This window comes from Diceros bicornis, chromosome 27 (genome assembly GCF_020826845.1).
Source record: "Diceros bicornis minor isolate mBicDic1 chromosome 27, mDicBic1.mat.cur, whole genome shotgun sequence".
Lineage (NCBI taxonomy): Eukaryota > Metazoa > Chordata > Mammalia > Perissodactyla > Rhinocerotidae > Diceros > Diceros bicornis.
In genome coordinates, this window is record NC_080766.1 from 4,141,419 (window position 1) to 4,718,134 (window position 576,716).

Consider the following 576,716-nt stretch of genomic DNA (forward strand, 5'->3'; position numbering starts at 1 on the left):
CTCTCAAATTCCTGTCACTAAACTTATCAATAGACCTGCATTTCCGTTCATTTTTTAATGCCTTCTCTTATAATAAAAGAGTGTCCCACATATTATTTAAATCTTTCGACCTGTGCTCACAGACTGAGGGACTCCAGTCTGTGAATCAATTTCTCTGTCTCTCTGTCTATGCCTCTCTTCCCTATATCTTCAACGTTTCCTCCACTATCGACTCTTACTCATCAATAAACATATTCGAGACTCTCCTAACTTACAAAGTGAAAACAAAGCAAACCAAACACACTAAAAACCTCCTCTTACTACCATCCTCTCGAATTATCAAACTATCTTTCTTGCATCACAGTAAATTTCTTGAAAAAGTTGATTAATCTCCCTTCCTGAGTTTGCTGACTTCCACAAACTCACAATCCATGGAAATCTGACTTCTAGAAAGCAGTTTAATGTAGTGGGTAAGGTCAAATGTTCTGTAGCAGAAGGCCTGGTTCAAAATCTCTCTTTATTTTCAGTATCTGTGACATGTTTACTTCTCTCTTTGTGCTTCAATTGCTTCATCTGTTAAATGAAGATATGATTGTGCCTAATTCATGGAGTTGTTTGAGTATCAAATAAAATAATATATATAAAGTCCTATACACAATTTCTGGAAAATATTGTTTTTAATAAATGTTAATTATTATTGGTATTATGCCCCCCACCTTCCAAAAAATAGGCATTGTCTAAGTAACTAATCATTTTCGTTTTGCTAAATGTAATGGAAACTTCCCAAGCCTTAACATCTTAACATGGTTGTTCTCTGCAGTATTCCTGCCCCTTGACTTTGGTGACACCACTGCTTCCTGAATTTTTTTTCCAAATTCTCTTGTTTACTCCTTCCCAGTGCCTTTTGGAAAGATTTTTTTCTTCTGCCTATAACTTAATTTTTGGTGTTGCTTAGGTTTTGCCCTAGGTCACCTTCCTTTCTATTCTACAAGCGAAGAATTTATTGGTGAGAGCAGTAAAACTGAACCCTCCTGTTTGACTATTTAATACCTTCTTTTCTACCCTTAAATCTCCAAAACTTTCCCCATTCTCATGCATAGACAATGATTCTGCTTCCTATTTCACTAAGAAAATATAAGCAACCTAAGAAGAAATTTTACAGGTTCCCATGACCACATCCACCCTCATCAGAGTCCATGTTATCTTCTGTTAAAATAAGTGGCTGTGTACTCTTAGCCGAGTCCAACCTTTTCATCTGTGCTCTGAAGTCCATCTTCTATCACTTGTTTCTGGTGATTGCCCCACCCTTTCTTCCCTTTCTTTCCTGCACTATTTATTTTCCTTTCCTTGTATTTCTACCAACATAAAAGAATGCTATGAGTTCTTTCATCTTAAAAAAAAAACTTTACTTCACCACCAATTTCTTTTTCTACCATATATCTAGCCTTCTCTCCACAGCAAAACTATTAGAATGAGTGTTCTCCAACTTTTTTCCTCCCAGTTGGTCTTGAACACACTCCTATCAGGTTTTTATCCCCACAACTACACCTAAACTACTCCCGTCAAAACATATTACCTCCACATTCGAAAGCTGATAGGCCACTCTCCTTTTTCTTTTCAAACATTTTTTTCTATTGCCTTATAAGATAGCACTCTCCTGGTTTTCTACTAAACTTGACCTTTCCTTCTCAGAGTAATTTGATGATTTTCTTCATATTTCTTACCTCTAAACTTCAGCGATTCCAGAGTTCAGTCCTTAGATGGACATCTCCTTTATATCCAGTCTTTTTTGTTTTTGTTTTTTGATGAGGAAGATTAGCCCTGAGCTAACATCTGTTGCCAATCCTCCTCTTTTTGCTGAGGAAGATTGGCCCTGGGCTAACATCCATGCCCATCTTCCTCTACTTTGTATGGGATGCCGCCACAGCATGGCCTAACAAGCGGTGCGACGGTACGTGCCCAGGATCCGAACCTGCAAACCCTGGGCCGCCAAAGCGGAGCGCGGGGGCTTAACGGCTATGCCACTGGGCTGGCCCCTCTATAGTCATTTTTTTGATGATCTCATCTCATAGTGGAACTTTAAGCCCCACTCTATGCTGACCATGCCCATAGCTATAGCTTAATTTACATCTTCAGACTAGACTTCTCTCCAAACTGCTAGACATCTTCTCTGGGATGCTAACAGGTACTTCACACTTGGCATGTCCAAATCTGAGCTCTGCATTACCCTTCTAACTCAGATCCTTTTGCAATGTTCCCTATTTCAGCTAGTGGCAACTCCAATCTCCAGTTTTTCAGTCAAAAACACAGCAGGCATCCTTGAGTTTTCCCCTTTGCATATAAGATCTTACAGAAAATCTTGCTGTTTCAACCTTTAAAACATCAGAATTTGAGAATTTCCACTATCTCCAGCTTCTCCAGCTACTACCCCCAGTCCAAGTCACTGCTACCTCTTGTTCGCGTGGAAGAGAAAAGCAGAATTGTTTAATGGATGATGCTAAAGGTTTGGGTGAGCCACCAGTCAAGAAGCCTGGGAGTAGGGGTGCTTGTCCTCCCCCATCTGTAGAGGGTTTGCCTGAGCACAACCTTTTAGGGACCTGGGCTCTTCTTCCCATGAAGCCTGAGTCCTACTCCCCAACAGACCCCTGGTGGCTAGCACCTGGTGATCTCAGATAAGCCTTCGCACATCTGGCTTCTAAACTCAGATTGATGTCTCAGTCATGACTGTTCCCTCCACACAAAATTGTTCTAATGTTTGAAATCTAAAACAAGAGAAGAGTAGAGGGCAGACCATGGAGAACATGGAGGTAACTGATGACTTGACAAGAGTAGTGTAAGTGGAATCTGGTGTTAAAAATCTGTTTGGAGTGGGATTAGAGAGAATGAAGAAATTAGTTATCCCTTAGGTTGAAAATTTCCCCACTAGAACCTGTTTCTTAATCCCATACTGGGAGAAATGTTTTTGTCCTCAACTACCTACCTATCTATCTACCTACCTACCTGGCTACTCTACTTACTACCATAGCCTCCTGACTCCCTGCTTCCACAACCCTCCCCCTCCAAGCTTCAATCTATTGCAACTGGTTGAGATTAAATTCTGAAGTTCTTAAAATAATCTACAAGACTTTTTAGATCTGACCCCTTCTCACCTCTTCTCCTACTGCTCTCCTGATGGTTCACTCCGCTCCAACTATCTTAGTCTCTCATTGTTCACTGAGTCAGTCAGGCCTTTGCCCTTGAGCTTTCCGCTGCCTGGAAGCTCAGTACACTGAACTCCAAATGGATCGCACCTTCACGCCTTCATCCCCACACTTTCACGTCATCTGCTTAGTGACAGCCCCGCCTGGATGCCTATCCACAGCGCCACTCCTCTGTCACTGAAGTGTTCTATCCAGGGCCCTAGCCTGCATTATTTTTCTTCTTAGGACTAATCACTAACAGGCTTTTGTATTTCATTTGTCATGTTATTTGCTTCTCCTACTATGATGTAACTGTGAAGATAGGGATTTTTGTTTGTCTTATTCACTGATGTATTTATAGATATAAGGTATAAGTAAATATTTGCTGAATGTATGAATGACCTTGTGAGGACTGAAGCCAAATTATAGTAAATTGAGGAATGTTACATGAAGATTTCAAAAGAGCTGAGAAACTTGAGCCCTCAGTTTCACCTAAACCTCCCTTAGGAGCAAAATCAGACCTCCTCTCAATCTGAGGAAACTAGATTTTAACTAAAAAGAAAACTTCTAATTACTTAACCTAGGAGGTGTCTCCTTCCATCCTTTATGGGGAAGGATCTTAATTGTGTTAGAAAAAAGAGGATGGAACAAAAATTCTTTTAGTCTAAATGTATTGATATGTGTGCAATTACTTGGAATTCATGATTTAAGATGTTAGCTCCAGTCCCTAGGATGGATTCAGTTTGGTTTGTTGCTTAAGGAACTCCTGGATTCAATAATGGCCTAGAGTCAATGAGATTAAGATGCCAGCACTTTCCAGGCGTATTATACAGGGTGAGGGCTCCAAAGAGTTAGGAAATATTAATGTTGGATTAAATATATTATGTTCACCTTGATCAGCCATCCCTAACCGTGTGAACATTGTACTAACTGACCTGGTGAAGAGGAATTAGCAAGCTCCCTATATGCTTTAATGAGCTACATTTACACCAGAGTGTAGGCAGTAAGCCCTGAGAAGTTTCAGGTGCTGCCGCATTAGGGATTTTCCCTAGTGTTTGGGAAATGTTGGGGCCATTCCTTTGAAGTGAAAGGCAACTTAACATGCCTTGTATTGCCATTCAGGAGAAAACAAGCCACATTTTAATGCTTTGGGGTTTTGCCGATTTTTAGATTGTTTTGCTCTGTCTGATTTACCAGGAAATCCATAATGCTATCAATTTTGAGTGGAACCTGGAATAAGAAAGGACTCTTCCGCAGAACCAGCCTGAGATGCAAGCTGTTCTGCCACTTGTACCTAATGACACAGCACAGTTAATAATGAAGAAAATCTGTGTGTCAGCCAGTGATGCTAGACGGGGCCCCTGTCAAGCCCCAATGGAATAGTCAAGAGCAGAGCCCAAACTTCTTCCTCCCATCATATACCAGGCCTATCTTATCCATAAAATCATAATGTTGTGTATTAGCAAAAGCATTTTGTTGTACAATGGAAATGGTATATGTAAGACCAAGCTCTAAACGGTCTATAATTCACAAGTAATCAGCATAAGCAGTTGTCGCAAACTCACAAATACTTACTCTCATAGCTTTGCTATTTCTTACTCAATCTGCACATAGGGACTCATGAGAGTTCCTTAGGCCCACTAACTGAATGAGAAAAGTGTAAGACTTGTTCACAGATGGGTATGCACAGCAGCGTTCCATCTGAAAGTGCATAGCTGCTGCCTTACAGCCCAAATTGGCGAAGCCGTAGAAGACAATGGTGAAGAGAAATCTTTTCTTGATCAAATGTCAAGCAGTGTATCTATTTATAAATATATATATATATATTTTTTTCTTTTAAAGAAAGATGATGTATGGTAGAGATCTATATTGATTCCTGGGTAGTGGCGAAGTCTTGTCTTGCTGAAAAAATAAAGAATAAAATTGGTATCGGAATATTTATGACAGAGCATTGGGAAGACATGGATGGACATCACAGAATGAGCAAAAGGAGAATAAATTCATAGATCATATAGATACCTTCCAGCAGCATCCACTGCATAGGAGACTTTTGATAATCAGATGGACAAGATGAGCCATCCTGTTGATGTCAGTCAATCTCATTCTCCAAATACCCCACTGTTGTCTTAATGGGCCGTGTACAAAGAAGATAGAGATATGGCTAAGAATGGGCTCAAAAATCATGGACTTTCTCTCATTCAGGCTGGTCTGGCTACCACCTGCCCAACTTGTCAATAGCTGTTACAGGTAGACTACTTTGACCCCTTCCCTCAGGTGTGAGACAGTGATTTGTTTTCACGGGACTAAGTACCTATCCCAAATATGAACTAACTTTTCCTGTCTGGAATACTTCTGCCAGAACATCCATTCGTGAATTTACAGAATGCCTTCGTTATGGCCCTGTTATCTCATACATCATTGCCTCCAAACAAGAACTCATTTTATGTAACAATGAGTTCACATGCAAAGATTCGTTGTTCTTACCATGAGCTCCTCAGCAGGAAAAAAAGAGTTTGATAGAATAGTGTTATGGCCTATTGAAGATTCACTTACGTCCTTCAGTTACAATGTATGATTCCAATTTCTCTTTAGCTAGAATGTATAAGCTTGGGAACCAAGCTGAAGATAGGCTCCTTTCATTGATATAGTTAATAATCCATTTGGCGACCTTTTCTGCTCATCTCTGCAGCCTTGGCCTTGGTGGGTTTGGAGGTACTAGTAGCCAAAGGAGGTGTACATGTTCTAAGGACCATAGTCACGGTTCTGTTAATTAGGTAGCTGAGACTACCCTCTGGCCATTTGGGGTTCCTCATGCTGCTGAAACAAGAGTGGAGAATAAAGTCAGTCCACTGGTCATAGTGTTTATTCCCAATTATGAAGGCAGAATTGGTCTGCTAGTCCACCACAGGGGCAAAAAAGGACTAATCCAGAGGAGTCATGAGAGTACCTCCTATTCTTCCCAAGTCCACTCACACTCATCAATGGGAAACGGCATCAATCCAATAAAGACAGGTCCAATGAGGGCTTGTATCCTATAGTAATAAATATTTGAATCACTCTACCAAGGAGAGATGCTGTCAAAGGGTAAGAGATGGTGTCAGAGAGTAAGAAGAACATAGAATGGTTGATGTAAGAAACCTATAATTATCAGTTTTTAGGCCTAGTGACCAGCAACACAGTTGGGCACTGTGGCAGCTATAACTTAAGTTAATCATTCTCTGCTACTTTATCCAAAAAAGTAAAGTTGATGTTATACTTGTGGCTCCATGGGGGAGTATAAGTAAATTGAGACTATCCTTCACCGATTGGGTGTTTCCCCTGGGCTGATGATTTTTTCCTCTGAACGAGTGTCTGGAATGGATGAAGATTGGCAAAGAGTGGAATGTACTTTATAATTTCCATTTGCTGCCCTCCACCTCCAGGCCCACTCTCAACACCTTGCTACTTACTGTATATGGTTAGGGGCTAGTCCTTACGGGTCAGCCATGCCTCCCTAACTTCTGGATTTTAGTTGGATTTGGCCAGTGGAGACACCAGCAGATGACACTGGTGGGTTGGTGGAGTGAGAGGTTGGGTTGCATTTCCGGTAGTGGTTGCATCTCTCTACAAGTAGAGTTCCTGTTGAGGGGTTCTAAGTCTGACTGGGCTCTCATTTTTCCCTCTTGCTCTTTCAGGAATGTGAGTGGTAAAGATTACCACAGTTGCAAGTACCTGGGTGCCTCAGTATTCCTTTTTTTCTTAACACTGGGCACACTTTTTAGAAGTTTATTCATTAAATTAACTCCAAAATCCTACATGAGTATGCATTGTGGTTTAGGTGGACCGTGACTAATACAGCTATTTTCCTCAGAGAAGGAAGAATACACTGCTTCTGCTTGCAAAGCAGTTTAGGGCAATTTGGGGCACAGTGGTTCTCAGGCTCACTGGATACACGTAGCTACTCCCACTCCAAGGCTCGCAGTCCTACCCCTTCTCCACTAATAGCCTCACTTTTACATAATAGACGCTGAACAACTGTGTGTTCACCTTGACGTGTGATTCTGCCGCTGCACAATTAGATTTCAGCCCCGATTAATAATCATGTTTTCCCTGCACTTCCAAGAAGTAGAGGATTCTTTTAGATGACAGATTTGAAGCTCTCCCTGCGCCTTGAATGAAGACTTCAAAACTCTGTGCTTGCTTTTCCTGTAAGCTCTCTGGTGCCAGCAGAAGTGGTGATTTCACCTTGCAGTCTGAGTAAGCATCATTATTGCCAGGATGAACGGTCAAGTGAAGCAACTCCTTGGTTTTCTAAAGTCTTGCTTTTGACTGGCATTATTCCAAGCAATGACAGGCAATAATTTAGATAATCATAATACTCCTGCAAATCATTGATTAACAATATCCCACTCAAACAGATGAGTAGTTGATCTCAGAAGCCCAACTTTAGGATTTCTGTCTTGGGACTACCTCTGGTCCCAAGAAATATATTGGTTAATTCAAACCAGTTATAAAAAAGCTACTGTGAATATTTAAAACAAAGACAATTAATTTAGAGAATCAGTTACATAGATAATGGAAGAACCAAGAAACCAATATGGAACTGTGAAAGAGAACCCAAGGTGAGCAGCAGCAGGAATCTTTTAGCACTGCTAGCCTGGAGGGACAAGGGAAGAAAGTCTTGTTTCAGAGCCTAGGAGCCTGGATCACTGGTTGGAACGTGGACCCGCAGGAGGCCAGTCTCATAGAAGCCGCTGTTGTCAGAGGTGACACCTGACCCTGCTAGTACTTCTCTTTGGCCAAATTCAGCCAGAAGTCACTTAACACGAGAGTCTGGAAAATGCAGCCTGGATAGGGCAGTGTTCATTTGATACTAAGTAGAGCAGGGGAAAAGGGAGGATTGCATGTGAGGTCAAAGAAGCCAAGGGGTGGCAGAATGTTGATGAGCTATATGGAATTCTGGCTCACTGGGGAGCGACTTTAAGGGCTCATTTCCTAACATCTGTCAGACTACTAAGGGACCAGGTCTCAGCCCAGGTATTTGACTTGTTCTTTCTTTCTCAATGTAATTTCACTTTTATTCACTAAGGGTTTGTAGAAAGCAAAGATAATAACCCCAAACAACTCATGTAAATATAAGATTTATTACTTTCAACCAGGCAGAAAAACTGTTAAAACAGGAATATACATCACTCAACCAAAGACAAATTCCTACCAGCTCCTAAATGCACACTAAGGGCCTCTGCAAGTACTTCCACTTCTGTTGTTTTGCAAGTCCTTGAGAGTCCAGATTCCAACTAAATATTTCAGTCAGGAGAAAGAATTCAGATCTCATCCTCTATTGGTTAGATGACATATGGACATAAATTACCCTGGGTGATTTCTTAGGTATCCATAAAACTGGAAACCTGACACTTAAATGGCCGCAACTCCATGGCCACATCCAAATACGTGATGTTCTTTCAATCAATATCTGACAGAGACTAGATTACTTAAGTAACCCTTAGCTGAAAGTCTCAGATAGATGCTGTCACTGTGGCCTCAGTTTGTGGGTTAAGCACTGTCAGAAACTGAATGGGATTACACTGGTCATCAGAATAGAGTGTCTCTGTTTTATCTGTTGTTAAAACAACTTCCTACTATCTCTTTTAACTAATAATCAAGGCCTTTTCCCTGATGAACAAGACACCCTGATGTCAGAAACATGAAGGGGGCTTTGCTGTCTTGTGAATCAGAGTATCAAAAGTCAAACTCAGTGTTTTTCTTCAGGCTCACGGACTGCTATGTGTGGCCATTGGTAAGAGTGAAGTTTGAGTGTTAGTGCTCAGCCATGGAGGCACCCTACAGACAGTTGTCTGAAACTGCAAGATTTAACTTGGTTTATGCGAATGCCTACTACATTTGCCTTATCTATTCAAGAAACAATCTCTATATTGTAACTGGTGAATATTCACTAGTAGCACTTCCATAACCTTCCTGAAATACCCCAGTGCTGGGAGGGAATTCTTAATCTGCAGCCTGAGGCTAGATCCCTCTGGCACTGTCTTCAGTGAAAAGAAAATTACTACCCATTGTTTTCTCATAACAGTCTTTTCCAAGTCAGAGTGAGTTATTATTTCTTATCATTTTCTCCTTTATCTTTGTAATTCCAATTCTACTTTCAATCAAATATATCTTCATATATTAAGAAATATATTAGTCTTATATTACTTAATTAGTATTACTTATATGTCAGGACTATAATATTTTACACAGACTCTTTGTATTTAGAACTTTTGTTTTTTATACATGCATCTACATCTTTTAGTTTAAAATTTAACATGTTCTTTCTTTCTGCTTACTTCTCTTTTTTTCCACGACACTTTGCTCACACCTTTAACTATAAATAACTTCACATTCTCCTTACATATCTCCTTTCCCACAGCTGTCAGAGGGCAGGGCCGAGAACTTCCTATCAGCGTGCTGGTGCAGAGTGCCTCTCAGAGCCGGCCAGAGGGGGACTCAGCAACTATTTGATCCAATAGACAAATGACTATGAGAATAAATGTACTACTTACACGTGAGGCAGCTTTTAGTTGCTAGACAGAAGCTGCCAACTTCTATATCTGATTCATATTTTGCTTTATGTTAAATAATTAGTCTGCAAGTGGACTAAAAGGAGATATGTATATATCCTTTTTCAATTAAAAATGAGATGATAATTTTCTTATTGTAATAAAAAAGAAAATCCCTCTCTTATGTTTACCTAAATCCTTCCATAATGTACTATGGGATTCTCATAAACAAAAAACAAATCTGTTTTGTTATTTTATTGGTAACCAACAGTGCTTAAGTAACAGATGTTCCAGAATTGTTTTTTGAACTATTTAATATGCTGATTAATAAGTATTTTTAAAAGGTGATAGTCTATACCTTTCCTACAAATGCAGTAACACAGAGAGTGAATAGAACAATAGACAATAATAGGCAAAAAAATAACCAAAAATGTATTTTTAAATTTTTGTTCTTAAAGATAATAATAAGAATGAAGATAGTAGTTAATTCTTTTTGATCATTTATTATGGGCCAGCGACAGTAATAAGAACTTTATATGGATTGTATATTTAGCCCCCAAACAAGTTTCTAGGATAGAGAATCTCTATTTTATAGATAAGGAATATGAAACAGAGGATAAGTTGCCCCAAATCTTATACCTCATAGCTGGCCTTGTCTGTCAGTATTTAAATCCACATAACTTGACTCCGCCGACCATACTCTTTACCATTATGCTATGTTAACTCTCAAAGCATAAAATGAACTTACTATTTTGAGTAATGCTAGTGTGCTACAGGCCCATGTGCCTGTGTCAGCAAAGTGAGCCAAGTTGCAGATGTTCTCTCCTTTTCCTTGCCATTTGTCTGTTATGCTCTGAAGTCAGTCGGCCGCTCCACTCCTCAGGAGCTCCTGCACGTGGAAGCAGCACACTCCTCCGTCAGACCTGCCGCTGGAAAGCGCTGAGCACATCTGACAGACTCAGCCCAAACTGGGGCACAAGATGGATTCTCTCTTCAAAAATCGTCCATCATTTTAAAGATTTGGTTGTATATTTTCTTTCCTGAGGAAAACTCTACTAGGTTGTTTTACAAGTTTAATTTTCCACAAAGAATCGATCAGAGTTCCATTTCAGCCCACAGCTATGCTATATAATTTTAAATTATTAAAAATCATTAATACATATAATAGGTACATATTTTAGGGGGATTTGATCGTAATAGGCCATTAACTAAACAAGTGGCATTTAATATTTCCTCCCAAAATACTGTTACACTATTTGTGAAATAATACGTAGCTATATTGACAGCATAAGTCTATGATGGACTGCAGATCACAGTTTGACTTTGCCTCAATGAGAAAAATAAATCTATCAGTGGTACTAAGTGCTGTATTTAATGCTTACTTATTCTTTCATCTTTGGATGTTAAATTATGCATATGATTGCCTCTCTTTTCTTCTGTTTTGGTTTGTTTGTTTATTATAGAAGACCATAGGATTTTTTTTATGAAAAATCAGCAGATTTTAGCTTGAACCTGTTTGTCTTTTAAGGAAATAAATACACGCCTCCCCTTAAATTACGGGAAAAAAGCATGCTTCCTATTAACTCAGAAAAGTACTACAGAAACAAGTATTTTGGGGAAGGGGTAAAATTTAGGGACATGTCTTAAGATGAAATGAAATCACAGCAGAGGAAAGTAGGTCTCCACATTCTCAGCAGGTGGCTTGTAAATCCGAATGACGCACACAGTGTATTAAAATGTTCTGTGGGGCCTCGCTGCGGTCACCACAGCGTTAATAGAAAGAGCTCCTGGAAGGGCTCACCTTCCTGCTTAGTGATGAGTGGAACGTGTGTGTCTCAACTGGGAGTAAAACTGGCACTCGCCCTTCTCTCAGCTTTTCAGAATATTGGCATTTCTTTTCAGAAGATTTTTAAGCACAGGAGGAACTAAATGAGAGCGGGAGGATCTTGGGAAAAGGTGAGAGCCCCTGTAAAGTACCAACGCCTTCACATTCTCAAGGTCGATCTGAAAAGCCACTAGTACAGCTGGCGCAGCAGAATTACAGAAGGTATAACAAGGTCTTTGCATATTTGCTGCCTGTTTCATCTATAGTTGTGAGAGTCAACTTGCAGCATTTTTCTAAATCAATGCTTTTTGCCTAGAAAACCATCTGATTGTAAAAATGATAATAGTTTTCTTACCCCTACATAAACTACATTTATTGATCATTCTAATGATATAATAACAGAATTTTATCCTAACTGGAATTTCTTAGATATTTAAGTTTTCTTATAGATAAATAATTTTTATCCTCAAAACAACATATAATAATACCAAAATTGTTGACGGTCCCAGGCACTATGCTAAGCACCTTATATGTATTACCTCTTTTTTTTTTTTTTTTTGTGAGGAAGATCAGCCCTGAGCTAACATCCATGCCAAGCCTCCTCTTTTTGCTGAGGAGGACCGGCCGTGAGCTAACATCTATTGCCAATCCTCCTTCTGTTTTTTTTTCCCCTTTTATCCCCAAAACCCCAGTAGATAGTTGTATGTCGTAGTCGCACATCTTGCTAGTTGCTGTATGTGGGACGGGGCCTCAGCACGGCGGGAGAAGCAGTCCGTGGGTGCGCGCCCAGGATCCGAACCGGGCGCCAGTAGTGGAGCACGCGCACTTAACTGCTAAGCCATGGGGCGGCCCCTGTATTACCTCTTAATCCTAATTCATTTCATGTAGTGATATTGTTATCCTCAGTTTACTAATAAGAAATTGAGACCCAGGAAAGCTAATATTTTCAATAATCCGTTTCTAAAAAGGGATTGGGCAGGTCGCTTGGCTCAAATATGGCCTGCATCCTGTTTTATAAATGAGAGGCTGTTTTCCTCATGTTAGTGCTCATCAACAGAGAAGAAATATATTTTTAAAAATAATTTTTGAAGTTTTAACAATGTATTCTGGCAGAGAGGATTTTTAGGGCAATGAAAATACTCTGTATGATACTATAATGGTGGATGCATGTCATTACACATTTGTCCAAACCCACAAAATGTACAACACCAAGAGTGAACACTAATGTCAACTGTGGACTTTGACTGATAATGATGTGTCAATGTAGGTTCATTCTTGTTAAAAAAAAAAAAAATGTACCATTCTGGTGAGTGATGTTGAAAATAGGGAAGGATATGCATGCATGGGGGCAGGGAGTATTTGGGAAATCTCTGTACCTTCCTCTCAATTTTGTTGTAAACCTAAAACTACCCTAACAAATAAAGTCATATATAAATTTAAATATAGTCAAATATAAATATATATATTAAACTCTGCTGTGTTGACCTTTATATATCAAGTACCTTTCCATTAAAAACATTTTCATTTTGCTTCACATTCTACTGCATACTGAACTGAATACTCATAGAGTTGTTCTGGTATTCCACTTTAGTTCTTTAATTACTGCAAGATCAGTAATTTCATCCCCTCTTCCACTCCTGATTTTATTAAATTGTGTCTTTATTTTTTCTTCATCAGTCAAGTTTTGACAATTGTGTTGATCTGTTTCAAAGAAGCAAATTTTGATTCATTGATTTCTTTTCTTTTTTTTTTTTTCCTGTTTTCTATATCATTTATTTCCACTCTAATATTTATTATTTCCTTCCTTCTTGCTTGGGGTTTAGTTTGATCTTCATTTTCTAGTTTTCTAAAGTGGAAGTTTACATTATTGATATGAAATCTTTCTTTTGTAACGTGTTTACAGCTATAAATTTCCCTCTGATCACTGCATTAGCTCTATCTTATAAATTTTCATATTTTATATTTTCATTTACATTCAGTTCAACTTGATTCCTAATTTCCTTGTGATTTCTTCTTTGACCTATATATTTTTTTAAAGTGTACTATTTAATTTCTAAGTATTTATGGATTTTCCAAATGTCTTTCTGTTGTTGATTTCTAATTTAATTCTGTTGTGATCAGAAAATATGCTTGCATGATTTCAATTCTTTTAACTTTATTGGGGATTGTTCTATGACCTAGTGTATGGTCTGTCCTGGAGATACCCCATGCATACTTGAAAAGAATGTACACGTGGCTGTTGTTGGGTGGACTATTCTATAGATGGAAGTTAGGTGAGATTAGTTTCTAGTTTTGTTCAAGTATACTACATGCTTGCTAGTTTTGTGTCTAATTGCTTTATCCATTATTAAGACTGGTGTGTTAAAGTTTCTGACTCTTTTTTTTTTTTTGTCTGCAGGGAAAGATTTGAGCTGAGCTAACATCTATTGCCAATCTTCCTCTTTTTTTTTTCCCCTCCCCAAAGCCCCAGTACATAGTTGTATATCCTAGTTGTAAGTTGCTCTAGTTCTTCTTTGTGAGCTACAGCCACAGTTTGGCTACTGACAGACTAGTGGTATGGTTCTGCAACTGGGAAGCAAACGTGGGCAGCCGAAGCAGTGAGAGCCAAACTTGAACCATTACGCCATCAGGGCTGGCTCTAAAGGCTCTGGCTCTTACTGTAGAGTTTTTATTTCTACTTTCATTCTGTCAGTTCTTGGGCCATGAATCTGGGGGCTCCATTATTAGGTGAATAAACGTCTAAAATCACCATATCTTCCTGTAGAATTGAGCTTTTATCATGGCAAAATCTTCATCTTTGTCTTCTGTAACTTTGTTCTTATCTTAAAGTCTGTTTTGTCTGATATTAGTATAGACATTCCGGCTCTTTTATGGTTACTGCTTGCATGGCATATTTTTCTGTACTTTTATTTTTAACCTATTTACAACTTTGAATCTAAAATTTTCCTCTTGCAGACAATACAGAATATGACTTTGTTTTGTTTTCTTTTGTTTTTAATTGAGCCTGAAAACCTCTGTCTTTATATTAATTCCTTAAAATCAATTTACATTTAATATAATTATTGATGTGGTTGGACTTACATTTCCCATTTTGTTATTTATTTGTTTTCATTTCTTTTATTTGCTTCTGTACCTTCATTACTGTGTTCTTTTGTGTTAAATGTGTATTTTATAGTTCACTATTTTTGTGCATTTTTTGAGGTTTTTTTTAGTGGTTACACTAGGAATTACAATACATATCTTAATTTATCACAATTTCTTCAGATTAATACAATTTAATTTCAGGAAATATAGAAACTGCTCCAGTAGAGCTCCATTGCCCACCTCCTGTTATTATTGTCAAATATACATTTTTATGTTGTATAAGTTTAATAGTACAGTTTTATAATTATTGTCATATCCAATTTTCTTTTAAATTTGTTAAGAGAAAATACATGTTTACACTATCTTATATTTACCTCTGTAAGTGCTTTTACTGGCACTCTATATTTGTGTGTGGATGAGCATTACTGCCTGCTGCCGTTTCCTCTCAGCATGAGGCCTTGGGTATATCTTTTAAGGCATATCTGCTAGCAATGGGTTTTACTTTTTGTCTGGGATTGTCTTTATTTCACCTTCATTTTTGAAGGATATTTTTGCTGAATATAGAATTCTTGGTTGACCATTTTTTTTTCCCCTTTTAGTCCTTTAAATATGTCAGTCTACTATCTCCTGGCTTTAATACTTTCTGTTAAGAAGGCAGCTGTTAATCTTATGATGGGTCCACTATCATATCTCATTTACTACTTTCAAGATAATATCTTTGTTTTGACTTTCAAATGTTTGACTATAATATGTCTATGTGTAGATTCCTTTGTTTTTATCCCATGTATCAGAGTTCTACCACTGAAGTAAAACCAGATATATATATATATTTACATATGTGTATACATATAATAATGTAATTATATATGTAATAGATACATGTTATACATATATTTACGTATTTTCATAAAATAATTGTGGTATATTTATACAATGAAATATTACTGAGTAATGAAAATTGATGAACTACTGATAGACAGCTGTGGCTAGAAAAGAACTCCTGCAAAGATGGCTACAGTCAGAATTGGGGGCCTGGGCCCTGCACTGTGACTCTGGATATTCTAGATCTCAGATGTCACTGAACAATGTGATGTGCCCTGGTGCCCTGCCACACTGGAGTGGCCCTATACCCTTTGGAAGTGTCTGGGAGAGAAAATGTTCTTTTGCCAGGTGGAATCACTTTCTGAAATTCACTTCTCCAGGGCAAGAAGTTATACTAGTATTTGAGACAGATATTGAAGCTGAAGGCTTCAACTTACTTGAAGTTCTTTGAATGTGGCCTATTTCAAATCACTCTGAGCTACAGCACCCATGGAATACCAAATATTGCCAAATGCCTATCTTTTTCAAGAGATGACAGATACAAATTTCTGGATGTACAATGGGAAAGATTTGGGACTGGGAAGTGGGAGTTTCAAAGTGGGACTTTTTGCAATTGCAATATGTTAACGAGATTATGAATAGGAGAACCATAGTCTTGAAGAAAAATATAATGCAGAATGAAATGACTGCTGCATAGAGGTATAAGTAAAATTCTGTTCAAAGAGAAAAGCTACATCTGATATGAGCTAAGGGAAAAGGCTTCAAGGAGGACAGAGCATTTGAATTAGTTTAGAGGACTGAGCTGACTAGGATAGGATTGGAGCAAAGCAGCATTTCCTGACATGAGAAGAGCATACAGGCACAGAGCTTTGATGTGTACCTATTGCTGTAATTAGACATAAGAAAAGTAATGGTTATAAAGGGAGCTGGAGAAGCAAGTTTACTGAAAGCCTTGAAGGTTAAATCGACTAAGGAGGTTGCAGGTAGATAATAGAAAATCTTTGCTGTTTATTCAAGTTTTTGAAGGTGGGAATGGGAGAGTGATATTATTTGAATTATATTTTAAGATAATAATTTTGGGAGTAAAGTGATATAATGAAGGAGATTAGGGGCTCATATATGTAATAGTCTAAAGAAAAAATTATTGCCATGGATTATATGTTTTCAATCCAGCATAATTACCACCGCTTAAAGAATACATTGCACAGAGAAACTGGAAAATGCATTTACCAGAACACTTTTAATATATAGCTCCAGATTTTTGTGGCTTAGAAAACCTTACACATGATTTGAAAGGCAGAAGAGAAGAGAAAGCTAATTTCCTCAAGAGAGAGTTGCAGCCCGAATGGGAAGATGTGAAATTCATAGCAGGTTACTAAGACGATCTTTGTGACCACTCACTTCTCTGCTGCAAGATGAGACAGTTGGTGCAAGCTTTTCAGAGATTCTTGTGAGTGTGGCATCTTCCTCCCTAGCTGTTGAGAATCACTTTTGTGCTTCAGGCTAAGATCTTCAGTGTTTTCTTCCCTAACCTTCGGTGGCAGCAGCTCTACCTTTTGCATTGACTTCCTGCATCTTCATTCCACAAACCTTTCCCAATAGTCATGTAAGCCCCTAGTTATGTATTAAGCCTTTGTACTCAAAATTGAGTACATTGAGTAGCTTCTGTTTTCCTAACTTAATGCTGATTGAAATCTAAGGTAACAGAACCTAAAAGATGGGAATATGGAACTGGTTCTCTAACCTTATCAGATTTGCATTTAGTAATGACCTCATTGCCAGTGGAAAATGGAAAATGAAATACTAATAGTCCTTAGCATACAGTTATGAAACAATTAACTAAATCATTACAGGGAATCAAATGCCTAAATAAGGCAGACTTTGGGAGGCCAAGTAGCTGTGACAATACAGTGTAATTGAGGAAACAGAGAGTGCCAGCACTGTGGGGTGGGCTGCCATCTTCTAAATGTGCCGGAAAACCTGAAGAAAGAAAATAGACTCACTGCTTTAAACTTCTGATTTAAGGCCAAGGGTCTGAAATAATTTCTTAACTATTATAGTCTCAGGGCCAACATTTGTGAAAAACAAAGTCTGACCTTCCTATGGATAGCTGAATTATTAAAAAACAATTCAATTTACAGTCTCATCAGTTTTCTATTGTTAAAGTTATGGCATTGATTTGGAATAAGCAGAACCTTGAGAATAAGAATGGAATATTTGGGTAGATGTTGATAAATCTGAGTATCTTGAATACCATTATGGGTTGAACAGTGTCTACTCAAAATTCGTATATGGAAGTCCTAGCCGCCCGTACCTAAGAACAGGACCTTATTTGGAAACAGTTTCATTGAAGATGTAAATCATTAAAATGAAATAGCCCTAATCCAATATGACCGGTTTCCGTATATAAAAGAAGAAATGTGGACACAGAGACAGACTTAGACATACGGAGCATGCCTTGCTAAGCCTGAAGGCAGAAATCAGGGTGACGCATCTACAAGCCAAGGAATGCCAAAGAATTGCAGCAAACCATCAGAAGCTAGGAGACAGGCATAGCACAGATTCTCCTTCACAGCCTTCAGAAGGAGCCAACTCTGCTGATTCCTTGATCTCAGACTTCTAGCCTCCAAAAGTGTGAGACAATAAATTTCTATTGTTTAACTCACCCAGTGTATGGAAATTCATTATGGTAGCCCTCACAAACTACTACAAATGTCATCCGCAAACTCAGTAAGCCTACTTTGCCTGAAGTAGCAGCCTTCCTTATCTGATTGAGGATTTGAACCTTCTCTTCACAGAGGTGAAAAAAGTACCTGCATCATTTAAAAAAAAAATTCTTTTCAGACCAGGACCTACAGTGAAAGATACCCCCATTGAAATTAGCATCTTTAATCCAATGGGTAGAATAGAGTCCCAGAGAAGGAAAGGACACGTGGCAATAGTCCCCACTAAAAACAAGATGAGAATCATTGCTATAGTGGGTAGCATGGATGGAATGATAGTGAGAATGATTTTACTCATGAAAACATTTGTGGTGACATTAATTGTTATCACTAGTACTGATAATGTGTGCATCTACTAAAGTCTTGCCTTTCTCTTTCAGCAGTGATCCTAAAAGACAGTGGTAAAAGTAATCCTCTAAGTCAACAAAACTTCAAGCATTACATTTGCATGTTCACTTTGTCTAGAGGGAGAAGTGGCCAGAGATATGGATCTACTTTATTTCATGGGCAGTGGTTAATGGTTTGGCTGGATGGTTAGAGACATGAGAGAAACAACATTGGTGACAAGAAGTTCCAGGGAAGATGTGTTTGGATGGAACTTTCATAACAGCACAAATCGATTGGATATCACCAACAAGCTGCACAGGAGATTTGGCATAATCAGGTGGATAAGATAACCAATACTAGGCATGCGAGTCTGCTGCTTTCCTAGCCACTCCAGGCCTTGCTCCACATGGGAATGTTTTCACCAGTAGAAACAACAAGGTACAATTGAATAGGAAGTCTTTTAGTCACATGAGTCTTTTCATGCCATTTGCATAAATCAACAGGCAAAAGAAAGGCTTACTATTCTGACTGAAATGACTAAAAATATAGAGCTACAAATACATAGTGGGGGAGGGGGCCAATATGGAGGTTCTCATGTTCAGTAGTAAAAGTTACCGCAAATGACACCAACTCAATCCAAGAAGGACAACTAATAACACAGATCCTTCAGGAATAAAGGTTTGTCACATCCTGCCAAGTAAAAGCATCCTGACATGCTGAGATGCTGCCTGAAAGCAAAGTGAACAGGAAATGTTCAATGGAAGAACGAAGTTTTAAGTATCATCCATGACCATGTACCCCATTGTATAAATGTGCTTGCTTAGTTATTACTTTACTTATTTGAAAATATATATATTTACATTTATTAACTATTTTTTGGGTTGTCTTCCTCTCTCTCTCTCCTTATGTTTAGTATAAATGCATTAGTATTGTTTAACCCTATACTTCAACGTTCCGGTTATGGCTATCTGGATATCCACAAAGTCATATATGGATATATGGTTTGTTTGTGACTGATCAGAAGACAAATGAACTCCATACTGAGATATATGAAGTGATGTATCAAAATTTGTGTCTCTCCTTTCAAGGGGAGGGCAAGCATGTCTTCAGTTATGTGGGTAGTTGCATCATATTAGCCTGAAGCTTATTCAAAACTTAAATATGGAAGATGCAATGTACACCAAAGATGAGTTGTCAGATAATCAGTTTTCAACTTGACATCACTGCTATCCACTTCTAGGTCTCCTCTACATTGCTGGGAAGGATATTTCTCAGAAGCATTTCCTGTCTTTTGATTCAAGGCTAGTTTGCTAATGAGAGGGACCCAGTCCAAGATATGAAAGAGAGAAAGAAGGAGAAATCAAAGATAGCCAAATACATGGGAGATGGGAAATTCTCAGGGGATTCCCACTTCCCATTGAGGACCCTGTGTTTGTTGCTAATGACTGAGACAAGAGGTGCAAACATTATCGAGGTTCTTGAAAATTATAGCAGCTTTCTGTCAAGCCTCTGAAAACAACACCCTCTGATGCTTTAAACTGAGCTTTTCAAAGTGTACTTTCTTAACATTTGGCAGCAGCTTACCTGGTTTTTAATGGACTTTTCATGAACTTCTGCTCTACCAGTTCTTATAGCAATCATCTAAATCTGTATTAAGCCATTTATGTTTTGATTGCATAGCACGGCTTCTGTTTTCCTGACCATGTTCTGAATGATACAGTGACTAAGGCTTGAACCAGTGAAATGCGGTATAAAAAAATACAGATTTTCACTTATGTAACCTATATAGTTGGTTTCATTAATGGCTTAGAATATGGATAGTAGCTGATGAGTTACAAGTTAATCATACTTTATTATGTTGTCCACTTGTGTCTTGACATGAGTACAGCCATGTTTGGCCACTCCATTGACCTACAGCCACCAGCACAAAAAGAAATATAAAAGCTGCTTTCCACGTGGTGGGAACTGGCCCTTCTCCCATGGAGATAGTTGCAATGTGTAAAAATTTCAAGGCCCTTTGGGTGCCGCAGCCTGGGACAGACTGGCCACCTGTGCTGGGCTGGGACGATAAGCAGGGTAAACAATGCACGTACACAACTACTGGGCTGGGACGATAGCCAGGGGGCTCAGTGCACGTACGCCACTGATAACCATTTGTGCATGAAAACACAAAATGCTTGCTCTGTAAACTCTGTAACTGCTTATATAAACTGCTGGAGACTGAGACCTGGTGCGAATTCCACCTGTGGAAGGGACGCCTTGCCCAGGATGTGTGATCCTTGCCCAGCCGTGTCGATTGACAGGACTCTCCCAGCAGTGGGGCATGGATGTTGTGAGTAATTGATTTACTGTGAAGTAACTGATCTGATGTGTTCTCTTTTCCGTCAAGCTGGTGTTTCTCTTTCCAGTTGATTTGTGTCATTTCCCTTCAGTCAATCTAATGTTTCCCTTTCCAATCGATCTAATGGTTTTCCCTCTTATTATATGACCTATTCAAATCTGCGGCTATCTCAGCCTATCTGGTGTTCCCCTTTCCGATCAAGCTGGTGTTTTTCCCTCTTAATATTTGACCTATTCGATCTGTTTGTAGACTATCGCCTTTACTATCCTCTATATAATAAAATATACCTTCAGTTCATTTGTTTGGAGTAAAAAGTTTCTATTACATCTCCAATCAAATCCCCAAACCTCTCATAACAACTTGAGAACTGTACTTACAATGTTTGAATTACATGCAGTTATTTTTTGTATTATGACTTATGAAAAAAATCCCTGAAGTTTTCCAAGAAGAGAATGCTCTTATCCACATAATTGTTGTTAGAGAAGTTATTCCTGAACATAAGGTTGAAGCATTCCGTTTTATGCAGTGGATTAGCAAGATCAATGTGAGATTTTCTTTTTCTTTTTGAAACTGCACCATAATATTTTTCCAAAAACTGTTATTAAAATTTTCTTTTATTTTAATAACTTACTTTTTGCACAGTCACTCATCAACTATTATAGAATTAAATTTGGGAAATTTAGGCAGAAAAATTGATTCACTTTTTAGCACACTGTGGGAGTTAGCAACGTGAAGTAGGAAAATATTTGCGTTTTCTCAGTCACCGTCGCTGCTGCTTGATATTAAAAATATGTTTTTAATTAAATGTCTTATTATTGTTATATAATTATTAATATACACTGTAAACTAATAATTTTAAGTTTATTTGTTTAGAGTCAATACACATTTGAAATCAGATCACAGCTTTGAAAGTTATGATGCTTAGGTGCAATGGCCAACAAGTATTCAAAATAAATATAAAAGAAGAGAACAAAGACCTCAGGACCAAAAGGCATTCTACATGAATATACACCAACTGGATTGCTTGCAGGACTGCATGAAGAAACTCATATTTTTTTTTAGAAAATTATTGAGTTATAAAATTAAATAGAGAAACAAAAATCACAAAATATGGGACAATGTAGACAATAGGAAAATAGCTTAAATTTAGAATTGTCTCTTAGTATTAGTTTTAAAAGCCTATTTTGTTCTCAAAAATATTTTATTTTAATATCAATAAATTTTTTGTTGGTTAATTTTTGTCAATATGTCATGGATTACAGATAGAATCTTGTCCAGGCGATGGGGCCATTAGTTTAAAGATCATAACCAATAACAAAGAAATTTAGTGTACTAAATTTGCTTATATAAACAGTAAATCATTAATAATTATTTAGAGGAAAATGATAAAATTTAGAAACAATCATTTTAACAAGTTTATTAGAAACCTCCGGAAGAACAAGAAATACCAAGAGACATGGTCTTATTAATGACCGTGACACTACAATCTAATTTAAAATTATTGAATTATTAAGGTCAATTAAAGACTATGTGATTTTGTGTGATAAAATCATACATCAAAGTCAATTAGTAACTAAATCAGTCATAACTCCCTTGAAACAAATTACTATATTGATTCTCATGAAAAGAGTGCACTAAAGCTTAAAGATGATTCAGAAAAGCTTAAAGATGATTCAGAAACTAACTCTTCTAATACATAAGTGCTTCAACTAAATGTAAGCTTCTTAGAGAGGAGAATGAGTAATAAACAAATAATATATATTTGTTTCTTGAACCTGCAAGACACTGTGCTAATTGAAATAAGCCAGCCACCAAAAGAAAATATGTTTCCACTTATATGAGATCCTAAAGTAGTCAAATTCATAAATACGGAAAGTAGGGTGGCAGGTATCAGAGGCTGGGGAAGGGGAGGGATACACAGCTTCAATTTTGGAAGATGAAAATGTTCTGCTGATGGAAGGTAGTGATGATTGCACAAAATGTCTATGTACTTAATGCCACTGGACTGTAAACTTAAAAACGTTCAAAACAGAAAATTTCATGTTATATACATTTTACCACAATTTTAAATAAATAAATATCAATTAGAAGACATTATCCCTACTTTCAAAAATTGTGTGATCTGTTCAGGAAACAGGGCAAGAAGAGCCCAATGATGAAGAATGATGCAAGTCATGGTATAAAACAGCAGCTGACATATTGTCAACAAATTGGTGTAGAATACAGCTCTTTCCTGTAGGCATGCCTGATTACAGCTGTGCCACATTCTTAATCTTGGCTGGCTTTATCCGATCTGGGGCATTTGGAGCCTCTATCTAGTTTGCCTCCAATATTGTAAGAAGGCATGCTGGTTTACCACAGTGTGGTGTACAGTTGTATTGATTTTCTATGTTATCATTGGGTGAAAATTTGAGAAACAATGTTTGCTAAATTTTATGATTTTAGACGAAGAGAGATGGCTATGGATTGGAATGAATTTGTGAAACTACATAAATAAAAAGAGATTTAAAAGAGACCATAAAATATAAGTAGAGGTTTTTTGTTTTTTGTGTGTGTGTGAGGAAGATCAGCCATGAGCTAACATCCATGCCAATCCTCCTCTTTTTGCTGAGGAAGACTGGCCCTGAGCTAACATCTGTGCCCATCTGTCTCCGCTTTATATGGGACGCCGCCACAGCATGGCCTGATAAGCGGCGCACCTGTGCGCACCCGGGATCTGAACCCAGGCCGCCAGCAAAGGAGCGGGCGCACTTAACCACTACGCCACGGGGCCGGCCCCCCACAAGTAGAGTTTTCATAAACATTGTAGTTGTGTAAACTGTTGGAGAAAAGAGGTGAGAAAGTGTAAGATGTGGAGGAAATAATGAATAAATCGGTTTGGTTTTACCAAAAATGTTAATATAAGGGAACAGCAGGAGACAAATTTGCACAGTAGGTTGAGGAAAGCTTTGGGAGACGCATGAATGACAGATAAGAGTAGATAAAAGGGGGGCATTAGAGATTTAATCTTTAGTTGCGTTCCTTTTCCTTCACGAATTATCAGATAATGGCCATAAACATATTTAACTATTGATGCTACCTCTCTTAGTTTTAAATGAAACAAAGAGTTGCAGGAACATTTTGATTTTTAATGATATCTTTAACCGAAAATGTAATTGTGAGAAAGTAACCAAAATCTAAGAATAAGATTTTTGGAATGTATATGTGTGTATAGCTTCAACATGAATAAATCTTTGACAATTAAAGAAAGTATTTCATCTCTGAGACCTAAATAACTAAAACATATTGTGTGTGTATTTGAGCTATTATTTTTTAATGTACCACCAGCTCCTCTGTAATGATTTGTGTCTCCATAATAAAATTGCAAATAATGGAGAAAAAACTTAGATCAGAGGTCTCATGCAGTATGTGCTTTCCATTCATTAACCAGTTTGTGTGATTTATTCTATAATTCTGTTACCCTTTGCTGGAATCTAAACTTAATGAAATGGATAGTGACCAAGATGATAGTTTCTCTGCTAACCTGACCTAGTGTTTAATCACTATTTGTTAGCAATATATTGCAATTTTTAAAATCCCTATCCTTTTCTAAGACCACCCTGATTGGATGATCGGAGGTCCATGTAACAATACAAGGACCCATAGCTTACAATAGTAAGCTTACAATAGTAAGCTATTGTATGTCATTCAAGTGTCATGATTGGAGTAGCCTCTGAGTTATATGAAAAATGTTAAGGCTCAAGATATCGTGTGTGATTTATGATGATTATTTTCTTCTCAATTTAACTAGATTCTCTAGGGAACTGAAATGGAATCAGTCGTCAAATCACTTTCAGGCCTCTAAACAAAAGCGGGAGAATTGTGTGTCTCCTGCAACTGGCAAAGGCCACTTCCTCCCTAATGAAGCTATTTCAAGACTGGTCCTGGCATCAGCTTCCAGCATGCAGTCGTGCCGGGTCACCACTACATATACGCCTCGCGTGGTTAAAGGAAATTAGGCAATTCTAAGAAAGACATTTTATTGTAGCTTAAATAAAGGTTGAGACGGTAGCTAAGTCAGCCATTCCCTTAACATCAGTTGGAAAGGAGAGCTGATCCTTCACACAGATGGTGTGCCCACGGGTGCTCTTTCTCCTCATGTTAAATTTATCTCACTGAGAGACCTCTCTTACTCACATAGAGCCCCCTTTTCAACTTTGCATTTGCAAAAAAATTTTCCTCTTGTAAAAGGAAAAGTAACATTCCCTATCACCCGTTGTGCTTCTTCTAACTCAAGCAATGTCTCAAGTTCTAGCGTGACACTCAGACACATTTTCTTTTGTTCAGCTTTTACGGGTTTTCAATGGTGGGTATGGACAGAAAGAATATATATATGTATTTTTTTAATCTAGCCTGGCATCATTTGGAAACATTGTCCCAAACATTAGTCTGGTATGAAGTATTATTTCTTGAACCTGTCTGCGTTACAGAAAAATCCAGATAGGTTGTCAATGTTTTCCCTTAGCTGTTTTCTTTGCTACCCAAAGAGATTGGACCAGCTCCTAAGCTACTGTTCAATCAAATTATTATAATGTTGCATCTCACCAAAAATGGAGATAAATTTTTACTGATGGTATATTTTTTAGAATAGATGGGACGAATCTGTAATTCTAATGACTGATTTCTTCCTCCCTCTTTTTTTATTCTAGGAGGTCTCCAGTGAGAAGAGTGGAAGTGTGACCTATCTAGCACAAACATAGCCAGATCAGTGAACCAGATCAATTACAACGGGAGAAATGCGCGATATTCTAGGAGATATGAAGTGTCTAGGAGATAAGAATATTTTTAATGACTGATTTTTTAGTTTAGCATAGATAAATATGGGAAGTCAAAAACATAAATTATGACAAGGAAGACCAGAAGGGCTCTAATCAATTATGAAGAGTATTCTTGCTGCTGACTATTAGGAGTCAGAGATGTCATTGCCATAAATAGATCCAAAGAATGTCATAAAAGAAAAATTAAGTGACAGTAACATGACAATAGCTTTGAACCATCTATAGTGAACAAAAATAAATAGGGAGCAACCCTATATCTCAGGTATTTGGAAACCAAGTGTGAAAAGTGACAACTTGTTTTCCTGGATGAGATTAATGAAGAGGACATCTATTTTTCTTTTAAGGCTTATATGTGGACTGAATAATGAATAAAAACTTGAGGCTTTAAGACAAATTGTTCTTGAAAGAGTGGGAGTTCTGAAAAATACTATTAAGTGGCTGAAGTGACAAATAGAGATGTGAAAAGGGTTTGAGGAGGGAGGGAAAAATTAGATAAAGATTAGTAGGGAAACACTAATGGCTGAAACATTTATAAGCATTGTAATTTACAAACTTAATTGTATGGATATATATAGCTGTTTGCCAGGCAACTTCAGCCAAAAGACATAACCAGAGTTCAGCTTCCATCATGGATGCGCTGAGCAACAGTCCCATCTAAATTTATTCCTGGAATTTTGGTTTCACTTCCCCGTCTCTAGGGTAGTAATCCCTGGGTGCTAATTTTAACTCTCATTCTTTTCTCATTGGGGAGGGGTATTTCCCGTAATCTGTACTTTCCTTTCCCCAAAGGTCCAGAATGGTTTCTTTGACACTCTCCTCCACCCTTGCCACTGAGCTCATCCAACTCTTTTGAGAGTCTCAGCTTCTTCAAGTTAAAAGAAAATGTTTTTACTTGCGAGTAAGATATGGCCTCTAAATGACTTTATCGATTTTGACCTTCTCTCTGTGGTCTCTTCCCAGGGAATTATACTTCCCTGCCTAGGGAATTAGATCAAGTCCCCCGAGGGCAACGCTGTGTGCTAGTTGTGTGTGGCCAACTGTGCAGCTGTCTTAGCCTTCCTTACCAAAATGCAGCAAGATTTCCACATCTCTACTCCATCCCAGAGGAAGATTTCTGGCTTATCCAGACCCCTTTCCAAAAGCCTGGATCAGTCTTTAAATCCAAGTCTGTTTAAAAGATACCACTACCACTACCACTACCACCACCACGACTACTACTACCACTATCACTACTACTACCACCACTGCAACTACTACTACCACCACCACCACTACCACTACCAACACCGCACCTCCTACTACTACCACTACTACCACCACCAATACTACTACCACCAATACTACCACTACCACACCTACTACTACCACTACCACCATCACAACTACCACCACCCACAACTACTACCACCACTACTACCACCATCACAACTACCACCACCCACAACTACTACCACCACTACTACCACTATCACACCTATTACTACCACTACCACTACCACCATCACAACTACTACCACCACTGTTACCACCATCACAACTACCACCACCCACAACTACTACCACCACTACTACCACTACCACACCTATTACTACCACTACCACTACCACCATCACAACTACTACCACCACTACTACTACCACCACTACCACTACCACACCTATTACTACCACTACCACTACCACCATCACAACTACTACCACCACTACTACCACCACCCACAACTACTACCACCACCACTACCACCACCACACCTACTACTACCACTATTACCACCACTATAACTACTACTACCACCACTACTACCACTACCACACCTATTACTACCACTACCACTACCACCATCGCAACTACTACCACCACTACTACCACTACCACACCTACTACTACCACTACCACCATCACAACTACTACCACCACTACTACCACCACCACTAACACTACTACTACCACCACAACTACTACCACCACACCTACTACTACCACTACCACCACCACTACTACCACCACCCAACTACTACCACCACCACACCTACTACTACCACTACTACCACCACTATAACTACTACTACCACCACTACCACTACTACTACCACCACCACACCTACTACTATCACTACTACCACTACCATTACTACCACCACCATAACTATTACCACCACTACTACCACCACTGCACCTACTACTACCACTACCACCATCACAACTACTACCACCACCACAACTACTACTACCACCACTACCTCCATCACAACTACTACCACCACTACTCCCAGCACCACACCTACTACCACTACCACTACTACCACAACCACAACTGCTACTACCACTACCACTACCACTACTACTAACAATGTTATTCAAAGAATTAGTTCCAAAATTCCCTTCATCAGAGAGCCTGAAGACAACCATATAAATAGAATCAATACATAGATAGGCCTAGATTCCTGGCAAGGGACACAGATTAAGTTTCTATGTGAATTTTGCTGCTTTTAGTAGAGGAACCAGGATAAAATAGAATTATTTTCTTGGATATTAATTATCAATGATTAATGTTGACTTTGAACATAACATTAAAATTTATGAATGATCCCTCACAGAATTTTGCCCCTCTTGAGTAGACATGGCAATCATGAGTAAAAGCTTATTATAACATTTACAGAGTCTCTGATACCCGTTATTGCCAGGATTGACTCGGTTTTAGAGTCTAAAACACTCTATGACAATAGATGAAGCCAGGAATTTAGAAGTTTGAGACATGTCCAGTTACTGCTGTCTTGACGCCTTCCCCAGTGTAACTCATCATCAACAAGAGAAGATTTTCTGTAGTTAACTCGTCTTCTTGCTGTTGATCCTGTTTCAATCGGCATTAAGTCATATCAAATGTTCAAAATATTTGGATTAAGCACCACATATCAATTTCATAATATTACCTATACATGTTTAATACGGGAAAGACTATTCCTTCATTCTCATTCCAGTATTAGCTTTGTATTTCTTATTGGACATGAAAAATTACTGAAATGAATGCAGCTTTTGTAATTTCCATTTCCCCAAATAGGCCTCTATCCTTTCTCTAAGTAAATGCTATCTTGACGTTAGCCACTAAATCCTTGCTCCACTGAAACAAAAACAAAACTGCAGAGCTTGGTGTAACATACCTCCCCCGCTGAGTCCCCATCGGTCCAGGTGTTAAAAATTGGACACTTTTTTTTTACATGCCCTTGATATATGAAAACAAAACCAGAAGGAAGCTTGTTGAGGAAACTGTGTTTTAAACAGTAGTAGCTCAATGTGTTGATTTACAGGCTACTGATTTACAAGCTGTGAGTGAATTGAAGCCTTCAGCCACAGGAAGCTCTGCCATCGGGAAACCCTAGGGCTCCAGCTGGAGCCAGGGGACCTGCTTGACCGCTTACAGGAAACTCACTCCAGGAGCCCCTGCAATCAGAGTTGTTAACCAGAAGGAAATGTCTTCAGTGCTTTTACATGGCTCTTGATCAGATACTGACAGAGTGCCTTTGATCAACGCATTTGCACCATGAGGTTAACCAGAGGGTTCAGTAAGTCCACACAGATTTCACAGTCAGCTCCAAATGTGCACAAGCAACAGAGAGGCTATTCAAACCTACTCCTGTGGCTCGCTCCCTCTCTGTCATCTCAACCTGCAAGATCTGCTGTGAGGATTAATGAACTACATTTTTCAAGCATCTTGCCATCTCTAAACTAGAACCAAGATCAAAACTTGAGGCCTTGTTGTGGAGTCCTGCTTGTCACTTCTTTGATATCTCCACATGTCTTATTAAAACCTGAGACAGCAGCACCATCCTGCTGTCCTGTGTTAGGCCTTTAAGAACAGAGCAGTGGAGAGGAAGAAACCTCAGGGAGGAATTATCTCACAGACAGAGATCACTGGTGGGTGAAATGGCCCCAGCTGAGTTATTTTTCATTTGCCAGCTTGGTTGGCATCCAGAATCTGTGACTTGAAATGAAATGACCCTGTAGTTGCAGAGCAAAGAAACGAAGTTGGCAGAGGTGCCAGAGGAAGCAGCTCACAAGGTCCATCCACAGAGGTTGAGGCGAGAGTTATATGTTTATCTATCACTTTCATTGCCCAGAAAAGATTCTGTGTACTTTGTGTTAGTGGACAAGATGGATTGACTCTATCTTGTGGTGGGGGTCTGTCTGAGCTTGATATGGGGGAGATGTGGATAAGTGATAGTACTCAATTCTTTGCATATAAATTAAAGCAACACACTACAGGGTGAAAGTTTATGTCTTCACTCTGACATATTCGTTGAATGTACAGAAAAAATATGAACATAAATAATCATGAAATCGTGCAAAACTACAGATTGTAGTTGGGTTTAACATAGTCAGAAATAAAATAAGAATAATAAAAAAATCAAACCTAAGAATTTTCTTTCATTTAGATGTTGACATAGAATTGACAATATGTATCCAAAAGCTACCAAGAAAAGAGAAGGAAATCATTAGAAAAAAAGAAATCAGGTGTTTTTCATCTTAAGTATTTACATCTATAAATTTAAAGAGTAAACATAAATTTCAAAATACAACTACTTTTACAGTACTTAAATCACTTGTTTTTTATTTTTAAAAAAGCCCTCAGGAAATCGAAGAATCACCTTTCCTGCTGTAGTTACTGACCTGTAAACGAAAACAGAGAAAAACCATTGAGGCAAAATAAGAGATAAGTGGTTATGGTTACTTTTTGATATATTACCTTGAAACTTACAAAGTGATTAAAGTTTTAGTGAAGAAATTTTTTCCTTGCCTTCTTTCAAGTTAGCTAATATTATTCCGTTTGGTGGAGCAGTTAATATCTTTACCTCTCAGACATCAACATTGATTTCAAATGGAGTCACAGTCCATGTATTGTCTGAGAAACTAATTTTTACAAGTTAATTACAATAAAGTAAATGTTAAAGCTTTTCTCTCTAGAGTTGGCTTGTTTTATTTTTCACTGAGATTTAATTTCATGAAAAATTAAGTCAAAAATCATAGTAAAATATAAATTTTTTCTAGTTAATCAAAAGTGATGCTTTACTGAGTTTTAGCGAAATCTTAACAGCACTAGTATAATGGCAAATGTGTTAAGTTAGGAATTTGTGCAAGACTTTGAAATGTGCAAAGAGACGACTGGGTGTCCTTTGACTAGAATTCTGGTTGTTACATAACTGACTGTCTGGGATGATTTGATTCTATAAGGGTGTCCACCTGTGACAGACAGAAATTAACTTGCAGAAAACTGAAGTAGTGCAACTATTGCCTGGACTTGCATTCCATAGCAATGTAAATAAGTCCTCCATGTAGCAATGCAAGAGAATTTTGTACAGAATATAAATCTCTGCAATTCTCATTTGAATTTATTTTAACAGTTTACTGTTTTTCTAATTAGTGGGTTAAATAAAATCTTTGACAAGTGTCTATTTCATATTAGTATGAGTGTCACAATTTTACAAGGCTAAAAATTATACTTTAACAAACATGAGGCAGAAAAAGAGCTCTTTTAGTTAAAATAAAAGCTAGCTTACTTTAGTTTTTCCTTATAATAATGTCATCACAATAGTTAATATTACATCTGCTTGTTTAAAATATTCAAGAAAAAAGTGTGTTAAATTCTAGAATGTACGTTGGGGAGGAAAGTTTTTGTTTCATTTTTTGCTGTTTCTCAAGAACCCATAACAGTGTTATATTGCATGTTTTCAGTATTTGTTGCTCCATATGGAACAGAATATAAAGAATGGAAACAATATAACCAAATCTAACAGGAAGGACAATATGCAAATATCAAAGGAAACGCAGAAATCTTATTCCTCCATCCCCAAATAAAAATAGATTTTAGATGATGTCAAATTCCATATTAGAGTGTACTCCAGGAAGGATGGGAATAGAACTTCTATTATCTAATATCGCAAGGGAGTTTTTTCTATTTGTTTTTGTTTTATTTCTTCAAATTTTTAAATAAACATCATGATAAGCTGGCTAATTTGAAAATGTAATCCAAATGTAACCCAGGGGTCTGTCAGTAGAACTGGGAGCAATGATTGTGAAGTCTTTCTCAATATTAAGCTTGGGTTTTTGCTCTAACATAAGAATTTATTTAACAAAATAAAATGCTCTTTTATTATTAATCTACTGCAATAGAATTATATCATATTTCCTTTTCACACAACCTGTGGAAAATAAATGTGAGTGAGGAAGTTATCTTATACTGTTCCATTTTACAAACAGTTACACTTTAGGCCATCTTTTATACTGGTTTAAGGAATTTGATTAGCTATGCCTTTGCATAGTTTGTTCAATTGTTTGTTTTTTTATTGATGTTTTAATGGTTTCTAACATTGTGAAATTTTGGGTTGTACATTTTTGTTTGTCCATCACCATATATATGACTCCCTTCACCCCTTGTGCCCACCCCCCCACCCCCCTCCCCCCACCCCCACTGCCCCTGGTAACCACAGTCCAGTTTTCTCTGTCCATGTGTTGGTTTATATTCCACATATGAGTGAGACCATACAGTGTTTGTCTTTCTCTTTCTGGCTTATTTCACTTAACATAATACGCTCCAGGCCCATCCATGTTGTTGCAAATGGGACGATTTTGTCTTTTTTATGGCTGAGTAGTATTCCATTGTATATATATATACCACATTTTCTTAATCCAATCGTCAGTCGAGGGACACTTAGGTTGCTTCCACTTCTTGGCTATGGTGAATAATGCTACAATGAACATAGGGGTGCACAAGCCTCTTTGGATTGTTGATTTCAGGTGTGTTGGATAGATTCCCAGTAGTGGGATGGCTGGATCATAGGGCATCTCTATTTTTAATTCTTTGAGGAATCTCCATACCGTTTTCCATAGAGGCGGCACCAATTTGCATTCCCACCAGCTGTGTATGAGGGTTGCTGTTTCTCCACATCCTCTCCAACATTTGTTGTTTTATGTCTTGGTGATTATAGCCATTCTAACGGGCGTGAGGTGGTATCTTAGTGTTGTTTTGATTTGTATTTCCCTGATGATTAGTGATGTTGAGCATCTTTTCATGTGCCTATTGGCCATCTGTATATCTTCCTTGGAGAAGTGTCTGTTCATTTCCTCTGCCAATTTTTTGATTGGGTTTTTTTTTGTTGTTGTTCAGTTGTGTGAGTTCTTTATATATTATGGAGATCAACCCCTTGTCAGATGTATGTTTTGCAAATATTCTCTCCCAGCTGGTTGGTTGTCTGTTCATCTTGATTCTGGTTTCATTTGTCTTATAAAAGCTCTTTAATCTGATAAAGTCCCACTTGTTTATTTTTTCTTTAGTTTCCCTAGTCTGGGTAGGCATGTCATCCGAAAAGATTCCTTTAAAACCAATGTCAAATAGTGTGTTGCCTATATTTTCTTCTATGAGTTTTATAGTTTCAGGTCTCACTTTCAGGTCTTTGATCCATTTTGAGTTAATTTTTGTGAATGGCGATAGCACATGGTCCACTTTCATTCTTTTGCATGTGGCTGTCCAGTTTTCCCAACACCATTTATTGAAGAGACTTTCCTTTCTCCATTGCATGTTCTTAGCACCTTTGTCAAAAATTAGCTGTCCGTATATGTGTGGTTTTATTTCTGGGCTTTCAATTCTCAAAGACAATACAAAGAAAGAAAATTACAGGCCAATATCGCTGATGAACATTGATGCAAAAATCCTCAACAAAATATTGGCAAACCGAATACAACAATACATTAAAAAGATCATACACCATGATCAAGTGGGATTTATACCAGGGACGCAGGGATGGGTCAACATCCGCAAATCAATCAACGTGATACATCACATCAACAAAACAAAGAATAAAAACCACATGATCATCTCAATAGACGCAGAGAAGGCATTTGACAAGATACAACATCCATTTAAGATAAAAACTCTCAATAAAATGGGAATAGAAGGAAAGTACCTCAACATAATAAAGGCCATATATGACAAACCCACAGCCAACATCATACTCAACGGGGAAAGACTGAAAGCCATTCCTCTGAGAACAGGAACGAGGCAGGGCTGCCCACTCTCACCACTCCTGTTCAACATAGTACTGAAGGTTTTGGCCAGAGCAATTAGGCAAGAAAAAGGAATAAAAGGAATCCAAATAGGTAACGAAGAAGTGAAACTCTCACTATTTGAAGATGACATGATTGTATATATAGAAAACCCTAAAGAATCTGTTGGAAAACTATTAGAAACAATCAACAACTACAGCAAAGTTGCAGGGTACAAAATCAATCTACAAAAATCAGTTGCATTTCTATATGCTAATAATGAACTAACAGAAAGAGAGCTCAAAAAGATAATACCATTTACAATTGCATCAAAAAGAATAAAATACCTAGGAGTAAATCTTACCAAGGAGGTGAAGGACCTATACAATGAGAACTACAAGACGTTATTGAAAGAAATCCATGATGACATAAAGAAATGGAAAGATATCCCATGCACATGGATTGGAAGAATAAACATAGTTAAAATGTCTATATTACCTAAAGCAATCTACAGATTCAATGCAATCCCAATCAGAATCCCAATGACATTCTTCACAGAAATAGAAAAAAGAATACTAAAATTTATATGGGGCAACAAAAGACCCGAATAGCTAAAGAAATCCTAAAAAAAGAGAACAAAGCAGGAGGCATCACAACCCCTGACTTCAAACATACTACAAAGCAATAGTAATCAAAACAGCATGGTACTGGTACAAAAACAGACACACTGATCAATGGAACAGATTTGCATAGTTTTTTAATGTGTCTTCTGATGGAGTCTCATGAAAGTATTGGAATTGTAGATTTAAAGTTTTATCAAATTTGGAAAATTTTCAGCCATTTGTTTTCAGGTGTTTTTCCCCTCCCCTCTTTACAGGACTTTAAATCCAATAGATTAGGTGTCTTGAATTTGTCTCCATAGTTCACTGATATTCTTTACATTATTTTTCAGTCCTTTTCTGTATTCTGTTAGATAGCTTTTATTGCTATGTCTCCAAATTCACTAATATTTTGTTCTGTAGCATCTAATCTGTTTTTGATACCATTGATACATTGATATGTATTTGATACCATTTCACATTATTACTTTATATTTTTCATCTCAGACACTATATGTTTTATCTCTAGAAGTTTGATTTGGCTATTTTTTAATATCTTCCATATCTCTCATTAACACAATTATGCTTTTCTTTAACTCCTGAATATATACTGTCTATTTATAGTAGCTATTTTAACGTCCTTGACTAGTAGTTCTGTCATCTGTATCATTCTGAATTCATTTCTATTGATTGAATTTTTTTTGTCATATAGGTACCTTCTGATTCTTTGCATGACTGGTAATTTTTTTATGGGATGCCAAGAGTTGTGAAATTTTATTGGTACATGCTAGATTTTTTTTTGGTATCCCTTTAAGTATTTTTTATCTTCGTTTTAAGACACAATTAAGTTACTTGAAAACAGTTTGATTCTTCTGAGGCTGGTTGTTTAAACTGTTTAAACTGTTTTGGGCAGTATCAGAGTAACATCTAGTCCAGGTTGGTTTGGCCCCATTACAGAAACAAGGACTTTCTGAGGGGCCTGATGCCCTTTGTCTTTTCTTTAGCTCTTGAAAACACGTCTATTACCAACCTCGGGTGAGCCTTGGTGGTTGTCCTGTGTCCTCTTTCTCCACCTCACGTAGTTTTCTCACATGCTTTTGTTGCTCAGTCCTCAGCTAATGATTCACGGAGAATCTGTTCCACATCTCCAGAGTTCCCTGTCTGTACAACCATCTCCTCTCCTGGACTCCCTCTTCAATTCTCAATGTTTTGCCTCCTCAAGTGCTTAACTCCACTTCTGCTACTTGAGCAATTATAGGGCTCACTGGCTTATTTTCCTTCCTTCCAGGATGATTGCCCTGTGCTACCTGTTGTCTAATATCTGAAAACCATTGTTTCATGTATATTGTCCTTGTGTTTAATTGTGTAAGGCCAGAGAATCAGTGTAATTCTTCTTAGTCCATCATGGCTAGAAGCACAAGTCTGCTCTGCAGCTCCATTAAACTGAGTCTTCCCTGGCTTCGGAGATATTTTTGTGTCTTGAACTTTCCATGATTGTCAGTTGTAGAATATGAGGTTTGGGACACTAAAATCTATACTTTATGCCAGGCAAGAATGAAGAGCAAAGCAGGTAGCCACCAGAGGAATTGAAGCAGGTCTTAATAATATATGTGTGACCCCATGTCTTAAAATGTAAGTCACTTGGTCTCTGTGAGAACTAGAGCACTTCTCAGGACATGTATACTGCAGAGAGACTTTAAATAAAATTTCACTTTATATGGCACAGTTAGGGTTGAACTCTGGGATTGTTAGTTCCAGGAAATATGTCTGATTCCTATTGCCCATAGAAAGCAGAGTGGAAAACACTGGATAATCCTCAAAATAATAGATTATTCAGAGTAAAGACTAACAGTAATCTAACAGTATTTCAGTGATGGTGAGTTAACTATCTAGTTCTTTTGAGGGCTGACATTAGTTCAGTAAATGGTAGATTTGGACTCTAGTGCAAAGAGAAAATGGTTTAGCTATTGCATACGATTAAAAAAAAAAAACAAAAACAAAACTCCTTTGATTTCTCCATTGAGTAAGAGTGGTAAATTAGGCTAGCAAAGAACTGAGATTTGGAAGAGTGGTAAGAAGAATGTGGTAGGTGAAAGAGAAGAATTTTTTTTTCCTTTGGTGGTTAAAAGAAGTTTATGAAAAGTATAGTAGGTACCATGGTTTGCAGTATCTTGAGTGCTGAAGACTCGGCCCCAGTGAACAGCTGTGCAGGTTGTGTGGGACACAGTCCTGGGGTGCCTTTCCATCATAGTCTACAGACTTGAACTGGCAGTAGTGACATCACTTCTGGGAGTTTGTTAGAAATACAGAGTTTCAGATCCCACCCTAGACCTACTGACTCAGAATCTGCATTTTAACCACATCCCAGGTGATTTGTATGCCCATTACATTTGAGACATGTCTATGTGAATAACGCCCTGGGGTTGGGAAATGCCCAACTTGCCTAGCGGTATGCATCTTTCTGTGAAAACCCAGGTTATCGAAGGGTCTTCTATAGATGAGCAAGATGGCTTGCAGAACTGGGTTGAGGTGTCTGGGTAGCTAATATGTAGAAACCCCGAAGAATCCACTTTTCTCCCTTGTTTCTTTTCTCCTCTCTTTTTCCCAATATACTCTCCTCTGGGTTCCATTTGCTGGCCTGAGCTTCAAGGCGTCAGCCACAGCTTCGGAGGAACACTCGCTGCAGTCTCTCATGCTAGATGGAGGACATTATGTGCATTCTCTCACTCTTACTTGTACCCTGTGAGCCACAATCTGAAGCACCGGCTGGGTTTCATCAGAGGCGTTCAGTGAGAGTGGTCTGACAATTCTCAAGGAAGTAGAATATGTATCAAAGGAATATTTAGTTTGTGTTTGTACAGACACATGCTACTCATATCTTTTCCCTTTTAAGTATAAATCTCACAATCTGCAATAATTATATTGTGGGCAGTTGGCCAGCCTCAGAATAGATAGAAACGATTGGATATGTTAATCCCTAGCTGATATTCCCTCCTAACACATTATCCCCAGCTAGCTTGTTAATCTCCAGCAGTGCCTGGGGAAGAGGCCTGTGCGCCTCACACTGCTGTCAAGCTGCCAGGTTTCCAGGTGGTCACTCGGGGCAACAAGCCAAACTGAAGGTAATAACCAAGACTTGATTCACTTACTAAGATCGTGTAAGGAAGAGGCAAAAATAGGCACAGCTCTCTACTGCCCCATTTTTTCCCATAGAATGGTCCCAGGCACGGGTCCGGTGGATCAGCACAGATCGAGGCATCTTCTCATTGCCCACATCCCTGAACAAGTCTGTTGTTTTACGGACCCACAGGGCTGGAGAGGGGGAGGGGGAAGTGCTAGGAGTAGAGAGGAACTGAGTAGAGAAAAGTGTCTTAGTCAAGTTCTCCCAATAAAGAGGCCTCTGAATGGAGGCACCGGCCTAGGAATGCAGGCGCTGCGTGTGAGCATGAGTCCTTGACTGCCACTCCCTCCAGAAAACCGTGATGCCCTGGCCAGGCACCAAGTCTTGTGTGGGAAAGGCAGCTTCCCCTCACCCTGAGGCCTGGCAGGCAAAGCCTTGTAATTGCCTATGGTCAGGCATGAAAGATCACACAGAGAGTTTTAACTGGGAGCTGGACTCTTCAAATACAGCCTGGAGACATCTGATGCAAAGATAGTACTTGAGACAGGGAGTCTGGTATACCCGTGTGGGACTGCACGCGTGGACTCACGTAAGAGGGTGTGGCTGAGGCTGTGGCCGCAGACATCTCCGGGCAGCTCCTACAGGCAGTATCCGCAGAAGTGGGAGGTAGAAGCCAGCTAAGAGCTCACAGCTGCCTGAAACGGACTATAAACGTTCGTTTCTCCATGGAGATTGTGTCCTTGAGCGATGTCCCTTACTGTTCTCGAATGTTCGCTTACCTGAGGGTCAATCCTTATTTATTTTTATTTTTACTCTGTTGGGAGCATCCTAGATAAAGTCCTGACAATACAGATACTGAGGTCAACCTATTAGCTGGTTTCTAGGAGAGATGTTTCTAGGTCTCTAGGCGGCAGTTCTTGTGAGGGGTGATATCCTTCAAGGTAATATTTTTTTATGCTAGTAGTTTTAGCAGTTTTAGATTATGTTTTGCTGAATCTATTACGGAAATGCCTGTAGCAAGTTCCCGGGACTCAATTCCTTGTCTACACACGTAGGCATAGACGTTCTCTCTTTTCTTCTTGTACCCTGCTTCCCTAAACTGCAGTGTATATTCCCAACATTACGTACTCTTCCCCTTCCCTCTGACTCTGCCTTGGGCCATTGCTGCCTTTGCCAGCAGGCAGTACCACATTGAAATTCTGCGCACAGCTTCTCCCTCAGCCCAAGACAAGGAGGAGCAGGAGTGCAGGCTTTACAGTCCAGGGAGCACCTCTGAGTCCCCAGGATGTTCTTGGACATAGTAAGGGGAGAGGATTCCCCCAAATAACCAGCATTTTATGTTCCCTTAGTCAGAGTGGGGGATTAGGGAATATTTACTCTGATTTTAAAACTCTCTCCTTATCTTGAGTTATGTTTTTTATATCCTAGTGTTATGGAAAAATTTATACTGGTTATATTTGGAAACATTAAAAACTAATGAGAATTCTCATGAGGTGATGGCTAAGAACTCACATAGCACAAATGAATACCAAACAAGTTACAACTTTCAAAGTGGGAATCAAGTGATTCATTAGAATTCTATAAAACCCTGGAACATATAGCATGGTCAGCAAATAACTGAAGATAGTAATTTTTCTGCAGTATTTAGATGACTAAAGAGAAAGATATGAATGGCTTTTAAGAACTATATCTCAAATCTCATTATTTAAAAATATTGAAACTCTTCCAGGAGAGGGAAGACATAATGGTATGGCTCTCAAATTTCCCAGGTCACCAGAATATCCCTAAGGCACCAGCTCTGGGAAATGGGCTATAAAGTTGGGGAAAACCATAGAAGGTACTCTACCTATGAGAAAGAAGGTGATTTATAAGAAATTGAGAGTGTTTTCCAGGGAAGAAATGTCTATACTAGTGAAAAACAGTTTGCGTATTGACTAATAACAATTCTCAAGTTTTGTCCCAATGACAGATATCAGAGGTTGAGATGTGACAATGACTGGCCAAACCCATTAAAGGCTATTCATGTTCTTAAAATGAAAGCAGTTCGGCACAGTATCCAAATATCCAGAGAAGACTAGTAACACTTGCCTGCTGTTATGACTAGTCTAGTTGTCAATTGTATGACTAGAAACTTTGCTCTGGGGGTACTTGGCAGATGAGAATTTAGACTCCAGAAATGTGAATCAAGCACATTTTTGAGAGGCATAATGTAGTTGCCATTCCTTCGGTTGGAATTGATATGGGAAATAAGTGAAATTTGACTATAAGGGAAAATAAAGTAGTTTAAAGGAAAATGTTCATGCCAGTTGCTTGCGGTTCTTATTCCAAGGAGAGGAAAGCACATATGAGGTTAAATCTTCAGACAGGGATCTCCTCATGGACATACCCCTGATCTCTAACATGACTCTTTTCTGCTTACATTTACCATGAGAACATTTCCCAAAGTCTCAGTCCTTTGGTCTCAAATATCACCCAGAAAGTCTTCAGCAGGATAATTAGTACTGGTTGCTGATTCAATTCCTTCAGATTAGTCCAGGGCGACCAACTTGAGGGAGAGCCCAGCCTCTCCAAATCATGTCTCTTCTGCTATATACCCACTACGGTGTTTTAAAGCATGCTATTTACTTTCTTTCCAACGGGTTAGAAATATAGTTTTTCTGAAACAAAACAATCTAAACCCATAATAAAAATGAAATATTTGTTTCTGTGTGGTTATTTTGACACACTCTGCAGTGCCTCTGCACTCTTTTCATGGTGCTCCATTGACCCAGTCAGCAGTAAGAAGATAGCATAGATTTCTTCAAGGCCAGTATGCTGGCGACATGGGGAGGAGCTTTGAGATGACTGTAACCATTATAATGAGTAAGTAGAATCTTTATGAAGATTTTTCTTAGTTTTAAGCTGCAGGGAGAAGAAGAAGGAGGTGACATATTTTTTATTCCAAATATAAATTATAAGTATCCATTTTCTGTTAAAAAGACAATTTATTTAGTACACAAATAGTGGTAAATGTCTGTGTGTGTCAGGTTCTGGACTAGGAGAATTAGAAGAAACAAAAATTGACTTTCTTCATGAGTTTTCAACTTGATAAAGGAACTAAGACACATATGTAAATATAGGGAAGATAGTAATAAATGACAGTATCATAAATGTAGAAAATTGTTAAAGTTGAATTCCAACAGAGAAACCAATAGAATCGTAATACTGATAAAATATATTTTGAGGATGGAAAAAGAAGCAATCCAATTTCATAAATAATTGGGGAAACTCTAAGTGAAGCTTTTATTTTCTATAAGACTTTTCTACAGGCCCTTAATATGGTAATGTATATGGTGAATTTACAAGAAGGACGTATGGTTCAATTTTGGACATCTTGAATTTGCTCTCTTACATAGACTCTAAGAGAAGATGTCCAGCACACAGATGAAAATATGAGAATCTGGCTCACTTAGATTGGAACTGCATGTACAGATTTGTGGTTCAACCACAAAGTGGTGTGAGTTGTCACCATGAATTTGAAAAGGAGAAGATATAAGAGCCAGGTAAGATAGTAAGAGATCAACTATATTTGCAGAGTGAAGAAAGGAATATAAACCTGAGAAGTGAGAGTTAAAGAGATATACACAGAGACAACTGAGGGAGGACTGTACACCGTGAAGCCAAAGAAAATAAATCTTTCAGGGGGCCGGCCTGGTGGCGCAAGCGGTTAAGTGCGTGTGCTCTGCTGCAGCAGCCCGGTGTTCGCCAGTTTGGATCCCGTGCACACCCATGCACCGCTTGTCAGGCCGTGCTGTGGCGGCATCCCATATAAAGTAGAGGAAGATGGGCATGGAAGTTAGCCCAGGGCCAGTCTTCCTCAGCAAAAAGAGGAGGATTGGCAGATGTTAGCTCAGGGCCAATCTTCCTCACAGAAAAGAAAAGAAAAGAAATCTTTCAGGAGAATGGAGTGGCATCAATATTTGGATGACACAAAAATCGAGGACAGTAGGGACTCAGAGAAGGTTACTGAATTTAGAAATTGGGTGACACTGATTTTTTTTTGTTTTTCGGTGAGGAAGATTGTCCCTGAGCTAACATCTGTGTCAATCTTCCTCTGTTTTGTATGTGGGACACCACCACAGCATGGCTTGATGAGCGGTGTGTAGGTCCATGCCCAGGATCCAAACCTGCAAACCCTGGGCTGCTGAAGCAGAATGCACGAACTCAACCACTATGCCACTGGGCCAGTCCTGACACTGATTTTTTTAAAGAAGTTTTGGTGGACTGTTGAAGACAACATACAAGTGATAAATCGAATAATGAATATGAAAAAACAGAAACTAAGCATAAATTATTCTTTGAGAAATTTAATGCCTAAAGGACTAATTACTTGATGGCACCTTGAGGATAATGAACAAGATGTGCAGAAATATGCTTAGCTGTGCAAAGCCTAACTTTTGTCCCCGAATAAGATTGGTTTAATGAAGAGGGAAAGAAAAGAACCAAGGCAAAGAATAATTAGTTGTGAAGAATGGGCATGAAGGAGTGGGTAAGGGTAAAAAATAGACTGGTTTCCTTTGAAGAGAATAACATAGGCTTCTTCTTTTTTGCTTTTATTTTTTCCACAGGAGGGAAGGAGACATGATAGAACATATCTTGCCTGAAAGTTTCTCCTCTTTTGAATGATTTCCTCTCATGTCACAGACATCTAGTTGTATAGATTTTGTGGCATTTATGCTTACATTTGAAGCATGGAGCATGCTTTTATTATATCTACAGAAGTAATTTCCTTTAGAATACTACAAAATCATTCTGAGCACTTTCATTTGGCTGATTGTGGCACACTTTTCCTTAAGAGTTAATTCAATTCTGGAATTTGGTCTTCCGGAAAATTAGTTCCTTTTGTATTTACTTTATGCTGAAGATATTAATGCAGTAGCATGTCATTTCCCTTGAGCAAATAACATCCCTTGATAAATGGAATTTTTTCTCACATTTATTAAAAGTGGATAATTACCTTGTTTCCACTCCTTTTTCAAAAGCATATATTGAAAAATAATAAAAAGGGGGCAAATGCATGGATTGACAAATGATATGGATTAATATGAAATCAGTACAAACAAAACTTTAAATATATTTTAAATTAATCTTTATCTTGCTTTGAATAAAAAGATGATTGCCTAAAATAGATATATAGAATGTAATATTAAATATTATGCTAATGACCAGTCATCAATAAGCATCTCATACTGATTATACACACACACACATATACACACATAGGCATAGGGAAATTTCTATCTAATATGCCTGCTATTTTTGTCGAAGATATCTGGAAACCCTATTTGATAGTCCGGTCCCAAAAACATATTCCAGCAATTGAGTTAAGAAGTCTCCGAGTCTGTCCTCCGATGTCAACAGGGAACATTAGTTCTTTGTTCTCATTCCAAGCTGTTGGTCGAATACCACAGAATGGGCTCTGCTCTGCATATTTCATCTCCTACGAGCATTGGAGCATAACTGACTCTTGTACCTTGACACACACATCAGAAGACAATGGCGACTTGCTTTACCATTATTTGCCCACTCATTGAGAAAGCTCATCACTGTATATTGTGCCATTTTTCTGAATAGATTCTTAGAGTTGACAAGTGCCTTTCCCTACAATCCTCTGCCATTACCTATGCTAATAAAAATATGCTACCAGATAGATCCATCTCCTCACATTTATCCAGCTTTAATTGCATGCACAGAAGAAATCCCGAACATTCCCCAACCACCAGTAATTTTGTAATGCCTCACTCCCTAATCCCCAAAAAGGCCTGCTCTTCAAATTTTAATACTTAAAAAAAAAATCCATGTAATTTTAAAAAAGAAAAAGGGACACAGTTCATGACTGAAGAAATATTTTTAAGCTCATTTTTTAACAAAGTGCCTCAAAATCTACTAACTTCCAAATACATATTTGGTCTTTCATAGGGTTTGATTGTCCAGTTGGACAAGAACACGTATACATGCTCCACAGGAAGGGAAAGAGACGCAGTGGGGTAAACAGGAGATAATAGTACAAAACTGGGACCTGATGAAAAGAAGTCAGTTTCACTACATTCTGCCATTATCCCAACTAGACTGTACACTTCTAGATGGTAAACACAGCACAGCCTTGCTGAAAAAAATTTAGTATTGATAGTGGCCAGTATAAATTGGGTAGACTGGGATTATGGGAAGGCAGAGAGTGGAGAGGAGATGTTTCAGAGCAGTAGCCCAAGAAATCACAGATTCTAATTTAGAAAGAAGAAAAAAAAGGCACCCCCAAAACCATTACAACAGAAACACATACATCCCCAAACCATGCTTCACATGAAGAAAATGATGTGAACAGAAGTAGGCAAACATACCTAAAACATACTTGACCCAGTATTCTAAAAGCATGAACCACAGATGACTGCCTATTTAAAAATGCAGATTTATTAGCCAAATCCCATATCTACTGTATCAGAATCTCTAGAAACAAAGACTGGGAATTTATATTTTTACAAGCTCCATGTGTAATTATTCCTGTTAATTAGAGGACCACTGCTATTTCTGTAATATCTTCCCAAAATAAAGGTCAATGGTTTATTTATGAATGTAAAATGTTGGAGAATGGAAGAGAAATAAAAATAAATCCAATGATAAGGATTATAGAAGTGGTATTTTTCTTCTGATATACTAATATCAAAAAAGCATTAGTGAACTAACAATAAAACCAACACTCTAAGGTCTTAGCTTCCTAAAATTTGGCAAAGTCACAGTGGTAAAAATGGTGAGCTAAGAAATGGAAGATTTAAATGTTTCTATTTTCAAATAAAGGAATTATATAAAATTTGAGTATTGAAATAATGTCAAAAGTAAAGCAGATTCATTATTATTGATTAAGGTCTAAGTCTACACACATCAGTAGGTGGGTAGGTAGATAGGTTTAGAGAGGGGGAGAGAGAAAGGAAAGGATATAGTTCCATTTTTTCCAAATACAATAAGAATGGGGAAAAACACAGAATTTTATAGGAAAAGAAAATGGTCTCATTAATGAAAATCAATTCGATATAATAAGTTTCTGTTTTTTAGGTCTTCAACCCCAGAACTCTTCTGGTGAAGATCAAATATCCATTCCTCATTAAGAAGACCAAAATCTCTTCCTGTGTGCTAACCTCACCATCTGACAGATGTCAGATATTATAACATTGTTCTCATTGTGAATGTTTACATATAATTCAAGAATCAAAACATAAATAAACAAATGGGACCACTGTGTAAGCCCTAGTACAAGAGTAATTCTGTGCTCTGGTTTACAGATTGGAAACAGATGTAAACATTTGTAATTAAGCATGTTTCAGGCTGCCTTTCATGCACAAAAACAATTGCTTTAGAAATTGTGGGTGGGGCTGGCCTAACACAAACATTATTTGTCTTTCTGAAGTGTAGAAGGAGAGATTAGAGTAAATGCAAGCACATTAATCATGAAATAAAATTTTTAGGGAGGTCACTTACATGTGAACTTTTGGTGTCACTCAAAAATGAAAGGTTTGAAACTGCTTGAATCATTTTCTTATGTTTATGAACTAATAAAATCATAAGATGGGAAGGAACGTGATGGAGGGCATTTGCTCCTTCCCACTGCCACATTTCAGCCATGCCAGGTAGATGGTATTTGGGCTTCGTTTTCTGACGTACAAGTATAGCATTGGAACAAAATACCAAGTAACCCCCAATAACAGGCATTAATGCACATGTTAAATGACAACACCCATTTTCCCTTTTTACCTTGGTAATTGTACTCCAGTTTTTAGCTGATCGTAGTACTCCTTGCTAAACAATCACATTTCCCATTGTTTCTGGTAGCTAAATGTGACTACGTTCTAGACAATTTCATGTAAGCGAACATATATCAGAGTTCCAGGAGGTCCCTTTGAATGAATTTCCTCCTTTCTTCATTCATGCACAGACGAAGTCCCTTCAAGAACAGAAGCCGCCTGTTGAGGACGGTAGAGTGTATAGACGGGAGCCAGCAACTTAAAACACTGCGAGTGAAGCTGCCATAGCAGCTTTGAATTGCCTACCTCCAGAATTCTCTTATGTGATAGAGAAATAAGCTTCTGTCTTATTTAAACCACTGATTATTTGTTTGTTTGTTTATTTATTGGCAGCTGAACCAAATTCTGTACAGAATACAGATCAAATTCAACCAGTGTGTACGGCATGCAGCATGCTTGCTATTGGCCAGATGCGGTTTTGCTATTTGAGGCTACAATGGTGAATAAGAATGGACATGTTTAGCTAAGACTCTAGTGCAGGGGTCAGCAAACTACCACCCACTGTCCAAATCTCCGCACTGACTGTGTTGGTAAATAAAATTTTATTGGAAAACAGTCATTCTTATTGTCTGTTGCTGCTTTCATGCTACAATGACGGAGTTGAGTACTTGTGACAGGACCTCATGACTGCACAGCCTAAAATAATTATTATCTGGTGCTTTACAGAAAAAAGTTGACAACCCTGATCTAGTGGGAGACAAAGGCATATAAGTGGACATTTGGAGTAGCACGCGGTATGTATAATATAAAGGGTTCTGGATGCTACATATAGCGCAGTAAATAATCTGGACTTGAGAGATCAGAAAACATTTCCCAGAGATGGTGACGTTTAAGATAAACTTAGAAGAAATGAGCAGGTGTTAGCCCAATAAATGAGTCAGTGAGAGCTTTCTAAGTTGAGCAACCTGTACAAGCCTACAACTCAGAAGTGACAAATGCTGTCAAGTGAAAGGAATACTGAAAAGTGCCCCATGGAGTGTGGAAGATGAACACCGACCTTACAAGAGGCCACAGAGGATGCCAGAAGGGGCAGGAGTGAGCTCAGGAGAGCTGTGAAACATCAACGTTATGATTTCCTTGTCAGTGAACTTGACTAGGTATTTGCATTTTAAATTTTATTGTCTTTAATTTTAGCTTCAAACAGAGTTACAATTTATTTTAGGAATGCAATGGTATCGGATGCAAAGTGAGTGACATGGTGTCGGGGTTGAGACAGCAGGTACAGAACTTGCCTTTGAACTAACATTGCCCATTAGTCCCGGGGGGCCAAAATTAAGTACGAATAACAAGCACTGGGGTTACTCGTTGAAAGGCAGACCCCAGGTTCCATCGTTTAGAGGCACTGATTCAACGATCTGGGCTTGGGGTCACAAATAGGGATTGTAAACAAGTGAAAAAAGTTATTTTCCATTAAATTGATCCGGAAGCTATTCTGCAACATGCTGCTGCACTGCTGACCCATCCATCAGAACCCCTGCGACACAAAAATGCAGAATCTTTGGTGACATCTTGATCTTGTGAATACAAATCTGAGGATGGTGTACTTGAATGTGTGTTTTAATAAGATTTCCAGTTTATTCTGGTGTACAATACAGTTTCTAAAAAACATATTTCTATATTTCTGGTTTCTGTTGCACGAACTCATAAACATTCATGACACTCGATGCACAGGACAGAGAAGCAAGGAGCAGTGTCTCTAAAGCGGCATGATTAAGAGGGGCACAACGATGACGTGAACATGTAGCAACTGCCAACAGGTGTCTTCTCTCTGTTTTCTGCACTTCCCATTGTATGTCTCCTGGAATCTCTCACCCTGTTCCTGAGCCATTCCTCACCTCACAGCTCCACATAAAGAGGAAAACAGTCAATGCGTTTATATAAAGGCTGAGAACAGAGTCCTTGCTGTAATTTCTGGAGTCACAGTCATTCCATTCCCAGCTGTCAACTAATCTTTTCTAATAACACCTGACATGTATTTAGAACTCAGCGTCCTAAAAAACACCTTCATATACACTATCCCATTTGATCCTGAAAAATACTCTGCAAAGTAGGTATGGATTATGGCATTCATTTTCCAGAAAAAGAATGGGTAACTCTGGTATGACTATAGCTGGTCAGAAGAGAAGCCCAGGCTTAAACCAAAATATTCTGGCTCCAGGTCTACAGCTTAAGTGTTTATTCATGTTTAACACACTAAAAGGATAATCCATTAAGAAGTGACTGCTTAGAGTAAATGTAAGACATACACACACACCCCCCCACACACACACACACACATTAAAAGATAGCTATTTTGCAATAAAAGGCTCCTTCTTATCCATTCCCAATACAGCAGTCTCCCCAGCCATCTATGAAAATAGATGAGGTCTTGGCAAATGTCAGCTGACTCTCTCCACTACTGAGACTTGCCCTAAATTGTGTCCTCAACACTAACATTGGAAAGGCAAGTCTCTGCGTCAAGTCATACTGGACACAATATCAGTCTTATCTTCTAATTGTCCCAATGAATAAGGTAAGTTTTTCTAAATGTATAGGTCATTTTTGAGTCCAGAAAAGAAACCGTTCTGGATATTTTAAGCAGAGAAAGAGCTCATAAAGAGAGTTAGTTTTTTGTGTGTGTGTGAGGAAGATCAGCCCTGAGCTAACATCCGTGCTAATCCTCCTCTTTTTGCTGAGGAAGACTGGCTCTGAGCTAACATCTACTGTCAATCCTCCTCCTTTTTTTTTTCCCCAAAGCCCCAGTAGATAGTTATACGTCATAGTTGCACATCCTTCTAGTTGCTGTATGCGGGACTCAGCCTCAGCATGGCTGGAGAAGCAGTGCATCGGTGTGCACCCAGGATCCGAACCCAGGCCACCAGTAGCGGAGCGCACGCACTTAACCGCTAAGCCACAGGGCCAGCCCAAGAGAGCTAGTTTTAAAGATATTGGAAGGGCTGGAGGAACACATGTGAGAGATGAGGGATTTTTTAATTTAGTTAATTTTTAATTTAATTTGTATTTTATTAAGGTAACATTACTTCATAATATTATATAAATTTCAGGTGTACATCATTATATTTCGATTTCTGTGCAGGCTACATCATGTTCACCATCCAAAGTCTAATTGCTGTCTGTCACCATACACATGTGCCCTTTTACCCCCTTTCTCCTCCCCCTCTCCCCTCCCCTCTGGTTACCATCAATCTGTTCTCTGTATCTGTTTGTTTGTTGTTGTTTATCTTCCACATATGAGTGAAATCATACAGTATTTGGCTTGCTCCATCTGACTTATTTCGCTCAGCATAATTTGTATATGTATATACCACATCTTCTTTATCTATTCATCCATTGATGGACACTTAGGTTGTTTCCATGTCTTGGCTATTGTGAATAATGCTGGAATGAACAGGGGTACATATATCTTTTCTAATCAGTTTTCATCTTCTTTGGATAAGTACCCAGAAGTGGAATAGCTCCATCATAAGGTAGTTCTATTCTTAATTTTCTGAGAAATCTCAATACTGTCTTCCATAGTGGCTGCACCAATTTACATTCTCACCAGCAGTGTATAAGGGTTCCCTTTTCTCCACATCCTCCCCCAAACTTGTTATTTCTTGTCTTTTTAATAATAGCCATTCTGACAGGTGTGAGGTGATATTTCACTGTAGTTTTGATTTGCATTTCCCTAATAATTAGTGATATCGAACACCTCTTCATGTGTCTGTTGGCTATCTGTATATCTTCTTTGGAACAATGTCTGTTCAGAACCTCTGCCCATTTTTAATTGAGTTGTTTGGTTTTTTGTTGTTGAGTTGTATGCATTCTTTATATATTTTGGATATTAACCCCTTATCAGATATATGCTTTGCAAATATCTTCTTCCAGTTGTTAGGTTGCCTTTTCCTTTTGTTGATGGTTTTCTTTGTTGTGCAGAAGCTTTTTAGTCTGATGTAGTCCCATTTGTTTATTTTTTTCCTTTGTTTCCCTTGCCTGAGTAGACATGATATTCAAGAAGACACTGCTAAGACCCATGTCAAAGAACATACTGCCTATGTTTTCTTCTAGGAATTTTATGGTTTCATGTCTTACATTCAAGTCTTTAATTCATTTTAAGTTAATTTTTGTCTATGGTGTAAGATAATGGTCTACTTTCATTTTTTTGCATGTGGCTGTCCAGTTTTCCCAACACTATTTATTGAAGAGACTTTCCTTTCTCCATTGTATGTTCTTGGCTCTTTTGTTGAACATTAGCTGTCCATAGCTGTGTGGGTATATTTCTGGGCTCTCAGCTTTCCATTAATCTGTATGTCTGTTTTTCTGCCAATACCATGCTCTTTTGATTACTTATATCTTTGTAGTACGTTTTAAAATCAGGGACCTTGATATTTCCAGCTTTCTTCTTTTTTCTCAGGATTGCTTTGGCTATTCTTTTGTTGTTCCATATAAATTTTAGGATTCTTTGTTCTATTTCTGGGAAAAATGTCTTTGGAACTTTGATAGGGATTGTATTGATTTGTAGATTGCTTTAGAGAGTATGGACATTTTAACTATGTTAATTCTTCCAATTCCTGAGCACAAAATATCTTTCCATTTCTTTGTGTCTTCTTCAATCTCTTTCAACAATGTTTTATAGTTTTCAGTGTACAAGTCTATCACCTATTTGGTTAAATTTATTCCTACGTATTTTATCTTTTTGTAAAGATAAAGATATCTTTTGTAAAGATCCCAATTGTAAATGGGATTGTATTCTTGATTTCTCTTTCTACTATTTTGTTGTTAGTATATAGAAATGCAACTGCTTTAATGCATGTTGATTTTGTATGCTGCAACTTCACTGTATTCATTTCTTATTTCCAATAGTTTTTTGGTGTAATCTTTAGTGTTTTCTCTATATAAAATCATGTCATCCGCAAATAGTGACAGTTTTACTTCTTCCTTTCCAATTTGGACCCCTTTTATTTCTTTTTCTTGCCTAATTGCTCTGGCTAGGACTTCCAATATTATGTTAAATAAGAATGGTGAAAGTGGGCATCTTTGTCTTGTTCCTGTTCTTAGAGGGACAGCTTTCAGTTTTTCCCCATTGTGTATGATGTTGGCTGTGGCTTTGTCACATATGGCCTTAATTACATTGAGGTACTGTCCTTCTATACTCATTTTACTCCGTTTTTACCATAAATGGATGCTGTATTTTTTTGCATGCTTTCTCTACATCTATCGAGGTGACCATGTGATTTTTAATTTTCATTTTGTTACTGTGGTGTGTAATGTTGATTGATTTGCAGATGTTGAACCATCCCTGCATCTTTGGAATAAATCCCACTTGATCATGGTGTATGATCCTTTTATGTATTGTTGTATTTGATTTGCTAATATTTTGTTGAGGATTTTGCATTGATGTTCATCAGTGATATTGGCCTGTAACTGTCTTTTTTTGTTGTCCTTGTCTGGTTTTGGTATCAGGGTAACATTGGCCTCATAGGATGAGTTAGGAAATGTCCTTTCCTCTCCAATTTTTGCAAGAGTTTGAGAAGTATAGGTATTAAATTTTCTTTAAATGTTTGGTAGAATTCATGGGGGAAGCCGTCTGGTCCTGGATTTTTATTTTGAGGGAGGTTTTTGATTACTGTTTTGGTGTCCTTACTAGCGATTGGTCTATTCAGATTCTCTATTTCTTCTTGATTCAGTGTTAGAAGGTTGTATTATTCTAGGACCTTATCCATTTCTTCTAGATTATCCAATTTGTTGGTGCATAGCTTTTCATTTTATTCTTTACAATCCCCTGTATTTCTGAGGTATGCATTGTAATTTCTGTTCTCTCATTTTTTATTTTATTTATTTGAGACTTCTCTTTTTTCTTGGTGAGTCTAGGTAAAGGTTTGTCAATTTTGTTTATCTTTTCAAACAACCAGCTCTTAGTTTCATTGATCTTTTCTATTGTCTTTTTAGTCTCTGTTTCATTTTTTTCCACTTGGATTTTTATTATTTCCTCCCTTCCACTGATTTTGGGTTTCAATTGTCTTTCTTTCTCCAGTTGCTTTAGGTGTATTGTTAGATTGTTTATTTGAGATTTTTCTTTTTTCTTTACGTAGGCATGTATTGCTATAAATTTCTCTTTTAGTACCACTTTTGCTGTATCTCATAGATTTTGGTATGTCATACTTTCATTTTCATTTGTCTCCAGTATTTCTCCTTTGATTTCTTCATTGACCTAATAGTTGTTCAGTAGCATTTTGTTTAATAACCACATATTTGTGACTTTTCCAGTTTTCTTCTTGTAATTGATTTCTAGTTTCATACTGTTTTGCTCAGAAAATACGCTTGATACTATTTCAATCTCCTTAAATTTATTGCGACTTGTTTTGTGGCCTAATATGAGCTCTACCCTGGAGAATGTTTCATGTGCATTCAAAAAGAATGTGTATTCTGCGTGTTTTGGATGAAATGTTCTGTGTATATGTATTAAGTCCATCTGGTCTAATGTGTCATTTATTTATTTATTTTTTTGTGAGGACGATCAGCCCTGAGCTAACATCTGATGCCAATCTTCCTCTTTTTTTGCTGAGGAAGATTGGCCCTGAGCTAACATCCATGCCTATCTTCCTTTACTTTATATGGGACGCCACCACAGCATGGCTTGTCTAGCAGTGTGTTGGTGCGCGCTCGGGATCCAAACTCGCGAACCCCGGGCCGCTGCAGCAGAGCGCGTGCACTTAACCACTTGTGCCACCAGACTGGCCCCTCTAATGAGTCATTTAAAGCCAATGTTTCGTTATTGATCTTCTATGTGGATGATCTACCCATCGATGTAAGTGGAGTGTTAAAACCCGCTATTAGGGGCCGGCCCGGTGGCGCAAGCGGTTAAGTGCGCGCGCTCCGCTGCGGCGGCCCGGGGTTCGCTGGTTCGGATCCCGGGCGCGCACCGACGCACTGCTTGGTAAGCCATGCTGTGGCGGCGTCCCATATAAAGTGGAGGAAGATAGGCACAGATGTTAGCCCAGGGCCGTCTTCCTCAGCAAAAAAAAGAGGAGGATTGGCGGATGTTAGCTCAGGGCTGATCTCCTCACAAAAAAAAAAAAAAAAAAAAAAAAAAAAAAAAAAAAACCCGCTATTATTGTGTTACTGTCAATTTCTCCTTTTATGTCTGATAATATTTGCTTTATATATTTAGGTGCTTCTACATTGGATGCATAGATGTTTACAAGTGTTATATCCTCTTGTTGGATTGTTCTCTTTATCATTATGTAATGCCCTTCTTTGTCTCTTGTTACAGTTTTTGTTTTAAAGTCTGTTTCATCTGATTTAAGTATTGCTAGTCCAGCTTCCTTTTTGTTTCCATTTGCATGGAATATCTTTTTTCATCCCTTTATTTTCAGTTTGTGAGTGTCTTTACGTCTGAAGTGTGTCTCTTGTATGCAGCAGATATATGGGTCTTGGTTTTTAATTCATTCAGCCACCCTATGTCTTTTGATTGGAGCATTTAGTCCATTGACATTTAAATAACTATTGATAAGTATGTACTTATAGCCATTTTGTTTCTTTTTTTCTAGATGTTTTTGTTGTTCTCTGTTCCTTTTTTCTTCTCTTGATCTCTTCTCTTGTGATTTGATGGCTTTCTTTAGTGTTATGTTTGAGTTCCTTTCTCCTTATTTTTTGTGTCTTTATTATAGGTTTTTGGTTTGTGGTTACCATGAGGTTCATACATAATAACCTGTGTAAATATCAATCTATATTAAGTTGATAGTCTCTTAAAAGCCCTACACTTTTACTCACCCCTCATACATTTGATGTTTTTGATATCATATTTTACCTCTTTTATTTCTGTGTATCCCTTAACCTCTTATCATAGATATAGGTTATTTTAGTCCTTTTGTCTTTTGACCATCGTACTAGCTTTATAGGTGGTTGATCTACTACCTTTCCTGTATGTTTGCCTTTGCCGATGATACTTTTTCTTTGATAATTTTCTTATTCCTATTTGTGGCCTTTTCTTTTCCAGTTAAATAAGCCCCTTAAACATTTCTTGTAAGGCCAGTTTAGTGGTGATGAACTCCTTTAATTTTTTCTTGTCTGGAAAACTCTTTTGTCTCTCCTTCCATTCTGAATGATAAACTTGCTGGGTAGAGTATTCTTGGCTGTAGGTTTTTCCCTTTCAGCACTTTGAGTATATCATGCCACCCACTTCTAGCCTGTGAGGTTTCTGCTGAAAAATAAGGTGATAGCTTTATGGGGTTTCTTTGCATGTAACTTGCTGCTTTTCTCTTGCAGCCTTTAAGATTCTATGTTTATCCTTAATTCTTGACATTTTAATTATAGCGTGTCTTGGTGTTGGCCTCTTTGGGTTCATCTTTTTTGGTACTCTCTGTGTTTCCTGTACCTGGATGTCTATTTCCTTCCCCAGGTTAGAGAAGTTTTCAGCTATGATTTCTTCAAATAAGTTCTCCACACCTTTTTCTCTCTCTTCTCCTTCTGGGACACTTATGATACAGATATTAGTACACTTGATGTCATTCTGGAGGTCCCTTAGACTGTCCTTATTCTTTTGAACTCATTTTTCTCTTTTCTGTTCAGGTTTGGTGATTTCCTCTACTCTTTCATCCAGCTTGTTGATCTATCCTTCTATGTCGTCTACTCTGCTATTGATTCCCCCTAGTGAATTTTTCATTTCCATTATTGTATTCTTCAGCTCCAATTGGTTCTTTTTCATGTTTTCTAATTCTTTGTTGAAGTTCTGACTGTGTTCATCTATTCTTTTCCCCAGTTCAGTGAGCATCCTTATGACCATTAGTTTGTACTCTTTATCAGGTAGATTATTTATCTGTTTCATTTAGTTCTTTTCCTGAGGATTTGTCCTGTTTCTTTATTAGGAACATATTCCTTTGTCTTCTTTTCCTACTTCTCTGTGCTTATTACTATGTAATAGATAGATCAGCTATGTCTCCCGATCTGGGAAATATGGACTAGGTAATAGATGCCTTATGGGGCTCAGCAACATTCTCCCCTCTCATCACCTGTGCCAAATGCTCCAGGGGTGTCCCCTGTGTGGGCTGCATGTGCCCTTCTGTTGTGTAGGGGTCGCTATTGTTGTGGGCACATGGGTAGGCTAAGGTTGCCCCCAGCCATCTAGTTGTGAGGCTTGGCTGCCTGTGGCTGCTATGGGTACTTCATTGGGTGGGGCAAGTCCCCATCACCACTGACTGTGATGTCTGGTAGCCCACAACTACCACAGTTTTGCTGGTAAGTGAGGCCCCCAGTGTGGCTGGTTTTTAGGCCCAGAGGCTCACAATTGCTGTAGGCCCCCAGTGAGGCTCCCTGTACCACTCAGCTGCCTCTGAGTGGGTTAGGCTTCAGGTAAGGCTGGCTGCATGGTGCATGGCTGTTCTCAGCTCACTTGGTGAGTGGGGCAGGCTTCAGGTAAGGCTGGCTGCATGGTGCATGGCTGTCGTCAGGTTGCTTTGGGGCCAGGCAGGCCTCTGGCAAGAACCGGCTATGCTGTCCTGCAGTGCATAGCTGCCTCAGGAGTGCTGATGGGTGGGGCAGGCCCAATGCAGGGCAGAACACAACCATTTCAGGTGTCAGTAGGAGGGCAGATTCCCTGTGTGCCTGTTTATGATGCCCAGCAGCACAAGGCAGCTTTGGGCTCACAATTCTGCTGTGGGCTCATTGGCACGTGGGGCCAGTCCCTGGGCGAGCTGCCTGCTGCTTGGCTGTGCTTGATTGCCTCGTGGATGGGGCAAACCCTGCGCTAACAGGTTGGAGGAAGGAATCCAATGGTGGCTACCAGCATCTCTGTCGGCACAAGTGAACGCCGTCACAATAATGGCTGCTGCCAATGTCTCAGTCCCTGGGGAGTGGGCGTAGCCAACTCCTGCCTCGCCGGGATGCATTCTGAACTTAGTAAGTAAGTGAGTCTCTTTTACCAATGAACTACGCATTTTTCTATCTGGTGGTTTTGTGCCGGTTTTGGGTTGAATGAGTTTGTGCGGGCCCTTTAAAAGCAGATTTTTCTTTCCCTGAAGTTCTATGGTCTTCCTGGGAGTATTTTCCATTGGTTTTCAAAGCCAGCAAAGCCAGGTACTATGGGATCTTGTCTCTCTTGTGTTAGATCTAAGGGCTGGGGTGCTAATGTGGAGTTCAAATCCCCCACTTCTCTGGGAAAATCTTCATACCTTTGAGATCACTCCTGGTCATGGAGTGCCACAACTAGGGTGTGGTTTTTTTCCTTAGTGGGGCTGTATCTCTGCCTCTTCCATTGTATCTGTGTTGTTCCTTGTAGGGGTTCTTTGTAACCAGTTTCCAGATCTCTCTCAGAGGAAATTTTTCCACATGTAGTTGTAGGTTTGTTGTGTCTGTAGGAGACGAGTTCAGGATCCTCCTTTGCTGCCATCTTCCAAACTCCTCCCTTACCTTGTTTAGGTAGTAGTGTTTCCTGAACTGATAAACATGACTGCATGCTTCAATGATTGGAGCACTGGATCAGAAGTCAGACTCATCAATGGTTCCTTGAACAGTCAAGAATGAGGTAAAGTCTTTAAAGTTGTACACCAAGGGTCCTGGGTGAGAGTTGCCAAGGTGTCCAATGATGAATTCAATCCAATCTGAGTTGTTGCACCAGAAAGTTCTGGAGATCAGAAGCCCAAAATGGGTCAAAGGTTGTCATTAATTTCAATCCTTTCTGGAGGTTCTAGGGGAGAATCCATTTTGTTGCCTTTTCCAGCTTCCAGAAGCCATCTGCATTCCTTAGTTTGTGGCTCCCTTCCATCTTCAAGGACAGTAATATCTAGCCAAGAGTTTCTCACATTTCATTACTCTGATACTGAGAGAAATGAGTTTTAACTGAAGAAAATAAAACTTCAGAACTTCTAGAGGTCCATAGCTGCCAACACGCAGGAGCTTACACCTGCTACTGCTGCTACTAGTGCTGCTGGATCATTACTGACTTATGCTGCTGAAGGCACTTTGACAACCCCAGATCAGGAGGGACCCGCTGTCACTGCTGGGACCACCAATGTTCCTAGAGCCCCTTGTAGCCTAGAGTAGTTTCCTTGCAGCCACTGCAAAAACGAGAAACAAACTACCTTCCATGTTCATCTTGCCTTCTAATCTCTAGCCAGTTTATCCCTTTGGCAGAACCTAGATGGAAACCAGCTCACAAAGGAGTCTAGGAAATAAATTTTTTAGCTTCTACCTTCTTGTGATACAGAGAAGAGCATAGAATGGCAGATATGGACGTTAGTCCTAGCAGAAAATTGATGGCAGAACTTGGTCCATCAAAACCATCAAAAAGTTTAAATAACCTGACAGATTATATGCTGAAAAGAGTGGAGATATAAAATAATATACAGCCTTTATAGGAAATAGAAATATATATAGTTAAAAAACTAGAAATTTAAATTTTCAGTTCTTGTACAGAATAGTTAAATTCTCTACATTATTAAACACTCCATTAAAATATGGTCAAAGAATTCCATGAACACAACTAAAGCAATTTTGACCTAAAAATTAAAAAAAAAAAAAAAATCAGTGCTAATTTTGAAAATCCTTTAATCATTTTTATTTAAATGAAAGTTTTACAAAGACTATACATACACCATGTATACACACACACACACACACATATATATACCAAAAATGACTAAATTCAAACAGCTTTCTGGATATGTATCCAGAAAGAGATTTAAATTTAGTAATAATTTGAAATTTCGTGTTCAGCTGAATACATTGGCCCAGAGGAAGACATATTTTCAGGATTTAGAAGTACAGGATTCTGGGTATTCATTTCATAAGTAGACTTGCACACTGTATAAAATTTGAAAGTGCTTAAAATCAAACTTACTTGAACATGAAGGAAAAATTTTGCAGTCTCAATTTGAAATGAGAAATCTCCTTCCAATACAGTATACATTTCTTAATCTCCAGTTACATTTACCTGAGAGATTTCCATCTACATTTACGATGCAACTAAGTTATTGCATTTTAGCAATAACTTTGAATTACTTACTTGGAATCCATTTGATGCACAAGGATACACTTGATCAGAAGGCAATTTTTGAGATGTCATTTTACTCAGTTCCCATCAAATCTTAGATTAGCACATGATTAACTCTTATTAGACATTTTTAAAAATAGCCCCAATGAAGAAAATAGAAATACAGCCTAAGAAACATTATGTTATGTTTCAATTAAATTTGGTCAATAGTCCTCCCTTTTTTACATTAGTCAATGCAAGTATTAGGTGCTGGAGGTAAAAATATGTCCCAAGAAAACTTTCTTTTCAATGAACAATACAGTTATATGCTTAAATAAATAGAAACAGGGGGATTGTGGGCAAATGATTGACAAACATAGATTTGGCCAATTTTGCCCTTCCAGACGGGCAAATAGGAGAAACTGTCTATTGAACTCCACCCATAGCCTCTGATGAAATCAACAAGGCAAAATAACAAAGGAAAAGAATATTAGAAACCTCTAAGTCTCATGATAATGTTGACGACATTTATTTTGCATTTGCTCCAGACCAAAAAGCTACTTTACCAAATATTTTGGCAACTTCAGATTAGATTCCACTAATCATGGAAGGGTGAGGGGTATATGGGAACTTTCTGTGCTTTCTGCTCAATTTTGCGGTAAAACAAAAATATGTGGCAGAGCTTGGGTGAGGACAAAAGCAAGAGAAAACAGATGTGCCAGTGGTGGAAAAACATACCACAGACCAGTGATTTTCAAATATGAGCATTATCAGAATCACCTGGGGGGTATGTGGAACAAATTACTGGGTCCAGTCTCCAGAGTTGTGGGTACTATTTATGTAGGTATGTAGTTATGTAGTTATGTAGGTATAACAAGAAATTTTGAATCATCTGATAATTGTGAATGCTTTGTTTATTTTTTTATATTATTTGAAGTACTCTAGAGAAGATGATGTAAAGTCATTATTTTATTAATATACGTAAGAGGATTTCACTGTTTGTAGTCAATTTTAAATGTCTGAGAAATTTAGTTTATTTCCTTTGTGATTTTTTTATTTACTAATTATGTAAATAGTGTTAAAATGTTTAGAGAAAACATCCTCACAGTTCTTTAAACTTAAGAAGTTGATCATTCTACAACGCACAAGTAGAAGCGATAGCTCCATAGCCAAACACACACAAAAAAATTCAGGCATCTTAGAGCATTCTGAATTTCAGCCCTTGTTTTGGAAAACGCTTACACTTCTATTATTATTCTACCTGTCTTAATGGATTACCCAACAAAAGATAACAAATTCTAGCTCCATGCACTAAGGATACAGGCTAAAAAGTACCCTCAGTTGATGTGGCTCACTCTCATCTACATAGAATTACCCAATGGGGACAGCCAGTCACCTTGCCCCAATCTCTCGGATAAGGAAGAGTGGATGACTCCTGAAGTTGTGTTCTTTATGAAACTTCCTTCTGTCCCCTTGTTTCCCATGACAATTCATCTTTCTTCTATCTCCCCAATCATCTTAGGGCCAAGGTTTACATTCTTTTTAAAGTAAAAACTAGAAAATCTAGAAAATTAATACATATTAATATACAATTAAAAGAGAAAACAAATTTCCTCTTTCTCAAGTAACATAAATTTATTTTAGTTGTAATTACCAAGAGACAATGTCGTCAGTGTCCTTATCTTTCAAATATAACTCAGAAGTGATTATACTGGTGGAAAGTCATGGTACACAAATTATGCTACACTCTAAAGCAAGAGTAACAAATATACCGCACTTGTGCTGTTAATATCGTATGCCCACAACAGACATTTATAAGCAATTAAAGCACCCACACAATCTTTCTTGATACAGTATCGATACTGATAAATCAGAACTATGAAATTAAATAAAAGTTATTTTTCACCCCAAACCTAGGGTAATATATGTGTTAACAAGATCAAATATAATCTTACGGATGATTTCCGAATAATCCTAAGAATGGAAAATATGTTGACAAATGTTCACAGGAAATCATTGTTCCAATTTTCATAAAAGGTAAAATGGATAATATCTGTTAAAAAAATAATGCCCTCCAAAATTATTTAAAAGACGCAAAAACTTAGTGGCTTAATACAACAAGCATTTATAATATTTTTCCAACTTTATTGAGATATAATTAACAAATAGAAATTGTATACATTTACAACGTATAACGTGATGTTTTGATACAAGTATACATTGTGAAATGATTATCACAATCAAGCTAATTAACCTATCCATCGTCTCACATAGTTTCATGTGTGTGTGTGTGATGAGAGAATTTAAGATCTACTCTCAGCAAATTTCAAGTATACAATATAGTAATAATAACTGTAGTCATCATGCTATACATCAGATTTCCAGAATTTATTCATACCGTGTAGCTAAACCTTGTACATTTTGACCATCTCCCTACTTCCCATACCCACATCCCCTGGCAACCACCATTGTACTCTCTGCTTCTATGAGAGACTTTTTTAGATTCCACATATAAGTGAGATCATGTAGCGTTTGTCTTTCTGTGCCTGGCTTATCTCACTTAGCATACTGGCATAATGTTCTCCAGGTTCATGTATGTTGTTGCAAATGACAGGATTTCCTTCTTTTTTAAGGCTGAACAATATTTCATTGTATATATATATAATATCACATTTTCTTTCTCCATTCATCTGACACTTAAGTTGATTCCATATCTTGATTGTTGTGAATAACGCTGCAATGAACATGAGAGTGAAGCTATCTCTTGAAAAACCTGATTTTATTTCCTTTGGATATATACCCAGAAGTGCAATTGCTAGATCATATCGTACTTCTGTTTTTAATATTTTGAGGAACCTCCATACTGTTTTCCACAATGGCTGTACCAATTTACATTCCTACCAACAGTGTACAAGGGTTCCCTTTGTCTGCATCCTTGCCAAGACTTGTTATCTTTTGTCTTTTTGATGTGAGATGATATCACGTAGTTTTTATTTGCATTTCCTTGATGGTTAGTGATGTTCAACACCTTTTCAGGTACCTGTGGACATTTGTAGACCTTATTTTAAGAAATGTCTATTTGGGTCCTTTGCCAATATTTTAATCAGGCTATTTGTTTTCTTGCTGTCAAGTTGTTTGAGTTCCTTATATGTTTCGGGTATTATCAGATGTATGGTTTGCAAATATTTTCTCCCTTTTCATAGGTTGTGCCTTCATTTTGTTGACTGTTTCTTTTGCTGCACAAAAGCTTTTTAGTTTGATGCAATCTCATTTGTGCTTTTGTTGCCTGTGATTTTGGGATCATATCCAAAAAATCGTTGCCCAGACCAGTGTCAAGAAGCTTTTTCCTATGTTTGTTTCTCGTAGTTTTACAATTTCAGGTCTTGTGTTTAAGTCTTTAATCCATTTTGAGTTGATTTTCATATATATTGTGAGACACGGATCCAATTTCATTCTTTTGCACATGGTTATCCAGTTTTCACAACATCATTTATTAAAGACCCTATCCTTTCCTCATTGTGTGTCTTGGCAAATTTGTGAAAGATCAATTGACCATAACTGTGTAGACTTATGTTGGACTTTATTCTATTCCATTGGCCTATATGTCTGTTTTTATGCCAGTACCATATTGTTTTGATTACTATAGCTTTGTATATATTTTGAAATCAGATAGTATGATGCCTCCAACTTTGTTCTTTTTGCTCAAGATTTCTTTTGTCTGTTTGGGGATTTTTCGTGGTTCCATGTGAATTTCAGGGTTGTTTTTTTCTACTTTTGTGACAAATGCCATTGGAATCTTGACAGAGATTGTATTGAATCTGTAGATCACTCTGGGTAACATTCATTATTTTTCATGAGTCTATGGGTAGTTCTGATAATCTGGGACAGACTTGATTGATCTTCTTTGGGATCACTCTTCAGTCTGTGTTTAACTAGCTGGTCTAGATAGCCTCTGCTGAGCATCTCTGCTCTGCTGCATTTGGTCTCTCATCCTCCAGTTGGGTAGTCTGGGCTTGTTCTCATGATAGGGCAGAATCCAAGAAATGGTGGAAGTGCTTATGTCTTCTTAAGGCCTAGGAGTGGGCCTGTCATATTGAACTCTCAAATAGAACTCTCACCATGATCTATGGGCCAAAGCAAGTCACAGAGTCAGCCCAGATTCAGGTGTATAGAAAACAGACTCCACCTCTTGACTAAAGAAGCTATACAGTTACAATGCAAAAGACACGCACAGAGGGAGGATTTTTGCAATCAATTTCCCACTGTAATTTTCTCCAAATGCAGACACAAATCTCAAGCATAATTTCAGAATAAATTATTAAGTGGATTCTGAAATAGATGAGACATATCTGAATTTAAAATGACATTAAACTAGATCATTTCTCTAATATATGTGGAAAAGACGGCAGCATGTAGCTTTGGGCTGAGGCAATAGTTAGGCAGATTTGTAATAAATTAAGTGGCCATATTCAAACATGTTTATTTACAGAAGAGTGTCAACTTAAAGAGACATTTTCAGTGGCAGAACATAAAGCTTTCTTCTCAATCTTATTCTGTTTAACATTTATCACCATTTATCAATGACTTGTACGAAAACATGATTATCTGAATAGAAGATGACACGAATCTGGAAGGAATAGATAGTATTCTGGATGACAGTATTAGTATCCAAAAAGGACTTGATGAGATGAAATAAGGGACTAAATTAAGTGCAGCAAATTTCAATGTAAATTTTAAGGCACAGCAATAAAATAAAAATCTCAAAATGTCCAATTATAGACTGGCTTAGCTGGATAAACTGGATAAGCGTCTAAAGAGTTTTAGATAATAGTAGCTTCAATAATAGTCAACAGTTTCTGTAATTTATATAAAACATCTGTGAACATAGGTCACATTAATATAAAAACAATGCATATTCTAGAATAAAATAATAATCCTTTTTTCCTAAACCTCAGTGCTTACTGTACAACTTCACCCTACAACTAAGCTGTTGAATATAATAGTGATAATTAGTTTTAGAGCTGTTTTTGATATTAAATTTCAGTTGACTTCTCAGTGCCATTTGAAAATCAATTTCTTTGGGCATTCAAATTCTCATTAAATAGTAAAAGAGCATTAAAAAATTGGTAATATACTGAGTTAAATAGCAGATATTATGAGTACCACAGACTCTAATTACAATGTAATAAAATTAGAAATTAATTGTGAAGTTTATATATACTATCAGAAATGGAAATAAGAAAAAATTATATCTAATTTTTATACTATTAATAGAGATTAAATTTTAAAAGATACAATGACCCACTAACCTAAAAATAATTGAAATTATATTTTACATAAAAATTGATAATATATGGTGACACACACACTGAGGAAAATATACAGAAGTATTATTTTCAAGTTAAAAGAAAGTGATAGACTTCTAGCTTCAGCTTAAGACATAGAAAGCTGGAAATAATGTGACTCCCACTCTAACAAAAGGAAAAGTCATTATAATCTTACAATCTATAAAATCATTACTTTTCCTGAATTCATCAGATCAGTGAAATTTTGGGACAACTGCTTTAGAGAGTTCCAAAACTTTGGGGAGCAATAGGATCATTGAGAAATCATCTTCACCCCTTGAGACCCTGAGACCCAGGGAAACAGGGCCCGCCTAACACTGGGGCTGGACCAGGACAACAGAAACCCCTCTGACTCCCACCAGAGGGTAGCAAGCACCAAGGGTCAGGCAATAGCAGTCTACTGCTTGGGGAGAGACAAGAATGTAGGCAGACCCCCCATGAGGCACACGCACAAAGGGAACACACAGAACTGAAAGTGAAGGAGACTTTGAGGAAAATTTTCTGGCTGAGCACAAAATATAAGAAGTTCTAGAGGAATGTGAAGCCAATTATGAACTGAAGGCAACCTTAACAACAAAACTTAAACCCCGCTCAACTCTGAATAAGATTGACCCAATCCTAAAGCTGAAAGCTGAGAAGATGAGGCCCAGAATGTGATTCACCACAGTGAATGCTCTATACGCACTGAAAAATAATGTGTATTCTCGATACAGAACATTCACTATGGTCAGTCATATTCTGGCCTAAAAAACTAAACTTCAACAAATTAGAACTATTTGAATCAAACGAAGTAAGTTCACTAACTAAAGTAGAATCAAATTATAAATCAATAACTAAGATATCTGAAACATCTTCAAATATTTGTGAATTAAACAGCACACTTCTATATATCCCATGCATTAAAGAAGTAAAAATAAAGCGAAAATATTTTGTATTGAATGAAATAAATCAATATATATCAAAATTGTGATAGCTTACTAAACAAATACTTAGAGAAAAATTTATACTATTAACACTAATGTTAGAAAAGAAGAATGGTCTCAAGTCAACGATCTAAAATCTTATTTTAAGAAACAAATATGGGCCGGCCCCATGGCTTAGCAGTTAAGGGCTGGCGCTCCGCTACTGGCGGCCCGGGGTTCGGATCCTGGGCACGCACCTACGCACCTCTTGTCTGGCCATGCTGAGGCCGCGTCCCACATACAGCAACTAGAAGGATGTGCGGCTATGACATACGCTATCTACTGGGGCTTTGGAGGAAAAAAAAAAGGAGGAGGATTGGCAATAGATGTTAGCTCAGAGCCGGTCTTGCTCAGCAAAAAGAGGAGGATTAGCATGGATGTTAGCCCAGGGCTGATCTTCCTCACAAAAAAAAAATACATAAATAAATAAATAAATACAAATAGCTTTAAAAAAAAAAAGAAGCAGATATAAGAAGAGTAAATGAAGTCCAAAGTAAGCAGAAGAAATGAGATGATTATCATTAAGAGCAGAAATAAATTAATTTTAAAATAAGCAATAAAATATCAGTGAAACTAAAAGATGGTTCTTGGCAAAGATCAATAAAATTGATAAATCTCCAGTCTGACTATCCAAGAAAAAAGAGAGAAGAAGCAAATTACTAGGAACAGTAATGAAAGAGGAGACATCACTACAAAATATAGGAATATTAAAACTATGATAAGAGAATACTATAAATAACTTCATGCTTCTAAACCCAATAACTTAAGTGAAATGGACAAATTCCTTGAAAGATAAATGACCAAAGCTGATTCATGAAGAAATAACCTGAATGAGCCTGCAACTACTTATAAATTAATATTTAGTTTAAAAATCTTCCCACAGATTTCCAGTTTCCAGTTTGATGTAAGGAGCTTGGAAGTCACCAGTCTGTGCTAACAAAAAGTAAAAAGCTGAACAAACTGAAAAATCAACTCTTCCCACATCCTTAAGAGAGGGAAGGACACAGAGCAAAGCACTGCCCGCAAGATGGAAAAGAGACAGGCAAACACAGGGAGTCCTGGCTTATAGGAGCAAAGACTCAAAAGTGGAAACCAGTTCAAGAACCAGTGCTGAGTAGGAAAACCTGAACTGTAATTGACAAATTGCTGAAGGCTCAGTGTGGACAACTCTGAGAGTTAAAAATTCCAGGGGGACCTAGTCACAAGAGGACCCCCATAATATTGTAAGGTTTATTTCCAGGAGCTTGACCAGAGTCCCACAGTGAATATCAGAGAAAAATCCCCTCAGGCTTCCATAAGAGGAGGGGAAAAGGTACCATTTTGAATTACACCAGAGTACTCTGTTTTTCTTAACAAGGCCTGACCTCAGGGGAAACTAGTTAACCAGAGCCTAACCTCTGAGATATTGTCACAGGCTAAGTGACCTTGTGGAAGGTAAATTCTCACCTCCAGTCAGTTCTAGCCTTCCACATGGGAGAAGGGAAAGACCCAACTCCAGCCTACTCTAACCATCCTGCCCCACCTAGAGGGGAGGAAAAAACTAAGAAACACTTGTGAAGTTCACAGTCCAGAGGCACAGGCTCACTAAAAGACTGAGACCTAATCATAGGACTATAGAATGTTTTCCCTTCCCCACACCTCATCACTGCAGTTGGCATCAAATTGGCATCAAATGCCAATTCACAGCAGTTCCTTTACCTAGTATATCATATACAGCTATGAAGAAAAATTACAAGGCTTACAAAAGGCAGAAAACACAATTTGAAGAAATATAGCAAGCATCAGATCCAGACATGGCAGGAATGGTGGAATTATCAGACCAGAAATTTAAAACAACTGTGATGAATATGGTAAGGCTCTAACAGATAAAGTAGACAGCATGCAAGAACAGATGGGCAGTGTATGTAGAGAGATGAAAATTGTAAGAAAGAACCAAAAAGAAATACTAGTGATCAAAAATACTGTAACAGAAATGAAGAACACCATTGATGGGCTCATTAGTAGACTGGACACAGCTGAGGAAAGAATCTCTGAGCTAGAGGATTTATCAGTATAATCCACATGAAGACCTTAACATCAAGGTTTATAATAGTTGTTCATAATTGCATACTTACATCTTGGAAGTAACCAAGATGTCCTTCACTAGGTGAATGGATTAATAAACTGTGGTACGTCCAAACAATGGAATATTATTCAGGTCTAAAAAGAAATGAGCTATCAAGCCATGAAAAGACATCGAGGAAACTTAAATGCATATTACTAAATGAAAGAAGCAAATCTGAAAAGGTACAACTGTATGATTCCAACTATGTTACATTCTGGAAAAGGAAAAGTATGGAGAAAGTAAAATGATCACTGATTTCCAGGGGTTGGGGATGCAGAAGGGATGAGTAGGCAAAGCACAGAGGATTTTTAGGATGATGAAACTACTCTGTATGATACAATAATTGTGGATACACGTCATTATACACTTGTCCAAACCCATAGAATGTACAACACTAAAAGTGAATCCTAATGTAAACTATGGATTTTGGATGATTATGGTCTGTCAATGTAGGTTCATTAATTGTAATGATGGGGTTCAGGACAGGCCACCCCAAAATATACCATTTTGGCGTATTGATTATTTTAAATTAAAGTTACTTGAGAAACAGCCAGTGCAAGAAGGACACTCTGTCCCTCCTCTTTGTACCTCTGAAAGTAGAAAATAAATCTCCCATATGAAAGGCACCCTTCCTGCACCAGGAAGTAGAGAGACATCTTTATCACCAGCGACGGGGAATTCAGGGCCAAGAAGGTGGTGTAAACAAACTCTGCTTAGCTTCTTCACTAATTAGTGCCCAAGCCTAAGTTTCTTTGTCCTGCTAATTCTTCACAAATTTAATGTTTTTGTCTAAAAGGTATAAAAGCTGTCTGCTTTGGTCACTTCTTTGAGCCTCATATCTTTAGTGTTCCCAAATGTACAAAATTATATTTTTCTCCTGTTAATCTGTCTTATGCCAATTAAATCATTAGACCAGCCAAAAGAACCAAGAGGGTTAGGAGGAAATTTTCCCCTCCTCAACAGCAACAGATGTGCCACTCTGAGGGGGATCCTGGTAATGGGAAGGGCAATGTATGTGTGGAAGTGGGGGTATATTGGAGATCTCTGTAGCTTTTTACTAATTTTATTATAAATCTAAAATTTTTCTGTAAAAAAAGCCTTTAAAAAAAATCTTCCCCTGGAGAAAACTTCAGGATCAAATGTCTCTACAGGTAAATTTTATCAAATATTAAGATAGAAATAATACCAATTCTACAAAAATTCTTATAGAAAACAGATGAAGAGGAAACACTTTCCAATTCAGTTTGTGAGGCTAGTGTTACCCTGATAATAAAAGCAGGCAAAGAGACTACAACCAAAACAAAACAAACTACAGAACACAGTCCCTCTGAGCATTGAGGTAAAACTTCTCAATTAAATATAAGCAAATGGAATCCAGCAGTATGTCAAAAGAATGATAGATATAACCAAGTGGAGTTCGTTCCAGAAATGTAAATCTAGTTTAACATTCAATATAATTCACCACACCAACAGACTAAAGAAAATAAATTATCTTCTCAACAGATGCACAAAAAGCATTGGCAAAATTCAACAGCCTTGAATTATGAAATATCTCATCAAACCAGGATCAGAAGAGTGTTTTTATAAATTGATAAATGTCTACAGCAAATGGTGAAACACTTCCCTTTAATATTAGGAACAAGGTAAGGATGTCCACTCTCACTACTTCTATTCAATATCATACTCAATATCCTACTCAAAGCAATAAGACAAGAAAAATAAATAAAAGTCACGTCTCTTGGAAAAAATGAACTAAAACTTTTTGTATTAACAGAGTTCATTATTGTCTATATAGAAAATCTCAAAGCATATGTAAAGGCAGAAAGACACAGAAACATGGAGCCAGAGACAAAGAGAGAGAGAAAATACTGAAAGAATTATTTAATGTAATATTTTATGAAGAGAAAAACCTAAAGATAGCAATTGTAAGAAAATGAAAAATTTTAAATTTAAAATATACTTCATAAAATATATAGATAGAATAATTTATTTATAAATTTTAGAGCTAGATTAATATATATATATGTGTATGTGTATATACATATGTATATTCAAGGAAACCTAGACAAACCATAGGCAAAAGAAATCAAGAAACTGAAGCAAACAAATACATTTTGAAAAAAGTGAAATGATGTAAGAGAATTAAACAAATATATTTGAATAATATACACAATTATAATTAAACAGAAAAAAACAAGAAAATTAATAATTTCTTGGTCAAGTAAAAATTTTCAAAATTAGATGAACAAATGTTAGGAGAATAATAGAAAAATTGTCAAGATAAAAAACAAAGAAGATCTACTGGGTAATATTTTTGGCCCACGTGGCTTTACTAGTAATTTATCCCAAGCTTACAAATAATAAAAAATAGATATTCAATATTAATTGTTCTTCAACATAGAAAATAGAAATAGTAAACTAAAAGACCAAATCCAAAAACTACTTCCTTTTATACAAGTCTAAAATCTAAATATTTTAATATTTAAGACAGAATCAAAAGAGCAAGCAAACACAAATAATTGGAAACCACCTACTTTGGACTATAGCTGTCCTCTTTTCCTCCATTATTTTCTTATTTCATATTCATTCTAATTCTTCAAAAATAGGCCCCACAGGGGCTGGTCTGGTGGCCTGGTGGTTAAGGTCACATGCTCCGCTTTGGCAGCCCTGGGTTCACAGGTTCAGATCCCAGGCACGGACCTATGCACCGCTCATCAAGCCATGCTGTGGTGGCGTCCCACATATAAAGTGGAGGAAGATGGGCATGGATGTTAGCCCAGGACCAATATTCCTCAGTGAAAAGAGGAGAATTGGCATCAGATGTTAGCTCAGGGCTGATCTTCCTCACACACACAAAAAATAGGCCCCACAGACACACACAATTATGTCACATGACCCAAGACTGATCACTTTTATTAGTCCAGTTCGCTAGACACAGTGAAAGGTAGAATTTAACCAAGAACCATGGGAGTTCTTTCCTGATCTATTGGGTAGACTTTGGATAGAGAAGTCCTCTTTCCACTGAGGATGCTTCGATGGGAAGACGTAGTGCTCAGCAACTCCAACCTAGTTACACATTCCAACGGGCTCTCCTTTTTGCTTAAGTTAGTTAAGATTTATTTTTATAATTTTTCAATTGTAATGTGCCACCACAATCTATATATTAACATTAAGGAAATGCTTATTAAACTCTGAATGTAACTTTTGTATTAAATAAAAACACTAAAATATGAATAAAGTTTGTGTGATGTGATAATGGGATTTTTTTCGATATTTCTCTACTATAGTATTAAATTGGAATATATTTGTTTTTATATTGAAAAATAAGAAAATATAAAATCATGCATGGCATGTTACATCCTATAACTTTTGGAACTATGCATTTAATTTGATTTTCAGATGCATCAACATCTTCATGAATTCAGACTGTACTTTACCTTATTGTGTGTGTGTGTGTAATCTTCCCATTACAGCTATTTCCAAACAATCATAGTACCAACTCCTTTCCTCATGTACCACCAGTTTTACTCTCTAGTATGATTACTCAATAGGTTGTGGTCTCAACGACTCCACTATTAATTATTGCTATATTTTTTCATCTCATTTAATATACTATCAAGAATAGGATTGCTACTTTTCATAGTTTATTTGATCTATCATGATTTTCAAATCTTAGGTAGCTTAAAGCACAAATAATTCAATTACTTACCAATTCAGAATTCTTGCCGAGAGCCAAGTTGAATAACAAAGAATGTACATAATCCCTTCACTAAATTATTCTACATTCTCAGTTTTTATCTAAGATTAATACAAGGAACAACTATATGAAGAATAATTTGTATTTCCAGTAAAAGTTATCAGTTAAATTATTTCTAAAAGTTTTCATCCAATGTGTTACTAATCTTAGTAAATATCTTATAAAATAAATATCTGTGATATTGCAATAAATATCTTAGAAAATTGAGCTTTTTTGCTGAATTTGACATTAGCATCTTTGTTACTAAATATCTCTCCAAACTTTAGAAATTCCTTGCCACTCTGAATGCTCTCAGTATTCCTAACCTACTGTCAGGCAGGGAAGAAGTGCTCTTCTTTTTTTCTGTCATGATCTTAATTAAATTTAAGCATTTTAAAGTTAATAGTCAGTGTTTTAAATATCTTCCAAAATTTCAAAAGTAAAAGATTAAAAATTTTTATTGTAATTGTTGATAAATAAATCAATCCCTGTAGAGATTCATATAAAATAGAGATGAAATAAAACTTACCAATTTCATCAATAGATGACTGCTTTTAAGGTGTTTGCAAATAATCTTTCTGTTGTATCATGTATATATTCATATATACTTGTGACATATCTATAAAAAATCAATGTTTACATGCTTTTTTAATCATTTGTATATTCAATTCAACTTTCATATTATTCTATAACTATAAATAAAATATTTTAATACAACCTTTTTGCATAATGTATTAACTTCCTGTTAAACAATATTTAGCACAAGACAATTTATTCAAACAGGAAAAATCTTCTATTCATTGTGCTTTTGATATATAACCAACAATATTAAAAGATCCATTTTCTATGGAAACTTTCAATGTACTACAGGTTTACACTGTTTATTATTTCTGTCAAACTAGATTAATGTCTTTCTATAAATTTAGCACCTTTATTAGCCTATAATTATTTCAGAAAAACAGAGCTATTTAGTCAAATCCACATGAGGAATTTTATAGATTTGGAAATTTTTTCTAAACCTGTCCATTCTAAGTGGACGCATAGTTCAGCCCTTTCCTGTTTCAGGGAAGAATTCTTCTTTAACATTGCTGTCGTCCTGACAGCAAATTTCTCTCACTATCCTAGTCCAAAGGCATCAAGAGTTCTATTTTGTAACTCTTCCATTTTTGCCCTTTCTCCTTAAATACTTGTACATAAGCTAATATTTGGCACCCATGTTTCTCAGAATGGATTTTAAAATAGAAATGTCTGCCCTCTTAGTTAGTGCACGGCCAGCCTCCCGTCCTCCTGCTCAGTGTGCCGCCGACAAGACGCAGAGCAACTTGACAGCAATGTGTGTGGTGGCCAGCGGTTCATGGAAAACTGGATGAGAGGGGAGCTGAGGCTGTACTCTCTGCTATGTGATTTTTACATCAGCCAGTTTTTCTTCATAAAGGCAAACTTAGACTACAAATTGGAGGCAGCAAACATAGTGATCAAAAATGTGATTTTTATAATAAGTGCTATTGTTATCTCAATGTTTGGCTTCCCAAGAAGGACCACACATGTTTTACAGAAAGACTGTTGTGAGAACCAACAGCCCTCTGTGCACAGCACAGCACAGATATCATGCAAGGTTTTGAATTAGGCTACTTTTAATTTTTTTTCCAAGTTGAAAAATATGCTAAATTTGGATGATTAAGACTAAATCTCATTCAGCTTGATACTGCTTCTCTCACATCTTCTTAATGCCCTGAATAGCTCTAAATTTCTAGTAAAATGAGCAGGATAACTTTTTAACTCAAATGAAGATTTTTGCAAGAAATGAGAAGTATGAAAAAATGTTTAATAAATTTTAAATGTGTATATAGAATATTATCATGTCTATCTGTTATAGGTAATCATCAGACTATATTACTGGATATTTCACTACCTGCTTACTGATTCTGCATCATTTTATTCTTTTTTCCCTCGCCCAAATATACAGCCATAGAGTTGTGTCCTTGTTTCTGTGAGCTTTTTGTGTTATCCAAAAAAATTAATAATATTTAAGAATTTAAGACACTGTTGAAATTTATTTTATGCCTAAGAAAACATATCTTCATTGATACTAGTTATTATTTAGAATTGCATCTTAAAATTACACTGTAGAGACTTCCAATAAAATATTTTATTTCTCAAGGATACCTATACTTAATATTTGGTTGTTACTTTAATGAGTACGTACTTGTAGGATGAATTTTTGTCTCTATCCACTTTGCCTTAATATTATATTAGTGTTCAATCAGGAGCTGTATGATATAATATTTACATTTTGTTCAATAAAAACCTAAATTCATTCTGAATCTGTTGCTGGAGTGGCCTATGTAAAGTAAGTAACTGTCTACACGGAGTGGTTTTACAGATGTCGGGAAGGTCCTATAACCAAAAACTGACCTTCATCCCCTATAATTTATATTTGAAAATTTTTAATTTAGGTTAAATAACCCGGAAGTGGAAGAAGCACTATAAATCGTTACAAAATTTTCAGATTTGTTCTGAGAGCAGGTATTGATAGGGGTGAAAACAGAGAGTATAAAGATCCTGACCCGCCAAGCTGCTGGGAAGTGAAGGGTGCACCCAAGCGGAGTGCGGTCCACCAAGGATGAAGAAACAGAACTAAGTTAGAATCTGTCTGCAGTTATCAACAGATGTAATGCTTTCTTATGCAATATGAACAGGAGAGGAGGAAAGGGGGCTGGGCATGGATGATGTCAAAACCCACAGCAAAATAACTGTTTTTCAAATTTAACTATTTGGTTTTCAACATAGGTGGGTTTAAATAATAACCTTGCTATTTTCATGGAACTAAATTAAGAGACAGGTGACAGTGCCAGCCTGATAAAAATGTCCCCTTGCAAAATTTCTGCTCATAAGATCAGGTTTTCTTTTCATTGTTAACTCCAATCAAATATTGCCAAAGAATTTTCTGTTCTTATTGAATATTTTAGTTTTCAAAATAGCATTAAAATCTAATATTTTTTCTGAATTCTTAGTGAAGTTAAAATGCAGATTTGTTTGTCTTATTTAAAGCAAATGTTAATGTAATATGGCTGTATTTTCACCATGTCAAATCAACTCAGTCTATAACAGCAAACTACGACGACTGAAGGAAGGTTCTTTTGAATCCTGTTTATACTTACAATAGAATAATAAAACTCTCAGATTAAAAAAAATGCTTGCAAACACTTCCAAGGTAGAAACAAAAACAGACCTTTAACTTAATTATAGAACTGTATCTTCCCAATGGTAGAGTGCATGCCAAAAAATGCTCTTAAATCCAATTAAGATAATGAAATGTTCATACAATTTTATTAACTATTAACTTTTTAAAGCAAATGACTGCTTAAACGAACCTAGTCAACTAGGGAACTAGACCTCAAATCTTCTTCCTTAAAATGCCCTAAAGTCATTCACGTGTAGTGTGTGATCAAACTCCTTGTTTGATCCTGTGTCCCCTCTCTCCACTACACCTGGCATGTCTCCCCGCTATGGTTGATATTTAAAAATGTTTATTATTGAAAATACTGGAGAAGATATTAAGAAATTTGAAAGTTTAAGGAGGTTTAAATGTAGAGCAAATCATCCCTAACGGGTCTGTTTAAAAACTGGATTAAACCTTGATTAAAAAAATGCCTGGAACTAAATACAGATTTGTTTACTATCAGTTGTGGTTGATTTATTTCTTCCTGAGACTATCATTTTAATGATGATAAAAGATAATACTTAATTACACATGTTTTATTTGAATATTATTTTAATAAGTACATTCTGCAATAAACTGGAAGGGTACGTACTCTAAGCAGCTTTACAGAGTACAGTCGACATGAGCCAGACTGTAAAAGAAGAAACCAGGTGTAGAGGGGGGCCTATAAAAAGGGCCAGTTGTATGTACAAATAAGTTAATCAGTAAACAAAATCTGTCTCCGCAGATATATTTGCAAATCAAGGAAATGACTTCCCTCTAAACTGAAGAAAGGATACTTATTTCAGAAAAGTGGTCATATTGGCAAATTTATGATAAACAAGAGATGGACACTGAGCTCTTGTAGTTGTGGTAGAGAAAAAATGTAGGGGCATGCAGTACACCAAGAATTGATGAGAAATTTAATAAACATCTTCTGAAAACTGTAAAAATAATTCTCTTATTAGAAGAATTAAACCATCAAAAATAATTCTCCTATTAGAGAACTAAAAATAAAGTTTGTTTTGTTTTGATTTGTTTTTGATTTTTGATAAAAGTGCTGCTGAGTGACTAGAAGTTATGGACAGCCTTAAAGCTAAGAAAAAACCAGTGGTGAGTTAGAATAAAGTGTGCACCATACAACTCTAATCTTATGAGATACTCCCTAAAAGAGGGGTTTCTCTGCCCAGTTAATTGAGGAGAGCTTATTATATAGTCCCATCTTGGAAAGAACTACACTAGCATATCGAAATCAGAGAATTATAGAAGAAAAACACAAATTCAAATATAAACACGCAACACTGGTTAATTTTATTTAACTCCACGTGAAACCCTTTGGCAACTTAACAGCCAGGGAAGTGTCAGAACTGGTATTCCATTAGCAAACTTTGGAAGAGTTGGTACATGGTTCTTCTCTGAAACAGGTGGAACAATATCCTGATTAGTTGTAGCAGTGTTTGATGCCAACTCAAGATTACCGAGTGCAAATGTATTGTAATGAAACATTTATGATTTTAAAGTATCTTTCTCTGAGCCTTGCATTATCTTTCAAATTAAAATGTCATGGGAATGTAAACTAATATTTATATTTAATAGATTTAATAAAAAGCTTTATAGAAATAATAAATGATTTCAAAAACTTTCTCTTTTATATGGGGATCTATGCTATTGAATACCATAGATATTCAGATTTAAGGCTATAAATAACAAGCATCTCTTGCCAGGGGATAGGAATAATCACAGTAACAAGTACCTTTTCTGGAAGGATTCCTATATCCCAGGCAGAGAGAAGTTCCTCTTCATTAACAACTGACATTCCAAGAATTTTGTTTTATGTTAGTGGCAGAATTACCATAGATTTGAGTCTGTAGATGTCAGACTCCAAAAGGTATGTAAATTTTAAGCTTATTACCTGGAAGGAAAACAACAATCTCTAGGACAGAAGCTTTTTAAATGTCAACATAAAAAGTGTCATGAAACGTTACAGTCAGCAGAGGAAAGATAATTTCAGAGAGTAAGATCGGGTAATGCTCAGAATGTGACTGCCATAAATTAGCCAATAAGGGATCTAAACTTTAATCTGTAGATTGATTGATATAAAATGTGCTTTCTCTCTTTTAATTCATAAAATAAATATAGCTCTAATTAGTACATTGTAGACACCAGTACATCTTTCTGGCATTTTTCAGGTGTTCACGGTTCCCCCTTTTCCTTGCTATTGCTATAGCTCTGACCTACAGATGGGAAAATGGAACTAGAAGTAAACAAGCTCTTTAAGGGACCATAATTACCACAGCATCGCTGCTGTTCCAAAAATCTGTTTCTGTCCCATGTAAGACTAGGAATTAGCAGACTGGGAAGGTGGTCAGGTGGCCACCAGCCATGGAAGGAGTTACCTGTAATAGAGATGAGGCAGAGAAACAGATACTGGGGACTGGGATGCCGAGCACTTACATCATGGGGCTCCAAAGCTGAAAACAGAGTCTGTGTAAAACTTAGGAAAAGAAGAATCTTCAGAGAGTCAGAGAGCCATCAATGCAAGCAGCCGGTTGATAGGTGAACAAAGGAAGCCTTTGTGTGAACACTGGCTAATTAAGTCTTGCAATTACCAAAAGAGCTTTCTTTTTGTGGAGGAGAGAGACATGTAAGAGTGATGTACAAGTTCAGATTGAAAATACTTATTCATATTCTTTGGGGGAAGGGCCATTTGCCTACTAAACAAAGCCAATGTCACCCATTTCCCGCTTGGAGCAGACATGGGGAGAGCGGGAAGAGACGGGCTTCTAAAGTAGGTGAAATTCTTGGCCATGAAAGGTGCCTTTGACTCAGAGTTTCAATGGATTTAACCTTTATTAAATATAGAACCCCTATCAAAATAGCTATAAGCTGAGAGAATTGCTTCCAATACACAGTCCTTTTCTGAGCAGTCATAGAAAAAACAAAGCTCGATAAGCTCTTGGGGCTGGAGTATTCTTCTCCCATATGGGAGTTATTATTTCCAGTTCAGTGTGTCTCAAAGTAGGGGTCAGGTCTCCCAGAGGCCATAGAGGTCTGAGAGGGTTAACACAGAACAGCACTACAGAACTCAGAAGGGATCAGAGCTGATGATTGTGGTGAACCCTGAGCTATATAAACCAGATGAAAAGGTTGCTACTTACTAGCCCCAGCCTGCAGTTGTCTTCTAGCAAATGGTCAAATATGCTCCATCTCCAAGAGGGGGCTCCAAACTGCTATTTGATTACAGTGGCTACAAGGAAAATCTTATGAAAATCGGGGGACATTTGTGTTTCTGTGGGGATAGCGTGTAGCCAGCAGGAGAATCTGGAGCAGGTAGAGTAAGGAGGAAAGACACAGACTTAGAGCAGTTTCAAATTTGTGAAGGAAGTTGGCAAACCTCTGCAGAGGCATAAACCAAAGCCCCAGGTGCTCTGAATATTCTGGCCACAGGCAATGTGGACTGCAATTCCTTTCTTTTCTTGATAAAATCTTGTCCAACTATTTGCTAATGATTCCTCCTGTCCTTAATCCTTTCTGTTGGCTCTTGAAATCTACCCAGAAACACTGTATTCCAGAACAGTAACTTCATACTACAAATGTCTCAGGAATCCGTGGAATAAGTAACAGAGATTTTGTTCTTAACCACCTAATTACTGTCTGCTTTCTGAGCCCTTTCTCATGCTCTTACAAGCAGTGACGAACAAGGAGACTGAGAGGTGGGATGGAGATTTTGATGATCATCAGCATCAGCCCTTTCGTCCTTCACAACCGTTACTCACAGAACGGCAACTAGACCCTCTTCTTTTTCCAGCCTTGTTGACACCCGTGGTAATTACTGCCCGGAAGGTGACTCTCTGAAGCAATGTTTCACTTCTCCTTAACTGCACAAGTACCAGCTTACACACTATCAGCATTGATGAGCAGTGACACCCTCCTGTCAGCCAGGTTATTTGTTGGCAGAAAACGCCATAGACGTTTTATTTTCCGTCTTTCAAACTTTCTCTTGAAAACGAGGCAGCATAATTAGTGCTGACCTTCCACTATTTCAGCTGTCAATCAGCTGTGAATCCTGCTCAAGTACTGTCTGCCTTATTCCATGCAAACACATGGGCATATGGAGCATCATGGGAGGACTAGATAGTGTAAGAGGGCGTCCTTCTAAAAATTAGCCTCCTGATAGAACACAGTGATGGACTGAGGGAGGACAACATGTTATAACTGCTAAAAAGCAGTATTTTTCAAAATATTGTCCAGGAAATACCTGTGTCAGCATCATTATGATTCCTGATACACATTCAGATTGTGAAGCCACACTGAGGCCTCCTAAAAAAGGATACTTGCATATGAGGCTCCTGAAAATAAATTTTATACAAGCACCTTTCAAAATTCCCTCACACTAAAGTTTGGGAATGACTAGTTTAAAGTTAGCATGCATACATTCACAACGATAAGGCCAGAGAACACTTTTCCTTCACTGATTTCAGGAAACATTAATGCACCTTGTTTGCGCAAGATGCCATTACATTATAAACATATGAACAAGGTATGGCACCTACCCTCAAGAGTTTTAAAGTTTATCAACCCAAGAAACATATTCAATTAAAGACTGTAGAATGGAAGCTATAAAGAACTCTTTTTAAGAGTGGAGTACCTGGCACGCACTGAGAAAATGCCATAAATCTGAATGTATCCATTGTTTTGCCTTGTCCACAATATGGTGTACTCTTAAAGTTATGTATCTTTAATATTTAGCAGTTATTTATAGTTGAAACTGTAGCACAAGATTTTAAAGGATGCAGATTTAAGCCCAGGATCAACTAATAAAATGATTATCCTCTGACAATCTGGAAAAAGTCTGCACTTAGAAAACTTTGTTGTTTTCAGATACATGCAAATATATGTGAAATATCTGGAATTTAGCTTATCTAGAAATCTATAGCTTTTCCAAAAATGTCTGTGTTCCTTTAGCAAGATGTAATAGGTGATTTATCATGATCTTTTATTTCTGCATGAAGTCAAAGAGCATCCTAAAGACTGTTGAGATCTCCGCCTCCAGGAAAAAGACAGCATCAATAGAAAAGAGATTGTTAGTAAAAAATAGAATAAGTATCCCCAAATATTCAAAAAGGGAATGAATTAGACCTACCTGAAACTCAGATATGCTTACATAGTTTGGGAGAGTTTATTTTACAAGAGGATAATAGATGGACATCTTCACTTATTTGTATTTCTTTTTTGAAGAATTAAGATTTTAATTTTGCTAGAGATATTTATATCAATCTCACTATCAAGATCATCTAGGTGATAATAAATATCCAAAAAAGTCTATTTATTTTGACCAAAATTATTACTTAATGTTTTCTTGAACTATAAATGTATAAGGCCTGATCATTTCCCACTGTGCTGATATTCCTCTTGGGCAGGATCTGACAAATAAGAGCCATTTCTTATTGTTGAGACAAAGTGCTGAATCTCATTGCACTGACTCAGCTGAGCAGGAGGTGGGGAGATTAATGGACAGCCAACTGCAGGGAAAGGCAGTCTGTGATGTTAAGGGCCTTGGTGGGAGAAACATTCCCCCAGTGAAAGAGAGAACACACACTTCGCCTTCCATTCACCCCACAGCCAGACATCCTGTTGTATACCTCTGAGTCCCGTGCAGTAGGACTACTGGAAATTTATTTCTCTATTCCTTATTGGTTGAATCAAGACCAACTCATCACACGTTTTATCATAAACTTTAATCACCATGATACTTTTAAAGGAGGTCAATTTTATTTTCATCAATAACATATGCATTCTACTTAAAGTAACCAGCATAATGGTAACAAAGAGTCTCTCCAACCACATATGAAAACAAGATAGACTCAAGGGCACTTCTTAAAGTCCAGCATACATGCTAGACAATGCTGAAGAAAATTGTAAATAGCTATGTAATGGAAAGAGATAACAGATTAAAAGAAAACAAATGGCATACCACCTAGCTACTTTTTGATTCTTTAATATTTATTTAAAATTGGCATAGTGTGAGAGAATGGGCAGGCAAGTGTTTTCCTGTGTCAGACGAAATATGTTCCATTTTTAACATGTGTTCATTTGTATGGCAGCCAGAATAAAACCCACATTTTGCAGTTTCATATTTGCTATTTGTCTAGGATATTTGACACTCTAATGTATCCCGTTCATAGACTCCCAAAGAGTGACAGAACTAAAGCAGCACTAAAGTGGTCAAACCATGTTTAGCTAAGAGACAATTTGTCAATATGGGTAGTTCAATTTCAAGGCTTGACTTATTTCACTTGGTGTGTTAAGAACATGAGAATTTTGCAGATGCAAATATTTATTCTGTAAATACTTACCAGTAGCTGCGGTGCACCAGGTGCTGCTTCCAGCCGCTGCGGGTGTAGTGATAAAAAGAGGACTAACCGAGTTCAGAGCAGAGCCCAAGTCAAAGGGGGAATGGAGTTATTCAACTCAAGGTCAAGTTAGATGCAATCTAGAATGAATGTCATCACTCTCTGTTCTCCCAGAAGACAAACAAGTCAAGATTATACTTTTTGTTTCCTTTACCTGGCTGCACTTTTGCATTTGCTCTTTTCTTTTGTAAATTCAGTTTTCCATGGATAATAAATGGAGACTGAATGGAAAAGAACCGGAAGAGCTAGAAATTTGGTTTCATCTCTCACACTAATTAACCTTGTGGCCTGGAATAAATTAGTTAAATTTCTCTGAGCCTCAGTTTGCGGGGATAGTTTAGAGTTTTACGTAAGAGGTAAAATGAAGCTTCACTTATGGGAGGGTATATTGTCAGCTGTATTGTAAACTGGGCTTCCCCAGGGACCTCACCAACCGCACACCCGGGAGAAGGGGTCAGTTCCCGAGGGTCACAGACAGCAGTCATCACCGCGCGTATGTTAGGAGATCTCCCTCTACTGCACTTCTCATTTCTTATTTTCTCAGATTTACTTTTCTAAGCAGGGGGTAAATATTAGCTGTAAAGGAAAAAAACAATAAATACATTTTTTTCAGCTGAAAAAGTTATACTCAAAATACATACATTTGTATAGTAACTTAAGATACTTACAGGACCTCATGTTTTACAATCCGGTTGTAAAGTCTCCCTTTTATGTTGTCTCAAAGGAACTAGTCAAGAATGCAGGGTCGGGGATCCTGAGGCGAAATGTAGTAGAGTTATGGCTAATGGTGATATGAACGATTTGTCTTTAGAAGAACGATGAGGACTGAGATTTTCTCTGTTTCCATCAAGTACTTTTATTTTATTTGTAATCCCCTTTTTTTAACACAGGTGAGTACGTATATACATATTGCCTCCTCTTCTACCAGACTCAATCTGCAAAAAGAGTTGGGTAGAATATCCTCATTGTATCCTTTTTGATCCTTTCTTGTGGGAGTGCTTATCTCAGCAAAACATGGAAGAAAGATAAATTCATTCCACCTGGGAAAAGGTTCACAAGTTCCTGTTGTTTTGTAAATAACTAAATGAAGTTATAAATACTGTTATTGCTTTCTATAATATCTTTAGACTAATACAAACATGTCCTTCCTCCAAAAAATGGATCAGTGTTAGCTGTTTTGCATATGTCTCCCAGTAAACATTTATAAACTTTAATCTCTAAACCATTATCTCCTTCCTGGCTCAGCAGGAAATTCTGCCTGTCATTAAATCAGTAACCCCTTATGTTTATGACTAGCCAGAGCTGCAAGAGCCAGACTGAAGTGTGGAGTAAAACTTGTCTAATTAGCCTCAGTCTACACATTACCATGTGTTGACAATGCCTTTCATAGGTTATATTATCCAGGCAACTGTGATGGCTGACAAAACATAGAATAATTCTTCATTATTATGTTATCTTCTTGCTATAACTTCTCAAGCATTTCTTTTCTTGTCTTTCTTTTTTCTATTTTCTTTCTTTCTTTTTTTTGTTTTTACATTTCCTGAATTACTCTCAGCATCATGACCTTTAGGTGCCTCATTCCTGCTTCCTGAGAAGGGGTCATAGGCAGGGCTAAGTTCGAATATGTTAACATCTTTATACGGTCAAACCTCTTACCCCTCTACTTTACAACTCTGTCTGTTGCTTTAGATCTACTTCAGAATCCATAATTCATTGCTCAAGATAGCAAAAACTGAGTAAGAATTGTATAAAATTCAACTACTATAGATTCAAGGAAAATAGATAAAGGAGAAAAAAAAATGGTAGAAGAAATGAACCACTCTATTAAAATGATCTAATAGTTATTTAAACAATGTCAACTCAACTTAAAATCCACAAGGAGGTTTCCAGGATTTAAATTTCTGAAAAATTCTATTCTGCTATTTTGAGAAAATAAATAAAATATTTGGGCTTTTATTACTACAATAAGGTAACAAATGTGTGATAATGTACCTCTTTTTGTGCAATTGAAAGTAACTTTCACTTTTTTCCAAATACTAAACTGTATAAATATTTTTCAGCCATTGTCTTACATGATGTTAAGATAATGTAGAATGCAGGTGAGCTTATTTCATAATCTCTTAATTAAGAAAATAATTTTAAACTAACATATAAATAAAACATTTGTACTTGCTACTTGCAGGAGTAATTTTGAATGAATGGGATCAATTGATTTAAAAAACAATAATTGGCATGGGAAATCTGTCATATCTAGAATTCTCTCTCACATATTTTTTGGTCATGTATTCTATACTAATTTTCATCATAGTTTAAACTGTATGTTTTAGATTTTAACTCATCTTATTTGCCACATATATTTTATTTCCCTTTGTATTTACACATTTTTAAATTTTTACAACTCATTTTCAGTTTGCATCAAGTTTAGAGCCTAGACTCTACAATGGAGTTAATAAAATAGTTCAGTCTGTCTCTGACCTGCTTTTCGGTCTTGACTATCACTATTGTGCAATATTTCAGAACATACTTAATCTGGGCATCTATCTCCTTCTTTGTCGTCACTTCAGTGAAACTTCTGGCTGAAGAAGACAAAAACTAATAGCATTCAATGAGACAAAAAAAATATAAGTATATACATTTTCCTAAATGATGATAGATGACAGTGTTTAAAATGCACAATACATCATTCAGAAGTTTATTTTTAAATAATCACCCCGAAGTGAATTTTGATTAGAACTGTTGGTATGGTTTGAGAACAAAACTAAGATCCTAGATTATACACTCATCAAAGTACAGGGTAAAAGAGAAAGAAAACTTTTTATCTTACCACTTACAACTTTCTCAGTTGTCAAAAGGCCTGATTCCAGCAGTGCTTTGCCCCCGTCTTTGAAAGGTTTAGGGACTCCTTCCTGAAGGCTCCGACTCCCCCTAAAACGTCTATTTTCCCTAGAAGTTTCTCTTCTCTGGGTGCCCGTCCTTGGCTGTTAAGTGCAAAGTACCACACACTTTTAAGTCAGTTGTTTTGCTTGCCTGTTCTCTAAGTTTCAGGAAGTCACACTTTGTATATAGGTGGGTGATTACAGTACAAAGAATAGTCCCAGAGCCCAATATGTCAATAAGTCTAATTTAGATAATGAGTTACTTAGATAATGTCTGGTTCTGAATTGTTTTATTCAATGTCTATTTCTGTTTTACTTCTGAACCAAGTGGTTTTCTGAAAGATATGAGAAATTTATTCTAATTTGATTTCTACTCCTATACCCAAATAGTGAGCTGTATAAGTATCGCTTCCACCACAGGATTCTCAGGAACATCCCTCTGCTTACGCCTCTGTTTCTGACCTCACGATTCAGTTCCATGATGTGGCTCCTGGCCTCTCCCAAGGGCATTAGTTGAAGTTAACCAGCGATCTCCTCATGTAAAGTGAAAAGCCTCTCTGCGTGATCACAACTCCTAATTTTTTCCAAACTCTGTGACACCTGGAACATCTCCCTGAAATTGTTACTTTGAATTCACAGTCATTGCAGGGTTCTACTTCTGTTCCTTACCCTCTGTTTACTACCTGTGTTTCCTCAGTTCCTCCCATGTTGATAATTGTTTAAATTGTGCCACATGGCGCATATTTTTTATCCCTCTATTCTTCATTTATTTTCCCCCTAGGAGGCTTCATAGTTTCTAATGTCTTAAACTGCAATCTCCAGTAAAATGATTTCTAAATTTATCAGACTTCTCTGGTTCAGCTGCATATAAAAGTCGTTTTCAGTGGAATGTGTAATCATTGTCTGAAATTCCTAATGTTGACCAAATAGATCAAGATTTTCCCCAGATTTGGTTCTTCCTCAAACAGCTTTATTTTCTCCTATTAGAGCCATCATTTTCCAAGGTTTCAGGCTCACTTTCCTGCCATCCTTCCTGGCTCTTCCTTTTCGATCTACTTAGTTGTTACATACAGTAAATTCCTCCACTTCACGTTGCTTTCATTTTTCCCTTTCTTTCCATTCCCACTTCTATAACCCCTTCCAGGTCAAGCTATCTAGACTCATACATAAAAGTCTAGTTTTACGATCTCCTCAGCTGTCTTCTTGCTCCCTTAAATACACCCTACACACTACTGCCAGGAGAACCTTTTTAACCCATTAGTTTTGCACAAGTCTCTTTGTGCTAAAAGTTTGTCAAAAGTTCCACCATTTCTATTATGCAAAACAAGACTGAATTTACTCATCTTTCTAAATTTGTTTCTTTTCAACCTCATCTCTCTCTACGAAAAATATGGGAAACTATACTCGAAAAAATGATTTTAACACTATTTTCTTAAAATTTAAACTTGTATTATTTCAAAAATTGATATCTTTCTACTTATAGAAAAGATCTATGATTTAGTTATTAGTATTGACAATGCTATTTGCATAATTGTATCTGTATTCATTTTTGTGCTCTTCACTACAGGAGGAATGTGTAACTTCCCTTTGCATCTTTTTCTATATACTATCCTCAACGGTAGATTTGAATTCCTTCTTACTTTCTGTGAGATCCACAGAAATGTCTAGTCTTCACTCATCTCAACTTCCTAGCTTTATAATAAAGTCAATTTGGCACTGACCACTAACAAATTTATATTAATTTTCTTCATTTTTTTGTAAACGTTATGAGTTCCGCAGTGGAACTTAAGTACCTTGGAGGCAGAAATCCAGTTATAAACTTCTTTGTCACATCAACTTCTTAAAACATTCTTCATTGTTAAAGAAGAAAGGGAAAATAATAAAAAAGAGAAATGAGAAATACAAAGAGAAAATAGGATGCTCTCACCAGTTCAATCAATAAATATTTCAACAAATTTCTCTATGACTACCCAAAAGTAGGCCAAGGTACAACTCAGAAAGCTGGCAATATATATATTTTAAATTTTTAATGTTTTCCTGTCAACTTTATCATTAGTTGCTTCTCACATCTCATATTTTTTTACTTTCATATAGACCTTATATTGGGTCTATCAGATCTAAGCCTTGGAATCACCATTTTAAACAATCTTTTTTAATTCTAAACCTTAGATCAATGTTTTCAAGTGGTTATGGGCATGTTCCTTTTGTTTTTGTTAATTTCACTTAAGTATGAGATATAAACAATTTGTAGACAATATCCACAGAAATATAATGAAAGAAAAAAGTAATTAAAACATAAGTTAATGGGAAGCTTCCCCCCAACAATGCAGATTAACAAAATAAATAAATATAATCCACGTTGAAAATGTATCCAATTTTTGGTCAGTGAACCTTATATTTATATTGATTTCCATCATAATTTTAAAGAAAAATGCCTTTAGCTTATGTTTTTATACAGTCATAATTAAAGCAAACAAAAAATTTTAAATTTAGTTTTAAATCATTCAATAAGTCTTTAACAATGTGTTGCAATAAATATTAAGAAGCACATATTTGTGACAAATTAAAGCTTGAAGATTTAACTACATTACAACTACTATTTGAAGCTCTGTGTAAATGGCTCTTTGGAATAAAGCAAAGAAACAAACAGATGGTAGACCACATTTTGTAAGGACTTTACTTGAATCTCAGGCTAATTATGGATAGAATTGCAATATAAGCTCTTTTTAAAAAATTGGACCTAACAGTAATTCTCTCTTTAGATTGTCACTTTATGTTTAAATTGTATTTAAAGCACATCATGATGTTCTGAATCTATGCATTAGATCAAAGCTAAGCTCTTTCAAAATAAATCAGCTAATGTCAACATCAAATGTGTTTCCAGGATGAAAGTTAAACTTCCAATTTTAAGCTATCAAGGAACACTTAAATACTATGTCTCTAATCAACATAATATCAGAGACTTCTAGATATGGAGTGGACCCTAGAGATATCTCTTTCAACCCCCTCATTTTACATGGAAGCAGTATCCACAGAGATTAAAATGTAGCTTGCTTAATGTCTCACAACATTTATGATAAAGATAAGAGGCTAATCAGGTGTCCTGGCTCTAGGGTAATTTTCTCTCCATCATAACCTTTCTTGGGACGGACAGCAAGAATCACCTCTGTAGCCCACTAGAGTAAAGTGGAAGCCTCTCTGGGAGTTCCTTGCACAGTAGTTGAACTGAGGACGGAGATAGTAGTTAAAACTAGATACATAAGCCCCGTTATTGTCATACCTATAATAAAAGATCTTGAATAAACCTTGTCCTAAGTTTGTGAGTTTTTCCTGAGGTGACTATTCAGTGAATGTTCTTGCCTTTCCTTTTCCAGAAGAGAAGAAAGTGTTTGGCTGAACAGTTAGAAACTTTCTGCTACAAATCTCATTTCTGTTTATCTTTTCTTTTAAAGAATGTACTTTATATGAACTAGCTATTTAATTCACATATCTTAAGTACAAGTGAGCTTGTCAGTGCAATGGAAACTGAACACATACAGAATGAAATTTATCTCAAAATTTTTAAAAAACATAGAAAAGAAAGGATAAGGTAGTCGTCTCCTTTTTCATGTCCTGTGTGGTATCATACAATTTGATATAAAAATTATGTTTTTATGACACAAAGAGGAGGTCTCAATTAATGCCATGTGGTACATTTATGAAAGGTGAACATATTGTAAAAATAAAAGACATGTAATGGCTGAGCACATACTAGAACAGTAGAAATGGATCTCTAAGTTAAGGTAAATGATATTAAATGTGGACTCAAAATGAATTTGTGAATGCAGATAAGTAAATTTAAAAAGCACAATTTAGATCTCTTAGTTTAATATTATGGCATTTTCTAAGACCCATAATTTAGAAGAAGATGATTGAGAAATCTGGAGTGTTTATAATTCAAAGGTGAGTAACTGTTTGGGAAATTAGAACTATGACAAGATGTTAATGAACATTATGAGAAAAATAATGAACAATATGAGAAAAATACAGTGCAGCAAAACAAAAGTGTAGACCAATCTAACTTTTGGTACAAAAATTCTTTAAATATTAGCACATCATTTCCAGCAGTATATTTAAAAATATACAAAAAGTTATTTTTTTCCTGGAATTCAAAATTAGGAAATAATGGAACATTAGGGAAAAAAACTATCAATATAACTAAATAGTTATCTATTTAATTATATTATAAGATTAAAAGAACAGTGTCTTTATAGGATCTAAAAAAAGATGGAGGGCTGGCCCAGTGGTGTAGTGGTTAAGTTCTCGCGCTCTGCTTTGGAGGCCTGGGGTTCACAGGTTTGAATCCCATGCTCAGACCGATGCACTGCTCATCAAGCCATGCTGTGGCGGCATCCCACCAACAAAAATGGAAGAAGATGGGCACAGATGTTAGCTCAGGGCCAATCTTCCTCAGCAAAAAGAGCAGGATTGGCAAGAAATGTTAGCTCAGGGCCAGTCTTCCTCACCAAAAAAAAAAAAGGAGAGAAAAATTTTTTTTAAATGGAAAAAATATAGAGCTAATAAACAAGTTCAGCAAGGTTGCAGGATACAAGACCATTAAAGAAAATAAATTGTAAACATTGGCTATGAAAAACATGAAAATAAAATTAGGAAAACAAATTCATTTACAATAGCATTGAAATAAAGACAACACTTAGGAAAAGATTTAACAAAAAGGGAGCAAGTCTACATCCAAAAATACATCATTAAAAAAATTAAAAGATCTAAATAAATGAAAAGACATCCAGTATTCATGGATAGGTGGCATGGATAATGTTCATCTCAAGAAGGCAATACTACCCAAATTGATCCACTCAAATTATACACAATTCCTATCAAAATTTTGCTGGCTTCTCTGAAGAAATTGACAAGCTGATTCTAAAACTTATATGGAAATGAAAGGGAACCAGAATAGCCATATCATTCTCAAAAAAGAATAACAAAGTTGGAAGACTCAACTTTCTCAGTTTCAAAACATATAGCTACAATAATGAAAACCATATGGTACTGCTGTAAGTATAGACATATAGATCAATGAAATAGAATTGAGAGGACAAAAATAAGTGTTTATTTTATTTTTGATGAATATGCCAAAAAAAAATCCATTGTGGGGGACAAATAGCCTTTTCAACAAAGGGTGCTGGGACAATGAGATATCCACGTGCAAAAGAATGAATTTGCAGCTTTAACTCACACCATATACAAAAATTAGGTCAAAAAAATTATAAATTTAATAGCTAAAACTGTGAAACTCTTAGAAAAAAACTTGGACATAAATCTTCATGATATTGGATTACAGAGTTGTCTTACACATGGTATCAAAAGCACAAGCAACAAAAGAAAAAATAGATAAATTGGGCTTCATCAAAATGAGCTTTTATTCTTCAAAGGACACTACCAAGAAAGTGAAAAGACAATCCAGAGAATGGGAGAAAATATTTGTAAATCAAATATCTGAAAAGAGACTATTATACAGCATATATAAAGACCTCTCATAACTCAACAGTAAAAAGACAATAGCTCAAGTTAAAAATAGGCAAAGGTTTGAATAAATATTTCTTCAAAGAAGATATACAAAAGCTAACAAGCACGTGAAAAGATGCTCAAAATCATTAGTCATTAGCGAAATGCAAATCAAAACCACAATGAGACCACTGCACACACACTAGAACGGCTATAATAGAAAGATGAGATAAAGAGTGTTAGTGAGGATACGGAGAAATAGGAGATGCTGTATGTCCTCTTGACTGGCTCCTAGGACAAACCCTGGACACAACGCTCTACTGAGCTTCCATGGTTGGCAACACTTCTGCGTGTTGTCACACATTATTGCTGGGAGAATTAAGCATGTCCATGCGACTCCACTGGGAGAGGACACCTAGAAGCTTGTGCCTGGTTCTCCTGGACTTCGCCTCATACTACTTATCCCTTAGCTGATTTTAATCTGTATTCTTTCACTGTAATAAACCATAACCACGAGTGTGACAGCTTTTTTGAATCCCCTAAAGCGTTCTAGTGAATCAGCAAACCTAAGGGTGGTTTGGGGACCTCTAACACACAGTCACTCCAAGCAATTTTCTTGAGATCCCTTCGAAGGACTTAGGACGGTGAACTAAATGTACCCCTCCCTCTGCTCTCAAACAGGAAAGCATGCGCTTGTGGTCTTGGGTAGACTAGCTCTTTTCATGAACAGAGAACACCATGCTGCCAAGAACGACACTCCTCTATGTTTCCAGTTTCCCATATATATCTTTCAGTGCTCTCAATGGTCAGGAATTTTGGTTTTCTACAGTGCTGGTGGTGATGCAGTTTGGATGCAACCTTGGAAATATATATTTCTTATGTTTCAACATTTTACTTCTCAAGCTCTAACCAAGAGAAATACACATGTTCAAAAGGAAATGTGCATTATTGTGCATTTAAGAGCATTAAAACCTTGGCAAAAGTAAAAATGTCACTAAGGGAATGACTATTCAATTCTACACAACAGTTAAAGAATAATAAGATAAATCTTCGTATATTAGCCTAAGAAATTAGAAAGTTGCTATAGGTAAATAACTACAAATTCAGAACTCCTTTAATGAAGGGAGGCCAGGTCTCCTTGATGAACGACCTTGCTACACTGCCAAAATGTATAGTTAATCTTTCTCCCAGCCTTCCCCAAAGGGACCTATGTTCATTTACCAGGATGACTGTGCATTGGGGAAAAGGAAATAATCAAACTTTTCAAGGATTACTGTATACCAGCTCTGAACTAACACCAATTCGTGATACCCAAAATCACTGTGGCCTACCAGTCATAGTAGGGGCTTATGGAGGTCAGGTGATCAATGGAGTTTGGGCTCAGGCCCATCTCACAGTGGGCCCGGTGGGTCCCTGAACTCATCCTGGGGCGATTTCCCAGTTCTAGAATGAATACCTGAACAGACATACTCAACAACCGGTAAAATCCCCACATACATAATATATACGTCATATTATGTGTATATATCACATATACATATACCTTTTAGAGTTATATAGATCTACATGAATCCTGAGAAAGAGCAGACCAAACTGATATCAGTGGCTGCCTCTGAGGAGATTGAGGGTGATGATCAAAGTGGACATTAACCTTATACAAAATGCTTTTAATTTTGTAATACAAAAGAGTGTATGCATTGTTAGATTTTTAATTAAAATTAATTTTTTTAAAGAAGAAGATTCTAACGTGGCTAGAGTTATTAGCTTGGATACCTGAAAGCTAAAGAAGAGCTTAAAAATCATTTTTAAATCTATCAGTCTTTATAGAAGTATGGATTAGTAATTCCCTATTATCACTCAGATTATAGCTCAAGGATATGGAACTAATTTACATATCAAATAATGTATGTCAGAAGGTATCACGTACCTCATAAAAGTTGAATAGTGAAATAAATTGCCACGAAGACTGGCCTCCTCTTCCGTGTGGGTCGTTAAACACATTCCCATAAGTCTGGGGTAAGACAAGCATGTGGACTGAATGATTATAGAGCAGTGTCCACTATAAATTCATGGGCATCTAACCAGGTCTTTACAATATTTCATACAAAAAAAACCTAAAAATCAATTGGCAAACACACCCTGAACCAGCATGAGGGTCCTGTCACACAGCCACTCCAAGCAATTTTCATGAGGTCCCTTCTAAGGTTGGTGGGGGATGGACCAGATGTTCAGCTCCCTTCCCTCTCAGGCTGGAGGATGTGTGCTTGTGCTCTAAGGAGGACCGAAGCCAAATGCATCAAGCACCTCCTACGAGATGTTGTTTGTACGGCCACTGTGTGCCTTGCGATGATAACCAAATAATTATTTGGCCAATTCTTGTCACATTTTAAAAAACTCAACATAAACCCTCTAATATGTTAAAATATAATAAAATGCGTGTTTATTCACAAAGGATGCAAAGCTGAAGTGCAAAATGGTAACACAATAATTAAACCAACTTTCCAAAGAAGAAATAGGAAAAACAAACATGATATTAATACTGTTTTTAAATTGAAGATTAAAAGCCCATCCAAGTTGGTCATCCTTCCCCAAATGATGTTTTGATCAAGCCCAGTGCTATTTCCCTTTCTACTTGAGTACAGCTGTAAACAGGTCTCCACATCCAGGGAAAAGCCTGATTCCATGAACCCACCCACACAGTTTTGTAAACATTCAGGATTCTGCATGTGGTATCACTCAGTTATTAAATGGAAGCCTGTGCTTTCACTGTGGCTCTGTCACTGTGTGGGTTTCTCCAGCTCAACGTAATGCATTATTGTGTATTAGACAAGCAACAAACTCTGCTGATTTGAATTGCAAAAATATAACAGATGAAAGAATTCACTAAAATAAGAATTCTGGGGCTTGAGATCCCTCTTTCACAAGACCCTCTGGGATGTGACAACAAATGGTAGAATGCAGCTCTGTTTTTGGTATGCATCCTTATTTCCATTTCAGAGCAGCTTTGTCCTAGGAAGAGCTGCAGGGTAGAAGGAGGAAGCATGCACACATGTAAACAAATTCTGATGTAAATATACTTAGTCAATGTTCCTATAAGAAAAAATTAATTTTTTAGTGTGTAACTATAAACTCTAAAAGATGTCTGTGCCTCTTATAAGCAATAAACCCTTGTGAGGTTATGAAAGCTTATTTCTAAACTCGAAGCATTTTAAGCAATTGTTCCAACCTAGAACAAACATGGCTATATTATGTACTACTCTTGGTATTCATTCTTCATCTTATATTTTGGCAAAACAAAACTCTGCTACTGACAACTTCCTTGTCATGACTGAGGTAATTCCCTAGATAATCAGGCTGTCACCTGAGTTTCAGCGCTCAAGTCTGACATTCAAAGCTTCCGTAAGACAGAGTCTGAATAGTCTTAGCAAGTCCTTCTTGGACCTGAAGTTCTAGCACTGGAGATCCAAGAAATGTCTATTTCTGATAGAAATGAGTGATGGTGGTATCCTATAAGATGTTTAAATAACGCTATAGCTCATATCATTGTTTTCACAGTTTCATACCTGGAAAATCCTCTTCCTCTTACATGTGCATCAGGGAAAATTTATATTTGATAGAGTTTAAAGATTTTTGAAAGATTAATATTGTTTTGAAACAAAGTGATAAATATTTCATCCTGCACAATTTTGCTCAAGGATGACTGGAATCACTTACGTCTCCTGATGTAAGATAAAAATGATCTGTGGAAGCATCCTATTATCCGGGAAGAGCTTCATGTCTGCCTAGCAGCAAGTTCTGATTTGACTGATTTGTGTCTGGCTTGATGCTACTTGAAAATAAAGGCTCAGGTCCTGCTTGCACATACTTCTTCTCTGTTAGAACCATCAATCAGGTCTCTGCTAGCAGAAGTTCAGGAAGTGATTGAATTTATATTGTTGATTTCAACAACAAGATACCAGGAAGAGTGGGTGCAGATAAAACTGAGATAGCTGTTATAAGGGTAGAAGTACTAAATATTTTTGAAAGATTCTACATATGGTATCACTCAGTTGTTAGATGCTTTATCTTTTTCTGTCATGATGATAAATTTTCCTTAGTCCTGTGTAATACACTATCTCTTATATTAGACAAATGAAGAACTCTGTTCAGTATTCTTCCAAGAGGTCACTAGCCAGCTGCAGGCCATTGCCTAAAGATACACATTAAAAATCAGATAGATAGAATTAGCTTCACTGAAAAACAAACACTGGCCTTCGCTGTATGCTATGTGTTATTCTCAATAAAATACCTTGTATGAAAACATTTTCGTGACCGGCTCTAATACTGTAGTTATAAATTAACATTCTCACATCTTTTCTTCGTTCAAGCAGTTTTACTTCTGTCATTGACCATGCTCCTGGTTGAAGACTGTTTGTAATCACTAAAATCTCTTTGAAGATATTCAATAGTAACTTTGCCAAACATTGTGACAAAACTAGACGTATTTCAGTTCAACATTATAAGTATCATGTGTCATTTTTCTAGCCATAAAGAGCCTTAGTATGGTATCTACATTGCATACCTCAGGGTGAATGTCTGGTCTGGCTGAAACAACCAAGAAAACATGCCGAACTATTTAAGAATCTAAACTATTAGCAGGAAGCTGTCAAGGAAGAGTTGAGGTGACCTCATTGCTTTAGTTTGTGGCAAAAGGATTTTAAACAGAGGTCAGGCTAAGGTCAAAACTAATAGATAAAGATAGACTCTTTAGGGAAGAATTTGTGTACATGAAGATGCTTTTCCTTCAAATCCACTCTGATATATGTCACTGCTCTCAATTTGATGTGTCATATCTTGCATTTCCATTTTCTGTCAAAGATCATGATTCTACACACACTAGTGTATGTTGGCAACCAACGAACCAGGAGCGGCTGCACTTAAACGGTGGTCACAAACCTCCCGACTCCATTCCTTCTGTGTCTCACACCCTGAGATGTAGCCCAGCTCCCCAAGGAGACCCAGGTGGCAGCACCGGCATCAGCCACAGGTCTGATCCATGAGCAGGGAAGCCCTATTTCCTGCTGATGGCTCCAGAAGGAACACTGCTAATCCTCTCTCTCTGCCATTTCAGAAGTGAAACTGAGGTAAATCCTGGCCCAAACAGGGTTGATTCCCACTTCTCCTCTCTCCTTTTTTTTTTTTTTGTGAGGAAGATCAGCCCTGGACTAACATCCGTGCTAATCCTCCTCTTTTTGCTGAGGAAGACCGGCTCTGAGCTAACATCTATTGCCAATCCTCCTCCTTTTTTTTTTTTTTTCTCCCCCCAAAGCCCCAGTAGATAGTTGTACGTCATAGTTGCACATCCTTCTAGTTGCTGTATGTGGGAGGCGGTCAGCATGGCCAGAGAAGCCGTGCCTTGGCGCGCCTGGGATCAGAACCGGGGGCGCCAGTAGCGGAGCGCGCACACTTAACCGCTAAGCCACGGGGCCAGCCCCTCCTCTCTCCTTCTTCCTGGGATGTCAGAACATTTACCATTCACATATTTAGTGATATCAAACTAAATCATCAAAAAGATGTAATCTACACAGAAATCAAAATATAATGATGTACACCTGGAATTTATATAATGTTATAAACCAATGTTACCATAAGAAAAAATAAATAAATAAAGACATTGGCTCAATACTGGAGCAATGTAGGAAAAGGTAAGCAAATCAAAATTTCACAGACATATAGAGTATCATATCTCATATTTTATAACAGTGCATGAGAAACTAAAATATCAAGGGAACTTCATCGTACGTGTCACCAGGTCACCCTGCCCATGGTGATTCCTACCCCAACACCTTTGCCAGCACTTCTGTTTGGGGCCCGTCTGCTCTAAGGTCTTTGGGCACTATTTCACGATAAAGAGACTCATTACAAAGAAAACTGAGTTTCCCACTATTTGAAGAGAGTTATTCTCAAGTTTAACTTTAATAATTTTACGTTTTCATCAGATGAAAGCTTAATATTTTTGTTTTCAGTTGTTGTTTGCAAGGTAGCCTCACACTTTCTCGGTATGAAGCTATAAAGCATCTTATCCTAGCAACCAAGTTGGAGATATTCATATTCTCCTCAGAGAAGTTCATATATGAAGAACATAAAAGGGGCACATATGATACTAAATTGATTTAGGTATGATGAAATAAAAATTGTGTTTTATACTTGCTGAATCTTGGGAAATATGGGTATTTAATTCTATCCTCATTGATTAAGCTACTTCTAAGAAATCTTAATGTCCTTTACACTTGGATATGACTAAAGGAAAAGTAGTCATAGAATTTCCTGCTGAATGAATAGTTCTGAAGAGGCACAGGCATTGCCTTGGGAAGAGCGACACAACTTGAACACACCACAATAGGTAACACGTTTCTTAATGATCAGGGTGCCTTATATATTTTGCCATAAAATTTCTAAACTTAGAAAAACACAAAACAAATAAAAATCCATTTCAGCCTTTGACCATCATGTCAGTAGAAAATGTTGTGCTGTGATTCAGTGCAGGACAGGACAGCATTTCCCAGCATGTGTTCTGCAAAGCAGATACCTAGTGAAACGCATTCTGCGGTCAAATAAATCTGAATGATGCAGAATGAGCACAGTTAAACAGATGTTTCAGTGCTGCACTTTCTGAGACTTAAACAAAGAGCAAGCACACAGATTCACCAATAGGAGGTACAGAGCATATAACATTTCCCAAACGTAATTAGTTATAATACCACTATTGCTTTTTCCAAAGCAGTGCATTTTCTGCAAACTGTATCTTCCCCCCACCCCACCCCAGGAGCCCTTTTGCTTTCATTTAAATGTACATAATTTTTAAGAATAATTATTAGCAATGCACATTCATTATGATTCCTGGAATTGAATCAACTGTAACTCAAATTGGTGTGCTAACTACTATTTGTCTTTAGTAGTGAAAAAAATTGAAAGCACAAATTGGCATGTAAAACCATTTACCACAGCCGCACAGGTATGTGAGGATGAGTTCAATTTTCTTTCTTGCATAGAGACTTCCTAATGACTTTGGTTGGATTTCTAACACACTTAGATTACAAAAAGTTCTAGATATTACAGAAAGATATTAGACAAAACATGTAAGCTGCATAGCTCTCATCGCAAGCAACTGTTCAGATATGAGTTCTGTTTTTAATAGAATAGTAAGTTGTGTCGTATATTTGCTGTGGTCTAGGAGGGAAATTAAGGCGAAATAAAATATCACTGACCATCCATAAGGCTATCAGAGAGATTTACAAAGGTTTTTATTCCCAGGGAATAGAAAAAGTGGGCACAAAGAATTTCGAATAGTTATGTATAATTTGAAATTTATTTTTCCATCAATTACATTTCTAAACTCCCCTTTGTTTGTTCATACCAAATGAAAAGAGTCAACAATTTGTTTTGATGCTTCACAACAAAAAAATTTTAAAAATACACACATAATCCATTATGACATCAATTTTAGTAAATGTTAATTTTAGGCAATCATGTTTCCTTTTGGGGAGATGATGAAGCCACCAAAAAATATTTCTTTTTGAAATCAGTGAATATAATTTAAAATAGTCACTGTTTAGATTCCATAACTGTTACACAGTTAAAGAAGCACCAGCGGAAGATGATGAGTCTATGGGCAGCTGTGGAAATCTTTCTCAGTATTTCTAAAAAAATGTTTAAGGTACTAAAACACAGCCAAAAATTTTTCGTGAGGAATTCTGAAAATGGTCACAGGTCAGACAGGGATTCTGGAACTAAAAACCCTTATAAAACTCAAAAATTGTGAGCAGCTGGTTCTATACAACTCCTGTGAAGGGGAGCGCTCCGGTTCAAGAGTTTTCTTGTCATGCAATCAAAGGACAGAGACATTAAGGTTGCAGATGTAGAGTGGTGACACACCGTAATTTCATACAGATCATAAGATGGTTTGCTGACACAAGAATTACTAGACCATGAGGCCTGGGGTCCATGAAATGGATTAAAGCTTTATTGCTCTTTGGAGTTCTGACAATGACAAATGCTCTCTCTGATGTTGGGATTATCTTGTCTAAACTTTTGTTTCCTTAGTTTCATGTTTCACTTTTTCCTTAACCATCCTCTAAGATCACAAATAACTTCCGTTTTTTCATTGTTATTGGAAGGTATTTAGAAACACCACTTTGTTTTATGCCTTCACCTCTGGTATCACATCCATGCATAAGTCATTTTTAAATTTCCAATATCTTGATAAAGGTTTTGAATGTTAATGACATGGTCACATGACCTAACTCCAAACTCCTATTAAAAAAAACGAAAGAAAGGAAAAGAATGCAAGACAATGAGAGAGACTTTTCAAGAAAAATTTAGGTACAAATATTATGAGTATTAATTACTAATACATTTGTGCAATTGCTGGCATCAATTAATGAAGGCAGATTTTTGATAGCAAACTTTTAATAACAAGTCAAACTCACATCATATATTTCTTTTCTACAACAATCATACACACACACACACACAAAGAGATTCACAAAGAAGTTCTCTGATTTAAGCTGGAAATAAAGATTTAAGTAAATTTCAAAAAGCATTTTGCAAATGCATTAATTTTTCTTTATTGAAATGGAAAAGATATCTGATAGGAAAAAAAGTTTTTTCTTCTTTTGACTCTGAACCCGATGGCACTTTTCTCTCTTCCTGTCATTCTGTCTTTGTCATTATCATGCATTGTGAAAACACTACTTCTGGTAAAGCAAGTGGGTGAAATCTTTAATATGAAAGGAGTTATACAGTACACCAATTCAGCAAAATTTGATGGCATTGATATTCAGTGTTTCTCTAGTACCTGATAAAAAGTGTGTGAAAGTCTTGCAGATGGAAACACATTAAGATTTTACTTATTGCTAAAATTTCCCAGTAAACCAGATTGGAAATTTTGTTCTAAAAGCATTACTTCCCAACAGAGTTTCAGACTGCATTTGAAAGTATTATAATTGCATTTACTTTTTAAAAGTTTAAATGATTGAATAATGGTAGGTGTGGTATAGCTAAACTAACTCACCTGTTAGTTTTTCTGTCCTACAAAAAAGAAAAACAACAATAACATAATCTATGTACCAAATAGAAGTTATATCAATTGGCACAGCAAAGTGGCATAAACTTTGCTTTCGGGAAGGCAGAGAGATCAGCAAAAATGACTCTTTTTCAATTGTAATGTAGATTTTTAAAATTATAAAGTAGAAATTTCCTGTGATTTGAGATACGTAATGAGGGGAGATTTTTAAGAATAAGTGAAGACTACATGAGAGCTTATTCCATTTCTTTTTTTTTTTAATCTCAGGCAACTAGCATAGTGTTTTGGTACATGAGTGTTTAATATTTAATAACTGTTGAAATGATTGACCAGCTGATTACAAACAATTGAAACTCCATCGTGTACTGAACACTGTTTTAGATCTTAAAGTAACCATTAAACAACAACAGAAAGAATATCCACCACCATCAATGAGTTTATAATGTTAAAGTATTTCAATTTTCTGATACAAAAGCAGTGGATTTGGAATTAGACAGATCTGCTTTTAAATCTCAGTTGTCTCTTACTAGCTGTGTCATTAGGCAAATACGAGCTTTTATAAGGCCCAGTTTCAACATCTTTAAGTGAAGAAAATAATACCTACATCATAATTATGGTAAAGGATTAAAAGAGAGATTTTTCTGGAGTGTTGTCCCACACAAAGCAGTCAATAAAATATCAGTCCTTCTCCCTTGTCTCAGAAGACTAAAGATCAAAATTGATAAAGACTCATTCTTTAACATTTGAGAACTTCAATACTGGCAAACACATTGTGTGACATTGTTTTTGCATGGTGTAATATTGGGAAAACAGGACATCCAAGGTTTTAGAATGGAAAGTCAAAATGTCCCTCATACCTTCACCTACTTTTGTTTCTTCTCTAAAGATAGGCGATGGTTTCTTGGGCAGGCTGCCAGAGTTAGGGTTGGTACCCCGAAAGTTCTTAGTCAAAAAGCATCTTCCACTTTTCAAAATGCCACCTGAAATATAGTTTTCATAGTAAAAAGAAAGCTGAGAAACACGAAAAAATTTATAACAAAACTACGTATGTTATAGACTTCATTATATATCATTGCATTTTTATGGAATTTCTAGAAAAGGAGAATCTATGGCAATAGAAAGCAGATCAATGGCTTCCTGGGGCTGCGGTTGGGAGTGAGGAACTGCAAAGGGGCAGAAGGGAACTTAGGTGAGGGAAGTATTTTAAAACCGGATAGTGGTGGTGGTAGCATGACTGTAAAAATTTACTAAAAATCATGAAAATTGTACACTTAAAACGGGTGAATGTTATAGTGTGTAAATTGTATCTCAAGAATAAGATATAAAACCAAGTTATAGTCCAGAATTATGTTTGCATTTGGAGAATATCAATATCTTCACATCACTGATTTAAACCTGCCAATTTTTGCCTGCACTCTATTTAAGAAACCACACCTTTGAAAACAAAGTCTATCATTATTGTCTCTACAACTTCCTCTCACTCTCAGCACCAACAACAAGCAGGCTCCGCCACCAGAGCAGGGCAACATCTTGTTCATCTCTGTATCTTTAGAATATCTCACACAGGACCTGGACATCTATAGATAGTCACTAATATTTCTGTTGAACAAATACACATTATGCGTTATGAAGAGTAAATTTAAGCACTAGGAAGAGTAAATAATGTTCATATTTCCAATGCACTAGTCAATATGCTTTCACTGAGACTGTCTACATATATTCATCGCAATAATATGAAATTATTTGGAAACATAGTTGAACACCGCATTTAGCAATAAATGAGACTAGTAACAATTTATCCATGAAGAAAAAAAAATACTAACACTAAAGTCTGCAATTTAATTTACATTAACTTTGTTTCATTACTTAGGGATTTTTCAATAAAGTTTATCTTTGCATCCACAAAGAAAGGGGGTCTTTTACAAATTATAAAGTAAAAATAAACAATATATAATGTAATTGATTTAATAATTTTGCATATTTCATATCTGTTTCCTAGTGTTTGTGAAGTTTCAGTGACATAACATTGTACTTCCTATTTGGTGTTACTATATCCATTTAAAAGTGATTACAATTGATTTTAATTACATATTTATCATATACACTTATGAATAAATTATGATGAACATCTCTAAAGGAAAAATTAGTAGAGTTTCAATACAGAACTATCAACATTTCGGTTTTTTAACTTATAAGGCATATTGACATTTTGGATAGATTCATTAAGAATATTTCTCAGAAAAATCTAAGTGAGTTGAATCTGAATCATATTACTTAAAATATATGGAAAAGTAACACAAACACTTTAGGGAATCCAAATTATACCTAAAACAATAAATTGAATGTAAAAGTGAATTGCATTTAGAAATTGCAGACAATCTTTATATTATTGAAACGTGCAATTTGGTATATTATAGGCCCTGCCTAGCACATGGTTGATACCCAGTAAATATTAATAGAAATAAGGAAGAGAAGGAGAGAGGAAGAAAAGGAAGAAAAAATAAAAAAGAAAGAGAGAAAGATAAAATATAGACTCTTCCATGTGTTTTTTTAGGAAGGAAAACAGTAGAATCCCCAGTAAAGTATGGTCTACTTTATGATAAAAAGCATCCTGTTAGCTGTATCATTAAATGATGCAAAGATCCCCTGAAGGCAAATGTAGTGGCTGAGACAGATGTCCTCAGTCATGAGAGTTCATACAAAAACATGCTCCATATGGTCTAGTACCCAAGATGGATGCCCAAGAACAAGAGGAATACGCAGCTAACAGTGGAGAAGAGGAAACAATACAAGATCAGCACCATGTTGATAATAGTGTTGATAGTATAGCAGCTAACAAGAGCAGACCAACTAACAATGGCGCGTTTGAACATCCAGGACTGAGCTTTTCATTTTTAAGTGGCGTTTTATAGCCGTGTAAGTCTCAGTTGCTGCATACATGTAAAACAAAAGTGAAGAGGAGGCTGTATCAAACCTCATCTTTTGAAGTATATGTCCTTATCTTTACTAAGGGTAGAAAAAGTTCTTAAAATTGGTTTTAGAACTAAAAGAAGAAATGGCACCCAGCCCTTTAGGAAATTGCTGTCTCCTGCACATGTCTAGATATTGAGTCAATGTGCTGTAGTCCTGTTATGAGATCAACTCCAGAGATCTGCATCTAACATTTTAATCTAATACTTCCTGAAATAAGTAGCTACTGTTAGGAAAACCAAGAAAAGTGCCTCTTGCCCACAATTTAATAAGGAGATTTCCACCGTGGGTAAACAAATGCAATCACAAAGCTATACAAGGCTAAAACCCTGCATAAGAGCCAGACTTTCTTCTCTAACAACCACATTGAATCAAATAGCTAGCCAACTTTTTTCCATGCACTTACTGTGTAGGATCAAATAGTTCTTTTAATCAGAATACAAATTTGCTGAATGAATCAGATCTTCTCAGAGCCTCACATTTTTTCTTTTAATTGTTAAAAGATGTTGGAAACATTTTCAATCATTTCAGACTAAATCTAATAATTTATGTGTTCTACATAGCAGGAAACTATGCTCATGGAGTAGCCATTTACTACACTTAATATTTACACAGTTGAAAAAACATTTCCGGCCCTCTAAATGTATGTAGTCCACTGTAAACTAGGATTATATGGCCTATAATCTAAAACCAGGAAATGGAGATCAAGTTTTGTATTATTTAAATTGGGACTGAAAAATAGCTTCCACAGAAAATCAAAATATTCTAATTTCACTGAAAGAAGCTTTCTACCTCACATAAAATTATTATTAAATACTTCAAATGTCAAAAACAAAAGTTATTTTATTAACAATGAGAAATAGGAGAAGGCTTGTGCTGTATTATGAAAACAATTATTGATCAGTTTTAATGTCAAAAATTATTATCAGAGTTGGCCAAACGTCTAACGATGGCTCCCAAATGGCTTCCCAAAACTTACCTTTTGAGTTCACTTTCTTCAGAGTTCAATTTTGATGAACATAAATCCTAAAACCAAGCCTTTCACTTGAATCGATGTAAGTATATAGGAGATAGGAGAAGGAAAAGGATCACACGAGTAGGTAAATTGAGGAAACACTGACCTATGCCATTTCAGTTTATCTTTCCAGCTCCAATAGCTTGATATAATTATTTTTATTTACGTGATGAAGAAACTGAGTCTCTTGAATTCAGCCAGCATTTAGTTCAACTAATAAAAGCAGTTAAGAGTCTTGAACTCAGTTTTGTTTGACTCTAAATCCTGATTCTTTTCCATCACAGTATGTTTTAACAGGAAGTACTCACAGTGACTTAGAATAGCTGATGATATTTATGTTTATTCACTTATCCATTCAAAATAGTCACTTTTTAAAAGCCCTTTAGTGGTCAAAACACCTGGGGGCATACAAATAAAAACTATTTTAGCTAATCCTTCAGATGCATACAGTGTGATGACTAAGCTTGCCCTGTAGGCTGTTTCAGAATGTAAAGAACTAAGAAAAATGCAGCCCATTCAGTGAATGTGGGTTTATATAATGATGCCTGGATTGGGAAGAGCAAACCATCTTAGCATCTGAACTCCTGCAGGAGGCAAACAGGACGAAGATTCTTTTCAGGCTTCAACAGTAGCTTCAACAGCCATCCTTGCTACACTCTTTCCCTCTCTATTCCACCAACATATCCAAAGCCCAGAATCATACCTGACACAGAGTAGCTATCCCAAAACAAACAAACAAACAAAAAATACATTATTTGTTGCTATTGCACGAATGCATGGACTTGTGTACTTAGTTTGGTTCTTATGGCTAACTCAGCTAACTTCATGCTTTTATGTCTGTTGCCTCAGTTGTCCAGTGTTCTACAATGAAATAAACAAATCACAGATAGGAACTTACGTCATAACAGTGATTTTCACATATCTTAAGCCATTGATGTCTTATTAATATGGTAAAGGTAGAAAAACACAAAAAATGAATGAAGATGCTTTTTTTGGAAAAGAGAAGAATGAACAATTAGAATTCCTCCCACATGCCAAATAATCCAGAATTATTACAACCAACCAAGAGGGTCCCGAATTGTTTTCAGTTAACTCCTCAAACTCTGGACAGGCCGGTTCAAAACACTGTGCTCAGTAGCATGGGTAATAAATGCTCTTTAATCTTAATTTCTATAGAAAAATCTGACCATTTAAAAAATTATTTTAACTGATATACATACATATATATGCACTTTTTCTCATTTAAAAATCAATACATGTAACAAGACCATGTTTCCTTTTATATATATATATATATATCACTATAATTTTCAAATAATAATAAATTTATAATACTGAATATTTATCACATATTACTAAATGTTAGAACAGGAAGAACTTATAGAATTATCTAGACCAAGTCTTGTTTAGTACAGGTAAAAAACAGACTCATTTGTTCACTTAAACATTATCAGAGTTATACGTATGTTCCAAGTTAGAAGTGTTTATTATAATTCCTTGAGCAACTACTAAGAAAATTACACAATGTGTTATACTCAAAACATTAAAAATAAACCAAAAGGTAATTCTAGAAAAAAGACCAAGCTGATCACAGGATGGCAAGAAAAGAGAAACAGCAGAATGAGAAAGAGGGAAAACAAATAGCAAATTGATAGTCTTGAGGAACAATATAATTGCTTTACAAAGAAATCATCTAAAACACCACTTAAAAGACAGAAATTGGCAAAGTGGATACAAAATCAAGACCCAACTAATATGGAGTCTACAAAAAACTCACTTCAAACATAATGACACAAGTATGTTAATAATAAAATTATGGAAGAAAATATATTATGCAAATATTAATTTAAAAAAGCAGGAGTATCTACATTTATATCAGATAAAGTAGGCTTCAGAACAAAGAAAATCAGTAGGGAGAAAAAAGGTATTACATAATAATGAAAGGATCAATCTACTGAAAAGACATAGTGATCTTAAACGTATATACACCAAACAACAGAGCTTCCCAAAACACAGAGATAAACGGATAGAGTTGAAAGAATAAATAGACAAATTCACAGTTGTGGTTGAGGACTTCAAAACTCCACTCTTGGCAATGTATAAAAGTAAGAGGCAGAAAGTGAGCAGCAATATAGAATAATGAAAAACACTGTCAACCAACAAGAACTAATAGACATTGATAAAATATACTCCACCCAATGACATCATAATATACATTCTATTCAAGTGTCCATAGTCCATTTACTAAGATAGATTATACTTTGGATCATAAAACAAACCTCAAAAAATTTAAAAGAATAGAAATTATACAGTGTATGTTCTTTAATCATTTATAGAATCAAACTTGAAATTGATGACAGAAAGACAGGAAAACCTATAAACATTTGAAAATTAAACAACGAAATTTTACATAATCCATAGTTAAAAGGGTAAGTCTCATAGGAAATAAAATATACATAGAAGGAATGAAAATTAAAGCAAAACATACCAATATTAATGAGATGTGCCTAAAAAAGAAATAAAAGAAAAATTTATACTACTCTATGCTTATTTTAAAAGGGAGGAAAGGCTTCTAATCAAAAACTTAAGTTCTTACCTCTAGAAACTAGAAAAAGAACAACAACAAAAAAATACCCCAAAGCAAGTAGAAGGAAAGAAATAATAGATAAGAGCAAACACCAATGAAAATCAAAACAGGAAAACAATAGATAAAATCAATGAAACAAAAAGATGGTTCTTCCAAAAAAAAAAAAACACTCAATAAACATGGTAAACTTCTAGAAAGACTAAAAAAAATGAAAATAGTGAAGACATAAATTATAAATATTAGTAATGAAATAAGTGATATTATTCCAGAACCCATATCCATTAGAAAGACAACAAAGGAATAGTACAAGCTACTTTACATTCATAAATTTGACAATATATTAAAATGGATACATTTCTCAGAGACTACAAATTACTAAAACTCAACCAAACTAAAATAAACTGAATAGTCCCACAGCTGTTAAATAAATTCTATTTATAATTTAAAAATCTCCTGAGAAATAAATCTCTAGGCCGAGATAACGTCACTGCGGAATTCTATGAACACTGAAAGAAGAATTAACACAATTTTACACAATCTCTTCTGGAAACTAAAAGAAGAGGGAATGATATGTAACTTATTTTATGAAGTCTGATACCAACAGCCCAATAAGGAAGGTAAAGTAAAAGTAAAGAAGTAAAATAAAGAAAAGTACATCTACGTGTCTCTCATGAACTTAGAGGCAAAATTCTTAACAGAACCTTACTAAATTGAATCCAGCAATGTATTAAATATTTATACACCATGAACAAGGGAGACATGTTCCAGGTATGCAAGGCTGGTTCAATACTCAAAAAATCAGTCAGTATAATCACCAAATCTACAAGCTAGAGAAGAAAATCACATGTTCATACCAATTGAAACAGGAAAAACATTTGAAAAATTCTAATACCCATTCATGAACAAATTCAGAAAACTAAGAGTACAGGAGAAGTTTCTCAACTTGATAAAAGCATCTACGAAAAACTTACAGCTAACATCATACTTAATGGTGAAAGACTAAATGTTTTCTTCCTAAGACTAGAAATAAGACAAGAATGCTTGCTCAGCACTCTTATTCAACATAGAAGATATAGCAAGAGCAATAAAGCAAGAAAAAAATTAAAAACACAGATTGGAGAGGAAGATATAAAATTGTTGCAATTTTTAGATGGCATGATTGTCTACGTAGAAAATTTACAAAGAATCTACTAAAAATAAAATCTTAAAACAAATAAGTGAATTCAACAAGGTAGCAAGATAAGAAAATCAAAACAAAAAATTTAATCATTTTCTAGGAACCAACAATGAACATGTGGAAACTAGAATCAAAACCACAGTATCATTTATAATTGTACCAAAGAAAATGAAGTACTTGGTATAAATTAAACAAAATCTATAAAGAATTTCTATGATGAAAATTAGAAAATTCTGATAAAAGACATCAAAGGAAACTTAGATAAATGGAGAGATATCTTGCTCGTAGACTGGAAAACTTAACATAGTAAAGATAACAATTCTACACAAGTCCTCTATAAGTTTAGTAAAAAGCATATCAAATCCCACCATATTTTATATAATATTTATACAAATTGCAAAATTTACTTAGGAAATATCATTTACTTATTTTATGCCCTTGAAGATACAAACACTCTCAATTTTCCTATAGTCATTCTCAACCAAGGGAGGGCAGAGGACAAATCAGTTGATCTCTGCTGTCCAGCTTAATAAAAATAACATCTCCCACTGAGACAAATGTTAAGCAGGTTTGCTTGCAGTCCATTATAAAAGACTAAAGTTCCTTAAACTTGAGTTTCCTTTTCCTCAACACAACCCATGTATACAGGCATGACCTGGCTCTCTGCATCACCCTGTGGAAATTGGGGCTTAGGGAATCAGCACATGAAAATGATGACACTCTAGCTACTGCTATTGTTTTGAGTGCCAAATCACCTATTGCCTCTGACCCAGAAACCTCATGTCTTCCACCAGCATCCCTGTTGGCTTGTATGGGCAAAATCTCAGACTCTTCGTAATTCTTTTTTTTTTTTTTTTTTGTGAGGAAGATCAGCCCTGTGCTGACATCTGCCAATCCTCCTCCTTTTTTGCTGAGGAAGACTGGCCCTGGGATAACGTTCGTGCCCACCTTCCTCCACTTTACATGGGACGCCGCCACAGCATGGCTTGCCAAGCGGTGCGTCAGTGTGCGCCGGGGATCTGAACCGATGAACCCCGGGCTGCCACAGTGGAGTGCTCGCCCTTAACTGCTTGCGCCACCGGGCCTGCCCCAGACTCTACGAAATTCTTGATAGCTCTCTTTCTCCTCCCTCTCCCATGGGATGCTTGTACTTGGTACCAGCTAGCGTGTTGTGAGGAAGTCCAGGCCATGAAGACAGGCCATGTGTGAGTGTTCTAGCCAATAGCCTAGCTATGTCTCCAAATGAAAGCCAACATTAACAACTAGACCTGTGAGTGAATGAGCTTTCAGATGATTCCAGCCCCCAGGCTTTGAGTCTTTCATCTGAGGCTCAGAAAACATGGAGCAGAGACAAGCTCTCTGTACTATGCCATATCTAAATTTCTGACCCACAGAAAACATGAGAGGAGTGACTTTAAGTGACTTGGTGTTTTAAGCCACTAAATAATGGTGCATTACCATAGTAATTGAAATAGTCATAAAAAGAGACAAAGAAACAAAAAAATCCACTTTGTTTTAATATTTCTTGATCTCTTTTATGTACATGCTGTTTTAGAAGGAAAGCATTTCCCAAAATATTTTAGCCTTATTTTTGGCCTTGACATTTACTAATTCTTAAATTTAGTAAGTCATTTCCCATATATGTATTCCCTTCCTTCACAGTAGAAAAAAAAATATCATAGGATTCTTTTGTTACCTGTAGTGATATTGCATTAAAAATATTTGTCATTCAACAGTTATGAGTTTATTCTATGGGCCAGGCCATGAACTAGATTATATGTTAGATTAGCTTTTCGTTTACAAAACTCTCTCTCTAAATGTTTGAGAGAAACATTAACTTAAGTGGAACTCAATTGTGCGTTATTCACTGGATCCATGGCGTATTAGTTGAAAAAGGTAATATTAATCATTTGTCCTCTCACAATACATTTAAAATTCATTCAACAAATACTTATTGTGTGCCTGCTCAGCTGTTGTGAGCCCAGCACTGTGTTAGACATTTGATAAGTGGTCCATTACTATTAGGCTACAAATTATAGCAGTGTCATGCTAGAAACTTCCATGCTCAAATGATGCCGCAAACTGAACCATAGCCAATTAAACAAAGAAAAAATTCCTATTTGAAAAATGTCTTTGAAAATTTGGAAATAGAACAATTTAATCTATTTGATTCTGCAAGCACATGTATTCAAACAATTTTATTACCCTAAGTTATCACAGTAACATGATTTCAATACATGATAAGAGTATGAAAAAAAATATATGTATATATATAAAATCTCTAGAGTCAGAAACATGAAACAAATTGAGTATTAAAGGATCTCCAGCCCAAGATAAATAATAACACTGGCAATTTGAGCATTCTCTGAAGGAGAGTGTCCAAATGAATTTTGACTAGTGTCTTTTTCCATTTTTGTGTTGCTGAGTTGCTGATATGAAATATATATTTATTATATGAAGTGTACCTATGGCAATTAAATTCACATAGTGTTATCTATAACAATTTGTATTGGCTTCCTTCCAAGGCTTTTGATTTGCCATGTACGAGAATAAATGAGAACCATATGAAAGTCAATAAGTTCTTGATAGTACATGACACTCTGTGTTTCCTCATCCTTGATTTTAGCAACATTCCAAGGTTTTGGCTTCCATCATTGAGGGTGATAGGTTTCAAAAATGTAAGGGCTTTTTTCTTGGCTTCAGATAAGAATCCCAAACTTAACACACTTCCATAAATCATTGGCGTGGAAATCTGTCAGAAAATAGCACGAGAGTACTACTTTTTCCTTGTGGTATTTGGTGTTTCCAAATTAGATTATTTGTTGAATGTTCAAGGGAGCATGTTTGCTTGAAGGGTTCACCATATGTCAGACAAATCTCATGCTCTTGAAATGGAGTTCACAGAAGTGAAATCAAGGGTAACCGCCTGTTCCTTCCTCTACTATGGTAGTAAGAATCAAAGGATTCTGCAGAAATGTGTCTCTACTAGGAGATTCGTTGAGTAACGTCATGCACTGTGAAAAGTGGCAAAATGGAGACTACCCAATATCTTAAATCCAGACTGCGTTTTCTAATTTCTCTTCAGATTTTATCCTTGTTAGTAATATTATACTGACAGATCATAGAGTAGTCATTCAGAGCAAGGGTCCTGGAGTTGATTTTGACTTCAGCTCTTCTACTCGCTAGCTGTATGACCTGGTGTGATTGTTATCCACTCTAAGCCTCACCCCATAAAGTGGATGACAAAATACTCATTTCACAAGGCTGTTGAGGAAATTAAATGAAATAATATATATTAAGTGCTTGACACATAGTAAATGCTCAATTGATGTCAGGTATAATTTTTTGGAACAGGTAAATACATACATATCTATGTACATATTTGTAATAGCAATTATCAAGCAGTTTTTAAATTCTATTTATTGTTATTATTACTATTGACACTTTTATTATTTCTAATTTAAGTGGAATATTATCTTTCTTCAAAGAAGAAAGACGATAGCAGACCTAGTGGGAAAATGTGATTTAATTCTGACTATTCTCCATAAACTTGTAACTAGGTTTTCCCAGAGAATTTCAGGGTGAGGATTTCTGTAAACCTCCAAAATCTTTCTTTTATGGTGTATTTAACTCTACCTCTTATTTTCCCAAATTGTGTCTAGATCCCCTGGGTCAATAGAATGTGTATCCCAGATGCCCCGTAAGAAGGGCAGTTTTTAGTAGGCATGTTGATGTTATTTGTACATAGGAAAGGAACAGAAAGAATTAGAAAAGCTTTGGCATTTACCTTGTTAAATTTTTATAACTAAGCTCTGGTTCAAGGGTCTACTTAAATGACTTAACTGCGCTAAGAAAAATGGGAGCACTGAGACCAATGAAAGGAGTCCACAAAATTCTATGAAAATGAACCAGTTCTAGCAGAAATCAGTATGTTCAATGATCCAAGATATACAACTAGAACATTAACTAGTTTTATTGACCTGAAGGAAATTCACACTTTTCTCTATAAGGACAAAAAAAAAAAAAACATCAGGGACATTCCTCTTTATTATATTATCAAGAATTGTTTCAGTACATTAATTTAACTCAAAAGTTTGGGGGATGCTTATTATATACCAGGCATTGCAGTGGGCAGGGACACAGTGGTTTACAAAACAGAGTTTCTGTTTAAGGTGCCCTCGGCCATGAGTAGAGACAAGGCATAAAGAAAAGACAATGTTAGTATAAGATGATAAGTGTTATAATAGAGATTGGCTAGGTGATTCTGGACAAGGGTACAAAAAGTTCAAAGACTCTGATGCATAAAAAAGAAAATAAAGTGTATCATATTCCGAGAACTACAAGTGGTTCACTGCAGTTGTATATAGTGTGAGGAGGTAGCAGACTGACAAGAGAATACAAAAGGAAGCAGGGTTTTCTTCAAGGCAGGTCTTATGTACCAATACTAAAGAATATTCTGTATTCTAGACAGGATAAGTTGGCAGCTGCAGGTTAAATTCAGCCCTGGGATATGTCTTCTTCATCATTAGATGGGTTACCATATCTAAAATATATAAACATTTCTCACCAAAACTCAGATTAGGATGAAAGATCAGGAAATCACATTGGATCCAAGTAGCCTTGTCCCTGAGAAGTTGCTTTTGGAGGAACAAAGGGTGCTTTTATGGGTCACTACACTCCCCAGTTGCTTTACTCACTTATATTACCTGCAGGCCCCTGATGCATTTGTATTTGCAAGCCTCCTAGGGAGGAACTACGAAATTAAATTTGCTCTAATATATTAGTCTGACTGATATTGGAGATATCAGGACCGAAGGCAGGTACATTATTTAGGATTTTCCTTCAGTAATCTAGATAAGTAATAAGCGACCAGCAGAAGTTGTGGTGGGAAAGAAAAGAAGTTAGCACTCCTAAAATAGAATTATGGCTTAGGTGATCTAAACTGAAAGATAGAGAAGAGTGAGCATGACATTTTAATTTCCAGGTTAATCAACTTGAGAGTCATTGTCTCAATTTAGGAACCTCAAGAAGCAGACACCAAAAAGGCATTAGAGCTACAAGAAACTTTTGGTGGAAATGCCTGTGAAGGATTGGGACAGAGTAAGAGAAGGCATAGGCAGCTTATAGATTGAAATACACGTCTGACAGCTATGAAGGAAGAGAGCAAAGGAGGGGGATTGGCTAGGAAGCTCAGACTGCAGTGCATCTCTGAGAAGGCCTCAGCCTGGATGATTACAGCATGAGATCAGAGATTGCTTAGTAAAAAGAGTCTGTCACTTGAGAAGACATGGCCCTGCTCTAGGACTCCCACCATGCTCCATGGCCTGGTATCAACTATGCTGGGGATTTTGAAAGTACAACAGCTTGAGGTTGTCAGCTAATGCTCTCTTTCTAATAGGTTCTCTCTTGAAAGGAGATCTGAACAGTGCACTCCCATAGCAGACACAGGTGCCATTAATAAAAGTACTGGCTTCAAGTAATGAGAGAAAAGACTTAAAAATGGTTGTCTGCAGAGAATAAGAAACGGGTGGAGTTAAGCAAGAGACTGATGTTTCCCTAACAAACCTTTTAGAACGATCTGCCTCTTACATATTATATATATAAGGAAGAGGACTTGCAACAGAGATTGCTATCTGGATTCCAGACACTCCTATCTTTGCTGTTTAGGCACACTGCTTCCCCCACTTCTCCTGCAGTTAAGTGCAGCAATAGGACTGAGTTCTAGTCAATAGAAGTGAAAAGAAAAGTGGTGTGTGCCACTAACAAGCAGCACTCATAAAGTCTGCCACAGACAATCCTCCATTCCATTTACCAGCTGGAAGTGAAGGATTCCAAAGCTTTCCACGCCACCAGATGGAGAGCGGGCATCTGAATCGTCGCAAGCAAGGCCACCCGGCAAACAACTACTTTGGGTTATTCTGTGTCTAAAGTTTCATGTTTTATTATTTTAAGCTGATCACATGTGGAAATTTAACTATTACAGCAGCTAGCGTTAACCTAAAAATGGTGGTGCAAGATAAAGACGTGTACATATACCACAAGTAAAGACGCGTAGATCTTTACATCGTATCAGAGACACCTTTTACCTTCAAATTCTTTTTCCTAAAGCTTGAGACTCACATCTTCAATATCTATTAATTTATTAAGATTCGGCAAATACCATAAATTGAGCAAACTCATAATGTTAAACTAACTTCTCTGTATTTCCCACTTCGACTAACGGTGCCCCCATTCCCACAAACAGAACCTACATTTGATGGTTCGCTTCAATTCTCACCTTTACAACAATTCTCGTATCAAATTGGTAAGTTCTGTTAACCTTCTTTGTTTATGTGTCTTTGGAAGCATCCCATGCTTCACCTTCTATTACCACCATCCTGGAGTAAGTGCAGAGCTTCGCGTCTACAGCACCAAAATCGACTTCTAACAGCATGCAATCTACTTAACCTGCAGCCTCTCCCCATATCATTTTTGCAAATTGCCACTGTCACTGTCTTCAAAGCATTTTGGGGATTACAGTAGCAATTATACGATGAAAAAAACGGAATAAGAAGATTCCAGTTTGAACTATGTTTATTTACTAGAGTGATCTTGGGAAGGTGACTTGGACAGTCTGAATCTTAATTCCCTCACTTGTTAAATCACATAATATCTATTCACAGGATTGTTGCAAAGATTTAATGAGGTAACTTGTAAATGGTGATAGCAAAGCACCTGTCTCCTAAGAGTGCTTAATACGTATTGAATGAATAAATACACCTCTTCCCCCTTACTTCGCTAGTCTCCTGCTTACGAGCTCTTCTCTTCTCCACCCAACACGATCATGCTATTGCTCCAAGGCAAGCTCTGACCTGTTTTGTGACCTCTCCTCGTCCAATTCCACCTTGTGGAAATCTTGATCCGTTATCTTATATTGTGAGTTCGCTGTTTTTGTTTCTCATGTGTAATCATTTTCTTTAAGTAGATTGCAAATGACGAGGGACCTACTTTTTTTTTTAAAGATTTTATTTATTTTTTTCCCCCCAAAGCCCCAGTAGATAGTTGTATGTCATAGCTGTACATCCCTCTAGTTGCTGTATGTGGGACGCGGCCCCAGCATGGCCGGAGAAGCGGTGCCTCGGTGCGCGCCCAGAATCCGAACCGGGGCCGCCAGCAGCAGAGCACGCGCACTTAACCGCTAAGCCACGGGCCGGCCCACGGGGACCTACTTTTTACAAAATATCAGGTGCTTCTTAGTGTTATTTGCAGCTGTGGTTGTTTTTAATTTTCATTTGTTTTCTTTGGCCTGTCCAGAATTGCTTCCTTCCTTTTTCATAAGTGATATTCTGACTTTCTTCTGGACATAAACCACTCTGACACCTCTAATCCCTGTAGATCATCAGCTCCACATGACTCCACCTGCTCTCTCCAAGGGCGAGCACAGGACTAAGTACTTGCCAATCCGAGTAATTCATTCTCCTGCCCAACGTGATTCAGATAGGGCTGTGAGCCTAGCAAGGCCCCAGGATTTCTGCTGGAACAACTGAAGGGCAGTCATTATCTCACAGGAAGTACAAGTGGAGTTACATTAACTAGAGCAATATTTTAAAAGACATAGTTTGTGGGCCGGCCCCATGGCTTAGCGGTTAAGTGCGCGTGCTCGCTGCAGTGGCCCAGGTTCGGATCCCTGGCCCGCACCAGCGCACTGCTTCTCTGGCCATGCTGAGGCCGCGTCCCACATACCGCAACTAGAAGGACATGTAGCTATGACCTACAACTATCTGCTGGGGCTTTGGGGGAAAAAATAAATAAATAAAATTAAAAAAAAAAAAAATAAGAGCAGACTGAGTCTTTCACTGGCTCTTCCCTTCCTTTAAAAAAAAAAAAAAAGACATAGTTTGTGAATTAACCCACTTGGAAGGAAAATAGGGTCAAGTGAAGAAGACACAGAATAAAAGACTTTACTCCTGGATCTATCTGTGCCTGATCTCTCAGCTAGGAAGTTCATCTCCAGACTTTTCAGTTGCATAGGCTAAAAATTTTCCTTTTTTCCTTAAGCGAATTTATTTGGTTTTTGTCACTTGTAATCAAAAGAGAACTGCCTAATACAGTTGTGTTCTTTAACCATGAAGATAACATTTACTAATTATTTTCTAGCTTATTGATGATGAGATTTAGACCAAAGAAAAATGTGGATTACATAACCTGAATCCCTCCTCACTAATGGAGAAAAAAGAAACCGAATCACATTCTTTGTGACGTAAATAAATTTCATTATTTTGCTGTTTAAATAAGCACATACTTTCATAATATGTAAAAAAGCTTCAAAGACCACTTCTGTATGCCAATCTGTAAAAAATATTTTCATTATGTTTATTATAAAAATATAAATGTTTCCACTACAAATCATTTTACATTAGTAACAGGCCATCTACATTGTACAAAGTAAACTAAATGAGTAATGTTTTGAAAATACAAGTTTAAAGTAAATATGTATTGCCAATCTTATCACATTTATACATGGCTTAATTGATACTTAGTACAGCATGAACTGGGTGAGTTACCAGAAATAAATAATATATGTAAATCAGATTAAAGATACAAAACAGATCATATGGCACATAACATTGTGAAGGAGTTGCGGTTCTGTGTTGATTGAAAGTCAATGCAGTTCCTGTACAAAGAGATGGCCATAAGAATCCTAGTACCTCTACTCCACGGCTAAGAATCGTATACTGTTATGTTTACATATGTACAGGGTAAAAATCGTGAAGTAAATTTATAAGAGGTCACGTAGAAAAATAGGGAAAATATGAGAGCAATAGACAGTGTATACCACCTCTACTTCAAATGGAAACCAGAGCCAAAGTAAGTGAAATAGATTCAATGATCCTCAACTTCTGTTAGTTCATGAAATGTACAGATTTTACTGAATACGTTCAGAATAGTATCTAAGAAAGTAAATGCTAGTCTGGGAAAAATGAGATTGGAGCCAGATTCAGATCTCAAACTAACATCCCACCACACAAAATGTTTGATTAAAAAATGTTTTCTAGCTGCTTCTACCAGGCTTAAGTGAAATTTGTAATTAACTTCATAATCACATATATCTTTTTAAAAAGTTCATGCTCTTATATATCCAATATAGAATTCTAGTAAGATTATTTGACTATAAGGAATATTGCAGAAATTTAAGAAATAATCTCCTATTTGGAGGAACACAACCTAAGCTTTATTACACTAAATTTACAACAGATTAGCACTTGTGAATTTTGATCTGTGATTGTAAGCTGGATAGTGTGCCACTTTGCATAAGAACATAAAGGTTGCAGTATTTTTTATCCATTCTATTCTTGTGACATATGCATTTCTTATTCCCATACCATGATCATATCAGCATTAGGAAGACTACAGATAGAGCTAAAATGTTGCTTCACAATATATTAGTGGCTAGATCTCCACCAGGTACTTCTTTTCAAATATTATTGAATATGCTCATATTTGACCTTTATAGAATATTAAGTCTAAATTCCTGCAATGACAGATCTCTCTACTGCCTACAGATTTTGAGTCATTTGCTAGATAACCAGCTATTTTGAAAATGATATGCTCAACAAATACAAAGAAGTTCAGTGCTTCTAATTCATACACCAAAATTATAACAGGTGCATTTCAGTGGAAGACTCTTAAAGATAATAACACATGGTATTGATTATCACAATGTTTAATTAATTTAACTAAACCCCAGTGATGCAGGTGAGTCGTTCAGTTATCATCATTCCCTACAAACAGCTCAACAAGTTTAAGCAAAGATATTAAGTGACATTTCAAAGCCAGTCAGCAAGTGATTTTTTGACTCATGCATTGGCCTATAGGCTGTGTTGCCAATTAATGCAGCAATCTATACAGGATTCCAATTCTTTCCAGTGTAGTTATTCTCTATTCTGGAGCTCTAAAGAGCTTCTTTACCAATGGAGCAAGGTGATGGTCTCCTAAACACCAGAGCAGGGCAGGTATGTCATTGAGAATCCATTACATACAGGCCAGGATATTACACCAAATTAGGAGCATACAGTTTCTAATAAATGGAGAGACAAAAATGGATGTGATAATCCAGACTGCGAGAGATTTGGTTAGTGTATGAACAGAGAAAGGGTTTGGTTTCTTTCTTTTCATATATATATATAGTTATACATACATATACGTGGCTGGTTCAAAAAATCTGGAAAGAAACCCATCATTGTCTACATCTAGTTTATCATGTTTCCTACTGCTGACAATTGGAGAGAGCATCTGGCACTTGGCTGTAACAAATCCAAATTAAAATATCAAGGCATAAATAGAAAACAATAAAAACAATTCAAAAGAAAATAAATATGTACTTTTCTTCAAAATTAAGACAATTTTTACATAATACTGAAGGAAGCTAACAAAAATGTGCAGTACTTAAAAGAACTACAAACTTCATTTCTCCATGCTTTTAACAGATAAAAGAGAATAATAGAATGAAAAGGCAGTAAATATGGCCAGATACTTTGAGGTATAAATTCCTCGATTTTGCTTGCTTTCAAAGAAACAAAATACCTGTTACATATTTATTCTGTGTATAAAAATATCACAAGTCTTTTCTTTAGTGGCTATTAGTAAAAAGAGCCACCATGTTCATTTTGTTATTTCACTTATTTTGCTTTGTGACAGTCAGTTTATGATCAATGGCTCTATGCTAGTTCTTCGTCACTTCGCGCTGAAGAATTTTAATTTAATTCAGCAACTAATATAAAAAAGCAATTACAAAACAAAATACACCCACCCACCAATCCACTAAATGATAGGGGAAAATAAAGAGTTTTTCAATTCCATTTTAAGGCATTTGTACTCAAATGTGAGTGTCTTATTGGGCTTGGAACTGCCCCCAGTATCTCCAGTATCATCATCCACCTTCAGAGTAACACTACATCTTCCACAGCCACCGCTTCCATCCAGAAATAGCACTTTACACTGGAACTGGACCATTCTTTGATTGTGTTTCAAGAGCTTTAATGCTACTGATGATCTTCTTTTGTGGCCCAACCACAGTGACACCAACCTTTTTCATGTCACTGTAAAAACAGAAGAAAATGTCTGGTGAGAATCATGGCTTCTTGAATAGTATGTAAGCAGAGATTTTCAATTAGCAAAGCTTGCACAATCATATATCCCAGTCCTTTGGACGTACTTTTCTGATTTTTGCATCATCCATGTATTATATCCTGGCCATTCTTCTTGTGGAAGAATATAGATGGGGTAGCGGGCTGAACAGTGCCCCCTCAAAATTTCTGTCCATCTGGAACCTCACCAGGTGACCTTATTTGGAAATAGGGTCTTTGCAGATGTAATTAAGGCAAGGATCAAGATGAGATCATACTAGATTAGGGTGGGCGCTAAATCCAATGAGACTATCCTTATTAGAGACAGAAAAGGACATACAGTGACACAGAGAAGGCCATGTGAAGATGAAGGCAGGGACTGCAGTGATGCTGCCATAGCCAATGAACACCAGCATCCACCAAAAGCTAGAAGAGGCAAAGAAGGCTTCACCCCTACAGACTCTGGAGCAAGAATAGCCCCGCCAACCCCTTGATTTCCAACTTTTGGCCTCCAGCATTGTGAGAAAATTAATTTCTGTTGCTTAAGCCAGTAAGTTTGTGGTAATTTGTTATGGCAGCCCTAGGAAACTACTACAGATGGTCACACATTCTTTGTGGAGCATTATCCCAATCCCTTGAATCTGGGCCAGCTCAGGGACTGCTTTGACTGACAGAGTATGTAGAAGTGACATTCTTCAGTTTTTTGCACTCAGGTCTTAAGAAACTGCTAGATTCCACTTCTTATCTTTTGAGACACCCTCTCTGGGCCCCAGAGCTGCCGTATAAGGAGTCTGACGACCCTGAGACTATGACACTGGGGAGGCCATGCGTAGGCACTTGGTCTACAGTCCCAGCTCCATCTCCATCTGCACCAGGGCACACGCAGACGACGCCCTCTCAAGCCCTCTGGACTGGACCAGAGTCAGGTTATGAATACTTCAGTCAACACCGACACGAGCAGAAGAATCACACGCCTGAGCTCCGCCCAAACTCACAGCCCACGACGTTGTGATATATAATAAAAGGGTTCTTGTTTAGCCTTTAAATTTGAGGTAGTTTGTTGTACAGCCACAGGTTACTGGAACAATTTCTTTCAAGTATAAAGTTCTTTCAACGTAGAAAAAAATGACAAGGAAATATCCTTATTTATCAAAATTATTAAATTTAAAATAATTTAAACTCAGAAACCAGGCATTAAAATAAAGATTATATGAACACAAAGAATTTCATTTGGGGGAAAAAAAGAGACTTAGCTAAACACGTGCAAATGATTCATTAAATATTCTTGATTCAAGTAATCAGTTCATATATTCACCTCTTTCAGGTCCTGACTCCAATATCGCCCCTCATGAGACCATCCCTGACCCTCCTATTCAATACTGTAAAACCTCTCTGCACTCATACCTGCACTTCCCATCTTCTCTCCTTGCTTTATTTTCTTCCAAGGCATTTATCACCATCCAGCATATTGCCTTTATTTCTCACTTCTTTTCTTTATTCCCTATCTTGTCCCACAAGATGGTGAATTCCAATATGAACAAGGATTCTTATCCGTTTTGTACTCTGCTTATCAACCACACCCTAAACAATGGCTACCGTTTAGTAGGGGCTGAATATGTACTTACTAAAGAATAAATCAATAGTCCAAAGTATGTTTATCTGGGGAATTGACAGAGGAGTAAAGTATCACTTGGCAAGGAGCAGCAGGCAAATTGAAAATGGCAAGAAGAAAAAGCGCACGTGTGCAAACAGGCACACACATACCAACAGAGAAGGGGCTTCTTTACGGTGAGCATAAAGGAAAGAACAAAAAATTCGAGTTCAATTAAAGAGAAATGGAGTAATTGACTTCTTAAGAAGTGAGTTGCTAAGCAATAAAGAGGTGCAAGCAGACAATGGGAAACCACTCGAGAAGCAGTTTACAAGTCGTTTAAGCAGCCGTTGCATAAAACTAACCAAGACTGTTTGCATTCCTATCACCTGGGCTGAAAATGAAACTCCTGACGACCTGCAAGTTGCCTCCCTGCTGCCATCACAGGCTGGTAAACCCCCTACGGACGATCTGTGTCTGCCTGAGCGCCCTCCCATCGTCCTCTTGAGCTGCCTCCCTTCACGAGGAAGGCTAGTGGGAGGTACGGTGACACCAGGCTTGCTGCTCTCAGTGGAACCATGGACAACGAAAGCTTTCATTAGAGTAACGTAGGCTACTTACCCTGATCCCTGCTTTTGAGAGCGTGTGTTCTATGGGATTTTGACTCTTTATATACCATGGATCTATCTTTAAAATGAAGAAGAAACATTTCCCCACTTGTCCACAAACTATAAAAAAGTCAGTTTATGAATCTAGAGCTAGAAAACAGGGCAGATAAAATATATGTGTACAAATCAATAGATCCTCATTCTTTTTGTATTTCTTCTTTCATCTTTCTTCCCATTCTATATCATATCTTTTATGACTCACAAATTTTTTTCTCTGTGTCTTCCTTTTCTCCTTCTTTACAATCTTAAAAAACAAAATGATAATTATGGAAAGCAGAAAGAAAGAATATTTTTAAGGTAGCATACTAACTTCCTGAGCTCTTTGAGAAATGTAAGCACAGCGACAGTAATACATGCTGTGAGGCTTGGCTCTGATCTCCCCTCTGAAACTGAAGCACCCATACTCCAGCGGATGGAAAAAATCAGATGCAGAGAGTTCACAGACCAATTTGGGACAAGTCTGAAGGGCTAGCCCAGCTCTAGGACTCTTGTTCCAATAGGAAGGGCTGAGTCCTGTCCCTCAGCCAACAACCCCCTCATGACTCCTTTACAGATGTATGTCCTGAGCTCCTCAAGAGCTCACTCCTCAAGAAATCTTCTGCAGAAACTGTTTTAGATTCTGTGTCTGGGAACCCAATATAAGCAAATACATACATAACTGTGTTTACATTTAATGCAAAGGATTATACTGGAGAAGAGAATTAAAGTAATTATCCCTATAGGTTATACCTTAGTGTGGGTTTTTATGTGCCCTCTACTCTCTGCAGCCCCTCTAGAATGCCTTCTACCCACCGCCCTGCCATGTCCAAAATAGTTCCAAACCTCTGGCTGCGGGAGCCCCAGTACCACTCCCCATATGCTCACATCGTCGTCACTACCTCCTTCAGAAGAGCAGCAACTCAGGATGGAGGCCAGAGGTTTATAAGCTATCTGGTACTTCAAAAACAAAGGGATAGGGATGACACTTGGAACATAGCATCCAAGGGAGCAGGATAATGGCATGTAACAAATAATCCGCCTAATATTCATCCACACACTTACTTCTCTCTGCGGTTTCTAGGCTCCCTCGCCCTTTCTCGTTCTCTCTTCCTTTCTCACATTAACTTTCCTAAATCCATCTTACACTAGGAAATAATATTTTTAAAAATATGTTAATTTTACTGAATAAAACACATTTTTTGGACTTCTTTTGAAAATTAGATGAGTTGAGTAGCTTGCATGTAAACAAAATCCCTAAACTAACTGAAATAAATTAATATTTATTTCAGTATGAAACTCGATTGACTTTTTCCTGTGACTCGATAGTCTGGATAGAAAAAAAAAAGAAATTTAGCATCCTTTTTTAGGTATTTCTGTCTTACTCTAGGAGAATCTCTAGAGTTATTCGGTCAAGGGAATCATTTCTGAATTGAATCTAGATGGCACAAAGAAAATAGAGATTGAAAGGAACCAAATTCAAGCAATAAACCCAAGACTGCAAAAGGAAGGATAAAATATGGAATTAAATATTTTATAGCATTTAAGGCGAAAATGTTGCCTCAAAAGATTTCCCCAAATTATTGTGTATTAAATATTTTTCATAAATCCTCATTTTTGTAATATAAACTAGGGGCATGAGGTACACCACACTGCAGAGACCCAAGAAATAAACAACTCCTTTCAAGGAGTTTTAGGGCAATAGATGTTAATCCTATGTTGTCCATGAATTGAGGAGAAAGGACGGAAGAAACAACATTACAGGAATTGAAATACAGAGAGATCTGAAAGCATCTGGCTCAGTGTGAAGGACACACCTGAGACAGCCGAGTGTCTCAGGAGAAGTCAGCTCTCATCTTGAACGTACATCACAGACTGTTCAAATAATAATAATTAAGTGAAAACATTCTAACCAGCCAAAAAGGAGCTTACTGTCCAACACTGTGTTGTTGAGACAAACATATCACTAACTCGGAAGTATAACCAATGTTGTCACTTCACCTTTCTAAGCAAATTCCTTTCTTACCACATTCACAGCTCACAATGTCTGATTATATTTAAACTGTGAACTAGCAGTTAATCTTATTAACAACGTTCTGCCTCATCCACTTCAACATACTGTTTCATAATCTAAGAGCTCTGAGTCTTGATATTTTATTGAGAATAAACATTTGTCTAACTTTGCCTTTGAAAATCTGGCAATGGTGCAGAAATGCTCAACTCCGTGTTTGTTCTTTGCTATGCTTCTCTGCTCTAAAGCAGGTGTCTTCTATATCATAACCCCAACTGTTTATATTACTAAAATAAGAATTTATAAAAATATTTAAATACATTAATATATGCTGGAACTGTGCCTGATCTGAATAACTACCACAGAAACTCAAAGTATATTGTCAAGTGGGTCAGAATTCTATTCAACAAACACTACGTTCTGCTTTAAAGAGGAATGCCAACACATGTTAAGTACAGTAGAGTGAGTTTATTTTCTAAGAACAAATTCTCCTCTTCAATAGTAATATACCCTTCCTACAGATCGTTCTGTGACTTTTTGTGTTTCTGATTGGAATGCTATTTCATAAATGGTAAACTTCTTTACCTATTTGTGAGGCACTTTTATGTCTATTAATTACAGTGCACACTCCTTTTTGACATCTAATCTGTTGCTCTCTACAGTGACTTTGTTTAAATGATTGACAGGGTGACAATGAAAGTCTTTAAATATTCAACAATATTTAAATATTCACATATTAGATGGAGAGGATAAGACTTGAAGAAACTTGAGGCCACTAAAGGGTTTATTTAATGTAAATAAATAAAGATCAAAGATAGACTCTGACACAAAGATAGACACAGTTTCCAAACACTGTGCAAGCTACAAAACTGTGGACAACTTTTGGTGTATCCGCCCAGCACAAAACCTCTTCTTTGGAACAGTCCTCTATCCTAGTCTCAGGAAAGGGTCTCCAGAGCCAAGTTCAAGCTATCTCACCCCACCTCTTTTGAACATAAATGATTAGATCACGGCAAACATATGTCTTCGGAGGAGCCAATCTACAAGCAGGGCTGAGCCCATCAGAATTTCTCTCCTGGGGACTCAGAAAAAAGAGAGTTGGACACTGGTCAGTTGAGTGGCATACCACTCAAGGTGGTATGACCTAGGGTTGAGACAGCCATTTTCAGCTACGTGCATGGGAACGCAGAAAAAGTCACAGTGTAGAAAAAGAAAAAACAGTGCAATCACATTAGAATGTCAAGTAAACTGGCTCTCATTCACAGAGAGATGAAGAATATAGCTTCTAGTTCTTCACTTCCAGTTCCCAATTACCATATCTTGTGAATGAGGACAAATTTTATGGATTATTCACTGGATTCACTTGATTCCTTATAAACTCCCTTTCCTGAAGCCCACGGATTTCTCATACCAAAGAATTCCTATTACCAAAAGACCCCTGTCTAAGAAATACAGCATATTATACTTGATTATTATTGGCTTTTAACACATGAAACCATAAATTAATACTAATTAATGGATATAATTATGCATATTGTCTTTCCAAACTGACTATAAGCCTTTTCAGGAAAACAATAAAGTCATGTATTAAACCTATTTATAACTTCGTTTTCTAGCATGCGATCCTTCACAGAGTAGACATTCAATAATAGATGATGATATAAGATGTTTATTTAGTAGCTGTGAAAACTACTTTTAGACTTTAACATGTTTCGCAGTATACCAGCTTATCCACCTAGTTCTCAATTCTCTATTTCCATGAGGTTAGGCTTTGTTAAAAATAACAGAAAATCACAAATGCAGGAAGATACTCATTATCATGCTATATCTGCTTATGTTTTAAATTAGGGGCTTGATTTTTGTGGGGTTGGGTATGGGTGTGTGTATCTGTTGGTCTACCTGAAGAATGTCTTAGTTCAATGTAGACCCCAATCATGGGGACCTATTGTGAGGGAAGAAGCCACATCAACATGCCAATCTAGAAGGGGTCATTGACAAAGAGACCCAAGATCTAGCTCAGTGATTACAAGGAGACATAAGTACCTCAGTGACTCAACTCGTATTTATAACATGTTAATTCAAAACACATATGTTCACTAGAAAGTTCAGAATCATTCAGTCTCAAAAACTTTTCTCTTACTCTGTGGAAATCTTGGCTATGGTATCACAAGAACTGTACTCCACGCCTGTGAAGACTTCCTTGCACTGTGCTGTCCGGACACCGTTAAGCCAGTCACCTGTTGTATGGAAGGTAGAGATGTTGACGTTGCTTTGGTCCAGAAGAAGGTTTGATGGCCTGCAAGTAAAGAAAACACCAAAGCGAGAGAGATAGGAGTCAGCAGAGATGCTGCGTGTCAAAGTTTGACACCAACATCAGCAGGAACTTCCTGACTTCATGTGGCATTCCTGCGTATTTGTGGAATTTATCTGCCATGAAGGCTTCATCTGTTCACATTGGCAGCTTGCAAGAACACTGTGTAATCATCTTGTCTCAGTGCTCCTCTTCTCCATTCACGACTGCTTTTTAAATCACTGAAACTTTGCCAGTGAAATGCATAAATGCATAAATATATCCATACATACTTTTATAACTTAATTTGTTTAACCATTAGCAAAGATGGTGGTAATTTAGGATGCAATTATAGCAGACACAACACACTGAGTATTTTGTTGTCTGCTTTTGTGGTGGACTTGGTTTCCAATACTAAATCCTGCACACTGGATGTTCATTTGTAGGTACTGTACAAGCTGCTGTCTACAGGACAGTTTAACAACCTAGACTATACTTAAAGCAGGACACACAGTCAGCACAGATTTAAATCAGGTCACAAATGTCATTAAAAATATAAATTACAAGAGCAATAGAAAAAATTAAATGAGAAACAATAAATGAATACTTGTGTATGTGACAACATCAAATGGAGTTCATGATAAACATAGAGACAGATGATAGATGTTGTGACTGTGATTTATACTGCACAATACAATCAGCAGTAAGAGGAACTTGTAGGATTATTTTATATAATTACAGGCATGACTGCAGATCTATGACCAACCATAAGATCTGGTGCGTCACAGGAACAGAACAAACAGAAAAGAAAAGAAGAAAAGGGAAAGAAAAAAAGAAAAGAAAGGAGAAGACCATGTTTTCCTCGCTGAAGAGCCCCAAGAAGCAGCCGTTGGTGAACTGCTCTCGGGGTGTTTGTGGCAGCGCGCAGTGACTTCTGTGTTTATAAGTTTGGGCCCCTTGTAAGACTGGGACCAGTCACCAGGAGGACAATTGATTGCTCTCTCTCTTTATTCTTTCCTCTTAAGGAAGGGAGCTTGAGCAAAAAGCAGTTACAAAGCCCTTTGTTTTGAGATCAATGATAATAATAACAGCAGCAATAAGGACCATACTGAACATTTATGAGCACTTACAGTGTGTCAGGGACTACACTAAGCACATCACACAGAGGTGAGGACTTGAATCCTTACAGCATAAGCTGGGCACTGATGCTCTGCCCCTGTAACAGATGCACAAGCTGAAACTAAAAGAGACTAAGTGACAAATCTGAGTTCCTTCAGGCAAAAGAGAGACAGAAAGACAGACAGACGGAGCTGGGATTTAGACACAAGTTATTTTATACCAAAGCCCACACTCTTGGTCACTATGTGATAGATACCATTCAGGTGAAATTTTGTTCATATTGCATTTCCCCTGTTTTCTCCTGAAGTATTTTTGATTCCAGGATGTGGCCTCTTTGATTTTTATATTCCGTAAAGTCTAGTGGTTTAGTGCGCACATGCTAGAACCATAAGGCCTGGGCTGAATCCTGGGTAGAGCACCTCTTGTCTGTGTGACCTTGAGTGATTTTCTCATCTTGTCAGCTTCCTCATCTATAAAACGGGAACGATGGTGATAATACAGATGTCACACAAATGAAGATTAAATGAGCATACGCAGGTAGTTCTTAAAGCAGTGCTGACACGTAACAAGCTGTCAGTCGGCAATTTGTTATTCTGACCCAAGGTAACACACCTAGCAAAATCGTTGAAGGCCTTAAAATTTCAAAAAGAAAAAATAACATAGTAAATTCCAGTTTATACAAATTGCTAGGAATGTGATAATCTTGTTAATTCCCTTTTGAGCAACTAGAAGTTTAGTTACGTATGATATTATATGCATAATAGGGCAACAATCTTGTGAAACAGGTATTATTTGGGGCCTCATTAGAATAGTCAATAACATCTACAAGCTCACAACACTCCTAAATGGATATGCTATTCCACCTTCTGCAGTTTCTGTTTTCATTACTGCAGTAAAATATATTCTTCACATTAAAAGTGTATATGTCATAACCTAAACTTTATTTTACAGTTGAGAAAGTACATTTGGATTTTTACCTCTTCAGAGTTATCATTCAAATCTTTCACGTTTTGTGATACTGCAGATGGGTTTAATCAGCGCTGAGCTCTTGAAACTTTTTAAAATTATTATTTTTTAAATCCCAATATTAGGGTTTTTTAAACTAGAACTTCACATTTTTTTATATATTGAAAGTTAATAATTTGCCTAAACGAAATCCATCATTTGAAGTGCTTAAATTCGACATTTAGAATTAGTTGTCAGAAGATACCAAAATAAAGGAATAACATATTGACATGCATTTATCCTTATTTTAGAAATGAGTTTAGCTCTCTCAGTCACCAATTCCAGTAATGAATAATACTGGAATATTAAAAATAGCATGAAATAACAGTAAAATGAACCATCCAGATAAAATTAAACTGCATAGTGTTTTACCTATAAATACCAACCACTGATTATTATCCAGGGTGTGTGGCAAAAGCTCATGTTCTCTTGGCAAAATCTCTCGTGAAGAAAATCCATAAATGAGCCAACTCTACCCATAGTTAAACAGGATTTTTAATTGGGGTATTTCTACTACTGTTGATGATATTTCCCCAACTCACTCCCTGATACACAAGAGACATGCTTAAGAGTGAAGTTAAAATTCTTAAAGCTGGGCAATTTGTATCAGACCCCAGACTTTCATGCTGTCGTTAGGGACACGTGAAAGAATGTAAGTTGACTCTTCATCTGGATTTTGATGGGGATACATTAAATTTATTTGATAAAAATAAAATTTTAATGCTGAGTTTAAGGAAAAAAATGGCAACATGAGATTTTGGTTCTGCCTGCACTTTCTTCCTCTGTAGGAAATGTACACCAACACCTAGCCCCCGGTGTGGCGGTCATGGTGGAGTGGAGGAAAGCTGAAAGTGGGCTCCTCAACCTTCCTTCCATCAGACTCAACTCAACTACTTCAGTCTACTCTACCTCAAGTGTTTCAATCATAAATTAAAATTCTGAAGTTTATAATTTGTATTTATATGTTACGGTTTAGCTTTTTTCAACTAACCTCAGAGATTATCTTTAAAAAAAAAGGAAGAAAGAAACAAAAATTAAGCATTATTTTGCAAAGCATTAATTTTCTTTCCTTTAGGAATACTTAGAAAACTACAAAATATCAATATAACATTTTATAAATCATTCTCTTCTGAACCATAAACACAAGTAATTTTCTATGATTCTTTAAATTACTAATCTGGAAAAGAAAAAGAACAGTTTATTTTCATCATTGCAAATTTCTTGTTTTTGTTCTTTTCCTAAGAACTTGAGGAATTAAGGATACATATATACAAACCAAGTTTCAAAACTTACATGCTGTTCTTGGATTGTTTCAGCATGGCCATGATGAGTGAAAGAGCCTTTGTTCCTATTGAATATTATATGCATGTAACATTGGACCCATTGGATAAGTCATGGAACCAGTAAATAAAATTGATAGGAATAGCATTAAATCAGGCATGAGAAAATTTTTTAATAAAAGTTAAGTGAGACCTAGAAATGAGACTATAAGATATTAAACTATCTACAAGCCTGTGCACGTGCGAGCGCAAATATCCACACACACAGACACACAGCTAGGGCTTCAATTTCCACAGTAGCTGTAGCTTAGAATCTAATGTCGACTCTTAGTCCCATGAACAGCAATACTTTTTTATTTATGGGTTTGTGGGTATGAAGAATCAAACCCCAGGACATTTATTCAGAATATTTTTGAAGTGTGCCTCATGCCAAAATGCAGACGATTTTCTTCTCAATTCAAAATGGTTTGTATTTTTAAACTCAACAGTATAGCCAGACTCAACAGAAGTTTAGACAAAATTAGTATAAACAAATTGAAATAGACCAGGACGTGTGGATTAGGGATTAGAGTGACCCCAACAGAATTTTTCTGTTTATTACTTGGATCAAAGTCCAACGAAGACAAAGAATGACCTAATTTTAATGCTAGTGACCTTAGAACAACCAGTCCTGCAAAGTATCATTTTTCCACTTCCAGGATTTCTCCGGGGATTTCAAATAAATTTGGTTCCTTTCCTCCTCTGAGAGGACATCTGGAGAGTTTATCAATGGATAGGAATTTGTCTCGCACTGTGAAGAGCCTGTGATATCTCTTCATGCGCACCAAGGGAATGCAGACTTGCTGAGCAGCTGTGGGCATTGGCGTCTTTTAGACCCAGCCCCAGACGTGGGTCTGAAGGGGAAATTTATAGGCTGGGTGATGCACACCGTGAGCTCACACTTTCGCTAGACAAATTAGATAGATTTCAATCCGTGCAGCTGTAAACGACGTCCTGCAGAGCTCCACCTGATCTGTTACAGCTTTTCATAAATCAGTACCTACAGGCCGCAGACCGCAGTCATTAAAAGGAAATCATGGAAATTACATGTTTGCTCGAGGGAAGCAAAAAATAACTTTCCTCCCTTTTTCTCTCCTGCCTTGTATGTAAGTTTGTGAATTATTCTTTTATGTATTTTCATACTGTTGCATTAAAGAGGTACACATATATTTCTTCCCATCAACTCCTATTTTATCTGTAAATGTTTTCATATCAATTAGCACCAGATACTGGGGAACAAATGTCAGCAACAACTGCCAGTCCCAAGAATATCTTCTCATAATGACCTTATTTCAATATTGCATTAGAATTCTAAATCTCCAGGATTGAATGTTAGGCTATCCTTTTAAAACATAAAAAAACCCCTTTTAGTTTACAAAGGGTTTTATTTTTCAGGTATTAAAAATAATGATTAATACACATTTCTTGAATGAATAAGTAGATGCCTACTGAGTCTAGAAGTAAATATCAATAATTTGGAGATGTGTGCTATACCACTATAATTATCTACTTTTTGGCTGTTGTGAACAGTTTCAGGGAATATATTAATTCTTAAGAGTAATTTCTTATAGGCAAACATTAACTATACCTACCTTTATTGTCTGTGATGGTAATATAATTTTTCAATATCTTTTATAATTTATTGTTAATTTTTTTTATTTCAAATGATTTCTTCTCACTATATTTCAGGGGGAAAGTCTTGCATTTGCCAATTTTTTAAATGGGGATTTATAATGATCTTGATCTTTTTATCTCTAACATTAAGAATTCCAGATAGGATTAAATGAATTTAGTTTGTCATCAGTAACCAAAAATAATTTCAAGTATATATAGTTCCTAACAGGAAATTAGTATATAAATGACACATTAAAGAGAAGGAAAGTCATTGTGTTTACTTTAATTATCTCTAGGCCTTAAGGACAGAAATCTGAGCAGTTATAGCTATTATATCTGGTTTAATTCCTCCCAGTGGTAAAATTACCTACTTTAACTTTTAAGATTAAAAAAGAATCACCCGGGTATTTGGCATATTTGCTTCCCTCTGAAAGGTTCTGTAGCATATTTATTCAGTGAGGAAAGCCATCCTGTTAGTCTCAGAACTGGAGGTCAAAATCATTTCGAGAAACAGATTGTTTTTTGGTCATTAGACTTCTCCTAAAGGATATAATATTTGTCCAGACAGCAGTTTTTCTCAAAAAGAATTATATTATGTTTTCAGAGATCAGAAGTATTTTACTAATGCTAATTTAGTGCCATTAATAGTGAAAAACTGTACGTATTGCTTATTTTTGCTATTTATCCTCCAAGTAATAAAGATAAATCTCTTCAAATCTAGCAATCAATGCAATGGAACAATATATTTAAAATCATTTCAGTTAAATTAACTAAGTATGATTGGGTCTTCAGAACCACATTCTAAATATGTTAGTCATATTATTTAAGTCTTTATGCCATGAATTTTGTTGCCTTCACTTTAGAACCTCATTCTAAATATGTGGAATGTATTGTTTAATTTGTTATATAATTTGTATATAATTATACCTAAACCTCTTAAAATTTTATCCCATTTATCACTCTAAAACAATCAAAATAGTTCTCTAAAAAGAACCCAATGTCCTTGTCATTGCTTACTTGAATGGCTTTTTTCCTCAATTGTCTTTCTTCCTCACTCTTTGCAGCTTTTGATAACAGAGTTCATTCTATCCACTGTCAGAAAATCCTTGGGATGTGGTCTCTGTGATCGTCTGTCTTGTTTCTAGCTGTGATGTCCCTTGTTTCTGCCTACCATTTCACATCCTTCTGCTCTGTAATTGGTACTGTTCTCCAAAGCTCTCAATAGAAACTGCTTTCTTTCTCTCCAGGTGGAAGTCTATGCAGTGGGTTAGTGTTTTGAGATATTAAGGAATGTTCCATACTTTTTTCCTTCTAGGATAGCCATCCACTGGCATTGATTGGCTCTACATCCCCTTATAAGGAGCCTGAAATCTCCATAAGCTACCAGCAAACCCTGTTACAGACGATGGCATCATGCACTCATTTCAATTAGCTTCTTGGCTCTTACAGACATTGAGTTAGTGACTTCTGGACTAAGTGACCAAGGCATTTAGAGGCTTCAGAAAGATCCCTGGACCCCAGGGCAGCACAGAAGCAGTAGGGAGAAGCTGAAAGTACAGTACAGCAGATTGACAGGAGGGAATGTCTCAGCATCAACCTATGTGAACCAACACCCTCCATTATTCAGAGATAAAAGTTTCCTGATAATCTATGGGATATGAGAGCTTTAATTAGAAATTAAATAATTTTAGAAAAATAAAAAAGGTTATATTTACGGTGAAAACCAGCATTGCTAGATTGAGATTTGCACCTATTAAACATGTTTCTGACTGTGGCTTCTTTCATTTTCTTTACAGAGAGAATGCTCTAAATTGTATGCCTCACTCTAATTTTAACGTCTCCCCCAGACTGAGATGTGAACTTCCAGCTTCTCGTGGGACTTGGTCTCATCGTGCCCAGAATGCTCATCTGCCTCACAGACCTGTTCTTCCTTCTGCCCTTGCCACTGCTGTCAATGAGAGCCCTGTTCTCATAGCTCTCCACACTCAGAACCTGGAAGTGGTCCCTGGTACTTTCTCTGTCACTCTGCACATCTCATCAGTCACCATGTCCAAGAACATTCACTTCAGTAAAACTTTTTGAATTCACACCTTTTCTTTGTATTTCCTCTACTCGACCCCAGCATAAGCCCTTTCTGAGATCACTGAAATCACCTCCTAACTCCTTATCATGGATTTCTTTCCCTCCAGCCCTTCTTAAGTGTAGCTGCCAGAGAATTAGTCCATAGGCACAGTGCAACCCATCACTTAGTATCTTCAATGACTCTCCTCTTCCTCACGGACGAATGTCCAAATTTCTAGAGATGACATTAAATCTTCGATTATCTGATGAAAGCATCCATCAGTCTCTTTCTCTACAATTTCCTTTTTTATCCTATATTACAGCATAATTGTATTATGCAAGGTCTTTTGGAAGTGTCCTGAGTTTTTGTGTGTCTGGGTTTTTTGGACAGTGTTCCCCTAGCCCGGCATGGTCGTATCCTGTTATCCGCCTGTAGAAATTTCACCCACAATCTGAAAGTCACTTCTCTACAACTGCCAGTGCATCCCAAAGTAAAAGTAAACTCATCCTTCCTTCATGATTCCTGAATACCTTGTCTTCTTGCAAGATTTTTTACATATCTGATGGGTATTACAGTATTTCTGAACATTTCTTTTCTTTCCATATTTAAATGCAAGCTATTGAGGGTAGAGGCTGTGTTTTATTACCTCTATAACCAACACAGAACCTAGCATAATACTTAAACACAATAACTGCTAAATAAATCTTTGTAGCTTCATACTGATGTACAGTCAAAACTTCAAACTCATACTTGTCTCCACTGATTAGGAAATACTAATTTTAGGGAAAATAAATCAACTACTATAAAACAAATGTAACATAAAATTTAATATAACTTCCCTTCTTTTCTCACTCCTCCTTGCAACATCTAAGTGAGTTCTTATTCTGGCACACTTTGACCATGTGATCATACACCTTCTCCACTACCAGCAACGATATTCACAAAGACACTCTCAGTGGAAGATTCTATGGGAATGACTCTGTTATGAATCATCAACTCTAACTAGGGTTGAAAAGTGAAATCATGCATTATAGAGAGGGAGGGGTAGGGACGAAGAGAGGGCTAGGGAGGGATGGGAGGAGAGGGAGAGAGGATCTGCCTCTGACAAGCAGGGGTACTCGCCTCTTTCTCTCTTGTAATTAGAGGAAGGAAGGACAAGATGGGTGGGTGCAGCACCAGAAGGTTTTTGTTTTGCTGCTGGAATGTCCCATCTGATGGCTTGTATTTTCTCAATAAAGTATGTGGCAAAGGCATCAGTGGAAAGCTAAAGGGAAAGGGAATGAATTTAACCAGTGATGAAAAAGGATGAAATACATTGTCAAAAGTGGGAAAGCAAATTTTCTAAAGGAAAAAAAGATTTCTTGAGGTTGTTGCTAATAAATTTATAATGATACAATCCTCCAAGTTGTGTACTTTAATGGTAATAAGTAAACATATGAAAACAATTTCCAAAACTTTTATATTTAGTGAATTAAGATAGATGGAACTTCTTAGAAAAATATTTATATTTTTCCTAAAATTTCCTAAAATTATATGAGTTGTGACAAAATATATGTAATTAATTCAGGCATTAAAGAATATATATTAGGAGAAAATATATTCAATAGATTTCAATAAGAATGGAAAAATGAATTTAAGAAGTATGTTAAAATTTGGATGCTAGGGCATACTCTGACATACTATGACCTGATATTAAGACTATTTTCCCACATAAAATTGGAGTTAAATTTCTCTAGATCATATTGTATGAGTTAGTCTTTATATTGATAACATTCTCTCAACTGGGTTCCTTGATACTTATATTCCTCAAGATGGAAGAGACATGCTTTTGTTTTTAGTCTTTCAGCAGGAAATCTCATGCTATTTAATGATGATGAAATTCTAAGATATTTTTAACTTCCATCTTGCCTAAAAGTTAGTCTACATTCAGGCTTGTTTTAAGTCTTTGGAAAATAGGAACCTTGGAAATATAGCTTCTTTTCACTCTCTGTTGTTTAAACAAAAAAAATGAAAAAAGGAAATCTGGAGTGGTGGGGAATTCTGGGGAAGGCCTGATTCGTTCCTTATTTAAAATAAAGCTTCAAAAGTAACAATGCTTCTGAAACATTGAACTGCCTATATTGATAACAACATCCTGTGGAAATGATTTGAATGTCTTTTTCATGATATGGAAAGAATTGAAAAGATGTTCTTTTTTGCTATGATTGCTATTGAGTAAAGATCAAAAGAAATGGCTTCAGGGTGCAAAATGAGGACCGTATGGCCCAGGGAGGGACAGGTTTGTTATCCTGTTCATTGTTAAACTGTCAGGTGGATTACCAAAAGAGTCTGTAGAGTCTCTCTCTGTGGAGTTTAAGACAGAGATTCATCCTTACAGGATAAGTTATGGGTAGTTTTACCTACTAAGAATATATCACCAACTTCAATTTTAGTGACCCCTAAATATTATTCCCACAAAATATTCTATGATTCTTATATACTGAGATTAAGGCTTTGATTCAGATTTCCCTTATTCAACTTATTCAAATATAATGTAACAATTGGATCAAGTGTGCTCTAAATAATTATTCCTAGTAAAGTAAAAAATCATTTACTCTATCACAAAGTGCATTAGCAAATGCTGTATCAATTTGAAAGTCGTAACTCTTGGAGACTGTCAGTAAAGAGAGCAGATGTGCAAAAAAGAAACAAGAGAAGAAAACTCCTTCCAATAAGGCATTATATTGTATCTTTTACACATGAGACACAGTACATCACCATTATGGAGCTTTATACACACCACTTAATACTGTGGATTTATGTGCACACGAAGTGTAGCTCTTTCACTAAAACCCTGTAGTTTTCCTATAAGAGCACATATGATCAAAATGTAAAAGAACTGTTTTTCTCTTATGTATACAATGAGAATATAAATCATTAAACCAGACAGATATCTTCGCCTTTAGTTTCTCTCAGAAGCACCAAATATATTAACCCTTCTTTTCTTCTCATATGAGAAAAAAATTCATCTCTCCTCTCCCATTTCTTCCATTGCACTTTGTAGGTACACTTTAATTTACATTCTAATGTTTCACCTTGCTGCCGCGGTGGTGATGATCTTCAGACTGCCTGGGTTCCGGATAAGCTTGTCCAGAATGCTGACAATCTGCTCAAACTTGGGTCTGTTGTTCCTATCTTTCTGCCAGCAGTCCAGCATCAGCTGATACAATGCAGCCGGGCAGTCCATGGGAGGTGGCAGGCGGTAACCTTCATCCACAGCTTTAATTACCTGTGTGAGAAGCAAGGTTTCCAGAGACTTAAGAGGTGCGACTTCTTTTAATTCTTCATGGGCATGGCACACTAATATTAATATTTTAAAGCTAAGTGAAAAAGTTCTCATTTTAAATTGCTTAAAAGGATAATAACATATCACACAAATATTACTCATGCCCAAGAATATTATATAAAGGAAGATCAAGAGAAAGTAAATTTAGGAAAAAAAGAGTTTGGAAAGATACTTTTCAGATTAAAATCAAAAGAAATGTTCTATGATATAAGAAATTCTGTGAGTTATAAAGAAATTATTATTTGGTAATATAGATTTCAATGGAAGCTATATATGAATGAAAGCAGAAAGAATTAGTATACAGATTTTAGTTATACCACAGTTCAGATGGCACCTTCCTAATCATAGTAAGTTCCTTTGGGAAAAGCCCATGTGCTGCACATTTAAGTACCTATTAGTTTATTAGCATTTTAAAATCATGTAAAGCAGTGATTTTCAAACTTGACTGTGTATCAGAATCCTCTGGAAGGACTTATTAATATGCAGATGACTCACCTCTGATTCCATAACTCTGGGGTAAGGCCAGGATTTGCATTCCTACTAATTCCTCTGCCATGCTAAAGCTGCTGGTGTGGTCCAGAGACCACACTTTGAGATCCTCTTATATCAGAGGATTTGGAAAATAGAGGTGGAAAAGTGAGTCTGATCTTCCCAGTACTATTATAACAGCTTGTTTGAAAAAGCACGGTCAGGTTTTTATATCCAAATACATTAAAAGCAGTTTTATATGTGGTGAGTAGGAAATGACTCAAAGCATCTCAGCTTTCCTTCTCATGTGTCTTTCGGCTGATGCTCACAGTCTCTCGCTAAGCATAAAGAAAAACCTGAGTGCTGATCACATATGCCAATACCACCCTTTTACTCTGCATTAGCAAAACATGACCTACAAAAACAAAAATCCTTTTGAAAAATCAGATCACAGTTATAATAGAAAGTTAAAGATCATTTTCTCCATCCAGAGACTTCAATTTGTATAACTAAATTCATGTGCAAGTTTAATGCATTATGAGAAACAACATGCTAGAGATTGGTTGTTTTGTCTGACTTTGGGAAATACTATATTTAAGTAAACAAAACATTGGCATAGATGCAACTAATTAAATCTACAAAGGATGACAGATGTGCATCTTACTAATATTACATAGACACAATTTTGTAGCAAAAATAGTTCAAGCACTCCCTGATATCTATTGGTTATCTTGTTAGTCACTTATTTCATTACATTTTGTTACAAATGTCTTCACTTTGTTAATATCCTTGCATGATTTGGAAATGGTCTCATTTCTTCTAAGTATTCTATTTCAACGTCACAAACTAGGAGCCACCTGGTTTCATTATGCTCCACTTCCTTGCACAGCTTGATCTCTCAATCTGAACCCATAACTCATAGACTACAAATACTTACATCCTGATTGGACATCTCCCAGTATGGTCTCTCTCCATAGGACATCACCTCCCAGAGAACAATCCCGTAACTCCACACGTCGCTGGCTGATGTGAATTTGCGGTAGGCTATGGCTTCTGGTGACGTCCACCGGATTGGGATCTTCCCTCCCTTTGAACATAAAATCACGTGCACATACATGGTCAATGCATAAAATATAGAATATACATTACGACCTGAAATCTGATTGCATGTGCCAGGGCATTTCTCCTCTGAAATGGAACATGAATTCCTGCTGATATATCTTGCTTCTCTATTTTAATTCCAGGCAGGAGTGAGTGACATACAATTTACTGCAATATTTACTTCCAATCAATTTGGAAGAATTTTGAAAAGATGAAAGGAAAAAATTTGAAAATTGTTTAAATACTGACATTTTATATCAACTATGGTACATTAATTGGTCATCTGCAACAAAACAACTTGAAGTAGATGTGCTGTACCATATATTAGAATTGAATGAGGTATCTCAAATCAGTCGTTATTGATTTAACATAGATTTATGTTTGACAAACCGTCTTAGTTCAGAATGTGAATAAGTTAGTATTCCTCAAGGACTTATACCACTCCTTGACACATAAGTTCTTACAGGTATTTGTTAACTACATAAATTCAAAATAAAATTATACTTCTAAAAACCTCTTCAATACATTGATCAATCATCTTAATTAATTCACTCAGTGCCTCACTCCATCACTAATCACTGAAGTACCTTCCATGTACTAGTTAGGCACCTTATGAACAGGGGAGCTATAATAACCACATTCCCAGAACTTACAGTGTAGAGGAGAAGACTGCTTCTATGAGTTATGGGAGGTATAAAGGTAAAACTCCCATGGAATTTGCTCTCAGTTTAATAAATACATTTAATAAAGACGTGCCAAGTAGCAACCATATGGGAAGTATTATGCTAGTCACCCTGGGTGAGACAAATATAAATAATATACTGGCCCTTCTGTTTGGAAAATATCAGGCAAATTGGAATGACAATTAGTTGTTGTGAATAACTAAATGCAGAAAGAAATAAATATCTAGTGCTTTGCTTCTCAAACTTTACAATGCACATGAGGCATCTGGGGCTTGCTCTCACTGCAACGGACACTGCTTCAGCAGCTCCAGAGTGCAGCCAGGCTCTGCACTTCTAACAAGCCCCAGGTGGTGCTGACCCTGCTGGTCCCGGCCCTCACACTGAGAGGAGGCAGCAGGAGGCTGCTGTGAGGCAGAGCCTGGAGTCAGGATTCTCACTAGAGAGACTCAAGAGGTCATGTATGAATTGAGCCTTGAAAGATGCATTAATTTTTGATAAAACAACAACAAAAAAGGCATGGATGTTCCAAGAATTCACGACATCAAAATCTTAAGCCATATTCATCAAAATGTGTTCCAATAACATTGCATCTCAAAGCACTTCACTGTTTCTGAAATAATGCTCAAGGAGGAACATATATTGCTTTAGAGAAATGGGTTGGAACCTTAGGAGATAAGTTATTAAGTCTCATTATGCCTGAATTTCCTCATCTGTTATTTGGAAAAGCAATAGTACTGGTTCGTAGCATTGTTGTACAGCTAAATGACAAATTGCAGTAAAATCTTTAGCATAGTTCAATAAAACCTCAAGAAACATTAGTTTAATACTCCCATACTCTGAGGGAAATGGCAGAAATCAAAGCACAGAATAGGAAAATGTATGTACTGGAAGAACAGTTTCCGGTGAGATAACACCACACAATGTGTGGAGGAACACAGCGGGAGAAGACGGGAAAAGGAGAAATTGGGATTTAACCACAGGTATACTGAGTAAGTTTTATCCTGTGGAGGAGAGTGGGATATGTGATTAGAACTATCTCAGTAAACTCGACACCTCTCTTTGGTGTTTTCATACAAGTGAGCTGTTCAGAGACAGTACTGCCAGAAGAACTTTGAAGGAGCAGGGCTTACACTGAGTTTTGAAGAATGCATGAAACTGTAGAGAAGTGAGCACAAGATAAATCGAATTGGAGAGATGGGAGCCAGACCCAAGAAAGAGACTGGGAGTTAGTGAGAGACACTACAGTGCTCAACATGCCCTAGAGTAATGAGGGTCTAGAACCAGAAAACAAATAGAAAACATTCACAGTCATGTAGACGAGAGGGCATAAGGTCTTAGAAGATGCCTCTTTCTTTTCCTTCTCACTCACTCACTCACAATCCCTCAACTTGATCACTCGGTGGAAAGCTTCACTCCCCACAGTCCCTTACCTTGGCTGGACTCCTGCAGTGTGCTCTCTGGTGTAGCACATGCTTACAGATTCAAGCAAATTATTTCCAGAAGGATTCTCCAATCAAGTGCTTTCACTGTGTAAATCTTATTAAAATGTTGTCTAAAACCCACACAGAAAGGAAATGTGTTTGGAAAAAAATGTATGGTAAATTATTTTAATGAAAACACATTTTGCATTCTGCTTTCTTGCTAATATGCTTTGTCATTGTTGCAGTTTGCTGAACACATACACACACAGACACACACATTATTGTTAGGATAATAACTACAAACTTTTCAATATAACGATTTCTGAATCGGTGGCTGATCAAATAATTCTTGCAGTATCTTTAACTTTGCACTAATTCTTAACAAACTACTACGGCTCTTAGCTCCCTGTGCTACTTCGGCAAGTCCGTCGACCACGTTGTACAGCAGTCACCTGTGCAATGATGAAAGGCTTCTGCCTGCGGTGTCTGCTGGCTTCGGAAATGTGGCTCATGGCCTTGTACTTGTTTGCCATTCGGGTTTATAACCTAAGCTTTCCTCTGGCTCCTAACTACATCAAAGCTGGAGTTGCTGCTCTTAGGAGAAAGCAGAAGGAAGTGGGACAATTTGACTTTTTTCATTTATTCTGAGTAAAAGAGTGGCATCCAAACAGCTCAACAAGTAAACCAGTTTGCAAGTTAAAGTTAAATGTTTCCTCAACTTACCCACAAGTTTCCAGTGATCAACCTTTCAGTGTACCAGTTTATTTCCTTAGCAGCTGGGCTCTGTTCCAGGTTACTGTTTAGTGAGTTCATATACTTAAATATATTTATTTTAATTACAAATAGAAAACTCTTAATTCATATTTTCCTATATGATATTCATACAACTCATTCCAAATGAACAACCGGCTAACTTGAACTCTTTATTTAAAAGAAAGTGTGAATGAAGGAGTATAGTTTGCCTTTGCTGAATGCTGTTGTTGAAGCCCCTAGATAGTTTTTAACCCCAGAATTTTAACCTGAGAACATTCAGCTTTCTCATTAGAGGAGTTTTATTATCTGCTTCCAGGCACTGTTTCAGAGTGGTTGGTTATGCTCTGAGAATGAAGTGATCATCATGGATTCAAGACTCTCATCCTGCCCCTAGCCAGTCATCTTGTAAAAGAGGCTATCCATTACTGAGGGAATCAGGAAGAGAATAAAGATGACTGAGGATTATTTATTATTATTTAGGAAATATTTTTTGTCATTGGCAATGGATTTATAATATACATAAAGGAACTAATAAAGTGTCTAATCTTTAATAGAGTACTCAATAAGTGTTTTGCCCTCTCTTCCTTTCCAATTCTCTTCAATTGGTTAACACACCTTTACCATTGGTATAAAGAATGTATTAAATGAGGCTATAAGAGAAAGTTCATTGTCAACTATAAAGTACTATTCAAATTTAGCATTTGTTGCTATAGCTGCTAAAAATAAATCAGATTAAGAATAATTATAAATCTTTTTCTTTTTCCATCATTAGCAAACAACATCAAGTCACTCTGGCTTTAAATGAGAGAAAAATAAACCAACACTGTACACACTTAATTTGCAATCAAACGACAGGAGAGATTCCAAACTAGCAAAATCATCACAGAGTTTGAGGAAGGGTGAATATGTATGTGATCACAAACTCTCTAAATACAACACTGTAGTTTCAAATTCTTTATAATCAACACTAGCAAAATGAATTCAAGTAGTAGCTCTTGTCCTATCCTTTGCCATAAATAAAACGTGTGCCCAAACTATAATTTGAAATCCTGAGCCTGTGAAAAGCTGAATAAATTATAAAGCTGAAGATGATCAGCATAAGCCACATGAGCCTGTGCTCACTGCAGAGAGCAACTGCCTTTTTTAGATAAAAAAGGGCACAGTGGGCACTCAACAAATGCACATTGACATGAATGGAATTCCCTTTCTCCTAAACACACTATTTTTTTTTTCTTGGGAGGCTTTTTCCCTGTCTGCTTTTTGTAACTAGCACACTTAGTTGAACATCCTAGTCAAATGGGAACTCATTGGTGGTACATATGGGAATCTTCTAGGCCAACTCGGTTACTCTGTTTTCTGTGATCCTTCTCCTGCGTCATTGTCCTGACTGGACTGGGATGCCCAGAGGAGTAACTGCCTTTCCCCCTCATGTGTGCACTCCCACAGTTTAAAACAGAAGTGTGACTTTTTAGCTCTCCTGTTTATAACGCCTTGTTTCCTGGAGGAATGTGTAGTTTTGTTAAGAGAGAATATGATTAATTATTTTACGGACTGAGCATAGTAGATTTTACTGAAGATCTTTGATAATTTTGAGCATTTTTAAAGTATACAGTTCATTTTTAGAAAATAATACATTGAATCTAATACATCTGAATCTATATTTCAGAATATATGTAAATATTAAGTAAGAATGAGCCAATATATAATATATAGTATATATAATATGTAATAATAGCTTTTTAAAAAAAATTGTACTATTTTCTGATGTCCTCCTCTTTCCCCTCATGCTATTTAATAATGCTGTTAGTTCCATAATGATAGTAAATACAAGAATCATTGAGCATCAAGTTTTTACATTATCTATAAAATTATGAAAATATCTCACAAGATATCATATGGGTTAAATATTTTATTTGTTTATTTATTTATTTATTTTGGTGAGGAAGATTGGCCCTGAGCTAACATCTGTGCCAATATTCCTCTATTTGTATGTGGGATGCTGCCACAGCATGGATTGATGAGCGGTGTGTAGGTCCACACCAGGATCCAAACCCACGAACCCCGGGCCTCCGAAGTGGAGCATGTGAACTTAACCACTATGCCACCGGGCCAGCCTCCTGGATTAAGTATTTTAGAATTTGCAGAATGCTATAAAGATTTTCATTTGACTCTACAAACAATATGCATCCTATATCAACAGTCTCAATATTAATGTTGTCGGTATTTTACCAACCTAAAAAAACCACCAATAATTTACTAAATATTTTTTAGTCAATGCACATGAATATTACTTCATTCCTTTGTAGGATGAGGCTAGGTAAAATTATGAAACATAAAAAATAATTATGCATGGGTAACACTCATGTGCTGACTGAAAATATATGACATATTTACCTGCTAGGTGGTGTGCCTATCTATGAGTTTACTCCAATGACATCTTAATAAACTAAAATCAAAACATCAAAAATAAAGTGGCCATATTTAAAACTCAGAGCATTGGGAGGAAAATTATAAATTTTAAATGTTAGATCAAAATCAAATGAGAATAAAATTTAACAGGAATAAAAGGTATACTATTGCATTATGTTTGTGATGTCCCAAAGTTCAACATTCTAGGAGGCCTGATGGCAGATGGCTAGTCTGTTGCATATTTTTTCACAAATGGCAATGTATTCCACATTGCCCCATGCAACCTGCAGTCCAGTACGAATAGGAGAAATTATAAACTACTAGAAAGGGACATTTGATCCCCACTCCCATTCTTTACACATGTTGGATAACTTTAGAACAAGGACTCTCTACAGCAGCACTACTGACATTTTAGACCAGATTAATTCTTTGATGTGGGGACTGGCCTGTGCACTGTAGGATGTTTAGTAACATCCCTGGCCTCTACCCACTAGATTACTTTAGCATTCCCCCAATTGTGACCGTCAAAAATGTCCCCAGGGGCCGGCCCGGTGGCGTAGCAGTTAAGTTCCCATGCTCAGCTTCAGCAACCCGGGGCTTGCAGGTTTGGATCCTGGGTGCACACCAATGCACCGCTTGTCAAGCCATGCTGTGGCGACGTCCCATATAAAGTAGAGGAAGATGGGCACGGATGTTAACCCAGGGCCAATCTTCCTCAGCAAAAAGAGGAGGATTGGCAATGGATGTTAGCTCAGGGCTAATCTTCCTCACACACACACACAAAGAAATGTCTCCAGGCAGTGCCAAATATCCCCTGGGGAGCAAAATCATCCCTACTTGAAATCTACTGCTTTAAATGGTGTTTGAGAAAACTTGATCATCAAGGGACTAAATGGAATTAACTTTTCTTTCCCACTTGCACACTTTCCATGGATATTTTTATTCCTGCTCTCGTCTAGAAAAGCCAGGGCCAAGTGCATCAGAGCTAATCTTCTGATGCCTGGGATTTGGTAAATATAACAGCCTCCCTTTGAGATTTTTCTCCCTATTTTTTAATGTTTTATTTTTTTCTTTTCTCTCTTTTTGAAAAGAGGATAAATTCCTATTGCTAATGGAACTTAAAAAGAGCCTTATAAATTAAGCATCAATTTCTTTATCAGATAGAGGCATCAAAGACCAAAGATTTTACTAAGAAATGAATGTGTACTCCAAGAGCAAACACTGTCTGTGACTACAAAACATAGACGTCCTTGGCATGGTGAGACACTCGGTGAGTCCTGGAGGGCCCAAGTGGTTCTGAAATTGAGGAAAGCAGCAGCTGGGGCCCATAAAGTTTAGTTTTAACTAATTTGCACTTCATTATAAGGCTCTCGACCTTCAAGCTGAGCATCTGTAGATCTGAGACTATCAAAATAAAATAAATTGAATATACAAGAGTCAGACTCACTAAATTTCCTACAAGTAATGCAGAATTTATTCATACGACTGCTCGATTGGACCACAAAAATTCCTCCTCCTCCCCCTCAACCCCCCCTGCCAAATTCAAGCTCATATTGTTTGACTTGCTTTTTTCTCCAAGTTCAGAAATTGTTTTCCCAGTTTAAATATGTGGGGGGCATTTTTAAATTTTAGGTGCTTTTCAAATAACTGCCAAACACATCCTTCAATACGCTATCTAAAAATTTAGATTTAATGAGAAAAAATGGTGTCATCATTTGGTGTACTTTTTTTGCCACAGTAAAACTATCCTAAGGTAACTGTTATTAACGAGCCACAACTTTGAAATCAGTTGGCAATTTAAATTTTGGTTGGTAAGATGCTACTAGGTATTCAGAATATTGTAAAGCACAGATAGTTACTATAAAAATAATTTATGGTGATGTATTTTTTACAAAGATTTTAAGATGATTTTAAAGCAAAGAGATTTAAAAATGAATCATTTACATATTCACATGTAAGCTCTCTGATATTCACGTATTTGAGAAAAGTGTCCAACTGCCTGGAGGAAGCCCAGAATCACAGCATACAGAGTATGTCTCAAACCTCAGTTGCAGAGGGACCTCCAATCCAAACTGAACAGAATCAGGAGTCACTGTTTGTTCCCCACATTTGCAGGGCCAAACCTAGAGCCCGCTCCATCCAGGGCTGCTGTATTGTCTATGCAGAGATCAGTAACTGGGGTGCAGGGGCATTATGGTCACTTGTTCCATTTGGATTCTTAAGTTTAGTAGGAATCGGGAGTCTTGGTTTCTGGGCTCAGCTATGAACCTATTTAATTTTAGTCAAGTTTCTTGACCTCTCTGTGCAGATATTGTGTCCTTCATAAAGTGAGAGTCATTGGAAACAGAAAACCTGACTTTATGTTAAGTTCTATCTATCTCTAACATCTTGCTGACTTAACGAACCTTAGCTCTTTCAATTTTCTAATTTCTCTCTAAACCTCCACGAATATCAAGGGTGCTGACATTTCAATGTTAATTATTTTGGGCTCTTAAAGATGATCCTAAATTTAAATTAAACTGCATATCTATTGGGTACCATATCTGGATTTACTATGTAGAATTCTTACAGAAAAGTTAAAGGAAAAGAATAAAATGGTGCAAGTAAAGATGCTAGGGATTCTCTAGGCAGAGGCATTACATAATTGCTAAACCCTAATCTAGGATTAGCTGAAGTAGTTCAAAACCTTGTTCACTTTATCCAGAAACAGCAGTTAGGGGAGGAATCACACAGAAAACCTGTTCTCAAAAGACCCTGCAACTCAGTTCTCTAAGCTTAATGAATTTAGACAGTTCAAATGAGACATTTGGCTAAAAGTCTGAATTTTTCAGGCACTTCACTGAAGTCAGCTCATTCACTATGAGTTAGGGGGCTTCAAGTCTTGATTTCTAAAGAAAAGGAGGATAATTGCTGAAATATCTGAACATTGAGGCATGATATCCCAAATCTGCCCCAATTTTTCCTCTAATTATATATATACAAATCTCTCTCTGCTGATATAGGAAATGCTTTGCTGGTCCACAGTTGACATTGCCTGCCTGGTGGCTCTGTCAAGTCATACTTAGAGTGACAAAGGACTTGAGAGAGTTTATCTCAGCAAACCCTAAATAATTGAGTATTTAACCTAGAGGCAAATATTGGCTTCTCAGGTTAGAAGTGGAACTACAGAGAGAAATCATTTAACTCAAGGATTTAGCGTCTATCTACTGTCAGAGACTAAACTCCACTTGCTGTAGACAACCAGCTGAGGATAACCCAAGGAGACTCCCAGGGAAGCAGCAGTTCTAACCCCACAGCTCAAACCTAAGAGCCAGTGAGAGATTTGCTCCAACAGACGTGGACTGCTGCAAGAGGTCAGAGGCAGACAACCTCCTAGGTAGCAAAGCCCATCCCTTGAACTGTTGAGCTGTTTTCAACATTCTGTGAAATGCTTAAGAATTTCTTGAAATACAGGAAAATCTTCACATGGCATTCTAAGTAGCTATGGCAATCCAGGAAAGAAAATACAAATAAAGAACATTTCTGTTACTTTCATGTTCATACAGCACAATATAAAATTAGGTCATCTGATGTATGACTATCTTCAACAAAAACAATGCAAAAACTCAGGGGCAAGGGTAAACATATATCCTAATATGCATACAGCTCTTTTCAAAGTTCAATGAGGTTTTAAATATTAAACTTTGTGTTTTATATATACTTGATCCCTAATTAATTTTTTTAAAAAGGTTACAGAAATTCATTTGAAAGTCTAAATTTTTAGCACTCTGAACACAATTTTCCAAAGAAGCAATATGATAATTAAATAAGTCAGAAAGATCTATTCAATATAGCAGATATACTATATATTAATTAAAATAATAAAAGAAATAATATTAGATTCATTCTAGTAATTAACGAAACAAACGTGCATAACCTGTGATGGTGCTCAGGGCAGGCCACCCTAAGATGCACCACTCTGGTATGCGGATTATTTTGAGCTGAAGACAATCAAGACTCAGAAGACTCAGGAAGAACATTTGAGTTTCCCCTCCCAAACTGCCTAAAGAATTTAACATAGAAGACCTGTTTCAGGAAGGAGCCAATATCATATGATGGCTGTAATCTAATGTAAAATAGATGTTACACTAGGAAAGGCACCAACAAGCCCATTTTATCAAAATTTCTGTCTCTCCCTGGGCACATTCTCTATAGGTGGCCCTGAAAAGAGTTGTCAGACAAACATTTGCATTTCTACCTCTATGTGAATTGTCTTCTTCCCCTCTAAAACCCCAAACCACCACCCCCCGCCCAACACCTTCCACACCTTTAGCTACAATACTTAAGCAAGCAGCTTAGACAGAATGACAAGCTGCTCATTTCTGAGTTTCTCCCATGTATTCATGTTATTAAACTTGGTATTATTTTCTCCTGCTAACCTGTCTTTTAATTATTTGGCCAGCCATAAGAACCTTAAGGGAAAGGGCGGCGGGGGATTCTCCCTCTTCCCCAACACCTGAGTAAGCTTGATTTGTGAATACTGATGATTGAAAAATAAGAAAAAACGAAATGATAGGCTCAGAATCTTATAAATATCTGTTGAGACAATCTTGATTAGACATCATGGCAACAGTTCCCCTGTATTCCTGTGTTTAGTAAATAACTACATGAAATATGAGTCATTTCCAGAGGTATGATTAGCAAATGAGGGAAGTGGGTTTGAATCATAACATAAAGAATTATGGTTGAAAATGGTGATAGGACAGGAATAAGTCAAATTATTGGCCATTCCAGACATCAAGTGGTAAGACTGGATTAGGACATCATGACTGGTGTCCTCCCAATGCTAAGGGAGTCAGGGCTGTTGTTGGCTTCAGGGCACCTGGGAAAATGAGTCATCACAGATGTGAAAATGTGGGATATTCACAAGTGAACTGGAAATAATTTCAGAAAGTGATTTTTACTAAGCTTCCAGAGCTCACCAACAGTACAGACTGGATCAGTCCCTATTGGCTTGATGTTTTTGTGGTGGTTGTTAGTGCTGTCCAGTCTATTTCCACTCCTAGCGGCCCTGTGGACAGCAGAGTGGAACTCTGCCTGGTCTTTTGGCGCCATCCTCTCACCTTCCCTCACTATATCACACAATGCTCTCCTACTAGTCATAGGGTTTTCATGGCCGGTTTTTTTTAGAAGTGGGTGCCCAGGTCCTTCTTCCTAGTCTTTGTCTGGAAGCTCCACTGAAACTTGTCCACCATGGGTGACCCTGCTGGTATTTGAAATACCAGAGGCATAGCTTTCAGCATCACAGCCACACACAACCACCACAGTGTGACCAATGACAGATGGTGGTGCGGTTTCCTGACCTGGAAGCGAACCCAGGCGGCAGCCATTGCCGAATCTTAACCACTAGACCACCAGGGCTGGAAAACCTCATGTTTAAGTTGAATCATTAATCTGACTACCTAATTTGTCTTCTTGCAAAGTGAGCCTGTTGGAATCAGAGCAACACTTAAAATTATTTTATTAAATTGAAACTTAGTTAAAGCAAAATTAATCTGGTCAATTAACCTTGATATTTACATTATTTGCCCCTTCACTCTCACCAGTTCTCTGCTCTAGCGACATTTTATCAGAGAAAGTCTCTCCAATCATCCTATCTAAAAATAACACCCCCACACACTGCCCAATTCCTCATCCGACCTCCCTGCCCTGATGCACCTTTTCTGGTTTATTATTGCGATTCCCACACTGGAGTGTGAGCGCATGAGGTCAGGGATTGGTTTTATTTATCTCTGAGTCCTTAGGTCTTAGAACGGTGCCTAGTACACTGTAGGTACTCAAATATTTGTTGAATAAATGGATGATGCAATTTAGAGAAAAGTTCCTGTAGAGCCTATGTGTAATATATTTATAACCTCCTCATGCCTGTGTTCCACTCCAAAACTGTAGTTGTGATTTTCCCCACGTAAATCTGAATAGATTATTTTCACATGTAAAATGTTCCTGCTACCCATCTCTCTGAAATGAGTGGCTAGAAAGTATCAGATCCCTCATTAAGTTTTGACACAATATTGATAACTGAGATTACTAAATCTTGTAGAGTTTTTCGGACTTTTGAATACGTGGCTTTACTTTGTGAAGCTACATAAGGCACATTCAAACTGATCCTAAGAGAGTAGGGAATAAATTCATGATTGACATCATTTATTTTGATTCAAAGCTTAAAATACATTATCAAATGAAGGCCACTGATTAGATATTTACTAATTGCTTTTTTCATTCATGTGTAAATGACACATGACATGCGCTACTTATCAAAATAATATACTTGCCTTTTTGTGTCACACCAGTTTCGGGTATGCATAATTTTTAGGCCTTGTGAATCGTGCAGAGCAAAGGCTCATGTCTTCTACTACTTCTGTTCTTAGAACAGAGTTATCCTGAACAGGAGTACTTAACCACTTAGCTTTTAACCACTTGCTTTAGCCACTTTTTTTTTTTAATCTTGCAAATAAAATTAGGTAAGACAAAGCTGTACTAGAATACATCTGGCACCAGCTTGGCAGAGTCACAGAGCTAAAAATCAAATAAATTATTATGTAAAATAACATTTCTTTCTCCTATTACTTAATACACAGTGTCTGTAACAATTTTTCAGTTGGCTTTATCTTCTAAAAATTAAATGGGTGTTAATTAGCCATAGAGCAATGTCACGAAAGGCGGAACCTTCTCATCCCATATAAAAATCCAACAGGTAATTACCTAGTGTGCATCTGTAGAACAGAAATATAAAGAAAAAAATCTAATAACGAAGAATATAACCAAGAACATTTGGTTTTCTCAAATTTCCCAAATCAGTTTGTGTGGTAATTATGGTCTTAAAATGAATTTGGGGGGTTGAGAATTAGATTGGTTTTACATGACACAGCATATAAATTAGATAAAAGTCTCTATTTTCTCTAGCTTGTTCCTGAGTAAAACAGCAAATTGAGCACTATTGTGTTGGAATTTTGCATCTCATCTATTTCAACATCTGAATATAAGAATGTTCATGTGCACAGATGCACACATGCCCACATAAAAATGCTAACCTGTTTAAAATGAAATTTCCTAAGGGGAAAGATTGAAAAATTATTCAGTGGCAAACAGTTCTCACCAATAATACCATGGTTCTGTTAGAATGAAATAAAGTAAATTAGTAGTTCAGTGCAAAAAAAAAAAAAAAAGAAACATGCCATAATTATACTTTGAAATTCACATGATGGGAAACCAAAGAGAGGGAATTCATTTTTTGTTTGTTTTTTTCAACAACAAAAATGCTCTGGTGGTTTAAATTTGCAGAGCTCAATGCTCCAATCATCCCTTCCCAGAAACAGTCCAGGGCCTTGAGGTGGTCTGCAGCATCTGTATGCGGCTACAGTTGTGCTTTCAAGGCCTTTCTTCAAACGAGGTCTATCACATAATACTACATCATAAGTTAGGTTTTATATCATTTAATAACTACTAAAATATTTATTTAGTTTTTAAGGGTTTTTTTCCTGATAGAGTGTCTATAACAGTGGTTCTCAAATTGTCATCCAAGCTTTTATGGCCATCCCTGAGAGCATTTCAGGGAGTCTGCAAGATTGAACTATCTTCATAATAATACTAAAAAGATGACACCTTTCTCCCTCTCCACATCCCACGAGTGTACAGTGGAATTTTATAAAGGATACAGGATGCATAATGATACTGTAATGGAAAGCGTCAGTGTTTGGAATTTCTGCATAACTCACTAGTGAGTAATGAGGAGAAATAACTAGAAGTGAATATCGAAAAAAAATCTGGTTTCCTACCCAACATTCTTATGAAAAAAAGAAAACACAAAAAAGTGTACATTATCAACATAGCCGAACCTTTCCTTTCAGGCACCTATTGAGGACATAGGAAGGAAAACTTGTGATGTACTTGAGATACTAGCACATGCAGCATGGGAAAATGTCTAAGTTGTTGTAAGTTTTAAGGCCAAGCATTTTCTCAACTCCTACGATGCTCCCTCCAGTTTAAGAAGTTTTAAATACAGAATTAGTTGGTACAATTTCTGTTCCACTCTTCTACCTGCCTGCTTGCTCTTAGTGCAAATACCCTCTACTTGAAGGCCGCAACTTTCAGAGAAGCAATCGGGAAAGGTTTGATATGCTAATTTCTGAATGAGAGTGACACCAGGGGACATACGTTGAGTGACTGGTTTTTCAAAGCAGACTAAGGAGAACTTGTTTATCCAAAAAGAAGGCCTTGGCACACTGTTTTAAATGGTAAACTTGTTTTTCTGAAATAACCATAATCATAGCATGCTAAATCAAATAAATAAGGTGGGTGTCTAAGCTGGATTATACTATTTTTGGTTAAAAAAACAGACTTTACTAAACAATCATGTACTGCTTTTCTTACTTATTAACTATAAGTTTATTGACACCAGATATTTTACCTTAGTCAAGTTTGTTTCCCCAAATACTATATGCTTAAACAATTTTGAGTGATGGTATCATTCACAATCTAGTTTTAAAGATAATTTCAAAAGAGGAATTCCTGAAACATTTTGTGCAATAGCAGTGTTCCTGCAGTAAGTGCACGTTCCCAAAAAGACAACTCAGGATGGCCACATCACTTAACTGTTTCAGTGTGTTTGTTCAAAAAACAAAATAGCAGTCCTATTACTTTATAACCATATCTCATATTTTAGGGTAAATTATAAAATCATTGTATCAAACAAGGCTTATTATGGGAGATTAAATCAAAGATTTCTAAATTATTCTAGAAACGCAGATGCAAATTACAGCTTCTCAGAAGGAAGCCAGGATCCCCACAGATATTTTGAGGAGTTCCAAGAAAATACAAGGATGAACACGAAGAACTTTAAACAGCTATTTATTGGTAGTGAATGAGTCTATTTGGTCAGTGTGGTTTTTAAGAATCTTCTGAGACTGAAATACAAATGCAAAGAGCTGGTTGCACTTTCAGCTCACAAATGCTGAAGAGAAATTTCGACACAGCAACATCGTTCTACTAAGGCTCAAGGGATCTTCATGACCCCTTGGTCCTGACAAAGTAACAATAAGCACACATGAAGCTCTGCAAGTTAACCCAGTATATTCTCCAGAGAGCAGATGATCTGGATTTGGCTGAATTTTTCAAGTTCCTGCAAAAGAATTGTTCCTTTGAGTATCCTATAAATCAAGACTAGTATTGACAACAAGGAGGGTCTCCTTTAACAATGGGATACTGCACAGAGATTAGAACCTGACTGAATGATCAGAAATTTAATATTTCAAATAAAGTCCTTTTTATCAAATACCTTTTATTAAAACTGGATGCATTTCTTGGATAAAGTGACTGCTGTAACAAGGGCAATGCCAGACTGAATGATATTTTTCATGGAGTATGTGAAAAGCTCATACAGTAGCAGAAGTTTACGAAGGTTCTCTTTAGAATGCAGAGTAGCAGTGAGTAGAATAAAAAACATTCCTCAAAACAATAAATATATTATCATCTGTTGCACATATTGTCTCCTGGGATGATAATTTATTCATAAAAATGATGCTTGGCTGCAGAATGCTGGCTGACTAATTTTTCTGGAGATCGGAAAGGGAGCATAAAAAGCACTATCAAGATATTCACCCATGTTTTACAATTTCATTAAGTTTTCAGAGCTGTGTAGTTGTAGTCACTATTATAAATTTAATTCAACTAGCCACTAGATATAAAATTTTCTTTTATTTCTCTTGCTCTTAACCTAATGAACTTTGTTTCTAAGAACAACATTTTTATGCAGGACGCATTTTAAAAAAATGCTTGGATTCATGAGCAAAGTGAATTCACGAGAGTCTAGCTGAAAATGGGAAGTGCAGACAACGGTGTGACGTACAAAGCCATCGGAGAGCTCCGCTCCTAAACTAAGGCGTCCAGGACTGCCTCCGGGACACTGGGCTTCCGCTCCACCGCTGCGGCTTTCCGGGTCGACCACACTCAGTCTGGCCTACTGGGCTCTTTCTCAGAGCGGGATATAGATGCCACATGACAATCTTAGGGGTTGTTAATGGACTTGTCGACATTGGTGTTTTCAGAAAAGAATGAGGGATTTTTTTTAATGAGTATTAAGTTTTAGAATTAAAACAAGAAGAAAACAGCAGAAGTTGAGTATTTTTAAAACTGCCTATTCTTTTGGCTGATGAAGAGCAGTCTCCTTTATATGTTGCCAGTAGGAGTGGAAATCCATGACAAACTGTGGAAAAGAGGGCAATTCATGTGCCCAAATCCTCACATAGTGGCACACATTTTGATTCAGGAATTTTGATTCTAGAAATTTAACCTGAGGAGATAATTATAAACAGCCATAAACTATACATCAGGATTGATATCAAAGTATTGTTAATAATATCAAAACATTGGAATTCTGCCCAATTAAGAGTGCATTGGTTAAATAAATTATGTACATAAATAAAATAGAGTATTATACATTATTTAATGATATTGTAAAAAGAATAGTTAATCATCTGGAAAATTCTATATTTTATATATTTAAGTTAAAAAGGCAGATTGCAAAACAACACTGAATTTACATGTATAAAGAAAATACTGGATTTATTGATAAGTGGAAATAATTTTATATATCAGTACATATAGTATGATCCCATTTCTGTAACTATATGCACAATTGGGAATTATTTATATGTGAAAATGCATAGAAAAATATTTTGAAAGGATAAAATTAAAACGTTAAAACTGGTTATCTTTGAGTAGTATTATTAGTAATTATTATTATATATTTATTTTTAAATTTTTCTGCCATGAAAAAAATTTCTCTAAAATATGGTATTTCAAAGAAATCTGCCAATAAATATATGAAGAAATAATCAAACACATTTTGAATCAAAGGGATGCAAATTTAAAACAATTATATACAATTTCTCACAACTAATAAGCAAATATTAAAAATAATGATAATATCTAGTTTTATCAGGAGTGTAGTGAAGTGTCTTTTTAAAATAGGTACAGACTCTTTGACACAGAAAATCCACTTTTAAGAATATATTGTGCACATGTGTGGTGATGGATGGTAATTAGTCTTTGGGTGGTAAACATGATGTAATCTACACAGAAATTGAAATATAATGATGTACACTTGAAATTTATATATTTCAAGTATATAAACCAATGTTATCTCAATATAAAAAAGAATGTGGTAAATGTGAACATAAAAAAAAGGAATATATCACAGGGAAATCATCAGACTCATACAATTATGAAATGCAGATGAATCATTTACACATTTGTATAAAATATTGAAAAACTAGACATAATTATAATTTGTCCACTAATTAGAGTTTGGTTAAAAAAAATGGTACAATCAGAAAATAGAATACATCAAACTTCTAGAAATGAAAACTTAAACATTATTTATTGACAGTGAAATATATTCAAGAGGTATATTGCTAAGGAGAAAAACAGGCTATCCAATGGTATCATGAATAATCCTATTTTACTTATGTATTCATGCATATGTGTGTAATATAGGTTTGCAGAAAAAATCTAGCAGAATTGACTCACAAAGTTACAAATGTTTTCTGTGGGTGGCACAATTATGGATGACTTTTCTCCTTTTTATTGCTTTGTTTTGAAATTCTTATAATATGAACCTGTTACTTATGTAAACATTAGTTTTAAAATGCTTTAAAATTATGTGTAGTTGGATGGGGGTACTGAGAAATTATCCAATCTGCTTACTATAACTGGGTCAACCACAATGAAAAGATGGGTAAATATAAAAATACCGAGACTTCAGGCATGTGAGAACCTCACTGTCTTTTTTGAAGAAGCATTCAACCAATGTACAGAGTTTCAGAATTAAAATCATTTCCCACCTTATAAACAGTGATCATCTATTTTCCCACAACAAGTAATGATATTTTAATGTTAAAGGATAGGTTTCATTTTGGAGAAGATATAATTGACAAAGCATTTTGGGACATGATTTCTATTTGCTTGCAAATGAATATAATACAAGATGGAAAAGAAATATAAAAGGAAAAAAAAATCAAGTAACTCACTCTTGTTGTGTAAGCAGCTTCTGGGTCATCCTCTAGAACACGTGAAAGTCCAAAATCAGAAACCTTACACACCAAATTACTGTTGATCAAGATGTTCCGAGCAGCGAGGTCTCGGTGAACATAGCCCATGTCTGAGAGGTACTTCATGCCAGACGCTATCCCTCGAAGCATCCCCACTAGCTGGATGACCGTAAATTGGGCATCGTGTTTCTGAGAAGTATTTCAAATGTACAATTAAGATGTGTTGCTACTTTCTGAAGATATAGCTTGGTTAAAATCTCACATCTTGAATTGTAAAAAAAACTGAGTATATACATCTCATTTCTAAGCACTCCAGCCTAACAAGATATGTGAATAAATGGATACAAGGGTAAAACAGAATAGCATCACAGCTGCATTACCAAATACTTTGTAACAGGAAGCACCCTAATGTTCTTTGACTTCTGGTTCAAAACTAGGACTTTGCTGGTCGTTATCTGACACACAAACTCCTCCTTAGAAACTTGAAGGCCAAGAAGAACAAAGTGAAATGGATCCTGTGGGTATTTTAGGTTTTTGTTTATCTGGATTGAATGTTCATTTTTCCTGCTTTCTTTCCAGATATTTTATAAATTGCTTCAAATAAAGTAGATATTAAATTTTTAATTGTCATCATAAATAATTAGTTCAAGATTAGTCAAAAATATGGACTAAATATTTGTTTTTCTATCCAAACCTGAGTTTAGCTCATAAAATAGAAAGTAACAGGAGACAAAGTCAAAGAGTCCTGGATTTAGAAACGCTTCTGATCTAGTTGGGTTAAAATAGAAATATACGGTTTATATGATAGATATATAGATACATACATACACACATATATGCATGCATGCAAACATAGATACATAGACAAATACAAAATTCCATGTCTAGTTATATCTACACAAATAATAATATTTTAACAGAATATTTATTATAATGGTATTAATTATGTGATTTGGAAAATGTTTGTGAAATACGTTTGTGAAAATAATTGCTAATAAAATTTTTATTTGGCTCATGAATATTAAAATAAAGAATATAATTTCTCATCCATAGAAAATTTAGAATTTTCCTCTATGATTATGGAATGTACTTATGAATCATATCTATCTTATCTATCTAACTGTCTCTATTTCTACAGTGTTGAAAGCACCTTGCAGACAGGGTCAATGTCTTTTTTACTCCCTGCAGCAAATGACAGGTGATGGGCAGTGACTTGTACTCCATAAAATATTTGTATTTCTTTGAAAATAATATTTGCTGAAATAATAAAAAAAAACAGACCTTCTAAATTTAAACAATTTATATAGATATAAATTTGATATATATATATCTCTCACCAAAACGATATCTCTGAGTGGAGACTATTTTGGCATTATAGCATATGCTTCTTTTCTGATGGGACAGCACTATGTGAGAGAGAGACGGTCTTCTATATTACAGCAGACCAAGGGTGCTTTAAATAAAGAAAAGGAAATATTTCTGTCTTACATCAATGTTATTTATGGCTTACTTTAGGATTTAAAAAATTTTATTAATATATTTATTATTAATAAATTTATTAATTAATTTAAAATTTATTAATTTTTTAAATTTTAAATTTTTATTTTAACCGATGTCAATCTTGGCAGTACAAAAAGGCTGAAGAAGATTGCACAAAAATTTTTAAAAAATATAAACTGTTAACATTTGGATGTTGCAAGATAAAGACGTAACTTTACAATCTTCCTCTTGCTATTTAGTCCCAGCAAATCTCAGTTTTACTTTAAACTTTGATTACCTATTTGCTTGGCACAATATCAGAGGCTGTCTCTAACATTTTCAGCAATTGATTCTATATCTATGCATTTTATGTGCACAGATTAGTAGCTAGATACATAATACATACATAAAGACAGAGATATATGAATGTATATAAAGTCTTCTACTTACACGCAAGAAACTGTCCAAGGAACCATTCTCCATGTATTCTGTGACAATCATAACTGGTTTACCTAGATATATGGTAAACAATAAATTAAATATATAATCATCAGTAGGGTTCAACAGCTTAATCACAGGGATACATTCTGAGAAATGCCTTGCTAGTCAATTTCATCATTGTGTGAACATGATAGCGTGTACTGAAAAGGAACAGAATTTGTCCCAAACTGTATTTCTTCGACATGAGGATTATTTTAGGCTGATTATTTGTAAGAAACAAAAGACTCAGAAAGTTTTTCTTATTAACTCCACCTTAACTGTCTAAAAGAATTCAGATGAAAAAAATCTGCCTCAGGAAGGGAGCTGTCACCTTAGCATAACATGAACTAGGTGGTAGACAGGGAGGAACCTAGAAAAGCCTGTTTGTTGGGCTTCTTCTGTTCCTGTGGCCAAACACTTGTTTCCCAAACATTTGCTCCTTTTCACCCACCTGTGAACTGCCTTCCTTCCCTTTGAAGTTCCTGACTCTCCCCAGCCCCAACATCTTCCTTTGTCTTTAGCTGAGGATGGTATTCAAGGTGAGGGCTTTGGCCATTCTGGTAAGTTACTCTGTTTTTCTGGGTTTCTCCCATGTATACATGCTATTAAACTTTTGTTTGTTTTTCTCCTGTTATTCTTTCTCATGTCAATTTAATTCTTAGACCAGCCAAATGAACCTAGAAGAGTAGAGGAAAAGTTCATCCTCCTCTACGGTACTTACACAAACCTAGATGGTATAGCCTACTACACACCTAGGCTATACGGTACTCATCTTATGGGACCACCATCATATATGCGCCCATCGCTGACCGAAACATCATTACGCTGCATGTGACTGTAATACACTTGGATACCCCTTATTAATTACAAAATGTCAAAGCTTTCCCTGTCTTCCAAATTTTGCAAAGTTTCAATGAAAAAAAATAGATTTCAGTAGAAAATAAAACTAAAAAGAAAAAAATTGAAGAAGATTGGTTTTCAGAGCAAAGGCCCGTAATCTATGATATCTAGATTGGCTTCCTTGGTATGGCTTTCTGTGAACACAAAACATGGCCTTTTCTTCCCTCTAATTGCACCTTCACTGATCTAGAAAATCAAGTATTTCTGCCTTCAAGCCCAAAAGAGAGTCATGAATTCCACAATCCTTTATTCTTTCTACACGTATTTACAGAGCTATGTGCTGGGTGTTCTTTTTTGTGCTGGTTAGTCAGAAGCAAGTAAATCAAAGTCCCTTCCTTTATGGATTCTACATGTGAATTACATAACAATTAAGACTAACAATTATAACCTATTTTTCTGTATTCAATGAACACATTAAAAATTATAAAATCCATGCTATGTATATAAGGAAAATAAAATTTAACTTATAATCACCATTTTGGAATTATGTTGGCTTAAATACCATTAAACCTTTTAACAAGCATTTTAATGTATTTTTATAGCACTTATGTGCAAGATGCAGGTTTAATTATTTTATATATACTAAGATTAATTATCATAATTTCCATTTTACACATGAGAAAACTGAGACATACAGAGCTTAATTAACTTGTTGAACATCACATAGCTAGTATGTTATAAAGCCAAAATTTGCAACCTGAATACACTATGCTGTTACTTTGGGAAATTTATACTGAGGGAAACATTTAAAATACAAAAAAGCATTAGACACAAAGGTGCTAAATATAACAATACAGATCTACAAATAGAATTAATGTTCAACTATAGGTAATGGTTTAGACAACTGTTGGGTGTCAATTCTATGGATTACTGGGAATTAAAATGATGACAAAGACTATAGTATGTCAGACAATTGTTACAGTATAATGTTTTGTGAACAAAGCTGAAAATACAATTCTATTTACATTATGATAACTAGGAAAATAAGAAAGGCAAAACAAACATTTATAAAGGAAAAGGAAATACGGAAAGTGGACATTTTTGAGATACAGGAAACACTAGTAAATTTTTTCCACGATTAGAACCATGTAACGTTGCTCTAGGACTTGGCACGCAGTACGCCACTTCAACCACACATCATCTGTATGCTTTGGTCATGTGCATCTTCCCTTTTTATGGTTTCCTCAACTGAAAGCATTGTGGATTTAAGACACTTTCTGAAGTTACACAGTTAACTAGTACTCCAGCAGATCCCCAACTTGCTAACTCTGGTTTCAAAGCCTACATGCATTACCACATTGTAATTCTCTTCCTTTATTGGTGTATAATATTATTTTAATTATAAATCTATCATGTTGCAAAAAGAAGGAAAATCACTCCTCTTCTAACTCGAGAAGATCTGAGTTGTGTCGATTGACTTCGAACAAATAATAGATTTTTAACAAACGTCCATATACTAATTGTAGAACACATTTTAACTTTTCCTCATATATGCCTTCTATATCATGCAGGTTGGTTTGCCATTCTGATGGTGGAAAACAGCTTTCTTTTCTTGCTTTTTCCTTTCATAGGTGAAAACTCTTAATTCACACTAGTTGTGAATTATGCCTTAGTACCATGTAGGTTATAATTACTATATTTAGTACTTGACTATACCCCAAATTGTATGTCTTATTTATTAAGAGGTGAGAAAAATTATTTAAATTCTATAAAATTTCTCAGATAATTTTCATATATGTAACAATCAATTGATACATCAATCTATTTTCATTAAGAGGCTGATTTAGTTATATAATTTTGGGTAACACATCACATATATCTATTTAATCTGGTAATGTCGGGAAAGTCATTTTAGCCAAAACCTTGAGCCTCCAGAACTTGCTTCTTCAAAATTCAACCTAAGCTTTATTTGACAATATTCAGGAAGAAAGGAAAGACTCAACATTTCCTTGGAAACTTCTGTCTCTCCTGAACTAGTAAATCAAATGCCTAAAGACCAGTCCCAGAGACCTGACCTGAAATGAATGAATGAATGAATGAATGTAATCCTACATATGCATGTTCTCCACAAATCACTGTGAGCTTTTATGGTCTTTCTCTAATACAATCCCAGGAAGAACAATATGCTGGCAACGTTCAACGCATCCCTCAACTGCACTCACAGATGTTTTGCCAGTGCAGCTGGCTCTCAATTACAGTGGCCGGGTCCCAGGTTTGAGTCCTACCACGACCTCTGCTTATCACTCTTTTCCTTCCGGCTCCCAGCCACGTGACCATTTCATTTCTTGTTAGCATGTCTAGTAGAATGTTTGGCAAAGGAAATAAAAGTAGCCGAAAAAAAATCAAACCAATCAATTAAGCCAAAGCCCCATGACCATTCAGAAATCAGATCAGGCTGCATTTCGCTCTATAATTTAGGTATTTGTAAACAACATCAGTTAAGATGGGCAAGTCTGAAAATGTGCTTTGCATTAAGTTCAAAGATTCGGCAAACCCAAATGTACAGACCAAGTAAACAGAATCACAAATATTCTACCTTGGAAAGCAGTATCTTCATTTAGTTTCCCTTGTGATTTAGATTATGACAAATAGGGTTAAAGGAAAAGAGGCTGTCTGCAATCATGGTGAGAACTAGCTCTAACACAAACAAATGTAGCTGGAAATTATTTATAAAATGTCAGCTCATCTGCACACAATGCAACATATTTCTATCCAAATCTGCCTGCTCTTTCATGTGTGTTTGATGTAGAAATGACATTATCTGCTTCCTCAAGACAGAACGTGTATCACTCACTGCCCTCAGAGATCCTAAAATGCATCAGAGTATACAGATTAAACTCAGTGAAATTATTGTTGGATGACTAGCTGAACTGAAACTCCATCAAAAATGAGCACAACAAAATTTGCAGCGAGATTTTGCTATTGTTCTTACATTGATTTATGAGTACACATCTAATCTTGATCTTTCATAATTATAGGGTTAAAGGAAGTAAATCAGTCTGTTACAATCAGTTCATTTCCCTAACCATCCCCAGTGGCTCGGAGATATTACTAATCATTGAACCACTGTTTGATGACAGAAGAAGTGATTCTACATGTCTAAGAATTCCAGGTTCAGCACTATTAATTTAACAACAATTTTCTTCATCACGTTTTCTATAACAAGAAAAGTAAGATAATGTGATAAATATATAGCCATAGAAATCTATTGCAATTATCAAATAAACGTTGGCCTTACATTAAAATATTTTCATTCAAACATAAAATGTATTCATCAATGATTAAAATATTACAAATTACTGAAATTTAATTCACTTCCAAAGGAAATGCTATTAACTCCTATTAACAGCAATTGTGTCTTACATACTCTGTCTTATTTTCAAAAGACTTAAACACACTCTAATACATGAGTGTGATTTACAAAATCAAAATATTTGACCTTAGCATCCAGCATGTAATCAGAATCAGGGTAGAGCCAAAAAGCATAACAGGAGAAGGAAAATTGAAGAAAACTGACAAAATATGCTTCATTGTTGCCAGGAAAGAAGATCTGAATCACCTTTGATTAGAAAGAAAATGTTTTGGTTATAGATTTTCATGTACTATACCTAACTAATAGAAATATTGTAATGAACTAATTTAGGGTATTTTTCTGAGGGTTTCCCATTAAATCATATAAAAATACAGGACAATTTTGTCCAAATTCCTTTTTTTTTTTTTTTTGGTGAGGAAGATTGGCCCTAAGCTAACATCCATTGCTAATCTTCCTCACCAATAGAGGAAGAGGAATCTTTCTCTTTTTACTGAGGAAGATTAGCCCTGAGCTAACATCCATGCCCATCTTCTTCTATTTTGTATGTGGGATGCCTGCCATAGCATGGCTTGATAAGCGGTGTGCAGGTTGGCACCTGGGATCCGAACCTGTGAAGCCCGCATCACCGAAGCCTCGTATGTGAACTTGACGACTATGCCACCCAACCGGCCCCTCCAAATTCCATTTTAATCAAGACATTATTCAAGACATTAAGAATGACCCTTATTACATCTGGTGGTCTAGGAGTTAATGTGGTCAGGGGCCAACTCTGTTTTCTCCATAGTTCTAAATCCAGCACCTAGCAGAGTGCCAGTTACCATGACACCATGTCTATCACTTCAGGCTGCCTAAGTATAATCTCTCTTCAAACTCAGGCTGAGAGACACTTTCTCCAAGTCCTCCTCGGCCAACCACACTCTATCATCTTCAAACATCGAGCCCTTTACATTCAGCTGACTTTAAAATTTTTAAATTTATTTATGCTTAATTGGAAACAAAATTTAATACCTTTAAAGACAGGAACAATATTTCTAGTCTCTCTTATTCTATTCAGAGCTGATTTGTACAAGGAGTGCAATAATGACTAATGAATATAGTAATCTGAATGCCCTGTTTGATTTTACAACTGCAGTTTAGTTTTTTTCCTTTTCAAGCTTTCTGCCTTTTATTTATTTTCTTGTCTAATTACAACAACCAAGACCTTAAGTACAATAATGAATTGAAGTGATGAGAGCAGTCTTCTTGTTTCTACTTTAAAAGAAACATTTTTAGGGGCCGGCCTGGTGGCGCAGCAGTTAAGTGCGCATCCTCCACTAGGGCAGCTCGAGTTTCACGGGTTCAGATAACAAGCATGGACCTATGTACCACTTATCAAGCCATGCTGTGGCAGCGTCCCACATGTAAAGTAGAGGAAGACGGGTACAGATGTTAGCCCAGGGCCAATCTTCCTCAGCAAAAAGAGGAGGATTGGCAATAGATGTTAGCTCAGGGCTAATCTTCCTCACCAAACAAAAAAAAGAAATGCTTTTAAGGTTTCACCGTTGAATACGATGTTTCTAGGCTTATTTGTTTTTGTTTTGGGGCTGTTTACGTACATTTATCAGGCATACATATTTTCTATCTATGATAATGCCATGAAAAATTTTTAAATTAAAATGTTTGCTTATTTTCTGCATCTATTGAGACTGACTTTTGCTTTTTTATCTATTAATGTTGTGAAGGATTAAATACTAAAACAACTTTGCATTCTTGGAATAAACTAAGCTCAGGCATAATATCATTTTTATTAAAAATAAGAGCTACGGCTGCATAAGTATTCCACTGTTACTGAAGTTTTTTTATGTGTTATACTGACCCGTTATTTCCCTTTTGATAATATTCTTGTGTGATCTGGTATCAAGATATCACTAGACTCATGTGTTACGGGTGTTTCTTTTTCTCACTTTCTGCAAGCATTTGTTAAGACCAGAATTACTCAGACAGTTATTAAACAAGTGGATCATTATATTTCTTCTTGCTTTAGGAGAGTTACTGTATATTTAAACTAGCACTCTTTAAAGGGCAGTCTTTGAGCACATGCAAGTCATGGTCTAACAGATTTTGGAAGCTGAATTTAATCTTTCAAAAATATCAGAAACTCATCCTATCTAAATGATTGGGGAAAATACACAACCCATTTGTTTATAATTGAAATGTGGCCAATTCAAACAAGATATATAAGTGACAATGATGAAGAATAGGGAAAGTTCTTTAAACACATAAAAACAGCATTCTCTGCCTTATTATTTTCTCCAATATATTGAGCAGAGATTTCCCTAGCTTTGTTGATGTGGGCACTTGTTCTGAACTCATTTGTCAAGTTACAGTCATTAATGCATGATAACAACTTGTGTCATCAGTTTCCTAAATGTATTAATTCTAACAAACTGTTTTGGTAAATTATTAATAAAATAAACACACACACACACACACACATACAGTCATGCATTGCTTAACAATTGGGATATATTCTGAGAAACGCATCTTTAGGCAATTTCGTCACGGTGCGACCACCATCCAGTTACACAGACCTAGATGCTATAGCCTGCCACACACCTGGGCTGTATGGTACGAATCTTATGTATATGCGGCCATTTCTGACCTAAACGTCCTTATGCGGTGCAAGACTGTGTGTGGTCTGTTAGGACCACGACACGGAATGCAGTGCCTTGAGGCAAGTGCAGAAGAAAACGTTTAGAGAGAAGCAAACGGGAAACGCAACAACAATTTCGCATCGTTGGTGAAGAATGACGTCTTCTTCCAGGAATGCCCCCTTATCACACACGCAGGTGACAGGAAGGTGCAAACAATGACCAAGCATTTGGTGTAAAGTGGACACCCACACCAATATAGAAAGCTTTTAATGACGAGAAATCTTTTCACTGTTCTCCCCATGACATTCCTCAATAATGCAAAGTTACAGTTAAGTTGCGTTATTATTTTTTTTAATTTTTAGAAAATAATCCTTCCCTAAATAACAAGAAAAAAACTACATCAATCTCTCCTATTATAATTCCTTCTATTTCACTAGGTGAAAAGTGGCCAGTGGAAGGTCTTCTTGGAGTCTGAACATCATTTGACTAATGATGTGATGGCAGAAATATCAAACATTTGCTAAAGTCAAGTTCCATCTTTTCGAATTTCGACTAAAATTGATAACACACGTCAGTACCAAGGTCTGAGCCGCGGCCGTGCCCCTAGCTTTCTGCTGCTTTGAAGATCAGAGACTCTCTCACCTTCTCTCGTTTAAGACCATCAGGCTCAAAAGGTACCATTAAAATTGTTTACGGCTCAATTCAAATAAATGAAAATATAATGGTTGCATAACAGCTTTCTCTAAATGACTTTGAAAATGATACATTATAATAGACCTAGTGTTTCACAGCACACAATTAATAGCAATAATAAAAGGAATTATCTTTAAACCAAAAAAGGACTTGTTTTCAAGAAGTTTCTTCTATATTCCCAAGATTAATTGGTACAATCTTCTCAAAGTCAACCAGAAGTGGTACTTTAGATTTTCACAGTTCTATCTCACTTAACAGTGTATTCCTCTGGAATCTCACTGATCTGTACAGTGTCGGGAAACAGTCAAGCAGAGCTGCTCATCCGCATCACAGGCGGAGAAAGCAAGTCTGTGAGCAGTTGGAATGCCGGATCTCAGGTCAGTCGAGTTTAGTCAGAACCCGACCCTCTGATTCCTAATCCAGATACGGATCACTTGCTTTTCCTCTTTAAACACAATTTTCTTCATAAAATTATAGGCTCTGCACCATTCTAGCTGTGTGTGTTCCTGAACTTTGAGTGTAAATTGTTTTAGCAGTCATATTGTCTCAGGAAACAAAGAAAACACCAGTGGATTCAATAACTACTTCTGGTGACAAAGTTGCATTATTTATATGCTAAATGCAACATATTAACTTTATTCTAAGGCATTTCTATTTCCTCTCAGATGTTACAGGGTGCCAGACTTAGAGCTTTTAAATATGCCACTAAAGAAGTTCAAAATTGAATTCTGGGTCTACTGCTCTAGTGTGTGTGCATTATATGGGCTGCCTGGGATTTATATAGTCAGAGTTGGCAGACATGCTTATTTGACCAGAGAGATATATCAAATTTAGAACTTTCACCCTAAGAATAAGCCAGTTGTAATCCATATTAGAATGTTACAAAATCAGTCTTGAATTAGACTTTTAATGTATAATACTTGCAATTTTAAAGGTCAATTTTTTTTCTCACTGTTTTTTTTTCCTGCATTTTGGTCTTGGGAATTGTTTTATGGTGACCATAATTCATATTTGAATATGTCACTTTTATATTTAAAGAAAATCTGTCCCAATAATTATGGTCTGATGTTGCCTACCATTCAGAAAATGAATTTATAGGAAACAGCAAACTAACAAGTTGTTTTTAATAATTCATAACACTGGAAATGAAAAATCAACTCACAGTTGATAAAATATGAGCCTATCAATAAGCTTAAATTTAAACCTGATATTTAGTTTGATAGTCACTTTTCTCTCATTTTTTCCTAGTCGTCAGTCTGGGAGAAGTGAGGTGACAATTCTGCCCACGCTAAGATGTACTCTTCTTCCCCATCACTCCCTGAGTGATACAAGCAGTTACACAAATGCACTGTTCTTAAACGTGTTCAATTTAATGACTCGACACTGAAGAAAGGCCTATTGGTAGAAGAAACTGTTCTTTTATTCATTCATTCAATCAATCAATCAATTTTTATTCCTTAACATTAGTAAATCAAGTAACTACTATGATCCACGTTCTATTTTAGTCACTGTTTATCAAATAACATGCATTTTTGCCCTCTATGAGAGTTTACCTTTGTTTCAGGTGTTAAGGGTTATTAAATATCTCCAGAAAATTTCTGAAGTTTGAGGGATGCCCTGCTATAATCAAATTATTATAGAAGATAAAAAATTCAAGATATAAAAGAATAAGCAGGATACAAGAATGAAAAAAAAGAAACCCATTTTTGTCCAGAGTTGGGGACAGAGGTGAAACCAACAGACTGTTTCCAATGCCGTCTTTAGCACTTTGTAGTTAGACGAGCAGTTATTGTTTGCTCAAATGTAAAATGGAATTTTCATATCTAATTCACAGGGCAGTGGTAAGAATGAAATAACGTCCATACTACAATTTCAGGCACATAACAGTCACTTCATAAAGAAAACCTGTGAAAATTGAGAGTTAAAAGAGGACCAGCTACAGAAGTACACAGGAATTTCCCCTCCCAGTGAGGTTCAGGATGTGCAGGACTGCCTCGTGGTGAGGGGGGTGAGGAGGTGAGGGGAAGAGATGGCTACTTGACTATTACAACACCAGTGAGATGTGACTCTATAACTCTGGAGATATTAACAGTATGGTTTTGCCCTGAAGGAACAAAAGAGTTCACACCTTTTCCCAACCCTTACTACTACCAACAAGTGTTTTTATTATTAATTTAAAAATGTTTTTCATCAGAAAATATTTCAGTGTTACTACCAGTATGGGCTAATTTTTAGGGATACAAAGGAAAAAAATACTTTTTACAAGACTTAATATGTGCTTACAGTTTATGGTTAAGTTCTTCTACATGGTTAAATTCTTAACCCCATTTATTATATAAGAAAACTCTAAAGGAAATCAAAGTATATTTCAATTATACATGCTCTTGTGAGGAAGGAATTACCTTTTTAGTCACACTAAAACGAGAATAGGTATTAGTGCCATTTGGAAAGTGCTCCATGAAATGTTAAAGAAAAATATCCTTGTGAAAATATAACGTGTGATGTCTGTTGGTAACGTAGAATACGTAAATGCGGTGCCAGTGAGTTATCCCCACAAGGATGCCAGATTCCCTGCCATATGTTGTCTTTCACTCTAAGGAGTTTGCTGCCAATTTAGCTTATTCTTTACCCTGTGCTCCAAAAATCTTGAGGGGAAAAAAAAAATCCCAGAGCATTCTTAAGAGGTTTTCATTGGGAGTGGAGCCAAAAATCACATATCTGCCTCAAGGGATTTAAGCCTTTTAAGCCTGGCTGGAGAAACCATCATGGAAATCAGTTAAATCCCTATCACGGGCTGTGAGCCAGAGCTTCCCCAGACCCGTCAAGAGTCCCTCTGGGACTTGAGATCAGAACTATCCGAAATCCACAGAGAACCGGGAAAAGGCCTGGGTCTCATGTGATCCCAATCTTTACAGCTCAGAAGCATTCCCAAAACTCCCATCACTCTCCTAAAGCCAGGGGGGTAACGATGTGGAAGTTTAACGGAAGCTGCTGAACAACAAAAGAAAAGCGGCTGGGGGCCCCCGGAAACTCCCGCCAAAACTGAATCATGTTTCCTTTGCTGCTTTACACAACAGGAAGTGCTCCACCATCCGCTTCCTAACTATCTGTTAATCAGCATGTCTTAAACTGGTCCAGTGTCTAGCTCTCAATTGTTTTAAAGCTTTTAAAGATCTAGAATAGCACTACCAATATAATACTAGTTAAATATCTTCACTCTGTTGTCAAAGAAAGACATGTTAATCCTAAACTGGTTTTTGTTAGGACTGACAGACACTTATGAAAAAAAGATCAAAATTCTTAAATGATTGAGTTTGGGGTTAAACAAGCTCTGCTCAACTTACACAAAAGTCGGTCTTGTGACTTGACTTACTTTTAGTGACAACTCCCTCTAGGCGAATGATATTGGGGTGGTCAAACTGTCCCATAATGCTTGCTTCTCCCAGGAAGTCTCTCCTCTGCTTTTCTGTGTATCCAACTTTCAGGGTCTTAATGGCCACTGAAATCTCTTTTTTTGAAGGAAGTTTTAAGCGACCACTGCACACCTCTCCAAATTCACCTGTTAGAATGCGGAAGAACAAAACAACAACAAAGGTAAGGAATAATGTAATAAAAAAACATCAGTAGAGAGCAGCTGTTTCCTCTCAATAATTCCATTCAAAATATTTACGCCTTTGACCTGCAAGGTGTACACTGTGGGTCTCTAAATTATTGTGGAAGATGGTAATCCGAGACGCCCTAGGACATCCACACGCTGGCGGAAAATGAATCCTGTGAGGAGCCCCACATATTCTGAAGCACCACACTGTGCACAACGCAACAGAAAAGAACAACGGGAAAGTTGACAACTATATCTGTTAGACTTGTCACTTCTTGTTCTTAGAGAGCTACCATTTCCTTACGGTAATCAATAGACCAGAGCAGATATTATGGGTTGAGCATTGGATTGAATTTCAGATGTTTCTAATGATTCTGTTTTTACTACGAGGACCAATTTAGCTATATACCTGGACTCTCTGAAAATGAAAACGAGAGCATCTGTTATCAATTCATTTTATTGGAGTATCGGTATGTTGCATTAGTGACATACTAGTTGTAAAGTTCTCTGGGCTTCTGAAAGGGGAACAATAATCTAACAGTATCAAATAAGAGATAGCACATCTTATCTATAGAATCACTGTAGAAATATTTTCTTAAATTCAATGTCTTCGGTAAGCTGTTTTAAATGCATAATGAATCCCGAATTTATTGAAAATGGGCCGAGTTGCTGATTTTTAAATAGTCTAATCCAATTGATATAAAACTGCCTAGAACTGGTCTGGGCAGTGGCTTCGTACACATTGTATGGAGAAGGTTTACTCATCCCCCTCTCATTCAATTTGGAGCTTATCGAGAGCAGACCCTTGACACTCATTTCTCCAACCCCACTGCGTCACAGGGATGGCCACAGAGTGGTACCATTCACAGATGTTCCTTGCTCAGAGAGCACATCCTAATATTGTGTGGATTATTAGATCTGTTTTGTACAACATTGAAAAAAGAGTTTTTAATATCAAATGAGAGGTTTTTCTGAAAAGGATTGATTACATGATTAATTTTCAGGCTCTCTGTGGGATAAAATAACATTCTCTGTCTAACCTTCTCAGCGTGAGTTTTTGTACAAGCTCCATGCCTCATGTGTCAGCCAGAGAGAAGGTGTCAAGAAGAGAGACACTTCTCTATTTGTTGTCCCAGGACGTGGTTCACAGAGCAGCCACAGAGCAGCAGGTGACCCTACTGATTTACCAACAGCATCACCACAAATGACTTGCTCTCTCCAGGAAGCTCTAAACAACCCTGGATTTGACTCTTTCTCAAGAATCCAATCTTGCCACTACTCAAAACAATGACTTATGCTGTAACTTGTCAAAGTCACTTGAGGTCTAAAAGCAGTTATTCATGCATTTATTTAATAAATACTCATCAACTGGCAACAGTATGACAGACACTACAAAAAACAGAGATAAAATGACAAATAGGTCAGGTCTAGTTTCTTCCCTCTGGGGAAGTGTAGAGAAGATAGCAGTATTTGCAGTAGAGTGTCCTTAGGATTGCAGAGAATTAGGGGCAGAGCTTGAGAACGCTCATGGATCTTTCTAAATCCCAGGGAGAATATGTCATTATAGATGTGTATTAGGAGTAGGAGAAGTTATGATGTAAAAGAAATCACTGTTAGAATGTGTAAGCAAGAGGAGGAGTTTCTTTCTTTATACGGGGCTATTGGGACATCGCCAGAGAGCTCCAGCTCCCTTTGTGTCAACACAACGTCTGGACAAACCATAAGGTGGCATCCATAATGAACTTTCACTTTCCGAAAGAAAGCTCTGCCATTCTGTGTCAACATGGCGTACTGGATCATGTTTTAAATTTGGATGTCATCGCCGCTTATTTTAAGCAGTGAGCCACTTATTAGTTTCCAGGACAGACTCCACAGAGCTGTGGGACAGAGCATGGGCTCTGGAGCTGGGTTGTCTAGGGTCTAAATCTGCCTCTGTCTCTAATTAGCTGTGTGATTTTGAGTGAGTGTCTGAACCTCTCTGTGCCTTTGTCGCCTTATCTATAACACAGGAACACTCACTGTGTCTACATCATAAGGCTTCTGTGCAGTTAAAGGAATTAATGTATGTGAAGCACTTAGAACCATGCAAGACACACGGTGCCATCTCAGAGTCAGCCGATATGACCGCTTTGAGTTCAGGAAGGATCAATTATTTATCTGCCTCTCAAGACTTTCTGTCTAGACAAAATTGAAGACTGAATATAAAAGTTCTTTTTAAAATGCCACACTCTGTGTTAATGTGAAAGATGGTTGGAGGTCACCCTGGACCAGTATCTGTAAGGAGAGCGTCACGTGACAGCCCCTCACCAGGGGGACCGGGGGCGGGGGTGGGGGGGCGGACAGGGCGAGGATCCTGAATTTCCAGTGGCCAATTAGAGCTCCTCTCTGTTCTCCCTGGGATGTCTGGACTCACGTCCACGTGTATCTCCCTTCAAATTCAGAAAACCATGTTTCAATCAGGCTAAATTTTAAAAATCACAAAATATAGAAATGTGATTATATCATCCGATATGTCTAGAAATGGTCATCAATCTATTACGGTAAACATAAAAATGTTAAATATTAATTCAGTTCTCTTTATAATAACTTAAAAGAACTGTGTCAGAAAAATTAACGCAGACTAGGCTAACATAACGCCCGATCTGTCCATCTGGCCGAGTCTGACATTGTCTCGTCCAATTAACTTTGCACCTACGAGAAAGAAAACTCAGCTCCCGTCATTTCTAAGTAAAAGCACAGCTACAAGAAAATCGTTGGGAAGACACTGTTGGATGTTTTTATTCAGTAAGTGCAGCAGTTTTCATTTGACTTTGGAAATAAAGTGTGGTCTACAAGAATGGGTACACTATAATCTGATTTAAGGTATACAACGCAACATTGCTCAAAATCAAATTTGTTACCCACACTAATTTCATTTAAACTAGAGAAAAAATGTACTTGTGTTTAAGCAGAATGACCCTCTGCACCAGCCTCAAAGCCCCTTCTCCTTGCTCTGGGCCTTAGCGAGCATTCTCGCTGGTGAGAAGCCCGTTTTCACTGCTTTCAGAAGAGAAGCGTACTAAAAACACATATTGAACAAGCTGGTGTCTCAGCTGAGCACTGTACGTAAGTTATCTCAATTAATCCTCACCAAAATCCTAGAAGAAGGCATGACTGTGAACAGCAGTGTCCAGCGTGGACTTTGAAGTTGGAAAGTACAAGCTTTAAATTCTGGTTTCCTAATTAATAACTACGTGGCCATGGGCCAGTCAAAATTCCAGCTTTTGTTTCCTCCTGTGGTGAGGTGGAGATAGTGACACCTATCTAAAAGGCTGACACAGTTACATACCACGGGGACATGGAGCACAGAACAGCAGTGGAGTAAGTATTTTCTACCTTCAGAAATTTTCAGTATTTAATCTTTGAAATAATGGTTAGATTGAGGAATAAAATTAGCATTTTAGTCATTATGAATTCCTCACTAATAAAAATTTACTACTTTGAGAAAGTTAATTCCTGGCTCAATTTTAATTTTGTCATTTGCAATATGGGTATAATTTTCCTGATTATTCAATGTATAAATAAGAGTTTTTGTTAAACCTATCTCTTTGTATAAAAGCTCTGACAGAAAATTAGAGAATTAGCCCACATACATACAGTCTTTCTGTTACTTAACTGACTGTGAAAGTTCTGTCATTGATTGAAAGATTCAGCATTTTAACAATGGAAGATAGCTGCTAATCAATTGTTTAGTTATTAATTTTTTATGGACATTATTTTTAAAAATTAAAAAGGTTACAGGAAGTGGTTAAGTATATAGATGAAAGAAGGCTGGACACGAGTGGATTGTTCTTAAGTTGTTGTAGAAACGGGTACATGCAGGTTCATTATACTATTATATTATATTGTATATTGTGTATATTATACTGAAACCTTCCAGGAGAAGCATAACCGACCTTGAAGATAAACCTATTTGTAAACAAAATAGGCACAGTTTTATTGCCCTTAATGTGGCAAATGAGAATATTGGCTACAAAACCCTGAAAATGAGGCATGTCTAATTTTTTTCAAATACGTTGGAATAGAGAAAAGAAAAAGAAGACCTGTACTAATCTTTAATGCACATCAGGAAATATTGAGTAATTCAGTCTAAGTAGCCCTTCCCTCTACCTCATTTCTCAGATGCCATTTTTAACCAGTGTGTTTTGTCTCGCACCACTGGCTCCCCATATCTGGCTCTGTCAATAGCATCTGCGTATTTAAGCTTTTACTAAGGCACAGGGCCCCAGATTTCAAGGTCCCAGTGTGTCTGTCTGGCCTTCTGGACACTGGCTGAGCGTAAGTGGGTTTTCTTCCTCTCATCAGATTCCCCAGTTGAGTGTGCAGGCTTTTGCTGCACATGCCCTGGGGGCCTCCGAGCTGGAGCACAGTGTACTCTCCTGCGGCAGCACTAAAACCAGCATGACAAACCCCCGCAGCACTGAGCAGTCCCAGAGTAGAACCGTACAAATGAGAGTAATTAATATACATTTGTCTCAACTGAAATAATACAGATGTACAGCGACTGTGCATATTCTTAAGTCTCAGACTGTGAAAACAATAAGTACCTACTCTCGTGTCCTTTCATGAGTCGCTAGTTTCATATTTTAATATTACCTGCATATGTAAGTTTTAGGAGGATAAAACATTTAAAAAGTTAGAAGAGAAGATTCAGTAAATTATTACTTTATTTAGATAACATGAATTACTCAGGTTGTCCCGCTTGAAGAGTAAATACTGCTTGAGTTCTAAATACTACTTTGGTGTATAGAAAAAGAAACAGAGAAAATTATATGCACACTTGTGTAAAGAAGCATCAGCCATAAACAGTACCTGCAGAAAACGTGATCTGATACGTTATGCATAATTCAACGAGTTAATTTCTCAGTTTTTCACTCTATTTCCCACATCACATAACTAGTCTGTGTTTGTTTCTAGAGCAGTAGTGAAGAATGAAATGAGGGTATAAAACTATCGTACAGCACTGTTTTATTCAAATGCACACTGCATGTACTGTGGGTGTTCCTATGTCTAAGTGTATAAAATACTGTTATTTTATAAACATCTATAATTTAATTAGAAATATGCAACTGCTATTAATCATCACTCCATAGGTGTTTGTTAATGAATTTATGATTGAGTAAATTACTGAGTAGAACAAAGAGATATCAATATGAAAACAAGCTTCAACACAAATCAAGACCATACAAAGTTACAGGCAAATATCAAAATGGAGCACTTCATGTTATTTAAACTATCCACTCAAAATAGAGTTGTGATGAAATGTGTCATTTATGATTTTATTTTGTGTTGTTTATTTTTTTAATTCCAATGAGGATTCCAAAATAACCTTTTTTCTACAAATCTAAATTTTCTCTTACTGGGCTTATTTAGAGTGAGACACACTTTTATCCTCTTATCCCTATTTAGCCAAACAGGCTTTGTGACACGTGATCAGCGTAGCCCCGGGAAGATGGAGCTCTTGCTGCTGCCGCCTCTGAAATTCGATAAATAAAAAGCTGGCCACGATCTGTGAGTCTGTAAGTCTGGCACCATTTAAACCATTACATTCCATTAAATACTCCGTCATTTATTTATTGCCTGCCTTCGGTCATGAACTCAGAAAATATCCCATTCCTAGTAATATACTCAGGCCTGAGAACCTGAGCCATTTCAGCATTCTTATTCATAGTTGTAAACTTGTACCTAACGTGCTAGGTGGCAGTGGAATTGCTGTGGTGGTTACCTGCTCCAACAACTTTGTCAATAGATATGTTGGTGGCGTCCAATTCCTTAGCAAACTCATGAACTGCTTGGGTTGGGTCTTCGTATGTGTGTGGGTCAACATAAGTCCTGAGACCTGGAAGTTTTACTGTTTAAGGGAAGGAAGAAAGGCATTATTGTAGCTAGATTTATAAAACCTTTACTGAGCAAATATCATGATAACATTATTGGTTAAAAAAAATTCCCCATTATAGTAAAGCATACCAACCTTTAGTTTATTCTGAGGAATCACAGAAATTGACAGATAGGTTGGAAAAGGCGTTGAACAATTTAAGAAAAGAAGTTCCCCATAACGAAACATAAAGAGGAACCGCAATGAGCTTTCTCTGCAAAACCACTAGGAGGAAAATGGACATTCAAGGAGGTGGCTCTTAAGGAGAAGATAGTTCAGAATCGAGCAGGCCCAGAACTACCACCAGCAGCACTAGTGAGTGAGCGCTGTCATGCTTCCGCACACTCACGAGTCTAGGAACAGCGCAGGAGCTAAACGTCTACTGCACTGCAACACCTGACACTGTGAGATGCCTCCACAGAGTGAGACAGCTGCTACAACTGTAGATAAATTAATTAAAGGGCAGACAAGGGCATGTCTTCTGTCTGACACTATTCTGCCTTCACTAAGACTCACAATCAAAATCCCCCTGCAATTATTGATCTACTGTAAGCTGTGAGTGTATGTGTACATAAGATGGGTATTATATGTGTATACCAATATAGTATCAATTAACTGAAATCTTATTGTGTAGCTTTTCAACACAGTTACATGCAATAAGTATTCTCTATAAGTTTAATAATGGTGCTAAGGAGCTAAATTCTAAACATAAATCATATTTATAGTTTATTAACTATAAACTTCCTTCATAATATATTTATTTATTAAATTACTCTGAAGGTGAAAATTTTTCATGATGTTCTGTAATTAAAATAGTGAGATTATTAAATTTAAAATAACAGACAAAAGACAGAGGAATCATTTTGGATTTGATTTAATATTAATAAGATTCCCATCATTTAGAAAAATAACTCATATTAGAAACAATTTGGAATGTTCAGTAAACTTTCTCTGAAAGAAAACTGAACCTTTAAAAAGGGAGCCTAAGATCTATTAAATGACATACACATGCTCTACCACTAAAGGAAACTGTAATTTAACTCTCATAGTAAATGTACTAATATTATTGATTTTGCTTTTAATTTTGGTAACATTGGTAAAAAAATACTGGTACCATTGCTTTAGCAAGGGACATGGATATTTAATGATGATATATTTTTTCATTTATCACACTATATTACCGAGAATTTTTTTAATCCTAAAATAACAAATAAAATCAGACATTATCTTTTCCAATATCACTTTATAATAGAAAAATTTTATTGGCAAAATCACAACTGAACATTCTATGATGACCAAAGATTTATTTGAGTCAATTTTGTAGTTTGCATGAAATAAGTAGACTGTGATGACAGCAATCGTTCTGAGAGCCTTCAGCACAACGGACATGAGGCCCACGAGTCCAGGATTTCAGTCTGGGCTAAGAAATGATCAGCTCATTGACCTACAGGACCACTTTGTGAATGCCATGGTTACAATCTAATGTATTTCTTCGGATGATTTTGAGACAGCAGAACAGAAATGGAAGGGTGAGGGAGCAGACAGAGAAGGAAGGACAAGCAAGGCTAATGCTGCTCCTACTTTGCCTGGTGTCGACACTGGGGCAGCCGCCTCTGTCCTGAGACAAGAGTGTAGACAACTTGAGAAGACACCCACTTCTAGGGAGTCAACATCCACAGAAACAGGGACACTGCATGTCCCGTGCCCTTGCTTTGAGCAAACTGTGAGTGGAGTAACTTTTGAAGTGAGAACGCTACTTTTGAAGTTTTTCCATTTTGAATAGCTCAGCAAAAAGAACTAGCTATGCATCAGAAAAAGAAAGCTCTTGAAAACTTGCTATTCAAATGCCTCGCATGAGGGGTGTTAATGTGGTTAGCACTCAATAAATTATTGTCATTATTAATATTTTCATTGTCAAGAATGTTTATTCACAATTATTATCATTGAGGTTCCCTAGTGATAGAATTTGGGCTCAGAAATGCCCACTTCCTTTGAGCTCACAGATCAGTGTGCATGCTTCTGCCATATTATAAACATTATTGCTTCCTATAAAAACAGACGGCAGAGTCACTCTCTAATACAGTCACCTACCGTAATTTATTATTACACTAAAACTACTTCTAATATTATCAATACTAAAACACTTTACCCTTAAAATAAGCAAACTGATTAAGGAAAGCTACCATACTTTTCTTGCTTTGGAGTAAGGAAAACAGTAAAAGTAACCAGAGACTGACTAAAAGATGTAAGGAAGTAAAGTCTTGTCAGAATCTTTTTGTTCAGTCAATTTAGTTACATTTTAATGAAGAGTCACATCAAACGGAGGCTATTATTTGTGATCAACAAGTTTTGATTTGTCTCTAGTAATAGAAAGGTCGGGAAACGGGAAGGCAAGGAAATCTAGCATTCCTTTTCAAGGAAAAAAATAACAGTTTAAAAAATAAGGTCAAAACAAAATTTTTTCTGGTAAACAATTACAAATGTTTTACTTTGCTGGACTTAAGGAAATCAATTTGGGAGAGACTACTGGCATCAGAATTTACAAAGAAGATTATAAACAAGTTGTCAGGAACAATGTCTCAAATATTTAAATAAGCAGTGGCTTTTAAAAGCCTTGAAAGTGTGTTTACCCTTTTGTACCTGTCACCCTAGGGAGATATAAATTACTAAATATTCTGAAAATTAAATAATCATTCCCAAATAAAATCAATCAAATTCATTGCTATTAATTAAAATCAAGTAAATTGCTTTTCTATCCACATGACATTTGGGGAATAATACAAATATAAACATACACACATCCCCAAGTAAAATGGCCTGTTCACCGTGGGAGATTTGGCTGCTGATTTTTAACTGCTGACCCCAAAGGTTCCAGGAATCAGATGATTCAGGATGCAAGGCACATAATCCCTTCACACCAATAATTAAGGGCAACACACAGAGTAACTGGGCTCTGTCAAGAAAACCAGATAATAAACACATGCACACGTGCTAAGCTGCACTACTTTACAGCTCGTTCTGTGCAAACACAATAATTTACATTTCCATTTTACCAGCATGAGTTGCCCTGAGGATAGCACAAAAGTAAAAAGGCCCAGCCAGAGAGGGCAAGGGGACAGGATCTTAGGAGGTGAAACACATTTCTTTCCTTTTGAAGCAATATTATAGGATTTGTAACAAGGCTGGAGGGAATAGTTCATAGCTAGAGCTTTTTAAAGTAATACCAAATAAATGGTCTGAAATAAACCAGCTGTGGTAGTAAGATGCAGAAAGTTTATGACATGCATATGAGTGACTTTAGGGCCTTGCAGCTAGGATAAAATGCATTTCTTTTTTGTTTGTCTATCATAAGGATATTGTGCATTTGAAGAAAATTAAAGTTTCGACAAACTTCACCATAAAAACCAACAGCTGAAACAGATTGGAGTGATAGAGAAACCTGCTTACAATTGGCACACAGAAATTTATCAATGCTCCAAATTCATGAGATTTATAATTTAAAATTCCTAAAGAACGAAATCAGTATAGTCTTGCTCTAAAGACAACATTTACGTCGACTGTCCAACTCAAATTAAGAGCAACCTCATCCACAGGACTGTCACTGCTCTGACTAATTTCTACATAGTGACTATGACGTGGTGTTTTGTGGGACCATGAAAAGAAGCTAGACAAGTATCCCGTAGTTTGTTCATGTACTCTTTTAAGACTTTTGAGTTGGCAACCTAAGTCATCCGGAATGATGAGATGTTCATATTTGGAAGGTAGTACTTTGGCTTCTTTGTGAATTATTCTAAAATGACTGAAATGAAACGGACAAAACAAACACCACTCTCTGCAAACCCTGGGAGTATCCATCCTACATCAATTAGCATTTTGGAAGACATTCTTCTTTTTTTTTTCAAGCTACTGTATGCTCCCTGCATGTTAGCAACAGGTAATCAGGTTTTTAACTTGAGTTATAAGTAAAGCTATCATTTGTAGATGCAAAGCCAATGACTGATACAAAACATCATGTTGATTTGAAAATAATTTAAGAAGGCAACAGTGAATGCCAAAGAAAGTCATGCTCATGAGACTACATTAGTTATATTAAGATTCTCTGAGAGCACACAAGCATGACTATAGTCTCCATACTAATTTCCACGAAAACATGCCATTCCTTTTAAGGCCATTGACTGGTAATTGCCACATTAAACTGAGCTATGGTTTGGAAAAGAAAAATACCTGGGATGATTTTTTTCACCAGAAGAAAAACAAATGAGTCTTTCTATTAGATATAAAACCTTTGTTTTCTAAAAGAGTATTTCTGTCAGAAAATATTAAAAAGAGGCTAAATTGGTTGGTATTAAAACATGGAGGAAAAGTGCTGGCTTTCCTACCAATTGGATATCACATAACACCAAAATAAACAGTTCATTCTAAAGGCTCTCTCCTGGTTGGTTGACAAAATGGAGGAAGTCATGTCTCATAAGGTTGTTTATCTTTACGTGGCAGTTAAGAAAGGGAAAAGGCTCTTATTTAGATTGTAGCAAAGGACAAGTAATAAGGAAATTGAAGATACCCTTTGCCTTTTGGCTGCAAAGCTGACTACAGTACATGCTCCTCATCATGGGCATTATTTGAATATAAACCACGAATTCCCCTTCAACTTAGCTTAAGTGTGCTGAAATGTGGCCACGTAAAATTTACTTAATGTCAAGCCATGAATTTCCTTCTCTGTTTAAAAGAAGTTTAATTTGTTCCATTTTTCCATAAAACCACTTTTGAATTCTCTTTGTCAGGGGGAAGTTATGTAATTATAAGGCAACAACTGCTAAAACTAAAATGGTAAGACCAAAAACAGTTTAGAAACTTACAATGTCCATTTCCAAAATGAAGTCTTTTTTCATCTGCACCATGTTTTGACTTGCTGTAGCCACAAAACCTAGAGGTAAATCGAGGGAAGAGAATACAGACAGAAAATGTACTTAAAACAATGATCTCTGCTCAGAGTGTCCAAAGTACCAAAAATAAAGTGTTTTCCTCAAACAATTAAATGCTTTAGTGCAAGTTTAATGACTTTATATTTTCTACATCCTCTGTAGAAAGCCTCTGTCTCAGGGGACCCTGGAAAGCTGCCTAATGAGGGGATATGTGGAGTTGCTTCCCCACTGTGCGGACCCCTTCAGTTCAGTTTTTATAATCACCTTAGAATGTGTTTATAGTATTTTTTTTTAACAACTGCTGTTAGGAAGAATGAAGGGTAAAGTCCCCATTGTTGGTGATTAGGCTGTGCAGTGTTCAGTGTTCTGGGTTAGAAAGCGTCAGGGAATCTGGGGTACATTTGAAGAGTGAGGGATAATTGGAAAAAGAAAGTAAAAACCAGGAGTGAGATCAAAAGAGAGAAGTGGTGTGTGTGGGAGAGTGGGGTGGGAATTTAATGGAAAAGAGAAAATCAAAACTAAAATGGAGAAACAAAAGAAAGGGAGGGAAAAAAAGGATCCAGAATACAAACAGAAATATTCTTATTTATCATGCTTTATTGACCAGACTCTTCGGATTTTAGCAGCAACTGAGGGCAGCAAGCAAAAAAATAATGAACGTTAAGTCTTAGACTGTGGCCTCACCTCCCGATCAACACGTAGGCGACACCTGTAAGGAGGAGGACTGCTCCTGCCGCCAAGACAGCGGTCACGACCACCTGGCTACTCGCACCCGTGATGGAGAAGGCTGTGCGGGGGAGAGAGAAATAACAACACGCTGGTATTCACACATCCGAACTAACATCTACATGCAAAGCTGACGAACGGCATACTTATTCTGCTTTTACCTGAACTATGGCTTACTGTGTGATACAATGAGAAAAGAATTCTACACTTGGTGTAAAAAAAAATAGACATTTCCTAGAATTTTCCTTGAAATTTCTATCTAGTTAATAAGAGAAAATACTGTTTCAATGACATCAGTCAAACACTATTTGAGTGCCCACTGTGTGAAATATGCTAGACTCCTTTTCTCTGTCCTCATTGGCAAGAAACGCATTGGATAAACCAGAAGTTATCAGAGGAACACAGAGAACCGGTAAGATTTCCCAGAATGAAATTATGAAAGCTTTCTAATTAAGCTAGTTTAGCCTCCAATATCTATATTTATTTAAAAGGTGGTATAACACGTGTCCTCTGGACCTCAATGCATACAACCAATAAACTGTTCCTCTCCCTGAATTACCTGCCTTTGTAAATGGCCCATCACTCATTCACTCTCCTAGACAAGATGTTGGCAAAAATGGCTTCGGAGCCAAATCCGGCCTGCCGTAAGTTTTTGTATAGCTCAGGAGTTTCGAATAGCTATAGATTTTTAACGATTTTAAAAAATCAAAGAAGATTTTGTGACGTGAAAATTATATAAAATTCAATTTTGGTGTCCATAAATAAAATTGTATCGGAACACAGCCACATTCATTTATCCGTGTCTTGTCTATGGCTGCTTTTACGCTACAAGAGCCAAGCTGAGACTGTATGTACACAAAACCTGAATATTTATTATCTATCCCCTTACAGAAAAAGTGTACTGACTCTTGACCTTGACTAATGCTTCTCTAACCTTAATGTTCATACAAACCACTTGGGGATCTTTTGGAAAAAGCAGTTCCTGACTCAGTGGTTCTGGAGTGGGGACCGAGACTGCATTTCCTAAGAGCTCCCAGTGACGCCAACTGCTGACTCCAGACAATGGCATTTTGAGTGGCCAGGCTGTGGACCACAAACACTAAGTCACCTGCTCCTCTTCCCTCTTCTGATCGTTCCATATCCAATCAGTCACCAAACTCTTTAAATATCTTAGTTATATCTTCTGTTCTCTTCTAGATGACAATTAGAAATTCCTAATTGGTCTCCATTTGTAAGCCTTTCCCATCTTTTAGCTGGCCACCAGAATATTCTTTCTAAACCATGAATTTGACCATGTCATTTTCATTCATGAAAGTTTTGCAGAGCTCTTCATCACTTTCAGGATAAAATGAAAATGCTGTAGCAGAGCATGTAAAGCCATTCAGGATCTGTTCCCTGCTTAAATCCCCAGCCTCCTCTGCTAACAAACTCCACAAGCACCTAATCTCTAGACTTTCTAAATACATGTAGTTCCTGGAACAATTCTTTCATATGCTCATACTTTAACATATATTGCTCTTGAAGTAAACGCTGATTGAACAAATGAATGAGTGATGCATCAAAAGAAGAGCTTACGGGGCCGGCCTGGTGGTGTAAGCGGTTAAGTGCGCGCGCTCCACTGCGGCGGCCCGGGGTTCGCCGGTTCGGATTCGGGGGCGCACAGACGCACTGCTTGGCAGGCCACGCTGTGGCGGCGTCCCAGATAAAGTGGAGGAAGATGGGCACGGATGTTAGCCCAGGGCCAGTCTTCCTCAGCAAAAAAGAGGAGGATTGGCAGATGTTAGCACAGGGCTGATCTTCCTCACAAAAATAAAAAAAAGAAGAGCTTAGGGGGCCACCCTCGTGGCTGAGCAGTTAAGTGCACGCGCTCCGCTGCTGGAGGCCCGGGTCTGGATCCCGGGCGCGCACTGAGGCACTGCTTGTCCCACCATGCTGAGGCCGCGTCCCACATACAGCAACTAGAAGGGTGTGCAACTATGACATACAACTATCTACTGGGGCTTTGGGGAGAAAAAGGGAAAAAAAGGAGGAGGATTGGCAATAGATGTTAGCTCAGGCCCGGTCTTCCTCAGCAAAAAAAAAAAAGAGGAGGATTGGCATGGATGTTAGCTCAGGGCTGATCTTCCTCACAAAAAAAAAAAAAAAGAAGAGCTTAGAAGAGAGAGTTTGATTATTTGAATAATACCATATCCCCAGAAGTCAATATCACATCTTCAACCTGATCAATATCTAAGTTTGGAAGATATTCTCTAAACTAATGCAGTTTGCGTAATAGTTAAATGATGCAAGTAAAGAAACACAGCAGATAGCCTGTTAGAAATCATCTAAGCACATGCAAAAAGAGCTCTGAATGTGGTAGGATGGCATACTCATAACATAAACTGTTACAGCACTTTCTTCTTTACTACCAGCAAACCGTTGTTTACAGCATTGTGGCAGGCATGAGAGGGCTGCCCGGATCTCCCTGCTGCCAAGTGTGCCGGGGCAGACGGCCTCCAGCCGCTGCACCTTCAAGATCCACCACCGCCTTCATGCACAGGCCATGCTCCCCTCAGTGACTAACCCCGGCAAGGCGCCTGGAGCCAGGCCCTGTCTGCCCAACACAGGACTCCTCCAGCATGCAGTCTCCACTCTGGGTCTGCGGCTCCCCGCCCACTTGGTGCGACCTTCAGAGCCTCGCTGCTCTGAGGCCCCTCCTAACCCTCTCCTTCCCTCCTCGTCTTCACAGATGGCTGGGCTACCTCTCAGTCTGAGGCACTGCTTGCCTGCTTCTGCTCCTCCTTCTTGTACCCTTCATAGGTATCTCCCCCTATAAAGCTCTTGTAATTCCATCTTAACATCTCCTTCCCAGAAGACCTGGACCAATACATCCCCGTGCACGGGCTACAGCTCTGCGAATAGTCTGTAAAATAGCTTAGCCTAATGTTCCAATGATGCTCCATAAACATATGATAAGGACTCTGTCTCATGCTTTTCATTTTGTATACTATAATAACTCACAAAGAGCAGCAAGTTCTGGATTCTCTCATAATTTTGATTAGCCAGTTTACAAAACAAAGCTCAGTGACACTGGGCGGGGAAGCACGGCAGGAGGCAGAATTCTCTACTCCTTTTTCTGTCCAAGACAGGACTGAACCAGGACTTCTCTACAATTTCCTCTAGCTCCACATATCCATGAATCCCAGAAACTTTCTGAAGCACATAATCATTTTTGTTACTGAGATTAGCAAACATTTGAATAATATTGATTAAACACGTGTTATAAAGTTGTCTAATAATGTTAAAAATACTGTTAAAATTGATTATTATATTTCTTAGAAAATCAAGTTGAGTGTGTTTTCCCATAAGCAAACTGCTCCCCTGTTTCTAGTCACTTCCCATTTCAGTCCATCCTGCACACACTGCTAGCATTCTCTCCGGAGAGTAGACTGGTTAGGAGCTCATTTTCGTGAGTCAAAATGCCTGGGTTTCTATTTATTTGCTACGTGACATAATATGATTGCTGTGAGGATTAAAGGAGTTGATACAAATAAAACTCTTAGAACAGTGCTGAGCACACAGTAAGTGCTCAATAAATGTTATATATTTTTATTATTTCATTTCCCAGTGAAAAACTGCCACAGTACAACATATCCTACAAAATTATATATGAATGTCTAGTTTTGGCAAAGTTCCGTATATGATGCTTCCATTCTACCTTTGTCAGGCTGCTTTACTGTTCCGTAATCATACGGTCCAGGAGATCAAAGTTGCTGCAAACTCACTTATTAAAAACAACAAATGGGGATGTGAAGCCTTCAGGAGGGCTCATTGAATCGTCTGGGGCTAATCTTCCTGAATGGTAACATCCAATAGAATCCTGCAATTCCCAAACTCAGCTTTATCCCACATAATTTTGCTCTTGAAATTCCTTGGATGTTCAAATTATGTACTATTTATTTAAACACAAAACACAGGCACACACTGAGCACCTACCATACTAGGCAATATTTCAAGCACTTTACAAATAATAGTTAATTTAATCAACATAAAAACCCTGTTGAGTTATGCATAATGATCTTCCCCAACTTCCAGACAGGGAAACTGAGGCACTGAGAATTGAGGTGGCTTGTCAAGGTCGTTCTAATAAATGCCAGTGGGCTCCAGCGTGCTCCCTGTCAACCCATACCCTGGGCCTGCCTTTGCTGGGCACAGGGCACGGCCACGGAGCAGACTCCGCCCCCGAGGGCGCCGCGGTGGGGCTGTCCACTGTCCGGATGCCGCACCCGTGCACCTCCTGCTTGGCGGGCGATGCCTTTCTCTAGGGAAGTCCTTTGACTCCTACACACTCGACGCTTTCTATGCATCTTTTTAAAACAAGTTTAACATCTTTTAAAAATTTATTTTATTCTTTTATGTGCAATAGCAGCACTGGCTCAGTACTCCAGAATCTGGAGATTTTAGGATTATTGATCCTAGCTATGCAACCTCAGAAAAAACATATAAACTCTATGTCGTAGCCACGTGTGTAGGACATTAATAGTATTAGGGAATCAACAGTATCTGAACAGCTTACAGAACAGGATCAAATAAAATGTTTTTCAAAATGCTTTATATGCTGTCACATAAACACATGGGTTCTAGAACCAGAATCATCACCTAACTGTGTGACTTTGGAAAGCTGACTTAACCTCTCCATGCCTCAGTTTCCTCCACTGTGAAGTGAGGATGGGGACAAAGGTGCAGCATTGGCGTGTAACAGTCAGACGTTGGAGAGCACTCGAGAATCCATGTGCCCAGGTATGCTGCCATCATCACACGTGGCCAGGCTCAGAGCGCGCGAGCTACACTCCAGCTCAGCATATGCTGTGTTACTCCTGAGAACTCTTCATATAATTTTTAAACATAAAAACTAGAGCAAACCGTTAAAGAAATCCAAACATGAGTCTCTTTATCTTTTAAAAGTGAATATATAACAAATAAGACTCTTAAATCCTTAGAGGTTTTATGCATACCTCATTTTGATTTAAAAAAATGTTCGTCCTTTTCCCCTGAAGATAAAGGGCACTTTTTTCTCACCTATATTTAAAGTGCAGAAGAATTCTGCGGTGAAGCAGTAAGAGTGGATTGACTCTTTAAAAAAATCAAACTGCGCAACTCAAAGTTTTTTATAAATGGAGAGGGGGCTGTTAAAAAGTTCATATTTTTCTTTTTATCCTCTTTTCATCAGCTCTCTCTCAATCAATGGAAGTATTGTAAATATAAAACTTATTTGGCCAAAATTCTAAGACCCTGCAGTGTTTAAATGGAATATTTCTTAAAACTAAGACACTGAAGCCTCATTAGATGTTCATGCATAAACACTACCACAGCAATATCTGAATCTGGAATCACATTAGAATTTTGGAATTTGGTGTTGTTTTTGCAATTTTACTTATCAAATAGGGTTAAGTGCTAATTAAAAACATGCAAGATTATACTGATATTCCAAAATATGCATCAACATAATAAATGTTTATCTAATGATGATCTGACCCTCCAGCTCTCAATATGCCTAATTTCTACCACAGGATATAGTAAACATTTGCTTCTTCTATTTCTAGGATTTGGGATCTTTCTTGGTAAATCAAATATAGATTTTGTAGTTGTCAATTCAAATAACCATTTAAAAGTTTGAAAAAAGTCAATCTACAATCATTTCAAAACAAGAAACTTTCTTTGTACCACTTAACAGGTACAAAAAGACTTAGAACTACTAATGTTAAGTTGCAATTATATTTTGTTATTGTGTCATCCAAAGCTCTGAATTTGTTTTAAACTTTGTTCTCATGGACTTCCATAATTTCATAGCATTTTGTTTCTAATGTCCACAGCGAGTGGTTTCTCCATGCTCATTCCATCCCAGCAGAACTAGGAGAGGTCTTGAAATATTAGATTTGTGTATTTGAGGATGGCACCTTTCCTTTGAGTAGAAGAATTTTCATGTTCCAGCTGTGAGCTAATGACTTCTAGAAACACTAGAATCTCAATACCTTGTAGAAGTTACAGCTTGTTCTTATAAGCAGCATTTCTAATTGTCTGAAAAAAATGTGCCATAAAATATTTACTCTATAATGTTAACTTAAACAGTTTTTATAATTTTTTTGTTAATCCTGAATGTTTCTATTAGGCATGAAATTTGGGCATAAAAATATTACCATACCAATCACAGTGTGATTTTACATCAGCAACAGAATATTTAGAAAACAGGAAACAAAGGAGCCAGGGGAAAATGGCAAATTGGAAAGGTCAAAAGAGATTATGAGGACTCCTTTCAGTGGAGGGCTGGGCACTGTCAGACCCACCTTGATAATCTGTTTCTAAAGAGTTCATCTTTGATTGTCTTTCTAGGCTATCTCACAACTCGTGAATTTAAGTTGTAGAAAACTACAGTGATACACATGATTTTTCCCATTACAATTAAAATGACACTTATTCAACAGAGATATAACTGGTTAATACGTAGTAGAAAAGATGACCCCAAGCATTATATTTTTTATTGTATAGGATATTAAGCAGTTTTGCACAAAGTAGGAAACTTGTTTAAGTATTCCTGATTGCCTACACACATACACATACATACCCACACACACAAATAGTGTGTATATGTATCTGTTCTTCAAATTTTCCTTAAAACCAGTTTTAATCTCTTACTAGTCTCATTAATTAGTAAGTTAAATAAAGTCTTTATCTTGTGTTCATTTTATATTAGTAGCATAGTCATGATTTTACCTTTTTGAAAGTTATATTTTAGCAGAGCTCTTTCCTAATATGAAGCAAATACATTTGAAGAAAAGAAAAATGTTATTGTGAAAATGTTTGCCAATTTTAGACTGATTTTAGCCAAATTTGGGGTCAAACAGATGGGACTATCCAAATTGCTCGTGAATGTGAGTGAGGTGATAAATCAGGTTTTAGAAAATCCTTAATCTCCAAATGATACAAAATTGAATATATTAAGGATTAAAACAAAATTAAGATCTTCATAGATCAGCAAGTTTATTCTTTGTAGTTCTCTGAATCATGCAATGAACCTGGAATATCTGGATTCACAGGTACTGGAAGTGTGTTACCATACTAAATAACCTTCCTCAAAGCAATTTCTGGCCAATAGAAGACCAGAAGCATCCAGGCATTAGAATATGTTTGATTTGTAAAAGAGAAAAAAACACAGATGCACACCATGCAAACACAAATGTACAGACGTAATGCTTGCAAATTGTTCAAGTCTCAAGCAATACAATGTATCACACTTAGTTAAAACTTAGAGAGAATGAGAATGAATTATCAGACACTTTTTGCAACAGCCTGCCCCCTAAAAGAAACATCGAAATAATACGTACAGTCTGGGCTAGTTTCAAACTCAAACTTGCGACTGTTGGTCCCATATCCAGCTGCTGTTCGGGCTCGGATTTGGAAGACATACGTCGTGTCAGGCTTGAGGCTATTGATGGTAACATTCGTGCCTCTTGCCCTCAGAATGGTATAACTTGTCTCTTGCTCCTGCTTTGAGGTAAGAAAAATCATGTTAAAATCAAATCTTCCTAACGGTATCAACTGGTAAGAAGGTGACCCACTCAAAACCAATTCTTTTAAATTTTAACCCGGAGCATAGGACAGATAAAAGAGACAAGACAATCATTTCACTGTCTGAATGCAATAGAGGCACTGTTTTAAGCTAAAACTATTTACAGAATGTCCTAATTTGAAGATAAGGATTGTGCCCTGCACATTTAGCAGGAAAAGTCAGGTTTCATTCTTACCAATTAGCAAATATGTGAGTGAAAATATGTTCTCTTCAAAGTCAAGGCTGAATGAAAGCTTCAATCTAATTCCAAGAATAAACTTACAAAGAGGAAAAAAACCCTTTGAATTAAATTTAATAGGAATGCCCTACTGATTCTCAGAAAACATGTCTATAAGTTGTAAAATATTAAGCTTAAAAAGGCCCAGGTTTTATCTATAGCTCTATGTTAATAACTTTCTCAGCATCAATTATATTTGCACTGTATTTAATCTAAGTCATTGTGGTTTAGTAGAGACAAACATCTTCAGATCAAAGTATAGAACTATTTCCCGAAAAGGATCCTCTAGGTGATTTACAATGTACATTAGCAGATTCACACCACACATTAATCGTAAAGTCTTTTTGAGTCAAGTCTCGCTTACAAAAATTGGACTTACACAGATTTGTGATTTTCCTCTAATGCATATTAATATGTAGTGAGCACTCCACAGGTAACCTGATTTCAAGTGGAGGTAGAGTGTCCCAGCACCTGGGGTGGGGCCTCGAGGGGTACATGGAACAACACATCTCCTCAACCAACACCAGATAGAATATTGCAGGAAAAATGCAGTACATCACAGATACATTTTAGTTAAAGATGTTGGTTATGTATCAGATATCATTTGAATTAATATATTAAATAATAAAGAGTCAAATATATTTAATTTACAGAAATAATTATTTTACTTGTTAAAAAAAATTATTGAGCATGTACCCAGAACTTGGCTCTGTTTATCATCATTAGTGATCTAAACAATCAAGAAAGCTGGACCTTGTAGAGTTTAAATTCTAGTGAAACGTTAAAAATATTTCCAAGCATCAGATACACATTTGGGAATTATTTTAAAATTTACATATGGATGATATAAAAAGTATTTATATATGTATATATTAAAAATAATATTACATGTATGTATGTATCAAATTTAAAAATGTCTAGAGAATAATAAATAGATTCAACGGTTTTTTCACGTATTGGTTAATATTGTTTAAAAATAAGGAAGTATATTGTGTTTTGTTGATGGAGTTTGAAAAAAGTTCAGAAAATTTTTTATGTTTGGAAAGATATGAATGTAGATTAATTGTACTTTTGAAATAGCCCCATAAATCTAAAGGTTGGGTGTTCTCTGGTTCTGCTATCAAGTCTGAACTGAGGCACACCATTAATTTCTTTTTATTTTGTTGCATCATCTATAAACCATGGATTCTTATATTTGTCCAGTCTATCTCATCACACTTTTAAAAATAGAAGATCGTGATCAGGTAAGTATCTGACAGTACCACAGTGGGTAACGAAAACTAGAAGGTATCGTGTACTACGATTTTGGCACAATGAGGCCGATTAGGCCTCATTTCTTGTAATGAAAGAGACATATCATTTCCCTGCAGGGGGCAGTAGGAAAAAAAATGGCATAATACTTGTGAAATACATTAACTTCAAAAAAGAGAATAACTACATAAAGCAAAGTAATGTTCATACATGATGCCGTTTTGCACAACTGATCACATCACTAATTCCCTTGTCTCTAATGATCCATTCTCATGTTGAACGAGGTATGTAATACAGGAGAAACGTACTAAAGGAGGAGTCATGGCTGCCAGGATTCATAACAGAGACCTAACGTGTACTAGCACTGAGCTGAGACATTCAAATAATGCCACGGACTCGCAGTTTCCTTATTTGTGAAAGAACCTATTTGCCCAGTTTCATAGGATTATCAGACAGCTCAAAATTAATGTGTGCAGAAGTAAATATAAACTGCTACATAAACACACAATTTGTTTTTAATTCGCTTTAAAATAATTTGTAAGCTGCAGCAGATACACAAATTGATGTGTTCATATTAGTAGCTAAAAAACCACCCAGCTCTGATGATAAGGTTTGAATACATCTTGCTTTCAAACCTCACCATAATTTATAACCAGGGAGAATTAAGTGCTATTTAGAGTGATGAAATATCACTGCCTAAATTCTACTTATAAACAATTATGTACCTATTTCTCATAATTGCATTACTGAACCACAATTTTATGACGTGAGGCAAACTTATCCATCCACTCTCACCTTCTAAATTTCTTTGTACAAAGTCAAGAAAGCTTTTCATCGTCAATTCAATAAAACAATCGTTCGATGTTTGTATCTGTATTGAATGAAATTCAAGTGAATGCGAAGGTCAGGAAATGGTTCTCAAGGCGATGGAAGAAGGAATAGTCCATCAATAGATTAAGGAACCACTATAAAACAGTGGGTAGACAGGAGTCTCGGTGCAGAAGGACATGACATCTAGTCATGGCATTAGAAATAACTAGACTAGATGGCACTACGTTTGGTAGTGACATCTTTGTTGTGGCTTATTGTTGTAGAATGAGGGATATCAGACAATGATTTCAAAACTCCCTCTACCTGTAAATCAAAGGTATCACATGACCAGAGTTCTAAATAGAGCTTTACTACTTCCTAGCAACGCCATTGGTTTCTTGGCAAGAGCACAGTTCCTGAGAAGGTAACTTCTTTCCCTCCACATTCCAACCCTTTAACATTGTCTCCCCACCTTTTCATAGTATTTGACCTCGTAGTCCAATATGATCCCATTAGGGTGTTCAGGTTCTTGCCAGGATAAAGAGATGCTGTTTCTGGATGTTCGATCCTTCTTAATCGTCATGACAGGTGATGGAGCTGTAAAGAGAGGATGGGAAGGAATGGTGGGAGGAGGCAAATTAATCAGGTTGGGAAGAGTGGTAAAGAGGAGCAGAGAGAGGGCCGGCCCCGTGGCTTAGCGGTTAAGTGCGAGTGCTCTGCTGCGGGCTGCCCGGTTCGGATCCCGGGCGCGCACTGACGCACCGCTTCTCCGGCCATGCTGAGGCCGCGTCCCACATATAGCAACCAGAAAGATGTGCAGCTATGACACACAACTATCTACTGGGGCTTTGGGGGAAAAATAAATAAATAAAATTATATAAAAAAAAAAGAAGAAGAAGAGCAGAGAGAGGAGGGAACAAGCAAATGGAGTCTGTCATTGTTCTAATCTTTGGCAAGAAAGCACTATTTCCATTTCAAAGGCTCTGGAGTATTAATCTGGCCCCATATCAAGCCTCAGCAGCTGGATTATAGCCCTGGTACATACAGGCCTATGGAAAAGGAGCTGAGATTTTCAGCTGCTGGTGGACTAGTGGCAAGTGAGCAGATGTTTCCAATCTGCTACTATAATGTAAGCAATGAAATATATTTGATGTATTAAAAAGAGAACAAAACATCAGGACAACCTATTTGTTATAATGTTGCAAAGTTATTAATGCCAGATTCTTCAGCTCATTGATAACATTTTCATATGCAACTCTATAAGAGGACTGGAATCCATTACACACAAGAAGTCCCATGGTATCTACAAGTAATAGTAATATTTAGTGTATTGTAAAATAGATAGGATTTAGAATATATCTAAAGGTCTTGACTTCTGATAAAAATCTCTCATGAATAAAAATATATCTTAGAAAACAATAATCCTCTGCTTTTACATTTTTATTTCTTAAAAACATATTTAATAAGAAGTACCAAGGAAATGGCTGCTCTTTGTGCCCCCCTCTCTAGATATATTCTGAGGTGTCTTATTGGGTGGTGACTCTATACTTCTTATGTTTTGCTATGCGTTATCAAAAGTATAGAATTTGAATAAAAAACCATCTGTTTGGATCAAATATCATAGGGTCACCTTCATTTCTAATGGAAGATCAAATATATTTTAAGTGATATCCTACTCCAAATCCTTCCATTAAAAAGAAAAATGCATGCTATCCATCAATGCACTCCTGGGTTCAGATCTCAATCTTGGTACACTGGCCAACCAACCATCTCACTGTGGGGTTCAGCGGCATTCTGCCCTAATGGAATGCAGCAAAATAAATTACAAACATGAAACAAACAAAAATCAAGAATTCTTAGGTATATTAACTGTTGAATTATTTTCACTGCAAAAGGACGTACACGCTTATGGGTTTTTCTCAAGTCAGGGACTGTTAGAACCCTGCGCATCTGTATTCCCCACAACAGCCAGCAGTAAAAGTCCCATATTTGTTGACTTGATGTTTCTGTGATTATCACATGCCAACTTTCACATCCAGCCTTTCATTTAAATCGTTCCTGTCTACAAATGCCTTTCATTTCTATTCCTTATTTAAAAACAGAGCTTTCGTTAAGCTTGCCTTGTGACACTTCACTGGAAAATATAAACCTAAAGGAAGAATCTACTGCAGCAAAGGTCCCATCCTCCTATTTCCATTGTTGGTAAGATCTTCTCATGAACCCTTTCGTAATTAAAGCATCATTTCTTTAATGACAAGAGAATGACGACTGCATCTTTTGCCAAGGACAAATGTAGGTGATGCTTTCCTGAATGGAAAAGTAAATTCATTTTCTTATTCACATTTTGCTCCCATTAGGAATTAATATCCTTTCATGGAACTTAAACTTTTATGTTTACTTTTCCTCTATTCAATTTTATTGTTTTATTTCCCAAATTGGCCTCATAACACTTCTACCCCGCTGTGGTGGTTTGCTGCTCTGAAATTGATTCTAAGCGAAGTATCATTTATTTTGGTTAGGTTTAGTTGAAATTTTATAAACACACTCAATGTTTATAAACATATCACCAAGTTACAAATAAATAACAGATATGTTAATTTTTTGAGAATTATTTTCTTTTACTTACTCTAATATTTAGAAAAATCAAGTCATTATCCAATTGCTAATTGAAAAATTGCAGCCCCAATGTCCTTGGAACCAAATTTTGCTTTTGTACAAAAATGGAAAAATTCTACTAATTTTCCCGCTGAAGAAAATCCTTTAATAGAGTAACTTTTAATGTATGCTTTCAGAGCATTTCAAGGAAGCTTAATGTTGGAACACTTTCCTAGTAAACCCATGGAGACCCTACATTCGTTCCATGGCACCGTGAAACTGATTTATTTCTCCTAACACTTAAATATTTTTAAAGGAGTTTTGAAAATTACCACATTCAGCACTGTCCTTAAAAAAGAAGAGAAAATAATTCATTTCAAAGAACAATTGTGACGAGGATTGTATTAACTATTTAATGAAAGTTCTGAAGTCTGTTTTGGGAATCTGCGCAAATTTTACTGCTTCTGCACTGAGCAAGACTTTATAACTGCTGAAATTCTTCAAAGGTCTTTGAGCAAGCTGCAGGGCCCTGTTGGACTGTAATAAATAGCCTTTTGTAATTCCACACTTACTTAAGTAGAGGCAATTGCTCGAAGCTTGTGCCATCTCTAAGGTAAATGAACCTTTTCTGATTGCTGCTTTTAAGCCCCTGTTAAGTCATTTGTTCTGCTCTTTTAATACACGCCCCTTGTGTTGGCTGCATTTCAGCAGTTTCAACCCAGTGCACCAGTTGGAATCCCGTTACATTTAGGTAATGCTCATCAATAGTTTAATATTAATAAATAATTAACAAAGATTGTTTTTCTCTCCCCTAATAAATAATTTTAAGACATAATAAAACATACTGCAGAAAGAGACAAATTCCATGGGCACTCCACTGTATCCGTGCTTTCTAAAAGGTTTTCTAGAACACTTTTTAATTCATGTCTTGAAGTATAATTTATACATATGTCCGCATGTGCTGTAATACGATTTGTAATATTAATGAGAAAAAGTGATATGGATTACATTTCTTTTAGTTAGTTTTCAGGTATCAAAGTGTCATTTGTTCCAAGTACTAATTTCCAAAATCCATAGAAGTTCTTTAAATTTATTTTTTTCTCTACAAAGGAACACGATACTGCAATGTATAATATAAAGTAGATTTGGTCTATTTTATTCTTACTCCTCTGCTTCTTAAATTTGTGATTTGAAAGAATAGTAGGTAATAGTCATATGGAATGAAAAAAAATCTAACCTAAGACTAAAGAAATGCTCAGAACTAGAGTAAAACGTTTCACAGGACGAGAAGGCACAGCATTTCCCTGGCACAATGCTAGTACCTAAGCTAAAATAGCTTACTGCTCTCACGGCTGAACACGCCAACAGCCCAGGCTTAAGAGTTTTAATCTGGTGATTCTTCTACACACCTTAAAGTGATCTATTTCTAAAATCATTCTGCTGTGAAGAGGAAGAAGTTGATGACAAAGTAGGCTACTATGGTCCAAGCATTTACACAAGTTAGTAAAGGAACAGTTTCACAGTGAAAAAAAAATGAAGAAACTGATAACAAGAAAAATTTAAACAGCAGGAAGGTAATAATTTTTAGTAAGCTAATGGTTCTCTTTAAAATAATGTCTTGGTGTGTGCAACACAGTTTTGTTGTGTTGGTATTTGAGGGAGCAAGTATTTGATCCTTAGCTTTTGCTATTCTGGGTACAACCGGATATATGTGCCCTTCGGAAAATAAAGGAGACATGATATACTGGGTATAGCGAAATTTATTATATTTTAACTGAAATATTTCTTAAAAGAATACAAATACAAGAGAAAAATAGCGATGGTTGGGAGGAATCGGCAGGCTCATGCATCACACAGTTCATCGTTTTGCATGAAGCTTTCCTGAACTTCCACTGCACTACTGAGAAGTTTGAACACTCCAAGTACAAACACAGTTCTTAACTTGTGGTGTCCCAGTGGACTTGCTCATGCTCCCAATTCATTCCTCTTTAAAGTTTTTCTTTAGTTATGCATAAGACTAGACAGATATTTTCACCCTATCTCATCTATTAATATGTGTTTTGTGAAAGCTGGTATCAAATGCTTTTCAATTTTTCTTCTAAGGAGATGTAACTCTCTGGGAACCAAGGGTTAACTTGTTTACTGGGTGTTTTCATCCCTAGTTCCAGTTGCTGCAGTGGCAGCCTCTTGAATCAGAAATGTGCAATGACTAGTCCAGAAGACAGAGACAGGGAAGTATAACTTTAATAGTTGATCATTGAACCCCAATCATTTATTTATAGAGTAAGGGCAAGATTTTCTCTCATAATCAACATAATCTGAGCCATTGACTGCATCTAATGAAATAATAGAAAAATAAATTACAATAGGGAAGCAAAAATATTAGGCTGAAAAATGTTTCTATGTAAAGGGATCAGGTTAGAGATGGAGCTTGTGCCATTCACAATCTGTAGTTGAATCACACTTGACATGAGTGTATACCAAATCTACTGACAGACAGGGAAGGGGTTTGTTATTTTAACTACAGTGTTTTTAAGCTATAGTTACCATTATTCTGCAACTAAAATATGACCCATCATTACAATCAGGAAGTCAAAACTTCAAAATTCAACTCCTACAGGATCTGGCTTGGTTCGTTTGTTTTTATTGGGACTTTCCTCTTTCTGGGTTTGGGAATTTCTTTCTTTTTTTTTTTTTTTTTGTGAGGAAGATCAGCCCTGAGCTAACATCCATGCTAATCCTCCTCTTTTTTTTTGCTGAGCAAGACCGGCCCTGAGCTAACATCTATCGCCAATCCTCCTCCTTTTTTTTCCCCCAAAGCCCCAGTAAATAGTTGTATTTCATAGTTGCACATCCTTCTAGTTGCTGTATGTGGGACTCTGCCTCAGCATGGCCGGAGAAGTGGTGCATCAGTGCGTGCCCGGGATCCGAACCCGGGCCGCCAGTAGCGGAGCGTGCGCACTTAACTGCTAAGCCACGGGGACGGCCCAAGGGTTTGGGAATTTCTAATGAACCTCTGAGGTATCTCTATGGTTTAGAGATTGGAAAAGTTAAAGTAATAACAAAAAGGGCTCAGTATTTCTTTTCTAAGTGAGCCAAAGCTTTTAAAAATTATCTCCATGGGAAAACATCGTGCAGTAAATGGTTGAAAGGTTTTTCCTTTGAACAGACATACCTTTGAAAGCATTACCCCTTATTTGTTTGACCATTCATCCCAGTGCCCACTTAAGACCACTTCCTTCCCAGTGTCTTCAGAAGCGAACACTTCTATTAAATCCAGAAACACTCTTGGGTTTGAATTAACATAATCTTCGGAGCTGAATGTTCTCCATCCAACCTGACTTCCCCGGCCCGCTGTTCTCCAAAATTGTCTGTTTTGGTCCCAGGACTCACCATTTTACAGTCTAACCAGTTTGAATTTCAGAGTTATACTTCTTTACACATCCTCCCTCACCAACAACTATGCATGTCAATCAGCTCCAACATCCGAAAGCTGACGAAATTTCTCTCTAGCTAATTCTAGTTTTCCAGCCCTGCCTTAGTTCAAGCCCTTGCCATTTTTCACCTGCACTGGATTCTGTGCCTTTCATCTCAATCTTTCCAGAACTTGAACTTTCTACATCATAAAAACTTGATGATTTATTATTTTACAAATGATCTAAAGTGATTCAAATCTATATTTGAATCTATGTTTTTAAGAAGTTGACGTCAGAAAACTCTTAAGATCACAATTTGGGAAATTCTGAACTACAATAGGATACATAATTTGAAATTCATTACATTATCACTTAAGACTTCTCATAAGACTGCAACATACATACCAGCTTTATCATTTATTGCAGTCCTTTCAAAGCTAATTCTCAAGACAATACCTTAGTCATCTGACCACAATTGTGTGTGCTATACTCCCTGTCTGGAACACTCAGTCTCTTCTTTTTCCAGCTGAAAAATCTCTTCAACTCACTATCCTTAGAAATCCACTGCTAATGCAATTCACACATCAAGTTTTCCTGAGTCCCTTAGGAAATAGTCAATCAGCTTCTTCCTCTGTTCCGAGGTATAGTATAGCTGTTCGTTCTTTTATTATTTAGCCTACCACATTTTGTTGTAATTACATCATTTGCTTACCAGTCTGCCTTCCCACTAGACTGAAAGCCCCTCAGAGTCTTCAGTGTCTAGCATTCTGCCAGCCTTGCATAAATCTACTTATGCAGTTTGGTTAGCTTTGCAATAAAATGTACAATATATTTTGTGATTAGTTCCTTTGAAAGATAAATTCTATTTAGCTTCTGATGTTAAAATAAAATTCAAACCAAAATGAAACTTATAACATGTTTAGCAGAAAGATCATTTTCTATAAAATTATTTCATTCATTTTCTACAGTAAAGAGAGAAGTAATTTCTTCCACCGAATCAATAGTGCTGGGAGAAAACATTCCAAGGTATATACATTGAAAATAAATTTTGAGCAGTAACGATAGAAGAAGGGTTCATTACTTAGATGTTCATTGCAAGGATTCATCAAAATGAAATCCTATTTCTATTTTTTCACATTCCTTACTTTTTAACACTAAGTTCTCCTTCTTTTAATATTCTCACAGAATCAGAACAATCTTCAAATAGGTTGTTTAAAAAAAACCTAGTTCTCCCCTCCTGTGTTCTCCTTTACTCTCACACTACTACCACACCCACACACTTCTGGCCACCAAATGTGTGGGTTTTCCCCACACCAACAGTTCTGAGACACAGCTGGGTGTCCTACAATTTACTCAATTCTAACACTATCTGGAGATGGTGTTAGATCCCCCAGGTTAAGGGCTCAGCCCCACAAGACTGCTCCCCACGTTAGATGTCAATAGCAAGCAGTAGGTCCCCAGACTACCCACAATTTCTGTCTGACTTGGCTATAAATTGGAGGTTCCAATGACCTCCTCCTCAGGTTTGATTAATTTCTAGAGTGGCTCACAGACTCAGGGAAATACTTATGTTTGCCAGTTTATTACAGAATATGATAAAGGATACAGATGAACCACCAGATGAAGAGATATACAGGGCAAGGTCTGGGAGGGTCCCGAGCGCATGAGCTTCTCTCCCCACAGAGATGGGATGCCTCACCCTCCTGGTACATAGATGTGTTCACTCATCTGGAAGCTCTCCAAATCCCACACTGTTGGGATATTTTACAGAGGTTTCATCACATAGGCATGGTCCATCATTAACTCCATTTTCAGCCCTTCTCCTTTCTTGAGAGAATGTGGGATGGGGCTGAAATTCCAAGCTTCTAGTCACAGCTTGTTCTTTCTCGTGACCAGCTGCCATCCAGAAGCCATCCAGGAGCCAACCCAGAGTCGCCTCATTAGAACAAAAGACATTCCCATTACTCAGAAAATTACAAGGGTTTCAAGAGCCCTGTGTCAGGAACCAGGGTCAAAGACTAAATATTAGAACAAAAGATGCTTCTAGTGTTCTTACCAGTTGGGAAATTACGAGTTTTAGAAGCTTTGTGCCAGGAACCAAGGGCAGAGACCAATATATATTTTCTATTATCTTACATTTGTGCTATGGCTTTGAAAAGCTATGGGGAGTAATTATAGGCTTTTAAATATAATACTTCAATGTGAAAGAGGTTAATATTGATAAATAGCTATTTTTAAAACTCTTATTGTTCACTTGAAGTTAATTAATCTCTATAAAAAGGAATCATGTAGGTAGAAAATAATAGAAATTAGAACAAATAAAGTTTTTTTTTTTCCTTTACTTGTCTTTGAGAAACGCAGTATACTAGCAAACATCGTAAGATATTGAGATGCCTATAGAGGTTATACACATCTACAGCATCAGTACATTTTAGAAAAAAGTAATGTTCCTCTGATTTGCTGAGATGGTCTACAATTTCATTTTGTCTTTAGGTCCTTTGGAGGGCCATGAGTACTCAACATTTCTGCTGTTTCAGAGTCTCGTGAGCCTTATCCAAGGACATTATGCATTGTTAAACAAGGCAATGAGAATGACAGTTGGTTATTCATTTCAATATTTGTGTGTATATGTGTATGTTTGTGTGTGTGTGTTTTTGCCTAATGTCTTTTCTTTTTTTTTTTTTTTTTTTTTTTTTTTTTTGTGAGGGGATCAACCCTGTGCTAACATCCACCAATCCTCCTCTTTTTTTGCCGAGGAAGACGGCCCTGGGCTAACATCCGTGCCCATCCTCCTCCACTTTTATATGGGACGCCGCCACAGCGTGGCCTGCCAAAGCAGTGCATCGGTGCGCGCCCGGGATCCGAACCAGCGAACCCTGGGCCGCCGCAGCGGAGCGCGCGCACCCAACCGCTTGCGCCACCGGGCCGGCCCCGCTAATGTCTTTTCTTTACACAGATGATATGATGCTCCCGGAGAGTCTGGTTGTCTTGTATGCTTAATGTGAAACAACTGAAATTCAACTAAATCTAGGGCATTCTTCCTTTTCTTCATCAATTACACATAAAACATAAGGTACTTTCAAAATTCCTAGACAGACAGACATTTAGCTATACATAATTTTTAAATATGCAATATACTTTACTTTATTTCTGAAAATATATGCCTCACACTTCTAAGTATTTGCCAAAGCCTAAACTTAGAAAAATGCATTCCAGAGATAATATAAACAATCTACATGGCAAGGATAGAGTCTTCCCCCTCAGATAGCCAAAAGCTGTTTGAGAAAGTCCTCATTTCATAAGGTTTCTAAATTATCTCAAAATTTCCAGAAGATACAGCTTGAATTTGTGAGTAGTAATATATCTAAACCTTGATTTTTTTCCAAGTTATCCCTGGGTAAGTTTTACTAGTTATTATATTTAGAAAATTTGCTTTGATGGGATTTTAATATTCCAAGTTCTCAACCAATGTAGGATTGCTTTCATCAACATTCCCTTAATTCAGTGGTTTCCACAAAATAAAAATAGAGGAGAAACTTCAAAATCAAAGATGGTAAAATTTAAATAACTAAATATGAAATATTAGGCAAAATTAAATAATATACAACTTTTAGTACAGATAAGCTTACTTTAGTACAGTTTGCTCCAAAGATTGAGAGGGGCAGCTGTTGAATGGAGCTAATGGAAATGTGGTGGGAAAAGGATGACGATACAAGATCAAGCTTGAGTGAATGCAGAGCGGATTTAAGATTAGAATTAGGCTAACCACACTGGGGGTGCTTGTTGGACCCTTTGTTTTCCAGGGCTGTGGAGATAACAGGTCTGTTCTGACTCAAAGTCATTCAGGGTTAGACTGCCACACCCCAGCACAGGACAGATGGAACTAATCCTGGACCCTGGAGACATTCTCTGTGGAGCCTCTGACAAAGGGCTTGCTGCCTTCTAATTACTGCAGGATTGGAGAGGTACAGCTTAAATACACCTTCAGTGCAGAAGAGGATGACATTTACCCAGCTTCCCCTTTACAGATAATGGTAAGAAAACTAGTCTGAAAGGTGACACTCTTGGGTTGTCTGCTTCGTGTACTCAAGTAGGACAAAAAGGAACAGAAATATTTATATTATATTATGTCACGTTATATTTAGAAACTAGACAAAATGTCTACTGGTCTCAACTAAATTAAACTTTTATTGGTAAACTATAATTACAGAAGGAAAGGTGACACTGATAGAAATACTCTACATTTTGACTGGAGAAGATATGTTTGTCAAAAGTCATTGAATTTTACAGTTACAATTAATACAATTCACTATATATAAATATCTCTTTTTAAAAAGAAGTAAAAAATATAATTTGCATAATTAGATCTCAGAATGTCTCTGCATTAACTCTCCTTTCTTCTTTTCTGTACTCCTGATGCTCTGGCATCTGGAGCCTTGCCGACTGGGACAGACTGCCTCTCCCCAGGCTAGCCAATGCTTAGAAATAGCAAAGACTGGCCCAGAAGGGGCCCTTTCAGATGTAAACTAGTCAATCCAATCAAACTAATCTATCTGGCTCTGATGCTGGCAATATTCCTCTGCCTTAATCATCGCAAGGCCAGGTACCAGACAACTAGAGAGAGTCTTTTGTATTTCAGAGTCCAGTGAAATTATTCAAACAAGCCAATCCTAAGTCTACTTACCTTATCGTGCCTTGTCTTGCCCACAAAACCACAATAAAGGCTCCTGCCCATGCTTTCCTCTCCTTCTGCCTCCTGACTGACCCTGGTGCTCCTCTGTGAGGCCTTCCATGGTGTGGCAGGCCCCCTCCTCTTGAGAACTGTGAGTAACTAACTATTTTCTCAACGGCCCTCGTCTCTTGGTCTGTTGGGCTCATCATACCTGATAATAATAAAACCTACATTGTAAAACAATCACAGTAGTGGAATATCCTCTAGAAGCTTTTTCAAACAAGTAAAAGACCTCTTCTCAACAGGGGGTAAAGAGCTATCTAAGGAAATAGCCGGTACGCACACAGTCTTGCTGTAATTTTTTTTTTCTCGCTCTCTTCAAACCCAGGGACCTCCATGATGCACTGTCTTTGATGTTTAACCAGCACTTAGGTTTGAAACCAGCCTGGAGCAGCCTTGATGATACACCGTTTTAACCTACTATGCTATTTAAGGGTTAGGTACTTCTGCACCTATAGGCTTACCTTCTGTTGGGCATCTGTGTCTATGCTCATTAGCCCATGAGTTTAGTCAGATTACATCATTAATCAGATACTAAACACTAAATCATAAGCTAATATCCTTATCTGGACCTACTCCTAGTCGGTACCATTGAGGCCCAAGGTGAACAATTTTGTTCAGTCTTTGCTGGATCCTTTCATTTTTACAAATAAGAGAAGAAAAGAAGATGGAGAAAAAGTTACCACAGTTGTGTCAGTCCAGAGTTCTTCAAGACATCATATATAAACCCTGTTGTGGTAGGATCAGTTGGAATCTGTGTCACAAGTAATAAATAGCTAACTTTAATTGATGTACCAAAATTGAAACTCAGACACACACTCACACTCATGCATGCATGCATGCATTTGTATGAATTCAAGTGTGGCCCTATAATACCTTTACTCTCACTCATATACATTCTTGGGTGAATGAGAATTGATTTACTCCTGAAGAAATGACAACTGTCCTTATAAGTATCACATGCATGACTGAGCAACCATTACTTTACTCTTCACTGTTGTATGAATCATGAATTTTTATAGTGCATTATCCCTCCACAAATGTACACCATAGAAGTATATTTTGCATCTAAATATTATTGACCCCATGTGTGGAAGCAGAAAAAAAATGTTGAGAGATTCTGCTTAGCATATGGCTTGTGTATGCCTAGCAATTCTACCCCAAGTGCAATAGAGACTAACTGAAGCAGGGAGGGAGGTCCTCTTCAGAAATCCTGTAGGTTGATCCCTTCCTGTTGGGAGGTAAAAGCCCAAACCTCTCAGAACAGGAAATCTGCAAAGTCCGGTCAAACATTTGGAAATCAGATTTTCAAAATTAGCTCAGAGTTATCCAATTTACTTACATATAGAAATACTCATTGGGACAAGGGCGTATTCCAGAAAAGAGAACATTTTTGGTGGGTCACTATAGAGAATGCAAAATACTTTGATTACCATGAAATCATCTTTCTGAGTAGCCCTACCTCCATTTTGGAAGTTACTTTGATGCTAGGAACTTATTTATAAATAGATATACTCTTAAAAAACACAACAGTCTTTATTTGTTAATTCAAAAGAAATCACCTCAAAATTTTTAAGTAATAGGAAAAAGTTAAATGCACTTGACAATTACATGAATCCTAACATTCACTCTATACCTCCTCAAAGGATGCATCCCAAACCCATTATCTCATTTCAATGAAAATTTTACAAATTAAGTAATAAAAAAAAGAGATTGTGTTTATTAATTTTTCTAGTCTAGCTGTCTGAAAGATGCAGACGGGAAATACGCTAATTTTGGTGTGTTTGCCTATTTATACAAACAAAATGTACAGCAACAGAGACTTACAGAATTCCCAAAAGCAATCATGCCGGAAAAATTTCTACTTTGGCTGTAAACTTGCATTGTCCATGCTTGCACTTACTAATACTTCCCAACCTCTTTTTGTCCCAAATTCCCTCCTTCTCTGTCCCATATCACTCGATTAAGAAATGCAAACATTCAGTTGCAATAAATAACATTTTATTTCCCACAAACAGAGATTCTTAAAGATGTGAGCAGAAAACCACGGGGAAATTGCAGAGGCAGACTACTACTTAGTTTCCATGATGCCTGTGCTTGATCTCCTTAATTCCAGGCACAGGATTAATTTATCTAAAGAATTTTTGTCAAATATTTTTCTAGCTAACAGTGAATTTTGAAGCAAATCTAGTTCTCAAGTCCATCCAAATAAGGAAAAGACATCAGCACATATTTTTGCAATTATGTAAACTTCACATAATTGAGCTTAGAATTTTGAGAACCAGAGCAGATTAATTTTTACATGCATCATAAAAATTTTAGCACATTTGAAAAATAATAGCCTTAAGTTGTTCCATTTTTGGAATAAGTAAAGCAAAGTAAAGCAAAAAAGAAAACTATGCCGATACAAATATAGTAATACTTGTGTCTTTTAAGAGTTTGGCTTTCATTTCAATGTGTGTACTTAAGTTCTTGCATTTTTAATTCCCAATAGCTGACAGATAGTTGTCTTTAGCCCACACAGAGCAAGAGTTCTCAGACAGAGCTGTGTAAACTTCAGTTTTTACAGGAGAGACACTACATTTTAACAAAAGTGTGGAAAAATTCTAAACATTCATCCCCAAGCTTGTGAACTAACACTTAAGTCACTTGTGTTGAGTTTTATTTATGAAAAATTAAATTTAATATAAAGGCTCTTAAATCACAATTTATATTAAAAAACTGAGTTAAAATGCAGTGATAGGTTCATCATGATTACTTATTAGGGGGATAAAAATATTCTAAAACTGATTTATGGTGATGGTTGCATAAGTCAGTAAAGTTACTAAAAATTATTGAATCGTACACTTGAGATGGGTGGATTTTATGAGATGTAAAATATACCTCAAAGTTATATAAAAAAGAATAACTTGAAATAAAGAGTAGTATACATCATCTACCAGAATTCAGAGGTGGTTAAATTTTAATTGTATGGTTTGAATGATTTTGAACATTTTTCTACTGTGTTCCATACATTTTTTTCTAATTTTCAGACTTATATACTGAAAAAAAAATCTGTGTGAAACTATTACGCAGGCAATATAACTTGTTACTGGCCTGGTCTGTCAGATTTCTTCTAGAATTGAAAAACAATAAGCCCAGGATCATTATTATTCGCATTGCAGACTCTGTGGTTTAGCTTTAGAAACATGCTTTTCAGGTTAAATTTCCTTCAAAATGCACCTCGCTAGAAAAAAAATGAGGGAAAAATGCTGGAGGCAAAGCAAACTTCAGGTTTGAGAAGCTTGGCCATCCATTCTCCAAACACGACTTGGCTTCTTGCCTTGATAACACTCTAGGAGCTCATGGTTGGTTTTCATATATGCGTTTAGCGATCTATGTATACATCTTGCTTTCCTAGATGGCTGAAGTGTGGTACTTTTACTTTTTGTTAACCTTAGGAATAACTGACTGTCAAATTGATTTTGGGCTCTAAAGGCTTGGTTGAATCCTCTGAAAGGGGATCCTGAAATAAGAATCCTCTAAGACCAGACATTGGGTTCCAAACAACGTATAAAATTTGCAAATGGTTACATGCGGAATGAATATTCCATTAATATTTGTGTCCAATAGGAAGCATCCAATACATAGGCAATTACACATAATCAATATTATGCTTATGTTTTCTTCATTCATAAACTAAAAAATATATATAGATAGAGAGGTTGGGAAGTGCTTAGGTAATTCACCACTAGCTTCTAGGGAAATGGTAGATCATGAAATCAGATAAGAAAAAAATAACTCAAGTAAAACAAAAGCTCTGAACAACAAAAAAGGTTCCTGTAACCTTAGCAATTAAGCTTATAATAAGGGAAGTGACTACAAGAACTACAGACACAGAAGGAAAATTGTGAGAAAAATTTTCCAACACATTCCATGAAAAGTCAGCAGGGTTTTACAGGAAACAATCAAGTGATTGTAGAAAGGAAGCATGCAGCCAAAGAATGTATTCAGTTAACAGTCATAATTTAACAAAATAACATATGTTCAAAGTCACTTTTTGAAGACAAATTAAAAGGCCCTTATGGACTACAAATTGCTAACTCCCAATGTTCATTTAAAGAAACGACGAATACCATTGATGACAAACTATCCCAAGAGTGGCTGCTGCAAAAACCCACAACTGAATACTTAGTGTCGACCTTACTGGTAACTTCGAAATCTTAAATCAACACATCTTTAATCCAGAGTAAGTAAAAGACATGCAATGTAGAGGAGACTCTATGTTTATATTTTCCAATACAAATATAAAATTACAAAAAAATATTGATGGGTACAAATATTTTATGAAATTTAAACATTAATTCTTTAAACCATGTGAATCATCAGAAATCCAATACCAGAGAGGAAATTATACACCCACAGTTGATATTTAAAGGAAGAAAACTGATGAAATGTAAAACCTGAATGTACTAACTTAAAAAATCCAACACAGGAAGACATATTTATATGTTTACACAATACATAATGTCTACTATCATAGATATATACATACACATGTACATATATACGGGCATACTTTGCTGTGCTTCACTTTATTGTGCTTCACAGACATTACATTTTTTAAGAGACCTTCCGTCAACAAAAAGATTTACAACCCTCTGAATACTCAGATGATGGTTAGCATTTCTTAGAAATAAAATATTGTTTAATTAAGGTTTTAATTGTTTTTCTAGACATAATGCTATTGCACACTTAACAGGCTACAGTATAGTGTAAATATAATTTTTATATGCACTGGGAAATCAAAAAATTCATATGACTCACTTTATTGTGATATTCTCTTTATTGCAGTGGTCTGGAACTGAACCAGCAATATCTCCAAGGTATGTCTGTACACATTTATATGTGCACCTAAGTATATATATACACACTATGTAAAGCTCAATTACTGATCATTTTATATATTAACTTCATGCACTCTTTCATCTAATTATAACAGCAATCTTAAAAAATTGGAAATATTTTTCTGATTTCACAAGAAAGGAAGTCCACAAGTAAAAATATTAAGAAGTTCAGCTAATAACAGCTGGCAAATGGTAGTACTCCCATTCATTTTCACATACTCTCTCATTTGAATTCCTCCATTCACACCTGTCAGTATCCTTTTTAATAAAAAAAAAAAGAGAGATAATTTCTATTTTATGGAAGAGGGAAAAATAAATGGTAAGTTTTTAAAGAAATAAAGTTAGTGACTAGCATTTAATCCCATCCTCTACCCCTTTCCTACTATCCTACTAGAATAAGACTAAAGAAGCATCCAGGTAGTTCCCTGGAAAGACACTGAGCAGGATTTTCTCAGTGTCTTTCCATTTCATTTAATAAAGCAACAATCCTAATTAGTGTTATAGCTCTCTTTATTGTGGTTCTAAGATCCTTTCTAAATTAATAATGTAATGAATATCTCTTTACATGTTCCTCTTTGCATATCTTTGATTAATTCCTTAGTAAAAATTATTAAAGTAACTATAAAATGATTTCATTCCAGAAGAGTTTGTGTGTCTCTTATATGCCAGGCACTGTGAAATGGTTAAAGCAGTGTGCAATGGTTAAAGCAATGTAGAAGCCAGCTGTGGAGGCTGCCTTTATGGTTACTAAAAACATTCTCATCACTAGAGTTGGATTTCTTTACAAATACCATGTGACACCCCATGTTCCCCTAAATGCATATGGAACCTATCGTCTCAGTTAAACACTAACTGATTTGAAGTACTCCAACTCATTCAGGATACCTACTGGGCATATGTTGTTGGTGTTCCAACAATATCCCTTTGGAATTTACTATTGTAGGGTAACTTTCCTAATTCAAGCTGCCAGCATCTCACTCTAGTTGACTGAGGGCTTTCTTTGACCATCAGAGTCAGCTCTGCCCAAGCACTTCAGGCTGGAAGTTCTAAGAATTAATACTCTTTCAATTACCTCTCATCCTTGGAACAGCCCTCAGTCAAGGACTGATGGGGAGTTGATGTATAAATACCCAAGCTTTCTCTTGTCTCGGGTGACATAACTCTAAAGCAAATGTTCTACACTGGCTCTCACTATTCAGCAGCAGAATTAAATCCCAGTTTTCCACAGGATAACTTGACCAATATCTGACCCTTCATCGGTTGCCTTTCTTTCCCTGTTTCCTTTTCATACTTCCCTGTGTTTCCTGGGACCATCTTCCCAATAAACAACCTGTACTCAAATTCTCATCTCAACGTCTACTTCTGGAAGAAGACAAACTAAGATACATTGGGTCTCTGAAGATGCTAGGGATACTGATGAAAGCTGAGACCATCTTGAGCTCTATTAAGGTTTTCAAGACACTTAAACAATTTATGTCTATCTGGTTAATAGCCAACTCTGTCATTAGGAAGTCTTGGTATCCACTGGATCTGAGTTTAGGGAAACCAAACACAGCCACACAAACATAACAAGTGCACATATACACAGAGCTAACACACACACACATATGTCCCTATCCCAGCATCATCAATGCCTCAAACTTGCTCTTGATTGCGAGTTGTAAGTTGTAACACAGATAATATTAGAAATTATATGAGTAACAGGACAACAGTTGCTTGAGTGGGATGAGGAGATAGTTTGTGGTATTATATAGAAGTTTAGTGGCATCACTCTTGCTCAGTGAGGCCTCGATTTTTCTGTCTACTCTCAACAGGGGTGACTCTTCTGAAACAAATGTTTGGTTTTGTGTTTTTTTTTATCCTGTTCTTCCACACTCAGAATGTAGCATTCTCAGGTTAAAGAAGCAGGGGTGTGTCATTCCTTGGCCATTCCTCGGGATTCCCAGACAAATACCAAGATATGTCATGACAATGAGTCCTCAAACAAGCAGCAGACATCCCAATGCAGACCAGACCCATGGAACTTTTTTTAAGTAGAATACAGAGAACAGAGCTCCTCTGATCTGTTGAACCTTGTTTTCCTGTTCTTTGATGACATTGCTGGAATATCTCCTTTTTTTTTTTTTTTTTTTTGTGAGGGAGATCAGCCCTGAGCTAACATCCATACTAATCCTCCTGTTTTTGCTGAGGAAGGCTGGCTCTGAGCTAACATCTATTGCCGATCCTCCTCTTTTTTATCCCCCAAAGCCCCAGTAGATAGTTGTATGTCATAGTTGCACATCCTTCTAGTTGCTGTATGTGGGACACGGAGAAGCGGTGTGTTGGTGCGCGCCCGGGATCCAAACCGGGGCCGCCAGCAGCGGAGCGCGGGCACTTAACCGCTAAGCCATGGCACCGGCCCTCTCATAACTTTCTATTCATTTTCAGTTATTAATGCCCAGTGTACACCAGTAAAAAAGAGCAATTTCCTGGGTGAGAGAGAAAAACGTCCAGCATTTTTATTCCTTTTTTCTCTCTTCTGATACTGGGGCACTGTGGAGAGATTGTAGGAAAATGAAGTTTATACTTATTGTGCACACAACTGCATTGTACTTGTAGAGATCCACTGTTTCTTGGCTGATGTCAGCGTGGGGAATTGTGTTCGGACTCTCTGCAGGCACTTGTGACTTCTTCAGAGGACCCATTTTGAGCCATTTAAAAACCCTCAAGACGTATCCAGCTCCAACTGTTTGCAGTTTTCTTTTGAACGTGGTATACCTCATGCATTTTTGTCCTATTTTGTGATCTCAGTCGCCAATTTCCAAGCAACAGGAAAATATCTTGCTGAACATTTTATATATGACTATATACCTATTTGTGTGTGTGTGTGGAATAAGTAAAATTGTACATATTTTAGATTTTAGTTTGGAAACTTATTTTTAACAAATCCTTTTTTTGTCATAATAAATCTGATATGTATTATATATAGAAAATATATAATACCTATATCATAATAATTGGACCAAATAACTCTATCTAATCTTAGAGTTAAATTCTTGTACCCAAGATCAATAAAACCATGGAATGACACCTGTTCTATCCTATGCCTCTCAAAGCCTTACAGAATGAATTTAGTTCTATGTTGGGTGACATGTTATAGAAGCCCACAAATAGAAGCCTGGACTAGGATTGAAGGTGATGTCAAAATACATCTCTGAATAAATCCTTCCTATCAATTCTCATGGTGAGTGGAAATTAGAGGCCAGTAAGCATCAGAGAAAGAGGCAGATAAGCCAGACCCTCTGGGAGAGACTAATTCCCAGCACGGTGCTGATACCCTGGTGTTCCACCGTCTAGCAGACTTCACCACAAGAGACATCTGTCGTGTAGGAATTGAGACAAGTGGGCTTACACAGAAATCTTGTCTGTCTCTTACTTCCTCTGTTCCAACTTGCTGCTATAAAAATGTTCTGAAATAATAGTGCCATTTCACAATGATTACTCTCAAAGGTTTGTTTCGTGAGGTAAGACAGATGTTAGAAAGAGATGCAGACATATAAATGGGCTTATCTACAGATAGACTACATCAAATGAGGAAAAATATTACACCCCTTTATTAAGTTTTTATCTTGCCTAAGGATCCAGTTTAAAAAATGGTCTTGAAGAAATTATAAATGAGTAACAACAGTTCTTTGAAGGTAAAGATTGAATGAGATAGAAAAAAAGCCCAATTTATTTCTTAGAAGGTTCATATTTATATCATATTACTTACCTTTGTAAGTCTTTACCCTTACAAAGACATGATATTAATAAAAAACTGATTTCAAGAATAAATACAATTTCTATAAATAAACAGAGTATTCCACAAGATGAATTCTGGTTAGTGCCAGAGAACTTTAATCAAATTAAAAAGTTACTAGAATAAGAACTGAAACCACTTTATGGAATGAAGAGGCTAGAAAACCAAAGTGATAAAATATTTGGGGGGCCACATATTTTCTTAATTCAGATTCATTTGTTTGGTCAAATTACTTTTTTCATGGAGCAGTTCTATACAGACATATTCTTGGTTCTTTTTGTGGTTTAAACTGATTTTCTGAATACTTCCCTTAAGATATATTGCCAGTGCAAAGTGAGATAACATACCTTCTTCTGAGGGTCAAATGTTAAGTTATTCTATTTATTTTATTTATGATTTAAGGTAACTGCCTCATTCATCAAGGATAATGCTAACCACAGTCTTCAGGAGACAGAGACGAAGCCCTTCAAATGAATGACTATAAAGTGAATAGCTCGTGTCAAAGGATGATTCATTTGATTTAAAACACGTTTGTAGAACAAATTTTGGAACTGTGCACACTTGTTAATTTTCTCTTTTGTGACTTCCCTTCTCTTTTGTAGGTTGGCAATCAGAACCAACCACTAGACAGTGTGAAGTCTGATGAGTGGTTAAGAGCATTCCTGGAAGCGGCACATATGCCAATGAATCAGCTTTGTGCAATCATAAGGAATAAAAAGTCTGAGCGAGATATGAATAAGAAGCTGCTGTATGGTTTTGGGTTTTTTGTTTTTTAAAAAATATTTTGGAATACAGAAGCCAAGCCTAAGCATGAAGGTGACAAGGGGACTGCCAGAAATGGTCAATATGTTCCATCGTACTATCGAGCCATTCAGGCCCAAATCTGCCTCTGAGTCCTCATCAAGTTCTAGGTCACGACTCGTGAGACTAGCAGTTGTCTTAGGTGCTTCTCCTGATACACCCTGCCTTCTTATCTGCAGAGTCCACGGGGGCTGACTGGCTCCAAAACTTCAGGTGGATCAATCTTTGGTTCCAAGATGGGCAAATGTCAATCCCAATTTGATTTGAATCTTTCAGACCAGATGGATTATCAATTATGAAGAAACTTGTAACATTTTCTTCCCTACCTCTCTGTGCCATGGAGGTTTTACATTTTTAGAAGTGAACAAAGTTTTTAGATAACTTCGTAGGCCAAAAGTGAATCACAGAGAATAGCCCAATAGAAACAACGGACTTGACACTAAAGGCCACTCCCCAGGTATACTCTAGGATTCTTTAAATGTTGAATTATTTAGAAACCATGGTTTTCTTCAACATAGGTAGTTAAGGTTGAACAGGACACAAAAAATTTCCATAAAAGAAATTATTTCCAGTTTTGAAACTTTGCTACTTGTCAATCTCAGGCTTTTCTTTTTTTTCTTTCATATCACTGTATCTTGTACAATAAACTACGTAGAAGAACATAAACTAGAACAAACTCTACCCATCAACAGATTTCCCCTAAAAATTCTGGATGCGTCAGACCAGATGGCCGTAGATGACTGAACTAAAGACACTGGCTACAGTTCGTCCTTAGGGAATCTCCCCACATCTCCCTGATGAGGAATACTAAGATACTAGCCCACACCGCCTCTTATTTATGAACCGTTCCTCAGTTTACCTGGTGGAAGTGGACCTAGAACAAAAACGTTCCTGTTCAACAAGTATAAGAAAAGAATGATCTTGAAGGGTGTGCTCATTAAATGAGTAGGGAAGCCAATCTCCAGGGAAACTTACAAGACATGACAACAGAAGACAATTTCGTTTAAACATGTGTAAGTAGAATGCTACAATTGTGGCAATTAGTGCAAATTGCAATGTCTCAAAATCATTAGCCAAAACCAAATTAAAAAAATCACTGGAATGAAAAAAAACAAACATGAACAATTAACACAAAGGTTTTTGCAAAAAAAGGGCCATAACTGTGCAATAATGGATTTTTCAGAGAATCTGACTACCTTGAAACATTTATTTCACATAGTTTGAGAGCAGATGTAATAACATTTCCATATTGGCTTCCTTAACTCCTTGGTAGCTCTTTTATTTTCCTTCTTTACTGGTGAGTTGCAGAAGTTTTCTCTAGGTACACAGCAGAGATGAACAATGCAGGACTAGCTTGCGAGGGCACATCCCATTTTTACTCTATGATTTAGCAACTTAATCCATCTCCAGTTCAGTCCATGACCTATTTCAGACAAACCAACTTGCCAGATTCACCCACCTCCTCCTCCTAGTGCTGAGAGAAACAGGTTTTCCTATTTCTTTCTATGACTAACACCATCACTGATTCCATTCCTTCTCACCATTACTCAAGTGCTCAAAAGCCCTGCCCACCTTGTCATTAAATTGTTACTCCACACTCTCTTCCCCTCGGTGCCATGCTTCAATCAAGAACAGCCGCAGTTAGGAAGGCAGGCAGGGCCGTCAGATGACTTGAGTTCCAGTCCTGATTCAGCAACATCTGTGTGAACTTAGGCATGTCACTTCATATCCTGCCTGTTTCCTCCATTGAAAAACTGGGAAAAGAACAGTTTCTACTTGATAGGATTTTCTTAATGAAGATTGCATTAAATGATATGCAGAACACGATTAGCACAGCGCCTGCCACATGGTGTGTACTTTAACATTTGCAATCCAACTTCTGTCCCCAAATTTCACTCTAAATTGTCTCAAATGATACCAGAGCTCCTCAACTATCAACTGCAGTAGCTTTTGTGTTCTGATCTAATTCTGTGAAACCTCTAGTATTTAAATCCTCTGCTCTTCCTTCGCTTATCTCTCTCACTTAAGAAGTATCTAAAAACGCCTATTTGGATCAGGACCAAACCAGCCACTATGAAGGAGACAAATGTGGGCCATTCCTGCATCATGCCCTCCAGGAACTTAGAGTACAGTAGAGAAGATTAAATGCATATAAAATATCCTTGTAAGGTAAACTAGAATAGAGGAGCACCATGCGAGACCGAGAACTGACAATGCAGTGCTTTGGGAGTTCAGGTGGAAGCACAATTACTTCTAGATGAGAAGAATCAGAGGAAATTAATGGAGGTGCTGGCACTTCATCTGGGCCTTGCAGGACAGAAGACATTTGGACACATAAATATTGAATAAATGTATTTTAGTTGTAGGTCACTAAATTTGCAAAACTTCCTGGAGAAAAAGAAGAGTTAAAGTAGTCCTTGTAACAAGGAGTAACAACCTTGTAACAAGGTTGGAGATTTGAGTGAATCCCACTTGTGAAAGGTCTTAATTTCCAGGCTAAGAAGTTGGAGAGGGGCAAACTCAAGATGGCGGCGTAGGCAGACTCTGAACTCACCTCCTCCCGTGGACACAGCCAATTTACAACTACTCGTGGAAAAATTACCCCTGAGACAGAACTGAAAACTGGAGAAGAGGAACTCCTACAACAACGGACAATCCTAACTGAGGTGGAAGAGGCAGAGACCCCCTTCCGGAGAGGAAAAACGCCGCCTACACAAGCCGCCAGCTTCACGGCCGCCGGAAGCAGCGCACAGGTACGCAGCCTCCCTGGAGGCGCGGGGCCCTGAGCCAGGGAGCGCCCCCGCTGGGGGCATTGTGTGGACCCAGCACAATCGAGAAGAGAGGCATAACATCTGACTTTGCCTGCTACTAAAACATTGGGGAGTATCCCCAGAAAAGCTGGTTCACAAAGAAACTAAAACCGGCTCTTAAAGGGCCCACACACAAACTCACCCGTTTCAGAAAGCATTCTAAAATCACCAGAAAGAAAGGTGCACAGTGCTTTGTTGAAACGAGACTCACCTGATAGGCCCTGAGTGCATCTCGGTGAGAGGTGAGACCTCTCCAGGGACTGGGACATTGGCAGCGGCCATTGTTGTGGCCTGGTGTGGGCATGCTGACACAGACACCATTGGAGTTCTCCCTGAGCCTGCTAGCCCAGGGTCTGCTCCACCTGCTAGAGCACCGATTTAATCGAGCTCAGCCAGGGCAGGCAGCCCACCCTAGAGACTGGCCCCACCCAGCAACAAGCCCTCAGGCAACTTGTGGGCCTGCATAGATTGGTGACTGGATTCTCTGCAGCCTGGCAACTGAGCCGACTTTAGCGGGGCAGGGTGTGCACAAGGAGCGGGTGGAGAGTGTAGGGTGGTGGCAGAGTGTGTGAGGCTCCCGCCGTGGAGAGACTGGGTCGGCTTCGGGAGGTCGGGGCATGAACGCTGGGGAGGACTGTGTTGACTGTGTGTGTGGACCTGTGGGCAGCAGGGCTTGTCAGCTGCAGAAGATTTGTGCTTCTCAAAGACCCACATGGGGGTTTGCCCCACCTTCCAAAGCCTGAAACTATTGGGTGCTCCTGTGCCTGAGGACAGCCCCACCCAGCTGCAATCCTCAGAGAGCTAACAAGAGACCTAATAAGCTGGAGGCTTACAGCAATTGCAAGGCCCTGAGCCTAACAACCTGCCATGCTGGGGGCCTACTCACTTAAAAGAAATACTGCAACACAAATGTGGTATCAGAACTTGCAGCCAACTGTGCTGGGGCTCCCCACACCTGATAAAGAGACTGAAGGGCCCACAACAACTACAAGCAGCTGAGCATTACAACAGCTGGCCAGGAGCATAACTCGGCCTCCCTGGGTGACTACAGGGAGAGCAAACAGGCCACAACAGAAGGACAAACGTAGCCCACATAGGGGTCACCCCTGGAACATTGAGAACTGAGGGAAGCACACTGGAAGCCTCCTAAGCCATCACTTACATAAGGTCACCTATCCAAGAGCAGGAGACGTAGCTGACGTACCTAATACATAGACACAAGCACAGGGAAAGAGGCAAAATGAGGAGGCAAAAGAATACATTCCAAGTAAGGGAACAGGACAAAACCCCAGAAAAGGAACTAAGTGAAACAGAAATGAGCAACCTACCTGACAGAGAGTTCAAACAAAGAGTGTTAAGGAGGCTCACTGATCTGGGGAGAAGAATAGATGAACTCAGTGAGAATGTCAACAAAGAAATGGAAGATATAAAAAAGAACCAATCAGAAATGAAGAATACAATACTGGAAATGAAAAATTCATTAGAGGGACTCAAAAGCAGAGTAGAGGATACAGAAGAATGGATCTGTGAGCTGGACGAAAGACTAGAAGAAATTACCCAAGGTGAACAGGTAAAAGAGAAAAGAATTAAAAAGAGTGAGGACAGTCTAAGGGACCTCTGGGGCAACATTAAGCGCACTAACATCCGTGTTATGGGTGTCCTGGAAGGAGTAGAGCGAGACAAGGGGGCAGAGAATCTATTTCAAGAAATAATAGATGAAAACTTCCCTAACCAAAGGAAGGAAACAGACATCCAGGTACAGGAAGCAGAGAGAGCCCCAAACAAGATAAACCCAAAGAGGCCCACACCAAGACACATCATAATCAAAATGTCCAGAATTAAAGATAAGGAGAGAATCCTAAAAGACGCAAGAGAATGTCAAGTTACAAACAAAGGAAACCCCATAAGGCTATCAGCTGACTTCTCAGCAGAAACCTTACAGGCTAGAAAAGAATGGCACGATATATTTAAAGTGCTAAAAAGAAAAAACTTACAGCCAAGAATACTCTACCCAGCAAGGTTATCATTCAAAATGGAAGGAGAGATCAAAAATTTCCCAGACAAGCAAAAATTAAAGGAGTTTGTCACCAAGAAACCAGTGCTACAAGAAATGTTAAAGGGACTGATTTAAGGGGAAAAGAGAAGACCACAAATAGGAAAAATTATCTATTTCCATGATAAGAACGTAATGGATACAAATGCACAAAAAAGAGGTTAGATATGATATCAAAAACATGAGGGAGGAGGGGAGTTAAAGAGTACAGCTTTCAGACAGAGGTCAAACTAAAGTGACCATCAATTCTGTGTAGAAGAAGAAAGGAACACAGAAGGACTACTAAAACACTGAGAAAAAAAAGTCAAAAAATGGCAGTAAGTACATACTTATCAATAGCTACTTTAAATGTCAATGGACTAAATGCTCCAATTAAAAGGCATAGGGTGGCTGACTGGATTAAAAAACAAGACCCATATATATGCTGCATACAAGAGACACACTTCAGACCTAAAGACACTCACAAACTGAAAGTGAAGGGATGGAAAAAGATACTCCACGCAAACGGCAATGAAAAGAAAGCTGGGGTAGCAGTACTCATATCAGACAAAATAGACTTTAAAACGAAAACTGTAAAAAGAGACAAAGAAGGGCACTACATAATGATCAAGGGAACAATCCAACAAGAGGATATAACACTTGTAAATATCTACGCACCCAATGTAGGTGCAGCTAAATATATAAAGCAATTATTAACAGACATAAAAAGAGAAATAGACAGTAACACAATAATGGTAGGGGACTTTAACACTCCACTTACACCAACAGATAGATCATCCAAACAGAAGACCATAAGGAAACATTGGCCTTAAATGACACACTAGAACAGATGGACCAAGTAGATATATACAGAACATTCCCTCCAAAAACTGAAGAATACATGTTCTTTTCAAATGCACATGGAACATTTTCCAGGATTGATCACATATTAGGCCACAAAACAAGTCTCCATAAATTTAAGAAGACTGAAATAATACCAAGCATCTTTTCTGACCACAACAATATGAAACTAGAAATCAACTATAGGAAGAAAATCAGAAAAGCCACAAATACGTGGAGATTAAACAAAATGCTACTGAACAACGACTAGGTCAACAAAGAAATCAAAGAAGAAATCAAAAAATACCTGGAGACAAATGAAAATGAAAATACGACATGCCAGAACTTATGGGATACAGCAAAAGTGGTTCTAAGAGGGAAGTTTATAGCAATACAGGCCTATCTCAACAAACAAGAAAAATCTCAAATAAACAATCTAACAATGCACCTAAAGGAACTGGAAAAAGAAGAACAAACAAAGCCCCAAATCAATAGAAGAAGGGAAATAATAAAAATCAGAGCAGAAATAAATGAAATAGAGACCAAAAAAAAATAGAAAAAATTAATAAAACCAAGAGCTGGTTCTTTGAAAAGATCAACAAAATTGACAAACCTTTAGCTAAACTCACCAAGAAAAACAGAGAGAAGGCTCAAATAAGTAAAATCAGAAATGAAAGAGGAGAGGTTACAACAGACACCTCAGAAATACAAAAGATTATAAGAGAATACTATGAAAAGCTATATGCCAACCAATTCGACAATCTGGAAGAAATGGATAAATTCTTAGAATCATACAACCTTCCAAAACTGGATCAAGAAGAAGTAGACAATTTGAATAGAGCAATCACCAGTAAGGAGATTGAAACAGTAATCACAAACCTCCCCAAAAATAAAAGTCCAGGACCAGACGGCTTCCCTGGTGAATTCTACCAAACATTCAAAGAAGACTTAATATCTATCCTTCTCAAACTCTCCCAAAAAATTGAGGGGGGGGGGAAGCTCCCTAACTCATTCTATGAAGCTGACATTACCCTGATACCAAATCCAGACAAGGACAACACAAAAAAAAGAAAATTACAGGCCAATATCACTGATGAACATCGATGCAAAAATCCTCAACAAAATAATAGCAAATCACATACAACAATACGTTAAAAAGATTATACACCATGATCAAGTGGGATTTATTCCAGGTGTGCAGGGATGGTTTAACATTCGCAAATCAATCAACGTGATACACCACATTAATAAAATGAAGAATAAAAATCACATGATCATCTCAGATGCAGAGAAAGCATTTGACAAGATACAGCATCCATTTATGATAAAAACTCTGAATAAAATGGGTATAGAAGGAAAGTACCTCAACATAATAAAGACCATATATGACAAACCCACAGCTAATATCATCCTCAATGGTGAAAAACTGAAAGCTATCCCTCTAAGAACAGGAACCAGACAAGGATGCCCACTGTCACCACTCCTATTTAACATAGTACTGGAAGTCCTAGCCAGAGCAATCAGGCAAGAGAAAGAAATAAAAGGGATCCAAATTGGAAAGGAAGAAGTGAAACTGTCACTATTTGCAGATGACATGATTTTATATATAGAAAACCCTAAAGAATCCACCAGAAAACTTTTAGAAGTAATAAATGAATATGGTAAACTTGCAGGATACAAAATCAACATACAAAAATCACTTGCATTTCTGTACACTAAGAACGAAGTAGCAGAAATAGAAATTAAGAATACAATCCCATTTACAATTGCAACAAAAAGAATAAAATACCTAGGAATAAACTTAACCAAAGAGGTGAAAGATCTGTACACCGAAAACTATAAAACATTGCTGAAAGAAATTGAAGAAGACACAAAGAAATGGAAAGATATTCCGTGCTCTTGGATTGGAAGAATTAACATAGTTAAGATGTCCATACTTCCTAAAGCCATCTATAGATTCAACGCAATCCCTATCAAAGTTCCAGCAACATTTTTCACAGAAATAGAACAAAGAATCCTAAAATTTATATGGAACAACAAAAGACCCCAAATAGCTAAAGGAATCCTGAGAAAAAAGAACAAAGCTGGAGGTATCACACTCCCTGATTTCAAAATATACTACAAAGCTATAGTAACCAAAACAGCATGGTACTGGCACAAAAACAGACACACAGATCAATGGAATAGAATCAAAAGCCCAGAAATAAACCCACGTATCTACGGACAGCTAATCTTTGACAAAGGAGCCCAGAACATACAATGGGGAAAAGAAAGTCTCTTCAACAAATGGTGTTGGGAAAACTGGATAGCCACATGCAAAAAAATGAAAGTAGACCCTTACCTTACACCATACACAAAAATTAACTCCAAATGGATTAAAGACTTGAATGTAAGAACTGAAACTATGAAACTTCTAGAAGAAAACATAGGCAGTACGCTCTTCGACATCGGTCTTAGCAACATCTTTTCAAGCACCATGTCTGACCGGGCAAAAGAAACAATAGAAAAAATAAACAAATGGGACTACATCAAACTAAAAAGCTTCTCTACAGCAAAGGAAACCATCAACAAATTGAGAAGACAACCTAACAATTGGGAGAAGATATTTGCAAACAATACATCTGATAAGGGCTTAATCTCCAAAATATATAAAGAACTCATGCATCTCAACAACAAAAAAACTAACAACCCAATTAAAAAATGGGCAAAGGACCTGAACAGACATTTCTCCAAAGAAGATATACAGATGGCCAACAGACACCTGAAAAGTTGTTCAAAATCACTATTAGGGAAATGCAAATCAAAACTACAATGAGATATCACCTCACGCCCCTCAGAATGGCTATAATTAACAAGACAGGAAACAACATGTGTTGGAGGGGATGTGGAGAGAAGGGAACTCCCATACACTGCTGGTGGGAGTGCAAACTGGTGCAGCCACTATGGAAAACAGTACGGAGTTTCCTCAAAAAATCAAGGATAGAACTACCATATGATCGAGCTATTCCACTGTTGGGTATTTATCCACAGAACTTGAAAACACCAATTTGTTAAGGTACATGCACCCCTGTGTTCATTGCAGCGTTATTCACAATTGCCAAGACTTCGAAGCAACCTAAGTGCCCATAATGGGACGAATGGATAAAGAAGATGTGGTCTATATACACAATGGAATACTACTCAGCCATAAGAAACGATGAAATCCAGCCATTCGTGACAACATGGATGGACATTGAGGGTATTATGCAAAGTGAAATAAGTCAGAGGGAGAAGGTCAAATACCATACGATTTCCCTCATTAAGTAGTAGATAATAACAACAATAAACTAACATATAGAGACAGAGATTGGATTGGTGGTTACCAGAGGGGAAGGGGGGAGGGTGAAAGGGATAATTCGCTACATGTGTGTGGTGACAGGTTGTAATTAGCATTTGGGTGGTGAACATGATGTAATCTATGCAGAAATAGACGTATAATGGTGTACACCTGAAATTTTTACAATGTTATAAACCAATGTTACCGCAATAAACAAAAAATTTAAAAAAAAATGTTTGATTTTTTTTCCTGTGTATTATAGGTAGTTATTAAAGCCTTTAGAGCAGTTAAATGATATGATCAAAACTGTATTCAATCAGATTAATCTCGCCATAATTTCATCACAGTTGAGAAGACAGGGATAAGACTTTGAGAAGTCACAGCAGCGGGTGAGAGCAGTGGCAGAGCTATAAACGGAGTCCTATGGGAGTATGAAGTGGGCTTGCTTACTCCAGTGGGGAAGTGGGACACTTCCTGCAGAAGGTGAGTCATGAACTAACTTTTGAGAGATGAGAAATGAACAGGCAAAGAAGGACAACAGTAGAATTTCCTGTAGGTGGAAATAGCTAAAATGGTTGAAACGGCATGAAACTATAGAGAGTTTATGAAGATTACAATGAATTGTATTCACTGAGCATAAAATGGAAAGGTATTAAATGGCAAGTAGGCATGGAGCAGGTCATGGGGAGCTTTGTAAGCCAGAGGAAAGCGCTTGGATTTAAGGTACTCTATAAAACAAATGCGGGGGAGCAGCAACTCCAGACTGGTGGTTATTGTGATAGTCCAGACCAGAGATGATGAGAACCTGAAGTTAGTAACAACAGCAAAGACAGAAAGCATGTCACAGAAACAGAGACTCTGCGCTGGTGGAATCAACAGGGCAGAATCGACTATAGATGCATTTGATAGGCATTTATTTAACACCCACTACATTTCAAGCACAGAGGAAATATGTCAACAATACATCAACGAACAAAAGCGGACAAAAATTCCCTGCTCTCATGAAGCTTATATTTCCCAAGGAGGACTAACAGAGGGGAAAAAAGGAGAAGATGATTTTATAAACGACTTTGCAAACAATCATTTCCTAGTTAAAGTCTGGGCTTTGATTCCAAAGCTGGCTGCTCCTATGCTCAGTAGCTGCTGCTAGTCCCAAGATCTGATCTTTGGCTGTATTTTTTTTTAATTCTATACTGTATATCCAGTCCTTTCTCTTCAACTCTCATTACTCCCAAATATACAACTCATATTTAAGTTCCTTCCCAAGAATCAGAGTTTAATTGTCAACTGCTTACTTTGTATGACCATTTGGATGAACAACCTATACGTTGCTTTATTCTCATCAATTCTAAAATGCTCCACTTTATTTTATCACGTTCTTCCTCTTTCCTGATCTTGCTCAATGGCTTTACCATGCTTTACTCCCCACATGTTTAAATTATTTTCATGTTTGAGTGAGCTGAAACTCCACGTGCTCTTTAATTCACACCTGGCCAATTCATAGATTCTGGTTTTAATCTCTGCAAGGTCGTCTCCCTCCTTTCCTCAGGTTGAGTTCAGACCATTACTATCTCGCATTTGGGTTATTGTTATAACTGGTCTGCCTTGCCACTTCATTTATTTGCCTGAATCACAGGTCAGCTCATGTCACTTTCCTACATAACAGTCTACATGCCTTCCTGCCCCCCATCCCAAACCATCTATAACATACGAACACCCCTCCATATAAATGAAGAAAAAGTGCCCGTGCAGCCTTGACATGCAAGAAGTTGCACAGCAGACTCCGCAGGGAGATGTGCCTTCTATGTCAAAGGAAAGTAGGAGGCAGAGAGACTGTTCAAGGACACCGGGCCACCAACTCTGCTTTGACCCCATTCCCCTCCGTGTATTGGTATTGTTGTTGCTGAGTTGGTTCAGGAACAAAAATGGCTCAATATTTGCAAATATTTCCCTAAACTGAAGAGCATAAATTCTTGGTGCTTTTTTGTAGAATGTATACTTCAGAACTGAGTATTAAAGAGCAGGGGGTAGCAAGGTTAGTGTGTGTTTCCAAGTCTGGCAGGACCCTCACTACACAGATAGCCACCTGAGGCTGTTGCCTGGTAGGAACTGCAGAAACCGGGGTGTAAAGCTGAGCCAAGGTATGCTCTATCTGCTCTTGTGCTTGTAGCCCCTTTGGTTCACTTAAGTTCTGTATCCTTAACTAAATGAGTTTGGAAATATAGGTGAGTGAGTGTGTGTCTGCTTCAGTGAAACTGAATTCCCCTGGAATAGTGCAGACCTCAAACACCTTTCCAGCCTGCATTTCCCTGCTTCAGGGAAATGGACACCCCCGAAGAGACACTTACCTCCTCAGCCTCTCTGCTCCCTTTCCCGGTCTTGAATGCCCTTGTTCTCTTTTGCACCTATTAAATCCTTGTTTACCTTTCACCATTCACCTTGCACTCCACCTCTTCAGTAAAATCCTCCTCAATTCCCAAACGGAAAGAATCATCCCTATTCTTTATTCTGATGCATTTTGATTACACAAACTATAGTTAGCTGATTAAATGTTGAAGTAATTATAAATTCCTTGAGGGCAGCAAGCATGTATTAATTATCATTTTATCCCCCCATCATACATTGTACAGCGGTGGTCATATAGCAGTAGTCAATAAATATGTTTGGAATTAAATTGAATAAATAGAGATTTCATTGTTATAACAGTGCAGTCACCTTATGACACAAATTTTAAGAAAAACTTTTAAAAGCAGCAAAGACATAAAAATGCAGAAGAAAAAAATAACACTAGTTAATGCATATTTTGTAGTAGGGTCTGTATATTACATTGATTCACTCAGCATTAGTCTACAACAAATTTTGGGGAAAATCAAATACAAATGGATGTTAAAATCCTTCAGAATTAAATAGATTCAGGAAATAGTGATAAAATAATGACAATCTTTAAAATTTGCATAAAGTCTAGGAAAAATGAGAGAGGCCAAGATAATATTAGTATACATACGTCTGGTTTTTAATGGAGGCTCACCCATCTTCCATTTCTACAAATTCAGTACACATGGCCTCAGGCCAGGCGGTTCCTCTAAGCTCAAACTGAGTAGAGATGTCAGGTGTGAGGGGTCTGTAGACTTGCTGCCTGTCTGCAGCCTCGCAGTTGGGAAAACGTTTCTTCCCAAGAACTTCCAAGTGCTTACAGACCAGCTTCAGCTGTAGAGTGTTTTAAATACGCGTGGTCTAGGGATTCCCACACTCATTTTCAGACTTTAAATCTGTAGGATTGGCTTGAAGTGGGTCCATATTAGTGTGCTGAAAAGTTTCTGAGTGATTTTTTTTCAGGCAATTCTGTGTTTAAAAATCACTGAGCTGAGGGTTTTCATCAATAGCTCCACCAAAGCTAACAAACAAGCCCTCTGAGTGGTGACGGTGGCAGTCACAACCCTGCCCTGGACATAGGGATGCCCCTTAGAGGAGGATAAAGGGAAGAAGGGTGGCGAAGGCTGTCTCATCAAGCCTAACCCTTTTCCTGAAAGTTATTCAAATCTATTCACATAAGAAAACGATCTCCAAAAGCTTAATGTTGACATGAAAATACTGACCAATATAAAATGCTATAATGTGCTTTTTCTACAAGTTACATTGCTATTGATAAGGGGTCACCCAAGGGAGATCCTGAAACTTAATGTATTTGGGATAGGATTCGGGGTGGGGACATTCTCTGATGCACTAGGCATCGCTTTCCAAGGAAAACCCAAGAAAAGCACCCCGCAAAGAAGAATCAAGATTCAAAGAGAATTTCAACATGGTCAACGGGAGAAGTTCAAAGATTACTATTGTCTGTGTAGGAGTTTATCCCAGCATTTCCCTTAAATCTATGGTCTAGAAATGCATTCAAAAGAGAGATAGCAATCACACACACACATGCCACTGCTGTGGGGACCACAATCATTAATTTTATATGTCTACTGGCTAAGCCAGGGTACCCAGATATTTGGTCAAACCACAGTCTACATGTCACTGTGACAGTTTTTCAGATAAGATTAACATTTACATCAGCAGACTTTGAGTAAAGCAGATGGCACTCTATAACGTGCCTGGGCCTTATCCAGCCACGTGAAGGCCTTAAGAGAAAATAGACTGAAGTCCTTCCCATGAAAGAGAAAATTCTGACTCCAGACTGCCATCAAACTCAGCTGTAGCATCAGCTTTTTTGGGGTTTTCAGACTGCCAGACTGCCCTGTAGATTTCGGACTTGCCAGCTCCCACAATCATGTGAACCAATTCCTTAAAATAAATCTCTCTCCATCTCTCTCTTTCAATATGTACACACACACACACACACACACACACCCTATTGGTTATGTTTCTCTGGACAACCCTGACTAATACAGGGACTAATATAATTCAATAAATGCTTTCCAAAAATGCTTACAAAAACAAAAACTATGTAAAAACAGAAAAGATAAGTATATAGCTTTATTTAGGATAAACTGATAGAGCCATTATCTTTGGTGCCACAGCCAACCATCTTACAAATGTCTTCACAGTTTGGGCTTGTATAAATCCTCTTTAGTAAAACACTAGAAGAAAAATGGAGATAGAAATGGGCACCAGATTAAAATCTTAGTTTGAGTTAATAAATATAACCCTGGTCAATGAGAACATTTTCTTTTAACTGTGAACAAATCTAAAACTTCATTCATCTGGCATAATTTTGGTTCTCATTCTGTTGGTGATTCTTCTTTGCAGGACAAGGGCTGATGACGTCAGCCTTCCCTGCTTTCCTCCCATGCTGTGTACATCTTGCCATCTGTCCATCTGGCGCTTTTAACAAACAATCACACGTTAAGCACCTTGCCCCACCTCCCATACGCCACACCCACACATACGCACACATGTACACTCTTTACGCAACTTTCAAGGAAAATGTCTTTCCACTCCACTTTCTGCATTGCTCATTACAGCAGTCATGGGAAGCTTTCAGGTTGTAGCTTTTGTGACTAAAAATGCTGTAGGCTGTGTGCAGGTGACTACAGCTGGGGTGAGAGGCCCTATAAAGAAATATAGACAATAACAGCTGCTGCCTGGCACCAACTGCAGTGGAAAGGCAGCTGCTTCCCTTCCATGGAGGTGGGGCCATGCTCGCTCCTAGGCAGCAGTTGTTACTCCAGCAATAACCACCCAGGCTCATCTCCCACCCTCCCCACAATTATAGGAGAACAAAAGGAAAATGACTGAGGTTCTCCCCGAATCAAGGACACATATAATGAATTTTCTTCTTTAGATGGTCCATTCCTCAAGATATGAGACATGTATATTTCAAAAAGAAAGGAACATACACTTGATTAATAGCAGCTAGTCCCACTTCAAAAAGATGAAATGGACTATTATACTTATTTTTGAAAGGAACAATTGCGGTCATTATTTTGGAGTAGGATGGTCTCACACAGCCATTCTTAAGCATTTATACTATATGCTTTAAATGCATGAGTCTTCAGCTTCTTCATATTATAATCAAGATTGGGGGGAAAGAGGGTCTTTACTCTTTCATACTTTCACTTAGAATATACTTAAAACATAGTGTTTATTTTGGGAACAAAATACATTTAAAAATCTTGCTTTTCCCACAGCATGAGCACAGGTCACCATTCTATGACAGATTCAGATACCTCCTAATTGGAAGAAGTAACGAAGAGAGAATCACCAAACCATGATCAAAGGCCAATTCTCATATGGTCTCCACACTGCTGGTTTTGTGAAACTCAAGTTATTATCACCTCTCCAGGCTAAGGGAATTGCAGGGCACGGGTAGAGGGAAGAGGGACACAGGTCTGCGGAGGTGAGTGCTCAGAAAATCCTCATCTTAGCTCCAGAAATCCTTAAAGGGGGAATTTCATTAAGTAAAGGAAACTTTCAGTATTCCCTAGACTAAACTGTGAAACATTTTTGAAAAGCATAAAATCCTTATTTATGGCAGGAATGTTTGAAATTCAAAAGATAAATGCCATTCGGAATGCAAGCATGTTCTAGGTCTCTAAGATGTAATGGGACACAGCTGTAACAACAGCCACTGAACCAGGGCCGCTCTATATCATGTCATTGGTAGACTTGTGATAAGCTGATCTTCTAGCTCTTTTTATAAGGGCCACTGGGGTAAAAAATAAATAGATCACATCCTGAACATCTGTGGTCCTGTCACAAAGCACCACTCATATCAAGTTTCAAGCTTATATCTTAGGCTACACATGACACCCTTTTAAAAACGGATCTTAACAAACTGTATAGATCAGAAACTCATAGGTCTTTATTTCCAAAGTACAAAGGATCAATAAGGCCTGGGCCGTGCCTTGGGCAACACTAGTGCATCTTTTTTCTTACTGTTTTAGTGTATTCTTTTGGGTTTCAAGCCGTATGTGCAATCTAGGTAAGATGCTGAAGGTAAATATTTTATATGTGAGATGTTAACTGAGAAAAGAAATGCCAAGTGCCCACGCTATTGACTTAGTAAGTCATCAAAATCGTGAGTCAGCACTGAAGAACACACAATTATTAGTAGCAATTCCTGTCTATTTAAATAGACCTATTTGGTCACATGAGAGGTTATTTGTTTCATCTTTTCAATGGCCAAATAAAAATTAATGCCTGTCTCTTTTAAAAGGAAATAGGGGGAGTGAATAAAATATTTAAAATAATGAGGAAATTCTACCAGTTATAAAATATGAGAAAAAAATATAAACACCATTCATGACTATAATGAAATAAGTAACAATAATAAACAGTATGAAAAGTTCGTTTTTGTAGAGAAGGCAAGGGTGGAAGGAAGGAGTCCAGTTAGGAGGCATCTGAAATAATCCAGGTGCAATATGATGGAACAGGGGCGGTAGCAATGGATGTGGCAGGAAGTGGTAAGATTCGCATAATATTTTGAAGACATATTTTGTAGAATATGCTGATGGATCAGAGGTAAGGTGGAGAGAAACAGAGGATTCAAGGATGACTCCAACACCTTTGATCTGAGTAAATTGGAAAGATGGAGTTGCCATTCCCTGAAATGGGGAGGCTTGTGGGTTATTGACCCCAACTAAGCAACTGCCAGCGCGGCAGTGGTGGTGGGAGCCAGTACACGATTCAGTGTTCAAACTTTCCCCTTGGTGGCCTGTGAAAGGACCTTAGGCTTACATGAACAAATATTTATTTATCTAATTAGTCATAAATATTTAGTAAGTGATATTAGTTTTCCATTTACAGGAACAACACTCTCTTTTTCAAATAGATTTTAGGGCCAAAAAAAATGAAGCTTGATTTAACTAAGCATGTTTTTAAGTTACAAATCCTAGTGGCATGTGGTTGAAGCAAACTTACTGAAAGCAGTAAGCTGTTTGCTGAAAACTGGGAAACACTGTCATACTGGGAAGACCTGGATTCAAATTCTGCTCCATCACTTAAGTTAGATAAGTGAGGCTAGTTAACTAACCTCGTGAAGATAGCTTCTTCTGTAAATTAGGGTCATAATGCTCAATTACAGGGTTGTTTTAAGGCTTAAATGATATTCTAAAATACCCAGTACAGTGTTTGCAAATACCTGGCACTCTGCCCTTGGCTGCTGCTCTGAATAATAAATATTCCGACTGTGGGCCCATTCAACAGTTCCTTTAGGCTACGGCAACTCAAAGATGCACACAAAGATATACAACACATCTAATGCCCAGCAGTTCATCTAAATAAGAAATGGCTACCAACAGTAGAGAAATGTTTACTATCTCAATATATAAAAAATTTTTTGAAAACTTCATTCAGTATTCTAAAAATTATAGCAAGCAGTTGTATAAATACCAGTATTACATGTGAAATGCACTTAAATTTTAGAATCTCCTTAAGTACTTCCTAAGAAGACAAACTCTTATCTCCCAACAAAATGTCTATGCAGATCAACCTGGATAAAGAATGGTGGATTATTCCTTTGTATCTAATTCCTCTGATAGATTTCTCTTTTTGAAACCCATTTCAATAGCTTTTTTACTTTTAAAAGAGTGAGCAATATCTTTTAACTTTCACAAATAGGCAATATTTATAACTATGGATGTCCTAACAAATATCAGCAGATGGAGTAGTAAAATCTGTCATGCTATGATGTCATCAGTGCTAAATTATAGCCGTATATCTTCAGAACAATTATAATTCACATTTATAACGATTATTATGAATATTTCTAAAATTTTGACACTTTCTTAATTACTGAAAAGTTACTTTCATGATAATTACTATGAATTATATTTTAGTGCATTCTAATTTCATATACTTTGCATGGTAACCGTCTAAATTTGTTTATTTAACTAAAGAGAATGCTTCATCCTATACTAATAACAAAAAGTTTGGTTGATCAGTAGGCAAATGAAAGGACAAATGGATAAAAAAGCAGACCGATGTGGAGAGTTTCACTAGACAGACCTAATATCAGTTCACATATTTTGACTAAGTGCTTTCTACAAACAAGACATTCAATTGAGAGATCAGTAAACTACACATGCAACGATCATTTAATTTGTACATAATCCAAAGTGTTTTCTTTTCCTGTTAGTGACAATCTTTGCGATAGCATGCTGTTTTTTAGAATGACATCACAAAAGGGTAGTTTTTTAAAATTTTTCTTTTAGTAATCAAAAAAAGATGAAGCCCTTATACATAATTTGGCATTATTTGTGAATTAAAGACAAATTTGTTTCATGGGGTGGCTTCACTGGGCTGCTGATGCTTGTTGAAGTCTCTTGCCAGCTGGCCTGGCCTGCCTTTTCATGGCCAAACCAATCAATTTCATGCTGGTTTCTTAAAACCCGTAACATGTTTTACTGAATTGAGAGCTCCTTGAAGATAGTAGCCACATCTTAATCATCATTTTATCCACAGTGCAACAGTGTTAAGTACCTGGCTCACACTAAGTGCTCAGTGAGTGCTCAGGGGACATAAAAAAACAATCAGGTGTGTTATTTATTGCCAAAGAAAACCAGGAGCTATCTAAAAGTTATTTTTATTTATTTATTTTGTTGTTTTGTTTTTTTTGTGAGGAAGATCAGCCCTGAGCTAACATCCATGCTAATCCTCCCCTTTTTGCTGAGGAAGCCCAGCTCTGAGCTAACATCTATTGCCAATCCTCCTCCTTCCCCCCCCCTCAAAGCCCCAGTAGATAGTTGTATGTCATAGTTGCACATCCTTCTACTTGCTGTATGTGGGACGCGGCCTCAGCACGGCCGGAGAAGCGGTGCGTCGGTGCGCACCCGGAATCTGAACCTGGGCCGCCAGCAGCGGAGCACGCGCACATAACCGCTAAGCCATGGGGCCAGCCCCTAAAACTTATTTTAATCTTCAAGAATGCATTTATTGCTAAAAGTTCCAAATGTTCATTAAAGATATTAACTACCAAGTATTGATCACTTATAAGTAGCAAATCCTGTAAATGCCTATATAGACATTTGCTCTTGTCTTCACCACATCTCAATGGAGATATAATCCTTATTTAATAGATAGGATAATTAAGAGTAAAACTATCCAAGTTAAAATAATTTAGTAGAAAAGAGACTTTCTTCTCTCAGACCTCTTAGACTTCATACACTTTCTAGAACTTTACACTCTTCTCAACATATGTATACATACACACATATAAACACACACACATACACACATAAATAATAAATAGTAAAACTTAGTTCTTTATCTTGCTGTTTTATATTGAGACTGTAATAAGGACATCTATCGTCTATCTGCAATAATAAGAATTTATGAAAATAGCTTAGAATAGACACATATCTGAAGTAAGATTGATGAGATTCACTTTTTAAACTTTTCAGAAATAAAGATTTCAAATTAAACCAAATTATTCTACCATATCAAATCAAATCAAGAACAAACTATGTTATTTTCTAAACCTTAGTTCTTTACTGGGAGTTAATGGTATATTAAGCAGTGTATTTTAGATGTCAACTATGAAAAACCTTTTTGAAAGCATTTTAATAGAAAGAAAATAAAACAAACTTTACTCAATGAAACAGAAATAGAGAATCTTTTTCCTTGGCATGTTGGAAATCTGCTTGAATAACTGTAACACACTCTCCTTCTTAGAGGATATATACACAATTATCCTCCACAGATGGACAAAGAGAGACAAACTCTGCCCAAAAACTATATTCAAATAACAGGATGAACCAAACCAATAAAAGTACATGAGATGTAACATTTTTCTTTAATATGTCTGCAGTGAGCATAATTACTTTGGTCGCATTTAAAATTTTCTCTTCTTGGAAATGTAGTAAACTTACTAAAGCGTACTTTAAAAAAAAAGGTGAGCATTTCCTAAGTAATTGCAAAATCTTTGCTTCATGTCACAACATGGTCCTTGGTAAAAGTTTATTATTTTAACTCTTCATCCATAATGATTGCTAGAACATTCTTTTGTCACCTGATTTCTTCTTATACCTCTGTCCATTTCTTTTCTTTAATCTTTATAGACATCCTTTGCAAAGCAAAGGGTTTATTATTGAAAGTGTCTGGCCTGTGGTAGTAAGATTTTTACTTTTGAGAACAGAACATATTTTCCTTCCAAATATTTGCATTTATTCAATTTCTCAATTATTTGCACATATTGGAATTATTCCCTAAGAACTTTCTATATTTAACTTAACCCTAGAGGGTTAGAGCATATGTAAAACCTAAATGAGGGGCCAGCCGGGTGGCGCAAGCGGTTAGGTGCGCGCGCTCTGTTGTGGTGGCCCGGGTTCGCCGGTTCGGATCCCGGGCGTGCACTGACGCATCGCTTGGCAAGCCATGCTGTGGTGGTGTCCCATATAAAGTAGAGGAAAATGGGCATGGATGTTAGCCCAGGGCCAGTCTTCCTCGGCAAAAAGAGGAGGATTGGCATGGATGTTAGCTCAGGGCCGATCTTCCTCACACACACAAAAAAACCTAACTAGAGCATTTAACACTGTATTTCCTCCTCTAACAGGTAGCTGATATTCCTGCTCTTATGAGCACCCTTTAGGAGAAGCCAGCAGGAACTATATCTTCCAAGCACACATCTACTCCATTAACTGTAGTTGTTTTAAGGATCAGAAATGGAGATGGAATGAGAATTCAATTTAGACCCTGGAAGCCCCCAAACTGTCTCCATTTGCTGGTTCTCCATACGGTTGTGGCTTTAAGCTCATGTAAAGGTTCTGAATAACTGTCAGGACAATATATGGTTCTGCTTTTGTTCAGCTTACTGCTCATGCTTTAGATATATAACATGCCTCCACGCCGGGGTGTGAAGGCTGAAAGGCATCATTAATGTGTTAAATGATGTGGAATGCTTCAGGCAGACATGACACATCGCTGTAGAGTGATAGTCCCAGATGCACAGGTATCTACCTCGATTTCAAATCAGAAAGAAAGAAGCTAAATCACTACACAAATAAAATGCACCAGGAAAATTATCAACTATATATTCACTTGTAATCTCTGGGCCTGATTCAGACCTCACTTATTGAGAGAAATGAAAGCTAAGACTTCAATTCTTAGGGTTTATTAACCATACAAGTGAAACAAGGAGGGAGGATCCATCAGAGTGCATTACTAGGATCTTGTCTCTACTATTTCATAGCTGATTTTCATTATGTTTTCACATTCTGATTCACTACGCTGATGCTACAAGATGCCGTCTTTCACGTTCTTAAAGAATTCCGGTAGATTCTTCTGGCGTCTCGTTTACTCCCAGAGTACATAATTACCTGACAGCATACATTTCTATAGGTACTACACCAATATGTGTCCATAGCTTAAGAGCAGATCCATCTGTGCACATTTTCCATCTTTATTTTAAATGTTTGCTTCTTCAGAAATGCTCCAGCCTGTCTGGCTGGCTGTCTGACGAGGCGTGCCTCTGTCATATCTAGATATGCTTTTTCTAAATCCCAACAGATGACAAGGTAGGTAGAGGGAATATATTTCAGAATCAGGAATATAAAAAATTTAGAAATATATGCTTTATCAATGTAAAAGATGAGAGTGGATTCTAAACTTAGCCAAAGGGCTCTGATATTTTAGAATTCATTTAAAAAGTTTGTATTATTTATTCAAGATTTATTAAACATACCTATTTCTTTTTCTACTAATGGACCTTCGTTCTGTGAAATAGCAGGCCACAAAACCAAAGATGAGAAAGGTTCTAAAATCCTTTACAGAAAGTGAGTTGATAGGTGTATTAATGGCCAAAAAAACGTATTTATTGATTAAAATTATATTAGTAAGGAATTTCTGAATTGTAGTCCCAGAATCACAAAAAGTAAATGAAACAGGAAAAGTTATAATTAGATTTCCAGTTCAGTCCCTTCATGTGATGGATAGTATTTTGCAAACAGAAGACAAGAAAAGATTTGTCTTTGCTCATCAAATTAAGTGGATGACAGAAGCCACTCAGTCTAAAGCCAAAGACAGGAATGTTTTCTTATATCTGATAGTCTCTAAATGCTGTTCTTCACTGCATATGTTAATGGTCCTTCAATAGGAAATCTAAATAAAATCAGGTCAAGTTCTCCTTGTTTTAAATAATATTATTTACTGGTCATTTTTGTGTGCGTGTATGTGAGGAAGGTCAGCCCTGAGCTAACATCTGTTGCCAATCCTCCTATTTTTGCTGAGGAAGACAGGCCCTGGGCTAACATCCGTGCCCATCTTCCTCCACTTTATATGTGGGATGCTGCCACAGCATGGCTTGACAAGCGGTGTGTACCTCCACGCCCAGGATCCGAACCTGCAAACCCCGGGCTGCCAAAGCTGAGCGTGCAAACTTAACCACTGCGCCACTGGGCCAGCCCCATACTGGTCATCTTTGAATGGGGTGGCAACTGTGAAGTTCTCAAACTAATATTAAGCCCCTAGAAAGTCCTACCAATAAGTGTTGGTTTCCTTTCTCTTCATGTTCTTGTATCTGACCTAATTTACAGAAAATTATTAATTTATTTATTATTATGGATAGGAGCTATATTACAGATAGAAACTGAAGGTAAAGAGAACATCACTTTGCTTTTGCTAAAGGGACATTAGTGGAACAACTGACAAAATTGACTAATATCTGCAGATGAAATCAAAGTTTGGGAAAATGTTAATATCCTGATTTTGATAAAGATATTTTGGCCATGTAAGAGATTTCATTGTTTTTAGGACATTTACACTGAAGTATTTAGGAGTAAAGGGGCATAAAATGTGCAATTTACTCTCCAGTGGTTCAGAAATAAATAATATCTATATAGAGAAGGAGATGGGAGAGAGAATAATAAATCAAATAGAGTAAAATGCTAACTTTTAAGGAATCTAGGTGAAGGTATATGCACATGATGTGTACTCTAGTACTATTTTGTAACATTTTCATACATGTGAAAAAATCAAATCTTATGATAGAAATTGTACACATACATGCAGAACTCCAGCAGGGTAAAGTGAAACAAGAGGGAAAGGTCCATCATTCCAGGGAAGACTTGGGGTCAGGATAATCTTCATAGAGGAAGAAATAAGTTTAAATGGAACTAGAAAAAAAAACATAAAAAATGTGCATGCCTGGAGCAAAAAAGTCAAGGTTGGCAGAGATGTTGAAAAAGGAAATACTGGAGCAACACCAGGAACCACAGGATGGAGGGAGATCTCTTTCAACTAACGTAAATTGAGAGAAATGTGACGGCATTTACCTAAGTCTCAAGCTAAAGTTGTTTATTTGACTGTAGGACTCCAAGGCAAAATAGTTCTGGGACTGGGGTACTTCACTGTCAATAATCTGGCAATCAAGAATCCAAGTACGAAAAAGTCAAAAATCCCTAAAACTTATTTTGTGGGTTGAATTTATGGCTCAAAACTTTTAAAATGCTATTTTAGACTTGAAAATAATTGCAGATAATACTCATTTAAATCCAATGATGTCATTTATTTCATTCTTTCATTACAATTCAGGCATTTACATGCTAAGAACTGTATTTATTGACTCCATCCCATGCTTTTTTCAAGATTAAGTTTCTTAAAACACAGATTGAATGAGGTTACCCTTCTACTCACAATGTGTATCTCTATCCAACATCCCACTATCTAACATGCAAGTTGCTTGGCCTTCTGTGACTATCCAACCTGATTTCTTTTTACCCCGTAACAAGATCCCTCTCCACTTCTCAGTTTCGCCTTCCTGTCACCTAGGGAATTCAACTCCAATATTGTGAGAGAGAGATATATATATTTCCTTTTTTTAATACCTATCTGATTTATTTCTATTTTTCAAAGTACATCTAAACTCTTCTCTCCAAAGTTTTCCCTAAAATTCTTAACTGCCACTTCTTAACTCATTTAATTACATAGTGTCTCGTGCTAGCTTATTTGTTTCATATAGTTTTTTAAAAATCTATACTTGGATTGTAAACTCCTGCATGGCTGGGGGCATATATTACATGAACATAAAAGAGGCATTCAACTATATTTCATGATCCATTAACCCTTTTTACAGATATCTCAAGGGAAAGAAGCTGCTCGGCAGTAGGACATTTTTATTTAAATTAATACATTTTAGCTCCAACACTCTTTTATCTTGGAATCTCAATATAATTAAAAGAGGACTCTTATAATTCATGGCATTATTTATTTACAAATGTTATAACCAGGAATTTAAGCGTGGAGAAAAAGGTACGAGCATCTAAAACAATTCAAAAGAGCAATCAGTAGCACGTGAGAACTTCTTAAATGTAAAAGATGAACCAGACATGGTCCAGGCACTAGAATCTGCTAAGCTGGGGAGATGGTGGTCTTAGTAGTAGAGAGGAAAAGAAGAAGGTGAGAAAGTGGTTTGAGGGAGAAAGTTATCATTTTTGAATGATGGGAATTTCCATTAAACAATCATTCATTCATTCAGTAAACATTTGAGTGATTACAAGGTGCTAGTAAGCACTGTTCTAAGTCTGAGAAATACAAATGCGAACATCAGACAAGGTCCACACCCTCATAAAATTTACATTCTTCTGAACAATTTAACATAAAGACACAAATGAGAAATTATTACTGGTTCTCAGGAGGGGACCTACGTCAAGCGAAGGCAAAAACCACAGTGCAGTATGGATGAGAGAATAAAAGGAGAAGGAAGGATTACTCGATGAGGAAATCTAATCTTAGACTGAAAATTAGGAGACAGATGGAATCTTGAAGAGACAAGACAATTTGTGTCACGTGTGTGTTGTTATTGCTGCTGCTGCTATTTCATTATTTGTATCTTCCTCCAAGACGAAGAAAAACCTATACAACATGAAAGGCAAAGAAAAACAGCCAGCAGAGTTCTTGTTAAAGACGCTAGAAGGGGAGGAGTTTGCTTGAGAGCCCATTCTTTAGAGTCGGGAATCGGCGGGAATTAGCCAAGTACAGACTTCAACGCGGGGAGGGGAAGAGCACTTTCTTTTCCCTCTTAAATGTTATGGTCTTACTAAGTTAGGAGAGTGTAAGAGGAAAAACACACTCCTGTATGTCTCCTCTACGCTCAATACTTAACTCACAAAACGCTTCACTTCTGGTCACCAAATGTGTGGGGATCTTCCCCACACCAAGCAATTCTGCAACACCAGCTGGGTGTCCTACAACTCAATTCAGTTCTGAGTCAGCATCAGATCCCACAAGCTAAGAGCTCCAGTCCCACAAGATACCCCACCTCAGATGCCAATCTCAAGTCCAGGTTGTTACCTGTGCTTCTGATCCACTAGCTATAAATTGGAGATCCCCATAACCTCCTCAGGTTCAGTTAATTTACTAGAGCAGCTCACAGAACTCAGGAAAACATTTTACTTGCTAGATTACCAGTTTATTATAAAAGGATACAACTCAGGAACAGCCACATGGAAGAGATGCACAGGGCACGGCACTAGGGAAAGGGCACAGAGCTTCCATGCCCTCTCCAGGCACATCACCTACCAGCACCTGTATGTGTTCACCAACCCAGAAGCTCTCTGAATTCCATCCTTTGGGCTTTTAAGGAGGCTTCATTTCATCAGCATGATTGATTAGATCACTGGCCACTGGGGATTGCACTCAACCTCCAGCTCCTCTCTCCTCCCTGGGCCTGAACCAGTTGCTATGAACAATAAAATACACCTTTATGGCTCTTATCACTTAGGAAATTCCAAGGGTTTTAGGAGCTCTGTGCCATGAACCGGGACCAAGACCAAATTTGTATTTCTTATTATAATCACAATATCAGAGAGGGAAAATCATCTGTGGAGAATGAGTAAAGGATGAGATTAGGTTTGGGGAAGAGTGGCGATGATAAGGAAGATCTCTTGAAGAACACCCCTAAGAAACTGTGATAAATGAGGGAGAAACAAGGACCAAGTTTATTGTGGATGGCATGGGTTGTAATAAATTTTCCCAGCAAAGTCCCTCTCTGTCTCCAAGGCAGCATTTCTTTTCTTTTCTTTTTTTTCTTTTGTGAGGAAGATCAGCCCTGAGCTAACATCTGCCAATTCTCCTCTTTTTGCTGAGGCAGACTGGCTCTGGGCTAACATCCATGCCCATCTTCTTCCACTTTATATGGGACGTCACCACAGCATGGCCTGACAAGTGGTGCATGGGTGCGCGCCCGGGATCCGAACCAGCGAACCCCAGGCCACTGCAGAGGAGCACAAGCACTTAACCGCTTGCGCCACCCGGCCGGCCCCGCAGCATTTATTTTCATAGCTACATGGCATGAATCCCAGGATCACAGAAAGAATATGAGAATAGAAGTTGAAAGTGGAGTTAGAGTTGGGAGACATAAGTGGAAGTTGGATCTCTTAATGAAATGTTAGAAAAGCTTCCTGGATCTTAGCTTCTCCAGTTGTAAAATGGGGGCAGGGGTGGACCGCGAAATTGAAAGCCCATAAATTCTCTGTTAGTGCCCCTGATTCTAGTCTGAGATCATTATATGCTATAGGATAGTGAAAAAAAAAAGGCAGATTCTATGATGGAGGTTGAGAATAAACAGAGACGGATATTCCACTAGTGGAATGATTGTTTCTGGAACTGAAAGGTAAACACACTCATTCAAGGAAGAAAACAAGAAGTAGCAATTTACACCAAGTTATAACTCTAAGACTTTTGTTTTGCAATCTGCAATTCTTTCTGTACATGTTTGACTGATGGGTTCATGGATACAACCTTTATGTAGAGACCATGTTTTTTATCTCACTGACATACTTTGCCAAACTATCGCGAGCTGAGAACTAACATCCGAATGTACAATGTAATCCTTTACAATTTAGAAGGTGCCTTATCCTGTGGTCATCACATGGCTTTTACAATGTAATCAAGAGAAAAATCAACAAACTCAATCTCACAAACTAAATTAAAAGGGACACATTCACATTTCCTCTTTATATCCATGTCAAAGATAGAGAGACCAGGAGGAATTTAAACACCATGGCTTCATATCTGTCACAGCCATATCTTTCTAGTGGTGGGGAGCTCATTTTTCAAAGCTACCAGTCCATTAACCTTCACAAGAACAGAAATAAAGCAAAACAAAGAAACACTCCCTGGAGAAATGGCATTACTTCTAATCTTGCTTATATATCTTACCATGGGGATTTAACGATGAAACAAAGACCTCTACCTCCCCAGGCACATGAAACGATACAGACACTCTGAAATAAATATATAAAATGCATAGTGGTGCATGCTGTAGATGAATTTGTGATGGTTTTAAAAAATGAGAATGGGGTTAGAGAGAGTAACTGATATCATCCTTGCCAGATCTCTGTCTCACCCTGTGATGTGTAGCAGGGAGGGCCAAAGCATCAACCCTATGTATTTTGTAACGTCCCGGCCCCCTCGCGGTTGCACTTCACGTAGATTCATTTGCTGTGTATATCTGGAACTATTAGTTTCCTGATAAATGCATTGTCAGGAAGCCAGAGGCCAAGGATAAGATAGGAAATAAGGAGCTCTTGCTTGTTTTTATATGTTCCTGTTTGACTTAGGAGATAATTATAACACAGATTGATGCTCCTATTTTAAACAAGGCAGTAAATCAGCGTGAAATATAGGATTTGGGAAAGCCATTTGCCACATAATTATAATTTCTTAAAATTCCTGTGTTCACTGAATATGAGAAGCTATAATCATGTGATACATAGCAATAGCATTACTCATTTTTTTCCTCTCATGGAAGACAGTTAAATAAATCTAAGTTACAAACTTTTAAATATTATTAGTTACAAAGTTTAAATATCATTAACTGAAGCAAAGTAAAAACATTTGCTGGTTGGTCTGGAATCTAGCTTCAATTGGTAAAACTTACAGATTCAGTTAGCAAGATTAAAATAATGATTCATGGGCCAGCCCTGTGGCATAGCGGTTAAGTGCCCACGCTCCGCTGCTGCCGGCCTGGGTTAGGATCCCGGGCGCACACCAACGCACAGCTTGTCAGGCCATGCTGTGGTGGCATCCCATATAAAGTGGAGGAAGATGGGCACAGATCTTAGCCCAGGGTCAGTCTTCCTCAGCAAAAAGAGGAGGATTGCCATGCGTGTTGGCACAGGGCTGATCTTCCTCACACACACAAAAAAAATAATAATAATAATGATTCAGTGAACTTCATTTAAAAGTCATTTTTTTTCCACAAATAAAGTTTATTTATCACCATGAGACAATGTAAAAGTGTAAGTTTTCATCAATATAAGAAACCAGAAGCAAAGTGGGATTTGGGAACAAAAGAAGGATTTGGAATCAGAAAGTGACACATTTGAATATGGACTCCGCCAGCGGTTATATTCAAAATCTCTATCAATGGCATGGCAGGACAGGGACCCCTCAAGACGCAGGAATTCCAGCACAGGGCTCTAGAGACCCCCTTATGCCAGGAGTTACCTTTTGGTTGCTGGATTATGGGGGAGGATGGGGTAGAGCTGAGATACCGGGTGAAGGGGGCTACTCAGGATACTGGAGGAGTTAACTAGTACAGACGCATTTCTATACTCACCTGCAGAAGCAGTTAGACCTGTCCTAACCAGTGTAGAAGTAGTACACAATTTTAACAACCAGCAGGCATCCCGCCTGCATACTTGCTGAATATTGCCTGGATGATACCTATTAACGGTGTACGAGCAGTCTAACTAACCTTCCTGAGCCAGCCAAGAGAGAGAAAAGAAAGTTCTGAGTTTTTTGGCGAGTTATTTGGCTGCTCTAAGACCTCTTCCAGCATGCGGGAGAGTCTGGTCTTCTCTCCTTTCCCTTTTCCTATGGCTTCCAGTATACATATCCTCAGAGCAAAGGACAAGTCCCATTAGAGTGCAGAGAGACTTCCACAATTTAAGCAAATGCAGATAAGAAGCAGAGTTCACACCAATCCTGACTTCCCGCTCATGGGTGAGCCCACTTGGAGCAGACAGGAGGACCTGTACTTCTAGCAGAAACATCCTCAGAGGGGCGTCCTTCTCTGCCTTTCTCTCTTCTTGGCTCCAATGTTTGTTTGTGTACAATTAATACAGTAATGTCTCTGAATTGAACTGTTTGGAATGTATCCCTAATAATGATATCTTGCAGCAACAATTATGCACAATAAATATCTGCCAGCTTAATTTTGCACAAACTTTGTTGATTACCAAAGAAAACTGTTTATTACTCATTCATCACAGTTATCAACATCGGAAAAATGGTTGTCTTAACTCAGAGGGTTATCATTGGTATGTCTCTGTTTACTCTATAAAGTATAACTCCTCCATATGTTTGAGAGAATCACAACTAAAATCCTATAAATAATTTTGGACACCATATTTTAAAAAAAGAGAACAACTATAGTGAAATAAAGTACAAGAATTATCAGAGAACTAGAAAACACACAGAATATTTAAAGGGTGATTGAAAGAACAAGATTTACTAACAGCAAAGAAGAGAGAAATGTTGTGTATGTAAGATAAAGAAAGTGAGAAGTTTGGTTTTTTGTTTAATTTTTTCATTCCATATTAAAGAGCCTTAGCTCATAATCTGCCAACATAGTATGGATTCATACTGTTCTCCACCAAGACTCCTTTTCACGGGCCGGCCCCGTGGCTTAGCAGTTGAGTGCACGCGCTCCGCTGCTGGCGGCCCAGGTTTGGATCCCAGGCGCGCACTGACGCACCACTTCTCCGGCCATGCTGAGGCCGCGTCCCACATACAGCAACTAGAAGGATGTGCAGCTATGACATGCAACTATCTACTGGGGCTTTGGGGGGAAAAAAAAATAAATAAATAAAATCTTTAAAAAAAAAAAAAGACTCCTTTTTGCTATGCTTCTCCACAAATTCCGTATTTTGAATTTTCAAATACAAACTACATCTATTAAATAAACTGGGTTTATTTTCTTTTTCTTTTTCTTGCTGAGGAAGATTTGCCCTGAGCTAACATCTGTGCCAATCTTCCTCTTTTTTGTATGTGGGTCACCACCACAGCATGGCTGACGAGTGGTGTAGGTCCGCATCTAAGATCCGAACCTGCGAACCCAGGCCACTGAAGTGGTGCATGCCAAACTCAACCACTACGTCACAGGCCCAGCTCCTATTTTCTTATTTTTAATTAATCAGATAATTATAACTATCTGAGCCATAATACTCAGAGTTTCTGATGAGTATGAAGTAACTGAATGACTATATCAAAAAAACTGATATAATTGTAACTAAGGTAAAGATGCTGATAGTTTTAAATATCCTACACAATCTTTTCCAAGCTAAGTTTCAATGTCAGTTAAGTTCTTTGAAATATCAAAATGTTTCAAGGAGCCCCACAAGTACTATCTCCAGAGCCCCAAATATTTAAAGATTCCAAATTGGGAAGCAATGGAATAAACTAGTTTAAAATCATCTAACAAATACGATTTATTCTCACTTGAAGAATTAAGTTGAGTTAGAAGCGAAAATCCTGGGGCTCCTTCAAATCTTTCTTCCCACCCTTTTCTCCACTCTCTCTGTTCCTTGGCTCTGAGGCGGCAGGAGGAGGCAGCGTCCCGCGGGTACTCACCGGCCTGGTTCGTTGTGATAGTGACGGCCGCAAACTGCCTTGGCGGGGCGCTCAGCTCGGATACCCCGTTAACGGCATCAATCTCAAAGGTGTAGTTAGTGTGCGCCAGGAGGTCTGTCACTGTCACTGTGGCGTTGGCGAGTCCAGACTGCCGAGGCAGGAAGCGGACATGGGGGCCGCACGGCTCACACTGTTGCACATTCCACCCGCATTTTTTACAGAGAATGTTGAAGGTGACATCTTTCCGGCCTCCTGTGTCCAGGGGCCAACTCCAGTCCAGGATAACCGAGGTCTCATTTATATTAGAGATAACATTTCTTGGTGCAGATGGAGGTCCTGCAAAGTAGTTCAACAAAGATTAATGAGCCTCACTTCTGTTTTCTCCTACAAGGGAAACAGATAATTTACAATGGAACTGAAAGAGGTAAATAACCATCTTGTCTTGATTATATACTCTTAATTCGTCCTTAGAGGATCTGTGAGATTACAGACACATGGACTCAAGAGCACTGTCCTCCCTAAGCTAGGAATGGGGGAGTTCTGACTCAAGGCTGAAGATGCATTCACCAAGTCCCACAAAGGAACATACCACTAAATTCAATGCCCTTGTGAATAGCTATGAAAACTTTAGTATTAGTTTTATAAATCTTAGTCCTTTTTCCTTATGACCTATGACCAACATATAACAAGAGGGAATAGAAATGTTAAAACACAAATCCCACACCTGTAGCTTTCCGTTATGTCAAATGTAATGCAGATCTGGAACAAGATACAGAAAATTTTCTTTCTTTCTGGGGGTCCTGTTGCAGAAAGTGCCTTAAAAACTAATTCATTTTGTGTGATAAATGTTGCATTTGTGGTGAGCCAGGCATGGAGAGTGAAGCAGAGAAAGTTTTCAATTTGCACATGGATAAGGGAAGGAAATGGGCCAAATGCTAAAAAAAAATCACAATAACAAGAAGAAAAACCAAAATAAAACAAACATGGAGGCATGGGTCGCAGCAAAACTACTCACGGGTACAAGCCATGGATGGAGGGTCTTTGTCTGCTCTGAAGTAATTATTCTCACACCTGCAGTTCACTGAACCATCTTCGTGAGAAGAGCTGTGAGGGGGGCACTTGGCACACTTCATGCTACCATCCGAGGCCTTGTAGAAACCTGGGCGACAAGCTGCAAACAAAACGACTCTTTCAAAATTATGTGATAATTTTGAAAATGCATTTTTGAAAATATGTAAAACACGTTTCAGGATGTTAGGGCATGCATTCATCATGAATAAAAACCCATTTTTCCCTCCCAGAATTTACAGAAGCAAATAGTGTGGCCCAGTGTAGTTTTTCCACATATACATTTGAATTTGCACCAAATGTTAAGGGGAAACTCCCCCAACACACAAGATTTAGATTATTCTGGCACTACAGTATGCTGAGATTTCCAGCTCGGGTTTTCACAGCTTTACTTGGCATTAGACTATTGGTGAGAAAATAAAGCAAAGCCGTGTCATCACGCAGCCATTCTGTGTTTACGCGTGATGCAGTGTGTCCCCTCTCTGCACTACAGTGAGCACCACGTGACACACGCCCTTGTTCTCTCATGGTTTCTGCGTGGACAACTTCATCCCCACAAATTGTTAGCAACTGAAGGAAGAAATCATGGCTTCGTTGACATTTTAAGACTCTTGATACATGGTTCTCATAAGCTGTGATATGTTTTTCTGCCTTGATAGTATCATTCCTTAACTTCTATGGCAATGGCCTAAAATAAAGATTTAAATATACTTTCTTGTCTATATCTCAAATACATAGGGAGGTACAACTTCTATTTAAACTGATCTGCCTGTGAATTACTACCAGATTAAAGCTTTTTAAATAACTCTATGTTACCTTCTTTCTTTCTTAAGAAAACCTGACATGTTTTTTTAAGTCCAGTGAACTGGTTATCAAATATTGATTTCAGCTGCCCATTGAGTCTTCACTGTCTATTTACTTCTTTTATAGAAATATGCCTCCATTATATTATTTTCATTTAATCTGATATAAGATTCAAAGTGCTGTACTGTTTTATTGGATCCATTTTCATACTTACATTGAGAACTGAAATCATAACGAAAATCCTAAGTTCCTTGACATTACTTTGAGGAAGGAATTCAGAGTCCAAATTTTTTAGGTTTCCTCCAGATCATCTTTAGACGTCAATAATTTCTTAAATCCCTAAAACTCAATTTCAATGCCACGTTGAGATTTGATGGCTTAAAGCACTTACATATAGAATAGGCCCCGTAGATTATCTTTGTCATTGAATTCCACAATTTTCTTATATCAACTTCATATTGTGAATAACAGGTTATTTGCATTTAAGTAAAATCTGTGTGGACAAATCTTAACTTTTATAATCATTAAATGCATTTCAAAAGATAACACATCATGTCCATAATAGTACATCTTCCTACTGAACGTTTCTGGGGAATTATACTGCTGAGTGAAATATACTGCCAAGACAAACAGAGTAATTTAAAATGTTAGCAATCATTAATGTAGTCATACTGTTTTCTAGTTCCTACTAAGAATGGCTGTTCTAGGACCATTTTACATTAAATTGAACAACTTTTGGTGTTACATCGAGAGCCACTCAAATAAATTCTACTGCCTTAGCCAAACACGGATTAGGATTATAAACTTTTGAACATTGTCTTTAAGCACTGGTTAGAAACTTCCACTCATATCTCGTGTCATATTGCCTCAGGGGGAAATGACATAAAGTATAAACAAACTACACACTTAACTTCTGGTTTCAATTTAGCTCATCGTTGAGTGCCTTTAAATTTGCAAGACAGCATTGCTGAGCCTTTAAAAAATTAAGTTGCAGTGTTCCAACGTACTTTGTTATTTTGTTTGCTTGTAAATTTGTCCGTGTGTTTTTATTTGAGGTATTTATGGTTTTTGCAACAGTTAGCATAAAGGTATTCACTAAACAATCACTTTGTGTTAATATTATAAATGGCTATACCATGTGATACTTAAAGAAAGGACAAGACAATCACATAGTCACTTCTTAGCCACAGCACTACAGCACAGGACTTCTGACAGTAACTTGAAAGTAGCTACAGTTAATAAACCTAGAAGTTGAGAATGCGACTCAAAATAGTACCCAGACTTTATCAAATTATGACTAAATAATAACCTTAGAGACGATAATAGTAAAAGATATGCAGGCACAAATACAGGCAGTGAAATAAAGATTTGTCAGTCATCTGCTCTCGTTCAGGATCTTTGTTAGCCTTGAAGACACACGTGTTCCCCATTTCTGTCCACTCCAGAAGGGCCTTTGCGGTCGAAAGCGAGCAGCAGACATTTTAACACAGCCACACAGAGCAAGTGCTCCATTCTGACTGCGCTGTTGGAAGAGACTACACAGAAGGAATCCCCTTTGAGCAAGATCATGCAACGATAGTAGGAGCTGGCCTGTAGGAAGCATAATTAAATGCACAAATAGAGCAACATGAAAAGACAAACTGTTAAGTAGAGGAATGTTGTGAGTACTGCTGGTTACATACTTAATATCTAACCCCTGCTTCCTGCTTGCTAATAGAATCCTGACTATTCAGAAATGCATCCAGCCAAGAACTCTCTTACTCAGACTTCACTGCAAACAGGGATAGATGGCCAAAGTTTTGGCCAAAATGATGGCTAAAGAGATATAAACAGAAATCTGATGAAAGTCTTTGGGATACCATTTTCTTTTCTAATGAGACGGTCAAAATTCAACTGAAGCCACTCCATCTACATTACTCCAGCACTGATTATGAGCACAATGGTTTATCTGTGACCATAAATTAAAGGCCAAGAAAATCAGAGAAATGTGTACCTTGCACTTGTCGACCCAGCAAGCATCTATCTCAAGATTTCTTATACATCCAAAAAAGAACACCCTGTTTGTTTAAGTCACTGCAGTCAAGTTTTCTTTTACTTGCAGCAGAAAGGATTTCTAAGTGATATAAAAGACGAATTGAGGATCCAGTTGAGATGTACTAATTAAATAGCATCACAGCATAATGGAGCTAAAGAGATGCTAAGAAATCACATTGGCCAGTCTGCGTGTTTTACATCGAGGACCCTGAAATCCAGGCCGTCAGGTGACACACAGGCAGCCTCTCCTCTGCAACTTCTAGCACCAGGTAGCAGGTCACAGGCTTTACCCACCGATTCATAGACATCCACTGAATGTCAACTGTATGCAGAGTACAATGCAGATTCCACAATAACCTCTTAAATTTTGTAGATGTCTTTTCTCTTTCTAAAGGACTTTCATATGTACCATCTCAAGTAAATCTCACAACAGTTCTGTTGAAACAATCAGGGCAAGTATTAGTTCACTCACTTTACAGAATGGACAATTGAAGCACAAACAGAAAGAGTAGCATACCTAAGATACCAAAGAAATTCAATGATAGTCTGAACCAACAAGAGGTTCTTCTGCTTTTAATTTTATATAAATCACTTACTTAAAGCAAATTATTATCTAAAACCATAAACTATTTTCCTACCAATTCTAAACTGTTGGTATGACACTGAAGAATAGTCATCTAAAAAATTATTTAATTAAACAAATGCCATCCATTCCTAGTAAGAAACCATTTCAGACAGGCTAATGTTCCCTTGTCTTTTTCTAGGATTTTCTATCTATTTGATGTCTAACACTGGGAGTCTGTCCATATTAAGACTAGGGTGACCCACTAAATGTGGGAGGCATACAAGTAAATTTTCCCTTTCTTGCTACAAGCAGGATCTCTAAATCCTCCACTGAAACTGTTCAACAAATTTGAGATCATGACTGGAGAATTTATATTCACTAATAAAATTATTATACAAGTAGGAAACACTCTCTTTAAATGTATAAAGGGAAATTATTTATATAACATACTCACTTTAAAATTTTTCTCACCCATAAATAATCTCCCTCTCTTGCAGTAAATCAAGTTGTGCTTAAATACCTACCTATGTCTTATATACCTTCTTCATCCTTCAAAAAACCCTCATGGAAAAACTTGAGACTTTACCTCTAAGAGGCATAAATACTTGTGTTTTATTATATTCGCTTATAGTTACAAAAGCAATGATTGTAATTTGAAAGCATCTTCTTCCATTCCTTGAACGTAAAATGAGTGACATAACAATCTGCACATTTGTCTCATTTAAGTATTATTTTAGAGACTGGGAAGGTTTGGCACATAAAAAAAAAATCTCGGTAAGGAGTAGAAAGCAGATACATTAATGTATTTTCTTTCCTTTCATTACTCAAGGGAAGTCTTGGTCAACTTATTACAGAATATCAAAGAAAACAGAACAGGCAAGAAGGACAAACAAATTAATACTAATTAAGATTTATCTAGTTTTACATTTTAAAATAGAAAGCTCCCACTATATAGTCAAGGCCCTCCCTGCTGTAGGCCAGCTACTACAGCAATGCTTGCCTAAGGCGAGTACACACACTCAAAACCCGCTGCCAAAACGGCAGACTTCTGATCTAGCTCTTCCCTCAGGTCACCTAGTAGTGCATGTTCCCGTCTGTCACACACTAGTAAAATCATTCATAGATTTCAACCCCAGGGCAGTGATTCAACAGCTGAAGACCATTTAAGTGGAGGCAAATTGTCATTCTTTTGCTGTGGTCCCAGAGATGTTTTATCTCCTGGCTGTAATGAAGATTTTTGAACTAGTTAAGTGTGGCAGGAACTCTCATCTTGATTTTGTGTTGATAAATCAAAGAAGGATGATCCATGAATCTAAATTAATAACCATTAAACATGGGAGGTAGCACCTCCTCAAACCCTCCTGGATATCATCACGGATTTACAAGGAATCAGACCTGTTCATATAACATTTGGATTTCATTTATTCACCTTCATCAAACAAACATGTATTGATCTCCTAAAATGCCTGAGACACTTTATTGTGTCCAGTCTTACAGTGATAAAAGTGACAATCCTAGCTTAAAAAGGAGACCAATTCCATATGGCATTGTGACTTTAGAAACGGATCTCCTCACTTGAGAATGTAAGTGCTAAGATACTTTTCAACATGTTATTTTCACCAAGCAATTCCCTGATTTCTCTACTTTTTCTCCCAACACTTCAAGGTGTTTTCCGCATTTTGTAGGAAGAGCAGTGGACTAGGAAGCAGGAAATGCAGGTTTTGATCTTGTCTTTTCTACTAGATAGGTGTTATCGCAAAGTCATTGACTAGTGTCTTCAAATTTTAATGAGCTTCTTGGCATAGTGACTTCCTCTTCTATAATTATAAGTCTGAAGTTCCATTTTTAGTAATTATTATGTATTCCCAGGTTAGACTCTGAGCGATACAAAGACAGGAATTATTTCCTATTCATTTTGTATTCCCATTCTGGAGCACATTTTCCAGCACCTAGCAGTTGACGAGATGCATTTTTTTAAGTGAATGATTAACTTGCAACCAATTGTCCTCTCTGGACTTCAATTTCCTCATTTATTAAATGAGACATGTTGACTAGGTTGTTTCTAAAAACTCTTCAGGTGAGACACTTTAAAAGGTTAATACTTTGTATACCAAAATTTGTAGTATTCCTAGAACTTTCTAAGTAGAAAAAAAATAGAAGTATCTTAATTTTCATCACTGCTTTAAGGATTAAAACGAGCCATTGAAATTAAAAAATCACACAGAGCAACAAGACAAAGAAATGAGGTTCTCTTCTGACTGAAAAGAAATATACTTGAAAGAGAAATGACAGATTTTTGCCCTTTTCATGGTTTTTCCAGTATCAGAGAAATATGTATTCAAAGGGAATGTTGATTTCACAATTGGATGGATTGAAAGATAAACTGACTGCCAAAGAAAATAATTCCCTATTATTAGACTTTAATCTTAACTAAGAACATAATAAAACTGTATTTGATTATATTCTTCCTTTTATGTACATTGTAGATGGAGTAGACTGTTTAGAAGTTTGGGAATCTTAAGGGAATATACTATTGATACTAAATATTCTTTTTAATTTTTGAAAATGTAAGGCAATGTGATTTTTTTCTCTTTTAACGACAAGGAAAACGAGCCCAGTATTAAAAATACAATTTAAAAGAGAATACATTTCCCTTCTGTCAGTCTGCAGTGATGTTTCACTTGCCTTTTGCTGGCTACGCTGGCTGTTATTTCCTCTATCGAAGTGCTGAGTTAGTGAGGGTATGCTTGCTCATCTACTGAACAAACCCCCAAACTTACTGAAATACACCCGATGGGTCACAGTGGAACAAAAACAAGGAAGTCCTTGCCAAATGTTAATTTTCTATTGAGAAACACTAAAAATGTGAAAAAAATAATAGAAGGAAGCCAAAATAATAGCAATTTGTAGTGAATGAATTAGAAATATTTTGGGAATCTGCTGACTCCATATTTACGAAGAGGTAACAATAAAACAGGAACTAAATACTATAGGTCAGTAGTGGGGTAAAATAAACTCCAGCTTTGGAAAATAATAAAAAAGAATGAAATAGGGAGTATTATGAGCACTACCTATACAATGAATAATAATCATAAAAAAGCTTCAAGATAGAATCTTGGCCTCCTTCCCAAAGCACACAACACACTTTTCCTCTAAGTTGTAATTGATGGGTTGGAGCAGGGCTGATACAGAGAGCGGGTAAAGTTACCATGGTGAAAGGAAACAAATGCACTTAGTAAACCAGGGTGGCTACTGTTGAAAGAAAGTAGACCACCTTTCCACGCAAAGTGAATTTCGTCTCCAATTGACTAATGTGGTTGACTTTTAAGAGAAAACATGGTCTTAATTAAGGGTTAAAAGGCTCATTTCAATTTGAATTAACTTTAAATTAAAAAATAAAGCTGTTGGTAAACAGGGCCCTTTTAGTATTCAGACTTGAGCTCCATATACACAAGGCTGTACTATCAATTCCCAGCCATAAACACAATCTAATGATCAGAACGAGCGCTGACTAAACAGATGATTTCCTGGCCTGACAGGGTCTATTTGCTGGTACAAGGTCAAAGCAACTGTTTATTGCCAAAATGAGCTGCACTCCACAATCTTACAGGAACTCTATTCTTTGCCATTTGAATGGAGGTACAATGCTTTGAGGCAAGGCCGAGGCATTTCAACACACTAAAAGTGGCTACGTTCAGTCATTAAATCCTGCCTGCAATGTGCAGAATTTACAAAGTGATCAAGTGTTTCCTTCTTCTGTTCCTGCCGCTGTTCAATAAAAAAGGCCTAAGGCAAAATGCCACCACACCATTAAACACAACAGAATCAACCACAGTCTAGCATGGCTCGAAGATAGCTTAGTAACAAGACTTTCCTGTGTTTGTTGTTGTTCCATCAGGTTTAGCAAGCCAGGTGCCAGTAACATTGAAAGATGTCCACTATGCATCCACCACAAGAGAATGCTAGAATAGCCCTTGGTCCTGAGGACACTGTGTTTTGCCAGCTTTTCAGTTGTCTTCCACTTTCAAGGAAGAACTAAGAGAAGCACTAGTTGAGTTTTTCTATCCTTCATATCAATGCCCAGAGAATGAGACCCATTAACTAAGTTTACAAATTCATAGGAATATGTATGTAATGAGCAGGTAAATACTAAGAGAAGGAAAGAGAGAATGAAAGAGTAAATCATTTTTATGGGATGTTATTATGGTGAATGTAAAATGCATGGGATCCAAAACTATCCTCGGGATATACTGGCAGACAGCCTGGAAAAGCTTTTCAGAATAGTGCCAGAGTTTTCTCTAGACCAGAATAGCATTGGAATCTCTACAAAAAAATATTCCCAGGAAGGGATTTTGGAGAAAGTAAATCATTTCCACATCTAAATGTGCCCTATTATTAGCATTTTCCAGGCTGCATTCAAGCCATGGCTTGAGCATGGGGAGGTCACCAAACCAACACTCACCTTCATAAGTGAATGTTAGGAGAACAGAATTGCCCTCATAAATTTGTAGTCACCCAGATTACAAGTTTGAGACCCAAGTCATGAAAACCTTAGATGGTACTTCCAAAGTATCTATTGTATGTGAATGCACAAGAATAGTTAGGTCCTGTGTTTGATCATATGCAGAAAGATATACAAAAAATGATATTTATTATTTTTTTGTGAGGAAGATCAGCCATGAGCTAACATCCATGCCAATCCTCCTCTTTTTGCTGAGGAAGACTGGCCCTGGGCTAACATCTGTGCCCATCTTCCTCCACTTTTATATGGGACACCACCACAGCATGGCCTGAGAAGCGGTGCCTCGGTGCGCGCCCGGGATTGGAACCCGGGCCGCCAGCAGCAGAGCGTGCTCACTTAACCACGATGCCATGGGGCTGGCCCCCCAAAGATGATTTTTATATGGGAAAATTAGAAAGAATATAATCTCCAAGGGGGAAGGTGGTTAAATTATGCTAAGTTCATACATCTTCATAAATAAGTTATGCTATTCTCATACATTTATATGATGGAGTTAATATCTCACACAGAAAGATGCTCATAATATTTTTGTGGGAAAAAAGCAGGATAAAATAATATATATTAATCCTACTTTTATTGTTTATAATTTCTTATTAACATTATCATTTATCTAGTGAAAAACTTAAAAATTAAAGGCATCTTAGAAGCAAAAAGATTGCACATACACACAGTTAAAAAATCAAAACACTTTAGTCGATGAACATTGCGTGTGTGTGTGTGTAATTTGAGCTTTGGGTGCATGTCACAAAAGTACAAAACTAAATATGCCTACTCTGTGGGGCTTAAATCTACACATCTAGATCACTGGCTCTCTTACCCTAAACACACACACTCACTGCAGTTCTTATTAGTTCCTGTTTCTATTATACTGGTCTAAGAGTTTCCTTTTTTGTCTTTTCCTCTCTTCTTTAAAAAATGCAATGTGGGGGGAAAATTATGGTCAACTGCAAATATTGATAGCCTCACTAATATGAATTTCACATTTTTGATCTCAAGTAATTATATCCTCACTTGGGAAAATTTATACATAAAATAGCAGAATTTTTAATTTAATTTAAATTAAAAATTTAACTTAATTTAAATGAAAATCCATAAAAGGTGGAAAACTCAGAAGAAAAACAAAAAAAATTCTGTGAACACTGCAAGACACAGCGCAAAAATATTTGCTCTCTTAATATACTGTTAATTATCTAACTCTCCAAAAGAGAAGATGACCATCTAGAATTTTGAAGAATGGTGACATTGTATTTTATCAGAAGTTCTTTAAATTGGCTTTACTTTTTAGATAAGTTTTTTTAAAATAATGTCAATTTTCTTCCTGAGGAAATACCTTGACAACTTTCAAATTCACACCGTAACACTTCATACAATCCTATCAGCTTTCCATTCCCTTTTGATTTTTGAAATTTATTAAAATGACACATTTGACAATATTATGGTTAAAAAGTGGAAGGGATTTAAAATAAATCTGTGTCATTTTTACATTGAGTATTCACTTTATGATCACAAAATATTACCAACTAGGAGAAGTTTGCAATTTTAAAGTATTCAATATTTGCTTCGAGTAACTTCATGGCTAACAGCCATTTGTAAAATAACATAGGAAAAAATGAGTTAGCGTAATTCTAGGGTCTCTTTTTTTTTTGTTTATTTTTATGTTTATGGCAAATATTTGCTCCAAGATAGAAAGGAGAATTCTACTCAAGGTATTCTGAAATTCACTCTCTAAATGGATATGAATGGATTTCACAATGAAACACAAAAACTATCACAAATAGATGTCCATGGGATGAGCAAAACCCTTAGCCAAATGAGTATTTCACAAAACCTTAAACCAATCGTCTATTTTGAAACTGTTAAGAAAGACGTGAATGTTTATACTTGTGTAGAATAGCATGTTTACATATTTGAATTGCACATAAATTAATTCCATCCTATTCAAGAAAATAAATCTTTTTTTTTTTTTTTTTTTTGTGAGGAAGGTTAGCCCTGAGCTAACATCTGTTGCCAATCCTCCTCTTTTTGCTGTGGAAGATTGGCCCTGGGCTAACATCTGTGCCCATCTTCCTCTACTTTACACGTGGGACCCCTGCCACAGCATGGCTTGATAAGCGGTGCATAGGTCTGTGCCTGGGATCCAAATCCACGAACCCCAGTCTGCTGAGGCGGAGCATGCAAACTTAACCACTACACTACCAGGCTGGCCCCAAGAAAAAAATCATTTTCTATTTGCATAAGAATGTGAAGATTTTAAAGAAAAAAATTGTCACTATAAGGGTTTCAAATGTGTATGTCTATCTTAATTTGTATGTCAAAAATATCTCTCCCTCCCCCCAATTAAGGTGGAAACTTCTCAAAGTGTAAAGAAGAATCTCATGGGCAGGTGTCACAGCAATAATTAGTATTTATGGTGTTATGAAAATAAAATGCAACAGACTTGAATTCCTTAAAGTGATTAATTTCTAAATATGGAGATGAATATTTGTTTCTTCATAGTTATGACTCTATTATCCTAGAACTTCACGTTCAACTTGGGAGATAGATGCATTCCAATAAAAGGGATAACAACATTTAATCCATCTAAGAGCAGGAGAGAATTAAACGGCAGAAAGGATGGGAGAAAGATGAGAAAATATCATTGAGGAAATTTTAAAATGCATTGCTTATAGTTGGCAAACATTTACCACTCTTCAGCTACAAATAACTGGGACACATTAGAAGTTTGAAACATAAGGAGGAAGAACAACAGTAGAAGGATGTCTGCCATTTTTGTTCACTCCATCTGGTCATTTCACATAACTTCAGATTTGGTCATCCCTGCTCAGTGTTGCCACCCTTGAAGGGTGGTTGTGGTGGAGGAGACAGAGAGAGAAAGAGGAGGGGGGAGGGGGAGGAAGGAGGGAGGGAAGGAAGAGAATGGGTATGTTTTTGTGTGTGTTAAAATAGCCACATTGTGTGTGTGCATTTCTTGGATTTAAACCACTGGGTACATGTTGCAAGTGTTTCTTCAGGGCAGAGATCATTATATATTCCATCCATCCTTCAGAGTTACTGTTTAGAATTTGATTGACTTGAGAAATTTATTCAGGATAATTGTTTATCTTCTTATATCCTGCAAATTTAGGGGTTTAGATCTTGTACATGATCCTAAAGAGGTGAGGGATTGGGAAGGGAATGGGACATTGAGTCACATCCTATCCCAGCAGCTTCTGAAAACCTGAGAGTGTTATCATACCTGTTGGGGTCACCCTCCCTAGATCCAGCTGCCTGAAGAGAATGGTTTCCACCTTTATGTAACGTAATAACCACCACTTACTGAAAATCCCTTGCGTGTCTAGCACTGCACTTGTGTTTCACTCCTGTACTTACAAAAATCATGTGAGACAGATATTATCTATTTTTCCTAAGGAGGTGAATGAGGCTTAATGATGTTAAGTGCACTAGCTGCTTTTCCCACTATTAAGCGTTGTAACTAGAAATCAACCCAAGTCTGAGGGCTTCCTAGACACAGATATTTATGTGTTTTTGTATCCATTGTCTTTTCATCCTGTAAAATTTAAAAGTGATAACTAATGTAGGATTGACAATGGATCCAGCACCCTAAAATTAATGTAACAAACTTACATGGTATGACTGTAAAGATATTAGACAGGCTTACTAGGCACACAGGAAAAGTGATTATCTCACATTGTCACAGTAACTGCTTGTCAATAGCAGTTTTCTCCAACAATATGCCAAGCCTATGTCTAACCAAGTGAGTGGCTCTGATGGAAGGAAAGTCCAGCCACAGGAAACAGAATCCTAGCTGTTATAGGTCTGCTAGAAACGTACTGGGGAGCTGAATTCTTTGCAGGGGAATCTGCCTTCTTACCATAGAATGAATTTTCAACTTTCTCTATGTTATCAGCCGAACAAGGAACTTTATTGTATCGGGGAAAAAAGCATACCATAAATAGTTTCAATCAAAAACTAAAAGGGCTAATGCAATTCCACTTTATTGCTTTAGTCTATTAGACATTAAGAACTCGCAAGGAGCCTAGGAAAATAAAACATTCAACTTTATCTATTATATACATTGATAGGTGATTTTTCACTAAAACATAACACTGCACTTGGAGTTCTTCAAAGTGTTTACTGAAGAGTAAATGCTCAAAATACCAACAAGAGTGAAAAAAATTAGCATCTTTCCCAAGACTTTGGGTAGATTAGATATACTTCAGAAAAGATGCCTATAAAAGCCTTCAGCACTGCCCCCAATCTGTACTTGTCACTCTGATTATACATTTGGCACAACTAAGTAACAACAGATTTAAAAACCAATAAAATTTTTATTAATAAGGACGGGGAAACAGTAAATATAAGGTGTCCTCAACATGTAACAACTGAATCTGTACCATTTTCCTTCTGAGAAAATCTTGGTTTCATAGTACTTTCACTTTAATTGATGATATATATATATATATATATATATGGAAGCTATATCTGAAAAGAAGAATAAATTTTTGTGACTAGCTATGTTCAGGAATATCTGAAATCATCCAAACTCATAGTCCCGTACCCATTTCTGATTGCCTTCACATTTCACTATCTCCGTGCTTATTTCCGGTAGTTGAAATTTTCCTTCTAAACAGTGTGCTCTACTCAATTGATATTGATATATCTTGCAAGGCAATATAGTTACTGAACCTACATATAAATTAAACACTGAAGGTATAATCATGTTTTCATAAAACATATAAAAAACATTCTATTCTTTAAAACTCAACTCCTATTATGTTACTGTGGTGTTATAGATAGGACAGTGAGCACCTCATGTGACTTTTTTTTTATGCCTTTATTCCTTGGCACCCACTAGAATTCTTGGCTCATGAAAAGCAACGAATACATTTTGAGAGAAGAATGGAAGCCGCCTTCATCTCTCCACAGCAACGTCCCATTATCGTATTTCCTATGCCCAATTACTCGGTGCAACAAATCACAGACATCTAGTAGACCAAATTTTCCTTTAAAGAATCAGTCTCATGCTATGAATCAATCATAAAATTTCAAAATGGAAATATAGGAATAAGACGGGAAAATTTTTAAGAATATTTATGTGTTCTATTAGAGGCTAAATGCAGAAATATATAATATATGTAATATATACATAATATATAATCATATATATAATTAACAATAATCATAATCATATTTTAAAACTAGAAATAAATGAGACTCCCCAGTTTCTTCCAAATATTCCTTATTAAAAAATTCTTCAATGTTTAAGCAAATATCCCCAAGATAAAAGTAAAAATGAGGTTGTTTAGTAAAGAAACTTTATTTCCCAAGTGAACACAGTAAGTTAGTTTAGAACAGAAAATGAGTAAGTGAAATTCCAATTGAATAATAATAATAATTATGGTATGTACATGATGTAACCTTGAAAGTGAGGCCTATCATTTTCTGTGACATGTACAAAGCACTAAAAGATTCATGTGATATATAAAGCAAAAAGTAGAAAGCAAAGATTCTGGGGTTAAAGCCTTGAGGCAGGAAAGAGTTTTGAGAGCTTACGAAAGTAAAAGAAAAAGAGAGTATAGCTGAAACAGAGAAGATACATGGGCCTCAGCTCAGTCTGGGGAGGCGTGCAGACCATTACACCATGCAGGGCCTTGAAAGTGATATGAGGGCTTGTTTTTACATAGTAAAGTGCTGTGGGAGGTCATTGAATTGAAATGTCTCATGCATGAGGTGCACCATCACCAGATGTACATTTCAAAGAGACCATTCTTGCTCCTATGGGGAAAGTGCACTGAACTAAGTGAAGAAAGGAGCAGGCAGGAGACTGCTGAAATAATCCCAATTAGAGACAACATGACACAGATAGAGAAATAGTTATGGGCCTAGTAAGAAGTGTGTACTTTTGAGATATATTATGTAGATAATATTGATAGGTCTTAGAGAGAGAATGGATGCAAAGCATAAGGTGGAAGGAAACATAAGTTCTGACATCTAAGCTTCTTGTTTGAGTTGTTAGGTGCTGGTCCTATTTCCTGAGTTAGGGAATGAGTGGATACATGGGTAAGGACACAAGAGTTTAATTTTGGATATGTTACATTGAGTTAGCCAAGTAAGCACTTACTGTACTGAACTGTGTGGTAGTTACAGTGTTTGTACTGCAAAGAAACTGATTCCAATGTTTTCATATTAAGGAAAATTCCACATTTACTTTCTTTTGTCATATAGGCTTTTGTTTATTTACTCCAAATGATGTTCGTTATCAAAAACATGAGTTTCCATAGAAGCCAACATGATCAAGCAATATATAGCTTTTTTGTATAAAAAGGAATATAATAAATATTGCTGGAGAAATCTTCCATGTTACGGATACATTAGAAAGACAAACTGTCTGTCCTGAGTTGGGTGATTCTTCTTCTCAGAACATGGTGGTAATTAAACCAGAATATTGATTTGATTTCCTCATGATCCAGACACTTGGCTTCAAAAACAGAAAGCCCACGTTCCCTCGCCTTCAACATTTGCCTGATTTTGCTAATATACACTATTTATCACAAAGGAGAAAAGGAGAAAAATTATGAGCAGATCAACAAAAATATATCATGAGTGTTGGACCAATAATTTAAAGTGTAACATCCATGCTAGTGAATCAGTAGGAGATATTATTTTCTGTGGATGTTGTAACTGTTAAGAGCACAGGTTCACACCACTCAGGCTCAAATCTTCACTCTTCCACTTACTACCCATATAACTGAGCAAGGCACAAAGCCTCTTCATGTCTCAGTTTCTGTGCCCATAAAAGGAGGGTAGTAAAAGAATCCTACTAGGATTTTGCAAGAATTAAATGAGAGTATAACAGTTCAAAAACATATTAAAAACTAGTATGTATTAATATAGATAATAAAACATATACTTAATGTATACAGACATTTGTAAAATCTATGACATAAATCAATATATTTGTCAACATATTTGAACAATATTAAACCACATTTGCCTTTTCTTAGTTTTCTACTTTTGGAGATGTATTAAGCATTCACTTCTCCTTGGAATAATATTACAATATCTTTTTCTGTTAAAATTATATTCTTTCAGAGGCTTCACAAAAATATATCACAAAAAAGCACCTCTTGTCCAAGTAAGTTATTGATAGATGTTCAACCATCCTTTGCTGTACCCAATACTTTCAACTATCTCTTTGTGACCCTGGCGATTTCCATAAATATATTATGTCTACACAAATTTTTATTTAGCATAGACAAACCAGACCGATGGTTTGTCCTCGGTTCCTGGTTGGTATGCCAGTACATCTCATCACAATGACTAATGTCTTCACTGTTCTCTGAAATCCTTGTATTTTCTGGTGGAAGGACCAAGCTGAATGAGTCCCCTAGTGGGTAACTGAAATGGTTACCCCTGACTTTGTAGCGCAAAGCCTCCTTGCTCCTTTATGTAGATTCACTCTTCCCACCCCCAATACTGGCAATCTTTTATTTTTATTTCTTTGGCTGCCATATGCACTAGCAAAGACTTAAAAACTTGGCTGACTTCCCTCCACATCTTGTCCTCACTTCTCGAATGAGCCTTCTTTTACCGAGTATCAAAACATATCTGACTTTAAAATTCCTTAGTTTTGCTGCACCTTATTTCTCCATAAGTACACACTGTTGCTAAGGTGATACTGATCCTTTCAACTTTCAGCCACTTGTCCAAATCTGTATCATGTTGGCACTGACCAATGTCTCCTCTGTCTGATAGCTTTTCTGACAGTTAATGAGAAGTAAAGGCTAGAGCTATTAGTCCAAATCCTAGGGGATAAGTGTCCAGATTACAAAAACCACATTCACATATGGCAATAATTGGCAGGCTCTTTTAGGTGATCACAGTATTACTTCCAAAGACCCAGTGGATACATAAATAATTCCTTGGTGCCAAATAGGAAACTCTCCTGAATAAGATAAGTATATACTGTTTTTTTGTGCAATTACTGCTTTTTTTCAATGGACTTTTCTAACAAAGCAGATTCATTTGAATAGTTTATGCCAGAACATATACAATTCTACCAAAATTCTAGACTTAACTCTATGGCAATTGAAACCTCAGAAATAAGACACTGCAGTCCCACACTGCACAATGTATTATAGATTTAAATTAACAGAAACCAATATGTTTATACATTTAAATACCACAGCACTAGGAGCAGCAGCTCAGCTTTGTAAATAATACTCCTTCAAAAAGCTTCATACTATTTATAGAATGCTATTTTAACTGATCTTTCTCATTCTTTTGATTTTTCAAGACTAGCACAACATGGAGTCTATTTCTGCTATGACATTTATTAATTCAATATTTAGGGATTCAATTTTAGATACAGTGAATTTATTTACCCTTCTAAACTTGCTCCTTTGTCCAAGCTGGATTACAAGGCTCTATTGTACTCCTTTCTGATTCTCTCTAACCTTTTTCTGTTTCCTCACACTTGGTAATAAATTAAACATTCTTCAGATTCAGAAGCAATCAACAAATGAGTAGAATATTGTGGAGCTTCTAAAGGAACAGCAGACATTTAAAGGAAGTGCTGACTTCATGAAGTGGTTTCAGAACATTCCTTAGAGAAGAAACTATTTTAACATTTTATTTTAATACAGTATTTAAATATTTTAACTTAGCATTGTTTTAATTTGAATTATAAGCACAGCTTCTTTATTCAACTCTACCCTTTCATATAGCAGGAAGAACAGCCCCAGATTGATAGGCAGTAGACCTGTGTTCTAGTCCTGAGTGGCTCCATCTAGCTGAGTGTTGTCTTATGTTGAGGGAACTTGTCCCAGACCCCAAAGCCAGGGGGTGGTGGAGATGGACTCGACACCAGGTCTTCAACCTTCAACTCACATGCTGCTTCCACTCGGCTCACAGCATAGAACTTTAAGAGCAACTAATAAATTTTTCCTGGGTGAATTTAACCTGGGATGCATGTGCTTTTCATAATGTTTTACTATACATATATATTCCCATATTAAACTCTGGGAACCGTCTAATATGATAAGCCAGTGGGGCGAACTTCCTTGTGGAGAAATAGAAACAAAACAAGCACCCTCCTCAAATTTATATTATCCGTCATTCCTTCCTCTATCAATTACTGTAGGTTCAAGATTGACTTTTTAATAGCTATGATGACATTGATTCAGTCAAATTAATAATTAGAAACCTCATTAAACTGGAGTTGGGAGGCCAAAGGGGTGCTCTCACACCCGATGTCAATAGCAGAGCCCAATAGAAAGAAGAAGACTTCCTCTTCTGGACCAGCAAGAAGCTCAGCCAATGAGAGACTGTCACAACTCAGCCCATGAAAAGCCGCAACACATCAAACTCTTAGTCCCTCCAATGGACCCCCTGTTTACAATAGCCCTCTAAACGTCCTCTTCCCCTCTATAAAAGAGTGTCTCCTCCCTTGCTGCTGGGGGACTTACAGGTGGCTCACCATGACTGCAGACCCAGAATTGCAATGCTTTGCTGATCCTGAATAAACCTACTTTTGCTGGAGAAATAACTGGCTGTCTATTTATTCAAGGTCAACATTTTGGTGGCCCATAAGAGAATCCAGAGAAGACCCCCAACACCTCTGAGGCTGGTGAGCAAACAGGTGCGGTGCCTACAAAAGAGCCCAGTGAGCTCACTGCTTTTCTCACCGTCCCTGGAGTTTGAGGGTAGGTCTTTTTCCTGATCCGAGCTTCTGCCCTCTTTGTTTTTGAGGCTCGCCAGGCTTTACTCAAGGTTTGTTCTTTTCTGGTTAAGGCCTTGTTTGTGTGTGAGTACCAGGTGGCATGTTGGCCTGATTCTTTGAAGCAGGCTGTTTCTGTGAACTGCACTAGCCTTTGACTCGATTCCTTTTAGAACCAAACTGTTCCCATACTTGGAACTGGTTAGCCTTCAGTTCAACTTTCAGACTGTTCATTGGAACCATACTGGTCCAGCCTTCAGCCTGACTCCCTTGGGAGCAGACTGTCCTTGGAACTGTATTGATCCATCTTCGATCCAATTCCCTTGGGAACTGGACTGTTCTTTGGAACTGCATTGTTCCTTGGAACTGGTTGATTCAACTTTTAGTCTATCTTAATGAAATCAGATTGTTCTATGGGGACTGGCTGGTATCAAGCCTGCAGGCAGTTTGAGCCATTTGAGTTGCAAGCTGTTTAAGCTGTTTAGGCTGTTTGAGAATTAATTATGCCTTTGCTCTAGAGAAAAATCTCTAAGAAATGGGATCTCAGTTATCTAAATATTTTGAGGGTGCTCCCCTCTACAGGGACAGCGGCCGATTATGTGTTTAAAAACCACGGTCATTCCTCATGTGCATTTCTAACTAAATGGACTAAGTTAACAAAAAGTAATTTAGAATATCAATGGCCATTATGAGGAACTTTTGAACTCCTCAAACTTACTTTTCTTAAAACCAAACTGGACAACCATAACTCTGTAATTTCCAAAAGTGAATGGAATATCTATTTTGATTGGAATTCCAAGTGTTATCAGGAGTTTAAAATTGCCTCTTTGCAAAATAATATTTTAAGATTAACTGAGGCAAACAATTAAAGAAAGATAAAATGGCTTTGAAGACTCATGTTCCTCTCCTCTGGCGCCATCTTGTTCCTCTCCCCTGGCTCCTTGTACTCAGGCCACACCTGCAGCACCATCTTCCTTCTTCCCTTCTATACTTTCTACACCTCCTCTACACTCTCAGTTCCCCCAGACCAACACTCTTGTTGAACTTCCCATTTTCTTTGAACTACTCCCCATTCCTTCTTCCTCAGAACCTATCCTTTTAAAATAAAGCTCCTGAGGATCCAAAGGCTAAACCCTTAATTTCTTATATTCCCTGGACTAAAGCTGAACTGTGAGCCATAGTCAAAGATTTTCACAAAGCAACCAAAAGATCCTCACAGATTTGCCAAGGAATTTAACATAGTCCTTCAAACTTATCACCCTGGTTTCTCTGACATATCAGCTCACTCATATGCTTGTCAGTGAAGGTCAGGCCCAACACTGGATGAACACTGCTACTTGGGAAAATCTCAAAAGGTCTCTAGAATTACAACCAGGAGACCAACCCGTTGACCTGTTGTGTGATCAGGCTCAGGCAACCTATGGATGACTTCATCAAGCAATTCCCAGCGCTTTCCCAAAGCCTATGGATGGGAACCAAATCCAGGCTTGTGCACAAAAACCTGATGAACCTGTTCATGACTATTACAACCCACTTCAGACTACTTTAAAGAAATTCCTTGTCATCTTTCAGATGTTGATTCAATCCTGGTAGCTTTTAACTCTACGTTTATTAATGGGCTGAACGGAGACCTTTCCCTTCTAGTGGAAAGGACGAGGATGGAATGGGAAACTATGTCTGCTCCAGATTTAGTTAAATCCGGCAAACCAACTCTCTCCCATCCTGGATAAGCCACCTAAAAGAAAGACCACTACAATCCTTAATCTTCAACTCCAGCAAATAAAGGCCCCCAAACAAAACCACAAGCCTCCTAGTTTCTGTTATTATTGCAAAGAGCCAGGACATTGGAAAAAAGATTATTACAAATTTAAGCACTTCAGGAGCCTTCAGCCCTCTAACCTGCCTTTCCAATGTCCTCTGAACTCTCAATGACAGGGCTCCCGGGAACTACAGGGGCTCATCCCCATCCTCCCTCTTAATTGGCTTGGGGAAACATTTCTCCAGAATGGAGATGAATCTCTTTCTGTCCTAATAGACACCAGAACCACACTCTCAGTGCTCAACCCCACTACTATAAAGCAGCCCCTGCCTCAGAGTACTAAAATAGTTCAAATAGTGGGGCTCTCTAATAAACCTCAAAAGGTTCCTGTGTCTGAATCTATACCCTTTTGTTTAAGCCCTTTGAGAAACATACACCCTTTTCTCCTTATTTCCTCCACCCTATTCATTTATTAGGCCCAGACTTCTTGGAAAAATATTATGCCAGAATTTCTTTCTCCCAAAATGGAGAAATTGTTCTAGAATTTGACAGTAGTCACCAAAACAGCCAACCAGGTGAATTAAATGTCCATTTGACATCTTCTATTTGCTCCATCTCGGACAGTACCAGAGCTGATTCTGAAAACACTCATCATTTATTCCTATTGAATCAGCTACCACTATCCTTAAGGGCAAAATCTCCAACTGATATTGGTAAAATTCACAGCTCATCTCCCATCAAGATTCAAATAGATCCCTCAAAATCTCTCCCAAGAATTAATCAATATCCTATAAGTAAAGAAGCTCTTCAAGGTATAAAGCCCATAATAGAAGATTACAAGGCTGAAAGCCTCATTATCCCTCGTACTAGTCCCTGTAATACTCCTATTTTACCTGTGAGAAAACTCAAGGGTGGAGGATGCAGTTTTGTCCAGGATCTCTGAGCAATAAACACTGTTATCCCTTGACACGCTATTGTTCCTAACCCTGATACACTATTAACATCCATTCCCCCTTGAGGCAAATCTTTCATGGTAATTGATTTACACACTGCATCCTTTAAAATTCCAGTTCATGAAGCTAGTCAATACCACTTTGCCTTCACTTGGGAAGGAAAACAGTTCACCTGGACAGCAGTGCCTCAGGGTTTTACTGAGAACCCTTCTTATTACTCACAAATCCTGAAGGCTGATCTAGATAACATAAAGTTTCCTAGAGGTTCTACTTTGTTGCAATATGTGAATGATTTGCTTCTTTACTCTCCTCCCAAGTCTCCTCACAGGAAGACAGCATCCACTTGCTAAAACTTTTAGCCTTAAGGGACATAAGGTGGCCAAGGAAAAATTGTAGTTTGCCCAAACCCAGGTTCAACATTTAGGGCATCTTATATCAGAACAAGGGCTACACCCAGATCCAGATGGGCTTCATGGTCTCCGAGTTTCCCAAAACCCAAAACTAAACGCCAGCTGTGAGGTTTTCTTGGACTAGTTGGTTACTGCTGACATTAGATTCCAATTTTCTCTCTTGTGGCCAAACCTCTGAATGTTTTACTAAAGAACACCAACCCAATTTTATGGGACGAATTGGATGAAGTAGCCGTTAAGGCCTTAAAAGAGAGTCTGATGAACCCACCTGCCCTTGGACATCCCACTTATCCTTTTTTCCTCTTTATATATGAAAAGGAATGGAATGCCCTTGAGGTACTCACCCAAAAACACAGGGACTGCCGTCGACCTATAGGGTTTTACGGTCAGCAAGTGGACCCTGTGGTACAGGGATATCCCCCTTACCTTAGAGCCATTACTGCCACTGCCCTTTGGGTCAAGGCCACTGAGAAAATTGTTGTGGGATCGACTTTAACCATTTTTGTACCTCACGCAGTAGAAGCCCTCCTGAATTCTTATCACACTCAACATAATTCAACCAGCCGCCTCACCTCCTATGAAATCCTTTTGTTAACTGCTCCTCACATAACTCTTTTACACTGCAATAACCTTAACCCTGCTACTCTTCTCCCCTTCATTACCAAAGAAGTCCCTCACAACTGCCTAACACTGATGGATCACCTGACTCCTCACGATGATCTGTAGGAAACTCCTTTGGGTAATGCCAACTTCTCATGGCTCACTCCTGGGTCTTACTTAAAGAGTGACAATGGAAAATAGTGTCCTGGGTATGCATTGCAACTCTTCTTAATATCATGGTGGCAGCACCTTACCTACGGCTACTTTAGCCCAACAGGCTGAATTATATGCTCTTTCACAGGCTTGTACTTTAGCCAAGAGGAAAACAGTCAATATTTATACTGATAGTAGATATACTTTCGAAGTAGCTCATGATTTTGGAATGTTGTAGAAGCAGTGTGGTTTCCTTACTTCCAGTGGAAATAAAATTATAAATGGTCCCTATGTTCAGGAATTATTGGATGCTATACTTTTCCCTGCCAATTTAGCTATTATTAAGATCCCGGGGCATTCTAAATTTGACTCTCTGGAAGCTAAAGGAAATCACCTTGCTGACATTTCTGCAAGAAATGTAGCCCTTAAAGGAACCAGCAACAGCCAAGCCTTTGTCATGGTCCAAAAGGATACCATCCCAAACAATAACTAAAAAAACTGACCAGATGATACCAAAATCAGACAAGGACAACACAAAAAAAGAATACAACAGGCCAATATTACTGATGAACATCGATGCAAAAATCCTCAACAAAATACTAGCAAATCGCATACAACAATACGTTAAAAAGATTATACACCATGATCAAGTGGGATTTATTCCAGGTGTGCAGGGATGGTTTAACATTCGCAAATCAATCAACGTAATACACCACATTAATAAAATGAAGAAAAAAAATCAAATGATCATATCAATAGATGCAGAGCATCCACTTATGATAAAAACTCTGAATAAAATGGGTATAGAAAGAAAGTACCTCAACATAATAAAGACCATATATGACAAACCCACAGCTAATATCATCCTCAATGGTGAAAAACTGAAAGCTATCCCTTTAAGAACAGGAACCAGACAAGGATGCCCACTGTCACCACTCCTATTTAACATAGTACTGGAAGTCCTAGCCAGAGCAATCAGGCAAGAGAAAGAAATAAAAGGGATCCAAATTGGAAAGGAAGAAGTGAAACTGTCACTATTTGCAGATGACATGATTTTATATATAGAAAACCCTAAAGAATCCACCAGAAAACTTTTAGAAGTAATAAACGAATATGGTAAACTTGCAGGATACAAAATCAACATACAAAAATCAGTTGCATTTCTGTACACTAAGAACGAAGTAGCAGAAAGAGAAATTAAGAATACAATCCCATTTACAATTGCAACAAAAAGAATAAAATACCTAGGAATAAACTTAACCAAAGAGGTGAAAGATCTGTACACCAAAAACTATAAAACATTGCTGAAAGAAATTGAAGAAGACACAAAGAAATGGAAAGATATTCCGTGCTCTGGGATTGGAAGAATTAACATAGTTAAGATGTCCATACTTCCTAAAGCCATCTATAGATTCAATGCAATCCCTATCAAAGTTCCAGCAACATTTTTCACCGAAATAGAACAAGGAATCCTAAAATATATATGGAACAACAAAAGACCCTGAATAGCTAAAGGAATCCTGAGAAAAAAGAACAAAGCTGGAGGTATCACACTCCCTGATTTCAAAATATACTACAAAGCTATAGTAACCAAAACAGCATGGTACTGGCACAAAAACAGACACACAGATCAATGGCATAGAATCGAAAGCCCAGAAATAAACCCACACATCTATGGGCAGCTAATCTTTGACAAAGGAGCCAAGAACATACAATGGAGAAAAGAAAGTCCCTTCAACAAATGGTGTTGGGAAAACTGGATAGCCACATGCAAAAAAATGAAAGTAGACCCTTACCTTACACCATACACAAAAATTAACTCCAAATGGATTAAAGACTTGAATGTAAGAACTGAAACTATGAAACTTCTAGAAGAAAACATAGGCAGTACGTTCTTCGACATCGGTCTTAGCAACATCTTTTTTCTTTTTTTTTTTTGTGAGGAGATCAGCCCTGTGCTAACATCCGCCAATCCTCCTCTTTTTTTGCTGAGGAAGACGGCCCTGGGCTAACATCTGTGCCCATCTTCCTCCACTTTATATGGGACGCCGCCACAGCATGGCTTGCCAAGCAGTGCGTCGGTGCGCGCCCGGGATCCGAACCAGCGAACCCCGGGCCGCCACAGCGGAGCGCGCGCACTTAACCGCTTGCACCACCGGGCCGGCCCCAGCAACATCTTTTCAAGCACCATGTCTGACCAGGCAAGAGAAACAATAGAAAAAATAAACAAATGGGACTACATCAAACTAAAAAGCTTCTGTACAGCAAAGGAAACCATCAACAAAACGAAAAGACAACCTAACAATTGGGAGAAGATATTTGCAAACCATACATCTGATAAGAGCTTAATCACCAAAATATATAAAGAACTCATGCATCTCAACAAGAAAAAAACTACCAACCCAATTAAAAAATGGGCAAAAGACCTGAACAGACATTTCTCCAAAGGAGATATACAGATGGCCAACAGACACATGAAAAGATGTTCAAAAGCAGTATCAGGGAAATGCAAATCAAAACTACAATGAGATATCACCTCACGCCCCTCAGAATGGCTATAATTAACAAGACAGGAAACAACATGTGTTGGAGAGGATGTGGAGAGAAGGGAACTCCCATCCACTGCTGGTGGGAGTGCAAACTGGTGCAGCCACTATGGAAAACAGTATGGAGATTCCTCAAAAAATCAAAGATAGAACTACCATATGATCCAGCTAGTCCACTGTTGGGTATTTATCCAAAGAACTTGAAAACACCAATTTGTAAAGGTACATGCACCCCTGTGTTCATTGCAGCATTATTCACAATTGCCAAGACTTGGAAGCAACCTAAGTGCCCATCAAGGGACGAATGGATAAAGAAGATGTGGTCTATATACACAATGGAATACTACTCAGCCATAAGAAACGATGAAATCCAGCCATTCGTGACAACATGGATGGACATGAGGGTATAATGCAAAGTGAAATAAGTCAGAGGGAGAAGGTCAAATACCGTATAATTTCCTTCATTAAGTAGTAGATAATAACAACAATAAACAAACACATAGGGACAGAGATTGGATTGGTGGTTACCAGAGGGGAAGGGGGAAGGGAGGAGCGTGAAAGGGATAATTCAGTACATGTGTGTGGTGATGGGTTATAATTAGTATTTGGGTGGTGAACATGATGTAGTCTATGCAGAAATAGAAGTATAATGATGTACACCTGAAATTTTTACAATGTTATAAACCAATGTTACTGCAATAAACAAAAAATTAAAAAAAAAAAAAAAAAACTGACCAGAGAAGCCCAACAATTGGCATCAGAAAAGGAAAAAAAAGATAGGAAATTCAACAATTGTTGATGTGATCAAAAGAGAAAGCTCTGGTTTGGACCTAACAACAACCCAATCCTACCGGAGGCTGTAAAATTCCCACTCCTAGCCACTGTACACGCATTAAACCATTGCTCTACTGGCAAAATGACAGCATTCATGAATCAGTACTGGTGGGAAAATATTAACAAAGCTCTATAAAGTGCCTACTTCAGTTGTCCCACCTGTCCAAAATGCAATCCAGTGAAGCCTGTTCACACTCCTCCCGGATATTTTGAACTGCCTAATGGACCTTCTGAGGCTTGGAAAATGGATTTCGTACAACTTCCCCCATCTCATGGATATAAATATATTTTAGTCATGGTTTGCATGTTTTTTCACTGGACTGAAGCCTTTCCTTGCAGACAGGCTACTGCCTCTTCTGTGGCTAAAGTCCTTTTGGAAAGGATTATCCCTACCTGAGGATCTCTTCTCAAGCTTCATAGTGATCGAGGAACGCATTTTCCTGATCAGGCACTTCAACAAGTCTCTGCTGTTTGCCCAGTTTTACAACTTTTACTAGGCTTACCAACCCCAATACTCTGGTTCAGTTGAATGCACTATGGCATTATTAAGCCTCAGTTGGCAAACTCTGTAGAGACCTCCAAATACCTTGGCTAAAAACATTGCCATCGGTCCTTGTAAAGCTCAGATCCACCCCCTTTGGAACTCATACACTCTCACCCTTTGAGATATTCACAGGATGCCCAATGCACTTGGGTCCTGCCTCTACTGACCCACAGCTGATAAAAGGAGATATACTCCAGTATTGCAAAGGCCTAATTAATTTTATTAAAAATAAAGTTTTGGTACAGCAATCTTTTCACAGTGTGCTCTGGGGAGACAAAGACCTTAAGCATCATACCTTGCAACCTGGAGATTTCATCTATTGGAAAAGACACCTCCAGAAGGACTCTGTTCAACCTTTCTGGAAAGGCCCCTATCAGGTACTGTTAATTAACGCTTGTGCCACCAAACTCCAGAAAATGGACTCTTGGATTCGCGTGACACACCTAAAGAAAGCACCAAACCCTGACTAGACCTGCACATCATCTGGTGACCTGAAAGTAAAGATTTCTCAGAATTGAAGCAGACAACATCTGATGAGACAGCTTTCCCAAGATGTCCAGACCAGGCCTGTGGGAAGTTCATCTGCCAAACCTTTGATGATGACATAATGCTTCAGATGATCTCCGATGTCTATGATCTTGATAAGATATGGACTTCAGAAAAAAAAAAAAAAATGCCTGAGAGTTCTCCCTTCTCCCCACCTTGTTACTCAAATGTGGCCTCAATAAGTTTCTAATCTGTGCAGTTTCCCTCCAGCACAACACCAAGGAAAAGTCCTTTCTGGCACTGAGGAACAAAGAGCTGCCGAAACCAGAAAAACCTGACTCTCGATCAGCAATGCTTTCAGAGAAAGATCTTGACCAAAAGGGGAAAATGTCAAATTAATAAACAGAAACCTCATTATATTAGAGTTGGGAGATGAAAGGGGGCACTCTCACACCCTACCTCTAGAGCAGAGCCCAAGAGGAAGAAGAAAGACTTCCTCTTCTTGACTGGCAAGAAACTCAGCCAATGAAAGACCGTCACAGCTCAGCCAATAAAAAGCCACTACACATGGAACTCTCAATTCCTCCAGTGGACTCTTTGTTTACAATAGCCCTCCCAACTTCCCATCTCCCTGAAAAAAGAGTCTCTCCTCTCTTGCTGCTGGGGGACTTGCATGTGGCTCACCATGGCTGCAAAGCCCAAACTGCAATTCTTTGCTGATCCTGAATAAACCCATTTTTGCTGGAGAAATAATGGACTATTTGTTTAAGATCAACAATTCTGTTTTAGGAATTCCTTTTCAATTTTACTTTATAGAGAAATTTATAGCAACTATTCATAGAGATAAGTTGTTACATACTTATCACAAGAATTAAGTAATTTTAGTCGAAAGTAACATATTTGAATATTCCATTAATGATTTTTCAGAAGTTGTAAAAAGACTTCCAATACTTTTTGTGATGTAACTCCATTCATTGCTGGTAACCTAATTAATTTTTATTAATCAAGATCCTAAATAAGCATATAATTAAGTTTGAACAAGGATTAGAAACTCGTGCCATGCAGTTCCATGGCTTTAAAAAGAAAAGTTCACAGGACTGTTTTATTTAAAATCCCATATCCCAGAATAAATAGACTTCCTTGTCTATTTAGCATTGGTTTCTCAGGATCAGAAGATGACTCAAGATGGTTCAGTGATTACATTGGAGAATATGTTTCCCCTTAAGCAAAGATAAAATCCCTGTAGCCACCAGTAGTTCCTTATCTCAAGTTACTCTTTCATTTGCTGAATTTCTATCCTTCTTTGTCAACCATAACTTGAAAATTAAACACCTTTGGAACACGAGGGAATAGCAAGAGACGAACACTATTCGGGCCACAGCTGGAGGCCACTGAAATGCTGCTGCACCAGATGAAGTGAAAGGCTTGGGTGTCATGAGAGGATAACAGCAGAGAGCTGGCACTCACATCTCGTCTCCCCCATTATTTTCTATTTGAATTCTTTGTACATGCATGTATGCCTATCATTCTTCTAAATATTACTAATAAAACGAGTAGTATAATAATACAAAAAATAATGGGTCACCTTAGAATTATGTAATTTTTTCAATATCAGAAATTTCTAGTGTTCAGAATTCTGAACATCGTCAACAGAAATATTGCTTAAATACATACATTTTTTATAATAACTGAACAAACTGGTATTTATAAATGTATTATATGTATGCATATGTATACTATTACTTTAGAGACAAATCTAAGAGTATTTTAAATTCATTTCTACAGATATTTATAGGAAGCATATTAAGAGCAAGATGTTGCACCATGAGCCTCTACTGAAAAGCTGCTAATCTTTATTTGTAGGGAATTCACATGGTAGCTTAGCGTTAAAAGAGAGAGAAGCTATTTCAACATTTTATGGCTTCAGTTTATACAATCTGAGGCCCCCATTTTCACACAAAGGATAGCCTCTCTGCTGACAGGACAAGTTTGGGGCAAAGCCACTCCTCTGGATAGGGTTTTGATGGGTAGCATCATTGTGCTTAGCCTCTATGAGTTTCAGTTTTCTCACCATCCTGACTCATGTACTAACTACGTAGTCCACCTGTTTGTAATTTTAACACTTGAGTATGCTTCAATCTCATTTATTATATTCGCATTACCTCTCTCTGGGGCTCTCAGCCATATTACATTGAAAATTCATTGAGAAGAGGAATTATGACCTATATATCTTTATAAATTAGATATCCTAACACTGACAGATACAAAATTGGTAGTTAATGTTTACTGAAACAAATTAAGTCTAATACACACATACATACATGCACACATACATGGGGTATGTGTGTGTGTGTATGCATTCATAGTAGCTAGTACACATGCCAGGCCACAATATTAGCTCCCCTCCCAACCTCTCTCCCGAGCCCCTACTTTCAGTGTCTCTCCCCAAAAGTTCTTAGATTCTAAAGAAAGAAAAGAATTTAGAAAAAGGAGAAATGACACTTGTGAACAGAAATTTAGAGAACTGCCCACATTTTGCAACCTGGAGAAAGAGTAAATGATACTGGGAAGGAGACACAGGCAGTGACAAATGGGATATATGAATAGTAGGGGTCAATAATTTCAACAAAAGCATGGACAAGAGTAAAGTATTCAGAAGAAAAGATGAAAAGTATGAGAACCAAGTAAGCATAGATTGAGCACTTAGACTTTTAGCCTAAGGAACATCAACTTTGTCATTTCTTTGGGGAGGTGCATATGTGTGTATATGTGTGTGTGTCTGTGTATGTGTCTGTGTAATTCTGATTCCACAAAACTGTTTAAATGTAATTAACACAGTATAAGCATTTGTGTAAGATGTTATACCTTTTCAAATATATATACAATAAGAAAACTCATTACTAATAGCAATTCTTGTGTTTTATAGCTCCATCATTCTTTAGCAGTGTCATTTCTGTATCTTTACACATAGTAGATTTGGCTTGGTATCTCCATAACCAAAAGTTCTACAAATAGATTTTTGATGAATGTAAGCTCTTGTCTGGAAATGCTACGCATTTAACCATAGGAACCATCAACATAACCTTTCCATGTCACACTAGCCTGCCATCTGATCATTTATGGGCAAAAAGATACTTTATCTGATCATTATGTGCAAAGGAATGGGGTCCTGGATACAGGGAGGGATTTTTAAGAGAAGTCAAATTACTCAACTGAAAATAGTCTGAAATGGACAAGGTTTGAAAAGAAGCCAGGATAACCAAATTATACAAGCTATCATCATACTACTCCCCCCGCCACAACAAAAACATCCAATCAAAGGAGAAGGAGATTGCTTAGAAAAGGAACTTCCTTAATAGGGGTTAATAATGCACAAAATTATACCTTAGCATCTCATTCCAGGAAGAGGACAGTAAGCTTTCATTTTGCTACAGAAAGCATGATTTCCATGCATTGATGGTATGGCTTTCTAAAATATCTCCTCAAGTTATTATGGTGTTTTATAACTAGGCCTGATTGTAAAATATGATGTTACAAAAAATCAATAATAAAATATTCATATGATCCAAGATTTTCCCAAATTGAATCTGACTGGGTCATGGCAGTATGCTGATGTCTGGAATGCAAGTAATATACTATATTATTGATGCCTGTCAAATAACGGAAATTGTTACAAATTAATTCACCCCTAACCTAATTAACCCCGTGTGCAATGATTTGCATTCCAGATGAGTATTGTTTTGCTCTGGCCATAAAACTAGAAAGGACAATATTTCAACCTATAAAATCGCCTTTTAAGCCACTTGGAAACCTCAAAGAATATTGCTTATATAGAAGTGATGCAAAAGAATGCATTACCTCATCTGTTATTTTTGGTCTGATACAAAATGTTCTCTAACTTTTTTTAATTGTAAAAATAATCTTAAGAAAATGTCTATTCTGTCTTTTGCATATTGAGTAGATAGAATACACTCATATTCCTAGCTTGCATTATTAAAAATAAAAGCTGTATACATTTTGGAGGGGAAATAGAGAAGCCCTAACATTTTTTTCATGTTATAATGCAAAAATGATTGTTTTCTGTCCAGGATATCTTAGAGTTCTGACTTTATAGGTCAATATATAACAAGATATATTTTATCACTGTATATATAGCAATTAGGACTGGTCTTTTTGAAATCAGTGGGTATATTGTTAATTTTTTTATGGTATTTTATTCCTTCTCTTCAACTCTCTCTTCACACATATCTCTCCCATCCCCATTTGTCAGTAATGCCCTGTTCTTCCCACGGCAATACAGGACCCAATCTGAAGACACCCAGATCTGAAATTTTCCTTTGCTCCAAATCTGTCTTGGATCTACAAGACATTGGTATTTATCGGTCCTTTCTTTTCCTTCTTGCTAGTTAAAAACACTAGTAAGCTTTACCTCCTAGTTTTCTTAACTGATTAGTAAACAGTAAAAACATGGCAATTCCAAAGAGAAAATCTAATTGTGGAGATGTTTTAAACTATTTCAATCTGACTTTCTGTGACCATTATTTTATATCACACTGCAACACTTTCCTTTAATTATGGCCAAAAATTTCTGTTTTTCTAATTTTAGAACAACGTGATATTTGGATAAACAGATTTAAAAGGGAGAGTGGCCTTCAGTGGCAGGAGAGAGTGCACGGGTATGGTGAAGCTGGATCTCAGGCAGAAACGGGGCCTTGAAGCTTTCTAAGTGGTCTTGGAGAAATTTTTGAACCTCTTTGAACTTAATTTCCCATGTGCATACCATGTACAAAAACGCCTGCCTCAAAGAGTGGTTGTGAACACTGAAATGACCATCCACAAGATGTTAGCATGGAGCAGGGACTTACTGAAAAAGAGCTTTTATTATTATGTAAGTTATTTTTCACAACTGGTACTTGTGTGCAATGTTAGCATTTTTCACTTTTTAGCATTTCAATCTTGGCATTGTTTTAACATATAGTAACATCAAGTGTGTTTGAAATTGAAACATTTTATTTTCCATAACAGAGCATTAAGCCTATCGAGGAGAAAGCGTACCACCTTTTTAAAGAGAATATTTCCTTCTGCCTTCAAAATCTAGAACAGTGAGAGAAAAGTGCTTTGTGGTTAGCCTCTATTTTAGGAGACACATATATACAGATATATGGAGATGTATATAGATATACATATATATAGAGAGAGAGAGACCCCTGTATTATGCCGGATGTTGTCAGGACGCATTACTGAAATATCACATCTGCTAACAGCTAAGGTGGAAGGATACCCCACTGACTAGAATGTCATTGATGCTGTGGCCTGTTGTTCTTGACACCACAGAAGAGGATCAAAACATCTTTCACGGTGACGAAGCTGGCAATACAGATGGGAAATAATGCCAGAATGGCTGATTAAGTGTTAACATTCCCATCTGGTGCCATGAAGATAGGCCACAACACATGTAATTCAGGATGATTTTCTCCTCCTGTGTTTACTTTTGTGTCAGCTATAGTATTGGAAAGAGTTAATACTGATGAACACTTTCTTCCTCATAATATCTCCCCGGGGAAGAAGCAGGTTGTAAGAGGACTTCTCTTTGAGTGTGATTCCTTTCAAGGAATACCTCTTACATTTATATTAAGTATCAGAAAGGTACTTCACATGGGCACAGATAAGACTCATCCATTCTCCCTGCCTTAATATCTGGGTTGACAGATACCCCACTCAAGCTGTCCCTTGACTGACAAACACCTCTTTGGGCATGTTTTTGTTACACTAATGCTCTAGAGATAATTCACGGGACCTGCATCCCAGATTTGTATTCTCAAGAATAATGTCAACTAGAATATGAAGTTCTGATCTGAAACTATGCTTCATCTATCACAATTAGACTTGCTGGCACATACCATCCTTAATATCACTGGCTTCTCTCCATGAAACTGTGAGGCAAATTCAGTATAAGGCCTGAAGAAAAAGAACCCTGCCTGATCTGCTAAAGCTTAGATGGTTAAGCTGAACATAGTTAAGATGGTTAACACTACACTTTTTTTTTCAGAAAATTCTCTTCAGAGGTTTCAAGCATCCTAAATCAAAAGATATAGTGATATTCATTCAACCTTAGGGAAGATTCTCCCACAACAAGATTAAATGTCATTGCTAAAAGAGATCAATGGTAACACATTTGTGTGAGTCACTATCATCCATAGGACAAAAAGCTTTTATTAATTCCTGAAGGTGCACTGAAGTCTCCCTGTCCACTGAGTTCTGGGCTGTAGCTCTTATTCCAAATGTCTCATTACATAACGTGGTTGACACAGCCAAAGCAGCTCCCAGTACTGTCCTTTTCAAGTCCATCTTTGATGGCATACACTCACAAAAGACACTGCATTTTAAAAAACATAAAATAAGTAATTTTTACACACATATTAACACATGTTTTACACACATTAACACACATACTATATATTTTTTTCAAATATATACATCAGGGAGTAATTTGCTGGGTGTATCCAAATGAGGTAATGATGTAACAGGTATTTCTATTACTTATTTGTAGATTTTGGACAGGCTTTATGGTCCATTTGAAGGCACTGTGTTTATATTTTGTAGGCTGCCATCTAGGTGCCAGATAGCTGAATGTATCTTGTGTTAGTGATGAGGTCATCACTGAGTAGCATGCTGAGAACAGCAGGACTATCACCAGGCTCTGGAAATGAGGCACAGTCACGAAAATGTGCGTCTTTATTTGCATCCTTCCATAATTTATTTCCAGGAGCTTTCACTCCACAATCAGTGTGCTTTGGATCTTTAACACGTTATAAATTGCTTTGCATTACATCAGCATTGATCTTTGCAACATTAAAGATCTCCCATTGTTTGAACAAAATATCTTAGTCATCTCCATGTGACCCTCATGGCCCACAGTTTGTATAAAAAAAATTATTTACATAGTTTCAGTGTCTCCATAAAACAAAATTAAACTAAAAATATATTAGGAACTACTTTAAAAATTAAAAAAGTAACTTTTTATATAGGCTCAAAAAACTGATTTGACTGTGTTGATCATTTTATGGTGAAGGAAGTGACTACATTTGACAAAATTTGAAATTTGACCATATAATTTGTGGCAGAAAAAATGACCTCTCAGAACATATTTAACTCATACGTAATATTCTATAACAGTAGATCCAAATATAACCAAATGGGGAAAAGCATATTGAAATGCTTAGTAAAATAAAAAGCAATGTAAAATATTAATTCTTAGAGTGTGTGTGTTTGTGTTTGTGCACATACAATATCAAATTAATATTATAATTAGCTCAATTCTAAGTTGATACTTCCATAAAATCAAATTTGGAATTCTAACAAGAATAGTTTACTTTACAAAAATTATGTACCACTCATGACAAGAGAATATGTCATTTTATTTTACTAATGACAGTTTTGAACAATAACATGTGGTATTTAGAAGCTGGAATGACAAATATAACAAGGTGAAAGTCACATAATTTTTTCTTTTTTCCTGCTCTGCTAATATTTATTAATATATCTTGTACTTACTTAAATTATTTAAAAGCCACATAAGTGGTTAAAGTAAATACAAGACTTTATATTTGATTTTAAGATATGTATGATATAATATATATATGATAACAATAGCCTAGGGGATGGGGAAAGCTAGACTTATAAAAATTTCCTATATTTTACTGGAAATAATTCAGTATCAATTTGAAGCAGATTTTGGTAAGTTAGAGAGGTACACTGAAATCACTACAGAAACCACCAAAAAGTAACCCAAAGAAGTATTGTTAAAATGTCAATAGAGGAATCAAAATGATATACTAACTATTGTGTAAACTAATGGTGTCACAAAACCAGAAACGATTAAAGGAGCAACAGAAGGACAGAAAAGCAGTCAGAAAGGTGGAAAACAAATAGAAAAGGCACGTTTAATCCAGATATACTGACTTCTACATTGAATGTGAATGAACTAAACACTCCAAGCATATGGCAGGTCTGTGAGATTAGATCAAAAAGCAAGATTCAGTTATATGCTATCTATTAAGAAATCCACTTTAAATTCAAAAACAAAAATAAGTTGGAAGCGAAAAGACGGAAGAAGACATACCATGCAAATAGCAGCATGAGAGAACTGGAGTAGCTCTAGTAACATGAGACAAAACAGATTTTAAGGAAATGTTATTAGACATAAAGAGAGACATAAAAACATAAATACATTAGGAAAAAATACACTTACAAATGCATCTGAACCTAAAAATATGGAAAAATATGAGGCAACAATTGACAAAATTTAAAAGAGAAAGATAAGATTGGAAAGAAATACTTAAAACAGTCTTTATTCACAGACCACATGATTGTTTATGTAGAAAACTCCTAAAGAATCTACAAAAAAAAATTATGGCACCTTCTGCAGATTCACAGGAGTTTTCTTAGAATTTGTGATATTTACGAATAAAAATAAAGGAAGCATTATGATAATCTTTGAGTGCTTTAAGCCCTTCAGCAAAGAGTTTACATTACATGTTGATTTTACTATTACCAGAGGTCACAAATATATGTGAACAAAAGGCCTGAAAGCAGTAAAAGCAGGAAACATTTGTGGAGGAATGTGCCGACTACAGGAACCTGAGGTACCAAGACTTTGATAAGCCACATGGGTTCCATACCTCCACCTCTATGACTTTAACTGCTATTTAACTTCCTTGAAGGAGTTTCTTTTCATTTTTGGTGCCCCTCCTTTCCTTTCTTTTCCAACAAAATCATGCCTTAGTTGCACCATCCCCAAAGCCACTCTTCAACATTCTTGGCAATTTCACATCAGACAACAAATCCCAGAATATTTTTCAGACATTACATGGAAAATATCCCAAGTTACATTCCCAGCTATGAAGTGTTGAAAATACAAATGCCTGTGCCAAGGAAGGATTCTTTGAGGTCAAAGAGCCCCATGGAAGAATTAATGGTATAGACACTAATAAATAATTCCAGAGCTGGCATTTGCTAAGAAAGACAATCCATTCTCACTAAACCAGAATAATAAACATGAATTTTAAGAGACAGTTGATGGCTTGGATTATGACTCTCCTAAATCTATTGGGTCCTTTGGCTCACACTGAAGAGAATGTTAAACTTGAGCACATCTGAAAATGCCTTGACTCAATTATGATTATAATTTCTTTCCAGTCTAAGTGAATGATATACATGGGAAAAAAATGCCGAATTTCTCAACCCTTGTTTATTACTCAAATCACAGGATCACCTTTTGTCCCATTCTAGACACCAGTGTTTGCATGGTTTCACTTAAATTGCTGGTTGACACAGTAAATGTCACAAGCAAGACCAAAAAATTGTAATATTCACCAAAAAGTCTATTTCTCCAAAATGTCAGCACTCTCATGTCAGGGTTAATAGTTAGGAAAACAAAGGAAAATGTGTTGAAGTTAAATTCTTTCATTTTATATTTCTTCTATTTGTAATTCAGAATCTGAAATATATTTTCTTTTTTTCTAACAAAGGGAAAATCATTATGTATTATATATTTTTTCATCTGAAAAAAAGAAACTGTTAAACAATAGCAGTGACTATTCACAGAAGGCATACTATTTGCCAGATATCTTCCCGACATTTTATTTCGACTTCACTACACTCCTTGCTATCAGTACCATTATGAGCTCCTTGCAGAGCTGAGGAACACAAGCGCCAGGGAAGTGACGTCACCCTGACACCGTGGAGGCCGGAGAATAACCCAGCTTTGTGGCTCCAGAGACTGCTCCAAACCACCACACTCAAAACACAAAACAAAAACATTACAGGCTGACTAAGACATCTTCAGAGACTAAGATTTGCTTTTTACCATTGTTGACACTTTATATATCTGTCATAAAACATCAGCATTCCAACTAAATTATCTAGGTCTTATATTCAAACAGCTGACAAGACGTAACAGTGATGCATTACTGGGAGATTCAGTTTATTTATTGACTTCCAGGAGTTCATTACTAATTAATGGGGGGTGATTTACTTAGCAGAATGTGTTCCTGCCTTTTGAGGAGGTGGTGAATAAGTAAGGTACTTGGAGAAAGTCGTATGACCTAGGCTATGAAAAGAATCAAAAAAGTAGTCTATATCAAGAAAGGGAAGAGCTAAAATAATTTGTTAAGCTGTGTCGCCTCAATTAAAGTGTTTTTCAGTTAACCAATGTGTCATTAAGAATATACACCTTAGAAACACTATATGGACACTAACATTTTTTAGGAAAGCATTTCATGGCTTTTCCAAAGCAGTCTGATATTATTCTGTGCATTTAAAGGATAATTGTGATAATGTCTTCAATTTCTACTTTTTCTTTGAAGCTATTATATTGTATCTTTTTCCTATCCCTTAAAATCAGTACTCTCATGATCTAATATATTTTTTACTCACTGTCTTTTATTTGTATATGTCTACTTTATATATAAAGAACTCTGGTTTGAACTGATCAAAGGGTTCTACAGGCATCAGCTCATTAAAAACTCTACTGAGAGACACTCGGGCAACATTTTAGAAATTGTGCACTTTCTACTCAGAACAGAGAGTTTAAAGGCATGGGGAGATCACCCTGTGGGTTTTCCATCAGAGATTTGACTTACTATAAGAATCTTGATTCTGAAGTAATGAGTCCAGTTTTCTTCTGAGGTTTAATTCACAAGATTTGTGACTTACAGTGACAAAAACCACAGGACACGAGAGTGGCACTATGAAACAGAATATTTTTTGCAGAGGCATTTTATTGTGTAAAGAGAAGAAAGGAAGGATGGATCCAAATATCTCTCAGGGTCTTCAAACCTTTATTCAGGTGTTTGTTAAAAGTGTTTTTCTTGAACATTTAGAAATTTGACTTAAATTACTATCGACTCAGGGAACACAGGTTTGGCAGTTAAACCAAAACTATTCCTATTTGAAGGCTATCAATAATCACAGTGAAGACCAAACTACCTTTGTTTAGTGCTCTGGTGCCTGAATACGAGGAACAGGCTAATTAAAGTTCAGATAGACGTGGGGTCTGTGTGTGTGTGTGTGTGTGTGTGTGTGTGTGTGTGTGTGCATGTGCGCAGCAGGAAGTTGAAAGTGCATGGCAATAATCACAAAAAATCTCATGACTTGGAGAGACTAAACTAAAAATTAGTCCTTTCTTCTCCCACACTCCCTCCACCTGCACTCCTGATTCTCTCCATTTCTCCCATTTTAGACACTATCAATTATGATGTCTCATATTTATTAGCCTCTCTTCCAATGGTTTATAGACAAACTCAAGACATTGCTTTCCTAACAAAGCAAACAGAACAATGTCCTCTCTTTGTCCTTTCTTCATGCCCAGATGCGGATGTAACTATTAATTTTTTGTCTCCAAAACAATTATGGAAAGGCTATCCTCTCTCTTTCTACTTCTTATACTCATTATTCTCCAACATCTGCCAATTCCATGAAACCGCTGGGATAAAGTCAGGAACAATTTCCCAATTGCTAAGTCTAAAGGGGCTTTTTCTTTACTCTCTTCCAGTCTACTTGATCTGTTAAGCAACATTTGACACTTTCATTACTCCCTTCACCTTCAAAGCATTCACAATGCTGTGACACCACTCTCTCTTTTTACTATCCAACTTCTATAATATTCTAAGAATCTTCCTTGGTTTGCCTCCTAAATACTGTGTACAAGAAGCAGTGATCACTCTCATTAAACACGTAGTCTGATAAAAAGATTGACTGTCTTCCTGAATCCATTGCCTTTGCTATCTAAACCATTTTACATATGCATTCAACATTAATCTTCTTAATTAAATAATTTAATATTATCTACAGTTTTACCGAGCTTTATTCAAATTGTTATTGCCATCTACTTTTTACACTAACCTCGCCACCACTCCACAAATCTCAACACATCACTCTTACCAACTATAACCAACTATAATCTAAGAGATGGTTCATAGTATTTGCTGAGTTGAATGTCACTTCTCAGCGCAAAATCTGCAGTTGCCAATTATTGGAAAAATTCAAATATCTCCCCTTGACTTACTCCTACTCCCCTCCCACTATTCCAGTGGGACTTCTCAGCATACCCTTCTCTTCCACACGCTCCGCTGCGCCTGCTGCCGCCCATCCTTATTCTCTTGTCTGCGCATCTCCTCCCTCTGCTCTGAGTTACAGCAGCTTCATCTTCTACGCTCCTGCCCAGTTCTCATTTTTGATGATCCCAGTTGACACCGACGCCCCTTCTCAAACTGCTTTTGCTCTTATTTTTTGTGTTATTTTATATATATTGATGTAATGTCATATTTACAGAGTGTTTGTGCCATATACTTTAGCTTTACTTATATGCAGTTTTGTTTTCCAATGCTTCTCAAGTGAAGGTTTTTTCTTTACTGTGGTACAGATAGATCTTTGATAAAAGGGACTTATACTACATTACCTTTCTTCCATATCTTTCACACAGTTTCACACAGGGCCAAACTTAATGCACACTCAACAAATACTCAGTGGTTGCTTAATTGAGGAAAAATTACCAAGACTTCATTAGATGATTCAGGCAATCAATATTCTTTTAATGATTACTTTCTGTAGAGTGGCTCTTAGATTCCAATAACTGCTAGATGCTATTGTACATCACAACTTTCAGTTAAAGTCTATTCATTGTATATGATTAAACTTACCATTCTAAGAAAACTTGAAAAGTAAGTGATAGAAAGTTAAAACAAACAACAAACAGGGTGATCCCTAATCTGACACACATAGGTGCAGTTACTACCGCAGTCACTGCATACGTGTCCTATTTAAAACAATATTTTTATAAGATTAACCTCCTGTCTTTTTCCAGGCTCTTAACTAGTCTAATAATGCTACCAACTGAATAATTAAAACCTTTACCTGTTGTGTATCTTCAGGCTTCTATTTGCCTAGTTATTTATTTGGTGGCTTTGCTTTCTTTGGTCCTCATTAGGTTGAGCAACTCACAATTCTTTGAGTCAGGACTCTGCACTTGAAAATCCCAAGGCTACCCTAAAACTGGCCAGGGATGTTGGCTACCAAGAATTCTCTGTTTCCCTCTTGAAAACATTCAAGACACTTTTAGGATTTTTTGGTTTCCATCATTATGCTAGATTATTATTATTATTGTGTAACTAGGTTTACACAATCTCAGGTACAATATAAACATACAGAAAGAGACTTTGAAAATCTATGCCACAAACAATGCACTAGGGGAATTGGAATTTATCAAACTTCCTGAAACCTAGGAAAAAGTAGTCACTTCCACCAGTATACATATATTAATAAAAATTTAATGTCAAATTATTTTTCCCTGAAATTTGAAATGACAAACGTAGGTATAAAGTTTTGAAATGTAAGAACAGACAACTATTTTAATGTGAGAATTTTTCAATTCTGAGACCTTGTTCTTCATTCCTAACCAAAGAAGCTCTCAAAGACGCTTTATCCAGAGAGGATGATGTCAAATTCAAAAGAACCAACTTTACACTTGGTAAGTATTGCTTGACAAGTAGTGGGAGGTGTGGCTTTCTACTCTCAGCGTTCAGCCTCGCCAAACCACAGCACAGTCAGGGCCAAACGGACCCAAACCCACAGGACTTTTCTCAGGATTACTCACAATTTGCTAGGAATAGATGGCCAGACTGAACTTAGAACTGATCTGGAAAAGCCAAGGAGTCTGATAATCTATCAGACCTGAGTTTTATATCATTAATTTTACTGCCATTATACAGCCCATATCTTTGTTTCCCAAAGGTCTGATCCAGAGTTCAACTATAATTTGTCATTTGGGACTTTAATATCTTCACTAAGTACTTTCTGGGATACTTTATTAAGATGGTTGAAATAGGAAAATTAAATTTTCTGAAAGCCAGTGCTAACATGAATTCAGTTCTAACCACAAATATTCATGGTGTCATGTAACACACTCTACTTTTGCTTTCATGACAATTTCAATAGAGTTAATTGTCTTGAGTGACTTAAATTCCCTGCCTATAGTTTAATGGGTAGGATAAAATCAAAATAGCATAGTAATTAAGAAAACGAACTTTAAAGCCAAACACTTCAGTTAGAATTCTGGTTTCACCATTTACAAGCTCTGTTACCTTAAACAGATTACTTAATTTCTCTGTCTTAGGTTTTCACCATATAATGGGGATCAAAACACTAACTCCCTCATACTATGACTATTGAGATTAATCATTACTAAATGTAGAATACTTAGAAGCTTGCCTGGAACAGAGTGAGCATGCAAAGAACACTGGTGATGATGTTAATAGTGATGACAATCACGACTATTCTACACCTACATCTGGCAAGTTGTACCAGTTGATTCCATCAACGATAATTGCACACAATAGCAATTTTTCCACCCACTTCTCTCCTTCCAGGAAATATAGCTTTCCATGAAAATTACTTTTGTTTTACATAATATTTGATCTGATGTTTTATTGCTAATTTGTTAGAATGATAAGGGAAAAATGCAAGTAGGTTGCTTTTCACAAGAAGTGTTATTCTCTGCACCGTAAAATAGAGTAAAGCAATCTGGTTGGACATACATAGTGAGGAGAAAGCTGTCAAATCCAGGAAAGCAGTGATTTGAAAGTGGGAGCAACCAAGGAGTTGATATGGTCAACACCAAAAACGATGGAAATGCTAGGGTCAGAAAAGACATATTGTTGTTTTTCTCCTAACAATCAAGAATCCCAAATATTTAGTAGAATGACTGAATTTTAGACGTAAAGAAGGTATTAAAGAATAGGTTTCAGAGGTGTAAAGTGACCTATTCATATTACAAAATAAGAAAATAGTAACACTGAGCAATTTTTATCTATGATTTCCCAAATATCAATAGAATATTCTTTCCTCTACTTTACATGGGGGGTTCAAAAAAGAACTGCCTGTACTTGTGAACTTTAAACTTACAAATCTTCACAGAATAAAATTAAAGTTAAAGCATGTCAACTCTGTCTTCTATTAACAGATGGCATGATTTGTTACGCAAAATAATACTTTTTTTGGCTTTTGCATTTTCCTTTAAACTATAGCAATTTTAATGTGCTGTGCTAAGCAGCTCATCATGTTGGAAAGTATATAACCATAGAGAGGGCTGAAACAGATATTCAGAATGGGAAGATGACTGTAACAGTAAAAAAGAAAGAGATGATAAAATAAGAAAATGGTATGAGACAATGGGAATTATTGCAAGTGTACATGGGATAATTATTTAACAATTACAATGATTCCTGATGCAAGACAGAATCATGCATTATGTAAAAATTGCCTAGCAATGCAGTTTTAAATAGTCAGAAATAAAACTGAAAAATAACCTTTAAAATGAATAATCTTTTAATCATGTGACTGGAGAAGATCAACATCAAAGTAAGATGCTCATTAACCTAATAACACTTCTGAAAACACTTTCATTATAAATTCCTCACATATTTATTGAGTGGTAACTATGTTCCGTGAACTTCTGAAGGTACTTAGGATTCATCAGCACACAAAACAAAGACCCTGCGCTCTTAGAGCTTACATTGTAGTATGCAGTGAGCAGAGGGGAGGGAACGGGGGACAGGGAAAGCAAATAAACAATAAATTATGAGTAAAATAAATATGTCTATTATATTTTATGTTAGATACAATAGTAATTAATATGGGAAAATAAAAAGTAAAGCAGGAAGTTAAAGAAGTAAGGGAGTGTGTGAGGGGAATCTTTTGAATAGAGCAGTCAGCTTTCAAGACTGAAGAAGGTAAGGATATTTATGACGTAGATACCCAGGAAAGACGATTCCTGGCCCAGTGCACAGCCAGGACAAAGGCCCTATGATGAGGATATATTTCGGAAACATTAGCGAGCCAGCACACCCAGAGTGGTGAAACTGATGCAGAGAGTAAGAGGAGACGAATCCCAAAGTCAAATTGTGTATGCCACTCACAGTAGTGTAAGGATTTTGGCTTCTATCCTCAAAAAATGGGAGAGTCATTGGAGGGTATGGAACAGAGGAGAAACATGAATTGGCTAATTTGAAAAATATCACCTGTCTGTGTTGAGAATAGATGGTAGAAGGATGAAAGTGGCTAAAATTGAGGTAAAAATAGAGTTCATACTGGACTGGACAGGAAGTGGGGAGTTTGTTGTTAAAAGACTAAGTCTGGCAAAAGTGCTGGTGATGCAAGTTTTATCAAAAGCCACAGCTGGTTCCAAAGATTCAAGGACCTTTGAATTTGCACCCAAGTGTGTAGCAAAGCAGGGGCTAGGACTACTACAGGGACTGAAAGTTCTCTTAGTCATGGGACTCCACAGATTGTCACTGTAGAAGAAAATGGTCTAAAGACGTTCAATAGTTTGAAAATCAGCAAGGAAAAGAAAAGTAGGTCTGGTTCTAAATGTTCAAAAGATCAACTCTTACTCTTATCTGGTAGAAATACACGAAGGGACAGCAAGTTTAAACTCCCCGTGGCGACTTTGGACGTAAAAACACAGAGATGCAGAGAGGCACCTGAACTATTTGTGAGTGGAGGAAGTTCTCTGTACTAAACTTGCTTGGTTTCTTCCTAGGACAAGTCCATTTTTTCATACCATAAAAAAATAGTTGCTTTATTTTTAGGACCCCGAATATATTATAGAGACTAATAAAAACAACATTAGATGGTTATTTGTTTGAAATGTTCCCAGATAATCAAAATATCTCTCAAATATCCTTTTAAATGTGGACTAAATTGCCGCTTTCCCAGTTTTGTATAAGGAACTGCTATTTACAGGCACGTGTATAAGAATAAAAATGTATGACAACCTACTCCAGTGCACAAACTATCCTCTCTCCCTTCTCTTCCTCCCTCACTGTTTTCTTCCTTCCTCCTTTCCTTCGTTCATTTCTCCCTCCCTTGTTTTCTTCCTTCCCTTTTTCCAGATGTTAAGGTTTGCATTTTAAGATCACCATTTTGAATTAAACAGAAAATATTTAAAGAAACTAGTACTGGAAAGAAGCTTTCGTAGACAACAGTAAGCCAAAGACCAATTACAGGAATTACAAATAGAAAAAGAGATACTTAGTATGGAGGGTAAATACCATCCATCAAAATTATTTTAAAAGTCAAGAAACATAGTTTAAAACAAAGCAAGAGAAAAGAATCAGTTCAAATACTACTTTCCATAATCCTGTAATAAATACTGTTATTGGACTATATAATATTGCTGTTTGGGAAATTCTAATGTCATTTAGAGCAAGAGAGATCAAAGAGCAATAGCAAAGAGCTAAGCTTCGGGATTGTATTAGCAAGTAGGGAACCATCTGATTCTAAATTCAGAAAATAGAAAGGCATTCTGAAGATTTTTAGATACCTTAAAACATGTGGGAGAGGATATTAGAAAAATAAGCAGGCACGATATACGCATAAAATGAGTACCATATGGTGCTCTTCATTCACATACGCTACCTTTCACCACTTTGCTCCTGACTGCAATTCTCCAGTCATTCCCACCTCCTCAGCTCCTCATTCTCAACTTGCACCGAGTTAGGATAGAGTCAAACTCCTCAAGTGGATAAAAAATAAAAGGCTTTTGTACCTCCCACAAAGCAAGTTAAACCTTAGAATCTCCTTTGTTCCTTTATATCACTAGAATAAAAAGAGACAGTCATAAAACAGATAAAAAGATTATCAATACCAGGCAGGCAAAGAAACTGTAAGTAGGAAAAATCATGTCATCATACAGAAGGATTTTATTCACTACTAAAATTTAAAATTATGTTACAATATGAAAATGATCGATTTTAGACTGTGGACTAAGTGGATTGCTATTCCAATTACAGATGACATGATTTTGGGATTTTATAGATTTAAAAATAAAATGAAAAAGCTGATGCTACGCCATCTCCTAACATGAAATTTGTTTCATGTTAAAATAATTGTTGTATTTATTTATTTAATTGTCCAAACAGGACAAGACAAGATGCTTTCATCGGTCTGAGTAGTCACAATTTTTCTAAAGTGGTGAGGTAGTCAGTTTACTTTTCTTTACTTCCTGGAAAACACCCAAATTTAAGAAGGTCACTATTCTCAAAATAGCCACATCACATTTTGTTTCAGTTTCCTATATCCCTGATAATTTTCCTCAGCTTCTCTCCACACTTGCTCTTACAGAGCGTATCAAGACCAATATCATAATATCCCAAGCTACCATTCATGGGTATGTTCTGTTGTGTTAGCTTCTCAGAAAATAATAAATTAGACCACATTCCCATTTATGGAAATTTGTAGAAGAGATTATGATTTCATCTCTAAATCAGTATCCTTTGGTATTTTATGCTTATCTGTCAATTTACACCACTCTCCATTCAAAAAACAATTTATCTTGACTGTAATACATTGGGACTCAGAAAACTAAAACTATTCTGTGAATATAGCTGCTGAATCCACAGCAAACATCCACCAGCATGTGGAGATGCAAACATTTAAATATGTAAATTGAGGTATCATGTGACTAGGTTTAATTAATATAAAACACAATTTTATTATTGAAAGGGACATTTATTAATCCTCTGTGTGTAATAACATGCTAGTAGTCTCTGTTCAAAGTAAGCTTAGTCTTACTAAGCTCTCTCTCTCTTTTAGGACTGGTTATATATTTTATTACTATAAGTGACATTATCAACTTCTCCTATCAAAAATACCTCATAATATACCATTCCAAATTATTGAGGCAGCTTAAGAGTGGAAAATTGAGAAGGCTGCACATTTATCCTACAATGTGGCTGAAACTCAAAACATTTTTGAAAACTCTTTTTTGACGTGTCACAAGAGACGTTTTATGAGCCACATGAGAACATTTCCCTCAGTGCTTTAAATCCATGACTCTTTTTTTTTACCCTAAATGGCCTTTCTTATTTGGTAATTCATTTTAGCCACCAGGTTTGACTCTGGATAATTTTTAGCCACTATGAAAAGTGAAATTCACTGTAGGAAAAAAATCAAAATCTGTTGCTACTGCATTTATTTAAAGAATGGGTCACAGCATCTAAAGGTACGTTTTGGTACCTTTGTGGAAACACCAAACCCATGACTTTATAAGCAGATCTCACAAATGAGGAAACCTAAAAGCGAAAGAGAGACAGAGACACTCGGCGGTCTCTGGGGAGTAGGTATGGCAGTACGGTAAGAAGACACAGATCGTGCGTTTTATTTGAGAGGTTTCACTTTTGAGAAATTGGCTTCACCACACAGGATTTCTCTTATTAAAATAAATGGCAGCCACTATATTGACTCAGTATATCTTAATACAGAGCAGTGTGACATTGTGGTTAAAAGCTTGAACTCTGAAGTCAGACAGCGAAGGCTGAAATCTGGCTCCAAAGCTTATTACCTGAGTGACATTGGGCAAGTTTCAGACAATGGAGATAACTGTTGAAAGTATTAAAGGAGGTTATCTAAATAAAACTGTTTAGCATGGTGCCTGGAACATAGTATGGACTAAGGAATTCAGTCTTCCCATTTTCTCTCTGCTTCTTAGTCGGCGTGTGTGCGTGTGTGTGTGTAGCTTTGTCAGTATATCAAACTTTATAAGCACTGACAATGCTAAATGGGCTGCAAGAGCACTTTATGTTGACAGTAAATATTCCTCTTCTGTTATAGAAAAAGAAATGAGTTGGAGTGAATACTACCTTCCTGTAGTTAGAATAGATAGATAGATAGATAGATAGATAGATAGATAGATAGATAGATAGATATCCTGTAGATAGAAAAAAGATAATCCAATGGGGAAAGTCAAGACATTATATAGGTCTTGAGACTTTAATAGTTCCCTGTCAATTAGAGGATTTACTGAGTAGCTAGATAATAAAACGAAGTAATCACAATTACCCATGACATAAATCTACTATGGTTCAGGTCCTGGTAAGTACCAGCATTAATGTTTTAAACTCTTTCTTTGTTTAGCCTAGGGACAAAAAAATGATGTGACAACAAAAAAACACAATCTTCTTATGTTCAAAAGAAAAACTGATATAACTGATAGAGAATCATGCAGTTACACTGTAATACTATTTCAGATTGTAAATTGGCAAAACGATGAGAGCGGTTGTTACTTAGGGCTATCAAAATTGTTCCTTAAAGCTAGATTTTGAAAATCAATTTATATTTTCCTGTTTGATATACAATGTTAGACAAACTCCTGCCTGACGTGTTTTTTTTTTTTTTTGTGAGGAAGATCAGCCCTGAGCTAACATCCATGCCAATCCTCCTCTTTTTGCTGAAGAAGACCAGCCCTGAGCTAACATATATTGCCAATCCTCCTCCTTTTTTTCCCTTTTTCTCCCCAAGGCCCCAGTAGATAGCTGTATATCATAGTTGCACTCCTTCTAATTGCTGTATGTAGGACGCCGCCACAGCATGGCCAGACAAGCGGTGGGTCGGTGCGCACCCAGGATCGGAACCCGGGCCGCCAGTAGCAGAGCACACGCACTTAACCACTAAGCCACGGGGCTGGCCCCCTAACGTGTTTTCTTTAAAACTACACCTATACCATTTTAATGATAATTATCTATAACAAGAAACTGAGTTCTGGAGCTGGATATATTGAGATTAAAATTCTATCCCCACCACTTCCTTGCTGGCACCTTGAGTGGAGACTGATATTAATATCCTCATTTGTAAATTGTAGACAGTCATAGAAGCCAATAACAATGCTGTGATTATTAAATGAGATAGTCCATGTAAAGACTTTTGCAAAGTGCCTGCACATATTGCACATTTATAAATATTTCCATTTATTATTATTTTATTATGCTATCACTTTTTTCCTTTGGTTTGCTTTAGTTTTAGTTTTCCAGACTAAGTTCTCCTGATCTTCCATTTTCTGTTGATAGTTTAATTATGCTCTTTTATCTAATTTTAGTCATCTTAGACTTGGAAATTTTCCCTTTTTTCTTCCCTGCATACAATCAATCATCAACTACGGCCAATTTATACCAGGTAAAACCTCTTCTGTCTGCCTTTTCTTTTCATCTACATTACCAACATATTAATTCTACTCTGATAAGTGTAATAGTTTTCTCACTATTATCCTAATATTTGTTTCCCTGTCACTTCATCCTGATTATTCTTGCTCAAAATGGCTTTTATCATCTTTTTAAAAACTTTTTATTCCAAAAATTGTAATGATTTACTATTACCTTTATATAAAAAGATAAAGTTTCTGAAATCTGGCATTTACTTACTTCTTCAAACATATTATCATCCTTTATTGCCCTCTGCCTTAAAATGATCTCTTCTTTGATAATTCTGTACAACACACCTTTAATAGTATTTTTTACATAGACTTTCACCAAATATTCCATACCAGCCTCAGAAAGTTCACCAACATTACACCTTCTATATGAAGATGTCTCTAAACATATAAACTTCAGTAAATTCTTATTATGTTGAATTCTTCTCTTTATAATCCATTTAGCAGTTAATCTTATTTTAATCTATTCTGTAATATTTAATTGAAATATATCTCACATCTTTTATTCAATTTAAGATAATCTGCAGCACATATTATTTTATAGGAGTTTATGTCTTTCTCAGCACTTCTAACATATAATTTTAAAACACTCATAACAAATATTTTTAAGAAAATGAATACATAACAAAACTCAATCCTTGGCTCCTGACCAAGATGGAGTAACAAGGATGATCTACGATCCCATAAGGAACAACAAAAACAAAAAATGAGAAACAAAACATAAAATATATGAAACAACAGTTTTCAAGTCACTGGATATCAGGCAACAAAAGCAGTGATCCTTAAGAAAAGGGAAATGGATGAGATGAGCATTAAGTGCAACATCTTACTGCCTGGAGATTGTCCAGGCTGCCACACAAGGAGGGAGAACCAAGGCAGAGCCCAGAAAACTCCTTGATTTGAGGAGATAGAGCTGAAATTCCAGGGAGAGCAGGTTGACTAGAGTTTTCAGAAGAGGATCCCACAGAGGAGAGGGCTGCACAGAGAGAGATAAAGGGCATCTGTGAAAGATCTTCCTTCAGTTTTCAGCAGAGTGCTGACCAGCCTGTGTGTGAGAAAACCTCCTGAGACCCAGGAAAGAACTACCCAAAAGTAGTGGAGACATCGTGTTTGGTACTCACACAAGGCTAGGAAAAATGCTTGCTCCCAACAGCAAACTGGCAAAGATTCATGGGGCGTTAGGTAGAGTATACATTGCCCCATTAGTGAGGAATAATCAGCCCTAGATTTAACCCTGCTCTGATCCATAATATGAATCTATAACAAATTTTAAAGCAAAATTCACAAAGATCAAACTGTTTCCCAAAAACTTAACTGTGTCCCATAAAAAAGCTCAAGAATATTTATAGGAACAAAAATCCAGCACCCAACAAAGTGAAATTCACAATGGCACTCAATAAAAGAATTATAAGGCTTGTAGGAAAATACAACTATAATACAGAGAAAAATCAATCAAAATCAACTCCAAACTATCATAGATATTAAAATTAGTAGGCATGGACTTTAGAAGAGTTATTATAACTATATCCCATATGTTCAAAAAGTTAAATACAAAATGGAAGATTTAAAAAGGACACAAACTTCTAGAGCTAAAAACTACAATGTCTGATATGAAAAATACACTGAATTAGATGGGAGGCAGATCAGATGTTACAATGGAAAAGATTCAAGAGTTTGAAGGCACAGAACTGAAACTACCTGAAATAAAGAACACAGAGAAAAAAAAAGTGAAGAGCACCCATGAACTGTAGGACTATTTCAATTTGCCTAATACACGTGTAATTGAAGTTCCCAGTTTGGGGTGTGGGCGGTGTTGCAGCACAATATTGAAGAAATAAGAATTGAAAAATTTCCAAATTTGATGAAAACTACAAACTCACAGATCTAATATCAATAAATCCCACTCACAAGAAACACAAAGAAAGCTCCACCAAGGCATGTCATAAACCAATTGTTCAAAACAAATAATAGAGCCAATCTCAAAAGCAACCACAGAAAAATGACACCTCACATAATAAAAGAAATAAATATCACAAAAGATTTCTCATCCTAGAACAGGAAAAGAGTGGAACATCTTCAAAGTACTGAAAGAGAAAAACGTCAACCTAAAATGCTATACCCAGCAGAATATCTTTCAAAAAAGAAGGTGGAGTAAACATTTTTTCAGACAACCAACGATGAAGGATTGATCACAAGCAGATTTAAACTACAAGAAATGTTGATGAAAGCCTTTCAGGCAGAAATAAAATGATACTACATAGAAATATAGATTTACAAAAAGAGTTAAAGATACCAGCATTGGTAACTATATTGGTAATTATATAAGATTTTTGTAAATATTTAAATCTCTTGAAAATATAATTTAATTTTTAAACCAAAATAATAACAATGTATTATTAGATTTAAAGCACCTGTACAAAAGTGAAATGTTTGAAATCAATAGTTTAAAGTCTAGGAGGGAAGAAATGGAAGTATATTAGTACAAAGTTCTCACACTGTATGTGAAATGGCATAATATCATTTAAAGGTAGACTGTGACAAGCTATAAATGTATAAAATAAACACCAAAAAACCCACTAAAATAACAAAGAGTTAGAATTGATTAGCTAACAAAGAAAATAAAATGCAATCATAAAAAAAAAAACTTGATTAATCCAAAGGAAGAAAGAATAAGAAGATAAAGTAAACAAGGAACAGAGGGAGAAACATAACACAAATAGCAAGATAATGACTTAAACCTAATATTAATAACCATATTAAATGAGAATAGCCTAAACAACCCAATTAAAAGGCAGAGATTTTGAGATTAAATTTAAAAGCAAGACCAAACAATAGCTATTTACAGGAAACACATTTTAAAGATAGACACATATAGATTAAAGGCTGAGAAAAGATAAAACATGCTAAAATGAGAAAAAAGAAAGCTGAAATGATTATATTAAATCAGATATGAGATTTCAGAATAAAGAATATTAACAGGAAGTTCATCTCAAAGTGATAAAGGGGGTCAATTATTAAGAGGACATAATAGTCATATATGTTTATACACACAATGACAGAGCTCCATAAGGAAAAGTTTGAGAGACTACAAGAAAAAATAGACAAATACAGATTAGTAGGTGGAGATTTCAATACTTTTCTCTCAATAATTGATAGAATAAGTATGGAGAAAATCAATAAAGATAGAAAAGACTTGGCCAACATAATCAACCAACTTGAACTGACATTAATAGAACACTACACTCAGTGAGAGCACAATACATATTCTCCTCAAGGTCACACAGAACATCTGTAAAGACAGATCATAGTTTGAGCCAGAAAAGAAGCCTGAATAAATTTTAAGATTCAAGTGACACAAATTCTGTTTTGAGACTAAAATGGAATTAAATTAATAACCAGTAACAGAAAGACTTCTGAAAAAAAAACTCTAAATATCGGAAACCAAATAATACACTGAAATAAACTATGGATCAAAGGAGAAATAAAAATTTAAATTAAAAAGAATTTTGACCCAAATGAAAATGAAAATACAACATATTAGAATTTGGACAGCATCAATAAAGCAGCACTTAGAGATAATTTATAGCACTAAGCATCTATATCAAAAAAGAGAAGTCTCATATCAATGGCCTCAGCTTGCATTATGGAAACTAAAAAAGAAAAGCAGATTAGATTAAAAATAAGCTGAGGAAAAGAAATATTTAAGATCACAATAGAAATCAAGAAACTAGAAAATAGAAAAAGAATGTAGAGTATCAACTGCATCAAAAGGTATGTCTGAGAAGATCAATAAAATGGGAAACTGCTAACCATAATAATGAGAGAAAAAAGCGGTCATAAATTACCTATATCAGGAATGAGAAAAGTGACATTACTTCAGATTATATAGTATCAGAAAGATAATAAGCAGATACTGTGAAAATTTTTATTCTAATATATATGACAACTTAGATGAAATGGAAAAGTTCCTTGAAAGATACAAGTGATAAACCTCACTCAAAAAGGAATAGAGAACCTGAATAGCTCTACATCTATCAAACAAATTAAATTTGAAACAGAAGAACAAAGTTGGAGAACTAACACTAATGATTTCAAGACTTAATTCGAGACCATGTGGTATTGGTGTTAAGACAGACAAATAGGTCAGAATACAGAACCGAGTCCAGCAGCAGACTCACACATGTATTCACAAATGATTCTCTATAAAAGTGCAAAGGGGGCTGGCCCTGTGGCTTAGCGGTTAAGTGCGTGCGCTCCGCTGCTGGCGGCCCGGGTTCGGATCCCTGGCGCGCACCGACGCACTGCTTCTCGGGCCATGCTGAAGCTGCGCCCCACATGCAGCCACTAGAAGGATGTGCAACTATGACATACAACTATCTACTGGGGCTTTGGGGGGAAAATAAATAAATAAAATTAAAAAAAAAAGAGCAAAGGAATTTAGTGGAGAAACTATAGTCATTTCAACAAATAATGCTGAAACAATTAGTTAGCCATTTGCAAAAGACAAACTTTGATCCATACTTTGTATCAAATACAAAATTCAGTTCAAATGAATCACAGATTTACTGCAACAACCTAAAACTATAAAACTTCAGAAGAAAACATAGGAGAAAATCATTGTGACCTTGTGTTAGGAGAAGAGTTGGCAATCTATGCCCACAGGCGAAAATTAACCCTCCACCTATGTTTCCATGATGTGTGAGCTAAGAATATTTTTGAACATATTTAAATAAGTGAAGAAATCTTAAAAAGAAGAATATTATTTCATAACATATAAAAAATACATGAAATTCAAATCTGAGTAAATAATTATTGGAACACAGGCACCATTCTTCATTTGTACTTTTTTGTGGCTACTTTCACATTACAACTCCAGAAGTGATCGGTCGAGACAGAGGCTGTATGAATCACAAAGCCTAAATCATTTACTATCTGGCCCTTTAAGAAAAAAATTTGTCATCCTCTAGAATAGGCAAAGATTTCTTAGATATGTCAGTGGAAGCACAATCAATAAAAGAATAAATTGATAAAGTGGACTTCATAAAAATTTAAAACTCTCTTCTTCAAAAGACACTACGAAGAGAATAAAAATCAAACCACAGAGTGGGAGAAAATATTTGAAAATCAGACCTCTGATGAAAGTCTTATGTTGCGTATATATAAAGAACTCTCAAAACTCTGCGGTTTTAAAAAAAATGCCACCCCCCAAAAAGGACAAAGTATTTAAATATACACTTCATAAAAGAAGATATATAGATGGAAAGTAAGCACATGAAAAGATGCTCAACATAATTAGCTTTATGGAAGTGCAAATCCAAACTACAATAAGATATCAAATATGCACCCTATTAGAATGGCAAAAATTTTGAAAAGACTGACCATACCAAGGGCTGGAGAGGATGTGAACAAACTAGAATTCTCATACACTGCTGGCAGGAATATAAAACCTTTCAAACACTTTGGAAAACATTCTGGCACTTTCTTAGGTTAAAGGTTAAATGTCACGTGAGGCAGCCAGCCCACTCTTTGGTATTTACCCAAAGAAATAAAACATGCTCATAAAAAAGGCTTGTACACAAATGTGTACTCAATTCAAAGACTTTTGAAATTTGCAATAAATTTCAGCAGTCATCTTGTGTGTGTGTGTTTGTGTGTGTGTGTGTGTGTGTGTGTAAGAGAGACAAAGCAAGATTAAAGGGAATTAAACTAAATATTAGAGACTTTGCAGAGATATTAGTGTGAATTGTGCAGTCCTCAACTGATGGGCTATGTTTTCTGTAGATCAAATATGTTAAGTATTTTTATCCTGTATATATTAACAGGTTAATATATATCCTGTACATAGTAAAATTTGAAAAATGCAATATTGTGTTAATAAATACCCTCTGCAAGCAGGGTATTTTAGGCAATGCAGTAAAATGTGTTTTCTAAGTTTCATGTAAAGCTTAAATAGATTAATTCTTATAAGTTCCTTCCTTATCCCCCTCTATCTTCCCAATAAATCAATCCTTTATTCATTATTAAAGGGATTTCTGGAAAAAAATAGTATCTTTCTACCAACTTGCTTAGAACTATAGAAATAATTAGGCTTACTAGTCCAGAAAGCCCAAAATCTTATTGGGCACAAGAACACAAAGGTTTGTCAACTCAGTATTAATTTGATTGCCAGATGGTTTACATTTATCTCTGTTCTCCGTCACTGGTAGGACCATACATCCAGATTAATCCTGCTTTAAAAAGTAGACCAAGGCTCACACATTATCACAAGTGCATCGAGGAAGCAGGTATTTATCCTGGCCAGCCGGCACATGTCCCGTAAACCAGACCAAACGTTCAGTCTCACAGGGTAGAAAGTTCTGATCCTTTCAGTGACAGTCATAAAGTGGAGCAAATGACCCTTACACGTAATCTCATGCAACATCACACTTCAAGGTCCTCAGCTGGCGGTTTAGTAATAATCCTTCAGTCTTAAGTACCTACAATTGACCATAAGTTATCTTATATCTGCCTTCTCCTACTGATTTTATTACTCAACAATCCTGTAAATAATGTTCATTTTTTCTCATCTTTTTATTATTATGGAAGGCTAGTCTAAATCAAGTGTTAATTTAAAAAACAGATGCAATGCTCCATTTCTCTCTCTCTCTTTTTCACAAGGTAATTTCCAGAGAACATTTCTAAATAAAAACTGCCAACTTTTTTTTGCATTACTTATTGTAGGGTAGACTTCTTTTCCTTTATACTACAAACTAAGAATGAAAATATGTACAGTTGAATTGTGCACCCTCTGTAATTATTTCTAAGATATATAATCTTAACCTATGTAATCATGTAATCAAAGCACATGAGAAGTGGGAGGTAGACTAGACAACTCTCATATTACATCAATGATAATAATGGGAATGGAAGAGGTTCAGTAACTTACTTACGGTCATAGAGTGAGGAAACGCTTTAGCTGGACTTGGATCCCTGTATTCACTCATTAATTAATTAGAAAATCTCAGTAATAAGTCATACATTATGCTAACTACATAGCCATATAGAGAAAAAGGGACGAAGCCCGTCATCCAAGTGATTAGAATCTGGCAGGGAAGAAACCCAGCCACACATCATTCAACTAAATTGATTCTTGGTATCTGTAACTCTTTCCTCAAATAAATCTGCCATTAAAAATACACTACAAACAAAATACTCATAATATTACATCTAACAATATAAGGTTGTGGGTTTAATTTATTTCAATAACAAAATACACCCAATAACTCTAAAAAAAGAAAGGAAGTCGCCTACAAATCCTTTTATCAAGGAATTACTACTTTCTGGTCTTTGTTTGACCTATACATTACACAGTAACAATGAGGACAATTCCTCATGCAGTGCTAAAGCTTCAAACTGACAGGTGCATGTGATTTTTATTTACAGATATGCCTTCAGCCTCCTTTGAAATAAGGTACAGTTTTACTGTTAACCAAACATGTGCTTCAACTTTGGTTTCTAGTGTACCAAAAAAGAAAAAGAAGAATTAGTAAGAAATTTTAATTAACACTTGTCACAGTTCCTTTCTCATAACTTACCAGTATATTATTTTCAGGTGTATTTTTGAGGGGTTGTATCCATTCTCTCTAAACCATGCATGCTGCATACATAAAAACATAGTTTCTTCTACACACAACTCTGATGAGACACTATTTTCATTTGTTGATCCATCAGAGAGAAGGGATGACAAATATATCAGAGCAAGTTTGGCAAAAATTATCAAAAGATTGTTGGAAATAATGATAGAGTTGATTAAAATAACATTCATTACTTTAAGTCTATAAAGGAAGATATAATTTTTGCTTATAGACACTTGTATAATAAAACTTCAGAGAGAAGTGCCTAGTTAAAATGATAAAAAAAAAGTTGCTATAATGCACAGAAATGAACATTTAGAACAGTGACAGAAGAACTGCCCAGCAAGAAGCTGATGGCAGCCTCACAGTGTGTATTACTTCACATCATGTTTGATAAAATACAGGGGAGATTTCAAAAGGTGAATTCTAAGCCTAAGGCTAACAGCATGATCTGGACATCAGGCACCTCTCGGGCTGAGCCTTCTTTGATGCTTATAACCCAGAAAGCTGAACTGTACCCACAAAGGCTTCACCCACAAGAGAGGCCCCTCACTGTGATGCAATGTAAAGGGATCCACGTCTATTAATCAAACCTGAGTGGAAAGAAAGGAAGAATGGCAGAGGAGCATGGGGCAGGAATCATCACTTTTTTGTCCTCTCCATATATTTCTTTTCTTCTATGTGTGTCTCTGTAAGTCTCAACTCTCTTTGTCATCCCCTTGCATAAGAACATGCGTATACTCAAGCATATTTAACCTTTTGTCACTGAGGATAATACAGAAAATTAGATAAAATTTTAATTTCTAACATAAGGTTCTAAAATAAAAACTTAAATATATATTTTAACATATATTAAATATACATAATATAAATATATAGTATATATAAATATACTATATATACATCAGATAGAGAAATTTAACAAATTAAAAATTTGCTTAAGGCTTTCAAATAAACTTACCTGGTGCAGCCCCTCTACTCCAGTATCCCATTATAAAGGATGGATTACTTTAATATACTACATATAATTTCTTTCTTTTTCATAGAACACCCTCAGGAGTAAATTCTGAAACCATTAATTTTTAGTGCCAACATTAATACCAAATGTAGCTAACCATAAGGTAACTTAATTAGCATTCTGGGCTGTCAGTAGGAATAAAGAATAAAAGGCAGAACCAAGCCCCAGCTTTTCTCCACCAGCCCACATTCCCCGACTGAAGGGATCCAAATACAGAGAAGTGGAGCTCTGTGCAGCTCAGGGATCTGAGGACAGGTGGACACCAGGCACTAGCTCTGTGACCGGGAGCATGTCAAGTCACCTCTGTTTCAGCTCCTCAGCTTGTAAAAAAGGGATGATAATAAAAGCTACCTCATAAGGTTGTTGTGATGACTGCAAAGACTAATATATGAAACAACTTGGACCCTTGTCTGTCACATAGTAGGTGATATATGAATATTAACTATTATTACAGTAATTTTTATTTCATAATTAACCTGTCCATCAGTGCTGTCAATACAGGGTGAAAATGTCTTCAGAATTCTTTATTAAGACCAAGACCACTGGGCTGGCCCAGTGGCGCAAGCGGTTAAGCGCGTGTGCTCCGCTACGGTGGCCCAGGGTTCGCTGGTTTGGATCCTGGGCGCGCACCGACGCACCACTTGTCAAGCCATGCTGTGGCGGCGTCCCATATAAAGTGGAGGAAGATGGGCATGGATGTTAGCCCAGGGCCAGTGTTCCTCAGCAAAAAAAAAAAAAAAGAGGAGGATTGGCAGATGTTAGCTCAGGGCCAATCTTCCTCACAAAAAAAAATTAAAAAAAAAAAGACCAAAGAACACTTAAAACTGTTTAGAGGCATTTCCATCAATCTCAAGTTAAATAAACATGCTTTACATTTTGAGGTTTAAACTTTAATTATCCTGACAATTTTCTAAACCATAATGACTCGTTTTCCTATAATACTGAAGTAAGGCAATACCGTTTAGCAACCATTATGGTGCATTTGAGTTTAACAAGCTGAGCAATGTTTAAGGCTTACACAAACAGTATTTATCAGACTAATTATAGGGACCTTTGATTGGGTTTGTCATCTGCTAGGTTATAGTCACCATTTGCCACTGGCATAGAAGGATTGATTCAAGTCCGCGCCTCCATTGACTCTAAAACAACCCACAGTACTGGAACCCTGAAGTCTACAGCACTTGTCATCACATAATAGTTGCTGTGCTTGCCCACACACAGGCACTTCAAAATAGATACACAGTACACTCTGTACCCACTCAAGGATTGGAGATCAAGTCTATGAAAGTGGCTATAAATGTCAACATTATACAGCATCATAGTCCTATATTTGTGTCAGGAAGGCATATTACCAGTTTAAGCCTGTAATCATTCATGTCCTACCAAGTAATGGCATGACACATCCATTTAGAAAGATGTTCTGCTCACAGAGAGTATTATATTAAAAAGATGAATGCATATATACCCTAGCCTGAATACGCAACAGTGACTGTGTATGGGAGAAATTGTTTTTCATCATGATAACTATTATACATAAGCATTGAACAAACGTTTTTTAAAAAAATTGTATTCTCTTGTAGCTGTTGGTAAACCATCTTTTGTTAGGAAGCATGCACATCTTAGGCTGTTTTTTACTTTTTTCCCCCCCAAAATAAATGCTAGTGTATTTTCTTATCAGGTGGGCATACCTCTATGGGACTGGAATAGTAATCTGAGTTACATTATCATATTCAGACACATTTTCAGTTGTCAGAAAAAAATGGAAGAGGAACAATTTGTTGTATTTTCTTTCATTTCTAAGTAAAACTCAAGGTCAGTGTTCCACCTAGGGAGAGTCTTGAGGGGGGAGAAGACATGGCTGAGGTAAGATTCAAGATATTGACCCCAATTTGGGTCAATATGAACCTATGTAACCTGGGGAATTTCCCTAGTTTCTCTATCTGGAAATAAGGGTGTTGACATCAATGATCTTTATGAAAATATTCTACTTCTAAAAAAAAATTTAATGCTAAATATGTTTGCTCGCTCCGCTTTTATCCCTTTCTTTTGTCCTTAGGTTTTTTTTGTGTGTGTGTGTGAGGAAAATCGGTCCCGAGCTAACATCTGTGCCCATCTTCCTCTACTTTATATGGGACGCGGCCACAGCACGGCTTGACAAGTGGTGCGTCGTGTGCGCCCGGCATCCGAACCGGCGGACGTTGGGCCGCCGCAGCAGAGTGCACTTAACCGCTTGCGCCACTGGGCCGGCCCCTGCCCTTAGGTTTTTTGGGAGGACATTTGATAAACTTGTTTGCCTGTACAATATATACTCCCAGAATATTCTAGTTACTCCAGATGGTGATGGTTCTCTCTCCTGTTTAGCTGACATCACACCCTCCCTTAACTGGGTCAGCCCACATGCACCTCTAAACCTTATAAATAGCATACTTTTATTGATCTCACCATTATCACTTCCTTCTATTGAGAAGCATCAACATAATGGTAAAGGGGTATTTTTACCATTGGGAGCCAGACTTCTTGGTTTAGAATCTCAGTTCTCTCACTATGCTCCACATAACCTTTGGCAAGGTATTTAGCATTGCTGTGCCTCAGTTTTCCTATCTGTAAAATGCAGAAAATAATGGTGCTTACCCTCCAGGGTTGTTCTGGAGTTAAATGGCTGTATTTCATGTAAAGACTGTGCTCAGCACTCAATAAATGTTAGCTATTGTTTTTCTGTTCTAATTGTCCTGCAGCTATAAATATTTATCCTGTTAAAAACTAATGATATATTCAAAAATTAATTCTTTCAACAAATGTCTTTAGAGGACCCTCCACGAATCAGGTCTTATGAATATGGCTGATCATCTTCCTGTGCTTATAAAGCTTACATTCCAGTGAGCACAAAAAGATGATATCAAGTAAATGTTAAAAATGAATATGATATTTTCAGGTATAGACAAGAACTGCTAAGAAAATAAAACAAGGACACGTAACAGAGATTAGGAGGGTCAGGAGAATGGAGCGGAAAAAAGGGCTTTTACTTCCTCACACGTATAACCTCTTAGTCTTGGGGTGAATCACGGCTCAGTTCTTGCACATCACCTCTGCGTTGTTTATGCACGCTTCCTGCACTACCTTACCCGGCCCAGGGCTTAAACATGACTCCCAAACGTACCATATAATTTGGTTATCCTCCCCCAAGCTGCTGCACTGGCAGGCACCTATTACAGTAACGGGCATCTTCCCATTGCTAAGACCAAAACCCTGCAGCCAACCTGACTCCTTCGTTTTCTGTCTTCTTAGATCCAAAGCAGCAGCAAATTCTGTCCACTGTACCTTCAAAATATATCCAGTATTTTACCAGTTCTCACCAGCTCCACTGCTGCCACCATTTTCCAAGGCTCCATTTGTCTCTTGATTGATTACTGGAAACCTTCCTAACTGGTCTCTCTGCTTTCACCGTTGCCCACATGCAGCTTAATTCCCACACAGCAGCCAGAGTATGCACAAATTGGATGAAGCGCCTCTCGTATTCAAAGGCTCCGATGGCTCTGATTTCACTCCGAATAAAAGCAGAAGTCTCAGCACGGACTCTAAGGACCGGCATGATCTATCCTACCTCCCTTCTGTTGCTCTCCTTACACCCCACTGCTCTCTTCCCACCTCAGTCTGCACCTGGTGAACCTGCCTCGTTCCTCTTCATGAAGCACACCAGCAACGTCCCTGCCGGGGGCTGGCCGCTGCTCTTCTGCACGTGTCTGGCACGCTCTCCCTCTACCATCAGCATGGTTTGCCTCTCGTCTTCCTTCAGGGCTTCGTCCAGATGTCACCGTCTCAGTAAGGCTCTCCTAATAATCTTTCTCAAGTTGCATTCTCAATGCCTACAACTTCTTATTCTCCATTTATGCTTTACTTTGCTCCAGATAAATTATTACCCTCTAATAGATTTATTTACTTTGTTGTATTAATCCTTCTCCCTTAGGGTATAAACCTCCTAAAGGCAGACATTTTTGTCCATGTCATTCAATGCTGTATTCCAATTGCTGAGGCAACTGCCTAGCACATAAGTGTTCTTTTAATATTTCTTGAATGATTGAATGATTTAAAGAAAGAATAAATGAATGTAGTCCAAGAAGGCTTCTCTGAGGAGTATCATTGTTCTGAGCCCTAAGTATCAAGAGACAGACAACTATTAGACAATCTGGAGGGAGAGACTATTCTAAGCAGAGGAAATGACCTTATCAACTGTCAGCCTTTGAATAAAGGAGAGACATGCAATGACTTAGATTTTTAGATGCTTGTTCTAACTTCTATTTTCTATAGGAAGAACGTGGTTGAAGCAAAGCAAGCCAAGAGGAGAGACAGGGGCTAAGTTCTGAGAAGGAGGTAGTGGATAGTTCATTTCAGGCCTTCTGGGCTATGGTAAGAAGCTGAATTTCATTTTAGAAGCAAAAAGCAGCATGTTGAATGAGGCTGTTAAAAGCACAGGTCGAGGGACTGGTTTTGTTCTTAAAAGATCATTTGGGCTAGGAAGGAATAGAAAATTACTATTTTTTTACTTGGAGAAAGTAATCAGGGGATATCACATTATCAAGATTTTAAAATCAGGAACATGAAAATTGCCTGTAAAATTAAGTCACTAAGGTTTCATATCTGACAAAAAATTGACAGTAGGTAAAAATTTCACTGAATTCACATTTTTTCAATATAATCTAAATATTCCTGAATATTCTCGATTGAGTTTATCAGTGGTCCCATTACTATTACCGGGAATGTTTATTTTTCTGAAGGCTTCACATTAACTAACAATTCCATTCACTTTCTCTCAGTCTTTAAAAAAAACTTATCAAAAATGTAACAAGTTGCATTTATAGAACTTCCCAAAATATGTAATTTATTAAAAATAAGAAGTATTGATTTAAAATGAAAGTAGGTATTATATGATCCAGAATATATCCCTGTGCCAAGAACAAATGTGGGTTTTGCATACAAATTTGACTTAATTTTTTAGAATTACTTTGATATACAGTTTCTGTTAATTGTTGCATATGTGTATGAAATTCTACACACAAAAATAAATTAATATGTTAATAAAATAACAGTAGTAAATAAATTTTATAACAAATTTAATATGAATATTAAATTAATAAGATTAATGATTAATTAAATGTTAGTAACAGTTGTTCACAAAATTCTAGTATTTTATAGTGCATCAGTATAAACGTAGACATTTGTGTCTACAACACATGTCCTGTATTTGTGTTAGCACACAGTAAGGTTCAAAACTAAAAGCTAAATCTCACATGGAAATATGGATAGAAAAGTCTATGGAAGTTCTGAGGATTTTTTTTTTTAATGAAAACCTTGTACTTGAGGAGCTGCAATTTTGTCTTAAAAAAATGGAGAAAACTAAACATATCCCATTTGTTTCATTATGATTATTTTCCTTGTTCAATTCTAGTGCATATTTATATAAGCGGAAGAAAGAGAATTTTCAAGTTTGCAGGAGCAGTTAAGTGTCAAGCACATGTGTAGAGAACACAAATTCTGTTTCATTTTGTTTCACTGTGCTGTACAATGAGATCTGTATTTAAGCAGTCAGAATATAGAAAAAATGGGGATAGAAATGTCTACTATTTTTGAGCTATTTTGTCATCCAGTTATCACACTTCTGCCCTTCCCCCCTTGAAGCTCTTCTTTGTGCACTATTTTGACATGTATGTAAAATGTCTTCATTGGCCCAACACCATCAGGCCAGCACACGGAGGTGCTGCTCTGAGGCTCAACGACATGGTCAACAAGCTTAAAAAAGTCAGTGCTGGAGCGAAGAGTAGAAATTATGTATTTTCCAAGCAATCTCAGCGTACTTTATGCCAGACCCTGATTTCTAGTTATATTTCAGAATTAATTTAAACTGATTCCAAATTATATTTCAGAAAAAGCCTTCCTCATCTTTAATGTATTGTAAAATGCATATTTAGATAGAAGGGCCCTGACAGTTTAGGATTTGTTGTCTATTATTCTATCTGAACATTAGCACAGACGTTTTCTGCAAAGTAAAAATATGATCAGGTTTTTCTTCCCCAGTGTTCCTGGCACTGACCTGGGCAAGATCAGTAGAAGCATACACCGACCATTTTGTTCCTTGCTCATATTCAGGGGCTCTCTCCTCCTCACCAGCCCTACTGGATAAATGTCAGTAACCATGCATTGTTACCTTTTCCCTCTGCTTTAGGAAGCTGGCTACACAGAAATTCACAAAGATTTAGACAAACAAGGGCTTGAACTTGCAGAAACTTGATGCTACTCACCAGTTTAAACGTTGGGTTTTTTTTTTTTTTCTGCTTTGCTGTTGAAACTACTTTGCTACAATAAATTCTATTACTTCTAATGACTACTTAAAACTTGTTCATGCCCTGTTACCCCATCTGAAAGCAAACTCCTTACCCCTGCACTAAAAACACAGTTATTTGTATTGATTGGATCTACAATATCCTCTTGCCTGGATGCTCTCCTGTATCAAGTAAAGTACAGAAACAGTCAACGGTTAAACTGATCTTTATACAAAGATTAATGCAACTTAAATTCCAAGAAATAAAGGCGAAAACTTTCAATGGCTCCTATTCTTCATATATCAGTTAACATGACCTAAAGCATCAGCATGGCTCACAGTAATTTATAGTGTTATATGTAAAAAGCCATAAGATTTCAGTTTTGGTGTAGAGGATTGTTTTCTCTACAGAATACTGCTGCTATGTCTATTGGTTGCTCATGGTGGATCTTGTAATAACTCACTTCATTTTCCAGATTTATAAACTTGTTATGTTTAAATCCCAGTATTGGCACTTATAATTGATAATGGATCTTTCAAAAATACCAATATTATAAATACAAACATGGGAGAAAGCATGGTATGCATCAAATGAAATTATGATTTGCCATTAAAGGTAATAATCTATCAATTCCCATGAGTATGGATAAATGGAGCATCACTTTCATATTGTGTAGGAAGGAGATGGGGGTGGGAAAGATAAAAAAGGCAGGAAAAGAAACTCTTGAATGAACAGTACATAGCAGATGACCTATGCTTTTTATAGGTCTACCCCCAAGAAAAGTTGCCTAGAGCTTATGATTAATCAACAAGAAGAACCAATAACTTCTATACTAGAGGATAAATATCTATGTTCACTGCTGTTTCCCCAACACCCATCAGAGGGTTTGGCTTGTGGTAAGTGTTCACTAGATTTTTGTAGGACATCGGCTTAAATGTCACCTTTCAGTGACCTTTGAGAATAGGTTATTATAACAAACATCACAATTCTGATTAAGTCATTATTTGGAGAGAGATATATATATATATTTATATATCTTTGCTCAAAGATTGAAAATGCCAGAGAGGCCAAGATAGCGTTTATATTTACTCACCATTATATGTGACCCCAGATGTAAGTCTAATCCATAGATGTTCAATAAAACTGTGTTCAGTGGAAGACTGCATGAATGGACCTTCACAGGTATGTGAACACCATGGTGGATATTGAGTAAATAATATCCACTATTATCATGTGCTAATCTTCTAAGTAAAATATACAAGTCTAATCACTAGGATCACGATTATGTGACAGGATACAGTTGTTCCCACTTCTGGGAAAATAACTCAAAATCTACCCCAGTCATAGTTAGATAGCAACACTGAAGACAGTACTGTTAGTATGTTTTATATAATACATACGATCGTGTCACACTTATTACTAAGTTGTATGTCCTTTATATATTTCATGGCCATGTACAGAGGTGAGACATGCATAAATACAATGTAGATGCCTTCTTAGCATCAATGTAGATGCATGTCTTAGCACTATATTGATGCATTGCTTAATTCAACTGAAACCCGATTGTAGCATGCTCGACTCTCTGAAAAGCAATCATCCCTCCAGAACAGTTCACTCAGTACTGACCGATGAGAATAGAAACATCACTTGTCACTCCTCCAGTGCTTTGATTTGTATAAGCTGTACAACAGAGAGGGGACGTGGTGACAGCACCAACCCTCTCCTAACTCCGGCCCCTTTTCCTTTTCAATCCTCTGGAGGCTTTGTATTGATTACTATTAACTCTGAGATGCTGTCTCTATACCAGAATCACAGAATTGTAGACAGACCATCTATAACCACTTATTTCTTAAGTCCTATTTAAAAGTCCATCTAGCTTCCTACCTGAAATATCAGTATTTTCTATGGAACAATGTTCAACAGTCATTATGAAATATGAACATTACTAAATAAATCCATTTATATTTTCAGGGAGTAAATGCCATTACATCAATTCTATATCTAGCTGTTTTGATGTAATATTTTACTCTGTGCTTCCCGTTACACACACACACACACACACACACACACACACACACACACACATGTGCATACAACAAGGAATGCTGAAACACTGTTGTCAGTAATTTTATATGTTTTTTTCTGAGTTTATAAGTAGAATGAATAAAAGTTCACACCTTAGGATGATAACAGAACATTGTCAGATATTATGGTTTAATGAGTTTAATAAAGATCATTTCTTGTTATTGAAGTAAATATCTCTTTTCACATCATGTTTAGCCTAAAGTGGCTTTTCCCAATGCAGCGTATAACAATACTGAGGGTTCAGATATTATTTATTGTTATTTTTCTTTGATGATCATTGGCTACTTAGCAAAGAGGACTGCAACCAACAATTAACAAGAAGACAAGTGGGTAGTCAAATACACAACACTTGCCCTGCCCTTCCTTTATGATTGTACAAATAAGTACTGTAGGATCCACCATTGTGACAGATGGCCTTATTAAGGAACACTTAGTTGATAAACAAAAAAAAGAAAAAAAGTCAATTAGTCTTACATTAAAAAATCAGCTTACACACTAGATCACTTCACTGAATTTTAAACAAATTGAGTGATTTCTTTGAAATTTTAGTACCATTTATTTTGAACATTTATTAAACATATGTCTAAGCCAGTAACCAAAAGGCAGCTACACATAAAAAAAGAAAGTATAAAAATTAATTAGCCATGGACAGCATGAGGTATAGGAATATAACTTATTCAGTAACTATAAATATCAAAGTGTAGAACAAGTGCCTGTTCCTGACCTGTTCTCTAACTCTTTCTAGAATAGTAAACAGAGTGTGTAAATTTCATTAACAAGAAAGGACTGTTTCTTTAAAACTCATTACTTAGGATAAGAGAACATACTTCTTCCCACCTGAATGAGGTTTTGAGAGCGTGTGTGCATGCTAATAAAAAAATCTCTAAGAAAACAGAGTGTAGTTCTTTGACATAGCTATTTACTTGTGAAAAAAATTTTAAATTTTAAATAAAAGGCTATGGGCCGGCCCCGTGGCTTGGCGGTTAAGTGCGCGCGCTCCACTGCTGGCGGCCTGGGTTCGGATCCCGGGCGTGCACTGGCGCACTGCTTGTCCAGCTATGCTGAGGCCACGTCCCACATACAGCAACTAGAAGGATGTGCAGCTATGACATACAACTATCTATTGGGGTTTTGGGGGGAAAAAATAAATAAATAAAATTATTAAATAAAAGGCTACTCCTAGAATTTAAATGATACGAGGTCTGCTATTTAAAAATCTAGAAAAAACCCCACTATACACATATTTGGTTCAAATTTTCCACAGTGTAACTACCACCAAGCCAGTCAAATGCATACTGAAGAACCCTCAAGTTAAGGATGCCATTCTTAACACACTTAAACATGAGCTCGCCACACCACCCCCAAGCGAGAGGCACTTAGAGTAATGAAATCTATCCTCTTTTTAAAAGTTAATTTGCACTCATTTTAGAGCATTTCTTCTGGGAATTTAAGGCAAACCTCTGGGGCAATAGGCCTGGTCGTTAGTTAAGCTCTACCCGAGAAGCTGACAATTTATATACACAAATCTTTCACATGATTCATCAAGATCTGAAAACAGTAGCGCAGCCTCTCTTTCACTTTATTCCTTATTTGTGTACTCGTGGTTGTGGGTTATTGAGAAAGGGAGGGGGAGAAGGAGTCACAAAAATAGGGCTTTGCACATGAAGTCCACAAGATTACCAAGAGAGGAAGCCCACAAGCCTTCTGGAATGTCCTCCTGCTGGGTGTCCACATGGCATTCCACTCAGCCCATGAAACACTGGATTGTTTAGCGACGGCAGACACTGAGAGCAAAGGGAACGCTGTGTTGCAAACGTTTTCACTTCATGAAGTTAGTAAACTAATCATGTTTCCATGACTCTTCCTGACAGGTTGATTTCCCACCTGGAAGAACCAAGCTTCTGGGGCTCTAACTACCTACATGGAAGAGACCTGCTTCCAGCTGCCCTTGTGGCAAGATGCCGGCTGCAGTGTGCCACTGAGGCCGAGCAAACTGACACCCTGTCTGAATAACGTCCCAATATGCCTGGGATTAGGAATAAATCTTTTAAAATAAAAAGCAAAGCAGGAAATATATATAACATACTAGCCTTTAGGGTAAAACTTTTCCAAAAGAAAAGCATTTTGACTCTATTTTAAAGGACTGCTGGGGAATTATACATGTTTTAGAAACGTATCTTGTAAAAAGTATAGACCCATCATAAAGCTTGTAAAAGCAAAGACCTTTGTCAAAAAATAAAATATATTTGAGACAAACCTTGTGAACCTTCTTGGAAAGGCAGCTGCAGCCAGGCTCCTGATTGTGGTGTGAGAAGTAAGCGAGTTCAACACCCCATTGAAACTATATTCGCCATCCAAGGAGGGTCTAATAGAGAATCATTGTGTAAAAGATTTTTTAAAAGGAGAAAAAAGAATAAATGGTTTAAATAGTATTAGCTAATACATACAGAATTTTCACAAATGGGAAAATGAATAGTCATTGAAAAAGTTTCAGGAAACCTTTGGAGAGAGAGCAACAAAACACTAGGGCATCGTATTATGTAACAGATCGAATATACTGGGATCATTTTACCCATTAAAATGGGTTGTTTAGAGTTTGAACTATAAACCTATGAATAAAAGCTCTCCAGAGTGTGCTATCCTCATAGTAACACATCTTGAAACGCATAAGTAAAAATACTTTATTTAAGAGCATCATGTTTTCAGTGGCCTAGAACAACTAACTCTACCATTGCCGTCTAGTTCTCAACTCCTGTTTTATAGTGCAGACTTATTTTTGCGTTGTCCTTTAGATTTTCATGCCAATTTAGATTTAAAAATTTTCTAATATTGGGCTGGCCCCGTGGCTTAGCGGTTAAGTGTGCGCGCTCTGCTGCTGGCGGCCTGGGTTCGGATCCCAGGCGTGCACCGACGCACCGCTTCTCCGGCCATGCTGAGGCCGCGTCCCACATATAGCAACTAGAAGGATGTGCAGCTATGACATACAACTATCTACTGGGGCTTTGGGGGAAAAAATAAATAAATAAATAAATAAATAAATAAATAAATAAATAAATAAATAAAAATTTAAAAAAAATTTTCTAATATCAAATCTAGTCATCTAGTATATCCAGATAATAAAATATTTTTAATGCATGCAATATCCATTGTAGTGTTGGCTAGAAATATATTCAAAAGCTTAAAGGATTTTTTTATACACTTACATTATGCTTGGATTTTAGATATCATTACTTCATTAAATGTGCCTGTGATCATTCCACTTTAAAATGCAGAATTAGAGTGTGTTTTATCATCATCATCATCATCATTATCATTTGCATTATGACAACAGAGCCATCTATTTGGAGAAAAAAAAAGTAGCAGTTTTCACAGACAACGCAAGCCTTGATATTAGACTACTCCCAAGACGTGAAAACTGGTAATACAGTAGCAAACAGAGAGAGAGCATGGCCTCTGAAGTTCTGATGACTACACCGCATCCAGCTTGTTTCTTGGGGAGGTGGGAAACAGGAAAGGCAGTGCCACTTTGTATGAATATCCATGCAATTCATCAGGAGCTTTAAAAGATGACATCTTAAAAGGGATCTACTTGCTGAAAACTGTTCAACTGATCCTTTCTAGCACCTTGGAAAGTATACAAGTTGCTATGATCCATTTAAGTTAATACTGCAGCTGGAGCGCTTCAAAACAGACCGACTCGCAGAGATCCTCTTTAATATATAACGCCTCCTTTAGTGCTGTAGAAAAATACATCATTTCCTGTATTCTGTGGGAACCTAGACTTCCTGAGAGGGCTATTCAGATTAGTATCATAAATCTTTCTCCTGAATATAGAAAGCCTGGTAAAACTTTCTCTCTTAATCAAACCTATTTCATATTTTCTTCCCAAATAACATCAAAGAGGTAAGGGAAGGACTGTTATCAATCTCTGCTGCTTTGACGCCCGTTTTTTAATTTATATGCACATTTTAAATTGCCATATTAAAAACAGAAGAGAACAAGTTAGTCCACAATACCGTCTTATCAGAACTTTATAGGAGCACTGTGGAGAAGCTTGCAAAACCATTCTCTTCACAGTTAGGCATCCGTTTAAACATTCCTTCCTACGCAATCAAACCGTACCCAGTTTAAAGAATTTGCTAGTTTAATAATTTAAGCACCCCGGCAGAGGCGTCCTCATCTGTACAGCACACTACTCACCAGACATCCTATCTGAGAGGGAAGGGATTACGAGAAGGTGTTAAGAGCCCTTTCATATTATCAGTTATTCTTTAAAAGGTTGACATTTTTATGGATGGCATTCTGTGGTATTGATCAATCAATCAGAATACGTTCTGAAGTAGAAATTACCTATATACGATTTGAGGGCAGGGACGTTTATAGAAGATGCATATTGTTGAGAGCATCTATTTTAAAAATGCAGGCGCTGCCGTTTTTCTGGTTTCTTGAGCATATACTCCTACCTTTCGGCCTTTTGGAGAGTTTTTCCCTCTGCTTTTTCTCCTAGGTCCTGTGCTCACTGACCATTACTCATCCCTTGGGTTTCAGTTCAAACACCCGCTTCTGCAACCCTCCAAAACTTGATCAAGTACATCTCGTGGGTTACGCAGAGTATGTATTGTATTGCATTGCATTGTATTCCCTTTAACTGAAGAAAGAGATTTTGCTTTGCTGGATATTATAGTACCAGTTCTCAGCCAAGGTCATTGCTCTCCACATGGCCTCAATAGATATTTATTTAATGAATAAAAGAAACCAAGATTTTTTTCCCTGATACAGTCAGAATACTTAAACCAAATATGAACACAGCTCTACATAAAATCACAGAAACTCTATATTATATCCTGTCAGCTATCAATTATGGAAAAGACTGAAGTATTTTAACATATTACTGAGAAAATTCGAGGTTAGAGAAGGAATTTGATGGGAGTGAGCACATTTATAAATGAGTTAGGTGTACGTAGGTAACTGAGTTAGGTGCATTTTGAAAGACACTTTCACTTATAATAGCTCATTTGAACCTCTTAGCATCCAAGAGAGATCAGAATCGTAATCCTCACTTTTTACAGATGAGGGCTTGGTGCTCTCACAAGTTAAGAACTTTATTAGCATGACGACAAATGCACGTTTTCTCAGCTGCACACTGTCAAGACTTAGGGAAGGTACGGTTGTAGAGGGAAGCCCAGTTTCCTCTGTTATGAGGACAACTTATCTTAGAAACATCACAGTTCTGGTGCCGATGGATTTTTCTTTCTTCTGTCATGTCTTCTTGTTTTAGGAGCTGTCAGTGATTTTTGAAGAACATAAATCTCCAGGGAAAGGAGTGTGTAGAATTGATATTGCTCCCCCAAGGACTCCCCCAAGGACTATCTCATAACATATCCAATGGTAGGAATTTTGGTTTGATATATATAAAACTGGTGAAGTGGAAAAATTATGGACTTTGGAGTCACTCAGATTTAAACTTCAATTTTAATGAAACTACTTACTAGTTGTTTGATTTTGAACAAGTCACAACCACTCTAAGCTTTAGTTTCATTATTAGTAAAATTCTGAAAGTATTAATGTTTACTGATGTTAGGATGTTAGGAGAATTCAAAAAAATCTAAACGTGAAGTGCCTGACATACATATCAAGCTAGTGAAATAGGAGCATGGAATCTGATTGATACACATGGACTAGAAAGATGACAATCCTCTAATTTGATGTTTGTAATGGAAGGAATGGCTTGGTAGAGACTATGTATGATTCTTGGCTTCAGTTCTTCTTAAATTTTCTTGGTTAAGCTACCTTGTCCCCTGTCTTGACATGAGTACAGCCATGTTTGGCCACTCCATTGACCTACAGCCACCAGCACAAAAAGAAATATAAAAGCTGCTTTCCGCATGGTGGGAACTGGCCCTTCTCCCATGGAGATAGTTGCAATGTGTAAAAATTTCAAGGCCCTTTGGGTGCCGCAGCCTGGGGCAGACTGGCCACCTGTGCCGGGCTGGGAGGATAAGCAGGGTAAACAATGCACGTACACAACTACTGGGCTGGGACGATAGCCAGGGTGCTCAGTGCACGTACGCCACTGATAACCATTTGTGCATGGGAACACTAGATGCTTGCTCTGAAAAAAAGCTCTGTAACTGCTTACTCTGGAAATTATTGATGCTATAAAAAACTGCTGAACACCGAGGCCTGGTGAGAGTTCCACCTGTGGAAGGGATGCCTTGCCCAGGACGTGTGATTCACGCCCAGCTATGTCGAATGACAGGACTCTCCCGGCAGTGGGGCGTGGATGTTGTGAGTAATCAATTTATTGTGAAGTAATTGATCTGATGTGTTCTCTTTTCCGTCAACCTGGTGTTTCTCTTTCCGGTTGATTTGTGTCATTTCCCTTCAGTCGATCTGGTGTTTCCCTTTCTGATCGATCTGATGTTTTTCCCTCTTATTATATGACCTATTTGAATCTGCTGCTATCTCAGCCGATGTGGATGTTTTCCCTTTCCAGTCGAGCTGGTGTTTTTTCCCTCTTATTATTTGACCTATTCGGATCTGTTTGCGGACTATCGCCTTTGCTATCCTCCATATAATAAAATATACCTTCAGTCCATTTGTTTGGAGTGGAAAGTTTCTTTTACATCTCTGATCGAATCCCCGAACTCTCATAACATCCCCCATTCCTGGTTACCATCCTAAATCACTGTTCAGTCTTCAAAAGTGCAGAAAATTCTGACACAAAGAGGTACAAGGCAATTCACTCCATCAAAATGATGGCTCTATCAATGGTATTGATTTCCACCCCTAGATAAGTCATCTTAATTATGACATAAGTGATATTTCTTTCAGACATGTTTTTCTCTTCTCTCTTAATTCACAGATCTCTATGGCATTCAGATTAGGATATTATTCTTTACTCGTTAGAAAATGTTAGAATTTAATACAGATCATGAGACAAAGAATCTGATGATTTTACTTAAATGACTTGCCCTAACTTTTCTCCTCTCTCAATATATGTGCATATTGCTTAGAAATTATTTAGTTCAATCAGTTAGACTTTGAATATCTGTAATATTCATAAAGTACTAAAGAATGCTAAAATAAACAAAATACTAGAGTACTAAGGTGACAGAGATGGAATGATTTACTTTCTTAAAGTTTAAAAGGTAAATAAAAACAAAGCATATCATAGAGGCAGAAACCAACTATTTGTTGAGGCCTGCACAAAATGGGAGAGCAGTAGAGAAATAGGAAATAACAAAGTTGATCCTTGTTATCTGTGGATTCTGTGTTTTTGAATTCACCCACTCATTAAATTCATTGTGACCTCAGAGTCAATGCCTGTGGCTCTCTCCCAGTCATTTGAGGGTGTGCACACAGTGGCCAAAAATGTGCTGCAAGTTCCCAGCTAAGGTCAGACCAGCTGACACTCTGCCTTCTCATCTCAGATCTCATACTGTAAACAAACGAACTTTTTGCAGTTTATTTAGTGTCACGTTTTTTCACATTTTTATGCTTTTTGTTGGTGAGTTCACTATTTAAAATGGCCCCAAAGCATTGCACTGAAGTATCGTCTGGTGTTCTTAAATGCAAGAAGGCGTGATGTGCCTTACAGAGAAAATATGTTAGAAAATCTTCCTTCAGGCATGAGTAATAGTGCTATTAGCCTTGAGTTTAACGCTAATGAATCAACAACGTATATTAAATAAGGTATCTTTGAACAGAAATTCACATAAAATAAGGTTAGGTATTGATCAATCGATGGAAATGCTGTGACCAGATGCTCACAGGAACCTACAGTTGTATGTCCCCTTAGCAGCAAGTCAGCATCTGTGCTCCTTTATAGACCAGAACCACCAGGAATACTGAGACTCAACTGTGTGTGCCACAACTAAGTATTTTCACACTCAGCATATTTTCTGCCACTCCAATTTCCACCTGAAAAGCATTCATTCACATGGATTTATTGTAAACTCTCTTCTAAATTAGATTTTACAAATAAGGCTGATGGAAATGGGCAAAAAGAAAGATATTGACTATTGTTCTATGAATATAAGGCTTCATCTAAGGCACAAGCAGTGAAAGACGTAAAACGGATAGTTGGAATGCAGAAATGGACAGCAAAGAGAAAACTGCATTTCTACAGCCTTTGAGGTTCCTTTATTACTTTATCTCACTGTACCTCCCTGTTCGGTATTTACAAGATGTTCTATTTTCAATTAATATATAAGCAAAGTGAGGCTTAGAGAGATAAACTAACATCTTTAGGAGAATAAGGGTGGTGCTAAAGAAATTGGAATAAAAAATCAAATCTTTTGGCTCACAACACTTACAGAAATTACTTGAATAAGTTAGTTGAAAATTTATCTTCCAATTATAATAGATGTATTTTTGGCCTAATAAACTACTTGCCAAGATAAGGAAAACATTCACTTCCATTAATGAACACATAAATAATTGATGAAGATTATAATTTTGTATAAATAATAAAGGTAGAATTTATTTCAAGCCAGAAATGTGTGGTTTCTTAAGTCTTTTATATTGACTCTCAGAGAACATTAATTCCATAAAATATCCCCCAGATTTACATGTTACTCTAAAACCTCTTTATATTACCAAGTTGTGAAAAATTATTCCCTTTATTCTCCTAATAATATTCCAAATTTTCATGTGCTCCATGGATAGATTATGAATATGAATATGGACAGAGAAAAAGAGTAAACATAAATAAGGGTCAGGTAAAAAGACCAAAGCTACACTAAACAGGAATGATTTCAAGGTATTTAACTCACACAATTAGAAAAATAATAAATATGATTCCACTTAACACCACTCTGTCTCATTGCAAACACGCGTGGATACTTAAAAATCTGGTGTAGCATATGCCTTATTTTTCATTTTCTAACAAGTATTAATGGATTAAAATTCCTTGACACCCGCAATAAGGCAAAGTTCAAAGACACTGTATTATTTGTAAAAGATAGGATTTTAGTTTAAATGTTGATATAATTTTTGTGCAATCTGTCAAGAAAACCACAGATGTGTGGCATATAACTAAATTATAGGACTTATTAAGGATTTCTTATTTAAATTTTAAGTAAAAATTACAATTCATAATAATTTATTTTTAAAGATACTAGACAAAAATTGGTGATAGAACTGATATAATAGTAAATATAAACTGACTCATTTGTAAACATTTTCCTTTTATTTCTGGTCATTTCTTCTTCTTTCTTCCTCTTTCTTGTCCTTTTGCTCCTCCTCTTTCCTGAAAATAAATCCAGAGATCTAAAGGATCTTCAAGATGCTCAGGTTCAAGGACACTGGCGATCAGGGAAGGCCAAGCACAGGGAGGTCTCTCAACCTCCCCGCGTGAAATATAACCTTATGGAATTCCTGCCAGACATCCTTTTTTTAATTTACTATGAACACCATTCAGGAATATATCCAACTTTTTTGGATGCTGCAGAAAAACAACTTTACTTTGGATGTTTTAAAACAAGATCCTAAATTGCTATTTATAACTAAGGTGTTGTATTTTTTTTTTTCCTTAACTTGTTCCTTCCTGGAGACACAAAAGATAATAGAATGACCTTATATTTAAAGATATCCCTTCCTCAATATTATTGGGCTTAATGTTCCCTGAAGAGTAAGAATAAATAAATTTTTTTGTCACAATGAAGAAGCAGAGAATATAATAATGCCAACAAAGAAGTAATACATACTGAGAATAATCTAAATTTTGTGTATAGGAAAGTTACAAATATATAGAAAGGAAGGCATTGTTCTTTCATATTAGTTTTTCTACTCGATTAATTTAAAAAAGCGTTATTGCTGTGACTTGAGAAATATTCTGGTAAGAAACAGAGGTTTTTTTTTTTCTTATTTGTTTTTAAATCAAAGCACAGGCAATGTTTTATCAGAAAGAAATGGGAGAAGAGAAAAATGATGAACAAGGGAAAGTTTATAGGAAATAATATTTGTAAGTTGATATTGAACTTATTCAAAAAGTTATAACAATGAGGCACAGATAAAATTTGATAATATAGATATCCTAAAGCATAACTTTTATTCACTCGAGTAAAAGAAAGGCACTAAATAAGAAGAGACACATATTTAAAATGGTTATGGTGGACTGAATTCATACTCAGGCTACAAAGTTCAACGCGCTATTGCATCTCTTCTTACAGAAATAAGACAGAAGCGAGGGTCAGGCTGACTGTAGATCAGGAGAAGCTGTCCACATGGCTGATGCTGTTAGTCATAAAGAACAGGTGGACTAACAGCTGGCCAAAGACAGATGGGCACAAACAAGAAGGCAGTGGACAGAAGTCCTGTCAAAAGGAGAGTGGAATAGGATTTCTGAGTCTAAGGTCAAAGGCAAACCAAGAACCCAGTCTTCTACAAGAGAAATAATGACTGGCAATGATAATGATTAGTAATAGTACTACTACTAACAACAATAATAATAATATGAGATCTCAGTTACTGACCATTTACTGTCAGACACCATGCAGAATGCTTTGGTATATTATATTAATGGATCCTCACATGATAATTAATTCTGATCCCAAGGATAGTAAAACTGAGTTTTGGATTTGGCGAAAGATACACTAGCTGCCTGAGGTCTGCTTCACACACACTTTTAGTGCTCTTGAAAACCTCATCAAAGAGGTACTATTATTATCACTCACATTCTGAAGATAACCCAACTCGGGCCCTGAGAGACCAGTGACTTAAGTCACACAGCTCAAATCGAAAATCCTGTCACTCAACACCAGGCAACAACCTCTAGAATCCATGTTCTACACCAGCGGTTCTCAGACTACAGCATGCATCAAAATCACCTCTGAAACACACACTGCTGGGCCCTATACTCGAGTTTCTAACTCAGCTGATCGGGAGCGGGACCCGAGGATTTACATTTCTGATATTCTCTCTGGTGCGGCTGCTGCTGCTGGTCTGGGGTCAACACTTCGAGAACTAGTGTGCTCCCTCTTAGGTGCAGGAATGTCATTTAAATTCTCTGTGCCTCAGTCTCTTTGTAAAATGTGTAAAATAAATCTTTCTCATAGGATTGTTTTGAAGATCAAATAAGTTACCACACAAAACTGCATCTGGCATAATAAACAGTAAATACATAAAAGATCTTATTGGGCAAAAGAGTTACAAAATAATATTTGAATTATACTGTGATGTTTAAAAGAGTAGGAAAGTAGAAATAGTTATGTCATAAAACGGTATTATTTTTTCAGTTTGAACTAATGCTCCTAGTTTTATCCCGTGACCTTGTATAAGATATAAAACCTTGCTTTGACCTTAGGTTTTATTTTTCTATCTTGTAAATAAGAAAAATTATATCATTTACCACAACACAGGAAGACCAAAAAGAATAACTTGTAAAATTATTTTAAAGCACTTTGTGAAAATAATGGAGTATATAAAAGCTAATAATAAATTTCACCTTCCTCCGAGAACATTGTAAATTTTCAATCTCGGCTGATTTACTGCTACAGCTAAAGTGCTAAAGTTATAGACAAGAATTTTTTTTCCTGAAAATTCACCACAGTTAGGCTTTCTCTTTTAATGTGTCATCAATATAATTTATAATAGTCTAATTGTCTACAATCCTGAAAATACATTCAATTTCCTGACTTTCTAGCACATTGATTATGTAATAAAATTTTGGTGGCTCAAAAATAATAAAAACAGAAACATGAAAAACCAGATAGACCACATATGTTAAGAAATAAGAAAATGGAAAATTAAATTTGGAGTTTTTAGAAACTTGAAGCATCCTTTTAAATTTTTGAGAATGCAGTGAACTTTAAGATGAGTGATTCTTTCTTATTATTCCTTTCTAAGCATTGAAGATTAGCCACATGAACAGACATATCTTTCAGCAGCAATAGCATTAGGAAACATGTGTTTTCAGAAAGAAGAAAGTTGATCTAGTGGGGGCAGTTTGAAACTGGTGTGGCCTGGTAACTAGGTGTCAGAAGTTGTGAATTTTAATCCCTCTCAAACATCGCCTCAAGCCCCTGACTTGTGGGGCCTGGGGCACCTGAATTGTTTCTTTTGGCATTTAAATGCATCCTTAGGAAAAATAGATACTGTTACATGAACCTACCACAAACAATTAACTTTATAATTTTTCTTGGCCCACATCAGTGAGCACACCCTATTAGGAACTTCACATATCTTTTTCGTCATTGCAAACATTTGGCGGAAACTTTATTGACAGCCAATGTGAAACGAGGCCAGTACCAGAGAAAGCTTTGGACCAGTTAAAATTACCACACAACACACTTGCAGCCTAAGGGAATCAAGCTGCTTTAAAACCAAATGTTATCCTATAGGTTTATCTATTGTTCTTCTCTCAAACTTAAACTCAGGATCATGTCAGAAACTGTTAGCATTCTAGTACAACATTTTAAGTCTTTGCTTGGTCCCCATTTATTCTCAGCTTTCATTTTTTTTTTTTTGCAGTTTTTAAAAAAATTTAATTAAACAGTAAGTCAAAGCTCAAATAGAAATAAACCAATGATCGATTTTGTGTTGTCTGGACATACCAGGACCTCTTTCATAAAGTTATTTTTAAACATTTAATTGCCTGAACAGCAAGTCTTTACTTTCAAAACACCTTCCTCCCACACAGAGGACCTCAGTGCTCTTTTAGAAACCTCCTCTCCTGGCTGTTCTGCTTCCTGGCTTCCTGGGAGAATAGAGGGCTGGGGCTTGGAAGTGTAGGTCAGTGGTGCCTAAGCCTTTCTTTTGTAATGAGAATAGGATTCCAGACTGAATAAATCAAGTTTCTCCCCCCTTCCATGAGAGAGTAACATCTGAATTAGCCATAGTGTAAAATAGCCAAGGATAATTAATTATATGCTTTGAGTCAAATCTCATTCATTCCCAATTCAAGTACACAGACATCTTTTTTGAATGTAGTTACAAAGAAAACTACAATGATGTTCCTCATCTTAAATTTCTTGAAGGTTTTGTCATTATCTACTATAACTTTTATAATATAACCTTTGGCAAGACAAGCTTACTCTACTCACTGTCCTCTGCATTACGACTCACCTTCTGTTATAGGTTAATTCCATTTCATTTCTATCTCTGTCTTAGAAAGAGTGATTTCTCTTCATCCAGTTTGCTTATACTCTGCAAATTTTCTTACGCTCTCTGAGAAAAAGCCACCCAGGCAGAAGATGAAAAGAAATGGTAGGAGACATTAGACAATTTCATTTTTTAAAATGAAACACTATTTTACATGTTTTTTAAAGGTCATTGCCTTCCAAAGGTCTTAGCCCTTTCAAGGTTGGGTAAGTGACTCTCTTTGTCTGCAGAAAAATATATTAGAACACATTAAAATTGGTTCTGAGAATATTTCATATTTGGTTAATGACCATGATATTTTTCATTGCTAATTTTTGTCCTAGTCTACTTTTGTTTTTGAGTTGATTTATTTTTAATGATACACCTTTTAATAAAACGAATTGTTTATAATTAAAAGAGTAACATAACAATTACAGAGATCAAGGGAGGATATGAAAAATATAAAGAAATCTTAAGTGTAAAGAAACATAATGAAAACATCTAAATCACCCATGATGATTGAATATGCTAATTGCTTATGAAAAGTTATATCCTTTGGATTGGAAGAAAATTAGGAGGCTTTTTGTAAACATGTATATATTACATGTAAATATTGAGAGTCTTTTAGTCAAAATCTACAGGAGTAATTGAAGTTCATTGATTTATGTGTTGTGCTACAATTGAATTTAAATTCAATTCAATTCAATATTGACACACCTAAAACATGAAATAGAACTTTTTAAGTCTTGCTAAGAAGAAGATAAATTCAGATTCAGCTAGATGGGAACTAAGCTGGCTTCAATAGAGCAATAGTTTCCAATGAACATGAGGACTACGGTTCAGTGATTAGGAGTGGCTGTAAGGAGCCAATCAACCTGGGTTCAGATTCTATCTGCTTCCCTGAATAACTGTGTGACCTAGGACAAGTGACTTAAACTCTAGGTCTCAATTTCCTTCTCTGTAAACTGGAATTAATAAGAATACCTATTTCATAGATTTTTACGAATATTAAATGAGTCCACACTTGGTTGTTTTCATTATCGGTAAATGATCTCGGAGTGCCTTTCTTTGCAGCACTATGTCCCTCTAGAGTATTTTGGGATTAAAGGTATCCAGGAGAAAGAGTCTAGGGCCAACCTAGGAATTTACATATGTTTAGGTATTTTCTGGTAATGTCCATCCTGAGTCACAAGTTCCCAAACAAACTTCCATCTCAAATCCTGAAACTTAAGGTAAAAATGAGAAACAGAAATCGCCTATATATATTCTCACAGTAATTTCTTCCTACTTTCACATCCACCTAAGGTAGAGGAAATCTGACATGAAGGACCAGGGTGCGAGAAAAGGCTGCACAGGTACCTACCAGTCCTCATTCCCAGAGGACCTTAGTTTTATTTAGAATGTATTAAGTTTCGTAATGTCCACGTGACCAAAGGCGCAGAATACTGCTTACTCCTTGACCTCTGTGCGTGGGTCAAAAATCAAGCAGTTGTTTCTACTATACTTTTCCCAAAAATAATAATTTCAGCAAGTAAAGGGATATAGCAAGAAATCGGATGCTATTTCTTGAAAAGAAAGAACATCTTTTTTCCTAATTTACCCTAAATGGGAACAGGGATTGATTAAATAATAAAAGCCATTTCACATTTTACTTTACACATTTCCCAAAAAGTGTTTTATGAAATAATGGTGCATCAGGATGCTTACAAAAATTATTAAAATAAAAGTCTTTGGAGGGGCAATTTTTTTCAGAAGATAAAATTTTTCTGCAGAACTACTCAGAGTTGTTACCTCATTAATGTGATTTATGAAAGTCAATGTGTGAAGGAGGAGACTGAATATATTATTTCCCAAAATAATTTGGCCAGGAATTCCCCATTTTTCCTGATGTAGCTTTAAAGAAATACTGTTCTCTATGATACCAGTTTTGGGAAATTTAGCCTTAAATGAAAAGTTACTTAAAAGCAAAGAAGATTTTGTCGCATTTTTTATTTATTACAACTATAATTTTGGAGATGCACTTACAACACTAGGAAAATGAAGATACCAACAAAACTTAATGTAGACCAAAAACCTTCATGGGATAGTTTCTCTTTATAATGCTGAAAATAATTTTTAATAATTTCCAAAAGATATTTTAATAATTTTAAAAGTCCCCCATTCTGTCCAAATCTTGAAATTATTAAAAGCATAAAATTTAGTTTCCATTTCATCAGTATTCTTAATGACTCTTTGGGACTTCAATATGGAATCAGTCATTTTGCCCATGACATTATTTGAACTCCCAAAGTAGAAAAGTCATGTTTTCTTTTAAGACAGAATTCCAATTCTGTTTTTATTCATTAATTCAAGAGGTATTTCTTGAGATCCTAGTATATGCCAAGCATGAATGTATGCTCTGGGGATGCAACAGTAAATAAGGCATATGCTGCCTCTGCTCTCATAGTTTTCATCCTACTTGGCGACACAGACATTAACAAATTTATTTCAATAATTATTTAATTGTAATAAGTGCTGGTAAGCAAAGGTGCATGTGATGATAAATTTTTTGTATCAACTTGACTGGACCAAAGGATGCCAGATATCTGGTTAAACATTATTTCTGGGTGCACCTGTGAGGGTGTTTCCAGAAGACATTAGCCTTTGAATTGGTGGTTAATGAGTAAAGCAGAAGGCCCCCTCCAGTGTGGGCAGGCATCATCCAATCCACTGAGGACTCAAATAGAAGAAAAAGGTGGAGGAAGTTTGAATTCTCTCTCTCTGCCTGACTGCTTGAGCTAAGAGATGAATCCTCTCAGGCCTTTGGACTCAAACTGGAATTGACATCACTGGCTTTCCTGGGTCTCTGGGTTACAGGTGGTAGATCGATGGACTTCTCAGCCTCCATAACCATGTGAGCCAATTCTTTATAATATATTTATTATAATTCTTTATATTTTATATATATATCTGTATCTCCTATTGCTTCTATTTTTCTGGAGAACCCTGACTAATACAGTGCAATGAGTGTTTAAATGAGAATTTATAACAAAGGGACCACATCTACTTCAGAATATTTAAGTAATAAGGTAAACTAAGACTAAAAGATGACTAGGATTTCACCAAGTAAGGGGTAGGGTAGATGTGGAGTTGATGAGTAAGGGAACATAGAGCAGGGCTGACAGGACCTCTGTGGGCCTACAGAATTGAGCATAAAGCCACAGAGGAATATTCTCATATTCTCACACTTAATGGAATTTGTCCTGCTGGGATTTGGACTTGCTTGGGACAGATGACCCCTATACTGCTTTCATTTTCTCCCTATGAGAATGGGAATGTTTATCACATGCCAGTGCCCCCTCTGTCTTTTGGAAGCAGATAACTTGTTTTTTAGTTTCACAGGTAGATGAGGAGGAATTTTGCCCTAGCAAAGATCATTTCCAGAGTCACCATAATTGATTTAGATGATGAAATTTGAGACTTCTTGAGTCTATGATACTTAGATCAGATTTTAGATTTAGAGTTCATGCTGGAATGGGTTAAGATTTTTGAGACTGTTGGAACGGGGTGAATGTATTTTGCATGTAAGATGGACATGAATTTGGGTGCCAGAGGGCAAACACTACTGGGCTGAATAGTGACCCCCAAATTCATGTATACTGGAACTTCAGAACGTAACCTCATTTGGAAATGGGGTCTATGCAGATATCATTAATTAAGTTAAGATGAAGTCATATTGGATTAGGATGGGCCCTAAATCCAATGACCAGTGACCTTATAAAGTGGTCATGTGAAGAAACACACAGGAAGAAGGTCATGTGAAAATAGAGGCAGAAATTGGAGTGATGTAGCTACAAGTTCCTTGGCTAAGGAATGCCAAGGATTGCCAGCAACCACCTGACACTAGGAAGAGGCAAAGAAGGATTCCTTGCTAGAATCTTCAGAGGGGGAATAGCCCTGCTAATACCTTGACTTGAGACTTACGGCCTCCAGAACTGTGAGAGAATACTTTCTGCTGTTTTAAGCCACCCAATTTGTAGTAACTTGTCATGGCAGCACTAGCGAATTATTCAGCTTCTCAACAGAGAAATACCCTGAGATATGTTGATTTGCATCAGAGTAGATACTGATACTGAGGTCTGGGGAAAGTAGGAGTTGATTTTCCTAGTTAGGTAGGCTAGGTAGATACAACATGACAGTTTCCTCTGAGGCTAGTTATAATATTAGTTGGGCTCTTTCCAGTGGAAAACTAAAATTGTGGCTTTAAAATACTGCACATTGTAGGGGCCGGCCCGGTGGCGCAAGCGGTTAAGTGCGCGCGCTCCGCTGCGGCGGCCCGGGGTTCGCTGGTTCGGATCCCGGGCGCGCACCGAGGTACTGCTTGGTAGGCCATGCTGTGGCGGCGTCCCATATAAAGTGGAGGAAGATAGGCACCGATGTTAGCCCAGGGCCGTCTTCCTCAGCAAAAAAAGAGGAGGATTGGCGGATGTTAGCTCAGGGCTGATCTCCTCACAAAAAAAAAAAAAAAAAAAAAAAAAAAAAAATACTGCACATTTTATGTTTTACCTTTGGGTATAGGTATTCAATAAGGTAAACAAATTAAATATCAAAAATTATAGCAACATATCAATGCTATAATGTTATATTGTTTATTATATCTAATATTATATTGTCTATAATAGTATTATAGACAATGCTATGATAAATGTGTGTTTATATGTATGTGTCAGTATCTGTGTTTTTGAAGGTTAAAGGTAGTACAACTTTCTAAATAACTACTTGAAAATGTAAAATAATTGAAAATGACTTTCAAAGAACACTGTGAGTATAAAATACTAGAATTATGAATGAGGTAATATCTGATGCTTGTGGTTACCTTTTGTTTTAATAAATTATTTCCTCAGTATATGAATTTACTCAAATAGCACGTGGAAATTAATTTTGTCAAACATCCATTTATTTACAAAATGTTTATTTTGATCACCTGTCGTATGCAAACCCTGTGTTAGGTGCCAGTGTACAGTAGTAAACCAAGAAGATTCCTCCATGCTCTCACAGAGCATGCAGATCAGTGGGAAAAAAATAATCCACACAACTTAACATATATATAAAATGATCAGTTTTCTGTAGGGTGTGGTCATGGAGAAGAACCAGTAAGAGTGTACTTTCAATTCAGTGGTCAGAGAGTAGCTCTCTGTGCATAGGACGTGAACTGAAGGCTGAAGTATTAAAAGGAGCTCAACGTACAAAGAACAAGCCTGAGGTCACAAAAATTCTGATGGAAAACAGTGCACATGTGAAGACAGCCTAAGCAATTAATCACATTTCTAAACACATCAAGAAAAAAGAATATACAAATGCTAAAATAATGAAATCAAATAATTCTAAAATTATAAAATGTAAAACCATCTTTAGCAGATTTTCAAGCAAGAGTGTCCTTACAGCCTCCTTAGGACTGAGTCTGAAAACAAACACCGTAAGTGGCTTTATGTGCCGTCTCTCCACCTGCCAGCAAACCTCTCTGGAAGTAAGCGGCCTGGTAGGCGACGCGCAAGCTGAGCCAGCATGCGGGCGGCCTCTGTCGAGACCTAACGCCACAGAAGGACACATGCAGAGAATGGTGACGGCAGGACACCTCAGCAGCTGCTATGCGCTGAGCGCCAGCAGGACAGCCTCAAAGGTGCCAGTGGAAACGCTGTGCAGGCCCACAGAGTCCTAGCAGGAAACAGTGGGAAACAGCAGCCGTTTGTGAGTCAGCCTGGTGTGGAAGTCAGCACAGAGGGAGGTTTCGACTGTTTGCTAAACAAAAAGGCAAAGAAAGAAGGAATCCTCTGTTCAGTCAACAGTGCCTGCAGCAGCAAGCTGAAAGATGTTATTTGTTTGTTTCTTGTCAGAGCTTTAAGTCAACCTTATAACACAAAGGGGTTGGAAACAGTATTTTCTTGAAATAGCACATATCCCACTTCTTGTATGGAAACTTCCAGTACTCTAAAATCCAAGGTTTGCTGGTTAATTCAACACATTTAAAGAATGCCTATTATGCCCCAAGCAGCTTTCCTAGCCACTTGGTATCATCTATAAACAAAATAAACATCCTTGTTCTGCTGCAACTTGCATTCTAGCCAGAAAGACAGACAATAAATGTAATGGCTAAGAAAATGATGATGATGCTAGAAGGTGATAAGTGCTATAGAGAAAAAATAAAGTGGAGCAAGGTAGGAGGATTGGGGAGTCTGTGGAGCGGGGTATGTTGTCGTATTGAAGGCCACTGTGTTTGATATCTGTTCAAAACTTGCAGGGTAGTCAAAGGAGTATCTGAGGAAACTGCTGGACCACAGACTCAAGGATGGGACACGGCTGCAAGCAAAAGCAAGGTGGCCACAGTGGAAGCAGAGCCGGTGACCTCGAGAGCAGTAAGAAAGAAGGTCACAGAGGCAGCTGGAGCCAGTCACTCACGGTACTGTAGGCAATTTCTAAAAAACATTTTATTTTGAAATAAATTTAGACTCACAGAATTTGCAAAAATAGTACTGTATCCCCACATACCCTTCACTCAGCCTCCTTCAGTGATAATATATTCTATTAGCATAGTACATTACCAAGACTGGGGATTTGATATTGGCACAAGACAATAAACTAAACTACAGACCTCATGCAAATTCCAGATTTTCCATACATTCAATTTTCATCATTGTTGTTTGTTGTAAAGTTGTTTGAATTTTATTGCATGCGTAGATTTGTATAAACACCACCACAGTCAGGGGGCAGAACTGCTCCATCATCCTCTAGAACTCCCTCCAATTATTGTTACAGACCCACTCCACCCCTAATCCCTGATTATCCCCGACCTGGATTTTAACAGCGTTGACTTTATCTTTGGGTAAGATGGGCTTCTTTGGAAGGTTTTGAGCAAATGAGTGACATGATCTGCTAGGAGATATAGACATAGGTATTTCTTTGCCATTGTAATTCAAAAAATTTCAAAACTATAGAATTTTGAAAGAATAATGAACCCCTGCATCCCTTTTATCTAAATTTCCAAATACTGACATTTTACTATATTTGCTTCATCTCTCTATATAGATTGTGTAGATTTCTTTTGTTGCTGTTATTGCTACTTTTTCTCTTTTTAGTGAGTCATTTGAAAGTAATTTGCGTACAGAATGACACTTTACTACTAAATACTTCAGCATGTGTTTCTAAGTTCAAGGGCATTCTCCTCAAAAGCATAATAACAGTATCACACCCCAAAATTTTAACATTGATACTATGTTGTATTATATATAGGCCACATAAATTTCTCTAATTGTCTTAAAAATATCCTTTAAGATTTTTTGACCCAGAATCCAGTCAAGATCACACATCCCACTTGGTTGTCATTTCTCTTGCCTCTGTTATCTTAGACAAATATCTCTGCTTTCTTTTTATTTTTTCTCTTGGACTTTCAGGACATTGAGGAGGCTAGCTGCTTGTAGAACGTCCCACAACATGGACAGATTTGTCTGGTTATTTCCTCATGATTAAATTTCGACCGGACATTTCTGCAAGAACATGAGATAAGTGATTTGTGTGTTTCCCACTGCATTGCATTACCAGGCATATAACAACATTTTGTCTCATGAATGCTGTTAAGTTTGTTGACTAGGTCAGAGTGGAGTTCATCAGATCTCTCCTTTGAAAAGATAATTCTTCTCTCTGTAATTAATTTAAAAAAAATCTGTTGAGTGATACTTAGAGTCCATGTAAATATTCTGTTTCTCAGCACCTTTAACTCAATAGTGTTAGTATCCTTTGACGATGTTCACCTATATTAATTATGACATTGGTTGGTGAAATATAATGCATTTATTAACTAACATTCTGTGAAGATGTGCTTTCTTTCATCTCACACCTACCTATTGTCGTTCGGTCTCCCCATGGAGTTAAGGATTTTTGATAACGCTGATGTTAGTATTATTATTGTCATGCTGGTTGTTATTTTTATTATTATTTAACATGTTATATTTCTTTTCTGTCACTTTTCTTGTTACTCAATTGTTCCAAGTTTGGCCAGTGATAGCTACTTCAAGCCTGTGTGTCCTTTGCCATGTTCTCATTAGCCTTTGAATACTTTCTTGCTTTTGAACAATAAGATATTTCAGGATCACTTTTAACTTTCTCTGCCTCAGATGTAGAATAAACTATTTCTCCAAAAATCCCTGATTCCTTTTAGTGGGGAAGAGTGAGGCTCACTCTGATGTTGTTTTGAGAAGGGCGTCCAAGATAGAAGCAGGGAGATGAGGTAGGAAGCTACTGCAACCTTGACAAGACACAAAGCTGACTGGAGCGGGGCACTACAATTCTATATAGTGGGAAATGGTTGGATGTTAATTGTTTTCTGAAGGTAGAGCTCTTCACAGATTGGGACATGGAGTCTCTGAGAAGGAGAAGAGGCAACATGCCATAAGGTTTTTGGCCGGACCAACTAGAATGATCGAGTTACCATCAATTGAGATGGAGTGGCTCTAAATGGAGCAAGTTTTGAGCACCGTAGGACAGGGAAGGCCAAGAGTTCAGGCTTGTGTGAGCTTATTTGCTTTTCAAGCCATTTGAAGTTGTACAGTTTTATTGTCTTAAGTATTACATGTGTACACACACACTTGCACAGTTAGAAAGGGGAGCTATTCCAATAATATTTATGATCCACACCAGTATAAAAAAAGCATCATGAGATTGTGAAGGGGGTTCATCTACTAACAACATTCTCATTTTCCCTCTAAGGACATGTGTTTGTGTATCAGACAAGGAGAAGGGTTTTTTTGGGGGGGAGGAGGATATTTTCAGATTTGTTACTACAGGATATGAATTGATTTGCCCTGGATATTTCTACTCTTTTACCATTGAATTTCTGTATAAGAGAAAGACAAAAATGATACAATGACAAAATCATTGCTCAGTATTTGCTATTGTGTTAGATGCTCGTTTGGGTCTCAGCAAGACTCTGGGCTTGAAAGCAATGCATCGACAAGAATCTCCTGACACCCTCATTGAACACATCTAGGAATATACTTCGAGGACTAGACCATAGTTTTATTTAAGGTAGGGGTGGACTCACTTTTTCTGTAAAGAGCCAGATAGTAAGTATTTTAGGCTTTACAGGACACATTGTATATGAAAGAAACCATGGAAAAGATGTAAATAAGTTAACGCCACTGTGTTTCAATAAAATTGTATTTACAAAAACTAGTGACCAGCAGGATTTAGCCTGCTAGCCATAGTTTGCCACGCCCTAATTTAAGGAAAGTCTCCCAAAAAAGAACTATTAAGGGCAGACATCTCACTTTTGTGACCCTAGTATAGGAGACCAGAGTTGAGGCAAGAATGTCAAATGTTAAAAAAAAAAACAGGGGCTGGCTCAGTGGCTTAGCAGTTAAGTGCGCGCTCCACTTCAGTGGCCTGGGGTTTGCCGGTTCCTATCCTGGGCGCACACCTTCTCACTGCTCATCAAGCCATGCTGAGGTGGCGTCCCACATAAAAGAACTAGAAGGACCTATAACTAGGATATACAACTATGTACTGGGGCTTTGGGGAGAAAAAAGAAAAATAAGAAGATTGGCAACAGATCTTAGCTCAGGGCTAATCTTCTTCCAAAAAAAAAAAAAAAACTGACTCTGTCTTTAAAGATTTATTTATTTATTTATTTTACCCCCCAAAGCCCCAGTAGATAGTTGTATGTCACAGCTGCACATCCTTCTAGTTGCTGCATGTGAGACGCGGCCTCAGCATGGCCAGAGAAGCTGTGTGTCGGTGCACGCCCGGGATCCGAACCCAGGCCGCCAGCAGCGGAGCGCGCTCACTTAACCGCTAAGCCACGGGGCCGGCCCTGGCTCTTTCTTTAAAAAAACAATCTATTGTTGATAATAAAATATATAGCCATATATGTGGTAACATGTTACCCCAGACCTCTGTCTTATTCTAAAGTATATGCAAAATTAATTTTAAAGGCATATGCTATATATAAAAATTTCCTAATATCTTATTATTTCATAAAAGTTCTTTTAAATAAACATTTGCTGTGCAATGGAGTTCTTTGTTAAATTTCTAATCTGGACATTCTTTTATAAATTGATTGTTTGAATCTCAGAAAGCATTTTTTTCCATTGACAGTGTTATAATACAACAAAAGATTATAAGGCAAGTGCACAATTATGTTTCTCTATTATGTATTTGAGCTACTAAACAATTCTACTGGGTTTGAAGACCCGATTTAAGTAAATTTCTTTGGGAAGATGTCTTGTATATAAATTATAAATATAAAATAGGGAAGACTCTCCTCTTTCCTATCCTCCTCTTCCCACCCTGTGCCATATTGTTCCAGCAATAAAACAATCCAGTTCAAATCCATTTACTTAATGATGTTTAAAAACATTATTTCCCTATAGGAAAACTTTTCTTTTAGTTCAAAATTGAGATCTCTTATCAGTTCTGCTGGGTGTTGAAGCCTCCAGCTCTTCTGGCCATTAGTAATTAAGGGACATTTATAAAAGAGGTACTCACACTTTGAAAGGTGGCCTAAGTATATTAAACTCTGCCAATATGTTGGTCCTTCAAAAAGTCTTGCTTTACTTATATAGAGTTGATGCTACATGGATAGGGAATTTTGAACTGTTTCAGCAAAGAATTTCTAGATTCACTAGACATACAATTATAAATAGATTTATCCATTACATAGCCTCTCTTATTATTTAGAGTAAATGTAACATCGCAGAAGGAAATAATACTAATCACAAAACTAAATATTAAAGATTATTCTCTATTTGATGAGTGCAGAGGGAAGTGATTTCAGGCATATATTATTATCTGGTGGCACTCATTTTGTAACTAAACAAAGCAAATTCCAAGGTGTGTTTCCAAAACATTTTAATAAGAGCTTACAGAACTTTACATTGCTATGAAGTATGAGGTTTAAATGTGAATTAAAGAGATTATTTTATTGCGGAGAAACATAAATGCAAAAGCCTAAAAGTGAAAATACTGACCATCATTTTCTACCAAATCATAGGGATCAATGGTCAAAGCAAATGGCTCTATTGATATTATTTACAAGGGCTCTAATTAAACATCAGAGCTAACATTCTTTTTTTTCTGTGATTATTTTCCCCTAAAATTTACAGTATATTTAAAATATGGAAAGGAAGCAAATATTTCAACTCTAGAATGCAAGACCCTGAGCTCACCATATCATGTGCTTTCGCTACTGTTAAAAAAATAAACTCATCCTATTTTTTCAATTTCAAATAAACTAATTACAAACTATAATTTCAAATCAGACTTTTTAAATTTTGACTTTATCTTTAGTCATAAACGTCCCTATAAATTGACTAAATTCAATGTCTATGCCAATATGAAATGAAGTTGGTGTTTAAAAAAATTTACAGACATAGACAACTCTCCAAATTGTTCCTATATATTTAAAATAATATCTTAAAGTTTACATTTTTGCAAGAAATTGACAATCGATCTTGACCTCCTTTGTAAGTATACATTCTAATAAACATGTCCACACACTTACGGTCAAGCTATGATGCTCGACTTCACAGAGGCAAAGAGTACAGAGTGTGCTAATGATTAAAAGCTGCCCTAAGCCAGGCATGTTTTTGAGAACTTTCATTTTTTTATTTTTAAAAGAAAGTGTAACTCTGAGGTGGGGAGGAGGGCATGGTGTGGGTGTGAATTATATGTATCTTTCAATCTTGTAAATCCATTCTTTTCAAAGAAAACCTCAAGAGTTTCTCAAATATAAATGTATTATACCTGTCTCAGTCATGTACTTGAGGGATTTTATCCCTAAAGTGAGGTATAGTTAGTCACTGGAAAAAGAAAAAAGGAGTAAAATACAATAGCATATAATTTATAGTTATTAACAGGGAAGACTTTGATTTTTTTTTCCTAATGTAAACCTATGCCTCCTGCTGGGATCAGAAGTATCACTTGCAGAACTATTTTAACCAGTGTTTCACCTCTCCACTTGTCAATGCATAAATCTCTTTCTATTGCTTGGAATAACCAAATAACATCTAGCAATGGGGAATGACTAAGTTGGGGGCAGAGAGAAGTAAAGTAAGTTTAAACCAAAACAGTCAGAAGAACTAAATTCTATCAATGTTTTCCCTCAGCTATTTTTATCTTTTACGCTATTATCTTAAATGAGAGGAGATATATAATATATATATATACTATATAAAATATCATCACATTAAATATATATACATATATATATATATAAAGTCTTACAGATGAACAATGAACTCCCTGCTAATCATATTGTACCTGCTGTTGACATCTATTAAGGTAGGAGCATGACAAACTTGAACAATATTTTAAAATATGAATGGAGAAAAAGTTCAATGTTTCCTAGTTATTAGAAACTTTGAAAAAATATCCAGGAATAAAAAAAAAAAGTGCTGAAGGAGCAACTGGCAAATAGGATATGAATGTTTTTAACCAAATGACTTTTGCATCTGTATTCAACTTGAGGATTTTCTTTTATAACACAAATAGCCAAAAATATAAAATATTCTCTCTTCTTCTAGAATTTAGTCCAGCATAATATATGTTTAAATATGGTCCAAACCAGTCCTGGAATTCAACATTTCTCAAAGAATTCAATGAAACATTAATTATTATTGTTCTTGGCAAGCATATGTGGAAATTTGTAAATGGTTTGCAGTATAAGAAATATATGGAATCCCATTTATTCTGCAAATATTTCATATTTCTTTTTAAAATAAATGTTCCTATAACTATGACATATTTTTGCTCTATAATTTATTATTCCTGAATAGAAGATCTATAGAAACTAAGACTCACAGTATAATTCATGATTTTCTTTCTCTGTATGTACCATACAGAGAAAGTCTGTATGTACCATAATTATTTTTATCCATATATGCTCTATTTAAAAAGACAAAACCAAATACTATAATTAACAATGAACATACATAATATATTTAAATAGAGATATCCTGAGATACTTGGAATGATGAAATGCCTCAATATATTCTTCTGTTAAACAGAATATATGGTTATAATGTTAGTCAACTTGAATTTTTTTAATCTACATACAATATCATGGAGTAAAGCAAGACATATCAATGGATTAATTTATTCTATGTAAGACAAACTATTCTATGTAAGACTAACAAAAATTCAAATTGTTATTAAAATAAAAATGGTATTTGGATATCATTGTAAATTGTACTTGACTGCTTAATATATTTATCTTTATAATATGTGGGAGTTGAAAGAGCATGAGCTGAGTAATCAGATTGATTTGTGTTTAAATCAGAGTTGTACCCTTTACTGATTATGTTACCTTGGAGAAATTACTTAATGTCTCTGAATTATGGTTCTCTCTCTATTAATCAGATTTATATCACTTAACTTCAGGGTTGAGATATTACGTAAAACATATCTAACACATAATATGCCTTCACAAATTTTAGTCACCTTTCTCATGTATCATTTTCAATGTTTGTATATGATAAATTAATTTGGCCCAGAATTTTTACTGTAATTGAAACATTGATCACTTTCTATTACTTATTATATTCGTCTCCTTCTTTAAAGAAATAATCATAATCTATTTGAAAGGTAAAAAAATCCTGAAAAGCAGTGTTTTCCCACAGTTCCACAGTTTTGATTTAAGAGGATTTGTTTGTTTGTTTTTATCTTGTCTTATTTTTCCTGTTCCTTTTTTAGTATGGGAGATTCGGACATAAAAAACAAACAAACAAAAAACTCAATAGTTTGACAAGAGCATGTCCAGAACTTTGATTACTGAACTTCTTAAGACTTTCAAATTTTCTAGAGCCAAATTGTTAGACATGATTCTTTATGTCTAACTGCTGAGATCTAAGGATGAACCCTCTGTGTCATAGTCCCATACAACTATTTCTACATCTAATGTTTCTAACAATTCCATGAAAGATTGTTGTTAATGTTTCCTGACCATGCAGCCTCATGAGGAGGGCTGTAGAGCTTACTTAGATAAATATGACTAATCCTTGCTGTCAAGTTTGCAGTCTTATAGAAAGATATCACCAAGCGTTCATTGGAAGAAATTTTATCATTATAGGGACCAGTTGAGGCTTCACATAGACATGGTATAAGAAATGAAACGTTGAAAAAACATAAGGAGGATTTTATATCCAGAAGCCATCCCAAGAAAGAGAGTAGAAGAAAAAGGCCTGAGTAATGGGCAGTGATGAGAGTTTGGGGCCTTTTAAGGAAATTCTGAGGTAGTCAGTATATCCAGTTTGTTGAACTCAGAGGGACCTCCAGTTTGGTGTCAGTGTTAAGTCAGTACAGGATAGCAGCAGGAATAAGAACAGAGGTAAATGAGACTAGATTCTTGAAAGCCAGAATGACGACTCTGGTATGCAGCGGAAGCCCCTGAGGATTTCAGTAAAGAAATAATATAACTAGAACAACAAATTAGGAAAAGTAATCCTGCAGTTCTTCATAGGGTAGGTAAAAGTAGGGAGACACAAGAGACAAAAACAAACACAACAAGAACAACAATTAGTAATACCTTGGTAATACATGTGGGAATTACTGAAGTCCTAAAACAGGATGGAGGATATGCAGATTTGCCAATAAATATGAAGGAAGGAATCAACTGAGTAAATACGTTAGGATAGTTAAGTCAATAAAGCTTCCACGGTTCTAAGGAGGAATAAAGGAGCTTTCACTAATGGGAAAAAGTGGCTCAGAGAAACTGATTTTGTAGGGAGGATGTTGACTTTGGTTTTGATAAAATCAATCAACTTTCTTAGTTTTAAAACAAAATTGATATTCCTTATTCAGGAATGTAGTACTAGAAATGTGGAACTTCAATTAAAAGACCTTAGAAACTGGAAATTGTTGATACTGGCTAGCCAAAAGTGTACTATAACGGGCAATGCTGGTTGCTAACCCAGCACCCATCCTCATCTTTTTCCTTGCTAACACCATCTCATCGTATCCATAGTCTATGTTTCTCTTCCTTGTAGCCATAAGCCTTAGAGGACACTGACTCTACCACGGCTTGAGGGATGGAGGAGTGATTGATAGAACAGTGAAGGGTTGAGCAGTGAGCATGCGACTTTATTTTAATTAATAAGATATAATGTGAAGTCCGGGAAAAAATATCCTCTCTTCTAAGGGAAAATCTAGGAAGACAATCTCTCTTCTGGATATAATGCCTGGAATTGCCACAACCAAATTACTACCAGCCCCCAATGATGAAGCTGCAAGGATTATGGAGAAGTAGAGAAAGAATCTGGGTTCATTATGATATTGTGGATTTCTAATAACAATACATCCTGAAACACATCCTACCTCTGGACTTCCTGCCATGTGAAGTTAGATACACTTTCCTTACTGTTTATGCTGGTTCAACTAGGGATATCTATTATTATACCCAAATGCATAGCAACTGCTGAAGACCTTTTAAAGGGTTTGAGATGCCAAAAGGCCAAAAGGAAATAAAAATGGAGACAGAGTACTGGCAATTGGAAGTTCATGCCTTAAATTGGGAAAAATAGACATGTAGGCCCATATTGTGGGGATTCAGACAGGACCAGGAGTGATCCATCACTGAGCCGTAGAAAGGCAGACTTGCAAGAATGAGTCTGGTGATCATCAGAGCACTTGCTTCAGAGAGATTAGGGAAGACGAGAATGGAGAAAAAAGGCAACTGGTTTGGAACTTGTGAGTCCCACGTTGTGAACTCCAAGAACATTATTTCCATACAGTACCACAAGAAAAAAAATGGGCAGGGATCTTATGGTGAAAAAGTACAGGGAGTAGATGTTGCAATTCATTAAGGAAATGATTAGATTTCCTTATTAGTTTAGATTAAGAAAGGGAGATAAATAGTAGGGTAACTTGAGAAGATATATTGGGAAAGTATTTTTGTTTTTGTTTTAACTGGGAAAATATAGGTATGTTCACTGACAGAACAAGTAAAAAGGGTGAATTAAAGATATGTACCATAAACAATAGGCAACTGACAAAAAAGAACTGAAAATTCCTTTAAGCATCTTTGTTTCCCAAGGCTTTTTACATTAGCGCTGTCTTCACTTTCACAGTCTCTGTGAGCAATCTCATCCACTCCCCAGAATTTTAGCTGCATCTGTTATTGATGAATTCACAAATCTACATGTCAATCGTATCTTTAGCAGTGAAATTTAGACTCAAATTTCAAGTTTGTTTACTAGTTATACTTGGATGTCTCAGAATGACTTTGACTACAAATTGCCCCAAACTGAACTCATCACTTTTTTCACAGCCCTTTATTTTCTCCATATTTCCTATTTCTTCTTACTAGAAAACTGGGTCACCTAGACTTCTCTCTCCCTTGGGTGCCCTATTTGCATGGATTTCACATCCTGTGTACTTCTGGGGTCTGCTCCTTTCTCTTCAGTTTTATAAAACTGCTCCATATAAGGCCATCAGCATTTGTTGAATTGACACCTAAAATAGCCTCCATTTTTACATCTCTAACTTTCCTCCCATCACAGAGCTCTATGTCAATTGTTTGTTTTAAGACATTCAAAGACAACCCCTGCTCCCAACCCACGAAAAGTACCTCCCCAGACACACACATAAATAAAGTTTCTAGGATGGTGCATAAGACACTATATTACCTGTCCCCTGCCTATTTCTCAGATAACATTTCCACCCCTGCTTGTACCCCTCACAATTTATATTTCAGCAATACCAAAATACTTGCCATCCTTGCTTACATCTTGTTTTTTCTTACCTTCAGAACTTTGTCATGATATATTATTTCATATTCCTTTATCCATCCTACCTTTTATGTGCCTAATTATCTCCTAATAATTCTTCAAGTTGCACCTTAAGTTTATCTGCTCTTTAGACCTACCGCCATCCCCTCCAGCTGGGCTGAGTCTTTCCCAATCTCAGAGGATGGTGTCTGCTATTCTCTATTGCCTTGAAATGATTTCCCTTACTTGACTGCTTCCTGTTCTTTATCTCCTAAACTGGGAGCTGTTTGGGAAGAATGACTGGGACTTATTTACCTTTGCAATTATTTTCAGTATCTAGAAAAATATTGGCATGGAGTAGATGTTCAACAAATACTTGTTGAATGGTGCTGAATATTCTTTTTTTGTGTGAGATTAGCCCTGTGCTAACATCTGCCAATCCTCCTCTTTTTTAGCTGAGGAAGACTGGCCCTGGGCTAACATCCATGCCCATCTTCCTCCACTTTATATGGGACGCCGCCACAGCATGGCCTGACAAGCAGCGTCGGTGCGCGCCCGGATCCGAAGCGGTGAACCCCGGGCCGCCACAGCGGAGCGCGCGCACTTAACCGCTTGCGCCACCGGACCAGCCCCTGAATATTCTTAAGCGACTGAATCAACAAATACCACCAGCCCTACGTAGTACATACTAAGACTTGTTCTTACTTAACACATTTTTTATACATCAGTATATCAAGCATCAGTAAGAACTCCTAGGACAAGAACTTCAGTTTGATATTGTCAAGTAAGAAAATCCACTGTTCCAAAGAACATTAAGCTGACATTATTTTCTGATGATTTCAAAGGTAATAAGAGGCGAAATGAATAAATCATTAAAATGTTAGCAGTGAATTTCTGAAGCCCAGAATGCTTCGTACTGTAACTCTTATTTAACTTTCTTAGATGCTATTCAAATTTTTGTCAAAGAAAAGTGATTGAAAGTCTGTCCACTCTATCACAGAAAGTGCTGGGTGCCAATTGCCATGCAGTATATTTGCACATAAAATAATTGAACTGCGAGAGCCCATGGAAATGATGGCAACTTCATTGTGTCCCTTGCAAGCTTCTGACACAACCTAGTGGGAGAGTCAAAGAATTAGGCCAGCACGGGGCCAAATCTATTCAACAGAGGATCATGGTCTAGACAGCTATGGCCTATGTCACATTAAAGTGACATGCGAGCCATCAAAACATTACTCCATCTTCCAAATAAATAGCTTTCAACTTCAGAGTTTCATTAGAAAATACAAAATTTCAACCTTACTTTTTCTAAAAATTAAAGCATATAAAATAATTAGTTCATAATAGAATTTAATGAGCTGTAAGAGTTTATTTTATACTTTGCTGAGAGGATTTCTTTAAGGTTTTGAATATCTAAAACACTATTTCCCCAACCATAAAGTAAAATATAAACTTCAAAATTTCATAACTGCATGGGAAGTTTTTACTGGCGTTTTTCTCCCAGTGTGATGTTTCTCGGCCATGTTAAAATCTTCAGAATAACGTAATCTAAAATGGCAGAAGATGGCATAATTGTTAACAATCCCACATGATAAGTGAAAGTTAAGTCACTGTCTCAGAGGGCCTCCATTTGAAGAGTCAGTATTTCTGTGGTTTAAATTGAGCATACCAGAGTCACACCACATAAGAGTCAAGAGGGACTGGGCGGCTGGCCCCGTGGCTTAGCAGTTAAGTGCGCACACTCCACTGCTGGCAGCCCGGGCTTGGATCTGGGGCATGCACCGAGGCACCGCTTCTCCAGCCATGCTGAGGTGACGTCCCACATACAGCAACTAGAAGAATGTGCAACTATGACATGCAACTATCTACTTGGGGCCTTGAGGAAAAAAAGGAGGAGGATTGGCAATAGATGTTAGCTCAGAGCCAGTCTTCCTCAGCAAAAAGAGGAGGATTAGCATGGATGTTAGCTCAGGGCTGATCTTCCTTACAAAAAAATAATAAATAAAAATAAAAAGAGGGACTGGGACTCTAGCCTATCTTTTCAGTAAAAGACTTCTGCCAGTACCCAACTGTGAGCCTAATTTCTTCTCCTGAGATTCCTCACTCTAGTCTTTCTAACTGATCTTGTATACTGCAAGGTTTTAAGTAACCTCATTATGCTCTGACTTTTACATCATAGGCAAGGAATTCAAAAAGTTGTCTTTGTACAATTTGACCCACTTCCCTAAAGACTTTTTAACCTGAAGCAAAATCCATTTAACCAGCCAAGGCTACACCCTGATCACTGGCTGCCAGCTGCAAGGCCAGTTCCAAGATGTACACAGGCATCCACGTCACCTCTAGATGATCCTGAGACATCAGATTCAATTCACACTTCAGAGAAGGTGTTATAGATTCATCTTGTCTATTGCAGGAGGAGATTTCACAATTATGAGAGTCAACTAGATTTTCATATTTGTTCTGTCTCACCAGAACAATCAACATGAAGAACCTTATAAATTTTCTTTCCCTTTTCATTTCATTATTTTTCAAGGTGAAAATTATCTCTTTGGCAATGCATAAATATTATTTTTCATATTTATAACATCAACTATATACAAGACATAGAAAACCATTTTATAAGGTTTGATTATATATAGATTTAAAAATAGCATGATGCTATTTTAAGATTATTAATTATGAAATGCTTTAAAAGAAAAAGCACTGATGTATATATTACTCTACTCTCTTTCCTTCAAATATTGTTCAGATAATTATATAATTGGATACTCTAGAATATATTACTATATTTTAATAGCTGAATATTTATCTCCCAAAGTAAGGATATAAAGGATGTATGAATTTTTAATGTGACCCAAAGTTTAAAAAAAAGACCAAGTGTGTACTAATGATTATTAGGATTGACCTGATCTGTGCTATTTATCTTTAAAAAGCAATGAAATAAAACTGAATCGAAACCATTACGGACACTAACATTCTGGTTTGGTTCTTTTTTTTTTTCCCTAATGTTTCTTCATGAGTATCCAACCATACTAATCCTCCCTGCAATCCTCTTTAATAATTCAGATTGACCTGAATGACACAAAGTTATGGGAGCACAACTGTGCACCCGGAGGGTTAAATGCAATTGAACTTTGCCCAAAACAATCCGCTCAACTTCACTGTCAAAAGAAAAAGGGTCACTTTATTTCCAAAAACAAATGCTCACCACAAAAGCCAGAATTTGGAAAAATTAAAAAGCCAGTACCACTAACAGGATCATTCAATTGTGTAGCATACATGATGAATTGCTCGCACTCTATGGCAGCCACCAACGAAGCTGTGTATCAGCATCACTCTTACTGATATTAGCACCATAGTGGCTAAGCTAATTTTTTAATATAAGAAAAAAGATAACCTGAAATACTTCCCTATATTTTCTACTCCACTTCTTTCCTCATATTAGTATTTTTGTAAACAGTACTATACAAACTTTATAATCACTAAATTACTTTGCAAATAGAAAGAAAAAATAATATAAATATATTTGTTTCAAGAATTAATGAATGGTATAAAAAGATTTTTACAAGTTCTCATCTTTTTACTGGAAAAAATAATTCAAATATGTTGGATGTCCAAAAATATGTGATCCATGTGATATAATGAGCTCATATCATTTTTAAAGTCATACCATTTAAACTTTAAAATATTAGCATATACAGGTTTGTCTGATTAAACTTTTACACATAAGCAAAGTAAACATCAATATAACAAAGTTACTAACTTTCCCTCAGATTTCCTAAAAATGGACAGTTTCTGGAAACCTAGTTCTATTATCGAGTTAAAAACCATTTTAATTTTGGTTAGAATTTCTCATTATAGGCCAATTTCCCCCAGTATTTTTCTAGAATTAAACCTTATATATCAGTAATGTGACATAAAATAACTATTGCAAAAATGTAAAGTGAGATTTGATGGCAATGTTTTCATGTATTCAAATGTAAAATAATCAAATTCCTAAGACCCAAATCATACCACTGTGTTAGGGAATTATAGGCACAAGCATTGTTAGCAATAGTATAGAAGAAAATATTAAAGAGGAGGCTTAATTTTTCCTGAGTGGAAACGTTTTCATAATTTACTAAATAAAATGGATAAAAGGCCATGAAAGCACAAGTAGTGAGAAAAATGACCCCAGGAGAGAGGTTATGTTTACCTAATATCAGTCCAATGACTTGGAGAACCCCAGTCACACCAATATTTTGATTAATTATAAACTAGAAAATAGGAATTATAAAGGAAATACTTAAACATCACACTGCGGTGCACAACTGCACATAGTTTTCACAGCGAACTTTACAATAATTCTTGTTATTTTATTTGAAACACTGATATCAACGTGTGTCTCCTAACAAATGATTACTATTATTTTTAACAGGAAAAGTCTATAGCAGGAATGGTTGTCTCAGTAGAATTACGGTTCTTTATTTGAAGCTACTTTGAAAATCATCAACTCATATTGCAGCATTTGTAGCAATTAGATAAATACTCTGTAGACTTTGAGTTTGATTCCCAACTCTGCCAACCATGCATTTCCTTTCATATCTTCGTTGATTGGAAAGCACCTTAAAAAAATCAACCTAGGTTTGAAATCAGCATTTTTTTTGCACTAAAGGACAACTTAATCTTGTTTTCTGAAAGAGTGAAGTATAATTTTATCTACTGCCCCATCAATACAAGCTTGAGACTTGAGATTTATAATTTTGCTTGATGGTCCCTTTAGTTTATCTCTAGGGGGAAAAATTAATTATTCAATAATTAGAGAAAATAGTTTGTTTCTTGAGATATATTTTCTCTTATTCTTTTGTTCAAAAAACCAACCTCGGGCCGGCCCCGTGGCGTGGCGGTTAAGTGTGCGCACTCCGCTGCTGGCAGCCCGGGTTCGGATCCCGGGCGCGCACCGACACACCGCTTGTCTGGCCGTGTCCCACATACAGCAACCGAAGGATGTGCAACTACGACATGCAGCTATCTACTGGGGCTTTGGGGGAAAAATAAATAAATAAATGAAATTACAAAAAAAAAAAAAAAAACAACCTCATAATAAAATATATTATATTTTTACGTGTGTTACAAGAAATAATGAACTATTTAGATGAGAAGCAAAGAATGTGCATTACATTCTTTTAAAATTGTGCAGCAGGTGCTAAAAAGGAATTGACTGATGAACCATCTAAGTTTCCTCATTTTTAAAATAGAGAAAGTAACAGTACTTGGCAAAAAGAGTTGTTATGAGGATTAAACTTGTCAAATACATAAAAAGTGATAAAACAACGCCTGGCACAAAGTAAGAACTCAATAAATACCAGGTGTTAGTGATGTGGTGGTATTAATTAGCTGGTAGTAGTGTGCAGTAAAGGTAGCAGTAGTAGAGGGGTTATAGTTCTTGGTGTTGTTGATGAACGTAATAGAAATAGTCATGACAGGATTGCTAAAACATATCTACACCATAGTAAAACTCACCACCAGCATAGTAAAGCCTAGCTAAATGTACTGGGTCAGGTGCAAATGCTGATCAATTTTCAATTACCTAACATTTAGCTGCAGGAGGTCAAGGGTGATTGGTTGATTCACTGATTAATATGTGGTATGAAAATTCCCACCAGAAACTTGTAATTGGGTTCTGAGTGAAATAGCTAATCACTTTTTCCTTAGTCTCCCTGAGGAAAAACAAGAAGAAACCAAGTAGGAGACATATTAATAATTACATTGTTATCCAATGACTTTTGTGTTTGTTTTTAATGTTTGGACTAAATATTGGACTGCTTCAGATGAATAGAATAGGGATACTATAGCTAGGAAGCTACCAGGAAGCTATGATGCGTTCTTTAGGAAAATAAAGAAGTTTTCTAAAAAGGAAAGAGATGAAGTATGCCTTTGTAAAACAAAAAAATCAAATTTTTTGTTTTTGTTTATTATCCATGTGTTTAGTTTTCAAGAAGCACTATATTGCTTTAGTCATTTGGCATTTCAATTTTCAAGTTTTGCTACTGAAAATTGCTCTATAATGATCATTGAAACTAATAGTCTCAAATCAGTTTGTCAACCTTTATAACTTAAATCAGTGCTGCTTTGTGTTATATTTACTGAAAACCAATTGTCAGTAATTCCCACTATTTTTCAACTGTTTAGTCAGAGAGACACATAATTATAATCTTTGATGGAAGGTGAATAGTTTTATTTCCTTATTCTGAATTTAAACAAAAATATCTCACAAATGAGCATGTTCTGTTTGCATAATTAGAAAAAATAATACAGGGTATATTTATTTTGTGGTAGATATAAAAACATTCTTTACTAGGTACTTTACAAATTGGATAGTTACATCATAAGAGAGAAAACACTATTGTATGTGTTGTAAAATATAAGTTTTGTATTCAATAGTGCATTTCACTCTTTCAAAGGATACAAATATATTACATTTCCAGTATGCATGAATAACTCTTAGTATATGTTGTATAATACTATATGTACTTCAAAATACCAGTAGCTATGTTTTTTTCTAGAAATCTTTTGTGTGTGTGTGTGTGTGTGTGTGTGTGTGAGGAAGATTAGCCCTGAGCTAACATTTGTTGTTGATCCTCCTCTTTTTTTTTGCTGAGGAATACTGGCCCTGGGCTAACATCTGTGCCCATCTTCCTCTACTTTATATGTGGGGCACTGCCACAGCATGGCTTGATAAGCGGTACGTAGGTCTGTGCCTGGGATCCGAACCTGCGAACCCTGGGGCGCTGAAGCAGAGCATGTGAACTTGACCACTACGCCACTGGGCGGGTCCCTAGAAATCTTAATTGCATTAATTATGCATTCTCCCAATAAAACAGTCAATGAAGCAAGCATTGTAGTTACTGGAAGCCTCACAGAAACCTGCAGGAAGTCCTCTTCCACAAAAAAAACCCCAGAAAATCACATCCTAAGATCCTATGACTGCTTCTGTACAGAGATTCTCTGGTAACGCCATACAAATATGTTATTTCAACCATCTGACCTGCTTTCATCCCAGAAGCAGAATCTCGGGAAGAGCAGCCCCTGCGTTGGCCCCACTGAGGTTAGATGCCATGCCGAACTCCTGACCCTCCTCTTGAATGTGCTCAGTTGTCAGTTTTGCCTACCGCAGCTGTTGGATATTCCAGAGGATCAAATGGCCAGAATAGGTCTGGAATAGACCTATTAGCATCTCAATACAGCTCCTCAGTCCCCCTTATTACCAATTGACTCAAATTAATTAATTTTTAATTTTGCACTACCTCAACTATTATAAATCAAGTCAGCCAGTGAGACAGAAAAGCACACTGAAACATGAAACTGTCTGTAGTTTAAGTCACAGAGGCTCAACTTCTGCAATCTGTCACTTTGAAGTTCAGAAAAAAGGCAAATTATCCTGTGCAGAGATTAGTGTAAAATATTTTCTCGATGAATTATGCTCCTTTCAAAAGGTCACAGAAGAAAGGAGGAGTGGTGATTATGTCTGTAATGTGTTTAGATCCATAAACCCAAGTTATGGATTCAGGAAGGTTAGTTGATTAGAAAAAATTCTCCTATGAGTTCCCATTTACTTTATCTGAGCCTAACATTTAGTGTTAATATATATATTGTACAAATAGTGACTCTGAGTTTTAAAATTGACAGCACCCATAACTTTGTGACATTCCTAAGGTGTGAGATTTATTTATTATTATGATTATTATTTTGTTGGCTTGGCTAGGCTATTTCCTTAAAGCAGCGTCCTCTAAAGGAGTGAATGGTTTAGACTGGAGAATCATTTAAATTATAAAACTGGTATTTTGAAATGTGGAAAGCAATGAAATCATTGGGAAAATATCCCTCTGTGTTCCTTTATCTTCAATTTACTTGAATTGGTCTCAGGAATAAAAGGCACAGTAAGAAGGCATTTACTTTGAACAGTACAATCCTCTTTCAGTGAGGACTGATTGCTTTTGATACTCCACAGTGCAATGTACACAGTTACAGATAAAGCATATGGGGCCTTCTTGTGACTTTGAGCTACAAAGCATAGAAAGACCAAAGATTAAAGGTGTTCAATCTCTCCAGCATACTGTGTAACTTCTTACATCATATTCTTGAGCAAGGAAATGTGGCCAAATTTAAGATGTATTTATACCATGCTGGCTGGCATTTTTGTTTTTAACCTTGTATAAACCTAGCTGTTAGAGACAGAATACAATTGGTTTCTGTTTCTGAGAATAATAAAGGGTAGATTCACAGCTACCAAATAACTCCTAGAAAGTTTTCTTTCCTTCTCTAAACTGAGGGTTGTTAAACTCAAGAATGGATTTCTTCTGTTAGAACTGTGGTTAACGAAGAACAGTTTCTTGATTCTGGGACTGGCTTAATTGTGGTTCTGACTGAAGGCAGAAGATCTCAAATATAATACTGAGATCTTTAGAAAAAAGTGCAATTAGCAAATTCAAAATTGGGTTCACATACCTCAGCAACATTTCAAGCTACTAGCATAAAGAAAAAATTCTCTTAAGTTTCCCAATTCTCTATTGTTTTTATTGAGGTTGTTATGCAAATTCTTTGTTGGCTCTTTGGCAGAGAATGTTGAACTAACTGCCAAATTGAATAGAAATTGGCCTCACATTTGCATGTGGCTACCCCATGTTGTATAATCACCTCCTCTTAAAAATACACTTTTCTTCTTAGAATTTAAGAAGATACTCAACCTACTAACAAACAGAAAATAAGAGTTATTTAAAGAATATACTAAATACTGTCATTTCTGTTCTCTCAGGTACCTCAGAAAGAAAAATCTTGCCTTGATTCCTTGATATTAATGTGCTGAAAGCCAAGTGATCTTTTCTTCTAACGAAGAGTGTTAAATACAAAAATTAAAGTGTGTTTATTCTAACACACTCTTACAAACTACAAAATTGGTCATGATTTAACATAATAGGTCAAAGTTATTCTGTGTGCAAATACTAACAATTCACCACCAAGTTTTTATACAAGTCCATTGGAACCACAGGCAGAAAAGCTTAGAAAAAAATGTCAACAAAAACCAAGATTTTCGTGACAATTATGGATATCACTTTATTTTTATTGGAACTGAGTTCATAAAATGAAATTAATCATAATCCCTGGTTTATGAAAACCTTTTTTAATTGGCTCAAGTATGGCCATCATTAATATATTTATGTGTTTTTTGCTTATTTGTCCCCATATTCCTTCCTTCCTTCATTTGTTGATTTGTTTCATTTATAATACTGTAATGAGCATTTGTCAGTCAATCATCCAGAATAGGAACCTGATAACAGCCACACACATCTAACCATACTCTTTCCCCCATTCCATACCTGTTTCCCTCCACTTCAGGCAATTAATATTCCAGAGATGCATTTTCACCATGATCTTGCTTTCTTTTATATATATATTTATTCAGCTTAATTCCATAAATATTTTAACACTTTTTAAAATTTTTCTTCTCTTTCACTTTATTAAAAAGAGTATGATAGATGCACCTTTAAGGACTTACCCATCACTTAATATTATATTAAGATTCATACACCATTTTTATATCATTATTTTTCATTTATTTTGATTGATGTATAATATTCTATTGTGCAAATGTCATTCATCCACTCTTTTTTTAATTATATTTAGGTTATTTCCAGTTTGAACAGTGCTTCATGAAAACATATCTTGCTGAACATAAACAAGAGTTTTTCTTGGGTATATCTAGGAGAATGCTTTAGTTTATTTCAGGTGATAACACTAACCTATTTCCCAAAGTCGTTAAAACATTTAAATTCCCACAAGTTATATTAAATTTAGACTAGAAGCTGTGAAACACATCTTCTCCAACATTTAAAATATCAGACATATACATATATTTATATTTTACACTAAATAGTTGAAACTGCAACTCACTGCCTTCTTGACTTGTGTATCCCTGACCATTAAGGATGTTGAACATTTCTTCCAATGTTTATTGAACATAAATGTTTGCTTTTTGGGGAAATGTCAGTTTATGACTTTGGCTCACTTTTTATTCCTTATTTATTAATACATAGAAATTCTTTATATATTACTAATACATACATTTTTCAGTTCTATGTGTTGAGAATAATTTCTCTCAGTTTGAAACTTGTTTCACTTTCTTAAAATATATTTTGATGAAACAATTTCTTGATTTTAATATAAATAAACATTTAGTTTTAAGAATTTAGCAAGAGGCCAGCCCCGGTGGCCTAGTGGTTAAGTTCGGTGCGCTCCCCTTTGGTGACCCAGGCTTGGTTCCTGGGTGCAGACCTACACGACTGGTCACTGGCCATGCTGTGGCTGTGGCTCACATACAAAAAGTGGAAGAGTGGCAACAGATGTTAGTCAGGGTGAAAAACGAGAGAATATAGCAAGAATCTGAAAAGAAAAATGATAAAACTTTATAAAAATATGTTCAAAAAGGTTTATTAAGTGTATAGATATACCATGCTCATGAATAAGAATAATATATTGAAAAGATACCAATTTTTCCTAAATTAACCTGTAGATTTAGATTCCAATAAAAAGCTTACCAAGAATTTTCATGGCATTTAATAACATGATTCTTAAATGTGTATGAAAGAATAAAGAGCAAGAATTGTCAATATTGAGGGCAGGAATAAGAGACTTGCCCTTTCAGATATCAGGACTTATTATGAAGTTATAGTAATTAAGAAACTGAAGTATTTACACAGGGTAAATATATTTATGTAAAATATATTTGATTTTAGGCTTAAATCTCCATATTGCTACTAAAAGTCATTTTTGTTTTGTCCCCTTAGGTGTCAAAACATTGTTCAAGAAGAGACAGGACTTTTCATGAATATTTTTTTATTTTACAAAGCTATCCATGAGTGTCAGGAGAGCATTTATCTTGAAAACAACCCAGCCAGAGCCCATCCCAACACTATAGCACGGTGAAAAGCCTTGTCATCTTCTAACTCAACTATACTACTGAAATTCACCTCTAGAAACAATTAATAGTCCCCATTACCAAGGAAGGAAGTGGCAAGTTTTACTGGTCCATATGTGTCAAATCATAATCACTCAAAATTACCTTAGTTAGTTACGAAGTTGACAGAAAATAAACAATGAAATATAAATGAAATCCATTCACATAGACTAAATTGTGATACATTACTGTCTAGTTTAAATAATTACTTTTTTCTACATGGTTTTGCAGAGCTTTACAAGATTTTATTGATTAAAATACATGAAAACAGCTATCACATGGAAAATTAATAATGTCAAAATGTAATGCAAGCTCAATAAAATTCTTTTTTCCATTGATATTAAGATTTTATAGAATTACCTCATTAATGTTATTTTTATTCTATTTTTTATTCCTGTTTATATAGCATCATTACTCTATAAAATTATATTTAAATTGATCTTTCATTTAATGTCAACGTGGCAATTTTTTTTCTTTTACATTCCTACCTCATATCCTTTGCCTTTGGTTTATCTGAGAAGAGAAACTCTTAAAACTCTAACTATGGAGCTTTACCACTCAGATTTGTGCCATCTTCTCAGAGGTTTCCTTCCACTGTTCTACCTTCCAACTAAAGCCCACTTCACCTGCAAGCCCCCAAATGTCATACTTTCTCTGCCTATACCAAGGATAAGAGAATAGAAAAATCCCTGTCGCTGTAATTATGGCAACAGTGATTTATTTAGTTTATAAGTGTCTCATATAGGCCTTGGTCTCCTGAAAAGACTGAGTGATAACTGCATGAGTAGGAAAAAAATAGATATGTCTCACTAAAAAGAAAATAAAGTGAAACTTAATTGACTATGTTTTAAAATGGTAAATCATCATTATAGAGCACTACAAAAATGTCACATACCACAGAGTTTCTCCATAAGAATATATGTATAAAAACAAAAATGATTTCACTAATAAAGTTTTAAAAATTAACAGGACATTGAAATCCTGGCACAAATTACCAACTATTTTTGTCACGCTTTTCTATTTTAACCCATAAATCATTCACCATATAGAGGACCGAGTAACTCTATGGCCCACTGATTCTACAGGCACCTCCTGAGGAACAGCAGGACAGGAACCATTCCCTTCAAGGTTCTCTCCACCAGGGAATTTCTCTGGAGCAGAGAATGGGTATCTCACATTCCAACTATGATTTTAAATAAATATGCATTTCAAAAGCAGGCCATTCATCATTATTTTATTTTCTGCTTTATAAGGTATCTATATGAATGACATATGACTTCAGGTTGAAAGGAAGGCACCTGATATATTGCTTCAATGACACCTGCATCCCCTTTAAATATCAGTGACAAAATGAACATAAGGATCTAAAAATAAATAAATTATTATTATTATTCCCACCATAAGCAGCCTCAGGCAATCTTAACATCTTTTTGCACGACAGAAAATGTAATTGAAAGTCTATGAGAGAAAAATTCCCTTTAGTTAACTTTTTGCCTTTTCTAGCTGACAAACTCCAAAATGCATTCATTTATCTTAATTATGCCTTCCACTGCTTCCCACAGAAAGAGGCAGCACTACACTCTAGTCTCTGGTTAGAAACAGCACAAGGCCTACAGCCAACTTGAATTGAGGTACCAGTATAATTTCACTCTCCCCGTGCAGTCTTCAAACCAACAGCCATCAGCACAAGAGAAAAAATAACAGCCGGCGCAAAGTTCTTAGGGTCTGGCCCAGCAGGGAATGTAGAAGCAAAAAGTCATGTCAACAACAATAACAATGAAAACATTTTTAAAAGCTTTTGATCTTATGAATAGCCTTGTACCAAAAGCAAGGCCTGCTGTTCATGCCTTAACAACAGGGCAAAAAGAGCAGACAACCTCATCGACACATGCTAGTTCAATGCCGGAGACAGTGAAACGGGGAAGGCAACGTAGGTCTTTGGGGTAGCGTTGCACTTAAGTTGATAGCATTATTATTGCATCTATTACACTAAAAAATCGCTGCCAATAAATGAGGCATTCCACTTTATTATTTTAATATTTTCTATTTTCCAAATAGTTTATCTTTAGATATGATAAAGTGAACAATACATGACAAATATCCAGGACAAAAAATTATTCTGCTCTTAAATTCTAATTTTTTTGTCATTTTAGTTGTCACTGTATTTATGTAAGGTAAATGTGTAGACATGGAATATCCGTGGTCTTTTATTTCAGCACAAATTACTATATTTTATTAAAATCTAAACTTGACCATCTTTGGATATAAAATAGGAGTTTATTTTCCCACACTCTGAAAAGGCAAGTTTCCTTACACATATTGAATTCAGGTATGGGGATAAAAGAGAACTGACAGCTATGATTCAGTAACACTGAAAATTCACTCTGTCTACTATTTGTCTACATTTGATACCAAAAATAACCTGAATGAGTGATAGGCAAATAGCTTAGTCTCTTCTAACTTGGAGTATAGGATTAAAAAAAGAAATCACACTCATTTTGAGTCTGGGTTTAGAATTAATTACAGAGCACTCCAATTTCTTCTTGGCTACTTGAATATTCTCAAGTTTATAGAGACCATTTTGTGTAACACACTTAGATAATATTAATTGTCTTCCACTATTTAATCTGGCATAAAATTGGGAAATATCTTCTGTGCCTAAATTACATTATTAAAAATGTTATCTTTCGGGCCAGCCCCGTGGCTTAGCGGTTAAGTGTGCGCACTCCGCTGCTGGCGGCCGGGGTTCGGATCCTGGGCGCGCACCGACGCACCGCTTCTCCGGCCATGCTGAGGCCGCATCCCACATACAGCAACTAGAAGGATGTGCAGCTATGACAGACAACTATCTACTGGGGCTTTGGGGGGAAAAAAATAAATAAATAAAATCTTTAAAAAAAAATGTTATCTTTCCCCACTAGTACTTAAATTTTCCCATTAACCCAAAATTTACCTCCAAAAGAAGATGTGTTTGTATCTTTTTTACATTAAACTTATCCATATCAAGCATGCCATTCTTCCTCTTAAAACTACTTAAAGTCTCAGACACCTTTTTGTTTCCAACATAAATTTGTATTTCAAGCCTTTCACCAACCCACCCTGCTCCCCCAAGTCTGGCCCATCTGCCAGACCCACCTGACTACCTGCTGTCTCCATGTTTCCCAGTCTGACCTCCTGATTCTCCCAGCAACAAATCTTTCTCACATCTATCAACCTGGCTGGAAATGGGTCTTCCTTGCCCAACCACCAGATTTTTGCTATTTTTTAAATATATACATTTGAATTAAACTTCTTTAAGGAAACTTTTATAAGCAAAAGTAGATATGTGTTATTTTAGTCTTTAAAGTCTTACTACACTGTGATCCATGGACTAGCTTGCTGGAAAAGGAGAATCTCAGCCCTCACCTAAGACCAATACACAAAATCTGCATTTTAAACAAGATGTCCAGGTAATCCATATGCACATTAACATTTGAGAAGCACTATTCTATACTGCCAAAAACACAAACAAACAAACAACACCTATAACAACCCAAATGAACAAACAACTGGTAGCTAGAAGTGAGGAAGGAAGGGAAAAAGTGAGTGTCAAACCAACTGCATTCTTTCCAAGTTATGTGTTTAGTAGAAAATACAGTAGTTTCACCTAAAATCTAGGTGTGTTCATTTAGGTACATATATACTTAAACAGGTATTCACACAATATAGGAAGTGTTTTAAAATACGATGGTATACTCCAAAGGTTGTAATTAGTTAAGAGCTTGGTCTGACAGAGATTGTTAGTATTTTGTATAATAAATACTTTACTAATGTTACATATTGAAAGAAATGGCAGGTAAATATTTTGTCCAATAAAATAGCACTAATATAGTTATTCTTTAGGGCACAATTGTGTCAATTTATTTATCCTATTCATCTTAGTGTAAGTTATTAATAAAAAGAGGGAAATATATGTTCTTTCTCTTAGGTAAATTTAATTATTAGAAACATGGGAGGGAAATGTGTAATAAATAAGATTTTTTGTGTGTTTAATACATTTTTTTTATTGAGAATAAACATAATACAGCAGAAAGAATATCACAGAAGCATAGATATTTAGCCATGGAGGAAGCCAGTGATGAGGACCACCATGCTTGTACCTTAAGACGAAGCATAAAGCCTAGAACATAAAGCCCTTGGCAAGCAGATTTAGAGATCAGTTGTGTGGGGGTGGGGGGTGGGGGGTGTAGTATGTGTATGTTAGGGAGTGAAGCCATACCAGTGGGATCTAGCCATACTGTAAAATCTGAAGGAAAGAAAAGCCAAATAAAATGACACTTGATTTCCCAAAAATGGTGTCTTGATCAAATCACCTCCCCTGAGATAATCGAAACCATCTAACACAGTGCTTACTTGTAAATTCTATGCTAGCTTCAAACTACTTTTCTCCTTCATTCTACTAAAAAACCTTCAACAGCTAACCACACATACAATATTTGAAGAAAGTTTTAAATCTCTGGCCTAAACTATCAGCCCCAATGTAACTTTCCACCCTCGTATACCAACACATTCCAACAAAACTGCACCATTCAGGCAGACCTAAGTGTTCTGTGGTTCAGGGATGGATGTGATAATTCTAGGTGAAAACTTTTCTCCTATATTCAAAACTTTCCACTGCCTTGAGAGGCCATTTTCACTCAGTAAAATTTTAGCTTTAACATTACACCCTTCATGCAAAACTTTCTCTTCTCAATAGAACTTTCTAGTCAGGTGCTGCTATTAACTAGCCGAGGTGGCCTTGGTAATATACATAATTGCTCTGAATCTTCATCTCTTAATGGCTAATATAAAGAGGTTAGCTTAGACCTATGAATTTCTAACTTTTATTACTCACATGTACCCTAAAATAATCTTTTAAAACCTACATAGTGACTCATATATTTTAAGTTGACATTTAAAATGTTTCCTCGTGAGTATAAATAATTGGAAATGATGTAATTTCCAGCATATTGTAAATATTGACATTTTAAAATAAAGCTGTTACACCATTCTTTTAAATGCACCTGATGGACTCTAAATACCATAGTGATTTGATATCCACTATCATGTAAAAATAATCATGTTCTTCTCCAATGGTCAGAATTTTTATGTTATTTCCTCTTGTTTTTGAGCTCATATATTCAATCAACTCTCCCATAAAATATTATGCTAAGGTAACGTATTTTTATGCTTTAAAATATTATACTGATCAATCTATCATATATTGCTGCAATAGAATATTGAAATTAATAATATTTCTTTTCATTATAATGCTTTAAGTCTATAAATTATTTTTCTGAATTATCTTACTATAATTATTAGTAAAGAACTGATCAAAACTACACAGACATTTAAAAACAATTTTAATAAAAAGTAAAATTTTGTTAGAAATTCATGTCTTATGAGACAAAGTAGACATTTTGTTTTCCAATTAGAATGGATATTACTTATTGCTATGTATTCAGAATCAATTCATTTTCTATTTTTATTGTTATAGATGTAAACACTGGGAAATCTTGTTTACATAAGTAACTAGATAGGAATGGAAATAGTTTTCTTACAGCAGTGTGACTTAATTCTTTGAACTTGAGTTGTATGTTAAATACCATAGTAATTTATCATTAAATCGATTTTTACTACTTTTTTTTTGTGAGGAAGACCGGCCCTGAGCTAACATCTATTGCCAGTCCTCCTCTTCTTTTTCCCCAAAGCCCCAGTAGATAGTTGTATGTCATAGTTGCACATCCTGCTAGTTGCTGTATGTGGGACGCGGCCTCAGCGTGGCCGGAGAAGCGGCGCGTTGGTGCGCGCCCAGGATCTGAACCTGGGCCGCCCGTAGCGGAGCGCGCGCACTTAACCACTAAGCCACAGGGCCAGCCCCCGATTTTTACTACTTTATCAACTGACAATTTATTAGGTCTTTCTTCAATTGAATGAAAGCAAAGAACTGGAAGACTACTTGACTTGAAATAGAATTTGATACACACCCACTCACATTCTCGACACCAAATTTTTTATTCCCCTTTGTTTAACACTTACAGCCAAAGGACAATGCACCTAAATAAGATTTTAGAAGGATGAGAGGAATGCACTTTAGAAAAGAAAGAAAAGAGCAATTGTGAAAAGGGAGGTGGGGAAAGAGAATTAGCTTGAGAGTTTGGGCTTAAACACAGTCAAATTCTCACACAAGTCACTATCAGTACATACACAAGTTGAGAATTTGAAAACTAATTTCCTTAAAACCACAAATGTCCATGTACCCCTTGGACATTCTCTATGAATCTCCAGTTTACAGGTACCTCAGTGTGAAAACTGCTGGAAGTTCCTTGTGTGTGTTACGGGTTACTCAGGTGTTGCATCCTACACAGTGCTTTGTCAATCAAGATGTATACATAAAGTTCATAATTCCTAAAGCCAAATTTATGCCATATTATAGTGTATCTAATTTTACTATACACAGAATTTTTATTTAAACAAACACAGCATTGTTATTATGCTTTTCAATATTCATCCCCAAATATGTCAAATGACAAGAACACTATGCATAGTGTGATAAGCTGGTGGATATACTGTATTTATTAAGCCGGTATGTGAACAGCACGAAATTAATCCACTATCACTATATTGGCAGCCTTTCCCATTTGCATTTTCTACAACTTTGTCCAAGGAACACCATATCCCAGTCAATTTTCATCTTCAATATTCTTTTTTCATTTCTAGTCTTCTGTGCAGCACCTAACTACACACTGTCAATTATACACACTCTGTTCATGAATATCAACCAATGGGTGAAACTGTTTTTATTTAAAAGTGAATCTAAGTAGGCCTTTTATCTGAGACCATGTGTCTCAGACAGCAGTCATTTCTAACTAAGGATACTAAAGTCAAAGTTACAGCAAATCTACTTGCAATGCTATCACACATGCCAAACATAATATTGAACTACCAACTAATGTCTGTGTTATGCACAACACACTGTAATTAACCTTGTAAATTCACTGTACTTACAGCCATAACATGTGTGTACTCTGGTGAAAGGAACCAAAGTGCTGAAAGCAAATGTGAAATCTGCTAAATGAATTTTTAGAAGCTTAAGTCATTTGACCTTTCCAGTTTAAACAACCTAACATAAGAGTTAGTCATTCTTGGACATGGGACATTACAAACAAACTGCCCAAAATAATTGTCATCATGTTTTGGGACATTCTTACTCTGAATTATTAGAGTAAATTTCCCTGAAGTGTTTAAATGAATAAAATAATAATACTCAGCCTCCTGAAATCACAAGTACAGCTATGAGTCAATCACCCTCCAGTACCTGAGAGCACACAAACAGGACTCAAGTTGTTCCTGGAAGGGTACAGAGCACTTGAGGAATTTTGCTCCAAGTTCCAGGATTTAAATATATATCATGACTTATAAGATGTTTTCCAGAACATACTAAATACTGACTTAAATATTCAACCTTCAGTGATGTATAAGTTTCTTACTTCAGTTTAATATTTACTCAAGAAACACAGAGGAAATAAATTATGATTGATAAAGGAGGAATCAGAGACCTGGAAGTGATCCCTTGGGCTTATATCCTCAATATCTAAATGAGACTGCATCCAAAGTCTGAGGTCAATTCCCACAGTTTCCAAGAGAGAAGCTGTTGCTTATTTCTCAAAGGCAATTTGAAACAATTCACTTAAAAAATGATTTAGCATTCAGTAGCCACAATTAGGATCCCAATGTGAGAAGCTTCATCTCTGTATTTGAAAAAAAAAAAAAAGTAGAAATGAAAACAATTAGAAATAATAATTTAAAAGTACTGCATATATGAATACACATAATATTCATGACAGGTACCAATTATATGTTTGACTGAACATTTCTATATAAAATTGAAGGACTTCTGAGCATCAGATCTTCATTGATTTTGACCATCTTTAACCAAGTTGATTGTGTAAATATGCATGTACTCTCTCTGCTCTCCTCCCCAGACACACATGTACCATACTCAGTCCCACACCTCCCTTCGCACCCACATGAGGGCACGCGTCTGAAGGATCTCAGGGCGATTAAGTCTCAGGAATCATGCTTGAACTTCAAACGTCATGACATTTGCAAGGTAGTTAATTATTAGGCCCTGAATAAGAACTGGTTTTCTACGTGATAAAGAAAAAATACTGTCACAACGAGGTAATTCGAATTGACAAAGAATTCAGAATGGTATGACACGGCTTGTTTTAAAAGAAACAACCCTGAACTGTGTTAGACAGACCATCAAAACCAATTACTGAACCAAGTAAAGTTATTTGATTTTGAAAAACTAGCCAATCACGGATTAGCCTAAGTTCTAAATATATGAGAATTGAAGATCTCTCAATTTAGAGTACAGAAATATAGTATGTTCTAAGACAGATTGTATACTGTTTAGTTACATTTTAGTTTATTTGGACTTTCATTTGATATATAGTAAAACCCTTGGCTCTCTGGATTCCTGGAACTTCCAAAAAGAAAAAAACCTTTCTGGATAGCTGACTTTTCCCCATAACTAAGGCTTTCTTCTTGTTATGCTAAAAGGTAGCACCTATCAAGTACTGACTACGTTCCAGGACTGTGCTGAAGATTTTGTAAACATTATCTCACTTTATCCTGCCAACAAAACTGTAAAGGAGATGCTCCTGTTATTTCTAATTTATATGTGAGGAAACGGCCCCCGAGTGAGCGCTTTGCCCATAGTCACATAGTGAACAAGAGGTAGAGCCACGAAGAAATCCAGAGCCTGTGATTTACACCATCAATACTGATTAAAGCAATGATGCTTCTATCACTGTTTTCTGTGAAGGAAACATTGTGAAATATGCAGCTACTTCATTCTACACCAGAGTGGCGAGAATGTGCTTTAAACTTTTATGGACACCTCAAGGCCACATCTATGACTATTTCTACTTGCTTTATGCCCTTTGCAGTCCTGGGAATCACTCAGGGTTACTCGGCATAGAAAATGGGCCCACAGGGGCCCCAGGCAAATGTCACTGGAGCACTTGTGTATGTTATCACAACCTTTCTGGCTCTTGCCCATTCCCAGGCTGCCGATTGTGATGTTTACTCTACTCATTCTATGGAGTCCTTTCCCCTTTTTCAACTTTTAGATTTTCATCTCCTATCAGCTTTGAAACTGAATGACTCAGCAAGTTATAACTGTGTGTCTCAAGTAAGGTGGGCTCTGACCAGGGCCTTGCTGCTGCTGTAGGAATAAAGAGCACTTGACTACACAGACGTATGGCACACCGAGAAGACACTTTTACCACCCTGGATTCCCAGCTTAACAACTAGCAAGGTGTTTCCTGTAAACTTATTTGGAACACAAATACATCTTTCTTAGAAAATATACTAGGCTATTATGGCCTAATTTTATAAACTGGTATCAGTTTAAAGAACATAATAACAATTAAGCTAAAAGAAATATGGAAATATAAGAGTGTTATATGTGAGTGAAATATGTGAGATGCATAGAATCTTACATTTGCTAGAAAATGTAAAGGTTCTATCCAGTCTACTTTCAAATCTACGATAGTTTTAGAAAATTGTTTTGAACATATCAAAAGCCTTCAGAGGAAGGATAGTGTCCTCAGAGGATTCATAGGATATATGCCCCGACTTTCTCAGACATAGAATCCACAAGATTATAAACGCAGTTTTTCTTATCATTACAATCATTTAAGCAGCAGCACGTAATCATGCGCCATAACTGACTAGCAAATCAATAATAGCAAACAAAATGTAATCACTAAGTTACAACCTTGCAAATCTTTACATCTTACAATAGATATTCCAGAATGGATAATTTCAGTTGTAGATAACTTGATAGTTTCCAAATGCCTTTTCATGCTCTTTTTTAAAAGAAATCCATTGCTTTTTAAATGTAATTTTGTAGTTTGCTTTAAATTGGGAAAGTAATCTCACAAATCACAGAAGCCTTTTTATTGTGTATGAGAAATTAAGCAGCTGTTCTCACTATCTATTTTTTCAACACTTGAGTATTTAGAAAGTATGGGCTTTATAATGGTGTCTGTATCTTTAATATCAAATAATGGCTATATCTAGCCTTCTTCCTTCTTGAGAAATTAAGGCAATTACTTTTCTGTTACTTCCTCTTTGTAGCCTTCTTTTTAAAAAAAAGAGAGGTTATGGGCCGGCCCCGTGGCTTAGCGGTTAAGTGCGCATGCTCCGCTGCTGGTGGCCCTGGTTCCGCTGCTGGTGGCCAGGGTTCGGATCCCGGGCACACACAGACGCGCCGCTTGTTCGGCCATGCTGAGGCCGCGTCCCACATACAGCAACTAGAAGGATGTGCAACTATGACATACAAGTATCTACTGGGGCTTTGGGGGAAATAAACGGGGAGGATTGGCAATAGATGTTAGCTCAGAGCCGGTCTTCCTCAGCAAAAAAGAGGAGGATTAGCACGGATGTTAGCTCAGGGCTGATCTTCCTCACAAAAAAAAAAAAGAGAGAGAAAGAGAGGTTAAAAATATTTAAAGATGAACTGGTGTGAAGTAAACTATGTGTTAACTATTATAGCAGAATTTGTTTTTTCATTTTATTATTTTTTTATTTTTTTTGATTAATTATTTAATTAAATAATTTATTTTGGTTAATTAATCAAATATTATTTGGTTAATAATTTTGGTTTGTTAATTAACTATTCCAACTCATCACCCTGAAGGTCTCAATATTTCAATTTTCTAGTCAACCAGTATGATTGGTCAGTCAAATATTAAATTATCTCTCCATTCTGTGAAGCTTAATTTTAAGTAGTTTTTATGGAAAATGATTTGTGCAGGAAGGAGAGATACTGTAAAGCTCTAAGATAAGAAAGGGGAGAGTACAGCAAATGCCTGGGTGCATGTGCTCCTACGTCCACCATGTGTGCCTACACTCAACAAAGCTGCCCCCACTCTCCTGTTGCCTCCTTTCTTCTGTTATAGATTTATACAGTGCATATACTAATAAAGAAGCAAAAGTATTACTAAGTAAAGGAGCCTCAATATTCACAGAGAAGATGCATCTATTGTGTACAAATTTTGAACGAGGCTCTGAAAGGGTTTACTATAAAGGAAGAGAAAGCACAGCTGCTAATCTTAGAAAGACGACATCTAGGGGCTGGCCCTGTGGCGTAGTGGTTGAGTGTGCGCTCCACTGCTGGTGGCCCGGGTTCGGATCCCGGGCGCGCACCGACGCACCGCTTGTCAGGCCATGCTGTGGCAGCGTCCCATATAAAGTGGAGGGAGATGGGCACAGATGTTAGCTCAGAGCCGGTCTTCCTCAGCAAAAAGAGGAGGATTGGCATGGATGGTAGCTCAGGGCTGATCTTCCTCACAAAAAAACCAAAAAAGACGACAATCTATAATGATAAGGAAGTTTGCTTTTTATTCACTTTTTAAAAATTTAGTACCCATATTTTACTACCATATTTACTATCTATATTTATAGTTCTCTCCTAACTCTAACTCTTAGAAAATATTCTAGGTCAAGACATGCAGAAACCAAACTTATTTATAGAGATAAGATATTATAATAAAATGATACAAACAAGATCTAAATATATAAAATCAAGTGGCACTATCATCTTATGCTAAGGAATCTTATTGGATCTTTTCTGGTAAATTTAAATGTATATCAAGTCATGTAAAACAAATGTAATCCCACCCACCCTGCTGAGTAAATCTCAGGTTTATTAATGGACTAAGAATGTACAGAAACCATCCTCCACAAGGAGAGGGACAATCCCTCTGCAGTGCTGACCCTCATCTGGAGTTTACAGCGTGAGCCTGGCTACCAGCCAACATGAACAATGTTTAAACTTCTTCATGGCAGCTCAGTGAGCTTTCAAATGTTCATCTGCTTTACCTACTGTGCTTAATAAAAAGCATGCCAGTGCATGTTCTCATTTCCTTTTCATCACTAATCAGAGCAGCTATCAACCTTATGAAGAATATAGTCTGCTTTTACTTTCAGCTGCCTTTTCCCAGTAGCTCTGCACTGGAGCACTAATAGAACACCATTACCTACCTATCATCATTACACAGATTTGGATATAAAGCCGCGTGTATCTTGTCACTAAAACATAACAACCACAAACAGTAAGAGCCCTTGGGAATTACTTCTGTTCTTGAATATCATTTTAAACGAGTTTTTACTATATTAATGAAAAAGTTGCTCTATACAAGCCTTTATATTCTGGAAAGCTTAAAAGGTAAAGAAATTTCTGACAGCAACACAAAACTTTGTAATCTATTAGACCAATAACATTTTCAAAGAAAAATAGTTTCATACATGATCCTCATATAAAACAACCTGATTAGTAACTTAGGAAGCATGTACATTTTAAGGCACATTTATTTACCTAAAAAAGTGCAAAGATTTATTAGTATGGGCTATCCTTCCAAATTTTGGAAGTTATGCATACTATATTTATTAACTTATTTTGTATGCTGCCTCATTTCTAAAAGCAATACAAAGAAATGCAGCAGCCCAGCACTACAAGTTCAGTTTGATATTTTCTTCCACACTTCGTCTTTTTTTAGAAATAAAGATGTTTAAGTACATTAATATGTACACATATTATAATAATTAAATATGTAATATGCTAAGTATGTAGTGCTAATATATACGTGTATATGGACACATATAACATGCATCCACATACACATCTATATATGCATACATATATGCATATTATATGTACATATTATATATGTCTATATATATACATTTACACATGCGTGTACATATACACACATATATATATTTACATATGTGTGTGTGTTTTTTATAGATATCAGTGTCTGTGAGCTTTGAAAAACCCAGTATATGTAGCAGATATGTCAGCCATTTCCAAAATTCATTCCCAATCTGCCACTTGGAGATCTGTCAAGCTAATAGTGAAGCATATTGTGAAAGCATACACATTGGACATGCAGCGAGGGTTTTCTGAGCCCCAGTTCCCTGCTCACCATCGTCTCCTATCAATCATGTCCTCAGCAACAGCAGGAGCAATGGAAATAGCAGCAGAGGTAATCAGAGGCGTGACTCAGTTCCACATGTCCGGAAAATAAAGGTTTTTGAGTTTGTAGTGTTACCCAATTTTATACTGAAAAAACAGGCAAGTGTTATGTTAATGACTGTGAAGTTCTTGCCTCCTTAAATAACTATCACCAATCTTTCTTCTCAACTCTAATAACCAAATTCTCCAGCCAAGCCTTTGGCAGCAAGAACTTGTAAACTTCCACATTATGGTGACTTGCAAAAGTATCATCAAAAGAAAAATATTAGCTTATTACATTATAAACAGGATTGGGTTTCAGAATTAGAAAGACCTGAATTTATATCCTGGCATTGTGACACAGGGCAAATTAGTAAATTCTCTCAGCCCTGCCCTGGTAAAATATGGCTAATGTTTACCTCGTAAGGCTTTTGTTGTGGATTAAATGGTATGTTAATCACTGGGTACATATTAGGTAATCGATACATGGTAATTCAAATGTATTTATGACTTATACTTGAGACAGGATACCCACAATCTAAGGTGGAATAGATTACTATAAAATACTTTTTAAAAAGTGAAGAACAGAGCACAAAGGGAATATAAAGGGAAAAAATAAAATTGTGAGTTTAGAATCAATAAGGCATGTTGCAAGGGCATGGCTGTTGGTAGGATGTAGGAAGACACATAATTCTGTGCTTTTTTATATGGAATGTAAACAAGATACAAAGACCATGACATGAATCAATTTCCAAACGTGAAAAGAAGCCAGTAGCCTGAGGAACACAAGCACCCTGGCACTGGAGCCAGAAGTAAATGTCTGTGATGGGTCTCTGAGAGAGGACACCGTGGAAAGCACTGAATAGTAGCCTCAAAAGCATCCTTCCAGTAACTGTGGCCCTGAGCTGCACAGGCTGTTTCTGAAAACAGGCTGGTGGCCTTCAGGTCCCTTACTCCCCTGGTCCTCCACACTAGGGGGTCAGAGGGAACGCTGAGCACACACGAGTGCTCTGTACTCTGATTCCAGTTTCACCGTTGACTAACTGAGACCTCGGACAATTGTCTGATTACTCTAAGCCTCTGTTTTCCTCTCATGGGAAATGGGGACATAATGGCACCTTCCTCATTGGTCATTGGGAGGATTAAATGAAGTGCCAGGCTTAGTTACATGCCAGAGGACAGAAATGGGTATTTCTATAAGAAACAGCTGAAGTGCTGCTCTAATTTTCAAAGAAAGAACAGTTCTAGAACTAGAACCATAGGAACTTTTTAGACAAAGACTATTAACACAATCTGTCCTGTCATATACCCACATCTACCTGTCATCTTTGCCTTAGTATCACATTACAGAAAAAGGGAGTCAAATGCCGGGTCTGATTCCCGGCAGCACGTCCAAGTGTCCTAAATGGGGACTAACCACGGAGCAGCTGTCTGAGCCCTTGGCGTGAGGAAACACCCTCCATCTCCACATCTCCTTGAGATCTCTTTTATTACTCTGTTCACATTCTCAGTTCTCGCACTACCAAATTCTAGCCACTGAAGGTCCATTGCTTTTTCCAGCTCTGTGCAAGTAACATTCTTCCACTGTTTTTAAATATCCACCTCCATGTGAATATTCCTGAAATCTTTATTCTTTCTCCCAGATGAAGGATATTGCTTGTGTTTTTCTTTGCATATGTGTCAACTTTCCCATTATCTAAGCAGTTAATAGGACTTCATATGCTTTCAAAAGTTACACAAATTTCTAACTAAACCCCAGAAAGGCCGAGTGCTGAGGTACAGTCTCGAAATGCTTGAGCTTGGGTTCCAGCTCAGACTCTGCTAATGTGTATTTCTGCCTTTCAGTCTTAATTTATATCTCTACGAGGAGCAGTTATTCTAGACCAGTGTTTCTTAACCTTGACATGGTTTGCCTGGATAATTCTTTGTTGGAGAGGCTGCCCTCTGCATTGTAGGATATTTAGCATCATCTCTGGCCTTTAAACACTAGATGCCAGTAGCAATCCCCTCCCCCCACTGTGACCACCAAAAATGTCTTCAGACATTCTCAAATGTCCTTTGGGGGCAAAATTGCCTGGATTGAGAACATTAGTCATTTAAAATTCTATGAGTGGTACACTGAAAGAATCTGCATTAGCATTTGATTTCCTGATATTTCCACTAACATCTAACTTCCTTGAGGGCAGGGACATTTTTCTGTTTTGTTCAGCGCCCACATTGCCAGTGGATACTTGGTGTAGTAGGCACTCAAATGTTTGTTGACAGAAATGAATAAATGATGGAATATCAAACTCCATAGAGATTGAAACCTCTCCATTTATTACATCTTAGTAGCACATTTTGATGAGTCTCTAAATAATATTTGTCTTTCAGGCTTATCTCACTTTTTTCCTGATGAATACTGTGTTTGCTTCCTTTTAACATAAACTCAGTTCATATACCAATTAGAATCCAAGGTGCTTGGGAGCAAGAACTGTATTCTCCTTCCTTCCAGTTCTGCACATTAATCAATACTGTATGCCATAAAACCTTTACACATGCTGATTGATGGACTGAAATATTCCATCTTCAATACAGCAGCATGAGATAGACAGCAAACAGATCCAAATCTCTGAAATACAGATTTTCCTCTAAATACAGAGAAGCCAAAATGTTCCTTTCCAGCCCCTTATATACACAGATTCATTTCTGAGTTTCACAAAACTTTACATGTTCTTTACGCATTAATTCAAGAATGGCATTCTCTCATCCCATACCATATGCTTTCTCCTGTTGCAAGTGAGTCTTCATGTGGAAAAGCAGCAGCTGTTCTCAACTACAGGACCCACCTTTCACCTTCTGTGGCACTGTAACTGACCACTGAACAGAGAATTCAGGAGTATTTTACCTTCATGGTCTTCAACTATTAGAAGCCGTTCTTACTTCTTATTTGTTTTTTATAATACAAAAAGTCTGTGCTTGATCACATGAAGGTTATGCGTTTCACGATCTCCACTCACCCTTGGGATCCCTGGGTCTCCTCTCACAGAACAAATCTGTGGCTAGAAGTCAAATCGTGATCATGTCTCTACAGGACAATCAACAGCCACACATCTCAGAAGACTGCAGGAATAGTGGCAGATAACAACATTTACTATCCCAGATTCCGTTCCCTAAAGAGGCATCCATACGTGATTATAGAGTCATCTGCCAACAGGATGTATAGTCCACATCCCGGACGATGAGAAGCTACCACAGCAGAGCACACGTGCAGTCTTTCTAGTCATACGATTCTTTCCAAACGGCCCTTATTTTAGGGGCACTTTCATCAAATATTATCAAAACTTATATTTCTCTCCACAACTGCTGTCTATTCAGGTTTAGTGCCAGCTGTCAGAGCTGTAACGTAAACCCTTATTAGCTGTTATAAGTTGTACTCTGGAACTAATAAGGGAGTGTCAAAACTCCAAACAGAGTTTTAGTAAAATATGGATTTAGTAAAATATGTCTGTAAAAGACAGACGTAGGGGGAGAAATCACAGGAAAGAAGGTGGAAAGTGTTCAATGGCTCTGTACTGCTGAAGCAATCCTTGTGAAACCATGACCAGTACATTTCACAGAATCTAAGTGTCTCAAGAGGGAGAAAAAGATCTAGTTCTCAGTTTATTTTGCGTAGGATTTGAGTTTCCTTCCTCTAGAAGAGGTTGACTAAAAACAGTGAAACAAACTGGAAAAGTTAATGACATATCAATAATCTCTTTCTAGAATCATTACATGCATTCTGAAAAAAATTAAAGTGCATTCCTCAAATTTTAAAATATAGAAGCTTTGATAATATCTGAATAGCTAGAGAGAAAAAGCATAAGTTTGACATATTTAAGATGAATATTCTTTACAAAAGCCTTAGATTGTATAATATATAAACTTTAAAAATTTTATTTTACATAATGGCATGCAGCAAATCAGAACCAAGGAAGCCTATCTATATAAACCCCAAAGTAAACCTCTAAGTTAAATAAACGAAATTTCAAGACTTCCTGTAGGGTCCAACTAGGCTTGACAATAAATTATCATGGCAAATCCACGAGCTATTTGACAAGTTGACATTTATTAAGATGCCAAAATATAATTTTTACATATTCAAAATAACCAATATTCCACCTCTTACAGAGGAATGGGCTTAGATGTGATTTTTTCTTGGAAAATTCTAATCACTTTTTCGATGAGTTTACATTTAATAGATATTTAGTAAGTGGTATACAAGGCAACATTCTGATCTTCCTTTGAAAGGAGACTGAAAATGGAATGCCAGAAACAACTTCTTCACGTAAAATCAGAGCTCTTTTCCTATCTGCAACTGAAATTGTTTACTCCACGTTTTAGATTCCCATAGTGAATGCTGTCTGGGAGGCTTAATCCATACTTTGCCACAGACTCTGAAACAAACTACTCAAAGAGAAAATTATTTGCACTCCCCAAAGCCTATACATTTGGCACACAGGTGTTACCTAAATTGTTATTTGTACCTTTGAATCACTGGACTAACGTATCTGAAAGTTCAGAGACCATAGTGTGGTAAAAACAAAGAACTTGATATCCTAAAAGCTAATACCCTACAGCTATTTGATAAGGGATGATTGTGAACAGGATTAGAACCTGGGGAAAAGACTTTCATACTGAGCCATAAAATGGTCTTCCAGTTTAGGATAAAGAGTAGTAAATACCTATTTAAAGAAGAAATGTCTCACTATTTTTGCCTCTTTGAAAATGGAATTGATAGGATTATAGAATTAAAGTTAACCCATATAAGGTAAAAGACTCCATCTTTTACTAAAACACTGTAATTCTTATTTAGTTGTAATTCTGTGCTAGAATGCTACTAACATTTGTACAACTGCTTGTGATTTTTAAGTTTATCATTGCTGGTCATTTAACTTGTTCTTATTCATTATGAAGTATTTAAATGGTTAGATATGAATTTGTTCTACTCCCTAAATTTAACGACAGTCATATCTCTCCCAAATATGTTTGCAATTAAATTGTCTCTGACTGCTCAAAATAATCTGATTTGTAGTATACACAGAACAGAGAATTCACATTTCTTTTTAGTATCCTAAACATGCAAATTCATGGTTTAAATTTATACTGTTTGTTTTTATACAGACTCAAAAATGAACTACAATACTTAAATGTCACAAACCAAATACACTCCCTTCTCTTTCCTTTGTTTTTTATATTTGAAAGGAGTTTTTACTTAATTACTGTTTAGATAGAACATTGACATAATTTGATTGAAAGTTTCCAGTAATATCACATTGTAATTCATGTAAGCATATTTGGCATTTACTTCATATAATTTATACTGTTTCCTCCACTGCATTTTGTACTATTTGGGTGATTCTTAAGTTAATACATCTCTAAAATAAATCAAATAGATGTAGTTAGTTCTACACAGAGTCAAGTAAAATAGTTTGACAAATATTTTTACTGACTTGATTACTTATTTTGGACTCACATGATTCCTTCAAGGCAAGAACATTATTTATCATCACATCCTCTCCTACCATCTAATCTAGTCCTTTACACAATGAATGTCGGGACATAACACCGTGTGGAAAAATTCTTGGTTTAATGCTTTTGAAATGTAGCTTTTTATTTTATTATGCCGTTGTCGTTGTTTGCTTGTTTCCTAAACTATATTTTCTTAAATCAGTTTAAACCTAAAAGTCTTTCTGGGTATACAATATAAAAATGTCCATCTGTAAATTCAAGGCTGCTCTTGAAAAACCAGTGGAAAAGACCCCTGCTAGACAGAATAAGAGACTGAGTCAAATACTAGATGGGAAAAATCAGGAGTAACTGCTGTTTAGAAGAAGAAGAAAAATAAATAAAAGCTATAATAAGAGAATAGGGGAAATATCACCTACGATTGAATAAACTAGAAGTTTAATTCTAGTTTAGTTAAGTCCTTGGAAAGAAAAATCCTGTTTGGAAGAAGGTGGACAACCAAAGAATGAACACTGAATACACAGATAGATAAATCCATTGAAGATATTTTCTCTCCCTCAGGTATCTCTAAGTTCTAAGGTGTAAGGTAGCAGAGAGTGTTGAACCAGTGAGTTTGTCATATCTAAGTGTTTAAACACAGTCTGAAACAAGAAAGCAAGGGGAGTAACACATTCCAATGATGCTGATGACTGACAATAACGAGGATGTTCAACTACCTTTTATCCAGTGCTAGATACTCTACAATGGGCTAAGCACACCTCCGCCGACAATTCTAAAGGGTCGATATTATGACTCCCCTTCCCTGGGTGAGGAACCTGAGGCTCAAACTGTTTGGCCACAGGACTGATAAGCAGCGTCCCCAGGACTCTTGAGCCCAAACACTCAAACCCCTGCCAGTGACAAGAGCTAAACAGAACAATCAAATGCAAACTGAAGTTTGAGGCCAAGCTCTGGGAAGTGTTCTGCATCATAGAAATGCTGCCATAACTTATTATATAACTTGGTGAGGAGATGTAGAAACTTGTATAAAGCAAAGGTTTTATAACTCTTATAAAGCTCTCATAATGTAACTGTTTAATTTGTTATTTGAAAGCTATTTACATTATTACTTATTGGTGGCATATTTTTTATTAAAATAAATTCACTGGTTTGCAAAATCATGGGTGTGCAACTGCTAAATGCAAAGTGGGAATAAAGGGCTGTCATTTTAAACTCAAGGAAAACAAATAAGATTTTCATAATTCAAGGTAAGAAACCTGATAATTTCAGTGCAGTCATTAAGAGAGAAATCGACACTTTAAGTACTAGGTATGCAAAATTAAGGGACAAAAATTATTTCAGCATTTTTATAAACAGATTTTTACGTAATTATAGGTATGAAACTAGTAGTTAATTTTTGCAAGTCAGAAAAGTAATATTCATTATAAATTCATAAAAGAGAAAAAGTATTCTCTCAGGTACTATATAAAGTATTATCATGACTTTACTTCATCTATTCATTACTATAATGATAGTTCAGATGAATCTAGTCATAACTCATTGCAGCTGTATGTGACCTAATAGTCAAGTGCATTCATTTCAAATTAGATAAAATGAACATCTTTTGGTGCAAGGCATTCTGAAAGGCCTCATGGATTCAAAGATAAATAATATAAAGTATGTTCTTTCAGAACTTACATTCTAAGAATGCATAGTTGGGATAAAAACCTCCCAGTAATTATTCATTCAGTCAGTATCTACTTGAGAACTTAACTATACTCTGCCAGGTTGTAGGCACAATGTTCCTAAAAAAGACAAGACGTGGTCCCTCCCCTCACGGAACTTACAGTCTAAAAACAACAGGAAGAAAATGCTTCTGAATTCATTAAAACATATGAACTTTTGCAGTTCTAGAAAGTGCACATAAACTTAGTAGATGCTAAGAAACTTCTGAGATTTTCAATTTTCTCTAGCTTCTCTGTCAGAGAAAGCAGAATCTCTAATCATTCGATTATTGAAACCTTGGTGGCTTCTTTGAGAGAGTTTCTGAATTGACAGAGAAATGAGTGGAGAGTAAGAGTTGGTACCGTAAGTCCTAGGTGAAACAAACATAATTATGGATAATCATCAAAAAGTCTAGATGTCTTCATACATCACATCAAGCACACTTTTCTATTAAGCTGCTAATGTACAAGAACAAGGAATAAAGTTAGCATTCCACAATGAATGCACAGAGATAAAACACAGAGCAACAGATTCTTCAGTGACATTAATAAGGTATTTGGTACATTAAGTCTAAACAAAGTTTGTAGGAGCAGGAATATTTATAGTAACCTCCTGGTCTGCCTCAAATGTAATCAAGTGACCATATAAAAAGCCATTAGCATTCTCATTTCTTCTCTCCAAACTGAATCAAAGCAGATAATATAATTCATTAGCCAGGATTAAAAAATACAATCAAGATCACAAGGTTCCCTTGGTGTTAATGTGAAATTTCCCCCACACCTCCAATCTTAAAAAGTGAAAAGAGTTATGCTGGGATGTAAGAAATAGGAAGGATTTCCCAAGTGAAGTAAATCTTGATGATCAATTACTGAAAGCAAACAGCAGATGATTTAGGTTTATAATTTTAATTTTTCAATGTTATCCTTTGAAAAGGAGGTTTATTGGCTTCCTAAAAATAAACCTCAACCTTCAGTTTGACCGCCCTCTCAACATCCAGCAAATTCGCCCAGATCCCAGGAACATGGCCCAAATAAGGTTTATTGAATTAAATTAAAAGAGATACCATGATTTATCCCCATCATTAAACTGAGAGATAATTTATTTTAAAAAAAGCTATATTTTAAAATTGTATATTAGAGAAACTGCTAGAAAACTCAAGTCTGATGCATGATTTCTTATTTTCCTTACTAATCCTTATAATACTCCCTATCAGTTTAAGCTTATATAGTTATTTTTTTTAACATGCATTTTACTAAATTTATTGTAATAAGTACTCTCTACCTGCCTGGAGCTGCCTTTTTCTGTATTTCCAGCGTGCTTGGCATGCAATTCCTGAATGATTCTTTAGCTGCCAATATTTCTTATACTCCTCCCTTATTGTTTCCCTCTAACTAGTCCTTGAAAGAGAAAGGTGTGCCATTTTATCCTCTTAACTTTCCCATGTTCAATCTTCCCCAGCAAAGAAAAGGAAGACCCGCAACATAAATCATCTTATTGCAGAAAATTTTAATTTGCCATCACTCATCTGCTCCCATACCAATACCTCCTTCCTCATCACGTTAATAACTTATTTTTCATTTTAAACTATTATTAACTTTGCTCTGTTCAATAGCTGAGTTAAAAATCTATGTTTCTTTGAAGGCAGAGACTAAAAACATTTTCAAATACACACACACACATTTGTGCACTATGAACCAAGCTAATTTAGCAGTTCATCTTTCTCTTCCTAGTGTGCAGTCAGGATTTGGCACATATTAGAGCCTCAATAAACGTTGAATAATCAAGTAAATCATCAAAGGATACTTTCCACGACTTTTCCTCAGTTCAGAAAAAGTGGACTGTTGTGAAAGTTTGTATTACATAGAAGTATAATGCCACAGTTAGAATTCTGGTTCTGGAAAAAGGTAACTTTGGTTTTATTTATAGTTCTGAAATTGATGGATGAGTTTTTTGAATACAAAATATTTTTATCAATATATTTTTCCTATCAAATGGAGATTGTCACATTTTCATCATTTAGTTTGCTGAAATATAGTTTGACCCAAATATCTATCTAGAGTGAAATAGATAATTCAGAATATTTCATTACTGAAGTCAGAAAATGACTTACTTATGAAATCTAGATTCTCCATAAGGCCTCCTGGTGGAACAAACTCAGAACACAAAACTCTAATGGGCTTTTCCACATTCTGAGATTTTGAGATAATGATTCAATAAATAAATTATAAACCTCACCTGGAATGTGTAAGCTATGTAAGGAGTTACTCCTTCCTCCCTACCCCAAAAGTTTCTAAGCGCAGTAGTGATGAGTCCAAAACTCTCAACACAAAGGCTTCTCACTATTAATGAACAATTTCCATTATTAATTTTGAAATACTCAAAATTAATCTCTCCTTCCTCTAAATCACCAAGGAACCTTGTACCCCTGGTAGAAGATATATTGGTCTGTCTTGCATTAAAATTATTCATTTATGTATCTATCTTCCATACTCGATTGTGAACTCTTGGAAGGTACATACAATGACTTATTCATCTATGTTTCCCCTGTGTCTGGCACATTGTTACTTTGTACTAATAGATGGTCAGAAACACTTATTGAATTGACTTTGGTAGACTTTTTTGCATATCTAAAATGCTTAACAATCCACATATCCAGATTTTATTGGATATCACTCAAGCTAAGCCTAGTCTTCCCAAAATGTGGCATTTTGGCTAGTAATTCTTTCTTAAAAATCTAGAAACAGAAAAACGTGGGAAATAAACTGAAATAGATAAACCTTACATTAACAGATTCTTGGTTACTTTGTGCCAACTCTCTGTGGTCCTACTTATCCTTCAATATACTCTAAAAATACTAAATACTAAAAAATACTCTACCTCCAGTAGAATGTGTGTCCTTGTCCTGGTCTCTGTCACCATTGGACTGAATCATTGAGAAGCGCTACATATTGAGGTTAAGACTGCAGCCTTCAGAATCAGGCTGCCAGGTTTCAGACCTCAGCTCTAACACTTACTCGCTACAGAATTTAAGGCAAGATATTTAACCTACCAAAGCTTTGTTCTCATTTTCAAAATAGAGATAATAATAACATGTACCCATAGGTTATTTTGAGGAATAAATGAGATAGCTCATGGAAATTCCTTAGCTAATAAGCACAGTGTCTGGCACCTAGTAAGTAAAGAATGTTAAAAACAATCTTGGAATTCTCATACAGTGTTAGAATGAAGTAGGTGCTCATAAATATTTGTTGAAATAAAGTGAATGAGTCTTGTTTTCCTCTGTGTTAGGCAACTGAAAGCCTATGGTTACTGATCATTGTGTTATAAAATTACCATGGGGTGTTTAAAATCTGGCTGTATGTGTGCTCCACATAGCGGGTATTTCAAAGTATTGTTTCATCCTTTTCAAAAAGAGTGACATAATGTGTTTTGTAAAAAACCAAAAAAACAAACTGATCTCATAAAATACATGGTTTGTTCAGCTATCTTTTCATCTGTGTCTTTTCTTTTTTTGTGTGTGAGGAAGATCAGCCCTGAGCTAACATCCATGCTAATCCTCCTCTTTTTGCTGAGGAAGACCGGCTCTGAACTAACATCTATTGCCAATCCTCCTCCTTTTTTTTTCCCCCAAAGCCCCAGTAGATAGTTGTATGTCATAGTTGCACATCCTTCTAGCTGCTGTATGTGGGACGCGGCCTCAGCATGGCCGGAGAAGCGGTGTGTCGGTGCGCGCCCGGGATCTGAACCCGGGCCGCCAGTAGCGGAGCGTGCACACTTAACCGCTAAGCCACGGGGCCAGCCCACATCTGTATTTTTTCTAAGTATTCTCATTCCTCTGTGTGCCTGAATGGAAGCACTGGCTGCTAAAACATTGCTTCATGAGAGTCATAGAAAGCTATTTCTGACCAGTTGACAAGCTTATTAAAAAACAACCAACAAGGGGCCGGGCCCATGGCTTAGAGGTTAAATGCACACGCTCTGCTGCTGGCCGCCTGGGTTCAGATCCCGGGCGTGCACCGACGCACCGCTTGTCAGGCCATGCTGTGGCCGCGTCCCACATAAAGTAGAGGGAGATGGGCATGGATGTTAGCTCAGGGCCAGTCTTCCTCAGCAAAAAGAGGAGGATTGGCATTGATGTTAGTTCAGGGCTGATCTTCCTCACACAAACACACACACAAAAACAAAACAACCAACAAATTAAACATTAAAAAAGGAAACCATAACAACCACAGCAAACACCAGCACCATCACTGACAACAACAGTGAAATGACGGCCTCAGACCACACTGGCCGACACTAGCAGATGCCAGGCTACAGAGCTAACTGGATCTTTAGGACATAGTAGAGTGAGGCCCAAACTGATATATGAAAACAAAATAAAATTGGCTTAGACTTGATGCTCATGTAAATCAGAACAAAGCAGAATACCTTAACACGCTGTCTAATAACCTGAAGACACAAAGATTTTCTGATTTTGAAAAGAGAAGACGACAACACTCACCTGGCAACATCAACAAATGCCAAGATATAACCACAGGGATGCGCTCCACCTTTAAATTACATTCCCAAAAACATCATCTTTCTTTTCTTTGTCCAATCATATCCCATCTCAGGTACCATCTCTGATTCTACTATGATTATTTTTTATTGGTTTAATCTCTCAAGGTCTTTCTCTTAGAATCATTTGCTATTTATGCATATATATCTCTTATTCTAAAACTAGTATTTTTAAATGCTGAGAGAGAACGTCTGTGAGGATCCAGCATTACTACGTCAAAAAGGGGCTGCTGATGTCCTTCAAAATAAGAAACTACTAGATTCATGTGAAACTTTGACATGAATGTTATCTCTAAGGGTAATCTTGACAGAGTACTATTGAATAGCATAGTAGTTACTTTAACACAGTGGTTCAGTAAATTAAAATGAGGTTAAAAATAGTAGCAATTCTAAATTCATTGTGAGCTTTCTGAATATAATTAATGTGCCTCTTTTTTTTTATTCTGCTACTAAAGTTTGTCCTCAAGACAGCATGTAATATAGGCTAAATATCTGTATGCTTTATTTATTTCTATTAACACATTTATGTGATTCTATTTACCTCATTGATACTTACTTTTATATTTCTTATAACTTTGAAGTATAAAGCACTACATAAAAATTATTTAAAATCCAAACATCTATTGGTTAGGTTTCTTGCTCAATGGAATATTTTATAAGAGATAGCTCTGCATAAATTGATACATACTATTGAAATGGAGACACACCTATTCCTCTCCTGTTGTGAGTATCAGAAACTGGTTCAGTAGAGAACAAATTAGAGGGAATAGACAATTTTTAAATTCCTCCTGAGTTAGGCCTTCATGATTTTATTTAAAATAAATCTCTAAAATAAATATCATATATCACAAACTATACCTTCGTGATGAAATACAACTCCAAGCGGAACATAAAGGTCATTAAAACTTCTTTCCACTCGCGTTTATAAGCCAGTACCAGCTACTATGTTGTTTCAATTTTAGAACTTGCAAAACCATACTTAGTAACATTATTCTGATGGTGCTTGCCAAAATCTAAATAACATGGAGAAGTAGAAGCTAGAGCGTACCATTTGCTCTTATTAAAAAATAATTTTTTTACAGACTATGTTTATAGTCAAAAGCAAAATGCTATGTTCTGTTCAGATTGCTAGAAAGGTCAATTTATGTATAAAGTATATTCATTTCTTTCACATGGACTTGAGACTTACTGAATGGCCACGAGTAGAATGCCAAACTTAATTCCTTTGGTAGAGTGTAACAGCAAGCAAAGGTATTAAAACAGACTGGATTCCAAGGACCAGCTACTTAAGTTCTTGATGTATTTATACATTTAAAATTTTAATAATAATTTCAGTATGTTCATAAGTACAAAACCTTGCCTAATGCTAAATAACAAGTTTTGGGATTAAGTAGGAGTTTTCATCTGATATATCATAATTTTATACGGAAAAAGATTATCTTTTAATTGATTTTACTCCAAGTACAAAGAGATTTTTAATAAAAATCAACTTGATGACAGAGTTCAATTTCTCTGATACTATATTAACGATCAAATATGCATTCCAATCTAAGGCGTGGCACAGATATTCTCCCAAGCAGCCAAAAGGGCCAAATCATGGAGCAAAATAAAAATAAAAAAAATTACTCCTCTATACATCAAATATTGAAGCACCAACCCTGGATTTTTTAACAAAATAATCTTTAGTAAAGCACTAGTGCTTTGTAAGTAAACACAGATTTGATACACAGATGTCACTCACGGAAAGACTATATTTTATAGCAATGAGGTTACATATTACTATGAGATTGATGAGCACCAACATAAATAGTTAGTGCATATCTAACTCTGTTAGAATTAGATTAGCTGAGTGCCAGTGATGTTTCTTCCCTCTCCATAAAAGAGATAAAGATTTTTTTTCTTTCAGTTGGTCTAGAGTTATGCTACTATAGTCATTAAATAGCAAAGAAAACTTACAAATAGCATACGTAACACTTCTATTGGGGTGTAAGCCAGCACCACATAATCAAACATGTTAATATTTCTACAACAAATTATGAATCAACACATCAAGTGGAATAAATTTAGTCTATAAATAGCCTTTGTTCAATTTGAGGTATGTTTTGCCACCAAGTAAGTTCAGGCTGGGTTCATTTCTTTTCATTACTCTAGGATAAACTCCCAGGTGAGAAATACCACTCAAAGGAAAATAGAGAAGACTCTTACCTTGGCACATAAAACCTCCTTCTTCATACCCAGCATTGCAGGAGCACTTGCCAATGGGTACAAGCCATTCGCCTTCTGTACTGCAGTACATCCTGGGAGGATCATCCTCCTTAGAATTGTTAACACAAGAACCTCTAACCTCCACCAGGGATTGGGAATCCATGGGTACTGTGTCTGGAAACATAGCCAGATTCTTCACTGTAAACGGGCACTTTTTGAAGTATACTCGCACAGACACCAAGGCAACACAAGCACCAACATCTTGAAAAGCCAAATAAAATCCCTTTTTGTTGACAGGACCTACTTCTCTAACCTCAGTGTTGAGTTTAAGAATTCGGTCCCCGAGATCCATTTGAGTGAAACTTTCATCAGCTGCAATGGTGTCTATCTTTGTAAACTGATGCTCTCGGAATGTGACCCCATGATCATCATCAGACTCCATGTAATACAGGTTGAAAGTCTCCTTGCAAGTTCCCGAAACCAATGGAATGCTATTGCAGTCCCGCAGAGTGAACTTGAGCTCCACGTAGACCTTCTGAGCTGAGCTCCTGGGGACCCAGTTTGTCCTCAGCCAATTATTTTGACTGTGATCCATGACATTGCATACCTGGTAAGTCCTGATAGGTGTGTAATGTTCATCAACACCACTGATCTCTTCCCACTGAAGAATCAAAGGAGAAAAAAAAGAGAGGCAGAATTAGTGAGTTAAACATAATAAATAATAATGAATACAAGATAAAGGTATCAGTAGCATCACAGGAAATACAAAATAAATAAGCAGAAATGTCAGCGTTACTCATTAAAGATCATGATGTGGAGCAACTCCATAACATTCTCGTTTGTAGTTTTTATTATTTGCAAGGTTCTCTGAGTTCACTGACACAAAGTAATTTATAATTTTCATGAACACACTTGAGTTGTATTGCAGTTTATGGAATATTCAGGAAAAAGTTGCTTAGTAATTTATTGGATCTAGCCAAATATTGCAGGATCAAAACCTCAAATCAGTCATCTCCAATAACACTATGAAATGGTTTTATTGTATATTTTTTCAATTGTTTATTATTTGAAAAAGAACGAAAAATACCACTGCCTAAAATGAATCTTTATTAATCTTTTCCCAGCTGGGGCCAGATTTTGATAAAATCAATATATGGAAAACAAGGTGAATCTAAATGAGGTCATTATCATGGATCTTCATGCATGACATTTTTTAACGTGCTCAGTCATTTCAAGGAACATGTGTTGGAGAACTATGAAAGCAAATTTAAAGTAAAAGTAGAAACTTACTTCTTCTCTCCCTCAAAGTAAAAAACTAGTAGTTATGCATGGAGAACTGAAGACATAAGTGTCATGAGCATTTCAACTCTTAATATCTTTTACCCACATTAAATTTTACACAATCAAGAAATAAATGGCTATTTAGGTTGTTGTTTTTATTATAGCAGTTAGGATTATCCTAATACAACTTTTCTCACTGTAAAAACACTTAAAAAGTTTTAAGACTTTTAGAACAGTAAGGACTGCTTCCTGTGATCCTTAGAACGGACGTAGAGACGCTTTTAAGTTGACATCAGATATTTTGTGTTACTTATGATTCTACAACTATTATACTGCCTGTTTTTAAGTATTATTCCTACGTCTAGACTTTCTTTTTACCATGACCAATTTTGCCTACTGCTGCCAGGAAAATATACCTTTTGCCATGTCCTTCTTGAATTCAAAGTCTTCTATGGCTCCCCATGACCTACACAATAAATTTCAAACTCTTTAGTTTTTGCGTTTTTCCAAAAACTGGTCCCAACCTACATTTATATTTTTCTAAAAGTATGAATTGAGACTAGTGAATGACACATTTTACTTACGCACACACCATGTTCTTGTCAGTGGGAACTCTTCCACTGTTTTCACAAGACATGTTGGACCTTCTTTTGTTTGTGGTGCAACCCAACTGGGCTGTCCCATTTCTCTCTGATGCCTTCCATACCATGCCATTCTTAAGAAACTTTCTGTATTATTTACTTCTTATTAAATGTCTTATTCATTCATAAATTTAATTCATGATACATGCTAGGATTAGTTTGGTTGTGTTTCATATGCATTTGCTAAATTTTAGACTTCTTCATATCCTCCATACTATGTAGCACACAACTTTACCTTTTGGGAGATGCATAAAAACGTTTTTTGTCTTATAATACATGTAGGAATCATTCAGGGAACTAAGAACTATGAAGTTCTTATTAGAGAATGTATTTTAATTTTGTAAATAAATAACTAAAATCTTGTGAAGCCCACTATAAATGTGTTCATAAATTTTTCTCCATTAAGGGAGTTAATTATTTTCATCAGGAATGGCAAGTTTTAAATATTTTTTAGTTAAATCAAAGGCATTTAAAGTGTATTAACATTTTTTCTATTTATATTTATTAAAAACACATAGAATTCCAATCCACAACTTCTACTCACAAAATGAGATAAAATGTTAATTTATTAAATTAATGGTAACCACAGGCAAAGAAATATGGCATTTATTTGGTCTTTGAACTCGTTAGACAAAAAACAGATTATTTACTTTAGGATGTTTAAATTATCAAAACCAACTTGTGGACCCCTACAGTGTGAGAAGCACAGTATAAAAATCTCCATTCTCCCTAGCTCTCCTACCAACCTAAAAACAAAACAGAAACAAATAAGTAAAAAGCACTACTTATTTTAATAACCTTAGATTATTCAGGGTCTAGAAGATAAGACAGGCACTCATTTTCTGGAGGCAAAATTGGCTTGACTTTATTGTCACATCCAAGGTCCAAAAAAGGAACAAATCTGAACTATTTTAGAAAACCTTAGACCTAATATACAAGATATATTCATAGCTTAATATAAGAACGGAAAATATTCACACCGTACTTTTAATAATCACCAATATACTGTTTTCAAACATCCACTCCATGAATGTATCACACAGAGAACACACGAGAGTTTGGTTCTGAAGTTTTTACACTGAGGTCCTATAATAGTACAGTCACGTTCAAAGCAAAATTAATATATTAGTTTAATATTGGAGAAAGAAAAGAAGAGTGAACAGAGTTGGAGCTCCCAAAAATTCTAATGCTGAAAAGTCAGCGTTATGTGGAATCTTCTCCATTATCATTACATTGGTCCTACAAGGGCATGGTAAAGTACAGAGCTAACAAAACCTCCAGGAACAAGTGTTTTCTGTGGACATTTTACAGAAAGTTAGATCATGAACATCATTACTTAAAAATAAACCAATTGATTTAAAAATTTTTAGGTCAGGATTTCCTTATCAGAATAGATATGAGTTTGTACTTCAACAGATGAATAAGTTGCAAGTTTCTCCTGCTATGAACAGCACTCACTAGACATCAGAGATGAGACTACATGGAGATTTTCATAATTTGATGTAAAATATTATTTTAATTATGGAGGTCTCGTTGTAGTTTAACATTTTCCTCTCAAGGTTAATTTGGCAAGCTATCACAAGTCCGTGAATGCAGAGGTATAAATTGCAAGAAGATAATGCAAACAGCACCAGCATGCTTTGTACATAAAAGGTTGCAGAGAGCAATTATCACTTCATTAATTTGTAATGAAGACCAAATTGCCTGTAAGTAATGGTGGCTTGCCATCTCAGACCACTTGCAAAAAACAGCAAGTCTCTAACTCTAGCGTTTGCTGAAGACTAAAGACAGTAGAAATAAAATCCCTAAATGAACATTTTCTCAACAGCAGCAGCAACAGAAACCATTAATGAAAGCTGTTGTAAAATTTACAGGTTATAAATTTAAAGAATGCCCATATTTACCCTATCTTCCTACTCCAAGAGCTAATGTGTAATGTCCATAAATTATTAGAGATACTATATTGCCATAGTAATTGTTCCAAAACATAGTAATTGTTTCCCACCTGGAAAAACAAAATGGATAATGTATAAAATTGGTGACATACAGAATTGAGTGGTACAAACCATCCCCATTTGCTACTGGGAAATCTATTCCCAGTAGCAAAACCAGTGAACCTCCTCATTGTCAAAAGATAGTGTGGGATATGAAGGAGATTCTTAATTTATATTTTCTAGATAGCAGAGTTCCTTGTTGCTGAGTCAAACGTGTATTTTCTGGGAAATCATATCTTTTTAATAATTAATCAGCATTTAACCTAATAACTATCATTCTGATAAGCTTCAATTATCATAATTAAGGATTTATATTCATTGTTGATATTAATTACTCTCAGATACATTTTTAGCTATTTGTTAAAAGGGAGTGAGGAGGAAAATGTTTACATTTTCTTCAAGAAAGGGAGAATCTGCAATACATTTAGTGCATAGGCTAACATGATTTCAGAAATATTAAGTGAGAAAAAATAACTTTATGATTTACCTTATAAGACTTAAAACCAGTTTTTTAGAAATTTGCAGATGGCAATTAAAAGAAAATGATCACCAGTATTCTTATGTTTACAATGTTACATTTGCATTTCAATGGTTAATAAGAAACACATGGTTCTGTACTTTACATCATACTAATGATGATTAATCTTGCACTTAATAATTGTAAGTGATATTAAGTTGGTTATGTTATTCTTTCTCCACTCATGTTTCTTACTTCCATGTTTCTTTCCCTTTGCGCACATCCATAGCCCTCTCAAAGTTCCGTGTTCATCCGTGGAACATTTATCACACATCAACATTCTAACCACGGAGATCACATTGCTTACCGTTAAGGATGTCACTGCCAAGTGTCAGGCACAGAAATATCTACAAAAATCAGTATGTTTCCCTTTATTCATATATAGTTTTTCTTAGCCCATTCTAGTCCCAAAAGTACACACACACACACACACACACACACACAGATATATGTTTTTAATAGTATTACATAAAAATACAGAATAAAATAAAACAGTTGAGAAAAATGAGGAATAGAATTGTTTGGTTTTGGGGTTTTTGTTACTATTGCTGTTGATTTTTGGTCAAATCAGAGAATTACATTTGTAACCAGGGATCTAGGAGAGAGAAGATGAAGATTTGATGCTGGAAATCCAGCATCAGCAACAAGATATGGTCCAGGGTCTAAGGCTAGAAATGCCTGGAAGGGGAATGGCTGGGATGGTATGGTCAGTAATCTTAATAATAATGACTACTATCCATTCCCCCACCCACTTTTAACCCCTAAGTGTTCAGCAGAAATTTGATAACGGTAAGAGAACTGCCTTATTGAATACAGGGGGGACAACATCTCATTTTCGGTAAAACATACTGAAAAGAACTGCAAACCAGGAAAGGGGTTAAAGGACCAGAGATTATTAATGAGGAAAGTCAACAAAGGATTTCGGAGCGTGAGAGGAAGAGTTAGGACCAGGATGATGTAAGATCCCTGTCAGAATTCTCAGGAATACTGGGCAGGCCATGATACTTTCGGCACTTACAACAAGACGCAGCCACTACAGGCATTGTCTTCAGAAAGCTGGAGGGTGTGGGGATCCCTGGGACCCTACAGCCCCTACCTTGGACTCTGTCTTTCTCCAGCACCTCACACTCACAAACGCTTCCCCCTCCTTCTTAGTACTCCTCAGCTCCTCTAGACTGAGCCGAGGACTAGTGCTGCCTGGGCTGCAGCATTCCAGGGCTTCAGCTGCAGTTCCTCTCCTGCGGGCTGGGAGTCAGTGACGCTACACTGAGATCTCAGCGCTGTGGCCACATCTTTGCACCTGTGCACAAATGTCCCATATTTCTGACCACAGTCTGTCTAATTCCCTTACATCAGTGGTTCTTATTCCTGGTTAAACTTTAACCAGAGAGTTTTTTAAAAATACTGCTTCATGGATGCCTATCCAAACTAATTATTTGTTTTCAAATTGCCTCTGGTTGAGAACCAATGCTATATGTCCCCTGGCCTACTGAATTATTAATTTCTGATCTTGACTTGACCTGACAGCATACTCCAATATCAGCTTCCAAGACTTTTGAATCTGCTCAGAAACTATATCTAAAGTTCTAGACAGCCCTGCCCCTGTCTCTATAGAATGGCCTTTTGCTCAGCCTTCATCCCATGTTTTTTGATGCCAGATTTGCCACGGCCCAGACATGGCTTATGTAGAAGCTCACCTGAATAGCCTCGACTTCTACCTCCCACAAAGATTTGTAAGATATTATTATAACAAACAAAGTAAATCTAATTAGAGTTTTCTTCTATTTCACATCTGGTGGTAAATGCAAAATGTGTGCATTACAAAAAGATGTAAACAGAGTGTATGGGAAGGTTACCTTCATTACATATTCCTCCTGGTATGAATGCAAGACAACCAGCTTTAGAAATGCACTATCTTTATAGTTTGGTAGTTTCCTACTGTGATTTTCTGTGGTGATTTGTCATGTTTTTATTTTTTGTGAGGAAGATCAGCCCTAAGCTAACATCTGCCAATCCTCCTCTTTTCGCTGAGGAAGACTGGCCCTGGGCTAACATCTGTGCTCATCTTCCTGTACTTTTATATGAGACACCGCCACAGCATGGCTTGACAAGCAGTGCATTGGTGCGCGCCTGGGATCCAAACCCACGAACCCCAGGCCACCACAGTGGAGCATGCGCACTTAACCACTACGCCACCGGGCCGGCCCGATTTGTGATTTTTTAAGATCCCTCTATAATAGCAGTTTTGTTCAATTCTACATGCATTTATTAAATATTCCATATGCAAAGCCTCTGTTAGAAAGTGAGGATAGTAAAAAGATAAGTAGAGTGTTATTTGTGTTATTCAGAAGTTGATGCTGGAGGAGCGGCATGAGTGTCCCACAGGCAGATGATGATATGTTCTCCGTTTGAGGTCCTGCAAGGAGCTGGGCAGAAAGGAAGTGTCACCACCAGAAGGAGAGTTCTGGGAAAGCATTAAGGAAGAAGAAATGGAAGGGCAGGGTGGCCAGAACTTCTACAAGTGGGAATAGCGGGGCAGACAGAGGGAGAAAACGTGTGAGCAAACAGGAAGCTGTGTGAGGACAAACCTGTCAAAGGAACTGGGTTTCAGTGTGGCAGAACACAGGGTGCTAAGCAGCAGGTACGTGGGCAGCGACTTAGAACAGAAAGGCCTAGGCCAATGTGGGCAACATCAACTGACATGTCTCTACTTCATTGGCTACAGTGAGGGACTGCTGAAGAGAGGCATGTGGTCAGCTCTGGACTGGGAGTTAGTTCTCCAAAGAAAAGAAAAGAGGAGGGTTTCAGAAAAACCCCTGCAAAGATCCAGAATACAGGTCTTAACATGACCTCTGTTAATGAATGTACACTGAACATTTCCCAAAAGATGATAATGAGATGTAACTTTTTCTTATTAATGAATAGAGGATACACCTACACGTGCAGAGAGTGGCAGCTCACTAACTTAGAATTTTTTGGACTACTAAAACATAATTCAGAAAGATTCCTGTTTGTACTGAAAGCTTGCAAGTATCAACGGAAAAAAATATCAAGGTACATGTATGTAAATAAATGCTTTTCTTTAATTTTTCTCTTCTGAAACAGTGTTCTCATTAGACTCTATATATCTCCTATCAAGAATATTCAATTTATATTTATTGAATAACTACTATGTGCCAAGCTCTATATCGATAATGCAGTAATGAAGGAGATAAACAAGGTATCTGTTGTTAAGGAACAAAGTGTCCCTTTGTTATATCCATTGTTATTTTATAAAGACATACTCATTTATTTCTTTATTATTCTTTCTCCCCTACATGGTCTCTGGTTTTGCTCATCTTCCCTCCCAAACTTCTAGCCCAGTGCCTAAAACCAACTACCCTACAGAGATGTACTAAAATTAAATCTCTTGTGATGTACCAAATATTAAAATTACACAACCAACAAAGCACAGAAGTGTGCTTTTGCGTACATAAGGCATTGAATTTTAAAAATGAATACTCTGGAGAGTTATGTGTCAGAGAGCGGATATAACTACGCAAAGATCCATTCCATGTTTATAAGTATTTTGTACTCTTTTTTTTAAAAGAAGAGGGAAGGGGGCCGGCCCCATGGCGTAGCGGTTAGGTGCACGCGCTCCGCTGCTGTTGGCCCAGGTTCAGATCCCGGGCGCGCACCGATACACTGTTTGTCAGGCCACGCTGTGGCGGTGTCCCATATAAAGTGGAGGAAGACAGGCGTGGATGTTAGCCCAGGGCCAGTCTTCCTCAGCAGAAAGAGGAAGACTGGCATGGTTGTTAGTCAGAGCTGATCTTCCTCATAAAAAAAATAAATAAATAAAATAAAAGAAGGAGGAAATAAATTTCTAGAAACTATGTGTCAGTAAATTTATGATACAACTTTTTGGAACAGATGGTGAAATTTTTTGGAAGATGAAGAAAAGAATCTTAAAGTCTAAGAGATGGTGAGATGGCAATGGAAAAACTTACAAAAGTGATGCAAAATGCTTAACGAACAACCAAAAATGTGAATATCTAGTCAGAGGAACTGACTTGCAACCGATATGATATGCTAAAATATAAAATATGCCCTATGGGGAAACCATATCTAAATTCACCATTGTCAAAAGTTTTCAATTAAATCTGTTAATTTGTATTTATTTTTCCTGTGAGGGGAAGAATGTCAACATTCTTTAATGGAAAGATAGGAAGAGTATAATTTGCGTTATAGAGGTTTGATTTTAATAGTGAAATATTTCTATTTATAATGCAAAAGAGACTTATAATTATAAAAATGTTACTTTAAAAACTATAACCATGAAGTATATCATTATCTGCAAATTACCTCAGCAAAGAGGAGCTCAATATGATTCAAATATCATCTAATAAACCATTTATCTATCACGTAAAAGTTGCAAAAATAAACATCGTTTAGTTTATTAGAGATTTTTCTCACTCTGTCTCCCTGTTCATACATAGCCAAATAACTTTACTTTTTATAGAATAAATTTCCCTTAAATATTAGGAGTAGGACAATGAGACTATCATGTTTCCAACTCTTGGAAAAATGTTCAATATGAAATTGCCCAATAAAAAAGGTAATTTTAGAATTCAGTGTAACTGCTTGAAAATAATGGGGGAAATTCCATGCAATTGGCTTAACTTGCCTGGACTGAGAATTGCGCGAAGATGGACATTTACAGAATTATTACAAACGAGCAGCTACTTAGAAATTAATGCATAGCAGTGACAGCAGAACTCTTCACGCCAGTGGTGAGGGTCATGTAATTTCCTGCTATGATAATGGGTCACAGCCACAGTAATTCATAGCAATTTACGACATACCTGTGGAGCACTCACAGTGACAGAAATGAAATTAACTCATGTCACTGTGGAACATATGCTCAGTTTTACAAATCTTCAGATAACTAAGTTTATTTTTTAACACAATAAGTGTAATTCTTGAGAGCATTTCCCTGAAATGTAAGCTGCTTACAGCAAAAATTTTAAAGCTACAGAGACTTCTGCTGTTCTTCCCATGAGAGTAGCAACCCTGCTTCCTAGGGACATTTTAAATCCTTTGTTCACTGAGCATCCTAGGCAGCCCAGGTTAACGGCCTAGAGACATACAGAGCCTGGGTTTGAAACCTGGCTCTGCTATCTAATAATAGGAGACTTAATGCACTATGATTTAATTTACACATCTGTAAAATGCAGAAAATAATACAAAACTCTTTCTAGAGATATTGTGAGCAAAAGTAGATTATCCACTTAAAATAGCTGTAACACTGTGTGGCACCTGGGAAACAGTAAATGAATGTTATTATTATTTTGCTAAAGCTAAGTTAACCAAAATTGTCATTGGAATACACAGATATTTTTTCCTTATTATAAGAGGAATATATTTTAAATTCAAGCTTTTCCTATTTCCTACTCTTTTTTAACTAGTCTAGTTTTTTCAAATTTATTTAAGGTCACCTCAATTTCTGACAAGTGTAGTTTGTTACATTGTTTTGAAATTCAATAAATATAATTAATGACAAAAGTTAGGTGAATATTGTACTGCTTCATATTTTTATTATAAATGAGTTTGCTGTCTTTTCTCTATGATAAATTTGCCATTTTATGTGGAGTAAAAGTTTTGCCAATAATATTCCATACTTTACCAGGTACTATGGTTCTGTAATTTTACTAGACATTTGACTTTACTTTCTTAAATAAAAAGCATGTAATCTATCTGTATAACTTATTAATAGACATATTCTATGGTTTAATAAAATAAAAATATGTACTATTATATGCTTTTACTCCACTCTGGGCAGTGTGTTCAACTTCAGCTATCTCTGGCCTAAAATGGAGATGATAGTCATATCTCTTTTATAGGATTGCTCGGTTGATTAACAGATGATATCGATAGTTAATAAGTGCTTTCATAGTCGTTGCTTTCTAAGTAAAACAAATATTTATTAAGCACTTACATGCTAGTTTTCTGGTACTACCATTCTGATAAAGATGAAGAAGTCATGGTTTCCCGCCCTGGAAAAGCTTACATTATAAGAATGGAAATATGCGTGTGCAAGTCTAATGTTGGACAGTCATTCATTCATTCAACAGAAATCCACTGTGGACCAGGCACTCTTCTCTACCCTGGAGACCCCCACTGCATGGAAAAAACAATAATAAAGTCATTAGCGTTTTCATGGGGCTTATGTTCTACTTGAGAGAAAACAAAGAGTAAGCAAACACACACGCACACACACACCATAGGTGAGGTAGTGATAATCATTACAAAGAAAAACAGAGATAAAAACAGGCTAAGGGGATAGAAGATCATATGTGGGTTGATGAAAATGATATTTTAGATGGAGTAACCAGGGATAAGTTCTCATTTTTGCAGACTCTGAATGAAGTGAGAAACCAGTTGAATATCTGTGGATACAGCCTCCCAGGCTGAGAGGTGAGAAAGCCCATGGGCGGTGAGCCTGAGGGTGCTCTTGGAATCAAGCCCCACAGCCAGGAGGCCACTGGGGCTGAGACAGAGTGATGCAGGTGCGAAGCGGTGAAACGTTAGATCAGACAGGCAGTCAGGTACAACAGCATTGTAGGCCATGTGAGGGACTTGGGCTTTTATTCTCAGACAAATGGGAGCTCAGTAAAGAGTTTGGCCAGAGAAGTGACATGATCTGATCATATATTTAAAAGGTCCGGGGCTGCTGTGTGGCAAATAAACATGAGGTGCAAAGGTCCAGGACGCGAGATCATTAGGAGGTTATTATAATAGTTTAGGTGACAGAAGACAGGATATTATTGGTGGAGGTAGGGAGAACAGATCAAATTCTGGAAATATTTTGGTAGTAGAGCCAAAGGACTTGATGATAGATTGGTGTGAGACATTAGAGAAGGGTGGAGAATGTGTCAAAGAGCGGCAACACCCATTTTGAGAACAGAGAAATAGAATAGCAGCCACGAGGTGGCATTTAAGCAAGAAATTTAAACATAAGTGGAATTTTGACTAGTGAAAGTAGATGATGGGGGAAAAAGAGAAAAAAGAACACCCAGGCAGACAAAGCAATAGGAAAAAAGGCATAAAAACACAAAAATACTGACTGTTTGGGTATCATGAAGCAGCTAAAGAGAGAGACGAAGCTAGTCTTTCCTTGATTAATTCGTCATGTATTTATCACGCCTGTTCTGCACAAGGGTCTCCATTAGGTGCTGAAATGATAGCAATGAACAAAATGGTCTGAAATCTCTCTCCTCAGGAGGCATACATCCTACTGGGAAAGACGGATTGAAAAAAACAAGATAAAGGGGGCCGGCCTGGCGGCGTAGCAGTTAAGTTAGCGCACTCAGCTTTGGTGGCCCGGGGTTCGCAGGTTCCTATCCCGGGCACAGACCTATGTACCGCTTGTCAAGCCATGCTGAGGCAGCATCCCATATAAAATAGAGGAAGATGGGCACGGATGTTAGCCCAGGGCCAATATTCCTCAGCAAAAAGAAGAGGATTGGCAACAGATGTTAGCTCAGGGCTAATCTTCCTCAAAAAAAAAAAAAAACACAAGATAAGTAAAGTTTGTGTTTTCTTACATAGTGGTATGTTTTAAGAGGAAGCAATAAGAGAGGCAAGGAGAGGGCACAATTGTATATGCTGGGAGGACGAGAAGATTTTAGAAAGAATGGCCCAGGAGAACCTCACCAGAAAGGTAATATTCAAACAAAGACATGAAAGGATGACTCTTGGCAGAGGAAGACTTCACTGGGAAGGTGACATGTGAGTAAACAGTATGGATATAGCAGGAAAGAACATGAAGGCAAAGGGAAAGCTATCAAAAGCCCCCCAGAGCATCTCTGGACTGAAGAGCCCCAAGGAATGGGGCGCCTCCAGTATGTCCTAGCAGAGGGAGGAAAGGGAGGAGCTGGAGGAGGTTAAATCCATCCTGGGGTCTGAGCAGAGGCTGACGAGATTCACCTTTTCATAGGATCACTCTGGTTGCTACAAGAACAGTAGAAAATTAGAGAAGGAGAGAGAGAAAGAGAAATATGGAAGAGAAACGGGAGCTGATGAAAGAAATGAAAATTTTATAAAAATTGCTCTTTCAAAGCATACATATTGAAATGTTTCCCACATCAAAATCGGTTTTTTGTGTGTGTGTGTGTGAGGAGATCAGCCTTGTGCGAACATCTGCCAATCCTCCTCTTTTTGCTGAGGAAGACTGGCCCTGGGCTACCATCTGTGCCCATCTTCCTCCACTTTATATGGGACCCCCGCCACAGCATGGCTTGCCAAGCGGTGCATCGGTGCGCGCCCGCAGCGGAGCGTGCGCACTTAACAGCGTGTGCCACGGGGCTGGCCCCCAAAATCGTTTTTTAAGTATGGGAAATACTGCTGGCAAAGGAGCCTTTACAGAGGTAGGAGTAGAACAAGGAGAAAGTGTCAGAGTTACCAGAAGGGAGAGAATGTCAAGAACTTTGTATTCACTGTGGAGAATACTTGAGAGTAAAAAGCATATGGTCTGAGAAGAATGAACTGGTAAGCAAAAGGATATCCATGACTATAATGAATATTTTTTTAGGTGGCAGAGGTTTTCTCAAAACTTGAAGGAACTAGGGAGGGAATAGCAGAGAAGAAGCTGAGGCAGTAATTGCAGGTATTTTTTTTAAACAATTTTATTATTGAACAGAAAAGATTCCGTGGATTCTATTGGGACAGAGCCTGGGATAAGGACTTTACCACATAAAGGGACCTTGCAACTTGTTTCACAGATGAAGAAATTGACCTCTAGAGAGAGAGATAACAGTGTCCAATGTCACAATGCTCACCAGGTCTGAATCTCAGTCCTGCTCGTGCTAATATACCATACTGTCTCTGCCAAACAGTAAGGAATAATTTTAAAGTCAATTTGCTAGAACTCTGCTCCACTAGTAATCCATATGAAATTTTAACTGGAAATTCCCTTCAGTTATAGGCAAAGATTAATGGGTTTGAAACAAATGCTATACTTTTAGAAATATCTTATTGAAGTCACATTCTATAAACACATCATTTATGTATTTTATAGTGTGTTTTAACATGTTTTTGAAACACCAGTATTTTTTAAAGAAAAGCTACATTTTTGGAAGAGTAGTTGAGAACAGACTTAACCTTATTTCAATCCTGACCTCAAGACAATTGTAAACAAAAGTGGCAAACACTCCACTAGAAAAATTATTATATGCTCATAAATTTCTATAATATATAGTATATTCAGTTTCATAGCACAAAATGAATGAGATTAGAAGCAAAAAACACTAAATAAATTGGGATCTTAAATAATCACATGTTCAGGATTAGAAATAAGTATAATACATGGAATGTTCATAAAATTCTAGGGATGAATGAAAATTTAAACATTTTGAGCATGGAAAATGGTTCAATATTGTTAACATTTAGATAGCAAGCAAACATACTGCAAGAAACTTGAAAAGCTAAATAGTATGTATTCAGAATATTATTTTGTATATTAAAATTTTTCAAAGAAAAAGTAATTGAACCATTATCAAAATGATTGAGAACAGAGAAAATTTTTCTGATAAATTAAAAAATAAGTTTATCAAATTATAACAATTGATCCAATAGTAATATAAGGATGCTATCCATTGGGGGAACAGTTATTAATTATTATCAGAGCAATTTTGAACTTCAAAAACAAAAACTGAATCCCCAAATCATGGCCAACTATAGAAGTTACAGAGTTCTTGTTTTCTTTGTTCACAGTTTGACCATTTATTTGTGTGTGGTATCTCAAATGTCTTGTAAATGGCCCACATAAAGAGAATGTATTCAACAGGATATATTATTTTGTGGTCTCAAATGTTACATTAATATAAACCATAACTTTATGCTATTACACCTCTACCTATTATTCAAATAAATTTTTGCTTAACTTTCTACAAAAGGTTTCAGCGACTATTCACAGATAAATCCAAAGCTTAGGTATAAATAACAGATGTGCTAAAATATATTTCTTTAAAAATAACTTCTCTAAATTTAGCTTCAAATTTTATACCTTTTGATCAGTGTCTACACTCCTGACCGAGTCAGGATAAAACGGGTATTTTTATAGCAGTTGTTGGTGCTGGATTAGCAGCAGGATGGCTCCTGCTATGATTTTCCTAATATCACAGACCTCCAGAACCCTTCAGCATCCAGAGCTAGAGGGCACCTAAGATGGTCACATGCACCAGTTTACAGTAAGTCTGCTGGAAAGAAAATATTCTAGTGGCATATTCCAGTCAACTTTATATTCTGGTTATTGGAGAACTAATTCCTAAATCCCACAACCATTGGGTTGTTATAAATACTATTTAGTATTTATTTCAACCCTGTTATACATATATATGTATTATATATGATATATAATATATACACTACTTTATGATATATATGTGGTGATTTTATATTGTAGTATATTTTACACTTATTGGTATTCATTATCATTGTTTCTGCTTTAAAATCTTAACCTTGTTAATTTGAAGACAAACCTTTATTCCTATAACCCTGGATCCAAGAGGGACAGAGTACATTATTTTCAATATCAACAATCATCCACTGGTCTGTAGGTGTTGAGTGTAAATTAATGAACACTGTGGAGTGTGGTGTGGATTCTAGAACAAAATGCCTAGGATTCTCCTCTTGGATTTCAGTGTTTGATCACAGGCTTGCCTAGTCCCCAACACTATCATGCACTGAATGCTTTTTATTGGCCAGACACTTTTCTAAGTTCTTGATACGTGTAATCTAATATAATCCTCATAACGAAACTACAGGGTAAAAGATTAATATCTCCTTCCCATGGATGAGGAGGACACTGAGCTACTAAAGATAAAGAAGATCTATCGTCATACACCAGGAAGGGACAGAGAGGAGGTCCTCATACCCCGGGAATGGACAGGGAGGAGGTCATCATACACCAGGAAGGGACAGGGAGCAGGTCATCATACACCAGAAAGGGACAGGGAGGAGGTCGTCATACACCAGGAAGGGACAGGGAGGAGATCGTCATACACCAGGAAGGGACAGAGGAGGTCATCATACACCAGGAAGGGACAGGGAGGAGGTCTTTATACACAAGGAAGGGACAGAGGAGGTCATCATACACCAGGAAGGGACAGGGAGGAGGTCTTTATACACAAGGAAGGGACAGAGGAGGTCATCATACACCAGGAAGGGACAGAGGAGGTCATCATACACCAGGAAGGGACAGGGAGGAGGTCGTCATACACCAGGAAGGGACAGAGCAGGTCATCATACACCAGGAAGGGACAGGGAGGAGATCGTCATACACCAGGAAGGGACAGAGGAGGTCATCATACACCAGGAAGGGACAGGGAGGAGGTCTTTATACACAAGGAAGGGACAGAGGAGGTCATCATACACCACAAAGGGACAGAGGAGGTCGTCATAACACAAGGAAGAGACAGAGGTTGTCATACACCAGGAAAGGACAGAGGAGGTTGTCATAACACAAGGAAGAGACAGAGGAGGTTGTCATATACCAGGAAGGGACAGAGGAGGTCGTCATACACCAGGAAGGGACAGAGGAGGTCGTCATAACACAAGGAAGAGACAGAGGAGGTCGTCATACACCAGGAAGGGACAGAGAGGAGGTCGTCATAACACAAGGAAGAGACAGAGGAGGTCGTCATACACCAGGAAGGGACAGAGGAGATCGTCATATACCAGGAAGGGACAGAGGAGGTCGTCATACACCAGGAAGGGACAGAGGAGGTCGTCATAACACACGGAAGAGACAGAGCAGGTCATCATACACCAGGAAGGGACAGCGAGGAGGTCGTCATAACACAAGGAAGAGACAGAGGAGGTCATCATACACCAGGAAGGGACAGAGGAGGTCGTCATACACCAGGAAGGGACAGAAGAGGTCGTCATACACCAGGAAGGGACAGGAAGTTCTGAGCTCAAGCCCCCAGTGCACAGACTGGGCTCTTAGTCATGTTTCTCTGTGGAGCATGTTTTTTTGCTTACCTTATTTTTCCTTCTGTTTTTTATTATTACTATTTTAGAGGGCCAGTTCCAAAAGACAGTTCTGTGCCACTCCTCCACTCACACAGGAATCAAAATCCCCCTTTTCTCTGCTCCGCTGCTTCCTGTGCCCCCTCATTGAGCTACCCCTGACATCTAAGTCCCCACTCATCAGGCAGCGTGTCTGTTAGACTGTTTTCCTCCCGCTTGGACTCAGTCACTGGTCACCAGCTGTACACTTCCATCACCTCCTCAATAGTCCTACTAGGGCAGCTATTACCTCAGTCTGCACTGATGTGCTTAAATACTTTTCTCTAAAGAGGTCACACTTTCCTTAAAGGTAAATTTACGTGATCTTTAAACACTATCACTTTTCTGTGTAGCAGAGAATCTAGCAGAGTGCTCAAAAGTTGCTATCCTTGCAGGGGCAGAATGTGGAAAGGTACCAGGCTCAGGGGACTATGGTAAGCTAGAGAGTACATTGATGGTTTGAAGAAATTCCAATTTAACTTTACATAAACACTGCGGCCAAAATTTGCCCATACATTTCTGTCTCCTAATGTATCACAATATCTACCAGGGGTCATCCAATAAATATTTGTTCAACAAATGAAAGAAGAATATTATATTTTAATTTTTCCAGTAAAAATAACAAAATGAAATAGTAACCATTTAACCATGTGTTATGGGCTGAATTGTCCCCCCCAAATTCATATGTTGAAGTGCTAATCCCCATATCTCAGAACATAAGCATATTTGGAGATAGGGTCTTTAAAGAGATAATCAAATTAAAATGAAGTCTTTAGGGTAAGCCCTCATCCTATATAACTGAGGTCCTTATACAAAGAGGAAATCTGGACACAGACACGTACAGAGGGAAGACTCTGAACACACAGGGAGAAGACGGCCATCAAGTCGAGGAGAGAGGCCTGGACAGACCCTTCCCTTGGTCCTCAGAAGGAGCCAACCCTGCTGACACCTTGACCTTGCACATCTAGCCTTCAAGAAACTCAAGTTCTCCTGTTTAAGCCCCTCAGTCTGTGGTACTTCACCACAGCAGCCCTAGCAAAGAATAAACCATGTGATCACATTTAGGTAAAATTTACAAAAATTTTACCTAATTATAAAATTATACTTACAGATGCCCAACTAATTGGTTGATTTATTATATTCTCCAAAATACCTGGTTCACCATTTTTCATAGATGTGCTTGGCAAACAAAGAATTTTGAAGAGAGCTATAAAAAGAATTTAAGGCCTTTTGTTATAATTGGACCAGTCCATAAATATTAAATGTTTCTTTATCAGCTTCTCCTAGCACATGTCAGAAAGACGAGTAAAGTGAAGTATGACCCGATTTCAATAAGATATATAAAATATATCAAAGAGGAGGTACAGCCTCTAGGTTAAGCAGTCATGAAACAGTTAAGCGGTAAAGCCTTGCACTGCTGCAGATGGAGGAGTTTAATAGTGTTGCACAGGAAGCGTCTCAGAGTCCAAGTTTCTGCACAATGAGAGACCTGTTTTCAGCTAAGACCTAATGTAGAAATTATGCCTCCAAATATAAGTAGCTGAGTTTAAAATTTGTTTTCCATTATTACATCTAGGTAGAAAATAGCAGGACTACTGCACAAAGGAAAACATATATTAATAACAAATTGTAGAGCATATTAGACAAAATTAATGTCTTCTCACTAATTCCATTGCTAAAAATAGAGTACTTACAGTGATTTTTAAAAAGAGTAGCTGATGTGGAGAAACTACTGCAAATGAAAGCAAGGGTTCTTTTTGGGAATAAAAGCAATTGTATCAGGGCAGGTTGATATGGGGCAATGCACAACCCTAATATCTTCTGGAAACCAGCACTTTTCAAGAAGAGAAATGTGATTCAGAATAGAGCTAGGTTTATTAGTATAGTTTTCAATACTATACTTGGAATGAAGGATTGGACATTAATACTAATGCAATGAAAGCTTAGATGTTAATACTAGAATCCCACTTTTATATCAGTTTATATCAGTAAATGGTATACTTCTCATTTCATAATGTAGGATCAATCCTTCTCATTTAGTCCTCTTCATATTCTTGCAAAAGACTCAAATTTATTCCCTTCAGAAATTTTTATAAACATTTTCTAAGCAGATTGGAATCCATTTAACTACTACCCTCGAGGCACAAGCATCTGGTCTAGGAACATGAAAGAAGCATTCATTACACTCTTACCTCCGATCCACTCACAAGTGTTTACTGAGGGCCTATTAGGAACCAGAGACTATTCAAGACTGGGTATAGAACCCGTGAACAAAACAAACAGCTGAGTCTCAAGTTCCATGGAACTTACTTTCTAGGGGGAAAAAGACAGAGACTGAAAAATGAAAGAGGGTGAAGGGACAGTGGTCCTGATAAACTGTTATAGGCAGAGGTCTGAGAGATGTGAGGAAAGACACTATGTATCAAGATGGAGATTAACTGCAGGAGGAGCAGGTTTGGGGAGGGGATATGAAGGTATTCTGGATATATTCATTATAAACACCTATTAAACATCCACCGAAGATGGCAACAAGCCCTTGTGCTCAAGAGTCTGGAATTCAGAAGCACAATGAAGATAGAGATACAATGTAGGGTTTGTCAATATATAGACGGTGAGATTGGCTAGAAAATAACTGTAGAGAGAAGAGACGAGATTTGAAGAGTGAGAGTTCTTCATTTCTTAGAAATCAAGAATATTGGGAGAATCTAGCAAAAGAGCCTAAAAAAGAAGTGACCAGTAAAGCAAGAGAACTACAAAAATTGTGCTCCAACACCAAATGATGAACAAGTTTCTAGAAGGAGAAGATAAATTAATGATAAGGTTTGTCAAATGCTCCTACTAGAGGAGAAAGGTGTGGGCTGAGGATTGAGCCATGCACTTGGCCACACGGATGTCACTGGGGTGCCCATTATGGCCCGGGATGTCAGCTGACTTACTCCCGTCTGGATGTGCTCCATCTAACTGTTTCTTCAACCACACGTCACTGAGGCAATACTGTGTAGGGATACTAAAAGGGTAACTATGAAAAAGAATGAATCTATTTTCATAATGCAAAATATTAAATCAAATGAAAACAAAGGCCACATATTAGATAGCTTTTTTTTAATTATTAGAATAAAGTAAATCGTTTTATATTGCCCATTAAAATTCTGTATCTCTTCAGATTGCTTGCCTTTTTTTAGGATATGGTAATTATATAATTTAAAATTGTCAAAAGAGATTGAGGTGTTAAGAGATTTTTTGTGTTAATTAATGTTAGAAAATAAATCTATTATACAAGCTGAAAGAGTTGTCATATTGCATTCCTCAACCCAAACCACGGAGTGACGCCACAGAGCTACGTCAGGGCCACTTATGTCAGATAAGCCCTACAGTGACGAGGCTACTGCCCAAGGTAGGCTTTTCATGCACATGCGCGCACACACACACGATATACTTCACTAAATATTTTCTATGACATTCACCAAGTAACTTTAGAAAGCCACACAATCAAAACAAGGGAATATTTTTAGAATTGTACTGCTATTATAAGTCCAGATTCATCATTTAATTTAAATTATCATTTACTTCATATTTACTATTTTTCTAAACGATCAAGTCACTTTACAAACATGTATCTGCATCTCTTATTCAATGTAATCATATTACATATTTTCATTTTTAAAACATTAATTTAATGTAATAACACGACAAATGACTTTTATATACTAATTCAAAAAAGGTAGGGTATGCACGTGAAAATATTAATGAAAATAAAAATAAAAGTGTATAGTACCCTGAAAGATCACCATATAAAGTGAGAATCTAAATTGTACACTATTAAGTTCAATACACTTTTATGATTCATATAAATCTCAGAAAAGAACTTTAATTTTATTAGCAGAGGAAAAATAAACAAAGCAGCAATCATTTTGCATGGCATAACTCAGGGCTCTACAAAATGGGCCCAGAGAAAATTAAAGACTAAAAACACAGCTCAGGTAACAAAAAAAATTCAACCAATTCAACACACAGGTGCATAACGTATCATTTTCTTGGCTTAACAAGTCTTTGAAATGTTATATTTCTACACAATGGAATTTCCTATATTTCACAAGATGTTTTTCTGTTGTCATTTACCTACACACTGAACGTGCTGTGGAACTGGTCTGTGAGCAGGCCCAAGCTGGCTGTGCTCAAAATGGCACTTATCCAGGTCTCAACTGTCTTACTTATATACATGGACTTCTGCCAGCTGTTTAATGTTTAGGGCTAATAAATGTAATCGGCAGTACTACACAAGCACAACTAACAAAATATCAGAAAATACTTCTCAATGTGAAGTTTGACTTCTTATTTCACATAACTGGATTTGTGACAGTGGAAAATGAGTTTAAGTAGTTTTTCTTTTGAAATAATAAAAAAAAAGTAAAAGAAAAAATGTAAACGAAGCTGTAGGTGAGTTGTAAGCTTACCATCTGGTCTATATTTTACTAAACCAGGGCATATATTGATAGGTAAACCTTCTACCATTATACGGATGAACAAAGGTATTCAGACAGGTCCCTGGGCCTCTCAGACAAGGTCAAGGTTATTAGGCCCTTGAGGAAGTCACAATCTAGTGTCAAGATAGATTAATATTTCATGATAATCCCGTGAGGTTTTACCAAGAGAGGTTTACATGAAAAGTAAGATGAAGCCACTAACTGTGCTAATCAGAAAAATAATATTGTGATTTAGGTTTTCATTTCTAGGAACAAACAGTAAACATAAACATCTTGATGAAAGAAAGAGAGGAAGGAAGGAAGGAAGGAAATGGGGGGGGGAAGGAAAGAAGGAAGGGAGGAAAAAGGAAAGAAGGGAGGAAGAAGGAAGGGAAACAGGCCTTTCTTGCTAACAAAATAGGCAGCATTTTTATATGCTTTAAATTTGACTGACAAGAAAGTGATCTTCCTCCCAAAATACTAAAAGACAACAGAAATTCCACTCAGTCATTATTTCATCTAAATCAGGCTGAATCACCCTGAAAATGATCGCATCCCTGGAAGTGATAGTATACTAAACCTGAACCATCATCTCCATAATAGTGTGAATATGTGAACCCAGAATAGTGCACAGGGCAGAAGGGCTGTGTGGAGATTGTGAGGACCCCCATGAAGTGAAAAACGAGACAGTATAACTGGAGAAACTCAACACATTCAACAAATCGCACCTGCTCCACATTTTTGCCAAATTTTAGCCCTAGAGAAGACATAAAAGACATAGTCCTTTAGCCAATAGTGAAATCCTGGGGCATGGTGAGGGTGACGAGAAACTGGACAGTTGAGAGACCTGAGTTCTAGTTCTGCTGCCAGCAATGTCTGTGTGACATTTGGTAATTACTTAACTACTCTGAAGTCTCTATTTTCTCAACTACTAAATATACATCAACCGTCAGTCCCTTTCTGTGTAATCAGCTGTTAAATGCCCAATTCACGCGCAGCTAGTGCTGGACTCCCATCTGGCAGATCCACATGTAGCTACCGGACAACAAGGTCACTAAACTTTTAGTGTTTTTTGTTAAATTTTTTAATTTCCAAAATCTAAAAAGATGCTCGATATATGTAAAAGAAAAATATAAACATAAAGAAGTTTTTTTCAGAGGAAAAGCTAGAACTTTGCTGAATTTCATTGTAATTAAATTGCTGACAGTTTTTACTTTGAATTACATATCAGGACAGAACGATGTTTCTACGTTCAGGTTCTGTACCACCCCCTGATTATAGGCGCACAACACACACAGTCACACTCTGTCTTCACAGCACACACACGCAGACCAAGCACAGAGCTCACATCAGAAGAATAAACTAGAAACGGGAAAAAGCAGACCATAGACTGGCTCTTCCATGTGAGACATACAGATATCAAGGACAAACTTTCTAAACTGGAGACACCAAACTCCCCACTGGCCGTGGACGCGAGATTCGAGAGCACGTGGGTGATTGACTCCTGGGAGCGGCAGTTCCTCCCTTGATTTCCTAACATCACTGCTGCTTTCCCTTTTCCCAAGAGCCCTATCTTCCTACCTGGCTCCCCACCATAATCTTGCTACAAAACACTCAGCCTTATTAGAAAAGCAGGGGAAAAACTATTCCATTTTCAAGAGTTTCGTCTCATTTTGTTTTAGCAACCACAAGGGATACGAGGAATTCTGGCACGAAAAAATTTGAGTGCTGTGAGTACAGTATCTTTCATTGATTTATTTAAAGAGCTTTTCAGCATGTGTTTATATTTTGGATTATACTCCCGAAAAATATAAGAGTTTGGTTGTTCCAGTGCTTGTTTATTTTAAAAGTCCTATACTGACTGCTACTTTGTAATTTCTGCATATGATTATTGAAAGTAGAATCACTTATGGCATATGTAAACCAAATTCAAAACAACCGAATGTAATTAAATTAATGCCAATGTAAACTACCAACCCATGAATGGAGATCTTTTAAGCACGGAGAGTACGATGGTTTTGATGCTATGAAATCCCTTTGGCCTGGAACCTACTAAGATACCACTGCTGTGCAGGGACCTCCATCTTGATGAAGTCATTCAAATCAACCAGCCATTCAACTACTTTCACTACATGCTTATCCTCATCTCCCGTTCTTGAATGCACAGGAAGATAACGTGCTCCCTTAGGGAAACTGGTTCCTTTCCACTTCAACTATCCGAGACTAAGCTGCGCAGGAAAGACCATCATCCTTTGTCAGCCATCTCTATAACTACTTGGTCCTTGAAACGTTTGAAGAACACCAATATCCTAGTATTCCAGGAAAATTCCCAATATTGCTCTGAATCAAGTGCATATTTTAATAAGAAAAAATCAAACTTTAAAAGAGCAGCCAGAAAAACTGACACATGAAACTGTCTATAAAAATTACACCCTTAAAACATTTTTATATTCATAGGATACTTAACTGATCATTTAAATTTCAATGATTTTATTTAATCCCTAGAATCTCACAGACTTTTACAATCATGATTAGATTCAAGCCTAGAGTTTTGCAAAGGAATTCAGATAGGAGGCCAGTATAAAAATCTGTAGCTACTTCCCCATTCCTAAAAAATGACAGCCACTTCTTGAGTTATTCAAAAAATATGTAAGAGAGTTGCAAAACTTAATCTGCTCATAAAGTACAAAAACATAAATCCTATGAAAAATAGCATCATAGTAATAGAAAAGTCCTAGAATGTATCTGTTTTCTTTAAACAAATTATTATTTATTTTGTCAAGTGGATTATATCACCACAGAGAAAAATTGGGTGTGTGTTTGTGTGTGTGAGTGTGTGTGTGAGTGTGTGTGTGAGTACAGGGTATTTCAGAACTTTAGGCAATGACTGGGTCGAGACCTGAGAGACAGAAAAGAAGGAGAGGGCAACATTGAAAATATTAAAGTATGGTGACCCTGTGGGCTTCATACACACTGTGATCAGGATAATGTTAACATACCTGTGGGTATTTGGTAGAGTGGCACAGCAAGAGAAGATCTGACTGCTGCCTTGAGAAAAGACCAAATCTTGTAGATCCCACCCAAAGCATGATCCAGGGTTGTCTTAGCACGGGGTGTTATAACAAATTACATGGACTAGCTGGTTTAAAAAACAAATATTCATTTCTCAGTGTTCTGAAGGCTGGCAAGTCCAAGACGAAGGTGCCAGCAGGTCCACTGTCAAGTGATGACCCACTTCCTGATTTGTGGATGGCGTCTTCTTGTTATATCCTCACATGGCAGGGAGCAAAGAGACGATCTCTCTTGTGTCTGTTCTTTTAATGGCACTATTCCCATTCAGGAGGGCTCCACCCTCATGATCTAGTTACCTCCCAAAAGCCCAGCTCCCAACACCATCCCACTGGGGATTTAGGCTTCAACATATAAATTTTGAGGGGACACAAACATTCAGTCCATAGCAAGGACTACCCAAATGGGATAAACATATCCCAAGGTCTCAGTGCAGCACACAGGGCAAGGGGAATAGATTAGAAATTCAGTTCATGTTTATGTGGTCCTATTTTTAATTTATATTTAATTTCAACTTTGTGTACAAAATATTAAGAGGCACATGTACATATTTAGTAATTAAATATAGAGATAACTTAAAAATATACATACAAGGGGAGCTCAATAATTATTTTAATTATCTGGGTACATCATCAAAAAGCTTGGATGGTTTTAAGTTATACTTGGAATCTGACTTCAAGAATGACCTCCCTGAATCCTCAAATTAAAATCACATATGTAATCAGTTTTCCTTTCAGATTCAGAAATGTCTGACACTCTAACAAGTTTCAGTGCCCACTTTGCATGTTCCAATTAAAAATCAAGCTATTTATCACAAATAATTTTTTGTGTGTGTGTGAGGAAGATCAGCCCTGTGCTAACATCTGTCAATCCTCCTCTTTTTTGCTGAGGAAGACTGGCCCTGGGCTAACATCCGTGCCCATCTTCCTCCACTTTATATGGGACGCCGCCACAGCATGGCTTGCCAAGCAGTGCGTAGGTGCGCACCTGGGATCCGAACCGGGGAACCCGGGGCCACGAAGCAGAGAGCACACACTTAACCGCTTGTGCCACCGGGCCAGCCCCTATCACAGATAATTTTCATTCAAAACATTTAAAAACAAAGTAATATATACCATGTGATTCTGGAAAGCAGTAATGCATGAAGTTTAATATCACATAGAGATGGTTTTGATATTTCTAAGGTTCCCTCACAAAAAGTGAGTGGAGACCATCTTACTTTCCTGACATTGTTACAGAAGCAGAGAAAAAATTGTTAAGTTTGTGTTAGTTATATCTCAATTTTCACATATACATACTATTTCCAGGTAAAGCAAAAGAATTACATACACATAAATTTAATATCTATAATTTTAAAAAACTATTGAATTTAAGCCATACTTTTCCTGTTCAAATTTTATATATGCATTGACTTTTCCTTTCACTATTCAACAGACTTCAACATTTTCCTCTTCATGGCATACTGTAGGATGTATCTTTTGAAACTACTGAAATGAGTAGAAATCTATGTGGACTCTATGGAGAGTTAACTGAACATATGTTCAAACTATAACATGTCCCACACCAGACTATCAACGCACTCCCACCTCTCAGGTTTAAAGGACACCCTGACATAGTTCAACCGCAGCAACCGGCCGCTCTCCAGACGCACACCAGTGTTTTCTGCATGGCACAGAGGACACCACTAGCAATTACACGTTCCCGGACTGATCTTTCACAGAGGTCAGGGAAACGTGATGAAAGAATGTTCTCAGAGTGGAGGCGTGGTTGGGACAATAAAGTGCCACCACCGAGCATGACACGCTCTTGCTGTAGGAAGTAAAGAGTGGTCTGAGACCCACATTTATTTTTCAATGAAGTGGGGGAGGGGAATGTGATTAAAATTAAAGAGAAGAAAAGCAGAGGAAAAAGGAGTAGAGAGAAGAGAAATTTAAGATGGTGTGGACAGTAAGAGGAAAATTATAGTGAAGTAGAGCTAACATATAAATAAGAATGGAAATAATAATTATCATTTGTCTAACGGTCTTTAAGTGCCCACGGCTGCCTAAATAGTCTATATGCGGTGTTTCACTAATCTTCACAGCAATTCTTAAAGAAGGTACTAGTATTCTGCAAGGAATAATAATTTGAAGAATGAGAAACAAGATCTTACTTTGGAGACTCTCACTCTGAACTACCAGCCTTTCCGGCCGGCTCTTTGGGCATATGCGGTCTGTGCAGCTGGACAGGCCTCCACGCTGAGAGCGGCCTGCATCTGGTTTCATGTTTTGCGCCCACCATCCAAAAATTGTCTATAATTTTTGAACAAGGAATTTTTGTTATGCCCTGTTCCCCTCAGATTACATACCTGATACTGATACCTTATAATACTAGAGGACAACATTTACGGCACACATTGACTGTAGCACTAAAAATTTAGAAACCCAAAGAGGTTTAAACCACCGCAATATGAAGTGCTCGGACATCTCTCTCCACTACCACCTCCATCACACGCTCTTGTAATTTTTTTTTTTTTTGGTTTACTTGCCTGCATCCACTCCTGACGTGGTTACTGATTACCTACCAAATAAATCTATTTGAATGTCTATCTCTCTCCTCAAACATTTCAGTCAGTGTACAAAACTGAACTATACGGCACAGTATATAAATGCTACCTTTTGCTGCAAGAAAAAAATTCTTTAGTAGAAATCAGAAGAGTCAGACAGCATGGCATTATTCATTTATTTAATATATCTTTGTTACATATACAACGATTTACAACTAGATTGTAAATTCCTCAGGAATTCTTCCGTTTTCTTCAAAATGCCTATTATAGTTTTCAGAACAAGGCAGACATCCAATAAATTCATGTAATATTGAAAATCTAAAAAGAATGAGCTGTAGTATAAACAGAAACAGGTAGATTAAGGCAGTAGTTTAAACAATAAGACTAGGAGATTATTTTAAGTCTGTCAAACACAAATCATTTGATTATAATATAGGAGCGCTTGTGTTTAAATTAAAAAAAGCATTTCCAAAACTATGAAAGCAACTTTTAATTACTGTATCTTAAAGAGTATGGAAACTGTTCTGTTTACAGTAGTTAACCATTCCCTTAGTTTGTCCACATCTCACTCAAAAGGCTGTGACAAAATCTCTTTTTCTCTTTTTTTTAACTCTGGACATTCTTTTAGCTCCTCCTATATGAGCAAGTCTTAACAAATTATACAAACTGAACTTGCTGGAGTATTTCCATATGCATTTCACTTACAAAAAATGTTTTTCTTTCATGTAAAGTACAGGTTTACCACCTCAGAGTTTCATGGAAATAAATCTATTTTTTTTTCATAAAAAATAATGACAGAGAAAAATAAATGACAAAGGAATGGTCAAGGAATCTTGGCAACAGTCCAGCTGTTTTATCAGCTGTACCACAGGCAAGCAAATTTAACCTCGCTGGGCCTTATAATGTTACTAAACTCCTGCTTTTCATACTCTGCATTTGCATATCTGAACAAACTTTCCTCAGTTTAATATGATGATTACCGTAAAATAAGCATTATGTCAAAACAGCATTTGACCCAAAGCATCATAAAGCTGTGGCTTTCTAACCAGTGCTCCGGTCACACGCCAGTCAGTAAATATACACACTATAAATTTAAGGGCATGGTCTCATCTTTCTCTTCGAGGAATTGAGTGTACAGCCTGAAAATCAGGAGACACTAACTCCTGACTCAGTTTATGATAGAGTGGAAAACTTACAGAAGAAAGAAACATCACATTTGCAATTGTATAAACAACAATGCCTGAACATTCCATATCCAAGCCTGGTGTACCTACAATATTTTAGATATGTGAAAGGAAAAGGAGGGCTCTAGGGGAAATCACCTTTTGAATGCAGAGCTGTTCTGATATCTTATAATTGGTATCCTATGCATTTGTGGATTCTTAGGGAAGAGTTATTCACTCTCTTCTAGAAACACATGGAAACAAAAAGAAAACAGGTTTTCTAAACATCCTCAACTACACATCACATTGTTTTACCGTAATTTTTCTATTCTTTGATAACAGGAATTGATAGGAATAAACAAACCACATGTGAGCCATATTTCTGCATATTTAGACATTCAAACTACTTAGCCTCCAAGTCTGAGGGTATTAAAAAAAAATGCTCTCAGTGAGACACTGATTTCCTGCTGTGACAAGCTCAAACATGAAAACAACCACACACGAGAGGGTTTTCCTCCAAACCACAGCACTAAGCACGAATGAATCCCTGCTGGGAACATGCATCTACACGTGAGACTGTTTGACTTGGTAACATCAGTTTGTGACTCTCTGTGTTAATAAGAAAAAGTAAAAAAGCAGCTAGACAAGGATTTCATTGTCCACATTTTTGGAAGATCTTTTTTTTTTTGTAGATAGAGTTTAAAAATACTGGCAACGTTTGACCATAACACTTAGCATTGGCTCAAAGGCTGTCTTCACTACAGTTAACCACACAGTTCTCTGCTCTGCCCCACCAGTGACCTCAATCCAAACAAAAAAGATGAGACAAGATTCGAACTTTAAACTTTCACATTCCCCTTGGACTAGTCTGGACCAAAGATCATAAAGACACTCAGTATGGATCACGTGGTTTCTTTCTTCTTAGATGATGGTGTATGTGTTCTATTATTTCAGAAATAAAGTCAAATAGTAACTCATTCTTTCTTTTTTTTTTGTGATGAAGATCAGCCCTGAGCTAATATCCATGCTAATCCTCCTCTTTTTTTGCTGAGGAAGACCGGCTCTGAGCTAACATCTATTGCCATTCCTCCTCCTTTTTTTATTCCCCAAAGCCCCAGTAGATAGTTGTATGTCATAGCTGCACATCCTTCTAGTTGCTGTATGTGGGACATGGCCTCAGCATGGCTGGGGAAGTGGTGCATCGGTGCAGCCCGGGATCCGAACCCGGGCGGCCAGTAGCGGAGCGCCAGCACTTAACCGCTAAGCCACGGGGCCAGCCCGTAACTCATTCTTTTTTTTTTAAAATATTTATTGAGTACCTACTATATATAAGATACTGTGCTGTTTCTGTTTTTTGTTTTTTTTTTAAAGTGATGGGCCTTTTATTTTTCTTTTCCCCCAAGGCCCCAGTAGATAGTTGTACGTCATAGTTGCACATCCTTCTAGTCGCTGTATGTGGGACACAGCCTCAGCATGGCCAGAGAAGCGGTGCGACGGTGCGCGCCCAGGATCCGAACCCGGGCCACCAGCAGTGGAGCACGCGCACTTAACCGCTAAGCCACGGGGCCAGCCCCCTGTAACTCATTCTTAAAGCTCCCCTCCTTTTTCTTTAATTAGACCTACTTAAAACCCCTTCTCTGATAACTGTGTCTACACCCCACTCCCATGTGATAATTGAGGGAAGGATCAGAGATATAGAGATCAGAGATCAGTATAACACTAGGAAAAATACTAGAAAGAGACACATTAATTAGTCTCCCAAATCATTTGTTTCTAATATCATTTCACAATTTCTGTTTGAATCTTTGGCAGAACATGAAAATGCACATGAAAAAATTCAACATTGGAAGAAACCAAAGTAACATTTCTAAACATTTCCAAAATGGTTAGGGGTTAAACAAATTATTTTCTTCAAGTCAAAAATAAAGAATGCACGGGCTGGCCCGGCGGCGCAGCGGTTAAGTTTGCACACTCTGCTTCAGCGGCCCAGGGTTGGCAGGTTTGGATCCCAGGCACGGACTGATGCGCTGCTTGTCAAGCCGTGCTGTGGCGGCATCCTATGTAAAGTAGCAGAAGATGGGCAGAGAAGTTAGTCCAGGGCCAGTCTTCCAGGGCCAATCTTCCTCAGCAAAAAGAGGCAAATTGGCAACAGATGTTAGCTCGGGGCTAATCTTCCTCACACACACACAAAAAGAATGCAAATTAATTTTATAGTAAAATACATGTGACATATTTTGTACCCCTTGCTTTTAGAAAGACACCACACACACGTTAATAATACATTACACCTAAAGTTTTTATACCACAAATATTTATTGACTATCTTATTATGGTATGATATATCATGGCCAAAGGCAATAAAATTATGCCCTTAAACATACAGAAAAAGTTTGTCTCAAGATTCAGATGTTACTGATAAGCAGCAATTGATATAAAATATATCTTTCATTTTTCTTTCCTTATCTCTACCAACATAATATTAAATTCTTATTTATCTCAGGAAATAGAAGTTAAGGTATTCAAAATGCTTTTAAAAATGTGGATCTTTTAAAATGTAAGTCTTGAAAATATTGGTATTTTAAATATTAAATTATGTTCTTCAGAAATAATAACACCTATAAACCAAAAATCTTTAAAATATATTTTTTGAATGCACCTAAAATAACTAATGCAAGATCTGTCCCAATCCACAAACTTCATTGATAATGTACTGTCTACAGTAATAAATAATGGATTCATAGGGGTCACTATTCCCCAAGGTCTACAAGTTCAGAACAAGAATTCTTTTCAAAACAGTTGGTGCATCTTTGCAATGACATAGGACTCCACAGATAGATTCCCATTTCTGATTCCTAAATCAACTATAATACATGTGAAATCATAAGTTCTTTAACAGCAATGCTTTATATACTAGTCCCATCTTTCTACATATGAAAAAAGAAACATCCAGATAGAAGTCAAACATATTCATAAATTGTAATAAATAACTTAGAAAATGAATTGAAATGTCCACATCTAAAAAGCAGCTACATGTTCCTCTTGACTATAAGCCCTCAAAATATCGTTCACTCCTAATTAACAGTAATTTATGGATCATAATGCTAGAGGAACTGCACCTTGAGGTGGTTTAATAGCATAATTGTTCTCAATATTTCAAGACCTTCCATATACAAGATGAAGTTTCAATATTTTGGTAAAATCCAAAATAGAAATACAAATACACTTGAGTCAATAGGTATCAGTATAGTCCACCACTTGGGATTTTCCTCCAATAATTTGGATTCTTTTGGATGGTATTATTTTCATTATCTTTAGACATTATATTTTTGCTTTGTGCCTAGCCTAGAGCTTCTTTGGAAAATTCTGGGTATAATAAATTAATCAATCAATAACATTTCCTTGAATGGCACACTATCTAAATAGGAGAGAAACAGAATGAATAAGGGCAAGAGAGGTGGAAGAAGAGGAAACACAGTAGGCAGCAGAAAACAGTGACTGCAGATAGAAAACACATGGATTGGTGTCCACAAGACCGCAGTTCAAACTACCCCGAGGGTGATGCACAGGGGGCTATGATAAAACAGTGCATTTAATTTGCAATCACTAATTTGAACTTAGACTTGAATATTTGCTATTGTTTTACTTTTCTGGTATTCTGAGTGGCTTTTCAAAATTCTTTTGTAACATACTAAATCTTAAACCTAATTGACAATTTCAAAAAAATTTGACAAAAATGAAATCTAAAGGGGAAAGGAAGAAAGGGAACCCTTTGCATCTGCAGAGTGCTGTCAGCCTGTGTCAGTCTTTGAAGTTGCTGCCTGAAATCTTACCAATGGGAGAGGGAACATCAAATCAGAAGAGAGAAGGCAGATGTATGAGAGATAAATCTTTTTTTATTGTTAGAGTTCCAAATGTGGACAGGCAGTCCAAGGCTTCAGACTTGCAGTCGCTCCTGGAAGCCCCCCAGAGATTTCAGCACTCCGTTGTCAGTGCACACCAGGGCATGCACAACCCCCAGACAAGTGTCTTTTGCAGACCTGCTGCGTAGAACTGCTGGCAGGTAGCTGGCTAGCATTCTGCACATGCTTAGAGGTTAAGATGCAGAATCAGACATAAGAAGAACTGTTCTTACAATATTTAGGAAAATTCCAAATGATTATGAGAAGTGATAGACCTGAGACACACACACACACACGCGTGTGCGCACCCTTTATGCTATGTTCCATGCAGGCAAGTGTTTTGATTTTGCAAATTAGTTATTCATTAGTGTCTAGAAAAATCTTGTGTGTATGTATGATATGTATCTTGTATCTATGTTTTGTATTTATTGTTGCATCAGTGTTCAAAACACTAAAAACAAAACCTGTTATGTCTTTAATTATCATACAAAATTGAAATTATATATTTTGAAACTCATCTTCAAATTTTATTTCCCTCAATTCATTTTCCTATAGTACATTCCACATAAATTCCAAGTAGTTTACACAACAAATTCTGACAGTGACAAATATTTTATTATATATTTATTTATATACTTATAGTTAAGTATAACACTCCTTGTTCTAAGCAATATTTAAGGCAGCTAATATTTGTAAAGTGCCTTGCAAAATATTGTCACATACAACTTTGTGAGACATGTATTATTACTGTCATTCTATCAGTGAATTTACTGAGAGTTAGAAAGATTAAACGACTAGGACAAGAATAAAGAGTGAAGAAAAAAGATATCTCCAAGTCAAGTTTTTGCACTGGGACACCCATAATCTTTCTACTATGCTCTGCTACTGATATCCCCAAATTGGAATGCATTGAAATTTGCATCACAAACACAGAAATGGAATGAGAAAATGCTAAAAGAAGATTTAGTTTCTGTATTAGAATACTGAAAATATCTCTCAAAAGTAATATGGACCTTGCATATAAAATAAAAAGACAGTTGCGCCCGAGACGGCATCAGTTGGAGGCAGAGGTGGCCAAAACAGAACAACTTAGAAACAAAACAAAACAGACTAACCTACTCAGAAGAAGAAACAAACCCTGATGAACAGAATGATCCCGCACTCCCGCTCCTCCTCCCCCTCCCCCTCTCCCTCCCCTCCCCCTCTCCCGTCTCCTCCCCCTCTCCCGTCTCCTCCTCCCCCTCCTCCTCTCCCTCTCCTGTCTCCTCCCCCTCTCCAGTCTCCTCCTCTCCCGTCTCCATCTTCTCTGTTTTAACATTAGGAGTGTCAGAATATAGGAGAACCAGAATAGAATCACAGGCATGGCTCAGAAACCAAAGGGAAATTTTTAGACAGCAATCTTTCCTTTAAGGAAAATATTTTAACTAACTTATAGGAATAAAATATTTAAAATGGTATATTTTTGCAAACTAATATTTACAAATAGTGATTTTAAAAGCCCATCAGAAGAAAACAAAATTTTACTAATTTACTCAAAAATCTTAAAAGTTAATATTTCAACATGGCTCAAAATCAACCTCTACACACTAAAATATGTAGTTGCCCATTCCTGTATTTTAGTATTTAAAATATATGTGCTTTAATAAATGACCAGTAACTATACTGCACCTGTAAATCACAACTTGAAATGAATAAAGTCGTCTAGAGCTTGTACTTGGAAGGGATCTTGCAATCTGAACATGGATCGTATAAAATATATCATAAAATATTGACACTTTTCCAACTTAAAGGGGTGCCAAATTTTCCTGGAGCAAATCGTACTCGTAAACACCAATCATTTTTACAACACTTTAAATTATCAAATGCTGGCACTTGTGACCCAATTTGTTTAAACGTTGTTGTGGATCACATCAAATAAAAAGGCCATATTTTCAAATAAAAAGGCCATATTTTCAAAGACAACATTCTACTGCCAAATACAACCAACTCATGTTTATTTCTTCAGGTGAAAGGTTCAAGGTCAAATTTAAAATTTGCTAGCAATTTTTTTTTCCTTACAAAACCTACTCTCATCAGATTTTCAAAGCTTGGTTTAACTGAAAAATAACTAGGCAGGACCAGAGAATGTTATTATTATATGCCTCTAATTAAACAGAGACAACAAAACTAGTATCATAAAAATGCTATCATGTTTTTTTACTTTGCAAATGCAGTTGTTGTCTGGGTTACAAAGCTTGGTCTGATTTTTAAAAAATGCAAGACCAGAAAATCTTATAACTATTGGCATTTGATTAAATTAACTACTGTGAGTTCTTTCCGAATTTCCTGTCTTTATAGAAAGCATTATCACCTCTATAGATATCATACTCTGATATTTATTTCATGATTTCACCTGATGCTTAAGAAAAAAAAGAAAGAAAGAATAAATTTTCATCAAGATATGTGTTGCAAAGACTGTTGGCTCTTGAAACTTATAACTTGACAATTAAAGGTAATAATAAATTGATTTACTTTCAAGAAAGAGATTCTTAGAAAAAATGATAGACTTGCCAGACTATAGTGTAAATATACTCTCTCCAATCAACCTCTCCTTAATTTTATTTCCTGAAGTGATATGCAAATTATGTCAACATGCTGTTTAGCAATGGATTAAAAAAAACCCAAACTATCCACAGTTCTAAGTTCATTGAATGCAGCTGCAAATAATTTCCTCTCCCTAAAAAATGAGTAATGAAATACTCATAATGGCCACACCCACATCTTTGCCTTGCCCAGCTGTATTCAGGTTTCTTCCTGATTAGGAGGAAATCTCACACATTTCTACGAACAGGTATTATGATCCTTATTTTATTACTATATAAATTTATGAGAATACCCAAGGCCAAGGAGAAGATGACTACTAGTGCCACAAAAACTGAAGCGTCCTTAATATTTAATGTGCAGTTTTCACCAACAGATATTATTCATAATTTTTGAGTACTTATAATTGAGTACATAAACTGAAATGAAAACTAGTACAATAACTTGTCTCCACGAGTCATTTTTCTTACATAGTATTCTTCTTGAGTTTGTTCTCTGTGATAGCCGGAGAATTTTTTCTTGCTTCTACCTCCAGTGTCAACCCCGTTCCTCCACAACACACAGCCACACCCACACCTGTGAGGTCCCCGAGCACCGCCGCCCCGCCAGGGCCCACCGCCCTTCTTCTGACGGCAGTCTGTGCTGCACTGCGCATTGTTTAGGAAACATCAGACAGTGTTGGAGGGGATCATTTTTTTCTCCTTAAACTGTGACAGTATATTATTTTTATATAGTTTAACCAATCTAACTTGAGACCTCAAGAATGGCCTAGGCTGTGGCTCTTTGCGAGCCTGCGTAGGAGTCCCGTTCCCAAACTGCGGGGCGCGACGCGGCGGGCTGGCCGCACAGCAGGAGGCGCGGCGCTCCTCGCCAGGTCCCGAACTCAGCTCCTCGCCAGCAACGCGGCGTGCAAGACGGCAACGTTCACCTGCAGGATTATTGACGTTACACAGCTAATAAAAACTCATATATTTAAATAAGTACACAAACAACACATTGTACTCGGTCCAACGTAGGTTTTTTTTCTTTAGAACATTGAACTAATTATAATATAAAACTCTGCTTAAGTTGGAAAAAAATCACAAGATATAAAATGATGAAACAAAATCAATTTACTGTTTCAATGGATTTGAAAGGTGACGAATCTGCTGTGAGAAGTTAAAAGTATTTTATCATTGAAATGTATTGCTTATCAAGAGTAAAGACATAAAATGCATTTTTGGCCTTTGGACTTTTCTAAATTAATTTACATCTACAGAACATCCCTGCCAAGAAATGTTCTATAGGCAAAACAAACAAAAACTACAAATTAGGTTCATGCATCATTAAATTCAATACCTAGGCATCTACAGTCATCGTCCACATGACATAGTCCTCGATCATCCAACGTGAAACAGCACAGACTACTCACACAAATGTCTCCTCACTTTTGTATCAGTGAATATATTTATATGTACATCTATATTTACATATACACATGAAACAGTTTTACAGATTCTGAGTGCTCTCTACCTTTTTATAATTTTAAAAACATTTTTAATAGCTTTCCTTCACTAAGACTTTTTTAACTTGTGAAAATTACTCAAAACCCTGAATCAAATTTATAACCCCAAGGTCAGGTCGCTCTGGTCATTAAGATAATCTAAAATCCCTGAAAATATTGTAGTATTTTCCTTTGTTTTCAGTATAAAGACAGAGGAAAGCAGGATAATTTTATACCTATCACAGCACATAATTACATAGCAATTGACATCCTATTTTTGATCACCTTTCTGAGTGAAATATTCATGGTCACTCATTTTCTTTTTATCATTATTTTTTATATAAAATTAGTCCACTGACGGAATATTTTCTTCCTCTTACTGTTTTTTTTCCCAGTAATTTTGCATACATATTGTTCTCATAGCTTCCAATGGATCCACTTGAGTGACCAAAGGAAAGGTTAAGTTGGAGTAATAGAAAGCATTGCAACTAATTAATATGTCAGAGGAGTATAGCCCCAGCCAAAAGAGTTAATGAAGCTTGCTCAGGACACATGCGGGCCTTTGTAATGCAGGCCTGACTGTACAGCCTAGTTAGGGTCAACTGTCTGTCAGTTACCGGCCAGTTGGCCACCAGCTGGCTGCCTAGGCCTGTCTCCCCCTCCCCAACAGCCCTCTTCCCAGCTCTCAAGGGCAAGCTGCTGCCACTAAACATCTAGAAGGCTCTGACAAGGTTTGGGCATACAATGGGCTCCTGACATGTGAATGAAAGGCCAGGGCGACAACTCTGAATGGGGAAGATTTTCCCCATTTAAACTCATAATGTTCACAACAACATCCATAAAAGAAAAAGCCCATCCTTGGTGTCAGGCCATTAACATTTATAACAATATGCTAATAGCCTTCTAGATTACTTTCAGTTTCCAAGGATATTTAAATACATGAATTGATGGCTTCAAACTTAAAGGGGTGGTGGACTGGGAGAGAGGAAGGGGCAGCGGGTTAGGGAGGAGGAAGAAACAAAAAGGGAAGGGGAGAAACTGCAATTTATCTCACAGAAAACTACTTTAAAATGCATTCCACCCAAACAGAGGGCTTCTGTCTTTGGAAAGATTATAGTCAGGCTCACACAATGCCCCCGGGAAATGTTATCAATGATAAGCACATCTCTGTGAGCCTTGCATTTAAACGTGACCACTGCAATCAGAAGGGGGCTCCTGATTCAAACTATTTTTAAGTCAAGCTGGGGACCTTTGTTTTGTGGCTGTGTGTTCCTCTTCCTTCAACTGCCTCCTTTGGGAGGATTGCCATAGTACTCCAGGTGGACTCTTGGACATCAGCCCTAGTAACAGACACTTTTTTATTTTAGAACTGTGAAAAATCTTACCACAGGAAAAAAATAGGACATGTTGGAAACAGGCCCTGCCTGAGGTTGCACCATGAAGCAATTAAGAAATTAGTGAACAATTATGAATAAATTATAAAAGATGTTTTCTTCCCCCTTATTTTATCATTTGCCATTTTCTTAGAATAAAACAGATGTGAGATGGAGTTTGTAATATTATGTCCCACCATATTCATTCAACATAAGCCTCAAAGTCAAGTATAAATTTATGTTATCATAAGAAAAACAACCTAACATATATACCACCTGCTACATTGTATGTCAGAATTCATTGCTTCTACCTTAAAGAAAGACAGCAACTCTTTCTTTAGTGCTTATTAGTGATATTCAACCAATTTGAAAAATTACTGTGTCCATAGATTTCAATACTGGGCTATTGCCACGAAATTGAATCTGCGTGGCTTCCAATGAGAAAACACATTTGAAAAATATGATGTGCTTATTTTAAATCCTGTCACAAGGAACTTAACAGGAGGTAAGCCTCTCATATAACATTTCACTTTAATTTAGTGGGTAAAACGCTTCCTTCTTTGTATAGTTCTTGCAACAACTCTCATAAATTTGGAGCACCAAAATCTGCATGTGAGGCTGAGGCTAACTTGTACCAATCTGCAAATACATGTCCACGAAGCAATGCTGAACAGAACCCCTTTTTGTAGGTTCAAATCGGTTAAAAGTTTTGCTTCCCTAACTAGCTGGGCAAAAGTATCAGAATGTCATTCTCGAAACATGGTTATAAAAAGCAAACACTTACTTTTCATGCTGTAAACATCTTTTACTTACTTATTTATTTATTGTAATTTTTTTTTTCATGAGGAAGATGGTCCCTGAGCTAACATCTGTGCCAATCCTCCTCTTCTTTGTATATGGGATGCCCCCACAGCATGGCTTGATAAGTGATGTGTAGGTCCGCGCCCAGGATCCCAGAGCATGCCAACTTAACCACTCTGCCACTGGGCCGGCCCCAACATCTTTTACTTTTAATGACCTGTTAGATAAGTGAACTACTGAACTTATTTCTAGGTAATATTAACAAAAATAATAGTAATGTGCATTCACATATTATTTTGCAATATGTCTTTTATTATAATTCAGATTTAGGAGTCAATATTTCTATTTGGGCTTGGGATCCCACTGTCTACCTTCTTGCTCTATCTTCAGTGAGAGAGTTATCACAGGGGACGGAGAAGAAAACTGTAGAAGACACCAGTTTATATGTCTTCAGCTCCTTGGGCACACCCCAAATTGTGTATATTCAAAGGACTCGTGGAGACCTCCACACCAGAGCACTGCTGTCTCACTTCCATCAGGACGGAACCAGAGAGAAGTGTCCTTGAAGGTGTGGATCCATGTAATCCAATAAGCTACTTATGAGGAAAATAAAATAGACTAAGCCAAGTATCCCCACGTGTAAACTTAGGAATTCTACTTCCCTGATTGAACCTTGCTTTGATGAGTCTGTAATCTCAATATTAGAGTTTGCTGACTTTCTGAAAGACTTTGTTAATTAAGGTAGCCCATAAGATTACAGGTGGTGATAGAAAAAGAGTCAAATGAGTGATTTTGGAAAAGTAGACTCAATGCTACAATTTCTATCTGAAAATGCAAATCAAAAACCAAAGTTAAGGGGCCAGCCCCATGGCTCAGCGGTTAAATGCGCACGCTCCGCTACTGGCAGCCCAGGTTCAGATCCCAGGCGCTCACCACCACACCGCTTCTCCGGCCATGCTGAGGCCACGTCCCACATACAGCAACTAGAAGGATGCGCAACTATGACATACAACTATCTACTGGGGCTTTGGGGAGAAAAACGGAGGAAAAAAAAAAAAAGGAGGAGGATTGGCAATAGATAGTTAGCCCAGGGCCAGTCTTCCTCAGCAAAACGAGGAGGATTGGCACGGATGTTAGCTCAGGGCTGATCTTCCTCACAAAACAAAACAAAACAAAACAAAGTTAAGGTTATGAAGTAACATTTACATTCTGCAAAACTGAAGCTGTGTTACATTGGGATTTTAAATCAAAGAATAAAATGGCAAGAGAATTAAATTGAGAGACACTTCTCTTTATACAGCCTAGTGGCCTTGCATAAACAGCTTTTTCAAGTTCAAGGACATAGCATTCCGAAGTATATGATATCTGATAATATACAGAAAAAACTGTATGGTCACACATGTGGTTTTTTCCTTTTCATTTGGGGTAAGAGTTACATAAAAGAATTGTTTTAGGGACTGGCCTGGTGGCGCAAGTGGTTAAGTGCACGCGCTCCACTGCGGCGGCCCAGAGTTCGCGGGTTCAGATCCCGGGCGCACACCAACGCACCACTTCGCAAGCCATGCTGTGGCGGTGTCCCATATAAAGTGGAGGAAGATGGGCATAGGGCCAGTCTTCCTCAGCAAAAAAAGAGGAGGATTGGAAGATGTTAGCTCAGGGCTGATCTTCCTCACACACAAAAAAAACCAACAAGATTTGTTTTATTATATATAACAATCAGCAAATGAGTGGATATATTTTATGTGCAGATTTTTTAAGAATGTAGTTTATCCTATATATAAAAGACAAATTCATTTAAATAATTTTGTCATGGTTAAAAGTAATAAAGAATAATATAATTGTATTAGATGTAGCATTTCAGAAGCATAGCTAAGATGCAAGTAGTGTGCGTAATATAAAGACATTTTTCTACCTGAAAATGTATATATGGTCTCTATAAGAAAAAAAATTATGCTGTTTTCACTGCAAATTTGGATGTCTTAAGAAACTATTTTAAAATGGAGAAAATAATATATACAATTAGCAGAGTGATAAAATTTAACTAGTACAGATTTTAAAGGTTGTCTGGAAATTCCATCTTTTTATACTTTTAAATTACTTTTTGGTTTTCAAAAAGGAAGTCTAATTTTGCATTCAGTGACCTAAATGGGCTGAAGCTTTTTCACTAAAACAAAGATTGTCTGGCTGTTTGTCCAGCCAAGAGGCAACTGTTGTGTCCAGACGGAGACAATTGTTGGTGTTTATTCTACTGAAAAATGTGAATATATTGTGTTTCTGAGTATTTGCTTAATCAAGAAAAGAGCTTTATACAGTTTATGGACAATGAATTAAAGAGAGAGATCTCTGAGACTCTTTTAATTTTTCTGCTAGTTTTATCTTCTGATGGTGCACCAGAATTACTCTACATTTTCTATTTCAACACATTTACATATTATAATCATTGAAAATTATTTTATATATTATATATTATATATAAAGATAAGGTTTCTTTACCTAGCAATAGGAATTCAGCATGTAGCTAAATATCCATTTTGTTCTTACTTTCTATAATCATTGTGTAAAAAGAAATTACTAAGTATTCTTATGTATCAATTATTTAAAATCTCTCTACTTTGAAAACATTGCATTTAGTTCATTATCAGTACATTTTTTTTCTTAACTACAGTTTTGATCTAATATACGAAACTCTGAAAAACTTCCCATGAAATTAAAATTTAAAGGAAGTTTCTTAATTACTGTGAAATTATATTTAGTTTATATTTACCATAGTTCCAATTCTCAACATTAAGCATGCAAAAATTAGGTATAAATAAATAAGTCAGTTAGAAGTCTTTTGGCAACAAATGTTCTTTTTTCATTTTGTTTTTTAAAAGGTTTATTTTAATCACAGTCTCTTTAATGATTGAGGCCTTTAGAGAATGACTTAAAAAACAACCTATGAAAATCACCCCCCCCCACACACACAAAAACAACACAAACTTGCCACTTACAGAGATCCAATGACAAAATATCACAGTTTCCAAAGTTATCTGCTTCCTATCAAGACCCATGTTTGGCACCAGAAGTATTCAATGCATTCATCATTGTCAGTGCACTAGTACACTAATTATTTCAAATTGTTTCCTCAGCCAGAGGTCTAGGACAAATCAGGCAAGCCAAAAATAGCAGTTATGAATAATTATGCATAATTTACCTCAAGGCCTGGGCCAGTCTATCATTAAAACTTTTACTTGCCACACTCTGATCTCCGCTAATTGTAAACTTTAAAATTAGTTCAAGGTTCTCTTTTTATCCAGTGTCAACCTCAAATCCTCTTTCTAGTGACTTTCTGGTACTTTGGACACTTCAAATAAAATGTCATCAGAATTTTGTAAAGAATATATATATATTAAATGAAGGATGGTAATAAGCAGAGAAGGTATTGCTCCCACGTTTTGCAATGCTTAAATATGTTGACAAATGGTATAACGATGAGGCATTAGAAGTCAAAATATGGTAATGACCTAGCTGTGGGAATTCTATCCTGGTGAAAAGAGAAGAAAGAGCTTTAGCAACTGCAAATATTTCTCATAGGTGGCAAGTTAGTCCTCAGACAACCACAACACTTTCTTAGGGAAGGGACCCTTGATATTCTGCTGCTCCTTAGCAAGTCCGAAGTGCGCTTGAACTTGGACCTTCATTTAAGACAAAAACTGAGACACCTGTGTCTGTTACCACTGATGTCAGAATTTCTAATAACTGCAAATATTTCCAGCTATGCAGCAAGTATAACACTCCACTGAAGACAATGCATTTTAATTTCTGTTGATTCCCTGTAATGTTATTTCTCCCACACAAGGAGAATGCTGTGGATGCACTTCTTCATTACCCCTCCTCATTCCCCCCTTGCCCTACACATGCTATATCTTGTAGTTATACTCTATCTTCTCATTGAAAGAAGAGAAAACGTTAATTAAAGAGCAAATAAATGTGATATTTTAAATGATCTGTCCTTCACTTTCCTTAAATTTTAAGCTTTTTTTTTCAGGTCCTTGAGCCATGAAGACACATATCACTGCACTGTCATCCTACTGAATTATTTTCTTTGTGTAAAACAAAAGATGCTCCATTTCACCTCAGGCACATTTTGATGAGAAATGTGCCAATTTGCAAGCATGTTTTTCCCAGCTATGACCTATCAGATTAGTGCCCCCCGCCCCCCCCCTTGAGTATACATCATGCTTGCTGGGTTTCTGCACTTGTGTTTTTGTGCCGTTTGTTAACTGCTACTCTCAGAGAATCATCCACTCAAGGCAGTTTTTAAAAATTCAGTATTCAAAATTCAATAATGCCAGGTCAATGCACTCAAAGTAGTTCTATCTGGGTCCTCCCTAAACCTCATTCCAAAATATTTTGAGAGTCTGAAGTTTCTGCTCAAACACTGCTTTGAAAACTGGTTACAAGTATATGGTTCCAAGGAGCATAAGAAAAAGGGAGAGCAAATCACCGGAAACTAGTGAACTTGGGGAAGAAAGAGAGAAAGGCCAGAGATAGAAGATAATAGATTTGTCTTTAACATTCCAAAGAATTCCAAAGAAATCTGCTTTTATTGTTGGTGTTGTTTTTAGTCTTTTTGCACAAAAGAGAACCTTGTAAAATGTCTGTTATGATGGTACCAGAGTGAAAATCAGAAAACAGGTGTTATTGTACCTGTTTGATTATGTCATTTCAAGGGTTACAGACGGATCCAATACCTGCCTGACTTCCCTGTGCACCTCAGTTACTTCAAGCAAAAATTCACTGAGTGAGTGCTTATGTTGGAAGGAAAATACGTGTGCTGGATATATTTTCTTCTTGCTCTCAGAAATCTTATAATTTGGTGAACAATAAAAAAAAACCTGAAGAAATTACCATAATAAATAATTACAAATTGTGATAAATTATATGAGGGAGAAGATAAGAAAAGAACTAGAAGATAACAAGGATGGTAGCTAAGTCTCGTTTAGACAGTCAATCAGGGAATGCCTGACACTGAAGCTGAGAACTAGACCTGCAGGGTGATAAGATGGAGTGCTTATCGTGGGAAGAACCTAGGACCTGGAGTTAGCTCACTGGAGTTTTAATTCTGCCACTTATTTGCTGTTAACTAGCCTTTGGGCAAGTTACTTAATCTCTCTGCCTTCAGTGTGTCTATCTGTAAAATGAAGCTGATGACAGCATCTGAAACCACAGGGTAAACCACACTGAAGAGCCGCAGGACAGCTGTGGGGAAATGGAAACACAGGAACGAGAGCCCTCAAGGGGGACGCAGTTGGTGCTCCTGAGAGACTGAAAGTGGGCCAGTGTGACCACAGCTGCATGTGGCAGAGATGCAGTTCCAGAGCAGCGGGAGCTGAATCGCTCTGGGGCTGGTCAGCCTTGCAAAGGGGTCTGGATTTTGCTTGTTGTGCAAAAGCTGATACTGGCTCTTCCTTCAGAAGATCTGTATGTAAGTATTCAAAGTAATGGAGGGTAGAAACGGGCGGTATGAAAAAGTGGCCCTCCTTCTTTTCTAAAAGTAATACCATTTAATTACTTTAATCAGGCAGAGGATTAACATGAGGTGTGTGTTTTGAATAGAGAACTTTGGCAACAGCGTGGAGACCTGTCACGGGAACAGCAGCAGGAAGACCAGCGGCGTTTCTGTCACAGGCATGAGCACAGTTCAGAGACGGCGGTCTGCACCATGGTGGCCACACTGCGAATGGAAAGAATGTGCCCAATGTGAAATATGTTTGCATTACACTGCGTTTATTAAAAAGTCACTCCTAGAAAAAGGATTATTTCCTTGGAGACGATTTTATATGTTGATAATATACATTGGGTGGCTTGTACACTATGATCTTTTATTTTAATTCTGAGCAACATCAGTTTTTGAAGATGAGCTAAGGCATTGGCAAATTGTCTAATTCCTAAATGAAAGTTCTTTATTTTCTCCTCTAGCTTTCCTATTGTAGCTAGAACGAATATTAGATAGCCTTCCCCATGGATTCCAGTGGGATTGTTTAGAATGTTGAACCAGAATCACTTAAAGAATGTCTCCTATATTAATCTGTTTTATGTCCCTAATTCCTCACTGAGTAGAATTAGAAGTGACAGCAAGACCATAAAAAGCCCCTACAATCTTTAAAAGCCAAGTTTTTAAAGTATAAGTTTCTAAAGTATAAGTATATGAGAACCACAAATCAGCAATGTTGCACTCAAAGACTTTTTGAGGAGTACTAGCAATGGTCTCTGTAATTGTGTAAATAAAATTTCATTTAAAGTATCCTGAGGGCCAGCCCCGTGGCTTAGCGGTTAAGCGCGTGCGCTCGGCTGCTGGCGGCCCGGGTTCGGATCCCGGGCTCGCACCAATGCACCGCTTCTCCGGCCATGCTGAGGCCGCGTCCCACATACAGCAACTAGAAGGATGTGCAGCTATGACATACAACTATCTACTGGGGCTTTGGAGGGAAAAAATAAATAAATAAAATCTTTAAAAAAATAAATAAATAAAGTGTCCTGATTGTTATCCGTTTATTCCTTCTATTAAATATGTTCATCTAGTCCCTGAGATCCACTCCACGGCTCTTCTGCTAGCTCTTCTGAGGCAAGCATACCAGCACACAGTCTATTAGCACTAATTTGAGGTTCTCAGGAGAGCAAATGGGAAGAAAAGCATATGCTTTCCTTGAATAATCTGGAGATTATTTCCTTTGCCTACTTAGTTTTTTTTTCTGTGAAAGAAAAGCATCACAAATGCATCGAGAATTTTATGTTGAAAAACTTCTGGTCGGTCAGAGGAAGTCAGGAAAAATGAATAAATTTCACCCTTACGAGAGAGTATGGGTGGAAGCAGTTCCGATGGGCAGAAGCTGTGGATGGCAAGAATCAGGAAGGGTCAGGTGCGGAATGAGTTCTGGAAAAGATCCTACAACAAAGATTTCCTAGTTGAGTCCAGCAACGACGTACACAATACAGAAGTCCCCGGCTTTGTTCAGGCTGGATTTTGTCGAGGCTGTCCGGCAGGCCCGTGCGTCTCTAGACCAACTACTTTTCTCTGCTCCTTTCTGTCTGAACTGTTACCTCTGTCTGAATAATTTAACATTATCACTGGATTAATCTGAGTTGTGCTATTCCCTTGATACCATTTGATATTTTCTGCCCTGGTTTGGTGCTCTTAACTGACTTCTCCATCCCAATCAGGCACAGTCAGATGCTAAAAGACCCTGTTCTTTAGTCTACCCCTAATTTACCTGGATAACCCCACCAGACTTCTTGTATTGACTCCCTATAGGGATCCTTCATTTTAGAATGAGTTTTTGTGTCTCTCCTCTCCTCAGTCCATCAATCTTGGAATGAAATCCAGTAGATTATTCTCTCAGTTGATTCTGATTTGTTCAGGAATGTTGCATTTTTTTGTGCTGTGTGGCTGTAGTAGAGACCTACAGTCCATGCCAGAAATCAAGAAACCTGAGGGTCTCTCAAATCCCAAGAGTGGACTTTGGAAACTCACAACTAAATTATCCATTTAGCATATTTAGAGCTTTTCATTCCCATCTTTCCATAGACGTATACACTAGAGAGTAAGGAACTCACAAAAATTCTACATTTCATTCTTATATCATAAGAATATAACACATATTTGGCACTATAACACTATGATATGATATGATATCATATCATATAAATATCATATCATATAACATAACAATATAGTGACAGGGATAGCTTAATGAATCACCAGCCATATAAATGAGATATTCTGGGAAAGCTTTCCTATCCTATCCCTGCCCCTTTCCCCTCCAAAAAAAAAATAAGAAACAAAGTATTATACTTGAAACTAAAAGTTAATGAAGTTATTATCATTTTTTGTTATTATCCTTTAAAAATGTGAGTCATCAGTTGAATTCTCTCTATGCCCTATACACTGAGCTAAACTCTTTATATAAAATATAGCATTTAATTTGCACAGTAGCCCTATGAAATAATCACCACATTAGAGATGGAGAAACTGAAGCTTACATTGCATAAGAGGCCATGGCAGGAGTCAAGTTTAGGTCTACCTCATTCCAAAGCTATAACCACTTTAATTTGGCTCATTTTTTGTTCTCATGATAAAATTAAACATTCCTGGTAAAGCTAAGCTTTAATTATTTATAACTTAGTGTAAATAATCTCTGTTGAGTGATTGTGTTGATACAGGAGACTGAGAGTGCAACTCACCACCCAGGTACCTCTCCTTTGAGGGACTTGGGTGGGGTCCTGGCTGCTGGGAGCTGTCAGAACACAGCAGCAGCCTTCAGCCCCTTCAGAGGCTGCCACTGTTGCAGAGAGCAGCCAGGCCAGAGCTCGTGCCATTCTCAGGGTGCTGCTTCAGTGACTGAGCACGCAGGAATGACAAGGCCTGGCCTTCTCAGCCCAATTCAAGATAATTCTACAAGACCATTCAGATCCTGCACTGTGGGGTGGGCCAGAACTCTCGCTAGCCCTATATCCCAGCTCCACTTCTCCTCCTGCCCTTTCCTGCTTCCTCTTCTCCCTTCACAGGTATGGATCCCCCAAGGCAGTTCTTCATAAATACCTGGATTGCTAACCTCCTTCTTAGACTCTGCTTCCAGGGAAATCCAACTCACAATAATGGAGAAAGAGGGAGGGGCTGGGCATGTGGTTTCTGGGCAAGAGATGAGAGAGGAGAACAGAAATGAGGAAAGCAACACTGCATAAAATGAGCAGAAATCGGGGGCCGGCCGGGTGGCACGAGCGGTTAGGCGCACGTGCTCTGCTGTGGCGGCCCGGGGTTCGCTGGTTCGGATCCCAGGCGCGCACTGATGCACCGCTCGTCAAGCCATGCTGTGGTGGCGTCCCATATAAAGTGGAGGGAGATGGGCATGGATGTTAGCCCAGGGCCAGTCTTCCTCAGCAAAAAGAGGAGGATTGGCAGATGTTAGCTCAGGGCTGATCTTCCTCACCAAAAAAAAAAAAAAAAAAAAAAGTGAGCAGAAATCAGATCATCACAAAACAACTTCTGCATTGTGCTAAGGGAAGTAAGTCAGAGTGAGAAAGCCCAACACCATATGATTTCACTCCTACGTGGAAGATAAAAACAACAACAACAAACACACAGACACAGAGATTAGATTGGTGATCACCAGAGGGGAGGAGGGAGGGGTAGGGTGAAAGGGATAAAAGGGCACATGTGAACGGTGACAGATGGCAATTAGACTTTGGGTGGTGAACATGATATAGTCCACACAGAAGTCGAGATATAATGATGTACACCTGAAATTCATAGAATATTATAAACCAGTGTGACCTCAATAAAAAAATAAATACAAAGTGAGGAAAAAACCCAACTTGCTCAGTGCATTGTGTTTGGTTCTGCATAAAACTAACATTACCACTCCCAGTAGATAAAAATACATTATTGATACATTATTTCTTAATTCAGTGGTTTATTTTTTCTGATCTAATTTCTCCCATATATGGCATGTTCATTTATTTACTCTTGCTTTTCCCATTTCTAAAATGCATTACCCCTAGGACACCATATGCCTCGGACAATCTTGCTTTCTACTTGTTGTCCCCCATTTTAATCTTAAGTAGTACCCTTTTTCATCTCAAACATCCCTACAGGCATGAGAATTATGTGTTAATCCAACTAATTCCCAAAACTTATGTAAATGTTTTACTAGTTGTGATTTTAAGTGAATTATGTCACTTGGCTAAGAAGGGTCATTAAGCATGCCAGGTGTAAGAATAAAAATTATGATAAATTAAGGATTTACTAAAGATCCATAAGCTTGAGACCAGCTTGTACTGGCAAGGGAGTGGGGAAACCAGTGCCTTCGTGGGCTGCTAGTCAGGGGAGAAACTGGCACAACCTCTACTGATGGCAACTTAGCAATATTTATAAAAATTTAAAATGTACACAAATTTTGGCCCAGCAATTTCTATTCTAGGCATTTAACAACAATATATTTACTCAATTGTGAAATGATATTCGTACCAGGTTATTCATTGCAGCCACTGTTTGTATTAGGAAAAAAAAAGAAAGCAAAGTAAATGAGTGCCCATCAGTAAGGAACTAATTAAGTAAATCATGGAACATCCACACCATGTAATACCATGCAAACATAAAAATACAAAAGTAAGAGAGGTCTCCATGTGCAAGATCTCCAAAACACATTGTTAAGTTTCAGAAAAGGTGGGTTACAGAACAACATGATTGAAAACTTGCATTTATATAAAAAGGGGCATTTTATTTAAGTTATATACTATCACACAATTCTTACATACATGTAAATACAGAGCTAATAACATGAATGGCCCCTGGAGAGGAGAAAAGATGACCTACTGGCAGAAGTGGGTGAACCACACAGACGTATTACCTCTTCCAAGCTTTCTTTCTCACTCCCTGTTTCTGAGCTATCATGGTTCTCACAGTGCAGTCCAGGGAGATCAAAGTGACCTTCACAGCAACAACAAGGTGGCCTTCACATTTCACACTGATTTCTCACTAGTGTTCAGTGGAGTTTTCCGGAAGTTCTATGATGTGTGATGACATCATAGCTCTAATGTTAACATCCAGGGAGCTTATTGCTACTTTTTATATGAATGATAATTTCTTTAAATTTCTCAGTTTAATTCCCATTAGGGCGAATATTGATGGATATAATTCACATAAACAAAACCTCAATAATTTTTAAGGGTATAAAGAGATCCTGAGACCAAAAACCACTCTGATACAGGAAGTTACAAAAAGAAAAATCTCTGCAATGTAGAAACATTTGACGTTGTGAGATGGAAGCAATTAGCAAGCTGAGGAGACCACAAAAACTAAAACATCCTCGTTCATGGATTTGGTATAAAAAGCCTGGAAAACATTTGCAAAGAGATATACCAAGTTTATAACAACACTGCAGAAAGTTTATGCTACGCCATTAATTAGGGATGGGAATAAACAGGACACAGTGTGCCAGTACAACATGATCCTGACCATGTTAAAGGAAGTGTGCAGACAAAAAAGAACAAAATGTCCTCAATCCCAATGTCTGTTTTCTCTGAGTGTTGCTATATAAAGCTGTTATCTACTTATAAGCACTCACTTATAATTATTTATTTATGAATATTGATAATTTTATAATCTTAAAAACTTCTCATAGGGCTTTCACATGAAGTCTCATTTTATTCTCCTAACAACCGAGGAGGGAATAACTTGAATATTACCGTCATTTTATGTAAGAAACGGATACTAACAAGACACTGTACACTGCTTTTTCTATTTTCCCATATCACTTATCAAACTTTACCATATTATACGATTTACTTATTTATTATATCTGTTGTCCACATCCCCCTGAATGTATGTAAAATCCATCTGGATTGCTCCATTACATTATTAACTTCTAAAATATTACATATTATACTCATTTGCTGTGTTTGCAAAGTGCCTCTCCTGATAGAATGTAAGAAAACTGGATTACCAACATTTTTTGCTCAAACTCTTGGAGTATATATGGTTTTAAGATAAAGGTCTTAAGGTGTCAGTGTAATTGCAATATTTATATATATCCAAATCTAGTATAGTCTTTCTACTTTTGAAGAAACCAAAAACAAAAAAAAAAAGCAAAAGAAAGGAGGGAAGGAAAGAAGGATAGATGGAGGGAAGGAAAGAAAGAAAAGGATCCAAATGTTTGATTCTTTAGGAACCAGGCTTATATTCCAACACCAAATCTCACAAGTCACCATGTGGAGTTAATGTTTTATCACACTGAGTACTTGGGTATCCTCCAACATAACAATTAAAATGATAAAAATAATAACAGCAACAGTAATAATATTAGAGTTGGTAAAGATATTTATCCACTTTGGAGTCCCAGGAACTGAGCCACCTTCCTATATTTGGATACACAACCATCAAATTTCCCCACTTATTTTCTGTGGCTCCAACTGACAGCTAGTGCTTGGCTCATTGAAGATTCCTGGCCAGGACTGTGAAACGGGAGTGAGACAGTGGAGAATTTCTTCTTGTGGCACTGGCTTCAGCAATACCACCTAGGTTCCGCTGGCAGCCTTGTCAGTGGTGTCAGTGGCCACAGCCAGGGACTAAGTAGATGTGGCAGTGACTACTAGGACTTCACCAGTGGATGTGGGTGGTGTTTGCCATGGTCCTCACAGTGCCCTCCCCACTTGGATCTGCTGCCTTCTGCGCTGAGTTGTCAGGTCTTCCTGATGCTCCTTCAGCAAATTCCTTTTCTGAGCAAATCAGCCTGAGTGGGTGTCTGATGCTGACAACTAAGAACTCTGATTCATAAAATGAGCATCCGATTTGGTAAAAAGAATCGCAGTTTGGCATAAAATGATCAGGGCTATAGGAATGACATTAAAATTAAATCTTTAGTGTATCAGAATGCATAGTAGATGTTTGATAAATATTGGCCTAATGTATCAGTGAAATCTCATTAGAAACATTTGATCAATATGCCAACCACACAAAATGAACTAACATAGTCATTAAACATATAATACAGGGGCCGGCCCCGTGGCTTAGCGGTTAAGTGCGCGCACTCCGCTACTGGCGGCCCGGGTTCAGAACCCCGGGCGCGCACCGAGGCACCGCTTCTCCGGCCATGCTGAGGCCGCGTCCCACATACAGCAACTAGAAGGATGTGCAACTATGACATGCAGCTATCTACTGGGGCTTTGGAGGGAAAAAAAAAAAAAGGAGGAGGATTTGCAATAGATGTTAGCTCAGAGCCGGTCTTCCTCAGCAAAAAGAGGAGGATTAGCACGGATGTTAGCTCAGGGCTGATCTTTCTCACAAAAAACAAACAAACAAACATATAATACATATACTCTTATGAAAATATGGGTCAAGTTACTTACCCTACAGTAATGTATTATTTAGACAATAACCAGAAAAATTATAGTCATTTCCTTTCTTCTCCCCACATTATATTTCTAAGAGATTTTTTCTTTACTTAGAGAAACTAAGGGCACATACATTTATATTTTTTTACATGCAATGGGCTACCAAATGTTCATTCTTTTTTTTTCTTTGTGAGGAAAATCAGCCCTGTGCTAATATCTGCCAATGCTCCTCTTTTTTTGCTGAGGAAGACAGGCCCTGGGCTAACATCTGTGCCCATCCTCCTCCACTTTATATGGGACGCCGCCACAGCATGGCTTGACAAGCAGCGTGTTGGTCCACACCTGGGATCCCAAGCGGCGAAACCCGGGCCGCCGCAGCGGAGCGCACACACTTAACTGCTTGCCCCACCGGGCCGGCCCCTGTTCCTTCTTTTCAAACAGGCCTCATTTCAAATTTAAAAAGCAGCTTGACCAGCCCTCTTTGGTACTATTTAGTAAGCAGTGCTCCTTGGGACACCAGCGTCCTTTGAGACATCAGCAGTTATTGCTAAGAAGGAGATGCTCACTGTAAAATACGTTTGAAAAACAATGGGTTTAGAAAAAGCAAATCATGTCTCTTCAAAATGGGACTTCTCAAAAACCTTTAAAATAGTAATGTTGGTTTGTTATGGTTCTGAAGGAGAAATAATAAGTTGTATCCTATAAACTTACTTTACCTGTTTAAAGTTTTAACCTTAAAATTTTTTGGAGTAATACATGGCCTTCTGATGGACAAACTTGGGAATTCCTGATCAAATAAATCACCAACCAACAAATTGTATGCTCTTTATCTCCTTTTAATAGATAATAAAAAATAAAACCCCACCAATTTATAATTTTTCCCTAACTGAGAAGTGAGAGATGAGGTCTTATAACTAGAAACCACGTACCCTCTATCATTAGCATTAAAGATAATCCTCAAGAGAGTGGTAGGGTCTATTAGTGGTATTTCCACTTTTTGGAGAAGCACTTAAAAAAATGGTTTAGAACGTTCTGGAGTGAAGCTGTTTAGGTTTAAATCCTGTCTCCACCATTTACTGGTTGTATGACCTTGGGCAATTTAGTTATCTTCACTGTACTTTAGTTTTCTCATCTCTAACATGATAACAGAATATGTCTCATAAGGTTGCCACGTAGATTAAATGAATGAATATTTGTAAAGCCCTGGTACATGTGTAAAGTTTTAACCCTACCCGTGGACTCTCACTATCTCCCTCTCCTGCTTTAATTTTTTAAATTTTCTCCACAGCATACGTTACCATCTAAACACCATAGATATTATTAACGTTGTTTATCGTCTGTCCCCCACACTCTCAGGGACACATTTTTCTCTCTGTTTACCACTATATCTCCAGAGACATGTAGAGACAACTTCCTGGAATTAGACACCTGTAGGATAACTGTGAAATCAATATACGTACATCATCAGCCCCCAGAGGGTTTCATCTCTGCTTCTGGGTCTCCCAGCCTGGTCTTTATCGCCCCAACATTCCCCTTTACAACAGCCACCTGCTTGAGACAGCATGGTTATTTAGATAACCATGAGCTTAAGCACATATTCCAGAACGCAAAGGAAATCAGGAAAAACACCTAAAAGAAATGTGATCTTCTATGCAACTTGTTCCTCTTCCTTTTCTATCAACTTTGCAAGAGATCTGGTTTTGTGCAAGAACACCCCAGGAATTTGCTACAGGTGTTACGGGTAACAGCTGAATTATGAGAAAGGATGCCTTTTAATAAAGGTCAAATAGAATTTGTTTTAATTTAGCAAGCTTAGAAAATTAGTTGAAAGGTGCTATAAGGAACGGCTGGCAGTTATTTTTTTAATGAAGGCATTCTCTTTAATCTTCAATTTTGTGAAGTAAAACTTGGAAATAAGTGGTTCAATCAGAAAAGGGTGGAACTCGGTTGGCAAAGACTGGGACACTGGAGAGCACGACCTTCGTGTCCTGGCTTTCATCCCAGGAGAAACCTTCACTTCATCACAATTTAATCTTACATATCTGCAAACCAGAGGTGTCCGTGAACGTTCACTCCATTCCTTCAGCTTGTGGCTAGACACATTAAGAGGCAGAGGCTGCGTTTCCGCCACGTTATCTGGATTCATTTGTGCACCGATGCTGTGTCAACTCTGAAACCTGTCCAGGCAACGAGAGGCATCCTGTTTTCTGTCCTGGGCCGTCGGGCCACCCCTAGTTACAGTTTGTTCAGGAGAAAACGTGTAGTGGACATGCGTGAACACAAAGAGGAAAAGGAAAGTGCTGCTACCAAAAGTCGGCAGAAAAGCTTAGATATTGGCATAAACTTAGCACTTTCACAGTCTACTTATTGTTTTAAATGTTGCTGCTCTGTCTGGCATTATAATATCCTCTTTTAGCTTTTGCATGCTAACTTGTTGTGATAATTTGACAACTAATTTCATTCTTGTTTTTGCCTAAGATAAGAAACAGAAATTTCCATTAAGAATAAAGTGGAAGAAAATAGCAGACACTAGAAAACCAGGCCTTGAAGTCTTACCTCAGAGTGGAATAAAGAACAAAAACAATAGATTATCTTTTCTGCCAGTTTCCCAGACATCTGAGCCTGATACTTTGGCCTAATTTTGCCAAAGGCACACCAAATCACCCCTCTGCACACACAGAATATGAGTGAAAGCACTAGACGCTGAACAAACTGCTTAAAAAAACCTGTATTTATTAGAGATCGGTTAAAAATGAGAGTACTTGCTCCTCGTTTTATAACATTTTTTAACTTTTTCCAATTTCATCTACGTTCTTCTTGTTTAGTATAAGGAAGTCCTAGATTTCTAACATCTAAATAAACGAGATGTGAGGAACACCCAGATACAAAGGGAAGTGCTTGCACAAAAAGCAAAACTCACACGAAAGCAGTTAAGACAAGTTTCTTTAGACACAGTTTCTTTCCCCTGAAAGTCTACTAGTCATTAGTCTTGTCTGATAAGATAGTTAGTACTCATGTTTTTGCTTGTTCATTCATAAAGTACTCTGGGACTTGTATATAAACTGTATCTTCTTCCCAACAGCCTCCAGTAAATACATCCCTTCAAATGACCAAGTGGCTAGTTTAACAATCACCACACTGTTCATCACATAGAGATTATTTCTTTTCCTTTGGATGCTTACAGTCTGTTTCTTGTAAAGCTGAAACGAGGTTGTTTTCTCATGTTGAAAGAACTGACAGCTGTAATTAGTCTACCACTGCAGCAGGAGTTGGTTCCCAACATCCGACTATATACTGTATAAACCCTGAATCTGTCCAACATTTTCAAAGATGAGAAAGGGTAATCTCAAAAAAGAAATAGCCAAAGCCATATTGCACTCTTTCAAGAAAACTAAACCCTCAACCACAGGTATATGAGAAGATTTTTTTTTTTTAATTTAAACTTGTTAAAATATAGCTATAAAACTATGGTTATTTTGCTTTTTTTTTTTTTTTCTGCTTTTACAAATGATATCTGTACAGCCTGGCATTGTGAAAAAGTATTGATCCCTTCCCTTTTCAGAATTTCCATTAACAATGTAAAAGCCAACCTTAAAATCAAAATACATTGGGGCCAGCCCTGTGACATAGTGGTTAAGTGCTCACGCTCCGCTGCTGGTGGCCCAGTTTCAGATCCCGGGCGCACGCTGAGGCACCACTTGTCAGGCCATGCTGTGGCAGCGTCCCATATAAAGGGGAGGAAGATGGGCACGGATGTTAGCCCAGGGCCAGTCTTCCTCAGCAAAAACAGGAGGATTGGCATGGATGTTAGCTCAGGGCTGATCTTCCTCACCAAAAAAAAAAAAAAAATATCCAAATGCATTGCTATCATAAGGGATCTAATTTGAAATCTTGTTTAAAATTTTTGTTTACTCTCTCATCTGTACTAGCGTCCTTCTGCTTAATATCATACTTGAAATTAATTCATTGTTGTAAAGATTAAGTGAAATAATATACATAATATATATTGTCAGCACCCGGCACAAAGTAAGCACTCACTAAATGCAACTTGATAATCTTATTAACATAACTAGAAAAAGCTATTCTATATGTTCGCTGAACTTTGAAAAATTTGTTTTCAATGACACAGATTGGTTGAAACCATAGTTAAAATTTAAGAAAGAGTTTCTAAGCTATTGAAGTTGAAGAATATACAAGATCATTATTCATATTTTAGAATACTACTCATTACATATCGATTTTATATACATTTCTGTGCCTACTTGCTCTGAAATTCTTCCAACCTGGGAATCACGTCATTATGAACAAAACTATCAGACACATGCACAGTAAGTGCTTAAGAGATGTCGCTTCAAACAGACTTCAAGAATTCTTTAATGAAATTATCTCTTTAAAAAACAAAATCTTCCAAACCTTTTAACACAATTATTTTTCTATTGATTAATTACCTTTCTAAACTGTGTAGATGAAAGCACCAAAACGGAATGATTAATATTATATGTCTCTCTCTGGGTAATGGTACTACTAAAAAGCAGATAAGATCATTATTTGTGAAGGATTTTAAGGTAAAGTCTGATTTTTTTAGCCTGATAAAAAGAAGGTAAATATATAATCAATTTATTCCATAGCTACCTAGGATTTAAAGCTTATATATCAACTCTCGTCAACAGATTGTGGATAAACTGATTTGTTACATTTTACAATTATTATTGATCCACTTTCGCAATTATTTCATATAAGCTCTTAGACACTTTACTGTGGCTTAAAGAAGTTGGCCCACTGAGTGTGTCATCTATCTTTGAATGAAATGTATGGATTACTGCCGATGTCTCAAGTAACTGTTTTTTTAAAGCTCCATTCTTTTTAAAGCATCATCCATTTGATTCTGAAAACTTTGTATTACATTCTTCAGTCTTTTGACCAATGAATTACAGACAGTTTACAAAAAGGCTGCCAAATGCTTGAAAATTTTTACATGATTTATAAAATTAATCCTAGCTTGATCAAGGAATTTAAAATATTTTTCATTATAGCCACCCATTAATCAAAGCAGTCTCAGAAACTAGGCCCCAAACCAGTGTTTTCAAAATTAATAAAAGACTATGATTTTCTGTAGTCTATTCACATAGCTTCATTAGCATTATATAAGCATACGCAGTCTACTGATACAACATTTGCTGAAGAATTGCTAGGAGCAAGATACTTTTTTCTGTATTTATTAGTATATTAATTTATTGAAGCATTTAACAAATATTTATTGAGTGCTCACCTTGGGTCAGGCCTTGTCCTGGGCCCTGGGGATAAACTGGAAAACAAAGGGGCCAAAAAATGCCTGCCCTCCTGTTACAAAGATAAGGAGATATAATTAAAAAAATAAAATTAAATATATAGCTATGGAGAATGTTAGAAGGTGATAAGTGTTACGGAGATAATAAAAGTAGGAAGTGCCCCAAGGAGTGTTACACAAGGGAGGAAATGCAATTTAAAATCAAGGGATCAAAGGGAGCCATACTGAGAGGTTGGCATTTGAAGGGAAAAGAAATGAAGGATATGAGAGGGGGGGCCTCATGGGTGGGCTACATTCGCAGGAAGAGGGAAGACTAAGTGCTTATATTCAGAGATGAAGGCAAACCTGACTTGTTGCAGATCACTATGGAGGCCAGCAAGGATGAGACTGCATGAAGAGGAGGAGACAGGGTCGCTGGTATCACTGCAGAGAGATTATCTGGGCCTCGTGGACAATTCTGAGGACTGTGGCTTTTGCTCTGAGTGAGATAGGAAACCACCGGAGGGTTGTGAGTAAACCAGTGATAGAGTAGATTTAACACTTAACAGGGTCATCTATGTAGAAAATGGACTGTAACTCTAACGGGACAAGGGCAGAAGCAGGGAGTCCAACTTTTACAATAATCCAGGCAAAAAAAGATGGCGGTGGCCTGGCGAGGGGAGTAGCAGCGGAGGTGGTAAGAAATGGTTACGTTCTTCATATATTTTGAAAGGAGATATTACCAACAAGATTTCCCACCATTGCAAGTGAAATGTGAGAGAAAGAAAAGAGTCACAGCTGACTCTACAGTTTCTGACCTGATCACCTGGAAGGAGGAAGTGGCATGAACTGAGAAGAGGAAGACCAAAGCAGCAGCAAGTTTTGGGCATGGAGGAGGAAGAAAAAGAGGAAATCCGTTTTTAATCATTTTCATTTGAGATGGAGACGTTAAGAAGGAAGTTGGAAATATGAACCCACATTTTGGACAAGTCTGGTAAGGAAGAGGCAACAGCAAAGTCAACAAAAAAGGAGCCACGAGTGGGAAAGAAAATCAGGAGAGCAAAGTGTCTCCCGAGCCCCGGGAAGCGAACACGAAGCATCCTCCTTCTCATGACTCCGCCACACTCCTGAAGACAAAGCTGAGCTCTGGGCTCCGAGCTCCTCCTTCCCCAACCACCCCAGCTCATCACAGATCTCTTCACTTGCTAGACACCGACGGCTTCCACCACAGATAGCCCCCTTAGTAGTTAACATGTGTGGTGCTGCGCTTATGTAAATATGCTGTACTGTAATAATCTATATTTGGATGTTTTCTCTGCCCAGCTATTATAGCTTATAAATATACACATAATATTTATGAAAATATAGACAATAAAATAATTAATATAATAATTTTATAGATAAATACTAAAAACTGAACCTTGAGAGACTTTTCTAAACCTACCTGGCAAATCAGTATCAAAAGTACCGCTGGACTTTAGTCCCTAGTTGATAATGAATCTTTTCAAACTGCCATCAGCATGTGTGCACTTGCACACCCTCTTTCATTAGAAACGTGCACACACTGACAATCGCCTTGTGATTTTTCACATCCATTTTTGTATCAAATGTATTCCTATAATCATAAAAACAGTTTTCACTTTGTTATCACACATTGTTTTGATTCTACAAAATTTTGATTCCGTGAGTATGTTCTTTTAGAAAACTATAATGAACTTTCTAAAGGTTGAAATGATAAATGAAAGAATGATGACGTGAACTCCAGTATTTTTTCATTTATAATAGAATGTATTCCATTAGTCCTCCCTAAAAAGTTTAACAGTGTGAACATTTTAGGTCCTGAGAATTATTCATGAAAACAGATGAGTAAGATCACCTAGACATCTTGAACAGTCCTGACCCTAAGTGAAAACTTCCATATGTGGAAGGAGGTTGGGGGTGGAGAGGGAAGGCCTGGACAGTTTCTGCGAGCCTTTAATCATAATAAGAAACAGCATGAGGAGGTTGTTTTAGGTTTACCAAAAGCAGACAACTGAGAGTATTTTGTTAATTCTAATGTATATGTGACTTATGTACGTTGTGTTGCCTCTGATCATTCACTGAGCTAGAGTTAGGATTTGGAATTGTAATCAGATAAAGTAGAAAACACATGGATACAAATTAATATGGACACCATAATGATGATGACTACTTTTGTGATCTAGAGAAAAATGAATTAAAATACCCAGGAATATATGTGAGATAATGTAAACAAATCCACTTTACAATCTCAAGGTGGGATAGAAGTCTTTATCAAATGAAAAATTCCTTTCAAACAATATTGCATTTTTGAATATTTTTTTCAACATGAGACATCTATTATTTTAAAAACAAAAATCTAACTTTCAGCCTCCTGTAAACTCCTCTCACTATTTTTTTTTGGGTCGTGGGGCCATGAGGAAGATCAGCCCTAAGCCAACTTCCATTGCCAATCTTCCTCTTTTTGCTGAGGAAGATTAGCCCTGAGCTAACATCTCTGCCCATCTTCCTCCATTTTGCTTATGGGACGCCACTACAGCATGGCTTGACAAGCAGTGTGTCGGTCCGTGCCTGGGATCCAAACTTTCGAACTTTGGCCACCAAAGCAGAGCGTGCTAACTTAACCACTATGCCACCGGGCCAGCCCCACCTCTCACTATTTTTTGAGTAGAAGTGAATGGTTTTTCTGCAAACAGAATTTGGAAGAAGAATTTTTTTTCTTGAGCTTCAGGATGTACCAGACTATGAAATGGATTTGCGAATTTCATGTATTAACATTTAATTTCTATATTTTCTTTAATTTCTATTTCTAATATCATGCTTATATACAGAATGCAGAATGTGTGCATTTATACACATACCCATTGGTGACTTAGGTTAGGTTTTCTAAAATAATATAAGGTTGGTATATTAGTTAGTAATTATGTTCTACTGGAAGCAATGGAAAATCTTCACCAATATACAAAGTCTAATTTTCTCACATAAAGAGTTTAGAAGTAGGCAGCTTATATCTGGTACAGCAGCTCCCTGAAAACATCAGTGAGCCAAGCTCTTCCTAGCTCTTCACTACACCACCCCCAGTATGTGGCTCTTACCCTAATATTACAAGAGGGCTGCTGTAGTGCCAGTCATTACTTAAATGTCAGATTTCCTGTACAGCATCTTCTTAGAAGTCTCACACCCCTGCTTACATCATATTAGTCAAAACTTTGCCATACAGACACACTTCTATTTGATAGAAGCTGGGAAATGTATTCCTTAAGCAGGGTACAGTGTCAGTCTCAATAAAATAGGGATCCTTGCCATTAGAAAGAAGGATTGGATGGATTCTGGAGTATGCAATCGGACACAAATGATTTTCAGTGGCACACAATCCAGCCATAATAACTGGATCTACCCCTCTGCTGCTTTCATGAATCATCAATTGCTCCATCCCCCTTATAATACTTAATTTGTTCATAATATTTCTTTCATTATCAAAGATGAAGCATTGAGCACGTATTCTCCCACAGGGTTTACTCCTGAGCATAGCACAAGACAAAGTGTCAGAAGCTGTCCAAATTTCTAAGAAGCAAATCCCATACTAAAAATGTCAAATTTCTGAGTGTCCAACAGATACGTGTGATGCTCTGTTCTCCTTGTATCAATCTGTCATCTTGATTATTTTCTATGAGGTAAGTAATTAATTGTATGAAAAACACTTAATACATATTAAATGGTAAACATTTCAGTAACATAGAATGTTGATCTGTTATCAATATTTTAAAATTTTCTCAAAAATGTGTATACGCATTTGGTGAAGTTACATAAATTTTCAAATTCTGGAAATGACCACTGGTCATAAAATGAAAGATACCATCTATTATCTACACTAGGAGGTCTCCAAAACGAGGTATATGGGACCCTGCTATTGATATTTGTTTTAGCCTTTTTAATTTCTCCTTTTTTCATATTTAATGTACATTATTAGCTATCTATACATATAAAATATAAACAAGTTACATATATACCAGAAATATGTGTCAAATTTTACTCTCCAAATTTCCCGAAGACCACTGATGAATTCACATTTAGTTCACAATTCAAGGCTTTTGTTCAATTCATCAAATATACCCCATGGAAGTGTACTTGTTTGTTATCACTTCGACTTTCGTATCTGCAGTGTCTGTTGTGTGATTAGACATAATTTGACTTCGTAGGTGCTTAATGAATCATGAGATCATTGGCATGTCACAAATATCCTTTAAGAGTCATATGCTTTTCTACCCTAATTGTGTCAGGGAACAGGGAGCCAGAGATACGAGGAAATGGATATGCAGCAACAGGAGCTTTGAAATATCTACTACTTCATGGTAGGTTGTAGTCATGCCTGAGAACAAGATGGTACTTGTACATAGGAATACATTTTGGTGCCTTGACTTGTGAATTCTGTTACAAATTTGCATTTCTTTATTACAAGGGCTGAGAGGAGGACAGAAAACCCCACCTACAATTTCCTATAAATTAATATCAATCACCCCTCCTTTGTCTATCACATATTGAAACACCAGTAAATTTCTTTTTTGGTATTTAAAGTGTGTTAACTTCTTAAATTTTATAAAGATAAAGACCTACAACTTTTATATTTTCTATAGGATTTCTATAGTGTCTTTTCGTATTCTTTCCATGCATTTAACGTGGGCGGTTTTAAAGTAAGTACACACTAACCACTTGAAGTTCATGACTAGTATCTAATGGATGACACAGCACTTCTATACGACTAGTTTCAGTGGTTTTCTATTTCAGAAAAGGAAGTCCAGAACATGACTCATATTTTAAAATAGTGGTTGTTCCATCTTCAAATTAGTACCTTAAAAAATGCCTGGCACTGCTTCAGTAAATAGGGTGTTTTTAGTAAATATTTATAGAATAAATGAATACTTTTCAAAGCAAAATTCATACCACTGTTAAGTTTGGTCTGTAAAATTATGTCAGACATACCTGGTTTCAGAAAGAAACCAATATTGCACAAAATCCACTGAACTATCGAACATCTTGGTATTGTCTACTTCGTCAGACTCCTGGGGTCCTATGGTCCCTGCTGCCCCTTCTCTATCCCTTTTAAAGAACTATGATCCTTGATTGGTACGTGCCGGCTTCAAAATCAGCATTATGTCATTCTAGCTCTCTGTGACTCAGCACTTTCACGTCCCAACAGCGGTGTACGTTTTCATTATTACTTGATAATACATTGTGACTCCAACTATGTTCCCTATTTTCTATCTGCAAATACCTAACTTAGGAAGTTCCTGGGAAGGAGGGTGATTTTTTCTCTTCCTTTCAGACTGAAGTGCCAGTGACAGGAATTGAAAGTAACTCAGACACATTCACTGTTTCTATAAGTGAAACTACAAACAGACCTTCCCTGAGATGGGGAGGTTGAAAAAACAGTATCAGATTAAATTAATCCTCAAAAGATGTTCTCAAAGAGCCATTTTGTTCTGCTATTCTAAAAGTGATGCATAATTTTTTAAAGCACATGTTGTCCCTAATTTAAATAGCATTAATTTTTTCTATTTTTTAATCTTTAAAAATAAGAAGCCTAGAGAAAACTAGACTTTTAAATTCAATTTGGGCTTCTGTTCCATGACAGGTAAAAACATTTTGTGTAACTTCTGGTATTGTCATATAAGCTTAATTTATTCATAAGTTCTTTTTATGTGCTCTTAAATAAAATTTATCTAACACTTCTTGTCTCCTCTGCTCATCAATAAAATTTTTAAACCCAATAACAAAGAGAGAAAAAGAGGAGGGTTTCCTGTAAAACAGTAAATTCATAGCCACTAGCCCCCACCATCTTTCTGGACACTTTAAAAACAAACACTTGAATAAACCCTTATTCTTTACAGTGATTCTTTATCAACTTTCTTATATATCCATATTCTCACTGTAACATATATTTTAGTTTTCCCGTAATAAATAAATGCACACACACGTGTACACACACACACGTATGTGTCAGCTACTGGCTGATATTTGCATCTCATCAACTACACATATGCCATTCACTCTCTCCCCAAAACATTAGTGCATTCCAGGCATTCTGCAATTTTGAACACGACATCATTTCTCCCAAATGCCTTTTTCCTTTTCACGTTTATTGAACTCTCACCCCATGTCCCATTTGTTGTTTTTCTTTAACTTTCTTAAGGTAAAACATAAAGACTTTCATTTTGGTTTCCTCTTTATTCATCAGCTACTCCGTGCTTACTGCCAAACTAACTGATTTTCATTAAACTTATTCTTTGCTAATATGTGGGTCACTCCACTATTTCAACTGTCAGTCAGTAATCATCATCTCCACCTTTCTACCAACATCCTTTTCTGCCCCATGTTATACTTCTAGGGAAAAGTCCCTTATGGGTGAGAATTAATCATAAGATCAGGCTCAATGTAAATAAGTATTTTCTTTTCAGAATTAGCATCTCTTCATTTTTAACACTATATCTCATTTGTTTTATTATTATTATTTTACTTTGGGATGACAAAATTTTTCTTATTTATTTTTACTTATTTTTTATTGAGGTCACAGTGGCTTATAACACTACGTAATTTCAGGTGTACATCATTATATTTCGACGTCTGTATAGACTACATCGTGTTCACCACCAAAGGTCTAGTTGCCATGCATCACTGCGCACATGTGCCCCTTTAACCCTTTCACCCTGCCCTACTTCCTTCTCCTCTGGTGACCACCACTTTGTTCTCTGTATCTATGTGCTTCTTTGTTGTTGTTGTTATGTCTTCCATATATGAGTGAAATCATATGGTGTTTGCCTTTCTCTGTCTGACTTACTTCCATTAGCATAATGCCCTCAAGGTCCATCCATGCTGTCCGTGCTATTTGTTGTATTATTTTGATGTTAATTTTTCTTCCTTCTTAAATGATATTACTTATTTAAGCCAAAGATCTTATTCCATACTGATGCCTTCTTCAACGATGCTTGCTAGACTGAAATACAGCAACTGTAAAGACGGAGAGTGGGAAATTGATTCTAGGTATACTTGAGGAAGAATCCTCAGGAAATAGCGAATAATTGAATCTGAATAAAAAGAAACAACAAACCAGAATTGATTTAAAGGTCTCTACATTAGGTGACTAAATAGATATTTAATGGATTATCTGAGATAGAGAATATAGAAGGAAGAGTAGATTTAAAAAATTTTTGAGGTATTTAAATCCATTTACTCAGTGAGGAGGATATAAATTATTAAATATTATAAATACAGACAAAGTTATGAAGAAAAAGTCACAAGATAAGATCTACGTATATTATGAAGATCATTCTATATTATTTTCTACATTTTAAACATTTTATTAAGAATTGATTTAGCTCATAGAACATATCCACCTGACCATGTCCACATAAAAGAACGTTTTCATTAAGCATGTTTATATAATGGATATCATTAAAAAACAAACAAAAATATCTATGTTTACCTCAAGAATCTCTCTATAAAAGTAAAAACATCATATGTGTATGTGTGTGTGTCTCTGTGTGTGTATCTCTCTGTATGTGTGTATACACACACATGACAAAGTATTTCTAACATGTTTGATTTAGAGAAAATGAAGCAAGTTCATTAGGAGGAAAATTCTGACAACAGTTATAATTTAGGCAAAATAATATAAATTTTCTAATCCTCTCCTTCTCCCTCTCTCTTCCTCAAATAAATTATCAGAAAAAAATGTTCTTTATAGAAATCATTTTTTCTTCCTATGAAGAAAAAGAAATTTGTCTGTTTTTGTGAAGGTAAATTTAATTTTATTTTTATCTTGTTAAATGCTCTATCAAATCCTGTGGCTTTATCAAATGCTTGCTATTGATAGTGTAAGAAAAATAATTTGAAACTTCTTTTAAATTATACAGCTAAAGTCTGTCAACCGACTGTCATATCTCAACTAGCAGATTGTGCCCATACTGACTTTTTTCTCAACTCTCATTAAACACTCACAGCCCAGTAATTGGCTTTGGGAATTGAAAAGTATGAACAGTGCAATTCACCACTGCCACACACTCAAAGTATTTGGGAAATGAGGAGCAAACTTAATATTCGGGACTCTAACCAAAAATAAATAATTGAATAGCAGTGTAAAAGTAACAAAACATTTAGGAGAAATGTACCTCGTCATATTAGAAGTGATAATATGCAAAGAAATGAATGCCTCAATATATTCAGATATTTCCTAAGTAAACTGCACTGAAAAGTTTGCCATAACGTCAGACCAAGAATTATGACCGAAGATCAGATTCAAAACAGAAAGCAGTCCTCAATACGTATAAAATGGAAGGAGCACCAAGACTTCTTTGGCAAACTCAGAATTCAAAAGGACACGTGTAAAACTAGAAATATCCATAGGAGGTCAAGGCAGATACAAAACAGCATCTTACGCAGACGAACCTTACACGCACACCGCTAAGTGAAGGAAGCCCGGCTGAAAAGGCTACAGACAACACGATTCCAACTCCACGACATGACGAAAACAGCAAAACTACGGAGAGAGTAGAAAGATCAGGATGCCACAGGATGGGGAAAGGGATGAGTAGGTGGAGCACAGGGGAATTTTAGGGCAGTGACACTGTTCTGTCTGATACTGATATGGTGGATACATATATTATGCATTTGGCAAAACCTAGAAAACTGTATAACACACAGAGTGGACTCCAATGTAAACTATGGACTTTAGTTAAAATAATGTATCTATATTGGTTCATCATTTTTAACGACAATACTACAGCAATGCAAGATGTCAATTACAGGGGAAGCTGGGGAGGGGAGAGTGTATGTGCACTCTGTACTCTGTTCCATTTTTCTGTGAATCTAAAACTGCTCTAAGAAATACAATCTATGAATTTCTCAAAAAGTTAAACTGATGACAGTTAAACTTGTATGTAGTAAAATATATTATTAAGTAGAAACTGATGGAAAAAATTTCTTCATACTAAAAGCGATGTGGTACCCTGGATTGTATTCTGGAACAGAAAAAGGACATTCGTGGAAAAACTGGTTAAATCTGAATAAAGTCTGTAGTTTTAACAATAATGTGCCAATGTGAATGTCTTGGTTCTGACAAATATACCATGGTTATAGAAGATCCTCGCATTAGCGGGGAGGATTTGGGAACTACCTGTATTATCTTTGCCTTTTCTCTGTAAATCTAAAGTTATTCGAAAACAAGAAAATTTTTAAACGAGCATCACACACGATTATGAACTAATCAACAGCTAGAATGAAACGTCCAACCCTACAGACCATATTCCTTTTCAAGTCTGAAAGTCGATGTATAGGATGAGACAAAACACAGTGTATCCTGTAACCTCCTGTGCGCAGGGGCCGTGCTAACTCTTTTCTGACTCTACGACGCCCAGTGGAGGAGTGCTGCACGTTCAATAACTGACGCTCAGTTACAAGAACCAAACGAAAACAGAGACCTTCTGACAGCACTCAGAAGCACAGCTCAAGTCGTATTAATTAAAGTGACAGCTTTTGATTTAACTTGAGTCACTGCTCATAGAAATGCTACATTAATATTCCAAAAGAAACACAAAAAGTATTACTAGAAAAGTAAAGAGAAATCTGGTCTCACTAAAGACAATGATATTTTTTCTCCCCAAATTTTCCTCCCCAAATAGTAAAATTAAAAATTTTACTAAATATAATGTTACAGCTCCTTTTGTAAGATTAGTTATATTTTATAAAATACCCTGTAAATAATCTTTAGAAATTCTTCCATATAAAGACATCTACTAATTAGCTAAAAGGTCAAAAGGGGATTTTCCCATCCTCTCAGTAAACTCGTTACAGCTGATTAACTGCTCAGTCAATTTAAATTTTTGAATATAATCTCTAGTTAGCACTGTGCTAGGTCCACGCTCTTGTATGAAAAGTAAAATGAACTTCTGCTGGGAGAGGTTATTGAAAGATTTGATGGATCAGTGGTCTAAATCAGTACACTAAATCCCAACTGATTATAAGAATAAAAATAATAGTTACATAAAATATAAGGAAACAGTTGTCAGTTGTCGTTTACATTAAAAAAATCTTTCTTAGGTACATTTTGGCCACGGTACTTCATGAAAGATATACATTGTAATCTTCCAAGGTGACAGTTCAGACCTATGTCTGCTTCCTAGGGATGTATTCAAGGGATCACACAAATTTAAGTGGCATATCTCACTTCAATTTTTAATTAAAATTAAATAATTTAAATAAAATGAGAATACCCCTTTATTTTATTGTAAACATTTTTGGACAAAACAAATGTTAGTACTCATGAGATAAAAATAAGCAGGCCCAAGGCCACGAGAATTAGTTCATTTCCTTATAAGTGCCTTGAGATGCTTCATGTTCTATTTGTGTATACTCATTTCCTATGGTAACATTCCCTGCTCCTCTAACAGGTTAAACAATCATTCCTCTCCTGTTTAAACATTGTTGTAAATACCTACCTATGTCTCTGTTGAGAATAATAATTTCAACAAATGTTACATCTAATTGTCCCAGTGTTTTTCAAAGCAAAATTGAATACTGAAAGAAAAGTTATCTGGTAAACATTTCCTAAAGTTGCCATTGCTTAAAATTCTATTTAAAATTTCAGCTTTTATTTTCTAATTATCTCTTCTTTTTCTATCACATATTATGAGTCTATTTTATAATATTTCTTCAGAAATTACCTATTTTATATTGTAAATATCATATAATATAAAATTAATACTGGGAAAAAGCTTTACTTTTTGTTTCTATATACCTTCCACTGCCAAAATACCCATAGTTGCATCTGCCAAAACTTTAAAAGTGCATTATATGACCTTCTGCAACTGCCTGTGGCCATCTGTTTGAAAATTTAGTCCTCATAGCATCTATATTTCTCTGTAATTTAGAAATTATTCAAAACACTGGGGCAATGATACAGAAATTCAAATACTGGAATAGCACGTGAGATACCACTGGGTACATTATGTGTTACAGATACAGATATATATGTGTGTGCATATATATATATATATATATATATGAATACAAATACATATAGCGTATATGTGTACATCAGCTTGTGTGTGTTTATGTATATATGCATATACACATGGGTCAATAACAGTATTTAAAAAATTATTCTCAATTTTAACTGACGATCTGCAACATGAGAACAGATCACCTCTCTCCTTTTAAATTCATTTAATTTCTACCCTTTAAACTTACATAAAACCAAGCTATTCAAATTTATTCGCAGGCAAATCCCTTAATATTGATCTAGGACATTGCTTCTCAAAGTGTGGTTCTTGGACCAGCACCATTAACAATGCAATCCATAACTATACGGGCTGTGTCCTACTGTTGATTCTGATGGACTCTAAAATTCGAGAAACTTTGATCTTGGAGAAGCTAAGATACACATCAGTCATCATTAATCACCTTTAATATCATAGAAATTATCCTTGAATTCTCCATCTCCTTTCTACCTATATCCAGTGGACACCATTTCTTATAGGACATCATAAATGACCCAGTATCCATCATCTCCCTTCTATGCCCTGCCAGATATCTTTCTCTGATGACCTTAATAAACCAACTGTTCTTTGCACCTCCAGTTTAAGTCCACAGAGTAAACTTACAATTCCTAGACTGCTTAACAATTTTCCATTAAGAGAATCAAAACCCCTTGGCAAGGTGTATGAGGCTTTTCATAATCCAGTTGCTAATTCTCTCTCGTTTTTTCCTTCACAAATTCCATCACCTACTCCTTCTCTACCCTACTTTCAGATGTCATGGGCTATGTTTTTCTCTCAACATACAATGCTGTTTTACAGTCTATGCTTTGTACGTGTGGTACCCAGTCACGTAGACCTGGCTAAATTCCTACTCATCGGTAAAGCTTCACAATTTTAGGTCATGTCAAGCAGAGTTGATGACACACTCTATGTGATATTAGTGTATCTACTGTGTATCTTAATTGATGACTGTCACTGTATTGTAGTTGCTGGTCCATGGATTGGTCTCTTCCACCAAACTTGAAGCTTCCCAGGGAAATATCTTCTACCTTTCTTACAGGAGGCAGTACAGGGTAGTGGTGATGAACATAATGTAAGGAGTCAGACTGCCTGGTTTCCATCTCTGACTCTGTCACTTACTGGGTGCAGGATCTTGTTCAAATTATTTAAATTCTTTGAGCTTTACTTTCTTCTTCTGTAAAATGAGAGTAAAACTTCATAGGATTGTTGTTGGAATTAAATGAGCTGATATATGGAAAGCATTAGGAAAAGAATATAGCACACTGTAGAAATATTAGCTATTGGTACTGTGTGCATCCCCACTGCCTATGGTGGTACCAGCACGTAGCAGGAGCTCAAGCAGTTATTGAGCAAGAGAATGAACGAATTCCAATATACTAAAGATTTTATAATCCTCTTTACACTGCATAAACTGCTCAGAATTCAAGAGATTCTGAAAACTAATATTACCCCATATACTTTCCTTTCTATCACCCTTAGTCCTCCCCAAAAGGTTTACCACTCCTGAGATTTTTTTGAATTAGGATGATTTATTTCAGAAAAGAGAAAGTATTTATTTTAGAAGAGATGATCACTAAAGGCAAATTTCACCACAAAATATTTCTTGGGTTATAAAACTCCCGTGTTGATTTTTTTTGTTTCCAAAATTTGTTAAAGAACTTGTTACCCTAACTTATAATTATCAAATTATTTTGACATAATATGATCTCCACAAAAGCACCATATATTTATGTAAAAATGAGTCAATAAAAAATTACTTACTATTTTAGCAGTTTAGAAGGCAAAAAAATAGCTAACAATTTGGAAACATTTTAAATCTTTGAAGAGGACTTATTGGCTAAAAGGTAACATTTCTAACTCTTCTGTTTTAAGACTAGTCACATTAAAATGAAGTACTAATTTTTAAAAAGATCTTAAAACATTCATTGGTTCTTATGAAAACTGAAAGTAGATGAGATTTGTTTTGGTTATGAGCTAAGATTTAAAAATACTGTTTCAAAGCAAGTAAATTCAGAATTTACACTTGAATCTAAGCTAAAATCAATTTCTAGTTGTCAGCGAATAAGTTAAGAATCTTGAATCATCAAATGACAGCTCAGTCCCGGGACAATAAATGAAGCTGTGATGACGGGGCACGCCTGCACAGAATGGAGAGCTAATAATAACCTTACAGACCCACTTTCCTCTTGGGGTTACGAAAGATCAGCATTTTTCAACTGCCGAGAAAAGTAGCTCTATGTTGACTGATGTATCCCAAGCTATGGTTATTATTTAGGGTGCTACAAGGCATGACACTCAGACAAAATAGTCCTGAAATGCTATGAAGTATAGTCTGTTAAATACTAAACCATATAATCTTGAATCCTTCTTTGGTATTGTCCACAGACCAAGACAGAGAGGATTAAGGAAAAGACGACTGCACTCAGATCCAGAAAGCAATGATATGACTTGGGCAAGTCACTAAGACTCCTTGAGCTTCAGCTGTTTGTCTAGGTAATTAAGGAATGGCACTAGCTGATTTCTAAAGTCTCCGCTGGCTTAAAATCGATTACTGGCTCAAATATATTCTACTGCTCCAACTAAGATAAAATTTTGCTGCCTATAATGAAAAAGTGAAGCACACCTATTAATAAACATTTTCACAAAATTCTACAAAGTTATTTTGGTTTATGACTACATTGTTGTTTACTGCCTTTCCAACATTCAGGAGAATATGCAAAGTTAAGTCAAAACTGTTTCACTAATTCTACTTTAAAAAATGACCACCCAGCACATCCATCCAACATTAAGGATACAGAGGGCAAACAGTCCTAGGGTACAGTTTACAAAATTGATTCTTATCATCCACAAGCTGTAAACCCCATTGAAGACTTTTGAGTAAACCCATAAATTTTATGGCACCAGCTTTCTTGATTTCCATGGTGTGGAACAAGTCTCTAAGCGTAGACCGGGAGTTCAAGTTCTTTAAAAGCCTCACATTGCATCTCTCCTCTCTTCCTGCACTGGCCAAATCTCCCTGATTGCTGAATCCATGGTCTTGTCAACTCATGTTGAGAGGAAGGTCACCATTTACATTTTTCTAAAGTTTAGCTTCCTCTTAACCTCAGGCCCAAAAGAACACTGACTGGTGTTGACATATGGAAGGGAAATCTGATTACTTTTACAATTAGAGCATCTTATGTCCTCTTTTTTTCTTTTGCTCTGTCTTCCTTAGTTTACTAGATAATTTTCATTTCTACTGAGTCCTCCAAAGGTCTTACAACTTACTCAATTTGCCAAATTTGGCTTCTCTTTATTTCATGCCTTTATTATAAAAATGATCTTTTAATTTAAAATAAATGACCTGTTAGAATATCCCTTCTTAGAATGTTAGCAAAATAGTAAAAATTCAACCTATGCCAAATCACTAAGATATATAACGAAAGAAATAGCGGGCTGATCTGAGGTTCCTATAACCTATCATGAGAACTTGCATGGTGATTTCCACCTGCTTTTTCTGACTCCTGTCTGTTCTTCAATTACAACCTCCTCCACATGATCACCTCCTTGAAATACTGCCCTTGAATGACGTCCCATATCTTTAGTGGGCACGTAAAACCCATCATAAGCTGATCCCAGTACCTTGAATCCCTGGGAACATCTCATAGTCATTTCCCAGACAACCTTACATTCCAGTAACTCCTTGATGGAGGAAATCTTATATTCCTTATTCCAATTTCCTTATCACTCAATTCATGGCTTTTCTAGTCTTTTGGTTTTATTGTCATCTCTTCTATCATCAGCAAAGGATGTCAGATGTATAAATATCTGCAGTATTTACAAATACTGAAGATACTATATGAGGTTCAATCTGAACTCCAAGATTACATGAGAGAAAGTTGATGATTCTAAAATGAATCCCTGTTACAAATTGCTAAAAATAGATTCCTTTAGTTTCTGGTAAAATACCTATTTCCTCTTGCTGTGTGCTTATTGTAAAATCCTAAAAACACCCAGACCTATATGAATCATGAATCATGCACAGTGCTGTATTAACTGAGAGACTAGAATGAACTACTGCGTTGTATCAAACAGCTGAATACCTTCCTGAGGAATGCCCGCCTCCTTACAGCAGATGATGATTTTCTAGCACAGTGATGCCAGACTTGAACAGCATCAGAATCACACGGGGGCCTCTGAAAAAGCAGATTTCTAATGTGGTGGGTCTTGGTTAGAAACCCAGGATACTGCATGTCTAACAGCTACTGTTAACAAATTAAAAGTAAGAATTTCAATCTATGAGTCTCTCTCTCTATATATACGTATATATATGTACACTGCATTGTTAACAGAATGAATAGAAATGACTTGTAAACTCAGGCTACTCAGAAAATCAAGTACACTGGCCCCCTTGATGTCTTCCTTCTTATGTCCCATGGAAAGTGGATAAATGAGTTTAGCAACTCCCAAGAAACTTCAGATACTGCATGGTAAAGCTTTTACTCATACAATACTTCCTGGACAAAATGAGCATCCACAGCAAGAAAAAACCCTGACGTCAGTCAATGGGCTGTTCAGGCTACAGAAACACTTCAGGTGGTTTGTACTATAAATATTATAACCTTTAAATGTTCTCAAATCCAATGACTATCATTTGGGACATGGGGCTTATTTAAAAAGTGTTTCACACCATATTTTTTACATGCCACATTTAATTTCTTTTTTATTTTTAATCTTTCAAAAGAAATTAACAACCAGAGAATAATAAATCTAAGGGTCAAAACCATTAATTCATGAAAGTTTAATAAAACAAAGGCAAAAAACAAACAAGCAAAACTCTTGGGAAAATTATTATTTTTATAAATTTTCATCAGAATTCTTGACTTACATTTAATGAAATGACAGAATTGAAACTCTTTTCCATTAGAGTACATACGTTGTTTTTATATCCTATATTCAAATGAAAACTGGGAAGCCTGAAAACATAGCGTTTATTCTAAGTATACTCTTTAAAATATTAAAGGAACTGGATATTTCTTAGCAATACAGAAACAGATATTCAGTCTGCCATATACTATTTTGCACACGGTTCAACAAATTTAACATATAATGAATTGAGTATAAAAGTCATTCTTTTTCTAAGTTTAATATCTATATTTTTGGTTGCTTTTATTTTAATATCCACTCCTTTTTTGATCAGAAAGTACACTCATTTGAAGTTGCATAAAGTAACAAAGTTTGGTGTCAAAAAGTTATGGTTTTAAAATAATGCTATCAATACAAGAAACCACTAGAAGCAGAATTTTGTCTTTGATTTGAATTTTTTAAAAAGCTACTTTAAAAATAAATATGAAATGATCATAGTGAATTTATGAAATATTTAAACATTCAAAATAGAAAGGAAAATTATTTGAATATATCGTAGTTTTTTATTTACTTTTGTAGTGACTGCATGTTAAGTGAGAATCATATAGCACAAATTAACTTGTGAGTAAAGCTGAACTAAATAAAACCCATCCAAATATGTTTCAAGTCTCCTCTACTTTACATCCCACAAAGCTGTACATCAAAGTAAAAGAAGCAAAGTATATTACATGTCATATTTAAAAAATTCTAATCCAATCCCCAAAATATAAATAAACACTGTTTTCATGCAGAGAGGAGACTTCACATAGAAATATACAACATCAGCAATGGAAAAACAGTTTCTATTTTTTTTAAAGCACTGACAAAAAATTCTGTTAAAACAAATACAAAATAACATTTTAATTTTTATAAATTAAACGTTGCTAGAATAAATTCTATCTTGCTGATTTCTACCATTTATCCACATTTTCCCTTCTTTTATAGTATACTTTGTTTCAAGGAAAGGTTTAAAAAAATGTAAAACTTTGCCATGTTTTTCTAATTTGATCAGACATCCTTCCTTGAAAGGTCAGCACAATAGGTGAAAGTGACATATTTAAACTATGTAGCATTGTTCGTTCTAGGCAGAAATATTTCAAATGACCAAGAAACATAACACACGTGTCAAAAATTTGATAGTCCTGGATCAACTACTCAGCATATGAAGCAGAATTTGGACTGTGATTCATAAAGGCAGAATCCCAGGTGCTTTTGCTGACACTCAGTTGTCAAAATATTCTTCCTACATTTCAGACACCATTCACAGAGTGAAAGCTAGAAGTCCAGTAGATAAGACGTAGAACCCAGACTTTACAAATAGCAATAATTCCAATACCGAAGGCAAATTACACTACACTGGAGAATAGAAAAGCAATGACGTTTCAGAGAGTATTTTTTGTGTGTGTGTGAGGAAGATCAGCCCTGTGCTAACATCTGCCAATCCTCCTCTTTTTTTTTGCTGAGGAAGACCGGCCCTGGGCTAACATCCGTGCCCATCTTCCTCCCCCTGATATGGGACGCCGCCACAGCATGGCTTAGCAAGTGGTGCGTCCCTGCGCGCCCGGGATCCGAACCGGAGAACCCCGAGCCACCACAGCGGAGCGCGTGCACTTAACCACTTGCACCACCAGGCCGGCCCCCAGACAGTATTTTTATTCTTTCCATTTCTCTCTATGATTCATTCAGTTCTAAACATTTCTATTTTTAGTTAAATGACATTTATTTGAAGGATTCTAGCTTTTTACTCTGAGACAATCAATGTAGTTTTCAACACAGCGTCTTTAGCTAGTTTACTTTTCAGTCAACTTTCAATTCATAGACTGGTAGTATTTTCTAAATAAATCTAACTAAACAGCACTGCTAGTACAAAAAATAACATAATACTATATGCAATACAGACATAGATAAATATCTATATATTATATACACATATATAATATACACACATATACATAGTATGTATATATTATAATTGCACTTAACCTTATGCCATTGAAAAGAGAGTGAAACCATTAACACCATTAACAGACAGTATTTAAAATAACAGACTAGAAATGATCAAATTTTTCTCAACAAATACAGAATTAGTGTTAGCTTAGTTATCCTTCCTTGTTTTGGAAAGCTTTTATTAATCATTTACTCAGGCAATTTTAACTTATGGACAACTAATCCAGGAACTCTAAATGCAGAGAAGGGAAACTTTCATGAAATGGGAATTGGTCTCACAGAGCTTTCAGTCTCCTGGCTGAGATACACATCAATGAAATAACTGCATTAATGTGTAATTACATGCTGTAGAGGTACAACGAAGACCGAGGTCACGGAGTTGAACAGGTGCCATGTGCTGGCCGGCGGTGCCGCGGGGGAGGAGCAGCGAGAAAGAGGGCGAAGGTCTCCGGAAGGAGAAATATTAATATTCTGAGGAAAGTCTAATCACTTAAAAATTTTAAATACATAAATCGGACACCCAACTACTATATGTTGACTCTTTCAATTCAAAATATAGTGTCAAGATTACACGCAAACTTTAGTCTTCACAGACTCAATGGAGTAACAATCATGTGATGTCAAAGGCAATGTTTTGTGCTCTTAACTGAAAAGAGGTATTTGCTGGCACCTCAGGCAACACTATCAATTCTCCTTCTCCTGAATCCAAATCCAAGACATCAATGGTCAATTGAGATTTAAAGAGACATATCAATAAATTTAGCAAAAGATTTCGGATTAGAATGGGAAAACTTCAAAATTCATCTAAGAATAAGAAATGATATTTGTATAGCTCTTTCACATGTATTACCATATATATTTTTTCATAGATATATAGAAACATCTCATTTACTCTGAAGTGCTGTGACATAGGAATTACTATTATTCCTTTTTTAAAAGTGAGGACAAACATTAATGAAGGTTAATTGGCCTGCATCAGATCCTACAGCAGTGAGAGGTAGAGCCAGAATTCAAATTCGTCTGATTCTAAATGATGTGCTTATTCAATTTTACTACTCTGCGTAGCATCTTTGACATCATACTAAAGCACTAAAAAAGATAACCTGGGAAAATACAAATAACATTGCAGAATACAATTATGCATTTCCATAGCTTCCATTTAGCCTTCATTGGAATTAAGATATTTCATCAGGAGATTAAAGATTGTATTCTATCAGATGCCTTTAATTTGAAAGTATGAGAAATACTAGGAGGAGTGGCTTAAACAAGGAAAATGTACTCTTTCACCTAATTCTGTGGTGCTGCTATGTCGGGGATCCAGGCTGGTTTCTCTAATGCTCCCTGGGCTCCACCTTTCTGGTCCTGAGCTCAGTGCAGCTCCTCCAGACAGCCACCAGGCTTTCAGGGCCAAGCCCAGAGGCACCACGCACTGACCCTTCCCCATCTCTTTATCAGGAGGAAACCTTTCCCAGAAGTCACGGGAATTCTGCACCAGTCTCACTGGATTTACGTACTCTTGCCTAAACCAATAGTTGGTGAAACGACTCTCATTATCATGATTAGCTCTCAGATGAATCAGCACTCACCCCTGAGAGTGGCACGAGCACAGGGGAGAGTTAAGACCTGAACAATATTGGGGTTCCATTCACAAGGAAAAGCCAGGGAAGCGATTTTGGTTGGGCAAACAGCAGGGCCTCGATATGCCAAAAGAGTGTTTTTTATTTATGTACATTATCACTGCTAAGGCACCCATAAATATCTAAGGAAACTTTTAGGAAAAAAAATTCTAAAAGAGCTGAAAACAGAGGGAAGTTAGAAAAAACCACTTTCCACAATCGCTAATTTTGAGACTTCTCTCTATCTTCCACAAATATACATAAATCACTCATTTCAGACTGCTTTTTCTGTACTTTCCTGACTCCTTGTTCTCTTCTCCTTACTTGAGTTTCTTTAAGCGAGTCAAGGCTCATGATCCCTTTGTGCTACTCACTCAGCATATCAGTACCATCCCAGGTGAAACCTACACAGCTCTACCTCCCTCTGACCCCTTCTCTATAAGGATACACAGACTAAAAAGTTTATTCAACAGACTGGCTTATCTATCAATCAATTAATCAATCAATTTATGTACTAGTCATACGTAAACAAAGGCTGTAATCCAACAATACATATGGGCTGTTATACGTGTTGATTGTCCTCGAAATCAGGGAATATTTAAACTATTGAATTGTTTACTGAAATTTCTGAATATAATTAAACTCAGGGTTCAAACATTAAAATTCATGTTGATAGGGCCAGAGAAGGTAATTGATGCATCTGCTTTACTAAAGTGAACAAACTTAGTCCAGAAAATATTCATGTTAAATAAAACTCTTTTATTGAAAAATGAATTGCTGTTCATAACCCCCCATAATTTCAGTTTACAAATTTCAGTATTTTCAAGACTTTCATTTAGAGAAATGCAAAGTTTCATTAAGTTTCCTCCCAGATACTTATTTGGAGACTGCGTCCCAGGCCTAATAGTACACTACCATACTTTCCTAGCGGGTTTCCTCTAAAATTTGAAGCACCATTTAAAAATAGAGATAGAAATGCTCCACCCAAGAAAATCACGTAGGTTAATTGTAAGGTATTACGTATGAATACACCTCTGGTGAAAAGGGAGAACTGAAATAGAAAAGAACATCCATGAAGGAATGAGCCACGCTGGGCCCTTTTCCCCAAATGTATTCATTTTCTGCAGCTCCGGTGATATGGTCATTCCATGAATGGTTCATTTCAAATTTGTAATGAATCATTTATGAATTTTTGAAGATTTATATTTCAAAGGATTTGGAATTTAGAGCTTCTGATGGGAATATGGTTGAGACATGGAGAAGTTGCTGGCAGTCTCCCAGGATCTTTTTAGTGACCACAGCTCCTGATGGGGCACCATTATTCATCCCCAAAGTAAGGGTTTCTCACCCTGGGCACCGTCCTTTTGACCCAGACCATTCTCGGTTGTGGGAGGCAGCCCTGCTCTTTGTAAGATGTTTAGCAGCTCCCCCGGCCTTCCACACTAGATGCCAGTAGTGCCCGCCTTCCCAGTTGTGACAACCAACGATACCTCCAGACATAACCAGGTATCCCCATGAGGCAAAATCAACATTGCCTCCCTCCTTACCCCTCATCACACTGAGAACCACTGCACTAAATCAAAACAGCAGGATTTTCCCTGCTGTTTGTGACAACCCGGATGGACCTTGGGACATTATGCTAAGTGAAATAAGCCAGGCAGAGAAAAACAAATACTGCATGGTATCACTTATATGTGGACTCTGAAGAAAAAAAAAAAAGTCAAACTTGTAGAAACAGAGAGTAGAAAAGTAAGTGTCAGGGCCTGGGGTGAGGGAAGTATGGAGAGGTTGGTAAAGGGTACAGACTTTCAGCTCTCAGATGAATAAGGTCTGAGGATCTAAGGTATAACATGATGAGTACAGTTGATAACACTGTATTGTGTAACTGAAATTTGCTGAGAGAGGAGAACTGGAATGTCCTCAAACACACAAAAAAAGAGCAAGATTTTCAGATATTTCATATGGTGTGACATTGTTATTCTCAGTTTTTCCTCTGAAGTTTACATTCATATTTTAGTTAACCTACAAACAGATGCACTGCTATTTATTAGGATTAATCAATTAAAACAATCACAAGTGCAGTTTTTTCCAGCTATTACATGTCACTTTTTTGTGGAAAAGCTTGCAGCAATGATATGACCTTAGTTTTAACTATTTTCTTTAAAAACAAAATGAACACAAAATGAATCTGTCACATTGAAAATGGCAATGATTAGGCAATAAAAATAATTAATTGAATCTAAACGCACAAACAATTGTGTAAGAAAGGATGTTAAATCTTGAACCTAAACTGACTACGCAATGCTTTTACTCAAGAATTTCATCAGTTTCTCAAAAAGACATGAATATTAATCTCACATTTTCTTTTTTTTTAATTTCTTTTTTTTGAGGTAGATTGGCCCTGTGCTAACATTTGTTGCCAATCTTCCTCTTTTTTCTTTTTTCTCCCAAAGCCCTAGTACATAGACGTATGTCACAGTTGTGGAGTTGTAGGTCTTCTATGTGGGATGTCACCACAGCATGGCTTGAGCGGTGAGTAGGTCCATGCCCAGGATCGAAACCTGCGAACCCCATGCCGCCTAAGTGGAACACGCAAACTTAACTGCTACGCCACTGGGCTGGCCCCAATCAAACCTTTTCTACCTTAGTGCTAGTTATTTCCTCATAGACATTATGGTTAACATGATATAGGGGAAACATTTCAAGGAAAAACACACTACATATCACCAGAGGACAATAATTCACATATTTGATTTTCCTTTTTTGCTTTGGGATCTTAAGGTATTATAAATATCATGCTGTTGGGAAGATTTTTTTTCTCCCTACAAGTTTTAATTACAAACTTGGAGAGCTTGGGCAGCTGTTTTAGGCTACTGAATGCGTCAGAAAGCAAGTCAGAGCTGCAGGAAGACAGACCAGGACAGCCACAAGAGGAGGCCCAACCGGCTGAGCTGGCGCTCTGAGGCCACAGTGAGCCGAAGCAGAGACTGAATGCTGCTCGTGAGAAAATCAGGAGAGACTCCTAGGCAAAAAGGAGGTAGGAAATTGGGCAAGAGATGGGAAAAGTCAAGAGGTAAGTGATCCTGAGGAGTGTTTCTTAAATTTAATGTGCTTAGGAGTCGCTGGGGGACCACAGTAAGGTGCAGACTCTGATTCAGAAAGTCGGGGGGGCCTGAGACTCTGCATTTCTGACTCTCCCAGGTGGTTATGTTGGTGAGTGTACCACACTCTGTGTGGAGGTTTCTAGAGCACCCCTCCCCCGACAGACCTCTGGAAGTAGAAGTGCCATCTTTGTTTCATCACAAAAATCTATGAGATTGACAAGGTAAAATGAATCCATTTATACAGTATTCTCCCCAAATTCTCAATATACAGGAATGTGTTTTCTTTATATCTTCTTTAAAGGAAAACATGAGGTAGATTGTGGCTTTGATATAGGTTAACTTCTTATTGTTAAAAAAAAATACCTATATATAGTATCTATTAGTAAAATGTCACTATGGTTGTTGCTTTTCATATATCCTTGGGCAGCAAATTTCTACAGTATATTATCTGACGGAGTAATGAAAAACTCAAATTTCTAAGATCAAAATTACAGTGAGGTTTGAGTTTTGGCTGATGAGTTTTAGATGAGTTTTCCAGCTCAGTCTTGAGTTTCAACTCACTCCTTACGACTATGCAGGATGTGCTTTCATCCTCGTCAACTGAAGCCTTTCACACCTCTGGGAAAACCAAATCTTGGCTCCCTCCATACGCGCCTCTCCGCAGCAACTAACCAAAGCCTGATGTTGCGAGAGGTTTTGGCATTGTGTCAGCGTCAAGGTGTACCAGGAGGAGAAGCAGATACAGGATGACAGATGGATGAGGTAGCCCTGATGTGAAACATCCGTGGTGAAGAAGAGCTGGGAGTACTGTAACAATTAGTATGTTTAGGCACAAAAATCTGAAGACTGAACACCAGTACTGAGTGAAAGTAATTATAATCTCTTAGAAAGGAGGACTAGTGTAGAAGGAAAAGAAATACATAAATTTGTTCCTATGACAAATATTTCAAAAATAGCACTTTGCATTTTCCACAGACTATACTTGGAAACAAAAAAGATATATTTATACATTTTTTACACAGTTTTGTAAGAACAAGAATTTTCCAAATGTATGACCCTCTTTTTTCTGCAAAGAGGAAATTTTCTCACACAAGAAGCTCATCATAAACATTTGGGTCACCAAAATGCCATACACCTTAGTAATCTGTATCTGGCTTGGGTAAAGTACTAAAATTATGTACAAAGTTAAAAATTCAAAGGCAGCCAGACTTTTCCTAAGTAGAATTTCCAGTTTCAAACTGATCCAGACAAGTTGCAGACATTTTAAACAAAGACACTGAGGCGACACAGGTTTGGACTGCTGACACATGTATCCTGCCCCACCCAGGACAGTCACCCAGGCTGATGCCAAGGCTACAGCTCTGGGGGCCCCGCTCCAGATTCACACTTTCCACACCACTTGAAATTCAGAATGTCTTCTCAAGTCACCTATTCTGATCACATCACAAAACATGTTAGAGGATCACACCTACACCTTCTGCATGATGCCAGTAATAATTAAACTGTTTAGTCCATTCCAGCAACTGATAAATTCAGAAGGGAAGAAAACTTTAAAGTTCTCAACAGTTTTACTGGACACAAAGATTAGGCTGTGTTAGTCCATGTACTGACTACACGGATAAATATCACTGTCACCAACAGTACAGGGTGTGCTTTAGAGAACACACAAATAATTCCTCCTGCTCTCTAGTAGAGGGAATGGACAGCACCACACTCACCCCACGTGACGGGTAGGAGATCCAGCCCAGCTCCCCTTGGACTGTCTTTGAATCCAGTAGATTGACTAAAAGAAAACACAAATACACAAACACAGTTAAAAGGAATGAGCTCTTTCTATTTGCCTCTGTCAAGTTAATGTTGTCTGTGGTTGTCGTTGAGGTAACAACATCAACATGTTCAAAACACACGACTCTGTTCATTTTCATTAGAAGTGGATAATGAGTATAAGAAGGGAATTACAGAAGAAAAGCAATTATAGGGAAAGTGAAGGGATGGAAAGTTTCTGCAGCTTTTTAAACTATTTATGTTTGTTTACAAAGATAGATTAATATTCAATATACTGGTAGTCATTTTTGACAGAATAATTACAGGTTTAAAAAGGAAACAATAAAAATGCAAAATAGCGGCTGGGCCCATGGCCTGGTGGTTGAGTTGGGTGTGCTCCGCTTCGGTGGCCCGGTTCGGTTCTGGGGCATGGACCTACACCACTCGTCAGCGGCCATGCTGTGGCAGCAGCCCACATACAAAACAGAGGAAGATTGGCACAGATGTTAGCTCAGGGCTAATCTTCCTCAGCCAAAAAAAACCCAAAAAAAACCCACAAAATAGGAAACAATGCTAACATGATATCAAAATAACTGGAAAGACCATTACATTTGATAAATTTACATATGATTTCACTATAAATTATTAAATATGCTTCTATAGGGAATCAATATTTCTGCTTGTGCATATTTGATATGGCATCTTCATATTGTTCCTGGCCAATACCAAACATATTATTCTGTAATGTGTAATTTTTTTGTGTGTGTGTGAGGAGGACTAGCCCTGAGCTAACATATGATGCCAATCCTCCCCTTTTTTCTTGAGGAAGATTGGCCCTGAGCTAACATCCGTGCCCATCTTCCTCCACTTTATATGGGACGCCACCACAGCATAGCTTAACAAGCCTGTGTCAGTGCACACCCGGGATCCGAACCTGTGAACCCCGGGATGCCGAAGCGGAGCGAGCGCACTTAACCACTTGTGCCACCGGGCCGGCCCCTGTAATGTGTATTTTTTAATACTATAGAAATTGTCTACTTATGTCTAACAAACAAAATGCTTAGCTACCAATCTGAGGAGAAACTAAAGCAAAAACACGTTTTATAATATTACCTGTGTAGAGCTTTACTTATTTAAAGGAGGTATTGTTACCTGAGGGATTTAATGATTTTACTCAGAACTTTGTGCTACTTATTAAAAAAACCTGATGAATAATAAAATACAACATGAATGTGGTTGCATTTTGAATACAGTCATGCGCTGCATAATGTCATTTCGCTCAGCCACAGACAGCATATGGGACAGTGGTCCCATAAGACTAGTACCATTCAGCCTAGGTGTGGGTAGGCTGTACCACCCAGGTTTGTGTAAGTGCATACACTCTATGATGTTCACACAATGATGATGTTGCCTAAGGAGGCATTTCTCAGAACGTATTCTATCATTAAGCAACTCATGACTGTATATTATTAAAAGAGAAAGGCAAATGATTTATTTTCAACACAGAGAGTATTAATTCGTAATGGACTAGAAATTAAAATACAAAAAACGACTTCAAGTTTAATTAATAACAAAGGGCTCACTTTGATTGTCGATCTGTTAAATAATGAAAACTATGGTTTTACTGCATCCTTCTTCTAAATTAGAAAACAATCCCACAATTGACTACGGGAAGACGTAGAGGAAGTTTACATAAAATACACATATGTTGTTAACATGAACCAGAGCAGGTGAACCAATAAATACAATAAGAGAGAGTCATTTTCCAGAGTACCATCTATTCACAAATCAAAGCATAATGTTAATACAGGCACCGCACATGTCCATGTGTTGTCAATAAAGCGTTTCCTGAGGCATGAAAAGCACCACCCTTTCTTTAATCATCCTAATTTGTTTCTTACAAAGGAAATATTAATCTTATAAAATGTTCATAAAAAGAAATAATATATTTGGTAGATACTAGAATTCTAAATTTTCAAGCACTGTTTTTTAAGGGAAGATATTTCGTTAGCTAGTTAGATGATAAATTACTAGGTGAATATAACAAGGCTTCTGATCATTAAGTTAAAAGAGATAAAATTCTCAAAGTTAGATTCTCTAAATTTTGCTAGTAAAAGAAAAACAGATAAACTTAACCTATTACACTGGAATTCCTTAATGATTAAAGATTTTTTTTCTCAATAAATTAATCCCAATGAAAAGTAATTATATGGAAAAGACAAAGGCTGCATGGATTACACAGTGTAATTTCCATAATGGAATTATCGCCCAGGATATCAGTTTAGAAATTAACAGTATGCTTGATGACACTGAAATTCTCCCTCAAAAGTGATTTTAAAAAACCCTCTACCAATTAATCAATGTTACAGATAATATTTCAGATTAATCAATGTTATAAAATTTTTGAAAATATGAGAATACATCCTCACCTTTAAATTAAAGTATGCTACCAACATTCACTTTGATAAAGACACGCCTAGTTCAATTGTTGTTTCCATCACAGTCATCAGATGATTTCTCTGAGTTTTACATAGGATTTGCACAGAATTTGCAGAGCCAATATTCCTAAATCATTAGATCATATTTGCAGTGTCCTTAGGGGTTTAAATGATTCAATGTATTTTGTGTGTACGTAATAACTGAATATGTACTAAATGATGAATGTGTCACTGCACATGCTACGATGAATGGCTGATTTAATTTCAATATTAGTAACCAAAAGAAAAAAGTGTTTGAGGCAAAGAAGATATGAACATTGTCCGCATTTAGTAAATTACTCATTAGAACGTAGATTGTTAACTAAAGAACTAAATACCCTTAAGTTTTCTCTGATGATCATGATGAGGAAAAAAGATTGGACTAATCTCATCAGCATTTGATTTCTACTCAATGGGGAACAGCTAAACTAAAAAGAATTGTATCACACTATCAATTAAAATAAGTATAATAGATTAAATGTATTGCATTAACTCAGAAATTGAATTTTTTGTGCATTCCATCTGACATGAATGAGGACAACACAATTAGCAGCAGTACTCATGATTTTATTCTGCTATCAAAAATAATTACATCTGCCCTGGAGATCTCACAGTGTTGCTGGGATGCTCAAATAACATGAATGTATTTAAAGCCACCATGAGTTTATAACATGTATACAAATTCAATGTTCTTGTAAAATTAATACATTAAGTAATGACAGTTCCATTTTGGCTTCTGAACTGTATTTAAAATCCACCATCAACGTACGACCTAATACAGAAGAATAGTGACATCAAAACACTTTTTAAAAGCATTTATTTTGAGTTTATAAGGTGCCTTTTGTTTATAGCCAAATGAGAACAACACAATCTAAGAATTCTAGCCACTTTCAAGTGAATGATTGCTAAACTGGGACTTCCCACAGTAAAAGCCTCAGTCTCCTGTGAGGTGTGGTATAGCGATCTGTGTGTAGCATAACTCAGATAAGAAGAGGAGAGAGTTAATGGAATTTGAAAGTCAATCTGTCGTGAGTGACTTCTCTGGATACATAGGCTAAAGCTAACATTGCAATACAACATCTTAACCCTACACTGATGCAGGCAAGAACTTTGGTAACTAATGCTTTACTCTCCTAAAAAGATGCAGACCTGATCACAGCCTTTCAAGTGGTGCCACTATTCAAATGCCAGGGCAGATAGAATAAGCAGATAGAATTGTGATATACAAATACTGTATTGTAGTCTGAGTTTTTATGACAATTTGCAAGAAAGGTTTATTTAAATTGCTGAAAAATTTGAGTTTACAATTATGAATTCTAACAAAAAAGAGTTAGGAAATTATTCTTAAGGGTAAGTGAGAATATACAGATGGCTTAGCTCTTTAACGACTGCCTCATGCCAGATTATTTGCCAAAGATATAAACTGTCCCTTACCATATTTCATATTCTAATGGTGTGATTTCTAAATATTTTTGGTTTGTAACAGGAAACGTATCATTTCATTAATTTCAGAATATGTTCTATTCCAAGAGCTATGTGGCTTATATTAACTTCTTAAGTTAAAGTGATTTAAACTGGACACACTTTTAAATGTTATGACTCTATTTAAGGGGAGATATAAATAGGTGCTTTTTGGCAAATTGTATTTGGAAATCACTGTCTGCAGTGTGGATGGATATGGTTCCAGGTTTCTTGCACTGGCTTTACTCTGCTAGTCTTATAGCTTTTAAACAGAAAAGATGTATGAATAGGTGAAGGAGTTTACATTCAGGAAAACACTAAGAGAATCCTTACTCAGACGTCTCGAGTTGGCCTTCCGTGGGGCACCAACGGGAGACTTGCTGGACGAGAGCAAGTGTGGTGTCTAATGGGAATTAGAAAGTATAGAATGAAGGAAAGGAATAAGAAGAAAGGGGAGATTAAATTGGCCCACACTGGCTGTAAGTACTTCTGGAAAGGAGGAAACCTGGCTGTCACTCCTGCCACTGATCTTCACCGTCACTTTTCCCACTCAGCTGGGTTCTGGATTCCAGCTGCCCAGCAGGCTTGTTCTCTCTTCCTTTCCTATCCTCCATCAGAATGGACACAGTCAAATGTCCACCCCTTCATTCATTTGTGCTGACGACATCGAGAACTGTCTGCACCCAGAACACACACCGCCTTTCCTTCCTACTGGTAACAATGCAACAAGACTTTCTGAAAGGACTAGTTAGTGTTGGAAACAAACGTTTCCAGTTAGTGAGGGCAGATTAAAAACCTTTGGTCTAAATTTCTGGAGGTTTCACTCTTAGAGAATCATTAACACACCAAGATGTTTTCAAGGGCATTTCAAAGTTCTGATTCCTAGGGAGTATCTGTCCACTTAGAGAGACTGAGATTAAGTGCTGCAAATATGCAGACAGTGCTAAAATAAATTTTTTAATTAAATGACACAATTTCTTACTGAAGTGGAAGATCTTTTCAATTACCTTAATAATACATCAATATTCTTTGTGGTAATGGTATAGTTGCATTTTATGAAAATATTGTTATAAAAAATTATCAAATAATCACTTCCAGGTGAACAGTAGGGTTTAATGGCTAAAGAATTTCAGACTCTTACAATAATAGCCATGTTTTCTTGTAAAACCTTCAGTTATAAGCTGCCTTGGAATCCAATTGCAAATAACTGTAAAAACCACTACAACAGAAAACAACCCCATTTGATTTGATTTGATTACGTCTTGCTTTTACTAAAGGATGACATGTCCTTGCTAGTTCACACCATCGCTGTCATTGTTCCAGCCACATATCTTGTCACTACTTTATCATTTTCATCACTTTCTGTTATATAAAAAGAGTAGCTCTGCCCTACGTTACAGATTGCAGAAGGGTCCTTTAATTGGCTTCTAGCTTATACTTAAATGAGACAAATAGAAGAAAATGATACAGGAAGTAATAAATTCTATTCTTAGTGTTGTAATTCTCTGTGTAGTACATTGGTCAACCATAACATGGAATCAAGAAATCAAGACATATTTTCTGACAGGAGTCCACCAAACCTCAGCTTTTCATTTTTACTGTATACACCAGGGTATGCAGTGAGAAGAAATTTAGAGAAGTCAAAGTTTTACTGATGTACTTATGTAGTTCAACATAACTTCTATCTACTGTGATTACACATTCTTAGTTTAGTTGCTTCTGTGGGCTTCCTGTTTATGTCTACCTAAACATAATGAAAACATTCTTCAATAGATCTAGTTAGTACTGTATTTCATAGATTAAAAACTATAAAAAATATTTTTAGACTATAAATGAAGTCAATGATACTCTATTAATTGTGTGCAGATAAAAATTCCTGTAAACTGTGTTAAATTTAAGTCAACAGGCATTCTGTGTCATAGAAATATGAATTTATGATTCATACTTATATATCAAATGACCAGCTAAAATTATTATGTAAGAATTAAAGAAAAAATTCTGTAGTGCTAGAAATTTCTGTGAAAAACCTCTTTTGTCACATGGCATCTTAATGGCTCATTTATGTGTTATAAGCAGATTTCTGGACAAGGTGGTATACTATTGATTTATTCCTTCTTATTATCTTTTCCTCCTGGGCAATAATTTTGGGTTTACTTCTGCACAAGTCCCCCTCACAGAAGACACTGTAAGTAGCAGCCTCGTCTCAGTCTCTCCCAACAGCAGGGAGAACACAGTGGCACATCAGACATCTAGTTTCAGGACTAGAGCAGTTCAGTGAAATAACAGTAACACAGACCAAAGCTCGACTTGAAACCTGGACATTTTAGTAAATGTAAACCCTATGCTGTTTCTAAAGTGTTAGTTTTTGCTTTTTAATCAGAGAAATCTACGGGTCATACTGATATTAATACTATTATGAAGAAAATAGCTATCCAAATATCACTAGGGAATGTGTTCTTATAACACAAGAACTCTTTCACTAGATGAGGGGGGATGTTCTACTGTCAGTGAAGATTCAGCACATTAACCACCTCAACTTCACTCACAGTCCCTGGAATAGCAGGCCCCCTGTTTCTGTGCATTGTCAACGGATATTATGAGTCATTTAGACAAGGGAAATGTGTTTCTCAAAATGTAAATTACTACAAGTAGAACATTAATGATTATGTAAACATTGTACTTTTTCAATACATTTTTTGCTTTTTAAAGCATTCTAGAAATAACAGAGCTTGTTTATTTCTAATTCCAAAAGACTCTTTTGACAGATTAAAAAGTGAAAAATGAAAAAATATTATTCAATTATGAAATTATATAAATAATCATTAAGGCAAGCAGGTGCTCAAACTTTAGCATATACATTTTGCCTTCTTCACACCATAAGTTCAGGCTGCCTTGGCCGTGCCTATTTTTTACCATATTATAAAACATTGATTACCAGCTTTCAGGTACTAAACGAAAGTTATCTGTTTGGTCAGAGTTTGACTGATGGCTGTGGAAATAGAATTAAATAAGCAGATTGGTCTACAGAACAACGCTAACATAATATTTCTTTTAGAAATAAAAATGTACCTGGAAGTCCCTTCAATACAAAGATTCAAAATTTGAGCATAGGGAACAAAAAGTAATAGTGATGAAATTGTTTCAATTTAAAAACATTCTCTAGACATTTTTATATCACAAAACATATTTTTTTTATTTCAAAAGAAGTTTATTGCAGAATAAATAAATAGGTTTAAATTTTTGGAAAGAAAAATTAAAATCAGGACATAGTTTTGACTTGATCCTATTCTGGAGGATGTCTATATCTAGACTTGATGTCATACATCGTGACTGCTGTCTGCGGTCCCAGAGGCACAAAGGCATAAGCAAACTCCTCAAGGTATAAATATGGGTCTTTACAAAGGCCCACAAAAGATCAAATAAGGCGCCGCATGCTTATCAGTTTAATTCAAAACCCTAGCCCTTTTCCTTCCATCTTAGGATCATAGTGTCAATGGAAAGTACCAAACTTTTAGTGCTGGTGACAGAAAACTTTTAATTTATCTCTGGAAGAGAAGGTAGAGTTCAGACAAACTTCGGTGTGGTTTTTCCTGGTAGTGTAGTCATAATATGAATAGCACCTACAGAAGCTTATGTTTGAGGATGGTTCTTTTCTGATATTCAATCAATGGTGTTTCCAGTACACTCACGTGCACACGTGTCACACTGAATATACACTGAGCTTACACAGATGCTTACTAAGAACAGCTGTTTCTGAACGTTCAGTTCTTTCCAAAGTGATTTTTAATTTTATATATATTTATTATGCATTCATTCAAATTACTTTTAAAGTTTTCTAGATACATGCAGCAAAAAAAAATCTGGGTTCTCATCATGCTCACCACACGAAATTAGGCAAATCATTTAATCTGCTCCCCCTTGTTTTTATTAATTTATAATTGTTATTATTAACTTTTATCTTAAAAAACCTTCCATAATGCCAGGGGTACTGTTTTGGGAAGCTAACCACGCCCTTCTCCGAAGATTCATATTGCAATTTTTGTAATTTTTCTATGTTAAAACACAATTTTTTATATAAGTATTCATTTTGTGGTCATCTGTCCCACCAAAGTCATCCTCAAGGGCGTAGAGTGTACCGTTCCCTACAAGCTTCTTCTCCAGAATCCAGTATGTAACTAATCCTCAGTTGTGCACTCAGTGTTTGGTAAATAAACAAATACAAACAATAACTCATAATATGAAAGATGAGTTAGTTTTAACATTTTTTTTGTTTAATGGTAATGGTTTTTAAATTTATGCCTCTGAAAGTAAATTTAGGGTTCCAAACTAGGGTTAGGGTAGGAAAGCTACTACAAACCTGGTGAAACGCAATAAAATATTCTTAACTAGTTTCCAAAGGATCACCTTTGGAAAAGGGGAAACTAAAGGGATACTACTAATTTTATATATTTTAGTTTTTTATCTTTTCTAGTTCTACACAGAATTTTTAAAGATACTAAAGCATGTAGAAAGATTTTGGACATCACTTATAAGCAAAGGTAAGAAAAAGTTTCCTTATTCAATGTACAAATGTGTAAGGAAAGCTGATGAAATATGTATAAAGTACAATTAAAAATCTTTTTTCAAAAAACAGAGACTATCAAAGCATTATAGTTTCAGATCAGAAATGTCAAGACCACCATAATAAAATCCAAGTTTATCTTTTTTGAGTTATCAAATGTAAATGAGTATTAATGTATCTATGGTAAACCAGATAGTAAAAGTAAACCAAGAGAAAAATACTATTCCCCTTTATTCTGCCTCTTTAAGAACATTTTCAATATTTGGCAATAACTGTACTTGACAGAGTTTATATACTTAATTAAAAAAAACCCAATTTAAATTCTATTTATAGTTTCTGGGATTATGCCAGTTCTTTACATTCTGTTAAAATGTAAAATCTACCATAAATAGCTTTGGCATATTCAAGGGAAAAATCACAATTTTGACATAACTCCAGCTTTATGCCATCTTTGAATATTTCAGGTAGTTTATAAGTGCAGGTGGGGAAAATTAACAAGATTAGATAGTGACAGATAAACAAATGGTTGTTTTCATCCTTTCTCATTACCAATTTGTAATTCAGAAAAACATAATTTTATACCATCTTGATTCCAAAAGGTCATCCATAAAATTTTGCCCACAGTGTGGGAACAGTTCAGTTTTGTAAGGGACAATACTACTGGTGACACACACACAGATCCACACACACACACAAACACACTGTGCTGCAAACAGACTTTTCCTCAGAGTGGTGTTCTGCTTACCCAGAGGACTATTTAGATAACCCACATGGAAGCCACTGCAAATCTGCTTCCCAGCTCACTTCTCCTCAGTGTGAAGACTGCTATCTATGCAGTGAAAAAATATATCTTTCTAAAACCTAGAGAGTTTTAAAAATTGCTAAATTAGGTTTGAAAATCAGGCAATAAATATATGTTAACTACTAACAAGCTGTCCTCTGTGACCCCTTAGTCACCTTGAGATAGACAGAAAATGTCCCAATTTCATATTGATTGGAGACCAATCAACTCTGTTACCGGCAAAAAGTTAATTTTAAAGCCTTATATTTTTATCAGGAGAGAGTGGGTGTTATTCTTTACTGGACTTGTAGATTTTATTTATCTACCTTTCTTAACTACTATTTGAAAGAAGATAAATTAACCTCCCCTTAATGAATACACAGGAAATTCTAGATGAAATCATTTTGATATTGATTAAATAGACTTATCAGCAGTGAAATTAACCCAGACGTCTCCCTTTGCTCTAGTTCCTTTTGAGACTCCACCTTGTAATCTGTCAAGATTTTTATCTTAAAACAAGAGGCAACTCAGGTTGGAGACTTTAAAGTCAAGTTCACATTTTCTTGATTTGAGAGAGTTCCACAAACTCAAATATGAATAAAAAAACTAAAAAGTAGGGAAAGTAGCTGTAGACTTTACTTCTCCAGAAGCAAGGAAAAAAAGTTTGTTGCTAAGCCTTCACTTTTGCTCATGGAAAATGTGCCAAAAGCTTGAGTGGTTGGATAATTCGTCGGGGAACATAAAGGATAATGTGTTACAAAACTTTTTTTTTTTTTTTTTGCATGTTACAGTGAAGCAAGATACTAAAAGCAGCTTTCTGATTTGGGAGCCTGATGTCATCAATATGCTATTTTTGCTCTTTGCCAGGTTAACAGAATTTATTGCAGCAATTAATGCAAAACATATGTGCTGAAGGAGCCGCATGAAATGTATAATTGCCTCCAACTTCACTTGCTCCCTTTCAAAACCCTGTGTTAACTACCTTTTCTCAATGCCTCCACTTAAAGTACAAGTGTTTTTATGAAAGAAGAGATAAATCATTATAATTTATTTTCTCAAGTAATTTATAAATTATCTTTTAAATGGGGAAAAGTTTTCACTAGGTCTAAAATCTACTTTTGAGACCATGTTCTGTTTTCCCCCATTACTATGACAATTTTAATAGTTCATTCACACTCCATATAAAACCCTAAATAATAACATTAGGGTTATATTGACAATTGTCTCTCAATCTCTGTGTGTGGAATTTCTGACAAAATCTTCTTTCCAGGGTGAGGAAAGGAGTGTTTGAGTGTCAGGAAAGGAAGATGGAGCTAAGAATATATGAAGAAAAGACATCACAGAGGTTTTCTCCTATTCCTTTGTTCACAGCAAATTTTCTTTATTTTCTTAGTGTCCCTCACCCATGCAGATAATCATAACTTATGAGTGTAAACACTTCGCAGTTTCTGAGTACTCTCTGAAGTACTTCTTCGAAAGTACTTTGAAGTACTCCAATATTCTGGGTGTTTCTAAGTTATTCTTGCAAAGTCACAACACAAGAAATGGGTGCAGTCAGTGGGATTAAGGTTCAGAAGCCAGGGCTGTGCTGCATAGAAGGACGCCCCCCTAACTCACAGGCAGTTGTGCACAGGAGGAAACCTGTGGGGTTAAAACCAAGACGCAGGCGAGAGAGGGCCTGGCTCGGGGGCTCCTTTGCTGTGATCAGTTTCCTCAGCTGGAACAATGGGAGATGTCCTCATACCTATTTCAGGGCCGCTTTAAGGATTAAGTGAGGTCCGGTAAGCGGGGAATGATAACGTGAGGGGAAAATCTTTCTAACCAGCGAAACTCTGTGCAATTGTTATCCCAATGGTGGGTATGGCACTGAGGCCATAGTCAGCCTCGGAACCCCCTGGATTCAACAATTGTATCTTTTATGAAAAACACTCAAGATCCATACAAGCACAGAAACATCAGCATCCTCCCACTCCACACCTACCTCCATAACACCGCTCCCAGAAGCCCTCTCTGGCTCATTCCAGGTTCACCCCGAAAGTCAGAAGACGAAAATATCCTCTTTTAATGAAACGGTGCCCATCAACTATGGGGCTGTGGGAGAAAACAGACAACTTCCGACCGTGCACGGGGAAGAGTCTTGGAACATGCCCCTTAGCTCTCATGAAGGGTGTTACAGGTGGCATTAGTAGGCGGCTTTAAAGAAAACTGAAAGATTCCTCATTTCAGTCTAGCGACTGAAGGACGGAAGGAAAGTCCGTCCAGAGGCAGCAAGCAGAACCCTGCACGTCCCAGGCGCCTCCGTGCGTGCGCACCCAGGCCGGGGCACCAGGCTTTCCCACGTGCAGGGGGTCTGGGAGCCCCGCAGAGCCGGCCTCCTCCCGCCCTCACCCGGGGCCGTGACCACGGGGCGAGAGGGCGCGCCACCGCCGGGCTGCAGAGGCTGGCTGACGGGGTGTGGAGGGAGGTGACACGGGGCTCGGGTCGTAGTCGGCCGTGAAAGTCAGGCCGTGCCGGCCGGTCCGAGCCACGGCGCCCTCGGGGCGGGAGCGCGCCCAGGTGCGCGAGTCCAGGTGCGCGGACGCGCCGGCCCGAGCGCAGCGCAGCAGCGGCCGCAGGCAGAGGGCGCACGTCCGCCGCCCGCAACCGGCGCCCTCGCGCCGCCCCCGCCGCAGCCCGGCCCCGCGCGCTGGCCGCCCGCACCGCCCGCCGCAGGGCTCCGCGTGCGCCCCGCCCGCCCAGCTCGGCGCGCGGCCCGACGGGCTTTGGCCGCCAGCGGCCCCGGGAGGGCTGCGGCTGGCGGCGTGCGGACCCGCAGTGCGGGTTTTCTGATTTGGTCTTCAGTGCGATGCGGAGAGAAAAGGGGTGAACTGCTGGGAGACCCCGTTTTCCCGCCGCATCACTGCGCCTGGTCCTGGCGGCGAATAGTTGGAGGATAGGACGCTCTGGGGGTGGGTGTGGTGGCGGCGAGGAGCGCCTGCTCATCTCTCTGCTGCCACATGACTGTCGCTACGGTAAAGCCCTGCTGCGTGCTAAAACTTCTCAGGGCACACTTCTGAAATTTCATCAGCATTGCATGATCAAAGGTGGGAGGTGTGACGCGAAGGAAAAGAAGCGCCGTCCTCCCCTCGCGTGGCCACCCCAGTCCACGGCTAAGATTCTTCAAAACATTTGTTTGTACAGTGCTGCCACTTGTTCCCCCCCCCCCCCGTCCTCGCCTTTTATTCAGACTTAACCATGTGGGTTTGGATTATGTGGATTTTCACCCTTTGCTTTGACTGGAACAGCAGGACATGGTGCAGAAAATGAACGGAGGGCGGGGGTTCCACACTCAGGGCTTCCAGTTTAATAACCTCGCTCCAAGTTGGAGGCTTTCTTTGCTGAACTGGTTTTGATTCCACCCACCCTCCGCATGCGTTCGCCCGGGCATCCAAACGGGGAAGCGTTCTTGGACTTACACTCTTAAAACTTCCCTGGACAAAATATTTTCTTCTGGGGAAAAATCAAAAGTGTGTAAACTTGAGAGGAGAAACAAGCAAACGCAGTCCCCCGCCTCCTTCTTTGTAAGCGTGCAGGGTTTTAGGGATTTAATGAAAATTGATTAGCCAGATGTTTTAAGTGATAAATATTTTTCCTTTAAGCAAAAGATTTATATATTAACGTCGGCTCTAGACCCTCTGCACTTCCCTACCCCTCCGTCTTTCTAATCAACTTTTTTTATTTTCTTTTCCCTTGAAAAGACTTTTTTCTTGGTAATCGACCCCCCTGTTTTATTTCAAAGAAAGCTGGTAGGAGGCAAACTAAAACTTGCTGACTTCCAGACTTTTCCAAGAGAAAACCTCCTGCCAGATTCCAAGAACTACCTGATCCTGGGCAGCTGGTAACAGACCCGCGGAGTGAAATCAAGGGGCGTCCGGCCCACATCCCGCTTCCAAGGAGGAGTGTTTCTCTCCATTGATTTGTGACTGGAATCCTTTGCATTTTATAAAAGTTACAACATTGCTTTTATTTCGGAAGTTACTACAGATGAATTATCTAAGGTTTTCAAATTTTTGAGAAATAAATTTCAAATCTTGGTTGTTGTTATACCTGGATGAATAGTATAATGAACATTTCACACCACCAGTCAACCCTTTATTTGAAAACTCTGTGGAAAGCATTTGAGCACTTGGTAATAGCCCTGCATTGACCTCCCTGGTGATAAAACCCAGATCTTTGAAAACACAACCAAAAGGGGACACCTGCATCTGTTCTTCTAAATGTTTTATCAAACAGAAATTAAAAGAGCAAGGTTTATTAAATGTTTTCAAGGAGAAATGTGTATATTAAAAAATAAAGTTGAGGATCTTGACAGAAAATGATTTGTAAAACACTGTTCTTCCAAGAAATACATATTTCCTCTTACATCTAGCATTTATGCCAACCAAAATCATTGGAAAATGACTAAAATCAAAGGTAACTCACATCACAGATTTCTTAGTAAGTAAATGTCTGTAAGAACTTATCGAGTTTTGATGATTTGTGGAAAGTTTTATTAATACTTTCTTGAAGATTTTATGACTTGGAAAATGTAACTCCCAAGAACAGTTCTTGCTGTTTGCATTTGCGTGGAAGTTAGTAAATCAAATATACTGTGGAAGTATGTTTTGCCTTTAAAAATCCTTTGCATATGTAACTGATTATTTGATATTTAAAAATTGCATATATTTTATTTCAGGAAAATTCCAAAGTTTCAGAAACAGTTTTAACATTTAGGGATCTTTATAAAGAATGTTATAGTGAGAAAGTATTAAAAGTGAGGAACTCTTAATTAAAAGTGAGGAACTCTTAAAGAAAACACCAAAATTTGAGTAGTAAAATGTGGATAATATATAAACATGATAAATTCTTACTAAATCCTTTCTTTAAAAATAAGTTTCTTAAGAGTCAAGGTAAAACTACCTAGTTGTTTATACGAGCAAGGAGCAAACCATGATTATATTCAAGTAATAAAAATTTCACATGAAACTGCCTAAACCCACTAAACAATGCTAAAAAAAATACCTTTAAGTTCTGATTGTGTACAACATTTTGTTTAAATTTTTTATATTAATTTTAAGTGCTTTTCATTGTAGCTCCCAGTTCCTAGTGTGTCATGGAAAAGACACTTTATATAAAATGCAACCATGATCTAACACGTGGCAATGGTGTTTTATTATATACAGTTTGCATTTTATAGTTTCAGTTGCTTCTGAATTATAAATAGATCTAATTGACTTCATATCTTAAAATAGGCAGAATAATGATATCAACTATAGCACCAATAATAAAAAAGTATAAAGTTGAAAATGTTGATAGTTACAGTGAAGCTGATTTGTATTTATAAATCTATTGATATTGCCAGAATATTTAATATTTAAAAGAGTTTTTAATCACTCATTTATGACAAAGACTAGAATGGTGTGATGTATAAAACATAAGAGTGAGGAAAATGGGGTATCAAAGTAGATCTTTTCTCCACTTGAATTATTATTATCAATATTAGTCTCTAGGAAGACATAGATTTTGAATGAATTAATTTCATGATAAATTTTGAGAGGTTACAAGAAGTTTCTTTCCGGCACAATCAAAATATTATCATAGCAATTCAGGTTGTCAGTAAAAGCTTAAACAAATTTGCTGATAATCCTGTTAATGACCTAGGTCAAGTGTTAACTGTTGTGGGTTATAAAAGAGTGAAATTAAGGTTTCTCCTACCTCCAGGCAAATAGCACAGTTATAACTGCTGGGGGGAGGTAGGGGCGAGCTATTAGGAGAGCTATTAAATTACAAAAATGTATAATGCATTCAATTATTTAGTCTAGCATGATGAAATGCTATTAAAAGCAAATGTAAACCCCCTTCCAAAAAATTTATAAAGATGATATGATCGCTTAGTTCTCTATTAATGTTTCAATCACAGTGTATTCTTATTTGAGATTAAGTGTTTATGTAAAAAGTGATGCCAATTCACAGTAGTTTCTAAAAAGAGAAAAATCCATTATTTAAATGTTTCTTGTCTCCTGATCCTCAAAGAGCAGCATACAGTGTTCAACTGTGAGTTTTACTTTTCAGCCTCAAACAATCACACAGTCTTCTCCAGTACTTAGGAAATTTATGGTCAGTGAAATACATTTCACGGAAATGGTGTCCCAGTCACTCCAATAAAGGTCTTCCAAAATAAGTAGTACATAAATATGTAGATTTAATTTCATTCACTTTTATTTTGAAAACTCTGATTTCCAATGTAAAATCTCTATGAGTAAACATTAATCTAATTTTCAAACACTTTTGGATAGAAAAATGATTTAGTGTATTATGTACCAATGAATAAGCAGTGCATTCTGCCTTAGACTGCTTCAAATGTGGAAAGAGAGTACTTTATCCAATGCTGAAAGAGACTGAACTAATAACAGTTGATACTTCACTTCATATCACGTTTTAACCTCTTTCCAAAGTCATTTCTATTTATCAATCGTCACCCTCTGGGATGGGAGCAGGGAGCAAATACAGGAACTTTTCTAATAGCACATAGTGTAGCAATTCTATTTTGTCTTGTAAAGTAGTGGATTTCTCATTGAAAGTCTTTTCTTGGTGTGTCATGTAAACAGAGGCCTGATAAGATTTTAATAAAGTTCTATGCAGCTTTTATAAAGTTTCTGTTTAAGTATATAGGGCAATTCTTGATTTAAGCGATCATTGAAATTATGAATAATCTATTTTCATCGAGGATGATGGAGAGTATCATCTGGAATCATTTTCTTGAAAGCATATTAGCAAGTTATTTGCAACTGGATTAATTAAAGGGAAGCGCAGATTAAACTTTTTCTAACTTTTTTTCTTATCATGGGACCATGGCATTTCAATATTGATATTTGATGATCAAATCTCCAATTAAAAAAAAATCACACAATGGCAAGTTTCCTAACAATTAACTCGATGGCTTGATTTTGTTCTCTCTTAGTTCTATCAGGCCTAACTTCAGAATAGATTGCAGAATAAATTATAGTAAAATTTACTAGTAAATTTTTAGCAAATTTTCTGTAGTGTTGAAATATAATTTTTAGCATAGTATTTTAAATGCAACCTAGTATTTCATGTTTCAGTTTTCAAAATTTCTCTCAGAAAGCTATATTAATGAGATTCCTTTTATCATTGTTCTTTCTACGCAATATATGAATTTTCAAAAGCATTGCTTTCTATTCAAATGACATAGAGCAATTGCATGGAAACCTTGGCACATACTTGGATTTTTCGCTTTTCATGTTATTCAACTCAACAACTAAGACCCAAGCTATTGTATTAATATTTAAAACTTAACTCAAATATTACCCAAGTTAAATCATTCATTTTAAATTTTGCTTCAAAGCTTCCCTTCATGACTTCAGAAGGAAAAGGAGACATTACCCATAAGACACAATTTGGAAAGAATAATCCCATGAACAATGTAGAGATAAACTTTTACCCAAGCAAATTAAATGTAATCATGTCAGTTTTCTGAGTGTATTTACCTTTCTATATACATATTGTTAATGTGAACCTGCCTGTATAATAATATGCATTATACACCCAAACATACACAAGGTATGGTTTAGAAGCAATTTGCATTTGATTATTCTTGTTTCATTAAATTAATATTAATTTTATGTAAGTGTGAATAAGTTTAAAGGGTCTTTTTTTCTCTTGCAATTTACAAAAAGGTTATGTTTTCCACAAAAATAGTAACTCTCAGCTATAGTGCTGTGCATTATTAATTTAGTAAAATCCATTATCTAAATAGTTTATAAATATTCCATCTGGAGAAATACAATTTATCATAGCAATATGGGAATAATATTACTATTTTTCCAATTATTGCCAATACTTTAATATCTTCAAAGAAACCAAAAGATTAAACACACACTAATTTTAACTTATTGATATGTGACGCATTATACAAATTACTACTCTTGCCTTTCATTCATAAAGAATGATTGACCATTACTTTCAAATAAACATTTTAATTTGATTTGTTAAAAAGAATCACTTGTAGGTAAGATGATTTTCTTGATGCTTATATTTCCGAATTTTCAATTTCCCAATTAAAAAAAGGCATAGAAATTTAATGAAATCTGCCAAATTGATAAAGCCAGTACTGCGGAAAGAATGAAATTAATCTCCTCTGTTAGCAGTGAAAGTAGGTCACCAAATATGAGGCAGTTTTTATGTTTAATTAAAGTTTCTAAATATTTTGAGTTTTTCAAAATAATGTATACAATATACAACAGTATTGGCTTGCCAATTTTTTTTTAGTGAGTGACATAATATAATGTAGCATTTGCAAATCGATTGTTCAGTATTCCTAAACTGCTAAATAAATTGCTAACTGTTATTGTTATAAGTTCAAAATGATTAAGAGGAAATCAAAGTTGTAAGTGTTGCTTTAAAGCAATCAATTATTCAGAGAAGTCTGTCTGACGAGTTAGTGACTGTATTCACAAATCATTAGGAATAAATCACAAAAGGTACACAGGAGAAAGGCAATGTATCTATTAAATACACAATCTTAGAGGAAACATTGGTGTCCTCAACACTAGGTTTGCACTTTAACCCGTTGTAAAGGGATGAATGTCCATTACGAGGAAAATATAGAACCCAACATCAAGGAAATGCCATTTGCTGCATATGCTGCATATGAACATTCTTTCTTAATTTGCTATTCAGTTATTTACTATACCTACCAAGGAGCTTTTCACTATTCATTAAGTACATTCTCCTATTCGTATAGAAGCCCTTAAACAAAGGGAATCCAACCTAAGCTTATTTTTAATTCCTGCAAATATTACTTATGTTAATGTGGCATATGCTGCTCATTAGAACCTGTGCCACAGAGCAAACCATCGCCTGGCGGGATACACATCACTTCAATACAGCAGTTGCAACATAACACATGCACACACGCACACACACACACACACCCCTCAGCTTTAACAAACTCTGATTTCCCTTTAGTCCATTCATAAATGCCATGATCCTAAGTAGGAACAACCTGTCATTACACTTATATTGAAGAATCTAGAGAGGCGGGCTGAATGTTCTTTTCAACTTCTCAGAGTACTACATTGTCACAATGAGAAAATAAAATACTGCCACAGCTATTTGGCAATTAACATCTTGGGTTGTAAAACTGGAGGATTTTTCTTTCTTTCTGCTCAAAATTGGCAAACAAGGTAATTGCTTGAATTGGTATCAGATTAAAAACACATTTTAGGTTTAGGCAATCCAAAATTCTTTCTTACAGTGTTTTAGAAGACAGAGGAAAATAAAAGCGCATCTATAGTCTGCTCTCAGAGCAACGTGCTTTCTTCTGAGGTGCCTTCCCGAGCTGGAAAGCTTCGGCGAGAACGTGCTCCGGGGAGGTCAGCCCGGGGCAGGGCTGCGCGGTACCTGGCTTACCTTCATTGGAAGGCTGGAGAATCAGCGCCCCGAGGCAGCGGAGCACAGAGCCGCTGAGGAGGAGGAGGATGGAGAGGTGACAATCCATGTTGCTGGTGCAGAGGGCAGTGAGAGGAGCATATCTCCATGAAGCATGCCACTGCTGTGAGGGGGAGCGCGCTGATTGCTGGAGAAGTTACCATGCTCCGCTGCAGGCTGATGTCAAGTTTGACACTGGAGATAAGGAGGAGTCTGGCCGCCTGTCCGCCAGCCTCACTCGGGCCGCGCTGGGTCCTAGCGCCGTCGGCAGCGGCGCCGAAGGAGGCCAGCACGGGGGGCTCCGACCACAGGGCTGGGGAGCGGGGCCGCGGGCGGGGGGCGGAGAGGCGTCGCCAGCGGGGCAGGAACTCCAGAAATTGTGATGGGGCAGTGGTGGAGAGTAGTGGCGGGGAAAGAAGAACACCCCTTCTTTATTTTTAATGAAAAGCCTCTGTTTTATTGTTTGCTGTACATCTCTGTAGGTGAATTCCCTGAAGAAACCAGAAACCCTGATAGGAGTGTCATATGGCACTGTGAGTGGAAAAGAAACTGAAATGCCAGAGAAATGTTTGTTATCAAAAGAACAGGAGCTGTCATTTAAAGAAATATCAAGGAGGATCGTATAATTCAAAGGAAAAATGCAATTATTCCTTTCCTATTTCAATGTGATCGTAACTTGCACGAGTCCTTTGTGGTGCAGAAGGACACTCACACACCCCGGAGCAGAAGGTGTCTTCAGTTCTACACCACATGGTAGCAGGGCTCATGAACAGATTCGGCCCAGGGATTTTGGTGCCTACGGAACACTTTTTCCAGACTGGGAAGGAACCTTCAGCACCCTAAGGAAGTGAACAAGCCCAGCCTCAGAAGAGCTGCAGGTCAGCTGCGCCCCGCGTCCTGTGCTGCGGCTCTAAGGAGGAGTGATACAAGTGAAGCCTCACGTCCCTGAGAGCGCCACCACCCTCCCAGTCCTCGCCTTAGGACCTCCCGGCTCTGTGAGATCGTAGTTCACGGCTCCCCTCTCAGCTTTTCAGCCACTGCCAATCTGATAATAGTTGGATACTGTTCTTTAACATTCCAAACCCATGGCCAAGCAACAGTGTCCTTGCACTTTCTCACTTACCTTACACCGAGGTTGTAAATGACTTCTCTTATTTCCAGCTCCCTTGCTGGACAATATAATTGCAATCCATTTCAACCAAATAATTTTGTAATTTATATTTTGAAAACTATTCTCACTTATCTTTAAAACATCCCCCAGAAAATCATCACTCAGATATCCTCCCGCTCATCTATCTTCTCCTATTCTAAACAGAAAACAAGACTTGCATTCCTTGCACAAGTCCAGAAAGTAATGGTAGGTGACAGCTTTAAGACCAGTGATCAGTTTCAGAGCTGGAAGTTGTGGCCTCTCAGTAAGGACCTGAAGTCCTCGCTGATAAGATATTCATTTCACGAACACTATGTTTTTAATGCGAGAACACAATTTTCACATGAATTTAAATTAGTGGCTTCTGATAATAGTTTGTTGGCTGGGCTGTGGGCTGGAGAAGGGTAGTGGAAGCAAAGGAAAAGAGTGACCTGCTCACTCATGTGTGTGTGTGTGTATGTGTGTGTGCCTTGTTACTGTGCGTCTCTAGCTTCCTCCCACATTATGTCACTGGAGGCTGTAGAACCCTCTTCAGTGCCAAGTCTGTCAGAATTGAAAAGAATGGCAGATACTGAACAGAGGGCACAGATAGTGGTGACTCTGGCATTTTTTAAAGTTCCAACACAACTTTAGTCTTTCCACGAGGCATGGTTCCATTGTTCTAGGGTTAGATAAAATTTTTCTGAAGCTTGAAAGAAAATGAAGACTTATTTGGAAGTGACAATTTAAAAACATTTTGGACAAACATGCCAATGTGCTGATATGAACACAAATTGGCTCCCCTCACACGCCTTCCCTTTTCACACTTAAAATGTTTGTCACTGTGGAAAGAGCCTTTCACGTTTGAAGGAAGCCACAATAGTGTCAAAATGAGTCCAAAGCAATTCTTGGCCTGGGAACATAATGTAAACCTAGGACCTCTCAATTACAGACTCTCTAGGTCAAGAAACATCAGACAATAAGTAAGGAGTTTCCATAATCTGAGTGCCGTTCTGGAGAGATGTGAAAAAGAGGGATGCCTCAAATTGAGGGGAGCCATGAATTTGACCAAAGTAGGATAGAGGTGAGGGCAGCAGGTCAGGGACGGCCTCAGCAAGAAAGTAAGAACTGAGCTGTAGCTTGAAGGATGAGTAGGAGTTCACCAGTTAGAGAATGGTTCAAAAGGCACTTCAGGTGGGCAGACAGGACAGAAACAAAATCATAGTATTTCCAAGTGTGGGCAGAAGAAAGCCTCTGGCAGATATAGAGCATTGAATGTGTGTGATACAAATAGGGCCAGGATACAGAGGTGAAGGGTAGAGACAGAGTGCTAGGGCACGTTCTTCAAAAGGCAGATGGGAAACTGCAGTCATTTCTATGCTACATGTCGATGATTTTACAGTATATTCTAGACAAAAGAGAGATATCAAAAGCATTTCAGCAAGTAATAGCTTGATCATATCTGAGTTTTAGAAAGAAATTTTCCCGACAGCATAGAGCAGAGTGTCTCCACCCGAGGCCTATGGACCACCTGCTATTGAAGCACCCGGGGTACTTATTAAAAGTGCATATCCCTCTGCTTACTGAATCTGAATCTCTGAGCTGGGACCCAGGAACCTGCAACTTGACAAGCTCCTCAGGTGATCCTGTGGTCCTCTCCTCGACGTTTGAGAACCATTGCTGAGGGTGAAAAAGGGAAAATCAGAGGGAGGGTGGTGAGATTTGGGGCTATTTTTAAAGTAAAACTAAAGTGATAAGGAACTAAACTAGGCTCCATGTAACAGAAAGAAGGAAGATACAAGATGAAATAAGAACCCATGTTTGAGGTGAAATAAACAATATTCCCCAAAGAAAAATTGGATTTGGGGTTGAGGAAGAGGGAGCTGACTAAGACATTTGCAATATTTAGTTCACGTAATAGTTCAGTTCAGCAGAATGTGAGTGCCTAACATGTGCCTGACCGAGTGCTAGACACTGAGGGTAGAAACATGAATAAGCCCTTGCCCTCCCCTTTAAAATAACAGCATCACCTGGAGAAATCATGGCTAGTGTTAGATAGAGGTGCATGTAGGGTGTTTTCATACTAAGTGATGCAGGGGGAGGTTACTCAAGTTAGGAGATAAAAGATACTTCCCTGGAGTAGATGGCAATTAACTGGCACTGAGGGAAAGACGTGTTTTAAAGAAAAGAGTTCTGAGAAGTCAGAAGAAACATGCTTTCTGGAGAAAATGACAAATACCTCTGTTACCAGAGCATGGATTTCCAGGTAGTGTCAGGGAGTATGAGAAAGGGAGACAGAAGGGTTAGGAAGGAGCATGATTATGAAGAATTCCACCGGCTCTTCTAAGGCGTTTGGATTTAAGAGCGATGAGGGGCAGAAGAGAGACATATTCAGTCTGCATTTTGATCACTTTGACATATTTAAGTGGGGAGGGTGAAATGGAAGCAAAAACACCAATTTGGAGCCAAGAGACCAATTAGGATCCCTTTGCAATAAGACAGCCCTTATCACGTAGAGGTATGAGTGGGGCTCTAAGTTACCATGGGACCTAGGTGACTTCCCTGGCTCTGTTACTCTTAGTAAAGTTCTAATAATAACAGATCCTATCTCATAGGGATGTTGTAAGGATTATATGAGATTTGGGATCATACAGATAAAATGCAAGCCTAGTGCTTGCCACATTAAAAGCGTCCAATACATATTTTTATCTTGATCTAGAAGAGAGATGTAGAGGGTAAGATACAGAGCAGTAATAGTAGAACAGCAAATTACACAAATACAAGTAGGGGGAATTGGCAAAACTTCATAATAGATTGATTATGAGAAATGAGGTAGATGAAAATGTCTAGGAGGCCTTTCAGTCTCTGGCTTGAGTGAAGAGATAGTCAGAAATGCAAGAGAGGTTTGAAGAGGGAGAATGGGCATGAGATAGAAACATTTCTATTTTAGGTATATCTAGATGAAGTCACCTGAGGGAAAGCCAAGGGTAGATGAACTCTTAGGAGACAAAGACCTTGACTGTAGTTGTTCCTTTGGAGATAATTTCCTTTGCAAATAGTTAGTATATAAAGAAATAAGTAGGTTCATTCGTGGAAGCAAAGTGTTGGCAGAAAGATCCATTTGCAAGGATGAAACCCTAGCAGTAGAAACAGAGAAGAGCAAAGAACTAGAAGAGATTAGCATGTTAGAAGCCAAACCTTTTAAGGGTTTCCCAAACAGTTCATAGTCAAGAGTGCATGCCACAAAAATATCCAGGAAGATATTGACTGAAAAGTGACAATTGGATTTGACAACGGAAGGTTTTGGTGACTTTGGAGGTAGCAGTTTAGGTGTGGTAATTGGGCTGCAAGTAGGATTAAGATGAAGGAGTAAATGGAAAGTGAGGAAGTAGAAAGAGTACATGTACTACTCTGTCAAGAAGGTAAGCCTAGAAAAGGGGAGAGCAGGGGGTAATGAGAGCATGAAAAACTGGGAGAGACTTACAAGATTTCTGTCTCACGTGCTTCACTGATTAGTGATGCAATTAAGTGATAAGGAATTTGGTGGATCAAGTTTGGGATATGGAGAAATGGTGGGAAAATAACGACTTCTGTTTAGGAGATGGTGAGATGCAAGTGCAAACATTCAAACCAGTAGTTAGACATAGAAGAAAAAGCCCAGAGGGAAGGCAGATTAGAAACTGCAAAGTAAACAATCATTAGTAAAGTGGTAGTAGCTTAATCCACTGGAGTAGATGAAATTGCTCAGAAAGATCATAAACAGTGAAGGGGAAATCAATTCTGTTAAATAAAATATTCAAAAGGCAGACAGAGGATGTAAAGTGATCAGAATTAATTGAGTAGGAGTAAATATCATAAAACAAAGGGAAAGAGAGAGTCAGAGATGACAAGAGAGATGAAAATTTCAGGAAAGTGGCAGTCAACCAAAAAAAAAAGCTAGAATTTGATGAAAATTGACAACAAATGGTTTTTTCAGTTAACGGAAAGAACACAGGACTGGGATTCCCCTCCTAGAAAAATCATATTAGTGCTGCAAAATTCTTTAGAACCTATCATTTTACAGTTAGAGAAAGACTGAAACATAGTGACTTCATTCTGTTCACACATCAAAGGCAACAATAGGGAGAGTATCTGAGGGATCTTGCCATTATACAAAGAAAATGCTAGAAAAAATAGGTATGAGAAACATTGCAGGAAATAATCTGATACCTAAGTGTTTGAGGGTTATTAGAAGAATTGAATAATCCAATAAAGCTTCTTGAAGGGCCCTGATTTTTCGGGACAGTTACTGAATTTTGGATTTGAAACTAGTCACAATAGTTTGCACAAATTAATTTGCTGTATTTTAACTAATATCCACTGAATTAATACATCTTGAATTTAAATATACAAGTTTATGCAATGAATATAAAAATTAGCATGCCTGAATTAGTTGAAAAATGCTAATTGTAAACTAGAAAGATTTCATCCAATTGTTATAAAGTCGTCAAAAGAAAAGCAAAAAATAGATCATAAATGTGATTTGCTTGTTAGGCTTAACCAGTGCTTGCTTAAAACATTCTCTTAGACTCACGTTTCTAATTACCTCTGGAACATTTCTCCATTTTTAAAAACAAACTTTACCACTACCATTAGTTCCTAGTCTTCCATTTCTCTTGCAAAAAGACAGTCCAAACAAGCCAAGAGTTCATCTTAAAATCTAAGGAAAATGTACCAAAGCTCTGAGCAAACTCTGAGCATGGGCGGGGGTGGGGGGGGGGTGGTTAGGGAGGGGAGTGTTTGGCTGAAATAGAACCTATAGCATAGTCCTTTTAAGTCCATTTTTGAGAAATAATCATATATATTTACACACACATATGCATTCAGGTACATACATACACTCATTCACACACACACGAAATACTGTATCAAGACGTTACCCAATAGTGTTTTAGAGCAGGACGTCTCAGTCTTTAATACAAAAGATTGGGGAGCTGGTTAAAATGCAGATTCTGGGTTAGTAAATCCAGGACAGGACCTGAGGTTCTGCAATTCTGAAAAGTTCCCAGGGATGTCTTCTGCAGGTGTGACAGCATTTTGTATGGCAAAGTTCTAGAATACATAGATTTTGTTTGGAAAATTATTATAAATACGTAGATATATATTTAAATACAAGTATTAAAATACCAAAAAAGTCAGATGATAAAGATATGGGAATACATGGTCCAATTGATGCAACCTTATCTCCCAGGAAACTTCAAGATAAACCTCAAGTTCCCACAAACTAGTTCGATAATCCTATATTATCCTTACCCCTCTCTCCTTGAAGATATGCAGTCAAGACTCATTGATCATTACTGTGAACTCTCATTTCACTTTCATCTCTATCATTCCTGTGGGCATGTCATAACTGACTGATCTGCATTGTTATTTAACTGTTTTAAGGGTATGAATTGTCTGCCCAATATTTTAAATTCTTCAATGACAAAGTGAATACTAAACATTATCTAGAAGAGAAGAGACACTGTTCAACACTAGAATGTATAATAATCTATTTCATTTTGTTAGGATATGTTGAATATGTGATAATGACAGTTTGATGATAATTTCTCAACATATGTACTGAGATCAAATTTTAACTATCCAAGGAGATTTGCAAGGCTTAACAAGCGTAAGAAACTCACTGTAAAAACAAACCCATGACTTAATACAAAATGAATTTATGTTTATAAGTATTAGGAAATTTATCTAAAGATGAAAAAATAATGTCCCTCATTTCTAATCAATTAATTTTAAATACAAAAATAGCATTGGAATTTCCTCTCTGTATTGATCTATGGTTCAGTAAAACAAGAAATAACAGTATGGCCTACTGATTGAAGGGAACTTTTTTTCACGATGTCATAAGTTAAGCTATATTTACAGCTCAGGTGAAACTGTAGGTGCATCCCAAGCATCTTAAAACATACCTCGAAAGGTAGGAAAGGGTTATTAATGCTTTAGAGGAGTATATTTTGAGAACACATGGCTTCAATTTTGTTTCTCAATTATCTTGTAAGCCTGAACATAAAAGAGCATTACACAATGCAGAAAAATTAACTGATTATGTGCTTGTCTAACCATAGTCGTCAATTCAGCCGGGAACGGGAAAGATGATCCATATTAAGTCCTAGGGATCTTACATTCAACAGTGTCAAACATCCGTGATTTTCCACGGATGCTCTGGTTCCCACAAGCGCCCAGTAGCCTCACCTGCTTTTCCAATTTGTCTCCTGGACTGTGCTGTGGGTCAGCGATGCCTACTAGGTCACGTCAATGCAGTGGTTAAATAACGATAAATAATTTAGAATGTGGCAGGTAATCCACATCTTAATGTCAATCATCTTTACAGCGCAAGATTTCCCAGGTTAAAATGGAAGCTACTTCCATTTCAAACTCTAGGTTTTTATATCTCCAGATATATTTTCTTAAATAAAAAAATCCGTATTTTACAGAGGTTATTGAAGCTCAAAAGGTAACTAATTTTAAAAATAAATCAAGTTAAAAGGGATTGCACCTAAAATACATAAAAATAATTACAATATACTATTTATATAAATATTTCCTAGAACAAAAACTATACCCTCTTACAGTTCTTAGTTATGGCAATGAAAGGATTCAAAATGTGCACGTTATATTCTTATTATTTCAAATGCATTCAATTTGCAATTTCTATTATTTAGCTAGTTTAGGCTCAGATATTCCATAATTATTTTTTGAAACACTTGCACAAGTAAAGCACAAGTGGAAATTTGGACCTTTTCCCAATTCACTTTAGAGTACACAAACTGGAATAAATTCACAAGTCGAATTCACATGCAGGAAGTCTGTCTGAGGGAGGGACTACCGCGTCTACACAAATAGAGGAGTGACGTCACAGGAAAGATTTCTTGGTAAGCCCTGGCTGAGGAAACTGCTATAGGCCATGCCCTCCGCTAGAGGGCTCTGCGGAGGCAGCCGCCGCCGCCGCTCAGGATTCAGCTCCTCAGATCTGTTCCTTGACGCAGAGCCCGGAGGTCTTCACAGGAATTAACAGGACTTTGTTTTTAGGTTCAGCTTAATTAATTTCCTAATTGGCAGTAATTAAGAAGGCATGGATGCCTATGCACCTCTATGAGTTTTATCTAATCACATAACACTTTTTCACTTTACTGGTCTGGACCCTGTGATGAGTTCGTGGTAGCTCCGAGGAATCAAGAAAGGGAAGCATCACATTTGACTCCTGGTCCAGAGACTACCCACTTCCACACCAAAACGTGTCGAAATGAGTGGCATAGCTTCTTCTTTAGCATTCTCCCTTTTACACGGTGTTTCCTCATTAAGTTTTCCCACCAAAATGTATGAGAATGACATGGATGTAAGATTTACAGTATATTACAGATATTTTCTGCAAAATATATGATTTAGTAAAGTTTACTGAAAAAGATAAGGAAACATGATAAAACTGACAATAAAATAAACAGAATCTCCAAAATGGATAGTCATTACCTAAGAATTTCTTTTAGTGTTTTAAGGGGTGGAGAGAGGACAGGGGCTCTCCTATAGCATATGTGGTAAAGGTATTGCAGAGAGCAACAAATATAACAAAAATAGAGGAATTTGGCTTTAGCACTTTAAATTTAAAGGTTTACAACTCTAGAAGGGATCAAAATAAAAATGCACAGACCAAACGTCCTGATCCTTGTGAGGAAGCAATCTCCCTGGCGCTCCTGTGCAATGTGTCTTGCTCGCATTAGTAAGTGACTCACCCGATCATGATTTTCAACAGAGACATGATACACTCTTTGAGTAAGTACAGAAAAGCCTTGTAGGGATGAGCTTTTCCTCTGGAGGAGAGCATGCCTACCTTAGAAAAATTAATCTATTTTCTATCTTCACCGTAAAGACTTAAATTATCTATTTTTAATATCCTTCACAGGAAGTTGGCACAACTTCCATAATATTCAACAATGTCCTTGTTTAACAATCTTCTAACTCAGGACTATATTTGATGGGTTGCTGGAGACCCTCCATTGACAGAGTAATATGACTAACCTAAGAAATACCATCCTGTATTATGATGAGCCTTGTGAAGGCCAGAATGCTGCAGTGGTAGAAATGCGAGGAGAACCTGTGGATACTAAGTAGCCTTACAGACCACTGTGACAAAGTCTGAGCCTGTCAAAAGGTGACTTCATCCAAAATACTAAGTAATTAAGAATATATAATGTAAATGCCAGATTTTGGTCTGTTTTGTTCACTGCTGTCTTCCCGGCATTTAGAACAGTGCCTGGCACATAGTAGGTCCACAATCAATATTTGTTGAATGAATGAAACTGTAATTCATATTCATGATAATATATTTATAAATAAATATAGTATATATTTATAATATATAGTATAAAATTTATATTATATAATATATATATTTAGTGTAAAACATAGTATATATAGTATATATTTATAATAAAGTTTTATTTTTTATTGTTCTGTTTTGTCCCTTTTTTGGATTCATATTATATCAGACTTCAACACTCTACCTACTGTCTTGCTTCTTTAATTTTCCTTTTCAAACAGTTTAACATAGCCCAGAGATGTAGGCAGAAGAAATTACTCACATAGCAGTGAGTTAATAAGAATTATTCCACAGTATTTGAATAAATAAATACATTTATTGCTTGATAGAAAAATTAAACTAGTAATCTTATACCTCTACCCCTTTAAAAAGGTAGATAAGTAGGTTGACTAAGCAATATTAAGGGGCCATTTAAATGAACTATTGACCACAGAGAGATCCAGAAATTATTCTTAAGGCAAACAATAAATAAATAGCATCCATTGAATTTATTCAAAAATCTTTATTTTAACTTATTTATTATCACTCATGATCAATTGATTTTATACAGAGGGATTTAAAGAGTGATGGAAGCAAAACAAAACTATGTAACAAAACAATGTAAATATTTTCAATCTGTAAAATTGTTCTCTTTACTTTTAGTTTTTGAAATCTAAAATCCTCGAAATGCAATATTTTATTTTGTGTTTTTTTCCCCCCAAATAGGAAGAAGGGCACTCTTACACTTTTAAGCTCCCAACAACTCAAACCACACAGTCACAGAGCTCTAGGCCTTGCATAAATAATGAGAACTATTATATATGGATATTTTAAAAGATTACAGAAGAAATAAATTATTATATCCAAATTTTAATTTTTAGACTTCTTCTAAGAAAGATACTTAATACCTACAAAGTTTAATTTGTATACATATATTTTTTTTTTGCTGAGGAAGATTTGCCCTGAGTGAACATCCCCTGTTAAAAAATACAAAAAAAATACAAAATCTCCCTCTATTTTGTATGCGGGTTGCTGCCACAGCCTGGCCACTGAGACAAGTTGTGTAGGTCTCTGCCCGGGAACTGAACCCGGGCCTCTGAAGCGGAGTGTGCCAAACTTAACCACTAGGCCATGGGGGCTGGCCCTTAAGAGGTATTTTTAATTAATGACACCATGTAAGCAATATTCATTTTAGATGCATTGATATGAAACTATCAATACTTTTTTTTTAATTACAAAATACCTCACTGTGGAATGGAATGAATGCAGCATCTGATGTATAGAGAGATCCGGATTGGCAGCCATGAAGTGCTCATTTGTCCTCATGACGAGCGTATTGCAGAAAAGATGGTGCCACTCAGTCCCTCTCTGTTGCTCTGCACCTCGTGTGTCGGCTCATATCTGGTATATAGTCTTTTATTTGTTTAATTTATTTTCCTCATCAATGTATAATTACCTGAATAGCCTTTTATAGCAATTTGCATTTCTTATCAATCTTAAGATTATAAAGGAAAGAAATTAGAGAAAAATTTTAATGCATTATTTCTGAGGTTAAAAGAAAAACCTAGCCCCTTTATCTTTATTTATATATTTAGTTTTCCAAGAGTTTAAGAATTGGGTAAAGAAAAGCTTTCTAGTAGGACTAAAAGCAGAATTCAACCTGTTTAACACAGTTTCTGAATATCATAGAGAGATTTTCCAACTTGGAAAAACAAGTCTTTATTCCCTTAGATGCTACTTTGCTTTATGGAGCCTTGAAGTCCTAGGATTAAGGCAGTGAATGATGTTTGAGTAAGACCTACTACACCAAGGAATTCTCCAAAGAAATTCTAGGCCATGGATCTTAAAACATAACCAGCTTATATTGCAGTGGAATAAACAGAAAAATTAAAAAGGGTGAAGAAAAAGGCCGATTAAGTCATGGGTATCGAAAATTCATAATATCCCCCAAATCATCCTAACATCCAAAATAAGTTCTAGTAGGTATTTTTTTTCAGTAACAAGTTCTCTAGAAGCAATAAGTTCTTAAAGAAATAGGATAAATATGATTTTAAGTGACAGAAACAATGATTCGATCTACTTGATCAAGACACCCCTTTCCACCCCGTTACTCTGTATGTGTGAGCATTTTCACAAGGTCTTCCTACGAACAAAGTTTTCATTTGTACTTTGTTACTAATCAGCTGGAAAACTGCAACTTTGAATATTTGGGAAAGAAGATAATATGTTGTAGAAGTCTTCTTACTGCCGGCGAATGAATGACTTCCAGAGGAAGGTTGGCAGGGTCTTTCAGCCAAGATAGCCAGCAACTCGAACAAGAAGTGAAGATGAGAGTCGATGTTCAAGCCCGAGCACAGAAGGCACGAACTCTTTAAAGCTCGTTCGATAATAGGCCACAATTAGAGATCAATTGATGCATTGATTTGTGATTTATATGGAGTAATTTTTTCTAATGCTTAATGATCTTGTATTTTTCTTCCGTGCAAATAAAGATGGCAAATGAAAGTAAAGTGAAAGTAAAAGGTGATGGAATATTATAAAGTTTATCGAATACACACACACATCCCCCCTTTGATAGTTGCCATCTGTCTTAGTGGCTTTAACTTAAGCTATTTTCCTAAAAACAGTAACTTGAGTATGAAGAACTACATTTTCTTTTATGAATCTTAAAATTCCAGAAATTCAGTATTTTAAAATTTAAATTTAAAGAGTACTAACTGAAGGTAGATGTTAGGAGAATATGCTGATCAGTTAAATAAATTTATTTGCTATTTGAAATTATATTATTAGTTTACATTTCTTATTGGGCTTTTTAAAACAGCTAAACTGGATCAAAAATATATAATATGAAATATATTAATTTGGAAAGTTGAAAGAGGGTGCATCTATGGTTTTGGGGAGAGCCAGCATGTCAGATACACTTCTCCAAAGATATTTCTACCAGAAAATGGAGTGCCAGGATTTTCTTAAGCTAAAAAAGTTTCCAGGAAAACGTGTAATTAAAATATTCCACTTACTGATATCTGTGGATGTACTCAGAAACGGTAATTTCAATATTTGAGCTGAAGGCTTGCTTCAGTTAGAGAAAAAAAAAACATTACTAGAAAGGAAATGTTAGAACATGTATCATGGAACTCAATATCTGGGAGCACCTACTATGTACATATATATACACACATGCCCTATAACCTCTAACTAAAATCACCTGTCTCTTATTCATAGCAACATTTAATTTCAGACTCATGGCCACAATCAAAAATTAACTGTAATATGAATAGAGTTCATTGGCTATGACTTGTCTGCAGAGTTCCCCTGTTTACAACAGGTATCTAAAATATTGTGAAAACATTGAATTTTATTTAGTAGGAGAAAGAGAAGCTTCATGTTGATCAGAACCTACAGGTTCACTCTAACCGGGCTAAACAGGTTAATTTCATGCAGGGACATGAACTCCAGGGAGATTTAAGATCACCACATTTGCTTTCGGGAATGATGACAACCACTTGAATGCACTGATTATACACCCAAACTGTTTCAGTTAAAGCACATGAGAACATACACAAAAACTCCTTAGATTATTTTTTTCAATAGTGAATAACAAAGAGAAATAATTATTTTTTTCAATAGTGAATAACAAAGAGAAATAATTATTTTTTCATGTTATGACCATTATACTACTAGAATGAAAAGACTGAGAAATCTAGAGGCTAGAATTAAAAAGGATTTTCTCCCCTCTATTACATTCTACAGAACCAGTTTATTTGAGTATATTATTGTGGGTGGGAGTTAAGTTATATACTTTAGATATGATTTTACAATGAGACAGTTACTTAATTTGAATGGAAACTTTAAAGAGAGGATTTCTTGTTTAGTGTAAATATAACCCCTAGTAACCACATGAAAATATACTAATCTGATTTGTTGTCTGTAATCCAGGAATTAAGAGATATGTAAGTAATGGGTCAAAAAATTTACAACTCTCCCAGACTTTTTGAGTGAAGAAAAACACAAAAGTTTACTTAAAATCAAGACAGTAATATTCCAGAGATGAATGAAACTTATGATTTAATAAAAAGAGCCTAGTTCTGAGGAGGCTTTGTCTCATTTCTGCCCAAACTTGGTGTGTAATTCTAAACAAGAGGCTCTGATGTTTTACTGCCTTAATCTGCAAAATAAGTTTTTTTGGCTTGTGGGTTGTAAGGTCTTCTATAGATCTAACACTTTCATATATACAGCAAGTTGAAGTACAGTTAGCTTTCAACACCCTAGACCATTTATTTATGTCAACTGGACATTATAGTACTGGTTATACTAACTGGCATGCTGAAGCAAGTGACGTCAATGGTAATGTATTTGCCTGCCTCATCAATTTATATTGCCATTGTGGTAGATTTTGCCATTTTTTTCTTTTAAAGCACAGCTTCAAATACTATTAGATTAGCGGGTGACGCCTAAATTGCTGCTTGGCTTCTCTCCGTCTGACTCCCAAGAAGGAAGGCAGGCAGTTCGTTAGACAAGGCTCTTCGAAGGAAACAGGACACAGCTGAGTGGAAAGGGACATGGAAATTCCCTGGATCATCCCTCTTCTACTCACTGTCTTGCATCAACATCCCTTAAAAGTAGTTTTAGAACAAAAAGGGTGTTTCTCTTATATATAGAATATTTGGAATTTACAAAAAGTAGAAAAAAACTCTGAAAGATATCTTAAGATAATATTCATCTGGGTTCCCTTGATTTTTTGCATATATATATTTACATAGTTTTGATCTTTCTAAATAAACCAACAGCCATCAGGCTATTCACTTTATAGCGTTATTAAACATGTTACTACCAACATTTTAAAATCTTTCTCATAGTTACATCAACATTTAGTCCTGTGGACATATCATATTTTATTTGACAATTTGTTTCCATTTGTAAAATCGCCTTCATTTACTTATAATTTTCATATGACTGTATCCATTTAAAGTATAAATGTATTTGAATTTTGACAGACACATACACCTTTGAACCCCCTACAATCAAGATGCAGAATATTTCCATCACGCCTAAAATTTCTCTCAGGCCTGTTTGCAGTCTGCCCCTCCTTTGTTGCTCAGCACCAGGCAACATTGGTCAACTTTAAGTTACAATCCATTAGTTTGCATTTTCTGGAATTTTAATTGAATAGTCTTATAGCATGTATTATTTTGTGTCTGACTCTTTTCACGTGGGCAGTGTTTTGGATCACCCATGTTGCTGTCTGCCTCGGTAGTTTGTTTCCTTTCATTGCTAAGAATTAGTCCATTGTAGGGACATAACATTTTCTTTTTAATTCATTCACCTCTGGATAAATATTTGGCTTTTTCCCACTTTTTAGCTATTGTGAATGAAGTTGCTATAGAAATTCACGTGCCAGTATTTTTGTTAATATTTATTTTCCTTTCTAGTGGGTAAATACCCAGAAATCAAATGGCTCAATTGTGAGGTAGCTGTATTCTAAACATTTAAGGTAATTTTCTGATTTCTTGAAAGCAGTGTCTGTGAGAGCCAATTGTTTCAAACCCTAGTCTATGCTTGACATTTCAATTTTAGCCATTCTTGCAGTGAGTAGTGGTTTCTCACTGTGGTTTGACTTGTATTTTCCCTGATGATTAATGATGTTATGCATCTTTTTATGTGCCTATTGACCATTTGTATATCTTCTTTTGAGATATCCATTCAAATCTTTCATCTATTTTTTTAACTGGTTGTCTGTCTGCATATTATTGAGTTGGAAAGATTAGTTATATTTTCTGAATAGAAGTTCTTTGTAAGATAAATGTTTTGTGAGTATTTTCTCTCATCCTTTGGTTTACCTTTTTGTTGTCTTAATGCTGTATTTTGGAAAATAAAAGTTTTTGATTTTGATAAAGTTCACTTTATAATTTCTTTATATACTATGATCTTGTGTCCTAAGCAATCTTTGTCTGCTTCAGAGTAACAAAATTTTACTTCTATTTTTTTATACAAGTTTTGTAATTCTAACTTTTCTATTTAAGTATTTGATTGTTTAGAGCTAATTTTTGTGTATGGTTTGAGGTAGGCTTAACTGTTCACTTTTCTTCCCATATGGATATCCAGTTGTTTTAGCATTATTTCTTGAAAGGATTTTATTTACTCATTAAATTGTTTGGACATTTTTGTCAAAAACCAATAGAGCCTATATGTGTAGGTCTGTTTCTGGATTCTCTGCTCTGTTTCATTCATCTATATGTCTTCGTTTCACAAATACCACACACTCTTCATTACTAGAGTTAGACAGAATAAGATTAGGCTACCTTACAAGTTTGTTCTTTTTTCTAAACATTGCTTTGGTATTCTAGGTCATTTGCACTTCCATATACGATTTTGACTCAGATTGACAATTTCTGCAAAAAATGTTCTAAGAATATGATTGAGATTACAATTAAGGAAGAATTGCTATCTTAATAATATTGAGTCTCTCAATATCTGAACATGATATTTTTTCATTTATTGATATCTTCTGTAATTTTTCTTGGCAATGTTTTGTAGTTTTCAGTATAAATGCCTTGCACATCTTTTGTTAAATTTATTCCTGTGTTTTATGTGTTTTGATGCTATTGCAGACTTCATTTTCTAATTTTTTGCTGCTAGTATATAAATATATAATTGATCAATTATACCGACCTATGTCTTGCAACCTTGATAAATTTGCTTATTGGTTCTAGTAGTGTTGTATATTCCTTAGCATTTTCTATGAAAACATTCATGCCATCTGTGAACAGAGGCAGTTAACTTCTTCCTTTTGAATTTTTATGCCTTTTCTTTATTTTTCTTATGTTATTGCAATGACTGGGACCTTCAGTACAACATTGAAAAAAGGTGATGAGAGCATCCATTCCTGATCTCTCAAGTGAAACATTTAAGATATCACTGTATTATCCAGAGTTCTCCAGGGAAACAGAACCAACAGGTTGTATATATATAGGAAGAGATTTATTATAAGGAATTGGCTCATGTGATTATAAAGACTTGCAAGTACAAATTCTGCAGGGTAGGCTGGCAGGCTGGAGACCCAGAATAGCTAATATTCTAGTTTGAGTCTGAAGGCAGTCTACTGGAGAATTCTCTCTTGCTCAGGGAGGCTAATCTTTTTGTTCTATTCAAGCCTTCAACTGATTGAATGAGGCCCACTCACATTATGGAGGGCAATCTGCTTTACTCCAAGTCTACCAATTTAAATGTTAATTTCATCCAAAAACACTACCATAAAAACACCCAGAACGGGGCCGGCCCGGTGGCGCAAGTGGTTGGGTGCGCGCGCTCCGCTGTGGCGGCCCGGGGTTCGCTGGTTCGGATCCCGGGCGCGCACTGAAGTACTGCTTGGTAAGCCATGCTGTGGCGGCGTCCCATATAAAGTGGAGGAGGATAGGCACCGATGTTAGCCCAGGGCCGTCTTCCTCAGCAAAAAAAAAGAGGAGGATTGGCGGATGTTAGCTCAGGGCTGATCTCCTCACAAAAAAAAAAAAAAAAAAAAAAAAACACCCAGAACAATATTTGACCAAATGTCTGGGCATCCTATGGCCCACCCAAGTTAATGCATAAACATAACTATCACGATCACCATTAATTATGACGTTAGCTGGAGACGTTTGGGAAAAGCTTTTATTATGAATGAATATTAAATGTTGTCAAATCCTTTTTCTGCTTCTTTTGAAAGGATCATATAGTTTTTATCCTTCATTCTGATATGGTGAATTACAATGATAGATTTTGAATGTTAAGGCAAATTTGCATTCTTGGGACAAACCTTACAAAGTTATAGTCTATTATCTTTTAATATATATTTTTGTATTCAATTTGCTAATATTTTGTTAGTGATTCTTGCATAGATCTTCATGAAAAATATTAATCTGTAATTTTCTTTTTCTATAGTGTCTTTTTCAGGTTTGGTGATTAGGGCTATGCTGGCCTGGTAAAATGAGTTAGAAAGTGTTTTCTCCTTCTCTTTTCTGACAATGTTTGTGTAAAATTCCTTGAATGTTTAATAGAAATCACCAATAAAATCATCTGGGCCTAGAGATACCTTCCTGGGAAAGCTTTAAAGAATGAATTCAGTTTCTGTAATTTCTTTAGGTCTTCTTTAATTTGCTCCAGCAATGTTTTTAAATTTTCATTGTAGTTGTCTTACATATCTTTTGTTAATTATTTTATTAATTGTCAATTCAGATTTTCTATTTTATTTTGTGCCAACTTTGTTGTTATATTTCTTTAAGGAATTTGCCTGTTTCATCTAAGCTCTTGATTTTCATGATATATGTTTTTAAGAAAAATATATAATTTAAATTCTTTTGCACATTATTACCCTTTAAAACTATATTAATATTTCCTGAACTTTTTCTTTGTAACCTTGGAAAAGTTGTAACCATTTTATTAGTGTGTTTCTTTGAGAACTCCCTAATGGCTTTTATTGGATTTAGAAATCCCAGAAAGCTTTTTTCCTAGCAACACTTTTAAGGACACTTTACACAATGTGAATAGCAATATCCTTATCACGCTTTTATACCCATTTCTAAAATTCTATAATTATTTGGAATCACAGAATCACAAAACATTTAATACATAGAAAGAGATTTATAGATAATTTAATATAAACTTACCCTTTTGTTTTACAACTACAATAAAATTCTGTTTTTGCCAAACATATTATTATGCCTGATTAATATGCCTGGCTCAATAGGCTTAAAAATATGTTTGCCCATGATTGTTCAAAAATAAATGATAGAGGTAGGGGTAGGCAGAGAGGACATTACAATTTATAGCAAAATTTTATGTTAATTAACTTTAATATAAATGAAAAACTAACACATGTAGCCAGAAAATACATAAAGTTCTTTGCATTTATCTGTGTCTAGTCCTTGTCGAGGTAAAATACACAAGAATGACATTAGCTATGATAATTTTTGTACTGTCACTGATTCATTATTTTGGGGTTAAGGGAAGTTTAGCCATTCTGTTTCAAATTTGTCCAACTAAAAGATAATATTTGTTTCTCATTTTTTCATTTCCAGCAGGATAATAGCAAAAGTTTTTGAGAGAATATTACCCATATATACATACAGGTTTTCATGTAAAGTTTTCACAGCATCTCCTTCACACTAAACTTTGCAAAATAAAGTCTTCAAGTGACACTCCTGCCATTTGTGGTCACATAAATACTGATGCTATTATGATGATGTTTAAATATATAAAGTAGGTTCCCAGCTAGAGGTATTTCCTTTTCCTTTTTCTTTGTCAAAGCCAGAAAACAGACATGAAATCACTGATGGTTGCTTCCCACTCTTCAAAAAAGTGTGAGCACAGGATACCCTGGAATCACTGAGGAATGCTCTACTGTCCCAAGAAAAATGTCTATATCTAGAATGTCATCTCCTGATAACCTCAAAAAAAAGATAGGACCTTCTCTTTGCAATTCATCAGGGGCTTTTGCTGATAGTCAAGTGAATAAAGTGAGAACTTAACCCCATCTGTGACTTGCTGGGTCCCTGGGGATCCAAAGTGGACCTCTTTGTGTTTAGAATCCAGAAATCTCTTAAAAGAGGTGCATCAGTTTCTGGCTTGTCCTCTAATCAGGAATTTTTTACCAATTTTCTCTTAAAAACCTTATTTTGAGATTCTGATACTCATTTTTTAAAACATTTTTATTGAGACACATAATTCCCATATTATAAAATTTATTAATTTTAACTATGCAATTCAATGGTTTTTAGTACACTCACAGAATTGTGCAACCATTACTGCAATCTAAATTTAGAACATTTTAATCAACCCCAAAGAAACCCTGTTCCCATTAGCAATCACTCCTCAATTAACACTATCTCTTCAGCACCCAACCACTGGTTTACTTTCTCTCTATATAGATCTGCCTATTCTGGAAATTGCATAAACTAAATTCATACAATGGCTGGTCTTTGGTGACTGTTTTCTTACACTAAGCATAGTAATGTCAACGTTCATCTCTATTGTAGCATACATTAGTACTTCATTCGTGTTTACCTGAAAATGATGTTCCATAGTACTGACATACCACATTTCTTTATCCACTCATCTGTTGATGAACACTGGGGTTGTTTCCAGTTTTTGGCTACAAAAACAATGCTGCTAGAAACATGCACAAGTTTTTGGGTGGATGTTTGCTTTCTCCTCCTTGGGCACATACCTCGGAGGAGAATTGCTGAGTCATATGGTAACTCTATGCTTAACTTTTTGAGGAACTGAAAACTGTTTTCCAAAGAGGCTACACCATTTTACATTCTCACCAGCAATGAATGAGAGGCCCAAGTTTCCCACATCCTCTCCAGGACTTGTTATTATCTGTCTTTTTAGCTAAAGCCATCCTGGGTGTGAAGTTGTATCTCACTGTGGTTTTGATTTACATTTACCTAATGGTTAATGATGTGGAGCATCTTTTTATGTGCTTATTAGCCCTCTATATATCTTCTTTGAAGAAATGTCTATTCAAATCCCTTGTCAATTTTTTACTTGAATTTTTTTAATTGTTAAGTTGTAATTGTTCTTTATATATTCAGAATACTAGTCTCTTAACAAATATATTAATATTTTCTTCCATTATGTGGGCTTTTTACTTTCTTGATATTATCATTTGTAACACATAGGTTTTTATTTTTGATGAGTGTCAATTTAGTTGTTTTTAAAATTTTGTCACTTGTGTATTTGATATGATACCACATATCTCAGAAACCATAAAAACTATTGCCTAATCCAAGGATATGAAGATTTATACCTGTGTTTTATTCTAATCCTTTTATAGTTTTAGCTCTTACATTTGGGTCTATGATAATTTTTTAAGTAATTTTTTTTGTGTATGGTGTAAGAAAGAGATTCAACTTCAATCTTTTGAGTATGGATGTCCAGTTGTGCTAACAACATTTGTTGAAAAGACTGTTCTTTTCCCATTGTATTATCTTAGCACTCTTTTCAAAATCACCTTTCCTTTTTTTATTTTATCATTCGATACCAATCAGTCAAGAGGTTGGCTACTGTGGCATCCCCTCTAATATCTTCCTCTCTTCTCAACTCAAAGTCAAAAATCACTTATTCTCTTCAAGAAAAGCAGGCTTTTGAGGTCATAGGAGACACAGCATCTGCCATCTCAAATATCTCCTGTAAATAAAAATGGTTTCCTTAAGAGGGATAAAGCAAACAAACAAACAGGTAAACACTCTGTAAAGCCAATATAAGTCTCTACTTTCTACAAAGCTGAGAATGGTTAAACAATTTGAAATTCTGATTTATTTTTAAGCTGTTCGCAGTACATATTAAGGCTTAAATATTTTAGGTTACAATCTTCTCAAAACACTATTCAAGCTACTTTTTATTTCCCCTTACTTTCTCTACCCCTAAGATCTCTGCAAAAATCAAATTGGTCACCCAATGAGGAGGAGCTCAGCTCTGAGATGATAGCAGTGGAAATTCTGCATCCTCTCTCCAGGGTCACCAACTTGTTCCTTATTGTACCACTGTAAAACTGTGTGCCTGTGGGAGGTTTGGGCTACATGGAGAGAGAGTTTCCTCAGAAGAAAATGATAGGATTTGGTGAACTTTGTAAACTACATGTGCCTTCAACTAAAAGGTAGGTGATCCAAGAGAAAGTACCACATTTTTTTTCCCTCCCCAAAGCCCCAGTGCATGGTCAGATATCCTAGTTATAAGTCCTTCTGGTTCTTCTATGAGAGCCACCACCACAGCATGGCTACTGACAGACAGATGGTGTGGTTCCACACCTGGGAAACAAACCCCAGCTGCCGCAGTGGTGAGAGCCCCAAACTTGAAACACTAGGCCATCAGGGCTGGGTCAGCATCACATTTTTTACAGGTTCTCTTTCCTTCACACTACAAGGCTTTGAGGAGAGCACTTAAACTTCCAATAAGAAATATACACAAATAAATGAATCTAAGCACTGCCTGTACGCCAGCACTGTCTTATGACTTGGCCACAGAAGTGGTAAGAATGGTAGTAGATCTTCCTTTCTTTTCTTCCTATTATATAAGAAACAAAGTCCATTTTATTTTAAATAGATTTTCATCATAGAAATACAGTTTCCATGTTAGTTGAAATGGTCTAGTGCCTAAAAGCCTGCCATTTATCACCTAAGGAATGTTAGAAAATTTACGGTAAAATCAGTCTCTAAAGTATGAAAGATGTGCAATATTGATTGTGGTAGAAACAGCAAAAAGTCTGCATTTTAAGCAGCTTTGTCTGCCTTGAACATCAGCAGATGTTGTTGATAAATTCCACACAGAAGCGTGTGAGATTTGTCCTCCTCTGTGCTCTCCTCCCAGCCGGCATCATCCACTCGCTCAGGAGCACATATGTTCCCAGAACAAGAACAACAGGGCCGGCCCTGTGGCTTAGCGGTTGAGTGCACACACTCCACCGCTGGCGGCCTGGGTTCGGATCCCAGGTGCGCACCCATGCACTGCTTGTCTGGCCATGCTGAGGTTGAGTCCCACATACAGCAACTAGAAGGATGTGCAACTATGACATACAACTATCTACTGGGGCTTTGGGGAGAAAAAGGGGGAAAAAAAAACAACAACAAAAAGAAACAGCTCTGGAAATGCCACAGGGCAGGACCCTTCTGCCCAGGGAAGAGGAAATCCTTCACATAACTGTATATCATTTATAAGGTATATTCTGAAAAACTTACAATGTCTGCTTTAATACTATCAGGGAATATTTTGATGCCAAAAGATCTACTTAGGTTTAAATAAAACAATTTTCAACATAACTTCCAGGGTCCAAATATTGATCTTGATGACAACATTATCCACTATGTGCAACAAAATTTATAATACTATAGTTCCTCATGATGATTACAAAAAGTATGATACAAATACGAAATTTAGGGCTATTTCTAACAGAGTATATCCAAGGACACATGTATTTCTTTTAGCTTTACTAAGTTTAACAAATGCACAGTACAAAACAGTCAGGACACAAATTCACGAAAGTTCGCAACTATGAATACTTGGGTAAGATAATGTAACAGCTCAAAATGCAACTTCTTAGACACTGTCAGCATCAATACATAAATATGGAATTACATATTATTATCCTATGTTCTGTCTGCTATATTGGTTTAAAACAAAAACTCTAGCAGCAGTTATAAGATAACCTTTCACAGAAACAATGATAGTGTTTCAAAGAATTTTGACATTTATGCCCTTAAATAGACAAAGAATTTATGTATAAAAATTTTTAAAATAATATTTAAAACAAAAGAAAAAGCAAAGAAATCCCAAATAGAATGATGGTTAAATAAATGTCATGTAAAAGAATATTATGCAGCTATGTATAAAAAAAAACCTAGTCTTTCCAAGAGCATTTAATTAGCTAACAAAATGCTAATGATAGAAAATGTGAAAAAAAAATCAGATTGTAGAACTGTATACACCATTAGTTGGAACACTTAAAAATTGGACATATACACAGAGAAATAGGTTAGAAGGAAAATATCAATAAAAAAATGCCAGACCGTTACACTGCATAGTAAAATCATGGAAAAGTTTTATATTCTTTGTTGTACGTTCTCCCTTTTCTTTTAATGTACATATACTACTTTATACATAGGGAAAAAATGTTGTTGTCATTTGATTTGTAGTGCCAGAACAGTTAAAAGAAACACCTAATAAAGCAACGGGGTCATCAGAGGGGGATAACTATTCTGTGGTCTCTCCCATGGAGGCCTAAACAACAGCTGCCACCCTGAGCAGACGGCGGCGGCTGCTGTCAGGATTCAAGCAGGAAATGCACTTTCAAGATGGAACGGCACTAATTCTTACAAGTTCACCAGATAATTCTGAGAAAACCAAAAGCCAGCTAATATTATCGATTATATTGAAGGTATATGTATATACAAATATATTTACATATATGTACATGTACACAGATATGTACAAATATGTATACATGCAAGAATCAAGATACATACATACATACATACAAATATATATATAGAATGTCGGGGAAATACCCTGACATTCTATATTAGCCTATCTCAAAAAAAAAAAAAATAGACTGTATCTGAAGAACTTAGTAGGATAAAATTTCGTTTTAAATTGTTTCAAATGGTTCCGTTCTGGAAAGATGGTTACGTTGATAACAATTAGCAAGGCAAGTGTGATGAAGAGGGAAGAATCCTGCCCTCATCGACCCCCAGGAAACCCACATGTCTGCTCTTCCTACCCAAAGCAGCATGGCCGAGGTTTCCGGCCTCTGGCTCTTCTCAAACTTCTGCCCTCCCTGACTTCTAGCCTGTCTTAGAATTCTCTTTTTTTTTTATTTTTTAATTTTGTTTATTTATTTATTTATTTATTTATTTTTAATTTTTTGTTTATTGCAGTAACATTGGTTTATAACATTGTAAAAATTTCAGGTGTACATCATTGTACTTCTATTTCTGCATAGATTACATCATGTTCACCACCCAAATACTAATTACAACCCACCACCACGCACATGTACCGAATTATCCCTTTCACCCTCCTCCCTCCCCCCTTCCCCTCTGGTAACCACCAATCCAATCTCTGTCCCTATGTGTTTGTTTATTGTTGTTATTATCTACTACTTAATGAAGGAAATCATATGGTATTTGACCTTCTCCCTCTGACTTATTTCACTTTGCATTATACCCTCAATGTCCATCCATGTTGTCACAAATGGCTGGATTTCGTCGTTTCTTATGGCTGAGTAGTATTCCATTGTGTATATATACCACAGCTTCTTTATCCATTCGTCCCTTGATGGGCACTTAGGTTGCTTCCAAGTCTTGGCTATTGTGCATAGCGCTGCAATGAACACAGGGGTGCATGTACCTTTACAAATTGGTGTTTTCAAGTTCTTTGGATAAATACCCAGCAGTGGAATAGCTGGATCATATGGTAGTTCTATCCTTGATTTTTTGAGGAATCTCCATACTATTTTCCATAGTGGCTGCACCAGTTTGCACTCCCACCAGCAGTGTATGAGAGTTCCCTTCTCTCCACATCCTCTCCAACACGTTGTTTCCTGTCTTGTTAATTATAGCCATTCTTATGGGCGTGAGGTGATATCTCATTGTAGTTTTGATTTGCATTTCCCTGATAGTTAGTGATTTTGAACATCTTTTCATGTGTCTTTTTTTTTGTTTTTTGGTGAAGAAGATTTGCCCCAAGCTAACATCTGTTGCCAATCTTCCTCTTTCTGCTTGAGGAAGATTGGCCCTGAGCTAACATCTGCGCCCATCTTCCTCTGTTTTGTACGTGTGACAGCGCCACAGTGTGGCTCGATGAGCAGCGTAGGTCCGCACCTGGGATCCAAACCTGCGAACCGCTGTCTGCCGAAGTGGAGTGCGCTGACCTTACCCGCTGCGCCACTGAACCAGCCCCTCAGAGTTCTTGAATTCTACTTCCTAGTTTAAGAACCAGTGCTTCCAATTTCCTTCCTTGGATTTTGTTTTCAAAATCCATTGCTATCCATCCCTTTTCATTTCCTTTAATTTCAGATGGTGGAATTTTCCTATTCCTTTCTGAGATTTATCCCTGACCTATCACCTTGATCCATTCCTCTTCTGCACGCCCCCTTCCAGAGTATTGCTCCATTGCTTATTTACACCCTGTCTCCTTTCAAAGTGCCATTAATCTCGTCTTCCATATTGACACAAATAGTCTAGAAACAAATGGTCTCAAGATTGCCTCTTGCTGAAAAAATCCTTTATTTACCCCAATTCCTCTAAGTATTGCCCCATACTGTTATACTTTTATTCATGCCTTTAACCAATATTTCTTGAACACCTAGCATGTGACAGGCACTCTTCTAGGTACTAGGAATACAGCACTGGACAAAACAGAGGGGTCCCTGCTCTGCTGTAGCTGACAGTGGAAACAAACACATCTTTAATATGTCGGGTTGTAATAAGTGCTAAAAAGAAAGAGCAGGACAGGATAGTGAGTGATGGAATGGAGTAGACTCTTTTAAATCAGGTGGCCATGGAAAGTCTCTTTGCTAAGGTGATATTTATGAGAGAGAAGCAATGTAGTACCACTGGGGAATCACACAACTGCACGTGTAAAGGTCTGAGACAGGGCAAAGGTCTGTATGTTTGTTGGAGAAGCAGCCTGGATACACATGTGGTTACAGTCAGCTGTAGGGGGTCACGGGGAGACTGGGAAGATGAGTTCAGAGAATTAGCAGAAGGCCAAATGATGTAGAGGCTTCTAGGCTGTGACAAGAACTTCGTATTTCATTTGGAGTGAGATTGGAAGTGAGTGGAGGGCTTAGAGCAGAGGAGAAATGTGATAACTTCTCCTCTTTCTGCCAAACTTCTTGAATTCGTAATCCACTTCATCATCCCTAATTCACTCTTCCCATATTTTCATTGCAAGTGGCTTCTGCCCTCACTATTCAGCTAAAACTCAACTAAAAAATGATCAGCGATTTTTTAATTGCCATTTGCCCAGCCTCTTCATCAACTTATCTTGTATATGACTTGGCTGCAGCTTTTGACATCATTTCCTGTCTACTTCTAAGCACACAATCTCTCTCTTGATTTTTGACTTTTCCGTTCTTTTCATGCTTTAGTTTTTTTGTGGTCTCTTTATGCTAGGACTACTAGCTAATTTCTAAACAGCTCCAAGTGAAATTCCTGCAAACACTTCTAATTCATATTTTGCAACTCAAACCCATTTCTTCATTACAATTCCCCTCTTTTTGTGACGCTCAATTAATGTTACCACCAGTTACCTCTTCATCTGTACTAAGAATCCTACTGCCATATCCACTTTGTTCCTCTGCTCAGCAATTACACTCAACTGGTCACCATTCCTGTGGGTTCTACAGTAAAACTGCCTTTTAAATTTTTCTTTGGTATTTCTTCTTTCCATTTCTATGCCTTCTTATGCTTTTGGAGGAGAATTCATCTCTGTATTCCTGCATCCAGAAACTTCTCCTCACTTCCCTCCAGGAGAAAAAGAAATCACAAGCACATATCCACCTCTATAAAACATAAATCTGATCATCTATCTCCCTGATCTAACTCAGTTGGTTCTCCATTTCCCAAAGAACAAAGCCTGACCTCCTTAGCATGATATTCGCAGTTCTCAACATGGTCCAGCTCCATTTCCAAAGCCTCTGCACTCCCACACGGGCTGAACTCTGGTCTTGAGGCACTTTCACACCACTCTGTCTTTGTTCTTCTTGTCTCCTTCCTTCAGTGGGCATTTCCCCTCTTCTCCACCCTTCCCTAATGGATGGAAGTCATCCAGTATAATGTCTTACTTGAAGCGCCATTTGTCTAGATTCTCCTTCAGATCTTTAGTTAGAATTTATTACTGCATTTTCTGTGACCCAAGATTGTTTTACTTATAAAAGCATCCTGCCAATTTATGTTGTCCCACCAATATTAGATTTATACACATCAGTCTCCATCATTTCAATAACAGCTTCTTGAGGATCAGAACTCTCGTTTTCCTATCATCAGTAACCTTAATGCCTTATACATGAGAATGATTCAAAAAGTGTTTTCTAAATTGAACTGAGTAGAGTGTATATAGGACCTTTTAAGATAAGTCACATCAAAAATAAGAATAGTGAATATATGCTGACTACTGTGATAAATATTACAACAGTTTACTCATATTTCTTATTTTTATCTTCCAAACACATGGTAGGATTGAAACTTACCCAACCTTTTGATGACAGACATAGCTACGTGATGTACTTTGACCCAGATACGTGAATAGAGCGATATATGCTATTTCCAGGGAGCAAACACTTAAAAACTGTTACATAACTCTTTGTCTTCTCTTCTTCATCTCTTGGTGACTATCACATTCTAGTTCATGAATCTTCTATCAGCCTAGGTGCTATGAGGGACACTTCTCATGAACAAGAAATAAACTTCTTATTTTAAGCAACTGAGATATTGGTGGTTTTGGTTAATACAGAACAACTTAAGTTTATACAAAGTAATGCAGCTATTTATTACACCTCCTTTAACTAATACAACTACCCACTATGTGCTGTTTACTCTGCTAACTGTGATATGACTTCATGTAAATTATGTCATTTAATCCTAAAAACAGAGGATGTGCTATTTATCCACAATTAACATTGAAGACAAAGCTGCTCAGAAAGGTGAGACAATTCACTCAAATTCATATAGTTACTAAGGTGGAAAGCCAAAGTCTGAATTATAGGCAAGTTTTTAACCACCTTGTAGCATTGGGTCCTAAGAATTTAGTAATTCATTTTACATCTAGTAAGCACCTATTGAATGCATGACAGCATCATCTGTAATGGGCCTGGAGTCAGACTCCTTGGGTTGAAATCTCAGCCTTCATTTTGTGAATTGTGTGGTATTAGGCAAAGACACTCTCTCTGGGCTTTTGTTTTCGCATCTATGATATGGGATACAAATAGTACCTGCTTTACGGAGTTGCTGTGACAATGAAAAGCATTTTTAGTAGGATACTTGATGACAACAAGCACTCAATACCTTTAGCTATTATTCTTATCACTTATTTAATTCCAGATACTGTGATATGTAAAGCAAGTCACTGTCACAGTCCCAATATCTAGAGAGGAGGCAGACTATTAAACCTGTGATTGCAGATTACTATAGCATTGTGTGCTAGGCATGTGTAAGGTCTCGTAGGATGATCAGGGGAGGCGTTCTCCACTCACCCACACGCAGTGTACAGCCTCTCTGCCCGCCTGGTGAGCGGTGCTGCGCTAATGCCTTGGATGCTGACTGGCGGCCCAGGGCAGGCAGTGAATGGAGAAGGCGGCGTGACTGAATGCGGCGAGTCAACCGTAAGAGCAGCCTACCTAGCCTGGCAAGGGAGTGTCATGAGGTGTGATTCAGCTCAGCACGGGCAATGTCTCATGAGAATCTGGGGCATGAAGTAGAAAATCATCCCAAGTCAATCAGGGAGGCAACTAGACTGAATCAGTGTTCACCACAGAGGGACAACACTGCGGCTTCCTGATGCTGTGAGGGTATCAGCCTTGTTCCTGTAGCCCGATCTTTTGATGTTGGAAGGAGAAGGGATTTCAGAAATTGTCTAGAAAAAGTTCGGTATTTTACAGAATCAGATGAGTGAATTGGCCTCTTTGGGGACAGAATCTAGGCCAAAAGTTGTGTTTCTTGATTCTCTGCTATGTGCCCATTCTTCACCACCGTATATCATAAATCGTAAAATTATAAAAACAATTTTTGTGGTATTTCCTGTGTTACTGTAGCAGTGGGAAGGCCTATGACACGGCAGGTAAGAAGAGGTGCAGCGTCCTCTCTGGGTGCACTGTCTGGTCTAAGGGCAGCCCACGCTTTCCTCAGCAGTGAGCAGAGAAAGGTGGGAGGGAAGGTTATACACAAGGGGACACAGAACTGTTGTGAAAACTATCATTTGCTTCATGATGATAAATATAAGAAGATAATTAAGTGTGAAGAGTTCCTCAATGAACAAATATTTAGTAAGCATCTACTCTGTGCCCTCTTCCAGGTGTGTAAAGTGATGATCAAGAAATTGGATTTCAACTCTTAGGGAGCTCAAACTCTAGAGGGAGAAAAAGACATCACAAGTAAAAAAATAAAACCAACTCAGTAAAGTTTTCTAGTGTTAGAAGTGCCTTGAAGACAAAATGGTGTTGTGTAAGACAGTGACAAGAGGACTGTTTTTTTTTTTTTTTTTTTTTGTGAGGAGATCAGCCCTGAGCTAACATCTGCTAATCCTCTTCTTTTTTTGCTGAGGAAGACTGGCCCTGGGCTAACATCCGTGCCCATCTTCCTCCACTTTATATGGGATGCCGCCACAGCATGGCTTGCCAAGCAGTGCATCAGTGCGCGCCCGGGATCCGAACTGGCGAACTCTGGGCTGCCGCAGCAGAGTGCACGCACTTAACCGCTTGTGCCACCTGGCTGGCCCCTAGAGGACTGTTTTGATTGAGTGAATCTGCCTTGAGAAGTTAATGTTAAGCTGAGACCGGAAAGGCTAGGAAGATGTACACATGTGGAGACCTGGGGGAAGCGTCTTCCAGGTACAGGTATATTTATGGTGCAAATACCATAAGAAGAGAACAAACTCAGGCTATGGGAAACAGCGTAGCTAAAACCTAGTGGGCTTTGGGAGAGTTGCAAGAGGTTGGATCAGAATGGTGGACAAGGTTGTGACCTCATGAGGATTTATTCTTATAGGGTTATAGGCCTAGGATAAGAGTTTGTGGTTTATCCTGGGAGTACATAAAATCAAAGAAGGGTTTTAATAAGGGATTGATTTGATCTGATTAGAGTTTATCTAATGGCTTTACTGAGATATAATTTAACATACCATACAATCCCCCCATTTAAAATGTACACTTCAATGGTTTTTAGTATATTCAGTAACTTATGAAACCATCACTTTAATCTAACTTTAGAACATTTTCATCATCCCAGAAAGAAACCTTGTACTCTTTAGCACTTTTTCCCAACCACTTCCACCAACACATGCACGTCCCAACTTGCCTTATGCAACCATTAATCTACATTCTGTCTCAATAGCTTTGCTTATTCTGGGCATTTCATAGAAATGAGGTCACACAATATGTGGTCTTTGATGACCGTCTTTCACTTAGCATAATATTTTCAAGGTTCATCCGTGTTATAGCATGTAGCTATACTCCATTCCTTTTATTGCCAAATAATATTTCATTGCATATGTATGAATATACCACATTTTGTTTATACATTCCTCAGTTCATGAACATTTGGATTGTTTTCCCCTTTACCCATTACGAATAGTGCCAGTATGAACATTCATGTACAAGTTTTTGTATGGGTGTATATCTTAATTTCCCTTGGTTAGAAATCTAGAAGTAGAATTGCTGAGTGCCAGGGTAACTCTACACTTAGCATTTTGAGGAAGTCATTTGGGCGACTGTGGCTTTGAGGATGCACGTCCAAGATAGCTTCTTTATCCTTATATCTGGACCAGGTGTGCTTCTTGGCCTCCTTCTCCCCATAGGTGCTCTCGTTCTCTGGGATCTCTCCACATGGCTGGGGCATCTCACAGCATCATAGTTTCCGGTAGTTACATTTCTCCCATGGTTCCTGGCCTCGGAGGCAGGAAACAAGCCTGGGTCCTGGGCTTGTTTGTTATGTACACTCTATTTTTCTGGTCAAACCAGCCACAGGCCCTCCCACATTCAAGTGGGTAGAGAAATGGATTTTACCTCCTGATGGGGATGTAACAAGATCATGCAGCAGAAAATTGTGTTGGATAAGAGATTTTTGATTTGGCTGTCTTTGAAAGCTACGAGCTACCATAGTAGGGCAGGTAGGAGATATTGCAAAAATCCAGGGTAAACATAATGGTGGCTTAGACTAGAGTGTTAGTTGTAGAAATGGAGAGAAGTAGACAGACCCAGAATGTTTCAGAGATAGAACTTATATATATATATGAAATGGAAGGGGTCAGGAGAAGGGAGGTAAAGGCAAGAGAAGAATGAATGACCAATCTCTAACTTAATGCTTGAGCAACTGTGATGATCAATACAGTTTTCAGTGTACTAAGGGAATAGGAGGGCTCACATTTTAGTTAGTTTAGCTTTGTTGGTGTGTGTCTCTCTGCGTGTGTGTGTATGCATGGCAGTAATGAAAGTTTGATGTTTTTCATATTCAGCATAATGTCCCTTTTAAATATCAAGGGAAATCTCACAAAGGCATTCGAACATATGAGTCTGAAGTACAGGAGGACTCAGGAGACACAATGACAGGAGATATGAATTTGGTAGTTGTGCTCACCTTGTCCTGTTTATTCTCAGGTCCACTCCTCATCCTTCTCCGTCTGCTCTCCATCACAGTGGGCTAACCACTGCTGGCCATGTCTCACACTGGGTTTGGCTGATGGCAGAGACCGGTGAGAGACTGGAAGGTGAAAGAGCGGAGAAGTAAGGGCATTTCTCCTCCCCTCCTTCTGCCTTGAACAACGTCTCTAGCAGTGGCTGAATATCCTCTGTGGCTTCAGCCCCCACCCCACAGGATGGCTGTGATTCTGGTTTCCATACGGAGAGTCCCGGCATCTGATGTCTGATCATTCCGTCTCCATTCTTTGATCCTCTGATCTGAGAGTGTAGCTGTTGGTAACATGTGGGTTACCTCATTGTTCCCTTTTTTTTTTCTTAGCTCTTTTATCACCTATATATCAATTGACTTTATTAAAGTTCTATTTTTTTTAATCCTTCAGTGGTTTCTGTTTTCTGAATTACATGCTCACTGATAGCAGTTATCAGTGCATGGATACTCCTGAAAGCCATGAGAAGGATAAGGTTAACACCCGTGCTATTTATAAGAAAATAGCTCAAATAGGACAGGACTTTTGTCTCTTGTGTTCAATGATGTGTTTCCGGGACATAAAACATTATTTAGAATATATAAAAACTCAATAAATGTTTATTGGGTGAATAAATCCATTAATTACTTAATTAAGGGAACCATTATTAACATTCACATTTATTTTAAATATTTTTAACCCAAACTATCGAAATATCTCTTGAAAATATATTTAACATATTGTTTTTCTTCTGTACATTTTATAAATATCAATATCAATTTCTTATTAATCTTAAGGTAGTAGCTTTGATGAAGGAGGAATAGGTTGTTGCAAAAGTTACGCAAAACAAAGAATAAATAGTATTCAGCAGATGGCGTCTAAAATATAATTTTGCAAAGTCAAGCTTTGAGGAAACAGGAATTTTTAACTCTCTTTGACATGTTAAGAAACAAATTCAGAGGAACTGGATTAGAGAGTTTCTTCTACAGTGTAGAGAAGAAACCACTTCATCTGTGATGGCTTGGCCATGAGGTTTGCTGCCTTAGGTCAGTAGTTGAATATAATGTGAAGGGAAGAGCCCCATTCACTACGATTGACAAGATCTCTGCAGATCTCTCTGAGGGAAAGGCCAGGAGGATTCAGAGGATTCTACATTCAAGGACCCCTGCTGTCTTGTTGCTAAACATGCTCTCCCTCCCTAAACACAGCCACTCTCCCTCCCTAAGCACAGCCAGTCTCCCTCCCCAAAGGCACCCACAACCACCTTTGGGGAGGGGAAGGGAAAGTAGATAAAATCTGAAAGAACATTGATCTGAAAAAAGAGAGAGAAAAATCAACTCTATAGAAAAGGAACTTTGAATAAGTTCAATGTTTAAACCTACAAGAGACTGTTAAACTAGAAAATATATTGGAATATTTTTCAATTACTAATCTCTCTCTCTTGTTTAGTGGAGTGTGGCCTTATGAAAAATGAGAGCAAAGAAGCTACTTTTCTTTTTGCACCCACATTGTAATCTGAGTAAATTTGCTACCTTTTTGCATTTTGGATACAGAGATTTTAATATTATATTGATTCTACTTGGTAGTTCCTATTGACTCTTTGATGCTTTATCACCCTGAACCTCCATTGTCTCCATGACAAAGTGGACGACTGTTCTCTTACAGAGATTATTTTAAAGGGAAGTTCATAAACATTTCTCTGGCAGCTAGCATCTTCTTCAAAATATATATGTTTAGGGAAAGAAAATAACAAAACTCTGTGAAAGAATAATGGCAAGATAACCTTGATATTTTGATGTTCAAAATGAGTTAAAGATGATATAATTATAATTTTACCTATAAAGATGTATATTTTGACAGTAATACTTCATATAAACTTTTCTCAAATTTTAATGTTTTTTCCAAATGAAAATAATTTTTATTACCAATGTCACAGCCATAGCAGAGAGGATAAAACATTTTACATCCCTTTGTAAAAATTCAGCTATGCATTTCAATACAAGCTCCATTTAATAGGATAGCTTATTGTAAGGTAAAATTTAACCCTGTTAAGACTTGGAGACGTCTTTAGCATGAAAGACCTGGTAACATTCAAGGTAAGCATTGGTCTGTTGTGAGACATTATCGGAAACTTGGAAACATAGTATCTAGCTGTTCAGGAGGTGGAAGGAGTGTTCCTTTCAAGGGTCAACTGCCCTACTTGTACTTGACGGGAAAGCTGCCCTGGGATTATAATACAGTCCTTCTTCCTTACCCTGAGAAACAAATATGATCCTTACCTTTGTTCTCTGATCAAAACCCACCTTGTCTCATGATACAGTGCAATTAGAGTTGATGTTGCAAGAAAAATAATCACCTCTAGGCTTCATGAGACCCTCTTGTTTAAATCATAGTTTACGTACAAGTCCTATTAAAAGCTTACTCTCAAAACTCATGGTTTTCTACAGATTATTTTTGCACTTGAAACATTGTTTCTTTTTGTAACTAGAAGGGTTGCATAAATTCTAAGATCCATTTGGAAGAGAGAATGTACAATCTGACTTAGGACATTATTTTTAGGGGAATTCCTACCTTAAAAATGTATATTGGAAAGCAAAGAGTTAAATGGATTGTTTAGCGCGGGAGCTTTAAGGTTAGTGGATTTTCCCATGAGAAGTTGGTACAAAAAACTTCTTAAGTGTTTAGGCTTTGAATAAAATAACAGTATTCCATTATCAAGTTTCTTTTGTCAGCAAGTTTTCACTTAAGAAGAGTTTTCATTGAGTTGACATAAATTAGTGCATAGCCAACTTATTAATTTAATAACTCTATATTTATTAAGGCTAATTATTTCACAGACTTTTAGTCGTTTTCTTCACTTATTCTCTTCAAACTCTAACTTAAGTGGTATTTACTAAACTAATGCATAGTATTTTTTTCTTTCCTTCTCATGCATAGTAGCTCAGTAAAAGACAATCATTACAAAAATAAAAATTGTAAAATAATAACTTTACCACATTCTGTGTTCAAATAACCCCATGTGCACAGAACATCTTCTCCTAGATATGTCTATATTATAGTATTAAGACAGTTTGAGTATGCGACAAAAAGTATTCCTAAAACTCTTCATATCATTGTGCATTAAAGTTAATATCAATTCTAACAGAAGGGGTGTTTGAATAAAAAGTTCTTCCAATAAAGTTATTTGGTTCCTAAAAAAAAAACCACAGTAGGTTTATCTAGAATATTCGTTTGTACCACAATGTTCTAAGAGATAATTATTAATGTTAAAAGGGTATAAATCATGTGTATGTACTATAATCTTTTTTTCTTTATTCTTAATCCAAGGAAATACAGGAGAAAGTAACAAAATTATATATATAATATAATATGTATAATTACATATATGTATACATATATTCAAAAAAAGACGAATGTTTTGTAGGTGACTTCATGTCTCTTAACTGTGAATGTGGCCTCAACACCAGAAGAGGCTTAATTTCGATCATTTTCAATTTATATAAGACAAAAAATTTATTATTAATATAATGCATTTTGGGTAATCAGAGAGTGAGATTCCTTTCCGAAAGTGAAGTTTATGAAAACAACATGTTACTACTGGCAGGGGGAAAAGTTAATATTCTAACATAAGCTCTTTCTAATTTTTGTAATCATAGACTTTTTTTTTTTGGAGGTCTTTATCAAGTTTTACAGTTTATATTTTAAACACAATTTTTTATTATTACTCAAGTAACACCTATTCATAGTAGAAAAAGTTTAAAATACTGAAAAGATGTATTTTTTCCCAAATGAAGAGTTTGAGATGCAGAAAATTTGTGAGAATAATCTGGAAAGTAATTGGTCTTGGATTAATTCCAAATAGTGAAACAGAACAGATTGACTCTTCATTCATTATGGAAAACATGAAACATTTTCTAAGGCAAATCTATAGATGGTATAGAATGTATGTACATATCATATGGTACACCTAGATTTTTACTGAGTGATATTTTATTATTTTATATCTGGAGATGTTAAAAAAAAAAAACCTGGGAGACAAACTGTTTCTTTTATTTTTCACAAACTTGTGCAAAGTCCGTATCTTTGATTCCTCATTCACACGCTGTCGGAAGAACTGACTCCTGAGTTTGGTAGATTAATGGCGCAGCACCAAGTGGATCTGAAACAAATGTGCACTTCTAAAGCTGCAGCACCAAACTGCAAATTGGAAATACACCCCTGGTTATACTATCAACAAAGGAGACCTTGATGTGTGATTCCACTCGTCATTCCTCTTAAGCCATTATCAGACAGCCGAGATCAGACAACAATGGAAGAACATGTGCTTGATTGTTAGCATGTCAGATGTATATTATTAAAAACAGTAGGGACAAGGAGAGAGATGAGAGGAAAGGCATTGCCTTCTTTATTCCATGTGTGAGGGTTTGTTTGAGCAGAAAAGAATTCTAAGAAGCACTGCCACGTAATTCCCCATCCTGAAGGCCTAGCATTTCACTCTGTTCATTTGATAATGAAGTTTATGTTCTTTCCTTTTGTTTTTTCTTCCATAATGAAAATGATTAAGAACAATGTATTAACTGCATGCTCATTGTTACCAATTTCAAATGAAAACTCATTTTTATCTGATCAAGTTTCTGATTGTTCTTCAGAGACCTGTATACAAATTATCTGGTTTGATTAATCAAGACCTTTTCCAATCCACTTACTCCTAACTATATTAGAAGGTAGAGAGGAGTGAGGCATTGTCTGTTCCACTCAGATCTTACAACTGAAAGTAAAAATCATTAATGATCAAGTTTATTGCACATCATATTACACATGGTTTAACTAAAGTAAGGGTTTAAGTTCAGAAGAAATGCACGAGAATCTGTCAATAATTTATAGTTCCACTTGAGACATTTCCCATAAAGAATTTAGAATTTTTCAACCTGAAGATATAAAAAGGTACCATGATAGCATCAAAGATAACTGAGTTAGTGACCATAAAATAGAATTTATAAAATAAATTTGTAAAACATAATGGAATTTATAAAAAAAGATTTTCTCGCAGACTTTCTGTAATTATAAGGGAAAATAAGAATTATATACAGTAATTTACAAATCCACTTTTTCTCCACTTCCCCAAAGTTATTATTTTGGGCAATATTTTTCTTAAATATTCTTAATCCTTTTCTGAAGTAATTTATTCATCACAAAGATAAAGTATCTTTATTCAATAATGTATATAATAGTTATTGTTAAAAGTTATATGCTACTCATCTCATGTCCTGTTGAAAAGACAAATCCAGAAGTTTCATTTTCTCTTTTACTAAGAGTTATCACACTACTTAACCACTTAAAAAAAGTAATTAATTTTAAAAATACAAATTATAAGATATTATGTCAATGGAAAGTTTTATTATCCTTTGAATACAATATAGGTTTTATTTCAGAAAGCAAAAAGTTATTAGTAATACTTACCTCATATCCAAGATGCCTTTGAGACATCATGAGTTTTTGATACCATCTCCTCTTTGTACCTCACATTGCTTTGTACCTCTACAGAATACAGCAATTGAAGAATACAGTTTGACATTCCTTAAATCAATCATGTTCAGTTGCTTTTTGAAATGAGCAATTTATAATTCCCCATTATCATTAAAGTGGCATTTTAAATGAATAAACCAATTTTTAGTATTTCTGCTGCTATTGATTTTTTTTTTTCAGAAAACTAATCACAATAAGGTTTCTATTTAAGATCTCAGAAAATTGTAACATAAACTTTTCCAAATGCTGCTTTTTAACTCAGGCAGGAAGGATTACATCTAAAACATTCTCTGCGTGTCCCACTCTCTTTAACTCCCACTATCATGGGAAAGAAAATAATTGGGAATGAATGAGATGAAGAGTAAAAGGAGAAGAGGATCCTGGGAAAGAAATCTACATCTAATTCAGGGAAAACTCCCTGAAGACCTCTCATCAGATAGTTTAAAACATCTGAGGGAAAGAAAATATTCACTTAGACTTTTAATTTACAGGATGATAGCTACAGAATGCATTCTAATAGGCCACTTACATTCCCTTTTCTCTCCTTCGGGAACATACCTAAACAGACTGAGACCGAGGAGTTCCAATTTGAAAATCTTTTTGTAATAGTTATAAAGTGCCTTTAAATCATTTTTAAAAAATACAGCAACAAAAATTACAATGGTTGTTGGTCTTCAGGCTCCGGAATTTATTTCTTATATCAAAGTAAATAATTCAACTTCATCCATTTCCACCCATTCTGTCCTCAAAGGAGATGAAGAAGGCCTGGACAAGTGCTGTATGTGACTGCCCTTGATATTGCTGACGGAGTTGTAGTACCTTTCATTCATGTCTTCCAAAAACAAAATTAACTGTTTTTTCTATTACCATTCTGCATACATCCTATTTCCTAAACATTTGCCCATGTTTGCCATTTATTTTCAAATTTGGAGTTGCCCCAACTTCATCCTATTGAGTAATGACTCTCAGAACCCAAGAGAATAGCCAAGAGAATACCCAGAGGAAAATAAAACCCCATCAAATGTTTCCAAACCTTTTAAAACGTAGGAAGAGAAGAAGTTCTTGACATATATGAGACAATTGGAAATCTTAATCAAAACCATTCTTATCCTCTCCTCCTTTATATTTATTTCAAAAGAAGTATACTTTCACATGCTGTCTTTGAATTATCCATCGTCCAAAATATCAACAGCATGTTTAAAAACAAAAACAAAAAAAAAAACAAAACCCTAAGCAGCCTAGATGATTATCTTATGGTGTTAAATGTGTATGTGTTTTGCATGCCAGCATGTGCGTGCGCGGGTGCGCACACACACACACTCTCTCTCTATCACCCCCCCCCCCCCCCCCCCGTACACATGTTCTCAAATACGAAGGCTTCGTTTTGGGAGTTTCCAAGTCAAGGACAGAATCTTCCAGAACCCTGAGCTTGCTTTATTCAATATATTTTCCCTTGCTCCTCCTCATAACGATATTTATTTTACTTTTCCCTTTCCCTTTTGTTTCTCTAGTAGATTTCTGTTCTGACAAACATTGTTTAGGTTGTTGTAGGAAATATATTCTATTTTTAGGCAAAAGCCGAAAATATACTATTTCTCATTATTATTCTAGTTTATTTAAACAGTGGGAAAAAGCTTCTCAAGGACAGAAGGAATAAACTGGGGTAGAAAAACCGAATATTTAAAATGACAACTGAACAGGATTTAAACAGGTCTGTGTGTGTTCCTCTTATTTCCTATCACAGCTAGCTGTTTGTAACGTATTTTACAAAAATACCTAAATCAAGATTTTATATAGAAAATTATTTGCAAATTTTAAAAATGGGATTATTTCCGGGGTTGTCCATTACTCTTAGAGCATTTTTTTCCTCAAAGTGTATTGTAAAGGTCAACTGAATCAGAATGGGGTACATAATATTCAGATTCTGGGACGCCTTCCAAACGTACAGAATCAGAATATTTGTGCCAGGGACCAGGGGTGCCAGTGTTTTCCAAGATCAACTGTTGACTTTAAATCCACATACATATGAAAACCGCTGCTGTAGAAAACATGCTTCCTGTAGTCATTCTGACTCCAGACTCAATGTCAATGTTTTTAAAGCAGATGCAGTCAGTTTAAAATGAGTATAAAGAGCCAATTTAAATCAAAAATAAAAAATTACCTAAGTCCTGAAAGTGAGCCACCCCTTTCTTTCAGTTTGCTGGGAAGTCATCAGCGATTGTTAGCACAGGTTGGGGAGTGGCCTCTGTTCATCCCAATGGTTGATCTCCCAACCCTTACTGCATTACCACTTGCCGTGAAGCAAGATGGTCCTCTTAAAATATTGGAAGGACTGAGGGCAAAGCGCCAATATATTACATTCTGGGATGGATCTGATGGGGCAAAACTGAGTGTGGACATGTCCTAAATTCTCACAATCTTCATTCGTGAGGCTCGTTTAAGTTCTGTCAATTTGCTGGCCAATTTCTAGCACTTGTTAAGATCCGGGTATACTCCATGGATTTTGTCTGCATGTAGCAGTTTCCTTTCTTTTCTACACCAAAGTACCTAAATAATGATACTGGCTTGTGTTTGTGTAGTGCTTTATACAATTTTACAACATGCTGTAAGGTCCTTTGATCACCTTCAAGGCTCAGAGAACTGTTGTGAGGAAGACTAGGTGCGTACTCTGGTTCAACTAACCGAGGGCGAAACTGCGACTGGAGGAGGTCAGTAAGCCGTGAAAGTGGCTGGTGTGCTCCAGACGCTAGAAGAACACCTGGGGCTTTTCCTTCTGACTGTGATGGTTTCTCCTTCACGCTATGTAAGTTACATACTAGTAAGTAACATAGTATTTTCTTACAGTTTATATATTTTTAAACAAAACATACAAAATTTTATTCCTTTACTGCATCTCCTTCACAAAAATATTAGCACCAATGAAATATTACTCGGCTATAAAAAATAATGAAATCTTGCCATTTGTGACAACATGGATGAGGGTTGTCCCCTTAGAGGATATTATGCTAAGTGAGATGTCAGAGAAAGACAATTACCATGTTCCTTCACTTATATGTGGAATCTAAAACACAAAACAAAACAAAACAGAAACAGAAACAGAATTATAGATACAGAAACAAACTAGTGGATACCAGAGTGGGGAGGGGTTGGGGGGACGAGTGAAATAGATGAAAGGGACTAAAAAGGTACAAACTTCCAGTTATAAAATAAATAAATCATGGGGATATAATGTACAGCACATGGAATATAGCCAATAATATCGTAATAGCTTTGCATGGTGACAGATGGTAACTAGACTTATGATGGTGATCATTTCATAATGTGTGTAGATATCAAATGTATACCTATGATGTACACCTAAAACTAATAAGATATTATATGTCAGTTATACTTCAATAATAAAAAAAATATGAGCTCCAAGGTAACAGATTTTTTCCTGCTTTGTTTATTTATGTTCAGTGAGTAGACTAGTGAATGACAAATAGAAGGTGTTCAATAAATAAAGTTTGAAAATAAGTGGCCCCTCAAATAATTCTTTATCTTTAATTTTTCTGACTCAAAGAAACTTCGATTTTTTTCCTAAGGACATACTTAAATTAATTTGAGACTACTGGAATCTCTTCTTAATGGAAGTTCATAAAATACCATTTATTTACAAGTTTCAGTTCACTTGTTGTATTGTTGTTTTTCTCCTCAGGTTCAACATTAGTTATCTATGGAAAATGAACTGGATGATCTTCTAAGTATGTTCCAAGCTCTAACAATTCATGATTTAAGGAGTAATTGGTGCACAAAATTAAGATATAAATGTCTAATTGCAATTATTTCTAACAGGATTCCTGAACACCATAGTTGGAGACCCTAGAGAAATGTATAAGTGACTGCAAAATATTCAAAGACGTCTGTAAGGTTGACATACAAGAGAAATGTTCTAGTTTATTGGAAGATATTATATTTTTCTCATGCCAAAGTAATACCCAGTGAATTCTAATGACTCTCCGTGTTTTGTTGTTATTGTTGTTGTTTTTGGTCTCTTGTGTTTCATACTATGTTTCCAAACAATGACATCAGCCCATGGGGAAACAGCTGAGAGACCTAACAGCCTTCTAGGAGCCAAAACCATTTGTGCACAGAACGAGTAAACAACAACCAAATGTATATCAACATGTAGCACTCTGGCATACGTGGCAGATAAATCTAAAACTACTGGTGCAAACTGCCTCTCCAGTCAATATACAGCAATTGTACATACATCAAACATTCTCTCTTATCATGTACATGTATTGCTGTTGTAGTTTTTATTTCTTCTTTTACTGTGGAAAAAATACATTTTTGTGAGTAAAAACTACCGTTTGGGGAATACAATGGTTTCCAGGTCCATGAAAATATGAATTTGAGTTATTAATCTACCAGTTAAAGGTGGAGCAGTGTAACCCTGGTGTGGCCTTTATTGCTCCTCAGGTGAATTGGACATATTTGAAACTAGATATCTGGGGGAAAAAGCAAAGCAGTGAAAACATTACATCTGTGTAACACTGTGGTCAATCTAGTAACAGCATTTCAAATAAGGTAATTTGAAACAGTGTGGAGGTGTATATGCGCGCTGTGTCCGTGCGTGTGGTGTGTGCACATGTGTATGCATTTCTCTCTTTGTTTGTGTGTTTTAATGCACTGACTGCCCTGTAAACATTTCAATCTTTCAAGAAATGGTTTGCTTTTTCTACCAACATGTCAGCCTCCACTTACACAACACTAGCAAATAAACTTCAAGCTTAAATAAGTTGAGGAACACTGCCATTAACTGGAACACTGGGAAGAAGGTTTCTCAGGATCAACTTATAGATTCCCATTTGTAAATTGTAATAGGACACCTTTCTTAATAGGATTTTCAGAAAATGACAAAAGATCCATCCTCTGCCGAGTATCTCCTATGCTTTGTTGACTCCATGCTTCAGTAAGAGCTGTACATGTATATCTGAGAAAAGTCTTAAGCTTACCAGAAGCAAAAGACATTTTGCTGTGAAACAAGATCTTTCAACCACTATATATTTCTTAGGATAAAGGATGGAAACTCATATACCTACAGGAACCAGGCAGTTTTCATAAATTTATGAGTTAAACAGGACAGGACAGCATGGTGAAAGAGACTGTGTGCTGGTCTTATCTATACCTATGCCAGCCCCGGTGGTCTGGTGGTTAAGATTCAGTGTTCTCTCCACTTCAACCCGTGTTCATTTTCGGTCTGGGAACCACACCACCTGTCTGTCGGTTGTCATACTGTGGTGGCTGTGTGTTGCTGTGACACTAAAAGCTATGCTACCAGTATTTCAAATACCAGCAGTGTCACCCATGGTAGGCAGGTTTCAGTGGAGCTTCAAAACTAAGACAGACTAGGAAGAAGGACCTAGCCACCCACTTCTGAATAAATTGGCCATGAAAATTCACTGAATAGCAGTGGAGCGTTGTCTGATACAGCACTGGAAGGTGAGAGGGTGGTGTAAAAAGACTGGGCAGGGTTCCCCTCTGCTGTACACAGGAGCGCTAGGAGTTGGAATCGACTGAATGGAACTGACAACAAATCTACATCTATATATCCATGTATCTTTATGCCTGCATCTACATTTACCTATAAATATATACCTATACAAACATCTCTGCCTCTACGTAAATCTAGCTGTTTATCTGTCTGTCTATCTATATATCATCAAGACTCTTCAGCCTGTGGGTCAGAACCCAGCTACCCAGGCCTAGAGTCACAAAGCTATTTTGCTGCAGATTTGGCTAGAGAATTGAGATCTCCCTCTTCTTGTGGAGTACTTTTTCCAATGTGTCACAAGTCAACTAGTAAAGATATAAATAAGGCATTTAAAATACTTGAAATAGACTCGGTTCATACATATACAAGAACACAGAAGCAAAAATTTTGTTGATTTTTGTTGTTCACAGTTCTGTTATTAGATTAATAAACAATAGCTGCCGAATTTGTTTGATTTTTATTAGTAACAGTGTGACAATCTACATTACACATTACTGTGAATGAAGTAATTTTGCTGACAATGTGGAGAGCAAACCTTAGTATAAAACAATACCTGATTGAAAAACATCAAGATAATTAACCATTTTAACTAATTTTTCTAAGTGTTTTTTTCCCGACAGAATAGCTTTGTCACATGAAGAGTTGGAGGCCGTGTGCTCCAGGGTGGAGGTGGTGTGGAGGAAATGTGGCATCTTTCCTAAGGAGGAGCCAGCTCACATTCAGTCACCAGGCCCAGCTGGTGGTTTATGAAAGTACAGTAGCACATATATTTTACGTAGTAAAATTCGACATTTTAAAGACGGAAAGATGCTTTACAGAAATCCTTGAAATAACATGAAAGAAATAGTATTAACAGGGACAAAGAGAGTGTTGATGGAGTATTTTGACTGAAGTTCTTTCCAAGTATAAGAGGAAGTTGCCATATTCTAGATAAAGAAGAGAGGATTCAAGTGTGTCTGACTATGGCAGAATAGTAAATTTAGATGGAAAGGTCTTCACTGTTTAAAATGGATGTGTGCCACTGAAGTAGTTAACGGATTAACTTTTGATTTGCTGCAATATGATCTTAAGCCAAGGTTTCCAAATGAACACCAGGAAATTGGTTTGAGGAAAAACTGAGACACAACATTAGTCTTCTTTTTCAAATTTTCCCTTCCAAGGGTGAAAATTAAATATTTTTCCATAGAGTTTGAAATGTCTTGACAGCTGTTTAAAACAATCAATTATTCACCTTAAGTTTTATTGATATAGTTATTTAGACAGCAAAATAGTTAAAATTCAAAGTAAGTTTGTTCTCATAATCTATCCAAACTAACTCAAAAGACAAATTATAGACCCTGGAACCTTGCGACAATTGTATACAGGCAGAGAAGAGTTCTATGAAATGGATTCCATCAAGGGGACTGAGTTCTTAAAATACCTAAAGACTTGCTTTTGGCACACCTAGAGACTGAAATACTATGAGACAGTACCTTGGATATTCTCACCATGTGTGAATATTTCAAATACTTGATCTTTTGGAGAGATAAAATTATGGAATTTGAGGATCTCAAGTATATAAATATTCCATTTTTTTTACCAGTGACTCTGGTATTTTCACAATTTATTTTTTTCTTTTGGTAGTCTAATCCACACAACTATAAGTGATCCATGATTTATTCATTTATACAATAAAGTCATATATTTTTCCCACCCAACATTATTCATTGTGCTAGTAGAATATGGGATAATATACTTTAAACACTATAAAGTACCATATAAATAAAAGTGTGGTAACTTTCAGGGGAACCAAGTAAAGAGGAAATAAATTCCAGACTGAATTCATAAGAATGATATACGATTTGAATTAATGCCTTTTATAAAGAATTTAAATACATTTTAAAAATCCTGTGCATCTACATTCAGACAATATATTCTCTCTTTTGATCCACTGACTTAACAATAAAGAGGCATTTCCCCTCAGGGGACAATATAGAAATTTTATCCTCTGAATAAAATTATTAGGAATCAATATAACACAGGAAAAGACTAGCCACTTGTGGAAACCTTCCAGAAATTAGCCTAACATTTGAAGTGATTGATAAATATTTCTGCAAAAATCCATGTGAAACATTCTAATCTAAAAGTAACTAAAGTGAGATCATTTCATCATCTGTAAAGTGAGGGGATTGGATAAGAGGATCATCCTTAGGAATTATATCACGTTTATGCCAAATGCAGAGAAAGGTAGACGCAGGACAAGGTTCAAAAACGAACGCTCTGTAGGAGGCAGTCACACCAGGGGTGAATGCTGAAAGAAACCGATTGCCATGTGCACAGTCTCAAGGCCAGTTTGCATGGAGGGAGCTGTGGTGAAGAGCGTAGGTACCAGGGCTTAAAGAAACTGGGTAAAGTGAACAGGCCAGAATGAAACAAGATAAATGAGCAAAGACGGAGTGGGCCCCAGAGAGGAAGGAGCAAGATTACTACAGCTACAAAGCGACTTATGTAATTGTTGGCACAGGCATTGTTTGTGACTTGTGTCAGAGTGCATACAAGTGCAGAAGCCCCAGGTTTATCCAGTAGGGCATATTTTGTGGCTTCTGAGTGGGAGTTTGGCCAAGAGGAGTGTTACAAGCGCCTGTGGTACAAGGTTACACAGCCTTATCCTTTTTCCTTTACGTTATAATAGAGTACACTGGAATAACATCGGGTATCGAAGCGTGTGTTCTATGTTTCATATTTCTTAGATATTAAATTCTGTAACTATTTTTCCTCCAATTTAAACTTTTGTCACCAATTTAATAGTGTTCTGCAACTACATGAACTCTTTCAATCCACCATGGCACATGGAAATCATTTACATAAAAATAATGCATTATTTCTTGCTTATAAACGTGTGAGGATTTTCTAAAAAATCCATCTCTCAAGATTTCTTTGAAAATTTGTTGACACTCTTTAGGAAGCCACAGTCAGATTTTGATGTAGTGAGCAGATTTCAGTTTTGATAAGAATGTTACCACCTGTAAACATTATGACTATCTCTCATTTGGAAAACTCTTTTTAAATACTTTAATAATAGCCAACTAAGCCCAATGGATTGATTTTATATGTGCTGTTCTATCAAATACTGCCACCTTCCAACCATGTGTGATAATATAAACCTGAGGATTATAACTATTTGTGTTGGATGATAATATGTGCCAGGCTCCCACCATGCACTTTACATGAATTACCTCATTCAATCATGAGATCATTTTGCATGAGGAATGTAACATTATTATTCCCATTTTACAAAGATGGAAACTGAAGTTCTTGAGATTTTATATAGTTTATCCAATGTCACATAACTAAGAAGTCTCACTGTGGGATTAAAGATTTAAGAGTTTGAATTCAGAGCCTGATGTATTAGCTTCTGCGAATACCATTCCCAAAGATCCTCATATTTACTAAACTCTGCTGCTGAAATAGAAAAAATGTTCCAAAGCAGTACTTTCTTTTTCGACTGTAATGATGGAGGTGGGTATCTCAACAGAGGCCTTTGTCTGACATCTGCAATAGAATCCTCTGGATAGCAGTGGAGAAGGGGCTGCTGATTTTGGTTTACCTGATATGAGGCTGTAACCCTGCTACCTTAATTAGATATTTGATGAAGGGAGTGAAGGGGGACGAATAGTAAATGGAGACTCTGGGAGAGTAGCTTATATTATTGGTGCAGCACATAGTAGAAGTGCAATTAACATTTGTTAAATTCACATTAAATGACTTCAAGACCCCTTATCATCTGGTGGCCACTGTGTTGCCAATCTCACTTTAGTCACTGCTTTCCTTCCCTATGCTTCATTCAGTCCTATCACCCATTACTGGATACACGATGATGCTCCCACGTCCTAATGACTTTCATCTATGGTTTCCCCTCTATTTGTGATCCATTGTCTCTTTCATCGTCAAGTTCGTCAGTTGTCAGGACAGCTCAAATGGCACTTTCTGATGAAAACTGAGCAATCTCCCAGAATCTAATTGCTGGTCCTTATATGATTCCGTTATTCTTTCTTTATCCTTCTTTTCTTGGGCTTACTACATTGCATTCTTTCTAGGTGACCACTAGTGCTTCAAGTTCAGGAGAGTATCAGCCTAGCTCTCGGTATTCTGATGGGAGCTAGCCCAGAACACGAAGATGTGCTGTGGGTTAGAGGGGAAATGACGACTTCAGTTCACTGGTGAGTGGGCAGATGAGAGCTAAGAAGAACAACTCAACAGGATGCTGCTGGAGAGGTGATTTACCATGGCACCTGAGTGTCTGGTGGGTTCTTGCTGGGTACAGCAAGAATGTAAGATATGACCTCTCTTTACTTGGGGCGTTTCTCAGGATTATGTTTGCAGTGAGGGATGAGGACTAGAAGCAGACTTGCTTGCCATTCATGATAAAAACAGTGATATCCCCAAGGTTAGTATTCCTCAGTCATAACACAAATCTACTGTGTATCCAGCGCTCATATGGGTCCCTCTGCAACACTGCTGGGGCCTGCGGGAGGGACGTGACAGAGGACTGACAGGAATGGGAAGCTCATGCTGCCTGCTGTGCTATGAGTAATGAAGTTCTTTGCCTCTGACTCAGGAGTCTTGTGTCTTGTGCCAATAACCAGGAAATAAAAACAGGCTAACTTATTAGCTCACAGGTAAGTAAAATCTAAGAATTTTCACAGTTCATGACAGATACAAGTGACTATAAATAACACCTCAATTCTTTCCCAATTCCTCAACAAAATAAATCTAAATTATCTTAATTTAGCTTGCCCCACAAGCAGACTCTACATCAAGGAGCTTATTTGTGATCAGCAGAAAACACTGTTGGGTGACTAGAGAAGTGAGACAAAGAAGAGGACAGTCGACAAAGAGTAGTTATATAAAGCCAGTGCTCCCTGTGGGTGATGGAGTTTAATCCCACTGGGAAAACTCTGGAAGTCAATGTAAGAGACAGGATGAGGGGATATTTATATACCGATTCCCATCAGTCTCTGGTTGGGAGCTACTCTTGAGGGCTATTAAATACTTGGCATTTTCAGGATGCCTGGCACATGGCAGAGTGGTCTCTGGTTTTGGAGAAAGCCATCGGGCATAGAAAAATGCAGATGCTGAAACTGGAATCAACTTGTGTCCACTGAAATTGTAAAGCTAAAGGGATGTGGTTGGGGCAGCAAAATGTCAACTCCAGTGCTAGAAATGGCCCTGGTGGAATGAAGAAACCACACGAGAGGGGCTTGTAGTCATGGGGTTTTTTCCTCGATGCCATCAGGTAAAAGAACAGGGCATAGAAGCACGTGGTCTACCTACCAACAAACAGCATATTCTGCTCTGCAACATATATGTATTTTGAATTCTTTTTCTTTCTGTCATCTTATCCTGCCATGAAACCTACTGTGTCATTGTGACTCACCACAATGTGCCCAATACATGTTTGTTGAAAGAAAGAATAGCATGATAAAAGTGTACATGGTAAGCATTCTGAAATGCATAGCTAAAAAGATAATGGGTTCACAGGGATTAAAAAGAAAGGTCCAGTCTACTTTTTTATGGTGTAAAGGCACATAATGGAGAAAACAACCTTGCATAATCCAATTTAATATGTAACCAAATTAGTTGGTTTGACTATACCTTACCCCAAGATGAGGCGTGCTGGCCAGCTGACATGGGAGCTGGGAAACTGCTGGGGCATCACTTCATGCCCAAGAAGGACAACTCAGTTGTGAATTGGCCGTTCAGGAAAACCGTACTACGGCTGGGTTTTCATTCAGAAATAAACAGAAGTTACTGAATGACTGAAGGAAAAGAGGGAAACGAGCATGAATAATACTTACCATACGCCAAGGACCATGGCACACGGTGCACAGGAATTCACACACTTGCCTCTTCCCCCCAACAGTTCTATGAGGTTTTTACTTTACATAGTGGAAGAAACTGGAAAGTATAAGTACACTTTCCCAAGGGCATGGAATAAATAATAGCAGATTAGGGGTATGAGTTCAGCTCTGTCTGACTCTAAAGTCTGTGCTGTTTCTACACCACCCTTTGGCTCCCTGTGAGTCAGGATTTCATGCTGGGGACAGGTGAAAATGTGGTAGTATTCCGAATCAAATCTTTCTTCTAACATACACATAATACACACACACATGCAATGTGTCTCCAAGTATCACATTCCATTTTTTTGATGTTTGACTACTGACAACTTTCAAGCCCCACCATTTCCCTTTCCCCTACCCCATATACCTGCAAGTTGATAAGAAAGCCTAGGTGCTCCCCACTTTGGTGCTGGTAGAAAGGTCAAACCCTGCAAGTCCCAGCCTTCATGGAGGAACCTTTACACCAGCCCCACCCCCTAATTCCCTTAACAATCCCAAAGCTAGCCTCCTCTTCCCACTTTCCTAAGCCATTTTTGGACCTGTTGGTAGTCAAGCCTGCTCTCTCTAGAAGGTCCTGTTATACCTTCTTGGTGTAAGTGTGGCATCATCAGTCTTGACATCTGAACCAAATTTTGGATGCAGGGTCCATTCCCTTCCTGTGGATGACCCGACATTCAGCACAGCAAGCAGAGCCTAGAAAGGCCACTACCACCGGTCTTTCTTCTCTTGCATTGACTTGTTGACTGGATCTGCTGCTTGCTGGCAAGCCTGTGCTTTGAGTTGTGCTGCTTTGTGCTGCATTTGCTGAGTTCTACTGAGCCTCTTATAGATTTAACCAACCTGAGTTACAAGTTTCAATAATTAGCATTTAGGGACAGGAGTATGGGATTGGGACCTTCGTTAAAATGGCCTTGGGTCATGCGTATTGATCCAGACTTCTCTGTGTGTTTCAAATTGAATCATGTGTCTCAATTCTAGCATTAATTTGTGACTGAAGCTAGGCTCAGGGGAGTGACTTTTACTCTGTGACCATTGGCTGTTTGTCTCAGCCAGGCATTGGAACCCATTCTACAGAGTGGGCAGGAGAAAGACTGATACCCTATACAGTATTCTCCCTTTATTTGAGGTTTTGCTTTCTGCTGTTTCAGTTAATGGTGGTCTACTGTGGTCTGAAAATATATAAATATATACTTTTAAAATTATTTAATTGAGGTCATATTGGCTTATAACATTGTGTAAATTTCAGGTGTACATCACTACATTTCAGTTTCTGTATAGACTGCATCGTGTTCACCACCAACAATCTAGTTTTTATCCATCACCATACATATGAGCCCCTTTACATCATTCCCCCTCCCCTCCCCCCTTCCCTTCTGGTAACCACTCATCTGTTCTCCTTATTTATCTGTTTGTTTGCTTATCTTCCACGTATGAGTGAAATCATAGGGTGTCTTTCTTTGTCTGACTTATTTTGCTTGGTATAATACCCTCAAAGTCCATACATGTTGTTGCAAATGACATAGTTTTGCCTTTTTTTATGGCTGGGTAGTCTCCCATTGTGTGTATATTCACTGCTTCTTCTTTATCCATTCATCTGTTGATGGACACCTAGGTTGCTTCCATGTCTTCACTATAGTGAATAATGCTGCAATGAACATAGGGGTGCATATATCTGTTTGAATTATTGATTTCATGTTCTCTGGATAAATACCCAGTAGTGGAATAGCTGGATCATATTGTATTTCTATTTTTAATTTTTTGAGATATTTCCATACTGTTTTCTATAGTGGCTGCACCCGTTTGCATTCCCACCAGCAGCATATGAGGGTTCCCTTTTCTCCATATCCTCTCCAACACTTGTTATTTTTTGTCTTGTTAATTATAGCCATTCTGATGAGTGTGAGGTGAAATCTTGATGTAGTTTCGATTTTCATTTCCCTAATAATTAGTGATGTTGAGCATCTTTTCATATGCCTGATGGCCATCTGTATATCTTCTTTGGGAAAATATCTGTTTATATCTTCTGTCCATTTTTTTATTGAGTTGTTCATTTTTTTGGTGATGAGTTGTATGAGTTCTTTATATATTTTGGAAATGAACCCCTTGTTGGATATATGATTTGCAAATATTTTCTCCCAGTTGGTGGGTTGTCTTTTCATTTTGTTCATGGTTTCCTTTGCCTTGCAGAAACTTTTTAGTCTGTTTAGTCCCATTTGTTTATTTTTCTTTTGTTTCCCTGTGCCTGACGTGGTATTTGAAAAGATTGCTAAGACTGATGTCACAGAGTGTACCGCCTATATTTTTTTCTAAGAGTTTTATGATTTCAGGTCTCACATTCAAGTCTTTAATCCATTTTGAATTAATTTGTGTGTGTGGTGTAAGATAATGGTCTACATTCGTTGTTTTGCACGTGGCTGACTAGTTTTCCCAACACCATTTATTGAAGAGACTTTCTTTTCTCCATTGTATGTTTTTGGCTCCTTTGCTGAAGATTAGCTGTCCATAGATGTGTGGTTTATTTCTGGGCTCTTGATTCTATTCCACTGATCTCTGTGTCTGTTTTTCTGCCAGTACCCTACCGTTTTGATTACTATAGGTTTGTAGTTTATTTTGAAGTCAGGGAGTGTGATGCCTCCAGCTTTGTTCTTTTTTCTCAGGATTGCTTTGGCTATTTGGGGCCTTTTGTTGTTCCATATGAATTTTAGGATTCTTTGTTCCATCTCTGTGAAGAATGTCATGGGGATTCCGATTAGGATTGCATTGAATCTGTAGATTGCTTTAGGTAGCACGGACATTTTAACTATGTTTATTCTTCCAATCCATGAACATGGAATATCTTTCCATTTCTTTATGTTCTCTTTGATTTCTTTCAATAGTGTCTTATAGTTTTCACTGTATAGGTCTTCACCTCCTTGGTTAAATTTATTCCTAGGTATTTTATTCTTTTTGTTGCGATTGTAAATGGGCTTGGATTCTTGATTTCTCTTTCTGCTAGTTTATTGTTAATGTGCAGAAATGCAACTGACTTTTGCATGTTGATTTTGTACTCTGCAATTTTACTATATGTGTTGATTATTTCTAACACTTTTTTGTGGATTCTTTAGGGTTTTATATACAGAGAATCATGTTATTGACAAATACTGACAGTTTTACGCCTTCCTTTTCTATTTGGATCCCTTTTATTTCTTTTTCTTGCCTAATTGCTCTGGATAAAACCTCCAGTACTATGTTGAATAAGAGTGGTGAAAGTGAGCACCCTTGTCTTGTTTCTGTTCTCAGAGGAGTATGTTTCAGCTTTTCCCCATTGAGTATGATGTTGGCTGTGGGTTTGCCAGATATGGCCTTTATTATGTTGAGGTACTTTCCTTTATACCCATTTTATCAAGAGTTTTTATCATAAATGGACATTGGATCTTGTCAAATGCTTTCTCTGCATCTATTTGATATGATCATCTGATTTTTATTCTTCATTTTGTTAATGTGGTGTATCATACTGATTTATTTGCAGATGTTGAACCATCCCTGCATCCCTGGAATAAATCCTACTTGATCGTGTTGTACGATCCTTTTAATGTATTGCTGTATTTGGGTTGCTAATATTTTGTTAAGGATTTTTGCATCTGTATTCATCAGCAATATTGGCCTGTAATTTTCCTTCTTTGTGTTGTCCTTGTCTGGTTTTGGTAACAGGGTAATTTTTGCCTGATAGAATGAGTTACAAAGTGCCCTGTCCTCTTCAATTTTTTGGAATAGTTTTAGAAGGATAAGTATTAAATCTTCATTGAATGTTTGGTAGAATTCTCAAGAGAAGCCATTTGGTCCTGGACCTTTGTTTTTTGGGAGGTTTTTGATTACTGTTTCAACATCTTTACTTGTGACTGGTCTATTCCAATTCTCTGTTTCTTCTTGATTCACTTTTGGGAGGTTGTATGATTCTAAGAATTTATCCATTTCTTCTAGGTTATCCAATTTGTGGCCATATAGTTTTTCATAGTATTCTCTTATCATCCTTTGTGTTTCTGTGCATCCATTGTAATTTCTCCTCTTTCATTTTGATTTTATTTACATGAATCTTCTCTCTCTTTTTTTTTAGTGAGTCTGGCCAAGGGTTTGTCAATTTTGTTTATCTTCTCAAAGAACAAGCTCTTAGTTTCATTGTTCATTTCTATTGTCTTTTTAGTCTCTATTTCATTGATTTCTGCCCTGATTTTTATTTTCTTCATTCTACTGACTTTGGGCTTTGTTCTTTTTCTAGTTCTTTTAGGTATAGTATAAGATTGTTTATTTGAGATTTTTCTTGTTTATTGAAGCAGGCCTGCATTGCCATAAATTTCCATCTTAATACTGCTTTTGCTGCATCCCACAAGAGTTGGCATGTTGTGCTTTCATTTTCCTTTGTCTCCAGGTGGTTTTTGATTTCTTCATTGATCCAATCATTGTTCAGTAGCATGTTGTTTAGTCTCCACATATTTCTGACTCTCCCAGTTCTTTTCTTGTATTTGATTTCTAGTTTCACACTATTTTAGTCAGAAAAGATACTTGATATGATTTCAATCTCTTCAAATTTATTGAGGCCGGCTTTGTTTCCCAATGTATGGTCTATCTTTGAGAATGTTCCATATGCACTTGAGAAGAATGTGTATTCTGTTGTTTTTAGATGGAATGTTCTTTCTGTATCTATTTAGTCCATCTAACTAGTGTTTAATTTAAGTCCACTGTTTCCTGTGGACTTCCTGTCTAGATGATCTATTCATTGATGTAAATGGGGTGTTGAGGTCCCCTACTATTATTGCATTGCTGTCAATTTCTCCCTTTAGGTCTTTAACAGTTGCTTTATATACTTTGGTGCTCCTGTGCTAAGTATATATCTATTAATAAGTGTTATGTCCTCTTGGTGGAATGTCCCTTTTACCATTATATAATGCCCATCTTTGTCACTTGTTATATTTTTTATCTCAAAGTCTGTTTTGTCTGATATAATAATGGCTATACCTACTTCCTTTTGCTTGCCATTTGCTTGGAGTATCATCTTCCATTCTTTCACTCTGAGCCTGTGTTTGTCTTTAGAGCTGAGAAGTGTTTCCTGGAGGCAGCATATTGTTGGGTCTTGTTGTTTAAACTATCCAGCCACTCTGTGTCTTTTGATTGGTGAATTCAATCCATTTACATTTAGAGTGATTATTGATAGATGAGGGCTTAATACTGACATTTTATCTTTTGTTTTATGGTTGTTCTATATTTCCATTGTTTCTTTTTCCTTGTTTTTCTGACTGCCATTTCAGTTTGGTGGTTTTCTGATGATGGTTTTCTCAGTTTTCTCTTTACTTATGATTTGTGACTCTGTTCTGATTTTTTGTTTTGTAGTTATCATGAAGTTTGTATGAAATATCTCATAGATGAGATAGTCCTTTTTCTGATAGCTTGTCATCTCCATTAGTCTATGCGGGTTCCATCCCTTTCCTCTTCCTCTTCTACGTTTTTGTTGTCACAAGTTATTCTTTTTTGTGTTGTGAGTTTGTGACCAAATTGTAGTGGTTATAGTTATTTTTGATGCTTTCTTTTCCTTTATCTTTTATGCTATAATTGTTTACTAATCTATTCTGATATAGAGCTGCAATTTTCTGATTTTGTCTATTTATCTCCTTGCTCAAAGTTTTGTAAATCTTGGCTTTTTTGTTTCATATAGGAGGGCTCCTTTCAACATTTCTTGTAAAGCAGGTCTAGTGGCAATGAACTCTCTCAGCTTTTGTTGTCTGGGAAAGCTTTTATTTCTCTGTCATATCTGAAGGATAACTGCATTGGATAGAGTATTCTTGGCTGATAGTTTTTTTCTTTTAGTATTTTGAATATATCATTCCACTCTTTCCTAGCCTGTAGAGTTTCTGTTGAGAAATCTGCTTAAAGCCTAACTGGGTTTCCTTTGTAGGTTATTTTCCTCTATCTTGCTGCCTTTAATATTTTTTTCTTTGTCATTGACTTTTGACAGTTTAAATATTATATGCCTTGGAGAAGGTCTTTTTGCATTGAGTTCTTTAGGAGTTCTATTAGCTTCATGTACTTGCATGTCTAGTTCCTTCTGCAGGTTTGGGAAGTTCTCTGCTATTGTTTCTCTGAACAAGCTCTCTGCTCCTTTCTCCATCTCTTCTCCTTCTGGGATACTTATAATCCTTATGTTACTTTTCCTAATTGAGTTGGATATTTCTTGAAGTATTTCTTTGTTTTTTTAAATCTTAGTTCTCTCTCCTCCTCCACCTGAATCATTTGTATGTTTCCATCTTTAAGATCACTAATTCTCTCCTTATAGAGTCTGCTCTATTTTTAATGCTTTTTACATTATTTTTCTTCTCATTAATTGTGTTCTTCATCTCTAGAATTTCTGTTTGGTTTTTCTTTTTAGAGTTTCAATCTCTTTGGTGAAGTACTCCTTCTGTTGATTAATTTTATTCCTGAGCTCATTGAACTGTCTGTCTGAGTTTTCTAGTAACTTACTGAGTTTCTTTATGGCAGTTATTTGAATTCTCTGTCAGTCAGATTGTAATCTGCTGTGACTTCAAGTTTGGTTTCTGTAGAGCTGTCATTCTCCTGTTCTGCCATCTTACTATAATTCTTCATGGTGTTTGATGATTGATCCTCTGCCAGTGCATTTGTGGTAGTGACCACCTTTCATATTTGGGTATGGCTTTGGTTACTTAGGTTCTGAGCTGCTTCTGATTGTACTTGAGAGCCTGCACTTTTCACCCTCCACTGCCTTTGCCAGAGGCATCGTCAGTGCCCTCCTGTGCCTCTTGTGCCTCTGGGATTGATAGCGCCTTGCTGCTTATGATGTCACTGCAGTCTCAGGTGTCACCACTGAAGCCACCAGGCTGCAAGCACTTCTAGTGCTTCCAGAGTCTCATATTCTTCCACTAGCTCTCCATGAGCTCAGATGCTGCTGCCCCATGCACCACCTGTGCTCCTGCTCCTGGATTGTCTGGGCTGTTGGTTGCTGTGCTGCCAGGTGTGCTGGTTTATGGGGGATGCTGCTGGTGCTGGGGGCCTGAGGACCCAGGGAATTGTGTGCAGCCCCTGCTGCTGGTGGAGCTGTGTTGGGAGTGCCACTGCTGGGGATGGGTCACTGGTTCTGATGTGGTTCCTGAAGCCTCTGGTCACAGGTTCCACCTGCCATTACTAGGATGGAGCAGGGGCTAAGCAGGGAGAAGTTTTTGCTGTTGCTTGCTGTGCAACCTCTGGTCTCTGGCACTAGCCAGTGTGTTTTGAAAACTCAGGTATGAGCTCCCCTCCCCAGCCAGGAAAATCCAAGTTTTGTATACTATCCCCACCATTGGAAAGACCTGGCCACTACCAGGGGAGGGAGAGTGGGCACGCACACTGGATCTGCTGGGAGATAGGCAGGGAGCAAGCAGCCTGCCTTCTCTGCCCCTGCCATGACTACTCACAGGCTTGCAGGCTGTGTCCTCCAGAAGATGGGCAGGGAGCAAACCACACCTGCCTTCTTGCCCCCGCTGGGACCACTCACAAGTTAGCAGGCTGGGTCCACTGGGAGACAGGCAGGGAGCAGGCTGCTCCTGCTTTCTCACAGGCATGCAGGTCAGTGTGAGGATCCATGCCCTGGATTGCTGTTGCCAGGGTGGGAAGTCACTGCTCCCCTAATTCCACTGCCTCCCAGAGGTCTGGTCCACCCACCTTCAGATGTATAGATCATGCATCTCTTAGGCATCCTCTTGTGTTGTGTAGGGAATCCTCTGTTGGTCAGTGGATGTCCAATTGGTTGTAACTTAGAGGGGAGAGACAAAGGGAATAACTCATTCTGCCATCATGCTGATGTCACTCCTCTGTGATTTGAAAACATTGAATGGAATGAAAAATATTGAATGGAATATTCAGAAATATCCAGAAATGAACAATTCATAAGTTTTAAATTGCGTTCCATTCTGAGTAGTGTGATGAAATCTTGTGCCATCCTGCTCCGTCCTGCCCAAGACGCTACATCACAACGCCCAGGTCATTCCCCTCACTTCATCTCATCACTTAGGCACCTGTCATCTCCCGTCATCACGAGAAGAAAGGTGAGTACAGTAAAATAAGATAGCTTGAGAGAGAGAGAGACCACATTCACATAACTTTTCTTACAGTATATTATTATAATTATTCTATTTTATTATTAGTTATTGTTGGTAATCTCTTACTGTGCATAATTTATAAATTAAACTTTATCACAGGTATGAAAATGTATGGAAAAAAATGTAGTATATATAGGGTTCAGTACTATCTGTGGTTTCAGGCATCCACTGAGGGTCTTGGAACATATCTCCCACAGATAAGGGGGAGACTACTGTGCAATATATAGGCCCATAGGGTTTTTGCTCATTTGGAGGAAAAGCATTTATGTATCATGTGGCACACTGAGGTGACACTCCTAAAAGCAGACGTCTCACTAGGACCCTATGATTTGCCTTTGTGGCTTCTACTGCCTGATTCTCTGACCTTCAATCTTTTCTCAAAGTATATTTTTTGATATACAGTATCCAAACTGCAAAAATCCTTTAGAGCAAACTTTTCTTGTAATTAACATATGGTCTTTCTGATGTGGCTGGCTAAGCTTTGTAAAAAGAGGAAAAAAATTATTGTCCTTTCTTTTGCAATTCTTTTCTGTGTGCATTATACAAAATTTAAGTCTTCGAACATTTAATGACGTCCATCTCAGTCAAAGCAGCAAGGTTCTAATTAGTTCTGCATTTAATTTTGCAAAAACAAATTCTTCAATGGTTTATTTTCCTAAGGTTCAATCGCCAATCCATATTATATTTAGTATGTATTTCATGCAAAATTTATTCTTCCAGGGCTTGTACTTTCAGAGTATTTACACTTAACTAACTCAAATACACTTTTGAAAAGTCATCTGATATTCAAAATTTTAAAATTTGCTCTCCATTTTTTTCTTGTAAACATTTGTAATCTTTGTTGAGCAATAACTCCTATCTTATTGACATTTGTGGACAGGGGCATTTGTGAAGAGTGTGGCGACGTCACCCTTGCAGCTGAGGCATGTCTGATGGTAGGGTGCCGATAAGGGTGATGCTCTGGTTGTGAGTGTTCCTGGGTTAACAGAATTGGGGGCTATATTTACCCACATTGCCCTAGGTCAGAATAGCTTTTGTAAACAAACAAACAAACAAAACCTTATTGAGAGGAGGTAGGTTTGTTTTTCAGCAAAAAGTTCCAATATTCCAACTTCCAAAAAGGATATTGAAGTTAAGGAGCAGTAAAACAGGGACAAGAGCAGTGGGATTAGTAGTTGAGATCATCAAATGCAGAAGAGTTGAGTTCCGTGTCCAGAGAACTAGCCTTGTGTCACCAAGTGTGTGCTGAGGGCTTTCTTTCTCACGGATCTAGGGCGTGTCATGATGGCTCTGGTGAGTCATGAGGCGGGCGTTATTTTGCAGTGAGGACAGGTGGAGTGGGCAGCAGCCCTCCAAGCTGAGTCAGTTCCTTTGGTCTCCTGAGACCCACGTCTGGACTTAGACTCACTTTGGTTTTGGTTCAGAGATGTTTGCACTGTAACAGAGTTTGCTGTTCCTAAAATTATTACTGATTTTCTCTTTCCCATCTCCTAACTTTTCTCAACAGAGTTGGGAACTTTATATGAACCTCAGTTTTGGAAACACACACACACATTTCATTAGAGTATTATTCATAAATGTCTATTGCTTCCATTGAGTTGTAACCTTTTTGAGATTAGGGAGCAGATTATATTCATCTTTGGATTCTTTACGTCTGGCAGAGAATTTGATATATGAGGGTCTTAATATATTTCTGTGTGGTGTTATCTTATTCAAAGGGCAAGAAGACTTATGTGAGATTATAGAACAGTGGTCAGCAAGACTCCACTTATAACCCATGCCAGAAACTGCCTCTGCTCCATGGCTCCAACTCAGTGTAACTGAACACTCATCACTTTTCATTTCTTCTACTCATGATATTATATCATAATTAATCATTGGACAATGAATTTCTCTTTTCGTGAGTAAGATTGTATCGGATTCATGTTTGTATCCCCACACAGTGTCTTGGGGAGAGATGCATTCAATAAATGTTTGGTTTGGTATTTCTTCAGGACATATTTTTTTGTGTGTGAGGAAGATAGACCCTGAGCTAACATCTACCAATCCTCCTCTTTTTGCTGAGGAAGACTGGCCCTGGGCTAACATCCAAGCCCATCTTCCTCTACGTTATATGGGACGCCGCCACAGCATAGCTTGACAAATGGTGCATTGGTGCGCGCCCGGGATCCGAACCGGAGAACTCCGGGCCGCCGCAGCGGAGCGCATGCACTTAACCACTTGTGCCACTGGGCCGGCCCCTTCAGGACATATTTTCAACACTATGAATTTGCTAGTAACTATCCTAGATAAAAGACTAACCACCCTCTCTTCACTTAAGGTGTGCGGCGCAGGCTCTTCACATAACAGACATTCAACAAGCACTTGTTGAATAAAAGAATAAATAAATGTTTTGGTCTAGCAGAGCCCTGGAATACTTATAACTTAAACTAGGGCAAGTATGACCATGAGAGCAGAAATTACACTTGTTAATCAAAAGAGGGAGAATTTTATATACAGCTGGAGAGAAACAAGAAAGATTTCATGAATAGGTAACATTTGAAATAACCTGTATATAAGGTTCAAGAGACAGAATTAGAAAAAGGTGTTCAGGGACCCGTCAGTGGTGGGGTTTTGCTGGAGCAAAGATGTGTGCACGAGAGTACCGGGGAATGCCACTGGAGAATCAGGATGGAGAAAATATTGTGAAAAACCAAAGTGGTTTGTAACTATTTAACTCAATTTTATTTGTTAATGTTTGATGTATGATGACACAGAAGAAAATTAATTATTAGTATTCCTTAAAATTATTTAATTGGTTTGTAAAAAATCAAAGACAAAATGCCCTGGAACCACTGTCTGATTTTTTTGTAGCTATTTTATTGAACAAGCTCTGGACCAGATGGGTGCAAGCAAAAAGTGAAATAATGTCACATTTCTTCACCACACTCCATCTGACTCCATTTTAAAGAAATATCTAAATAAATGTAGTCCAATCCAATATAGTTAGAACTTCAAATCCCTCCTAGCTGGTCCACCCCACACAAACTCTCTCTCTTAAAGGTCCTTGCAGGAGTCCAGGCAGTCCTCTGGGTACCAGGTGGCCCCTCCAGCAGGCTAACTCAGTTCACAGGTCAGTTCACAAGCCCTTGGCCCACCAGCAGGGGAAGCACAGCTCACCCCACACTGTCTTTCTCCTTGAGCAGTCAGGAAGTGTCAGTTCCGGGCCCAGTGCCCTGACTTTAAACTTTTCTTGTCGAGAGTCACGTGTAGCTTCTCAAGCTGTAGAGGAAAGATAGCTTTCTGAGGGGCTGTCTTGGAGCTTTCTTCCCTCTTTCCTTGGAGGTTAAGGAGGAAAGCACCTCCTGCCTTGTGCATGCCTTCATTCTCCAGGAGACTCCTCAGTCTCCTGCCTGTCCAACCTGGTCCTGGAGGTGAAGCAGCTCCTGCTACAATGCCCTGAAGAGGTGGCCTGGCACCACCTTCTACACTCCCCCTGATAATTTTGGCTTGGGGATGTCTATGAAACTGGCAATGTAAGGAAGCATGAGCCAGAATGTGGAACCCACTTGTATAAGACTCCACAGCACTAGCGGCTCCTCTCTGAGCCTAGTTCCTGCAGGCCCACAGACTGCTGATCTCTTTGTTTCTACCTCCTCATAAACTCTGACGTGGGCCTCGCCATTAACCAAAGACTGCCTGCCTTTGAGACGTGACAGGGTACTTTAGGGCATATACATATCACTTATATAGTTCTGAAGTCAATCTGGCAGATAGTTTCTCCTTTCCTACCAGACCAAAGTGTTTCCTGATGGAGATTAAAACTCTCTCATCATGGATTTAAAGATACAGATTTAATAGCAAAATCTGTGAACCAAGGGACAGGCAGATGGGAACTCCTATTGCACTGGGTAGCCTGAGATCTTTTTTTTTTTAAATAGGAATGTGTGTCAACAAAATCTTCCATTCAAACTTAGAAAGAAGTGTTCAGGACACGTGGAATAGCAAAAAAGACAGAAAAGGAGATAAAGAGTAAATCGAGATGTGTACCAGAAATGTGTGAACAGCCAGGAAAGGACAGAACCACGGCAGCAGAATCTGATGTCCTAGTTATCCGGCGTAAACCCCGCGTAAACCGCAGTGAACACGGCGCTCTCCAGATTCAGCTAAGCAACACTGCCCTTTGATATTTAGGAAAAACAGCTCCAGCCTTTATCCTGAGTCCTGTGGGAAGCCCTGTCCCACATCCAGGGATTCAAATTCTCCTGGTCATTTCTGATGGAAGATTCTACTGCTGTGAAACTCAGATGGCTTCCCCCACAAGGCTTTGCTTTTGAAGCAGTATTCATTGAAAATTTAGGAAGATCAAGATATTTTTATCTCAGCAAGGCATATCACTTAAAATTGGTCTTCGATATTCCTGTTATAGCCTGTGTCTGTTCCAGTGATCACTTTCTGTACTAGCGTCAGCCTCCCGATATGTTACCTCTTTCCTCTCCGTGTAAGTTTAAAAATGCCCCTTCCCCCAAAGAAATCTGCATTTGAATCCCTGGAACCTGTGAATGTTAACTTATACGGTGGACAAAACCCAGATGTGGTCAAGTTAAGGATGGTGAAATAGGGAGTGCATTCGGGCTGGGTGGGCCCTGAATGCAGTTGTGTGTATCGTCATAAGAGGAGGCAGACGGCGGCTCCACAGGCACGCAGTAGAGGAGAAGTGATGTGCAAGTGGAGCAGGAGAGATTCGAAGATTCTGACCTTGAAGACTGGAGTGATACAGCCACGAGCCAAGGAATGCAGGAAACCATCAGAAGCTGGAAGTGTCAAGGAACAGATTCCCCCCTGGAGCCACGCCAGGGAGCTCGGCCCTACCAACACCTTAATTTCAGCATAGTGACACTGATTTTGGACTTCTGGTTTCCAGAATTGTGAGGGAATCAATTTCTGTCGCTTTGTGCCACCAAGATTGTGGTAACTTGTTACAGCAACCACAGGAGACTAACACACTCGCCTTTCTTTCTTCTCTCTCACTTCTGCTCTTCTCTGCTCCCCGCCTCCCCTGTTTCTCATGGTTTTGGCTGCAGAGCAGACAGCTGTCTCTTTGTGTATATCCTGGTCTCAGGGTGTTCACCTCAGCTCACCTACATAAGGAGGTGCAGTGCAGGATGTCTGCCCGCTGACGGCCATGGAGAAATGTGTCCAAACTCTTCCAATAACCGTTCTCTGAAACTTAGGCTAGATTGCGTTTCTAAATTATAGTTTTCCTGCATAAGCAACGCCACCCTCCCCGTGACTTCTGGGTAAGGTGGTCTTGGAGGGAGCCTGAGGAAAACAGAGTTTTACTCTTTTAGTTACAACACATAGAAGGACTGGGAATCAGGATAAAAGTCCTGACAAACATGTAAATAGGCTTTGAAAACGCTTTGAAGGAATGTGCAAAACAGCCACACATAAGATACTGAAGACAAAGTCAATAGCGGAGGAGAAGAGCACTCAAGACGGTTAATGGAGATGCAGAGCTGGTTCTGTGAGCTTTCACAGTGCCTCGTCAGGGGAGGGCGGGAGGAGATCTGCTCTCACGCCGCAGCATAGCTTGAGACAGTTGTCATCGGCGGCAATTGGTAGAATTGTTTCTGTTTTTGGCAGCACTGAGCACATTACGCAGCTCTCAGAGCGTGCTTCTCGGGAGCCTCAGGCCCGCGTTACACATTCACTCGGAGGCCTGGGCGTCAGCCTGGACTGGAGTCAACCCCTCTGCTGGAGAGAACTGACAATTTGTATTTTTAACAAACTAAATTCGAGAAACATTAATCTTCAGACCTTGACTAAAGTGTTCCCATTTTGCTCCACATCTCAATTTAAGACTCCTAATGTCTGCCCTAGGGGACACCTAATTGGAATGGATTGCTGGTTCTCGCTCCATGGAATAGAAACCCAGTTTGAGATGGGTATCTCTGATTCGATCTACCTGGATGCCTACCCAGGTGGTAGAAAAAAAGTTTGAGATGATTTTTTAAGCCATCGTAAGATACATCTAAAAGTCACTCACATAGAGCTGAACTTCCTAAGCGGCTGAGCAAATCAGTAGACCTAAAATAACCGAGAAGGAACATATTCCAAACTGCCTCTGCTCTTGATTTTTTTTTTTCTTTCCTTTCAAAAGGATCAGACTGAAGTCCACTGCTTTTAGCTCTCTGGATGATTCTGAAGCTCCTGAGGTGTAGAGTAAGACAGATGGTTATCTCCAAGGTAAAGAGGTCTGGAACCTCACAGGAGGCAAAGAAACATGGCTTTTTACTTCTGAGTTGATGAGTTACTTTGCAGACCAAAATTGCATCACATAACCTGATACTTCCAACTCAGGGGAAAAATGAGTAATTTATATCATTCGTTATAATACTTGTTTTTCTCTGATTCACATAAGTTAAAAAAAGACAAATTGTCAATTCATTTCATTTTCCTGAATAGGAAGTTTGCTGTAAAGGTCATCTGTTAAAGGTTGGTAAAGCAAAAGTACCCAGAGCTTATTTTCAAGCTCATAATATTGAAACAGATCAGTTTTTATTTTTTAAGTGAAAAATTTTGTTATATGGCCCACGTATTTGGAATTTTAATGTGTTTACTACTTTTCACAGTTATCTGGAACCAATTCACAAGTAAATAATATTTATTAGCTGGTAAATACTACTCTGTATCTGTGGATGTTTTGCAAACTACTCTATTTGAAAGAAGAATGGACTTTCATATCCCTAGGAATCATCATAAAAATAATCTTTTTTCCTCATTGCTTACATGGAGTTAAAAATATTGTAAATTGAGAGGATTAATTAACTTTCAAAATGTAAACAAATTGTCTTTTTCTCCCTCTTGGCACCGAGGACATCAATTGTTTATAAAACCTTGAGAGTTCCTTTACCTAAGAGAACTAATCATCTTGTTTCACTGGGGTTTATTTTACAGTGGAGAATAAATCATGCACCCATGGCATGTTTTTATGGCAACCGTCTTGTCAGAGAGAATTGTTCTGCTTATCATGAGATGTTCAGGAAATTAACACTCTGCCGCTCTGAAAGGGTCCTCAGACAGCCCAGATTGAAGGACAGATTGCCTCTGCAATTCCTTCATCGCTTTGTCACACCTTAATAATTATGCACAATAAGTCCCAAAATGCCTCCTATTGTGCACTGCTTATGATCACAGTACCACGAGGAAGCCAATATGAGCACAGTGGAGCAGGAGCATTAACTAGACCTCATCTTTTTATCAGGTCCTGTGTACCAGGAGATGAATTGAAACAAAAGACCAGCACTCGAAAGGAGCACTTGAAAAAATGTTCCCAACTTGATTATTGGAAAGAGGAAACCATGTATCATAACTGGAGACATTATATACATTTCCATTGTATACACACAAACAAATGACTTATAATCTCTGAACTGAAAGAGAGCACAGAAAAATTGTTTTTTTCTTTACCTTAAAAAATCATAAGAAAGCATTTAAAAAAATAATTTGCTTGGACCAAGAAAGAAAGATTAAAAATCAAAGGTAGTGAGGAAGCTGATACTTCAATGAGTCTTGCCTGTGAATAAATTAATGTGAATCTGTCAAGAAATAATAAAATATTTGGTTTAAAATATCAGAATCTTTTTTATCAATTTATGTTTCTTGGAAAATAAAAGCAGACAGTCTTAAATGGTATTAATAGTCTGGTAATGTTTTTGTATTGAAGCAGCATTTTTACTTCCTACCCTCTGTGGAATTTATGTGCAAATTTTGTAGCCATCTCTTGCTAGTTATACTTTGAGTACCAACAGTAACTGAAGTACTAATTTTGATTGCTATTAGTAGTAATAATGATGAAAAGGGTACGTGCAATATTGGATCTCTCAATAGCATAGTAGTTGGTAATGCAAAACTACACATTGCTGAGATAATTATTCAGAATAATTGGTATGCCAAGTCTCTTTTTAAAAAATTAAAATCACTTTTAGTTTGACAATGTATTCATTTAGCACTTTTTTTTTCTTTAAATGAATTCAGTGCCTCATAAAAGTGTGGGATTGACAGACTCTTGGAGAGAAGGCCTGTGTTTATCCCTCAGATGAGTACGGTATGGGCAGCAGCAGGGGAAGCTTCCACTTTTAGGCAGGTGGAACTCGCAGAAAAGAAAATTCACACTCCTGTCAAGACAATTTAAAGTTCTCACTGACACCAGTTTCACAGAAAATAAAGCATTTTGTGGTTGTGACTCACATCTCACTCTCCTTCCCATGCTTAACTGAAGTTTTGCAGCCAATTCTGGAATTAATATAAATCTGCCCATGTCACTGGCTCAGGGTGAAAGCCTGCAGGACTAATACCACCATTCCTAAACTCCAATAATGCATCATTTTTTTATCTGTGAAATTCATCCTCAGTGTGACTGGGAATGGATTAGAATAAACCGGAGACGGGAGATGGTCAACAGGAATCTGGTGTGTTTCATGTGTGTGGACATAGATATTTGTTCAATCCAATGACAGTATTTCAGTATTTAGCTTTAATCTTAAGGACTCTTTTCAGTTGAATTTCTCCTGTTTGAGGTGGGTAATGCTTCCTTCTGACTGACATTGGCTTTGGCCTCGCTAGAACAAAACAAAAGTGTTACATGCAGGATCTTCATAGTATCTTGATGTTGAAATTTAAAAAAATAAGAATAAAAATACCACATATTGCTAATTAGTTGTTCATCGTATCATTTATTTATAAATTATTATTGGTGAAAATTGTTGAGTATATTAATTAAATGGTTATATTTGGTGACAGATTTATGGGTATTTCAGATGCTTAAGCCCTGAAAATGTTATGTAAATTTCCATGTGGGAGAAAAATTTTAAAAACATTATAAAAATATAAAAATGCAAGATCTGGTGAAAATATATAATGAAAATAGTTTTGATAATAGCTGTGTAAATTTAAAATATGTCAATAAAATAATAAAATAGGTCTGATAAAGTCCCACAGAGTCTTAGTAAATCATTAATTTCTGGAGACAGTAGGCAGTATCTTTAGTGTAGGTAAGTATAGGTATTCTATATTTATTTCCTAGAAAGAAAATATCATAAAATTAACTATTTCCATTCCTAGTATAAATGGTATAGCATGTGATCTGTTTTAGCCTTTGAAGAAGAAATATTGATTTGACCAACTGACATAATTTAGACTGTTGACTTTGTAGGATTTGAGAGTGATCAGTCATAACATCTATGATCATATAGATCACAGATATTGTTTTGGATGGCTTATTTATTATTTACTTAGCCGTTCTTTCTTCCATCACTGATATGTATTCTCTACTTAAATAGAATGGACTTACAGGTAAATGAGGCCCTGTTTCTGTCTCTAAGCATTATAATAACCATGTACACCAAGCCTGTAATCAGGGATATTAGCTAAATGTAGAACTTTGGGCTTGAAATTTGCCCTGTTATTCTATATGCATAAAAGTGTACGAAGCATTATTTTGGATTAGGTGAATGGCCCATCTAGATCATGATTATTTATAATAATGTTTCATAGAAGGACATCTTTGTTTCTTAAGGATGAGTGGTGGGTGTCATGTTTTTATTTTCAACCATAATGCCAGTCAATATTTATATGTATGTTTGAGGAATCCTCCCCCTAAGGACACCTAGCCTGTCTCCCGTATGAGGTGCTGGAAATGTCTTGTATTCACTATCTAATGTCCACTTGCAGCTAAAGCTTGGGCATAGTTTCTCACTCAAGCTCTGTCAAGCATAAGAAATTGCCCCTCCTTTTAAAGCTAGTGAGAGACTGAGCAGGAACCAGAGTGAGCTTTTTCTGGTGGGACCACTGTCGGGAGCAGCAGCTATGGTGATCTTCCAGAATCAGTGGTTATAATATTGGCACTCAGTGTCCAGCAGAGATGGAAATCATGGGACATGCTGTGGTGTCTGTGCCTGGAGACAGCAGCATGCTGAAATGTATTTTTAACTTGGATTGACTTACTTTTCTTGTTATATAAAAGTGCTATACTTTTGTAAGTAGCACATCTTTTCTTTAAGAAAAAAATAGCATCTTTTAGTACGTGCAAGTTTCTCTGTCACCAAAGGGAACAATTAACAGAGTGAAAAGGCAATCTATAGAATAAGAGAAAATATCTTCAAATCATATATCTGATAAGGGATTAATATCCAGAAGATAAAAGGAAATCCTACAACCCACAACAATAACAAGAGATAACCTGATTAAAAAAATGGACAAAGAACTTGGATAGACATTTCTCCAAAGATGATATACAAATGGGCAATGAGCACATGAAAAGATGCTCAGCATCGCTAATCATTAAGGAAATGCAATTCAAAACCACAACGAGCTCCCACTGCACACTCATTAGGATTGCCACTATCAAAAGAACAGAAAACAAGTCCTGGCAAGGATGCAAAGAAATTGGAAATTGGTAGGAATGTAAAATGGTCCAGTCCCTATCAAAAACAGTATGTAGGTTTCTCAAAAAATTAAAAATAGAATTACAATGTTATCTAGCATTCCTACTTCTAAATTTGTATCCAAAAGAATTCAAAGCAGGATCTTGAAGAGATATTTGCATACCCTTATTCATTGCTGCATTTTTCACAATGTCCAAGGGGTGCAAATAACCCAAATACCCATCAATAGATGAATGTGTAAGGAAAATTTGATATATACACAAAATGGGTATTATTTAGACTTTACAGAGAAGAAAATCTTGTCCCATGCTACAACAGAGATGAACCTTGAGGACATTATGCTAAGTGAAATCAGCCAATCACAAAAGAACAAATGCTGCGTGACTCTACATACATGAAATATCTACAATAGTTAATATATAGACAGAAAGTAGAAAGGTCATTGCCAATGGCTGGGCGGAGGGAAGTGGGGGAATTAGTGTTTGATGGGCATAGAGTTTAAATTTTGCAAGATGAAAAAATTCTAGAGATTTGCTTCATAACAATGTAAATATACTTAACACCTCTAAACTGGACACTTAAAAATGTTTAAAATGGTAAGTTTAATGTTATATGCTTATAACCAAAATTAAAAATAAAATTAAAATTAAAATAACTTTAAAATATTCTCTGTCATTTTGTATTCCAGAATTCATTCTCATATGTAGATCCCTATGCTTCGTCTCATCCAGTTTACCTGCTCAGCTCTGATTATGACTAGTTCTTTGCCCTTGAAACTTGTCTCTCTTCCTAAATGTGACCACTTCACAAAATCTTTGTGCTCATTCTTTTCTAGATCCTGAAAAAAAATTATTCTAAGGAAAAATTCTGTAAAAAGCTCCACTACTAACTGCTCTCCAATATCAAAATTTTCAGATGCTTATTCTCTGAATTTATTTTACATTTTGTCTGCTCATAGGCTCCTGGGGATGACTCTACTCACAAATCAATACACGTTATCTCTTCCTATATTTTAGTGATGTCCATATGCTGTCTGAATTTTCCTCACCTAAATTCCTGCTAAGTTTAGCTGCATTTCCTTTATACAGTTCTTAACAGCTTTATTTAGATATAATACATATCTCATAGAATTCACCTAAATTGTACAATTCAATGGGTTTTAGTATATTCACAGAGTTGTGTAACAATCATCACAATTTAATTTTAGAGTATTGTCATTATCCTCAAAAGAAACCTGGTTTACATTAGCAGTCATTCACAATCCCTGCCCCTGCCCCCCACCACCCACCCCCAGCACCACCGAAAGCACTAACGTATTCTTGGTCTCCACAGGTTTGCCGATTCTAGACATTTCATATAAGTGGCGTCATATGATAAGAGGTTATTTGTGACTGAATTATTTTAGTTAGCAAAACATTTTTAAGGTCATCCACATTGTAGCATGTATCAGTATTCCAGAGAGTTGTGCAACAATCACTACAATCTAATTTCAGAGTATTTTCATCACTCTAAAAAGAAACCTTGTACAGATTACTTGTTATTCTCAATTCCCAACCCCGACTCCAGCCCCCGGCAACCACTAATCTATTTTCTCTCTCTCCAGATTTGCCTATTTTGGACACTTCATATAAATGGAATCATACAATATGTGGTCCTTTGTGACTGGCTTCTTTTACTGACCATAATGTTTTCAAGGTTCATTCACAGGGTAGCATGTATCAGTACTCCATTACTGTTTATTGCCAAATAATATTCCATTATATGATTACATCATATTTTATTTATACACTCAGTTGATGGAGATTTGAGTTGTTTCCACTTTTTGGTTATAATGAATAATGATACTGTGAACATTCATGCACATATTTTGTGTGAGGTACTTTTCCATTTTTATTGGGTATATACCTAAGAGTGGTACTGCTGAGTCACATGATAACTTCGTGTTTAACATTTCAGAAACTGTCATACTGTTTTCCAACATAGTTGCACCACATTACATTCCTACCATAATGTATGAGGGTTCCAATTTCCCCACTTTCTTGCCAACACTTGTGATTATCTTTTTGATTATAGCCATTCTAGTGGGGGGAAGTGGTATCTCATTGTAGCTTTGACTTGCATTTCCTTAATGGATAATGATGCTGAGCATTTTATTATGTGTCTGTTGGCTATTTGTATGTCTTTGGAGAAATGTCTATTTAGATTCTTTGCCCATGTTTTAATCTATTTATCTTTTTTGAGTTGTAAGAGTTCTTTATATATTCTGGGCACAAAGCTCTTACCAGATTTATGATTTGCAATTATTTTTTCCCATTCTGTGGATTTGCTGCAAAAAGTTTTTAATTTTATGAAGTATAAATTATTTATTTTTTCTTGCATTGCTTGTGCTTTTGTTGCCATATGTAAGACTGCTTTCTTTAATCCAGGGTAATGAAGACTTACTCTATGTTTTGTTCTAAGACTCATAATTTTAGTTTTCGTATTTTGGCCTTGAATTAATTCTTGGGTATGGTATAAGGGAGAATTTCAACTTCATTCTTTTGCATGTGGATATTCAGTTTTTCCCACACCATTACTTGAAAAGATTATTCTTTCCCCATTGAATTTTCTTGAGATGCCTGTTAAAAATCAATTAACCATAAATTTCAAGGGTTATTTTTGGATTCTCAATCCTATTCCATTTATCTATGTGTGTATCTTTACGCCAGTATCAATCTACCTCGATCACAGTAGCTTTCTAGTAAGTTTAGAAATCAGAAAATATGAATCCTCCAACTTTGTTCTTTTTCAAGATTGTATTGACTATTTGGATCTCTTGAATTTCCATATGTATTTTAGGATGAACTTGTCAATTTCCTTTTAAAAAAAGTAGTTGGAATTTTGATAGGGCTTGCATTGAATCTAGATCAATTTGGGAATATTGTCATCTTGACTATAATAAGTCTTTCAATCTATGAATGTGGGATGTCTTTCTATTTATTAGATCTTCTCTAGTGTCTCAAAATATGTTTTAGTTTTCTGAGTACAAGTGTTGCCCTAATTTTGTTAAACTAATTCCTATTTACTTTATTCTTTTTTGACGCTGTTGTAAGTAGAATTGTTTTCTTAATTTTCATTCGATGATTTTTCACTGCTAGTGTATAGAAATGCAATTGATTTTTGAATATTGATATTGAATCCTGCATTCTTGCCAAAGTAGCTTATTAGTTGTAATAGTCTTTTAGTAGTTTCTTTCAGATTTTCTACATAAGAGATCATATAATTTTCAAAAAGAGATATTTTTAATTCCTTCGTTCCAGTCTGCATGTGTGTACATATGTATGCATGTATGTAAGTATGTGTGTAAATATTGCCTAATTGCTCTTGCTATAATCAAATAAAATGTTGAATAAAAGTGGTGAGAATGGACTTACTTGTCTTGTTCCTGGTCTTAGAGGGAAAACTTTCAGTCTTTCACCACTATGTATATTATCTGTGGGTTTTTCATATATTCTCTTTATCAAGTTAAATAATTTCTCTTTATTTCTAGTTTTTAAAGTGATCTTTATCATGAGGTGTTGGATTTTTTAGCTAATTTATGTCTATTGATATTAATATGTGTTTTTTATCCTTTATTCTACTAATATGTTTAATTACATTGACTATTGTATCTTAAACCAACCTTGCATTCCTAGGATAAATCCCACATGGCCGTGGAAATTATAGTTTATTTGTAATCTTTTTTATATGTTGCTGGATTTGGTTTGCTGGTATTTTGTTGAGGACTTTTACACCTATATTCATAAGAGATATTGATCTGTAGTTTTCTATTTTCTTTTTCTGTGATGTCTCTGTCTGGCAGTGGTCCCAGGGTGATAATGACCTCATACCATGAATTTGGAAGAAAAGAGAAGTAATATGCAATTATACTGTCTTATGATTACCTACATTATTGTTTACCAGTACTCTCTTTTTAAGTGTGTGTGGTTTCAAATTACTGCCTGACGTTACTTGCTTTCAGCTTGAAATACTTCATTAGTGTTTCTTGTATGGTGGGTCTGCTAGCAAGAAATTCCCATTTTTTAAAAATCTGGAAATGTTTTATTTTCACCTCCACTTTTGAAAGTGATATTTTTGGAAAGTTTGCTGATTATAAGATTCTGGGTTGACAGTTTTATTTTTTCTTTTAACATTTTGAATATGTCATACCACTATGCTGACATACATGTTTTCTGATGAGAAGTCAGCTGTTATTATTATTATTGGAGTTCCCTTGTATATGACGTCAGTTCTGCTTGCTGCTTTCAAGATTTTTATCTTTGTCCTTGATTTTCAACAATTTTATCACAATGTGTCTGGTGTAGATCTGTTTGTGTTTATCCTATTAAATTTCATTAAACTTCTTGGATATGTAGAATAATGTATTTGATCAAATTTGGAAAGTATTCAGCCATTATTTCTTGCAATATTTTTTCTTTTCCACTCGCTCCTCTCTTTCATGTACTTCCATTATGCATGTATTGCTTCACTTAATGGTATCATACATTTCTCTGAGGCTGTGTTCATTTTTCCTTATTATTTTTTCTCTCTGTTCTTCACATTGCATAATATTTATCAATCTATCTTCAAGTTCACTGATTTTTATTTCTGCCCACTCAAAACTACTGTTGAACCTCTCTAATAAGTTCTTCATTTTGGTTATAATACTTGTGAATTCCAGAATTTTTATTTAATTCTTTTTTTTTGGTAACAATTGCCATCTCTTTGTTCACTATTTGATGAGACATTGTTATCATGCCTTCTTCTACTTCTTTAAGCATGGTTGTTTTTATTTCTTTGAAAATACTTATAATAGCTGCTTTGAAGGTTTCATCTGCTAAGTGCATCATTTGTGTACCCTCAAAAGCAATTTCTATTGCCTATTTTTTTTCTTCTGTATAGATCATACTTTTCTGTTTCTTTGTATGGCTCAATTTCTTCACTGAAACTGTATTTTAGATAATATATTGTAGCAATTTTGGATCCTCACTCCTCCAGCCCCCTGGTCTTATTGTTTGTTTGTTTATTTGTTTAGTGACTTGGCTGAACTAATTCAGTGCAGTCTATTTCTCTCACAGTATGCAGCCTTTAATGTTGCTCTTCAGAAGGTACAGCCTTGGGTAGGTGCACAGTCTCCCCCTAATCTACGCAGAGATGGCTGTGGTTTTAACTGGGCTCTTTGACGGGCTCTTTACTTGATTTCCTTGTTAAGCTTTGGGTGGTCTTTCTCTAGTGGCATCACATTCAGTAGCCTCCACTAATTGCTAGATGATTGATGTATTGTTTTCAACAACTCTCTGGGGACATAAATGTTTCCACGGTCTTATCCAAATAAAGTGAGGCCACCTCATTTGCAGGGGTAGACTCAAAACTTCTTTCAGGTCAATGTTTGAAACTTGCTTTAACCCAAGGATGGCTCTTCTTCTCCAATTATTTCCCTGGGTTTTTCTGTTAAACTTCTGTCTGGTCTACCTGTTGCTGTCATGGAGCTTGTTGTCATAGCAATCTTCTCTTAATTGCTCTGCACCAAGATCTCCATTCATTTTAATCCTGGCCATGGGCATGAATGTCCCTCCTGTGTTCCGAATAAAGTCAACCCCTTTATAGAGAGCTATAGCATTTTCTATTCTTGTAGACTACATCGCCCCCTGTGCAGAAACTCTGTGCTGCTGCTCCAGAGCTGGAGGTAGGGACGGTGGCCTGCTTCTGCCCTAGGACTGGGCACTGGGGTGATAGTGGTGTGTGACAGCCTTGTCTTCTTGCTTGCCTCTACTGGCGTGTAACTTCCACCCTATGAGCAAGCTGGGGTAGGGAACAATTGGGTCCTAATACTCTTGGCCAGATACTCCTGGGTTAGAGTTTCCATTCTATAAGTGGAGGCTGGGTAAAGGAAGGGAACTCTAGAGCTCTTGGCTGTGTTTTCCTGGAATAGACCTTCTGCAACATGGAGCTGGGGGAAGGGATTAGTAATGGTGGCAGCTTGTCCTTCTTAGAGAGAAGTCATCACCTTAGACTGGGAGCTTGGAGACGAGTGAATCCTGTCTTCTTGGTTGCATCTACCCAGAGTAGAGCTTTTGCCACACTGAGCTGAGGGAAGAGAAGAGCAAGTTGTGAATGAAGTGGCACAGACTAAGATTTCATAGATTTCCCTGATGAAATGTCTCTCCATTTGCTGTTTGCAAATTCCCAGAGGACAATTCCCAGAGATTTAAAAGGTTGTTTTTTATTATTTTCATGAGTTATGGTTGTTTTCCTGGGAAAAGGGTCCAAGGAGATCCTCACAGCACAATTCTACAAGTATTTCTCACCCTTGGTACATTTACATCTGGTAAGTTTATCTTTTGGTATTTGTATATTTTCCAGTTTCACCACTTCCACATTTGTTTTTGGAGAGCAGATCCTACTTTTTTGAGTTTTTCACACTGTTCTCAGTGGTTGTTTGTTAAATAAATATGCCATACTCTCCACATCCAATAGTCTGGCTAAACCTGCTTCCATTCAATATATGGTGTTTCTCTCTAACCGTCATCTTCCCTGCCCTGTGAACTATGTCTACGTTCTATATTTCTTTCTTGTCTACTCTGACATATCTCAAAATCCCTGCAACTCTGTGAATGAAAGCAACGATTCTTAAAGATGCTCTATCTCCTCAATTACTCCTGTTGCACTACCTTGTATTCTCGACAAGTTCTTTAATTATGTTGAGATATGGTGACCTGAATTTCCAAATTACAGGTCTAAACCACCATTTTTATAAGGATGGGGATAGATTCACTATATATTTCCAACAATATTCCTAATGATAAATATGGCTATCTTTTCTTGAGCACTTACTATATGTTAAGCATTCTGCTAAATTCTTCACATGCATTTATCCACTTAATTCACAAAAATCTCTGCCAGTCAGATATTGGAAGTACAGTTTTACAAATAAGAAAAATAAGAAAGAGAAGATAAGTAACTTGCCCAATATCACACAGCTGAATTATATATTCCTGAACAGAAACTGTGAAATACTTTTTTGGTATTCCAAAGTACACGAAATCATGCTCCACATTTAGTTGACACTTTTAGTGTCAACAGCATATTAGGATATTTTTAGGAACCAGATAACAACAAAGCTGATGTGATATTAAGCTAGGAAACTCAAGCTATTGCAAACGTTCTGATCAAGTGACAGCCCAAATGCAAAACTTTTCAATTGCTCACAATAATAAATTTATAATTGTTAGAAAAACTCAAAATGAGCAGACAATAGGTTTTTATTCATGGTATTCTGTATTAAATATGGCAGAAAAGTAAAGTTACCATTTTTCTTCAGCCTGTTTTTTTCCCCCAAATCTGCCACATTCATGGTCTCAATTGACATCTTCTCTTTCATTATGTACATAAAGACCATGCTACATGGTTTACAGTAAGGAACCATTGTGATCTGAAATGCCAAACACAACATCATATTTCTTGGCTCTAATATCATTATACAGTCATATTTTATGGCTGTGACAGCAAGGTTATGACAGATGACACTTTGAGAGTGTTGGGGGAGAAAGCTCATACAGCACTTAATCAAATGGTTGCAATGTCTAAAAGGATTAAAGTCAAGTAGGCTATGACTCATAAAATTATGTTTCTTATTATTATCTCAAAACTGACCATGAAATACTGTCTATCTTAAATGTGTGCATATGTATGTCTTATTATTTTTCAAAAAATAATTCCACAGGAAAAAAACATGTTTTCCCAGAGAGCTTTGTACGTCTAATTTTTTAAGAAAATGTGTGTATGTACTTCTGTACTTTTTATGCTTTCTGAACACTTGAGATGATCTTGGCAAATTAGATATAAGTACTGTTTCCCAACTAGTGAGTATTAGACTGTTGCATGACTTTACAAACACCACATACACAAATAAGAACAAGAAAAAAAAATTGCATTAGTGTTAAGTTTCAGAGACATTTATTAATACATTTTTGAGTGTTGTCACTCTGCGAAATTGACAGAAGCAGTTACAATCCTAATTCATTGCCTTCAGTAACAATAGCATTTGTCCTGTGTTGCCATTAAAAAATATGATGTCCACTTACCATGGCTTACAAAAGCAAACTTAGTGGGAGGCTTATATGACAATTGAAAAGTCTTCTAGCAGGAGCTTAAGATATGTTTTCCTCCAAAACGAAATTGTCAAAACTCTTCCTGGCTACGCTAGACGTGTTTTCTTTCCAAATATTTTCTAAGAAAATATACTGTCAGATTTTAGCTTCTTGTAATAACCCTGAATTTTTCAATAGAAAACTATAGGCGTGATTGACTATGATCATCTGCAAAGTCTCTCCTTCATTGTTCCAGTCCCTTTGATAACCTTCACAGTCTGTGGTAATGAAGATCTGCTGTGGGTTACGGTGTTATTGTTTCTGATGAATTTAACTAGCCAGCAATTTCATCTACTAGAAACAAGTGACTCAAATAAAAAAAAAAGTTATTTATAAACATGAAAATAGATCTCACAAATCTTACATAATGATTCATACAATAAGTGAGACACCTTGAATCCACAAGGAGTATTACGATTTCTCATATTTCCAGTAAGATGAAATAGGCTACAGGTTAGTCCATTCACAAAAGATGTCTGATTTTTAGGAACTGATTTTGACTTTGAGCAAGAAATGCCTGTATTTGTACAGACATTGCTAAAATTAAAGTCTATCTTGCTGGCTTTTGGCCCTGTATATATTGAACTATTTCATAAATTCCCTCTTCACAATGTTTCTGGGGAGCCAATGCTTTAGTGTCATGCATCAAAAAGACAAGAACTCTTTGAGCTGGTCCAAAACTGTGGTTCAAACTCAAATGTTTATAGGTCTCAGAGGAATGTAAAAGAGGAGTGCGAAACAGAAGCCTTCTTCCAGCTCCATATCATTTCTGGTTCCCAAAAAGAGAGTAATACCTGGATAGTTACATGGAAATTTCTGATTTTTATTGTTGGCTCAAAAATTTTTAGAACTCTGAGATCAGAAAACACACACACACACACACACACACACACACACACACACACATCATCTAGGTCCTACCAAGGCCTGCCCACAAGTCTATGAAACTTTAGTTACATGACCAACTCTGAGATATTTCAATCTATATACCTGGAAATTTAATTTTCAAGAGTGAACATCTGGATTTTGACGTCTATATTTTATTACACCCCCATTGACTATACTTTGATTAGGCCCTCTTTGAGACATTCTTACTCAACTCAAACAACGAAAATTATAATGTTTGGTTGGAGAGACAGTGGAAATATTTATTTTTGCTGAAGTGGGGAAACCATAGTGAATACACTTGTAGTTTTAAAAAATAGTATACAAAATCAAAATGTTCATATTTTTTGTAATAAAATATTACCTTTTCTAAGGCATACTTACATTTTTGAAATGCACATTAATCCTTGGCTCCAAGGATCACAAAAAATGCTCAGTTTATCTTAGCTGTGATCCTAGCTGTCACAGACTCTCGAAAGCTTTATTCTAGTGTTATTGAAACATGCAAATTGCTCAGCCACTGCGAGCATCCCTATATACTGGAAAGAATATATGCAAGCATATGGCTTGCAATTGACATGGTATAAACAGTAGATGTCCAGAAGAAATTTCACATAAAGTTCCTATATTTTCTAAGCCTGCAGTTACTAACAAGTCATCAGAGTTTATGGTTCCCTAAGGAAAAAGGTTTTAGTGTCAAAACATAAATTTAAAATCTGCAATATTATTTTTTCTTAAACATTAAAGTGTAACGTTTGAGGGAAATACTTAGGTCATAGTCAGATAAGGCAAATTCACCACCATCTCGTTGGTTTGAGAATAATGTTAGATTGGAAAGGTTTACAGTACACTAGGATGCTATATTTCCCTGGGTAATAAACCTCTCATGTATAATTGAAATAATATTTAAAAATTGAAATTTTAATATCGTACATAAAATAAGTATCTATCAGGGTTAAATATTTTTAATAATTGTATTATATAACATTTATAAAGGAGCTGGAAGATCCATAAAATGCCATGAAGCTTAGTTTGATCTTGATGCTCTGGCTTTTTATGCATGTATTTTAAAATAACTATTTCATTTTTATCTAAAATTACCATCCCAAAGATCCAAAGACTTGTGTCATTTTTTCCATGATAAAATAAGTTCAATTCCAGCATTTGAAACTGTTGGCACACATATATTACATTTTATGCACAACTAAATAGAAATGGTCTTAGATGATTAAGAATGTATGTAAAAGAAATCTCAATGGCATTTTTTACAGAAATAGAAGGAAATATCAGTATCCCGAAGAGATATCTGCAGTTCCACGAGCATTATTTACAATAGCCAAAGTATGGAAACAACGTGAATGGAAGACTGATGAATGGATTAAGAAAATGTGGTAGGTATACACAATGGAATGTTATTCAGCCTTTAGAAAAAGGATACCCCGCAATATGTGATAACATGAATGAACCTGGAGGATACTATGTTGAGTGAAATAAGCCAGTCACAGAAAGACAAATATTGCATGAGTCCACTTCTATGAAGTATCTAAAATAGTCAAAGTCACAGAAGCAGAGAGTAGAATGGTGGTTTCCAAGAAATGGAGGGAAGCAGAGATGGAGAGTTGCCGTTCAGCAGGAAAAGGTTTCAGTTATGCAAGGTGAATAAGTTCTAGACAACTGCTGAACAACACTGTGTTTGTAGTTAACAATACTGTGTTATACACCTGACAATTTGTTGAATGGGTAGATCTCATGTTAACCGTTCTTACCACAATAAAAATAGCAACAAAGAATTAGCTTTGCATCTCAGCAAAGAGAAGTTCAGGGAAATTTAGGTGGAATGTTAAGTGGTTAAAAACAGACATCAACAGTTTTTAGTATTTCATTATTGCATTTTTCATTACTAAATGGTCTATATATTTATAAATTTATACATGATTAGAATCCAAAAACTCATAGTAATCCAGAACTGAAAAGAATTTTAAATGTCATCTAATTTATCCTATCTGAAGTCCGAAAAAGTTGAGCATATTTTGTTGTCCTGCCAGTAGAAGAAACTAAAATTCAAACCCGTTTATTTTGATTTTAAGTCCAGGCTCTTTTGTTATTTAATATAGCTCACCTATAACATAAAATTTAGAATTATTGATTTTAATATAAGACAAACTAACAGAAGGCAGAATTTCAGTTACTCTCTAGGAGTAACATTTTGATTTCTTATTCACAATATGCCAGATTTTGTTCCTTTTGATCTATAAATGTTCATTTCAGTGCCTTCCTCTATTTCTTAAAATAATTTTCTTTCTTTATATAAGGGTTCTATTAGAGAAAATCTGTCAAACAACGACAAGTGTAGAATCAGGAAAAGTTGAGTTTTTGCTAATATAATATTTTTGTACAAATGGTCAAACCACCCTTAAAATTGAATAACAACCCACAAAAGCACTAGTCCTTCCTTATGTTTGGTAAGTAAACACTGGTTTAGAGGGAAAATTTCTTACAAAATCTCACTCTTGAAGTTAATCATAAAAAGGTGTTTAGAATATGATGCTCCGTTTCTGAATTTCCTATTTACTTAATACATAAGCTTATTTGGTGAAGGTATCTTCTCTTGATTCAGGTTTATCCATACCTGACAGAGTCCACTACATTCCTCATCTGGAAATTGTGAGTTAATTTAAAGTAATAAAGGAGAAATCACACTTTCCTAAGTTTAAAAGAGAGCAGGCAAGCTTATAAAGTAAAGTGTTATATTTAAACAAACATGAGAAGTTAACGGAATTCAGCATAATCTTACAGTCGCCACTTTAAAAAGAAAGAAATCCTTGCCGTTAAGGCACTTATTTCTCTCTCTACGTAGAATCTAACATCCTCCTAGATATCAAGATTCACATCTTATAATAGTGACACGTGACATTCACCCAATTATTGATTTTTTGGCAGATGTGCGAAGGAATGGATATATTGAACTGAAAATCATCCCCCTTAAAATGGTTCACGTGGGAGGACATGCACATATCTTGATCGTGTTTCCACTGGAAGCCGCGGAAGACTGAGCTGCTGTATTGTAAACGTCCAGGCTGCAGGTCAGAACAACTGTGTCCCAGATGTTGTCCCTGCTGTCTTCCCCTGCCCTCAGATTCTTGACCAAACCTCAGTCTGCATGCCTGGACATCCCACCCATCACTTTTCATGACCACCCCTTGCAACCGTCCCATCCCATTTTTCAAAGTAATATTTTGGAAAATTTTTTGAGCAACAAAACCAATAGGTCTCATGCTGCCAATGTTTTATCCAGCGCAGGTTTCATAGTTCTCTCTTACAACCCACTTGTGTCACTCTCTAACTTGATCATGGGATAGTTAACTATATCTACCACTCTATTCTTCAGTGACCCAGATCACTTCAACTTTATTTAAATCAAATCAGGTGATGGGCTGAGTAATAGTAACCCTGAAGCCAGATGTTGCCTTTCCCTTGCTTTAGGTCAAGTAATGTTGCCTGCCTCATGTACAAAAGGAAAGTCTGTCTCAAAACATTCTCCAACAAGAATGCTCAGGGCCTGGAAGTTCTCACACTTGCGGGAGCTCTCTGTGGTATAAGGCACAATGACTTCCTTGCTTTCCCTAAAGAGGCAGTTTACTAATCTACAGGTATTCACTAATGCGTCAACAGAAAATAGCTAGAGCGAAACACTGAGTAAAGTGCTATGAAGAAATAGTGACACTCGCGGAAGAAGAAGAAACACATTTTTAATGTCCTAAGGAAAACACCAGGGATGGTGCAATCTGGTGAGAGGTGGATGCAGCATGATCATAGGCAATTAAAAAAAAAACAAACAGTTTTCCAAAACCAAACTGTACTTACAGTGTTGCCTTATTTCCTCTATTATTCTTCCAGCAATTTAGTAGATGTCCTCCCCCTTATTCCAAATTCAAATTTTATAAAATACTTTAGTGGTTACAGGAGTAAGTCAAGTGACCACACTCAATTACTATCAGGTCGAAAATACCTATGATTCTCTCTCGAAGGAAAACAAATGCCTGGTCAAAAGTAGTACTAGTGTTACTGATCGCAGCATATCTTTGCAGTTCTCCAGATATTTATATTTCTATATATCTGATTGTGGTCGAGTCTGTATGTACTAGTTATTATAATAAAAAGTCGACAGCAAAAATATCAAAGGAGGGATTTTCTGGCTAATTTACAAACAATAAGACATATTATACTCTGTCTTCTTTGCAGCAAGTCTTTAGACACTATATCAACATCGGCAACAATTGCAGTCACCGAAATACCAACTGTTATCAGAACTTTATGACATCTATTTAAATAGGTGATTCTACATTTTATAGTTTATCTGAATTCATAGGTGCTTCAACTAGAACTTATTAATAGGGTTTCAGTCAATAATGCAATCAGAAGGAAAGGGATAATTAGAAATATTTCTATTAATTAATTAATTTACTTTGTACTGTTTCCTCTTCAAGATTTTTACTCTCATATCTCACTTGGAAAAGTAAAAATTTCAAAACCAAACCATACCTACTCACAGTTTCCTTATTTCTTTCAGTACATTTCCAGCAACTTAATGGCTCTGCATTATATTTTTTAAATCTAGATACATGTCTGACTCAACTTGAAACTGAATTTTGCATCATAAGTTAAAACAGCTCTAGATCATTCCTAAATAAATCATTTCTAACTAAAACTAAAAATGTTACTTATAATTTAAAGAACTGAAAATATTAAAATATATTTGACTATTCCATATTGTTTTCTTGCACTTATTATAACGTTAGATGTTATATTAAGATAGCAAAATATTATTAAATTATTCTGTTTAAAAAAGTACATTTTATGTGTTAGGATTTTTTCCCTAGAGTTTGAGCAAAATATCTTTAAATTTTTATATCTTGCCACCAATATTCTGAAGTCTCTCTTCAGAGTTCAAAAACAATGAAAAAAGTGTAAAAAATGAATATAGAAGAAACACGATGCTATCTGACACGAATTTTTTTCAGTTTTTGGAAGGAGAATTTCTTTTAGATTCTTGTTGTGACACCAAAAAACCAAGCAGATCTCTTCAATCCCACAATTTAGAAAAACCTTATTGGAATGAGCGCTCTTGGTTTTACTGCTCATTCCTTCAGTGCTGGATTCTGAAGCCAGTGGTTTAATTGTGTCGATGACTAACTTCCATTGTGCAAAGAACTTAATTACATGCTGTGTTTCAGTTTCTAGTTTGCCAGGCAGTCGTTCATCCATAAAAGAATGCTGTAGAAAGTAAGTGGTAAAATGCAAAAGAAATTGAAAGCACATGATTGTAGTCAAGAAGCATATAAGTAGCTTTCACAGAAAAGCCAGAATACTGTAACTGGGAGCTGGATTGTACTTCTAAAACAATGAAAAGTTGGCAGCCAAGGAGAAATATTTTGTAATTTTGCTTCCTGTTCAACATTATAAAATATTTGAACCTACTTTTGTGCTTTTGTTTAGTGATCAATTAGTGAAATTCATCAAGTGGAACTAAATTATTTTGTAAGATCATAAAAATTTTAAAAACAATGATATTGCCTTTCAGAAGTATATGGCTATTCTCCATCTCATCTGTTGTGAGACAGTTATTCTGATTTTAAATTTATAACAGTGGCTCTTTGGGAATTAACAGGACAGCTTTGCAATAACCCCCAGTTATTAAGGCAGACAGGGTTGAAAAATCTGGATAGCTTCTAAAACTTCATATTGCTTACTGCTGCTTTGAGTCTAACTTATAATATCAAGACACAATCTTGAAAATATTAGATGTTCTGTCCGTGACAGTACTGGCTTCAAATCATTAACTCTGAAATATGTTTATAAGTGTAAATGCTGAGTTTAAGCAGAAGAATTTAATCTGAGAACGAGCTATACTTCCTGGTTAGAGCTGACCTCTGGTGGAGGGGTGGGGAGCGCAATGGACCTGCAGTCGATAATCACTTTACATCACTCAGTATTTTTTGTTTTAGTAAAACGACTGCAGCTTAGCACAATTGCATTTCAGGTGTTTTATTTCAGCACTTGATGTTTGCCATTTAAATTGTGTTAATTATAGTTTGGGGGATTAAAAAAAATCTTTTATTTCATTTTTGTACAAAGTTGTTACATCTTCAGTTTAAATTTGAAATTTAGCAAATTGAGGTGTTAAACAATAAATTCCCAGGAGTTGTCACTAGGTCTGAGGCGAGGAATGACATGACGAGAGGAACAAACATGGTGTGACCCGGGAAGTATTCACAGAGCATGGGCAGTAGAGCATGAGGAGCAAAGATGTGGACTTCTCGTCAAACAGACCTAGGATTTGCATTCTGACTCGGCCGTGTGCTGGCTGTGTGACCTTGGATAATGCAAGGCCTCCAAACATTTCTTTCCTCGTATATGAACTTACGATTACTGTGACGTATGCTGGGGCTGACATGAGCATTGCATGAGATAATGTGTATGCCATGTGTGACATCTGGTAAATGCCCCATCGGTGTGGGCTGAATTGGTTTTGGCAGTGGGCCTGCAGTGAGAAGGGGTCAATACTGGCAGCTGTGTGCGCAGTGCTGCCAGTGACCCTCTTCCTGAAGGGTCTTAGGAAGGACTAGAGAAACAATACACTTATATTCCAAGGACTTCCAGAATCAAGGAACTCCCTGATCCTGAACTCACTTTTCCTTTTGTTTATGAATCCACACATTTACCTGTTGTGTACAAGATTTTTGTGAGTGCAGCCTTGTTATATAATCTCAAGGATCACTTTTACTATATGTCCTCTCCATGAAGTTAAGCAAGCTCTCTAAGTGGGAGGGCAAGATATTGTCTGTGTTTTTTACTAGATTTTCCCAGGAAGTGAAGTGGCAAGTGAAGGTAATATTTAAGAACTAGTGAGCTGAAGGCTGTGGAAAAGGCTAACGTGCACAAATTGGAGTACTGGTATTGAATACAGTGAAGTAATCTCTTTTATCCTAGAATTCACACGGGACTGCAGTTCACAAATTAAGAAGAAATGAGAAAAACTTCAAATGGCACCAAAAAAAGCATTTTGTTAACCATCTAAACATTGAAAAAATAGAAATTAAAATTATTTTGCTTGGTGATGGGAAAAGAGGTGTGATCTAACATGGAGGTTAAGGATTCTAAAATTTATGTATTACTTAATATTTCATCAAAACATGCAAAATAATGGTGTATTTTAACTTGATTAATTTAGATTATTAGTGAGGAATAACTTCCCTAAAAATAAAGATCTATAATCAAGAAAGTTCCCTAAGGATGATAAAGGAATTTTCCTTAACTGTTTTAAAAATCACAGAATATAAAATTTATGAGTCTGGGGGCAGAAGAAATAATTTCAATTGTCTTCGATTTTATCTATGAACTCTTAGTATTTTTAGAAATTAATCCATCTCTCCATTATGCTTAAATTATAATCCAGCCTAGAGACAAATAAGTGAATTTCATATTTACTAGATGAAAAAACAGACCATATTTTCTTGATAAGCTTAAGGAGATTCAAAAGAACACATTGATTTATTTAAAAATCCATCTTAGACATATAGCAAGGTGACCTTAGAAAACTGCTCATAATAGACTGATATCATCCTCCAGAGGATTTTATTGGAGAATGTGAAACTTGCTCCTGAAATAAAAAAAGATAGAAACAGGCAGGCTTGTTTGCTCTAATAAAGACCTAAATTGCTAAGAAAGACACAGATCAGAAGGAAACTCTTCAGGGAAAATTTGCCCACGTCATCATCTAATCAGATAATCAGTATAAGTAGGTCATGAAAATACTCCAGATACTTGCCCTCTAGAAAGTCTGACCTAGAAGAATCCTTTTTTTTTTCTTGGGTGATAATAACTTAGAGCTGGAAACACATCATTACTGAGTATATCAAATGGAAATTGAGAACGGATGAACAAGTAAATGTTATGGATCTAATATCACCAGATGAAAAGCCTTCAAGATAAATGAGCTTGGCTTCTTTACCCCACTATGAATAATTCCTGTTGAGATCTTAGCTTAACCATTAAAGATTTTGTGGCATTGACAATAAATGAATATGAAACAAGCTTGATAACAACAAAAAGTTGCAGATTTTTTTTCTACTTTCCTACAAAAATCCTCTTTATTACCCTGTTCAATCAACCTTGAATTGCTAAAGAAAACCAACGAGTCCTCAGAGAAGTGCTTTAAGTGCTTATAGCATAGGAAAAAATTGGTCTTCCTTTCTCCCCAAGAATGCATTATTAAAAAATCTGTAAGATGCGTTTTAAATGTGCACCCACGCAGCCAGACAACCACTGCCACCACAAAGAAGGAAAAAGCCCAGAAAAGACTGGAGCAAAGATCCTTGTATATCCTGCAGAAAGCCAGGGCCTTTCCACATATTTGTGGCTTCGTTGCCGCAAGCAGACTCTGATTTGTTGATGAAGCTATTATATAGTTATGAAGCATTGCTCTGTCACTGAGGCCGTGCAGTGTTTTTTTCTCTGTTGGTTAAAATATAGCAAATTTAAATTCTTCATCAAAAAGTGGAAATCCAAAGAATCAGATCAATCTCCCACCCAGTTTTCTAGCAAATGTTGCCACCTCCAAGATCAGAGGACACAATATGTTTCCATTTATAATTTCCTCATGCTTAAAACTTGGCTGTGAAAAGCCAAGTCCCTTCAAACTGATGGAATTTGGCATAGAAACCAGCGAATTGTCTGTATTAAAAAAAAAAAAAAAATTAAAATACCTCAGTTGCTTCTGTGGAACAGGAATGCCAAAATTCCAAGTTTTCTTATAATCATATTTCTTCTCTTCTAACTTATATGTATAATGTGATCATGATGCTGAAGATGAATGGTTTTCAGCTGTTTTTACATTATGCCTAATAGCAGACTAGAGAGGAATATTTTATCTCCTTTTATTAATTGATGTGATATGTTATATGAAAAGATAATTTTCAAATGAATAGAAATGTAGACTAGCAGAACTTTAACTTGTAGATTCTACTTTGTAATGTGGTATATTAATTAAAATATGGACATACTAATTTTTCATTATAATATAAATGTATATATAGTTCTATGATCAGCAGTGATATGTGTGTATATATGTGAATGTGTGTGTGTAAACATTTACAATATATTTAGAACTGGATGCATTATATTACAGATTGGATTTGTGTTTAAAGTAGCTAGTAGATATTAGATTTGCTTACCAATAGTTCTCATACATGGGAGGATTGCATTTCTCCACTGCCCTAAAATTAGGCATAGCCTTGGGTTTTGTTTTGTCATTAAAATGAATCTTCAAGAGCTTGCGCACAGTTCTCTATTCTCGCTCTCCTTGCTGCCCAGATCTAGGAGGCAGTGTGTTTAAGATGCAGCAGTTACAGAATGCTAGACCCTCTCGGCTGAGTCTCTAAATGGAGGGCAGTTGCCTTGGAAAGTTGCCCAGACCCACAGCAGACATTGTATGACATAGAAACAGTACTTTGTGGAGTTAAGGATCTGAACTTTTATGTTGTTTATTGTGGAAGCATAACCTAGACTGGTAGAATCTATAGCAGCGATTTCCAAACATTTGAAATTGTTCTCATCATCAGTAAAATTTTGAGTATGCACTTCCAACCTATATATTTATTTATTTACAAATACCACAGCTTATTTTACTTATGTATTTTTTGCATCATAAAACATAGTCAAAAAGTAAAAACAAAAAAGGATAAATTAAAAAACTGAATTGAGTTCTCTAATATTTTTCCTACACTCCAATCATTGTCTTTGCTCCTTCATTATCTGCACCCCACTCTGGAGATCACTGACCCAGAATTTAGTGAGACTGATGAAGCTGATATAGAGATAAGGGAAAAGTTCACTACCAAATATAAAAAGCCACTGTAATTTTGGGTTCTAAACATTGTCTCGTCTCTGTAGAACACCGTGTTTCAGAGTGCGGCCGAGAACCACGAGTGCCCTAGAGAGACCACGGTCTCTGGGGCGTAGGAATCTCTATTCCACCAAGTCCACTATCCGATCCTGACACGTTTTAAGGTGTTAAAACTTTTGGCTTAAAGTGTTCTAGAATAAAGAATTCAGGTTTTACTCCCTTGGTGAATACCTGGAGGTGAAAATGTAGATGCCGTTGAGACTTTTGTATGTTAATCTCTACGCTCATCAGTAACGGCTCGTTTGAAGCTGAGGCTCCAAGACAGCGTCCGTCCGTGTAACCAGCGTTCCTTCCGGAAACAATCTTATTGAAAGCCTCATTGAGAGAGGAAGTCAAACGTTGTCCCAAATCCAAGCCAATGGAATCATTTTATGAAGGGACAGCATAATGTAAATCTCTGTGAAACTTTAAGTATATAAATACTTGCCACTTAAGAGATATATGTGCAAAAACAAAAAAATAACTATCAAGATGTGTAGGTTTATAAAATGGTAATTGTTTATTTCCAAAAGACTTGATTGCTAACCTCTGTTAACTGATCCTATATTTTATTGGCTTAAAGAAATGACATCATAAATATCTTGGCCAAATATTTTCAACCACGACACAGGGTTGAAATGGAATGACAGGTCCACTATTTTGTAACATGATTCTTGACCAGTCAGATGTTTCAAAGGCTATTCAAAGAAAAGTTTCCAAATTCAATGCAATTAAATTTCTCATCCCATAATGTATAAACGACTCTCTAGTGTAAAGAAATCACCTACATAGGTCAAGTCAATTGTTTTTTTAAACACTAGGATCTCATTTAGTAAGCTACGCAAAGTGGATTAATAAATGGCTTCCAAAATCCATGATAATATTAATTAATCTCTTGTGATTGTAATGTTAAGTTCAGGAGGTACTTTTATAGTTGTTGAATAAAATGCTGGCAATAATAAAGATAATAATTGTTGCTATTTCCAGAGTGCATTATCTCAGGTGGCAAATGATACATTACAGGAACTTACATATGAATGTAATGAATTACCGCTAATGATGAGATGAGGCGGGTACACAGGCCAACAGCTCACTGAATTCAAGCGTAGGGGCATTCTACTGTGTAGTGTTCAATGAAGAGGTTTGTTATTGAGTATGATGACAAAATATAGAGAGAACCTTATTTTCATGGATGGTAACTGAACCAAATTCTCATCATTAGGATTATTTGCCAAACAACTTATCAGTCAAATGGAGATCAACTCTGAACAAATTTGCTGTGTTTAGGTTGTAATCGGGAAGGGCATGACCCAAGGTAAAGCTCTAAGTAAGTGATCTTTCCTCAGCAAGGGCCAGATATAAATGCTGAATTTTTCAAAATTCTAGAAACAGCAAATCGTCCTTTCATTTATTCAACAATCCTTATAAAAATTCTTGCTCTCATCTCCAACAGATGAGGGAGATATCCCTGAGGAAGGCCATAGCCTAAGTAAGGTTCATTTATTATTCAACTTGTTTCAGTTTGTAGTTGTGTATCATTCACGCCATTCTTTGACAGTTACATCCCTCTTCAGTGACTGGTGTAATATCTGGCATAGTGTGGGCACACACATAAATATTTACTGCTTGAATGAATGCATGCTTACTTAAAAATATATTCTGGTTTGATTTAAAGGCAAGGCCAGGCAGAATTAACTGCTTTCCCTTCTATGTTCCCCTGGTGATTCATGCTTTCCACTATTATAGATTTTACCATGGTAACTTTTATTCATTTATCTTATGTGTCCATCTCACAAACTGTGACCTCCATAAGAGTAAGGGTCATGACTTAATTGAGCCTTATGTTCCCAAACCTTGCATCATGTCTGGAACCTACTAGACACTCAATAAATATTTGTTCAACTGAATTATGTAGAAATCACAGAAGTTTCCATCCCTCAGCTGGTATGGCTTACAATTGACATGGAAGGGCAGGAGATGACCTCATCAATCAGAGGCAAGAGAGAGTATCAGTCAGAATGGCCCATTGGCATTATGGAGCAATATGTGGCTACCTGTGAAGAACTTCCTGACCCATGGCACAAAACTGGTGGAGGGGATGGGCAAACTTCCTTAGCTTCCAGTGGTGAAGGGTATACAGGATGCCTGCTACCAATTCTGCCACGCTCAAGTGCTTCAGAGCAGAGAAAGTACCACTGCGGAGGTCAGAATACAGATGAACAAGAGTTAACAGAAGGGCAAAAGCCAACAGAGGGCAATCTATGCATGGCTCAAGGTCCAGCTATAGGTAGCCTAGAAGTCTGAACTTGTCCTGTGTCCAGTGTGAGTGAGAGTCACCTTAAATCAGGGTGCCGGCTCTATTGTAGCAGCCCCACCTCACATGATCACAAGAAGGAAATACTGGGGCCATTGAACAACCCCAGGTACAAGCCCTGGAACTCCTTGGGATATGTGTTGAACCCACAACTGTGGTAAGGGGTTGAAGAGGATCCTGAAGGGGAGAGGCTGGGACCAAAGCCCACATGCGTCCCAGTATGTGCCATACTGCCAGCCCAGCTGATCCCAGGCATTGCAGGGGAGCTTGGAAAGTTTTAAGACAGGCACTCCAAAGTACAGGAAGCCTCACCTAAGAGTGAGGGCCTGGAGTAGGGATCTAAGAGTAGTATTGATCTGAATCAAAATCTCCTGAGGTACTTGCTAAATGTGCGTATTTACTAGTCCACCTTAGCCATACTGAATCAGAACCTCTGTGGATAGATTTGAAAATTTACCTTTAACAAGCTCCCTGGTTGTTCTTAGGGACACTAATGTTTGAGAGCCACTGGTTTAACTTATAAGGTATATAGATTATTATATAATCCGGCTCATTGGTGTGCATTCAGATTGATACTCAGGCTCATTTACCGCTCAAAATCTTTGAATATCCGTGGCTGACCAACCAGGCCAGATGGAATCATTTTCTATTCTCCAAACATTCCACACACTTTCATGTAGTCACAGCTTTTTTCACTGTCCTCCTTCTGCGTGGATTATTTATCCAATTTTATACAAGTATTATATTCTAGCTCATGCTTGATGGCACATCCTCTATAATGCCTCTTGTTTTTGTGTGTCTTTTGTATATTGTTTTTTATTTATTGCTTTTATGGTTGTCCTTCCTTTCAGAGTTGAACTTTGAATGTAGGAAAGACATGATTTTTACTTTAATTATTTTGTCACACTGTAGGTGCTCAACTAATGGACTAAGCATAATGCCAATTCAAGGCTTAGCTTTACATTCTCTGTTCAGATCACCAAATCTTGCAGAAAGAGTTCAGGCTTACTTAAGCGGAGTTATTTACTTCTAAAATCAAGCCTATTCCTAGAACAGAGTTTAGACAGACAGGGAATCTGCAGCCTAAAATTCAAATTAACATAATGGCTCCAGCTTCGGTCAGGTCCTACTGACATTGCAGAGTGATTTAGCCCAGGGGAAAAGCAGACCTGGATGTCCCATTAGTGCTAGTAAGTAAGCCGTGTTCCGATAGTGGGGGCTGATCTAAAACAGGAGAATGTGGCTAATGTATGACTAATGCAAGTCTGGAGTGAAGAGATGGGAGTCTTTTGGTTCTGAATGCATTTTCCAGATGCATTCATCACACCATATAAATAAAGAGCAAAGCATGGAACTGACACTATGATTTCTATTCCCACAACCCAAGGATAAGAAAAGTCAATTCACGTGGGAGAAACTTGGAGCTAATGTGCCAATCAAACATCCCTCACAACACTGGCCAGAATTTTGTAAGTCACACAAAGAGAAAACTGAGTTGTTTGGGGCACAATAATTGGTCATAGAAAGTTATTTTGAAAATTTTGTATTTTTAAATTGAAAAAAAAAAATCCCTTCAAGACTGCCTCAGCTATATCCATCCATCAGAAGCAGAATATAAAAGCTTCAAAAAAACAAGATTTCTCTTTCTCTGAACCATGAAAGTCGTTAGAACCCTGGACAAATTCAAAAGTAAAATAGAAAAAATTGTTTTATTCTGTGCTAGTTTAATAAAAGCCTAGAAGGGCAATTCTGAATTTGAGGCTCACATGTATTTTAGCCTTGAGTTTATTATCGTTTTCAGTAAAGAATTTCACTCATAGCGTCTGAAAATTGAGCAGCTGGTTTCAGTTGATTGATGGGTATGTTTTATGAAAACAACAAACGGCAAATGAGCTAGCTTATTGCAGTTGGTTCTGTTTCATTCACCGTCTTATGCAAAGATTCCATCTGTAACTCTGTCAGTCACTGAAATTGTACCCCCCCCATTTCAACTATGGAAGATATTACACATTTCTGAAAGAACATCCTTTCACCTGACTCTTAATTCTATAAAATATATATTTGTAATGTGTTGTGATTACAGAAGAAAAGCCCTAGTAGGCAGGAAAGTCCCCTTTTTCTGAAATATTAACAGCTGGCAGAGATAGCCTCTTGCCATTTCAGTGCCTTGTGTGATTCATCCACTTATTTGATAAATCATTACTGATCCCCTGCTCTTCTCTCTGCACGAGGCACGGAGACGCACAGAACATAGCTCCTGCCCTCAAGGTGCTATGCGCAGTCTAATTGGGAGATAGGTAATAAAAAGAAGGCATTGCAGCGTTATTCACAATAGCCAAGAATTGGAAGCAACCTAAGTTCCCATCAAGGGACGAATGGATAAAGAAGATGTGGTATATATACACAATGGAATACTACTCAGCCATAAGAAACGATGAAATCCAGGCATTTGTGACAACATGGATGGACATTGAGGGTATTATGCAAAGTGAAATAAGTCAAAGGGAGAAGGTCAAATACCGTATGCTCTCCCTCATTAAGTAGTAGATAATAACAACAACAAGCAAACACATAGAGACAGAGATTGGATTGGTGGTTACCAGAGGAGAAGGGGGGAGGGAGGAGGGCGAAAGGGATAATTTGGCACATGTGTGTGGTGATGGGTTGTAGTTAGTATTTGAGTGGTGAACATGATGTAATCTATGCAGAAATAGAAGTATAATGATGTACACCTGAAATTTATACAATGTTATAAACCAATGGTACTGCAATAAACAAATAAACAAGCAAAAAAGAAGGCAGATGAATATGTCTTGCTTTAAAATATTTTCAATTACTAAGAAGAAAAATCCAGGAAGCAGTGGGGCTAGTGAGGGCCTGGGTAGAGCCTCTGTTTCATAAGCTGGTCAGGGACGAGCTCCCTGAGGAGAGGGCAGCTACGCAGAGACTAATAAAGGGAAGGAGTAACCCTGTCCAGACCTCAAGGAAGGACATTCTAGGCAGAAGAAGAAGCAAGGCCAATGGCCCAGAAGAGGGACCACACGAAACTGGAGTGTTTTGTTTGTTTTTAAGAAACCTGAGAGCACCAAAGTGGCTGAAACAGGATGAACATAGGGACGACTAAGGAAAGTGACTTGCATTTTCCGCCAGTTAGGAGAGCGCTGAATCTGCAGTATCTAGAACACATCTATTGAACTGGTTCATTGTTAAAACCTGCAGAACATTTTAGAAATAACTACAATACACTGAGATGTATTAGGAGTATTAACTGAGATAAATATATGTGAATAGTACCCGAACATGTTACCTAGGTGTTGATATCATTCGTCATACAAGTTCCCTTATCTTTACAACCAGTATTTAATTTTGTTTACTATAGACGAGACATCTGATTTTATTACATAATCTTGAGGTGCATACACAATTCCAATATTAAGTTATATATAACTTCTGAAGCTACTTCAATGAAAATGCTTGAGAAAATTTCATGTTTATGTTAATATGTTAATGACATTTTAAGTATAGAAGGGAGTAGAGCAGAGGAGTTTGGAAGATGGCGGTGTAGGAGGATCTAGAACTCACCTCCCCCACGGATACAACAAACCTACAACTACCTTTGGAACAATTTCCTCTGAGAGAGATCTGGAAACTGCATAAAAAGAACCCCCGCAACAACGGACCACACAGACAATGGTGGAAGAGACAGACATACAGGCCCACTGAGGAACCAAAACACACCCTAGCCTCAGTGCTTGGCCGGGAGCAATCTCACAGGTACAGAGCTTTTCCCAGAGGAGCAGGGGATTCGGGGTCCACATTAGGCAGCCAGCACTCAGATAGAGCACAAGAGAGATGAGAGCCCATAATACCTGGCTTTGCTGGCTTTGAAAACCAATGGGAAATACGTCCAGGAATACTATAGAACTTCAGGGAAAGAAAAACCTGCTTTTAAAGGGCCCACACAGACTCACTAAATCTGGAAACCAGCAAAGAATACCAGATCGAAAAGTGCATAGTCAGAGTGCATTCTGGAGAGGCAGGAGGTGGCTAGCCCCACCCCCAGGGATGGAGACACTGGCAGCAGCCATTATTGTGACCTAATTCAGTCCTGCTGATACACATGCTGGCAGGCGCCATGGGAATCCTTCCTCTAGCCTGTTAGTGCAGGGGCTGTCCCGCCCACTGAAGCACCTGAGGTAGTTGGGCACACCTAGGCAGCAGTCAGCCTTCTCCAAGGACTGGCTCCCCCCACCAATGAGCCCGCAGCAGACTTTGGGCCTCCCAAAGAGCCACACAGGGAATCTGTCGCGCCTACCAATGCCTGAAGGGACTGTGCATTGCCTCACCTGGGGCCTGCCCCTCCCTCAGCTCTCCTGAGGCAGCTGTGCACCACAGGGCAGCACAGCCAGTTCCTGCCAGAGGCTGCCCTGCCCAAGAGCAAGCTGACAACAGCCACATGCCACAAGCTAGCCTCACCTGAAGCCTGCCCCACTCCCCAATGCAGAGGCAGCCAATCACCATAGGGAGCTGCACTGGGGGCCTGCAGCAATGGTGTGCCCCTGAGCCTAGCAACCAGCCGTGGGGGGTGTCTGCCTCGCTTACCAGCAAAACTGCTGTAGTTGTGTGCTGTCAGACCTCACAGTCAGCCGTGCCCGGGGCTTGCCCCACCCAATAAAGTGCTCAGAGTAGCAGCTGCATGTGGCCAAGCCTCACAACCAGCCTGCTCGTGGCTGGCCTAGCCTACCTATGTCCTCCAGCAGTAGCAACCCTGCCGCAACAGAAGGGCACATGCAGCCCACACTGGGGCCATGCCTGGGGCATCTGGCATGGGTGATGAGAGGGTAGCATACTGCTGGGCCTTGTAAGTTATCTCTTACAAAAGGCCACATGTCCAAGATCTGGAGATGTAGCTGACCTACCTAATATATGGAAATAAACACAGAGAAGTAGGCAAAATGAGCAGACAAAGGAATACCTTCTAAATAGAGGAACAGGACAAATCTTCAGCAAAATAACTAAATGAAACAGATAATCTACCTGGAAAAGAGTACAAACTAATAGTTGTAAGGATGCTCACTGGTCTCACTGAACTGTGGAGAAGAAGAGATGAACACAGTGAGAATTTCAACAAAAAATTAGAAAATATCTAAAAGAACCAACTAGAGCTGAAGAATACAATAATGGAAGTGAAAAATTCACTAGAAGGAATCAATAGCAGAGTAGATGACACAGAAGAATGGATCAGTGAACTGGATGAAAGAGTAGAGGAAATCACCCAAGCTGAACAGAAAAAACAAAAAAGAATTAAAAAGAATGAAGATGGTCTAGGGGACCTCTGAGACATCATCAAGCATGCTAACATCTACATTATAGGTGTCCTAGAAGGTGAAGAGAGACACAAAATGGTGGAGAACTTATTTGAAGAAATAATAGCCGAAACCTTCCCTAACCTGGGGAAGGAAACAGACATCAAGGTACAGGAAGCACAGAGAGATTCAAACAAGATGAACCCAAAGAGGCCCATACCAACCCACATTATAATTAAAATGTCAAGAATTAAAGCTAATGGCAGAATCTTAAAAGGTACAAGAGAAAAGCAGCAAGTTATGTACAAGGGAAACTCCATAAGGCCATAGGCTGACTTCTCAGCAGAAACCTTACAGGCTAGAAGGAAGTGGCGCAATATACTCAAAGTGCTGAAAGGCAAAAACCTACAACCAAGAATACTCTACCCGGCAAGGTTATCATTCAGAATGGAAGGAGAGATAAAATGTTTTCCAAAGAAGCAAAAACTAAAGGCCAACTAAACTGGCCTTTCAAGAAATGTTACAGGGACTTAGTTAAATGGAAAGAAAAGGCTACAAACAGAAACAAGAAAATTATCAAAGAAAAAATATCACTGGTAAAGGCAAATATACAGTAAAGATACCTATAAAGCTAGTATGAAGGTCAAAAGACAAAAGTACAAAAATCATCTATTTTTATCATAAGAGGTTAAGGGACACACAAAAACAAAAGGCATAAAATGTGATATAAAAAATATAAAACCTAGGGGTGAGAGTAAAAGTGTAGGGTTTTTAGTAAGAGGTCAAACTTAAGAGACAATCAATATAAAATAGATTATTAATTAATTAATTAATTAGATATAATAATTTATATATTTTATATAATAATTAATATCTATTATTTTACATTTATCAATAATTAATAACGAATTATTGTCTGTAATATATATAATTAATTAATTATTAATTATTAATTGTTAATATTGATTGCTCTATACATAGGTTATTATATGTGAACCTCATGGTAACCACAAGCCCAAAACCTAAAATAAATACACAAAGAATAAAGAGAAAGCAACTCAAACATAACACTAAAGAAAAGCCATCAAATCACAAGGGAAGAGAGAAAGAAAGAAGAAAGGAACAGAAAAGAACTACAAAAACATCCAGAAAAAAGTAACAAAATGGAAATAAGGGCATACTTATTAATAGTTACTTTAAATGTAAATGGACTAAATGTTCCAATCAAAAGATATAGGGTGGCTGAATGGATAAAAAAAACACAAAACCCATTTATGTGCTGCACACTTCAGACCTAGAGACACTTACAAACTGAAAGTGAGGGGAAGGAAAAAGACATTCCATGCAAATGGAAATGAAAAGAAAGCTTGAATAGTAATACTTAAATCAGACAAAATAGACTTTAAGTCAAAAACTGTAACAAGAGACAAAGAAGGGCATTACATAATGATAAAAGGAACAATCCAACAAGCGGATATGACACTTGCAAATATCTATGTGCCCAGCATATGAGCACCTAAATACATAAAGCAAATATTAACAGACATAAAAGAAGAAATTCACAGTAACACAATAATAGTAGGGCACATCAACACTCCACTTATGTCAATGCATAAATCATCCAGACAGAAGATCAATAAGGAAAAATTAGCCTTAAAGGACACATTAGACCAGATGGCCTTAGATATATTCAGAACATTCCATCCAAAAATTACAGAACACACATTCTTTTTTAATGCACATGGAACAGTCTCTAGGATAGATCACATATTAGGCCAAAAAACAAGTCTGAATAACTATAAGAAGATTGAAATAATATCAAGCATCTTTTCTGAACACAACAGCATGAAACTGGAAGTCAACTGCAAGAAGAAAACTGAAAAGTCACAAATATGTGGAGATTACACAAATTGCTGCTGAACAAATATTGGGTCAAAAAGAAATCAAAGGAGAAATTAAACAGTGCCTGGAGACAAATGAAAATGAAAATACAACATAGCAAAATGTATGGGATACAGCAAAAGCAGTATAAGAGGGAACTTTATAGTAGTACAGGACTACCTCAAAAGACAAGAAAAATAGCACATAAACAATCTAACAATATACCTAAAAGAACTAGAAAAAGAAAAGCAAAGGAAGCCCCAAATCAATAGACAGAAAGAAATAATAAAAGTCAGAAATAAATAAAATAGAGACTAAAAAGACAATAAAAAAGATCAATGAAACTAAGACCTCATTCTTTGGAAAGATAAACAAAATTGACAAAACTTTAGCTAGATTCACCAAAAAAAAAAAGAGAGAGAAAAAGTTCAAATAAATAAAATGAGACATGAAAGAGGACAAATTACAATGGATACCATAGAAATACATAGGATTATGAGAGAATACTATGAAAAGCTATATACTAACAAATTGGATAGTTAGAAGAAATGGATAAATTCTTAGAATCATATGACCTTCCAAAACTGAATCAAGAAGAAATAGAGAATCTGACTAGACCAATCACTAGTAAGGAGATTGAAACAGTAATCAAAAATCTCCCAAAAAACAAAAGTCCAGGACCAGATGGCTTCCCTGGTGAATTCTACCAAGCATTCAAAGAAGATTTAACGTGTACTCATCTCAAACTCTTCCAAAAAAAATTGAAGAGGAGAGGAAGCTTCCTAACTCGTTTTGTGAGGTCAACATTACCCTGATACCAAAACCAGACAAAGACAGCACACAAAAAAGAAAATCACAGGTCAATATCACTGATGAACACTGATGCAAAAATCCTCAACAAAAAATTAGCAAATCAAAGACAACAATACATTAAAAGGATCATAAACCATGATTAAGTGGAATTTATTCCAGGGATGCAGGGATGGTTCAACAACCTCAGATCAATCAACGTGATATACTGCATTAACAAAATGAAGAATAAAAATTACATGATCATCTCAATAGATGTAGAGAAAGCATTTGACAAGACACAGCATCTATTTATGACAAAAACTCTGAATAAAATGGGTATAGAAGGAAGGTACCTCTGCGTAATAAAGGCCATATATGACAAACCCACAGCTAACATCATACTCTGTGTTGAAAAACTGAAAGCTGTCCCTCTAAGACCAGGAATAAGGCAATGATGCCAACTTTCACAACTCTTATTTAACACAGTATTGGCAGTCCTATCCAGAGCAATTAGGCAAGAAAAAGAAATAAAAGGGATCCAAATTGGAAAGGAAGAAGTAAAACTGTCACTATTTGCAGATGACATGATTTTATATACAGAAAACTTGCTAAAGAATTCAGCAAAAAACTGTTAGAAATAATAAATGAATACATTATAGCTGCAGGGTACAAAATCAATATACAAAATTCAGTTGCATTTCTATACATGAACAATGAAATAGCAGAAAAGAAATCAAGGATACAATTCAATTTACAATTGTAACAAAAAGAATAAAATACATAGGAATAAATTTAACTTAAGAGGTGCAAGACCTGTACACTGAAAACTATAAAACATTATTGAAAGAAATCAAAGAAGACACAAAGAAATGGAAAGATATTCCAGGCTCCTGGATTGGAAAAATTAACATAGTTAAAATGTCCATACTTCCTAAAACAATACACAGATTCAATGCAATCTCTATCAAAGTCCCAATGACATTTTTCATAGAAGTAGAACAAAGAATTCTAAAATTTTTATGGAACAACAGAAAACTCCAAATAGCCAAAGAAATCCTGAGAAAAAGGAAAAAGCTGGAGGTATCACACTCCCTGATTTCAAAATATACTACAAAGCTATAAAAATCAAAATCAGATTGTACTGGCACAAAAAAAAAGATGCAAAGATCAATGGACCAGAATCAAGAGCCCAGAAATAAACCCACACATCTATGGACAGTTAATTTTTGATAAAGAAGCCAAGAACATACAGTGGAGAAAGGAAAATCCTTTCAGTAGATTGTGTTGGGAAAACTAGACAGCCACATGCAAAAAAATACCACACACAAAAATTAACTCAAAATGGATTAAAGACTTTAATGTAAGACCTGAAACCATAAAACTCCTAAAAGAAAACATAGGCAGTACAGTACACTCTTTGACATCAGTGTTAGCAGTATCTTTTTGAACATCATGTCTCACCAGGCAAGGGAAACCAAAGAAACAATAAACAAACAGGAGTACATCAAACTAAAAATCTTCTGCACAGCAAAGGAAACTATCAACAAAATGAAAACTGTGTGTACACACACACACACACACACACACACACACACACACACACCATGGAATACTACTCAGCCATAAAAAAGATGATATCCTGCCATTTGTGACAACATAGATGATGGACATTGAGGGCATTATGCTAAGTGAACTAAGGCAGACAGAGAAAGCCAAATGCTTATATGTGGAAGATAAAAACAACAACAACAAACAAACACATAGACACAGAGATTAGATTGGTGGTTACCAGAGGGGAAGGGGGTAAGGAGGAGGATGAAAGGGGCAATAGAGCACATGTGTACAGTGATGGATGGTAATTAGATTTTGGGTGGTGAACACTATGTAATCTATGTAGAAATCAAAATATAACTATGTATACCTGAAATTTACATGATGTTATAAACCAATGTTACCTGAATAAAATTTAATTGCTTAAAAAAGGAAGTAGAGCATATTTTTATACCAAAAAATCACACAAAGAGTATAACAGAAACATAAGCTGATGTGAAACATCAACATAAATATCAAAATAACATTAATGTGAAAATTTTTATCAGACCTTAGAGCATAATGACTAAAAGGGATGTTTGTTTTCCTTAATTTTTTTGAATGTTTTCATTGTAGTAAAATACTCATTACATAAAATTTACCATCTTAACCATTTTTAAATGTACACGTCAGTGGCATTAAGTATATTTATATTGGTCCACAACCATCGCCACCACCTGTTTCCAGAACACTTGTCATCTTGCAAAACTGAAACTCTATACCTTTGAAACACTAACTCCTCTTTCCCTCCCTCCCCCAGCACCTGGCAACCACCATTCTACTTTCTGTCTCTATGATTTTGACTACTCTAACTACCTCATATAAAGTGTAATCATACAGTATTTTTCTTTTTGTGATTGGGTTATTCCACTTAGCATAATGTCCTTAAGGTTCATCCATGTTGTACCATATGTCAGAATTTCCTTCCTTTTTAGGACTGAATGATAATTACATTGTATGTATATACCACATTTTGCTTATCCAGTCATCTGTCAAATATACTTGGATTGCTTCCACATTTTAGCTATTGTGAATGATACTGCCATGAACATGAATGCACAAATACGTCTTCAAGACCTCACTTTAAATTCTTTTGGGTACATATCCAGAAGTGGAATTGCTGGATCATATGGTAATTCTATTTTTAGTTTTTTGAGGAAACACTACACTATTTTCCACAGAAATTTCACCATTTGACATTCCCATCAACAGTGCACAAGGGTTCCAATTTCTTCACATCCTCACCAATGCTTGTTATATTTTTCTTTATAAGAGTAGACATCTTAACAGGCATGAGGTGATATCTCGTTGTGGTTTTGATCTCAATTTCCGTGATAATTAGTGATTTTGAGCATCTTTTCATATGCTTATTGGCCGCTTGTATGTTTCCTTTGCATAAATATCTATTCAAATTCTTTGCCTCTTTTTGAATCAGGTAGGGATTTTTGTTGTTGAGTTTTAGGAGTTCTTTATACATCCTAGATATGAATCCTTTATCAGATATGTGATTTGCAAATACTTTCTCTTATTCTCCAGGTTGCCTTTTTATTCTATTGATAGTGTCTTTTGATGTGCAAAATTTCTTTCAATGTTCATGAAATCCAATTTGTCTATTTTTTCTTGTGTTTCCTATGCCTTCAGTGTCATATACAAGAAATCATTACAAAATTCAATGTCATGAAGCTTTGCCCTATGTTTTTTCCTAAGAGTTTTACAGCTTTAGGTCTTATAGTTAGATCTTTGGTCCATTTTACATTAATTTTGTATATAGTATTAGGTAAGTGTCCAATTTCACTATTTTGCATGTGAATATCCAGTTTTCCTAGCACTACTTCTTGAAAAGATTGTCCCTTCCTCACTGAGTAATCTCAGCCCCCTTGTCAACAATCATTTGGTCGTATAAATGAGGGTTTATTTCTGGGTTTTCTATTTATTCTATCGGTCCATATGTCTGTCTTTACACCAGTACCACACTGTTTCAATTACTGTAACTTTGTAGTAAGTTTTGAAATGAGGAAGTATGTCTCCAGCTTTGTTCTTCTTTTTCAGGATTGTTTTCTAGTTTGTTGAGTCTTTTTATCATTAAAGTTTTGAATTTTGTCAAGTATTTTTTCTACATCAACTGAGATGATAATTTGGGTCCCCCCCCCCTTCATTCTGTTAATGTGGTGTATTGCATTGATCAATTTTCACATGTTGAAGCATCCCTGCATTCCAGGAATAAACCCCACTTGGTTGTGATATATAATCCTTTTAATATGCTGCTGAATTCTGTTTGCTATTCTGTTGAGCATTTTTGCATCAATGTTCATAAGGGATATTGGTCTGTAGTTTTCTTATTGTGTCTTTGTCTGACTTTGGTATCAGAATAATGCAGGACTCACAGAATGAATTAAGATGTGTTCCCTCCACTTCAATTTTTTTTTGAAGAGTTTGAGAAGAATTGGTGTTAGTTCTTCTTTAAATGTTTGGTAGACTTCACCAGTGAAGCCATCAGGTCCAGGTCTGTTCTTTGTTGGGATATTATTGATTACTGATTCAATTTCTTTACTAATTATAGTCTGTTCAGATTTTGTATTTTTTCATGACTTATTTTTGGTATATATTTTGTTTCTAGGCATTTGTCCATTTCATCTAAGTTATCCAATTTGTTGGTGTACAATTGTTCGTGGTACTGTCTTACCCTTTTCATTTCTGTAGAATTGGTATTCATGTCCCCACTTCCATTTCTTAATTTACTAATTTGAGTCTTCTTTCTTTTTCTTAATCTAGCTAAAAGTTTGGCAATTTTGTTGATACTTTTAAGAACTAACTTTTGGTTTTGTTGATTTTCTCTATTATTTTTCTAGTCTCTATTTCATTTATCTCTGCTCCAATCTTTATTATTTCCTTCTTTCTGGTAGCATTGAGTTTAGTTTTTTCTTTTTTCTATTTCCTTAAGTTTAAAGATAGATTGTTGATTTGAGGTTGTTGATTTGAGATCTTTCTTCTTTTTTAAGCATTTATAGCTATAAATTTCCCCTTTAGCATTTCTTTTTCTGTATTTCATAAGTTTTATTATGTTGTGTTTTCATTTTCATTTGTCTCTAAATAATTCCTAATTTCCCTTGTGATTTCTTCTTTGATCCATTGGTTGTTTAAGGGTGTTTTGTTTAATTTCCAAAAATTTGTGACTTTTCCAGTTTTCTTTCTGTTACTGGTTTCTAACTTCATCTCATTGTGGTCAGAGAAGATACTTTGTATAATACTTATCTTTTTAAATCTATTGAGACTTAATTTGTGGCCTAACATATGATTTATCCTAGAAAATGTTCCATGTGCACTTGAGAAGAATGTATATGGTGTTTTTGTTGGGTAGAGTGTTCTGTTCATGTCTGTAGACCTGGTTGGTTCACTGTGTTGTTCATGTCCTCTGCTCTCTCACTCATCTTTTATGTGGTTACTCTACCCATTATTGAGAGTGAGGTACCAACATCTCCAATTATTACTGTAGAACAGTCTATTTCTTCAATTCTGTCAATTTTTGCATCAGATATTTTAATAGTTTATTGTTAGGTGTGTAAATGTTTATAATTGTTATGTTTAACCTTTTGTTAATGCATAATGCCTTTCTTTGTCTTTGTGATCTTTTTTGATTTAAAGTCTATTTTTGTCTGATATTAGTAAAGCCACCCTGCTCTCTTCTGGTTACAATTTGCATGGAATATCTTTTTCCTTACCTTCAATTTTGACCTATTTGTTTCTTTGGATCTAAAGTGAGTCTCATGTAAACAGTATATAGTTGAAACATTTTTTTTTAATCCATTCTGCCAATTTCTGCGCTTTGACTGGAGAGTTTAATCCATTTACATTTAAAGTAATTACTTATGAGAAACTTACTTCTGTCATTTGCTATTTGTTTTCCTTATGCTATGCTTTCTACTGGAGCTTTTTTGTTCCTCATTTCCTGCATCACTGTCTTCTTTTGTGTTTAGTTAATTTTTTGTAATGAAGTGTTTTAATTCTCTTCTCATTTCCTTTTGTTTATATTTTGCTGCTATTTTCTTTCTGCTTACCCTGGAGATTACATTTAACATCCTAAAGTTATAACACTAACTAGAATTTACACCTTTTTAACTTCAATAGAATACAAGAACTTTGCTCCTTTGCAGCTCCTCCCCTACTTTTTCATTTTTTGATGTCACAAAGTTACACTTTTATGCATTGTATGTCCAAAAACATAAGCTAATAATTTTTTAATGCATTAGCCTCTTAAATTATGTGGAAAACAAAATGTGAATTTAGTAACCAAAGGTTAAAAAGTATTAACTTATATAATTGTATATATACTTATATATTTACTTATATATTTACTTTTTCTGTGCCCCTTATTTCTTATATAGCTTTGAGTTACCATCTGGTGTCCTTTCATTTCAACTTGCAAGACTCCGTTTAGAATTTCATACAGGGCAGGTCTAGTGGTAATGAACTCTACAACTTTTGTTCATCTGAGAATGTCTTATTTCTCTCTCATGTTTGAAGGACAGTGTTGCCAGATATAGTATTTTGGGTTAATAGTTTTTCATTTCTTTTTTGCACTTGGATATATTGACCTACTGCTTTCTGCCCTCCAAAGTTTCTGATAAGAAGTCTATCTTGTCTAAGAGTCACTTGTCTCTTGCTACTTTCAAGATTCTCTATTTTTGGCTTTCCACAGTTTGATTAGAACATGTCTTGGTGTGAGTCTCTTGAGTTTGTCCTACTTCATCCTTCACTGAGCTTCTTGGATATTTATATTCATGTCTTTTATAAATTTGGGAAATTTTCAATTATTATTTCTTCATATGTTGTCTCTGCCTCTTTCTCTCTCTTCTCTTTCTGAGACTCCCATGGTGTGTATGTTGGTATACTTAAAGGTGTTCTACAAATCCTTTAGTCTGTCTTCACTTTTCTTCAATCTTTTTTCTTTCCATTACTCAGACTCAATAATTTCAGTTGTCCTATCTTCAAGTTTGCTGACTCTTTCTTCTGCCTGCTCAAATCTGCCTTTGAATCCCTCTAGTGATTTTTTTCATTTAATTTACTGTACTTTTGAGCTGCACAATTTCTTTTTGGTTTCTTTTTAGGTCTTCTATATCTTTCTATTTCTTTTCTATAAGGCTATTTCCATTTTGTTTATACATAATTTTCTTGACTTTTTCCATATACCCATGTTCTTTGAGCATCTTCAAGAGAATTGTTTTTAAAGTCTTTGGTAGATCTGCCATCAGGCCTTTTGAAGGGTCTGTTGAATTTTTTTCCTTTGAATGGGCCATACTTTTCTGTTTCTTTGTATGTCTTGTGATTTTTTTGTTGAAAACGGAACAGTTAAATCTAGAATGTGGTAAATCCAGAAATTAGATTCTGCCCCTGCAGCGTTTTTGGTGGTTCTGTTGTTCTTGCTGTAAGCTGTCTCCATGCGGGGGTCAGCCTGAGACATACACTCAAGGTCTCTCTAGGTCTTTTCTGCACCTGCACCTGTCCCTGAGCATGTGTGGTGATTTTCTAATTCCCCCTGTGTGTGCAGTTGCTTTTAAACATCCTAGTGTTTAATGTCAGGTTCTCAAAAGAGGAAGTAGAAAAAATAAAGAGGGAGGTTTAAGGCATTGGCCCTTTAAGTCCTCTGGAAGTCACTTCAGCTAGAAGGGAGGGACTTGCAACAGTGAGAGAAGGTGCAACAGCAATGGCTGCCAGTCTCTGTGTCTGTACCTCTGTGATCAGAAGCAGCAACCAGCGATCAGAACACAGGTCTCCTGCATTTGGAGGATAGAGTCCTTCTTGCCCATCCTGGCTCCCACAATCTGTGTGCAAGCTGTTGTAGGAATATGTGCGCAGGGCTGGGTGTGGAGTGGGTAGCCATGACTTAACTAAGGGCTGAAATTGACTGAAATTAATTGCAATTTAAAATCTAAGCCTTCCCTGGAATTTGCCAGCCTTCAATAGACTCCAGAGTTCCATAGTTATATCAGACAGATTAAGCCTGTGTAATTTTTGTCTGGGTGGGGAGACTGATTCTTAGTGCTTCTTACTCTGCTATCTTTCCAGAATTGCTTCCTCTGATACTTTTAACTTTGGATTTAGTTCCCTAACCCCCTAAGACCTATGAAGATGATTATATAGGGAGGCTGTGTCCCTCCTTCCCTTTTCTGAAATTAAAAAGATAATTTAACAATAAAAAGCATGCTTAATTGTGTCCACTTACCAGGAAGTGGCAAAATACAAGACTCTTTTCAGTTCACAGACCACGCAGTTGGGTTCATTTTCAACCCTCCAAGGAGTTCAAGGCATATTTGCTTCCTTTAGAAACTGTGTTGAAAAGACCAAGAAAAGTATAGCCCAATGCTTCCTTATAGCCTCTATAATGATTTACTAAGTGAAAAATGAGTCAGAAACATATGCAGTGCATTCATTGGACTCCCTCCAGGATTGAAACTTAAGGGAGGGAAGTTTTGGGTAAAATTCATTTGCATTTTTTCCCTGAATATAATTATTTTAAAATTTTGAGAGTTGCAAGGCAAAACACAGTTGGCTTCACACATTCTTAAAAATTGCTATGGACATATTTTTAAGAACTTCCTCACGAAGAAGTGTTACAGGTATATCCTTCTCCCTGTCCAGTATTAAACTCCTTAGAAATCTTTGCTTAAATCATTACTGCTACTGAATCATCCATCTGATTCCAGAAAGCTTCTCATTCTGCTCTATTTCAATGGATAGACTCCTGGAAGCAGAAATTATAAGTTCTGAAAATTTTAAAGTTCAGCCTGTAGTGCCACGCTCCCAGGATACTTACTATGAATCAGTGGTGATGACAAATCACTTTTATTAAAGTCATCCTGGGAATCAGCTGCTTTAAAGTGAAGCAAATAAACTCTTCCAAAATATTTTATAGACTGTGTCCACATACTGAATGGAAATAGAGATTTTGGGCAATTATCTAGATGAGTTTGTTTTAAAATTTCCCTTGCTTGAATCAGGATGGATGACTGAGCCACAGTGTACTTCAGACCTCACCTATTCTAGGAACAGAATAAGTGAGTAAGCCTTTCTTGACTAGACTGTTGGAAAATGGTTTTACTGTAGCCCATAGAGGAAAGTGGAAATTTGAAGGAAAGGAAGTTCACATCCTACTTTGCTTTCAAATGAAACAACTCAGATAGGTCCAACATGTTCTATTGCCCAGTCCTACATCTCAAACCTCCTACATCCTCGGTATAGTACTAATGCTGATGATAATGACCCTAAGTGTCACAAGATTTTCTTAATAAAATTTGCATTGGTAATTTTGTTTAGTATGGTAGGAAGTTTCCCCAAAGCAGTTTAGAAAATACACTTAACAAGGATTAAAGAGGAAAAAGAGAATGTGAGATATTCCATATATCTATATGTATATCTCTCACATTCTCTTTAATATATAAATATAATTATATTTATATTAATATAAAAATATATAATTAATATTAATTAATTAATAAAATATAAAATTAATATAAAAATAATAAATATAAATAAATATATATATATATTTTTGCTGAGAAATGTTCGCTCTGAGCTAACATCTGTTGCCAATCTTCCTCTCTCTTTTTTCTTTTCCTTTTTTGCCTCCCCAAAGCCCCAGTATCTAGTTGTATATTCTGGTTGTAAGTCCTTCTAGTTATTCTATGTGAGCCACCACCATAGCATGGCTAATGACAGATGAGTGGTGTGGTTCCATGCCCAGGAACCAAACCTGGACTGCAGAAGCCGAGCATGCTGAACTTTAAACAATAGGCCATCAAGACTGGCTCCTAATATATATATATATATATATATATTTTTTTTTTTGATGTTTTAATAGTTTATAACATTGTGAAATTTTGGGTTGTACATATTTGTTTGTCCTTCACCATATATATGACTCCCTTCACCCCTTGTGCCCGCCCCCTACCCCCATTGCCCCTGGTAACCACAATACAGATTTCTCTGTCTATGTGTTGGTTTATATTCCACATATGAGTGAGATCATACAGTGTTTGTCTTTCTCTTTCTGGCTTATTTCGCTTAACATAATACCCTCCAGGCCCATCCACGTTGTTGCAAATGGGATGATTTTGTCTTTTTTTATGGCTGAGTAGTGTTCCATTGTATATATATACCACATCATCTTGATCCAATCATCAGTCGAGGGACATTTAGGTTGCTTCCACTTCTTGGCTATAGTGAATAATGCTACAATGAACATAGGGGTTCGTAAGCCTCTTTGGATTGTTGATTTCATGTTTGTTGGATAGATTCTCAGTAATGGGATAGCTGGATCATAGGGTATTTCTATTTTTAATTCTTTGAGGAATCTCCATACCGTTTTCCACAGAGGCTGCACCACTTTGCATTCCCACCAGCTGTGTATGAGTGTTCCTGTTTCTCCACATCCTCTCCAACATTTGTTGTTTTTTGTCTTGGAGATTATAGCCATTCTAATGGGCGTGAGGTGATATCTTAGTGTTGTTTTGATTTGCATTTCCCTGATGGTTAGTGATGTTGAACATCTTTTCATGTGCCTATTGGCCATCTGTATACCTTCTTCAGAGAAGTGTCTGTTCATTTCCTCTGCCCATTTTTTGATCGGTTTTTTTTTTTTATTGTTTGGTTGTGTGAGTTCTTTATATGTTATGGAGATTAACCCCTTGTCAGATATATGTTTTGCAACTATTTTCTCCCAGCTGGTGGGTTGTCTGTTCATCTTGATTCTGGTTTCGTTTGTCTTGTAGAAGCTCTTTAATCTGATAAAGTCCCACTTGCTTATTTTTTCTTTAGTTTCCGTAGTCTGGGTAGGCATGTCATCCAAAAAGATTTCTTTATGACCAACATCAAATAGTGTGTTGCCTATATTTTCTTCTATGAGTTTTATATTTTCAGGTCTCACCTTCAGGTCTTTGATCCATTTTGAGTTAATTTTTGTGAATGGCGATAGCAGATGGTCCACTTTCATTCTTTTGCATGTGGCTGTCCAGTTTTCCCAACACCATTTATTGAAGAGACTTTCCTTTCTCCATTGTATGTTCTTAGCTCCTTTGTCGAAAATTAGCTGTCTGTACATGTGTGGTTTTATTTCTGGGCTTTCAATTCTGTTCCATTGTTCTGTGTGTCTGTTTTTGTACCAGTACCATTCAGTTTTGATTACTATTGCTTTGTAGTATCTTTTGAAGTCAGGGATTGTGATGCCTCCAGGTTTGTTCTTTTTTCTTAGGATTGCTTTAGCTATTCGGGGTCTTTTGTTTGCCCCATATGAATTTTAGTATTCTTTTTTCTATTTCTGTGAAGAATGTCCTTGGGATTCTCATTGGGATGGCACTGAATCTGTAGATTGCTTTAGGTAATATAGACATTTTAACTATGTTTATCCTTCCAATCCCTGTGCATGGGATGTCTTTCCATTTCTTTATGTCATCACTGATTTCTTTCAATATTGTCTTGTAGTTTTCATTGTATAGGTCGTTCACCTCCTTGGTAAGATTTATTCCTAGTTGTTTTATTCTTTTTGGTGCAATTGTAAATGGTATTATCTTTTTGAGCTCTCTTTCTGTTAGTTCGTTATTAGCATACAGAAATGCAACTGATTTTTGTAGATTGATTTTGTACCCTGCGACTTTGCTGTAGTTGTTAATTATTTCTAACAGTTTTCCAACGGATTCTTTAGGGTTTTCTATATATAAAATCATGTCATCTGCAAATAGTGAGAGTTTCACTTCTTTGTTGCCTATTTGGATTCCTTTTATTCCTTCTTCTTGCCTAATTGCCCTGGCCAATACCTCCAGTACTGTGTTGAATAGGAGTGGTGAGAGTGGGAAGCCCTGTCTCATTCCTGTTCTCAGAGGAATGGCTTTCAGTCTTTCCCCATTGAGTATGATTTTGGCTGTGGGTTTGTCATAAATAGCCTTTATTATGTTGACATACTTTCCTTCTATACCCATTTTGTTGAGAGTTTTTATCATAAATGGATGTTGTATCTTGTCAAATGCCTTCTCGGCATCTATTGAGATGACCGTGTGGTTTTCATTCTTTGTTTTGTTGATGTGATGTATCACGTTGATTGATTTGTGGATGTTGAACCATCCCTGCGTCCCTGGTATAAATCCCACTTGATCATGGTGTATGATCTTTTTAAAGTATTGCTGTATTCGGTTTGCCAATATTTTGTTGAGGATTTTTGCATCTATATTCATCAGCGATATTGGCTTGTAATTTTCCTTCTTTGTGTTGTCTTTGTCTTGCTTGGGTATCAGGGTGATGTTGGCCTCCTAGAATGATTTAGGAAGTGTTCCATCTTCCTCTATTTTTTGGAATATTTTGAGAAGGATGGGCATTAAATCTGCTTTGAATGTTTGGTAAAATTCACTGGAGAAGCCATCTGGTCCTGGACTTTTATTTTTTGGGAGGTTTTTGATTACTATTTCAATCTCTTTACTTGTGATTGCTCTATTAAGATTCTCCATTTCTTCTTGGTTCGGTTTTGGGAGGTTGTATGAGTCTAACAATTTATCCATTTCTTCCAGATTGTCCAATTTGTTGGCATATAATTTCTCATAGTATTCTGTTATAATCCTTTGTGTTTCTGTGGTATCCATTGTAATTTCTCCTCTTTCATTTCTAATTTTATTTACTTTAGTCTTTTCTCTTTTTTTCTTAGTAAGTCTGGCTAAGGGTTTGTCAATTTTGTTTATCTTCTCAAAGAACCAACTCTTTGTTTCATTAATCCTTTCTACTGTTTTTTTGGTCTAAATTTCATTTATTTCTGCTCTGATTTTTATTATATCTCTCCTTCTGCTGAATTTTGGCTTTGTTTGTTCTTCTTTTTCTAGTTCTGTTAGGTGTAATTTAAGGTTGCTTATTTGGGTTTTTTCTTGTTTGTTAAGGTGGGCTTGTATTGCTATGAGTTTCCCTCTCATGACCACTTTTGCTGCATCGCATACGATTTGGTATGGCACATTTTCATTTTCGTTTGTTTCAATGGTTTTTGATTTCTCCTTTAATTTCATCAATGATCCATTGGTTGTTCAGTAGCATGTTGTTTAATCTCCACATTTTTGTCACTTTCCCAGTTTTTTTTTTTATGGTTGATTTCCAGTTTCATAGCATTATGGTCTGAAAAGATGCT

The 576,716-nt window shown here is 36.9% G+C and overlaps 1 protein-coding gene across 2 annotated transcripts; it reads right to left on the reverse strand.

Annotated features, from left to right (window-relative positions):
• Positions 1 to 112,481: 112,481 nt before the first annotated feature.
• On the reverse strand, positions 112,482 to 468,024 carry EPHA3 (EPH receptor A3). Of its 2 annotated transcripts, none has more exons than XM_058570678.1 (17): positions 467,867 to 468,024; positions 449,091 to 449,155; positions 368,757 to 369,417; positions 236,896 to 237,051; positions 235,881 to 236,216; positions 186,138 to 186,262; positions 183,143 to 183,302; positions 175,740 to 175,842; positions 174,990 to 175,057; positions 169,984 to 170,109; positions 163,995 to 164,180; positions 153,053 to 153,114; positions 151,103 to 151,312; positions 133,608 to 133,757; positions 131,952 to 132,145; positions 121,609 to 121,764; positions 112,482 to 115,195 (listed from the first exon to the last, which is right to left on the reverse strand). In XM_058570678.1, the coding sequence occupies exons 1-17, from the start codon at positions 467,952 to 467,954 to the stop codon at positions 115,090 to 115,092; spliced, it is 2,952 nt and encodes a 983-aa protein (XP_058426661.1). In that variant the 5' UTR covers positions 467,955 to 468,024; the 3' UTR covers positions 112,482 to 115,089. The 2 variants fall into 2 exon arrangements, with proteins under 2 accessions (XP_058426661.1, XP_058426660.1); XM_058570677.1 differs by having other exon boundaries at positions 183,143 to 183,305.
• Positions 468,025 to 576,716: the final 108,692 nt, after the last annotated feature.

What these genes read in the sequence shown, in the direction of transcription:
- EPHA3 (XM_058570677.1), bottom strand. Translation starts at nt 467,954, where the DNA reads ATGGATTGTCACCTCTCCATCCTCCTCCTCCTCAGCGGCTCTGTGCTC. An exon ending in AGGAGGTTTTATGTGCCAAG is followed by an intron (nt 237,052 to 368,756) that starts GTAAGAGTCTTC and finishes TTTTGTTTGCAG; the next exon opens with CTTGTCGCCCAGGTTTCTAC. An exon ending in AGGTCAAATACTATGAAAAG is followed by an intron (nt 183,306 to 186,137) that starts GTGGGGAGACAA and finishes CTTACCTCAAAG; the next exon opens with CAGGAGCAAGAGACAAGTTA.